This window comes from Coturnix japonica, chromosome 4 (genome assembly GCF_054131305.1).
Source record: "Coturnix japonica strain WE chromosome 4, WE-NBRP24, whole genome shotgun sequence".
NCBI classification, from domain to species: domain Eukaryota; kingdom Metazoa; phylum Chordata; class Aves; order Galliformes; family Phasianidae; genus Coturnix; species Coturnix japonica.
In genome coordinates this window covers 47,722,186-48,221,531 of record NC_140666.1, presented here as the reverse complement: position 1 = coordinate 48,221,531, position 499,346 = coordinate 47,722,186, and the positions used below count along the sequence as shown (strand labels likewise).

Below are 499,346 nucleotides of genomic sequence, written 5' to 3'. Positions count from 1 at the left end.
ATTTAGGGATGAGTAAGCTTATTATCATAGCCTACAGTAAAGTTAGGAAGAGATGAATAGGATAATGCTATCTATATCCTACATGCTAGAGAGTAAATAATCTCTGCAACAACAACAACAAAAATATGTTATTCCCATTAGAACTTGATAGGATTCTTCTAGAATATTTCTTGGAACACTGAACACTGAGGGGGTTTGGATTTGTCACTCATAAAAAAGGAAGCAGTGAGAAACAACAAGATGAGTCTTGGAAATATGGCTTGCAATCAAAAACTGTTGACATTTAGTTTCCTTATGATTTAATTTAAAAGAATTCTCAATGATCACTTTCCTTTTGCCATAACTTTGAAATATTCTGTTAATTTTTTTTCTATTGCTTTTATGATCCTTGAGGTACAATTTTATTTTCGCATGTTATTTTTAAAAGCAGGTATTTTAAAAGGTTAAGACTTTAAGTCTTTATTCATTCTTAATTAAACTTTATTTTACCTATGAAAATTTCTATGTATTTAAGTTACTACAGGTAATATGGTTATATTGATTAACCTCAGACTTCTTACAGTTTCTCACAGCTGTAGTTAGTCTGAGTGCTAACTCATTACACCTGTCATTTCTAACCCCAAGTTTACCTAACAGCGTTCTCCTTCTCCTAAGTCTCTTTTTGCTGAACAGTGCTGATTTAATCTTTTTTTTTTTCCATGTAGATCAGTGAAACAAAATTTGGGGTGGTGGGAAATACTTCCTCTTCAAGATTTTTAAATGCTATGAAATACTATATTTATATTGGAATAATCTGTTTCAGAGTTAGTCTACACATTTAAATGTATTAAAATGTTTCCTTGATTATAAAGTAGGATTTTAAGAATATTTAGATTTTTAAATACAAACTGTGAAATACATTCTATGTGTTATTTAGACTAGTTTTGCCTAAAGGAATACTCGTTGGGTTGGGATACTTCTTACTACATCTATTTAACTATTTAACATGAAACATCTTACTGTTTCATGCATGCAGCAAGAAGACATGCTCAGTAATTAGGTATCGCTGGGTAACAATAAGGAATCTAACAGTGTGAGAACTTGTTTTGAATAAAGTTAAGTTAGCATTCAAAAAAGATAAGAACTCTATAAAGTTTAAAATATTGCTCAAGCTTGGTATTTTTCTCTTAGGCTCCTGTTAAGATCACATGTTTTTTTCCAATTGGTACCTTATACCGTTTAGAAAGTATTCATTTTTTTTGAGATTAAAAAACATAATACCATTTAAACAATATGTAATACCATTTGAACAGCTATTAGTTTCCATACTTACAGAGAAGGATGTGCTTGCATGTACTGCTCAATTTTTAAGTAGTGGCTTTAAAATTTTGAAGATGCCAAGTTTTCATGTAAATTCGGGGAGGGTGTTTAGCTACCAAAAAGCCTGGGGTTAAATGCAAGGTTATTTTCCAAAAAAAAACCTGTTTGAATGCCAAAACTTAGAATTCTTTCTGTATTTCTAACAAAATTGGAAAGAGCATAAAGTCACAAATTGATCAACTATCTGGATCCCCTTTGCCTTTCCCATTTCCTAAGGGAAGATAGCAGTAAAATTTTAGAACAACATTTTAATAGATTAATTAGGTAGTAGAACAGTATTGCTGTAATGAAAATAACTAAAAGTTACTTAATGTTTTTCTGTGATAATTTAGATTTAGAAAAACTTTCATAAGGAAGATTTACCGTACTGTTATTAGAATTCCATTGCCTGTCTCTTGGATAAGTTCTTCTCTTTTTCTGTTATAGATGACTTGATTTTTAACACAGAGCATAGGGGAAAAACACATTTATTCTCAAGTTAAGGACAGGAAGAAGGCCATCTTCAATACATATGTTTCCTAAACATCTGTTAATATTATTAAAATACTAAAATAGGACATTCTTTTCAAAATATCAGTGCTAAACTTTGGAGAAGTAAGTAAGAGTGAGTACAAACCCAAGGATTTGACTTCATATTACCTACCCAAACAGTAAGTATTGTCACTGTTACCTAAACCTTGAAGAAAAAAAATACGTGATTTGTCTTCCATTCCCTTTCATTCGAATGAATTCCCTATTTGCTCATCTTACTGTTTTCAGCTTGATAAGTCTTTAAAAATGCCACTGTTTCAGGAGTGCTTTTACCCATGGCAAGACAGTTCAAAGTGTACTCTAAACTCAGTGTCTGTTACTTTTCCTGATGGGGAAGAATTAACCTTGTGACTTCTGCATTAGGGGTAAACTACTACAACTCTGCATCTGCTGGTGTGCTCTCTATGGCTGGAGTATACTTTAATACTTCCTTACTTTTAGATTTCTGTAAGCCTAAAATGTGTATTAAACATGCAAATAGCAGAAGGAAATATGGCCAAGTTAGGTATTAGATGAAGGAAAGGGAAATAATTGGAATGACTATTCCTTTCTACTGCTGACAGTGGGAGCTTTCTTTTGTCCCCCGATGCGTAAGTTACCTACTGAATATGTAAGGCTAAGATGCTTCAGAACACAGTGGTAATATGATTTGGACACACCTACAAGAGCTGCTCTTCTAATTTGTATTTATTCCCAATTTTGTATAAGATTGTAGTTTTTAATGGCCACACAGTACTTTACTGCTTTATGCTCCCTTGGAGTTCAGCTAAAACAAAAATCACTCTACTAAGTTAAAGGCTGAGAGCTGATGGTTTCCTTTTCCTCTCATGTATAACTTTGCTAATTAAAAATAAATCTGAATCAAAAATTTGTGGCAACTCCCAACACTGAAGTAACTAAAACTAAAATTTTAGCATCACCATCTACATTTCTAAAACTAAATCATGATGACATCGCTCAGACATTATTTAAAAGGCTTAAGTAGACTTCCTGGGGAGGCTCATTTCCATCCAAATCAAATCTATCGCAAATGTAACCCCACTCTATTTGTACTGCCTGGTGGGACACTTGGGACTTCTGTTGTTTATGAAGTATTGCAGTGTAAGTAATTTGCCTGCGTAAGAGATCTATAGCTGGAAGGTCAAAGGTCTTGATAGTCTGTGACCCAGAGACAAGCAATGTTTAGCCTTTTTGTGTACATATAGCTTGGCCACTTTAAAACCTTTTGAATGTGCCTGTGCTGTGTCCCTGCAGCTTGACGTGAACATTCTCCCAAAGCTAATTGTTTTAAAAATTCCATTGCAAATAGTGTCTTGAAGGGGCTGTTTGGCCTCCCAGAATGTGAATGAAAAGCACGTTCACAATCAAGCTTTCAGTAGTGAATAATAAACTTGCCTAATAATTTGTTGCTAATTGATAATTAGGTTGCTACCAAAGGCATGAGCCTAAGCTGTCCTTTCCGAGGGAACATTTATATTTGCAGTTTTCATAACTGGTGCAATTTTAGGTATGTGTCACTATTTTTCCTGTATTCCATAAAATCTCAGATAAAGTCTCAGCTCATCTTAATTTACTATATTGTATATATATATATGTGAGTAAATTACACATTACTCGAGAAAAGAACAGAGCTTGGTTAAATTCATGTCTCTCTTAGATTCAAGAACGGATTTTGCCAAAAGATCTGGAATTTATCACTGCAGCTGTTGGATCAAGCAGCAGGGGAAAATAATCCAAAAATATGCTAAAAATCTGAACACAAACAAGGATTTTTTTTTTTAGTGTGGATTCCTATCCAGTCTTGAGTGTGATTTGAACATTTTAGCTATTTTTTATTTAATTCATGCTGACCATCACATGATGGCCTCACAAGATTCTTGATAATGAGATTTTTATAGATACTTAAACGTTTCTTGCCTTAGATTCTGTGTTCTCGTAATGGTCTTCTTTTGTTGTTGTTAGAGTATTGCCCTATTTAAAGAGCCCTATTTAAAATAAAAAATGTACATATTATAGTTATCTCTCATAGATCCATAGTGGGTAAAATAGCTCTGAGGATATTCAAGAAAATCTACGTAGCATCCAATTTGTAGATTGATACCTACTGAACAGGGTCCTGAGAGGGGGAGAAAGAACGCCACGGCAGTTAATGCTGTGAAACTAGTAAATGGTCAGTTATTATGGAGATGAAAGCTCTTGTCCAACAGTTCTCAGCACAAACTTACCTTCGTTTATAAGGAAAAGCCCTTCGTGATGTTACTTCAAGAGCTTCTCTTACACAGCTCTGATCTATTTCCATGTACAACTGTGACATCATGTGCATAACATACAGTCATGGTAAAATATGATTAATTAGGAGTTTACTCCTGTGACCTCACACCAATTCCAGAAGTCATCCAGACTTGTTCAATTGCCATTCTGCCGTAATCAAGCATCCATGTTGCTCCAGTTGTGCATTTATTTAACTGCTTTTGAGTGCAAGTCAGTAATTTTATTTGATTATTATTATTATTTTCTGATCTTCCTTCATAGACAATTCATGTGCCTTTTTTATTTCTTTGAACAGAGTTGGTTTTTTTTATGGTAGTGAGGACTAAAAAAGATCATATTGTGGCTATGAAAATCTTAATTACTTTTTTTTTTTACAAATATTTAAGAAGGGATAGGAGTCATGTCATGTAGTCATGTCAATCAATAGCTGTATGTAATCGCTATACTTCATTGTATTTAATATATTGATGCTTCAGTTCCCAATTTTGCTCCATTTATCACAGGTAAACTTCAGGAAAATATTTTCATGAATTTCATTCTGTTAAATGTTTCCTCATGTTAATTGAAGTCTTGTTATTGAGCAAGCTTGTATGTATTTAAACAGCACTTTAAAGCAATGGAGTTGAACATCCATAGTGTCTTAAAAGGTCTCCTTGTGCCAGTTATTTTCTTGTGTTCCAGTGACATCACAAATTTACCATCAATACAGAAAAATGCTATAAATTGGAATACAATGTCCTTCTCTAACTGCAGCTTATTGCTGTATCATAACATGCTTTTGCAATATGTGCAACTGTAGTCTTACATGGAAAATGTAAAGACTAAGTCATTTAAGATAACTAGTTTAATTGTATTTCTAGGATGGATGTGGCATGCCTGTGTTTTCTGATTGATACAGCTTCAATTGTTACAGTTGACCACATTTTATCTCCTTTATACATGTCTCTCAGTCCTTTGTAGATTAGATTCAACTATTAATTTCTCTTGAAGGGATGGGCACTTTTCAGGTCAGAGTGTTCACTCTTAAAATACTGTTTAGTTTCAGAGAAAACTGAACAGCTTGTTCATTGTGTAGCCTGCTTTTCTCCTTGAAAAATACCCATAACTGTAAAGCTATTTGTCATTTGAAGACTCTAAAAGTGACTCTAGTTCTTAGGCTCATGTAGCAAACAAAAACTTGTTCCTCTTTGGAGTAGTTCTACTGGCCTACTACTGACTTTGGCTCACTATACCAAGATCACTGAACATTTGGTCCTTTAGATGCACTAAGCATGTGATATATGAAAGAATGCGTGGGTGCTGCTTGGAAATGTCCTCTGTTCATCTGTAGTATCAACAAGCTATACTTGCTAGTCCCTGGGTAACTCGTTTATGGCTCAGTCTTTAATCTGAGGTTTCTTGGAAAGGTTGTATTTTGGACCTGTTTTTTGTTAGTATTACAAAATTATCTGGAGTTTGTAGAAATTATAAAAATTTGCTATGCAGGATTCCAGAATATATAACCTAAACTGAATGTCCTGAAGACTCTTTTATGTGTCATATACGTAAAAGATAAACTGTTCTAATCTTTGAGTTAGGCAGCAGATGCCTCGAAAATCTTTTTTGTCTCTTAGAGATTCCATCCAGTAAACTGAAGCTTTGTAACTTGTGAACTAATATTATTGCATTTTGTTGTTTTTCCTGACTGTTTGTTCTTTAATGCTGTTACTGTTGATGTTTTTTTTTTAAATCTGCTAATGATTTGTGTACAGTGTACAATAGTAATTTGAAAATGTTTTTCCTAATTTTTCTACACTGTTATTTTAGTCTTACAATTGGGAAACAGAAAACTGGAAGGTTGTGAGGATGACTCTGTTCTCCATCAATTGTTTTCTCGAGCACTTAAAGTGTATTTGTACTTCATTTACCACTTCTTGCACAGATACTGCAACTTTCTAGCCATCCTAGCTTGTCTCCATATCATAATGTTCTCTCAGTGAAATGAAGTGTTTCACATTGCACTTTCTTTTCTACCTATGTTGTCAGACCATGAGGAGAAACAGACCCCTACTCATTATCTTCATGAGCAAAAAGAGAGGATCTGTAGTGTGACATGTTAGGATTTCCCTCTTATGAATACTTTAAAATTTCTGAAATGTTTTGTTCTGTAAAGTCCTGCTGGGAAGTGACTGGAGTATTCCAGTCCTGTGCTACTGCATGTAGAGTCATTGCAGATGACTTCAACTATGCTTGTAGTGCTTTCTTGGTGTTTTGTTCTGTTCAGGTTGCATGCAAGCTAGGTGACTATTAAGTAAAAGCATTCTTTTTACTTATAAGGTAAAGCATGATGGTTGCTTTGCTTTTAGAGTTGTTGAAAAGTATTTTGCTAGTCCTGGGCTTCATCTGTACTGTAACTTCCTATCCTGATCCAGAAAAGAGAATGCTACATGTAGTTAAATTCTGTTCTAAGTATAAACTGACAATGTTTCTTTTATCAGGACTAAGTACCTCTTTTTTTTTTTCTCTGCACTTACTCCTCTCCTGAGCACAAAGCTCCAGCCTTCACCCCTAGTCTTTATCCACTGCTTCTTTCTTAATGTTTTCAGATGTGGGAGAGAAAAGTCATTGTTATCCATGTCTCCACTGTTTCATGTGCTCTAATGCTTCCAGGCTATGCATCTTACTTAGAAAATACTAGCTTGTGGTCCATATGTGGGGAAGTCATTTTATTCAAAAGCAGGGAAAGACTTATGCATCTAGAAGAGCTAAAATCACTTTCTCCTTGTTTTCTCTATATTTGTCATGCAACGTGAATAAAGGGTTCCCAATGTTTCCTGGTATGGTTATCCATTTACCCTCTTCTGCAGGTTATAAACTTTGCTTCTTTGCAGTTTGATGCTGAGTCCTCTGAGGCCTCGATTTAGGGCTAAAAAATAGTCTCCCTTGTCAGTTTGGTTCATGAGCTTATGCAGCATAAAGGCAAAACTCAGCAACCAAGATACCAGTCCCTCTTGCCCAGTATTTTTAGCCTTTTCTGCAAAAATAATAACAAAAAAGAACAAACTAGCAAAAAGAAAAGTCCACATACACAACTTTCTAGCAAACTCATTTAATTATCAAAAGCTCATCAGCAACCACGTCTGTGACACCTGTGTTCCTCTGTAAAAGCACAGCTGAAAAAGTATGGGTGGAATGCAATGCAATATGCAGTAATCTCAGCCAAGGGATTTCACTGTGAGATGAATTTTTGAAGAGCCCTATTACTCAAAGATTTTCAGTCTGAAAACTATGGCAGCTGTTGATTACTGTTAAAATTTAAATATTACAGTGAATGGAATAGGCTTCATGAATTTCAGCCAACATCACAGAAGCTGTTGCCATCTTACATAGAGTTTAAGCTGTAGCTTCAAAAATTCTGGACTTTTACTGTGGCTCTTAGTCAGAGGTTAAACCCTCTCTGTAATTTCTCTCCTTCAGAAAGTTTTCTTGTTAGGTAGAGCCTCAAGGGTACAACAAATAATAATCAAAAGTAAGGCATGTCAGAAATGGGGCCTACCGATTCTTTTTTTTTTTTTGCTACTCCTGGGCAAATTAATTTGATAATTCAACCCATAGCACATACAGATACTTTTCTGTCATTTTATCTATGTTTGCTTATATGTTCCCAATGGGCAGCTGAAAAGGAGAAGCTGAAAAGTAACGAGCACAGGAAACTATAACTGGCAGTTTCGTGGTAATTAATATAGCTAGAGCTCTTATCTGAAGCTTGCACAGCTTGTAAGATAAACATAATTAAAAGCATACCTAACTGAGTCTGTATTATTCACAAGCTGAAGCACTGTGGGCTTAAACCATAATGTGTTTTTACTGTTTTATAGCCCTTAATGTGAAAATACTCCTCAAAAAAGGAGTTCTATTAAATTTAGCTTGTTTATACCTATGATATTAAAAGTAGAACAATATGCCTTTCAAGCCCTTCTCTCAAGTTATTTTCTCAGCTATGAGTGCAAGGCTATCTGATTAAAAATACAGATAGCACTAATATTTTATTTTCTTAGGAAGCTTTCCCTGGGAGGTGGGCAAAAATCCTGTGCTCCCAGGTCTGAATCTGATCAGACTAGCACAACAACTTCATATAAGATGTTATCTTGTGTCTTGTAACCTAGAGCTTGTCTTCAAAAGTGCCTGTACTGGGCTGGAAGACCTGTAGTAATAGCTTGTCTTGGTGTCATGCTTTCCAGTTAAATGCCTTATGTTCTGTAGTACTTGCTTTGCTTTTCAGGGTGATAATGATATATTCATGCTACATTAACTGTTCTTATTTCTGAACTTCCACTGCTTTGTGGGTTTTTTTTTTGTTTGTTTGTTTTGAGCACACCAAAGCCAATGCCTAAAATTAGGGCAACACTGGGTTTTCAGCAAGACTGAAGACATATTCTGCATCTTACACGGTCTTTATTATTTACCTGCTCTTTAACAGCTCCCAAAGATTAAGAATCTTAAGGTGATCTCTTACAGTATAATAAATTCATACTAAAAACTATAAATCTTTGGAGAGCTTACAGTCACATACAACTTCTTACCACAAACTTAACGGAATACTTTATCTTACAAATACATACTGATGTATATGAATACAATTTTCCGGAAATGACTGCCAGTTGAACGACTTTGACAGATGTCACTGTCAGTTGCTGGTCAGGCGAGGCTTCAGTGTATATTCTGATTAGTATGTTACTTTCAGCCTTGCAAGAAAATGAATGTGCTAGTGCAAATTAAAGTTTTGGCCTCGGGTCCTGCAGGCATTTACTGTAAGTTGCTGTCATTTCTTAGAAAAAGGCTATTAGTCCAGTGAGGTAAGCTGGGGAAAAAAAGAGATGGGAACAGTAGCTCCTGTTCTGAATTGACCAGCTAGTGTTTTGATAGTCCCCTCCACATCTTATAGTGCAGTGTTGAATCTTATCAACAGATTCCAAATTAATATGACATATTTTGCATATAGTGAGCTTCTTATGCAATGAAGATTTCAGGAAAAATGAGTTGTTGCATTATGAGACTGCTATACTGGCAACATTAAAACTAATCACGCCCCCCTCCTGCCAGGAAAGGCAAATTTTGCAATATTGGAAATATTTATTTTTATTTTTTGTTTGTTGCTATTTTCTTTTTCCTTTAGATGCTTCTTAAAACATTAGCTGAAAATTAGTTTAAGTTCTAGAAAATGAAATATAGCATCTGTAACCTTCTAGTGACATATAAACTTAAGACAGGCAGAGTATGATATAATAATAATGAAATAATCAGCAATACAGCTACAAAAGAAATAAAGGCAATTTTCACTCCTCTTTAAGGAAAAAAAAAATGCATCTGGATCTGAAATTGGATCTGAAATTCACAACATTATCATCTGTTCTCAGAAAAAGAAGTAGATATTTTCCTATCATTAGTAGGATAAGTTGCATGCTTTAGCTTCTCATGTCCAGGTAACATTAGCCTAATTTTGTTTGTATTCATCAGTTTCTGCTGTGGGTCTTTAAAAATGCACAAAGAGAAGTAGAAACAACCGAACTCTTTGGTACTCCCAATTAAGCAGTTCTCACAGTGTTTTCTGTGTTTTCACAGTGAATTAATTAATGTGTGTTGTAATAAAAAGTGTTTTATCACCTTCTTTATCAAAGTACTTCAATGAACAAGGATCACAGTTTAAAATTCTAGTGATGTCAACAGCATATGGAAATGTACCTCTCTGAAAAGAGATTTGACTCTAAAAATAACAATTAATTGAAGATGAAATAAATATTCCCGTGTATGCTAAATCAATTAATTCAATGTTTGTTGCTTGTTCTTGAACCCTAGACAGTATCAGCATGTATAATTCCCAATACTCCTTAGTTTTCTTTTCTTTGTGAAAGAGAATTAGTTTTATTTATTACTTTTTATTGTTTTCTGCAAAGCATTTCAAGATCGTACACCTTAACTGAAGATCTGTAATTTTGCTCTTTATACAACTTCAAAATGTCCATGGGAATGGGGAAGGGGGGAAGGTTGAATAAAAAGGAAAAAAAAAAACCAACAAAAAACAAAACCAAAAAAAACCACCTAACAATCACTTCAGTTTTACTTGAATATCAGCATGCTATCAAGATTTAACTTATAGAGAAAATTTCCTTGTGTGACAGTATGCGTTTGCATGTAATCTTGAGTTCTGCATAGGTTTTGGTTGCTGCACGTTAGCTTTCACAAAGAATGACAGACTGGAAGAATTGCTAAATAATTATCACAGCCAGTCTGTACTCTCATGTAGAATTAGTTCCTGCCCTGTGCTACCAATAGTTGAGTATAATGTCTTTCACGGTTGTGGACTCTCTCTTCACCAGTGACCCTTAAAAATGAGACATTGTTTAGCATTCACTAAAGAGAAACTTTTCTCTGGGAACAGGACCTTGAAAGATACCATTTCCTCCAAAAAATCCTCCAATGAAAGAAATGGCAGAGATGCTGTTTAGTTCTGTTTATTAAACTGAACTTTAAGAATGTGTTGTCCTATAGGAATTTTGAATATAAGAACATAAGACAACATGTAATGTACAAACAGAATCATCTGTGATTTAGACAAAATACTATGTAAATCAATTCTGCTTAATTTGGAGTTCAGTTTTCTTATATATGTTTTAATGGAGTTTTTTAAAATGCTTGTAAATATTAATACTACTTTGTGGTAGGTGTTCCTTGGTCTTAAAGCAGGTCCCTTTGTTGATTTTGCACCCATGTGTGTGATATGCATGAAGTGATGAGCACCTTTCACTACATGTGAGGCTAAGTGACTCATCTTTAAATAAAGTTTGGAGATCTATAGTGTTCCTGTCTGGGGAGCCTCAGAATGCTAAGCCAGCTGGGTATGTGAAAGACTTTATGAATTCAGTTTATAAAGGAGAAGGTGAACAGGGATTAATTTTGATGCCCCTTCCACCATATAAATGAGAGGTATGAAATGAAAATACTGGTATCCAGAACAAACCACAGAAGGTAGTTTGCACGTCATTAAGCTGCTGCACACTGTTACAGATAAAAGAACCTTTGAGTGATCTCAAAAGTTGGCAGTTAAAGTTCCTGGAACAAAAGAAGAAACTTCTTTTCTACTAAGACATATTTCTTCAGTTCTGCTTAAATTGTCTTTGAGCTGCATCTTGCTGTAGTCTAGACAAGTATTACAGAGAATTATGGTTACATGATTGTCTTCCCAAAGGAGTTTGGGGGCTGTTAGTCACTGTAGGAGTCAAGACAGCAGGCTGGACAGAGTTTCCCCGCTCTAATTAGTTCTAATTTTATTTTGCTGTGTACAAATTGCATCTGTTTCAGAGATATTTGGAGGTGCCCAACTGGAAAATATGAAGTAGTAAAAACACTTGTTGTACTTATGTCAGAATTTACCTCTGGAAGTTTTTCTGAAAATGATACATTACTTTGAGGTCATAGCTTTCTTGAATGAAAAGTGTTAAGTGTTTCTTGCTTCTCAGTCGTTTCTGGTTCAAACATTGTTTTATCTTGTTTGGGGAATGAGGATAAGTGGTGGACAGGAAGTACTGCAAAATGTTGTGTATGCTGGTGGCCATTAGGTTGAACTGGTAAATGTAGGAATAAGATTTCAATTACTGTTGAGTGGTTTGAGTGATACAAGGACATTAAAGTATTTCTCATTTGAATTCCAGAGGAACTATTGTTAATGAAGGTGGTCATTTGTTCAGCTAGTTTCTCAAGGACTAATATATTGCATCAAATGTACTTTTGCCTTTAAAAACACAAGTTCTCAAATTCTCAGAGATTCTTACTGGATTCTTCATGAACTGTTTAGATAGCATTCAAATTAGTCTGTCTATTAACTATATATTTTATTACCTTTAAATGAGAAAAAGTTCTAGTAGCATCCATTACATATTTGTAGCAAACACAAATTCATTTCAGAGAGTTTATTTTAAGAATCAGCATAAAACGTTTCTCAGTAATGTGTTTACATCTTCCTGACAGTACCATGCACTTGATGTTTTTTTCTTTCCAATCAAATCTACTTCATTTAAATGATATAGTGCACTTGTTTGTTGCTCACTATCTTTAAACACTCCTGAACCTTAAGTTTGTGGACTGTCCATTGCACCTGAAAATAAATCTGAACTTTCTCCTTTAGTGTCTTTGCCATGTATGAATACTTACCTTCTCTTGTCCAGAGGGGCTGTGGATACCCCATCCCTGGAGGCACTCAAGGCCAGGCTGGATGTGGCTCTGGACAGCCTGGTCAAGTGGCTGGAGATCCTTCACATCCTGCACCTAGCAGGGGGGTTCACAATAGGTGATCATTATGATCCTTTCCAACCCTGGCTTATGTGATAGAAATAAGAGATGATTTTTGCATGAGGTTGGAAAACAGGACTGGATTATGTAACAGCTAGCATTTTAGGTAAATATTGCTCTTTATGTAATACCACAGAGAAGAAACTCGGAAGTACATGGTTTTGTCTTAAGTTCCAGTTATGTGGTGGCTTGCTGCAGGTTCCTGGTAGTCATCTGTAACTGTGCTGCTTAAGCTTTTGCAGAGGCTGGTACAATTTCCTTGCAAATGATGAAGTTAATGGCTTTGTGGAAGTGTTGCTATATCACGTTCATACATCTAAGATCATTTGAAGTTAAAAGAAATTTAATAATTCCGTTGAAAATTAAAGAAAATAAATTGTAGTAAGTTCTGGTTATCTGGAAGAAAAAATATGGTTTTAGAACCACTTTCATATATATATTTGTCTATTACTATTCCCTCTTTAGTGTTGCAAGATAAAAGAAAGCTCTAAGCTACATATTTATTTGGGGGAGGAGGAATTTCATTGCTTTTCTCTTCAGTGAAAAAGTACAAATATTTCCAGAGGCACAGAGCTGTGTATGACCTTGTTTTCCCTACTTCCTCAGTCACAACAGGTTGAGGGCTGAGGATGACAGCCTTTTTTTTGCTGGAGGAAATCAATGAGTTTAGTGCTGTCCTCACTTTCTGAATACATGCATCTGCTCATTGTTACAGTGAAAAAAGTAATATCTTTTGAGAGAACTATTTGTCAGAATGGCATTACCTGCCTAGGTTATTTTCTTTCTTTGTTCTATTCAGTATAAATGGTAGTGTTTTTATTATGATGATGATTTATTTGTTTTATTTTTTTTAAACACGAAAGAAAGTACTGTTGTAATGAAAAGGCCTAATCTTGTCCTTAAATTTCATTTACATTCCAATAGAATGGAAAAAATAGAGCTGCTTCTAAGTATGTCAGGATGGAAAAAGAACACTTCCCTACATTTCAGTACAGGACTGAACTTGATGGAAAATCAGGGGTCGTTTTTGCAACAGAAGGAGATATGTTGCTGTCAGTTTTGCCTTACCAAGTCCAAGGCATTTGAAAATCTGTAGGTTTCTTTATATAGCATTCTACCTAAAAAGATAACACTAGGAACACTTTTTTTCTTTCTTCTTTTGTCTCCTACCTTTTAGGTAACCCATCTTGAATGTTTTAATAACTGCCAGTTACTGAAACATAGGTGTACATATTTAATTTATTTGATGCTATGTGTTCTGGTAGCATATGTATGACTGAGCAGCTGAACATTTTCATGTTCAAAATACTTTCCAAAAAGCAATGAAGCTATTTATGCCGATGTTAAACATAAGCTGGAAAACTTGTAGGCCCTAACAGGTATAATAAAGGTTCGTGTTATTTGTTGGTGTTGCAGGATGATGATAAGTCTGTGAGAATAACAAGATTAAAAATTCTGATATGCAAATACAAGCAAGTAATTTTGTAAAATATAAGTATACTGTAAATGTATTAGTGACATACTTCTCAATTTCCATACATGCTTTGTGGACATCTCTCTAATGTTTGAAAACAATAACTGGGATACTAAGGTATTCAGTTGTTTTGTTTTTGTTTTAATATAAGGGGCACAAGATCCCTGAAAAAGAAAAAACAATCAAACAAAAAAGCCACAACAGAAAACACTTTAGAATAAGATATTCTCTTTAAGATGTATTAGGACAAGCCAGGGGTAAATCTGCCTGGGAAAATGAGATTTAAGTGTCTAGAAAACAAGATTAGCCTTTTCCATTTGATCTACAGTGAAATCACATTGAACTGAGATGTTTCAGAGTTGACAGCTCCTGGTGAAATCACATTTTCTCCATTTTACTGAATTGGAGAGCAGAGGCCACAGGCCCTGCTGCCCTTTTGTTGTCTCCTAGCTCTCTGGAGTCATTTTCCATGCAAGAACTGCTGCATGCATTGAGAAGTTAAGGGCCTCACTAATAGTATGTGACACTGCAATAGCTTTCTAGTCAGTCATACAGAAAGATTAGGTGGACTCGTATCTCTGTGATTATGGATACATTACTTCATGCAACTTTATGCTTCTTTGAAGAATTCATAATGAATACCATAATGTGTTTGTAGTCCATGACCTCCTAGAATAATTTTCTCTTATATACAGCAAAAAAAGAAAACTAACAATAATCTCTTCCTTCCTCTAATAAATATTAAGCATAAATAAGCCTCTGTAGTGGATGTAAAATGCAGGTTATGTACTTTTTATTACTTAATTATATAATGATTGCTACCACATACATGGTATAATGTAAAGTAGAATTTATTGTGTCAGACCAACTAAATTCACGAGACCAAAATGTCTTCAATAGGATTGTTATCTGTTCATAATTTTGTAACTGATTTGCCAAAACAAAGTGTAGTGAAGTCCTGGAAGACTAAATCTCTCACGTGAAAGTTGTATCTCAGTTGGCACTCTCTGTTCTGCTGTTAATTCAGATGTGTGGTTTGCATTTACTGTGCAAGAAACTGTGGATAAATGTTGAATTTACTTCATTTACAAGCAAATGTACTGTTTGCAGTAAGAGTTTCCCTTCAAACCTTTCTAAAAATGAGATTTATCAGACCTTTCTATCAGATCTATCATCATGAACTCAATTGAGAAACATTCATATTTGGTCAAACATACAATTTTTCTGCATCTTGGTAGTTGAATTACCAATTTATAGACTAATTTCATAATTAAATCCACGTGACTTACATTCTTGCCCAGCTTTCCTCCTTCCTTTCTTGGACATCTCCTTATATCATGGGGGGTTTCAAGGACAGGATTCAGATTCTCATTGTGAGACTTTTCTTTAAAGTTACGTAACTCAAAGTTAGGTATGTATTCTAAATTACATGCAAACACCTGCTATTACTAACTAATGTATTCTATTGCACATCCTAAGACTAGTGTAAAAGAAACGGAGAAAATGGCAAGGGCCTGTGGTTCTTCATGAGATGCAGTAGGACACCAAACATTGGCTGTATACTAGAACCATAATTCTGAGATGACAGCAGCACGTGGGGTCCTGCTCCCTGTGCTTTATTTTCCCTGGTATGTTTAGTTTTGTTGAATATATGCCCACATGTGACTACTGCTGAAAGCAATTGTAATTCTCCTTTTGGATTTTATATTCTTTGGGCCCATGTGAGTTAGTGAATGCTGGCATGGTGTAAGAGGAATATGGAATAAGGCCATGGTGCCCTGAAGGCATTCTGGCATTTGCATGAGTTTTGGTATTTCTTTGTACTGTACAGTTCAACTATAGAACAGAAGAAAAGTTCAAGCAAGCCAAACTTTTTTTTTTTTTTTTTTAATCTTTGCAGATATGTTAAAAAATAGTCTGCAATTGTTACATTTTAAACTATTTTTAGTGAAGGAAAGCAATTTAATGTGAAATGTCTATTTGATGTTCGTTTTGTCAAAACCAAATCATTTAGCTTTTCATTGTGGGGGAGGGGGGGGGGGGGTGAGGAAAGAGTTTGCTTATAAGGTCAAGTGTTCAGGCCAACCTGAAAGAATGAGCAGTGTAACTCCCACTGCTGTGCAAACATGAAGCTGATTGAAATGAGTCTTAATTACAAACTTCAATACTGTATACTTACAGTAAGCTTTTGAGAACTACGTGAACTACATCATAACTTTTATTGAACTACTCTGAGAATAGAATGAACTTGAGAAATCTTTTCTTTCCTGTTGTCACTCAGAATTATTACTTAATGAGGCAACAACTACACAGGTAAACTAAGCAATATTTCACATGATAAATGTGCTGAAACAAACCAACCCAACAACTACCACCTAAAGTAAACCACCCTAAGCTGTTGCACTGTAATGTATTGTTCTGACTGGGGTTGGGGGAAGGTATGCTTTTCCTCTGTATTTTTAAAGATCAAATAATTTTTTTCAAGACCTTCCAAGAATGTGAATAGTTTTGCTGTTAATATCACTTGCTCCTAATTCCCACTGCCTTGTTTTGAAGATTTTAGTGTGAAAACTGTGAGCTAGAGGCATTAGACTGTGAGCTAGAGGCATTAGATGGACAACACTCATTTCAGAACTGTGGGAACAAGAGTGACTTTGAACTATTTCAACATCTATGTAATGTTACCATCTAAAATAATAGGGAACCAAAGATCTGGCAGAAAACATCTACTTTAATTACAAGACATGAGAGATTTTCTAGGGGTAACCCAAGAGCAAGATGTATGTGGTATGGACCACTGTGCAATCATTCATCAGCATAAAAACATGTTTATAATTATAATGTAGCCCAAATCTTCTCTCTATCAGGTGTTCCTATAGTAGCCAGCAGCAGCATGCAGGGAGGGTCAGGGCTCCCCAGTAACATAGTAGTTAACATAGTAGTTAGTGTTTTTGAACCTACCCTTGTATGCAAAATATCTAGACATCTTAGTTTTTTGTTTTGTTAGTAAATGTACCTTTTTCTTTTTATCTCTTCTGAGTTGCCTGTCTGGGAAGATGCCATCGCTGCATGGTATCTTACTAAAAAGCCAGGGTTGGTTTTATTTTTGAATAGATCTAGGCTTATATTCACACGTAGAGAAGATTAGGTTGATTTCCACAGCTGGACACTGCTACTGCAAGTGGTCTGTTGCTTTACCCCTTGCACTCAAGAGGTTTACCCTTGGATAGATTAGTTGAAGTCTCCCTGTGGAGTGTAACTGTAGGATTGTGATGGGATAGGAATTTCTGAAATAGATTAGGCTCAGCATGCTACCTGCTTTTTAGATCAGTAATAGCTGCTTAAATTCAAGTTACAAAGAGTTAAGCAAGCAGAAGGATGAGGGATATGTTGTACTGGAGGCTGCTTTTCTCAGGGTGAGCTGGGTCCATGCTGCATGCATCAGCTGCCTAATCTAGCCTGAAGTGCTCAATATCAACAGGAGACTGGCTAAGGGAAAGATATGAGCGGGTCATGCTGAAAGGAAAAAACTGTTAAGAACTGGTCTCAATATCCAAATTCATTAAAGATAAAGGGGGAATTTAGGAGAGCTTTTCCTGTGTCACATGGAAGAAATTTCTTGGCGAGACAGTGAAGGAAGGAATTGCTTGTGGCCACTGATGCAGTCTACATCTCAGTACACCTTTGGTTTATAATTTCATGTCATTGCATGTTTGATGTACTTATTTCTTCATTTAGATTAGTGGATTTTGGAAAATTAAATGGTTAGCAATTGAATTTTGAATTCTCACAAATGGCAGCTCTTCATCCTTCTGATTTTGTGCCCAGATTATATCCTTAGGTTTGCTAGCAACAATAACACTCTTTTTACTCAGCACAAAGCACAGCTTATTGAAAGTAACATATTATATTTTTTTATTAAGCAATTGTTCAGCAGAGAACAAAACCTCCATAGAAACCGATTTATGTATGATGCGAGTCCCAACTATGAGTAATAGTAACTTCCTCATAAAAAAAATGATGCCTGTGTGTATCTCTTCTTAAGATGGAATGAAAAAATCTAGTTTCAATTGTAATGATAGTAGCACTCCTTATTCATTTCACTGTAGATGATAACAAGTATTTTATAGATCAGATTTCTTCTGTACTTGTTTCCAGATTTCTCTGTTGGACTAAATTCTGCTGCAATACTGATGTGTAAAAATAAGTGTTTTTGTTATCACCGAATCACAGAATTGCAGGGGTTGGAAGGGACCCCCAGAGATCATCGAGTCCAACCCCTGCCAAAGCAGGTTCCCTACACCAGGTCGCACAAGTAGGCGTCCAGGCGAGTCTTGAATATCTCCAGAGAAGGAGTTATGACTAAGTGTATATGGTCTGAATGCAAGACTGAAAGACAAGGACAAATTCACTTTGTGGTTTGGACCTCAGTCAATGAGGAACTGATTCAGTTTCCCTCAAAATATAAGAAATGCCATGCCCTGTTGGTTCAGACAAACTATCAGTCTGCACCATCTGTCTGGTTTTGTCTCCTGCAGTTGTAATTGGAAATTTTTAGGGAAAGCATACAAGAATGTCTGTTTCTGCAGCCCACTTCCCTCATATTCTTCCAACATCTGCATCCATTGAGTTAGGGCTGCAACAATTTACTCCTCTACTTCTACCATTTTATTTTATTTATTCGTTTACTTAGTAGACATTTTTTTACCCTGATCTCCATTAGGTTTGTAGATGCATAGCAGTCGTGTTGATATGTTTTGCTGACTCTAAATTTGTTTATATAGTGATGTTATTTTAATTATGCACAAATTAGTTTATGAAAAGCTATCAGAGAAGAGGTTACACTCAGTCATTTTACTGCTATAGCCAGAGATTATAATTTGGAATATCACCACTACGTGGAGAGATTAACTAGCTTACAGGAAGTTAACGTTCTCTGCATGCCTGTTCATGTGTATAAGGGCTCACATAAGAGGGGATAAAATATAGTAAAAATAAACATTTCATTCAGCTGTCTTACGTTAAAATGTGTGAAAGCTCTCTCTATTCTAATTTTAGTCCAACTTTAAAGATGCGTAATTTGATTTAGGGAATTCAAGCACTTCCTTTAAGATACTGCCTTGAGCTGCCCGTTTTCTCTGCATCACATCAGTCTCTTCCTATGACAGAATTTTACAGGGTTTTATGGTACTGCAGTTATTCAGTAGCATAAAGGAATTCCAATGTGAAATGCCAATCATATTGATTTTAAATGTTTAGAAAGAGGATCCCTGAGGACAAAGAAATCCCAATAATCCTGTAATCCTGGATATCAACCAGTGTCAAAGGGCTGAAGATGAAGGATTCCTGCTTTGTCAGTTAATTTTCAAGAGGGATGAACATGTATATCAGAAGGAAGAGAGAAATTTCCAAATAATAATAACAAAAAATGTTCTGGAAATAATAAAATCCAGAAACACAAAAACACTTGGCCATCTGCCACAGAAGATGGCTTTGCAGATGTGACATCTCTCATTGATTTAAAGCTATTCATCTTGTTGGTATTTTTTAGGTTGAAGCTACACTGAAGAGTTCCTAGCTGGAAGTTTCGTAAAGAACTGTTTCCTATGGTTTATGGTGTATGGTAAGAATGCTTGATCAAAGTCAAGGAAAAGACCCCAGTTTCTCCCAGTTTCTTTTGGTGATCTTCAGGTCCCTGCTCTTTTAAATCTTTTTCTAGGTTTGTATAAGGAAATACCAACTGAATGCCTGCACAAAAACAAGCTGTCTTCCCATCTGCTAGTAAGGAGTGAGGGAAGCCATTTTGAAGATAATTGTTGAAACTGCAGAACTTTTAAATGTTTCTGGTCAGTCTTATATGTTTTATACAAACAAGAGGATTTGCAGAGAGAAGTGGACTACAGCATAGAATCCACTGCATTGTACTTTCGCAGTAGCCAAGTGTTCTCTTCTATAGGCTAGTTATAGAAAATGGATAAGAAAAATATATAGGATTTAAAGGTTCAGTTGGCAAAAAGTTTATTAGTGGTCAGCTGTTCTGGTAGTTTGACACTGAACCTGAATTTTTTTCTATATACATATCAGGCTTATTAGCAGTATTTTTACAATGGACTTTGATATTTAGGATATTGATCAATAATTTTTTCTTCCATGCTTTTAAGACTTGGAGTAATAAAGGGAGAGTCGATGCTAGAAGGGAGTTTAGGACCAAGTGTATGAAAGTACTTAATTCCTTGGAATGACTATAGAGCTGCAATTTCTGAGTCTTCTGAGATGCTGCATTTGGGAAAAAATATTCTATCTCTGATATTTACTTTAAAAATATGTTCCACTGACATTCACCAGTAAAGATCTGTGCACTGAAACAAAAGCAAACCGTGCTATCTGCCGTTTTAACTCTCGGACTCTGTCTGTTTAAGAGGAGAGTGTAAGAGAGATTGATTTGAATCAAAGACAAATATTTAAATGGCATCCTGAAAGGAAAACCTTTAGCAGCTTATTTTTCAATGCTGAGACATCTTAAATAAGCAAACTCCACAGTACACAAATAAACCAAATTACAACAGCATGCTACTGATTTTATTGCTGCTGTTGATGCTTTCCTGTTCCCAGTGCTCAGCTCACATTTCTTCTAGTGGTTCCTCTCTGACTTCTTGCATTGCTATGGAGTGGAGATAAAAAGAAAGCAGGTATTGATGTGTATCCGCTGAATATATCAGGTATATCTCAGTGCTGTAGAAGAATGTGCTTCACAGATGCGTGTTATGTTAGCTTCACCTTCAGAATGAATTCTGTATAATTTAATGCAATTTTAAAACAAGACCTGGAGAATTCATCTGAAGAAATTTTATGTCTGATATCAAAAACTTCATTTCTTTTCCAGTAGTAGCTATTATTGCTACTATTTAAAACATAACCAGGCAAGGCCTAGAATTGTACTTTTACACCATTATGGATATCTCTGTAGTCATTTGTGTTTATAGGGTCAATTCTCTGCCAAGAGTATGAAGTGCTGCTTAGAACTTGTTATCTCCATAGTACAGTAGCTTCTGCTTAACTTGAAGACAAGAGAAAGAATATTAATCACAAGGTGATGATGGGGGGAGGGAGGGGGGGAGGGAGATGGGAAGGGGGATTCTAAATCAGAAAAACTTTAAAGTTTCCCGTTTTTAATGGGCCTTAAAGAAATACAGTCTGCACTGATGGAAATCTTTAAAGGCAGTGGACTAGTCATTTGTAAACTGAAGGTGGCTGAAATCTATGATGCTTCTTATTTCTGAAAACCCTTATGCTTAGGCTGTGACTTGAGGCCCTGTGATGCCTGATTGTGAGTGTCTGGTCATTACACTTTAAACTTGATTTGCAGTGTAACTGGTGGAAATGTTCTCTCATGCAGATGTATTTGATGCTATTAAGGATTTCTGTGAATCAAGGGGAAAAGGGAGAGAGTGTTACTGAAGTGGAAAATAGACAGTGAAGCCAGCTGATGCTGTGATAGTACAGCACGTACAGTTTTGTTTTGGGATTTAGTGTCCAAGAGGTGCTCCTTGCATGACAGACTGTCGCTGAAATAAAACTGCGTGATTTTGTCATTTTCTACACTGGTCTGTAATGCTAGAACTCAAGCCAGTGATGCTGCATTTCTGTGTAGAGGGTCTTAGCATCCTGCAGCATGCAATTTGGCTTTAATCCTGTGCTTTGATCCACAGCACTGCAAGGTTCCATTGAAGAACAATAGGCTTCATAATGTATTTATGCTATTTTATAACATCATAGCTGTTCTGCTTAACTTCTAGCCTGGTCTTCTCTTCATTGCTTTGCAATGTTGTGAAGATGTTTAAAACAATTGTTAGTGCTTCAATAACTTTGGAGTAACTATGAAAGCAGCTTTAAACATTCCCGTTGCAAATGAAATGATTACTTCTTCCTTGAGTCAGAATAATCGCTGTGTGTAGCAGGAAGATGAAGTGCCATCTTGAAAGTGATAAGGAGTAGCACAGACGGCACAGAAGGCGCCTACACGCCTGCTAGGGACCTCTGGTTGTGTAACCCCTGGGGCGCTGCTCCTGAGCGATCACAGAATGGGACTCGGAGGAGCAGGAGCAGTGTAATGTGAGCAGGCTGCCAGCAGCCAGCCCGAGCAGCCAGGGCTCTGCCCACACAGCGCGTTCCCATACAGCCATGGTACTAAACAATGTTTAAAGGCGATGCAGAATGATTTCAAAAGCTTTTCTAACGTTTACATGTTTCACCAATACTGTCACATCACTGCTAGTACAAGGAATGCTTCCGTTTGCATAGCTGAGATTTGAGCGGGCTGTTCTGTTACTTAATAAGCAATGTGCAATTTGTTGTGGTTTAACTTTTTTTTTTCTTCTTGTACACATTACTTTCAGTCACGGTCTCAGTGGAGCGCAGCATCTGTGCTGTTTATTTTGGGCTCTGAACGGCGTGGAACGTCTGCTCGGGACCAGCTCCAAGCTGTCAGTGATCAGCAGGAGGGTGCTTTTGGGGGTACTATGTTTTAATGTGACAAAATGTTTCACTGACTCAGAGGGGCCACCACTGCTCGACGAGGATCTGATTAGGGTTAAAGAAATCTTGCACGATTTCATACGGGCTTCAGAGAGCGTTTTAACTAACTTCATCAGGCCGTTTCGCAGCAGATTTCTTAGCTGATTGACTGCCCTTCGAGATCTTTGATTTCCCCTCGAGGTCCCGGTCCTGCTTTTTCTCTTGGGCCTGGACGAGCCGGGCTCTGCTTGACCACCGGCATCCCGCTCCGCACCGCCGGCGGCAGGCGGCAGCAGCACGAGCAGGAGGAGGAGGAGGAGGAGGAGGAGGAAGGGCGGCCCCTCCCGCCTCTCGGAGCCGCAGGCAGAGGGCGCTTTCGCCATGCGCGGCCCCCGCGCCCGCCGCCGCGCAGCCCCAGGCGCCGCGCAGCCCCCGGCCGAGCGCTCCGCGCCGCGCAGCCGCCGGGCCGGGCCGGGCCCCGCGGGAGGGCGCCGGCTGCGAGCGGCCACTGGGTCCTGCTTCCCTCCTTCCTCTCCCTCCTCCTCCTCCTCCTTCTCTCTGCGCTTTCCACCGCTCCCGAGCGAGCGCAGCCTCGGATGTCCGGTTTCCTGGTGGGTTTTTTACCTGGCAAAGTCCGGATAACTTCGGTGAGAATTTGCAAAGAGGCTGGGAGCTCCCCTGCAGGCGTCTGGGAGCTGCTGCCGCCGTCGCATCTTCTCCATCCCGCGGATTTTACTGCCTTGGATATTGCGAGGGGAGGGAGGGGGGTGAGGACAGCAAAAGAAAGGGGTGGGGGGGGGGAGAGAAAAGGAAAAGAAGGAGCCTCGGAATTGTGCCCGCATTCCTGCGGCTGCCCCGCGGCCCCGCTCCGCTCTGCCATCTCCGCACAATGCACTTGCTGGAGATGCTCTCCCTGGGCTGCTGCCTCGCTGCTGGCGCCGTGCTCCTGGGACCCCGGCAGCCGCCCGTCGCCGCCGCCTACGAGTCCGGGCACGGCTACTACGAGGAGGAGCCCGGTGCCGGGGAACCCAAGGTAAGCCGCTCCGGGCGTGCGGCTCCGCTCCGCCTTGGAAATTCTATTGGGGAAGTAGAGTTGGGAGAGGAGACCTTAAGAGTGGGGATTTACTGAAGGGGGAAAAGAAATAAAATGAAAAAGAAAAAAAAAAATCTCGTGATACAGGGTTGCTGGAAAATAAAAGAGAATCCCCGGATTTCTTCAGAAATGCGGAACACCTGACCGGCAGCTCCGTTGCTGCCCCACTGCCGGGGGTGCAGCCGTGCCTTCCCCGGCGCTCCCCGCGTAAGGCAGATATGGGCCCGGGGTGCGGCGAGGTGCGAGGAGCCGGAGAAAGGGCTGGAGGGTGAAGTAGCGGGGGGAATGGGGGGGACGATGCCGTTTGTTGAAAAGTCTGTGGGAGTTACTGCCGCTTTAGATGACAAACTGCTGCGTGACAGTTACAAAAGGTGTAACGTGACACCTTGGGCTGAAATTTCTGTCTAAGCACATGGTTAAGGTTTTGCTCAAACCCTCATTTAGCAGCCACAGATGCCCACAAGTCTGTGCTAACTTCTATTTGCGTAGAAAGTTTTGTGGCTTAGCGCTGGAGTACCTTTCAGCAAGCGCTGTGGTTTTGCTGTTCCTGCTATATATGTCGCGTAAAAACGATGCCCAGCATGTGGAGCATAAGCATGTGACATTGTTAGGTGCACCTTTGATGTCTGAGCTCCATAGCAGCCCTTACCCTCGGCTCATTGTTTTGGAGATTTTCGACGTGCTTTCTGAGGGCGATCATGACCCAGCTCATTCATTATTCGCTTGGGAGGTGGAGTGTGTGGATTAAAAGCTAAGCTGATATTCTGATTGCTTTTTTCTAGGTTAGCAGTACTATTTTTGGTCTGGTTGGAGAAACAAGTTGACTGTACCAGTGCTGTTTGTTTTACTGAACAGAAATAAGGGAGATTGTACAGAAGCTATGTGGGAAGTTCTGATAGCGTGTGTTAGTTGTACGTGTGTTTCTGATATCTAGACTGCCACAGACCATACGTTGTTCTCAGAATTTGTGCATCTTAAGTACTGTTGTGCACTGGAAAAGGTTACTTAGTCTCTCTCCTAACGTTTTATTTAGAGTTGAATGCTTACATTGTAATTTTCTAAATGCTAGCGTGCTATCAGTAATCGTATTGCTTAAACGTTTATCCAGCACTCTTCAAAGTGAAGTGTTTAAAAATAGGAATACAAAATCAAGCCAGCAGCTCACTCTTATCACTCAAACTATTTATAAGAAAGGCAAAACTTACAAAAAGGTAAAGATACTTCAACTCTCTACAGTCCATGACTATAATAAGCCAGTTATTTAGTGAGTGAAGCCTGTGTTTGAGTTGCCAATCCCCAGAAGAGCTTGTGCTAAAAAGGTGGGAAGCATGAAAACTGGCCAAGGTGTGTATCTACGGGGCAGAGGCAGAGCAGCTGATTGTGGAGAAATTCTCCTAAGTGATGCTGTGTTCCAATCTATGCATGCACTGTAGATGGTCATTGTGTTTCTTGAAGGGAGTCTAGAGCCTTTTGGAGCTGCTGCTGTAGGGAACAGTGTAGAAGTGCAAGTGTTCACTGTAAAGAAGGGAGCTGTGAGCAAGCTGAAGAAGGAAAGGTCAGGAGACAGGGCAGGGAGTGTGACAGCATGTGTTGAACCACTGTATTAGCAGGAAAATGTTTTTGTGCCTGACTAATGGAGAGCAGTGGAGAATGAGAGAGACTGCATCCCAGAAGGCTTTGTCATGTTGGAAGTCTTCAGCTGTGGGTTTGTTGCCTTTGCTGGAACTGTTTGGGGGAGTGAGTATTATGCATATTTGTTCCTGCAATGAGGGAACATAGGATGGCTGTCTGAAGTGATTAGATAGGATTAAATAAGTAAACTGTAAGTAATTGTTTCAAGGAAAATGTGATTATATTGTCAGTAAGAAGTCAGTAGTTGAACTTTCTGAACTTGAATGAAAAATGCATGATCACTTGTATTTGAGGCTGCTGTGGTTCCTATTTTTACTTCTCCACCTACAGTGCTGAATAGAATCACAGAATCATTAAGGTTGGAAAGACCAGCAAGGTCATTCAATCCAACCATCTACCCATTCCTGTGATAGCATGTTAGTTAGTACCTGAGTGCGGGTCATACAGCATCTTGGGTCAATTCTTGGCACAACATCTGTATTCCTCTTTACTCCTATTTTAAGAAGTTCAGTTCAGCTGTAGGAATGTTTTTCTAGAGTTTGGATGATGCTGAGGATACTCCAACATAAGAGGCAGAAACATCCAGGTGGAAAATTGAGTATTGTGTTTTTATGCAGGTGTGTAAATGTTATATGTTAATATCCTGGAGATGTGCAGCCTGGAAGTGTTACAGATAGATGTGATGAACTTATTATTTATAGCTCTTGCAGGGGCATGCTGTGCTGCAACTGGGCACTGATAAGTGTGTACAGCACTACCTCCTCCACCCTTCCCCCCCACCTTCTTTTTCATCTCTCAGCCAAAGGGTAAAGTTCATTATTTGATGAGATGACAGGACCCAGATTAATAATTCTCAGATGATCTGTCTGAGCAGCAGGATGGGAACACATCATGACCATAAATATTTTCTCTTGGATTTCCTGCACCATGAGGGATTTCTCCCAGCACACAGAAGCCTGCACAGCTGGCACCACTACCTGGCACATGGACTTGTTCTCAGTGCCTTATGCTCATGCAAGCTTTAGGAACTGGGAACGTGCAATGGGTACTCACTATCTACCCAGGAAGTCAATATATTCTTAATAATAATACCTTATTGTTTGTTGTAAGCTTCAAAGGGAGCTGAAGGGGCTACATGGGCGTTCTGGGTATGAACTGAAATTCCTGGGTTATTGAAATAGAAGCTTGACAGTGGCATGTACCTAGACTGAATTAATGGGATTATGGTAACAATAGCAGGAATAGGTTATTATGGTAACAATAGTGGTAACTGTAATGTGGTAACAATAGCGGGAAAGAAGATAGTGACATAGCAAGCAGGGCTTGTTTCAGTCACACCTTCTTTTGCTGTGCAGTCAGACCTTTGGGATTAGGTGACCAGACAAAGGCAGTGTTGGTCAGCTGTTCCACATGAGTTTGTAAATACTGAAGGATTCTTAGTTTTGCATTACAATAGGAATAGCAAAATAAAATTTCGTTATATTTGAGAGTTCTGAGGTTCATCCCTGAAAGTTATAATGGAGCCTCTCTGTGCAGATGGCAATCCAGAACAGGTTTTGTGATTTGCTTTTCATCAATGAAAATAGATGTGCTTATGTGGTCTATTTATCTTGGTGAGCTCCATCTACCTTGGATGCTGTCTTAGATGAGAGGTAACTTTATCACCATCTTTTTACTGTAAACCTGATCAAATCATGAAATGCTTCTAGTTGGTGGCTAATGGAGTTCAAATGCTGTTAGTGTTGGAGTGGGAGGAAAAGCAGTCTGATAGTTTCTGAGATTTCTTCCTTTCTTTCCATCCTGGTGGTGTAATCTCAAACCCACAGTACCAAGGCCACCTCTGAGTTTATGGAGCATGTGCCTTGATGCTCCATGTGCTGTTAAGAGATGAAGGCAAGCTTTACGCCCTGCTGAAGCACTGTTACTTTTCATGAACCTCATGCCTAGTGATCAAGCAGAGCTAAGATGAGGAGGCAGGGAGAACATTATCTTTTTATCCCTGCTGTTAATATTTTGTCTCTTGCAACTTTCCTTTTTAGAAACATGGTCACTCTCTTTTCAGATGTTCATGCAAAGATGCTGTATTTTTAGAGACATGGTTTGTATCACCTGGGTGAAATTAAGTAATATAATAGAACTTACCGTGAAGACTGAGAAAAGCTTCTGCAAGTGAAATTGTTCAGCTTTTGCCTATCCTTTTCTGTGAGAAGAGTGCAGCGCTAAGCTCCAAGAGCTCATGGCACTTTTTCTAGCTCTTGGTGTAAGTATGTACATTCCTTGGTGTCTTGAGTAAGAATGCTTATGTGTCTGTGAGGGTTTTCACAGGATTGATGCAGACAAATAAGTGCATTTTTGGAGGCTCTAAAAAGCTTTAGGTATTATTTTAACTAACTGTAGTATTTGGAGGATTACAGAAACATCCCTTCAAAAATATTATTCTTAAGATCATTTAGGTTCAATGTATGTTAAGCTTTTACATGTTATTTCAGGGTGTGTATGCTCATTTATTTTAGAAAAAATAAACCCAGACTAGCTGGTTTTGCTGTTGTAGCTAGAGTGGAGGTAACAGTCATCTCCTATTGATAGTCTGCATCCAGAATAGGAAGTCTGTCTAGAACCTCATGCTCAGCTGCTGCTTTTTGGAATGTGGTTAGTGATTCATTAAAACAAAATGCTCGGAACAAAGGAAATCCATATGAAGTCAGATTGGTATCCTATCAACTTTAATATCCTTGTTTAATATAAAAAATGTGCTGCAGCTGTTTGTAGAATAAATTATAAGAAATGCCAAGTAAGATTGTTATTTGAAAGATGCAGGCTCTTTCAAAGTTGCTTAAGAATTTAAGGTCTTGAATTTTCTTTGATGGCTAGGATAGTTGTAATTAATTGACCTGTTATTTACTGCTGATGGGGCGAGGGAGGGAGGATTTTCACCCTGATTTTTTCATCTGAATGATATGTAGTAGCAAATTCCCCTTCGTTCATATATGCAGCAATTACTGTCTTTTGTGCAGATGTGTTAATTGCAGCAGGCTTTTTATTTAAAACATTGATAGCTTAGGGAGATCCTAGGCTGTTGTTGAATTCTTATTATGTAGGAATTTGTCAGCTTGTTTTTCTAATATGAAGGGTTTTATGTTTGTCACCAATAGGTTTTCTTGTGCCATAACATGTAGGTCATTCCCATGTAAACTGCAACAGAGCACTATTTGATAGATAGAGCAAACTCTCGTATCAAAATGCTCTTCTGTAACATGGTCACCACCATTAACTATACATTTTCAGAAGAGGGGAACTAGTGCCTGCATGCCACTCTTGCAAAAATGTGCATCAGTGGAGGTGACCCACTGTTTTACAATTGCAAGAGAAAGGCTGTCATCCTCTCTGGCCTGACTCTGGAAGTTCCCAGTTTTCAGCTTACTCAGCAGCACGATGCAGCAGTCAGAGATGGTGGGTTGTCTGGGTTTGTGGGAATACAGAAGGATCACCTTTTTCCTATCTCATGCTTTATCCGCTGAAGGCTGTGTCTTGTACTTTTTCTGTGATGGGAAATTTGTGTGTTGCTACTTCATAGACTGTTGTTTTGACTCCAGGTTGTGGTGTTAACACTAGATTTTGTCACTGTTAATGATGCGATCCAGGAAGCTGTCACCTTCAGCCCTGTATTGGTTCAACAGATCCTGATTAACTTGCATGCACTGTTCTTTTTGTTCCTGTGTGAGTATTCATGGAACCCACCTGGTGCAAATTTTGCAATATCTCAACATTGCCACCATTGTTTCCAATGCATTGAAGCTGATATTCAGCTCCTTACACAGTTCCCTGGTCATAGCCCTCTGATTTGTGTGGACCAGCTGATCAAGATGCTCTTCATTTTGTAGTGTGACAGCTAGGCTGGAACATGGCTTGTCTTTCTCATTGCTGTCACCACTGCTGACACACACTACCCACTGCCTCACTGTACTCACATGCACTGTTTGGCCTCCAAAAACATTCAGCAAGTTTCATTGAATGTCAGTGGGTGCTGTTTTTTATTCTGCGTGGCGGAATTCAGTTCCGCAGTTTTACTTCTTATGCATTTCCATGTCAGATGACATTCTATCAGACTGCCCCTCTGCTGCCTTTTGCCTCATGGCAATTAACATGTAATGGGCTGTTGGTGGGAAGGCTCATTCTCTACTGCCATACCAACAGCATCCAACTCTGACAATAGAAGGGCATTACTTTAAGATCAGCCCTCATAGTAATGCATTGTGGTATTCCCCCCCCCCCCCCCCTTTGTTTGCTTTTCAGATTTCAGTTAGGAAATATCTGAACTGTAAGTCATTTGCTGTTCTAGTCATGTATTGTAATAATGGTGATGTCAGTCTCTCTAGTTTCTGAGTCATTTGTCCTTTTATTTTGAAATTTCTTAGTTTGTCTAATAAGGCTGTAACTCCCGAGTAGTATTTAGACTGCAATTGCCAATAGCGTGAGTAAATGCTTTGGTAAGATGCTCCAGTAAGCAAAGTAACCAAGAGTAATAAAGTTCACTAAAAAAGAAGACAAAAAGCATAGGAAAAACATCTAATGGCAACTAGAAATAAGAATAATAGTAGTTAGCAGATTTCAGCTAGACTGTAATTCTCCCCAAGTGTGTATGACTTCTCTTTTTGTCTTCTTCCTACATAATGCGTTGTCTTCCTGGGAAAAAAAAAAGGTGCTGACACAACATCTCTTCTGGATGTACTTGCGTGTACACTGGTTGGGGTGAACGTCAAGGAAAAATGATAGTTTGCAAAAGTACCTGAGTTATCTGATACTGCTGTCATCCTGAATCCCATTGGAGGTTTTTTGCATCCCGTTCTTCATATAGGAGAGCAGGGCTTTTTGTTCTGGAGAAAATACTGACAAAGAGCTTGGAGAAGCCTTGGAAGATGCCAGAAGGCTATTCTGGGGAGCAGGGCACAGGGTGTTTGTGTTTGATTTGTAGGTGTTACAGCCCCTCTGTTACCTTGCCTGCTTACATCTGTGTTGTGAAATACACACGTAATTTCAAGAATCAGTCACTGTCTGTATCATCCAGAGCAAAGTGCTTTACACTGTAAAATGGTTTCATATTTTTTAGCTTTCTTTATTCAAGAATTGTGCTCAGTTCTCAGAGAGATCACTTCTTTTAACAGCTGTAGTGCTTCATATCTTCCTCAGTTATTTTCCAAATGAGATCTGTAGCCCTCTACGTGCGTGTGCAAGAAAATTTCCAGCACTTGAAAAGATGGCCAGAAACAGTAGATGTCCTGCTAGCAATCATTCAGAAGGAGCAAAATTAGTCTCTAGCTATTCTTCAACTTTATTTAACCGCAGAATTCAGGAGACCTTCTTGCATTTGTGGTAGGCTACTACAGCTGCCCACAGTGTGCTTGTTGCATCCCAACATTGACATCTAAAAGAAAAACTGGCCAGGTGGAACTCCACACATTGTTAGCTGCTCTATATTCATTCTGTGATATGTTTATTTATTATTTGTTTCCCATGGGTGTGTTCTTTTGTTTTTCTAACTGTTCAGGAGAGGCGCAACTGGTAGTAACCTTTGTAGTTTGCTGCAGAAATGTTTATGACAGAGAAACAAAGGTTGAGTTATCACTTGCAGGTAAAATGTTGATTTGCCAGAGCTGTAATATCATTCTAATAGAGGTAAGAGCCATGTCCTTCTTTCCACATAGGCAGCTTAACCTTCATTACTTCAAAGTAAGCTACACAGTGATGTGGGGAAAAGCTGATGGTGGTTGTGTGAGATATGCTGTCAGCAGATGTTGAGATTTGTGTTTCTGCTCCCTGCTTGGAGTCCTGTTTTTGCAGGATTCCTGCTGATGAAGCAGCTGAAGACAGCTTGCATGAGCTTCCTTTTATGGCCACTCCTGGAACTCAAAGCGAGCCCAAGTGGACAACACTACAAAACTGTTCTTGTGCCCAAGGAGTCGTAAGCACTGAGATTTGGATCTGTGAATTTAAATTAGACTTAACAGTATTTAAAAGTTCTCTAATAATGATGGAGCTGCAGGATCTGGCATGTATAGGTGGTCTCAATTTGTGCTGCGTATGCATTATAGGAACATGGAGTTAAGAAAAATTTCACAATGGCTCATTATTTAAGGAAAGCCTAAACCAAAACAGGCTTTAAAGGGGAACGTGCTTTAACAACTTAGCTTTCAATGCTTGGCTATCCTTTTGGTATGTATTAAAAATAAATAAATCAAAATCACTATTTCTTGGCAAATCTTGCATTTGGAGCAACGCAAAGGCTCCAAGAAAATCCTTGACACTCTTCTTGATTGACATCTGCTAGGTATTGAGAACTGTGACTGTAATAGCTTCTGCAATTCAGTGACAAGGGGGTTACTATACAAGTAGGACTCTCTGGAAGTCAAAGCATTTGTATTTTGTATCTCTAAAATGATAGTCTGTTACCTGGTATAATACTGAAGGCTGAAATCTGTGAGCTTCCAGTTTCTCTGTCTGTCAGAGAGCATAATTCCAACTATTTCTTGTTAGAAGAGGCAAATTGAGTAACATCCATCATTCTGATTGTCTTATTTATATTTGTTTCTGGCAGCAGATACAATTGCTAGAAACTTGCACTGCCTTTCAATGTACTACTGCCAAGGCTGTTCATAGAGACTGTGTGTATCACTTCATGGAATTCCTACTTAGGGTTAGGTTGATGGTATAAATAACTAAGGAAACTAAGCAGTGAAATTGAGGTAGTGCCTTAATGACGTTTGTCCTTTGCCTAGGGACAGATGTTTCCAAATTAAAGCAGAGCCCTGAGACTTCCTCTTGACCCCACCCACTCCCAGCAGATCTTGCATAACCAGCAGAGTGCTGCTGCGGTACAAATGTGACCATTTACTTCATGTTTCATTTTATTCATGTATGTCAAGGCACTCTTGTTAACATTTCAACATTTCTTCATACTGAGGAGTTGATTTTTACATTGGTTGTTTTGTTTTTTGTTGCTGATGTTGTTTTTTTAATACCCTTTATCTTTAATATTGGAGCATTCTGTGATTTGGAAGAAGTGATACAATCTTGCTAATAATCAGCAGGCCTTTACTGTTGAATCACAGTAGGTTCAGTGAAGATGGAAAAGTGCTTTTTCCAGGAAGGAAGATAATGATGGACAATGATTGTCTTTCCATTTGGGCATGCTTCTGGTTGGTTAGGATGAGCAAGAAGAGGAGTTCTGAGTGCTTCTTTCCATAAATAGACTGATGAGACAGTAAAAGCACACTAAACTGTGATCTTGTATCAGGAAGTAAGCTGGGGAACAGGGGAAGGATTTTCAGAGGCCAGGACCACATTCTTCAAAGGAGAGAAATAGCTTCTTTATTTCATGAGGCAGAACTAAAGAGTTAGGCAAACTCTAAACTGAACAGTCATGGTTAATCTGGATTAACAGCATAAAAAAGCTCTTTGTAGTAATGAAACTCTTTGAATATTTTAGCACAGCAGTTTCAGGAAATTAATGAAATTTTCAAACCCTCATCTCTTATGACAGATGGATGATCTGCATTTTTCTTTTGAACTTTTAAGTAGATGCTTTACTCAAAGAACAGTGAGCTTATGGTATTTTGGTATTTATTCTGAGTGTTGAAGTAACATTAGAGTAGAAAAATGGTGACTGCACTGAGTCAGACAAAATGCATGATTTTTTTCAGGCCTTTTCAGTGGTATTCAGTGTGAGCAACCTCTGCCCATCTTGCTGCACATCCACTACATGTACACAGTGATGCCCACTGATGAGACAGGATGATGTGGAGGGTGATGTTGATGTTGGAGACCTCTTCCACAGCATGTAACAAGGAGCAGTCTCTCACCCCAGTTTGTTCTAGGTTAAGGGTATCGCTTAGCCAGAGGATATCTCTTCTTGCAGGAAGACAGATCCAGTGAGTTCTCATCCCCAAAGGTTTCATTCTTGCTTCACTGATCCCCTGTGGGTTGCTTGTTGCACAGCACCCAGCTGATATGTCCTCAAACCATTCCATGGCAATAGCTCAGTGGGTTCATACCCCCCTTAGATTATTCTCCTCCTTTGTGTACCACAGAGTGAGTTCAGGAAGATCCCCAAAGAGCTGAGTGTGTGTGTGTGTGTTCCTGCTATGTGGTCAGCTGGAGCTGGAAAATCTGTCAGCAGGCACTGGCAGGAGAAGTGGGGGAGATGTTTGCATGGTCCCAGTTTCATCATGTTGTTTTTAGTAAGAAGGCAACCATGGCAACGTGCACCTGGCTACAGCCACTCTTCTGGCTCTTCCAGTACCTCTTAGTTGGGATTTTTGGCTGGACTTTTTCTTTCCTTTTTATTTATGCCCTTACCATTCAGGGCCCTGCCAAATTACAGGACCTACTTGACAACCTCCTTCTGAGCATAAGAAATGGTGAGTGTCACTACATGTTTACAGGCTGTTGGCAGCAGGGTAGCTTGTAGGCTTGCTTGTCTTCAGTGATGTTGGAGGGGATGCTTTTGTTTGTTTATTTGTTTCATTTTAATTTTAAAATGTTTCAGTTGACTTTTCTCTTGTATATTGTCAAGGTGCTTACTGAGCCCATGGAAGCTTTTGACATCAACAGTTTTTTCTGTTAAGAAAGCTTTTTCTACTAAGGTTTACGTAGGTGTTCTTTTTGCATATTTATTTAAAATAAACAAGAACAAAACTGAAGAAACTGTTCCTTTTATTTGCCTTGAGCTTGACACCTGGTAGTTATGTATGAATCCTCCTTCATCCTTACTCTGACCAATGTAGAGAATGATTCTGTTCATACAAATTGTGATTTTATCAAGTTTCCTTCTCAGTTGCTCTTTTTGAGGTTAACAATCCTTCTTTTACATATAATCTGTTTCTGCTAATGAAGCTGTTCCTCACCTTTGGTCATCTGACTTCATACCTTCCTAGGTTCTCTTTAAGACTGTGTAACAAGGAGAAGGGAGAGCCAGAAGTGTTCACAGTTTTCCGGATGTGGGACACCATGTCCGGATTAATTCCACTTACTTCACAAGTCTCTTGATTGGAGAGTATTTTGTAGCATGTCCAACACAAGCATGATTAAAGTGCCTCTTTAAAAGAACTGCTGTATTTATATTGGAGAATTGGGTGAGGAAGGCATTTCATAGTTATTTACTTCCTCACAGTTCTCATGAAAGCTGTTCTTAGAGGCCTGTTTCAAGATGATGCATGATTATTTAATCTATGCATTCATTATTCTCTGAAAGTGTTTTTCTGCCTGTCATGCATGCACAGTGAGTTAGTGAGACTAGCTATCTCATGAGTTATAAACCATGGTCTGTATATTTAATATCCTTAAGTACTTTCTTTCCTGCTGTGTTTTTTTTGTTTTTTTTTTTTTTTCTTTTAATAAAGAAATGAGATGTATTATTCTCAAAGTAATCAGAAATGTGGCAACAATCTTGTACAGGCTGCTTACACCTGTTAACAATAAGCTGTTACTGTCATGCAAGATTTGTGAGAGTGTGGTTATGTGTAGTAACTCAGTGCATGTGACTAAGCAAATTTAACATGAAACTACTCACACTTGCAATTTTTTTCAATGCATGCTAGGCCTAGCCTAAAGCATAAGAATACATGAAATGCCCTATAGAGGCAGACTTATGTCTGTCTCGGCAAGTGTTTTGCCTCTGTTAGATTCAGCAGAATTTGGTATTTAGGGAGAATGTCTGGACTTAGTTGCTCTCCGCTGGTCTTGTACCCTCTGAACATCCCTGGTTGTCAAACTGAGGGTATTAGAGGATGCCTTCATGCACCTTTCCTTTACTGTCTGTTTATCCATTGATGTGTCTAGATCCATATTGAAGATACCACAAATGATTCATAGATTCAGAGTTATTTTATGCCAGGACTCTGTCAGGAGCATTTCTGGTTTTGATGATGTGCAGTATTTGAAATAAATATCAATTGCTGCAGTTAATGTTCTCTACTCTTTTGTTCCTTAGTATCTTGTGTGTTACACTGATGTAAAAGTTATTTTAGAAATTAACAGGTAAAATTTACTTTTTGTTTTAGAACAATAACCTTGATTTAATTCTTTCTTTTCTGTCCATAGATAATGTGTGCAATGAATTCCTCAAAATCCCTGTCACCATTTTTGTCATACAGTCAAAGACTTTTTTTTGTTTTATGGGTTGAAGTGCGGTGTTGAGGGATTTAAAGCAAAGGCAAAGTTTTTCTAAGCCATGGAATTAATTTGTTGTCATAAAAATTGCACTGATAGCTGAGTAGCGATCTTAAAAGAAAAGTGGAATTAATAAGCACTGTTTTTTGTGATCATTAAAGCAACTGAATTTCATGCAAAGCTACTCTTATCCACTATTTACCAGTTATTTGTTAACATCCTTATATAAAATCAAAATTATTTGGCAATCATTGTCTTGATACTCAGAAATGAAAGTGCTTTACCTGGGACTGGAACATTGATTTCAAATTCTTTGAAGAGATTGAAAGAAAAACAAACAAACCAAGCTCACAGCCTATCTGGCTCTACACAGTGTTGATTTTAATGGAGAAATTTCTACCATCTGTTCCAGGTCAAGTTCTTCTTATTCCAAACTGTGGCAGAGCTGTACCTGGAAAAGACAATTTATGTTTTATTTATTTTGTCCTGATATCTTTTTTGTTGGTTTTCTTTTTTTTTTTTCTTTTGCTTTTTTGAGAAAAATAATGTTTTAGTCAGCAGCAAAATTACCTGTTGAGTTTGTTAAATTTTTGTAGACAAGGGTTTACAGTATATGAATTAAAAGATGAGGGAAAAACTTTACAGAGAAGTAGTTCTTGGTTTAGTATCACATTATCTAATACTGACCTCTTATTTTATAATTTTTTTTCTTATATACATATAAAGTTCAGTGATATTCCAGTGAAGAACTGGTGATATCAGACCATACTGTGAATTTAACTACGCAGTTGTGCTTGCTGCAGAAGGTGGTACAGGATCAACTCTTAAGCTCCAACTCAGCTTTTTTTTGTGATCAGTTAGCGCTGAGAGTGTGTTCTGTGTAGTGGGAGAGAGATCTGGTTAAAAGCATTTTTAAGCAGCTTAACAGTAACAGTATTCATGCAGCTCCTGACTAGCTAAAATTATGCTGATGGTTTGTGCAGCAGTCCCCTGATCAGTTGTTATTTGTGTTAACGTTGAATTGAAGCAGTTACCAAAATGCATTTGATGGAAGTATTGTAACTGAAATGAATGTGATCTGTATTAAACTAAGGAAGGGCATATAAGCAACTATTGCTTACCTTCTGCTTCGGACCCTGTCTGTCAGTGATGTGAGTTCAGTGTCTGGAAGCCTTTTTCTTGCTACAGCAAAGACTTACAATCCCTACAGCAGCAGGCTGTAAGATTCTGTATTTCACCTCCACTGCTGAGCATCTCCTATGTGAACAATTCCAATTGCACTCTCCTTCACTTCTTCAGGTGTTGGTTTAGTCTGGTCTCTTGCCTTCCTTCCTATACCTATCCCTCTAACCTCTAATTGTCTTTTGTTGTACAAATTAGTGCCATCTGAGCTGCACTAGGCTGATGGGACTCTTCTCTGCTCTCTTTGTCTCTGTCTGTGCATAACATATGCTCAACCCAGGTCCCTGTTTGGTGTCCTCATCTTCCTCCAGCCTCAAACCATTACTTCTCTTGCTCTTTCAGATCTGGTTGGAAACTGCAGCTCCCTTCTTTTCCCTTCTTTTTTACCCAATTTCCTCCAAGGGCAGCCTCTTTTTTTCTGCACTCCGTCTCACTCTGCGTTCAGGTCCTTTCTGTTTCACTCCCTGCTTTGGAATCCCTAAGAATACAGGAGAGAAAAATCTTACTGCTGTACCTTGTAATTTGTTACAGGCTGGACCTCTGTCCACACAGAAAGATTTCTTTGGTAGCTTCAGAGTTCATATTAATCCTTGGTTCAGTCTTCTTTTATCAGAGCAATCTGCCAAAGTCTCCCATGGAATCTCATGAGTTGCAAAAGCTGGGAAAAGTTTGTTAGGCAAATTTTGCTGAAGTTAATAAAGTATGCCCCCAGGATGCTTTGTTCTTTCTCTTCCCTATCACTCCAGGTCATGCTTCCCTGTCAGTTTAAGGTGCTACAGACTTGCAGAGAGCAGGCTGTATGGTCTTGATGTGAATGAAACCAGGCTTTAGGAAGGTTCCCCAGTGGGGAAAAAAAAAAAAGTTAAGCTTCAGGTTTAAAGTCAGTCAGAATCTTTGAATAACAACTAGAAACAAGGTCTTAGAAGTGGAAAGGTTGGACTGCTTCCAGGTGAAGATAAACAGCTTAAGCGGTTCTTTGGTGCTGCTAGCCAAAGCAGCATTCTTGTTGCCCACCTACTTGTTTGTCCCTTCTGGAGAGCCAGTGTAGGTATGTTGGACCATTTTTACAACCTGCTTTACCTCTTTGTTTTAAGGACTTGGGACGCAGGGACAAGAAACTGAAAGCAGGTAGAACAGGACGTTTCTCATGGACATTTGTTGAACAATAACTTCAAATCATGGCGGTACGGCTAGCTCTGCTGCACAGGCCTAGTTTTTCTTTTTTGAGTCTTTGCAGTGCGCAAAGGAAATAAAAGAAATAGTGCTAGAGCACAAAGCATCTTGAATAAGGCAGTAACCCTTTTGAAGTAGCTTGGAATCATTGGCTGGATTTATCGTACTTGTCTGTGTTGAAGTTAAGTGACTGATTTGTGCTGCCTGAACTCCTTCATAACAAGACAGAGAGAGGCACATATTGAGGAATATGGACACTACTTCACCAGCCACTGTTTTAAGTTCTTTTTTTTCTTCTAATTTTCAAGTTTCAGAAATTATCGCTTTCAATTGGGCTTACTGATTTAGCAGGTGATAAATAGTGGTATGCACGAGTGCATGTATCTTGTAACCAGAGCAAGTCTTTTCAGCTGCATCCCATTTTTCTTTGCTAAAACTGTTGAGGTTAGATGCTGTGTTGATATTTTGCTTGCTGTTTAAATCATGTTGGTTGATGCTGAATTATAACTAGCAAGTGGCTGAAGGGGAGAGAATGACAGGGTAAAGAAAAGCAGCAGCAGAGTATAGAGGAGGAAGGAGAAGGGAAAAATCCATGTACTTATTACAGCAGTAAGGTTATATGGAAACTATATATGATATTCCATGCTGAGAATCTGATGTATATTTTAAAAAAACTAAATAAATCTTGCCTGAGATCAATACGTCTGGTACCCAACACCAACTGTTATCTTTATTCCTGTTCAGTGTTAATATGGTGATATTTAAAGGGAGAGGTAATTTTAGCATGGAATTTTCTGAGGTCATGTACTTTAATTTTAATGTATTGTTCAGTATCCGGATGTTGTTGCTTAATTTAGATTTAACTGTAGAATATAATGAAGCCTTTCCCACCCTGTATGTATAGACACACATATACATGCACATACACACAAAGCGTGTGTATCTGTATATATGCATAAGTATGTGAATACATAGATACATATATATATACACATATATATATATATATATATATACAACCCCTTTTTAAATATCTATTGTTTTCAACATATCTAATGTGTTCTTAAAACTGTCAGCTAACAATTCTGCTATACCCGAAGTAAAATGACTCTATTTTTTTCTCATGGGAAAATCTCTTCTAATTTTATAGTTTGGTTTCCAGTAGGGCAGTTAAAATTAGAAGAATCATAGGGAAAAATAATTTAATGTTTTGTTTTGTTTTAAAATATGTACCTATTGTTAAAACTAGCTGCCAATTTTTATACAATGCCCATAACTTTCTTGTCGACTCTGGTAAATGTGGAGGGAGAGGCTAATAGCAGATGGACAAGCTGTTTAGGAGTTGATAATAATGTTACAGTATTTTAAGAAGAATATCATACCTACATACATTTTAAAAATACAGGATATTTACTTCCTTTTTCCTTAGTATTTTATAAGCATCAAGTTTTAGTCTGTATACTCTTATGTTAATATGTTATTGAAATCTGCTGCAGTGGAACACAACAAATTTGCCTTATCAGGAGAAAGTTTGCTTTTACAATGGACATATCTTCAGGCCAAAAATGTCTTTGTCATGCAGAGAATCTTTTCAGATTATTATTTGCTTGACTTGCACTCGGATCACATTGTCTACTCTATGTGGTACGAGTGGCTAATAGGCTCAGTTAAGCTAACTTCCGATCCTCTCCCTTAAATATTGTCTCATTATGTTGATGTATAAAAGGTAATAAAGGTATACATGAGTCAGATATGATTAATAATCTTTCTTTTATTAATCTGATGCCTTCAAACAGTTTTTGAGGTCTTTATTCCCTGATCTGTGCTGATCGAAGCTAATGAATTATTATACATTTTCATTGTTCCCTTCATAATTTAATGTAGTGTTTCATACATGTACCCTTACATACACTCAGAGATCTTTGTGGAAGTGCCAGTGAACCAATTGCCTGCACTCTACTACTTGAGATGTTTTCTCTTTCACTCCTGTTCCTACTCATCTGACCCCATCTTCATCCCTCCTTAATAAATGTTTTCTTTCTGCGTGGAGAAATGAGACTTGTCAACATTGTCACAATAACTCATTTATGTGTTTTCAGATGTCAAAAGTGATTCACAGTGACCTTGTTTGTTTTTCATATTTTCTCCAAACTGAAGTGTAACAAATACGTCACCCTGGTTTAGATCTTAGTGGGCAACAAATAAGGAAGTGAATAAATAGTTGATTTGTATTTGAAATATAGTTCTCTACCATAGGACTCCAAGAGGTTGTTCTATAGAAAATATGACCAGTGTGAGACATGGAATACAACTCCCTGTATTTCCCACTTGTGGTGTGACTTATTTATTTATTTATTTACTTATTTATTTTTGTTGTCATTGTTACTTTAATGATAAGAGGCTGTTCAGCTTTGCTAGAGAGGAAGTTGGAAATGAATCAGTTAAAACTCGCTCTTTAATCGTAGGAGTGCCCTAATTTTATAGCTTGATAATGCTGACCCTGTCAGGCCTCCTGGTTATGACTGGTAATTAGCAGTTGTAGAAACAAAATATTAGATGATAAAATGTCTTTTCTGAAAGCTTGAAAGCTTTATCATAATAGCTCAACTGCTGTACCATGGTAGATTGGATGGAGTTAGTTATAAATTGCAATAGAATTTTACATGGCCTATAAATTGTCAACCTATAAAGATAGAGGGAGCAGAAAGCAAACATCTGTTGCAAAAGTACTTCTTATGTTAGTTATCTGCTACATCTTATACAAACAATTTCTGTTCCATTTCTAGTGTAAGACCAAGGTGAATGGAGTGTTAGTTTAAGACTGTTTTATTTTCATTCTGATGTAGTAAACTACCGGCAGTCCCAAATGTGGGGAGAACAAAGCAAAGCAAAACAAGCCACAGCACCACATGGGACAGACAAAGCAAAATAGGGACTTCAAACAAAGCTATGATATAGGTTGGCTGGGTTTTGCCTTCACGTGCTTCAGAGTTGAGTATACTTGGTACATAGAAGATAATGTTTTGGTAAGTAATGCTAGAAGAAAGATTTAAGAGCCTCAGGAAGTATATCTCTGCGTGATCCTCATTAGAGTGCTGCAGCTGGAAAAGTGTCATACAAACCTAATGTAGAAAGGGAAGCAGTAAGCAGCAGCAGGGAATTACCCTCCTCTCCCTATATGGATGTCTGCAGATGAGCCTACACTGACAAACTGGGCTGAGGGAAAGATAAGTGTAACAATAAAAGGGGAAAGAGGAATGTAACTTCTTGTGAGAGTCCTAAAGAAAAACAAATCAAAAGGTGACTGATAAAAACATACAGATATCTTTGGAAAAGAGAAAATGTGCTATGACAAAATGCATAACAGAAAATTAAAACCTGAAGTCAGTAACAGTTGATGGTTTTATTTTGTTATTTGAGCTGTGAGGAATGATTAAGTGATGAAATAAACTGACGTGGGAAATGCTGACCTTAGCATCTCTTCTGATTCTGTCAAGTCCATGTGCTCTCCTCTCAGGTCATTGGTTTAAAGTTTACAAGATGTTAGATTCTGCATGCAGTGATGTATTAATGGAATTGGCTGTAGCACCAAATTTTGAAGCAGGTGATCTATTTCTGCAACACCTGACTCTTCAAGGAACATAACTTCCTTGTACAGAGACCCATGTATCAAGCCATGCCAAACTGCAAGTACAAAAAAGCATAAGAAGTCAATCTGGGTTAGTTTTTCATTTAACTTGTAAACACTGGGAACTTGATGGACCGTGTTTGGAGAGATGCTCTTTTTTTTTTTTTTTTTTTCTTTTTCTTTTCTCCCCCCTCCTCCATCAGGCAACAGTTTAGGCCTGAAACAGAGGGACTATAGCCAGTCGTGTTTGTTACCCAGTTATACACTCATCCCCCAAAGTTTTCCAAATCCCAGTCTTACAGCTGTTTTGTAGCCTGGCCTCTGCAGCACTCCAGCGCAGTGAGCTTCGGTTACACGTTGGAGTTCTGTCTTTCTATGGAGGAGGAACTCACTTTCCTTTTCAACGTGCTGTTTGGCTGTTTCTTTAGATATCAGTCAGCTTTTATTTTGTAAGAGGTAACGTATTTAATTTCATTTTTCCTATTTGGTATTTTGCAGCTCTCAACATAGAAAAACTTTGGCATCAGGGGCTGTTCTTGTTTTTGTTTATTTTTTATGCATTCTTGAGACTTCTTTGCATTTTAAGAGAGGATGATTCCATTTTTACATGATGTGAGAAAACATGATAATTATTTGAGATATAATTGTACATGGCTGAAATGTAATTATTTCCTGTCAAATCAACAGATAACAGAAGTCTCTTTTATTTGCATGCCTTTCTCCTGAGACACTCATCAGTGAGTAATGTGCAGGTGTCCATCTCCATTGGAAGGGATATATATTTCATCACGTAGATGTGTTTCATCACAAAACTGGAGATTGTGTGCTGCCTCTTACCTGTCCCTACATGTCCTGTTACAAGCAGTGATGCTTCTTTTGTGCAAGTGAACGTTTGCCGATCATATATAAGTAAACTAGAGCAGCCATCATCATAACATACCTGCTTCTAGTTTAGCAAAGAGAGAAGTGTGATCTTTATATAAGTAATCTGTAAGGGAGAGCAATTTATGCAGCCCCATCTTGCTCATAACCGTATCTACAAGTATTCAGAAAAGGGGGCAGAAGGGAGTAAGCTCTAGCTACATGCAGAACGAAATGTTCTGGAGAGTCAAATCCAGTCTATAATTTGGGCATCGCAGTCCAACTGACCCTAATTATTTTGGAAGAAGTATTACAATTTTGAGAGCTTTTTTTGTCATTGCCATGTTTTTTGATAGGAGTATATGGGTAAGTTTGAATTTTGATTGCATCTAGAAGTTGTAAGTAAAGCAGTAAAGATTGTGTTGGAAGATGAAATTAAATTTTCTAACATTACTAAAAGAAAAAAAAATAAATAAATTATGCTTTCCCATAGCATTTTTAGGCAACAAAGACAATTTGTTTCATAATTCACTATGAACACACTGCTTTTCTGAAACAAAGCACGCTAAAACAAGCTGGGATACAATTTATGTATCACAATAGGCAAATTGTTCTAATTTCTTGAAGAGTTTAATGGGTATAAACTAAAATAAAGTCTACAAGAGTCTTTTGGCTTATGTTTTCTTAGGGATATATCTCCAATAATTGTGTTAAGCCTGTACTCTGCACTAGTATGAAAGCATAACTTGATCCCTGTGTTGTCGTAATCTACAGATGTACGTGCTGATCCATGTGTAGAGAGGAACAAAATCTACCGATAATATCCTTAGTACAAATCTGAAGTCTTTAGTCTTGTTTATACTTTCGAGTAAAAGTTCAAGGATCTGACAGTAGTGAGAATGGGAAAAAAACACCCATAAGCTGCTAATGACCAGTCCTGGAATACTGGATTCACATTTCTTAGTTAAACTATTCACATTTATTACTTTATATTTTTTTTTACATATGTATTTTAGCACACTATTTAAATTAAAGCTGCTTTGAAATTGCAGGCCAGGGTTGACATGGATGTTCTACTGTGAGCATTTTTAATTTTCCTTTCACTCCCTTACTGAGAGGCTCTGCTTGGAAAACTGGTAGCACCTGCTACACTTTTGCCCAAGGAAGTGCTCCTTGTAGCCAGTTAGTCCCCTTCCCATTCCATGAGTTCAGCTGAAGTGTGATATTCAGAGGCCATATCGAGTCAGACTAATTCTCTGCTCTGGCTGTTTCAGGCAGTTCATCTCCTCCATGCTGCTCTTCCACTCCCCCCTCCTCAGCAGAACAAGGGGGTAAATTATGATTAAGAAGGTCTTGTGGGTTAAGGGTAGGGACATAACTTCTCTGTCACAGGCAAAACAGACTCAGCATTAGGGAGATGAATCCTCACTGCTTTATGAATATAGGCAGTCAAGCTGTTTTCTATCTCTCATCCCTCTCACTGCACTGATTATGTTTGTTTTTTTGATTCTGATTGTCTCTGTGGTTTGTTCTATCACACCTTCAAATATTCTGTCACGTTCAAGTGGAAGAATCTAGATGACATCCTAAAAACTGGAGTGCTGGAATGTACAAGAGCCGTGTAGCTTTATCATACAACATCTAATACAGTCTCTTCTTTAACCTTAGGGTTTTTTAAAAGCTAATTTTAGTTAATATATTTTGTCAGATGTTTGTTGATGTGGTATTTGTTTTTGCTTGTCTACTCCAAAATCAAACCAGTAATATCATGGAGGAGTTTAAAAATGAGTGTGTATGCCAAGCAAATGTCCGCAAACAGGTGATATGGATCACACATTTTAGTTGACACAGATTTGCTTTCTTACTGTCAAAACTTTCCTTTCAGCTTACTCAAACTTTGGCAATTTATGTTTTTATGAATGAATTGAAAGGAAATTAAATGTTGGTTGCCACTGCAGTATGCATCGTGAAAGGAAGAGTTTCAATATGCAAACACTATCTTGGCGTATCTTAAAGATTTTTACTGTTGCAGATTTCTACTTGCAGAAAATGAGATCAGTCTTTGGAGCTTTAAGTTTTCATTTACTTAAAAATTATTTAGCATTAGGATTCAGTATGGAACTGTTTCAGAGAGCATTCAAATGTATGTGGTTAAAGAGTTTTATGTTGAATTTATGCATTTTTATGCAAGGGCTTTAAAATAAACTTGAATTATAATAAAAGTGGAGTAATATTAATTTGCTTATTTATTTTTTCTAAAAATGGTTTAAAATAGCAAAACACTTGAGTAGGTTATTTTAGAACTGCGGTGATACTGATTTTATTATAGGAAAGAATTACTTCTGAGAAACAAATACTGCGGGTTTGTGTTTTGTAATTGTTATGAAAAATAATCACTGTAAGTTCAAGTGGTCATAAAAATCAAATAGACTGATTTGATTGTAGTGGTTCCCCATAATGCTAAAGTGACTGTGTTTTGATGCTTAATTTAATGCTGTTAATGTTTTAGAGCTTCAGAATGCTTCTGCTGCTAAGAAAATCATAGCTCTTAAAAGGTGCCTTATTTAAATGCAGTGTTTCCTTCCTGATTCGCTTGGATTTGCTTCTGGTGTTACAGCTTTAACCAGTATTGTAGTTAAATATTGAAGTACTTTAAAACATTATCTGGAAAGTGAAATAAAGCTGTCTTGTTCTAATTGTTCTTTTTTGAAAAACCTCATCTATCTCATGTTAGTCATGGCTCATTTGTTTTTGCTTAAGTTTTTTCCTCACTGTGATGATGTGTAGGAAAGATAAATATTGGACAAGTACTTAAGCTTAACCAATTATCACTACATTATAGGCTTTTAAACAAAGAAGGTCTATGGCAAAGGTTGCTCTAAGTGCTCCTGTAAAGTCCCTTGAGAAGATGAGTAAGTGCGGGCTAGCTTGTATGAATGAATGTAGCAGTGAAGCTGAATGAATCTAGGTACTGCCCTTCACGTTCTTTCCTTTACATCTTCCACTTGAGATTGTTTTCTGTGTAACCCACGCGCTGAAGGTTTTGAAGTTATGAAGTCAGTACTTACCATTGTTCTTACCATTGCTGCAGTGTAAACTCAGGCAACCTTTCTCTGTTTACTTCATCTTCCACCAGAACTGGAACAAGTTTTTGCTGTTGACTGCAGTGAGGTTTGGACCAAGATTGCGTATTTATGTATCAATCTCTTCTTCATTGAAAAGCTTGTATCTTAACTAGAAGCTTTACTTGTGCAAGCATGTTGCAAACTTCTCTGTTTAGGATCCCGTGGGAGTTTCTTGGTTTTGCTTTTAAGAGAAGGGGGATTTGATCTCTGTTTTGCTGTGCCCTGTGCTACTTGACAGTAAGATAATACTTTTTATTACTTTTGATTATACTGTGTTACTTTATATGGCAGTTAACTTAGTATTTCATTAAGCTAACAAAATGTCTTATTTTTCACTATTTCAGTGTAAGGTTACTGTATCATCAGAAAGCATTTTATGAAATGAAAGGGCAATGTGATTTTAGCAAAAGATGTCGTAACTTTCTTATTCCAGCGAAAACTGCTTAGTAAGGAATCTTCTATCTAAATGGAAAACTTTAACTTCAGAAAGATTCTCAATGTTACATGCAATAGCTCTTATATATACCACCTCCACCACACTTCTGTCTGTTGCAAATGTATCATTTAAGACCAAATTTTTCTTCTAAGGAACTTCAGATTCTTGTAGTGAGTCAGTAAATCAAGCAGCTGCGTGTGTTTTTGTTTGTTGCACACTGGTGTCTGCGTAATGCAGTTTGGAATGGAGGGTCATTTTATGGCAAGCCAGAAATCCAATTTTTAAATAGATCCAGCACAGAAATGGGTGGCTTATGTTTGAATTCGTGAATGGAAATAGTAGCCAGGCAGTGATATAAGCATATGTTGCTGTGATTCCCTTGTGATTTATTTAATTTAACCCCAAATATGTTTCTGCTTTTTCTCCTATTCACTTTTATATACACCTCTCTATGCTGTATTATAGGGTTGGAGAGGATTTTGTAGTCTGAGAGGCATCATAAATTTTGCAGGCATCAAAAATAAATAGAAATCTTACATTTTGAATTGTATTTACATTCCCTGTGAGAGTGATACTGTTTCTAAACAAGCATTTAAAATTGTTTCATTAGTCATAAGAAGATCTGTTTACCTTTTATTTCCACTCCTTATCCTCAGCCTCTTGAAGTACCAGGTGGCAGTCTGTTAGACAAAGAGTCTTGATGTTGGAACAGATGTTTAAATGACATTTGTTAGGTCATTTTTAAACTGTAATACAAAATAATAGTTTAGAAGGGCTTCGTATACTTTCAGAAAGAGATAATCAATTGGATTATTACTTAGTCTGATTCAGTCTGTGTTGGTAAGGTTTACCACAGGACTGGCAGTAAAGGAAGACACTGGCTTAATAAAAGCAAAAAAAAAAGATGTGGTAGTCTCTTCATACGAGGCAGTAAAGGAGAGATTGTTATCAGACAGATAGGGAACCTTGCTTATATCCTTATCTGTACAGATCTCTAGAACAGGAAATTATTAGATGCAATTCTTTTTTTTTCCTAGCATCCAATGAGAATGTTTAGTACTGAAAATCTTGGTCCTCTACTACTTGTTCTGGCTAATGCAGACATGCACAATGACTTATTTTCATAGAATCATAGAATCACCAAGGTTGGAAAAGACCTAAAAGATCATCCAGTCCAACCATTCACCTATTACCAATACCTCCCACTAAACCATGTCCCTCAACACAATGTCCAGTCGTTCCTTGAACACCCCAATTTTCTTAGCACTTAGCTCTTTATTTCTCTTCACATTTATCTTCTATAGACAGTGCTAGTTCCTGTAGTTTGCTCCTTGTGAATGTTAAATTGTGTTCAGCTTAGAACTAATAGGTTGCTTTTTTGGGGAGCTACTACAACTTCTTCAACTTGTACATTTCAATATTCCTTCTTGAAGGACAGAGTTTAAAAAATTCCATAGAGTGGATGTATTCTGATGAAATCTCATCATCTTTATTTTTCTCTGTTTCTCTCCTCTGCTTCTCTTTGAGTTCAGATCCTCTCCCTCAAAGTTTGTACAGCCTACCACAAAGGAGTTAACTGCATAGTTTGTATCTCCCTCTTTTACCACACAAATCTATGCAGATGTTAAGTAGTACAGCACAATAAGCACAATCATGCTCAATTTGATAGTAAACCACTTATATAGGGTACAGTTTTACAACAGTTTTGCTTCTGTCTTTGTGGTAACTTCCTCTAGATTGTATTTCCTGCATCTTAGAATATCAAGGAAAAAGTCTTACAAAGGTCAAAATATAGAGTGGACAAAATGAAGCCTGTAATTCACACGGAGGTCACAGGCCTCCTGGGATAACAAGGGTTAGGCATCTCAGCTGGCAGAAAAAATGATACTGATTTTTCACTAGAATAATAGTAGGGGGAATTGCAACTCCATGTCATCTACTTCTGTTTCTTGTAATTCTTAACCAGTGCAACACATTGGAGAAAGGGTCTGTTTCTTTATCGTTCTCTTTTAGTGGATTCCTGTAGCCTTGGCACTTCGCAAAATCATGCATAGGGTAGGACCCGCACGAGACTGTGATACTGTGTGATTGTGAAGAAAGCAAACTGAAAAACACAGCAGCATATACAAGTGTTTTGTGTGAGACTAACACAGTTTTTGGTTGGAAACTTTCGTTATTTTAAGGAGAATGGGATTTACAAAGTATCTACAGTAAGTCTAGCAGCAAAAGCTATCTGATTGTGGATGTGTTCGTATTTGCATGCTGAGATGGTGCAGTACTGGGAGCCATGAGTTGGAATTACTGGTTGCAAGGAGGAAGTGTGTCTCTTCCCCATGTAAAAATCCTGGAATACTGCTTATTACCATGCAGAGATTTTATCCTAAGCCATCTGATTCCTACTGATGATTCTTTGATTGGTGTCAGCCACTTCCCTGTCACGAAAGGAGCTCTGTTCCTTTCTGTCTCTGTTGTTCCTGACAAATTTGAATGTATATTAGGGAAAACTAGAGAAAGGCATTTGATTTTTAAGGGTTAACAAATTGGTGAACACTTAGCGCTTTCCCAATTCCAAATGAAGGTCTTTGTGTTAATTACGTTAGCTGCATTTGCATGATTGCAATTGATTTGTGTTTTGTCAGAAAAGAGACTAAAAAATGTGTCTACCGTTTTATCTGCCAATAAACTTCCCTCCACCAATTAGATAATCAGCTTTCTTTTGAAGGTTAATGGACTTTTCAGTCTTCTTCCTTTGCTTTTTGGACTAAGTTTTCCCATATAGTTTGACTCAAATTTCAAAACAAATTTTCTCTCTGTCAAAAGATGTCGTAAGTACATAAGAGATTTTCCAGCAAGTTTCTGTTCTGTTTCATTCTTTCCTCAGTAGATATAAAAATTAAAGCACAGTCGATTTGTTTCCCAATATAGTTCTATGTATTTTTTCCATCAGATCTTGAGAATATATGTCCTTCCCACTGGAACAGTTTGCCCAATGAGGCTGTGGATGCCCCATCCCTGGATGCAATCAAGGCCAGGCTGGATGTGCTCTGGGCAGCCTGGTCTGGTGGTTGGCAACCCTACACATGGCAAGGGGCTTGAAACTAGATGATCCTTGTGGCCCTTTTCAACCCAGGCCATTCTATGATTCTGATCTTACTGTAACATCTTGAGCACTACCACGTTTATTCTTTGCATTATTGTAATTATTCAGTTACAATATTCTGTTTATAAAAAACACGTGCTTTTGTAGATATGGACAGGTGCAATGTTGACCAAAATCAGTCAGACTTCTTAATGGTCCTTTTAGCCAGTTCTGTAAGGATGTTCTGTTCAGAATGCAATCTCTGCTGTGGGGAAAATAAAATAAGATAAAAAAAAAAATCTGTAAATTTTGTGAAATAAAATTAGATAATTTTTCTGCCTCGTAAATCATTTCAACTTCTTAGAAGAAAGAGAGATGGATTTAGAGTGTTACCCCTTTACATAAGCTAACAATCTGGTCTAGGAAAAGAAGCTTTATATTTGTAGGGACAGAAGGTAGATTTATCAGTTTGTGTTGTTGGTGATTGATGTAGTACATAGACATAACAAGTGCCAGCTGTTCTTCCCCTATTAATCAGAAACAATGATATTTCCTTTTATTTTGGTTTGAACTATGTGACTTGTTTGAATTCCTTTTTGAATTCAAAGGATTTCTTATTTACAGTTACAAATTAAGGCTTTATATACACTAACAAATTAGAAACAATATTATAGTGAAACCAGAAAGCAACATCAAAAATTCTGTGTATTAGAAGGGATTGCTATGCTTCATGAACTATGTCAATGGCATTTTTCCATGTTTGCCCATATTTCATAAATATGTATTTCTGTCATTCTCCATTAAAGTTGATCTGATTGTGGCTTTCCGCATCACTTGGCATCCTAGCTATGTATGGAAGTATCATGCTTTGTATTGTTAACTGGAATGGAACAGATTCTACTGTCTTGCTCATTTTGATCCCCACTTTCAAAGTTCATGCTTTGTCAGCAGCTGTTAAAGAAGTGATTTATGTATTTAGAGTGAAAAAAATCCAGATGTTTGACATAGTAACATATAAATCCAGTGATCTACATGCTACAAGTAGCTGTGTGAAAATTGTGATTGATCTGTTCTCTTTAGGCTTAAGGAGATTTCATTTGCATACTATTTCTTTCAATTTTTCTGTTACTAATAGTTGTGTTGATACATCACACATCACGTATAATAGGTTAAAAAAAGATTTTTAAAAAATCACATATTTGCACCATGTGGAAGGTTGCAGAGTAGTATGTAAAGTAAAAGCAAGTGAAATTGCATTGAAGCACTTGTTCAGTATGCATAGTCATGTAATGCAACAAGCACATTCCTGCAGCTTGTTAATAAATTCAATAAATGAGAGCTATCAACAGCTGGTATCAGCTTTTATAGTTATCCAAATGAACAACTGGTGCATGGTGACCTTTGATAATTTATTTTAATTTTATTTTTAGTGGCTACTTAGAGTTCTCAGACAGGTTTAGTTAATAAAAATTCTGTATGCTAACATTCTTGTAGGTAATGCATGTCTTGCACTATTGCTTGACCTTCAGGTGATATGAATTTTTGTCTTTTCATTTTAAAAACACGGTTCTGATTGCAAAAGACAGGGCTGCTCTGTTCGTCTGTAAGACAAATGGCACCAGTTCACTTAAAACATCTTGCTCATTTCAAATGGCATTTCTAGACTTGCATTCTGCTAGCTTATATATGCTCTATATAATGCAAATTTTACTGAATTTTCAGCTTCAGACTGGATAAATTACAGATAGAACAAGATATACCATGCTTGCTTTTTGTTTGAATCTGGATTGTGGTTTCTTTTTTTCTATTAGCATGTATGAAGAAGTCTGACTTTTCTGTTGTGTGGTTTTCTCTTGTTCTGTTTTCTAAACAAAAAATAACTGGAGGATTTTTTCTATTTATGAAAACTTAAAAAGCTACTAGTTTTTTCTTCTTAATGTACTTTATTCTTCCATTTTAATCCTTTTAGTCATTTAAAAGTCTATTAGAAGTCATGAGACAGAGGTGCTACTGCTTACAGTTGTATCTGAACCTTTATTATTTCAGCAGTTGTGCTTTTCAGAAATATGTTTCTCTAATTTGACCCTCAGTAACCCTTGAGAGACATAAGCACAAGTTACAAACTAATTAAATGAATTGCTTTACTGGAACTTGTTAGGCATTTTCTGTTTATACATTAATGTAATATAAATATAGCTTAGGCAACAAAAGCCCTTGGGACAAATTTATGTCCTGAGTAACCCTGTTCTAGTGACCTCAACAAAATTACTCAAAGTCAAGACAGAATTTAAATTGGAAGGCCAGATCTTCAGCTGCTGTAAGTAGTCAAACTCTGCTAAAATCACTGTAGCTATAGTCACAACAGCTGTGAAGACAGTATCGTGCCTTCAGCTCTATTTTGATTGGATTTCTTGGTTTGCAAGCACTTCTAGTAATGGGGAAAAGTATGCTTAGCAATTAGATGGTCTTGTTTAAGTGTATGTAAATATGGAACAGTCACCCATCGATGTTTGTTTCTGCTTCCCAACAGCTTTATTTTAAACATAAATTCTTAAAATAGCTAATCTGTATTGTAGTCCTACAAATATGTGTCATGCTTTCCTTTAACCTTGGTGATTATCTCATTGATTGAATTGGAAAAAAAATGTGCTTAGTGTTAAGTCTGGTGAAATTTGTTTCACCTCTAGAAACTTAGATTTTGTTTATAAGTAGCAATAAGCAATCTGCAGTTTTCCCAATATTATTGCAGTAGCCCATCAATGGGAGCTATCAGACAAACATTTTACCAGTCAGTAGTCAGTATTACTGTTCCTTCTCTCAGAGATTCTGTAGCTGTAACTACAGGGGTCAGTAGCATTCTGATTATTTGTTATTGACCTCTGACTCACTATACAAATATTAAATGACCATTAATCAGTTGATTTTGATGGAAGAGCAACAGCACAAATATATGAAAGTCATTTTTTCCCCATCAGTCCCTGAAACTGTCAATGTTTTTGAGCTCTGTTGCTTTGTGTTCTATATATCTAAGCTATGAAACCAGGTACCATAAGTGCTGCAACCCATTTTATGTCTCTCAGAGTGTTCAAGAATACTCCCTTTTCTGTGGCAGTGCAACACAGTCACCTTCTCTGAGAACATCCTCCTTCTAGAAGAGGTAGCTGGAGTACCAGTGTAGGATAGCTGTATTTACATAACTGTTCACTCAATGTAATATATTATTTCCAACTTGCCATGATAGTCTTTAAAATCGCTGTGAGAGTAGACTTAAGCCATGTTTGGTCTTTTGTCTGGAAGACATTGTTTCTATTGCTTGCATATATCGTACTAATGGAAAAGTCTAGTGTTCGTAGATTTCTATAGCTTTTTCATCATTTCAGTTTGAGCTCTATTGCTCAAATTGTGGTGTTCCCAAAAGTAGTAATGCTGATTTGAAAGTGTGATAATTGCCAGGCAAGCCACTACTGTGTCACTTTGTCTATACACTTCTTAAATTAATGCTTTCTTACTGGAATGGTGAGCAATTGAAACAGATTGGAGAGAGGAAAAAAAATGCTGGGAGAAAAGATTCCACAATTTGGATGACAGACAGAAAAGTACTGTCAACAGATGGTCAAATCTGAGGAAAAACTCTGAAACAAAACATAAATCTTCTGGCTTATACACTGTTAGGGAATAATTGCTTGCACAGAGATGCACACAGCTGAGAAGTCAAACAGGAGGAGGCAGAGTTTGGTTTCCTTAAGAGTGGATGGGATCCTTTGGAGGTATTGTGGTTTTGCTAAGGGCAAATCATGCTTGACTAATCTGTTCACCGTCTATAGTGAAATTAATTGCTCTGTGGTTGTGGGTAGTAGATATCATCTACCTTGTCTTCAGCAAGGCTTTTGATGCTGTGTCCTGCAGTGTTTTTCTGTTCAAGTTAGGATGCTGTGGTCTCCATGGGTGAAAAACCAGGTGAGAATATTTGTTGGAACACTGGGTTTTACATATTCTGTGGGCCATTTGCAAGTATCTTTGTCAGGGGCCTCTCCTGGGTTTCACTGATAAAGGTACAAAACCTTTATAACAGATATAAAAGCTTGTAAATGGCACCAGATTGTAGAGGAGGAGGTGGCATAAGTGACAGTGTTTAGGGCAGAGCTGATGTTCAGAGAGGCTTAGGCAGACTGGAGAAGTGGACTAAATAGAATCCAATTAAATTCAGTAAAGACAAATGTCTTTAACCTGAGAAGGAAGAACTCCCTGCAGTGAAGGTGCCAGGGCTGTCTGGGGAGCAGTTCTGCAGAAAACGACTTGGACTTCCACCTTGGATTATTCTATGATTCTAAGAGGGATACGCAGTAACCATTGCTGGTCACCATCAAACAACAAAACAAATGAAACAAGAACTCAGAGAGAAAAAAATCAACAAAAAGAAAACAACACCCAACAACTTCCAAACATTCTTCAGTTCAGACATTTTTGCCAGGCTCAAATAACTGTTTAGTGAAGTATGCTGTATATTTATTGCATAGGAATACACCACACTGTTACAACATAAATGTTTTGTTGACAGTATTGTTCCATGAAAACTAATATTTGGTAATAGTAGAAGGGGTAGGACATATCAAGAGAATCATAAATTAAAAAAAATAATAATCATAAAAATTAATTCCCCATATTCCAGCGGGGAATGTGCAGATGTCAGAAATATAGAAAATAATAATAATTTAAAAGTCAGCACTTTGAATATTGCTATAAAACCGAGTTAATGTTCTCCAGTCTCTGTTTTTTTAATGTGGGCTTGATGAGGAAATGTATTCTATTGATGTTAATACTTTCAGTATGGATCTAGGTGTTCTGGTTTGCCTGGTAACATCTAAAGGGTATGAGTTCAGGTGGTGAAACACTGCTCTTGACTCAGTATTAAACGAAAGGAGATGAAATCGCAAGGAAATGAAATTTAAAATTGAGTATCCAGAAGAACAGAGAGGCACAGAAAGGAAGATGTTTTTTATAGGAGTCCCATGACACAAACTCAAAAATAGCACAAGGGGTAGAATGTGAGACGTGTCTGGGTTGTATCATTTCTGTAAAAATGAAATGCAATTCAGTGCTGGTTTTTTTTTCTGTGTTTCTTCTTATTATTTTAAATTAATTATTATTATTTGTTAACTAATTCTAATTTTAAGGTACTATAATGATTGAGTTCATCTGTCTTTCAAGATAAAATAAGTCCTTCCTGGGTAGAATTGTCTAGATGTTAGCACTCTCAGTTTGTTCTTAACATCTGTCCTTCAAATGCAGATGACTTCATAAAATTAATAACTTACATTATATTCTCAACAAATGTATATTGGGAGAAATGTATTCCTGCCATGGATTTCAACAAATTTTGTTACTTAAAAGATTCAATGACTTTTAAAAAATACAATTTTAAAAAACATAGCAGTTTTTCATATTCAGTTCAACAGTTAAGGTGTTGGCATGCGCTATTGCTTGGACTTTCTTCTTCAATAGGCGTTAAGTGCGCTTTTGTGTTTAAGGTTAATAACTGATAAAATCTGTTGATAAGCATGAGCTTTTCAAGCATGAAAAATACAGGTGCAAATATCAATGTTTTCACTCCGTACTGGAACATAATGCAACCTAATGCATATGTCAACCCAATTAAATTGTATTCTGATCATTCACACAGTGGTATCAGTAGGAAATCTTGAACAGTGATTTTTATTTTTATTTTTTTTTCCTTGTTTTCTGTTGCTTGCAGCTAACTGGTGACTTTATAACTAAATGAATATACTTTATTCAGTGTGTCACTATTTAATGCCATTCATTCTCATTCATCCAGTTATTCATCTTTCATCAACTGCTTAAAAATTCTTGTTCAAATAAAATTGTACTGAAATGCGTGTACACTAGAGGATGAAAAACAACTATAGTTTCATGTGTAAACACAAGAATGTAATCATCTTTGTGGACTGTATCTGAGAGCAGCAGTGGTCCCCAGACTACTTGGGTGTGGGTCAGCTCTAGTCGATAATGCTGGAACTTAATTCTGCTTGGAGCAGGTTGACCATGTGCACTTGGCCTAGCAGTTTCTACCAATCCCTTAGGCCTTGTGTAACATTTCTGAAGTGTAATTAATTTTCTTCTTGCTTTAGGGGGTACTTAAGAAATATTTTTTGCTCATTTTGAGGCATGTATCAGTCTACTGGAAAGGTGCTGCAAGGTTCCATTGTGTGCTTTGGGAGGGAGCATACAGGGAGTGCTCTGTGAGTGACAAGGCCGATGGGATGCGCTGGAGCCCTGTTCATGGCATTTTGTGTTTGTGCTATTTGAAGTAGGCCCTTGAGTGAACTGTCCCATCGGCTGTGTCTGGGTTTCCTCATGCATTTGGTTTGGATGAGGAAGAGACCAACAGGCCTGAGCTGACAACACAGAAACACCCTTGCCTTTGAGTAGCACAGCTGGTCTGATAAAAAATGATAGCATGCACTTTGTCTAGATTGTAGTGTTTGCTTAATGATGAAAAAATGCTTTATGAGCATATGTTGTGGGGTAAACTAAGGAAGGACTGCGGGAGACCTCATGTAAACATCTAAAGAAAAAAAAATGGAATTGGGAATTAATCATACAAACATGCTGTGACAGGCAAAAATGTTTAGAGAAGTCAAGAAAAGCTATTATGGGCATTGGTCAGTTCATCTGAAAATCAGCAAACTGCTTTAATAAGGAGCTGAAGTGTAAGCAGGAATTTTTAAGAAAAAGACTTTTGTGTAGGAAAAATATTCTTTATGTTCTAACAGGATGACTACTGATAGTTGTGTCGATAGGTTTTCAAAGCAATTAGCATGTTTGAAATGAAAAATACGGTGGCAAAGAAAGAAACATTAACTGCCAGATAGCTAGTTTAAAAGGAATAATAATAAAAAAATCCAATAATGTTGACTGTGGAATAGGAAAAGAAAGGCAAGCATAACAAAAAAACATAGTTTCAAGGCTTTCGGAGAGGCAAATGCTTCTAAAAAATCAATATGATATTTAGGGCTAGTAAAGCTGGCTATTGTGACCAAAGGAACTGAAACATGCTACACATAGTGATGTATAGATGCAATGCTTAAACAAGCTAGGAGGCCAAATCCTGTAATCCTCACTAAACAAAAATCCCATTGAAGTCAGTAGAAGATTTGGGTGAACAAGGAATGTGTAACTGGGCAATTAGAGACAAACTTGCAGTCTGACCTTGACTGGGCCTTTGTGCCTGTGATTAGCTGTACCCACAGCATCTGGGCACATTTCTTTTAAAGACATAGTCAATTTTAATGAAGTCCCCAAATGATACAACAATGCTGCAGTTAAGTTTCTAATTAATCCAAATGACACATTTGAATAATTACAGAGACACAAATGAAGGCCGCATTTGTGAAATCTGAGTCTTGTGGAAAAGCCAAATTCTACATTTTTTCTCTATTTGCTGCACAGAAGGCAGGAATTTTATAGATACTCTTCTCATTTTGTCCCTAATGAGATAGGATGATAGTTAAGTACCTTTTCAGACACTGAAGACAGCAAAGGAGATTGCATTGCATGTCAGAAATGATCTCCAAGTAAATTAATAAGAGCATATAGCAGTATCTGTCATGCATGTTAATAAATCTATATTAATAATTGTACTCATTATTAATGAGATAGTTCTTAAACTATTTCATTATGAAGCAAAACTTAAAGTTCATTCATCTGTGTTTTTTTCTTCTTTTGCCATCATAATAAAAGGTAAAATTGAAAATAAAACACTTTATTTTGAAACAAATTTTTACTCCACATACTAGAACATCGTTCTCACTGCCAGTTACTCTAAGCTGGACTTGTGCTCCCACTGTCTGAACCTACCTTATTTGGAAAGATCTGCTTTCTCAAAGCACTGGGGAAATTGGAGTTCTCAATAAAAGAAATACTAGAAATGTGCAGAGGAACAGACAGAAATTGTTTAATGATTTCATCTTGTAGATGGTAACCTTGGTAACTACAATGGGCTCTTGATGTCAGCATGTATGTATGTATCCAAAATTCCAGCTTGTGTGATCCTGCAAAGACTTGTGTGTGCATCACAGTACATGCTAAGAAAAAAGTCAAATCCTACTATGTTAGCTTTGTACACACATAACTCCATCATAGTCTGTATATGCAAATCTTTATAGATAATCTCTGCAAATTGACTTTAGGAAGGGGTATTATATATTTTAATTAGCTCTTCCTTAAGGGTAATTATCATACTAGAAAATTTGAAATTTATCTTCTGCATAAATTCTTCGGTTTTGACACTTCTATTAAAATAACAGAATTAAAATTTAAAAAAAAAAAAAAAAGGAAACATATTTTGAGAAAACTGAGAAGTGTAATAAGATCCATTTTATTCAGAAAGTTCAGAGCCCTTTGATTTAATTTATTCCTTCTGTATTAGAATTTAAAACTGTAAGTAGAGGCTGTCTGTAATTCTAAGTGCATCTTGTACCTTCAGAATGAGTACCTTTGCTTCTGGACAAAACCTTGGGATGCTCAGAGCCTGAGATGAGGTGTTAGCATGCACTATCATTCATAATTCATCCTATCCTAGCAGTATCCCCATTTTCCTTGATACCTTGATTTATGTATTTCCGATTTTTCAGTGCAAAGCTATGATCAAGAGATTAAAAAATGCAGTGATCCAAAGCAGGTTTAGTCAATATAACATGTATATATGTACTTTTTTTTTTTTCTAAGAGATTATTGAAAGCTTAATGTGAGGATAATATTTTAACTCAAGGGTAAGATTTAGCTTGTGCATAACTTAACTTTAAACATCTTTCTTATATCTTTCTACAGACATAAAATAACTAGAAACAGTGTTCCCCCCCTTTTTTTTTCCTGCTCTCTGTATGCCTTCTTTTAATATATATAATCCCTATAAATCTGTTCCCTTTTTCATTAGTTTCTAGGCCTGGATAAGAATGCAGGCAACTCAGCAAGATATCATAGGGTGAGTTTCAGCTAATGGTACTGTCATGGATTCTAGGGTGCCATATTATGACTTTTATCAAAGTGAACATATATTCTTGCAATCCAGCAGGTTTTTCATGACATGCTTTGTAGATCAGTTTTTGCAAAAACCTCATTCTATAATCAAGACTTGTTTGAAAAGTCTTCTGTGTTCAGCATCGGATTATGCTGTGTCCTGTCAGTATAAATTAAAGTCTTCTTTAATAGTGCTGATGTTCCCTGCCTTTTTTTTTTTTTTCTCTTTCTTTCTTTTTAAGTAACATTTCAGTACAATACACTATTCAGAATAATTTAAGCCAAAAATAATGGGCAACACATCTTTGTCTTGATTCAGTTGCTTGAAAGGGAATTGTGACCACGTCTCAGGCTGGTTCTTGGGTTTGCCTTTCTCAAGGATTCTTTTGCCTTTCCCTGTCTATCATGTCTTACTGACAAATCTCTTAATACCTGTCAGGTTTTACATGGTACAGTAAGCTTTCTCTTTCAGTGATGCACAAGACTTGCTTCTCTTTTTGCAATATAAAGCTCCTGTTTGTTTTTTTTTTTATTATTATTATTTTATCTCCCCCTCATACAGAAGGATGGGATAGCTTTACAGATCTACTTGCCTTTTATAACATAGTTTACAATGAATTTAGCCAGTCAGAGATAGCAAAGGTGTGCATTGCCATCTTACTTTCCCATTATGTAGCAAGGTGTGCTTGGGCTGATTGCAGTCTGTGAAGCATTAATCTGGTACAGGAATAAAATGGTCTTCTTCCATGCCAAACTATTCCCTAGTTTTTAAATACTGAAGTGCTCTATTTACATGCGTTTAAACGTTTGCTCTTAATGGAACAATATGGCCTTGTGTGAACTAAATGGTTTTGTTTGTGTCTTCTGTTTTTAAAATGCTTTCAATATAATGCTGTACTTAAAAGCTTGAGAATAAATCTTCTCCTCTTTGTACTGTTCTAATCCTTTTGGAATTTTTGGATTAAGATTGCATAGTGCTTTTCTCTGTTATCTAGCTATTTTTTTCCCCCCTGTATTATCAAAGCATAAAAAAAACCCACCCCAAACATATTATGGGCTCAGTATCTAAACAAGTGCTTTTGTTTCTGTATAATTTCTCTGTAACAGATGTCAAATGGTAATCCAAGTAATGTTTCACACAGAATTTAGGATGGAACAAATTTCAAACCAGTTTATCAGAATAGGCACAAGTGTGCAGTGGATAGCAAGTCCTCTTCATTCAGTGCCTACCGCAGGCTAATGAAATGCAGGTGGCCTCTTTATTTTGCCTTTATTTAGCAAAGAAACTTTACATAAAATATTTGAGTAAGACTTTGTCAACAAAAACGAAAGGTTCTTGTGGCATTTTTATATGAATGAAACCTGAAAATTTTATGACTTAGTTACTGGAGAGTTGGCTTTGTGATTTGTCAGTCTTGCATGTTACTTTGAGTTTCTAAATAGACTTTTAAAAAGTCTTGTGTACATGCTAAATAAAGAATCAGATAGTAATGTAATCATATCAGAATGTGCTTAGAAACTCAAAATTTAATAGAATTCGCAGGATTATTAGGATCCTTGTTTCCTCATTTATTTTTGCAAAGCACATCTGTAATAATTTCAACAGAGGTTTTGCAACTGGAATTGTTGTATTGTAATGTGCTCATTATTCGTCAGTGTTTTTGTTGAGGTTTGAGTTATGTATTCTGTTTAGAGCAGGCATATTTGTTGAAATAGGCAATGTGACAAGGTAGGTGGTCCTCTAATTAATATTTCTTTACAGATCTGTAAACAGTACAAGGCTTGTTTAACAACACAGAAATCATGTCCTGTTAGATTAAGACATTTGTTTAGGAATAAAGTTCAGCTTTTTCTTTGAAATCCAATTGATCTTGTTTCATGGCCTGTGAAATTATTTATTTTAGGAACTGCTTTAAAAGTATAATTAATTCTAGAAATTTCTGTGACCTGTAGCTAAATATTTAGACCATGGATTAATTATGTTTGCACAGAGCTTTAAATAGTGATTTAAAATCTTGCTGAAAGGGAAAGTTACATAGCAGTCAGAAAAATTATGCAGTGATGATAAGAGATGATGTGTTCATATAATCCTTCTGTCCTATAAACAGGCACATTGTTAAAAATTCAAGAATAAACAGTAGAATTGAATTTAAAACTGAATACTGTCATCATGGTGAGGATGTGCCGTATGTGTTCAACAGAGCTCAGAAACATTCTTAAGAACATACAATTTTTTATTCCAGCTGCTAGTGAAACCTTTTTGTATGCCAAGTTGATCTGTGGAATAGAAAGTATTATTTAACAATCTATAGCCACTGCCTTTTTGAAGCCTTACACTTGCCACTTGGCCAGAACTCTCACCTCACGCTAACTTCAAGCAGGTGCTTGAGGCATAAGCACAGGTCAAGTAGTGTGTTTCAGAGCCCCAGTAACAGCAAAATGTTGACTGAAGGACCTCACATAAATGCCTTTGTAAATGTACAATCTTGGACTACTTTTAGGCAATTTCTAAACTATCTAATGAAAATAAATGCTGATTCATGTAAAGATTGGATTTTCAATTTATGGGAAATAGTACTCAAAAAACTTAAGAGATTGTGCTACTAAACAGAAAAGTAATATCAAACAAAAGATTTTTTGTATGTTTATCCTCACAAAAATGCTCAGAACCAAAGAAAATGTGTGATTTATAGGCCAGAAGTGAAATTCTGTAGTCTTAATTTGTCCTTATAGCTTCAGGACATTTTTAGCTTAATAACATTTTAGCTTAATATTTATATCTTTCAAGTCTCTTCACAAAATATTTTTCCTTTCCCACTCCCTTTGTACATTTTTATTTTCTTTGTTTTCTTTGCCTCGTGTTGTTCTTGACACTTAAAATGGCAGTAAATAAAGGCCACTTAAAGTATAATTTAATTCAGACAATTTTGTCTCTTTTCTAATTACTGCTCTTTTTAATACTTCCATTCTTATTTGTTATGCTTGTCTAATGTGTTTAGTCAGCTCTTTTGTAACTAATATAGATTCTAATTTCTTTGCTATTCTTAATGTGCTCTGATTTAGTTCAAGATGACTTCACTGGTTTAACTACTTGTTTATTCTAGTTTTTTTTTTTTGTGTGTGTGTGTTGTTTTTTTTTAAGTAGTCAATGTTACTGTTTTATTACAGCAAAACACTGTTTTGTAACTTTATGTGGTGGAAAAGTTGAGGATTGCAATAATGGATGGTCGTTTAAAATTAGGGCTATTCTGGTGTTGTTTAAGGGAAACATCACTCCCATATTCAAGAAGGGGAGAAAGGAAGATATGACTGAGGGAATGGCTTTAAACTGAAAGAGGGTAGGTTTAGTTTCAATGTTAGGAATTATTTTCTTTATTTTTATTTTTAACTCAGTGAAGGTGGTGAGACACTGGAACAGGTTGCCCAAAGGAGTTGTGAATGCCCCATCCCTGGAGGCATTCAAAGCTAGGTGGGCTGGGATCTGAGCAGCCAGATCTAGTGGGTGGCAACCCTGCCCATGGCAGTGAGATAGGAACTGGAACTGTATGGACTTTAAGGTTGCCTTGAGCATAAGCCATTATACAATGGTTGTGGGGAGAAAAATTAAAGTAAAATAAAATAAAATAAAATAAAATAAAATAAAATAAAATAAAATAAAATAAAATAAAATAAAATAAAATAAAAAAGTTCTGAACTCTGACTAATATATTTTCTCTTATATATTTTCTTTTTTTACTGAAAAGAACTTGTAAAAATAATACTGGAATACATGAAAATAGCAATAAAGTATTATGCAAGTAAAATGTTTGTACGTACTTTTGCAGTATTTCCATTTGTTTGCAAGGTTTGTTTCAACATTCTAATTTAACTGCCTGAATTTTAGTGCATTTCATTCAGTCAATAAATGCAGTATATATACATATTAGAATGGAGGGGTTTATAGAGAGAATTTTCTTATTAAAGTTTGTCAACAAAATCCTTGAAAATAGATGAGCTGACAACTATAATCAGAGCAGATGTGTAAAGTACCATTATAGCACATAGCACCATCAATTATATGTCATGCATTCTGCCAGATATTAAGTGTTCTGACCTTTGTTATTAGAAATAGAGGCAGACACTGGGTATGTGAGAGACAGTCAGTGTAATGCATGGAAAATCTACTGGAGATGTGAATTTGTTGTTAATGGTTGTGGAGCCTGCTTTGCTTCCTTCCTCTTCCTAAACTATGATTTTATGAAAAACTGGATATTCCATGAAGTGAGAAGTCACATTGTGAAGTGCATGCTTGTTCTGAATATGTTCTCAAATCATTTATAATGGAAGATCTTATCAGCAAGCTTTACAACGTTTATACATATATTTCCCATTTTCCTCTGATCCTTAGTAAATGATGTGGTAGAAGTGGAATGAAACAAGACTTGTCTTTACTGTGTTCTCCATGAACTATATTTTTAAACTGTTGCTTTATGCGGTATTTTCTGTCATTGTGTAGAGACTGTGTAGTCAAAGTTTGGCTAAATCCTAGCTTTGGGTATTTTCAAGCAACCTCTCAGGACAAAAATTGATCATGTGTAAAGAAAAAAATAATAAAAGCAGTGGTTAACTAAAGGACAGTGATAAGTACTTATGACATCGATGGTTCTACTTGGAAAGGAATGGAAAAAGGACAGGGGAAAGGAGAAGGGAAAGGAATGGAGACTAACAGACTCTCAATTGACTTGCAAAGAGCACAAGAAATAAAAGTCATGGGACAGAGAAAACTCCAACCTCAGGAGCCACTGATTTCCAGCTTCCTTGTTAGTGTTGGACATAGAACACAGAATATCTTTCCAGCAAAACGCTTAAGCAATTGGTCCAGGATTTAATGTGGAGTGTACTAGAACTGATTCACGTGAAAATTAGTGGGCTGTTGTCATCTGGCTTGAAAAGCACGATTGGTCCTATAAGTGATAGAATTGCATTTGTGAAAGACATGTTACTTTCAGACAACAGAGAATTATTTAGAATTCTTTTTAAATTAATTTGATATTACCTTTGGGAATAACAAACTTTGTGGCAGTAACTGTGATCTCAAATGAGGTTACTAAAAAAAGAAAGAGCTCCTCTGGAGTTCATTTTATTTTCTACCTTCTTGCTTTCTCTATATCTTCTCATAAACTGTAAGTAGGTGTTGAATTCTGGATTTCCATTGCATTTCAAAGTTTGATATATTTTTTTAAGTGTGTCCTACACTAAAAGCCAATTCAGATTGTAAGAAAGAGGAAGTAATCTGGGACAAAGTAGGGACAGAGTCAGCACGTTTTGTGAGATTACACAAAATTTGGACAAAATAGGAAACGTTGCCAGACAACTGTTGTGTTTACAAAAGCAGTTGCATTCAATTCTTAAAAACTCTTTATAACAGTTCTAAATGATCTAGTGTTTTTAACTATGTGTAATTCACGCACTTCTAATCAACCATAATTTAAGATTAAGAACACTTTGGTGTTCATGGCAACAATAGATTTTGACTGTAGTACAAAAATCAAGTAATTCTACAAGCTCCATACAGTTATGTTCTTCTATGTAGTTTGATGCCGACTGATTTGCCTCAATTCAGAAATACATGCATTTTGTAGTTTTACACTAAATATACCAAAAAGAGATCATAGAGCTGACATACTGTATATATGTGTGTATACGTGTGTATGTATTTCTTTTTTATGAATATATGTATTTGTATGTATTTGTGTGTGCATATATTATATGTACATGTGCACACATACAGGTGTGTATACATATATATATATATATATATATATATATATATATATATATATATATATATGTATGTATGCAGTTGACTTCCTTACAAGAGAGGGATTTCATAAGCACAAATTATTCCAATCAAGTATAATTACTATAATCTCTTTTCTGCTTTATACAATGTCTTCAACCAAGTCATTTTGAATTTTAGTACTTATTTTTCTGAAGATCTAGACCTGTAACTCAGATAACTAAAACAGCAATAGCAAACATTTTGTCTGTAGATGGTTTCACAATTTTTAGGAAATCATTAGAAGGTGTTAAGATACCAGTTCTTTTTCCTATTCTATGTCAGCCCTCCATCTGCTGGATGTAGCTGCTGGATGAGCAAACGTTCTCCCTCTCTGCACCAAGATACTCTGTGGTGCCAACTTGTTGAAAACAATGCTCAAGATCCTGCTTACTGCATGTAAGATCAGAGATGCCTTTTTCCAAGGAGGCAAGGAAAGGAATAAAGTCCTGAATGTTTGTTTCTGATGTTGAGAGCTTGCCTGAAAATTTCTAAGGATGAAGTGGTTTGTCATGACGCTGTGGTTTGCTAGGCGTGAGTGAAAACTTCTTTTCTAACCCACAATACTTTGACGTGTAAAATGAGTTTGGAATCTGCATTTTCTCTTGTGTCTGCACTTGTGAGAACGAGTTCTCTGAGTCTGTCTTATTAAGGCATTTCTCCTGGATTTGGTACCTGGAAAGGAAGTGCGTACTATCCTGAGCCACTTTTTACTCTTGATGTTTGCGAGACAAGAAGCAGTTTTGTTTTGCATGAGCTAGTTCAGTACCAGTTACTTTTCTTGGGTGAATTTATTTGATAGCTTATGAAAGCTAATAGGGTGTTTTATCACTGAAAAACCAATAGACTGAGTTGACATTTTTTATTTTCTAAATAGTGGAGTCTGATAAAGAATCTTTAAATTCAAATTTTCTAGTTTCATATTTCTGGTCTTGCATGTATATTTTATTTAAACTGTGTTTCTTGCACCAACAGAGCAATAGTTTTCTAGTATATACATAAGGTCAGTTAGCAGCTAGTCTTTTATAGAGTGTACCTCTATATTTCATGTTTCATACTGCCATCTAAGGGCCACAAGGGCTGAGAAGGTGACTAAAGTTTCTTTAACACTTTCTGAATACTACTCTTCCCCTTGGGAAGTCAAAAAATAGTAGGCAAGAGAGTGAGCAAGGAACCACAGCAATCACAGCAGTCTCTTGGTGCTAAGTATTGTTTCAACTGAATGCACAGATGAATCTTCTTGGAATCTGGAATGAATGAAAAATCAGAATGTAAGTCTGAGTTGTAGTCTTTTAGGAAAGTGTTACTGCAATGAGTCTGTGTAAAAGTGAGTAAATAGGAAAATGAAATTTATAGGATTTGAGACTCCTCTTCAAATAACGTTAACAAGCATAATGCTTGTACAGTCATAGAATGGTTTGGGTTGGAAGAGATCTTAAAGACCATCTAGTTCCAACCACTCTGCCAAGGGCAGGGACTTCTAGGGACACTGGATAGATAAGGTTGCTCAAAGCCCCATGCGGCTGACATTCAATGCCTCCAGGGATGGGGCATCCACAACTTTTCTAGGCAATCTGTTCCAGTGCCTCACCATTCTTAATGCAAAGAGTTTCTTCCTGATGTCTAGCCTAAACCTAAACCTACCCTCTTTTAGTTCAAATCCGGAACTAAGGACAACTTCAGCCGAAACTCTTAACAGTGCAGGAGTGTGCAGGTCAGAATCGCAAAGGTACCAAAGGCTTATACTCATAATAATGTAAGGCTTAGTACATATAATGAGAAATTATTCACCATGGTTATCCTTAAAATAATACAAAATCAGATGAACTATTTTTTCCTAATTTTGCTTTCATCCTTTTTGTACTTCTGGGTGTTTCCATTTTTTTTGAGACTTTTGGAAAATTGTCAAAAAATTGATGTTAATTATTAAATAGCATGAGTTTAAGCCTTCAAAATTTTATCAGGAAAACTTTCATTTCCAGGAAAAAAATAATACTTCTTTTTTTTTGTTTTGTTTTTAATCTGAAAACTGTACCTCTATAGGCTTAATTCCACAGCTCCTTTCTCACACAGATGTTTTGAACTACAGGTATGATAAGGTTTCAGTATTTGCTGATAGAGTGCTGTGTCAACATCGACAGACTGAAGTAGTTGTGGTAATGAGGACCCCTTTGAGCAAAACTATTTTACAATATATGAGTTGTTTTTCAGGCTAGTTACCAGAAAACCTTGTGTAATAGAGAAAGTAATTAATCTTGCATGTTACTTTGACAGGCTCATGCAAGCAAAGACCTGGAAGAGCAGTTGCGATCTGTGTCCAGTGTGGATGAACTCATGACAGTACTTTACCCAGAATACTGGAAAATGTTCAAATGTCAGTTGAGGAAAGGAGGTTGGCAACACAACAGGGAACACTCCAGCTCTGATACAAGATCAGATGATTCATTGAAATTTGCCGCAGCACATTATAATGCAGAGATCCTGAAAAGTAAGTGCAAGATATAAAATAGGCTGTAATATGCAATAAATTAAAATCCATAGCCATGTCAGTTATGTCAACAATATGCTAAAGCTAATTATCATCAATAAACCATCTTTGAACACAGTACTTCTCCACAGAAGCACTTTTTGTATTTCAGTCCCAGGAAGGTATAGATTGCTTTATCAGCTCAATAAGCACTTTTGTCTTTAGATATTAGAAACCCTAGTTTGTAGAGGCTATAAAGCTTTTGGAAAAATCAAAGGGAGCTCTAACAGTTCAATTCAGTGAAATGATTTTACTCACTTTCTGCAAAACGCTTACTTTCTACAAAATCATAGCTGATAATATTTTCTTATCTGACACATTACTGGTGTAGGAGATGAAATAATTCACTTGTAATAAATATTTCTGTAGCCCCTTGATATTTCATGTGGCCTGATTAAAAATATAATCATCTCACAATTGAGAGAAGAAGGGAACACAGGATTTATAGCAATCATTTTTTACTTGATACTGGAAATTACGGACCTTTGCAGAGCCCATTTTCTGTAAATTACCTACCAACATCTGGCTCCATGAGAGAACAAAGGGACTGTACAACTGCGGTTCTCATGGCTATTTAGCACAAGGTTATATTTGGCAAGGGCTGTGTGACATTAAATGAAATGTTTGCCTCAATTTGCATTGATAATCTGGGCATAAACATTGCCTTTCAGCTTAACTTGTGTTGATTTATAGAGATGTGCAAGACTTCCCTAGAGTTCATTCAAAGTGGGCTTCACCCCAAGCAATAAAGCAAGGAAAAGTATCAGCTTCAACTGTGGGTTCTGTGAATCTATCCAGTTTTGTTAGGTTCTCTCTGAGCATCACTGTGACTTTGCATCTGCTCCATGGCATATTCCTATGTAGAAGAAATTAGCTTAAAATTAACATTGAGCAACATGCATTTCATCGAGTAAAGGATGAGACTCTTGCAATACATAGTCTGTTTCTAAGCATGAGTATCCTCCTATTGACTTTCAGTAAGAATATTGTTTTTAAACAGCTGCTTTATAACATACAAAATTCCCTGTAACTTGGCAGGTATTGATACTGAATGGAGAAAAACTCAGTGCATGCCACGTGAAGTGTGTGTGGATGTGGGGAAAGAGTTTGGAGCAACTACAAACACCTTCTTTAAACCCCCGTGTGTATCCATCTACAGATGTGGAGGTTGCTGCAATAGTGAAGGACTCCAGTGTATGAATATCAGCACAAATTACATCAGCAAGACAGTAAGTTCTTACTATAGTCAAAGTATGCCTTACATATTCATTTATGATCATGCATTTTTACATCCTACTTATTGCCACCATGGGGAAAGTAAATAAATAAATGCCAGAATACTTAGGAAAAACAGCTCTAACATTCTCTTTCCCCAAATACTCTTTGTTTAAAAATAAATAAAATTATGATGTCCAGTTCTCTTTTATGAGATTATCCATGAAAGTTAGCTCTATCCTGTTTGTTTGTATTCCTTTTCCTTCTTTTTCTTTTGTTTTGTGTTTACTATTTGCCTGCTGTATGAGGCACGTAATGTCTGGAAAACCAGCCTGTAGTTTTTTTAGTGAGGAGTGTATTAGGACATGTGCAGACAGGATTCATGTTGCAGAGAAAGCCTTTTTGGAGCCAAACTTTGCTTTATTATGAGATACTATTGTAACCTCCTTGGACTACATCAGGGCTAGTGAGCAGGTAGGAATGTGGGGATTACGCACTGAATTTCTGTTAAAGGAAACACTTCATCTTAAGCTTTGTAAAAATAGTCACTTCACAGTGTTTGTGAGGGTATTTTGCTCTTGTTACAATATTGGGTAGGGTATTATGGTGGTGGTTGAGAGCTTTTTCCTTTTTCTGTTTTTTTTTTTTTTTTCCTTTTTTTTTCTTTTTTTTTTTTTTTAAGAAAGCTCATTTATTGTAAATCTTGCTTCATTTTCCAACCAGATACTTAAACTGAATACCATAGTACGTAATTCTAAAACATATGTACAACTGCATAGACATCTACTAGTTTGGAAATGTCATGTCCCTGTCATGAAAATTTTTAGTGCTCTGAACCTTCTTGAAAGGGGATTAAAAAAAAGAAAATTACAGAAAAAAAAATATTATTCATTTTAAATAAATCTTTTGTATTTGCTTCTCACCACACCTATCAATCTGAAATGCTGTATTTCAGCATTTAAAAAATAATTTTTAATCCCAAGTGTGAGCTAGGGCTAATGAGCCACCTAGCACAGGCATAACGCAACCGAAATAGCTTGAATGAGGAAAGTTACTACAATGATAACTTTCAGCTCCATAGTTATTTCCACAAATGCTGTCCTAATTGCTTGAAAGATGCAAATATATGTCCTGTTGCTTGAAAGATGGAAATATATTTTTTCACATTAGGAACCGACAAATATGACCTTCTGTTATTATTCAGTTTATATAATATTTAGCGTACTGCAAGAAAGGATGATCTAGCTGAAGAAAGTTGTTGCATTTAGCAAAGGTTTTCTGGTCCTGGAGTACAGTGTAAGTTTTCAGTGAAGAATCCCATTCTATTCATCTTTCTTTTCGTATCTTTTGAGTGAAGTCACTAGTCATTTTGTTGCCTAGCATAAAATGTTTAGACTAGTACTGAGTTTCTTTTTTAAGTTCTTGATGTCATTGATGGTGCTACAGGAGTAATTAAAGAACTGAAAGGCTCTGTAAAGGAAAATGTTACAGCACTTATTAGGAGAAAGAGGCAGTGGTATTATTTTGCTTTCTTGCCTATTCTGCGAAGTAATAATAACAATAATAATAATGTCTGTGTTTTCTATCTTCTGTTTTCCAGTTTTATCTGGTTCTTAACAGAACGAACTTAAAAAAAAAAAAAAAACTAAACAACAATCTTATAAAGGAAGAAAGCTATAGCTGTATCTCTTCATCTGTCATCATCTCAAATTTATTCAAGTTATATGACCACAGACACTGAGTACTATGTCAGATGAGCTTTAGGAAGAAAATAGTACTGGATTCTGTGATTCAAGACTCTTCCGTGGAATTCAAGTGCCCTGCACACCTATTTTCAATACTATTTCTTTCTGTTTTCTGAGTGAAATAAGAAAAAAATGCTTAGTAGCCAGGAGTCTTCTGTTAATTCATGTCACTAGTTTTTGTACCCTTATTTTAGGTGTGTAAATTCCTGAAAACGAGCCTCACACTGTCTTCCCTGCGGAAAAATAATGTAACGTGAAACAGACTTTTCAGCTGGAGGTCTTACTGTGGAGGCAAACCATAGCGTTGGTTCCAGATATTAAAATCTAAAGAAAGTTAATATCAGCTTTCATCAGAATTAGTCATAAAGAAAAGAGCTCAGTACAGAAAATACTTTTATGGGGAGCAAATGGTTGATTGGCAGGATAATGGACAAGATCAGATGTTCCCAGATTGGCTTGTGAAACACTGTGGTGGTCCAGAGAGAGGTCAACAGTTCTGTAGATCTGGCACTAGTTCTAATGTTTCTCCTTTCTAGCTACTTAGCTTTATTAGAATAAAAAAAATAGAAAAATATTCAGCTTTATTTTTAATACCGATTTTTTTTTCAACAAAATCTGTGGGTTTTTTAGTTGCTAAGGAGAGTTTATACAATCTTGACTGGGTTTTGAAACAATTTCTTAAATGAGATTTGGTACGAGTTCTATGACAATGTTTGAGGATCACCTCAGTAAAATTTCTAAAATGAAGTAGATCTTTTTTTCTCCTCTGTCCATGATACTGCAATAGCATAGGTTAGCACAGGTTTGTTGTATGTCTTGGCTTGTCAAATAAAGATCTGTGGGGAGGATGACTGAATGAGTCATTTTGGTTTTGTTTTTTTTCTTTCTAAATTGTTATTGATCAAATATTCATTCTCTTTTTCCATGGCAAGTGAGTAATTCAGCAGTTACAAGGATTGGAACTACCTGGTGCAAATGTAGCCTGTTCCTCAGCTATACATTTAGCATGCCCCACCTATAAGTCCTTGTTTGTAGGGTGAAGGGAAGCAATGAGCAGATGTCAAAAAGCCATCTCATTCCGTTCTTCTGAATGGAATGGAGAATAGAAGTTTTTTGGCTTCTTTCAGGTCATGTCATGTAAAGATCCTAAATCTTCTTTATTCATGGTTAGAGTAATAGTTCCACAAGGGAAAATGCCTTTCCAAAGAGTTTGAAATGAGATTTAGAAGAGCTTTTCTCACAGGAAACAAGCTAGCAGCTTGAAATTGTTTGCCATATTTGAAATGTACATAGTGTTCCTTTATACAACTTGGAGATGTATGTAACACAAGAATTTTCAGTTATTTTGAACTTTACCATTTATGTCTTTTCCCATGCATTTTTCTATGTTAGACTAATGATCGCAATGATAGAGTAACCACTATTAATAGTGGAAGATAAATTGATACAAATCTCCAGTGTTTTCTATTAAAATTTCTTGAAAAAAAAATCTGAAGTGATTCAAATAGAATAAAATAGAATAAGGGGTTATTCTATTTACACATTAACATACATGAAATATGTGATTTTAGATAAGCAACCTGATATCAGACATAAAGCTTGAAATACAGTTGTTGGTAATTTTTTCAAAAAGATAGTAAAATATATAATGATTATATATGTTTTTTCATATAACCTATTTTCATTCTTTCCAGTATAGTAATGTTTAGTGTTTTTAAATTAAACATCCTATATCCTTAGCTTGAAAATCTCTTTAGACACATTGTGCTTTTTTAGACAGGCTGTTTGGCTGGCCTTACTGATGCTTTAGGAAATGCAAAGATTACAAGTGATGGAAACTGAGAGTCAATCAATTTAAGGAAAATCTGCCAAAACAAACTTCAGCCCATCAGAAAAACATAATGTAGTTAATGTAAACCTGGGAAAAAATAGTACCTCTCCTACAAAGAAAGGCTGGAGTAGCTGGGGGTGTTCAGCCTGGAGAAGAAGTCTCTGGTGAGACTTCATTGAAGCTTTCCAGTACTTGAAGAGAGCTTACAGACAGGAGGGAGAATGACTTCTTATATGGTCTGACAGTAATAGGACCAAGGGGAATGGCTTTAAACTAAAAGGGGAAATTTAGGTTAGATGTGGAGGAAATTTTTTACTCAGTGTGTGGTGAGGCACAGGAACAGGCCACCATGGAAGCTGTGAGTGCCCTTTGCCTGAAGGTGTTCAAGGCCAGGCTGGATGGGGCCCTGGGCAGCTGAGCTGGTGGGTGGCAACCCTGTCCACAGCAGGGGAGTTGGGATTGGGTGGCCTTTAAGGTCCCTTGCAATTCTGTAATCTAGACTGATAAACTTCTCTCATCTTAATATGAAAATAAGTTTTTATTATTTTATATTTGATAAATTACTGATAAATTCATGTGTGATGATACAGCTGTATGCAATTGTATGATGATAATGATGAATAAATCAAATTAGCTACTGAAGGAATGAAATATGCTTTGTATAGAAATCAAGATTTTTTTTTTCCTTTTTTTTTTTCTGTAAAGTATGGCATGAGCTCCTGTTAATCTGAAGGGAATTAGTGCATCCTCCTTCCTAAGGAGGATGACTATATGTGATTTTTTCTTTGACTAGAATGCTTATAGTTTTTTCTATCAAGATTAGGAGAGTCCTCTCCACTGCTAGATTTATTTTCTTTTTACAGTTAAAATCACTCTGAGTTCTAGTTTGCCCCACCCTTATTGCTGTAACTCCAGCTCTGTAAATGAGTGAAGGAAGAATTCTGTCTATGTGGGAGCTGGTAGCAGCCAGCCGCATGGCAGTACGTGTGGGATGCAGTTCTATCAAGGAAGGTCTTGCAAGGGTAGCTGAAGGAGCACCCTTCAGGCTGGCAAGGAGGGTGACTGTTTCACTTGGCATCACAGTAATTGCAAATTGTGGAGTGCCAAAGGTCAAGATGGCTTGTATGGAACAAGTCAGAGCTACCTTTGCCTTGTCTCCTCTGGCTGTGTTTCTCACCTAAAAAGTACAGCATAGAGCGTATGTTTCTTGATCTCTCAGGATTTTAAAAATAATTTACATATAAAGTAATTTAATTTCAGGGAAAAAATGGGTTTTAATAGCATTTGTGCTTCTAGGAGGGATCTAATTATTCCCTTACCCCTCTGTATTAGTCTGAAATGCTGTGTAATTGCATACCTCTTTGTACCAAGAAAATACCAACAAGAGAAGCTGACATTCAGGTCTGTAGGATATGTTGCCTTTTAGTTTTGGCTGGTGTGGTGGTATGGAGGTTAAGTATTAATTAAGCCAAAAATACACCTGATTACAGGCTGTGTTTGAGGCAGAGAAATTACAGGTTTCCTCAACTCCTCCGAACAAGAACAAAAAAACAACAACAAAATCAGACTTTCCAAGTCTTTCAAAGTACAAATTGTGTTTGTATTTAAGTGTTGTGCCTTGTGAAGAGTATGCATTTTAATACTCTACATATTCTAAAATTAAAATATGAGTTCAAGGTGAAAAGATATCTCTTGCTGATATTGAAGGGCATATGAAATATATTAGATAGTGAATTAACTACTTGATTTTTTTTTTTGCTTTAAATCAGTACTGAGGAGAATAAAAAGTGATTAAATGCTCAGAGCTTTATAAAAATAGCTATGGACTATAACAATAGACCCTGAAGTCTGTAGTCTAAATATATGAAGAGAAATGAACCTTTTTTCATTTCTGAAGATGAGTATTTTAGTTTTTGCTAGACTGAAAGATTTATGGTGGGATAAATATTATATTCAAACTATTATCTGTAGATTTGTGTTGTATATGCTTATTTATGGTAGAGGTTTTCATTTTCTCTTTCTGTTCCTCTTCTTCATTTATTGTTGTGCTCAGAAAAAAAGTTGGATAGACAATTACTCTTGTAAAGTGATCTTTAGATTCAGTATTCTTATTAGTAGAAAATGATAGCTGTAAAAGTCAGAAAGGCAATAGAAATTAGCATAAATATAGTACATAAGTATTTTACTTTCCTATAAATTTAAATATGTAGTGATGACTTTGAAAATGTCTTTTAGTCACTGCCAGTGAATTCAGCTGACCTCATTTTTGTAGTCAAAATTTAAAGATTCTTCTTTGTTCTAAAATGTCAAGATTCCTCAGTCTGAGCCACTGGAGTTTTTTGGTTCAAGAAGTTGTAAATACATTTATCTTTAGTTATCACTATGTGTTACTGCAGTGGTTGTTTTCCATTTGTTTTTTGACCTTAATGCAGTGTTGGTAGCACACAGGTACAGAACAGCATGGGCAAGTTCAGTCTATTAGGATCATTTTATATACTTTAAATTGCTGCTTCATGTTCTATAATTATTATTTTTTCTCAAAATTGAGAGCAATAGCAACTCTCCACCTTGAAATAACCTGACCTAGTGCCTACTACCATAAGATCTCTTGTTCTTTTGGAGATATAATCTCATTTTTTACAGTCTTTCATCCTGAACGGATGAAAGTCTTTATTCATGACTCCCTAAGAACAGACCTGATGGAAATGTCTTTCACCATGCCTTTAGCATGAATTAGTCCAATTTTTTATTTGAAGCTGGGAGGGAGGGGAAGAGTTGGGCCTTTGACCTGATTACTTTGTACCTGTAGTAAAATCAGTCCTTTACTGAATGGGGGCATCAGAACAAAATACTAGAAAACTTCTCTCCAGGAGGAGGTACCCACATGGACAGAAGACAACTATCAGTAGTGCCAAAAAAGAAGGCAGGCTAAACCAGCTTCATTCACAGATGTTATGGTGCAATTCTCATATGAAGTTCTTTCTAGACCTTGATATTTGGTGATTAGGTGTTACCAAATATGCCCCGTAGAGACAAAATATAGTGACATGAATTCACATTTTAAGCTCACACTCTGTATGTGTAAGAATTTTTAGAGAAATTTATCTTAGTGTGTTCTTGAAGCCCAGCAAGTGCTTGGGGATTGTAGCTGCCATTCTACACTGTCCACTCCAGTGGTCTGGAATCCGTTAGATTTTGCAGTATGGCAAACCAGCATGCTCCAAGAAAAGAGGAAGAACAGTGCATGTCTTTTATTTCAAATAGCTGTAGATTGTTCCAGGCAAGTAATCTTACTTCTCTTCAGCTACTAAATTTTATCAGTTGTCTCTGTAGTGGGTTTTTATTTCTGCTTTGGAGTAGCAAATTCATGATGTTATGAGAGTGGAGAGAACTGTGTGCTCATTGTCCTGCCCTTGAGTTCATATGAAGAATCTGTTTTTTACAAGAGACTTAATACAGTATTAAGCCTTCTTCATCTGTAGATTCTTAGATGGCCAAGAGGTCTTAAAAGCTGTACTGTCCTTCCCAAAACACCAATTTTGAAAAAAAAAAAAGAATTGGGAAGAAAAGAAAAAGGAAAAAAAAAGATGGAATTCTTGAAAAGGTGGCTTTTGCCATCTGAGTAAAGATCGAGATTTGAAAAGAGAGATAGCCAAAGGCCTCAGCATCTACATACTCAGAGGTGTAGTGTATGCAGAAGTGAAAACTATTTTTTGTAACCATGGTCCTATCCATCTCTTGAACAACAGCAACTACCCCTTCTCTCTGATTTTCCTGGTCACCTTGGGCATTATAGCCAAACCTGTGATGTCCCTCAAATAGGTGGATATCTTTAAGAGAAATGAATAGGTACTTCAATTTATTTTCATATTAAAATGCTAGCTCTATGTTATTAATATTGCTCTTTTTGGATGACAAATGTTGATAAGTATGCTTTTTCTGATTAATTTAGAACTTTTATAACACATGAGAGTATAGAAACATAGAATGGCTTAGGTTGGAGGCGATCTTAAAGATTGCCTAATTCCAACTCCCTGCCATGGACCGGGTTGTCACCCACTATATCAGGCTACCTAGGATCCCATCCAGCCTAGCCTAAAATGTGCCTCCAGGGATATTTATCCACAGACTCTCCAAGTAACTTGTTTCAGTGCCCCCACCACGCTCTGAGTAAAAAATTTCTTCCTAACATCTAACCTAAATCTCCCCTCTCTTATATTAAATCCATCCCCTTGTTCTATCATTATCAGACTGTGTGAAAAGCAGTCCTTCTCCTGGTTGTAAGCTCTACTTGAAGTACTGGAAAGCCACAGTGAGGTCTCCCTGGAGACTCCTCTTTTCCAAGCTAAACAAGCCCAAAAAGTAAAGGATCCAATATTTGTAAGCCAAAAAGGAGTATAATAATAACAAAAAGTTAGTAGAAAGTCCCTTTACGGAATTCTCTGTTGAACTTAATAAAAACCCTGGAGGTTGGGGCAGTTAAATATCATTATCACAGAAGGAAAAATAGATTTGCCATTCATTTTATTAGTACCAAACTTTAACTAGATGAATACACTTATGACTTTATTCATTAATGATCAAGAACCAACATTTTAAGAAGGGTATTTTGCAATTGCAGCAGGAATCCAAATGTTAATATTCTTTGAAATGACTCTCTAAAAAGAGGAATTCTTTCCATGGTAACTGCATAGAAGAGATATTTTTCTCTATTGGCACAATGAGGCTTTGGAAAACTATTTTTTTGTTTGTTTGTTTTTCCCTTCTACAGAACTAAAGATAGATTAATTTTCATTTGAGATGTTATTGGAAAAAAAAAATTACTATAATGGATGAAGTAGTTCTTGTGGTAAGGCTAATAGCATTGTAATCCTCTGTAACGGAGTATAACACAAATAATTCTACCAACTCAGTTATTTTATGATGACACTCCCGATTTTAAACTTTTAAAATATTCAGTCGCTAAATACTGCCAAAATTCACTTTAAATAGATATTTGTCATAGTAGACAATGCTTTACAAAGTTTAGGTTTAAGCTGCATAATTTAGGTATGACAATAATATGATCTTTATATGAGCTGTACAAGCACACTTATACCTTGCGGGTACTCGATGAGTACACGCCACACTGCTGCACCTGCATGCCTGTCAGCACCCAGGCTTACTTGTGTAATTCTGTGCAAGATTTTGTGTTTGAGATTTCCTGTAGATGTGCTTGCCTTTCTGAATAATTTAAAATTATAGCTGTTTGTTTTTTGTTTTTTCCCCAGTTACTATAGCATGCAGCTTGTCTGCCATACTATGAAAGTTATTGATTATGAAGACGACTTTTACCAAAAAGTGTGTACTAACTTCCCAGTAGAGTATTGAGATTTGAGTCTTGAAGTGAAATCTCTTCAATTTCTTAAATTAGGTGTTCTGGATTAAATACTGAAATGAGTCTCGAAGTTTTTCTCTTAACTCATGTTTAATTTTTCCACAAGATACCACTGAAGTCATCTTTCACTTGTTAAACTACACTTCCCACTAAAGTTGGGATTTTATTAATTAGCATATGTGAATTTTTAAAAACTGATCATTTCATAATGTCCCAGGAAAAAATTCAATATACATTCCATTAGATGACCATCTAATTTTCATTTATATCAATACCAGAAAGAAAAAATACACTTCATGATGCTTCTCAACATTAGTTTATCCAAAATTGTTTTATCTAAATCCAACGTACTGCTGTTATAAATAAATTTTGCAACCAATGCATTATCTTGTAGTTTTTCCTCTTTATTCTTGTTTCCCAACTTTCCAAACCATATTCCAAATACTATGTTTTAAATATTAAGAAGACTGCCAATTTGAAGCTATTTCCTCTAGAAGAATGATTTCTTCATACATTTTTCCTAAAAACTTTGGTAACTTTGATTTGAATGGAATACTATGCAAACAGGCATGTAATATGAGTTAAAATTAAAAAAATATTAGTTTTTATTCTTTTTTTGTAATGCAATAATGATTTAGCAGTTCAGTTAACTGTTTCTCACTGAATTATGCTGGAGAAGAAAAACCAAAGATTAAATTCCCAGTGGCTGTGTCTGTATACATATCACTGTGTATCATCTTCAGTTGTTCTGTTACTAGACTATAACCAAGTTCTTTTCTTCTCTTTGCTTTCCCTTCTGTAGTTGTTTGAGATTACAGTGCCTCTCTCTCATGGCCCCAAACCTGTAACAGTCAGTTTTGCCAATCACACGTCCTGCCGATGCATGTCTAAGTTGGATGTTTACAGACAAGTTCATTCTATCATAAGACGTTCCTTGCCAGCAACACAAACTCAGTAAGTATGAGACTTGTCTTTCCTTTCACATTATAAGAAAGCCTACGTAATTAAATATAAAATATCGCTGGAAGCTTTTGCAGTTAGGATAGGTGAACTTGTATGTATCAGTAGTAGCAAAACACATTTTGCAAAGGAGCTGATATTGTTTTACAACAAAAGACTGTTACTGAAGTAATTAGCTCAGTACCTTTCTAACTAGTGTGCAAACTAGGGGAGTAGGTCAATTGAAAATGAAAAGTAATGAGTTGGTTTCCTTGCTTTTCTCAATGGAAACAGGTAAAATGCAATTAAGGTTTTAAAGTAAATAAGAAAAATCACTTGTAATAATAATAATAAAGGAAAACTATCTAAAACCAGTTATTTTTACAGATAAGGAGTAGATAATATTTCTCCCTCAAACTGTATTTTCCTTTTAAAATAAAGCAGAAGCAGGCAAAAGGTCTACACTGTTAAAAGAAAAATCCTGCCAGAAGCAAAAATGGAACAGAGTGGGAAAAGGAAGTGTTAATGGGTGGTCCATAGAACTGGCAGATAAATTTGTTCGGTTAGTCCGTAGGCTTGGTGATTTTAACAGGAGTATTTCAGCACTTGAACTGCTCATTGCCATAGTTTTAGAGGACTGAGTGTTTGATTTCATGCTGTATAAATATTAAGTAGATATTTAGATAACAGTCTGACGAGTCTTTGTAGAAGACCAATGTCTAAAAGCTAACCTGGAATTAATAATATGCATTTTTAATAAGGTGAATGAACAGTTCAAAACACCCATAGAAACAAGCTAGATTTTCCTGTGTTTTCATTAAAGTCTGGATGTTCTTTGAGGTGTTCAAGCTAAGCACAGATTATACTCAGTTTGAATTCAAATTGTTGAGTTGGTTCATCAAAACGTGAACTGTGAATAGTGGATTAGAAGAGCATTACGGAATAAATCTAGTAGTGGTTTAATTAATTGGATAATTTAACAGATTATAAAGACTCAAAGCCTAAGAGTCAATAATAAAATCAAATTACGCTAACTGTTGGCAGCTTCTCTGAGCTTCCATGGTAAGAGCAGCTGTAATTATTATGGTAAGGCTTTATTTTAACCAGGAAACAGCTACCTATTGTAAAAGAGAAGCATGGAGATGTCAGACTGCTTACTGTCCTACAGTGCTAGATTAGAACATATGCAGGCCTTGTTTATTCATAAGCACTGTTTTCACTTTCATTTCCAGAATCTTGAAACAATTAAGCTGGTTTTGTTTGTTTGTTTTTAATATTTGCTTCTTAAAAGAAGTCACAGCTTTTAAACAAAAATCAAGTTACTGTGTTGCTGATGGGTGTTTAAATGCTTTTCAGAATCCCCCTGTGTATTTTAGTGGAGGTGGAGACCTTTGCCTCACATATACCGCTCATGTCACAGGGGTAGAGCTGCATGTGCTCATATTAACTGAGATACGGTAATGATGTTATGACATTGAAAAGAAAAAACTAAGAATACAAACTTTGTTTTTAGGGAAATAACACTTACTTAGGATTTAGTAGTATGGACTGTGTCATCATACACGTTAGAAAGAAGAGAAAAATTACTTTTAAGACAAAATATAATTAGTTGGCCTTTTTTTTAACAAAATATGTTTACTGTGCAACTTGATCATGTGAATTAAGATCCACTTCTTTACCCTTTTTTCTACTTTGTTCTATTTATTTCCTTTTAATAAGTAGCTGCCTCTACATACTTGTACAGCTGAAGCATGTCAGCTCATGCTAACTGGTGTTTCAGAATACTTTCTGGATTAATGGCTTCTTAAGCTGTATCCTTCTCTGCTTGTGTAGAATTTCATCAAGATTTGCAACTCAGAAAACTGACACTTTGTTTTAGAAATCTGGAGATTTTACAGGGAGTAGGGGTTAGAAGTGAAGCAAGAGAGCAGTGCCTGGACTTCAATACATGTCATAAAGAAAGATCCAATATTTTTTTTTTCCATGATAGTGTAAGTAAATTAGGTGCTTAGGGAGTTAACATGCATTTTAGATGTACATTTTATTTTAGATGCTATGTTTTTCTTTCTCTTATGTGTCAGGTTGTGACTTAGCATGCTACTTCATGTTGAAAATGTGAAGAGTAGTACTTTTATTTTTTTTTAAGCCACCCTGTATTTTCCTAAATTCACTTTAACTTTTCAACCATATTCTGTAGTAACTTTATTTCCTAGCAGCCAGAGAAGAACTTGTAAGCCAGCAGTTTGGTTCCTTTTGCTGGTCATCTCCAATCCTGATGTTCAAGTTATTGGCTTTCATATCAACATTATCTTACTGCAGTTCATATGCATGTATTGTTTTCTCACGCTGTCACTCTGGTTGCTTTCTTTAGGAAGTTTTAAACATGCTTGGTATGGTCAAGCTGCTCCAGGTGCAAGTTGTGCGTGCTTAGCTTTGAAATAGAATACTATTATAGGTCTGTAAATTCTCTGTGCCATTTCTCAAGCTGAAACAGGAGGCAGGCAAAAGGACATGTGTGCCAAGTGAGGGAGCAAGGATGATCTCATTAGTGGAGTGAAATCAGGAAACACCAGCTTGATAAAGCATGAGGTGGTGCAGGGTGATGTTAAACTACAGGAAAAAAAGCTGTTTAATGTGGCAAAGGGGAGTGGTATCCTTGAATGATAATCATGGAAGAATGTCCTGGCACCTGCATTTTTCAGCGAGTGAGTAATGCTGCTTCTCTCATGGAAAGGAGAAAGTGCCTAAAATGGATTATGTGTGTGTTGGTTTAACAGATGAGAATTTTAGAAATACTGCAGAAATAATGGATAGATTACACAGCTTGGATGCATAAAGGTAGACATGACTCATTAGAAGTTGTAATGGCAACCGTAGTGATGAAGACATGAAGCAAGGAAGATCAGATAATACTTATTCACATATTCCTTATGTGGTGAACTTACTCATTGAGTTTCTCATCTTTTAACAACTGATGTTAGGACTTTTTACTTTCTTTGGCTGCAAAACTCTAGCAAGTACAGAAAACTAAATGTTAAATAGTTTATTTTCTCTCATGTCTAAAGTGACTTCATTACTGCTGAAGTTCAAATCTTTAGAGTCAAGAAAGATGTTCAAGATTTCAGTGGATGATAAGGAATAATCAGTTAGTGATGCAACTTTCTCGTAAAGAAGGGAAGCTGATAATCGGATTACATTTTGAAAATTTGAGTTTGGTCTACAACATTGATTCAGAAATTATGGTCACTTGTTGTATGCCTGTGTGTTTGAGAACATTTTTGTACTGCCAAAAGCAATGTAGAAAATTTTGTCTGCTACCAATTATGTGTTATCTCATGTGCAAATAACTTTTTACTGATCTATTGATACATAAAGTTTACATTGAAAGGTTTGAAAACACTCATATTGTTTTTTGAGAGTCAGAGCTAAAACTTGAAAGGTGAGATATCTTCAGCAACTGGTTTAATGTTTCTGTACCTTGACTACTGATGTGGTAGGAGCTGAAAATAAGACGATGAAAGGTTTTTGTAATAGAGGGAAACAAATGGAAACAGTGCCTTACATCATTTTATTGTTATTATGGCAATAAACCAGCAGTATATTTTATTTAATAGGTGTCATGTGGCAAACAAGACCTGTCCAAAAAATCATGTCTGGAATAATCAGATTTGCAGATGCTTAGCACAGCACGATTTTGGTTTCTCTTCTCACCTTGGAGATTCTGGTAAGTAGTTTTGCTTAGAGGATTAAGTGTAGTTCCATATTTTGATTTGCCTAAAGAAGGAATTATAAAAGTTAGTTAAATGGTTATTTTTCTTTATTTGTAGTATTACAGACCATTGCTTGTCTTTTCATTTATTTTCATTCCTAAAATACCTTGAGAAGTGTGAACTGGATGTTGTTGTTTTTTTTTTAATGTAAGAATAGGAGAACACAAAATTCTGATAATTGTGAAACTACTTTGTTACATTTCCAGACACATCTGAAGGATTCCATATTTGTGGGCCCAACAAAGAGCTGGATGAAGAAACCTGTCAATGCGTCTGCAAAGGAGGTGTGCGGCCCTCAAGCTGTGGCCCTCACAAAGAACTAGACAGGGCATCATGTCAGTGCATGTGCAAAAACAAACTGCTCCCCAGTTCCTGTGGGCCTAACAAAGAATTTGATGAAGAAAAGTGCCAGTGTGTATGTAAAAAGACCTGTCCCAAACATCATCCACTAAATCCTGCAAAATGCATCTGCGAATGTACAGAATCTCCCAATAAATGTTTCTTAAAAGGAAAAAGATTTCATCACCAGACATGCAGGTAAAAATTCAGTCATTAGCCCTTTTACTGTATCTAAGATATAAAATTCAGGGTTGTGTTGTTAGCTGTTTTACTAAAACATTTTGTATCCATAAATAAATTGTAAGACTCTCTTAGGGTCATTTTTATCTTCCATATATCTTTTATTGTCCCAAAAATAAGCTGTTAAACTGATCTCAGTTTTCTGTGCATTACTTACATGGAGTGAAGCAGGACACAGTAATGTTACTCGCTTAGTTTCAAAGAGCACACTGGTGAAATAATGCAGGATTATTAGCACTGAAAACACTGAACAAGATGTGACTAGTTAATAAATACCATGTTTGCAGCCTTCCTCATTCCTTATTGCTTTCTTCATAGTTCATTGGTTGAACTAACCAGTCTGAAGTAACGTAAATGTAATCCAGACCTCCTATCATAAACAAATTATAGCAAAGTGGTAACTTGATATCCAAACCAAGCATGCAGAATATTAATTTACCTGCAGCAATGACAAGATTAGCCTCAAGCCTGAAGCAAAAATTGCTTGGGGAAAAAAGGAGTCTGAAACAGCCTTCAATACTGTAGTGGTTTTGAACTGAAGTTAGCAATAGATCATCACAAGTTTTTCACAAACAGGCATCCATTTAAATACAGGTTTCAAGTATAACTGTGTTGAAATTTGAAGCTTATACTTTTCTCTTTTGACTCATTGCCAGTGTCTGGAAAAAAACCCACCACCAACAAAAAACAACACAAACAAAAAACAACAACCAGACTCGTACATTGTCTCCATTATACACTAGAAAGTATTTAGCATTGTTGTTGTAAGGTTACTGTAGGTCATGTTCTCATTTTAATAGAATACAAAAAATAAAAAAGGAAAAGGAGTTCAGGGACAATCACAGATATTATCTTTGTATAATTAAGTTCTCCCCCTTTTTACGTATGTGTGCTTTAATGCTTTTTGACATTGAAATTATTTTAATCTAAAAGAGGCTATTTCTTTTATTTCTTTTTTTAAGATTGTCTTAAGCATGTAGTCACTGATCTTACTTCGGAATGCACATAGATGTAATATGAGGCATAGACATAGCACTACTGAAATCACAGAGTAGCTGAAGGAGTTTACTACCTGAAGGAATTATGTTCTCATTTTCAAGATTGGAGTTACGGGGTGAACATACCATAAACAGGGTAATGCAGGGCCCACTGCATTAGTAAAGAATGTAAGAAGCAGTTCTGGGTAGGAAAGTGGCAGACTCAACTACCAACCAATTCTGGATTGCCACCTCAAACTTGACAGGATAGAGTATGGTGAGCTGACAGCAAACCAGTTTAAGAACAGAAAAATATTACTCTATCTTCTTAAAAATTAGAGGGAAAAAATTAACCTACCACCAGCCAGTACTTTAAAAATATTCTTGAGAATCTCTTGATATAAATCTATTTATCTACAATAATATAGTATTGTATTTTGTGAAGAATAGGCCAATTAAAAGTGGTTGCAAGAATATGTATTCATGGAGGTACATGCATATGAATATATATTCCTAGTTAATATAAATATCGTGTTGTATTAATGCCCAGTCTTTATTTTTTCAGTTGTTACAGACCACCATGTACAGTCCGAACGAAACGCTGTGATGCTGGATTTTATTTTAGTGAAGAAGTGTGCCGCTGTGTACCCACATATTGGAAAAGACCACTTATGAATTAGCGAAGAAAGCACTACTTGCTATTATGGTGTACATTTTTTCCATTAGAACAAAAGAGCAACAGAAACTTTTCAAATACATGGAATTAAATGTTCGCCAGAGACCCTGTGGGGCTTTCAGAGACAAACACGTTGTGCTTTTCTCAAGATGTGGAAAGCAAATGTAGAAAATAACTGGGGTTCATGTTTTATAAAGAACTCAGTAAGGACTTATTTTCTGCCAATGACCAAACAGCCTAGGTTCTACTTCTTGTGATTTTTTTAAAGAGATAATGACTATATAATTTATTTCCACTAAAACCATTGTGCAGCATTTGTTTATAGCAGTAACAATTGTTAAAGCTCACTGTGATCAATATTTTTATATCATGCAAAGTATGTTTAAAATAAAATGGAAATTGTATTATATAATGATGAGAACGTTTGATCCATCTGCCTACGGAAGGGAAACTACAACTCACCTACATTACCAGAGCCATAGAAAAGGAGAGAAAGAGGTTAAGAGAATGCACTTTTATAAGAGGAAAACTTCAAATGTTTCCTTGGAACTGCTGTATATAGCATTTGAAATATAAAGAGTTAATATTTCATAATCCAGTGATACTTCTGTCTTTGGGATGAAACCAGCATAGCGAGTGCAGTTAGTAAACAATGAAAACATTGCAGATCTTGCATGTGCCTTGTGCAACTATAAGGTATGCAGCAATTAGTTGTGTTCCAAAATTTACATTCTTTAATTTCTTGTTGTCCTGGTTGTATCAGTATCCCATATCATGACATCATACAGCAAGCCATTTGGAACTGGAGCACAGTACTGGGGAGCTACGATTCCTGGGTCGTGTGCTCCTGTTAGTCTCAACTATTTTCATGTGGCTTCTGGTTTTCTGAGAGGAAGACACACTGAGAGAAGACAGACTACGCTTCCCAGACTACAATTTTCCAGTACTCACGTGATTTCCAATTCTGGGTGATGGGGCAGAGAGCTCTTCCCTTCCAGGAGGTTGTCTGTGAGTATCTCCTTATAACGACTTGGATTCTGTATCTCTCTGTAATAGTGCTGAACATTGCTTGGTAGACATAAGCCAGGCCCCAGCTAGTTTGTTCCTTCTTAGGTTTGCTTAGGCTGCAACTATGCTGTCTTCAAGCTGCCTAAACTTTTGAGGTTCTGTAGGTGTTCAGGAGTGAAATTCCAACACACCAGTGGTGCACATTTCTCTAAGGTCTCTCCCAAGTCTTTTTACACTCCCTGCCACTTGGTGTTTTCTGGATTTGAGGAAGGCATCCTCCAGATACTGTAAATACAAATATTGAGTAAAATGTTGTGAAATGATTCAGTGAGTTTCACAACTTGATTATTGATCAGACACTTCAAAAGCATGGAAAGGATTTGAAAGAGAAAATGGAAGCTTGGGTAAAAGTCGCACGTTCTGTAAAATAATTATTAACTCCCTCTGGGGCATAACTTCCAGGGTTAAAATCATACGACATTGTATACAGGCACCAGATATGAGTTCATCATACTTCATCACCAAATGATTCTAATTTTTTATACACACAAACAGCTGTAAAGAGCAGAGTGACAAACTTAACTTAAAAACGAACCAGTGTGTGTTCTGAGTACTAAAATCTGGAATATGATAGAACAGTAATCCCTTAGCAAGTTGTATCAAAAGGGATAAGGTCTGTCTCTTTTTTTCTTTTAAGCTAATAAGAGCAAGTTGAGATGGTGCCAATAATAATAAAGAATAAGATAATATAAAAATAACTTGCAATAAATAACTATTTTATTACTATGAAAGTTAAAATGCCATCATGCTTTTTATGTTACAGGCTGTATGCTACTAAAATAATTCAGAACGCTTTGGTGCAGTTTCATTCTTTCATAAAGACAGTCAGATATTCTGGTCAAAAAATCTGTATGTACAAAAATACTTTGAAGGAAAACAGCACATTTTACACTCCAGCGGGGACATGAAAGGGCGTCCACCAGTCCAGTATGGATCAACATCTTCCCTACATAAAAAATACTGTAAGGACTTCTCTTTGTTAAAGTGAGTGCAAAAATCAAGTGTCTACAACTCTGGCAAAAAGGTAAGACTTTTAACTTGCATGGTAATATCAATGCATATAGAAAAATTTAAAACATTCAAAATTAAAATGTTTCAGAAATTGGAGTGAATTTGTTAAATTACACAAACTTGATTGTGTGTAGAAATTGAAAAAGCGAAGCAAGATTTTTGTAGTAGTAGGAAGATCTACCATATATTTAAATGTCATTATTTTCAAGTGCTGATTCTAAATAATTGTACACTCAGATAACACAGCACTTTAAACTGTCCTAAATAAAAGATCAGCTATTTATTATTCAAACAGCATGAAGTTTAGGAATACAAATACTGAAGCATGTCTTTATTGCTGTACTGCCTCAGCAACTAAATGCAGGTTGAACTCCAACTGACAACTTTATGGTAGTACAGCCAGACTCCACTTCCCTTTGATTAGATTATTAGTAATGAAAATCAACAGTAATTAAATTGGCAACAACAGTCTAATAGCAAGAGGCCAGCAGCCAAAACTTCATCTAGCGTTGCTAAAGATCAAGGCATCTACATCTCAGCAGCTTAAAAGAGGCAAAAGAATACCCTAAGAAATCAATTCAAAAGCAAATTTTAATAAAGCTTTAAACTGTAGGTGAAGCTTCCAAAGTAACTTCCTAATTTCTACTCATATCCAATATAGAAGAGAAGAAAGAATCCAAATCTGAAACCAGGAACAAAAGCCAAGTAATCTAACAGGTTAAATGAAACATACTTGTGGTTAAAAAGGAGAACACAACAACAGAGCAAAGCTGCATTCCTACAAGTACATAGATTATAAAAAGTGAATGTTATAGTACTATTAAAACAACACCAACCACTAAACAGAGCAATGCTTACTTTAAATAACTTGAAATGCTTTCAGTAAAACAAAAGAGCTAATAAAAATCATTCTATTTCAGCAAATATTTAGATTTCTACTGAAGAAGGTATTCCAAAGCTATGCTTCAAAATGAAAGTTACTTTCTGGAATGCATTTTAAAAAAAAATTATAACTTAGGAGACTTTTGAACATAAATAATGTAAATCGCTAAGAAAAACTAAGATACAAAGAAAGCAAAGACCTGACTTTTGAAATTTATTACAAATCAGATTTATGTTTGGGCAGCAAACTGGTCAGGAATACTTGAAGATATTCAGATAAGTAGAATAATTCATGAAATTGATGGCATTTTTGGGTAATCATGCTCTCCTTCCTTACATCAAACATAGAGAGGAGCCAATAGATTTATAGCCTTTTCAGACTGAGGTATTATTTCATTTTAATCTCATTGCAATTTTCAGCTTCAATTAAGTTCTTAGTTCCCTACTCATTAAATATATGCAAAAATTAAAAGTTGTACCCTAAAAAGCCCTAAAAATAGGGCTGATAATCATATATACAATTTATTTTGCAATAGTTCTGCAATAAAAACATTATATTGCCATTTGTGTAAAAACTATCTACAATCAAAAAAAAAAAAACAAAAAAAAAACAGGAAGAAGAAAAGTGACTGCAGTCAATCATGCCTAATAGTAAACAGGTTTATGCTTGCATTGCATCAGGAATTTACAGCAGATTCTGTATTCCTTCAATTATTATACTATATAGAGAGCATAAATTATACGAAGAAGCACCTCTCTGCCTTTATTAACAGAAGGATGTACAATTTACAACATGAGCATTGTTAGTGCCCTGCCATGTTTTTTAAATTCATGTTAAACCTGCTGATACTAAATCAGTTCTCTTAGATCCATTTACAAAACCAGTATGAATTCCTGCATGCCCACTGAATCATTTTGAAAGACTTAGCATTAGTATTGCTTTTGATATTTTCATTTTTCAGTCTTCAAATCCCAAAGATAACTCCAGCTGCCCTTGAATTTTAATGAATTTTAACATCATCCTCTGTAGTTTTCTGGCATGATGTTTAGCTATAGCATCTATGCCAAAAAGCTAGCAGTAGACTCATAGAATCATTAAGGTTGGGAAAGATCTCTAAGATTGTCTAATCCAACCATCCAGGCACCACCAAAATTGCCCACTAAACCACGTCCCTCAGTGCAATGTCACATATGTTGAAAAGCCTCCAGGGGCGGTGACTCCAACACCTCCCTGGGCAGCCTGTTCCAATGCATTACCACTCTCTTGGAGATGTTTTACCTAACATCCAACCTGAACCTCCCCTGGTGATGCTTGAGGCTATTACTTCACATTCTATCTCTGTTACCTGATGAAAAGAGGCCTACACCCAACTCACCATAACCTCCTTTCAGGTAGCAGTAGAGGGTAATGTCTCCTCTGAGCCTCCTCTTCTCCAGACTGAACAATTCTGGTTCCCTCAGCTGCTCCTTATAAGACGTGTTCCAGACAACCCTTCACAGCTTCACTGATTTTTCTCTGGACTTGCCCCAGAGCTTCACTGACTTTTCTGTAGTGAAGGGCCCAAAACTAAACATGGTACTTGAAGTGAGAATAAGGTATACAGTCATAAGTAAACTCAATCAGACTGGTCTGATTAATAGACTACATTCATTTAAAGAAATTATAACTTATTTAGGGGTACAGAACTTTGTGATCAAATGAATTCAAGGCAGTCAAATCAGAATTTTCAACTTTTGTAATTCAGTCAATATAATATAGTCATAATTTATAAATTATATATATATAATATAATATATATAATATATATATAACCATATATATATAAATATATAATTATAAATATCAGAAGATTACTACCAAGCTGAAAAAAGATAAAATTATACTTAATAATGTATTCCACAGATTATTCCTGTTCTCTTTTCTGCTTTCAGATAAAACTTGAAAACAAATTGAAAAAAAATATAGGACAACCTTCTGACTCAGTGATGAAGTAGACTAGGTATTTAATTACTCTTTTTTAAATGTAATAAATCTGAACAAGGGTCTAAGAAAATTAGGCCAGTTTACTACAGGCTAATCAGTCCAGACTACACTAGAGTTATTAAATAGCTGTAGATAGATGAAAACATTATTATACAGTAGCATATCTGGGCTCATCTATATTTTCACATATACATATTGTAATGTAATCTGAACAGTAACAAGCACCAAACTTACAATAGTATAGTTTCTAACATTTAAATAACTTATCATTATAGAAATGTGCATTTTATCTGTAGTCTGCAGCTATGAATCAAGAAACCTTAAGTTCAGGAATGTGGTACATCGCAAATAACATCAAATTACCAGAAAAAAAAAATCTTCCAACACAATGATTCGCTGTTTTACAAGAGCATTGCTATTTGTTGGCAAACTTGTCTGGAAATCTCTGTTTGCATGGTAATTGTATATTACCATTTATTCTCTATTCTACTAAGTAAAACACCGTCGTGAAAGTCACATTGTGTAGCTCCAGACATTTTTCCTGGGTAAGGGGTCTGAAGCCGTTCATTACAGATATTGACCTTTCATCCCAGTTTCAGCAAAGTATATCCATTCTCTGCATTTGTATCAGACAATTGTGGTCATTGAACTCTTCCCCTTTGCCCCCTTTCTCAACTTAAATTATTTCTCCTAGATTTCTGGACCATATCTCAGTCTCCCCATAAGAAAGGCTGAAAGGGAAGTTCCATTATTGACCTATCGCAGTTAACTCTCTCTCATCCAAATTGCCTTTTATATCTTATCTCCCACTGAAAACATAATTGTTTTCCTATATACTACTATTAAGACCTCTTTAGGGATTTTTTTTTTTTAGATAATCATCCAAACAAGGGGATTAAACTGTTTCTCAATGTCTAGTGATACTTTTAGCTATGCATACATGAAAGTAGTGTTAAAAAAAAAAAATCTGAAAGTGAATGAATTGAAGCTTCACCTTCAAAGGCTGTAAACCCCATCTAAGAGGGAAATAATAATGAAAATGATTATATAGTTGAGACCTTCCTCAAGCAAGCTTGCAAATACAAATGACACATACAGAAAAGATAATTTTTATCATAAACTTACAATACCCCTGTATAAAATACAACTTATAGTTCTGCTGTAAGCTGTCTCCAATCTAACACTGCACTCATACAGTCCTCAGTGATGCCCACCACAGCAGTTTGATACTTCATTTAGCTTTGGAATTGTGTTGATGGTCACTTGTAATACAAACTGCATGGAAACAAGCCAGGGTTCAGGAGCAGGTAAGGTGACTTTTAGGAACATACCCCCAGAAAACTTGAGAGCTATGATGTGTTGAAATCAGATGGAAAGAGGGAGGAAAAATAAAAATAAAATAAAAGCAGAAACAAATAATGAGATCTACTGACCTCTGAGAAGATCATCAAGAAGAGTTTAGCCAAAAGCAAGTCAAAACCATTATATCTGCAGGAGACAGCTTGCTGCTGACGTCACTGATTCTTTCCTCTGATTTAAATGGTATTCATTTTAATGGCATGACTGTGATCAGTCTTCACAGTAGCAAGGCCTGGTAAATGTCATCAAGCACTCCTATTCTTTACAAGTTGTTCCAGCAGCACTAAGTGTTCAAGGAGGGAAGAACTACATGTAATCATCAAGTCCATAATTTACAACTAAGTCTTACAAAGTTTACCTTCAGTGCCTAACCTTAACTCCTGATACAATCCCAGCTGGCTGCAGGAAGCTACCCCCATCCAATAAAAAAATTAAATCACATCATAGTTCTTGATGAAGGAAGAATGGCTGCATCTGAAAAACAGCAGGGAAGACAGTGAGAAAAATAATACTACAGCACTACAGACCCAGAATAGTAATTAAGAAAATATTTTCCCCTTCCCCTAAGAGTGTGATAATCAGTAACTCAGAAAGCCTTTTTAAAATCTTCATAACTTTCCCTCTGCTTTTTGTGTATATCAATGAATTCCATTAACATTCACACAGAAGTAGGTCTCAGATTAATGGGAAATGCTGAATTTAGGTACCACCATCCAAGTCAAACAAACAGATACTTAACTTAAGAGTGCTCTCCAAAAAGTAATTCCTGTATTTCTTGTTCTTACTTACTGTGTAAATATAGTAAAAGGAACATGGAAATTCCTTTAAAGTGTGCAGTAAAACTGTTTTCTACTATTTTGGCCAGTACCTGGTAAATTCCTGACGGTATACATTTAGATAAGGAATGTATTCTGTCATAGACTTGTAGGGGTTGGAGGGAAACTCTGGAGATCATCAAGTTCAAGCCCCCACTACAGCAGGTTCCCTATGTTTACAGATGAAAGTATGGCATATTTATACACGTACATGTTTAAACAAAATGCAAATATATACATGTATGTGTCAATGTTTATATACGAATAAGTAAGGTCAACAAATATCAGAGATGTGAGTTTCAGAACAAAATGAAAACTGGGAAACAAAAAACTATTATTTTGAACTGCGTCCTATTTCATTAGTCAGTTTATGATTATAGGTGAGCAAAGAAGCAAGCCCTGTACTAGAGCTTTGAGATTTCCCATTACCACAGCAATTCTCAAAAATTTTTGAGTGTCTCCTCTTTCCCATAATGCACCATCTCCTCCAAGTACATATTATGGAAGAATTCCAAGGTGTATTTATTTGCCTGCTATTGTATAATCTGTAAGAGATCTATGTATATGCTTAGTTTTTGTAAGAAAATACATATTATGTAGTATTACTGAAACGTAATTCTAGATCAAATATTAGGTTAAGCCTCTTTGAGTTTCTCTCTTCTTTTACCTGCTGCACTTAATTTCATAGGCAATCCTAGAATAGTGATTAAAGTCTCACTATTGGGTTTTCAGTCATTGACTGTATCATTATTTGCTCACACCACAGCCAGTGCTGTGTCATACAACTTGATTACTTCTTCCTTAGTAATATGCTGACATTGGAAGTATCATAGAATGGCTTAGGTTGGAACTGTGCATAGTTTCTCTCCTCGTAGAGGAGATTTTACTCACTGATTCAGAATTGTAGATACTTACATTGCAAAACTGATACTTAATGTCTTTGTTAACTAGCTTGTTGAGAAGATACGGGAAAATCAAACTTCATGCAATTGTACATCATCTCCTAATTTGATTATTGAACTACAGAGATCAAATTAAGTTCTGTTCTCTCAATAATGAATTTCTAAGTTAGTGCAAGCTGAAGGAGAAAATACAAAAAAAAACCAAACAAAAACAAACAAACAAAACTCTGCTGAACATACTTCTTTTAATATCACTCAAAGTCTAGAATACTAGTTACATTTTAGTTACCACCAAAGCTATGCCATCGGGCATAAAATTATCGTGAAAATGATTGAACTGTCTTGATTAAAAAGGGAACAGTGGCGTTAGCAAGTTAAATTACTTTAGTGCTTCTCAGCACTAAATGGCAGCCTATAAAAATATTTCTGAGCTCATTTACTTCCCAAGTATAAACTTGTACAGCAGTTGCTTATAATGAATATATAACTCCAGCTATGTCTTTCTACACAGTGTAGTAAAAGTGGTGAATGAAAACAGGAAACATGATTGCTTTGGATCAAAGCCGCTGACGTTTTTTTTCTCTGGTAGGAAAATTATACGATGTTATGCTTGTTGGTTCATTAGCACAACATCTGCACAGTAGTCAGGTATCCACCTATTCCCAAGTGAATAACTGTGGCAACAACATTTTTTTTTTTTTGTTTGGTTGGGTTTTTTTTGACATTTAAGCAGAGGAAACCTGTATCTGAATTTTTCAGACACAACTAATCCATGAGTTACATGCCCAAAACTGCATGCTGCTAAGAGCCACAGGTCACTGTGTTTCTCAAAATGCTGAGGTGAGAGAAGACAGAGCCCTCTCAGTGGTGCGAAAAGCTGGAGGGGAAATCTACTCTCTGAGTGTCTCCAGGCAGCAGGTCCAAATATACAACAAGTCTGCCTCAACCAGTCCATGCCACCACCTTCTGCTAGTGCCAGTCACTTTTACTATGAGTAGAAGAGCTCCCTCTAAAACCCAAGGCTCCCAAGAGACACATATGGAACATTTCAACACTAGCTGATTCCAATATAAATTAAAAATTTAATTTATACTTACATGAATTTGAACATTCAGATATTCAGATTCAGAAGATATTAGACTTCATTATTCCTTTTAACAAAAGTCACAGCACCTTGCAAAGAAAGTAGAGTACGCATTCTCCACAAGCAGAGTGAACTCTTGTATACTAAGTAATAATAATAATCCTTTAAAGATTAAAAAACTGTATTAAATATTGTGCATAAAAAACACTGCAGTTTTTTCTTTATTCTTGTTACAAAAATTTAAATGCACATTTGATGGTTAATTTGGGGTCACTTGAATTAATTTCCAATTGCATTTTTAATAATGTGTTTAGAAATTGTAATTATACGCCATTCACAATTACAAAATATTTATTGCATCTAATATTTTAAATAGTTTTACCCTCTATTTAGAAAATAATGTAATTTAAAATAGTATTTTGGATAAACAATCTGGTCAATGGGGATGATGACACTGATGAGCAATAACTTAATGCAGTGAAATCTGAATTACCTTAAGCATTTTTTGAGTTCAGGAAATTTCTCATCCCTGGAGGTATTCAAGAGACCTGGGGATACAGAACAAATGAACATGGTTCAGTGATGGGACATGATAGGGCAGGTTGATGCTTGGATTTCATAATCCTGAATTTCTTTTCCATCCCATATGATTCAGGAATTTAAATGGTCACTGCTTAGACATATTTTCCCTTCAAAGTTTCTTCATTGGAAATTGACATTTTTTCAGATATTTGCATGGCAAAGAAATTAGACCAAGCTGCAGCTAGAAGAACCCAAGAAAGAATGAAATATGAAAATTTGGATGTTAGCATCTCTTTTAAGCTACCTAGAATAATTGATTTTATTCATTGTGTTTTATTAAATAAGAATCAATATTTCAGTACTAACCAGTTAAGCACATATATCTGTATACACTAATACTATTCAATAATTATTAGAATATAAGAAAGCGATTTCTGTGGTTGAATACAGATATGTCTTTCTTTCCATTTTAGATGCCAAGCATATCTGATGCATCAGTCAGGGCCAGCAGGTATAAATGCAAGGCCTAGAAAGACCATGATATACTTGGATATCCAAAATGCCAGCAGATATCAAGTTAACCATTGTAATTCTTTGGTTTCTTTCCTTATTCCTGTTTGAGATATTTAATTATTCAGTTAGGTTTTTAGCTAATTAAGTTTTATGAATAAAATTTTACTATTTTTTAACTTAAAATGCATTCAAATTTAATACTGCCTTTGTCTCTGTAGTACCTGCTAACCTTCTGCTAACTAGTCTAAGCAACATTAGTATTTTCACTCATATACATTAGGACTCTCCTTGTAAGAATTTCTTATTCCAGTTACAGTGTTCCATAAATCTTAGCAGTTACAGCTTCCACCATGACTCAGTCTCACCTTGTGAACTAAGAACATTTTGAGTCAATTCCATCATTGTTCCTATCTCCTGCTACACCTGAGAAGGCATTTGATCTCATACAATATGAAGTCGTTGCTATTGTTCTAAAAATGGCCTCTACTGCATTTTCTGTGTGAACCATTTCTGAAAATTAGGATGGTTGAATCTGTGGTCAAGTCAGTCATTCTAAGAAAGCTCATAAAATCCCAAGAGACATGCAAAGAACAATCAATCCCTACATCAGGAAGTAAAAAGGAAGTGCCAACCCAGTGGAAATTTATTTATTACACGTTTGAAGTCTGCTGAAATAACAAAAAGTTGGACTTACTTAACTGTCAAATGGAGCATATACAAAGGCAATGGAATTAAATCTTATTTTCAGACAGGGAATGGTATTCATGTAGGTTTTTAAAATGGATTTTTTTTTTTAAGTCACTCCTGTAGAAGTTGAAATAAAAGCAAATGTGATCAGATGAATTACATTAGGCACCATTGAGAAGCTTTTCTTGAACTGTAGCCTTGCAGGAAATTGGCTAAATGTAGCCCCTTGACGCCAAGGAGGTCATGAGCTCTGCGTCAGTGCTAATTCATTTTTTGTGACCACGTTGTCTTGGGAAATCCCAATTCCCAGTGCTGATGTATAAAACAAGACCATAATATGCCAAACATGAATGAAAATTAATTTCCCTAAACCTGTAAGGAGCGTATGAATATAGAACATATTCTGTATATCAGTAATAATTTTATGCATCCCTGAATACAGAAATCACAGTGCTGGCATAGACTTTTGAGCATATAAAACTTTGGGCTACGTTTTTACCAGGTTTAATGAAATCAGGGATAATTCTGAAGAGTTTCACTTAAGAGAGAAAAAATAAAAATCTTTTCTTCTAACATGCAATTACCACACAAACTAGAATTCAAGACACTGTAATTCAGGATGGATTTTCAAAGCCTGTTGAAACTGCCTGAAGGGTCTCACCAGTTCTAACACCTACTCCACCCATCAGCATTATAGCTGTTTGTCTAGCCAGAGCTCTCCTGAAGTAGTTTCTTCTTTAAAAGGAATGAGGAAAAGCATGCCACAAGAAGCCACTAAAGTCATGAAAGTCAATGATGAAGGGTTCCATAGAGTCACACCTGAAATGGCACAACAGGCGTATTCCTGAATCCACTGCCATCCACAGAGCAGCCTTCAGAACTGCCTTTTGCAGAATTCAGAAAAAGGATGAATTAAGCAGCAGGGCAGAGAGGTATAAGAAGTTAAGAGCTCTGCTACAAAAATGACATAAGTCAGTAGGCAACAGAGGAGCTCTTAGGACTGGGACATACATGAATCATCATCAACAGGGATCACCAATCCATTAAAAAAACCTGAACATATTTACTGGATATATTACTTGAGGGGGGTAAAGCACATAAATGTACCTACCACAGTAACAGATACAACTTGATACTAGGAAAGAAGTTGTCTGATAATTGCATACAGGAGTTTATTTCCATTTATCTCTTTTGTGCTTCCATATTGGCAAGAAAGTAATTGCTAATAATTATAATTAATTAATAGCCAGTGTTTTTTCTCATTTGTTTGTTTGGTTTTTTTACACTATTATTTTAATTTTATTTTTTTAACTATTATTATTATTATGAGAACCAACCCAACCTCTTCTACTGAAAACTTGACAGCAATTATGGGTTTTATGTAAACCACTACCTACCCAAGTGTAGCACAAGCAGAACTGCAAATTCTCTTCACATTTTCTTCTTGGTCTATACTCGTTTGCCACTTTCTTTAGTCTCTTCTTGGTTTCGTGCCCTGCCACTGCATATTAAAGGAATATGTTACCACATCCCACTGACAGTGGTTTTATTTGTTATGTGTTCTTTAAATAATCCACATAAAAATAATGGACATTAAGGAGGTCTGAATTCCAAAGAGCAATTAGATTTCAAAGAGATTTTAAAATAATGACTTTCAGAGAGGTGACACTGAAAACAACAATTCAGATAACATCTGCAAAGAATAATCTGATGTCTATCAGCACAACTAGTATGATTATGGTGTCAACACAGATCCCTTTTAAAATGGAAAGAGGCTAAATTATTACCCAGTAGTGGCTTTTAGTTATCAAGATGACTTTCGTGCAGAAAGCTAAAAAGCCAATCCACTATACTGAACACATTTTAAAGATACATGATCAAAAAAAGCATTTGAATTTATCCTACTTAATACTTCAGAGCAAGTAAATTCATAGGTACTTCATAGCATAGACAAGGGATTGATTTGCAGAGCTGGCAGTATCGAATATAAATTGCCTGAGGCAAGGCAAAGAAAATAAGTAAAATAAATAAATAAATAAACAAAAGTAAATGGTAGGCATCCCAGTCCTTAACATCCCAGTTAGATGTTAAGAAAGATTTTGTTGGCCAGTCCTCTACAGTGCTTTTTCTGAACACAGTGTGTGAATAGCAGCTACTGTCTCTTTGGGGGGAAAAAAAAAAATAAAAAAAATCTAATAAAATTTGTCTTCAGTTACTTGTGAAAAAGAAATTGTGGTTCAAAGCTCTTGGCTTTTTTCCACAATGCCACTTGAAATAGGTGAATTGTGCGTTTGGAAAGAAGATTTTCTCCAAGGTCACAGAAGAGCAAGAGTTTCTCACTGTAGTCAGGGCATTAACTTCCATTAATAAACAGTTTTTATAATGCATTCATAATGTAGTCTTTAATCCTTTTCCAGACCTTATAGTTAATTCTTCCTTTAAAAATAGTAGAACTGCACAATCCTATATTTTGAGGGCTGGAGATGTATTTCCTGCCTTGTGAATAACAACATGTATTGGCAGGTTGTGACAGTAGGTAAGCAGGCATTTACTACTGTTTTCTCAAAAATCACAGAATTGTAACAATTGGAAGGGACCACTGGAGATCATCAGTCCAGCCCTCTGCTGTACCCTACAGTAGGTTACACAGGAAGGCATCCAGGTAGGTCTTGAATATCTCTAAGAGAATGAGAATCTACAACCTCTCTGGACAGCTTCTTCCTATCACACTCACAGCAAAGAAGCTTTCCTCACGTCTGCATGCAACTTATGTACCAGTTAGTGCCTACTGCCCCTTATTCTGTCAGTGGGCACCATTGTATCCCAAGAAGCTCATTCAGGAACCACTGGGTTTTGGTTATGACCAGCTGACATCACCACTTTATAATGACAAAGCAAGAATTTATGTAGCACCCAGCATAAGAGAAGTTCTCTGGAGGGAAATTTCATGGAGGTGTAAGGTATCAACCCTCAAAATCCAAGTGATCAGGCAGAGACAATCTGGAGAGCATTCTTACACTCCATGCCAGCACAAAACAAGCCATAAAACATTCTACTGCTCCACAGCAAGTGTTGAATGTTTAATACAAAACAAAAACCACAATGACTGCAGCACACACAGAAGTTGTATGCCAAAAGCTTGAACAACATTCAGTTCGGGGAATTAGAAAATAAGTATACACATGATCAGAATTAGAAATTATCTTAAAGGTTAAGCTAGCTCAGAAAGATATATCATTTATAAAGTTAAAATTTTAGCTTACTCTTTCAACTTTTTCTTTATTAAATAAATGAGAATATTTAAGTGTTCAAATAATGTTAAATAAATATTCTTACTTATTTTCTTAATACTTCCTACCAGATCTGAAATGTCAAGTCTTGAAAGTGCTTATCCCCCTTCCACCTACAATCCATTTGGAGCACTTTAAATTCTGAGCTTTGTTTTGATCAATAAGAAGGTGATTTGTATTACTGCAGGTTTATAATGACTTGGCATCAGGTTTGTAGGCTTTTTGCACCACCATTTAAAACTAAACCAGAATACTTCTGTTTTGGGACCAATGGAAACAGATCCTATTCTTTCCTTATTTATCTATCTGAATAATCTTTTTGTTTGTTTGAATTTCCATGCAAAATCTGTTTCAGGTCACCTTCTGGCAATTCTAACCTCTTTCCTACTTCATCTGACCTACAAGATATGCCTATCTTTCATGCTGTCTTGCAGAGGGGAGGTTTGGGCAGAGAAGAGACAGCAAAGGGAAGAAATTTTTTCTTAGATCACCAGTCATCCAGATAAGCCGGGAGACCTTCCCTAGCAGGGCATTTAGGGTTCTGTTTATGCTGACTTCAAAAGGCATTGAATTCCACATTGGGGTAAAAAGATATATATAAAAATATAAATATAAAAATATGCATATTTTTCCTTCTATGTGTGTTTTTATTGTTTGTTTTAGTATCTGGAAATATTAACACTAAAATGCAGCTCTTCACAAATTCAGATGATATTTTGACCCCCCAATCTTAGTCAAACATTTTTTCACTTTTAAGTAGTATACATAATTTGAAGCCCAAGCAGAATGTCAATTTTCCAAGTTAATTAGTTTACTCAAGGGCTGCCACACACGTATGTAGTAGGTCAGACAAAACGCACATTAGGTGTTGTCCCACATCCCAAGGATGTTATTTCATGTGTCAACAGTACAGATTTTATTAGTCCCTAGAGTTGCACTAATTTTAACATCTGCTAAACTCATTTTCTTACATTTTAACTACTCTATGAAGGTCATAATTAGGAGACAAATCCTCCTTCTCTTCATAATGGAGGAAAGTTTTACACAAGCTTTTTAAAACATGATGAAAGCAATGCAATCAGTTTGAGTTTTTCTTTCCATTCAAGGCAAGGCAAACTGCCCAAAGCTGTGATCTTTGCTCCAGCCTCTCAGTATTTAGAAGATGGCTACCTAATCACTGACACTTAAAATTATGTATTCTGCCATCTCCTAAACTATAGGAATAAGCTAATGAACACTTGCTTCACTGAAAGTTTTCTGAAGTCATCTACAGCAATAAATCACTAACGTAACTCTTTAAACAGACCTCCTATGAAGAAACATCTTACCCTTAGAATTTATATTTAAGCTGAAATTTTTTTAAAAGGAAGGAATAGGAATTAGGAAGATATGCATACATCTGGAGAAACCACCATCTTTTCAGATTAAGCAGCAAGTATTGAAAAGGATCTAAAGTGGGGCTTATGAAATTAAGCATCCAAACTGCCATCATAATCAAAGTATGAGTACCTGATATTCACTGCTTTCACATAAACGATTTTTTCAAATGAATACCCAAGAAGCAAGCCTGGAAGCAAGTTTCACAGAATCAGAAGATCTTGCACATGCCATTACAGACATACCTTCCTTTCCAATTTTCATACCATGAAGCTAATAACACCCATGCCAACTCTCCCAATAATTCTGATAATACTGGTTATAACCAGTGTCCACATGAAATGCATGTGAAAACTTCTCATTACTGAGACTCCTTTTTCCAGTCTCTTAGAAGTCAGAAAAACCACTGTCTCCTCACCTGACAGCCACCAACAATTACTTTTTTCTGTTTATTATGTGACAAATCTTATTTATTGTTTAGTTGGCTATACTGGCATTGTGCTTACAATATAATGTTAGACAATTCACAAACCTTCAGTATTGAGACTCTCTAGGAATTTATCTAGCCTCCCCTTCAAAAGTCCCACTTCTCTCATCGAATTAGCCAAAAAGGACAACTCCATATTTATTTGCAGATTCACAAGAAAACTGCCATGACATCAAGACAGTAAACAGCAATATGGAGAAATTCTACCGGTTATACCCGTTATACAGGTTATACAGCCCTGTGCCAACTGCAAAACTGAGTTAACGGGACCAGACACCCACTGTCCCTCTTGCCCTGTCCAGGCATATTCCTCACACCACAGCTGACTTCGAATGAAATGAAGCATCAAGGAAAATATTTGATTTTATCCCTACTCTTAACATGACTTACAGGAGAATGGGTTATAACTGCCCTACTCACTTTTAAGATTTCATGAAGAAATAATTATGCATGTTACCCTGCAAAATACCGTTGCTCTTAATTCAGATCTTTTAGCTAAGGTTGCACAACAGCATTACTTTACAGAACATTCACTTATAAACACCCGTAACACCACCATAAAAGTCATATCCTGAGATACTGTCATCTTGTTGCAGGACTGAAGAAAGAGTCAAAAATGACTTGGTGGCTATTTTAAAAGGCTTTCCTTTAACAGCACTCTTAAAGGAATTTCCTGGTATTGTCTTTGGAAAGCTTTATCAACTGTTCATTTTTCACCAGGGCCTAAACTGACAGCATAATTTTTCATCGCACCCAAGTTTGAGTGCTACCTTCCATTTTCAATAATACTTAGGCTACAAAAGGTTAAAAGATACAGTTTTCAAATCTGGAATTCCAGGTTTTAAATCTCTTCAAAATTGTTTCTGTGGAGCACTACAAGGCAAAAAAAAAAAAAAAAAATAAAAAATCATAAATCCATCTTGAAGAACACACTACCTGTTTCCATGGATCAGCAATGTTGTACAGTATTTTAGCACATTTACTTCCTTTCCCCCAGTTCCATGCACATGCATTTTTCACAACAAATATCGCCTTCTGCATCTATTTACCTAGACTAGGATATTTACATATGCTGGGTAATGCTTTCATGCTTTCTAGCTATTAAACTCCATTTCAATTCTAATGCATGTATTTGAGGATCAAGTTTGTATTAGAAATGTCAAGAAGGATATCAAGTTATTCACAGTAATGGAAGTATTACTTTAAAAATTACACAGTAGGCTGCTTGGACTTCTGGGGATTGCAGGCTTAGTTTTAATTTGTTTTCTCTTATCACACAGTTAGTGTAAGCAGGGTGTTAAATACACGACTATTAATATAATCAAAATCTCTCAGGCAATACATACACAACTGGAATACTTCTCTGTGACTTGGAATGAAGTAATTTTCTTAATTACTAGGCATCAAATAAATGCACAAAACTCTCCCAATGCACACTAGTCCAAACAATTTGAAAATCTGTCCACAGCTTGTATGTTTTTCATTTCTCAGGTGTTATAGAGATTTTCTTCTCTTTGCCTATATGCTTCTCTTTCTGTTCCAAGGAACATACACCTGCTAGTTCATAACTGTCTTACATACCTAGGAAATAAATTCAGCTATTTTCTGCAGAAATCTCAAGAGTAGTTATTTACTGCTTCTTTTAAAACCCAGTTTTCCTGCTGATTTGTCCTAGAGAACACTAGCTTCATATCTGATTATGGAATTATTTCATTTACATTATTCATAGTGCTTCTCTGCCTACAAGCATCATGTATACCATCATATCCTAGATGCGTAGCTTGATCAGTAACTTAAGGATACCTCTGTTTGCTGTGTCACAAATTGCCTTTTCTTAAGATGACTGTGTATTCTCTCATAACAGCCATTGTTTTTTAAACAATTTGTTCTTCATAATGTCTCCACCACATTCATCACACATCTATCAGTTCTCTTCAACACTTCTGTATGATACATTTTCTTGTTTCTTTTGTTTTGTTGTTTTTGTTTTGTTGTTTAGATTTAAGTCTTGATTATTTTTCCCCCCATATATAGGAACCCACTCTATTTAAACTGGCAGTCAGCACTTCCAAAACATTGTATGTAATATGGTAGACTATGTATTGCATAGACAGAAAACACAGCAGGACAAAAGAAAAAGAGGTGATCAAAGAAAGTTTCTCTGCGTGTCCTCCAGAAAACCCACAGTACATTCTAAAAGATCAAGATGCGAATCACCCACACTCAATTCCAGAAAAAAGAAAATGTACTATTAAATGATAGCACAGATTTTGCGGGGAAAAAAAAAAAAAAAAAGTGTATTATCAGATAGTTATGATCATACATCTAACCGGTTTATGACAGAATCTACTCTAGTGGGTGCTTATGATGGGCAAAAAGTGCTCAAGAGAAGTGGGTCACTCTTCAGTCATCCTTGGGATCGAAAAATGAGGAATGTACTAAGTCTGTCTATACAGAAAAGAATTCCTCAAGCAGCAGATCCCACAGATGTCTCAATCTTTCTTCTGAAATAAGCCCTGTATTCAGGTCACAAGTGAAGCTTAGGCACACAAGCTCACACTATTCCTCCTTTTCATGGGAGTCCAAGAAATCAGTTGGAAACACTGTGCACAATCTCACTGAAAGCAGATTACTACTAAATAAACCTTTGGAGCCAAATTGTAAACAGCCAGAAACATTCAGCCAGTTTTCTGTAAACAGCCGAGTCACGCACAAGCAGAGGACAGCAGTCTTCTGCAGAAGGTTTTGGTTGATATTTAACAGAGTTACCTTTTAAACCAGCAAGTGGTCACAGGTATTATCATTGCAATTTGATTGCACAAACAGAAAAACACTTCAAAAAAAATCAGCCACGACCTGTTCTAATCTGGTGACGCTGAGAGACTGATGGAACAGAATAAATCAGAAGGAAACTCAGCCATTCTCCTTCTAAAATATGAGAGGTAGATTTATACCCAGTTTATCGTCAGCCCTCACAAATAAATAGAAAAAAATTAATTCACCTTGAGTTTACTCAGTGTGACAGACTTCAGTGCAAATGCCTTGCTTGTTTGCTTCTTTCTGCTCTACACTTACCTTCCATTAACATACTTCAAGAAGGAATTAAACTAATCATGGGAATGACTTCCCTGACCTCCAAAAGCTTGAAAGATTTAAAACTTGTATTTACTCAAAGCAATAGTGCTTATTTTATCCAAAGTAATTCTTCTTATTTTGTTGGGGCTTCTAACTTTTTAAAATTTTATCTACTAATTTATTACTAAGTGAATGCATCATATCACACCCACAGGAATTCTGTTTAACCAGCTCAGTCTTTTAATCTTGCCCTTTCAACTGTACCTTAAATGTAAACTAAATTACTGTAAAACAGTCAGCGCTACAAAAACAAACGTTTAGTGAATTGGACGCAATTCAGGTTCAGACTGCTCTTGCAAATTGCTTGGTGTAACTTCTTCAATTCCTGAGAACTTTCAGGTTGTACAGCAATACAAAAATGAAAATTGTCAACAGAATGAATACATTTATGCGTGTTTTCTGTACATTCTTTTTCTCCTGACCCGTCTCCCCCCCCCCCCCCCCAAACCCACGGCACAGATGAATTAATCAGTATCTGTTCTCTGTTTTGCTGATATAAGCCAAAGATGGCACTGTAGTATTTCTACACTCTAGGGTTTAGAACATTCATTTTCAGGTTTTACAGAAGATATCCCACAGACTATTTCACCACTTTTATTTTATAGTAATCGTGACTATTATTTGTAGTGTACATAACCTAAGACAATACTAAGCTTAGAATAGTCCTCTTAACTCTCCTTTTTTAAAGAATGAAAAATGGATTGTCTTCCAAAAACTGAAGACTGCTAAAGAAAATTGAAGAGATCAAAACAGAAAACTTAAGCATAACACAATCCTACTACTAGTGCAAATTTCTTAGAAACTTCAGTGAAGTATAAACCTAAAAGGAGGAAGCAAGAACCTTCAAATACCTCCAAGCATGAGGGTAAGACTGGTTAACCTATTTAGGGCACCTTGATATCTGTGATTAACATGCAAAAATGTTAGGAATTTTGTTATGGCATGAATTCTGAAAACAGTTCTACAAACTTAAATTCAAAAGATTTCTACAGAACTACAGATTTATTTCTCCAAGTTCTATAATTCATTTTTATCTTAACATTATCTTACATCGACTGTAAATTCAAAGATGTGATATCACATAGAAAAAACTAATAGATAAGGTCATTGTTGACTATTCTTAAACAGCAGTAAACTGGATATCTAGATTATTACTGGTCCAGCTAATGACTGATTTTTTTAATTTATGAATTAAGAAAACTAAGGTCATTTGGTTTATGCTTACTAAAACAAAACAACATTAGAAAAATGTTACAACTAATCTAATCTGAATATTTACAAAACATTTTATATCTAAAAACTACAGAACTAATTTTTGTTCTTATTACTTCCACATCAAACTAGTAGACATGATTGTAAGCCAATGGGAGAGGTAGAAAACAGGCTACACCTGCTTTCTCTAGGTTTTCATGTTTGCAAAGTTGGCAGGATGTTCTCCATATATGCCAAGGAATTAATCAAGAAGCACATTTAGCAGCTTTTACTGTGGATTGGCAACTACTGAACATCATCTTTGTCAGGAAGAGTTTGGTAATTTTTGTCAAATTCTTGTAAATGTTAAATATTCCCAAACCTCACCACTGTTAACAGCTAAAATATCAACAAGAGATGCACTGGAAGGGGAGAATTCTGAGGGACTCAACAGAATTAATTTCTGAATTGAAGCCTAATATGCTCCATCTTTAGATCTTGCAGTTACCAGCAACGTAAGTATGGACAAATCTTACTGTAAGTGAACAGAAAGAGCTTTTGTCTTAGATCAGTTGAGAGGGCAAATACACAGAGGATAGCACACTGAAACATTTGTCACACAGATCACTCTTAGCACTGAACTGTTATGGAACAAGGAAGGATGCAATATGAACTTTACAAAAGCACTTCCAAAGATTCCTTAGAACATTACTTAAGCTGCTAGCAGTGTACTAGTGGTTAGTTATTTTCTACAAGATTCTTTTCCAGCTTTAATTATAATTTTATAATTACACAATAAGTATAAGATATGATGGTCTTTTGTCTAAAATTGATAGCATCTTTCTCATCTCAAAATAAGTGTTCATTGTTTCAATTTCCTCAAGGGAAATGGCATTTTCTTACCCCGACATGTCATATTACAGGATGTAACAATACAGCTCATCCAAATTACTACAGGTTATCCAATTTTTCTCATCTACTGACGTTAGCCTGAAGATGTGAATAAAATAATAATAATAATAATAATAGTAAAAAAAAAAAAAAAAGGTCAACTTCATAGTTCCTATGTACCACTGAGAACTGTACAGTATTTTGTTCAGAAGCCTAACAGTAAGAAAGGCATTTCCATTCCTGATACTGAAAACATCAAGAAATCCTTTTTTTCTTCTTAAATTATGAAACCCTAAATAAATTCCAGTTTACAAAAAGATAAAAAGAAAATAAATCTCATGGATTGTGTTAAATTGTACAATTCCCATATCTAAAATATAATTCTCAAGAGGGTTACCCAATGGACTACAGCGTTTGATGCCCCTTGGTCTGAGTCACTATTAAAAAAAGCTTATGCATCACAATTTTTTCTCTGCAGGCAGGCAGATCTGGTGAGGTCACATGCCTCACTGAAGAAAAGGATTCACTTGTGCAGTGCAACTGAACTCCTGCCAGTGAGGAGCTGCTGCTGTCATTGCCTTTTGTATGGCAGTGGCTCTCGTGCAACAAGAATGGGGTTGGGAGCAGCAGCAGCATAGCCTGCAATTACAAAAGTAGCCCCAAGGGAGCAATTCTATAGAGAACTGGAAAAAAAATATATCTCAAGAAGTTGGAGCAAAGATTTCCTGATATCTGCACTTTTTGCATCAAAGCTACAAGTTCAAATGCAGTCAGCACTGATAGCATGCTAGTACATTTAAAAGTATTATATTCATTCTCTAATATTGTTAGACTTAATTTATTGTTAATTTCTGCAATATGGCTATCTAAAGCAAAGAGAATTCTTTCTGACATGATAGTAAACATCTGATGAAACCTTACTTGTCAATGGATATCAGCTTGTATTTGCAGTACAAGTTGACCATATCGCACAATATTAATGTTGCCTTAAAGTAGATATACTTACAGAGCAGCAAGAAAGCTGTTTGAAAGTATTATTAAACATTACATTTTAAAACCCATATGGTACATATGTAGCCCTACACATTCTACCCCTTCAAATGTTTTGTCTCCTTTCCCCTCCTCATGCAATGATCCCCAAGAGGGAGAATCGTCATATAGAGCTGATTGAGTTCTGGAGATGTTACAGCCACAATACAACCTACGCTCACGATCAGTTTGCTGCTTGTTATCTTCTCCAGGAGAAGAGTAATAGTGAAATTCCCTTTCTCCTTTTTAAGATCTTTGTACCATTTTGATGGACTTTCTAAGACTGCTTTCATCACTGGTTTACAATTCCTTGTTATAATCAATTTATTATATATAGCATGTTTTTACATATCAGATACCTCTCTATTGCTCTCTTTGCAATCCCTAATGGAGATCTTGCCCAGATTCCACTTTCGTTGTGACCAGGGGAACACTTTGTAGGACTGGGGCCTCTAGTATAATTTTTAAGACTACAACTGCTATTTCCTGCCCCTGTTCTTCTGCTTCACATTTTATTGCAGGATGAAAGATAGTCCATGCTGCATAGAGTAATGTCATGATATTAGTACCAATTATTAAAATATATACATCCATAATGCAACATAGAAGACAAACTCATATCCAAAATCTGGATCCCAAGTACAATGTAAGCCAAAATGTACTGACCCTGATTTCACTTGACCAAAAAATTAAAACTTAACAAATGAAAATAAGCATGTTCCTAACAAATAAAAGGTCAGTAACAGCATCTCAAAATGCTCAGGAAATATGTAAAATTTCAGAAGTATTTCTGAACTTATAAAAAGCTAACTGCAACAAGTTCTAACTTACCAGTAGGAAAGCACAACAAATGCATATGCAACTATTGCTATTAGGATTACAGCACCACCTAGTGTGTTCTGGTACTGCTCCTACAGGAATATTTTTTCACTTGTGTTTCCCGTAGGAATTGAAATCCAGTTTTTCTGGATATCTTTTTTCTTCTATCCACAATTCTTTTGATTTGTATTGCACAATTACAGTTTAAATTTCATTACTTTCATGAGTATCGTCTACATAAGAAAGTCACCAGAGGAAGTGTTGCATATATTTTTACGCTATTGCGTGCTGAGATGCTAAGAGAGGACTTACCCTATTGCATAATGGAAGGAGCCAATAGAACTTTTTCTCCTCCAACTCCCTTTTAAGACAATAAACATAATTTACTTTTCACTCTTTGAAAGAGTGAAATAGAAACATGCTAGTATGACCAGCTGTCCTCCTAAACCCCTACATTTGGGCTCTTTTGGTTCCCAGATTTTTCAGAAAGCAGATGAATACCTTATATTTACTTTGGGAATGCTGAGAGACTATGGAATAAGCCCAGTACTTGAGCAATGTGGTATATGGTTTATTTGTTTGTTTAGTTTTGGTGTGTATTTGTTTTATCCCAGTTTGATAAAGATATGTGATATGTTCCCTTTCTCTTTCTCTGATGCATGTACAAGAGGGGACAGTGGTTAGCTCCAATACATAAGTTAGGTTATTTATTTACTAATGAATAAGGAAGAACAGAACTAAAATTTAAGAGGAAGAAAAAACAATGAATTAAGCAAGTCTGAGTTTATACTTGTGAAGTCACAGTTCAGTTGTACCAGCTATTTAGAGATCTGAAATAGATGCATTGGTGTGTGTTTTTTATTTGTTTTCCATAAGAATGATCAGAAGGGCTGGAAAACTGCAATCTTATAAAGCTTTCCACAACATATTTATTGATGCACCATTTAAATATATTTAACAACGTACAAGTTGTAACAATTGAAATCTAGTTTCTAAATTTCAAATTGCGTAAACCTTGTCAATGCAAAAGGAGAGTCTGCATGATTGCACATGATTTTCTTTTCATTGCATTCCTTTCTCATACAGTGAAGTTACTGCTGAACATAAATTCTGCTCAGAAATAATTATTTCTTCTTATGTTCTTTAGATATAGCTTTACTGTATGTTGTTCAAACTCAATGCTGAAGATAAAAATAGTCAGGTTTCTCAATTATGATTTCAGCCAAGGAGAAAGGCAAAAAATAATTAGCAGTGGTAGCAGCTACCTACCTTTCTACAATCTTAGCACAATCAACCAGTCCAGGAATTAACAATCTCTCCTAACTGATAAGCTATGAGTGGGCTGTAATTGACTAGTCTGCTTTCCCTCAGTGGTAAATGGTTCCCTATGATAAAAGGATTCAAATATTTAACTCGTGTGAGACAACCTGATTGAGTAGCCTAACAAAGTGGACATTTCCCATGGGAAGCTATGCAGTCTTCTTTCAGTTTACTATGCTTATCTTCAATACCTATAAACAAATTTCTCTGGGGATAACCTATGAAGGAATCAAAGATTCTGTTTCCTCTGCCTACTGAAATTTTCCTCATCGCAGAATTTCAAAGCTGAAATTCTAAAGTTTTCTCAAGAACAAACACATTTAATAAACCTTAAACAAATAAAACCCAAGGATAGTCCAAATACGTGAGAGCAAAACAGAAGACCTGACTGTAATTTCATTCATCACAATTTGTTCTCCCTTACTAATATCTTTATCTGCACTGATTGTTCATTTTCCTCAATTTTTCATGACCAAACTTCATGATTAACTTCTCATTAAAGTCGTTCAGCACGATTATTCCACCAGCTCTTTTTTCACTTTTTTTAATACATTGGCAAACTTGTGCAAACATCAAACAAACCAGAAAGTTCTTAACAAAAGAAATACAGAATGAGAACCTCATCCCTAGAAGCGCTTAAGGTCAAGCTAAATGGGGCTTTGTGCAACCTGATATAGTAGGAGGCATCTTGGGGGGGGGGGGGGGGGGGGGGGAGGAAGGGAGAAATGTTGAACCTGGATGGTCTTTCAACACAAAGCTTTGTATTATTCTACAATAGTTCAAATAATTCAGATTTTAAAGTGTTCAGTGTAGAAGTGATCAATTAATAGTCTGTTTGTATTGAATATTAGTCTCCAAAATCATTTTGAACTTATATGAGGGAATGCACTTTCCAAGTGTACTGTTTCTTAAGTTAATAAATAAATAAAATTGGGGTGGCAGGGGAAGGCTGGAATTTACCCTTAAACTAACAAATATAAGGGTTCAAAATACCTGTGCTGTTATAAAATACAGCAATACTTCTTCAAAAAATGCCTCCAGAGACATTAGTACTATTAAGAATATTAAAACATAAATTTTATGTCATTTCCATTTCTATCTGCATTCTAATTAGATTGAGGGTTTAGAGCAAGGAATTGTCTGTCATGAATACTGAAGTTAAAGAAGGCTCAGAAGCTGATGGTCAGTAACTTAGAAATCAACAGACAGCATCTCTCTTTGGATTATGTAAAGCAAAAGTTGCTGAGGGGTAGGGAGAGTGAATGGACAAGAAAAAAAATACAGTTAAACTCACTCATAAATCTTCACTTAAACTAACATACCTTTAGACCATGTGTTGGCATAAAAGCGTGGAACAAGACCTTATCCATATCATTTACTAGCACAACTGATTACAGAAATACCTGACTTGTGACAAGGCAACAAGCTAAGCAGAGAAATGAATAAGCCAAAGGAAACCAAAGTAAAGGCAGAAAAGTTTTACAATCAGAATTAAAACTAGCAGTATTTTTTTTTTAATCTTGCATAAATGAGATGTATATACACACAATAACCTCTCAAGAACATAACCATCAACAAAAAGCAAAATAAAGCAAACAGACATGAAGTGCAAGATAACATTTAGAGCAATCTGTGATATCATGAGGATGAAATATTCTCTCCAGATAAAATGAAATTATATCCTCCAAGGAAACAGACCTTCCTATTTATATGTCTTCATGTGGCATGAAATCAATTTTTATTTTTTTTTTCCCATGGAGCCATGAGTACAAAGCCTGCCTGACAGCTCAGAAACTTGGCAATATCCAATGGCAGTATATTACAGTGGCATATTTTAAGAACAGCTAAAGCCCCAATTTTTCTTCAGTTGTATTCAGTAAAGATAAATTAACCATGAAGTGTAAAAACTTTTTGTGAGCCTTCTTTTGTTGAAAGATGTGTCTGGTCTTTGAATTTCGACCTAACATTCCAAGAAAAGCAAATAAAGAAAAACTGTCTTTTCTTGTATATAATTGCAAATATTTGAATAAAAATGAATACATAAAATGAACTTTTTTGCCTTAAATGTTTTTCAGTTCCTCACAATTTTGAGAGTCATCTTCTAAAGTGGAAAGAAAATAAGGCTGTTCTGCACCACAGTACAATTATCACATTGCAGAAATTTTCACTCAAATACTACTTTGTCCAGTAATTATTCAATATAATAATTTCTGTTCATTACTTTTCGTTATTAATATGATTTTCTCATCTCCTAAAGAAATTAAGTATATGAACTTCCCAGAAAAAAATTAATAGATGCAATAACATGCATATTTTCTTTCTGCACAAAAATTCCATCAAGACAAATGCACCTATAAGTTCACAAGCCCCCAGTTTACCATCACCTGAGGTGATAGGAAACCTTTTTGAGGATAATATAAATAAAAAACTTTCTCATAACAGAAAATGCTGAGGAAATACCTATCATGAATGATTCAGGCCTTATTTTCTTTTCATGTGTGAGATGAAGCAAAGCCAGAAAAGGAAAACTACAAGTAAAAGGTAGATGTAAATTTATAACAGTAATACATTCCCTTACAATAACAAATTGAACATTCCATCTAGAGGCCTTAAAATGACACTACACATGGTTTTTTGTTTGTTTGTTTGTTTTAATCCTAAGCTTTTTCCTTTTCATAACCAGGATCTCGCTGATACCTTTATTTAATAAAATTTAATCAAGTTTTCACTCACATGTCCAGTTGATCTCAGACAGATGAATATACAAGACTGTACCTATGTACAAACAAGGAGAACAAGACAGTAGGATAGGAATGAAAAACACGTGGATAGTATCTAAATTCCTTACAGATGTCTCTTGTTCTAGCATATTGAAATGCATGTCTTAGAATTTTCCTTCTTAGAAGTTAAATATTGAGCCTAGTTGCCTTAGAGACAGGTTAGCTGCACCATCAACTAAAATATAAATTGCTACAGGGAAATTACAGGAAAAATAAAAGAGTTCAGAACTTTCTGTGCCAAAAGCTCACTAAGTATAAACACACACTGGCAATCAAAAATGCTATTGCTTCTCTGCCCTTACATTATGACCTTTTTTTTCCTCTGAAGATTGATTTGTTAAACAGGTTGGCTGCATTGCTAAAACTTGGATCATCTCTTGTTAAGTATTGGTTAAAGATATTTTCACACTCTCATCATTATCATTATCATGTAGAGAAGCTAAGCATGCATTTGGGAATAACACAAAATTTATGAGTGAAATATGTATTTGACATTCTAGGCCTGTAAGCAATGTTATGAAAAGTTTCCCTAGGGCTGATCAGAGTCTCACAGAAAAACAAGATTTTAAAAAAATAAATAAATCCAATGTAAAAAGCAACATGACAATCACATACTACATGGATAACAAATCAAGCATACTAAATCTAAAATTCACCAAGAAGGAGCACCATCACCAACTATATCAACAAAATCCATCAATGAAAAACACTGCTACCACAAATGAATGAAAACTGGGTTGATTCCTAAGAAATACATCAGACACAACCTTCTTCCCAAGCCCTTGATTTAATTCCCTAAAGGATGCTATTAAATGAATGACTCATTTATCCTTTATAACACCCTGAGTTCTCTCTCATGGCCCATTAAGGTTCTGGTAAAGTCAATATATTCTCAGATTGTAAAAGTATTCAAGAGTTGAACCAGGGAAGGTTCAGGCTTGATATTAGGGAAAAAAATTCTTCATTATGAGTATGGTCAAACACTGGAACAGGTTTTATAATGAGGCTGTTGATATCTTTTGCTTGCCAGTGTTCAAAAAGGCTTTGGATAATGATCTTAATAATATGCTTTAATTTTTGGTTAGTCCTGAAGGTGTCAGGGTGTTAGACAAGATGATTTTGAAGGTCCCTTCTATCTATTCCTTTCACAAAGATTTACGAACAGAAACAACACGTCATTGTGATTTAGAGAAAGATTTACTATTTTAAATGCAAAAATAGAATAGACAATTGATTAGTGGAATTCATCCTTTTTCATCCTTAGGCACTCAAATTGAGATTGAGCAATGAAGAGAAGAGATGAAGCTTTTGCAGGGTTTTGCATTTATACCAACAGCATGTGAATACCTTGTCCATAGTTAACTTCTTGCCACAGGGATGTGTTAGTGAAGCCAGCTTTGAGACAATTATTACTGAATAATAGAACAGACATTAACATCAGATTAACATAGCAGTGTAGTCAACATGAGGACAGTCATGCTGTAACTCATTCACAGCCTTGCCACTGATGATAGAGAATATTGTAATCCTACCCGTGAGTAAAGGTAAGAAGAATGGGGTTTTTACCCTAATTTTTCACTTTTTGAACTCAAGATTAGGTTAGAACGCTACATCCAAATCTAGCTAATCCATCACTTCCCACTCCAAGCAAGAATGTGTCAAGCCCTTTCAGAAAACCTGCGATCAAACGTGCCGTCTTAGATAAGCAGAAGCTGGTGTCACAGTACATAAATGGAAACTAAATGTTTCTTCCCTTGAAGTAATGGCATAGTTATTGCACTGACTGTTGAAATCCAGGATAGCTATAGCTCTCTATTCCCACAGGTAACACCAACTGAAGATTTCAATTGTATTTCACACTACTAATTTGGGTGCCTCATAGTTTCTCCAGAAAATCACTTTTGACCTATTCTGAACTTGCATCTTATGCTCTGAAAATTTTATCAGCAACCCTTTTATGCCAAAAATAGCTTCATGAACTAGCACAAACTCATTGTCTTTATGCTGATGAACAAGATAACTACTGTTCCTCTTCAGTATCATCTTACTCAGTTCAAAGCAAGATCACTCTAGTCTCTTTCTAGAGGTACATTACCCACAGAAAGCCATCAGAGAACTGACCTAATGTTTAAATCTCCCTTTCAGCAACATATTAACGAGGAGGTAAAAGTCCCTACATGTATTAAAGAGAAAAATCTCAAGTAAGAGGAACATGGTGATAGCAAAAATGTTAAAACATTGTAAGCCAGTTTGACAGCTTGCAAGCAGACATTATTGACTGAGGGAGCAGCTACAGATTTTGACATTTGCTCAGAAGTTTCTTCCTTGCCAACCTTATCTAGATTGCAACCAAGCCAGATGGCCTTAGTCCAGGGTTTGTAATCAGCCAAATGCAAAGGAAGGCAACTGCTCTATCTGAAAAGGAAATAAAACAAAACAAAACTTCAGAAATACTAACGACAACCCATGGTAATGGTGACATACATCCACCCATAGATCTGCTGTAGTAAATGAAAAACAAAAAAGATGCTACATCTGTTGTTTGGAGTACTTCTGAGGCTGTGGCTTTAGGTGGAAAATTTGCCTCTGTACCATGTCCTGTGATGTCTCAAGAATGAATGGAACTACGTCATAATCTTTCCTTTTATATCAAAACACTCAAAATCAACAATAGCTCCTGCCAGGTAGGGTTGAAATTCAGTGCATAACATGCTTCAGTTTTCAAAATGGTGTTTATAAGGGGCAGGGAGGAAAGGTTTGTTTTAATCTGCTTGAAATATTTAGCTTAACTCTCCTTTAATTTACACTGATATCTAAAGTGGAAATAGTATTTCAAAATGAGAATTAGAGTTTATGAAAATAACAAACATTTACATGTTTATTTTTTATTATTAAACGGAAAAAAAATAATAATAATGAAAAGCAAATCTTTAAGAAAAAGAAAAAGAGTAATAACTTTGGAAAATGCCATAAGAATACATGAAATTGGCCATTGAAAATAAAATACCTTTATGGATTTTAATTCATTTAAGACTGTTCTAAATATGTGTGGTTTTTTTTTCCATTACATTTCTCATGAAGTATTGTTATTCAGTAATATCTGATAGTTATCAGCAAGTCAGTGGATATATTTAAAGGAGCTTTGCTTTTAGGTCTTCCCTCAAGAAACCATACATGCCTTGATGGAATGCAGGCCTAACAGATATTTTTTCATCATTTGTTATCAGAAACAAAGGGCTAATTTCTAATTTTTACAAAGAGCATCTCAAAACATCTAAAGAGGTTTTCAACTCTTTCCTTGTACTCTGACAAACAACCACAGGTTTATTTTCAGATACCCACATGCTTATCTGTCAAGTAGACTAAGACATACTACTTACTAAAAAAGAAAAAGAAAAAATGAGTTTTTGCTGCAAACTCTCATTGCTGAAAAAGTAGGAAATACACTTCTGAAACTCTTGTAAATCACTTTTCATTACTTCTAATCCCATACAAATCAATGAACCAGTTGTTCTCCAAAAATTTCATCTTACTGACTGCTACTACTCTGCAAGCTCAGACTTGCAGTCACCTGTATTTCTGGCACTTAACTAGAATGAAGAACAAATGTGAACAGCATGGCAGGCTGTTAGTCTCAGACAAATTTTCATACGTCAATATACATTTTTAAAATAACTTGAAACAAAACTAAAAAAAAATAAAATAATGAGGTTTTTGTCTTCACAGGATACGAAAAGGAATGTGAAAAGATTTATCTTAACACTCACCATCAGATAGATAATTTCAAAATCTTGTTTACTAAGAAAATAATCTCATTATCAGATATATTTTATATTTATTTTGAACCACAGACCAAAACCTTTACCCTTAAAGAACTAAAATATTATTTACTGAAGTTAAACAAACTTTAACCAATTAAGAAGGTCAAAGTTTAAAATATTTTACAATTTATATATAGGCCATATCATCACAGAATTACTTTGACAAATTTGATTCACTTTAATAACATAACAGCACTCTTCAGTGATTTTCCCTTATGGCTATGAAATTATTTGTTGTCTTTGGATGCCAAAAGCCTCCAGAACTGGTCTCCAATGAGCTATGGGTATGCATGAGAAATGCTGTCCTCATCTCATCTTTAAGAAATAATATTCAGTGATCTGCCTGTACTCCAGAATTTATATGGATGGAAGTTCCACACATTTGACCAGTAACCACTGGAAATAATTATTTAAAGTAACAAAGATAATAATGTAAAAAGGAAAATAATCATTTTTATCTTTTCAAAAATTTAAAGTACAGCCTTCATAATACAACCTTCTTGAGCTAGGTTCTTTTTGGAGAAAAACTGAAAGACTCCATAAGTTTATAATCATAATCACCTGTTGGCACTTATCATGAAGAGCTAGAACTAAACTTGCTAATACAGACTTGTCCCCTGTCACAAGCTGCAACCTTTCTCATGACAATGTCATGAATTACCAGGCTCTGTAACTTTTCCTGTTGGCATTTTGTGCCAATTTTAATTTCTTCCAGTAAACATGAGCTTATATTTCTTTCTAATCTAGTTCATCATTTCCTGTTTCTTCTGCTACTGTTTACCATGACAGCTTTTCTCATATTAGATTGTAACTGTATTTCTGTTATAATCCTATTTCTATTATAAAACAATCTGTCTTGTCCTTGCCCACCCTTCTTTATTTATCTCATGTGTCGTTTGCTTTCTGTCTACTCACAAAATGACTTTCAGTGACAGTCTCACCAGCAAAATGATCTGAGTCTGTCCGCTTCACATACACATCTCAAAAGCTTTGGCATTCTAGTACAGACTTGTTCTAGTAAGTGTAAATAGAAAGTATCACTGTCCGCCAAGCAGTATTAAGTTTCTTGATTGTGCACTTTTCTAAAACATAAATATCTGGTTGTAGGTGCTCATTAAAAAGGCTAACTGCAGTTCACCTCTTTCTTTTACTGCTGCATATAGAATTTATCAATGACTCTTCCAAATGTGTTGGTTGTTCTTACTACCGGTAGACATCTTTTTGAGGGGGAGGCAGATTATACCTCAGAAGATCAATAACTTCATGGAAAATTTCCAGATAAGCATTAAGTATTTAGCATTTCCTCCTACTGCACTCAGCCAGTTGATCCATGATAAAAGTCCATTTGAATAAGTGCATAAAACTCCCAGCTTACCAAATAGGCCTTGAAATTGATCAAGCAAGAAAACACACCCTTTTCCCTTTCTTATTTTTTTTTTTTTTCCTGAAACACTAAACACTCCACCCTCTAATTAGTGGAATAAGACTTCCAAACAATCTACAAGCTTACAGATACACAGAGCCAAGAGTGACTATTTACTATTATCTATAATTCTCAATTTATTTATGGATTAAGTTAGTTAACACCCTAGTGGGGACTGAGCTGCTCAATTCAAGCATCACAATAGCTGGAGAGAGCTGCCAAGTTTCAGTAAAATATCCCAGAGCTAACATCATTTTGAAATGATTTTCTACTACAGTTCAAGCTAGTTAAATGGAGAGGTATGCTAACTAGAACCAATTTTGACATCAAAATCAGCAGAGAATTTTCTGAATATGAAGCTTTCAAGTTGATGACATGAATTAAGTCAATGCATTTTTCCTATTATTATCAAGGAGAAATCTGGTAATATTAAATAAACAGTGCTCAATTTACATTTCTTACCCATTCATGAGGGTGTGCATAAGAAAAGTAGAAAAATTTAAATACGATATAGTAAGTCAGCAGCTTTTCTTGCTTTTGCTGTATTGCATCTTCTCATAATACACAAAATCACTAGTCTTTTTTATTGTTAAGACTCAGTGAGCAAGAAACTCGCGACGAAACCACACATTAATGCAAGCTTGTATTTCTAGATTTGGGATTTTTGCTTTCACACAGCTGATGTTGGGATGCATGTATGTGCGTTTAAAATACAGAGAGGGAGAAAGCCCAACTCTTCAGCCCTAGCTTGACAGCCCCTCAAACCCAGAGGGATATCCAAGTAATGCTTTTATCAGTACATCTGAAAATGAACAGGAAGTACCAGCCCAATGGACCTCCACCTATTACTTGTTTGACAGCTGTGAGATAATATATGAGTAAGCGGACAATGGGCAAACATGATGGGGTCATCCTTAATTGTGATAAATGAAATCTGATAAAGCACAGGATTTTACAGGGTTGCTAATGAAGGCACTCCGGAAGCAATGAAAGGAACACTAGCTCTATACAACATTTTTTCCATCTTCAAATGTCTTGCAATAGGACTCAAAATTTTAGACTGAACAATTTGCAGATGAACTCCCTTCAGGCACTAATGGACAAGTGTATACAACATCCTGTTTCCTTCTGCTCTCAGAAGTAAAAACCCACAGCTCAGTTCCTGAGGGTAAAGGTCTACCTGAATACAAGGGAAATGAAATCAGATCTCAGCCCATTTTGTTGTCAAAACTTAGTTTTCCTAATGATTATGTTCAGTGATGTTAGTTAACCAGTGAAGTATTATTGAGAACTGCCTCATTAAGAAATAAAACCTTAAAATAAAGTAAAAAAATCTGTATATCCCTTACTATCTTAGCACTTTCAAGTGCCATGAAGTGAGCAGAGTAGCTCTAACATTACACAGAGGGACTAAGATTGCAAAAAATACCCAGGAAAAAAAAAATCTGTCAATTAATTATATATGATATCCTAGGAAGACAAAAGAAAGACACTGTGCATGTGTTGAAGATAGATTTGCACAGCAGTTAAACTGCTACATAGCTTGAGAAAAGGCCACATGCCAGTGAAATATGCCAGGTTCCAATGATACAAAAATATTCTACAACAATACTGATTATTAAATATTGTCTCTTTTCAATTATGAGAAGACTACTGAACATAAGACAAAATAACATAAGAAGGAAGTTTTTTTTTTAATGTCTAACAAATCATATAGTAGCAGTGTAAAGTTTATATTTGAGAATGAACACAAAATGTATAGAAATCTTAAATATGACATTACATATATTGTTACACACTGTGTACTGTGCATAGATAATGTGTGGTTAATTAAGCTACATATATCCACTGAATTTTGATGATTTTGATAGAAAATTCATCTTGTTTTCTATACTTGCAAAATTAAAGAAACTGTGAAAATCAAACCTTACCATCAACTACTTTGGTATATTGAAGCAATTCACATTAAAAAATCCTAACGAATACAGAAAACATCTAGTGAAACTGAATTGAATTTACCTTGCTGTGGTTAACTTCTATTATTACATACTGTCTAGCCTACAAAAACCTATAGGATAAAAAAATACTAAGGAAAGTTAGGCTTCAAAGCACAACAAAATGAACCAACCTTATTTATTTGTTCAACAGAAATGAAATGAATTTGTGAATCAGATAAATGACCGATTATCTCCATAAATATTTGGAGGCTTATTCAGTCTTTCCTTGAATTTAGCAGAGCTAATTTAATTAATTAGCTAATTTGTGTTTTTGCTTTGAAAGGCCATGAGACTAAGTAGGCAAATTATATTACTAGCACTAACTCATTCTACCATCACCAGAATTAATTTTCCCTCTGTTCCTTCTATACCAGAGGACAAGTTTTCAAACTGCAACCCTTCTGTCCTCCCTAAAACTTATCATTTCCACAACTCCTCTAACTGGCTTAGCCCATCTTTGCACATGAGGAGTTTTCTGTTCTTCTCTGATCCATTCACAATTGTCTTTCTAAACACAGGCACAAGACTCCCCTCAAACTGTCTAGTCCTTTGCAATAAATACACAGGTCACAGATTTAGCAGTAACCACTACTGGATTTTAGACTGCAGAAAGAGTACTATCAACTTTACCAGGTGTTTGCTCATGGGAAAAGAAAAGTGCGCACAAAATACAGATAGAGACTCATTATTATATGGGAAAAATCTTTGATGACTAGGAAATCCTGCCTCCACCCTATCACATAACTTTCACTGCCTATCTAAACAAATAAAGCGTTGTATGATTTACTCTCCGTAATTAGTTTTCTTATTTCCTTTCAAAAATCAAGTAAACATTTTTGGGCATTTAAAATTATTTTGTTTTGTTTTTTCCTTAAAAATAAGGAAAACAACTTGTAAATTAAATTTTGACATTGGAAAAATGTGTCAAGGGTCTAAACCATTACAGTATTCAGAATATTGCTGGATATTTAAGTAGCGTTTAAAGGATATAGAATAATGCTCTGTATAAACCGTGCAGCAATATCCACAAGTGACATCTTATCTAATAAACACAATTAAAAGCACATGTATAGATGTATGTGACAAAGAGACAAAGTTCATTGTATATAAAAAAAGCAGCTCTTAAATTATCAGGTGTCCTGTACAAGAAAAGGCTGAGAAGGATCTCATCACAATGTATAAATAACTCAAGTGTGGGAATCAAGTCTGTGGGGGCAAACTCTTATCAGTGGCAAACATCAGTAGAACAATGGACAGAAAGTGGAACACAGGAAGTTCTGTACTAATGTGAGGAGGAATTTCTTAACAGTCAGGGTGACAGAGCACCAGAACAGGTTGCCCTGGAAGGTGAAAGAGTTCATCTCTGAAGATGAACACCTGCCTGGATGCTTATCTACATGACATACTGTAGGGAACCTGCTTTAGCAGGAGGGGTAGACTCTATCTCCAGAGGTCCCTCCCAACCCTTGCAGTTCTGTGGTTTGAAACAATCAAACCCTGATTAGAGATTTCCTGTGTTTTGATCTTTATTGGTATTCAAGTTTTCATTTAATCAGAACACTGCCAAAGCATTTAATACTGCTACTACAGCCTAATCACATGCACAGGGTGAATAAAACGCTGACAAAGATTAAAATAAATTCACCAGAGAAATTAAGCTCCTTTCCAATAGAGGAGTGTAGCTGTTTAAGGCCTTCATTTTCTTTCTGGCTTCACTTAAACAATTTGTTACCTCTGTTTCAGATGAAATTAATCTGAAGAGGAATAGACATCTGCTTTAACTTTGTTTTGGGGTAGCATTCAACAAAAGACTTTTATATAATTTGATAAAATGAGTTGCAACTACTGCACAGAATATGCCATCATTATCACTCATTAAATCTAGCCAACAGCTTTTGCTTTATAGAAAATTCACAAAAATTATTTTCCTCCTTTTTGAATTTTCTTCTCAATCAATCATTCATTCACTAATGAAAATACAATTGCTATAGAAATCAGCTTCTGCAAACCTCCAATTTTGAGCACATTAGGCTTTTTATTATTTAAAAAAAAAATAAAATTTAAAGATCCATACCCCAGACTGATTTTAGAGAATAAAAATTGTTACAGAACAGCTGCAATTTACCACAGTGTAATGCAGTTAACCAATTAGCACTATGGGAATAAAAAACCCACAAAAAAACAACCTATTTCAGAACAAAAACATTTAGTTTAGATATAATTTTGGTGAGGTAATCAACTACATGTTGTTTTAAGGCCAAGGTGCTGAAGACTACAGTGACTCTTAAAACATGTTTGGCATGATCCAAGAAAAAAAAACCAAAAAAACAAAAAAACCAAACAACTATTTGAGCTACCTGGTTTTCTAAAACTTTCCTGATGGAACACATGCAAAATGAAGTTAAAGGAAGTCTTACTGTGAAGTACATATGAAACACCTTCTCATATCTTTGTTGATATCATATCATACAACAACAATCTGTTGTTGTAAAGGTACAAGATTACCTTATTTCTACCCTTCAATCCAAACAATGAAATTTGACCACATCCTTCTTTGGAAAACAAATTCTTAGTAAATGCAGCTAAGGCTTTTAAAAGGTATTATCCAAAAGATAAATGCACAGATAAATGCTTTTTAGAAGCTTAAAATATACAAACATTACTTTGTGAGCAAGAGAATAATCTACATAACCTCTTTCCTTCCTCTGAAGACCTAATTTCTACAGCTTTCTATGATTTCTGACTCAGAACAATTTCCTAAAATGAAATAATAAAAAGTGCTTCTGACTCAGCTGCAAGAAAGAGAAAGACAAGGCATACAGTTAACCGGAGGAATGAATGAATTCCACTGTTGTAATGGTTTCTTGGCTTCACTCTTCTATTTCACAGGCTGTTCTTCCAGTTACATATATCATGTCCCTACATGCATCATTTCTAACACAGAAACTCCAAAGAGCAATCCAATTTCCTGAGAGGATCTCCGAGTTACTGACAACATTAAAAGATACCTTCTTCTTCTTTCTAAAGTACGGTGAAATTAAATATATATCGATACAAAAACATATTTATTCACACATGTATATAGATCTCCCCTCCTGTCAGTATTCATAAAAAAATTGAGACTTTTTGCTTAATCGAAATGTCCCAAAATTCGTTTACTTCCATGAATATCAAACAAATTTGCAGTGACTAAAATTGCATGATTTGATTCAAATCTTTTATTTTCTTCTATTAGTTTCTGGATAGAAACTTAAATGCTATTTAAAATATTATAATTAAGAATATTATTATTTCAGTATTCTGAAGTAAATTTTCTCTGAGAATTGCATTGCATTTAACAGCACTTTGCAGTATTTTTAAGAGGGAAAGAAAACTTGTGGATTCAAAATTACTTTCAAACCAAACACTGAAAATAAAGCAAATGTAAAGTAAAATTAACACAGAAAAGAAAAATCTGAATACATAAAAGGAAGTAAGTTGATTTGTGTTGTATTTTGCTAAATGTATGGCATGTTAGGATCTTTCATTTGAACAAAGTCAAAAAGCAGCTGAAAATAGTAATTTGATTGCATACAAAACTATATCCAATAGGAACGTGAATATATTTATCTCTATTTAAACATATATTGCTGAAAGAGTAAGTCACTTCATATTATGGAATAGGAGCCACAGCTAAACAGAAACAAAGTGTCTTATCTATTGCAGAACACATAGACATGCTCCCATTTCAAAATAGAGCTAGATGCTGTTTATATCTAGTTTACTTCCTTGCACAATGATACCGTTCAACTCTGAAAATGACTATCCTCTTTCTTTTATAGGAAGTTCAGCAATTAAGAATCTTTATTATCAGTAAGACATTAAAATTAACATAACCCAAAAGAAAATACATTACAATGTACTATCCAAAGAGATCAGAAAATTCAGATAAAAATATCATTACACATCACCAACAAGAACAGGTTTCTGTGCTGGCTTCTCTTACTGTTCCATACATTACTGTTCAATATCATGTTTAATTAAAAAGAGTAATAATGACTGAAATAGTTTTTTAACTCTGGAGTTTAGGAAGCATTACTTCTCTTAATTTCCCATAATCTTCAGATGTTACCTAAGAGAGGTTTGGATGTATTGACTAGAGACTCAAGTTTTCATTCAGGCCTTGCTATACTTAATGACAAATTATTCTTGAATCACCAGCAATATCAGATATCAGGATTAGTTCCAAGATCATCTTCCAAAAGCTTTAAATGAAGGCTTTACTTTATGTCACTCTCTTCAGTCCTTACAGCAACACAGATAGCTTTAGATTATTGCTTACAAGATGAAACATGGAATGTCTGAAAACCCAGGGATTCCTCATTTTCTTTCTTTTTGGTATAGAATATGTTACATAGAAAAAATAAAAAAATAAAAAAAATCAGTGACTTTCATAGGACCAAACTATACATTTTTTCCCATGTTCAGTACATGTTTTTTGCATTATATCTGTTTGGTATTGTAATTTGTCTTTAAGCAGTGCATAGAGAGATAACATAAGAAGTTGCCAAGTAACAAATGAAATTTCCTCTTATTGTGAGGAAGAAAACACTCCTCCTTAGTCACGTTTAGTGGAGAAGAAGGGGGAACAAAGTTGCAAGCCTGTTTCTTTCTTTAGTTATGGTTGCCAAATCAGACCATGTTCACATCAATCAAGTATTTCAAGCAAGTTCCTTTCTTAAATTGTCTACAGTATCCCATTTTTGTATGTAGTTCAATTATGAGAGACAGATTAATGCTGAAAGTTAATCATAGCACTGAATTAAAAGGTCTGCTTTATCAGAATACTTTAAAAAAAAAATAAAAAAAATGAACACAGCTTCCTGAAAAGAACATTAAAATATCCAATAATTCAAAAATATTTAATATTAACTTTTGAATAAACTCAAACTGTAAACAGTCTTAAGAGTTCACTCAGAAAAGATGTCTTTTTTAAAAACAATGTACTTAGTATTTAGATGTTCCTTACAGTAACTTGTTCTGTAGTCTGTGTTATGACAACCAGGTCAGAGTATTTAATTTGCTGAAAGCCACTTGCCAAATAATATTGGTTTAACTTACAAATGGCAGCAGCTTCAACTTGCTCTCTGATTTCAGCACAAAAATTCAAACTTTCCTAAAGATAAGAGAAGAACCTAAAGTACATGGGGCAGTTGCAACTCTTAATCACGACTATCCTGTTAAAAATGAAATATTTGACAGAATAGGTCATTCATACTAACAAGGCCTTGGGAAACACAACTTCTGAGAAGTTACACCTTTGTTATGAATTTCAGTAACTTCATACGAAGTTCAATCATAGTTCAAGTGAGAAATGTTGATACCTTCATAATGAGATTACCCAGAATCATATTCAACCACCAGAAGCTCTAGAAGGAAAATGTGAAGCGTCTAATACAAATACCCTCATATCACCTATTTCTTCCTTTATCTAAGCATTACATTACCTGTGTATGATTTCACAGTTTAACAACTTGTGCCCCCTTCCTCTAAAGGAGACTCACACATACTAAACATTATTTCCATTCTGCTTGGCTAACATTCAGCTACAAAGGTCCAGAATATAGCTTGTTAAATCTTCCAGTAGTTTTGAAACAGATGCAGTTAATACTACATTTATGCAAATGCAGCAGTTCAAGTTGTGTTTATGTTTTGTAACATGTCTCACTGCAGTAGAATAAGATTGCATCAAATCTAAGTTTGTTGCTTTTAAACAAACTAAAGGAAATATTTTTTTCACAGAATGCGGTTAAAATTTGTGAGAGGTGCCAACAGTAAAAAAATAAAACTTACATTTACAAAAACATCCAGACCATTAGGCAATAATAGTTCTCATTTTCAACTTTTTGTAATGTTTTGCACTGTTTACTTTATTTAATTGGAAGAATTTGACTACTGATTTAGGTAGTTGTCTCTAAACATACAAACTACAATACCTTTCCATGTAAGGTAAATAAACAAATTTTCTTTAAATGACCTTGCTTGACTATCAGAAACAGTTATATACTGATACCAGGGACTTTGTGGATTCATGTGAGACTAGGCCTTTCCCCACTACTCACACCTTAGCATTCCCCCAGTCCAACAATGCTGTCATTTTATCTAGCTCTTTATTCGTGTTTTTATATTCTTTTTTTTTTTTTTTTTTTTTTTTCTTCACAGTGACCAAAATAAAGAATTCAAGTTCAAAATATTTATCTCAGTGTTTTAATGTAATTCTCATTAGAGGAAATGTAAATTATAGCCCCCATACTGTTGACACAAACAAGCTGTGAATGCAACATTACCTCCTTGAATAAGAAAAACAACACCAAAAAAAAAGAGATAAGCTTCCAGATCTACCTCAAGTACCTACAAAGAACACAGTTGTGCTATTGATTTGTTTTTCAGTAAAAATGTTAATGTCTTCAGAGGATGTTTTTCTAATGGAAGTCAAAAGATCACATTAAGCGCATTCCACTCAATATACAAAATACAGTGAAAACAGCAGCATGTACATTTTGATGTGCCTGACTTTCTCATTCATCTATTATTTCTAACAACTAAAAAGAATCCCCTTAAGGCTTTCACTGACTGGAAAGCCAGTTGTTTTCTTTAGAATCCAATACAAAAGACATCACTCCACACATAACCCATGATAAGGGTTGGCTTGATGGCCATTCAGTCAGTGTGACAACACGAAAGAAACTGAAGCCCTTCTGTCTTCACCACATCATAATGAAACCTTCAGGTTAGGACCAGATAATGTCACATTACACTTCCCATATATTCAGTTAAACAGGAATGTTTCTGGAATTTGGGAATTAATGTTTATATCACACACAGGAAGATGCACAGGCATACCATAATCAAATTTTATATGGTCAACTTTTTCATTACTTAGAACAAATCTTATTCTACTTGGTGTCTGCTTGACATGACACTGAATCACCCATAACAAAGACATACTACTACAGAATCTTGCAGTTAAATTTGTAGAAATAATTTTTTATCATGCCACTTGTAAATATCCTTCATGGTACTGACCCGAGGAACACCACTCAGACTCCAGAGAGTCAGAACGTAAGGTAGTTATGTTAATTTTAAGGTGTCACACAGGCACACACGGGGCTTGCACCACCCCAATTGCACAACTAGTGGCTCTTAAGCCGATATATTTATATCACACAAAATGCACAATCATAATGCCACAAAGCAATAAATGTTAACTCATTCTAAACAATGTGTTGTCCAATGATAACTAATTCTGCAAATGTCTTCTTGCCCTCCCCTCTTCCTTGGACATATGCTGCCTATAGGTAGGTCTTTTCAATATGACTTCCTTTGTAGTGGTTGGTCCAGTTTCTTATCTGAAAGCTTCCGATCTGGAATTCAAGACGTCTCCCACCTCACAATGTGCCATCAATAAGCCTTGCTCTTTCTCTAGCAGGCTCCTCCTAAAGTCCTGCCCATTCCTAGTAAACCACTCCTCAATATCCACCGCTGGAGTGAGTTTTCCTCCCCTTGGCTAATTCTGTAAATTAGCAACCCCCCCACACACACACGTACAGGCCCCCACCCCCATACAACACCTCTTTACAGGGACCATCCTAGGGTCTCTGCCTCTGCTCTGGAGTGATTTTTGCACATTTCTAGCCCTTCATATAAGATGCTCAGATTAGCATAAAAATTATCAGAATCAGAAAGCAGAGGAACAGAAGCAGTCTGTGTACATGTTTACTAAGACAGTAAAACTCAAAACTTCATAACCCTGTGCTTAGCATTTTTCCAAACTACAGAGTCTTATGTCTAACACATAAGGAATTCAGTTCCATAGCCTGAGAACAGAATCACAGAATGACCCGGGTTGGAAGGGACCTCAAGGATCATGTAGTTCCAACCCCCCTGCCTGGCAGGACCACCAAATATACACCTTTACTAGATCAGGTTGCCCAGAGCCCTGTCCAACCTGGTCTTGAACACCTCCAAGGATGAGGCATCCACAACCTCCCTGGGCAGCCTGTTCCAGGGCCTAACCACTCTCCTAGCGAAGAACTTCCCCCTAACATCCAACCTAAATCTTCCCTCTTTTAACTTAAAACCATTTCCCCTAGTTGTGCTATTGTCAGCCCTTTTGAAGAGTTTACTCCCCTCCTCGGAGTAAGTTCCCTTCAGGTATTGAAAGGCTGCAATGATGTCACCCCGCAACCTTCTCTTCTCCAGGCTGAACAAGCCCAACTCCCTCAGCCTGTCCTCATAGGGGAGGTGCTCCAGCCCCCTGATCATCTTTGTGGCCCTCCTCTGGACCCTTTCCAAAATCTCCATGTTTTTTTTGTACTGAGGGCTCCACACCTGGACACAGTACTCCAGATGGGGTCTCACAAGAGCAGAGTAGAGAGGGACAGTCCTGATGGAGCCCAGGATCCCATTTGCTTTCCGGGCTACCAGAGTGCACTGCTGGCTCATGTTAAGTTTCTCATCTATCAGGACCCCTAGGTCTTTCTCTGCCGAGCTGCTCTCAAGGACCACTCCTCCCAGCCTGTACAGAGAGTCAAAGAAGAAGAGAAGCCAATATATGTGAGGTATAGTAGAAACCCTGTAGCTCTTTAGGCTTTAAGAGAGCATTACCAATATCAAGGTAATGAGAAAATAATTAACTGGAAACATCCTCCTCCTAGTCACTAAAAATAGAAGGCAATTTACAGCTTATTCATTGGGTAATTCAGGTATCTGATCTCAGTTTGCACAATCAATAGCCTGAAGTGTTGCTCAAAGGATCTCCAATAAGGGGATCTGAAAAGCCTTAAAGAAGTCCAAGCAAATTTGTCACAGATTAAGTTATTCCAAAGATTACGCATCCCCCCCCCCCCCCAAGTCTCCTATGCCTCTGCTTTTTAGGACATTACATTTACACAGATATTTTTCTTCTTATGTTGTTACAAGCTTCTCTCTTTATAAGAGCCCCTGCAAGTTATGTAACTGTAGCCCAAGCCACATGTGAGGCAATTAGAAGGTTCTGCTCTAACATTAATTCCCTGGAGGTTTCCCTAAAGTTCCTACTTCTGCTAACCTCTACAACGGCTCTTTTTTCTTATTAAGCTACATTTTCCTCCAAGCTCTGAAGCAGAGAGATCAGGAACAAAGAATTAATTTGGATTAGTATTTCAAGCCCCTCTCATGTATGATTACTTTGATCTAAAGTATGAAAATATTTGGCTGACTTAATACTGTTTGAAAGCACAGGTTCTGTGAGTAGTTTCTGTGCCCATGTTTGTTTTACACTAAATCCAAACCAACTGACTAGTGGCATTAATCTTGACTTATGTGAATGCATGTATATTCTTTAATGAAGAAATAAAGTATATCGTATGGGAATTTCACAACCAACAGCTTTCCACTAAAATTATAGAGGTTTCCTGGGAGAGGTCCCCAGTTTGTTGAAAAGCTTCATTGCTTTTGACACTATTTCTGTCTATGCATTTTAAGAAAATTCCCATATCAACAGATTTCAGATTTATCACAAGAAAAGAGGGTTTACATTAGTTTCTATATTTGGGCTGTCTCACCATCCGTACAAAGGTCATAAATCATAAATAAGTTGCAGTATCAAAATTAAAGTGAACTTAGAAAAGGACTGACCTGGCCAACAACTAAGCTCCCAGCTTGCTCCTACCCAGGAGGAAAGTAAGACTAACTCATGGGTCAATACAAAGACAGTTTAATAAGTGAAGTAAAAGAAAAACATAAAAGAAAATAACCAAAAACAAACAAACACCAAACAAAGCAAAACACAAGTGATGCAGAGGCAATCACTCACCACCTCCTACTAGCAGACCAATACCCAGCCAACCTCCAAACAACAGCTACCTCTGAAAAGCCCACTCCCACAACTTTTATTGCCGGGCATGACTCCACACAGCATGGGCTATCCCTTTGGTCATCTAGGGCCAGCTGTCTCAGCTGTGTCCCCTCCCAGCTCCTTGCCCACCCCAGGATCCCTGGGAGTGGAGGCCTTCAGGCTATGCTAGCAGTGCTCAGCCACAGCTAAAACATGGCTTTATGAACACTCTTCTTGTAAAAACCCTAAAACACAGAACCATACAGGCTGCTAAGAAGAAAATTAATTCCATCTCACCACACCCAGGACAAATACTAAGTGTGCGTGAAATGTACTTTAACTGCAAGAAGAAAAAAACCAAATCCAAACTGAGAAAACAGATTGACAGTATTTGACTCCACAGTGTTCAAAGTTAAGCCACAGGTCCCATGAAGAAGTATCTATTTGATATACATACAACACTGGGTTCTGTTGATACCCAGATAAGAAATAAAGACCTTCAAACTCTAACGAGCTCTATGAGATCAACTCAGAATTCTCCTACAAGCTAGTCTGGGCACTATCATTTGAGTTTTATTAGGAGAAAATAAAAACTTAAAATAATAAATCAGCCAGAGCAGCAGCCACAGCCGAGATGCAAATGAGTCTAAATTGGTCATAGAATTAGTTCACTTTGTTTTAAATGGCATTTGTATATTTCATCAAAGGAAGTGCTTATAATGTACAATTATTTTTATTTTAATAGTCAATGCCTATAAAAAGTAAATGACTGGCAGCAGGAAAAGGGGAGACAATGCAAACCTCCTGTCCCATCAGTGACCTCTACCATGAGTTACAGCTACTGCATTCTGCAGATGTCAGAGGCGATTTATTATTCGTGCCCCTTCACTCCAAAGCAGCTCCCAAATGCAGAATGAAAGCAACAAACACCTGTGGCAGAAACACAGCATAGAGCTAAAGTTTCCAGGCCCTTGTGCCAGCTGAAGCCAGCCACAATCCTGATGCTGGGATCACGTTATATTAAGATCTGAACCGCTATTCACTTAAAGTTAAAACATTTTGAGGTTCAAACAGATTGACTTTGCAAAAGCAAGAATAGCATAGCTGCATCACAATCACTAAAAGAGAAATCTACATTTTCTTGAAGGAAATGGAAAATGAATTTATCCATATAGCTCCCATTTACAGAAAACTTATTGAAAGTAAATTGGTTGCAGCTGCTCATGTCCTCTGCATTACAAATAGCTGTTACTGATTGCCTATAAAAAAAAATAAAAATGTTATATGTAGATGCTGGAGCTCTTCCTCTAAGCAGACCTGCTGTAGTTCTCCATGAGAAGGTTTTGAATTAGTTAAAATGGATGTGCTTAAAGCTGTTAAAGAAAACAAGTCTGAAAAGCAGTACAACACAATTCAGGCCTCAAAAAATTGGCGGCTCTTTCAGAGGCCAGTTGGTTGACATGAGAAGAAAAATAATCTTGAAAGAAAAATTACAGGCAATCCAACAAACCTGCTTTAAAATTTTACCCTGAGCAGCACAGTTCACTACTGAAGCATACGTTGGTGCAAGCTTACAAAGATTTCCCTTCAGGCTCCTAACAATACAGGGCTGTAACTATTAGAACTCCAAGCCAGAGGTGCAAGCAGACCTCTTTTCCCAGCACAACACAAAGGCTTTAACTGTTCTTAACCTTTCATTGTCCTCAAGTTACTACAATCTGCTCATGTAATTGACAGGTATCAAAAATGTTAAGATTCAAGATCTTCCCGATAAATGGCTTCAGGCTGCTTCCTATCACACAGTGCAACCCACAGGAAATGGGACAGAGAATCCACCCAAGTCAGCAGCAGAATGCCAATGACCTGAAACAAAATCAGAATTTCATCATTTCATCCTTTTTTTGTTCCCAAATCTGGGGAAATTGAGTAAAATGTTATACTTTACACCATTTAAGCATTTCCTGTAATTTTTTCATTAACTTATTTAGGGGATCAGACTGTCCTTGCTTCCTTTTAACACTGGAAACCTCAGCTCGCTTAAAAGGTACAAATTCATATTATTTATTGCAACATACTCCTGTAAATAATGCCTAAATGAGTATTTGTAATGTAAGAATAAAGTCAAAGTACAGTGAAAAGTTCTTCATCCTATAGAAAACCACAGACCAAAACACAGAAGACTTTAGTTAGAAGTCAATCATATTTAGCTAAAGGTAACACTAATAATTAAGTAAACTAATACATGAACAGAAAACAAATCAATAATGCTAGGGACAGGATAGGCATTCTATATAACCTAAGCATGTTATTTTCTCAGTGGACTGTTTATTACACTTGGATAGGAAAAGCTAAGTTTCAGCAGTTCTTATGGCGCATTTTTTATGCAGCCTTCCCATTCAACTAACTGATCCTGTGACAGCAAAATATGTTAATTCATCTTCTGCCAGCAGTAGCCAAACCTCTCATTCCTCTCTATTCTCTTCTTGCTGGAAAGGAGGAGATGAACTCCTCAGCCTCCTATTCCTCTACACTGGCTTTCTTCCATGACTCTCATATTATGATTTACTTATCACTCAACCTCTTATCAGAAGCAGCTTAGCTTAGCTTAGAAAAGACTGATTATTTTCCGCTGTTCTGCATAAGCTATTGTTTATGGAACTTCAGCATAGACGTTACATATATATTAAGAGTATCTCTGGGAAAGGATATTAGAATATGATTACTGTAACATAACTAAGTTTTATTTGATGCCGCTAGCAGGTTGAGTAACACTGGCCTTGTTTTATCCCTCTTCCACAATAGTTTTCAGACTACCTCACCACTTCCAGAGGTCAGACACCTGTACCCAGTGCTGTGCCATTCAAACTCCTAATCACACAAATTACAACTTCCTGCAGTCATCAGGGTCGGTACGGAGAAATAAATCACAAATATTTGGCCTGAGTGATGCTACCCATTTGAAATATGCCAGGTTAGTAAATGACTCCCTGATAGGCAATCACTTTCAGAAAGAAGCTATTAGCAAACAGCAATAAGAGCTACGGAACACAATAGCCAGTAATCTTCATATGATAATAGTTCTGCCCCCAGCATGGCTTTCCTGGTATCAATGGGAAAAGGAAAGTATTCCTTAATGCCAGGATATCCCAGTGCAACACAGTGATATGCAACACAGTTTATCTCAATAGAAACAGTGCCAAGAGGTAAAAAGGCTTTTAAGGGGTTGTTACCAAAAAAACACAGTAGGGTTATTTTGTTAGAATGAGGAAAGAAACCTTTTCTGTTTTCCCATTGAAATAAGGTTACATTTTGCTTTCAACTACTGTCTCTGTATCACTGCTTAAGTGGCCCCAAAGCACTGTTCCCATTCTCCTGAATAAAAAAGGGTTTTGTGAGCAAAAAGACTCTTTACTTAAATAAGCTGAGACATATGCTATAATAGCATACATCCAACTATTCTAGTTTGGAACTATGCCTCATTCCCAGCACTGATTTATTAGGGCTGGATTTGCTGTAAGCACCAATTTGAGACTGTACTATGCTTTCCACTTCACATACTGCCCCAAAGGTTTACAAGTACACAGAGCCTGTAACAATGATTATTCATTCACTTTTTAAAACATGCCATAATAAAAGCATTCCCTTGCAGTTCCCAGACTTATAATATTTTCTATTAGATGTTCAAAAACAAAGTAAGGTTGTAGCCTTAAAAACAAAATTTATTATAATAAAGTGAAACCAAAATCAGCCTGAAAGTGAAACCAAAATCAGTTGAAAATTAGACAGATTTCTCCATTGGTTACACAATCAGAACAGTTTCTTGTTGACATATATGATGCTTCTATTTTGATTCTGGAGACAAAAGGGTGCAGGCTCAGGTAAAGGACCATCAGGACAAATATCCTCTTTCTCAAAGACTGGTCAGATTGACTGGAAAGAGTGTATAATAATACAATACAAGGGTATAACAATAGAATCATAGAATCCCCAAGGTTGAAAAAGACCTAAAAGATCATCCAGTCCAACCATTCACCATACTTTCTCTTGAGCTCTCTCACAGCATCCAACTAAATAGTGATGTAGTGACTTTTATTGAGTGAAATTAGCCAGCCCATCCTTCAGCCTATGCTGATTTTTACAATTAAAAAGAAAGTATAGCAGCTGCAGATATATCATCTTTCAAACTATGTACACAAATACACAATGCAAATATGACACTGGTTTTACTCCAGTGCTTCCAACTCTTACTCATCAAGGCCAGCTGTGGTAAGGGTTCAGGTACTTGCAGCTTTTAAATATATAGAAAGTATGGAAAACAGCAGCAATAAAATACTATGTTCTGCATTTAAAGTATGCTTTACTGCACAAGTGAAAAAGACAGCCTGAGCTGAAGTCTACAGACTTGTAAGAGGGTTTTTATTAGCAGGACAGCAAAGCACCCTGTCAATGAAAATATGATCCTTCTCAAAAGCCTTCCCTTTTCCAGTCTCTCTCTCTCTCTCCATCAGAGGAGATGTACAAGAGTACTCTGTTCTGCCACTGTGGGAAATGAAAGTGCAGATGGAGACAGAACTATTGGCATCATCAAACCAGGCCTCACAGCTAGTCATGAGGACAAAAAAGAAACAGAAAAAAACCCAGCATTCTTCTCCGGTAAACCAGACAACACTTATTTTTAAGAACAGCACATATCCATTGTGAGTAGGAGAAAGAAGTGGGTTGCTTTCACTATGAAAACTTTGAAAAGAAAACACAGCTGCACCTGCAAACTTTCTCTCCTGCAGCACAGGCATTGCTCCAAAGCTTTCTTATGGAGTGCCTGGAAGCTAAAGGTGCAAAATAAACTGAAATCTTGTCCACAAGAAAATAATATGCTCTCCTTTTTCTTTCATTACAATTAATTTTGCCTTTTTGTAATTGACGTGGAGGAATTCTAGATGAGAATGCAACTACCATCTCAAATCATTTTGTTTCAGACAGGCAAAAAAAAGAAAACATAGGCCATTTGTAACACACCTCAAAACAGTAGAAAAAGATACAGATTAAAGTGAGTTACTTAGATATTCTTATAGTCAAGGAACTATCAGAGCAGAACATGCTATAGTTCTGCCACATCTGCTCTCATACTACAGTCACGCCCCCTTAATCTGTAGCTAAATCCTGTACATTGTCTGATAGTTTCCTGGCAAACCACTTGAAGTTGTTTTAGCTCTGTGGTCTCTGCAGCCACAAAGGTAAAATGATCTAAAGGGCTCAAAAATCTGCCTAGGAAAGGGAAGACTTGAAAGAACTTCAAAAGAGAGAACTGATACAAATCCCAACTGAAAATGCTAGTGTCCAAGTAAGTATCTTGGATTCAGTGTTCAAGAAGAAGGTCAGTTCAGGAAACACTTTGTAGATCCCCAATAAGTGTTTATGAACATAAACTGAAATGTAACCCCATTCCTTGTTGGCAGAATCCTTGAAAAAAGAAATAATCCAGAAGGGACGTGCAGGTCTGGGCTCTCCTACATCCGTACAGATTAACTGCACCCAGTAAATGTCATATGAATGAGATTAACAAATATAAATACAGCTGACAGGATGCACTTTAAGTCTGGACAAGGTAAAGTTTATACCTGCACTTAAGGCTAGTTAACACTTCTCGCTGCAGCTGCTCTATGGGACCCTGCATTTGGAAGAAGGCAGGATTCCAAGCAGAGGTTAGGATCACTTGTCCTCCCCATGGGTGGTCCTTTTCCTCTCAGCCTGAGACCCACAGCTAACATTCAGTAGGTTCTGCAGTTTCATTCTCCCTTCTCTCTCACTCTATGGACTTTCTTATTTTCTCCCGCTTCCCCAATCGGCTTTCTCTGCCTCTTTTGCCTTCATTCTCTTCCGACCTCGGATCAGCTGTATGTGGCTATAAACATTAATTCTTACCAACAGTGTTTGTTGGGTGGTAAGCTCTCTGTGTTCTCACTGGCTGTTATTCCAAATGCTGGCCACATCGCTTAATTTGAGAATTACAACATCTGCATTTGTATACCGAAGGACTTTCTGAAAAGATAAAGCAGGAGTCCAAATTCTGATCTCACTTATGTCACTGAATACTTTCACTGACGCTAAAAAGAGTTGCTACAGACTTTCCTCCAGGATAGCTGAGGTCAGCATTCGACCATTTGCTTTAATAATGTGCTGATATTTGCTTCAAACAAATGATGAGAAAAGGAAAATAATCGATGCTGGCATTCCAAATATTTGCTCCCTGTGAATGCTCAGAGTGGGAATTCCATCTGTAGTGTGCCTTAATTTCTATGAAAAACTGCATTTTATTGTTTCTCCATTCTTAAATCTACATCTTCAATAGATGGGAAATTGCATGAGTATCTCCCCACGCTGGCCTTTTCAATTTAGAAGAATAGTATTTACAATTCAAAAGAATAGCAGGAAATGTCTAATAGACTTAGCACTTGGTCTCTAGGAAACAAGAAATACCATGCTAATCACTGAAGGCTGCACCTTAGCTATATTAAAAGTATTTTAGCAGCCCCAGAAAGCCTTTACCTTTCTGTATTATGAACAAACCGTGTACGTATTGAAAGAGAAAGATCCAAAATCTATTATATCTGAAAATTATATCCCTCCATTGCAGATTTAAAAGGCAATATAGTTGAATTGGCATAAACATTCTGAAAACTATCCTGGATGTCTTAAAGATGTTTATGATCTTAAAAAACACACACACACACACACACACACAAAACACCCAAATATTTTCCATATCATATATGTAGTTTGTAGGTAGAAACAAAACACGTTAAAGTTCAGCAGTGCGAACCACAGTAAAATGTATTTTAGCAGTTTTAGTTAGACAAGTCGTACTCCACTATTGTACATTTTTAAGATTAGTAATATTTTTACATTAACGTGCAGCACAAAGTTGCTGAAAATTCATTTTACTATTCTTAAAAATCACTAACATATTTTTTAAAGTTCATGTGTATAGTTTACAATGAATGTAGCAAAGAACATTAATATTCAACCCTACAGATCCAAGCCAGCTAAGATGCTGTGACTTTTATGCACATTTAATGTTACAAGCATGTATTTGATAAAACACAGCTCAGAAATACAGCTGCGCAGTCTTATTTTCCACTGCTTGCCCAAAATGGTACATACCCTTTATGGCACTGTTAGCCTTTCTCAGGTGTAACACAGAACAGGTAATAAAAAGGACAAGTACATTTTGTCACTGCCTCTTCTGAAAGTTTCCTAGGAAATAACTTCTCATGTCTTCAAGCATGAATGATGCACTTGTCACTCATATCACAGACCAAAACCAACCTGATTGGACTGACAGCTGTAAGAAGTTAAACTGAATTGGAAGTTACAATCCACAGCAGGAAACAGAATCACCTGGAGAAAACATGTGTTTCTCACTTCAGACATAAATCCTGACCCCACTGTAAAGGGAGGTCTGTATTTGCTATAGCAACACGTTAAGAGCATTACAGTCCAAATTAAAGATATCTCAGCCAGTCAGAGATAGGAGGTACAGCATATATAATTACAATTACTGTAATTTTAGCATAAACAGATTTCACCTTTAAACCTACATCAGTTTCAAGAAAACAGCACAAATACAGGCAAGCCAGAACAACAATTTTTTTAAAAAATATGAAGACTTCAGATTTTGAAGTCAAATGAACTATATTTCCTGTGTACTAGCTCACAGTATCATCTTAAATAGCACCTTCAGTGCAGACAGCAACTGTGCTTACAACTCAGCAATACCTTGCAGCACGAAGACCTTACTACATTAAAAAGACATTTGAGAAGTATTACATCTTAAAATAAGCCATTGGCATGTAAATACAGACAAGGAATGCAACCATTACAGTGTCTGGCACAAAACCTTCTCTTCAGAAAACACTGTTTCTACATTACAGCTATGAACTGTCACATGTTCTAGAAAGAAAGAAATTCAACTAATAGAAGGTCATATCTATAATAGCTTTTTGAATTATGGCATTTACAACTTTGTATTTTGGTAGAATATTATTGTTAACCCATGACCTTTTGTTTATTTCATTACAAAGGGAACAGTCTGAGCAGTTACTTGTAACAAAAAAAGAGAGATGTTTTTGCTTCTTGTCTTGTTTATCTACTGCAATGAGATTTTAAAGCCAATAAAATTTAAATGATAATTCTGATTAAGGTTTTATTAACTCATAACACTACTATTTGTTCTATATCTTGTACATTATTTTTCAACAAGATCTCAAAGTATTTTAAGGGGAAAAAAAAAAAAAAGGAAGGAAATGTCATCGTGTCATCGACCCAATTTACAGGTAGAAAAATTCTACTGATTTCAGTTTTTCTCTGCCTATTTCACATCCTTCTATGCAAGGAGAAACAATGGATACTATATTTAGTAACGGCTTACAAACTGGTCTGAGACTGTAATCAGTAATCCACACAGCCATACGCAAGAGTGCTTTTAGGTTGCCCCTTATAAACTGTGTATTCAACTAGAAATTCTGAAATGTCATAGCTGATAATTGGCCTCCAAAATTTCCAGTATTGTCCATCTATAAGCTTTCCCAATGCCAACCCCAATAGTGCAAAGCATCTCAGCCATAGAAGTCTTCAGAAGTATCTTTCAGGGATTAAGAAAAAGTGGTATTTCACTAGTACACTTCCACACTCCCCTCCTAAAATTGGTACTTTGCATTGCTGCAGTATATTCCAGGCAAATCATAAGCTAAATAAGGATTTATTCAGGAAGAAAATCTGAAGTGAATCTAAGTCCTACTAAGTTTATTCACTTGATGACAAAAACTAATAAGCAAAAATGCTTTTCTTTTCCTACACACCTAACACTTAAACTGTTGGTGCTAGGTCTAGTTTCCAGCTCAACTGAATGAGATTGAATTAGAAATAATAAAATATAAATGAGAGAAATTTGAAAATATTTAACTGAATCCCACCAGCAGTAACACCTAAACTGCATTTCATGTGCAATTGCTTGATTTGCAACAGGAGAGTATTTATTTCTAATCACTATTATAAAACATATTTATCAGCACATATTTTTAATAAATGCCTCCACGTGGAAGAATTGGAAGACATATTTAAGACAAAAGAATAATTATCAATTTTTTAATTAATTGCACTTGATTTCATTAAGCAATTGAAATTCTTATAAAATATTTTCAGAAAGTTGCATATGCACATGTACACACCCCACTACACCTATGATAAGTGCATAAATTTTAGGTAATGGATGATAAAATATGCCCTCACTTGAAAGGCCTGCAGCTGCAGATTTTGAGATAGTTTTGTGGATGTTTCTGTTTTCATCAAGTCGTTGTTTAGTCTGGAGAAGACTCGGGGGAGAAACCTTATGGCTCTCTACAACTGCCCGAAAGGAAGATGTGATCAACCTCTGCTCCCACGTAACAGTATAGGTCAAGAGGGAATGGCTTCAAGTGTCACCAGGGGAGATTCAGGTTTGAAATTAAGACAAATTTCATAAAGAGCTATGAGGCACTGGGATGCTCAATGGCTGACCAGGGAGTGGTGGAGTCACTGTCCCTGGAGGTGTTCAAGAACTGTGGAGAGTCCACATAGGCAAGTATCTTAATCTTCCATGGTTGAAAAGAAATGAGAACAGAGCAGATATACACAGGCTTGTGCAAGCAAAAGTCCTCTCAATTATTTTAATCTCAAAGTTTATCCCAAGTGTGGTGTACTTTTTTGTTAAGCGATAGTATGTACAAATCTTTTTTTCAACTACTTATCCATCACCCCTTGAACTCAAGAAAATACTTTTTTGTGTCACTCACGAGCATAGTCCTTGTTCTGCAAATAGTTCTGGAAACAGCTTCCAGCTGAAACATCTCTAAAGCACAGTGATACGAAATTACAGAGAATTAACCTCTGTACAAACAAAGAATTCAGCATTCTAAAAATAGTAAGGAGTGAGAAAATTACTTCTAAAAGTCATAGTATTAGGTGAGAATAACTCAAAAATATGTCTATGAAAATCCTAAAAGTATAATGCTTGTGTACAAAGGCAGTGAGAGGTCAGAATTTGCTCTTAGAGAGAAGAATTCACGAACAGTTACCAAACTGCTACTGATTACCTTTCAGCCTGAAGATATTTCGAATGTGAATGTTGTTACTAAACTTCTACACAGTATAAATGACTGATAAAATCCTATGCCTACTCCATTCAGAAGTGGCATCCAAAAATTTGTCCTGTAGAAGTCACATAAAATATACAAAAACACCCCCAGTAGAAACTTCATGACATAAAGAAAAAAAAAATTAAACCATATTGTAAGTTGCATTTTTCTTCCTGTTCCAGTTGTCAGGACTATTCAAGTACATTCAGAATACTTCAGGTCAAGGTAAAAAATGACAGAGCTGACCCAGAGGCCCAATTCCGTTTCCCTATTTTTGAAGTAATGTTAAGATCTTAAAATCCAAAGGGATAGAAGAGCAGGGAAGAATAGGGCCTTATGTCACTTTACCTAAACCAATCAGCTTAAGTCAGAAGAAAAAGATAATATTTGTTTTAACCAATGTATGAAAAATAATTGAAGCATTTCCAGCTGTGTATTTGCGGTGCTATCTCTCCAGTTTCCCACATCCAAAAGAACCTAAGGACAGCTTTTACAGAACAGAAGAAAATACAAAAATCAATCACTGCTCTTTTCACACTAACATTTCAGCAAGTTTAAGCTTATTCGTAACCACAATTATTTCATTAGATAATCGGAAGTATGGGACAAGCAAACACCTGGTGTATCACATCAGCAAAGAGTAGCAATTGCTTTGTTGTTGTTGTTGTTTCTTAACATTCATCTGAAATCAGCTTGAGCTGGGTACCACAATTTAATCAATACCGCAGAAAAAAAGGTGTCCATCTGAAGGCCAGCCTTAGCTTTCTTGCAGAAGTGCAGCCAGCTGGCTGGGCAAGGCTCAGCATAACTGAACTGCTAGGCCCTGGCCATGGGACATTTCTGTCTATGTGTGCTGGTCAGCCTCAGCTGTCAAGAAGCTCTTGGGAAACAAGCTAATGAACCATCATAACTTCAAATGAGGTAAATAATTATCATCCTTCTTTCACGAATGAGTAAATAAAGATAGTGGATAAATTACTAGTCTGAAGTCGCAAAAAAAAACTTCAGTAGTTCCAGAAACAGAATACCAGCTTCTGCGTTTACGTGTTCCCTTCTAAGGTCTTCTTTCCCACTGTGCTTCTTGGTAGAAACTATGGACCAGTCTCTTACTGCTTCCAGCTAGCACACTTAGCACAGACTCACAGACGAACCTCACAAGGGAACAGAATAACATATAAATCATAGAATATAATGCAGTGCAGAAATCCCTGAGCTGGGTCCAGGACAGGTACTTCAGCACAAAAATGAGTTATCAGTAATGCAGAGATTTACTGCAGTGAGTTTCTAGGCTGTGAGAAAACCAGCCTTCACACCTGCAACATATCTCCCCACCACACTCTACTACCTGCTACATCCAAGAAGTCATTTTGCTAGGCTGAACACTTAACTACATAATACAATTTCAGCCTAACTGATTTAGATTCTAGTAGTATATTGCCTGGTAGATTACCTTTGATGCCATCAAACTGCATCCAGAAGCACAGCATAGGCTGCAGATCAACTGCATGCTTAATCTTGTTGAAGACAGTCACAGTATATGAGGAGCTAGGAAGAGATACTAACTGAGATGCTCTAACAGAGTTTACATTCTGTGCTACTATGTAGGAACTGAAACCCTAGTACAACCTCTACTTCTTTAGAGATAAAGCTGAAAGCTTTGTACTTAAGGTTATTATAGACCAGCTTCACAAAAGATGGTGCAATAAAACTACACATTTGGGAAAGATATCTTTCAGCAGCAAATTGTGACCAAGCAGAAAGCAAACATCATCTTATTTACTTAAAGTAGTTAATAGTAAAGATATGATCAGTTAAAAGAGCATGATGGAATCACAAGACACTTCACAATACCACGTGTGGCAGACAGAGATGGAAATGAAGGTATCTCTTCTTTAAATACAAAACATGAGTGACACTCAGTCCTCTTACCATTACTTATGTTTCTGAAGATCATTCATTTTGAATCGAGTGTCTGTGTGATCATTTCAAAGTTGTTTATGGCAGCACACCAATAAATGGGGAGGGGCTAACTGAAAATTAACTGCTTTCATTTTTGTTATCCTTTTTACTTAATCCTGCATTCAGAAAAAACTAATAAATTCTTCCTTTCACAATCACATACACCACTTCTCCTTTCATGCTTTTAAATGATATGAAGTCTTATTTCAAGCAGTCACTATGATTCCTGTGTTTAACATCACAGTGCTTTGATGCATTAGAATCTGAATAGTCCTAGAATATCAGGGATGCATTTTAAGACATTTCCTTCACAAATGGAAAAGAAATTTCCATTTCATTTCTTTAAAATTTGCATTTGAGGAGTGTTTTGTGTTTTCTACTTCATTTCTCTACTGTTCAGCAGCTTAACTAAGAATGGCATAGCATTTCAACACATCTGTAAATATCCATTTGAAAGTTCACATACAATTCATTATATATATATATATATATTCATTATATATATATATATGACCCAAGGCTGTATTTTTACTGTCACTTGATTCACAACATTTTTAATGGTTTTAAGTAGACAAGAAAAGGAAGTATCTGTTAATGTGATAACATTAATATGCCAGTATAAAAGAAAAGGCTCGCTATGGCTTTTACCATAGAAATAAAAGGAACACATATACTTTAGGAATAACTTGTCCAGATGGCAGTTTCAAGAGTTTGCCAGACACAGTTAAGGAGCACTGATAAATTAACATGAAAATGACTGTGTGCGACACGGTATGTTTTCTGTTTAGTGGATTAACAGATAACTTTAACCTATTAGTGTTCTCTGTGCTATATACACATCAAGTCACCACTAAAAATACAACTTCTGTAATTCTAACTTCAACTCTGAGATAAACAAAAGACTCCTTTAACATGACAGCTAGAAGCACTCATGAGAAAATACATCCTCCAAGCAGTCACATAACAGGAGCCATATGCAGAGGCACATACCAAAAGCAGATAAAAATCTTGCTACACTGAACTTGATTTCCCCGAGATATGACACCATCTCGTTTTCCAACACAAAAGAACAATTATTCATGTGAGCACAATTGTCACTAGTATAACAAAACGTGCAACTTAGTTTGTTCCTAAGTGTAGCCACAGTGGAGAAGGTTTGGGAAACTGCAGAGGAACCATGCACACTAGCAAGGAAAAAGTCTTTTACAGAAGAACATGGAGGGAGAAGGGGTCAGAAAAAAACAGAGAATGGTGCATGAAAGCCTCTCCTTCCTCATAAATGTTCTTGCTGTCATGCACTTTACACCAGAAATCCATCACCATCTATTGCTTATCACACTGAGATGCATGTTTGTCTTTTGCCCACTATGTTCACATTTTAGCCCTACTTTTTGTAACGTTGTTGTACTGAATGTGACAATGTAAAGATCTAAGCCTTTGAAGTATTAAGCATTTTCTGCGATACCCTTCAAAAGACAACTGCAAAGAGTGGAGAAAATTAACCTCAGAGAAAGCAGCCCGCTATTTGTAGAACTCAGCTCCTGTAAGTCTTCAAAGAAAGATTGTCTCTGAAGACAATGTAGCAGGCAAACAATTTTTAGCATCCCATCAACCTAAAAAAAGTTCAAAAGAAAAGAGTCGAGCAGATTGGTTTGCCTGTGAAAACAATGCTTCGCATGCCATAGCATTTCTTCAATATAATTTCGACTTTGCTGGAACATTGCTTCAAGTTTTCTTTAGCAGACCTTCTTTGAAAGGTGGGAATTTCTAAAGCACAGACTTCAGTTGTGAGTCATTACTATTGTTTCCTCTAAATTTTCTCACCAGCTCATCCTGCATCATTTCCCTTGTTCTCATGACCGAGCAATAGTAATGGAAACAAACCTATTGATAATAAAGACTGAGAAAACTACTGCAGTAGATTTTCAAATGTCCTGTCAACAAAGTATACATTTAATGTTAGTTGCTAATATTTTGGATTGTAAACAGGAATTAAGAACTTTGTTTCCCTGTTTGATACGAGCTTATTTAAACACGGTGACCTCATAGCAGCGGATAAAATTCACCTATCTTGTGCAACATTGTTTTATGACCCATTACAATAAAAAGGAAAAGGAATATGATTTTATCTTAAAATAATATGACTTTTACACAAAATGAATGTACCATCAAGGCTTCATTTCCCCATTGTCTGTCTGTATTTCAGCACAAGAGGAAAAAAACTTTGCATACCACGAAATCTTAACTCCCTTCAGAATTAATGGATACTGGTCTGTATGAGCATTTTAGGTCACTTGACCCCATCTGTTGTGCAACAGAGTGAAACACTGGGATAAACGAGGGAGACCGCTGAGCTCAGTTTCCTCTCTATAATTCATTGCATACAGTCTTTGCCTTACGGACCCTTCATGTGCTTTGTCTGTGGAGCTCTCTTTGATGCCAGTGGAATTTCTGAGCATGACACTTGCGCTATATCCTTGCATCGAGCTTTGCCAAGTGCTGCTTTCTTACTGTTTCAGTGATCCCCTTAAAAGTTGGTCTGGATGTTTGTTTTTTCTTCCCAAACAAATGAACAGTAACAAAATGGCCTTACACGCTCTAACAAGCCACAAGTGCTGGACACAGTGTTCCTCAGCTACTAGGAGCAGCACTTGCCAATATCTTTCAGTTTGCCTTTTCATGAAGGAACACTACAAAGTCAGCTCTTCATAGACACCTGGTGTAATTTCTATTTCACTGACCACAAGCATCACTAACACTTGTCCATTTTCAGGATATTAAAGACATGGTTTTTAGGGAACAGTGCTGAGATAGGATTAACTCTTCTCGTTTGCTGTACTTCTATCTGCAAAAGCTGTCTTAAAAAGCCGATTTCTCCAGGTGTCAAAAACTAGCCTTCACACTAACTTCCCGGAGCTCTATGTAAGAGCGCCATCTAGCGATGCTCTGCAAGGGTGAGAACTGCTACGAACAAATTCTCAATCGCTTTTTTAAAACAATTTTTGCTTGGTATATTAGTAGAGGGCATTAATAAAAGATTAATTAGATTCGAACCATTAATGTAACTTAATAATGTAAGAAATTACTTGATCCGTTTTAAAACATTTTCCTCTGTGTGATTGTGTTTTCATGGTTAGTTCTTCTGTAGTCCCATTGGTATACTGAAGTATTAATAATGAGAAATAGCTTTATATCAGTGGGAAGCAGGAGCTGGTATATTCGGACTATTTGCATGGCTGCAGATTATTTTGATAGTGCTCTATACAGCTGCAGGCATTTCTACACACATTACATTTAAAAGGGAATATTATGATTCATCTCCTCACATGCCATCACCTTGATCAATACCAGATACTCTTAAAATTATAAACATAAGACCTGAGAGAGTAAATCAGCACTGCTGGGTCATAGCCTTGCTTTTGAGTAGAAGCCAGCCCCATTCTTCCACCAGGACCCATACAACTCAGGCAGTACTTCTGTGCTGCACAGGTGATGGGGCACGGGCTGCCCAGAGCGGCCATGAAGTCTGCTCCTGGGAGGACCCACTAGAAAATGGGGGTGGGATAAGACAGTTACAAGAGGTCCCAACAGTCTTAGCTGGGATTCTGTGAAGTATAGATTTAAGAAGACAATAATTGTTTCTCTTTACATGACTGAAAAGGACCTGCTTTATTCATTCAGAGCAAAACAGTGTATTTTCTGTAAGTTCTTCCACACCATTTACTGGATGCTGGAGGAGCATCTGCTCTTGAGCCAGTATGCGTTAGGTGAAAAAATAGTGTAAGGTTTTTTTCTAAGTCTGGAACATTTGCAGGAAGTCACCTTATGCCATATCTTATCTGAGCTTAACTACAGTGCTGCACTTTCTATAGACTTTACAAACACTGTTCATCCCTACTTCATAGCAGAGCTCGTCTTTGTTTTTCCATTTTGTTTTTGATAAAAAAAAGTCATTCTCACGCTTGTGCTCAAGAAATAAAAGTGCACCTTTTTAGGATAATCACAACTGTGGCCAATATACATAATCCTTCTTTTTTCTGTCAGACATACATTCAGCGTAATACTTTCTTAGGCCAATAATTTTGGTCCTTTTATTTTTTTTAGTTGCTGAAGTTGGGTAGATTAAAATGGTGATTTACTTCTAATATAGTGGGAACTGCAAATGAAGCAGTTCTCACCTCATGCCAAATTCTTCCTGATACTTTTAACCAAGACCACTTTTACTCTCACTACTGCACCAAATCTGGCTTTTATTCACCATTAGTTAGATTTCAAGGTGTTCACAAGGTAACCAACCAGTGCCCCACTTTGGACTCTCAAAATCTGATACAAGGGTCAGGAATAACATCCCAGGTTTTTTGTTTTGACCTCAGGGCTTTAACTGTAGAGATTGTCATTTAATAACAAAACGGACCACCCTGACCACCATTATTAAACTCACTCACAAGTAACAAGTAAGAAGCTGCACATTACTGCTATGAGCCTAAATTGAAAATGAAAGCTTCTTACACCCTTCTGTGAAGAGGGGCACTTTTCAAGCTCAGTTGTTTTGTAAAGTGAATCCCTGACAACTGCTGGTAATTATGTAAACTGGATTGTTTAATCAAACCACCTTTAGGTCACCTTTCAGATTAAGGGAGAGGCTTTAGAAGACAAACTATTCAAATAAGATGATGTTTAAGTTATTATAGTCATGATGTAATCACAGAATCGTAAGGGTTGGGAGGGATCTTCAGAGATCATCAAGTCCAACCCCCCTGCCAAAGCAGGTTCCCTACACCATGTCACACAGGTAGGCGTCCAGGCGGGTCTTGAATATCTCCAGAGGAGTCTCCACAACCCCCCTGGGCAGCCTGTTCCAGTGCTCCATCACCCTCACTGTAAAGGAGTTCTTGTGCACATGTGTGTGGAACTTCCTATGCTCTAGATGCAATGTAATTTCAAAACTGAACTACACCAAAATTGTTAAACACGAGAAAGCCAAAGAAAATTTCCCTGCAGGAGTAATCAAATCCTATCCTGATACATATTTGCTTACAGGTCCAAGCCCCTGTGGATTTTATGAAGCAACTGTATAACACCATGTCTTGGTAAACTGTAATTTATAAACTAGTTTTGTGCATACAGCTATTCAGTAAATATAGAATGATTGTGGACTATTCATAGTGTCATTGGTCCAAGCTAGTTTCTAGAACTGAGATATTTATACTTTTATTTTGACAGAAAGGAAGCAATCCTGGATGCCAGAACCATTGACTACTGTGCCCCTTTTACAAGAGATAAGGCTGTTTCACTTGAAGCTACCCAGAACTGTTATCCCATCTGCCTTCGTGGACTCCTTTCATAAACAAAGCACTCCTTAGATCCAACCCCAGCAGTGACACACCACAATCATGAAAGGTGTAAAATATCTAATGGACTCATTTATGTGAATTCCTGCCTGTAGCGAACAAACTGTTTTGGTGACATATGCTAAAAATCATACAGAACAAACTTGCCCAACACTTTGAGCTTGAGAGCAGAAAGTTCCCGTTGAAAATATTGGCAACAGGCACTTGAACGCTTTTCAAAAGCAGCATTTGTAACACCTCCTACTCAGTCCAGGTCAATTACCTCACTAAGTAATTCCATAGAAATCCAGTTTCTGATCTGCACTTCAGATGATGCAGATACAGTTCCTCTTGTACTTAATTGCATGGACTTAAGCAACAAGACTAAATTGAATACAATAAAAGAGCCTTGCAGTAACTGCAATAAATATCCAATCCTACTGAGCAACAAATTATCAGTTTACCATAAAGTATCAGAAAGGCTTTAAAAACAGACAGAGCCATTCATTTAACCAGTCGTTCAAGACATTAGCACTTAGATTTCTAATAAAGATTAATTGGAGAGGATGGGGGAAATTAAGGATAAATGCACAATCACAAGTACTTCATAAAACAACTTTTGTTATCTGATGTTACATTCTGTTTTCACATGCATATGCAATTTTAAAATCTAGAAAGTAGTAAAAAAATTAATACTAAAAGTGTTCCCTTGGCAATAATTCCTCCACCCATCTTTCTCCCCTGGCTATCCCAAAACTAAAAAAAAAAATGTTTAACAAAGCTTTGATTAGAAATGTATTTCTCAGATTATGCTCTCAGAGCCCAGAGCTGTTACTACCAGCTCTATGTTCTTAACATTATACGTAGTAATTACGACGGTATACCCGAAGTGTTTTACAAAGTCATACCAACTATAGATACCTGAAGAATTTGTAGCACCATTTAGGTTGGAAAGATCACTAAGATCACTTAGTCTAACCAGTGCCATGTCTATGCTTTCCTTGGACACCTCCAGGGATGGCGACTCCACCACCTCCCTTTGGCAGCCTGTTCCAAAGCTGATGTTAGAATCTCCCACAACATAACTACCAACTTTAGTTTACTTGTTCAGGAGGTGTTTATAATAAGTAAAGAAGGAACAGTAATTCATATTCTACATGACCTTCTATGTTCAGTGTCTCTTGTGCTAATCCATACAGTAAGGCTGAATATGCAGGAGAGTAGAAGTTTAAACAAATTTTCAACAGTTACTTTTGTTTCATGCTTGTATTGCTTTCCATTTCGTGTTGCGTGTTCTGACTGGTAAGTGGAAACTCAAGCTGCTTTAAGGGTGCTTTCTTTTTTATCTCCTTTGACAAGAACTCCCATCTCCTGCACCTCAATAAACTGCTATCTGAAATGCATCAGAAGCGTTTTTAGTTCAGATGTCCTATGAAATGTTTTCAAGCCCCTCCCTGTGAAGTGAATCAACTGCTAAGGAATACATCTTCTGTACACACCACAATACAAGAGCAGCATTAGTTAGTGACACATTTAAGAGAACAACCAGCTGCTAACAACACTGATTTTTATAAGATACATTAGAAGAGACAAATGGTATGTAGCTCATCTTGTTTCCCAACAAGAGTGGGTTGGTCTTTTTCCCCACAAGAAACTACAGCAGTAATTTTACTTTTTGAAAGATTTTTAAGGCATCAACCAACAAATTTACCTGCCTGGATCAAGAGAACAGAGGATGGTGATCCTCTGCAGCTGAGAACTAATTACAGCACCATTTAAGTGCTCATCAAGGGTGACCTTTCCCTCAGGATAAACCCAATTTCCTCCCTCTAAGAACTTGAGTATAAATGCAGGAACGCTGGTTTCTTCTTCATGCCCCTAAGGCACCTACTTTGATTTCCTATCAAAGCATGGAAAAAATAGGACACATTGTAGAGTGCTGATTACATTAACCTGTGGAAAACAGCATAGGCTCAGAGAAGTGAAACTCACATGAACACGCAATGCAGGGGACAAATAAAAAACGTGCTACTTCCAGTAAAAAAAAAACAACCAAAAACCTCCACCATTATCTGAAAGGTGTAACAGAACACTTTACAGATCACTTTTCCTCATGAAGGATTATTTGTAGTTCCTCTATGGAGGAAGGCATGAGATCGTGCTTCTGGCTCCACCCGTTAGGAGTTCCCCTTTACCCAGGGCATGCTGTTTGCACTGCGTTATCCCCAACTCTAACCTTCTCTCCTCTGTATGCTGTACTGATACTTAAAACACCGTTTTCAGCAGAAATTACCCATGTAATCACATACCAATAGTGTCTTAATGCCAGCAGGTGCAAGTAGCTGGCTTGTTAATCCCAGCAATATAGCTTTCACAATGTGACATTGAAGGTAAGGTCACAGAAGCACACATCCAACCCCTCTGCTGGATTTTGAAGTTTACACTAGATAACATCCAAGCTCATCCAGCCACAAACTGAAGCCACTCCAAACTGACAGTGCCACAGCCATCATGGGGTCCCCTTTCTCAACACTGCCACTGAGCAACAGTATTTGTTCCCCAAATCAACAATACCACATGATCTTCATATGGCAGAGGGAAACATCTCCTCTTAGTTGCTTCTAGTATTACTCACCCTTAGGCGTGAAGTATTACACAGGGAAAAGAGACCTACTTAGTACACTTTAATGGTTAAAGATGAAACGTCTCCTATTCTGTTACCTTCCTGACAGTGGACATCGAATCTTTCAGAATAAAATCAATGTAACAGAACAGCAGATTATGAAGAATTAACTCTCTTATGGGAAGTTTACCATTACTTACAGCTGTCCCATCACAGACCACCTTACTGTTAAAAGACAAACCACGTGCAGTTTTAAATCCACATATACAAAAATTGCCAAAGCTACAACCATGTTTTGAATTAAGCCTTACATCTTCAATGTTTTTAAACATTAAACAAAGTCAACATCCAGTTTTCTACCTCTACCTACTTTGCACCCATCCTTTTCATTATCAATTTTCCTTTCTTTGGCTTCCTTTGCTTTCAATGTTTTGCACCTCCTCCTTTCAGAAGATTATCACGCTACCACTCTCAACATTTTCTCCTATTATTTCTCACTATTTATAAAAAAAAAAACAATAAAGAAGTCCTCCAACACAGCCTCTGCTTGCTCTTTTTGAAGCTCCCAACACACTCAAAAGATTGGCGTTCTGCACACAAAGAAGCAAAACTGTTTCTGACATATTCTTGGCAATACCAAGCAAAGCATTCACCAGTAAGCCAATAGTTTTATATAAAAAGAAGAGCTGGACTCACCCAACTGATGAAGAGGCCTTCTGGCCACACTGCATTCCTTCTCACACAGTCTAGGCCCAAGAGATGCTCTCACTTTCAGTGGCTGGCTCTATGAGCCCAGGGTGGCTCTGCATTGGGTCCACCCCTCCTGGTCACCTGTGGAGCACAGGTGCAAACAATTCGCCTGTGCTCCCTCAGCCAGACACAGCCCTTCAGCAGGTGCTCAATCACCTCAATCAAGCCATGGCCTAACAGTTCCCCTACAAGTGGCATAAAGCATTCTCATTGTCAAGAGATAATGCCAACACTGCTTTGTTTTTTTCTTTCAGTTTTTGCAGCTACAATCATTTGTGCCTGTAGCTGAAAAAGGGAAGAGCAGAATGTGTAACCACAACAGTTCTGACAGAGGTGCTGAAACCTCTGCTCACTTTCCTGGTTACGTAAGATCAGGAAAACTTACAGACACACCCTGTTCGTAATGGAGATCAAATTTCTTAGATGTTCTCACAGGCTGTTATGCAGAACACCTGTCTCATTCCTTGTGATGAAGGGCACCTCAATGCTATCAGGCCCCTCTGAAACCAGGGACTGTTTCCTTTGTTGAGCAGATAGCAAATAAATAAATGAAATGGTCATTCTTTAAGGAAATCTTCTACTTCCCTCCCAGACTTAAACTCAAAACACTGAAAGATTTCTTTTTACTATTCTAATTAGGTGAATTATCTGTATTACAAGCAATTATTACGATGTTTTTAAATACAGAACTGCAGATATGCCACACATCAGTGACACTCAAAAGGAGATCTATGGGATGACTAGAGTGGATTATGAGTGGCTGTTGGTAGTACTAGAAAGGATCAGTTATCGCAACACACAATATGCGTTCAGTGAAAATACTATTACACGGAACAGCCCTTTCTTTCAGGTACTCACAGAAATTTCATTTACATCACTTGCATTCTATGTACATTAAATAACTCCCAGATTACCTTAAAAAAACACCACCACCACAGTAAGACCAGTTTCTGGTGTAAAAATGTTTATTTAAAAGAAAGGCAGATCTATACCCAGATGGCCAAGAAAAGAAAATGAATGGAAAAAAAAACAAACACAAAAAACTGTTTCGCCCCCCCCCAACCCCCAACACCAAAAAACTCCACAATTTACCTTTCCTTAAGGTTTCAGTTTCAATGTTTTATTTTAAAAAAACTGAATCTTTTCCTTTTTTCATGATGTTGAACCTGAGGAAAAATTAAGTACCTTTCACATGAGGGCTGTGTGGGATGCGTGAAGAAACCGCGATAAAATTTATTCACAATATACAAGTATAAAAATATGTTGCTTCAGTATTATAATTTAATAACTTTTTGTTGTTTCATAGGTATCTGGGAAAGGTACAGACATATGTCCTGATCCTGTCACAAGAGGTAGAAGGCCGGCATTTGGTACAACATTCCAAGAGAGCGTCAAAGTGACATTCCTGTTTCCCCTGCAAAAACATGAAAGACCAGCATAAGTATTGAAATTAAGCAATTTACCTCACAAATACTAACATAAAGTAATGTGGGATTAATTTTCGTGATCCAGAAAAAAAAAAAAAAAAAAGGATTCTAAGTTTTATGTAATCACTTCATGAAATATTCCCTGTTTTACAGTTAAGAATTTATTTACTTTTTAATTATTATACTGTCTTGGAGTTGAGTGCAGCACAGAACTAATTTGATAGAACAAGGATTTTAGAAGTATGACCTTGGGATACACGTACAAAGACTCAATAGATTGATGGAATATACATACCTTATAGCAATAAAAACACATGTAAAATGAGAAATAAATCAAGATGTCAGGATTAAAAATAAAACAACACAAGTGATTTACTTACTTGAGACCATTTCCATCATCAAAGAAAAAGTACTTGGACTTCATGTCTTTTAAGAACAGCCTTGGATTATCTCCTCTCAAAATGATCTTGTCCCAAAGGACCACTTGGTTCAGAGCCTAAAAATACAATTATAATTAAATCAGCAAGATCACTTTTCAGAGCACGTCCAGTCATTGAAATAAGGCATATCCACTAAAAGCCTGAAGTACATGTTTGTAACTAATATAACCAGTTTAATAAAAATAATGTTTTACACCAGGAAAACTGATGCTACTATACACTGATGTGTGGCACAAAACATGGAACAAGAGAACAGCTCAGTGCAATGCTACAAAAACTACACAAACTATCTTAACAAGCCAGATTTCAAAGACTTAAAAAGTATGACAGGTTTCACTACTTCAACTGCAAATGTAATTCCAAGAGTTGTATGAGCACATCAAATAGATGGACCCCAAAATCTTAAGAATTTCTAACTGTATACTGCTCTAAGTAGAGATGTAGTAAGAATGGCATTCAGTTAAAATCTCATACATTACGATACAGCACAATTAAGCCAGAGTAGCTGTCTAAAGTGAAAACTGGAGATATACATACAAAGAAAACTATTACAAGACAACAAGACAATGAATTCCCAGCTTCTAATAAAGAAATCTAAAAACTGTTCATATGCATCAACAGCATTTGTAAAATAACATATTTCTTAAAAAAAAAAAAAAGCTAGAAATATTTTCACATAGCAAATGGAAAAAAAAAATCAAGCCTTCACTATATCCTTATACCAGCAAAGCTATTAGTAATGCAATCAATGACCAGAAAACCCATGAAATGTCCAAACCAAAGGCTACTACATCCCATCTGTAACAGCAATTGATTGCAGAAAGTTAAGGGAAAGTACGTCAGACAGCACAAGCAGGTGAAAATAATTCAATTCTAAGGTATGCGTTACTTTTCTTTCTGTCTACAAGGCACATATCAAGTTAAAAGGCTTCCCACTATGCAGTTAAACTGTCAAGAAAATAACCATTAAAGCCAGTGAAAATGGTCCAAGCCAGTAGGGAACTCTCGTGCCTTAACTCTTCCCAGGAGAATATCAAAGCTTTAAAAATCAATGCAGTACAAAATGGGTGATTACTTCAGCTGGCTCTTCCATACTTACATTGTTTTTTGTTGAATATTCTGCAGACAAATATAGAAACAGTTGTTTAACATTCCAGTCAAATATACTCTGCAAATGTATGTATGTTAAGGAAAAGTTTATCACATTGTAAGCTTCTTTTCACTTTCGAGCCACAGATTTCATAAGTCAGATTAAAAAAAAAAGAGCTATTTTATCTAACGATTTAGGAGTTCTATATTTGACATTACAAGTCAGTAACTGTGGTCCATTGTTAGTCAGTCTATTATAAAATCTTAAACGTAAAGCAATACAGAATTCTTCAGCAACCCTTTAAAACTATCATTTACACATCAAAGAACACTAGCATCCAAATACGGATGAGGATATAATAGAAATAATATAGAATACAAAACTTACAGAGCGCAGAGAGTTCAAAGAGTCTATAATATCCGCATTAGACAAGTCAGTAGACTAAAATTCTATCATACTGTAACAGACACCTGGAAATAACAAATTTAATTATCTACTTTCTACAAAGAACATCAGCTTATTCAACTTAAAGAACTCTGTCTGTAACTTCCAGTCAATGGTAAAATACTGATTGCCGCCATTTGAGACAATCAGTATAATAAAGCTGATATTTTAAACCTTTGCTGTTCATTTAGCAATGAAAAACACTGTGATTTCTAAGGAAAATACTTCTTTAATAACAATAAAGATTCAGGTGATGTTCTATTCCTCCAGCCTACATGAATGTCATCCTTTTATTCTATTCTTCTCTACCTTGAAACACGAATGAGAACAGATTTCGATGCTGATTGGAGAATCTGTCTTGTCCCACTCATCCCAAGTCTGAATCACATTTTTAAGACTCAAGTTCAAAAGCAAAGGAAGGAGAGAATTAAATAATCACAGCTGTTATTACAAGAACAGGCGACTAAAATAGTCAGGTAAAATAGCTAACTCAAAACCATCAAGTTAAGAAACCCTACCAAAAAGATTTCCAGAGTAATTCCTATAGCCAGCCACTGGTTAAGTACAACCAAGACAGCTTTTGAATCCAGGGGAAGGAAAAGAGAGTTCTCATCTTCTAGCAGTCAATGTATTTAATTTTCATTGGGACTAACAAGTTACATCTATTAGTCAAGAGCCAATGAACTGGTATCTTTTGACAGCATTGGTATCTTTATCACCATCCCTGGTTGTGTTTAAGAGCTGTTTGGATGCGGTGCTCAGGGATATGATTTAGTGTAGGGTTGTTAGAGTTAGGGTACTGGTTAGGCTGCGGTTGGACTTGATGATCTTCAAGGTCTTTTCCAACCTGGGTAATTCTATGATTCTATGACAGATTTTATCCAAAGAAACCTATAAGAAAGTTACATTTTATAACTCTATACACAGTGTGATTTGTTTAAGTCAAACATTAAAATTAAGTCAAAATTTTCTTGAGCAAATTTTAAACCACTGCTAGTATTAAAAAATAATAATGTTAATAGAACATGGAGTCTCTCGCATCCACATACTGCAGACACTGTATGAGAACACCTCCAGAAGTCCTGCCCTGCCCCGTCCCCATATACAATTCAATTAATCTACTTCAGAGGCATTTTAGATTATGGTTTTAATATGTACGAGCAGTTCAAAGGCACACAATAGGCAAAGGAGTTTACTTCTACTGCTTTCACTTGATAAAACAGAACCTTTTCACTCCTTTCTAAGAAACGCAGGCAAAAATCCAGTTCACTTGTTTATCCAGCTTTTACATCCACTCAAGAACTGTATTTGATTTGCTTAACCCAGTGTATCAATCTCCTCTGAAGCACAGAGGAAATCTGTGTCTTGCCTAACACAGCGACAAACAGCTGACAGGGAAAAATCACAAGAATTTCAACCCAGTTGCAAAGCAAAGCTCTGTGTAATCACTTGAGCTAAAACGTGCTGCCTTATACTTGGTACTGATTTCAGCAAGAGAAAATAATGGGATTTTTGTATCTTAATCTCAAGAACAATTTTCTTTCATTGGCAAAGTTAGCAGCAATAAGTAAGAGGTCAAAAATAAATGCAATAGATTTTACAGTACACTGTATGCTTCCCAACAAATTAAGAGGTGCTACATGTTAAGAGATTTGATAGTTTAACATCTATGAAAGTGAACAAATAGCATTTCTTTGTAAAGGACAGACACTTGCATACAACTATTATGCAACTGGAATTCTGTAAATCTCACCATAGAATAAGCTTCAAAGTTACATGAGAGTTCCTAGATTCAGTATTGCAGACTAAACACTGCATTATATAACCCTGCAACTAGTTCACACCTCAAAACACAAATACCATCTTCGCTTAACACTGATACTGTAATGGCATTAAAATGCACTTCTCTTAGATCAGAAGCACTGCACTTCTCTGTAGAGCTTTATTTTAAGAGCAGGCATAAAAAGCAGAAGAAACAGCTCATCCAGCACCATTTATAGCACAACTATTCCAGGTCCTATTTTCATGCCCTAGATATGCAAAATACTATTTCCCACTGCTTTAAACTTAGATTAAGGCAAACTTCTGTCCTTCTTCAAGTCCCAAACATCAAGATTATAAAGTACCAAAATAAGTGTCAATATATTCTTTCAACATGCTCCCAAACCATTTTTGTCCCCATTAAGGATATCTGCAGTAATGTCAAACGTGACGAAAGCCAGATCACTTCTTTCTCTAGGTCCAGTGAAATCTTCTACATTTCTTCTAAGATAAAACAAAACACAAGATTATCTCCTCTTTATTTCTCTCACACACTTTACGCAAGAAAATTATACACAAGTGTTGGAAAACTTTGCTACAAATCCACTTTTTGAGAAGTTATCTGACATCACCATTGTAAAATGGGTTTAAAAAAATAGAAACTGGAAAATAACACAGGTCTTTACGTGTATACTGTTAAAACTTACCAGCCTACCAAACTTACTGCTGCAAGTTTATGTAGCAACAGAAAGCAAGATGACAGTGAGCCATAAACCCTAAGTCCTCATGTAACAGAGAACTTAGCTGCTTAATAGTTGTTAAGAATTCTATTCCTATGCAAAGGAATAAATAATTTCCAAATAACTGAGGTAATGGGCCTTAAGCTGGGGGCCTGAGGAACTTATTAGAGGTTCAGCAGAAACAGCTCAGGTACAAAGCCTCTTCTTTCATTCATAGCAGATCCATGCATTGGTGAAGGAACGGGCAGCACACATTTCATCTAGGTCAGGCAGAGCTCCCACTCTATTTGGGATCATTTCACCCTCCAAAAGCTGCTGCCAGCCATCCACATGCCTTGGGGTGGCTGTGCAGCTCCGAGAGCTGCTGTAACTCACTGACCAGGCCCAAAACAAGCCCAGAAAGGAGAAAAAAAATCCACAAAAAAAAAAAAAATAAAAAAATGTCCTTTGACTCTTTTTTTTTTGACCACTTTTTGACTCAAAGGGAAGTTAAAGCAGATCAGAACCGTATGCAGTGATTCCCATTCTCAGGTGCAACACTGGTAAAGTACCACACCACCAAGAGCAGGAGTCAGGGCTTTGAGATCTCCGTGGTAGGCACTTGGCTGCTGGTGGAACCGCAGCCCTCCATGTTGGGCACAGTGAACTCGATGCGAGCTTCCTGTGACAAAGTCTCAAGATGAAAAACAGCCAAAACCCTCCAAACAAGGTTCCATCAGCACGCTGTGTGCGGTGTGCACGGGGCTTTCTACATGGCTCACAGGAAGACAAAACACCCAAGACACCAAGCGGAAAAGACCGTGCCGCCCACCAAGCCGGCCAACACCCGCCCCACCACGCTGACACGGTCTCATCCAACCCGCCCTCGGGCAGCCCCGACACAAGGGCCGGCACAACCCGCCGTCGTTGTGCGGCACAACCAACCAACCGCCCTCCGCCGTGGGACACGCCCCGGCCGCCGGCCGTCCCGGAACCCCGCCCGGCGGGGCGGGAGGCGACGAAGCGGCGTCGTGGGGCTCCCTCATTGGCCCCGCCGGGGGGAAGCGGAGCCCTCCGTGGCCGCTTCGACCGCCGGGCGGAAAACGGGGATTAACGGATGAGCGGAGCGGAAGGGCCCGCCCGCAGGGTCCCGGTGCGGGGCGTTACCCGGCCCGCCCCGCCGCCCGACCCCTACTCACAGCATGACCCGGGACACGGCGATGCTGACGGGCACGCTGCGCTCCTTGAAGGCGGTGGTGATGAAGCAGCCGAAGGTGAGCGCCGCCATCACGCTCAGCGAGAAGGCGAAGAGCGAGTTGGCCCGGGACAGCACCGTGTTCATCTCCCCCCCCGCTCGGCCCGCAGTGCGGGCTCCCGGGCTGCAGCCGCTCGGGGCGGGGTAGGGGAGCGGCTCGGCCGGTCCTGGGCCGCGGTAGAGGCGGGCAGCGAGGCGCCGTTCCTTGGGCCGCGGAGGAAGGAAGGGGCGCGCGGCCGGCACGGAGAGGCGCGGCCCCACCGAGAGCACGCCCTGCGCCTGCACTGCGACTGCGCGACGGGCCGCCGCGCTGCCCTCGGGCGCCGGCAGCGGGTTGGAGCAGGGCCCGGCCCCGCCTCACGGTGTGCTGGGGTGCTTCATCCAACAGCAATGCTGACCCTGGGCACGTTACTGCCCTATGGACCTGCGGTGTTGTGAGCCGCAGGAGAAGGACTATGTATATCGTTTTCTCTCCGTTTCCTTCTAAAACACTGTACAATAAGCCCGAGTGATAAATGCTTTTGTTAGTCTGTAAAATGGTATTTGTGCGTTTAACTGTATTATGTATGCTGATTAATAGCAATTACTCAGGGTGGACAACAGGTGTCAGCAGTGGTTCAGTTATATTTAACTTCCCGACACTACTGTTGCAGCCTGATGAATGCTAAGGGTTGGCACAGAAGCTGGTGGTTTGCAAGACCTTCTGATTTTTCAGTCTTTAAGTTTCTAATCGGTCATGCAGATGAAAGCTTCTTTGATACCTAAGTAGTTAAATGAAGGCTTTGCAGGTAACTTATTTTGATGTAAGGCTATGCATATAATTCCTAAATTTTACCGTAAATGTCTAAATCCTTTATTGAATTTGTTTCCTATTGATTCTTGAAGTGTTAGCTCTTCAACAGGCAACGGGAACACACAGAGGCAACTGGATATGCAGCTGGATATGCAGATGAAAATTAAAATACACTTTGTCAGATATTACAGTAAGTGTGGCCACGAGCTGGTTGGGTCATTTTTGTCACTGTTGTAACACCCTCCTTTCAGTTTGTTCTGACCTGGTCAGTTTTACAACTGGTGTGGGCAGACCATGGCCAAAAGTACTCGTGGTTCTGGACTTCTTCAAAGAGTTTTTGTTTCTAACCTTCTTTTCTCAGCCTTTTTTTTTTTTTTTTTTTTTTTTTTTTAATATGGACCTACAAATTATGGAGAACACTGTGATAGCTGAACATAAACTTTCACTTGCATCTATATTCCTGCTCCTTATGCTTCAGCAATAAAATGTCAGGGAACTCAAAATGAGTGAACTTGATGTTTTATTGAACAGTGTTTCATTGAACTGCATAAGTACGTTGTATTGGTGATTAGACCAGATAGACTCAGCTCCAAAACCAGCTGTTTATTTTGGCACCCAGTGTGGTTCATTTATGGCTCTTAGCAGACCTGCTGTCACCCATTCTATGACATAAAAAGCAATGTAAGTTGGAGTTCTCTCATGCGTCACTGGTTTAGCTGGAGCTTTCCCTGTGCATTGTGCTTTGCATTCTGTGATGTCAAGCGTGTGTGCTGCTGATCCACCTCACCCTGCCTTTACCTCATTTACCTCATTCACTAGTTCTTCATCACAAAGTATTTTTACATCTCTTGTAAAAGCATCAAGCAGAGACCATCGTGCCTCAGCTACAAGGAAAAGAATGTTTTGCCAGCTCTGTCATGATGATATCATTTAACTGATACCAATTTTAGTGGGTGGGAAAACCTTTCTGATGTTATCACTAGCCATGAGAGTCAGGGTGTAGTGACTCCTGGATATCTGCTTGCTGTATGATCTTATCACTCTCAGCGTTCCCAAGTCATGAAATTGCCATAGCAGTTTCATTATATTAAGACCATTCATAGGCACCATAAATATGCTTTACACAAAAAGGAGATAAACTAAGCCACTTCTACTTGGTCTAGAATAAATCCTAGCCAAAATAATAATAATAATAAATTAAAAATGAAGAAAGAGTGTATAAAGATAAAAGAAAGAGATTATTTCTCTCCTTTTAGAAGAAATTTATAATAGAGAATCAGTTAAAAGGTTAAAGCAAAGTTAAAAGACAGGCCATAATGTAGAATAAAAATTAGTAATTATGAAAGGATTTCAGATTGGTGACAAGGAACATTCACAGCTCAGCTAGATTATTTCAGTCAGGTTTTTGACTTTTGAATAATCAATCCTTGTTATCTTGACAATGTAATTTGAAGCCCTTGCACATAAATAAATGAATAACGATTTTCAGTAGATCTGAAATAGTTTATTAACTCCGGGGAATATGAATTCATACAGCTGAGGTTTGTATAGGTTGCAAAATAGCAGAGAGGCGTTAGTTACAGGTGCAAATATGGTGGTTTGAAAGCTGTCCTCTGAAACAAAATTTCCATTGGTTCTATTTTTGAGATATATACTAACTCTTATTTGTGATGAAAAACAAATCTTCACATCATGGGCCTTCTGGAGTTTGAATGTTGCTAACTTGTTTATTTATTTTTAAATAGAGATGGCTATTTAATATGAGATGGTGCTGTTATTGCAGAGAAGATTGACTGTAAAATTTGCAAAACACCAGACTAGATTATGTGAATTCAGATTACTGAGCTGTCTACTAGAGGAACAGCAAAGTTAGTTCTGTCAGGGTAATTCAAATATCAAAAGTATATTGAAGTGTATCAGCTGTAGTACCACAGCCCTCCGAAAGAAGGTGGGTTAGTTGCGGAAGAAGCGAGATGTGAAGTTATGTAGACATTTTTAGGGGACCCAAAAAATGTACTATTAAAAAGAGAAAGATATACAAAATAAGGAGACTCTTCAAAGATTAATCAATACAGCTATATCTCTGAATCCAGCTGTCAAAAATTACAGCTCAACTTCTTTGTTATTAGGGAGTTTGTACTTAAGTTTTGACATTATTGTCTACTACTCTTCAACTGGAGGTTGCGATCTCTGTAGCAGAATGGGTGATAAGGTGTGCAAGTGCTTTTCAGTGTAATGTCTAGTGGGTTAGTTTATTGAGAAGTTAAAATTAAATTGCTGGATTTTGAACTGAAGTGGCTTAATGCCAATATACATTCCTTCCTGCTAATTTCCAGGAAGGGAGAGAGAGGGGCAAGAACTTAAGAGCGGAGGAATGGAATGAGCAGCTGGATGTGCTAGCTTTTAAAATTTCTATGGGGCAAGACTTTTATCTGTCAACAGTCTGTGTGTGTGTGTGTCTGACATGTTTCTGGTTTTAGTAATGTCTCCAAGTAGATACGTGACTGCTATTGGAATCTTCCGCTGTAGTGCTCTTAGTAATTCACTTGTCCAAGTGGACTGAAATAAATATAGTAGGATAAATATGAAACATTTCTTAGCAGAATCCAGATTGAGTTGATCTGTGAACAGGTCAGTTATACATGCTTCACTTCTGTAGTGTAGGTAATCAGCTTTACTGTCAGTGAGTAGATGAAGTGATTAAGCAGATCAAACACACTCATAGGATAATTATAGAATTACAGAATATCCTGAGTTGGAATGGACGCACAAGGATAATGGAATCCAACACCTGGCTCCACACAGCACTACCCAAAATTCAAACCCTGTGTCTGAGTGCATTGTCCAAACGCTCCTTAAACTCTGGCTGCTCAGGGCCATGCCCACTGCCCTCAGGAGCTCATTCCATGCCATCATCACGTAGTAGAAGGTTTTTCTGACACTCAACCTGATCCTTCAGAGTTCTTTTCCATTCTCTTGGGTCCTGTCACTGTCATCAGAGAGCAGAGACCAGTAACTGCCCCTTTGCTCACCTCATGAAGAAGCCATAGGCTAACATGATGCCTCCTGTCTGTCTCCTCTTTGGGCTGATCAAGCCAAAGGACCTCATCATCTATCCCTCATGTGTCTTGCGCTATAGGTCCTGTAGCGTCTTTGCAGCTGTCCTTTGGATAGTCTCTAATAGTTTTACATTTGTCTTATATTGTGATGTCCAAAGTAACATTGCTGAAGCAGAGATTGTTTGATACTAGACTTATAGTTGAAGTGGAATCTATCACCATTGTGACAAGCAGCTCTACACTGGGTGTGTAACAAAGTGATATGGCTTCAAAATTTCTGTATGTTCTTTCAAAGGATTGAGAGAGTTAGAACACTGGAATTTCATAATCATTTAAATATCTGAATTATAGATATATCTATATAATAATATCTACAATCTATATTATATATAGATTTTATAGAATTTAAATTCTATCAGAATAATAATTTTTAATACAGTGGGAGGAGTAAAAACATGCACCTGAAGGTGTGGATTTGGAGTTTCTTGAGCAATTCAAGAACTGTCACAGTAATGTTCTATAGGGAAGTATACAGAGAAACTGGATATCTAAGAAAACTGAGGGCAAGTCTTGGTGCATTAAAGCTTTTTAAATGAACTGATGTCTTTTGTAATCTTATGAGAGAGGAGGAATGGTGTCTAAATACAAAGCATTGCATTATTTGGAAAAGAAAGAGACTAGCAGAAACTATTGTAACTGTAAAATTCTTAAGGAAGTGTAACTTTGGAGGTAAATCCCTCCCCACTGTAAGGGCAGAGCAAGTCCGAGTGCTGAAAGGAACCTATAATCAGGAGGGCAGTAAACTCTTTGAAAGGGCCGATAATAGCAGGACAAGGGGAAATGGTTTTAAGTTGAAAGAGGGAAGATTTAGGTTGGATGTTAGAGGGAAGTTCTTTACTAGGAGAGTGGTTAGGCCCTGGAACAGGCTGCCCAGGGAGGTTGTGGATGCCCCGTCCTTGGAGGTGTTCAAGACCAGGTTGGATGGGGCCCTGGGCAACCTGATTTAGTAAAGGTGGAAGCAGGAGGACAATGTTGCACTTCTCTGGACCAAAGTTTGTGTTCTATCATTTCTTTTTTTTTTTTCATTCCTCCAAAACAGCAGCTCTACATCTGTACCATCTAATTGTATTTTACAAAGAAGAGTGGTGTCTCGATTCTACTGGGCTTGAGTGCCTGTTTGGTCCCAGCAGCTGCTTCATGCCCTCCAATTTCTGAACTCCTAGCTATTAGAGAAACGTGGTTTGCTTGTTTTCTGGTGCTTAAGCTGGGAGGTGTCACTTATTAAGGATACAGCTCAAAAGAACATTGAATATTTTTAAAGGTTTTATTGATTGTGTGCATTGTCTGTTGCGGTGTGGTAAGCCCTTAAAATGTTAGAATAATTGTACACACTGTCCTTTTTGGAACCATTAAATGAGTTATCATTCAGTATTTCATGTTATTAATGTTATCCAAATTTTGCATTAAAAGAAAAATTATGTACCTAATTAGTTTTTGCTATTCACCTATTGTTAACACCCTGAGTTAACACTATGTTTACAGCAGTGAAGTCGTCTGCAGAATACTGCTACTGAGTGGTCCTATTAAGCCCATTTTTGAAGTGACAAAGTGAGTCACAAAGCAATTTCTTTCCCAGATGTCAAAATTATTGAGGAATTCATAATGTCCAGATTGAATCTGTGCGGTTTTAAGTGCTTTCATATTTTTATAATGTTGCGTATTGATCTCTGTTTGGAAGCTGTCACACTGTTCTGCACTGCTGCAGATCAGGCTCCAGTTGTTCCACATTGCCATGCATTACAAAATCATTTACCACTGCCATATATATAAAATACATTTACCACTGTCATAATTGTGCTCTTTCTTTTCCTTTTTGCTGTTTGTAAATGCAGAAGATTTACAGGTCAATGAGAATTTTTTGAGAAATCACTTACAAACATGACATGCATCTATAACCTTATTTTTCTAAAGACGCTCATTATTTTTTTGCTCTTTACAGAAAAATTCAACCTGGGGAAGACACCTAAAGACTGAGAAGTTTTTCTGTTCAGTGATTTATCTACTGCAGTTAAAAGAAGCATGAAAACAGTATTGTAAGTGGACGATTAACTCTGAACGCTGCTGTTAACTCTGTTATTTATAGTAATTGCTATTTGGATTTTTGCCTCTACAAAGGAAGGCTCTTCTCTTTTGCTATTTAACAAAACATGGGAGAAGTCCAGCTGAGAAAGAACACCAATTAGATTAAACTCTATGCAGTCAGGTTGAAAACAAAAAGGGGGGTGGGAAGGTGGGAATTGGTTCTTCCTTATTCTTCAGTGCAAAAACAGGTAGTTCAGGTGGTTTGGGAATTGTGAGAAATATGGAAGAAGGAGAAACAGGGAAGACAAATGAAATTCATATGCTGAGTATGTTATTAAGGGAAATATCCTTTCTGCTAATGCTTAAAACGGAAATTGGCAGTGCTTGCTCAGAACATAATGCCTATTTATCCTTATGGAAAACATGACACCTCAATTCAGTGTCAGATAACAATGTGCCAAATATAAAAAAAGGATTTTCATTTGGCATTTTAAGTACTCACATCTACTTCTAACTATGGTACAAGGAGAGCGGTTCCTATTCTAGCTGGATGAGAAAATGTCTATAAACAAAATTTAGGAGAAAACTGATACATACATTTTTATTCACAATACAGTTTACACTGTAAACTACTGTGTTATTGCCTTTTGTGGTTACTGTTTTCTACGCAGTGGGTTCTTTCCTGCCAAGAGTAACAACTGAATGTCTGCTTCTCTCGAGATAAGCACAATTTAGATCCTGTCTGTTAATACATTATGATTTTTTTTTCTTCTAAATTTATTTTCATTCTTTTTTTATCGTTTTTTTCTTCGTTTATAAATGTTTATTTGAGTGTAGCTTTCAGAAAATATTAGTTCTTGCTATAATAAATCACTCCTGGAGCCAGGTGATAAGAGGGCTTTTATTTTGCCACTTTTCCTTTATAAATGTTTTTGTATCATATCTGCTATGCTGTTCATTAAAGTCAGGGGGATCTTTGGATGCAGCAACATGTGGATCATATCCATGGGCAGTTGCCAACATTCTAAAATGTTTTGCTTTGACAAACATGAGATTCCAGAGAAGAAGAGGAAGGGTGTTTTAGTTTAAGGTTACTATGGGTAGAATATTTGAAATTATAAGTAAATGTACTATTTCTTTTTTAATTAAAAGGAAGTGTAATGGAATTGGAACAGGTTCTTAACTTATCCTGCCGCAATCCTTTATTTTAAGGATATAGCTTACTGGGGAATCTAGCTCTGTCCTGTGGCTGCTCAGTTTGTGTCACGCTGTGACACCAGCATTTACTCATTAGTCACTAGTGGAACAATTTGTGTGTAACTTCTGATAACTGTGAGTAATGAGCTTCTGGTATATAAGCTAATTAATTCTTAAAGAATCTGAGGAACTTTGATTCCCTTCTCTAAAACTGGCCAAGAAATAAAGCATGTCACATAACTTGTTTAAAATAATACAAAACTGCACAGTGAAATGTGTATCACAAGCATTAAAAATGTTCCATGCTATACGATGCCTTTATGGGTTAATTTTACTTGTATAGCGATCATGTTTATAAAAATATATTGGTGTTAGATTCCAATCATCTGCTCTGAATGCCATTTTTGTATAATGCTAAAAGCCATATGTACTAGCTATTTTCACTCAGCCTGAACAAAGTAACAAGAGGTGGCCTATTTTAAATCTGTTTCTTTATTAAAGTGTATTTCAAATGTTTAGTGATGTGGTTCTGTTTTTGTGAGAAAGATATTGTCCTGATATAAAATGAATGAGCAGTTGTACTTAAGTAGGATAACTTATTTTAGTAAGAACTGATTTCTGAGTGAGTTACTGTTTTAGAATATGAAACTGTAGTTCAAAATAATATTTTTTTGGCAGCCTTAAAACATGTATAAATAGGATAAATAAATGAATTAGAAATGCATAATTTGGAATGAAACAGACTTTGTAAGAGGAACAAGTACAATCCTGGGTCTTGGAACCTCTCTCAGTTATATTCTGACCCAGTTGCTATTGCCAAGCTAGCAGGAGTGGTAGTGAACTTAATACTATGTACAGTATAAATAATCCTCATATTTTGAGCAGCAAGCATCATGACCAGCTGATATTTTCTTTCCTCAGGACCAGTTGTTCCCAAGAGTGCGTGGCTGAAGCCATATGATCTTATCAACACATTTGAGAGCCCTACCCAAAACACCGAGAGAGATTTTGGTGCAGCAATGACTGTCATAGAAGAAAGTCGCCCTTTTGCCCAGCAACTATCAAATGTCTATTTTACTATACTTTCACTTTTTTGTTTTAAACTCTTCGTGAAGATCAGCCTTGCTATACTTAGTCATTTCTACATTGTAAAAGGGAACCGTAAGGAAGCAGCAAGGATAGCTGCTGAATTTTACGGAGTTCCTCAAGGACAAGGTATGTTTATATTTACTATCTAATCACTACTTTTTGGGTTTTTTGTTGCTGTGTGTTTTTTGTCTTTATTTTTTTCAGGCAATTGCTTATCTGCAGGAGATTTTTCTGTAGTTCTCTGTTATTTTTAACAAAAATCTGAAGCAGCATTGTTAGATTTTTACAAGCAAATTATTATTAGTAGTATTTTTTGCAAGAAAACTTTATGCTCAGAATGATACTGAAGTATTATAGTCAGTGTCTTGTTAAGAAAAAGGCCTATACTTAAGATGACTGTACTTATGACTGACATATATTTCCACTGTAGTACACTTTTTTTATTCCTAATTGCTTTAAAAATGGATCCCACTTAACCATATGTGGGTGAGAAAATTTTCCACATTTGTCTGTTATTATTTTTCAGTACTCCAGCGAAACTAATCCATGTATTAATGAGAATTATTTCTTGATTACGGGTTTTCCTCTGATTTATTTGTGATTATATAGTCCTTCTGCTTCCTTTGAGTCTGCATCTTGGCAGGTATCAGGAAGCAATATGCTTGTCAAGTTGAGCTTTTGGGTGTCTGTGTGACCCACCACATTTTACTGGGTCGAAAGCTCTTGTAAAATTATTTTTCCTGTTTGCTCAAGCAGAATTTTGGCAGAGCCAATGCCATTTTCATTTAATTCTTCTGGGTCACAGAACACACAAAACTGTTTTCTTCATTATACTGTCCTATTGTACAACTGAGACATACTTTTTCTCAATATGGGGTCCTTGCTGCCTTGCTAATGTTTTGTGGTTCCTTATGTTCTGCAATGACAGAAACTTTAAGTTGGAGTAACAGGGTTGTCTCATCTCTTAGCACATTCACCACTAAGTACCATAAAACCAAGAAATAACCCGAGTTAAATGCAAAGTGGGTACAGTAGAAATATGCCAGAAGCAGCTACAGATCTGAAGATCTTTTCATTCTATTCTATTATATTATATTACATTCTATTCTACTGGGACAAAGCAGAGATTACCTTACGATGCAGGTTTACTTTAGGTAGATTTATATTATGTCTTCTTTGCATAATTTAGAAAATTCTGGCTCATGGCTTTTACATCTGAGTGTGTTAATCAGACCATCTGAGCTATTCCATTGCTGTGTGTGTGTGTTTTGTATTAATAACTGTATAGATGGATGTGTGGGTGTATGCATGTACACGTATTCACTAGAGTGGGATGGCAAGGAATGACCATCTGTCCCACTGACAGAAACACTCTTTGGGAACATGTTAGTTTTTGATTGAAATTGGACTTTTCATTAGAAACTTCAGGCTCACTGTAAGGTGAATCAGTCTGGGAAGACTGACAGAAAATCTGAGTAAGGAAGGAGAAGGACTGAGAGAAAAGTAGAGGAAAAAGAGTAAAGTACATCAAGTTGGAAGGTGTTGCATATGCAACAGAAGGCATTTGGTCTTCCCTTATCTTTCAGTCTGCACCTTTGCTTGTGTTTGTAGAAGGGGCACAGCATGCTGTGGCACTGGGTTTGTTTATGTTTGTGAAGTACAGTTTGGAGATGCTTCAGTAGAGACTGTACAGTACCATGTAACAAAAGTTGTTCTCAAATGTTTAGAAGATGTTCAATAAATTATGTTAAGCCACAACTTCTATTAAATGATAATAGAATTGAATATCCATTTAATTATGATCCTGTTACGTGTTTTTATTAAGCACACTGAGAAGCCTCAGCAGGAAACCTCCCCACAAAACAAAAAAATGGGCTATCATTGCCTAATTGAAATTTATTGTACCTTAAAAGTAACTCCCATTAGAGGAAATGTTAGTTTTCATTTTCTAGTTTTAACTTGATTACATACTCTTAAAATCCTGTTAGTGCTGGTATGTTCAGTTTCCTTGTAATACTACAGAATTACTTTTTGCTATTAAAATGATTTGGCTACAGTGCTGAAGAAGGAAAGATCCTTTGAAAACGTCTTAGTAGCCACAGACATTATTGCAGTTTTACCAACCTGAGTTCTTGAACTAAAATAAACCTCATTTTTGCAAACCTCGTGTAACAGAGGACATTTTATGCACCGTGTAGTTGTACTTGATGGAACCCTTTTAATCATACTGCAGGTGTATAGGTCAGTACAGGCTTTGAGGCCTATGTAGTCTTGTTGCTAGACAGAAGCAGTGAAACAGATTATATTTTCTTCCTTGATAATTCATAAATATTTTGTCTCTAGTTTGGATAGTCACCAAACTACTGTGTTAAATTTATCCTTTAAATCTTGTAATGTATCCTTTAAATCGGTAATGTTTATGTGGCATCAAAATATAAGAATTACATCAGTGTTCAGCATTAGGTAAGTCCAGAAATGTTCATATAAAATCTACACTAATTATAAGTCACGTAATTTGTTTGTGAAGATGAAATCTGAATAGCACTTGTGTAGAGCTAAAAGGCACCTTGAGAGGTAATTTGGATCCTCGAGTACCAAATATACATGGATTGCCTGTCAAATGCTTGTCTATCCTGTTTCTAAAATGCTCAGTAGTAGTGATTTCTGCAGTATCCTTATGCAACCAGTGCTGATTTTTACTGCTCTCATCAATAGAATGCTTCCCACTTAACTCAAGATCTACCTAAATCATTATTTCTGTGAACCAAATATATACAATGTAATTAAAGTATTCAGGATTTTTTCTCCAAATAGGAAAAGTGATCAGTGTAAAAACCATTAGCATGCGTCTTCCCACCTCTATACTTTTCTGAGTAAAGAAGACAGGATTTAACTTGGCCTATGCTCCTAAGCTTTGTTTTCTAGACCTGGAATTACTGTGGTTGCCTTGTTTGGACTTGTGCTAATTCAAATACAGTTCACAGACATTTTTATTGATGTATGGTGTCTCATACTAAATTGAGTGCTTCAGCTGAGACTTTATTAGTGCAATCAGTGAACATATCAGTAGTATAAAAGTGGGACAGTTATGTTGTGCCATCTATATGATATGTATTATCTATGTATTACCTCCTGGAGTGAGGCTTTTTTTTTCTTCCTTTCCCCACCCCCCAACAGCATAGTGTTATGGATTCAGTCTGTATCCAGCTATAAACTTAATGTTATAACAGTGTCATATGCATTTGCCTTTTCCTTTATACATGCCTTTAGCTAACTTCCTGCAGACGGTTTCTCCATTGCACTCAAATCTATTTTGAACTGTTTCCCTCTGAGCAGTACCTGCAGTTCAGTGTCATATGCTGATTTCAGAAACAAACAAACGCAGTAGTCTACAGTATTAAAACACTGAATAGCACCAAATGCAGGAGATAACTGCAGTCTTTGCTTAAAGTGCATTAAAGATTATATATTAATGAGCTATCAGAATTATTTTTTCCAGTGAAGTTGTAGCACTACTACTACAATATAATTAAATGAAAAAGGAATCCATTCTATTGTAAAGGTTTCATTTACTGGATCACTTTTAACTTTGGCACTGATCTTGTAAACACTTACTCATATACACATACTTACCCCATTGAATTGAAAGGGATTGATTAGTTATTCAGAAGTAAGTGCTTTACAGTCAGGGCCTTACAGCCAAGTTATAATTGTGATACCTAGATTTTCTTTTATATTGTGCTGAAGTGAAATTGTATTTATTCATTATTCTACAAAAATCATGACAGTCAACATATTCTTAATTTATTTTATAGAAAAAAAGTCATAGCACATACATATTTATTTACTTCTGAAGTTCTGCACCCTATAAAGTGACCTACACAAACGAACTTACTTGCAGATTAATTTGGGGTATAATTAGCTCCTTAATAGGCTATCTGCAGTGACAGTGACCTGCAGTGAGATTCTCTTCCTGTATTTCCAGACCTGTGGAGAGTTAATAACTTGGGCTTTTGTGCAGCTGCTGCTTGATCGAAACTGAAAGATCAAAGCAACCTTTAGCCTATTCCTACTATTCCAACCAGCTGGCCATAGCATGAAAGTACTGCACGTATACAAGTGCTGAGTTGAAGGTTCAGCTGCTATTTGTATTTCCTTTGCATTAAGATGATGTAGGAGGTTGATAGTAGAGATAATTTAATAGAAATTGCAGTTACAGTTCCCATAAGTGCATACTGGGCAAAATCCCATCTTTTGATATTATGAGACTGGCAAATAGTCTAGGTCTTCTGTTCCCCATTTTTTCTTGTACCCCGACTACTGCTGGGCAGACTCAATAAACCAGGTTCACTGAATGTGACTCAGAAATTGGAAATAATGCAATGTTACACCGTTAAAGAAAGCTTGATTACATTTTTAAGTGCGGTGAGTGATTACAGAAGACTTTTCCTATTATTCTGTTCTAACAAGTTGCCATTGATAATGTCACTCAGCAACAGTTGTTAGGTAGGGAAGAAAGGCATGAGGCATTTTCTCAACTTGCATTCCACAGAGATCACAGTTCTATTAATAAAAGCCATATAAGACCTCTCCTTGCTTCCTGGATACAATAGAGATTCATTTAGTAATGATAGGAATATTGTATGGCATACCTATTCACCATACCACTCAGTGTAAGGCGCCACATTTAGCATTTGTTTTTCATGTGCAGCACGTAAGCTAGTGGTGTAAAAATGCTCAAGATAGTGTGAATGTTCTTTCTGAAAAGTTCAGAAGGGTGATTTTTATGATGGAGCTTATCACTCCCTCTTATATGCTGAATAACTTTGCCTCATATGAAAAATATCTGCTAAGGAAGAGCCATACTTAAAAATCCATCCCAAGATTCTAGACATTTGCACAGAATGGAGCAAATCACACTGAGTATCAACAGGATACCAGAACTGTTCTCCCCTGAAGAACATAAGTTACCTTAAGGGCATTTTGATGAGGGCTACATGATGCAATTAGACTGGCGTGGAAATTCATGAAGTCAGAGTCCTGAGCTATCTGCAGCAGCAAAAACCAAGCACGTCTCTTGTAGAGCACAGACCCTTCCCTAACCTTAAAGAAAATCTCTGAGTCCTACAGACACTTCCAGTGTAGTTTTCTGCTGGGGACTGTTTGCATGCTTGCCTTCCTGACAGGAATTGAGATATCCTATACTGTAGATTCCTTCTTATTACTGTACACTGAGATCTCCTTGAGAGGACCACAGGTTCTATATTATGATCAATATCATTCATATGCGCCATCTTAATATGTGTCTTTGCTGAAGGTGGACATTAAGTTGTCACACACACTGATCCTATTGGCATGCTTGATTTATGTACAATGATTTAACTATTGGAAATTCCCTTCATCGGTATATAAATATTTAATTAATTTATTTATTTTCAGTGGAATGAATAACAAGCTTTCAAATGAACCATTGTGAACATCGATGTAGCTTGCTTAAAACTTGAGTTTTAAAAGTGCATAGCAGTAAGACCAAAAGGTAATCCTGGAGTAAAGAAAGCATAGAGCAGCCTACTTGGAAGGCCTTATAGAAAACTGTTTATATATATATATATATATATATTAGAAATAAAAAGTCATTAGGAAGCCCCAGTAATGGATTGAGGCAGACCCAAATGTAGCACTTGCAGTGGTCATTTATGCAGCTGTGGTGCATAAAGCATCAGGGGAATACCAAAATAGCATAGCTCCCTGAAGGTGATGTTCCTTCCCCTGCCAATAGACTTGCTATAGCCAGAGTTCTGCTATTCGCACTCTTCTCTTGTAGGAGATGTTCTCAAACATTTGCAATGCAAGCAAACAGCGAGTGAACTTCTGCCAGGGTTTGATGATGATGGCTTTAGGGGAATGCATTACGTGCCTAAGTGCTGAGTTTTATTTGTGATAGCAGCAGTGCTGCCTGGCTGGTCATAAATCCATTATGGCATGCTCCATCTGTTGCACTGGTGGTCATTACTTTTTGCTATGTCTGGAGTCTTTCTGGCAGTAGATCTGATCTCTTTCTTTATGGCTGTGTTCTCTCATTGTACTTGGCTGAAGATTAACTCTGTGGTGCGCTGTACCATTCCCATGTGGACAGTTGGCCTCTTGGCCATGTCTCTTTGTGCACTCTGTCAATATCTGAAGCCCAGGCTTGTTTGGTATCTGACCTGGCTAGCCTAATCAGCACTGTTACTTTGATTTGTTTTAACTTGACCCATATATTAGAAAATATTTTGAGCTATCACTGCCTGTCTACGTGAAGAGATCTTGCAGCTGCACAGGAAATCCACAAGGCAAGAAATATAAGTAGATCAGTGTTCCATGTTGGAACTCCATGATGACGGAGCATCTATAACATCACAATTGTAAGCCTTTACATTATGCTTCCAGCCTTCAGGCATTTAAGGCCTAACAAATGGTAACAGTCTCAGCAGAAGAGGTAGAACAAACAGTAGCCTTCTATACACTGTTGCTATTTTAATAACAATACCTTGAATTTCTAACTGAGTGATAGTGAAGATGCAAGTAAAAAGAGATTCAGTACAAAACAGTTTAAGAAGCTAGATGGTACATCAGTTGGCTAACCTGATGAGGGTTGTGTACAGATACAAGAATACTGATCTGGGCTGTTTGAAAGTAGTGCAGTTTTGTTCTGTTCTCCTTAAGATAAATCAGTGTAATTGGAGTTTAGACTGTATTGCTTTGAGCTTCATCATATCTTGATTTGTTTTTTTCTTTTGGTTGTTATTTCCATTAAACACTTTTTGTCTGTTAGTGAAGTTGCATCTCTGTGGCCTTAAGAACAGCCTTGAAAACAGAATGAGTTCCCCATGGAAAGGGAGGAACAAAAATGTCTTTCATTTTCATTCCCAGCTGTTAGAACAGTTGCCCCTGTAGCGTCTACTTGGAGCTATTTGCTGGCATTGAAGTGTTGAAACAGTACTTTCTGTTACTGTTGTTTTTGTTTTTAAATAAAGATCGGGATAAAATCCAGATCCACTTGTGAGCTGGTTGTTGTTGTTGTTGTTTTTCCCCCTTTGTTGTTTTTTTGGTTGATTATCTGCAATGCTTCCATGGGTTTCTGAATATATGAATAAGCACACATGTAATGTGAATATGGTCTGTAATTGCTTGTGTACCAGGACAGCAAAATATTGGTCTACCATATTTACCATGTTCTCAAGTATCTACTTAGATTTCTATGACAGGTTTTCTGGGGGATTTTGGAAGTGATTAAGCGTCTTCTGTTAAAACAAAGTAAATCTGAAGAACAGAATCTGAGTACTGAGCCTGAGTAGTTTCAAATACTAATAGTGTTATTACCCAGTGAGATAGAGGGGTACTGGTTTTTACTTTGAAGTTCATGTTACATGGATGGCTGACTTGAGCAAGAACAGATGGCAATTCCATGTTATAGGTGGAAATGAAATAATGAAGTCTTCACTCTTACTACACTTTAACTGTATGTCCATTAGCATCTCAGTTATATTTTAATACATTCCTAGTTAATTTATGCTGATAGTCTGGCTCTCACTTGAAAGAGAAAAGCATTAATGGCTCAGCGTTGTGGACTGGGGTCAGTTTCTATGTGCTTGATAGATTTGAATAGTGAATTCTATGTCTAACCCATGTGAGAGAGGCATCACAATGGGAGAGAAAGAAAAGTTCCTTTAAGCGCAAAACTTCTGTCCAGAACATGAAGAGTTGCGTCTAGCAGAATTTAGTGCAAAGTTGTGCCTAGAGTCCTGATGAATGGGATAAGCTTTGCTTTCTTTAAAGCATAAAGAAATATTTTTATACATTGTGTTTTGATGTCTTCCAGAGCATTCAAAATAAGTCAATGAACAGCAAATATCTATGGACTAGAGATACTTTTCCCAGTACTCTTGCCTAGGAAGTATCAGATATTTGTTTTAGTCATGCAATTCATTGACTTTTTCACCTTCATTGATTTCTGATTGCTGCTTTTGGGAGCAGAATGAACAGGTGTTGGTGACTGTCTTGGGAGTCTTCCACTCCCAAGCCAGGGCAGCTGTAATTGTATCTGCAATCTTCCTCGCTGCTGCATGGTCATACCTGTGTGAATGGTGAGAATAATAATAACGTGGGGGCTGCAATCTGTGGGAAGCAGTAGCATGAACTACTTTTATGTTGTCAGTGCCGCTCCACTGGAAGGACCCAGCTTCATTCTCAGCTGACAGCCTCACCCACAAAAGTCCTACAAAAACATGCAGGTCTTCTCAATGCGCTGTCAATACCCGCCCTGCAGACCAAGATGCTTTGCTTGATCCTAATCCTTACCACCTTCTTTTGAAAGTCCTGGGATTCCATTCCAAATGGATAGGAAAAGTAAAACTTGAGCTGAGCCCCCACACCCTGTCAAGTATAGAAATTGTCATCAGTTATTTCATACCTGGAAAATAGTGCTGATATTTTCCTGACACAGTCGTGCATAATAAGGTTTCCTGTTGATTCATCATATCTTCATGTATTTGTTTTCTTGATGAAGATACTTTTGAGTTCACAAGTAATCCTAGAGTTAAACTTACGATGTGCATGATCTATTGGAAAATATCTCTTCCAGCTTTTACTTGCAGTATCTGATTGCTGGATACATAGAAGTGCTGTACATGTAAGTTATAGTGGCTGACTCAGCTAGATAAAATCTGAAGAAAACCCCTGGGAGATTGCAGTTTTCTTCTCTCGTTAGAGCAGAGGTAGCCCACCTACTTTTGTTCTATAAGCAGACAGTAACAGTAGGGCAGTTCACATGTGCTGTAATTTCAAGGTGAAAAACTGTGGTTGCTCTTCCTTCATTCTCTTAACCTACAAACTTGTCTCTGATTTTCTCTTAAAGAGAAAATGGGTAAATCTAGAAAGATTCCATGAAATAAATGTGTATTATTCCAGTTAACTGTTAATTTGTGTTAAATACCTGGAAAGAAAAGTACTAATGAAACCCAGTAATATGAATTTCCTTTAAAAATTATGGAGATGGCTAGTTTTTATATCAGTAAAAGAGGATAGTAAAGAAATACTTATAAGGAAAGGAGGCAGGGGGTAAAGGCAGCATGTTAACAAAGAAATCACTGTTCTTTTTATCTGTGCAGGAATTTTATTGTGCTTTGCTTTTCCATGCAGATTTCTGTGGTTCTATCATTCAGTATCCAAATGCCACATAAAAACACACAGAAAAATCTACTAGCAGTTAGTTGCTCTTGTTTAGTGACCTAGGCTTCATGTAACAAGTCTGCAGCCTTTCTTTCGTAATGGGTTCAGACTATAACCAATGAAGTAGTCAAGCCAAGCTATTTTTATTATTCAGGACATAGTTTCTAGTTGATATCTGTAGGATACCATCTCCCCTGTTTAAGAAAAACAAAACAAAAACCAAAAGTGTTTCATGATTTCATGGATTCTTTTGGATTCCATAGTCTCTCTCTTAACTGAAAATTACATATTTGGTAATAATTATTCTTTTTATCTTTTATTATAAAAATTGTCAGTCTGATAAAACACAGTTAGTTTTCCTGTTTTAGGTTGCTTGTTATTCGTGCCACAAAACATTGAGTACTTATGCTTTAAGAATCTGTTTCTTTTTTGATTTAATTACTGAAAAAATAACACATTCTTTCCATTAAATTGTGTAAATGGTTAAGACACATGCTGTAGCTAAGCTGATTCTTTCTCTGCTTTAAAAATAGAAAATGCTAGAGCAATCCTTCCCTTCCCCCACTGTGTTCTCACTAGTCCAAGCTAGTAAATGTTACTGAATGGATTTCAGTGTTGTAGCCATTCTACAGTAAGTACAAGAAGAGCCTTTGTGAAAAACTGCGAGGAGAAAAAAAGGTAGTAGAAATCCATCTGTGAATGTTCGTCAGACCACAGCACCTGCACCAATGATAGGCAGGCTTTCCTCAAGAAACAGATAATGACAACAAACACTGCTGTTCAGAGGAGCCAGAATCTCCCCAAAAGACGCCTAGAAAGTATAGGGGAGTGTCCTGCGAAACGAAAATCTAGCTGGGGTATTCTGACCAGCCAAGGTTAGTACAGCAGCCATTTCAGAAACTGTGCTGAAATATGCTAAACTGACCCAGTTTATGATATTCTTGCTTTAAACTGTTCTTTGCTTTTTCTTTCCGGCTGTAATATAAATGCATGCTTATGTTAACGGCACTCTGTTGTCTTGCATGGGTTAACAGAAGGGTGTTGAAGCTATTTTTGTTCTTTCTGCACTCTATCAGCTGATCTAAAATACCTTTTCATGTTTATCTGCCCTATTTGTTTTATGTGAGTGTTTAAGGCTTGACTTACCCTGACTTTTGCTCTCCTGCCACAAGGTAACTGGATACTGAAGGCTAATTGTTTACAAGGGAGAAACAGAAAGAAAGGGGGAGGAGTAGCTTAATATATAAAGAACAGTTTATAGGTAAATGAAACAGGAGACAACATAAGAAGTACAGGTGACAGAATTATTGTGTCCTATACTGAGGTACTAATGACAAAGTTACAGCTGTAAGGATTTATGCAGGGAAGTACTTAGGACAGAATTAAATTACTGGGCACAGACATTTTGAGCAGTGCAACACAAACTGTGTTATAAAAGGCTTGCTTTGGACTGCTGTTATCTGAGCTGTATTTTCCTTTACTTTATTTTATTTTATTTTATTTTATTTTATTTTATTTTATTTTATTTTATTTTATTTTATTTTATTTTATTTTATTTTATTTTATTTTATTTTATTTTCATATTACAAGTGTGTAAAAGGGATCTTTGAATAATTCTTTGAATAACTGTGACAATCTAAAGCCTAATAGGATTTTTTTAAAGTGAATAGTTCTAATAAATATTGACCACATGCTGAGTGAGGCAAAAAGCAAAAACAAAAAACATACAACCCCCCCCCCCCACACACACACACACAAAAACCCAATGTGATTTTGTTGATATTATGATATCAGATTAAAGTGTTTCAAAAGCAGAGATATTAAAATAGTCAAGAAAAAAAAAAGAGGGTATTAAAGGCACAGGAGACAGGAAGAAGAAACTTGATTATATTACACATAAAAGTAATTATGAATTTACCATTTAACACAGAGGCGTGTGTTATAAGGATACCTTTCTGGTACTGCCAGTTCTAAACTAAGCAACATTCAAGAATTTACAAAACAATTACCATAGCTTCCCAAGTAGCTGTTTGAGTGCAATGGTCCTTTTACAGTTATTGATTGGTTTTAATATGCAATGTACCATTTACTTTCTTATTGTGGGTGAAGGTTTCCCAATCTGATACACGTGAATGATTCATCTAGTTACCCATTTCCTGTAAAATAAGGACATTCTTCACAAGACTGAAAGGAAATCTTACTAATATTCTGTTTAAAATATTGGCTTTCAATGTTCCTTGCTTGGGGTCAGGCTCTTTCCCATTCTTACAAAGAATTAGTCCCAGTTACCATGTTTTGAACAATCCAGAAGTGCAGCAAAATATGGAAAGCAAAATTTTCAGAAGAAATAATCTTAATGTGGTCCAGCTACTTAAAGCCTCCTTGTGACTGACAAACCATGCCCATGTATGTATTGATTGACGTCTTGAAGTACCAAGAGACTCCTCGAAGCGATGCCTCTGGTTGAGTAAGAAATGGATGTAATAACAAATCTGAAGGATGCTCTTTTCTTTCCTTTTTGTCTATGGGGCTATCCAAATCAGACTTTGTTTTCCTCAGAAGGGAGTCGTGTATCAGCTCATAAAATACACAAATTGAAAGATGGGCTAGAAGTGATGGGGGTAGCAGATGGAATATGTAACAGCAAGATCTGGCAGAAGTGGAAAAAAGGATGGAGCCAGGCTATTAAAAACTTTTCAGCCTTAACAGCATGAGGGTCCATAACCAGACTATTTTAGCAAAATCTCCTGGATGCCAGAAAATACATTTAGCATATGGTTCCCCAGCTTTGTTAGCCAGCAGGATTCTGCCTTTATGGCTAGGAATTATACCACATACTGCATTTGCTCTGGCAGACTGGGAAAATACAGAGAAATCTGATCACACCGTGGGGAAAATGTCTCTCAGTCTGGACTGAGGCTGGGACTGTGTTTGAGGAGCAAAATTATTCAGGCAGAAATCCTCCAAAGCCTCAGGTAAACTCAGATTGTCAGCATTCCTCCAGTCAGCTTGCTGCAAAACATTTGGTTTTAGTCTAAGAAAACAGTAGCAGCCTTAGAGTGCTACCAGCTGCTCCACAGGTTTAAGTCAAACCTGATGTGTGTCTAACAGTATCTCAAGGTTACCCTATTAGAGGTTAATGTGGTTCTAGGTGTTGGTGCTGTAGCTATGGCAGAGTTTGCAAGCTACTTAGGGCTAGAAAAATAACCAGCCAGCTGCTGATCCTCCAAGTTGGAAAAAACAAACTGTGCATGAGTAACGGACAGGGGAGTTGTTGCTGTGCTCTAATGTGACAGGAGAAGGCTTGACACGCTTCCTCCTCTGTGTGCAAGGTCTGGCACAGAGCCTGCAGCAACAACTGTTGTTGCTGCTGCCATCGTTACGACCACTGCCTTCACGTAGCATAACATTGCTTCTGTTGGCACCCTTGTTTTTGTTTTTGTTTAATAGGGTTTTGAAGCAGTTTAGTGTCTCATGTTTCTGTGTGTAAAGTTTGTGGAATTGCAATGCCAAGCACTCAATTAGGAACTGTTAAAAGCATTCTTGCTTGTGTCATGCTGACTTGACCTTCTAATGCATTATAACGCAGCACTTGATGACACGGTCACCTGCTGTCCTTTTCTCCTTCTATGATGTGCAAGATGGATGGTGCTGTAAGAACGTGTTAGTTTTATATCTGGAAATATAGTCTTGTAGGTTCCAAAGGTTGGGAAGCATGTAGTTGAATGATAGGAATCCACAAGATAAAAGGGTTAACTGTGCCCTGTCTGTAAAAGATAATTCTATTCATTTCTTTGCCACAGACACTCCATGTTCTAAGACCAATCAGCAAAACTGAACATCTCTTGGTGGACCATGGTTATTATTATCTAAGCCAGTTCAGTGCTGTTATAAGTATAAATAAACCAAACTTTCAATGCATGCTCCAGTGCCTATGACTCCAGAGTATGACTCCAGAATGGTGAAAATAATGTACATTAAGAACTGTGTGGAAAGAAATTTTGTTGTGCATGGTTGTCAGGAGTTGGGTACTGCTGGCTTTTGGTTCTGGAATTAAATCTCCACTAAGAATATTTGTTTGGATCAGTCAAGGCTTCTTTTTCTCTTCTTTTCCTTTCCCTCCCCTTTTTTTTGTGTATGTGTGTATTTACAGGCTTATGTATGTATACTTACATATTGTTGTAACATATAAAGTCAAATTAAAGCAAAGACGGTTTCAAATATTGGAAGACTTAAATGGCATTTGAGCTTTACATTCTCTCTCAAACATATTTTAGTTGTAGCCTTATTTCTGATCCTTTTGGAATATTTCAATGTTGATAGTTGGAATTTCATTTATTAAAAAGAAGTGGCTGCCATTCAGCTGGTCAGACCTAGTCATATTAAGCATCACTGATGGAATTCCTAGCTTTTAAAGGCTTGACTTAGAATACTAAGATTCTTTTCAATACGTTTTACTATCAAATATCAATTAGTAGCTGGCACAGTTCTATTTTGCTGGACAGTTTCAATGCAGGTAGTGCTGCAGTAAAAATCTGGAACAACTTAATTACATGTATAAAATGCCAGGATGTCTTATCAACCAGATCAAAGTGAGTCCATTGGTCTTTGTACTGTGCTGTTACTATTATTTTCAGCGTAGGTATTGATCAGATCTGTAGCTGTTGCCACAAACTGAAAGGTAACAGCAGTGAGCTCGATAAATAGTTACTGTTTGTTAGTTTTGCAGAAATAAATACTATCAACAAGAGTTTCCAAATAGTCTGAGGTTTTCATCTCAGTGGTGAACACTGAGGAAGTTCCTGGTTTTTTTTTTTTCCCTATTCTTTTTCCAAAGACTGCACAAATCTTTAGAAATAAAGGGATGAAATGACTGCAGCTAATGACTTCTACTAAAATACTGTTAGTATTTTATTACTGTCATCATGTATACGGGCTCACAGGTAGATGTGAAGGCTATAGGAAAATGAAGCAAATAACACTGATGAGTTAGAAATGGATCAAAGTCAGAACTTTCCCATTTTTGGGAGTGAAATGAGTCTTTCACCACTTAGGGTAGTTATCAATAACCCAGTTTAACAACTCAAGGATTATTAAGAACTAAGCTGAACTTCTGAAATAAAAACCCAGAGTAGATCAGGTAGCATTTATGACATATTCAGAAGGGCTCTGCTTCTTTCTTTTCTATTGATAAGCAAATAGTAAAATAACCTATGGATTATTTGGCAGCATTTCCCTTAGATTTCTGAGGATACTGAACAATTGCATGAGGTTAAAAAGGGAGGTATTCATTTTGCTGCTCTTCTTCAGCTCAGGGTTCTCTTGACTTCATTATCAGTTTCTCTTGAGTTGAAATTCCAGTTAAGCAGTCTCGGAAAGATGCTGATACTATTCAGAGTTGTTAATTAAAACAATAAATGTGGAAGGACAAAATAATAATGAAAGAGGCCACTCTGGTATAAGAAAAGAAACTGGCAACTCCATACGCTCGTATCTTCAGACCTGTGTTTATGGCAGGGTGAAAGTTCATATTACAGTCAGCCGCTGATCTCCTTCCAAACATAGCAGGAGTGTATTAAGAACAGGCCAAGCCAGCAAGAACGGGTTTATTTAAATGTATTGTGTTGTTTTTTTTTTCCAGATTGAAAGAAATGAGTAGGATTTATAATTGCAATTGTTTGGAAGTACCATGGGGAGATGGAGATTTAGGTATTGTATGATAATTTGTAATTTATTTAACTTTGCCCACTGATACAATTAGTTGTATTTATTCTTTCTTATTAGAGTTTACAAAGTAATGTAGGCTGCCCTTCCTGAATGGCTGCCAGAGAATTTGGGACTAATGTGGCTTGTAAATATAGTTAGAGATGCTTTGTATTCAACATACTCAGCATCTGTCAGAAACTACATCAGTAGGTAATTAATGCATAAACAGGTTTGGAATAGACTGTATTACTAACTGTGCTGTCACAGACAATGCTGAATTAAAACAGTTCTTCATTTATATTCTTGTTAATGTTTTTTTTACATGAGACATATCAAGGTTGTAGAATAGCAGAAGGCAGCAATCTCTAAACAAAATTAATTTTAAAACAACTCTGATGATGTTTATTAATGCTGCATGTTTATTTTGAACATATTCTCATCCCTGCGGTATTTCATGGTTAATTATTATGTTTACCAATAAATCAGTAGGAATGTGAAAGCTTTTCCCAAGCTTGATTTGCACATTTTTTTTTTTTCTCTGCAGTATTTTGCTTAAAGTTTTTATTGTAATAGAGATGGTCCAAGCATTTGGTTTCAGATGGTTTCAGCAGCTATAGCTGCTGATGTCTCTGTGTGAGGGCAAGGAGATAAGGTGGGTGTAGATGCAATACAGACTTCAGAATGGGATCTGGTATCACTGAATTTCAGACATCGCATTAATAATTATATTAACAGATGTTCTTCGGAGCATTTTGTGGGGGTAGGAGAAGATGGAATGAAAGGTGGAAACAAAGTTGATTTCGCATTACGTCTGCATCTAATAGTTATGCATGGACACACACAAAAAAGGGCCAAAGTATATTCATACTTAATGGATGTTTTTTCTATACAATAGTCAAGTGTCAAGGTTTTTGTCTGTTTTCCTCCTGTTAATTTATGAGTAGGCTAAACCACTTAGAAAAGATCTCATCTATGGGGACAGGGAAGAAATTTCACAGGGTGCAGCCTTCAATTATCTTTGAGGAATTTTGCAACTGCCAGCAGGAGAGCTTAATGAATCTTATTTTATTTGAATTAGAACAACCTGAGTGCTGGTTCTATAGTAGATAGCAGTGAAAAACTATTGTTATTTTGTTAAAATCAGATCAGTATTTCTGAGCTCAGTTACTGTTGTACAAAATCCCTTAAAATTCCGAGCAATTTGTGTATGTTATTTTTAGCTTAGTTATTCCTGCTAGAAATAAAAACCATAGGGAAAAATGTTTGCAGGAATACGCAGAGTGCACTCACACACAGAAATTATCAGAGCTTGAGAGCTTAGCACAGATCATTCTGAAAAAAAAAATCATTAGAAGAACAGAGAAAGAAATGGTGCAGGAAAAAGAACTGAGAGAGAATCATACTACTTAACAACCATCCATTTGGTCTGACTTCAACAAAGTAGCTGTAGAAAAAGAAGTTGAAACCCTAGCACTCATTCCAGGCAGCTATACGAGTATAAAGAATCTGTCAGCAGCAGAAAGATTCAGAGAGCTACAGGTTTTGCATGAGTAATTGCATCAGCTTTGTTACATTCTCAGTAATTTCTTCTTGCAGTTTTAAGTATCAGTAATTCATAATATACTTTGAAGATGATTCTTTCTTGCACAGTCTCAAAACTTAATTTGTAAAATTAATCCAAAAAAATAATGGGTATCAGCTTTGCCTGTGACCCTATCAGCATCCAGTCTTCAATAGGAAAGGACAGGATCTTCAACCACTGGCTGACTCTGGGGCTTGGGTTGGAGTCAGGGGTTGGGGATGGTATGAGGTAGAGAGATCACTGTGGGTTTTCTTTTCTTTTTGTTCTTTCTTGAGGGTGGTGAGTCTGGACAATAAATACCAGCTTTTGCATTAAGGATAACTACTTATTCTTAGTGCTAATAGCCTATCAAGATGAGAACTTAATATCCTGTTTTTTTCTATAGCAACCTTTTGAACTATGATTCTCACTGTATTTCTCTTCTCAGCTTGAAATTAATCTTGTTGTACATAGAGATTTCAAAACTGAATTTCATATACTTCAGTATTATCAGCACTTTTTCAGGCAGGTTTGTATTTGTTTTTGGTTTAAATATCGATTTGTCAAAGCCTGTAAACCTGCTGCTAAAATACATTAAAACTAAATAATGAAAAACAGAGTTGGAAATATGGAGAGAGATGCATCTGTTGCATCATATTATTGAAATCAATGTATCAGTATTCTGTTCTCTGTGCTACATAATCAGTTATTATAGATGCTTGCAGTTAATAATTAAAAACAGCTTTATCTAGAAACAAATCAATTGAAATACAGTTTCTGCAGGGGAAGAATTATTTACACAGGACATTTCACTTCATTCTGTGCATTGTGTTTCTTGCTTTGCTCTATGCAGTCCAAAAGCGTTCTTATTCACATGGTTTACTCAATACATGTTGTTATTACATAGGTTCTTGGGCAGATCGCTCACCTCTGCATGAGGCAGCCAGTCAAGGACGTCTTCTTTCTCTAAAGACTTTATTGTCACAGGTGAAGGCTGTGTTCTTAAAATTGCTTAACTTTTTAATGTTACTTAATCTCTCAGCATAGATTATTAATGCAGATTTAGTTATGTTTTGCTTTCTTTATTTCACCAGAATTTCTGGGAACAATACCCATTTACTAATTTTTGTTACAATAAGATATAAGTTGATATTTAAAGTATTTTATCTGTATGTTTTAAGCTTTGTAAAATCAATCTTTACCAAAGCTGTAACTATATGTCCATCAGTGTTCCCCTCCTGTGTGGTGTGAATCATGATACTATAAAATGAAGGAACATCCTGAGTTGGAAAGGACCCACAAGGATCATTTAGTCCAAATACTCTGCCTCACTCAGTGTCATGGTTTTGTAATGTAGCAACCCAGGAAGATACTTGTTTAGAGGGAAAGCACTGAAAAATTCTGGTTCTTGGCATAGTTGTGATTAGAAAAAACACTATTTTGCTAACAGCAAATGGAGACTATAAACCATTGTGTGTCAGTATTAGTTTTGTCATATCAGCTCCTACAAGAAAGAATGAAGTTGATGAATACAATTTTTAGCTTCTAAGAATTGAAAAATACCTACTGCAAAAAATAATAATCAAGTACTTGATGTTTTTATCAATCCAAGAAGTATTCTCCTTGCTAATATGAATCTGATGTCTCTAGACATTTCAGACCCTAAGAACTGCAGTGCCATTTAAACTGAGAGCCTAGTTGGGTTTTAAATATGACCAAGTATAAGGATACCTGGACCTCTCTACAGACCTGTTCCAGGGTTTCCCCACCCCACTCTGAATTATTATACTTTCCCACATAACTAATTGGATTTCACTGCATTCCAACTTTCCTGTTGCCTTTTGTCTGATTATGGTACGTCTCAAGAGTCAGGCTCCATTGTCTTTATACCCTGATGCCCTGCTCCAGGGCCTACTATTTCCGTTCTTTAAAAGAGAAGAGCTGACAACTTTGATTCTGATGTCAGTGTTGATTGATGGTTTTTTTTATAAGCTTACTAAAGATTTACTTATTGCAAGTAGAGTTTTAAGCCTATTTAGTGTTATTCCTTTAAATAGCAAATAGTGTGACCTAACAGCTTTCATGTGATCTTCATATGTCATTCATATCTTGTTTAGGGTTACAATGTAGACACACTAACTATTGACCAAGTAACTCCACTTCATGAAGCCTGCCTGGGAGATCATGTAGGATGTGCAAGGATCCTTCTTGAAGCAGGAGCAAATGTAAGGGTGTTTTTGTATATGAAATCCAATGCTAACTTTGGTTTAACTGACAAGGATAAATTCCTTGATTTATTTTTTTTACATTGGTATTTCTCTGTACTCTGTTGATGACATTGATTTAATTACAGTAAGCTGCCATCTGAAAGCTAGCAAAGGAAAGTTATGGCTCAAAGAGGCATCAGTATAGAGACATTAGGCTAAACGAAATAATGAAACAGAGACTACTTAAGTGTGTATGAAAGAGTAGATCTCAAACAGAAGAACAGTAACAGGGAAAACAGACGGGAGTTGGGAAGGAACTGAGATAGTATAGTAAGCTGGAGAGAATCTGCTAGTACTGTTACCAGAATTTCATTACATCCTTTATCTTTCAAACTTCTGAATGCATCTCTCCTTTACTGATTTCCTCTTCTAATGAGTGGCTTCTAAGAGACTGTTCCTTCAACCTCTGGACTAACTTTTGTCACATTGTGCTATATGCTCTTAAGATTCTTTGGTGTGAGTACAAAAGAGCACTGACTCTTTTTTGTATTCATGACACAGACTCTCTAACTGTTACCCCAAACGGAAAGTGAGAATTCACAGACTATATACAAATCTATAAGAACAAATTTGATTTTCTAATCTCGAATTTTCATGGTTGGAGTGGGTTTAGAGGATGCATGTAAGAGGACAGGTGAGATTCCCCGCTCCAAATAGCTGTGTTCCTTCCTTTAGCATCATCACAATTTTTGCTTCTCATCATTCTCCCTAGTATCCTTGTCTCATTCCATGAAATACCACTCCAACAGAAAGATTAAAAACACAGAATGGCAAATAATTCCCACACTTAATATGAAGCTTGCAGTCTTGCTAAAGCTAAAGAGAGAGGGTTCCCATTACTGCAACAGGTGTGGATTTGTTGTATCAGCAAGAAGAGACAACAATATAGTTTCTAGCTAAATTCTGCTTAAAACTACTTTTCTTTCAATTCTTTTGTTACCTGGATTTTATATATTTTAGGTAAATGCTACAACGATTGATGGAGTGACACCTCTATTTAATGCATGCTCGAGAGGCAGCGCAGCGTGCGCTGAGCTCTTGTTAGAGTATGGTGCCAAAGCTCAGTGGGAGTCCTGCCTTCCATCACCAACTCATGAAGCAGCCAGCAGAGGTAAGAAATTACACACTCAACAGACAAGCAGTTGACAAATATCTCAATAATGTAGCGTTAGGACGTGGGCCCCATTTTGTCTGAGCCAATTTGATGAAGTCAACCAACTATTATGCTTTGTACTGACAGGACACAGTGAATGTCTGGAGGTACTGATATCCTGGGGTATAGATGTTGACCAAGACCTTCCTCATTTAGGAACACCTCTATATGTAGCATGTGTGTCACAGCAGATTCATTGTATCCGAAAGCTACTTTATGCAGGTATGTCATTACTGAAATAAAAGTATTGCTAGTTTGTACAATTAAGCAAACTGTACTCACCTTTTAGTGCTCATTCAATGAAACTAAAACCCTTGCTTGCAGGACTCTTTTAAACCATACTGTGATGCATGTTTTCTTACATCAACTCACTGTATCTTTTATTTTTTATTATTTATTTTTTGGCATAATAAACATATGAGGAGAAAAGGGAGCAAGGCTAAAAAGAATGTGCTTTCATAGTATCCAGCACCTACCTCAGCTTTGTAGTTAACGCAAAACACAGGTAGCTACTTATGGCAATCTGAGATTTTTATTTGATGAGTTATTTGGAGTGTATTAGGAGGTAAAAAGCTAACAGGCAATGAAGCAGGCAAGAGAATGATACTGTGGAAGCATTATCAAAATGCTCATGTGGGTAAAAGTGACCGATTTAGACTCTGAATTAAATTGCTAGGCCTCTGATATTAAAGAGTTCTTTAACTCAAGTGGGAATTTAAAAGGCAGATAGCATTTATTCTGTGACAAAATTTGGTACAGAGCCAATTTTTGGTCTCAAAAGATCAGTTCTCTTATTGAGTTTCTTTTTTAATAGGATGCTTCAGAAGACTGTTGGAGAAATCTTGTTTGAGGGGAAAGGTTAACAGCTTGCTTATAAAAGTTCTCCCATACTGGCTATTTTTGCTATTTTTGTTTAAATCATCATCATAGTATCATAGTCTCGTGCGGGTTGGAAGGGACCTTAGAGATCATCGAGTCCAACCCCCGGGATTCGAGCCTCTGTGTAGCAGAGCGGCACTTCTACCACTTGCGCCACAGGGGGGATTCGAACCTGGGCCCCAGTGTAGCAAAGCGGCATTCCTACCACTGCGCCACCGGGGCACACACAATCTTGTATGAACTTTTTTTCTTTTTTTTTTAATGAATATAAATGCAATACCGCAAATTAGTTCAGTCCATTTTAATTGGAAAATTCTGTTTTAGCAGTTGTTGTGTTGAGGGACATGGTTTAGTGGGAGCTATTGGTAATAGGTGAATGGTTGGACTGGATGATCTTTTAGGTCTTTTCCAACCTTGGTGATTCTATGATTCTATAAATAGTTTTTAAAGACTTCAGTAATGAAAGTGTAGTTTACCTGTAGCAATTTTTTAAAATACATTTATTTATTTATTTTTTTAATAATTGGGGCAACTGTGATGCTCACATTACTTAGTTTGAACAGCAAAATTCACTGTTGCTTTCCCAGACAGCGTGGATTTTTACTCAATGACATTTGTAATTCATCTCTTCTTTACATCTCTTTGCGTGCATACCAGGTGCCAATGTGCAGAAAGGAAAGCATATGGAAACTCCACTGCACGCTGCTGCCCAGCATTCAAGCACAGAGATTGTAAACTTACTCCTTGAATTTGGGGCGGACATAAATGCCAAAAACACAGATTTTGAGAGGCCTGTTGATTTAGCTGCTCCACGCAGTTTAGTAGAGAGGCTGCTGCTCCTCCACGAAGGTAAGCTTTACAGGTGTTATTGCAAACAAACATGCACAGCTGAGCAGCATGAGAATTTATTCAAGCCAAAGAAACATATTTTTATGCTTATTAGGTGTTAAACTACAATAAAACTGTATTTTATTGGCTATATCAGATCTCGCAATAAAAAACAAGATACTTCAATTTCAGATTAAAAATGTATTTAGGGTGGTTTTTTGTTGTTGTGCTTTTTATGTTGTTTTAAAGTCTTGTCCGTCATCACACGGTAGCATTATAAACTGTTTCAGTCAATTCCCAGTTCTGAATATGAATGTACAAACAAAGAACTTTTAAAGTCAAATAATAATGAATTGCCTGATATGAAATGCTTTATAATGATATATATATGACGAAAGACCATAAAGTTTTTTACTTTAAATGAAATTTAGAAAACATTGCTTACTTTGTAGGTACCCGAGAAACAGCAATTGATACAAATAGTCTCTTATAACTTCTAAAGGTCTGAGAGAGGGAGGAAATGAATGTATCCCAAAGGGATCTGGATTTGTTCAGGCTGTCTTATGTAAGACAAATATAAGCTACAAGACACATAAGCAACAAGACACAGGTGAAAACACAGGTGGAAAGCAAAGAAGTTACTGTAATGGCTAATGGACATCTCTTCAGAGGTGAAATGACATTATTTCAGTGTTTTCCTTCAAAACAATCTACTGTTAAGAATAACAATAAAAAAGCAAAAAAAAAACCATCCAACCAACCCACACTAAAACCACCTGGCTTTGTGAATTGGCTACCTAGAGGTCATCAAAGGCTGGAGGGTTTTTAGAAGCCAGAACAAATACGTCCAAATCTTTTTTTATTGGCATGAAACTCAGCCTTACGTAATTAAACTCATGTTTTGTTTCTTTTCCTTTTGCAGCCACACCATCTTCCCTTTGTCAGCTCTGTCGACTACGTATCCGAAATTACTTAGGAAGAGCTAGACTGCATCTCATCCCACAACTCCAGTTGCCAACAATACTGAAGAATTTCTTACAGTATAGATAACATAATACTTAACCTTTAGAAAGCTGAGTGACAAGTCTTCTGTGTATTGTAAATTTTACCTAAAGAACTGCTGGGCGGAAAAATAAAAGCCTTTTGCATATTACTTTAAAAAGACACAAATCTTAGACACCTGGTGGTGTGTAATCATAATTGGGAGCCATTCAGCAACTGGTACCAAGGTGCTAACAAGGCTGAATTGAATAAGTGTGCAGATGCTCTGGGAAATGATTGCGTATGTTTAGCTTAACACTTACTAATTAGCTTTAGTGCTGTTAGTTTTCTTTGTATTTATACTTTAAAATCTATTTGGCACGTGGGAACTGCAGCGTTTCTTCATTTTTATTTGTTAACGTTGTTCACTTGGAGTCATTATTTTATGTGTTTTTAAATGTATGTTGTCTGTGTACCAAAAAAATACTTGGTGGTAGGTGCACTACAAACATTGATTAAAAAAAAATAAAATAATAAATAAACAGATAGCCAGTTTTCTTCCTTTTCTTTATATAAACACTTAATTAATGACAGTGAGAAACTTCCTTTACCCTTCCTCACTGCCTGTGCTGCGAACTAGAGGTTTGTGTCTTGAGCTTTTCTTTTTTTTAGCCTAGCTTACAGTTTTCTAATTTAGAAAGTTACAAATAATTCAGAAAGATACAAATCATAGGGAAATATTCCTCAGAAGCCTTAATGCTGGGATACTTTCTGATGCCTTCTTCTTACAGAGCATTCTTGGAATCTTTCCTTATATTTCCTTAACAGTGCTCTATCATAACTTAGGGACATATTAATAATCTGCCTCAGAGAATGACGTAAATTACTGCATGGTACTCCCAAGGCTTTTCAAGGCTACTGCATCATATCATGGAATCATAGAATGGCTTGGGTTAGATGGGACCATAAAGATCCAACCCCCTGCTGTGAGTATGGTTGCCAATCATGGAATAAGGCTGTCTGGGGCCCACCCAAACTGGCCTTGAAAGCCTCCAGAGATGGGGCAGCCACAGCCTCCCTGGGCAGCCTGTGCCAGGGCCCCACCACTCTCTGAGTAAATAATTTCTGCCTATCATCTAACTTAAATCTATCCTCTTTTAATTTAAAGCCATTCCTCCTTGTCCTGTCACTACCCACCCGTGTAAAAAGTCAGTCCCCCTTTCTACTTATAAGCCTAATCCTCAGTTGCTAATTTATGTCCACCTAATAAAATCCAGCCACGTCCACATAAAGAACATCCAACTTTCCGACTATTATCCTTGTTTAAAGGAATCTTAATTTACTTCTGCTCCTTGCAAAAACTCTAGAGAGAGCCTTTTCTGGACTCCCTCTAAAGGAAGATCAGATGCAGGTAGGAGAAACTGCTTAGGATTCCATACTGTCCATGTACTGAGCGAGTTGTTTGTTTTGTTGTGGGTTTTTTCCCCCTCATTCAGAAGCTAGGAATTTCTTGGTTTCTGCATGATGCCATTGCTTTTATTACTTCAAGAAACACAGCAGTGCCATGCCAACCACTGTGCTACTGAACTTGTATGCACAGAGTAAGATCACTTGGGCTCTTACCTTCAGGTGTACAGAGTGCTTTTCAAACTTGCTTTGGGAAAAGCTGCATGAGAAAAAAAGAGGAGGTTGGTTTGGCTTTAGACACTAGAGTCCCTGCTACCTTACATCACATCATCTATGTGGATTTGTGCTGTCTTGCTATTTGCATGTTATTCCCACTGATTCCAGCAGCCATCCAAAGTGCAAACAAGATCCTCTTAAGTGGTACAAGCTACTGGGTGCTACTTTCTCCTTAATGCTGTGGAGCAGTAGACAAGCAGATTAACCCAGACCCAGCCTGCAGTGGTATTTTTGCAACATGAATCTTGGGTAATACTCACTTTTAAACCTTTAATCTTTTGCTAATATATAATAATATGACTAGAATCCCTTCAGCAAACTGAGACAGGTCGGATGGGAACAAACAAAACTGGGAACTCGGGTTGTTGCTGTGGCAGGACTGTGTTGTGGAACAGGCCTCCAGCAGATCAGCCCGCTCTTATGTCACATACCAAGAATACATATTAACCAAACAGATGATGTGAGCATTTGGTAAAGCTCTTTCAGAAACACGATGCTAGGCTGAATTAGAAATTAAAAGAAAGCAGGCCTGGTTTTGGTCTCATTGTGTTTATACAATGCGGCTCTCACAGAACAGATGCTCTGTAAGCAATGCTTCCTATTTATGACGTTGGCACACCATGTCAGAGGCAGATGTTGGTGGTACGGCAGTACAGGTTGAACCTTCCCACCAATATTCCATGGTAGGTTGTTGCTGTGTGACAGACGGCAGCGGAGGGGCAGCCTGACACGAGGTGCAACACGGAATTCGACTCAGAAGCGTGTCACCAAAAATAAACCACATACATTGCCTAAAACCTCCATTCCGCTTTGGAATCCGACTGTGACATCACGCCGGTTAGCCATAAAGCGCTGCAGACGAACACAGACGGTACCAGGCGGCACCTCACACTCCGCCTCCCGTGTGTGCCCCTCCGTGCTGTGAGGCGGCGAGCTCAGCCCAGCGCCGCTATGTCGGTCCGGCAGCCCGAGCTGCCTCGCCCCGTGCTCCGCTGGCTGCTCAGCCTCGGCCTTTCCGTCATCCCCCGCAACTACCGCAGGTCCGCCGGGCCGGGCCGGGCCTGGGGGGAGGGAGCGGGGGGCGGTGCCAGCGCCCTTCACGTTGTCTCAACAGGGATTTCTCCAACGGGTACCTGGTGGCGGAAATCCTGTCTCGCCGCTTCCCCGCCCACGTCCAGCCCATCTGCTACAGGAACGGCTGCTCGCTGCCCACCAAGCTCGACAACTGGGCCCGGCTGCGGCGGGTGAGATGGCCCCCTGCCGCCCCCCGCCGTGCCCCTTCCCTTCTAATTTGCAATCATTTTTTTCCCTTCCTGACGCGTCAAGTTTCTGGCCAAGCAAGAGTTGGACATCGCCCATGAGCTGATAGAGGGAACGATTCACTGTAAGCCCGGAGCGGCAGAGGAGCTGCTGCGAGAGCTCTGCGCCGCGCTGACCTGCGGCCGGTGAGTGGGTGATGCCCCCAGGTGGCCTCCGATACTCAACTTGCCCTGGCTTGGCAAGGGAAAAATGCGCTTTGAAGTGAAGCTCGAACCCGGAACAAAAGAGTTTATACTGTAATTAAATCCTGAACACTTTTATTTATTTTTAAGAATCGAAAATCTTCAAGATACGCAGGTCGACTTTACAGACCGCTGTTACCAAACAAAGTTATCAGTGGCTGCCAGAGCAACAGCTTCCACGGCCATCAAGAGTAACATCAGGTTGACAGAGATGCTGGTGAAACCCTGCATCTGCGTCAATAGACAGAAGGCTGTTGCCATTGTTAACATGCAAACAGGAATGAGGATGCGAGAGAGGGAAGAGAATCCACGTGAGTGTAATAACTTTCACCGTTAACATTATCAATAAACATTCCCCTCTATTACTTCTTACCACTGAAAGAAGCCACCCAGTTCCTTAGATCTTCTTGGCTGAGGCACTCATCAGAGATGCTGTAACCTGCCACTGAAACTCTTCGAAGAAATGCTCTGGGCACACAGGGATAGTAGTGGATGCTGTATACATTGCCTTTAGCACAGCCACCCAGTGTTGTTAAACTACCAAGACACAGAGTAAGCAGTTAAATGACAGATGAGTTGGACGGAAGATGGTCTGGACTGTCAGATTCAAGATCAAAGGGCTGTTCTACACAGTCCAGCTATGGCCAGTTACAAGTGACCTCCCTCAACTATGAGCTCTTAGGGCTGCTTAGTGTCTTTGTTAACAATGTGGACATGAGGACAGAGGACACTGAGCACATGGGGGAACAACTGACACGCTGGAGGTCCCTTCAGTTTCCCAGTGGACAAGGTGAAGAGTGCTCTTGCGGCAGGGGCAGCCAGCAGCATTGTGTGTTGTCACTAACACAATAATACACCAGCACTTTAGAAGTGATTTTTTTAGCCTCTTTACATCACTTAGACTGTCATCTGAGTATTTAAGTAAAATGGGAAACAGGGGTAATAATGGTTTTCAAATAAACCGAAGAACTAAAAAAACTGATCAGATGTTCAACATACTGCTGAAACGGTAATGTATTTTTGTCTTAAAGGTCGGTTTAACATTAAACCAAGTTTCGGACAGCGTGTGGTTCACCATTTGGATTGCATCACACCCTCCACAAATACAACTAGGATCCCAAAGAAGCATTTGTCACCTCATGTAAGTTTTCAGGACCATGTAGGTGTTATTTTCACTTATGCTGTACAGGCAACCAAGAGATATATAGAAAAACTTTGAAGCTACAAAGTCCTAGAAAATAGGAGACTTGGAGAGGGTTAGCAGTGTTAAAATGATCGTTGAAGATCAAACTGCTTTGAGTTTTTCCATAATATTGAAGCAGCAGCAATTACTCTAATATGTAAAAATGCTTTCCTTACCTTTCTCAGCATTTTGATTTGAGTACATTCACTATGCTGAAGTCCTGCTTGGCTCTTTTGGGCACTGATGGCAATAGTCACAAATTGATTCATTAGTTTTCAGCTTGTTTGTATACATCCTTCCTTTTTCTGCCATCAAAGACAGTTTGTGCTGATTTAAATAATAACACCCTTAAAAATGATACTGCATTGCCTTTCTGTGTAGGGCTAAAATGGTTTCTTCACAAGGGAAAATGAGACACTTTCAGGGTTTAAATTTAGTCTACATTTTTATGGTTAAATCTGATTAAACAAGTTTTTTTTTGTATTTTTTTTTTTTAATATGGTCATGATTTTTTCCCACCTATTTCCATATAGACTCATCAGAAAGCAGAGACAAAACATGCTCATTCTAAAGAACTTGAGGTGAAACAGCCGACAATTCCTCTCTCACGGTAGATATTTGGAACCTTCTGAACACTGCTGAAAGGATTAACCAGAGAGATATGGAGCTTTTAAATACAAACCCTCTCTCAATCACAGTTGTGTTGAATGCATAATCAATAAAGAGAAATCTGCGTTTACCATTAGTTAGGCACTATTTCATTTAAAGCCAAATAATAATAAATAGTTTATATCATATTTCACAGTACAGATTTTATTTATTTCTACAGTACTGTTTTTCACTTGTCCGTATAGTACCACCTAGCATCCATTTCACCTTCATTTCTTAGAAGAGTTGATATGTATCAGTGAAGGTTTTGGACACAGATGGTACTGGTACAACGTCAGAGTCTACAGTAAAGCGTTAACAACTCTACGTGAAGAAAATTAGGATATAAAGGCACAGTCTCCACAAGTGCCTTTTTTGCTTCCTTCATTTTCAGTCATTTTAATCAAGAGCAAAGAATCCAGATTTTCATTCCTACATAACAATAAAAGCTTCAGATTTAAAAAGAAATATCTATTCTGAAAAAGGTATCTAAACTTGGTAGTTTAACTTCATTCTTTAGAGAAGACAAGTGCTTTCTTTCATTTGTGTAATGTTCAATTGCTCTGGACTTAAGTATTTTTCACCTATGAAGAAGTTTAAGATTGTGGATTTAAGGTGTCATCTCATTTTGAATGCAGAGATCATAGTATGACCTTTTTTCCCCCTCATATGGACTTGTAACCCACCTACGAAATTGCTGTGAAGATCTCACATTTAGCTACAGCCTGTGAAGATTAAACACGTAATTAATGGTTAGATTCTTTCAACAGAAAGAGTTTGATTTTGTGGGGATAAAATGGCATTAATACCTCAGGTATGCTGAGATTTATAGTAATTAGAAGACACTACTAGAGAGCTTGCTAAAATTCTTCATTCAAACAGAAATACTCATTACAGACAAATTAAACAGTGACATGAAGACAAAGGATTCTTAAATAGAATATACTTGTATTTGACTAGCTGTGCTGGATAACAAAGGACTTTTTTTGCATGTTCCCTTCTGTCACCACACAGGGTTAACTGCAGTAGAGAAAAGGCAACCATTTTATTCATAATGACTTATTTTATTTCAACAATGAAACAATAATTAACCCTCTAGTGGGAAGAGGGAGTAAAATCTGCCTAAGATTATGTGTTAAGGCACAACTTACTTGCAACAAGTTGATGCAATTAAACTACCTATTTTTAAGATCCTTCAGTTATGAAAGATCAGTAAAAATCCTTACAGCATAGCAAAAGATTGGAAACAAAGCAGAGTGCCAGCTTAGCCAGTTGTTTAGATCCTATCATCAGACACACGGGGCTGCAAATTCTTAGTTTTCCTCACCAATTTTGTATGAACAGATATCACAAATTTGTATGATTTGGTAAAAGAAATCATCTCATCTTCGAAGCAACCCTTCAGATAACGCTGGAAAATTCCGTCACAAAGTATGAATTTTTAGTTCTGAAATCCACCTCTTAATTCTCCAAACTCCACGAGGTTGAACAAGGGGAAACATTTTTCAAACAATACCTGCAAGAAGTAAATTGTTCTGCTCCAACACCTATGTAAGAACAAATATTTTTGTAAACACACATAACAAAACAGCCACCCCACCCCATCAATATATTCTTATCCTGGACATTCAATAATACTACTCTAAAACCGACAATGAAAAATATAGTTCTTTTAAAAGAGAAATAAAACGAATGGGAATGATTGATTTTTAACCTCCACCTTACTCTTCTGGAAAGCTGACATCATTATTTCTAGCTGGATGAGAGCAGTGCTTACAGACCTATTGAGGGCTGGCTAAGGTCTACTAAAACCACCTTGTATTATCGCTGGATTTAAAAGGATTGCTCTACACATAGTTCTGCCAGTTTCTAATCAGAACTTCTTTGTATTTTAGGTAACTAGCAGGATTTTTATATTTATTTTAAACCAGCTCTTAAAACTGTAACAAAGGTCGGGTAGATTTCTGCTTGTACACCATCAAGTCGAAAAATAATATAACCAAAGCATGTTTTCTACAAATTAGTAATTCCAGCCATAAGATTTCTTCTATGGTTAAACAGCATATGATATACAAGTTATAAAATTTAAGTATTCTTAGTATTCTATTGCCGTAACTTCCTTCCTGTTTGGAAACACAGAATCTGTGTCATGATTCCAGTCCTGGTCCAGCCTGTTCCTGTGGCAAATGGGGCAGATGAACCCATGGACCATGCCCTGGAGAAAGGGAAGGTGGGCAAGGGAGAAGTATGGAGTTGGGCCAGGTTGGGGAAAAAAAACAAACAATAACAGTGGCAACAACCTAAGGGAGAAAAATAATTTACTAAATCCAATAATAGAATGCAAGATAATATAATAGGAATTGAAGCAAATTAAGATAAATGAAGTATCTAAAAATGGAAGGCCTTACTCTAATGCTGTAGGTGAGACAGCCAGTGAGCACATGGAGCCAAGGCAGGCAAAAAGAGACAATCTTTTGGACTTAAAGTCAGTTTTATCTTCCCCTCTTAACAGAAAATGGAAATGAAATAAGTGAAATCTGCAAATTGCGATTCGTTTTTCCCTTCTGAGACCGGAGCTGCAGCATTCACTCTTTAATTCCCAGTGCAGTGCATGAGGTTATGATGCAGAATGCTGATAACAAACTATAAAAGCCTGACAGTCAGTAAATAGAAACCTATGCACAAATGTTTGTTTCTGGCCCATCATACTACATGTATATTTGTAACTAATATAAAGTGTAGAAAGAATGCATTTTAAGTGTACATAAAGTATTTTAATAACATAACTACATTTTGTTTGTACCTTACAAAGGCTTTGTTAAAAAAAAGATTTATAAATACATCTTAGCTTTAGTATAAGGGGGACAACGTGCCAAAGATGAACTTATTAGAAAATAGACTATTATAATCTAGACATTCGAACCTATCTAAACCAAACATTATGAACATCTTTGCACTGCTATTAATGATACATGTAACTAATGATTGCAAAAAATGTCATCTATGCATTTTTGAAATTTTATTTTTGCTTTAGAACCCTGTGTAAAAACTGAAATTAAACAAAAAGTGGTCACTGTGTGATTCCAGACATTCTAAAATTAAGTTGCAATGGCTATTCATAAAGTCATCAATCCTTTGAAAATATGCTTATGAACTTCACAGTTTATCTGCATTTTGATGATATGTAGGGTTGCCTACGTGCTTTAAAAGGCATTTGTTTATGCAAGTTCAGCTGAAATATGTCCGAGTTGTCTGACAACAATTTTTATTAAAAAGACGACATGGCTGTCAATTAAGTTAGGATTTTCTTCTTTGGATTCTCAATAACTACTTCTTTGGATAATCAACAAACATTTCTATAGAAATCTTTTTTTGTTCTCATTTTACAATTTTAAAAGTCCAAGTATTTGCCTCCCAAGAAAGTCTGACTTCCATCTTTCTGTCCTTTGACAATCAGTGTTATTTTAAGAGGAAAACGCTGCCATCAAAATGGGTTAAGTCGTATTCCTGTTCCTAGTGGTGAAAAGGGATTCACTTTGGCCCACATCAAAGCATCGTTCAGTGAAACTGCCGATTTCCCATCTTCAAGGAAGAACACCGGACCCTGGAAAAACAGAAATATTTGGAGAGAGAAAGAAAAAGACAACACACATGTAGTGTGGAAAGTCTACCACATTTTGTTGTATCCGAGAAGGATGTAAAAACCAAGCTTTGGTCTATCATCTAAATTCATCTGAAAATACAACCTAGTCAGCTCAAAGCTTTAGTAACATGCAACTGTTAAGCGAGCAGCCTCTAAATTGTAGAGGCTGAAAATTTTGTAGTCATTGCATGTTTTATTTTAAGAATTGCTGTATTCTGTAAATTTGTCAGTTATTGTAAAGTTAAATTTTATCTTATGTTTTGGATTTCTCCATCTTAAAAACAAGACCAAACCCAAAAGGTTCCATGAACAGTTTTAAAACATGGAGTCTGCTGAACACTCTGCACTTTGAGAAACATGAAGGATAAAGCACTGATTTATATGATGAGAGAGAAGCTATCTGCCAGGTTTTTCATTTAATGAAACATGGTCTCAAAGCTGTAACTCAATTTTAAGTGCATTTCTACAGTGGTATGCTCTCGGAACTTGCCAATTAAACTGTAAAATTAAGCAATTAGGTTACTATACTTTAGTACTAACTCAATGATTTCTGAGCTGATGTGCATGCCTAAAGCAAGACTCAATATTCACTAATCCAAAGATTAAGATATTGTAGATGACAAACTGGTGACACCATATTTGCTATTCTTGTCAAATGGAGTGTAACAACAGCAGCTTTCTATGGCTGTTATCAACCATTAACATGTGGCATGTATTTTCCATTGGGCCACAGCAGAGATCACTGATCTCATGCAGAAGTACTGGCAGCAAGTCCTTTGGACTTGAGGTTGTTGTCAACTTTGTTTACATTAAAGATCTTACTAGTATTTTGTGATCTCCAGTTTCCAATACAAAACTATCCCTCTTAATCCCCGAACAACCCTGTTACTCTTTGGGCTGGCATCTGGCACTGGACATATTAAAGAATCATTTCACACTGAGGCAGTACTTGGAGATAATAGCCATACAGAATAGTATTTTCAGGCCCCATCTAGCTTTCCCAGAAATACAAAAAAAAAAAAAAAAAAAAGGCATTATAAGGGCAAGCATATTTTGATCTTAGAACCCTATGGAAGAGAAAAATAAAAATATTTGAATATTCCATTTTTAATATCTGGCTTTAATTAATGAATTTTAAGTTTTATACTATGTTTTTATTATGATAAATAACAACAGAATAATATTGATGTTTGGTTGAACATGACATTTTAAAACTCCAGCTGCAATGAGATAATGATACAAGAATTTATTTTACAATAAATAAGTATGTATAAAGACAGAACATTTGGCAAAATAAATGTGGGCTTTTTTTTTTTTTTTTTTTTTTTTTTTTACCCCCCATGAAAACTAAGAAGTTTTGAACTGGTAAACTGGGAAATTACTTGGCAGGACAATTCTTTATGTAGTCTTATTTATATAGCAGATCTCAGCACTTGTCCTTATCTTTAACTTCAGCTACTGTAATAATAAGGAAAATAAGGAAAATATTCTTTGTACATGATGGAATGTACCTTAGATTTCTGGTAACCTCATAGATACTCAGTTTTAACACCAAGGTGGGTTACTTTGGCTCTCTGGAACTGTACCTGTATTCTTAGTCCTGTCAAACAAGAGATGTGAACATCTGAATGACTGGGAAGATTTGACCCAGTGACACAGTCAGGCCCAATCATTCCTTTCAGAGGCTCCTCTTGTATTCGCGATACCAGTACTGAATACACCTTTTTCTGTGACTCAGATGGTGGGGTGCATGGCAATTCATTGGTAGGTCTGTGAAAAAAGGAAAAAACTTTTTTTCAGCCACACATCATAATTTGCTTTGGAAACTAACATCCACAAAACATTTAAAACTTTATATTAAAGATTTTATGGGAGAGATAATATTGAACTCATAACAAAGCATTTAAATGCTAGTAGAATCATCATACTAATTTTGTTTCCACCTACTTGGTTGACTGAGTGAAGGCTCTCCACGCACCTAATTCCTCAGAGAGCTGCGTAATTTCCAAAGGTACAGATACTTTCCGTCTTTTTAAAAGCTGGCTGAAAAGGAATGAAAATGAAGTCCAAATTAATTCTAACAATGCATATTTTCTTGAAAGAAAAACATATAACATTAAACTATTTTTTATACAACTTTATCATTTGATCCCTCATGACAGTCACCACTATGAAGCCACAGAAATATTACTAGATATAAGATATAACTTTTCTTTCAAATGCTCACCTACAGACTAGTTTTTCTTACACAGCCAAGTGTTTTATTGAAATAATTAATTCACAACTTACTGAACTAACTCAAAATCTTGTATTTTCATGATGCACAAACAGAGTAAAGGCAGCTCTGCAGAAGGCAAAGGTACACCACTATAATTTATCACAGAACTGGGACCTCACGCTATTTGTGGAGAAACATGGTCTACCTGTAGCACATACCATAAAAGGAACTGAAGTTTCAGTGTTACTAAAATCATAATATTACCTTGTATATTCATAAAGTGCAGGTACAATGCTATTGTACTGTCTTCTGATAGCAAGTAAAGCACCGATGTAACCACACAAAATTAGCAACTCATTCCGAAATCTATAAATGAACAAGTATTAATCATATTAATCACGAACAATGATTTCAAGCATTTGAAAAAAATACCATAATACACATTCAAATACATAATTTTAAAACTTATCTTATCATTCCACCTTCCATAGGGAATACACACCTGCTAATTACTTTTCATTTCTGTGTGATGTAACTGTTACTACATTCCATCTGCATTATACTGATATAGAATCACAGAATCACTAGGGTTGGAAAAGAATTCTAAGATCATTTGGTCCAACCATCAACCTATCACCAAAATTTCCCACTAAACCAAGCGCTATTACGTTTTAACATAGATACATTTATAAGCCCAATCACATAATGTTACAAAAACAGTGGTACTCAGACCTTTCAATACAATAAAATGTTAAAATTTAAATAAAACTGCTCCATATTTGCATGGTCTTAAGTACTGTCAGTCTTCCCCACACACAAGAGTTAAGCTTTCTGCTCATTTTAGTTCTTCATCTGTGCAGACATCCAGGCCTAGTTTAAGCCATCTTTTAATGAATGGTGAAACACAGCAATCTAACTATTTTAGAGTTAATTTGAAGACTGACAGCTTGAGTTTCCTTAACACTTTAACATAAAAACACATTGTGTGTGCTACCACTGCCCTTTTTCTGCAAAAAACTGAAACAAGAACTAAGCAAAGTGAGCTTCTCCAAATAAGACCAACATCGACTAACCCACCATAAATGCCTGTGAAAACAGCAGGCAAAACTCTTTCATTCTTTTTGCTAAACCCTGAAAATCTAAGAAAATTCCACATTCAGTTCTCCAGGCTGGGAATTATTGCCTGGAGAATAATAATAAATAATTTAAATTTTTTATTAATTATTTAAATAATAAATAAATATAAAAATAATAAAACCTATTGCTTGCAATCTGTTTGTACCACTCTTCTGGTCAACAAAAATGATAACAGTTTGTACCTATAGATGTTTTTCTTAGTTCCAGAAGTTTCTTTAAGTAAAATTTCCACTTTTATAAATATGGAAAACATACTCACTGTGTACAGTTACTCAACATTAATTGTTCAGTGCGAATGTAACTTAGAAGGTCAAGGTAAGGACAGACTGAATCTAAAGTCCAATCTGAGCCACAGAGTTGTTCTGTTCAAAAATAAAGAAAAAAAACAATTGAGGAGAGAAGCTATACAAATTAATTGTGCTTTAAAAAGTTTTTTCGTTCAAGTACCTTTCACATACTGAATGCCAATAGGGAGAGCTTTTTCTGGTTCACTGCTTAGCAGATAGTACTTTATAGTTTCAAATATATCACCGTCTGCCTCAGTTGTTTCTGCCAATCGCATACATTCTTCTACATTGGGAAGGTTACACTAGAAAACAATGATTTTGCTAAAGAATTATTATAATACTTAAAGAGTTATCTGAGATGCACAAAAATACATAACATTAAGATCAATCTCTCTCTAAAGAGATGTTTGAAAGATATACCTCCATTTATAAGGCATTAAGAAAGCCACTTAGACAAGAGAACAACACAGATGCTTCCCTAACTTTGACATGATTAATATCTGTTTCCATTGTTAATGATTGTGAACTTGTTACTACTGCTTAATAGATATGGAGCATTAAGGGAGTTAGTGGTGCAGACTCCTTCACTACTGAAAAGAGGGGAAACGAGGATTTAAAGAGGTTACAGATGTAAGATGTAAATTCAGGGTAGTAGATAAAGATGCCCTACCAAGATCTGTTTAGGAAACACATAAGTGACAAGGAGGCTACGAACCCCTACAAACAAGTAATTCTGATGATCATAAGCTACTTATGGAAGTAACCTGTGCCATGGAAACACTGCACAAAGCAGAAAACAAGATTAAGTATACAACGTATAAGAAAATCATCTTACAATTTTATTTGGCCTTAGCCTTAAATGTTCTGAAATTAAGAAACAAATCAATACATAAACTCTGTTAACACTAGGTGAATTCTATTTCACTTTACCTTTTCATGTAGGTCATTTCTTTCAGCTGTGCATCCAGGATAAAAAGCACAAAGTTTTATCAACTGCAGTTTATTATCAGGAATCATCATAAGAAGATCAGCTGCTAAGTCCCTGCATAAACACAAGACAAGATACAGTTACTCTTAATGGTTTGTAATATAGAAGGAAACTCACATTCTTTCTAGTTTATGGAAGAACACAAACAAAGCAGCTACTTTCAGATGAGAGCAAAAGCAACAAGGTAACTAAGTCTGAGTCTATTTTTGGTGAAATAAACAACGCTTAAAATTCTTATCAGCAACTTCCTAAAAAAGCCTAAAGGGGGAGGTTCTACTTCTTGCTTCCCTGCTATCTCCCTTTCCATTCCTCTATCATTCTGATCCTGATTTCCCATCTCTCATGTGATTCTCCATCACCCCTTCCTCTGATACTCTTATCAGCACAAGGTAGGAAGATTCAAGTCACTGCCTTGCAAAATAAATAAGTAAATAAATCAACAAAACAAAAATCTATTAATCTTTTTGGGGTAAAGCATACATTATTTTTCTGTGGTTTTAGTTAGTTGAATTTAACACCTGTGTGTCAAAACCATCTCAAACTGAGATGCAGGAATACGTGAACAGGGAAGGGAAGAGAGAATAGGATCATTCCAAGTTGTAAGAAAGACATTAGTGTAACTCTGTCATGAAAGCACATTCTCTGTAAAACTTTGAGAACTCAGGAGGGTAAAAAGCTTCTAGAGCACCAGGACATCAGCATAAAGCATCACTCAGTCATTTGGAATGGCTACAACTTCTGCAATATTACAGAAGAGATTATGCAGCACAGGAACTGGACACCCATTTTCATGCTTCAGAACAGAAAAAAATGTGCTTTAGCAATCTGACACTCCTAACATGTTCTTTACTTCTTGTTTAATTCAATAACAAGAAGCATCAGGAGAAAGCACGCATAAAAATATTAATCATCTACTTAAAAAAAAAAATACTAGATTGAGCTTTTAACAACTGATTATTCTGTTGGATCTTTGGCTCTCCTGTTCATGCAAGCATCATTTCTCCTATGGGCCTCAAGACTGACTTGTCCCTGTGTAAGGCAAAAGCTCTCACTGAGTTCACATGAGTTTTCAGAATGCAGTCTTTGGCTTAAAAAAAATGTTAAGTTCCTGTCCAATATTTATAATTGCTTTTTATCCTACATTCCAGCACTGACTGTGATTAACTAATGAGGACATGGAACTTATTTTCAGCATTAGTAAAGTTACACACTTCTCTCTCTTTCTAGAAACAAGCAAAATACCTGTATCCAAGTGAAGGAAAGCTAAAAGGAAGACATTGAAACAATAATGAACAGATCTTGAACAAATTTTTGTTTCATATTCTTACTTTGAATACATAGGAAAATTCAAATAGGAATTAACTAAATAACAACAGCAAATCCAAGAATCAGATAAGCCTACTTGAATAACATTAGAATTTTTTTCCATTACCTTTTGATATCTAACAAACCTAATGGCAAAAGGTCTTGGAAAACATCTTATACTATTACCATGAAATAGCCACTTCCCCAAGATACAAAAAGACTGAGAATATATACTATATTTCACAAATTTTAAAGACCTCAGAGAGCAGTGAGGTACTGGAAAAGGTTGCCAGAAAAAGCTGTGGATGCCCCATCCCCGGGGGCATTCAAGGTTGGGTTCAATGGGGCCCTGGGCAGTCAGTGCCAGTGAGTGGCAACCCTGTTTATGGCAGGGTGGTTGGAAAAAATAATCACCTATATAACCAATAATGGTTTTTTTTTGTTTTCTTTTTTTTTAATTGATTAGAAACTGCTCAGCTGAAAACTGAAATCAAATGTTCATTAAAAAATTCAAAGGAATACTCAATACAGTGGCCTCAAATTGTGTTATATATAATATAGCCCTTAAGAATCAGATTGAATAAAAATACTTAGTATGACAGAAAAAATAAGGTGGCTGTATCAGGTTACACAGAATTCAGTATTTCAAGCAAAGTATTACTAGCCTTCTAAAGAAAGTTCATTTTAGCTGTATTTAGGTGATAAGCAAATAAAAAATACTAAAATGGTGTTCATAAACTCACACTCATTTTCTCTAAACAGCTGCATGTTTTTCCTATGGCTGCAGATTGGGAAGGGACATGCATGTTTAGTTTTGATGTTTTTGTTTGGATTTATATTTTCGAGCATTTCTAAAAACATTCCATCAGAAATTGATTTTATTAGTAATCAACCTTCTGATATTCCTTAAGGTATCTACATTGTTTCTCTGAAATGAAATGTTTCCTGATGATGGCTATCCTTACAAACAAGAGCCTGTATAAAAAAGTGAACCCTTCAAATAAGCTCAAAGGCTCTTAAGCTCCACCTTTCCCACGCGTGACCACACAAACACAGAAAACCAAAGTATGCACAGCTATGCTGTCAGTATCTCTATTACAAAATACGGAGAGACTCATGAATCTCTCTTTATTTGCCTGAACAAATTCTAAGTTCAGGAGGAAAACTAAGGCTCAATCATGTCCGTTTAAACACATGAATGTTAATTCTGAAATACCACACAGCTGCCAAATATATCTTAGCAATATTTTGTTTTATTGGTAGACAACAGACCAAAAACATCTTTCAAAGTAAAGCCACTACAAGAAAGAAGATAAAAATCTAGGGGAGAAATGAACTTTCCTTGTATGCAACAGAGGAATAACCTACTCCTCCAGCATTAAACAGTAATCCTTTTTCATCTTTAAATTTTGTCAGATACCTGTGTATCCAATATCAGTATAAAGTAATTCCTCAGTCTCTTGTGATTTTAAATTGTCAGACAAGTACTTAAAATCAATTTGCAGATTTTTCTTAAACTTCACTGACTTTTGACTTTGTAATCCAGTATTAGCCTTACTTTGTCCAAAGCAGTCACTTTTACTCTGTACAGATTAGGACTTACTATGCTAATTAGATCCCAAATAGATACCTAACTTTTTCAGTGCTTTTCACAGTGTAAATGACAAGAACTGTTTTCTTACTTTCACACAATGTATTTTGAGGTTAAAGTAGATTTGTTTGCATTCTCTCTGCTTCACAGATGCAATTCTTATTCAAGCAGAAATCTACCTACTCACAGTGGCCTGGTGTAAATAAGTTTCAGTATGAGACACACCATTATTTTTTCAGGGGAGGGGAATAAACAAATCTTCTGCGGAGTAAAAAATTCTTACCATGTTGTTACTGTCATACATTTTCTTGCTAGCAATTCTAGGGCATAATGTGTTGCTTGCGCTGCACTTTCTCCTAAGACAGTACCCACACTGATTGCCAACTCCAGTTCATTTCCACGAATCAGGTTTGCCATTGCAAGCTTGCTCAATGAAAAAATTGTATCATTAAAGGACACAATTATTCTTGAGGATTCACCATGTTCAGCACATGACATTCATTTACAAGACTGCCTTTTTACAAAAGGAAATTTTTTTTAAAGAAGCATTAATTAAATAAATTTTTCATATAAAATTTAGGCCTCTTGAATGAGTCAGTAATTATGTACCAAGTGTCAATCAGTTTTCAAATAATCTTTTAGATTTCCTTTTGCAGATACTTCCTTCGTTTGATCAAAGAGATTAAACTTGTGTGCCTCCGGTGGCGCAGTGGGTTAAAGACGCCACTTTGCAACACCAGAGGCCCTGGGTTCGAATCCCCTGTGGTGCAAGTGGTAGAAGTGCCGCTCTGCTACACAGAGGCTTGAATCCCGGGGGGTTGGACTCGATGATCTCTAAGGTCCCTTCCAACCCGCACAAAACTATGAAACTATGAAACTATGAAACTTCATACATACAGGAATCACTATCATATTTGTTAATATCTAGGAAAGGACAGCAGTATTTGGAATAATTCACCGCCAGTATCCCATGAAACGTTTTTGATGTATATCAGATGGCAGCAGAGGGGTAGTCTGACAAAATGGCATCTGACATGGAATTGCACATGAAGCAAAGATGTAAGATTTAATTCCTCTATGTGGAAAAAAAAAATAATAAAAAAAATGCACCTATTGACATTCACTTATGCTTGCTGCATGCTTGTGGAAACCAAACAGCAGATATTAGCACAGTGAAGAGCTGTGTGGGACTTCTAAGCAGTGGCAACACCAGGTCACCTCCACTAGTCCAGACTGTTACAAGCATGGCATGCAAGCTCTTGTTCATCACTGGAGAAAACAGCTAATGATAGCAATAAAAAGCATTCCATAGCTGAAAATTTGCTCTATCAAACAGTGCTATTGTGCTCTTTGTATCTGTTGTTGTTTCTATGGAAATAATCAGGAAGCATTCCTTCTGAAAAAAAACTTTGTTTATGAGAAAAATTTGAAATTAAAAAACAAAAATACGGGATTTTACCACTACCTTCAATATTGTAAAGATCAAGATCATATAAAGAAATATAAAGCTAAAACAAGTGTAACTGGTAGAATTTAGAATGCAGCACACACATTTGGAAAATCAAAACAAACCACATAATATATGGTGTTATAAAAAGTGAATGTTGGCCTTAATGCAAATAAAGAGTTAAAAAGAATAAACAAAAAATAAATGAGAAGTTACCTCTATGTTTTCAACAGCCAGATGGCAACATGCGGCAAGCACTGCATTGCCATCTTGGAAATACCATTCCGCCAGTTCCTCATTGACCTTCTGAAGAAGCCTGCAGTTAACAACATATGAATTCAGTAAAATCTCTTCAAGGTCAGAGTTGTTTGGCACTGAATTTAAATACAAGTTTGCTTCTGTATCCTGAAATTTCTATATCTGAATTACAAATATTGACACAGTAGTAAAAAATGTTACTAGTTTGAACTGAATCCATCTTTGCTGACACACATTCAAGTGGATTAGTTTCACAAAAGCAACACCAGTACAGAAATGCCTCAGACTGAGGAAATAAAATACATGGATATTCCTCCTGCTCTAGTGAATACTGCCTAAGTTTTGCTCCAACTGCTTAAAACCTATGAAAGTAATGAATTAACTACACAGACTCCAAGCTTCCAAGCTTTCAGAAGATGCATAAAATATAGTCTCTTAGATATTATTGAATAATGAAACTTACTCTACACTTTCCAAAAGTTCTAATGAAACAAAACTAAAATTTTAAAGACATATTTAAGCATGTAGGTTTGCTCCTTGTAACTATAATACATATATGTGAAAAAAAAAACAAAACAACAACCAGGCAGAAAGGGGCAATACGGTGGAGATTAAACAGCATAACATCCATCAGTAGACAGTTGGCTCCATGAGATAAATACTAGAAGATGTAATACTTTGTTGTCAAATTCTGTATTGCTGGTTCCAAATTAAACTACTAAGGTTTATTCTACTTGAAGATTTCACTTATAAATTACAACAACTTACACGTTATAATCATCTGCATTGTTTAAATCAGAATTGTGATCTCCACTCATTGTGGAGAGCGATGACATTTGCATATTTCCCTCACAAGCTGCCTGGAAGAAAATAAAGAGACAGATTAAAATGTCAATTATAACCAGTAATGTGATTTTCAATAAGAATAAATCTGAGCTCTCTAAACATTCTTGCAAAGCCCAAGTATAGCAAAAAGAAATGTTTAAATCAACAAACCCATTGATAGCTAAATTTTAGCCTGGTTTTATTCAGCTACACAACAGAATTACCAAAGCAAGTGATCTCTTCCTTCCTATGAATTTGAAAACAATTCTTTCAGCTTTTGAATCAGCTTTAAATGGACAGTGAGGGCTGCTAGCTAGACTTTTTACTCCCCCTAGGAACAAATGACAGTGACTAGAGGATGAAATCCATGGACATAGTTTAGTAGGCATGCCAGCAAATCTGGAAAAGCCAAAGCAGCACAAGCAAAGCCTTTTTTTTTTTTTTTTTTCTTTGACAGTTTAAGAAACTGTATAAAGCAGGCAAAAATTACTCAGAATAAAGGAACAGGGATAAATGGAAATGAATTACCAGTCTTTCATGTTTTTCATACCCTTTAACTTTCATTTACACACATACTTGTACTGCCTTATTACATTAATTTAAGAGGTTACCTGAATACAAGTGCTGATTTCCTACATTTACTACTACAGCAGCTGAATAATTTCACCCTAAGATTCTGGAGGAAGAAGCATAACTAAGGCTTTGATGGAAAAACATGAGAAACTCTCAGAGACTTGTAAGAACAGACTGATAAAAATCAAGTTATATACATTTTTTACTTTAACCTGGCACTAATCATCAGTTTTTATTATAGCTGCCTCATTGCAATTTAGAAGAATCAGGCTTAAAGAAAATCAGTATGAGATACATTTTTATGATTTCTTAGTAAAAAGTGGGAACAGAAGTGGAAAAAAAAGAGTTGCATTATTTAGCAATTTTACAAAATTGAACAGTTAGCCTTTTAAATATGCTTGCCATCTTCAGAATCAGAAATGAATAGCTAAATGCTATTACATACACTGGCATACGTAAAAATACCTGCGCAACAAGTTGAGCCTCTTTAAGCTGACCTCTTGAAGTAAAGAAAGCAACTAGTTTCTTCACATCTCCAGTAGCTATACAGTATGGGATGACATCATCATTTCCTTCCTGAATTAACTGGTCAGCTCTCCTAATTAAACAAATGAATAAACAAACAAGAAAGATCTACATATATAACTGACCACTAAACATTATGGTATAGGTATTAAATGAGGTTATATAAAGTTCATTGAAACCCATCAGCATTTCCAAATCCCAGAAGATGCAAGCTTTAAGGATACTGCACTCTACCAGATGAAGTTTCAAGTTAAACCTGTAGTTTATGCTTAAGTTTTTAACTTGATGTCTACAATCACACTTGAAGTCCCTGACAGTTTCAGGCCAAAGCTTACTAAAAAAAAAAAAGTACATTGCTAGAGTGTTGTAACAGAAGCCAATTACTACTAATACTAGTATTTAATCTTACTACTAGTTTATGTTACTTTAAGTACAGAAGCTACAACTCAACACTGTATTTTCATCATTTTACCTTTGCATTAACTTCTTCCAATATTTCATCGATACACCCGGTGCAACTGAGAGAGCTTTATCCCACTAGAAGAAAGCAGCAATATGTTTTTCCTGATGATTGTACTTTGGGAAAGAACTGTATCTTTAATTATATTTCTTCCATTACAATATATTTGTCAAAAAGTTAAAGTAATGAGCTACAGATTAGTCTTTGTATGTTAAAAACAATATAACTGGAGCAAGATCACTTTTCAAGATTCATTTTCCCTTTTGTTGCTATGCCAGCTGGTTTTCATAATCTTCATTATAATCATCATCAGTAATGTTCTGATATTTTACCTCTCCAAGCTCTACCATCAGTTCACAATACCGCTGAATTTGTCCTAATCTTAAATGAATTTCTGCAGCTTCTTTAAGCCTTTCCTTTTTGCTTGGTGCACCAATACCATCTCCAAACTTGGACATTTTTACTGCTGTCAGCTCATGAGCTTCAGACTGATAAAAAAAGAGAGTAAATTAAAGAGAAAAAAAAAAAAAAAAAAGAAAGAATCCAGTTAGTTTGCTATGATGAAAATAAGTATTCTCAAGAATGCATTACAGTGGAATACAAAAGCTATAACTTAAGATAAAAATTCTTCTCAGAATATGATATAGACTTTCCTTCTTATCTCCTTCAATCTTTTACATATTTTTGTTTCATTCTCAACCATACTCTCACATGCAATATTAACTCACACAAATGTCCATTACAAACATCTCTCTATTTTGAGATTAGCGTATTACTGGGAATCATACTTATTACTCTTCTTTCTTTATTTGAAAGTCAATAAAGACAGTGGGTTTAAAGTTCTATCACACCCCGCTTACCATATGACAAACAAATAACTGGTATTTCTAACAACTGTAATTTCTATATTGGTTTAGGAGGCAAGACTAAATTTCTCTAGCTGGCAGAGTCTGAGAAATAAGTTGCAAAAGGATCACAACTAATACCGAATGCAATAAAAAAAAACCCTGTCGCATTTCATATTACAATTTTTAAACACTACCATAAATGCACACAAGAGCACATTTAGCTCTTCATACACTTATATTTCAGCATATACAGTATTGAATGAACCACAACCATTCTTTGCAATTGCAGTTGTCTACCTTTAGTTTACTTTGGCAATGTCAGCTGCTGAGAAAAACAACCTATTTTGTTGTTTTACTTACAAACCAAACTATCTCACTTTTTCTTACTATGTAGCTGCTATAATTACAGTTAACATCTGCAATAAAAAAAACATCTATCACCAGAGCTCTAAGATATGAAAAGCTACTCCTTAATAAGAGTCTGGTGACTTATGCAAAAGAGACATTTTTTTTTGCATATAATAGCAACATCACATAATACCCAGTAGGTATTTAGTCCTTTGCAGTTAAAGCATGGCCTGATTCACACAAATCACTTTCCTCTATTTCCAACTCAGTCATTAGAACATGGGATTGTTTAGTTTCCCTGAGAAGTCCCTAAAAGAACCAAATCTCCATATTCTGTACAAACTGTACATCTGATTGACTTTTAATATATGTATCTACAGATGATTCCTGGTTCTGGAATTGCACGTTCCTGTCTAAGTCAGTCTAAAGCTGCGTAACTCCATTAATGACAGGTTCTTGCTTTTCTGCTCCTTCCACACAGCCCATTTCTGCTGCCTCTCCTCCATTTTCACACATGAATACCCCCGTCCCTAATCTGGACACAACTATAAACTCTGGATTTATCTAACCAAAGAATTTTACTTTACTGAATATAAAATACACATATAAAGCTTAGAATTTTAATATAGTATTTATCAAATCATTACAGACTTACCTAGAAGCCACTGTTCTAACAGATCAGTATTGAGTAGAGAACTGACATTGCACAAAAATTTTCAGACATGAAATAAGTTGTAATCCTTTGGAAAAAAAACTACGTACTATTTTAAGAGTGAGATACTAAACAGGTTATTAACAATCTTCCCATAACATTTATGTTTCACTTACCATTTTAAATCTAACAAGATGTTTGATATGCATAATTCCTTTGCGGTAATTTTGTGGAAGCAGACTATCATCCCGTCCTTTTATTACAGCAACTAAATCCCACAAATTTTTGCTGCCTCCTGGAGGCTGAAATTGTTATGGATGAAAAAGAAAGTTGTATTACAATAACATTCAAGAGAAATGAAACTTGTAAAGGCCTTAAAAAATGCTTGCCGAGAAATAAAACTCCAGACCATTTTACTATTGGAAGATTTACTATGACACTCAATAAAACTCCTTCATTTCTGAAAACAAAAGATATCATAAGACTCATGAATCAAAGTATTTGCTTATGTACAGTTACAGCTGAAGGCTCACCATTAGAGCTTCCCCTTTTGTTTCCAAGTGGGTACAAGCTCTGTTGCAATTAGCACAGGCATAAAACAATATCTGATGGGTTGCAATAGCTATTCAAGAAGTTGTTTACTGTCTTTTGTGGAAGAAAGGCATGAGTCAGGTTAACCAAAAAAAAATAAATAAAAAAATAGAGTTCAACACAAAATCCAGTTTACTACATTAAAACTCAAAAAAAAGAGATGTCTGGTGCACCAGTACACATGAGCTTCTACAGGTTGCAGTGATATTTTGTGGGGAATTTCCATAACATTTTAAACATTTATACTGTTCTAGTATTTCAGTCTTTCCCTCTGTAAAAAAGGAAGATGATAGCTTAATATTGAATTAATTCCTGAAGGGTCTAAGTAGTTAAAAAAGCTTACCAAAAAAAAAAAAAACAAAACCAAAAAAAACACCATTAAGCCTTTGACCTGAAGGAAGCTACCCAGAGGAACCTACTCACAGTAATTTAAGCAGTTGCTGGACTCAAAAACCAAACACAGCTGATGAGAAAAATTTGTTCTCTGAAAATTCTAATGTTTTGAAATAGTTTTGCTCCAGAATTAACACGGGACGTAAAAATATAGCACTTTCATCAAACAAGGAATTGTACAAGAACACTTCAATGGAACAGTCAGGAAATTTCAGGATTTGTAATTGAGGAAGGGTGTTTCAGCATCATATCCTAAAATTTAGCCAGAAATCAAAGCATACAAATATTTTGCATGAACTAGATCTCTGCAGATCAGCGTATTCATCTCACACGAAGTGTAATTCTAAGATATTTTTGCCCTTTTTCTACCTCAATTTCAGCCCACATGCAGTAAATAATCACAGGGATACAGGAGTTGATAATGTTAACTCAACTGCACCAAAAAGCTGCAGTGATTTAAAGGAAACTTTATTTTGCAACAAAACAGTCAATAGACAGCCGCTGGGGCAAAAGCGGTTCACATCTGCAGCTGCCAGGAGGTAATACAGCAATTCAGTATTACACAGACTTAGGCAGTTTAAACCTTATCCAGCAACCCTTTCGCAGACTAGAATAGGAATTCAGTGTAGTTCAATATATAACATATTTTCATTTTATTCAACAGAAAATTATAATTTCTATCCTTAGTTTTGGAGGCTGACTTCAGAGGAGAAAGCAGGACAAACTGTCAACCTTATGTTATCTAACATCCTCAAGGTGTTGCAATGATCCTTAAGTCTGTAGAATACTTACTGAAAAACATTCTGAAAACCATCTTAGTTTTTCTTCTCGAGTATTTCCTATCATCTTTTCTACTTCTTGCTTAATATCTCTGGAAACTTTACCACACAGCAAAGGAGGAGCACCAGATTCTACAGCACGATCTAATACAGAAAATATTTAGAAATTATATATGCATACATAATTTTAAGTACAGTAACATGTACAATATCTAAACAATTATATATGCAGTCTGCTTACCTATATTACCAATAACCTCATCCCAGCATTTATCTGCTAAGATATTTATCGGTAGAGGATTTATAAGTGGTGTCAATGACCAAAGTCTCACAGTAGAGTCACGAGAGCATGATGCCATAGTAAATGGTCGACTAGGATGACATGTTAATCCTAGTGGAGACAGAATTTAAAAGTGTGGTCAAATATTTAAAATTCATTTTAATACAGAAATAAAGTGTATTTTAAATATTACCATATACATCTGCACCATGATCATAAACAGCATCCAAGCACGTTCCATCTCTTGTGTCCCAGACTTGAATGGAATAGTCCCAACTGCCAGATACCAGAAGGTATGGAATTTCAGGATTCCACATCAGTCCTCGCACTGGAGCTTTATGTCCACTAAGAATACTTATACAAGCATCCTGTGTATAATCCCATATTCGAACAGTACTGAAACAGGATACAAAAGACCTATGCTCATTAAATTATCTACCAAAATATGACTCTCTCTACTTTAGCAATATTCTAAGCTTCAGAATATTTATTTGCAATATCTTTACAAAAGTAATTATAAAATATTATTACTTAACAAAAGGCAATTATAAAAGAGGCTAGAGTCAATGGCCAGCATTCTGAATCTGACCTGCAGAGAGATCTGAATTATCCATTATCCACAGAGCTTCTTAAAGAGCCAGTGGCAACAAGAGTACAAATGTTAAAAGTCATTCTAATAGCCCAGTGCTTGGGATCTTCTCACAGTTCAGAAATACACACCCATCATCAGAGCCACTGCACAGGATTCCTTCTCTCAGAGGAGACCAACGTACACGAAACACCTTTGCAGTATGTCCAGTAAAAACTTTCAGTGGCTGATCAGAGCTAGTTGCCAAGTAATAAACACGAACATTTTTATCCTCACAACCAGTAGCTATCATATCTCTGCAAAATAAAAATAATATATCATTAGTCACTGGAATCACATAAGTCCTCATGGTTTTGGAGTTTAAAAATAAATATGATACATATTTTGCAATTTACTTTTAAAAGTAATTCATTTTTGCTTGTCTTCTGTCTCTTTATAATGCCATTGAGTGACAACCCCATGAAATAGATGAAATAAAAAAAAGATGGAGATGTACAGTAGTCTAATCAAGCATTTCTGAATATAGTGAGTATATTGTATTCAGAACTCAGAATATAACTATTACTAGGTGAATTACTGCTGATTTATGATTTAATGAAATACAGAGTAAAAAGAATGTGAAGGAAATCTATAGACTGTGAGGATTCATTTATCTCAACACCCAGGTTTCAAAATTTTATTTCTACATATAAAGTAGGGGAGAGTGAAACAAGAATTCAAGGAGTGTAAGGCCTAAGACAGAAGCCTCTTTTCAGATTTCCTAGATGCCATTAAACAAAATACACATTAGGAAACCCACCAAGAAACAAACTGACAAAATTCAGGGAAGAGGCAAAAAACAGCCTTACTAAGGCATTATTTTAAATTCGCTCATACGAACTCCAATATTTATTAGTACTCTGGGTATTCACAAAGAATTCTTTACCAAGTTACTTTAAAGTCTTATATTGATATATTCAGTTTTTCAAATACTACATTTTTTTTTGTCATCAGGGTAAATGCTGCCATACGTTGTTTTTCAATGCTTATTATCTGTTTATAATATTGCATGATGTACAAACAATTTAAATTTTAACATAAGAGTTTCTTCATATTATGCTTTGATTCACCTTCAGGCAGTTGCTTTCAAACTGAATATGTGAATTAATAGAATGATTTAAGAACTCTAATAGATACATGGCTCTTATTCAGCTATATTCATTATTTATAGAGTCACAGAAGCATTATCAACTATTCTTCAAAGTGTAGACACATACTGGGCTCCTTCTAATGACACTTTAAAGAACAGCCACAATTCTCTAGATGCAAATTTGATTATAGCTACTTATGGGTATTTATCACTATCAACGTAGCATAAAGTATTCTGAGATCTGGACAGTTGGCAAGAATTAGACATGTATTAAAGTGCATTAAATTTGTTATATTAAGCTTTTTTGTGAGAAGGATCTAACAGCATGATTCTACCATTTAAGGCAGTACCACAGAAGCTGCCAGAACTGAAAGACATATTTTGCATTGTAATGGTTTTCCCAGAAATAATTACCATCTGAGAGATAGAAACTTACTGGCCCGGGCATAATATGGTACCCTAGTGGATGTCTAGCATATTCAATGGTAGTTTATGAGATCCTCATGCCTATACTGCTTAATCACAGTATATACATTTTCCAAACAGATTACATAATGCCTAGTCATATTGGTTTGCTATTAAATGGCATCATGATCAGCATTTGTTTTTCCTTCTTCTAGTTTAAACATATATTCTTTAGGAATTTATTAAGGAGTCTGTGTAAAAAAAATTAGCATTCTGGGCAATGAAATACACTACTGTGAATGTAAAGTTGCTGGCAATCCATTTCAATAGTAAATAGTCTCACTTATCAGGGGTATTTTTCCACTCACTTGTTGTTCTGACTCCAGTCACAGCCAAACACTGCAGCTGGGTGTTTGTACTTGTGAAGAACCTTGCCATCAATGGTTCGAATAATACTGAAACCAATTACAATAGAACATTATGAGTAGGCTATCCAAAAGTCACGTTTGATTCTATGCAAATAAGCCAGACAGCAACAAAGGTATACAGAAAGAAGTTTTTTACTCCTGCCCTTCAGCTACAGTACTACGTATTTCCCAGCAAAACATTTAATTGGACTTCATCATTTATAAAACATTCCTCCAAAGGAGCTGTAAAATTTTTACGCTGTGGTACCTCCCTTTCTGTAGAATTCTTACATGCCAAAATCTAAGTCATGGTGATACAACAGGTATGAACAGATATTTTTAAAAGATTTATTTTTGTCTAGATAATAAAGTTTTTCCTCTTCTTCTTAGATTGGAGTTGAAAGAAAAAGATTTGAAAGAGCTGAAAGGAAAAGATTTTTAAAGGTACTGAAACACAATACACCAAATTCTTGGCATTTGATAATTTTTTCAAAGAAACTATTATCCTTCTATAATAATAAATAGGAAATACTCTTCTATAATTGTGACTCCTAACAAAACTAAAAAACAAAACAATGAAGATAAAGAGCAATAGCTTATAAACAGTATCTGCTGTACAAATAAAAAACAAAGAATACTCTTTGCTAAATAAAACTTATGAACAGGCTTCAATATCAAAATGTCATAGCTACTATTGCTTTTGGAAACAGTTCCTTTATTATAATTCTTGAGACCCTAAAAAAATATATCCTAGCAAATATAGGAGATCAGAATATTCCGAATTTTGTCCAGTGAGTATGGTTTTTAAATTAATCACTGATGACGTTGTCAAAGTCTACTGGCTTGAGATGTGCATTTGTTGTTTTATTTTTTCTTCCAGTAACACTCACCAAAATCCATCATCGCTGCAGGTTGCTATTCTTTTGGAATCTTTATGACTCCAGGCAATGCAGAAGATTCCATTCTTTCCATGCTTCAAAAAATGCAAAATACCTATCAATAAGAAATAACTCACCCTTTTCTCTTATCTATTGACTCGTGGCTTTTTTTTCTTCTCCTATGGGCTTCAGCCCTTTTCTCCCAGTAAAGTGTAAGGTACAAAACCACATGAGGTCCTAAGTGTGTAAAGCTGTAATGGGAGACACAGACAGTAGTAAAACTGTCCTAGTCTCCAGGATACATGAGAGAAAACTGGATTAAGGGGAAGAATAAGCAACTCATGAATCTGAAGCTTGAATAAATGTTAGCTACTTCATCAAATAATGAAATCAGTGCGAATGAATAACTGTGAAAACTTAAGTGATATGTGCATCAGGACCAGCAATCCAAACCAGATCTTCAGTAGTAGCAATATGCCAAACTTCTGATGTGTTAGAGTTCTTTAAAGGTTGTTCTTCTCTACATTTGTCTTCTTAAACAGCAGCCTTTTCCTCTGACACAGATGTAGCCACAGGTAACTATGTCTAACACAAAGACTAGAGCTATATATTGAGAATACTACAAAACCTTGCATGCAGTTTGCATGAATGCTCTTTCTGTCAATAATAATTATGCTACTGTCCCAGGATACGCACAAGCCCTCAAAGATTACCAGTAATGTAAGGCAAGATTCTAAATAAGCCATATGTTTTAGCATGTTGCAAAAGGCAGTTTTACTGGTCTAAACTTCAGAAATTCTTTTCTGGGTCTAATGTTTGAAAATATGGAACATTGTTTCAATTTTTATGTTTTGATCCTCAGTTTTGAAGTCTATGTCCATATACATTTATACTTTGAAGAAAGAAACCACTCTGCTTTTGATATGCACCACCACTACAGAACCGCTTTTGAGATACTGAAGACCATCTGGTTCTTCACTATTCTCAGGTCGTAAACCCACTCAGAGGAAGTAGAAAAGAATTAATCTGTCTCACAGATAAACCAGCACTTACATCTTTCTTTGAATGGATTTCTGTTATAGTCCTTTAACATTTATTTATTTTTTTTAAATGCTATGTTTATTTGATACTAGAGGGAACAGCTAGTTTACATTCAATAGACAAAAAAAAAAATCTTATCTTACCTCACTGAATCGTGTTATTATTTTGCCTCTTGGGACATCCCAGATGAAGCCACCATTTCTGGACGTTGCACCTGCTATGCAGTTCAGATCCCCTTTAAAGAAAGACATTTTTAAGCTATCACAATTAACATAATATGAATAGAAATCAACAATGGCACAAAGCCAGTAGTTTTTCCACAGTTTAAGTCCAGTATTTGATATCAAGTGGTAAATACCAGTTCCACCCTTTTTCCTACATTCCTGTTTTGAACAAAGAGCAGACTGAAAGTTGTATAGTTGAAAAAAGCATTCTCAATGCCTGCTGAAAGCTTTGCAGTTAAAGTCACAAGAAAATAATGTTCAGTAAGCATACAATTTCAATGTTTTAAGCTTGAAGTAGATCAGTTGCTATTAAAGTTCCTTATATACTAACACAAACCAGGCAGAATGCTACAGTGCTTCTGTTTTCCTGTATCTTGCACCAGGCAGCATCTGAGCTAACAAGAACATACTTGAGCATGTACTGATACTCTATGAAGTGGGAAAGAAGAACAAAGGACAAAGGAGAAGCTGGAAATCAAGATTCTCATCACAGTAACTGTCTATACCTGATGAAGCTATATTTTATAGGTGTGTTTTGACTTACTTTATATTGCAATTACAAGCAAAAAAGGCCATTTGTACAAGGGGAGTCTAGGTAAAAGGTGCATATACAGAATGGAAAGAAATTCTGGTGGGACAAAGACAGAAAAAAAGAAAGAAAAGTTCTTTTGAGACCAAATTCAAGTAAAGACAAATACTGGAGTATACTTTATGAATGAAGCTAAACAATTGTACAAAGGTTAGAAGGAACTTGCTGGGAGTAAGGGATGCGAAAGAAGTAGTTCTGTCTGATACGGACAACAATGAAGTGTAAGGAACTGAAGTTAAGAGTACACAAGCTAAAGGACATGCTTTGAATTAGCCTAAATTTACTAGTTTACATTTTTAAAAATTCAGAATTCAAATCCTGAAAGACACCAATTCTACTCCTCCCCCTCACAAACAAGTTATTCTCTTAATGTGAGACGCTAATACAAACTGAAATTAAATTTTAAAACAAAACAACTCAAAAGATGGAACATCTTTTTTCATATTGTCATAATTTCTACAGAGCAATTCAAATCATATGTGAAAAAGAACAAGGTGCAAGAGATGCTCTGACATGAAAAACAAAGTGCCAATTCATTTCATTTATACAGGCTACATTCAGCTTCCCATAAAAATATTTCTTAAGAGTTTAAATTCATTGAAAAAGATCAGTCAGTTGAATTTAAACTTGAGAGAAAAAAATGAGTAAAATATCTGCTATCCAAATAATTCAGTCACAAGAACCCTACTTAACAAGTACTTACATCAATAATTTTATCATAAACGTACTCTCAAATTCAGCTAAATAGGTTGCAGAACAGTTCAAACATCAAAATTTCCAACTAACTTCAGTGTCTAAGATAGACATTTAGGAAAAAAAAACCAAAAACAGTCTTTATTCTAATAAACAGAGCTCAGTGATTGGAATAGCAAATAGGGATGAGTGTGTATTCCACTTTTTCAGCATAGAACTGAATTTGAACTCTTTTAATCAACTGTATCTCACACAAAGGAAGCCTTTTCATCATCTCTGTGATGCAGTGCTAGAAAAACTGGAGATTTCATTTCCTTCCTCCAGACTTAATATGAAATGTAGAGATCATTCCTCACAAGGGTAAATCTCAACAGGTACTGAAGCACTGGATTCTACAAGACTTAAATATGTTACTTTAGTCATGTTTAAAAACTTTTAAGACACCCTTCTGTCTAAAATGAATACTTTTGTCACACAAAGTGTTGCAATGCTGACTCAAGAACTTCTTAAGTAAAACATTCTTACCTGGAGCCCAAGAAATGGAATAAATAACCCCTTCATTACCAGGAGATGTGTAAACTGCTGTTAAAGTGTTTATGTCCCAAACTTTTATTGTGCCATCAAATGAAGCTGTAGCAAGAAGATCAGGGTTATCAGGTTTGAACTGACAATCAAAGATGGTCTCAATGTGTCCCTTAAAGGAAAAGAAAAACAAACAAAAAAAAGCTGTTTTTTATTAAAGTTCTTTTTTCCACCAGAAGTCCATCTAAACTAAGCTTAGTAAATGCTTAGTAAAAAGCATTTAGATCAATCATGAATTCAAAAACCCCTTCTCATTTTGACTACTCAGCCAAAATCAAAAGGCATTAAACTAGATTAGACTATAACACTTCAAGAACACTATTAAAAACAGAAAGATGTTGCCCCAAAACAACAGGATGACACAATACCGGGGATGCATTGTCCATTGGGATTCAGTTGATATAATAATAAAAAAAAAATCTAAATCTAAACAAAAGCAAGCAAAAGAAAACTGTAAAGCAGAAATTAACATTACCTTTTAGGTAAAGAGTATCTGACTGAAATAGTCAAGCTCTGTACAGTTTATTTTAAAACATTTAGAACACAGCTTTCTGCGTTCTAAAGCCAGATGCTTCCATATTGCAGTTTATACTTCAACCCTTCAGAACTTTCCCATCTTAACTTCTTAAAACAGTCTCATGGAATTAAATTTGACAAAAACATGAGAAGCAAATATACAAGAATTTTTTAAACCTCATTTGATTTACAAAAAAAACCCAAACAAAACAAAACAAAAAAACAACAAATAAAAATGAAAGCAGAATGTAAGCTTCTATTCAAACACAGACGTGTGACTGCAAACTACTTAAGGTTTACAAGGAAAACTGAGTGAAGAAAGAAAAATCCTTCTGAATAACCAGGGAAAAAGAGACTCACCTAACACGTGATAAACCCAATTGCAAACTTCTCCCTCAAAACGAGCTGATACGAGGACAGCTCCAAAATTACTATTAGAAGATCATTAAGTACCAGTAAAATTTCAGTTAAAACAAGCAAACAAAACTCATCACCATCAACCAGAAAACTCTTTATTTCTGAATGACAACAAATGTTCGAAGAAAAAGCTGGATAAGCCAAACTGTCATTTCAAAACAAAGAAAAAATGACCTACCAAATCTCTAAGGAAATCCCACTTTTTGGCTCCCATGTCATAAAGGCCAACACCACCATCCATGAAACAACAGACAACATGGCCAGGAGGAAGAGAAAATGCTTGTTTTTGTGATAAAGCTGGAGGAGGAACAGCCTCACTTGTCGAGGATGTATGAGGATAGTTAATAGGAGACGGAAATGAGAACGCTTAATAAAAGAAAAATACAGACATATTACTATCTCCAATTTTTTTATGCAATAATAAAGAGCAGTTATATAGACAAAATTGTTTTGTATTCCAGAGTTTTATACATATGCACACACAAACATACAGGGGAGTACAAAGCCTGACCTACTAAAGGACACTATACAGGGCTTGATCCCTTACAGATCCATTCAGTGGCATGAGAGGACGCTTTGTTTAACTAAGAACTACAGAGCAACCACAAGATTACAGAGATTTACTTGACTGTGCCAAGATTCACAAAAAGTATTATCTTAACTTGCATGCATAAGAATAACAACCAAGAGTACACTTACACTTCTTCTTTGGAGGAGAACTTAGCACATGCAAACTATGGAAACCAGAATTCTTCAATTTTAAATTATCTATAGGCACCGTATGTGATACATTCCAAATACGTAACACACCAACTTGAGAATCTGAAGTAACAAACATAAAAACATGTTTTTAGTTGCTCTGTTGTACTGTACATTATTTTCATACACCCTGAGAAGGACTTGAGAGTGGATAAGAAGCTGGATGTGAGCCAGCAGTGTGCACTTGCAGCCTGACAGGCCAACTGTGTTCCAGGCTGCATTAAAAGAAGAGTGGCCAGCAGTGAAAGGGAGGTGACTGTCCTCTACTCAGCTCTTGCGAGGCCCCATCTGCAGTACTGCATCCAGGCACCTGCATCCTGGGGCACCCAGCAGCACAGGAAGGACATGGAGCTCTTAGAGTGGGTCCAGAGGAGGGCCACTAAGATGATCAGAGGGCTGGAGCACCTCTCCTTTGAAGAAAGGCTGAGGGAACTCGGCTTGTTTAGCTTGAGAGAAAGCTCCAGAGAGACCTCATTGTGGCCTACCAATATTTGAAAGGAGTGTATAAACAGGAGTGTATAAACACAATTGTTTACAAGGGTGGATAGTGATAGGACAAGGGGGAATGGCTGTAAACTGAGACAGTTGTTTTATTTAGGAAAAATAGTTAGAAGTCACTTCCGTGTAAATACATACACTGCTCAGAGTAGTTTTCTGTTCTTTTCCACACAGATACTTGAAGAGGCTTTTTTGTACGATACATATGTGCTTCCATTTGTAGAAATGTTAATAAACAGATATCAAACCTTTGATAGCAGTTTTGAAGACTAAATGCTACATTTATCAATTTTCCATAAATTGGGAAATAAAAGGCTTACCTCCAGTTATAAACATTCCAGGTGCACTAGGAACCCAGGCTAAACACCGAACAGATGCTGCTGCACTGGGAAAATTAAATTTTGTGATACAGGACAGAGATTCTGAATCAACTAGTTGAATGCCATTATGTAAATTCGCAACAAGAAGGTAGTCATTTGACAAAGGGTCCCACTCCAGTGCTGTAACTGGATCTTCTTCATCTGTTCCTTTAAGAGACTCTGGTCTTAAGACATGCTTCTGATTTTTAGAACCTTTAAGAGCACAAGAATACAGATTATTTCAGCAATATTAAGTAACTAGAGGATATATTTTTTCAAATTTCACTTTTGTTTCCCTCTGAAATTGTATAGTCTAATCTTCTGTTTGATCCACTGAATTCAAGAAAGCTGATTTTGCAATATCTGACCTAATGTAGTCCTGCAGATGACTATTTTTTAATACAGCAGAACACAGAAACAGCTGTCAGCTTGATTAACCAATTTCTAATGAAAGAAAATATATGCTGTCCTGATAACTTCCATGAATAAAGGAGGTATTCAAGACCAGGCTTATAGAAAGCCTGATAAAAAGACCAAACTCTAGAACAGTGCAAATGCAAAGTAAGAGACTGCTGAAAAATTCAAGCTGGTCTATGCAGAATAAAAGAATTACTGGGAAATACAATTTATTTGAATTTTGTGGCTATTATTCTGTAACAGGTCAAAAATCTCAGTGTTATCACAAAAGGAAGTAGCAACAAAGAAAATGCTGTGTGCTTTTCATCTAAGTAATTTCTGTTATATACATGAAGTAGACATACTCTAAGTTTTGAACATGTACATGCATTCATAAAAATCTAAATGAAAAAAGTGCAGAATTACATGCAAGTACAAATATCATCAACAACAAAAACATGTTTTACCATATCAGTTTTTACCTGGCTGAAAAATAGACAGACTTCCATCAGTATGTCCAAAGACTACTTTCCCTTTTTTATTTGGATGCCACCTAAACAGACAGATATCCGACAAGAAACTGTGTGCTCCTTTATGTGCTGTTACCACGTTGAAAGATCCTGAGATAGTCCAAATGTACAAAGGACCTCTGTGGGACACAAATGCAACTGCGTCACCTTCATTCCAGCACCAGCTTAGTGATGTAGGAATTCCTGAAACACACAGAGTAAGGATTTAAAATTCAGTGCATTACTGCCAGACCCAGTAGCAGCAATTGTCTTGAACACCTGTACAATTACTCACATACACTAATTATGAGATTGAAATTTAGAAAACTGTACGAGCATCTTATGGTGTGAAAATAAACTACATATATCCAGAAAGTAGTCACATAACACCTACCGACAGGGTCAGCAGGTTAAGGATTTCAACATTAGCAACTCCAACACTAATTATCCTTGTAATTTAATGTGTGTCTGAAGGGGTAAACAATAAAACAAATTCCTCAAACTGATAATTCATAACTGTTCCAGTTTGGGCATTTTAATGCTACTCTTTCTGTCTTTGTAACTACCACATTATCAGGAGGTTTAAAGAGATTATCCTAAAAATGATTTTAAGAAAGTTGAAAATTAGAAAAAACATGTTACTTCACATGTATTTATTGGTTGAAGTGGGATCAGTTTTTATGTTACTGAATAATTGGAGTCAACATTCAGTTTGGATTAGATCAAATCATTTTATGCTTCCCTATTTATTCCTTTTACAGCATATGCAAGATATAGAAGATATTCAAAGGCATCCCAGATACTCTCTTCTGCAGAGAAGAAAAGTATCCTGGAAGAACTTGAGATGCTGACTGTTTGCAGGCAGTAAGTGTAGGAGTCAAACATGGCTGGAAGACTGTTTGAAAAGAAAAATACAACCTGTTGGTTTTGACTGAATGAAGAACTGAGCCAAGAAAATTGACAGGTATAGACATTCAACACCCTAAATGTTTATTGCAATCTCCTAATCAGCAGTTTTAAGCCCTGAGATACTATGCAGTTGGGTAAGCATTAGAATATTTTAATAAAAACCTTTTTTCAAATTCTTGGATATTTTCTACCTAGATCTGCTGACTGCTACATTATTTGCTTTCATTTTCTTAAGGTTTACATGAAAATACATGATCTAAGGCTTGAATCTTAATTATTCATCCTTTTTATAAGGATAAAAATGTTTGTGTTTGCTCAACAACAACAAAAAAAAAATCAATGGCAACAAATTCTTGAATTGATCAAGTACTTTATTCTTTCCTTTACACTTTCTTTTCACTAATTACTGGATAGTTTGGGGCAATTTACTTGAATGTTAGTCTTCTAAAATAAACAATAACAAATCTGATCACATGAATATTGTGTTGCGTAACTATTATACCCCTGGCCTACTAATCATTACTATTCTACTGCATATCAATATTTCTGATACCTGAAGATGAGAAAAGCTGTATGGAACAAACAGACCTCCATGTCTGAAATACCTTTTGTATCATCCAGCTTGGCCACAACTTTCTGTTCAGTCACATTCCAAATAATTACTAAACTATCTACACTGGCACTTGCAAACATGTCAGGATTGTGTGGACACCAAGATATGGCTGTGATTGTCTTCTTATGCTCAGACATAATTGCTCGAAGCTTGAATTCATTGTATTGGTGATCCAGCTAAAACAAAAAGCAAAAATACATTTTAGAAATAAATATTTTGAAAATTCATCTTTAATACTGTTGAGTAGGAGAACAGTTCAGGCTTATAGATGGAACAGTGATGAACTTAATAACTGACAAGTTGATATCTCAACATATTACATTTGTATCCATTTAGCTTACACTGAAGCGTTACCAAATATTAAATCAGCTCAAACAGTATTAACATACATTACTATTTTCTCTTTTACACAATTATATTCCTTTAATAACTGCACTCAATTTTCACATAATGATTCTAAAGTGCATTCTTTATAGCTAACCTACAAGTGACAGAATACAAAAGTACAAAATTTTAATTTCTTATTTTACTTAATCTAATTTTAAAAAGTCCCAAAACTCAACAAAATTTTATTCTAATCCCACTAGCAGTATAACTTGCACAGTTAAAATAAGCTAAAATCCCACAGTATTTCTCAGTCTGAACATTCCACATGACAGCATTTACATTTTTTGTTATTTGTTGGTGTACAGCAACTGAGAACTTGAAAAGACCACATTGCTCTGCAGTTCAGAAACAGTGAAAGTCATAGCTTAGACCAAACAAAAGAAAGGTGGGCCAAGGAATTCCCAACTCCATATAGCCCTGTCCAAAGTTCCCCAGAATGAGTTAAAGCAACCTTAAAAGATTAGTTTTACATTTCAAATGAAATCATGTAATTTTTTCCATTTCCCTCTCAAAACCTGTGCTATTATTGCACTTTATTTATCTCAGGCATTTGTTGGATTGTGAGCTTGTTTTTTGTTTTTTGTTTTTTTTTTTTAATCCAAATAATTCGGGACACATGAAACTTGAAATACAATTTTTAAATCAAATTTTTGCACCTATTCTAACTAGCGGAAAAAATAATTTGGAAAAGGTATGAGAGAAGTTGAGTACTACAAAGTTTCCTTCTCAGCAGCAACCATGCTTCCAAACTAAAATACAACAAAGGGGCTCAAAGTAATATAGACAGTAATGTAAAAAAATCAAAACAACAACAACAAAAAAACACCACCAAAAACTTGTCTGTTAAATAAGAAATCTTACCTGATAAATATAAATAGCAAGTGTAGCACAATAGGCAAATCTGTCCCCGCTAGCAGCACAAACATCTTTGTTCCATGGCTGACATCCAGCAGCTAGAAGACCCACTTGTCTAACATATGACATTTTTGCCTTTAAGACAGAAAATCATTAAGATATAGCATGAAAACATGTTACAGTCCAGAACTTCTTGTTTCTATAAATAACTTATTCATTTTTTTACCTAGCTTTTGTTTTAAATACTAAAAGCTTGTATTTGTGAGGTATAAATGAACACAACAGAAGTGTGGGGATGGGCCTCTTCCCCCACATAACTACAGACAAGACAAGTGGTAACAGCCATAATTTGTTCCAGAGAAGGTTTGGGTTTACAAAGATTAATTTTTTTTCCTCAGAAAGCACAGTGATACATTGGAACAGACTGCTCAGGGAGGTGTTCAAGAAATGTGCAGATGTGACGTTGAGGGACATGGTTTAGTGGGCATGGGTGATGTCTTCATAGTTGGCCTAGATGGTCTTAAAGGTCTTTTCCAACCTACATGATTCTACACCACTAGGTTAGTATGAGTATGAATTACTTATCACCATCCTTTCAGGAGATGCTAAGTTTCCTTAACTACTGTGAGTTGTGGAAAATAAAAAGCAAAGTTTGCTGAACAGTAATAAAGAAATGCTGTAGTAATCTATGGCTGCAGTGTCTGAAACAAGATTTTCCTCTAGATCACTTCTGCTAACTAGCATTAAATGTGTGCACAAATTCAGTTGCTCCAACTACACTTTTTCCTCTGCAGTGTATGAGGGAAATAATCCTTTGCAGGGAATTTAAAAGCTGTAACAGAAATGGTCCTTGAAGAAATGATATAATACAAGAAATACCAGAGGAAAATATAAGCATATATATGAGAAACAATATTACAAAGGGAATCTCAAACTACTTGCTCCACTCAGACTAGAAGGATAACTGACTTTAACATAAAAACACAAGAAATGCTCTGCTGAGACAGATCAATTATACATCTAGCTCAGTATTTTATTAATGTTTGATATATCAACAGGCTGCCTAGACAGAGCAAGAGCCTGGTCACTTTTCTATAATCTATTTACATACCAAGAATACAAACAGCTTCAAAGGTATTGTTTGCTAAAATTTACTCCTCCCTGCAAATTAATTACTTTAACATATAGTTATTCTCAACTTCGTATTTTTAAGCTCTTTATTCTCACTTGTAAGAGTACAGATTGTTAACAAAGTGCAGCACTACCTTTAAACAAAACACTTTCATCAGTGCAAACATTCAACACATTAAGTAGTATTACGATGAAACAGAACAAATCAATACAAGCATTTTCAACAAAACACACAACATATTAGAAACAGTTTCCTATCAATAGTCACTTTTCATTAAGACTCAGTTATTTTGCTTCCAAAATAGGGCTTGCGGCTGTTTTTTATTTCTCTTTGTATAACAAAATAAATGATACAGAAGTAGCTACATTGGATTCTCAAGTATACTCTGGAAAAAAGCTATGCATGTAAAAAATACATATACTCCCCTTAGAAATCTAATAAGGGATGCCTTCGGTTTCCAAGGAGATGAAGGAAAGGAGGAGGACAACAGTGAAAATGTTTCCCCCCCATTGGCAAAAGGAGCAACAACATTAAGTTGCTAAATATAGGGAAAAAACACTAAATTGCAATTCTGTTCATCTTAGAATTACTATTTACAAATAACATATGGATGGACTAGATACATAGACGTGGCTATATATCAAAGTCTTAGTGATAAATGCCTGGTAATTCCTACCTTAGCCTAAGAATCATATTTGGTAAATCATTTAAGAATTTCCATCATCATTCCATGTGACCCTGCTGCTTCCAAAATGCAAAAATCTGGTTCTGGTTGTAGAATAAAATGACTTCACTTGACCATGATGGAACTAAACCTTAATGCTCAGGTAACACTGCAGTTACTAAGGAATGCAGGGGAAAAGACTGAGCATTGTGTTGCACAACACTCACACAGTGGCAGTAGCCTAGCAACTGCAGGTCTTTAACAGGCACAAATTCAATTTCAGCATTACCTTCCTTTCTCTGCTTCAGCTACTCAGTTTATTTCATTGTTGCTTTCTTTTTTGACTGTAAAACAGTATTTATTTAGCACCCTTTAATTATGGTATGTGCTTGCAAGTTTTAAGTATTCATAAATGCTCAACCATCAAGCACCAACCTCCATCACATACTAATACCATTAGCAAATGTATGTTTACAATGTGGCACGAACACAGAAGTGAGCATATGATATTTTATGTAAATCAATATGTTTCTGCATATATCAAAAGCCTGTTTTCTGAACAGCTATGTATATTAAGGTCCTAGGTGTCTCCTGCTTCTATTCTCACTGTCTTCCATTTAAGTCTGTGCATTTTCTTATGAGAAAAGCTTGGTGCCACAGCTGTAGCTTTGGTATACAGATAATATCTTTCACCCATACTATTGCTCCAAGGTCAATGAAAATATAGTAATTAAAGACCTACTTTAAGGAGACTTTAAGTCTCCTTAAGAACACTGGGCGTATTTGTGGGAGAAACAATTGGAGATGAAAATGCGACCTGCAAACCTTAGAGCTTCACGTCTACTGCCCTATTTAATCAGACCAGTTTGAAGCATCAGAGAACAGACAAGGATTCTTCTGGTTGAAAACATGGAGATTTTCAAACAAGAAGTCTCCATGCCTGCACATATAGCAGAAACCAATCTACCTCCTCTCAGTGCTTACCTTAATATTAAGCGGTACTCTTCCAAAGGAGCTAGAAAACGCCAAGCACATTATAACCACATTAAGAAATTAAGTTATAGCTAGTAATCTGCCCAGACCCATCAAATAAAGCATAATTGGAAGTATCCCCTTACACTTGCAACTTAAAAGTAAACAGACAAATTAAATCAAAGACTAAACAGCAATGAAATATCCCTAAACTTAAATAAATGATCCTTTCTGAAACATTTAAGAAGCTGGTGCATTCTCTATACTTTCTACTACGTTCATAAAGTAGGAAAAGACTTGTGAATGTTTACCTGTATGAATCAGTATTTTGCACAATTTTAATTTGAAGAACTTCAAAAGTAAAAGAAAACATACAGAAGTAATCTTACACTATGAGAATGACAAATTGATGAATACTGTCAAAGATCACTTGCTATGGATTTAGGCAGATCCACAGCAAAAAAATTAGAAACAAAGAATGGAGGGCAATGTTATCTACCAATTCTAAGACCTTAAGACCAGAACTGACACTGATATCAGTATCAGTTGTTACAGCTGTTAAATTCTAATCCTTCCTGCATTGCAGGGAGTACCACAAAATCCTGAAGAACTTTTAATTCTTGATACAATCAAACTGCAGTTGCTAATGCAGGTATCTAAATAGTCTTACTGAGGATGTATGTGCACTGCTTCAAAGTGAATACTTCTCAGCAAAAGATTAACTAAAACTGCCTACATAAATCACAACAGTGACAAGGCAGGATAATTATGTAGGTTTATGCACGTACTGCTGTTAAAAGAAGATAAGAACTTCATACATCCCAGCAGGATTTAACCTTTCTAGCTGACTATTTCTTAAAGTGCCAGGTTGATCGCTAGCTTACCACTGACTGCATGGACACTTTGTATGCTTCTCTAAAAAGGAAGAAGAAAAAAAAAGCAGACAAGTTTCTTTCTATTTCTGTACACAATTCATAGAACACACATTGCCTGCTGCTCATGAAGTATCAGAAAACCAAGGTAAAGTGCCAGTTTCAGTGCACCACAGTTGAAAAAAGCTTTGTATTTCAACACTGTTCAGCGTGCACAGGAAAGATATGGAGGTACTGGAGCAGGCCCAGAGAAGGACAACAAGGCTTGTGAAGGGCTTGGAGAATCAACCCTATGAGGAGAGGCTGAGGAAACTGGGGCTGTTTAGTCTGGGGAAAAGGAGGCTGAGAGGAGACTTTATTGCTCTCTTCCAGTACCTGAAAGGTGCTTACAGTGAGAATGGGGCAAGTTTCTTCTCACTGGTGACAAGTGACAGGACAAGGGGAAATGGCCTCAAGTTGTGCCAGGGTAAGTTTAGGTTGGATGTTAGGAAACACTTCTTTACAGAAAGGGTAGTTAGGTACTGGAATAGGCTCCCCAGGGAGGTGGTTGAATCGCCATCCCTGGATGTATTTAAGAGCCGTTTGGGTGTGCTGCTCAGGGATATGATTTAGCAGAGAGTTGTTAGAGTTAGGGTACTATGGTTAGGTTGTGGTTGGACTTGATGATCTTTAAGGTCTTTTCCAACCTGGGTAATTCTGTGATTCTATCATTCTTCTAGAACAGCAGAATCCTTTGCTAGACTCATCGCCTTCAAACACCGGCTGCAAGTTTACTAACTTATGATTAACAAGTTTAAAATGGGTGTGTTTGATTATCTGGACACTGACTAGAAAAAGAACAGTTACAGGAAAAGGTATTTTAAAAGAATAATGTTCTCTTAGTTTTCACATCTCTTTTAAACCTCCACAATAAACCCAGAGCTGAAGTACTAGCAGAACGGACTTAACTATCTGACCTCACATGGGAAGAAGTCTGAGGAATGTTCTGCACCTGGCTGACATTTGGTTAAGTCTGGACTTAAATCAGACTGGAAGTGCATTCTGCCCTATAACATTGGATTTTATGGTACAGGCAGCAACTTTAGGATTTGAGGCAAAGGAATCAGAAGCTCCATTTAAATACAAAACCAACCAGCCAAGCATCCTTACAAAGCTCATTTTCATTTCCTAGAAAACATTAGGATAGAAAGCAGGAAGGAAAAAAAATATTTCCGTCCTTAGTGGTGCCAGCTCAGCAAATACACAGAGATTCTTCCATTCACCTGCTCTCCTAATCCCTTGCTTACAGGCTATTACATAATAACGTGTGTAATTTTTGTTAACATTATCCTTCTGCAGCTGCTATTTTTGCTCATCTCCGATGACACAATTCTAAGGATATGCACTAAGCACAAAAGAAAACCCCAAAAATTTGAAATAATTTAAATCAAATACTTCTCTCAAGAAGTATATAATGATATTCAAGGTAACCTACAGTAACAGAATGCTAATTTCAAGGCAAGGCATTCAGAAATTAGATAGGAATTACTGCATTTTTAATTCAGTCACCTTGACTGTTTATGAAAATCCTTCAAAGGATAATATTTTAATAAATAAAATTCACAATTATAATTTTTACTCAGTTTCCAAATTTTCTTCCACAAGACAAGAAGCTTCTCAAGGACATGAGTATAAGAATATAAAATCAGGATTTCTTACTTGAAATCAAAACCATTAAGATGTTATTGTTGTGTTTTAAGCATAGAAATTAAACGTTTCAAAGAAAATCTGATGTCAAGGAAGTCCTACGAAGAAGTGTTCTTCACTTCCTTAATACGCTGTAAGTACAGCTTCACTAGAATATCTCAAAGTGTGAACAAGACAAACTAAATAGAAATACTACAATTTAAATCAGACTAAGTCTGGTACTTTTAACAATACATCATAAAGAACCTCGAAGTACATACAATCAACCTGAGACACCATAGTGCACTGGTTGCAAAACTAGAGGTATTGACTGTTCATCTATTATGTATATATCATATATTATATGATACATGGTTGTATGTACTCCTTTGCATTATATCAGTGTAAAACATTTAACACCCTCCATAAGAGTATCATCTTGCAATTCAGAGTTCCCAAAATCATTAAAGATTGCTTTTGTGCTGGTTGACTGTCAAGATGCTACCTCTAGGTACATCTCATCTGTATCTGTCGAGCAGCTATTAAAGGATAATTCCACTTCTGAGACATTCTAAGGCAAGAGTCACATGTAGTATTAGAATCGTGCAAGAAGTACAAGGATCCACCTTTTTTTTAATATTCGTGAGCATATAAATGATATTACCATGTGATGCATGATAGTATGTTTTTAAAAGCTGCTGGCCTTTGTGTTTCAGTAGCATCACCCACATTCTGATTCAATAGCTGAGAACACACTATTAAAATGAGAAATAGAAATTACACAGTTATGTAAAGCAACTCAATGCAGCTAAAGAAATCCGATACTCATTTCTCACCCTAAATCTATGAAAGCAGATGTAGATCAAGCTTGCCCAAAGCATATAGTTATAAAAAAGAATCCAAGCTACCCAGCAGATGTTGCTATAGTAACCACACTCCTCTTCAGAAAAACGTTAGTAAAAAGAAAAGCACACGTATTCAAAGTAGAACTTGGAAATGACCTCAGGTGAATTTATCTCCCAATTGTTGTTTGATTCAATTAACACATCTAATTAGTTTACTCCACACATAGTACCGTATCACAAAGAATTAATGTAAGTTTGAATCCCATCTCATTTAATATTAAAGAAATCTAGCAATTAAATTATGCAAACAACAAATGCAAACAGCTGTCTTAACTTCTAGTATAATTTATCAACCTAGAAACATTAATTTTCAAATAAAAATCAGTTTAGATGTTACATATGATATAAAAATCCTATTGAAACTTGCAACACCATAGAAACATTGATACTAGTTACATAATAAACAGAAGCTTAAAGAGAAACAAAACTAAAAGGAGAAAAATATTAATTTAAGCAATTCTTACTCGTTGCTGTCCTTCATACCAATCATCTTCATCATACCAGTGGGAAATGTAAGTCATCCAAGCCATGAATGAATGTGGAAATTAAAAATACAGAATCTGAACACCTGCAAGTACAACGAGTTCTGTGCTGAAATTTACTGAAAACTACAAGATCAGATCTGAACTCTGTCACGATTCCCTGATTACATATTTATGAATTTAAAGCTTTATCGTTTGAGATACCTTTAGCAACAATATAAACATTATCCATATATTGGATTCTGAAAAGAAGCAGAAATCAGCACTAAAACAGAAAATTAAACAGTAAAACAGTAAAGATTGTGCATTCCAGTATTTTAAACTAAAGGAGGTTTGTGCTAAAGGCTTGATTTTAGAATGCTTCTGAGCTCTGAAAATGAGGTTGCTCCTTGAATCATTATTTGTCTCCAATAACGATTTGTCTTTTTCTCCTAAATATACTGTCTGTAAGAAGAGCGGTTCAGTGCACAAGAGCTGGTATTAAAATATAAATTACTTCCAGAGTCATGTGATGTGATATGTCTGGGTTACGTAGGGAGTGCTTTCAGATGGCAGAGGGAGGAGTTCTGCATTTTCAATCATTGCAGGCACATCTTATGCTTAACAACATTAAAACAGAAAGCAACCAAAAGCATCTTCACTGCAATGTGCAGAGCCTGAAGGGCTCAGCTACAGCTACCAGCAGTGGCTGGCAAATTTAGGAAGCCTAATGTTCACTAATTCATCAGAATGCATCCACTGCTTTCCTCTCCCTCAGGATAGTTTCATGTATCTATTACTTCTACAGTAAATATCACTTCTTTATCGTAAAGAAGTTGTATTATTCACATCATAATTAGAGATCCTTGAGAACTACACAATCCCCATTTCTGAAGTCCAGAACCCAGACAAACTGTATCTTCCTAGGCTGAATTATTTCTCCAAAGCTATTAATAGAATAATTGCAAATGCTTGGAGTTGGTGGTCAGCATTACCTAGTGTCACAAAAGAGCTGGATTCCCTCCTAACACCAGTATGCAACTCAGTGTCATTACCAGTTCTACTTAAGCACAGTTTTCATGAAGGTGATCAGGTAAGCAAGTTAAGTTCTCACATACACAGAAGGGGAGAGAAGCAGCAACACTGAGACTTTCCAGCATCTTACTCAGGAATTATGACACTCAAAGACAAAGCACCAAACTACAGAAAGATTAAATCAAGACACCCAATATGTTTATGAGAAATACCACTCCCAGAGTAACTAAAGACTGCTTGGAGTTACATAGCCCTCCAGTCTGGCAGATACATACACAAGAATAAAAAAGAGCTTCCTACCATACTGCTGAAATTCTTCTAGAGTTTAAAGACTTCACCTCACACTTAAAGCGTGTAATTGTCTGCAACATCAAACTACATCAGAAATACAAGATTACACATGGTATACAGCCTTATTAATTCAGCAGTAATTGGGATTTGTTGCCCTTCAAAGCCTACATTGGTTATTTATGTTTCATGAATAGCATAGCATGCAGTAAACCAAAAACCCACTTGGCACATTATAATGCTACAATGAGATGGAAAGTGCTGTAATGATAGCAAAGTAGCAAGACCCCAGCTGCAGCAAATGAGTATGTGCCCAAATACAGCAGACACAGAAACAAAGGAAATAATCTGCTTACCCATGAAAGGTACACTGGAATCTCCAACAAGATACCCTTCCCTGTCAGACCTTAAATGAGGTATAGGAAGGGGGAGATCCTGGCTCCACCCCTTCTGGTCACTCAGGAACATTGCATGCACCTGAGCTCCCCTGGGTTGGCCCTGCCTTCCCACCAGGTGCTCAATCAATGGTGTTCAAGCCGTGACTCAGCATTTCTCCTACATACATACTGCCATCATTCTTTCATTCTCTCCTTTAATGGCAACAAAAGCTACCATGATATCTAAGTCCGAATAGAGCAAATTGAATTTTTGTTCAAGCATTGGGAGTTAATAAGGCATTTAAGTAGATCAGACCAGAACAGCCATCTTTAAGGCATATCTAAGTGTTTTATTTACATTAATGGAGATGAATGACTGGCCCCAAAGTTTACAGAACTAATGTTTTTCTTGAAGTGATATTACAATTGATCTTACTTCCAGTCACTTTCTTGCAGGTAACTTTTCACTGTGAGATTAAGTTCTTTACAAAGCCATATCCTCAACAGAATCTGAAGGGATAAACTGAAGAGTATTGTGGCCTCAATCTCTAAACACTAAAACATAACCTTAAATATAACACTCATATATACTTTATCTAAAACGCACAGGACAGAAGATTACATATGAAAATCAAGATCTAAATGGCACTGCAATTAACAAGCTGACACTGTTCTCCCATCCTATCTAACAACTGCTGAGATCAGCAATTCATTTCAGTTCTGACAAAACATCTTCAGAACCAGACGAATAGTTACAACTTCCCTACCCTGATTTATCACTTCTGTGATCAAATTTCCTATATCAAATCAACAATGAATTACTATTTTTCTCCAAATGCATTTCTAATAACTGCTTGTTTCTGTTTAAAACCTTACTCAGAAATTGTTAGATATTCGACTACTTAAGAAACGATATGGACAAGTTTGATATACTCTTGCTCTAAATCAGCATTAAGCAGATTTTGAAATTAAGAATGATTTTCAAATATCTGGACTTCAGAAATTGGTATTTTATAAGTTCATCCCACAATTCACTTGGAACTTTTTCACACAATTATTCTCTGCCAATCCACACCACAGGTATTATTTCATAATATATTCCTTAATATTACCATACATTATTGACTAACAGTATTTTAAAGATTAACTACAATTTTGCATCAGTTTTATTTCCCCACATATTATAAAGCCACAAAATTAATGATGGGAATTAAAGACAAAAAGAAAAAAAGAAAAAGAAACATTAAAGAACAAAACACTATTTAAAAATCCTTAGTTACTACAATATAGAAATCCACTGATTTCTTTTCATGACACATGTGGCATTATGTAAACTCAGTGTATCAGTTTCTGTAGTAAAAAAAAAAAACAACAAAACAAAGCATGTCTGGTTTTACTTACTAATTTGTGCTTTAATAACTTTTACAGTGAGAACATGAAGTATGTAATAATAGTTAATATCCTACAATAAATCCAAAAATAGCATGCCTACAGTGAGGCTGTGCAATAAGCCTTAACCAACCCGGGTTTCAGGGAGCCTGTCATATGAGGTCAGCCAAGAATTAGGTCTTTCCCCCCAACTGCTTCCAAAGTACTGATGGCACAACAGCAAGCATGTGGTCTCTCCTTTCCTTCTCACCCTCATTTACTCCTTCCAACAAGTTATATGGATTTATATGACAAGACAACATATAGGATAGCTCGGCTACCACACAGTGATCAAAACAAGCTGTTAGTAACGCCCATGAAACACCATCATCATCACTAAGGTCTTGTGCCAGCACAGTTCTAGAACAACCTTCCTGTAAGAGTATAAGGACAAAAGTGCAGCTAATTTTAAGGCTAAGCTTTATCGGTTTATGAAGAAGATTAGGCTCTAGCTGCCAACAATAGCAGAGGATTGGACTTGATCACACATCTTCCTAAGATTATTCTGTAACTGGATCTTGAAAAACAAATCCAACGAAACTTTCAGTTGCATTTTCTTTCTAAGAAAACAACTTCAATGTCTATTATGAAAAAGATATAAATGAGCATAATCATACATGCAGTATCACTGTTACTACTGTTTAGCAGACATTTCTATTCAAATTCAATGAAGAAGTGTTACAACACTGAAGAAAAAGGAAAATTACATATCTTTGATTTTTAAGTTTCTTAATAAAGCAAAAATAGGAAGGCACACTGTTTATCTGTGGAGAAAAATTATAACCTTACCCAAAGCTAATTAGATGGTGAAATACTGGTCTCCATTTCATAATCACAACACATAAATCAAATCTGGATGTAATCAGAGCTGTTGTATTGCACTTTCTGAGTGTCAGAAAATACATAATACAGCAAGAAATATACTACGTCTATTTGTTATACCGTGCCCATAGAATTTATCCTGCTGCAGCTAACATGCAAGCTATGCCATTCTAACATGTTTTTCAACTAAAAAATGAATGTACTGAAATATAAATTAGCTGAGATAGATGCACAGTGTATTTAAGACATCCTAACATGCTAAGAATGTAGCAAAAAACAACTTTCAGCATCAGAAGCACAAGCGAAACATAACTTAAAAGTTGGAGAGAAAACTATGACAGAAAGAAATAATTCTGCCTACTTCTGAAACTTGAGGCAAGTATTTTATACCCCTCAGAGTTCAGCTGTGCCCTGTGCAATTCATGATTACTACTGTTAACAGATTTTGGTTAGCTGAGCCACGTTAAGTAGAAAAAATATGGATGGCTAATTGATGACCCAAATGTGGGACATTAGGTGAAGCTGGAAACAGATAAGATAAAAATAGCTTCATCAGGAAAACAGCTGAACACTGGGGCATCTGTCTCCAGCATAATCTTCCAAAACATGGACATCTTCAGCCCTAAGAATTTTTACAGAACAGTTTGCAGAGTTAACAGCTCACACCATGGGCCATGTGCTCTTAATAACAACAGTATTAACATGAAATCCCCCAAACAATCCCATCATCAGAAAAGAAAATACTTTATCTGCAACAAGATTGCACTCTATTCTCTGGAACTCTGAATGGGATACAGCTACTTGTGTGTTCAAAACCAGCAAGTTAAGGACAAAAAAAGATATAGGTTAATTACAAATGATTAGCTAGTGCTCAATACTAACCACACACTTTAGTAAGTCTTAATTTCTATAACTAAGCATACAAACTTATTTATGAAATTTATCTCTAGAATTTCATATATCCTTTTTCATTCCATCATCAGTCTCCTATTATGGCTATTTTCAGAGACTTAGTAGCAACTAAAAAAGGAAATGAAGAGAAGGAAGAGACTAGGGCCCAGGCAGTCAGTAGGCATGGCTGTTCATGCTTCATTAAGAAGCATGTTGTTTAATGGGAGCAAGTAATGGAAACAACTAAATCCAAGACAGAAATAAAACTGAGGATCTTAAAACATAAATCAAAAGGATTGGGATAAACTCCATCTCCAAAAACATACTGCAAGTAGAGGTTAGTTTCAGGTAGAATATTAGGAAAGTTATTCTCTGAAAGAGTGGTCAAGTACTGGAATGGGCTGCCCAGGGAGGTGATTGTTATCTTAATGTTTTATATTACTAATGCTTCTTCACAAGTTCTTTAAACCATCTTGCCCCCATATGGGTTACAACAATTTACCACAGTTGACTATGGTCTTAATTGATTTTGAACAGTTTTAGCTTGCAAAATATATATAAATGTAAATATAGAGTTAACATAACTGATTCATGCAAGACATTTGTTCTCTAACGTTTGACTACACCTGTAACTGATACAAGTACACCTGTAGAAAGGAAAGAAAGACAAGTGAAAAGATATTTGCACATGCCACAACCCAATGGTATTTCCATTTTTTTAGTGCTGTCAACAATTAAGTAGCGCAAAGGTCAGTAACTTTAATTTAAAACAATGGAACTGTAATTTATCACGAATAATGGGCAAAATAATACCATGCTAAATTTGGAAGAACATCTGATTGTTTACCATACATAACAAGTTTTCAGCTATTTATGTATTATATTCTGTAGTAGTCAGGACAACTCTTAATAACATAAAGCTCCTTACTGACTTTAAAATCCAGGTTTATGAAGCTTACTACTGCATTCTAAAAAACCCAGACTTGGATTCTACACTTGCTATTTTCTAGCCCTCAAAAACAGTCTCACAAATTGCGTGCAGCCATTTCTACATAAAGCAGCATTCCTAAGACAGCAGAGAAATGTGTTTAACAGAACTAACTTTAAATACCACTTTTTCTTGCAGTGTCAACCGTCTCGAGCTTATCTTCATGAGCTGGGGTGCTCAGACTATATGCTGCCTCTTTTTTTTTTCCTTGAAAAAATAGCGTAGATTTAGACTAGATATTAGGAAGACATTCTTTACTGTGAGGATGGTGAGACACTGGAACAGGCTGCCCAGTGTGGTTGTGAATGCCCTCTCCCTGGATGCATTCAAAGCCAGGCTGGATGGGGCTGTGAGCAACCTGGTCTTTAGGAGGTGCCCCTGCCTATAGCAGGGGGTTGGAACGAGATGATCTTAAGGGTCCCTTCCAACCCAAACTATTTTATGATTCTCCACACTTGTTTCTGTTCCCCCCACCCAGCACGGTAGGCATCTGAATCACAAACAAGCCCAAAGCTCTGTTTTCGTTGCCTTCTGCAAAGGACGAGTACTTTCCAGGCGTACTACTACTTCTACTGCTACCCCCACATTTACAAGTGCCCGTTTCCACACGAGAACGCCTGTAGAAAGACACGTATAAAACAAAACACTGCCAAACACCACGCCAGAGCCCAACACCACCCTCCAGCACGACCCTACGCACCTCCGACAGCCGCCCAGAACCCCGGCAGGGCCGCAGGTAGGTGACACAACACCGCCCGCGGCGGGGCAGGGAACGCCGACACAGGGACGCGGCCAACAGCCGCCAGCCCTCACCTGCCTTCCCGCAGCCAAGGGGCAAAGCAATCCCGTCGCCAGGGCAACCCGACGGGCCCGCCCCGCTGCGAGCCGATTGGAGCCGCTGACGGCAGCTCGGGGAGAGCCGCGGAGGGGCGCGAGGGAGCTGGGATGAGCCGCTCCGCGTCCGTTGTTCCGTGGCAGGTAGGGGGGTTTACGCGCTGCTGTCATGGCGGCAGGGAGGGAAGGGAGACTGTGTGCGCTCCCACCATCTCAGGGAGAGCTGGTTTCACACCCTGTGGCAAAGGAACCCTTTCATGTGTAAGATGGCATGAATCTTGAGCCAACGAGCTTCCTTTGTGGACACCACACTGAATAGAATAATAGAATTGCTCAGACTGGAAAAGATCATTAAATCCAACCACAACCTAACCAAACTACCCTAACAACCTCTGCTAAATTGTGTCCTTGAGCACCACATCCAGGAGGTTTTTAAACAGGTTCAGGATGGTGACTCAACCACCTCCCTTGGGAGCCTATTCCAGTGCTTAACAACCCCCTTTCAGTAAAGAAGTTTTTCCCAGTTTCCAACCTAAATGTACCCTGGCACACCTTGAAGCCATTCACCCTCATCCTGTCACCAGTGAGAAGAGACCAACGCTGCTCTCGCTGCAGTCACCTTGCAGGTATTTGAAGTTTGATAAGAGCTGTAAGGTCTCCCCTAAACCTCCTAGTCCCATCAGTGAGTCCAAAAATTTGTTCTGCTGCACCTCCCTCCACCACCCCGACATCATCGGGTGTTTCACATGAGCTTTTAAGCTACAGATCTTTACTAGACACTCATTTATCAGACCGAACTATCTCCTGATTCAATTTACTGTATCACCATTGCAGTCACTGATATTAGTGTAGTACATATGGCGAGGCAGTAGCCCACAATTTACAGAACTACATCTTCATTCATGAATCACTGAGGTTGGAAAAGACCTCAGCTCATTCTTTTCCTTACCAAAACTCTATATTTTCTCCTTCCCCTGTTGTTAAACCAGAACATAAATTATTCATTCTACACATGAATAAAAGTAGAAATAAAACTTTAAATTGAGTGTCATTTTCCACCGCTTGTAGAATCAGTGAGTACTTCAAACTCTGGTGACTTTCATCTCATTTCTGCAATGTGACTGACCTCTGGTGATAGTCAGCAAACAATATTTTACTTTAGTTTTTCACTAGGAATGTTCTATTTCTATGAGTGATCATATCACTGTTCTGCTGCCTGGCAGTGGTCTAGCAATTTTCTTCCTCATGTAGGACTCATACTAATGATTATTTTTCTCCATTGTTGCTGAGAAGTGCTTACTGAAAGGTGTCAGAATAAGAAAATACTTGAAAGATATTGGATTAATTACACTTAGTTTATGCATTTGTTTTGTTAGATGCATACAGTCTTTGCTGTGTCTAAAATAAATAATTCTAAATGGTGCAGAATAAGCTCCTTAATAGGAGCTGCCGCCTTGGTAGGTACAGAATTACATCTGCCTGGAATTAATTTTTGAAATTGAGTGTTTGTCACAGAATCCAACATTTGTAAATGAGATCAGACCAAGTCAGAAAGCCCCACTTGCCTTAAAGACTTGTACTGGCTAGATTTTGAAAACAGAGGTTCTGCATGACCTAAGGAGTCCCAAGATGGCAGATTCCTTCTGGCTGGTGATTATCAGTAGTTTTTGGTTAAGTCATTATTCTTACTTTCTAATTATTCAGTAAATATTATACCCTCCTATACATATTAAGATGTGTTTCTTGCTGAGACCCAGAAAGAACTTTACAACTGACTTACAGATTGTTGGAAGTTGTTCTGAAATACTTGTAGGTCTTTAATATACACATTTTTATTTTATTTTATTTTTTTTTTCTATTCACTCTCAGTAAGTCTTTGCAGGTAGAAAGAAAGAAGCATATATTGTCAGCTCTATTGCAATTATTATGCCTTGGCTTAAATTTATTCTTGTTTGAGCTGTAAACTCTTAACGCTTACAACAAATTTGGGTAACCCCGTGATGAGGTCACAAGAAATGAGGCTCGAGGTGCCATGAGACAAGACAAGATGCCACAGGGTAATTTGAGGTGCAGTGAAGTACAGTGAGTACCAACACTGGTTTAGAAGACTGGGGGAAGAGACAACAAGCCTGGCTGTGCCCTTACAGTCTGTAACCATGGCTACCCTCAGATGGCTGTGGGAGGCCACATCCAGCACGGCAGTGGCTTGTCTTTTCTCAAAATCAGTTTTCAGCTCAGAATAAAACGTCTGGCTGTTACTGATATTGCTACAGAGGCACTTGCTTGCATTTTAAATCTTGTTTGTATTGTGCGTTCACATAAGGCAGTCTCTGAGTGCTTATTTATGTATATTTGCACAGGCTGAAGCTACATTGTTTTAATTTAAGGAATACAAAGGAATGTAATCAGGGCTAAAGCCCAGATCCATAGGTCTGGAGAAATAAAGACTGAAGTTACTGCTTTTGCTAGCGAAGTCTTTCTGTCATGCTCTAACAATCCCAACTGGATCCAAACAGGGTTCATTTAGCGAGTTCAGAATCAGTGCCATGGCTATCACTGATTCACATGCAGGCTGTGGAGCTCCCTGGGACATACAGTATGTGCAGGGGACATGCAGTGGTGCTGCATTCTTGCATTGAAGAGCCTGTGGCATGTGTAGAAGTAGACCTTTCAAGAGAATGAAATTAGAAATTGGATAGAGCCTGCTTTCAATTTGTACTAGAGCTTTATTTTTGAGACAGCCCTATGAGTTCAAGGACCGTACACTGGATCAAGAGGGAGAGCCTGATCTCTGTCCTGAATCTGTGAAGTCATCACTTTCCTGTTCTGTGTCCTTCTTATACTTCAATTGTCCCCTACTGTCCTGTTTTCACGATACTTCTTTTCTGTCCTATGCTTTTCGTTTAGAGCATCCTTTCAGGGACCAGGTACATATTTGTCTCAGCTTTCTTGCCTTACTGTGCTATTTCCAGTGTTTAAATCTAACTTATTGTAGCCCCTCTGGCAGGAGTTCTCCTACTTCACTTAATTTTTTTTTTTCCCCTTTTATCATTTTCTCTTAATCACAGGTTGAAAGCTGGAAGCTTGGATGTATGGGATAATATTCAACCTCATAATGCAATATCAGGCTTTATCTATTTGATGAGTCAGAAAAGGTGCTGGAGTTCACACGTTATTCTTATACGTAGTGCAGCATTCTAAGAATTAATCCTTCATATGCAGAGAACAAAGTATTAAACAACGATTTCATTTGATACTCATCTCTTTTCAACTTCATTCTTGCTCTCTTTCGCACCACCCATCACCTCAGTGCCACTCAAATCCTTCAGTATTCATTGAATAAAATAGGATATTATATTACTTGTCAAGTGCTTTCATGCAGATGTAATTTCTTCATGCTCGCTTACTCATTTCTGGAGGCTAAATCAGTGTTTCTCAGGAGAGCAACACAGTGAGTGTAACTGGAACTGAACTAAGTTCCAGAACAAAGATGTTGTTTTCAAATATGATATCTACATTAAATAAAGTGTACTATAACAGTCTTTATAGGGGCATTGCACCTTAAATCTTGCCTTTCAGAAAGCGTTATAGTATTTTGATATTGGGTTAATGAATTCTGCCTTTCATTATATCAAGCAAAAGTTTTGTTATTTGCAGTGGGGACAGGATTTCACTTGGAGGTGACTGAAACAGAGAGGAGAATATCAAGGTCGGTTTTGAAGGCACTGTGACTTCAAAGTTTACTGAAATCTCAAACATACTATTAAGGACGCACAGTAGAACTTCTGTGGTAGATAAATGCATTGTACCATTTCAATTTACGTTTTGGAAATTGTATGTTTTTGTGCTCTAATTAATGAACTCTACTTTTGAGAACTCTCACAGTAGCTCAGATTTACTCTAATCTAGACAAATGTATCTGGCTGTATCACTGTTTTTATCCGTCATGTTTCATATCTTAACCAAAACAGCAAGGAAAAGGCAAAATTTGTTCAAAACTTGGCTGACACAAGCTAGTTACAGTATTTCTGTGCGCAGTTTCTTACCTTTTGAAAGCTATCATTTGTGCACAAGCATATCCTAGGTTGATGTATTGCCAAGCTAGAATAGCTAATACACTGTGTTTTATATTGCTATATTAATTTTCTTTTTGTCATCATCACAAGTTTTTGGGTTTTTTGACTGCAGTGCCAAACTACTGAAGAGCACGATTCTAAATTACTTGAGTAAAAAGCCAAAGAGAAATAAATGATGAATGTTAGGATTGACATGTTAATCATCAGCATTAGATCAACTGTTAACTTCCCACTAGCACTCTCAAAAAATCTGAACCTTCAAAAGCATAGGAAGAATAGCTTCCTTCTTATATGTGAAATTTTATGAGTAGAAATAACATATTTGCTTTTGGACTTATGTGCTGTTGCTGGGAAATGTTGCTTTCATCCAAACAGTTCTAAATGTGGAACCAAAAAACAACTGACCAGAGATATTATGTATTCTGTCTCTTCCTAATCATATATGCAAACTCAATTTTATTCATTCCTGGTATTGGTTGAAATGTGCATTATTTTCCTTTTCGTTCACCCTCCTTCCCTTTATCCATTTCTTCCTTCCTTCCTCCTTTCCTTTTTTTCTCCCCTTTATCTGTCTTATTCCTTGCTACTTTTACTTGTAGCTCTGGAAAAGAAGAGCCAAATGAGTTTTCCTTTCAGACTGCAAATCTTGCAGCTTTCAGAACATTATTTTCCAGTAACAGATTCAAAGCTTTTGTCTTGCTGTTATGAGATCTCATCTCCCAGCCTTATCAGCTCTGCTTACTGAGGCTAGTTACATCATTTGGCACTACTGAGAAATGTCGAAAACAGCAAGATTTATTTAGAGGATGGATAAGTGATTTTTCTCAGTGCTTTCAGAATCTTAAAGATCATCATAAAAGTTGTTGACTTTGTCTTCTTGTTCTCAGAGGAATCAGCGCACTAGCAAGAATTATGGGCTGGTTCTGATTTATTTGGTTTTGTGTTTGTTTGTTTTTTTCCCCCTTTATAGGTTTTGTTCTCCTATAAGCTGCCTATGTTACCTGCACAACAGGATGGTAGTCAGTCCTGCAAAAACAAGAGTGATAGAATTGCTGGCTGCATTTGAGCACCTCTGCACCTCATTCAGGCTTGTTCATCTATTGGACTGTTGCCCAGCGAGGAGGGTTTTTCAGTCCTCCTTTACAGTTTCGTAATTTTCTGTAGCATGGAAATGGAGAGTAACACAATTCATCTGAGCAGCTTTTTCAAATCTGTATGAAAAGAGAAAGCTTGCTGGAGCAGTTGATCGTTATGAAAGTTAGCTGATGAAAGCTTCTATGCTGTGAGTGCTGTGTAAAGCTGTGGTTAAAAAGCAGCCCCTGACAGAAGGGAATGCTGCAAATGCTCCTTTCTGATGTCTGTTCCTCTAAGGTTTTGAGACTTCTCCATTTCTGTAGCAAGCTCTAGAGAACAGACCGGGGTTCTCTTGTCCCAAAAACTGCCTATTTTGGTATCCTGTAGAGCAACAGGGAAGCATGGATAATATGTTCGTGGCAAGCTGCCCTTTTATAGCAAGAGCTGACAAAAAAAAATATAGCAAAAATATAATTAAAAAAAATTACTAAGTAAATAAATAAATAAAAACACAAAAGAAAACAACTCTCTACTTTCTCTATAACAGCTGACTTCATATTTAAAGCACCAATAAATAAAACACCTACGTCCTGTAAATCCCAGCGTTCTCATCGCCTGTATCCAGGAGACGAGGCTCAGGTTTCGCAGAGGCTCAGCAGGCAGCGCACCCAGCAGAGGGCAGTGCACCTCTGCAAGCCGCTGCCTCTGCTACGGGATTGGAAGTCTGCATTTCGGGTCCATTTGTACACGTTTTCATAACCTGCTTCCCATTTTCTCATATCTCCCCTTAATAAAGGGAGCTTTCTCTTACTGAGAATTCGTAAAAGAGTACTTTTCTAGATAGAAAGCATTTTAAAACAGCAGAACAAAATGAAAATGAGAACATTATCTAGAATATTTATTTCTTACCATCCTGCCTTTCCTTCATTACTTTCATTCCTTTCCTTTAGCCCATGATGATTACTATTAAAATAAAGGAACAAAACCCCAACAAACAAACCAACAATGACTACAATGCGTGCTTTTTAGATGAGTGGATTTCTTTTAAAGGAAGTCAGGCTGATAAATGTTTTACTGAGGACATGCTGCATGTGCTTGCAACTGTCTGCCTGCTGGTGAAGATCAGAAGAATAAGATAAAGATCTTATAGAGAGCACATTATGGAGATGTTTTTCAAAGTTGCTTTGTGTTAACTCCCACAAACTGATGCTTTGCACTAACTGCTGACTTGAATAACAGCTTGGCTATACAAATAATCTGTTTCACAATATTTGGAGTATTAGGTTTTCATGAGACAAGATCTTTTGTCCTGATACCAGTGTCATCTTATGTGCTTCTTCTGCTTAGCTTCCTTTAGTTTCCAGCAAGTCTTTTCAAGAGCTTTAGATTCTCAATCTCAGTCTCACTAGAAACCTCAAGGAAGGGTTGCTCTTTCCCCTTGGTCTTTGGGTCAGCAGGTTTATATACAGATACATACTTAGGATAAGTTTGCATTGTCACAGCTGGCATTAATAATAATAAAAAATTTATGCCATGTCCTTTTTATCACAGGAGATTTTAACTGTGATGTGAGACTGGGGGCTGATTGATAGTTCATCATCAACTTGGGTAAAAGTGCAAAGATCTGATAAATGACTGAAGATTGCTTGTAATATTAATGATCATTTTTCTCCCAATCAAGGTACTGCTGATTCCAGCTTATTTAGAAATTCTGTGCAGTAAACTGGAATTTGGGAACTGTAGTCCATTCTGTTTCTGAGGACTAGCTTATACATATACCTGTACAAGGAGACAGAGTGAAGAATCTATTTTCCTGTTTGTCAGAACCTTTTAAATCCCAGTATTTTTCTAATAGAAAATACTGTATAATAGAGCATTAAATTATCATTATTGGGAGAATTCTCTTCAGTTTTGGAAGAACCACTGTGTTCAGACTACTTGCTTAGCCCACAGTTATTTATTCCTAGATATGCATAAGGCAGAAAATTTTGAAGTGGCTTTATCTTCAACTCCACAATAAAATGACAAAATATTGTCTAACTTTCCAAGCTACTTCTATGGGAATTACTTTTTCTTTTAAATGTATTCTGAATTGTTGAGATGAATTTTTGTCTTAACATCTTTTAGAAGACATGACTTAAAGTTCTCTCAGATAGTGTTCAGCCAAAAAAATATATTGTCATCAGGAAAATTTAAGCAACTGTAATTACAAGCTTGTCCTTACAAGACCTGTCAGTGGTTCTATTTTAAATACAGAATCAGCCATACCCAGAGGAAAAACACAAGTTAAGCTCATTAATTTAAGAATTTCTTCTAATATATATTTTTTTCCAATTGGAATATTTGTAATTCTGAAGTATGCGGAGAACCTCAAGTATTGAACTATTTCTTTTCATCAGCTAGTAAATATCTGTGCAATCTGGTGTAGCTGACAAAAATAGAAACTCTTTTTAAATGTAGTAGTGGTTTAAGGTATGTAGCTGTCATTTCTAAAAGCAGAACCCTAAAAAGAACAGATTAAATGTTCTCAAGCTTCTTCTTCTGAAATTGTTTCCTTGCAATGAAGGAAATGCAAATGTGTTATTGATGTCACATCTGGGCTCTTTCCAGTTTCAAGAACAGTCTCCTCATGATGTATTCTGTGCTTCTCAGCTTCTCCATCTACACAGAATGCTAAAGTATGCTCTGTACATTTGGTAGAAACAGGTCTGGAAAAGATGCTTTGAACTTGCACATAGTTCCATTAATACATAGATATTTCTATTATCAGTCATCATGGTCTGCACATAGAGTTATAACCCAGTATAAGGGTACATTTAAAACTGGCACTACAGAGCACTAAAGCTGTGCTCAGTAGAGGCAAAGCCATGGTATGAGTGCTCAAGCCTCACTGTTGAGATCCAGGACTTACTACAGGTAAGTGGTACTGACTACTAGTTGGTGCCAGTGGTATTATGCCAAAGTACCCTAATTCTGAATTTAGTAGCAACAAACCTGAATTCTGTGAGTCAAAGTTGGTTTTTTTTTTTAAGTGCTTTCTAAAACTAAAATAATTCTAATATTGTAAAAAAAAAAACAACAAACAATTTGAGAGATTTTTCCCATATTTCAGTGCAAATTATATATGAGATATAGGAAATAAACAAGGCTAAAGTTTACACAAATAAAGACTCTTATCTTCTTCTTGAGTTATCAAAATACTGTTGCAAAACAAATTAATTTTATGCTTATAACCACTCCCCAAATTGAAAAGACTGGAGAGTTAGAGGAATCTGAAGAGGTTTAAAAAAGAGCAAGCATGGAGTCTTACACCAAGGGAAGAAAAACAGCATACATCAGCACAGGTCAGGAGATGAGCTCTGCAGAGAAGAATATCAGGGTCTGTATAGTTTGAATAATACAAGCATATAGTTGTAGCTACAGAGTAAACAGATAACCAGAGGCTATCTATGACTCACCAGTGCTGAGGCTTTCAGCCAAGATGGAGGCCCACCACAAAAACTCCACAAAAGAACAATCTCCAAAAAGAGATGCTACCTTAGTGGTGGTCAGCCCTTAAATGGGATCTAGGAGAGGTGGAGTCAAGCTCCACCCCTTCCAGGAGCACAGCTGAATTAACTTCACCTGTGCTCTCACAGCTGACTCATCACTCAGATGGTTAATCAGAAGTTCAGGCTGTAATCAACAATTTTCCTTACAGGGTTCTTGTGGGTAACAGGTTGGTTGTGAACCAGCAGTGTGCCCTTGTGGCCAAGAATGCCAGTGGTATCCTGGGGTACATTAAAAGGAGTGTTGAGGGAGCAGGGAGGTTGGACTTGACAATATCAAGGTCCTTTCTGACCCCAGCAATTCTGTGATTCTGTGAAATAATTACCCGCTATTACTGAGTGTAATTTCAAATGCAGAAAAATGCTCAATGTAGCCACTGTGTAGATCACAGAGATTGAATTTAAAGATGTGTAAGGAAAACTGCTATGATACTGAAGTGATATCATTATGATGAATGTTGATGAGGTCCCACTGAAATTGCTAGTTCCTCTATATTTCCACTCTAGCACAGAAATGCAGCACTGTTAGGTCCAGCAGAGGAGAGGAGTTTTGGTAGTTGGAGAGACACCTTAGAGACACCTTTTGGAATTAAAAACACAGGCTTAAGCAACACGAAAAATAAAAAATAAAAGGCTATATCCTTTTAAGTATTGCTCTGCATATATTGTTTTATCATTTATTTTATTTGCTTTGATGAAGAGAGATAAGGAACAGCTCAGGAAAGGACTGTAAGACATTATGGGAGAATGAAGAAACAAATTGATTTCTTGAAAAGATACTTGAAATGTTCTCAGGTCAGTAGATTACCAGACCTCTAAACTAGAAAAATTTTACCTGTAACAGGGGAAAAATGAGCTGAAATTCAGGTAAGCAACATGGAACTGCTGAAGGTGCATCCAAAGTTTCTGTTATTGTGAGAGGCTATTTCTCTCTCTCTCTCTCCTTTTTTTTTTTTTTTTTTTCCTGAAAACTGGTAATCACTATGAGGTTTCTAGCAAATGGATAAAGCAAATAGCATAGCCACCTTCAAACAGGATGGGAAGGGAACCTGGGGAGCAACGTAAAAGCCAACCTGAATTCTTGGGAAGATTGTGGAGTAAATCTTCCTGGAAGCCATTCTCATGCACAGGAATGTAAAGAAGTTAATTGAGAACAGCCAGCATGGATTACCAAGAGCAAATCATGCCTGACTAATCTGATTACATTCTATGATGAAGGAGCTAGCTCAGTGGGCAAAGGTGTAGAAAAGCAGTGTAGGAAGTTTACCTTGACTTAATCAGGTATTTAGACATGATTTCTTGTAGCACTTCTGTAGCCAGTTTGGAGAGAGACAGGCTGGAGTCCTCTGGGTGGTTGAGAAAGCTACTGTGCTGTATTTCTTGAAGAAGTAAATAGCTTGAAGCCTAATCTATGGCTGGTTACAAATGACGTTCTTCAAGGTTTGCTACTGATGAAAATATTATTTAATGTTTTAATCTTTGATGTTGATGATGGGATGGTACCCTTTACCATGCTTATGAATGACAGTGAAATGGATGGAGAAGAGACATGGTCTATACATAGGACTGTGTGCAGGGCTACTATTCAGAAGGACTCTGACTAGCTGTAGGAGTGAACCAAAAAGGTATTTAGTGAAATATGATAAAAACAGGTGCAAAGTTCTCCATCCAAGCTGGAAAAACTTATTCAATGGCACAAACTGGTGAGTGGCTGCCTGAACAACAGTGCTGTGAAAAAGAATCTGAGAGCCCTGCTGAATTGCGGTACTAAATATGAGCCAGTATTTGGTAATGAAAGCTATCTCTAACCCTGGTGGCCACAGTGATTGTAGCCAGCATAGCAAGGTGCTCCTGCTTACTCAAGGAGATGGGTAAACTAGAGAAAGATCAGCAGAGAGCTACCAGAGTGGCTAAGGGGATGGAGCACAATGGAGATTAATGTTCTGGAAACTATAGATCTCTCTTTTATTTTTTAAATAAAGGGATAACTATATACAATTAGCTAATACAAAATGATCATTAAAATTATGTGCTTTTAACACCTAAGGCTGTGTGGGCTAAGAAACTAATATGAAAACAGAATCTATGTGTTTGATAAGCAGCAGTATTCTTTCCAAACATAAAAGGTTAAGAAAAAACAAAGTACCATCTACCCTTAGTATTCCAATTTGTGCTATGGTGAAGATGAAAAATAAACAGATTAGAGGAGCTTTATGGTTGGTATATTCAGTATTCTCCTTTTAGATTTATTCTAGTGTGCCTTGGTTTCCATAGCTACTAGTTTAATCATGATGCACAGAGCTATTTCTAATTACAGTATATGCCTGCATAAAATTAATTCTTTGAGTATCTTAAGTAACAAACAGCTTCCAGCTTGTTCTTTGGCATTCTATTACCACACTTCCTGAAGTAGCACATTAGCACATCATATTCAACCTGTTTGGTTTTATTAGAAATAGGTCTTTAAATATATACCTCTTTGACTTGTGTCAAGGGAGGAGTGTATTTGATGAAGGAATGTATTGTATCTGAGGCTGATGTATTACTTCTGTATGATATGACTGAGCATCCATTACAATCCATCTGGATTTCAAATAGTTTTCAATCAATGTGAAGTCTGTAATGTCTGTATTCTTTCTATACATTCTTTAAATAGATGTTTTTTTCTTCACAGAACAATAGAACAGATTACATATACCTTCTGAACTGAAGATATTGAAATGCCCAGGACTCAGGTTCCGAAACAGAATGCAGGTGAAGTAGACATACATTTTAGTTTGAATTAGCTAAGTGATTGCAGGTAGGTCATGTATGAAGTGCTAAACATACAACGGGGAAGTTAGTGGCAGCAGTTATTTGGTGCCATCAAAAACCATGCCAAACTTTGTTAATTATTAGTTATTAAATAAAACAGTTATTATTTTAGTTTTTGTGTGTGTGCGCATATACAATCTTAAATTATTATTCTAATAACAGTTATAATTTATTTCCTTATTCAACTCTTTCTTCCTTCCCAAGCCCTGGCTATATCAAAACATTATCTTCCTAAACATGTTCCTGCAACAAAGTGGCATGAAAAGAATAGGAACTGTTGGAATTCTTGTCTAGCAACAATCTGCTTAACTTGAATATCCTTACCATTTAATAATCTGTGTTGTCAGAAATCCTAAGTAGTCTTACCTTTTGTGGTTAGGTCAAGATAGGCACTTGCAGATTGACAGAGATTTGAACTCACGGGTAACAGTGATAGGATGAGGGGTAACAGCCTCATGTTGCACCAGGTAAAGTTCTGGTTGGATATTAGGGAAAACTTCTCTTAAAGAATGGCTGGTCATTAGAACAGGCTGCCCAATGAGGTGGTAAAGTTACCATCCCTGAAGGTGGTCAAGAAATATGGAGATAAGGTACTTCAGAACATGGTTTAGTGGGTAACGGTGATGGTAGGTAGGTGATTGGACTTTATGATCTTAGAGGCTTTCTCTGACCTTAGTGACCCTGATGATTTATAAAATAAAATTTCAAGCAGAATTACTGTGACATTATTTATTGGACTGTTCATTAATATAGATGAGTAAGAGCCCACCTAATGGGGACAGACCTAAAACATTGCATGCAGTATAAGTGATGTTTAATCAGTAACAAATTGCAAAAATCAAATAGAAATTATCTGATATTACTGAAAGAAGCCTGTAATTGCCTAATTGGTAGCTGTAGCATTTAATCTACAACTAGCCTTAGTGTTTTATGGGTGATACATAGCAAAAGGAAGAACTTCTAAAGTTATCAGAAGGGACTATAGATATTTTAATACACTTTTTTAACATTAGGAGGGAGAAACAGGTAATATGCTGTTTGTTTTTCCACAAAGGAACAGAATTGTTTCTGATAGGTTCTTAGCAGTATCAGGTGAAGCACTGCAGGTAGGCTAATAGTCACATATAGAAAAAAAAGAGTCAAGCTTATACAGCTAGTGAAGAAGCTCTCTAACTACAAAGCCTAGGTCCTAGAAACGTCACAACATCAGTGGCTGGCCCTTATATTACCCCCTCTTCATCATGTGGGGAGTGCAGGTATGAGCAATGTGCCTGTGCTTCCTGAGCCAGCCACAGCCTGTCACCAGGTGCTCCATCAGTAGTTCAAGCCCTGACCTAACAGTTCCCCTATATATACCACATACAGAATTATGCTTCGTTAAGGACTTGTTTGAATCTTTTCTGACAGAGAATGGAAGTGAATTTGTGTCGTCCACCTTGAGTGAGTATTCCTCATATGGACTTCAGTAAAAAATATATTTTACATTCTTCTGTCTTTTACAGTGAGATCATTATTTCCTGATTTGTGAACAAAAAGTAGTTGGCAAAAGTATATCTGTAGTGTTCCCTTCATAGTCTTGGTGTTGTTTATGTATTAGTTATTCTGTTAGTCTGAGCTACAAAACATGGTAGTCCTGTGATACAAAGCATGCCTTTTGTTACAGAAATAGACTGCTCAAAAGGAGAGTAGCATACCCTCACCTTACCTCTGTAGGCATGTTCTGGGGTAGTCTCTGAGTTAACAGGGTGTAGTGGAAATACGAAGTCATGGCTTGAACAAGTGATGAAGCACCTGATGGGAAGTCAGGACCAACACAGAGGAGCTCAGGTGCATTACATTATTACATGCACCTGAGTGACCAGAAGGTGTGGAGCTAGGATCTGCCCACTTCCAAGACCTCATTTAAGAGCTGGCAGCGGAGGTATGAGTATCTTGCTGGAGCTTAGTGTATACCTGAGGCTTTCTGAAGGTAAGAATTTTCTTTATTTCTGTGTCTACTGTTGCTTTATTACAGAAAATCTATATGTGTCATAGCTTGTGACCTTACTCTGCTGTTATTGCTGTGTTTTCTACCACATTATACAGGGATGGTGGTCTCTGTGCTGAGCTGTGTTGTGCCTTAAAGTTTAGGTGCTTTGAGGGACAGTAACTAATAAACATCAATACCTGTAACTAAACAAAATTTTGTAATGTAAGCATGACTTTAAGTATTCTTCTTAAAGGTCCTGTTTTTAAGAGTTTTCAAAATCTCAACAAGTACTTTATTCTTTAAAGACAAGTTTTTAAGAATTACTATAATTAATTACTAGAACAGTACAGTAAACATATTGCTAAGTGACAGTGAATGTGAGAGTAGTTAAGATACTAAATGAAGTTCTTTTGGTGTATTATGTGCTGTGGAATGTTCTGAAACTTTATGTTTTTTTGCGGTACGTAAAAGGAAGCGAGTGTATACGTCAAAGCGTATTGCTTTAATATTCAAGATAAAATGTTGTATTTACTTGTGTATTTTACTTTGAATGCCTCAAAGTCTGAACTTTTTTAAAGTGAAATTCAGTAAACTGTTGAACTGAAATTACTTTTACAGTAGAAATTCTATTTCAGAAACTTCTTGCCTCTTAAAGAATAAATGTATTAATTTTAAGTAGTGGAGGTCTGCTGAATTTATTCCACGGGTGAAATAGAACTTGATTCATTAATTTAATATGTGCTGTCTTCTAGGCAAGTTAAAATAATGCTGTATTTTCGTAGTCTATTTTTTTCCTTTTCCTAATTGTCACTGCTGTTGCATTCTGAATTCTAATACTTTCTTTGAAGAGATTTACTGTAAATGAAGCTTAGAGTATCATCTAGTATTTGAAAATGTATGTATGTATTTATTTATAAACATATGTATTTATGCTATGTCAAGGGGAGAAGACCATATGGTTTTAGCATATAGCAGTTCATCTTATAGGATTTGTGTATGTGTGTTTAACATCTTTGTACTGATTTAAAAGAACAGTGGTTGTACCTGTCTGGAGATTATCCTCACCCTCTGATCTTCTTTGGTGATGCCAGATCTAGAGTACTGTGTCCATAAAGGCTAAGTGCTGAGGCTGTTGAGTCTGGAGAAGACTGAGGTGAGATCTTATCAATGCTTAATGGATGGAGTAAGGCTCTTTTTGGTGGTACCCAGTGTTAGAGCAGGGGCTAGTGGTCACAAACTGTAACATAGGAAGTTCCATACAAACATGAGGAGAAACTTAATGAGTTACAGAGCACTGGAACACGTCCAGTGAGGTATGTGGAATCTCCTTCTCTTTAGATACTCAAAACCTTACTAGGCCTATACTTTTCTGTGTAACCTGCAGTAGGTAGCCTTCTTTAGTATGGGAGTTGGACTCTATGATCTCCTGTGGTCCCTTCTAACTCTTATGATTCTATGTTTGGTTTTTTTGGTTTTTTTTCTTTTGTCAGTATTCATCTTACTGAATGTAAGTACTGTACTTGCTTGGACAGGGCTTTTCTTGTTTAATTAATTGTTTTGCTAAGGACAGGCAGCCTTCACACTGAGCTTGGTTTCTGTCTGGATGTTTTGTTTTTGCTAATGGTTAAGCTTAATTAAATGTTAATGGTTTAGCTACTTTTTTTTTTTCTTTTTTTTTTCCCCCTTGAGGTAGGTAGGGTACTGTGTTGTCTCTTGTGTAATCTCCTAATTTCTAGGTGTATACTATAGTACTGAAACATCCCCAGGGCTGTTTCACGTCAGTCTCATTAACTTCTTCATAAATCTGAGATGCTGATATTTACTGGAACAGGATATCAGAATTATTCATTTGTAGGAAATATCTGAGGTTGAATTTACTGATTAAAAATCATAAGTAAACATAAACTGCCCATCTCCAAATTCTTCTGCTACATTAAGGTTCTTCCTAACATATGGCAGGTTAACTTCTTGTCTTCATTGCATGACTAGAGTTCTTGTATCTGTATCATAGGCCTGTAGGCCTTATCCTTTCCAGGAACAGCCTTCAGACTACAGCTGCTTTATGTAGCTGGATTATGATGAAACAGATGGCTGGTTGCAAAAGAACAAATAGAAATATTTGAAATGCTCTACTGCAGCTTGTTCAGCACAGGGTCATTCCACGTTTTTCTTATCTGACTTTTTTGCTGAAGATGTGCTGTGTGTTGTAAAACTCTTAATTCTCTGTTAATGGCCTGTTGAAAAGCTGAATAATACTCATGAAAGATAGAACACTATTATGAAGTCTGTTGTGGCAGCAGGGAACTGGGGAAGGCTATAAAAAAAAGGGAGTTCAACAACTTCAGATTAAACAACATGTTATTTTAATTTTGTCTGGACTTAGTGCGTGAGTTCAAATCAGTGGATTTTAAAGAAAATCTCTGCATCTCTGTGTTTATGTAGCACGCTGATGCAAGATGATACTCAGCTGAGGTTTATCATTCCAGGGAGCTGCTTACTAGTTGGGAGTAACCCAGCTTTGTTGATTCTTAAGGGATAGAGTTCTTACTTTTAATGAGCTTGAAGATCTTTCTGCTTAATTGATTAGGTAGATTTTAAAGTAGTAGCACATGAATTACGTAGCTTGGAAAGTTATTTCTGTCAGCAGATCAGGATGTTATCTTTGTATCTCCTGCTATGTTCAGCTGAAAATACCTTTCATTGTGGAATTCCACAATATTTCTATTTTTGTCTCAAAGACTATTGTACTTTGCATTTATGGTTTGAATTGGACTTCTAATATTTCAAACATCAGGAGGTGGCAAATAAGGTAAAAAGCAGGTCTTTCACTGTGGCTGATGTCACTTGGTGTTATCACCTGACTCTCAAATTTGTGTTCTGCATTTGACATCGAGTGCAGTCAATACTGCTATCTTGTTCTGTGGTCTATGGGAATAAAGTGAAATGGCTATTTTTTATTTTTTTTTTTACAACTTGCTCCATGTTAGTCATGACTTGCCTTCTTAAAATTAGTGAAGACAGACAATGATAAAATCAATGCTGCATGTGTACCAGAGTAAAGTACAATGCTATTTAGGACTGTGTATTTCTAGTGTTACTTCTGCAGCCTAGTACTTCATATTTCATTGTCACCTGGAGCATCATTGGTGTCAGTTAAGCTCTCTGTAGGAGCTCCATGCCTGGCTAAATCGTAACTAAATAATTTTGAGATTTAGTTGACAGAAGGCCTTGTTCATGGCCTCTCTTCTAGTGTGCTGTAACAAAAACCATAAATAATCTGCCTCCTCTGCTTCCTGCAGCGTTTGAGAAAATAGACTTCTTTTTATCTGGACATAAATTTTGTGTATATTGTGAATAATGAAGTCAAGGCTAGTGAGGTCTATTCCAGATAATTGTTGTTAGTTAGTATTTTCAATTTCAGATATCTGTAATGGTGTAAGTTTAATTCCTCTATAGCAGCAGATAAGTGGTGGTACTCCTTCAAGATTATTTGCTTTGTGTAGAAATAAGTATCTTCTGTGGTAAAAACTAACATCTAATGAGTATGATTGCCTTAAAAGATTCTGGATTTATTTATTTATTTTTTATTCTAGGCATTAAAAGCCCAGTTTACGAAGAGCTATTTGAATACCTGAATTAGTAGATTCAATGCTGGTGTAAGCAAAGATTTCCATGGGCTCTCAAAGAATGTATAACAGCTTTATTTATTTCATTTTATTGTGTATATGAGATTGCTGTTTAAATTTATGGTTTCCTTAGCCTGCTGCTGATGTGAAAAATAACCGCCCAGTTGAACAGAGAAAAACAGGTGATTTTTCTAAGATGCTGTGGTCAATTTCCTTGTTGGAAAGTATGTTTTCCACTTGAAGATCTTCTAGATACTTCAGAAATAGTAGTTTGCATATTTTGAGTCTTCAAAGTAATGCTTTGGGACTGAATTTTTGAAAGTTCCTCAAGGCATCTAATGGACTTCACAGAAGCAGCTGCTTCCATAAATCCATATATTTTCTATATGCTATATCTAGTTTCATCTTAGTTCCAAAGTCCTAATATTTTGAGGAAGTATAATGAAGGAATGGAAACTGATTATTTTTGTGAAGTTTATAGTTAAATACAATTAAAACTTCAAATTTTACGCATAACAAACATTGTGTTTTCCTTCACAGTGTTGTCATGATGGAAAATATCTTTCAGATACTCCATGAGAAGAGAATGATAGTGAAGGCCTTGAAGTGTAATCAAGTGTTTTATTTTCAGTGTCATGATCAAGTAGCTCAGGCTGTTTCCAAATGATATGAATGGGACTGGACTTTAAAGAAAAGTGCTCACAGTGAGGTGGAGATACTTGTTTGGAACAGTAAGGTTCCTGAGATGCAGGAAGGCAGGGAATGTAGTTCTCCTTAATGAAAGGACAACGATATTTTCTGTCAGTTCTTAAAAGGAAGCTCCAGCACAAAGGTATGGTTGAATTTCAGTGTCCTCCCTGTACATATTGGAAACCAGAAGCCTTACTGGTGAATAACTCTTTCACACGCAATTACTTACTTGCAAGTTTTAGGAAAGTGATTTTAGACAGTCAAGTAGAAAATAAGCTGAGAACTTTGTGTATTTTACTTCCTGACCAGTGTTCTTTACCGCGTCACATCTTGATGTCATCTGGACTATAGTTCATTCAATTCCACTAAACTGTTTTGGTTTCTTCTAAAATACATTTTTAAACTTTCTTCAGAAATAAATGCTGAGTACATTAGTAAACTAATGGAATGCTGAATGAAGTGGTACTCTCAGGTCATTCATGACAATAAGAAGGCATAATAATGGATCTCTAATTATCCTCTTATAGATGTTAAAGATATGCTTGTAAAATCCCTAATCCTGTATGCAATTCACATGAAACTTCAAATAATGATTGTGGGAATTAACTGTACCAAATTCTATTTTAAGTATAATAGTGGTTTTTAATTTAGACTTCTGATTGAAGATGGTGCTTGACTGTGTGCTTTCAAAGTTAATGGATATTTGTCTTAGGTTATATTGAATGTCAAATGAATAGTGGTATTGAGTCTAGTTCCTTGTGTTTAAGTATGAGGACCAGTACTGAGGAAAGCTGAACTGTTTAATCATCAAGAGGATGATATATTTAGGTATTAAAATTAGAGGGGAAAAAAAGACCAAAAAAACAGCCTACATCAGTGAAAGATGTGCAGGGTAATCACAGACTAATGAACTGAGTATGAAAATTTAACAGACCTTAAAAACCTGCAGTAGAAACACAAATGAAGTGTACCAAAAAACTTAATTTATTATAAGGAAGCATTCTCTACGTATTATGACTTTATATTAATTTGCTCTCAATGCTGTTGTCCACCTGTGACCTGAAATCCATCAGCTTCAAAAGAGTTCTGTTCTTCCTGTTGGATAGCTAATGCCTTTTTGCTGTCTCCCGCTTTTTTTATTCAGTGAGAATGATGTGATGTTACATATCAAAAAGACAAACTGTACTGTGTTATGCTTTGAATGATCTCTTGCTTTGTATGTGAGTATGTGTCTGTCCTGCATATTCTTTCCAGGACTCTTGAGACCTGATCTTTCCTCTTCTGTACAACTCCAACTTCCACCCATTATTTTCAGACTTAATGAAAATCCTTAAGCTTCTGTTTAAAGGAATTTTATAAGTTGTCTGTAAATTCTCATTTTAGGATATTATTTTTATTTCTATTCTATTTCCTGGATTTTTTTTTAAGTCTTATCATAGCATCTGTTAAATTATAAACAGTGAAAGGATCGAGTAGGATGAAGAAATTAAGGTGAATTCATTTTTGTTAATTAAGATCAAGGATTGTTAGTATGTAAGGGTGTCAGTGTTACAGATATGACAGGTGGGAAAAGTCTTCATAAATGGAAATTCTGACTGTACAAGGATGATGTTTCTTATTATAGATTGTGCTCTTTCTGAGTGTGTGAAATCATGTATCCCAGTGGAAGGCACCTAAGAGTATGTTTTCAATGGATGTAAAGGGGATGTAATAGTAGAAACAGTTTATTTGCATGGGTGGGGAGTGGGGAAGACTCGTATTTTATATACGAGGGCACTCAAGAATTGTCATTAAATTTCTAAGTAGTCTAGAAGAGGAGGAAGAGGAATTATCTAGTTTGTGGAGACAGCTGCTAGCACAGCAAAGGGGGTGTGCTACTTCTAAACTGGGTTATGTATGGAAATCATGAGGCAAGACTTAAAAATATTAGAAGATGGAGTTTGGGGAAGAAGGGATACATTTTATAAAGGCTGGCAAGTGTCATCCCCACTGAAGTATGAAATTAATTTTAGGACTCTTCATCTAACTTGATAGATGAGGCTGGACTCTTACCTAATGGTGACATGATCTTCAAATGCTATGGAGGAGGTAAGAGATGACAAATATCTCTGGGTGAAATATTGGTGAGTTTTAGGGTGTGTAGTTCTTGGTTTTGGTTTTTCTTTTTTCTTTTTTTTTCAAGTGCTTATAGCAGTATAGATAAATGTTTGATGTGGAAAAAGTACTTAAAACTACAGTCTTCTCAAACAAGGTTTTTTATTGGGTGCTTATCTTTTAAAAAAGCTATCAAAGACATTGGTGCAGTGGAGCTAAAGATTGAAGACATTGAAGTATGTAGTACCCTAGAATAAGAATGGTGTTGACAAATGTACTCCCCAGTGTGGAGAGTTTGAGATGGATAGTAGATTTTATTTTATTTACTAGTGTAACATGGCTAACACACAGAAGAAACAGCATATCCAAGGTAAAACCTTGCTTACGTTTTGATGCTATCTCATACAACATGGTAGAGAGTGTGTGTGTGTGTGGGGGGGGGAATTAATTTAGCTATAATACCAGTGCTCCAGCTCTGCTTTATGTATGCAACTTGCTCTTTGAGGAAGGAATGTTTTTTCAGACCTCCATTGACATTTTTTTTCTATGGTGTCTTATTACAGCTAGACGGTCAGTTAAAGTATATAGCATAAATGAAGAACAAACCAATAAAACACCATCTGTTACATATGTATATATATTTTAAACTTTCAGTAGTTTTTTGAAGGCCATTATTTAAATCCTCTCAGTAAGGAGAATAACAGCCTTCTGCTTCAGTTCCTTAGGGACTTTATTGTAGCATAATAAAGTGACATGAAAACCCTCTTAGCATCTTGAATCACAATTGTTTAAACTTTTATGCTGTAAACTGATCTCAAACTGAAACGGTCTGAATTGGTGTTCTAACTACATATGCTTATGTAATGAGAACATCAGACTAAGTGTAGGGGTTTCAAATGCAGTTAATAGTGACCTGGTTATTTTTTAATGCTTTTATTTCCCGTCAACTTCATTAAATTTCTGTAGTACAAGTGTGGGTGATAAATCTTAAGGAATATGGAGTGATAACCAAAATATATTACTTTCTGTGACTGTTTCTCATGGTAATACTGAAGACAGCGGGCTAAACATGTCTTATCTGCACCTCAGTGCTCCTCATTGTAGCTCTTCTAAAATTTAATTTTGCAACTGTGGAGCTGCCCTTTACAACTTCTTTCTTTGGCTAGATAACTGGTTTAGGCAGAAGAGTGGTGATGGTGGAGAGTAGTGCCAATCTGGATTGCCAGATACATCCTGCAGCCAGACAACTTGTGGGATGCTGCTCTCTGTTGCTGAGGAGCTGGCACTCTGATAAACATCTAGATGAGTTCACTTGGCCCCAGTGCACAAGGATGAACTTAAAGATTGCTAAAGACCTGTGATAAATTTGCTGCTTTTTTTTTTTTTTTTCCTTATTATTATTTTAAATACAAGATCTGGCAAGATGAGAATGCATACTTTATGTTCTAAAATCTAGATTCAGCCTCCAGGAATGTCACCGAAGTTGAATCTAGAGCAAACTAGACTGATTGCTTAGGATATGCTGGATAAAAAAGCAAATGTACACCTCAATAAATTACTTCTTTCTTTCTGATGCTGTTCCTTGCCTAAGTAATTTGCAATATGTGAAAACTGAAGTGTCTCTGGATGTTCTAGTTCTTTATTACAGTGCCTTTGTTCTGTGACATTTAATGTGTGTTAGTGCTGAGCTGTTGCACAAAAGTAATCCCTCATGCTGTTAAAATAGTGCATGCTCCATTAAGATAGTGTATGCTCTATGTAATGTATCTTGTTTTCTAAAAATGAGTGGGTACTAGATGCGTAATCAAGACAGCCCTATTGTCTAAAATAGGATGATTTGCCATATTTTCTTGCATTCAGTTTTGGTTTTGGCTTGTACTTTGTTTCACTGAATAAGGTGATAGGTTGAACAAAGATTACTTAAATAAAATTTTAAAGGTTATTAACAACTAGATCAGTGAAATTAGACCTTGAAAATATTTTGAGTTTCTAGAACCATTCAGTTATTTTCATTGGCAGAGCATGACTTGATGGAAATTAAAATCATAAAGGGTATGCTTCTGTTCTTTTCAGCTTTCCAAAAGCACTGAAGGAACTGTGTTTATGATTCCAAGAACTGCTTTGCTCTTTATATTACTGACTTTAATAAAAAGCTATTTTTACATTGGAAGGATTGACATTAACTCTGTGTGCACCTATTTGGATTATATATGATTATATATAAATTATAAAAAAAACACCAGCAATGAAAAGCCAACAAGCACCTATTTATGCACATTTGAGGAAAATGTCTTATATTTTTTAAAAAATTAACTTCTTATTTTACTTGCTGCATTAAATCTGCCTGTTCTCTCATTTCTGGTTACTGTTGCTTAACTTTCTGGTAATTACAGTGACATAATAAATTGTTTTGGCCCTATGGCTTGATGTCCTTGATATACTAGTGTGTATTGATAACGTTCAGTTTAAGTCTGTAGTGTTTCACTGTAGCTCTTCATTATTTTCCTTGATGCAGTAGAATGGTAGGTGGCTGGATTAGATTTGGTATTGTGTTTAGTAAAGCTAATATGTCAGTGAATCAGGGCTGTTAATTGTTGATCATCTCTGGGAGAAAACTAGAAATTGGGATGACTACTCAGAAAATGAAGACTTGAAGATTTATCAAGGCTATATGCATTGTGTCAAAATTCCATGTAGCAATACAGACTAACATCGTTTAAGCTCTCTAATTTGACTTGTTGTCTTCCACATGTTAATGTCAACCACCACTGCAAAAAGTGTTGCCTTCTAGAATATGAGGGATGGATGCAGCTGAGTGGAAAGTGAGCTGATTAATCTGGTCCTGATAAGAAGTAGTGGAAGCAGATCGTTAGCTAGGTACTTAAAGCATCTAGGATAGGGAGTTAATAGTAAAATTCTGTTTTCAGACCTTTACGAAAGTGAACTTGTCTAGACCAATGATAAACTAACAACTTGTCTGAATAATAACTGACTTGAAATAAGCAGAACAACTAATGTTGCAAAATAGATGAAAATAGCTTGTAACTCCTGATATCAACTGAGATACAGGCATTCAGTGGTAGTTTCATCAAAGAGGGTGAAGTTTAACACAGGAGTCCTCACTGAATTTGTAAAAATAATTAAATAATTGTCTGCAGTAACAACTAGACAAAGGTATGACAACTTAGGATTCAGACTGATTGCTAGGACCATGACAGTAGCTTTTTTTTTTTTTTGTATGAAAAACTTTGCATCATGCAAATCATACTTAATTCTTTTCATGCCTTTGGTAAGCTTGACCGGCTACAAATAGTTACAGTCTTCACTGCAGAAAATTTGTTTTGATTCAAGACCAGATTGGATGGAGCCCTAGGCAAGGTGATCTAGTGCCTGATGTAGTGGTTGTCAGCCCTGTGCAGGGCAGGGGTTTGGGACGGGTGACTTTAAGCTTCTTTCCAACTCAAGCCATTTCACAATTTTATGCTTCCACTGCTTTATAGTCTATTAGATCAGGGTTTGTGGAAGCCTATGGAACAAGTACATCAGAAAATCTGATTTATCTACATTGTGGATCACTGACACCTACATTTTAACATGAGGATTTATTTTTAGTCTGAAGTTAAAGTTCTAATTAGCAAAACTAAAATCTTGATTGGATTTATTCTTTGGCTTTTGTAGTGATGTACATAAAATATATGGCATTCTTAGGTTTGAAAAATTTGAGCTGAACTTGCAGTTGCCAAAGGGTAGTATTCAATATGGAGATTCTTATTGAACATTTGTATTTCTTAGAAATTGCAATGTTGATTCTCATCATACTGTTTTCTACAAAATATATACATGTTTGTAAACTGATTTTTTTGGTACAGCTTACAGAGATGATAGGTTAACTTTAACTTTCCTGGTCCTATAGGAGTTTAACTATATTTGTACATCCTCTAGTGCAGTATATGGGCTTTTTAAAAAAAATCTATCAACGTTTATTATAGGAAGCCGTACATATGCTCAAATATATATTTTACACATGTACATATGTATGTGTACTGAAACTGGGATCATCAGGTTCTGGTAATTAGTACATAAAATGCTGCTCACATTACAGCTCTATGAGAGGGAAAACAGGGTTTTTTTTACAGGTTATGCCATCTGGCTTCACTTTTAGTGCATGATTAGCATTGACTTTTAATTCTTTTCATGTTCAAAATTTCTAAACTAACTCCTTTATTTCCTATGCCCTCTAAGTCATTAGACTAATTAAGAGCTCAGTTAGCAGAAAACTGCATATTAATTGCTTGGCCTCTTTTAATATCATGCTAATTTTATTAGGATAAAATTATGTTGTAATGCTTCAAGAAACTGAGCTTCTGTGGTGTATTTGTATTGTCAGAACTATCAGCAGACATCACCCAACATTCTTACTGAGTTAAATATATGGTGTCTACTCAGGAACAGAAGCTTAATTTTTCTTCATGCTTACTGCTTACAGTGTTTCTTCTTTGCAGCAGTGCCACCTTAATAATATTGACCTCTTTCCTAAAGAGAAGTGTTCTTATTACTCTGTGGTTTAGCCTATCATTTTACTTCAGGAAATATGAGTGTGTATATGCTTTTGAAATTGATTTCCAAACCTTAAAGCTTCTCTTGTTTATAACTGCATCTCCTAGAGAACAACTTATTTCTAGCATTTGTTTTGTTTAGTTACTGTTTACTATTGCAGTGAGTACAGGAAGTATGTGTTTTCATATTTATCTAAGCAGTGCTAATTCAGCTTTTATGAATTCATGGCATGATTCTAGTTTTATTCTCCATGCCTGGTGGTGGTGATGTTCAGAGACCTTCCTTGCTGTCAAAGTACACGTTGTGCTTTGCAGTTTCTCTTACGAGAGGTGAAATAGCCTGCAAAAAGCCTGCAAAAAGCCTTCTAGACTTGTTTCATAAAAATGAGAATGATGGAAAAACTCTTACTAGTAGCATCTGAAAACCAACATAATGTTAAAGCTGTTCCAGTACTGGAAAAGAAATGAGTGAAAGAAATTGATATTTGCATTCTTACAAGTGTGATGCTGATCCCAGGCAAGAGATTAAATGATTCTTAGGAGACTTGGTTAATCAGAAACCGAAGGAATATAATCTAATTAATGCAGTCAGCTGGGATAAATGGAAAGTAGATCTTGTTTGACAAAGGAAATGTTGTAAGGATGTATTTAAAAGCAGATAGGGGACCGTGAAAATCGGAATTAATTTTTTTAGTACTTGACATTTTGATTAAAAAGATGTGATACAAATTTAAAATGGTATGGTTCAAATAGAATAGCAAATGGCTGATGGCTCCCAAATTAACTTTAAAGGTGGTGTAGTCACCTTTGTGCTCCATTTTAAGCAAGAAACAGAATGGTTTATTAAATACTGTTTAATATTTTAATCAGGAATCTGGGGCAAAATATAAAGTCATCAACTATAAAGAAATGTAGCAAGAATGCAGAACACCATTTATCTGTGAAGTGGTTCTGAGAGGGCCCAGTCACAAAGTATGATATAATAAAAACTAGAAAAATAAATAAATAAAAATAAATAAAATAGAAAGATGATTGTGTAATTGATCAGCATGTCTATTCTGACCCAAAATACTTGCAAGGGAGTGAATATTTTATATTCTCTTTCCCTCTCATCCCCTTACAAGGCTCTCATTTTTCACTCTTTTACACCTATTTTCTTATGATGAAAACTCAGGAACAAGTAGGAAAGATCTAGTAATAATGTTCTCAATGCCAAGGAAGTTTTTCTCTCACCTTGTACTTTACTTTTCAAGTAATGATTTACACCTAGTAACTTTCCAAAACTAAAGAATTCAAGTGCCTGCATATGTAAGTTTCTCAAGTAGCTTGTAGCAACACTTAAAATTATTGCAAAGTTTGGAATATATTGTGCCCAAATAGTTTAATGTCTTTGCCAAACCAAAGGTATCTTTGATTTTTCTTTTAGGTATTGCTTTGTGTCAAAAAGGAGTTCCAGGACTTGTCATAAGGAAAACTACCTAATTCAGAAAAACATTGGTAGATATTTCTCAGAGTTCTGTTTAAGACACTGGTGAAACAAGAAACATTATTTTTGGTTAAAATGAATGTTTGTCACAATAAGGATTACAATTTCCAGACCATAAGCATTTTCATGAAGCCATCTGCAAGTCAGATTTTTCAGTTTATCTTGCAGCTGTTCCATGCAGCAACGTTTTGATTGAATTTAAGCCTTCTATACTTATAGGGAAGAGAGAAAAGGCAGAAAATTCTTTGTTTTTCTACAACTCATATGATTTATGGCCTCAGATACATAATAGGAATGGCATAAATATCTAATTGTAAGGAGTCAAAGACTACCTTGTGGTAGACTGTTGTGATAAACAGATGGGTTATGGGAGTGAGGTGAAAAAGTGTTTTAGTATCTAATATGAGAATTAATCTAATTTTACTCCTATATGGGCCCTTTGTCTTAATGTTAATTTGCAGCATGTTTTTTGAGATTAAGATCCCCAACAGTTCATACTGCAGTTAACTCCTTTAAACTCTGAGTTGCTTCTGATTTATAAACAGAAATAGGGAACAAGGCTAAGATTGTTAATTTTCTAGCCACATTTCCAATAGTGTATGAATTCACTTTCCTATACATTGCTGTGTTCTCATTGTGTATGAAGCCATCAGATCAGTTCAAAGTATATCTGGGGATCAGAATATCTGTGCTTGAAAAAGATGTGTTGGAATGTCAAAATCCAGCTGGACTGGATTGTAACTCCATCACTGTTGCATCACAGTTATCAGCATTTGATATAGAGGAGTTATGAGTCCTGGTGGTAGAAATGATTCTTATTCTTTCAAGTCTCTAGCAGAAAAATGTAGTTCTCTCCACTTTAAGTCAGTTTTGGTCTCTATTAGAGTGAATAGAAATGAGTGGAACTACAGATTGACAGGAAAAGAATGTGGCAGATGAAACCTATGGCAGTGACAAGTGTCTAACACAAAGTCTATTTAGGAAATGAATAGGGTATTTTTTTTGTAAGCCCAAATTTTTAAGAATGTTGTTTGTTGCTGTTTTTTTGTTTTTTGTTTTTTTTTTCCCCCTTACAGTTAGCCTGATATTAACTACCTTGAAAAGAAATATTGAGATATATTTAAAGAATGGGTATTACACTGGACTTCAGGTATCTTATTTGGAAGAAATTAGAATGCGTAATTTGGTCTTCTCTGTGAGTTTTGGAGATGTTAGGTAGGAAGATATTCAGCTTAGAAATGCAAGCTATATGTTATTCAGATGAGTTGCATAAGGTACAAGAGTGCTCTGCACATGACTGAAAATCTAAAATTTCATGAGGCAAGACCTAGGATTTGAAGGCATAAACCGTTCAGTGTAGAAGCCTTTGTGGCACCATGGTCTCCCTTGAGCAATCCCAGCCTTTGTGTTTAGTCTTCTAATAGATCTGTCTGCAATGGCACTGTATTGTTAGCAAGGAGACTGTCTTTCAATTTGCTGTTCTGAAAATGTTCAGTAGCCACTGGAGGGAAAAAAAAAAAAGGCTCCTTAGGAATTGAAAGTATTTCAATATATTTCTCAAATTTGAATTCTCTTTATTTTCATCTGCTACCTGTTATCCTGTTATCCCTCTTTTCATTGCAGATGTAGTATATCACCATAGATTACTGGCAGACAAAAGTTTGGGGGTCCTTAGAAGCAGTGATTTTTTTTTTTGTGTAGTTTTTTTTTTGTGTTGGCTTTTTTTTTTTTTTTTTTTTTGGAATGATGATTCTCCTCTTCCTCTAGAGAAACCATTTCTATTAATACTTTCTACTGCTGTCATAAAAAAGGGTCCTGAGACCTGTCTTTATCAAAGACATTGGAGAACATGCTATTTTCTTATATTAAGTGGAAGAGCTCTACAGCACTGTGCATGAGCAAATTAGAACACCATTTTAAAAAGCTTGGGTTTTACTACCTGAGTTGGTGGCACTGCTCTTCTACAAAAGTGAAATCAGGGAAATAAAGCACACCTGATTTAATGAAATGTATTTATATATAAATTTATATTGGAGGAATTACCCTTGTGTATATAAATACTGAACTAGGATTGGCTTTGGTGAAATAAAACTTATAAGATTTCAGATACATGTGAAAAGGAAGAAGTAAAGATCAAATTAAGAGTGGATAAGCACACTTCTAATTGATACTGTTAATCAATGGTGTAGTGATCATGTCAGTCTTAAATGTATAAGTCAATGCAATGCAAGCAGTTTCTCATTATGTGGATGCTCAGAGAATTCTTGATCCATACATTACTTTCAGCACTCCTAATTTATTCTTTGAAGTTAATATTTGTAATTTCCTTCACACCATAAAGCTGTAATGGATATCCCAGTTCTCTTAGAACTGCATAAATATGCAATGTACTTTCAGGACTTTAGCCATTTTTTAGGGTTATTCTGACTCTGAAGGAGAAGTTGTGTGCATTATACATAACATTGAATCATAGAATTACCCAGGTTGGAAAAGACCTCGAAGAAGAATAGGATAGCTGTCAGTCTGGATTACGATCTAGAGATGTTCCTACAGAGCTCTTCACATTAGTGTGTGACCTCTGTCAACCTCCCTTTATCACTTCTCCTTGATGTCAGTGGGAAGGAGTGCAAGAATGTTTATTCATTTTTCATAGCAATAGTCTCAAACACAAGTCTTCAGGGTCTTGCTGCTTTTTCAAAGTAATAGTTGACTAAGCTTCAGGAGTTATCTCCTGATTGTATTTTCAAGCTACTAAACTAGCTTTAATGCTATTTTTTTTCTTTCATAGTGGAAGTGCAACAGAAAATGTAACTATTGTGCTGTAAGAAATTGCTAACAGTAAGTAAGGCAATGATAGGACTGTGTGAGATGACCATATACACTGACAGTCGTTTCAGGTGATCAGGTATGGAAAGTGCTGCTGGAACCCAAATCTTTGTCAAAGATACCTGTCAGTCTATCACAGGTTAGAAGTGGGTTTTCTTGTAATGCATGCTGTTCTTTTTAATGTTGTATTTCAGAAAAACAGTTGCAGAAGGGTGTCAAATGAGTATCTTTTCCCTACTGGCCAAGTGCCTTGACTTTGACCCTGTTGCAATTCATAGAACCACTGGAATTTTTCCTGCTTTTTCTGTAATAGGTAGGAAAATAAAAGATCTGGAATTAAGCTTTTAGCAGTAGAATTGCTTCTTCTTATGGTAAATTACATGAAATAAAACATTGAAATGTATTTAGTTCTCTCAGAACATATTGAATAAATTTTCTCTCTCTTTTTTTTTTTTCTTCAGTTTCTTTCAGTTTCACTTTGGTTTTTCTGTGGTCCTATTCAATATTTATGTGGAAAATATCTATGTGTAGGAAATGAGGTGGAAAAGATGTTAAGAAATAATTAACTTAAAGGTTTCTGCCTCTCATTCTCCTGAGCCCAGAGATGTTGTAAATGGAGAAATGAAGAGTCAGATCATAGCAGTAATGAAGGAGATTTTGTTTAAATGATAGAAGTGTACCCAGGTCAGTAATTCGGCTTAGGTGTGTTGCACAGAAATGTGGTATTCTATTTGAAAGAAAGGTGAACTGGAAAGATACTGTGAGGTCACCTAGGCCACCACTTCTTCACAAAGCAGATAGACTTAGGAATGTTAAGCAGAGAAGAAAGACTTCTTGCTTGCTATGGTCTTCTTTATACCTCCTAATACAATGACCATCTTTATACTATCTTGTCTTGTGCATTATTTTGTGATTCACTACAATCCTTTCAAGGTCTTCACTGGAATTGGAGTCTATGAGCAGAACTGTGTTCTTAATACAGTTAATTACTTTTTTTTTTTTTGAAACTTTTCCTACATGTAAATTTTTCGACATATTTAAAATTACTTTGCGTTCTGTTCCTGTCCTCTAAGACACCTGTAGTCACCTTAATTTGTATGAAATGCAAATGTAACTAGTGCAATTTCTATTTCATCATGCTGTCATTGATGGAAAATGCCTGAAACTTTAATTGTTGCCTCTTCATTCAGTAATTTTCTAAACAATTATTTCAGAGCTCATATGAAGAAACAGTAGCTCCTGGCTATTTGTTACAAGGGGTTTGTTTTTAAAGGGTTATAAGTTTAGGTGCTGGATATCAAGAAGCTGATGCCCACTAGTGAGTGGGCAGGTGTGCATATAAGGAATTACATGGATGTGGAGGATCTTTGGATCACTTCTTCAGTTTTGTTTAGTTGTCAGCACATCACTTCCTTGAAGTGCATTTACTGAATGTTTATAAATGTAAAGATTTATTTGACTAGGACAAAAGCTAAAATATTTTAACTTATGAAATAGAAATTCCGATCTGTTGTGCATTATAGTTCAAAGTGAAAATGTGTGATAGATGCTTTCATCACCCTGCCTTGCTAATACAGCATCTTTCAAAGGTATTCTTGGATGCAGAAAGTAGTACAGTCCCTTCTGGGTTCCCTGGGTAAAGCTTTCAGCCATCTCAAAGGCTGGCCTGGCAGTATGCTCCATTCTCTCTTCCAGGTTCCCTTGATGCTTGCTTTGGCAGCTTTCCTGCCTGCCTTGTTTCACAGCCACGGCTTGCTCCATTGTGCACTATGTAAACCTTTGCCAAATGAAGGCTCTCGGGTGCTCTTTGAAGCAATCTTTTGCCCTCCAAAAAGCACATTTTGTCCCTATTAGGAGCAGCAGACACAGGGCAAATAGATTACCTCCTCTACAGCTCAGCTGTACTGACAAAATAGATCATATAGTTAGTGAGAGGTGAACCAATAACTGAAGATGATGCTATCCATTGCGGTGTCTTAAATGGACCAGAAGGCTTAGTATCTGAGTGTCATTTAGCAGAGCATGAGGGCATAATTGATACTGAATAGATGCTCAGAAACAGTAAAAATCTAGGTGTCGAGTGCACAGCTAGAAGCCCGCTTTGGTGGATGCCAATCCTCAAGAGCAAAGCCAGGCTGGACATCCAACCAATAAGTTTGCAACTAATGCTGTGCTGCTGTGAGCATTTCACAAAGTGCTGCTATAGAATAGAGCTTTCCAGAGTAACCAGAATACAGCTTGTTTTGACAATTGTTCTGTAAGGATGGCTGCAGGCGCTGTGCTAGTCAGTCAGCGAAACTGGGACTGTATTTTGAAGAAAGAGAGGCAGATATTGGGCTGTCCTCACAAATGTGAAGTGGCAAAGAAATGCCCTGAAGTTACTCATATAGTTCCTCATCTAAACCATTTAAATAAGGGAGAATAAAGATTTGTAGGTTTTTAGGCTTGACTTGTAATTATGTGGTTGCTTATGTATTAAAAAAAGTGGAAAAAGTGGAATTGATAAAATAACTACTTTATGTCTAAATAGAGTTTTGCAGTGTTTATGAGACCATTTCAGCAGATCTGAATGACTTGCATCTACCTACTTCTGTGTGCAGCTTTAGCTGCAGCTACTGCTGGTTCAGTGCTTTATGCTCCTTTTCCAAGTAAAGGGAAAAAAAGTGCTATATTGAGTATGTGGCAGTCTGATTTATTTCCAAAAATTGTCATGTATCAAGCAGACATTGATCATATTACCATGCTCTAATGGTATATAAATTCTAATCTAGAGTACATTGTTCTACAGGTTTAGGAATGCACTTTTCAGGGATGTTCTAAGTGTCTATTTTATGTGATTGCTTATCAGAATCTTAGAGTAGCAGTTGTGCTTCTTTTATTTAAGACTGCAAGGCAGGGAAAAAACTACAAGTGGTCACATCACACAAGAAAAAGGGAAATAAATTCTAGAATTACTTTTTGGTGTGAAAGAAATTAAAAGAAAAAGTGAAACTATAGAGTGAGATGAGTAGTTTTTCTTGGATGGCACTGATAAAAATTAGTACTGGTAGTGGTGATGAAGTTGGATTGGATCCTGAATTATTGTACTGAAAGGATAAATCGGGAAGCCTAAATTATGTTGTTAAGCTAGCGAATCTAGTACATAAATAAAATTCTATTTAATAGAAGATATTAGAAAGAATAGAAGATATTAGAGAGAGTAACAAGATGGAAATAGCGTTAGGATGAAGGGTGTTTTTCAATAGTATAAAGAATATGTTTTGAAGTAAAATGTAAAAGATAGTTTTTTTGTTCAGAATGGGGATCTATATAAGGTGACTGTATGGGTACAATTAATACATAATAGGAGGGCAGGTATACTTTCGTAGTTGGAGAACTGATTCTGTTTCTCTGTTTTCATGTGCTCTTAGCTAAATGTGTAAAATGTTGAGGCATATCATGAAGATATGGTGGCTGTGCGTGATAATGAATGAAGAGAAAGGAAATTGACAGAGCTGTAAATAGCAAAGAACAGCAGTCTCTTAGCAGCATAATTATATTGACCTGTTATCTAAATGAACTTAATGAGAATGGCTGCATGAGGATTCTGTTGCATTTCTATGTGTTGTTTTTTTTTAACTGGTTGATGGGCTTCTGTGAGGCAAATGTGTTCAGTGTTGTTCCAGTAACTATTTCTTCCCCTTAAGAGGAATGACACATTCTAGCTTACATATCCAAAGAAATCATCTATCTTGTGTTCCCTTATCAATTTGTTTATGGGAAGTTTCCAGAGAAGAAATTTTTGTTTAAAAAATAAACAAATAAAAACACAGCCAGTATATGCTCTGATAGATAAAACAAATCCTTTTGAAATGTTCTGGCCCTTGATGAAGTGCTTCTGTTGCCATGGAAATAGGGTTTTTTTGTTGTTTTTTCCAAGTTAGTTTATTTGTTCTACTTAGGTTTTTAGTCTTTTCATCATAAGTTTGGTGTTGTACTAGCAATGGTACGCTTCATGGTAGGGCAGTCATCCTTTCTTTTATTTCTCTTTTATGTCCATTAGGATTTGATGTTGAAAAGACTGAGGAAGAAACAAATATTGGCAGATATAAATATACCAGGAGTGTACTTCATCACACTGAGGCAGTAGTCTCAGTATGTCAGGGGTTTTTTTGTTTTTGTTTTTTTTTTTTAAAAAAAAAAGGTTGTTTGTGAGGAAGAATGAATTAAAAAATAAAAATAAAATTGAAAGCAAAAAACAATAACAAAACTACATAACACAAAAAAAGTAGATGTTGCTAGCCCTTACATACACATGTGAACTGGAGAGTTAACCTGTGGAGGAAGGTCATGAAAACAATACAATTTTTCTGTGGAGGAAAAATTTTTTTCCTTAAAGACATTGAGTTTGTTTCTGCCTTTTTTTTTGTGTGTGTGTTGGGTCTTTGTGGATCTCAGTGAAGATGTCTCAAAGACAAGTAGTTAAATGCTATTTACTGAATAGAAAGTGAGAGTCATGACATAGCCCCAGGTCCCTTCAGAAGCCAAGAAAGCATGAGATATGCCAGTATCAGGCAGTCCGCTTCAAGGTGACCATGGCATCCTGCACGGTTCTAATTTGTGAAGAGGTTCAGCACACCTTTCCTGCCACGCTTTTGTGTCCTTTGTCCTTCCTGTAAACTACATTTCTCTCAGCAAGGATCTTACCTTTCCTAGCAATGCTACCACTAATTTGTTATCTAGAGAGTGTAGAATGTCTGCAAAGGAGATGTCATGTGTCAGAATTTCAGATAGGACCATATGTACACCCTCCACAGTACCTGCAAACAAATGTAACAGGACATGAAAGGGGTGTCATTCAGCAGCCTCTTGGCCTAATATACGAGCTCTGGATAGGGAGGCTTACCTGGGACAATGTCTCTGAACCACTAACTCGTCATTATTACTTCCTGCATGGTTCTTGCTGTAATGGGTTTGTTTCATGTGTGTATATATATATGTGTGTGTGTGTGAGTATATATATAAATGATGCAATGTAAACTGTAAAAAAGCAAAAAACAACAACAAAAAAAACAACACACATGTTTTGCTTCTGATTCAGAAGGAGAGGGAGCATGGTTCAGATTGCATAATCAGTGCCTCTACTCTGGAGGAATCTGCTATTTCTGAGAAAGTATTGTACTTTAAAAGTAAATTATATAATGTCTCGTCTTCCTGTTGTACCTGTTGTTGCTCTTGTTCTGATATGATACTTTAAGCTCTCTTACAAGTTTCATATTATAACAGTTATGAAATGATGAATACAGATGTGTTCCTAAGAGGCAGATCTTTCACACATGACATGAGAAGTTAACTTTGCCACGCTGGAGGAAGGAAAATCTGGGGAAGTTTATGCTACTAATAATTTGAATAGGTGTGCTAGTAAATTAGTGTTGCCTTAAACCTGTCCTTCCAAGTTGGTTGTGAAGATGATTATTTTACACTTGAACATCTCAGATTACTGTTTCTAGGTACTGCCTGGTGAGCATATTTTGGAAATGACTAGAAAGGAGATATAGGAGGATAAGCATTCTTAGGATCTACAGTGTTAGCAGATATTCAGGAAGTCTCAAAGAATCTTCACGTTTACAGTTTATTGTGCAATTTAAGATAGTTACTATGATCTGCATTTGAAGTCTTGATTAAAAAAAAGCCAAACAAATACTATAGTTTTCTGCTAGTAGGATAGCTGTCACATGATGACATAAGATTCCTGATCTCTTTCAGCCAGTTTTTTCTTTTATAATTATTCTTTAGACCATCGTTTGAGACACAGGACAAGAAAACTTCTTTAAGGTCTGATTTTTATTTTTTTTTTTTAATTAAAAAAAAAAGGGAGGGGGGTTAAAATTATTGTACTCATCTGTGAGTCTGTGGAAAGTTATTTTTGATACTTTATTTGGCTAAATTTCTACACTGCAAAGTGCAGTTCCACCCTTGTTTAATGCTATTCAGGAGATATGGTTTGATTTGTTTGGGAACTTTTTTTTTTTTTTTTTGAGGGTGTGGGGGGAGCAGGAGGGGGAGGGAGGGTCACCTGAAAACTGATCTGCAATCCATTTATGTGATTTCCTTCTCCAGATTAGGAAGATCCTCTAATCATGTATTAAGCAATTACAAGTAGAGTTTGTAAAGGAATCTTAACTTGAATGCCATCTAGAATGTATTACTTAAAGAAAAAAAGTTTTACTGATCTTTTGTTTCCTCCAGCCTGTGCAATTATGATGTTGTTGTGTAATGAGGACACTGTATGCCACTTTGATCCTTTCAAAGGCACTAAGTATATAACAGATTAAAATAGGGATTATAGGATCCAGTGAGTTTGCTGAACCAGCATTACTGAATCAGTACTTGTGAAGGTATTTATAAACTGCTCTTTTGTACTCATGCTTGCACAGTTCATTTCAATTATGATTTTATCGTTTTTCCTTATGAGTGGTAAGGGGTTGGGGTGAGAGATGCAGTGCAACACTTACTGTATGCTCTACTAGGACATGATTTACAGGTTTTTGTTTGTTGCTGGGCATCCATTTTGCTGAAAGCTCTTATTTGTTGAATACTTTGCAGGCAGATGGAATTGCATAGGAGTATGTGTGGCTTGTGATTGTGTTTATATAGATACATATACAAATAAAACTGAAACAAATGTATGCCTTTGCAGTTCTATTCAGGTATGCAAAATATATTCGTACCTACCCATATGCATATTTTGCATGCACATATGCATGTATATATAAAATATGCACAGGTATAAGGGAGAGCTTTATCTCTAGCAACCTTTTTTTGTAACAAAGTTGAGAAAAAACAAATTGTATTCTTGTGGAAGCTTATCACTTGCTTAAGAAATTTAAGTTTCGTTTAGTCTTGTTGTGAATGTTACTTTGGGAAAATGGTGTCTGTTAAAGATTTAGATATTTTTCATGTGTAGACCATCTCAGGGAGTGATGCATTGATCGTTAGAAGACATACTTAGGAGTAAAAAGCTTGCTAGTGAATTGCTATAAGTGTAGCTTAACTTGTGTTATTTTAGGAATGAAAGATTTGTGATCTCTCCAGGTTTAAGTAGTAAACACAGGGAACTCGACCTGACGTTAGAATAAGCGTTAAACATATGATTTTTGTCAGCTTCTTGATTATCCATTAGTCTTAAGTTTCTGTGTCACTGGGAAGACCCATCCAGCAGGCTGTTGTTTCTTTTTCTTTTTTTTTACTTGACTGCTAATCTACTCTTTTCTGGGCTGTTTTTCTTCTGTATTCCTTTCAGAACTTGGATGAAATAAATGCAGTTCGAGGAAACATAGCTGGCATCTACACAAAGAATCTACTGTAGTTGCTTCCTAACAGGGCCTTCAAGTAAAGAGCCCACAGTAGGGCATCTTTACTGGTTAGCAACCAAGTATTTACCTCCACTGCAAGGATATCTCTTCTGCTGTATTTTATTTTATTTTTTCCTTCTGTAACTTTTATTCAGAAAAAAATTCTGCATTAGCTGACATGAACCTTCTCTGAAGCCAAATGATCTTAGTACCTTGCCTGTGCCTCCCGTGCACTTCATGATGTGTGTGGATGGTCTTAGAAGCATAACTTTCAGTAGCGCTTCCATCTGGTTGATTAGAAGGCATGTTGTACTCCTCTTTATGAGAAAATCAGGACTATATTACACAGTCTCAAAACTGTATTTTTTTCAAATGACTTCGGATTTAGTATTTGTCTGTTTCATTGGCAGAGTTGTATTTTGCTCTCAGGTACTTCAGTACTTCAAGATTTTGTAGATAATCATTTGCATTTTGTAGGTCGTGAGGCCAAGCCATAAGTTTTTGTTATTTGGATTTATGAAAATCACTAGCCTATAGCATATAACCCACATCACAAAGTGATGTATATTAACAAATAGAGAGCCTTAACAAATAAACACCCTGTTTACAAGATTCAGATGGAAGAAATAATTTAAACTTATTTGTTAAAAGAGAGCTGTGAGGTAAAATTTAAATGAGAACTATGTTTTGGTGCTGGCTTAACTATTGTTGCTTGCACTTGCACAAACCAAGCTCTGCTGAAAGTGAAGTAGCATGAATTCAGCTGGAAAGATTTGATGTTTTCTTTTCTTGTAGAGTGGCATCTCTTATAGGATGGTATTTCCCAAGGAGAAGTCAAACCCTTCTTTCTCTCTGGTAAGTATAAGCAAGACATTTCTGAATATGAGAAATATTTTGAAAAAAGATTCATTCTTGTCTGTGTATTTTTCCATTTTCTTGCTCTTTTCTTCCATATGTATCTATTCTTGCTACTTGCATGTTTTTTGCGTTGTGTATTCTGTGCCTAGCTGTCTTTTCCACTCATAATTTTAGACAAATATAGTCTTTGTCAAGCCATGTTGTTAGATCAAATTCAAGTGTTTGAAAGCATTATACGTACTTTCAGAAGTCCAAGCCTTTGAAAGTGACTTCACATAGCTGAAGAGATGCTTGAAGTATTTAATAGATTGATACCACTCATAGAACAGCGGTGCACACAGTTACATGTGGGCGAATAACATCTTGCATGCCAGTGTGTAAGCAACTTGCTCCAAGAGATGGGTAGGAAGAAGAAGAAGCAGGTGTTGGTGGTAACTTACATACATCCGACCTTAGATTTTTTTTGAAGCTGTTTCAGTGTACAATAGTGTATATAGACTACAGAAGTAAAAGGAATCACGGAGCTCTTCAGCACATTAAGATATGAAATCTCTCAGCAAACATAATTAATTTAAATAAATTAATTAATTTAATGTTTAGAAAGCCAGCAGGGACTAGTGTGGTCATCTAGTTCAAACTCCTGGATGTTGTGAGAACTAGTGAGAATTCCTATGACCTAATTAAGATAAAATGCGACTACAAGAAATGATATTTATTTTTTTTTTCCAAGAAAACTGTTGAAAGTAATTTTTTTTTAATTTGTCTAGATCCAAATTCCAGCAATGTTGACTAATGTGAATAGTTTTCCATTAGATCAATTTCCTTGTAAATAATTTAATTTCAATGTGGGTGCTTGCTAATATTTTTTGTTACATTTACTGGACTGATTAATTTCATTTTATTAAGTGAAAGGATGTTTCATTTTACCATGTCTGTGGCCATTTTTTTTTTTTTTTTAAGTATCTCTATTTTTTTTTTTACAATATCTTTGCATTGCTGGTACCAAAATTATCATTGGTGCCAAATATGCATGTAGTCATTGAGAATGCTAAGGTGCTCACTGAGTTCCTTGGCTCAGTCATCACTGGCAGTCAAGCTTGCATGTCTCATGTGGAAAGCCTCTGTGCAGGTGACAGGAGAGCAAAATTCCTTGCACTGTGACAGAGTAAGTCCAAGCCTCTTGAGGCTGAATGCATACAAGTGAGTGGAGCCAGGTGGTATGCATCCCAGGGTCCTAAAGGAACTGACTGATGTAGCCAGGCCACTCCCCATCTGAAGTACTCTGTCCAAGCCTTGAGGCCTCAGCACTAGACAGATGTGGAGCTATTGGAGCAGGTCATGAGGAAAGCCACAAAGATGATCATAGGTGACTGGAGCACTTCTATGAAGAAAGACTGTGGGAGACAGGTGTTTTTTATTTTTTTTATTTTTTGAATGGAGAAGACCTTAGGGAGACTTCACTATGGCCTTCTAGTACTTGCAAGGAGCTTAAAACGAGAGAGACTAACTTTTAGCGCAGGTAGGTATATCACAGGTGCTGTCCTAGAGGATGACAATGCTGTGCTTATGGGATGGCCTCCAGTATTTAAAGGGATGCCTGCAGCCAGCTTCTGTTGGGCTGTAGCACTTACATGCCAGTTCACACATGAGTCAGGTTTAGAGTGCTGGTGTTGGAAAATCTTGCCAAGCAATTTAGTGTGCCTTATGTTTAAATGCAGTGACTGTGGGAGGTTTCCATGAATTCTCTTGTGCAATGTTCATGTTCTGTCCTCCATCACCCTCTTTTCTGGCAGTATCCCATGGAAACATTTTAACTATTCTTTCTCCTAAAGGCTTTATTGAATGCGTGACCATTTAAAAAATAATAATAAATAATCATTTCCTTATTTTCATCTAATGAAGTATAATATAAGTTACACTACACTATATAATGTGTATATATATATATAATGAAGAATAAAGTGGGTCAGGGTCTTAAGAATTTTGGGGGATAACATTAGCAGTGTTATCTCTATTTAATTTGGGATTTATTTTTTTTTGTTTACGTATTTTCCAAAGTAAATCCCTACTGATAATTGTCATAGAACATATGCAGTCAAAACTGAAAGTTTTAAGTGATAAGTACTACTATTAATAGTTACAGGTAATAGACTTCCAGACTATTAAGTGTGGTATTCTGAATCTAAGTTCCTACTAATCAGTCTTATTATAATTCCTTTCTTGGTTAATACTGCATATATATGGGAGATATATTTGAGTACTGAGAGGAGCAAGCTCTTATCTATGGTGTTGTAAGGCAAGTTATCTTATATAATAGTGAAAATTTTCTCACTGAAGAAAGTTGCTGTTTTTTTTTTTTTAACCAGATCAACATTTCTTAGAGCGGTTAGTTTGTTTTTCTTTTTTCCTGATATGATAGTTATGTTAATAGCTCTTAGCTTAGGATTTAAGGGCATCTCCTTCACGCTTGCCTCTTCAATAAAATTTCTTTTATTAGAACTGTTTGATTATGGAAAGATTTAAAAGTGAATAAATTAAAGATGTAAAAACAAACAGAAAAAGGTACTACTGTCAGTTGTAACTCAAGCAAAATATGAATGTAATAAGCTCTTTAACCTCTTTTACAGTATTCTGCATTTGTGTGTCACCTGTTTCTCTCTGTTTGACAGTCAGTAATTAGATATCATTAGTCAGAGACTGAATATTTCTTTTAAGATGCAATAGACACAAATCAAGTGATGGCCTATTCAGAAATAGCTTTATTATATGACCATCTTGCCATTTCTTTGGTAATAGTTTTGGTTTAAATTGCTGCTCTGCTCCTTTAGATGAATATGTTGTCAGTTCATAATTTTTAAAATTATTGTTGATTAACAGAGCTATGCTCATCCCATCACTGGGATGAACGACAGCACTCAACCAAAGTTACATTTTCACCTTCCACTTCCTTCCTTTCTCTGCTAATATACCATTTCCCTACTAATTCTGATGATTTGTCATGTCATTAAGCGTTTCCCCTTTCCCCAAGACACTTTCATGAATGTCTGGCATGAGAAAAACTCTGGGATGGACTGTGTTGTTTAGTTATTTGACAAGCATAATGGGAAGCTGTAGATAAGAAATTTGCATCTTAGAACAGGTAACCTGGCAGATTTTTCAGTGCTTCAAATAAATCTATTTGGGTTTCTTGTTCTGGCATTTTATAGTTACATTTATATTTTGAATATAGAAATATGAGTATTAATTATAGAGCACTCTAAATACCAAATTTGATAATCCAACTTCAATTTTCTCAGTTTTCCCTAATCTGCTGCTTAACTTTCACGGAATTACTATGGGTTTGTTTTTGTTTGTATCAGGAGTGAGTATACAAAATGTCACAATTTTTTGTCTGCTGTGTTTTGGTTTGCATTATGGGATGCTCTCTGAGAGCATTGGAATGTGCTTTCCAGGAGCATGCCTAATGCACCTGACCCTTATAGGACAGTGAATCTACAGAACCAAACTGGAGTTAGTTTGAAATGTGTTCTGTGAAATAAGCAGCACCAGTATTGCTTTCAGCTTCACGTCCACCCAGCTAAACTTCACAACTTGCTCATGCAGTCATTGCAGTAAAGTGATGGGGTAACTCTAGCTGGCTTTGATTTTTTGTTAATCAGTTGTTGAGACACAATGTTATTTGTTTTTCTATTTTTAAGTAATGTTGTTATGTGCTGATTAAGGCATCATTGCACCACAACATTATTATGTAATTGAAAATCAATAGTATAGAAGGGTATAGTGGTATACTGACTTGAAGGCCTTATAAAACAGGAAGTAGAAGTCGGGTGTCTTGTCATACTGTTTAAAGCTGTAAGTGCTCAACCACATTTCATAATATCATAATGGATACCAGGGGATCTGTTAATGTCATCAGCTTCCAATTATTCTCTTGATTAACTGTTTATTTATTCATTATGCAGTTGGATGTTCTGTCTTGCTTTGCTACTTGGAAATGGCATCGTTATCCAATGATCATTTGCACCAATAATCTCATCTTGTGTTATGAGGGAATTTTAGGCTGTCATATGCAGCTCCAACTGAAATAACTTACTTCTGTGTCAGAAACGCACCCAGAAAGAGGTTAGCAGCTTTCAGCGGTTATAACTTTAACTGAGCTTGTTTGTCATAGAATCATAGTCTGGCCTGGATTGAAAAGGACCACACTCATGTAGTTTCAACACCCCTGCTATGTGCAGGGTTGCCAACCTCTAGACCAGGCTGCCCAGAGCCACATCCAGCCTGGCCTTGAATGCTTCCAGTGATGGGGCATCCACAACCTCCTTGGACCACCTGTTCCAGTGTGTCACTGGTATCAGACATTTTTCACAGTGTGCTGAAGGGTGGGAACCCCAACAGTTGCATCCTACAAAAACATTTAAGATGGTGTTTCTTGGATTTTCTTGTTACTCTTAATGTTTGTAGAATTTTGTAAATAGATTTAGGTTTAACATCTATTTGTAATTTCAAATGCAAAGGCTTCCAGAATTGTCTGAGAGGCAGATATGTTTTAACATGTGTGCTAATATAATACAACTAAAAATGAAGGAAAGTGATGTAAAATCTGTGTGTTCCCAGTTAATAACACCTGAAACTACTCCAACCCCCACTTAAGATGAAAATTCAACACTTATGTAGAATTTTGTTCAACAGGTGAAACTGTTATATCTTTATTACAATCATATCTGCACAGAAAAATAGACCATTGCAAGGAAAAAAACAAAACATCTCTAAGCAACTGTTTGGCGGTTTTTGACTTTGTTTCACTGGTCCCTGAGATTTCACCTTAACCTTTGACATATGAATGTGTTCATCTTCTGGAAGTTAAAATCCCATAATAAAAATCCAAGTGTGTTTGAACCTGTTATGAAGATGACCTTCCTGGATGAGATCAAGTATTCTCAGACCTTAGAATCTCATCTCCTTGCTTGTGTCCCAAAGCAGATGTTCCTGGAAGCAGTGCAAGATTTAAAGAAAAAAAAGCTTCAAAATATTCCTTACCATTCAATAGTTTGCTGCTCAGGGATCTCTTGATGTAAAGGTGCATCTTCAGATCTGTGAATTTTCCTGTGATCTAGATTCTCTTTCTCATTTATTTATTATTTCCCTCTACCAGACCCAGTTGAAACAAAGTTCACGGCTTAACTACATACTGTTACTACACCTTTGTTGTCTTCGAAGCCTTTCTTTACAGCCCTCTTCTCCCTTTGAAATAACTGTTAAGCAAGCTGTTTCTTTGATCACCATTTCATGATTGAAATTCACCCATGTAATTGTCCACATGTAAGCTGTAACCTCTTCCAGTTATCTATTTCCAGCCTATTTTCTCTTTTGTGTGCTTTTTGTATTCTTAAAAATAAATAAATAAATAAATCATTATATGACTGTTTCAAGAAATGAGGTCACTTGGTGCAATAAGGAACCTACAGATTCACATCTTGAAGACATTCCTGTCAATGCAGTCTGTTACTTGAATTTTTGATACTCTCCAGAGGAACCAAACTATAGAAGCAAGTGACAGCCTAAGCACCCTGGTGTTTATGTTTGATTTTGGTTTTTTGTAAATATGAGGATTTTCTATTGTTTATGTAAGAAAATAAGTTGGGAATAAAGTTTGTTTAATAGTGGCTAAGGATGCAATTCAGAGAAGGCAACAGACCTGTTGTCTTCTAGGCTTTTTTCACTGGTGGTATCACCTCTGTTTCTGTACAGAAATCCTTCCCATTCTTTTCCAAACTCAGGATCTTGTTATGTCATTGCATGTATAAGAACTTTCCCTCCCTCTCCTGTTTTTTTTGTGTTGTTCTTTTCCCCCCCCCCCCCCCCTCCAACCCCCCTTCTCTCCAGGAAAGATTGTGGGGCTGGAGTGATTGAGGTAGGTGTAACTTCTGTAGCAGGAGTGATTTACACGGAAGATGCTGTGTATTAAAGGACATATTTCTTTAATTTATTATTTTATTTTCCTGAAGAAGTAATTCCTAAAAAGAGGAATGACAGTGAGAGGCTATGATGTCAGAGCACTGCCATGTGTATGGGTAGTCTTTGAGATAGTCAGATCTGAGAACTAAAACTACACATCACATTTCTTCTGCTCTTCTCGAAAAGAGTCCTAGAAGGGTAAATTAAAATGAGGAGAAATGATTTCTTAGTTGTGCATTCAGGTATTACAATACATACAGATTTATAAATTCATATACAGAAGTTATCCTGGTGTGACTCTGGCTTGATTAGTTTTATATGGGAGATATATGCTTCTTTTTGTTTGGTGATATAGGTTGATCTATCATTTCCTTCCTTTTAGGCAGAATAAAGAAAATGAAAGTTGTTTTTTACATGTAAATAGGGATTTTCAGCCATAGTAGATTTTAGTTGTAAGTTTGCTGCGTTTTTTTCTGAGAATGAGGAGTGAAAATTAAAGATAAATAAATATGTGATCTAATTTCAATTCTAGTGAAATGATGAATCTCTTGAAATGATTCTACGTCACCCATAGACTAAGGTACAAAATGCTAATTTACTGCTAGACTGCAGCATCTGATTTGCATTCCAAATCAGACTGCAGTGCTCCCCAAATGAATTTGTGCTCTCACAGTGTATTTAACCTGTGCTTTTCCTAAGCCCATAAATGTGCATGTGTGTATTATACGTGAGGAAGCCTGTACAAACATGTCGTACTTCACCATTATCAGAGATCTACTTTTTAAAATGGGGAATAGAAGCATACAGATGAATCTGGATACTAGCAATCAGATAAGGAATTGATTCAGTGATTGCTTTAAAGCTCTGTACCACCCCTCAGTTCCTGTTTATTGTGACACTCATGACAGATAATGTATATAGGGCATGTGTATAATTTGCAGTTATTAATATGTATTAATTTCTGCTTGTTTGTATGCATAAAAATGCATGTGCATACATAGATGCTTGCTATAAATGTTTTCTAGTATATTCCAAATGTGTAGATTTGTTGATAGTGCCAGATGATACAGATATATGAGAAGGAGGGAGAAGAAGACTTGTATTATTCTTAAATGTGCTGAGGGAGAGAGAGAGAGAAAGAGGGAGGGAGGGAGGGGGAGAGAGACAAGTAATACAGCATAAAGAACCCACAGGCATCTGGGCTTTCCCACTTCAGTAGCAAATAGGGGGAATTATGGGTTGGTGGTCTGCTGCACATTAAGAGGACACCCTTCCATCTGTTTTCAGTACAGCCTGTTTCCAATTTAAAACACAGATTTCAGAACAAACCTCAATTTCTTTTCTCCATTTTTATATGCAAAGTAAGGCTTATGAATTGGTGTCATTGCCATAAAGGCTCAGACCAAATTTCCCCCCAAAAAATTCACGGGCTGTTCATTTGAATACCTGCTTACAGTAGTACACAATGGGCAGCTTTGAGAAGAAAAATTGATAATCTTCACGGAAGAGTAATTTGAATGAAATTACACTTGACAGCCTGTCTCCAAGCAAACAAGGAGAGTGAGGGAGCCTTGCTAAGCTCTGAGGACTTGCCTAAGCCTCTGCTGTTGGAGCTTCCCAGGGAAAAAAAAAATCCACACTTATTCCTACATCTGACTGAAACCTTTGATTAATTCTCTGTAGCTGTTTCTAGTGAAGAAAGGTAGCCATGGAAGAAAATATGGAAGAGGGACAAACACAAAAAGGTACAGTGATAATTGCTTTCTGTTTGTGAAGAGATAATGATTTTGCAGTTCCTTATTTGCTTTAGCGGCATGCTGTAAGGTTAGTGAATGTCCTTATGCGGCAGATGGGATTTTTTTTTTTTCCCTTTCTGTACTGATTACATTCATTTGTCTCTCTGCAGTAGCAATTAGTATTAAGATAGTGATTGTTGCATGATGCTTAATATTAAAGGGATCTAAACAGTGAATTTTACATTTATACTTAGAATATAGCAAGCATTTAATGCAGGCTGCTTCCCAGACCAGCCTTTGTTAGCCTTCATTTATTTCATGTTTTCACGCTTGTCTAGCTGGGTCAAGGGAGCTGAGTGTGAACTATGAGAGAGCTACTCACACAGTATTTGAAGCTGGTTGCTGTTGGATATCTAACAATGTAGCCAGTATTTACACCTTGAATGAGAGTCCAGAGTGAACAAAGACAAGGGGGTATATTTTGTATATATTCAGGAAGCGCCAATATCTTTCTCTGCATTTTTCTCTTTTTCTGTGCTATATGTTGAAGTAAACTTAGTATTTCCACTGTATGAATTTGGATCTTGTTGAATTTTGTATGTAGCAGCTGAAATTGGTTTAGCAAGAGGTACACAGCATGTTCTGAACATCTCTTTTCTAACGTTTCTGGATGAGTTGAAAATAACATAAGAGAATGTGCTAGCACTTAAATAGCAAAACAAGGTAATTGCGACTGTTTACTGATTTCTGAATCTCTGAAAAATGCAGTGTTTATGAAGTCTTTGCAGTCACGTTATTCTGTAAAAGTGACATTACAGTAAAAAGGAACCAAGGATTTTTTCATTTTACTGCAAGCACAAAGAATAATCCTGGGGAGTATTTGCCATGTTAAATCATGTGTACTCTTAATTCTGTATTGCCATTTTTGAGAAGGAATGAGGAGCTCACTGAGTTAATATAAATTGCCTGCAGTGGCATATTTTTCTGAGTTGATGCTATATTCTGTTTTTCTGCTCCCTGGTCAATCTGCTTGCTACATGTAAATGTCATGCTTTCTCATTGTAAGTGACCCATTTAGACTGAATATAGCTTTGGATTGTTTATGGTGGTCTTGTCTAGAAACACAGTACGTAACCATGAGAAGACTGAGGGAAGATATATGAGCACCTTCTGTTTACATATGTATTGTTATATTTATAAGGACTATTGTTTGTTGGTGATTTCAGCAGTTTCTTCGGTTAAACTTTATTTTTTGCAAATGGCAGAAATAATGGAAAATACAAGAGTTTTTTTCTGAATGTGAAATCAATATTTTCATTGCTTGGCTTGTGTTACTTGCATTTAAGAATTAAAGGCATCCTTTTCCTTATAGCAGGAGTAAATTGAACTGTTTGGTCAGTGAATCAAAATGCTTCATTGTTATTGCCTGAAGAAACTGAAATTCAAAACCCCCAAATCCTTACCAGGAGGAAAAAAAACAAACGAAAAACAAACAGGAAAATGTGAATCTGTTTATATTTTAAAAGCACACGTTGTTATTGATGAGCTGTGCCCTCATTGTTCATATGGTAAGCAGGTGAGTGACCAATAGCCACTCAAAATGGCTAATCAAAACCTGATTACAGCAGGTAACACTGCTTGTTCCCCCTCACCCCATTCCCATTTACAATGTAATGTTTTTGGCCTTTTCTTCCTCTGCTGGTACCCAGCTGTCACTGTGGACAGTGACAAGCTAACAAATTATATTTACTTTTTCCTGATTGGTGTGGAGAGGGGATGCTGCGTAGTTGCTGTCACCATATTTGTTAACCTGTCATCTCAACCTGTTGTGTTTCTGCTTTGGATTCTTGTGACTTTAAAACTATATTTAGAGTTTGAGGAAAACATCTAGTTTAGCAGCAAAATAAGAAAACCCCCTTTTTTTTGTGAGTTCTTGAATGTAGTTTTAGGAATTTTAGCAATGAATAGGGAAGATCATGAAATGATGTTTCTGTTTAAAATGCAAAGTGCAAACCTTAAAAGTGTTGGCTATTATCAATGATAATCAGTATCAGTCCAGTTTATCTGGAACGGTTCTTCTAACTATAGTGCCCCAGCAACTTTATCTGTCACTTCTATGCTCTGATTTTCATCTTTCTGCCATCTTGAGTGGAATTGTTTTTCTCCCGTTTCCTACAAAATCAATGGGAGTGTAAGTGCTCGCTGCTTACCAACTCCAGTGCATTTTGCAGCAGTTGCTTTGAACCTCCCACTGAACAGCATTACGTCTTCCTAGCAGCCATGATGGAATTGAATAGTTCATACTGATGCATTTCATAATTATGATAATGACAGCTCTAATAAAAACTGCAAGCCTCTTATTGCATAACATGCTCTAAAATCAGTTACTGAGAAGTGCAAATGGAATTCTTACCATTGAGATTCTAAATAATGGCATTCTGTCTTACACAGTCTCTGTGCATTCTAATGTTTAATGAGATTTATTTGTGGATTCAACTTGGGAAATTATCAGCAGAGGAATATATCACATCTGGTTTCTGAAATTAATGCATTACTAGAAGCATGTATTTGAAATTAATGATTGAAGATCAGAACCTTTATTAATCAGTATTTTCAATGTGTTTTCTTTTTTACATAAGTGGAGCTAATGCTGTTGCCCAGCAGATTTCATGTGTGAAAATCTAAACCAAGAATAATTTGTTTACTGATTTTTTTTTTTTTTTGTTTTAAAGTATTAGAACAATTTTATTTTTAATTTTTTGTTTTCATCATTCAGTGGTCTTTGTTGATAGTTTGTTCCTTAGGCTTGCAAGTGAGAGCAGGCTAAGGGGGTATGTTTCAAACACATTTGCTATACAGCTCTTTGTAAGATGATCAAGAACTGAAGCTGTGCAGAAAGCCTGGCTTGAAATGTCTGCAAGTGAATACCTAAAATACATGCTAAGGAATATCAGCTTGTTAACCATTTCTGTAACAATGACATTCTACTAGATGCCTTGGAACTATAACTCTCTATACCGTTGATTGTAAATTTGCAGTCTGGAAAAGGGAGGATAACTGAAGCCTGTGATTTAAGTGATTGATGTATTTTTAATAATGATCAGCTGCACTTAAAAGCATAAGTTTTCCTGATGTCTGTAGGGATGCATGCTGATTGTGAAATCCTTATGCATAAATTAGCATGTGTGTTAGTGGAGATCTCAACTGCCAATATTTGAAAGACAATGACGTCAAAAGCTCCAGCTCCTGCAGTTCAGGTCCTCCCCCTGTGAAAGCACTGACATTGCTTGTCTCCCACCCTAGTCATTTGCCCTCATAGAAAACTTTCTTGAGGGGCAAGCACTGTAAATGTTTTATTGTGTGAGACTTTGCAGAGTGGACAACATATCAATTTCAAAAAAACCCCAAAGCATTCTGTAGCACAGCAAGATATGTTTACACCATTTTAAAATATTTTTTTAATGATGTACTAGTTTGAATTCCTTTCTAAAATAAACTATTGTGAGCGAATAGAGCATCTGTTTATGCCGCAGCAAGTGCTGTGAATAACTGATTTTATTTTAGCTCTCTTGGCTGTAGTATGCCTGACAAATATAGGCAAGGTTCCAGTGGCAGCAAAGTAAATATATTTTGTGACAGGTAGTGGTTGTATACAGAATTAATGAGTTGACACTTGGTTTGTGTTAGTGATCTTGATGAATCTGCAGTCTATTACCAAAGTACCAAAAGAAAGATTTAAGCAGCCTAGGATGTGCACTTCTTCAGACATGAGAGGGATTGAATTGCTTCCTTTTACTCTGGAAGTAGGTAGTAGGCTAATATGGAGTAGATAAAATTGGTATTTCATCTCTGAATATTAATATCACCTAGAATATTGCAAACATTACTGGCATTTTTTTGCATTCTTCTAAATCTTATTCTTAACATCTAAAAGAGAAGAAATGTCCATCTCAAACTTAAGTCTTGTTAGATAGCTTATTAAAATAAAAAGAAGCAAATATGGTTTTTATTTTTTTGCACTTTGATTTTCTTGGTGACGCTATTTGTAAATGGAGAGTTAATTTATGTTCTTTAGTTTAAATACAAACAGTAAGTGCTGGCCATGTTTGTATTTTCAGTTGGATTCTTCTTGAGTTGTTAGCACTTTGGCCCTCTAGGACCCCTGAGTTATCATCAGTATTCTTAGTACTTTGGAAACTTAATTTTGGAAGTAGTGGAGTTTTGCCACCTTACATTCTTCATTCTGAACCTGGATTTTTTCAGTGCTTTCTTAAAGAAAGCCTCATATACAGAGGTCAGTATATAAAATAATTAACTGAAAATTGAAGAGCCACTAGCAGAGTAATTAGTTTTCTTTCTTAATCAATGTTAATTATGGAAGTAAAGTTTAGCATCTGGTAAAGTCTCTCTCTCTATTTCCTGTTTAATTCTCCTTTGTTAATCAATACATTTATCAAAGAAAGGTCCTGTAACATCATTCAATATGAATTTGAAGTGAATTGTTCTTACACTAAGTTACGTGCATGTACGTAGTAACTATAGACTAAATTACTTAAGATTCTTACATTACGATCTGTAATTTGAATATCTGCTATTATTCAATACATTATGCTGTTCACAGACGATGCAAATTTAATCTTTCTTGCTTGTTTAATTTTTAACATTGAAAAAGTCTGTCTTAAGAAATTCTGTTTTCTACTATTGCAGGCTTAATGTCATACTAGTTATAGGCATGAAAAGCCAGCTTCAGTGTGACGTATATGAATTCTTACAGGACAAAAAGTATTCTAGCTGCTCTAGGGCAGGATCCTCCGTTAAATGTGTGAAAATTGAAATCTGTATGGTAATTTTGACTCTTATGCATCAACTTCATAAACTATTTTTGTAAAAAGATATTTCATAAATAAGCTATGTAAATACTTAGGAACAGGCACTGAATATATTACAGACGTTTATCAATTACTTAAAAATACCTTATCAAAATAATACTGTAAATTAGTACCAAGATTTTCATGTGGTTTCTGAAAGTAAAAGTTCATTTTGTAGGAAATACTACTATATTTCTAAATGCTCTGAAAAAAAGAAGTTATGACAAAAATCTGCAGATATGGCAAAAATAAATTAGATTCAGTTTAGTGCTTAGGCTCTCAGAGGGACTTGTGCATCTGAAAATTTGTTCTTAAGTATAACTATACATTATTTCTAAGTACCTCAGACAATTTTGCCAATGTATTTTTTACCATATTTAATCTGCAACAGGTTACAGAATATGCTCTTTCCTGTTTATATTTCGTATGGAGTATGAAGTAAAAAACAAGTAAGAAAAAAGCAGTTCTTTAGGTTGTTCTGCCACAAATTGTAGACACTGGGTATAATAATATAAAAATCACAAAGCACGTAAGCATCTGATTTGCATCTAAATCAGAATGTTAAAAAAAAAAATGTGAATGTGATCTTATATCAAATATTTTGCCAGTTAATTTTCAGTTTGACAATTCTATGTTACAAAGTCTTCAGTCAGTTCATAAGCAGGAATTATGCATCACAGCCTTATAGATCATCATGTGACTGATTTCTGAGCCAGAAAGCTCTACATTGATGCGTTGTCACAAGTGCTTTGCTTAAAAGGGTGGGGGGGAGGAAGGAGGGGAAAGAAGATATAGGGACTTAACCATTCGTTACACAATGAAATTTAAGAATTCTTGTCATTTTTCTTTTGCAGGGTAATCAGAATCAGTATCAGAACAAAAAAGTATGTCATGAAACACTTTCTAGAGGGATTCAAAATCTTAAAACTGTTGTGGAAAGAGAAAAATACTTGATTTAAAATAATGAAATAGGCATTTGATCTCTAGTCAACCCTATAGAGGGTTGACCACTTCCCTGGGGAATCTGTTCCAGTGCCTGACCTCTCAGAATGAAAATGTTAATGGAAGTGTTGGCAGTTTCTTTATGCACAAAGTCTGTGTTTTGAATTAGAGTGTTTTCAAATGGCTTCCAAATCTTTGCCTTGTCTTTCAACGAAAAAATAATAATCTGTTTAAGTGTTAATATAATGATTAAAAGTTCAATGATTCTTGGAGGTGTTTAGGAAATGTTTAGATGTTGTGCTGAGGGACATGGTTTAGTGGGGAAATATTGGTAGATGGATGGTTGAACTAGATGATCTTGGAGATCCCCTAGGGAAATATTCAACTTGCTAAATTCATGGCACCTACATATATGGTAATGCAATTATGAGCAGTGTTTATGTATTTCAGAGCTATGCTCAGGTAACTGAAAGGGAGAGCAAGTTTGGTTTTACCCTAACTGAAAGCACTGAGTGATAGGAAAATTTTCATGCTTGGGTGAGTGTTTCTCTTGGTGTTACTGGTAAAGTTCTCACAGTTGACCTATAAGCCTAGTTTCCATGGTGAGGGGAGCTGTCTACTGCCTAGCAAGGTGATGTAGCCATTCTGGGAAATTCCTCTAGCCTAGTGACACCATCTTCTACTAGTGAATTAGCTTAGCATTGCTGGTTTTTTTTTGTTTGGTTTTTTTTTGTGTGTATGAATTCATTAAAACTTCACACACCCTATTTTCCCACCAATTCTTCCTGTTATACTACATGCAATACTAAGTAGCTAGCATAATTTTGGACCAATTTAATATCCTTTGGAAATATACCATGGGAAGAACTTGTGGTATCTTTCTACAGCTTTCTAATGTGCTATCTGAAACATGTTTGGTCATAGCGAAGAATTTAGGCTTGCAGTTTTTCATATAGGAAAGAAAAATGAGTAAGTCCTGGGCTTCCAAGGTTATGAATTTGGTCTATCTCAAGGGATTGCTTAGGAAGCCAAGTGAGGTCTGAGCGCCTGACCTGCTCTGATGCCTTTTCAGAACAGAAAAGCTGATGTGTACATCCTCTCAATGTTCAGCTTCCTTCTCCTCTACCCTTCTGCAAAGCTTATCTCAAACAACTCTTCTCCTTCAAAGCTCTTTGTATTTAAATGAAGCGCAGGTTACCAACAGTACCTTGGATGCTTTGGTTTGCCTTAAAAGTTAAAATCTGCATGCTGAAATTGATTGTTGTTTATAATAGTTATACTATTCCTGTTCTGTCAGTAAATAAGCCCTAACTCTTTTAGACTTTTCTTTAACATCTAATTCACAGTAGTAAACATCTAGGCTCTTAGGTGTTTTAGTTTGATTTCTTCAAAAGATTTTTTTAAAAGTCCAGGCTCCAGATGTAGTGTTATATAAAGCACTAAAGGAACTTGCAGACAGTATCTTTGTTAGCTTGTAGAAGTATGCCACAGAGCTTGATAAAGCTCCCATGTTTCAGATTTTATGTGGCTGTAATTTTTTGTCTTAGCAAAATCACAAGGTCACAAGATTTTAACCTATTAATCTCTGAGAATGTTATGCAAAAATAAGGAATACCTTGAATTTTGTGGCATTGTAGGTATGCTGCCAAAGACATCTTATGTAGTCTACTGGCAGAGCCCTCCCTAAATGTTTTTTACATGCTGTTGTCATTTCCAATAATGTTTCGGTTATACTAACTGGAACTGCAGACTTTGCATGAGGCATTCCTGTCAGATATGGGGAATTAAATACACAGTTCCAGTGGTATAAGACAGCACCTACCCCTCATTACAAATATGAGAGACATTTATGAAAGATGCAGAACACTTGCTCCAGTGGCAGGCAGTACTCCTGACTTTACTTGAGTGAGTGTTTATCTGTCACACAACTGACTGTTAAGTTGTTCATTTAAGTATTGTATTTCCTGTTGGTGAGTGGCAATGAACCTTTACCTTCCTGGTAAATCTTTTCATTTGGCCAGTTAAATGTAATATTGCACCCTTGTGTCATATGTATGAAGTGATTAATATTGAGCAACTTCTTGTTTGGCTTTGACCCACATGTTCTGTGATGTCCATGATCAAAATTACATTTACAACTCTGTTTTTCTGTATAACATATTTTATCATAGCTTATGGGGCAGCCTGAAGGCTGGACCTGGTCACTGGGGTGCTTATACTTAATATGCTTCCTTTTTATGGGGAGGTAGATCAACAGATCAGAATGTTCCTTTCTCAGCAGACAAATGCTTCTGAGCCTTACCTGTGTGATGTCAGGGCAGATAACTGCAGTAAAGGAAAACAGGATGCAGTAGATGTTCCTGTGCATAGTAAGCCCAGTTCAGCCTTGCTGGTTGTGTTGAATTGGTGAGTTGTGGAATGACCTTAACTGAGCAGACTTTTATTTTTACTGATGACAATGGTAAATCAGTACCGTTTTGCATCCTGCATGTGGCACAGAAGATCTGAAAACTTTAATGCAGTAGTGTTTAAAGAAAGACAATACCAATGGCAAAAATGTACTTTACAGGGATAAAATAGTAAATAGCAACTCAATATGCATTGCTGAAGATGAAAACGAATGTTTGTAATTGCCTTGAGATGGCTGGCTACTGTGTTGTTCATAAAGATATATTGAATCATTTTATTGAATGCACTTATTGATTTTTATTTTTTTAAGCACAGTAGGTTTAGTAGAAAATGCTTCCCTCTTAATGTGGTTTGCTTTTGTCCATGACTTGATAAAAAACACAATTATATGGAAAAGGAATTCTAGTTTTCTAACTCATTGGCATAAATACTGTGACTGACTTTTCCTTGAAATTAAGTGTTAATACTTTTCCTCTGTGTTGTGATGCTTCAATATATGTCATTAGAGACTTTCTCAGCCTCCTAATTTCCCACTGAGAGGCTGATAGCTCCCTGAAATTAGTCAGTTAATCTGATCTTACTTATATTCATGGAAAACTATAAACAAGCATATCCATGCTTCCCCACCTTGCTTTCCTCTTAGTAGGTTGTAATTCTTTACTTAAAAAAAGAATCTGTAGATTCTCTTTTTGGTTCTCGTGCTGTTCAAAAACATTTTATTACCATGTGGCCTAAGTAGATTGCTGTACTAGACTGGAACAGGGAACAATCTGTTTTTTCCCCATGTGATCTTACATAAAGAGGAACAGATCTCAAACTAGTTGAGCCATAAAATGTTTCTTCAGTGTCATGGTTTTGTAATTTTTTGCTACTGGTATTCCATGTCAGATTCAAGAAGAATTGCATACGTGTTTTTGCTGTCATGCACTGTCAGTAATCTTATAGGTTTTAGACAGATTATTAATTCATGCAAAAATGAAGCATTTGGACGGTCTTTAAGAATGGAACCTAACGTTGCAATGGAGTAATTTATTGTCAGGTTTTGGGCAAAAGAAATCTGTGAGGGCACGTGATGCAATTAAATGGGAACTGAGTGGAGACTGGAAGGAAGGTTGGGTGGAGTCTGTCTGATTTTTATTTTTTTTTTTCTTTTTGTTTCTTTATATGATATCACAGTAAATTAATATACTTTGAAGTCTACAGGAGGGTCTGTTTTCAATAAATACTGCTTTTTTTTTTCTTGGCTGCTTTAATTTTTTTTTTTTTTTTTTTTGGAGTTTTGGCAGGGTAAACTGGACCTTGTAGTAGCAGTACTGAAATGTACTGATTGTGTGTTTTGTTTATGTGCTTATACCAAGCTGATCATCAAATTTACCATGCAGAAGGAATTTTTCCCCAAGGCGAACTGTGAGTGACCTTTTTACCTCTCTCTTGCAACATGGGCATGTTATACTTTCTAAGATTATCTGGGAGTCTAATTTCATAAGTACTGCTTTTAGTGCAAGGGCACACAATATTGGGGTTATCCTTCTTATTATCATCCTATAAGGAATTGTAGGTGAGATTTTTAAACTTCTATTGGGGATTCGATGGAGAGTGCTGGTAAGTGATCTGTGTTTTGTTGCTAAGAGTGGTGTTGACCCTTGATTAAAGCATTCTGAATGTCTATTATATGGCTGTCTATGATTACTGGACTTTGATAGTGTCTGATGTGAACACATTGTTTTGAGATTTCTTGCTGTATTAAACTGATAGAAGTTATTAAACTATTAGAGGTAGCAGGAATAACTTCCAGTTTAATAATACTGTTCAATTACAGACATGGAATTAATCAAAGATGCTTCTAACTGTGGCTAACCTACAAATTTACTAAAACATGTATGCTGCAATCACACCCATAGCATATGGAGCAAAGGCCAGAAAATAAAAGCAAATTGTTCAACAGCATACAGAGGCTATAATTTGTCATAGATGCAATCTTTCAAAGTTATTCTATTTTTATGAAGGGGTGTTCACTTGTGAAAACACTAGAGTAATTATAACCTAGTGGTGATTAGGCCTTTCAGGTCAGCTCTGTTTATGCTATTGGTTCAGACAATATATGTTCTTTGCCCAACCCATCTGCCACAGTCATTAAATATTTAAGACACAGGGGAGCCTGTTATGCACATTTGGGGCCCTTTATCAGCTTTGTATATGTGTTTGCACATGGGAGACTTTTGCTGTTAATTTTTTTCATTGTTCTGGTCTGTTACATATGACCCTTATCATCTGCATTGCCTCTGCTTCATGCAGGTATCTTTCCATTGTTGCCTGTCACGTCCCACGTGAGATGAAAGCTTGTATTTCCTTATGTATTTATTGGCCACCTTATTACTTTTACAATCCATTTCAAGCAGCTCGACATTTCCTGAATGTTACTAAAATATGAAGATTTGAAGATTATAAAGTACCTGCAACTATCTCTTGACATATTTTGTGAATATTATGCACATACAGAGTGGTGAAATATACCCTTCTTTCCAGATAGAAATCTGTATTTATGTCTGTATCTGTGGAGTTATCTTTTAATGCACAGTTACTCCTACTTGCCTTCCTTGATTTATTTCTTACATAGGTTTGTTTTTATAACCTTTTAACATAGACTCAATTAGATTTGCTGTAGATGCTGCAGTTGCTAAATCTTGTGGTGTTCTCTGGGATCTCAATTTTCTTTTCTGGTTGTTCTTGCCCTCATAATTCCTAGTCTTTTTGGGGTGCTTACAAACTCGGTACTTTGAGCTGACAAGACAGACCTGCTATGAGAGCTTTAAAAGTACTGCCACTCAAGAACGGCTGATCTGTATTCTTGTAACAATTCAGTGTTGCTACAGAATGCCATTTTTTCACCTCTAAAGGGATAATTTTACTAGGATTTTGTAGTTATTCCAGGAAGGTGATTTACACAGGGGCCCAGATATTGACAGGTGTTATAAAAAAAACAAAAAGCAGTCACCCAGCTAAACTACTGCAGTCATCTTTAGTATCTGTAAGCTGTTTTTTTCCTGTAAAAACCTCAGTATGATAAACTGTGTAACTCAAAATCTGGCCTTCAGAAATGTGATGAGTAGTAATTTGGTTTGAGCTATTAGTAGATAATCATGCTGCTAAGCTTTTTCAGGTTGGCATGGTCATAAATTCTGCAGTAAATTCAGGTAGAATGAAGAAAAATAGAGAATGCTTGCATGGGACGAACGTAAAGAAACTTGATCTGTTCAAGTGGGAAAGTATGTTTTATTTACCTTTGTGTAAAATTGTTCACTATTGTCAGAATGTTAAAAAGAAAAACTTACTATCTTTTTCATTTTAATGGTATGTAAAAAGAGGTCAATTATTTTTGTTAGCTTTACTCAATTACTTTTGCTGTTTTTATTTCTCCATTATGACTAGCATTCTGAAAGTATTTTTCCTTTCTTAACAAAAATTGAGGAAACACTATTGTGTTTTCTGAGTGCCTTTACAGATAGAGCAGCAGTTGCTCTGTCAGTGACACAGTGTTTATTTTAGTCTCTGAATTAATTTTCTTGGTTGCTAGGCAATTCTGCTTCATAGTTTTAATGGAGATGACTAATTCAGGGTGCTCTCATTCCAGAATCTGCAATTGTTTGAAACTAGGTTTCTCTGACATAATGCTTGACAAATACTCTTATCAAAGTATGGTTCTAGGATTATAGTTTAAAAGAAAAAATCCTATATCTATAGTCAAATAAAAATGCTAGTGTTGATTGTGTGGTCCTGTATTCCTTGTACGTTCTAGCAAAGCCACTGGAAATCCAAGGTATTCAAAAAAGGCAGAACTGGGCTTTATGTAGAGGTGGTTGTGTAGTACGTGTTTGGAGCTGGTACCAGCTGGGTCTTCCTACTTTACAATGGCAAAGGTATAATAGGAGGTGCATGTCTTGTTACCTAGCTTGCAGATACAGTCAATAAATCTTGTTTATTTAGAAGTGCAGGGAAATTTAAAAAAAAAAAAAAAAAATTCAAAACATTGAAAACCATATTACTAAATAATTATTTTTAACAGGGTGCAGTTCTAGAGCTGTTTTTCATTCTGGATTATATAATAAATGCAGACAGCTTGTTTAATGTTTTCTGCTATTTCCTTCCTTTTGAAGGACAAATACAGGGGAAAAATAACTTGAAATGGTACTTTACAGAATTCTCAGTATTGGGATAGTGCAGAAATATAGGCTTTGTTTATTTCACTGCTATCACCTATACTTTCATTTCTTATGATCCATCTGCTAGGAAAACATGCTCTTTTGGCTAACCTCCATTCTATTCTTATGTTCCTGTGTGAGTGAACTGCCCAGCTTAGAGATGAATGAAATTTCACCCTTCTTCCTTGTAAGGAGAAAATGTCGTTGGCATTGCAGGTCCGCACAACATCTTTTAGGTTCTCTGTTCCCAGCATTGGTTCTAGGTTTAGAAACTTAGCTACTTTATCCTTACTGCATTATTCTGGCTGCTTAATTGTTCTTTATTTTCATTCTTCTTAATTTATAATAAGTCTGACTTCTGAATTGTGGCAACCTTTTTGGCACAGTTAGTGCACTGAGGACTAAAGCTGATGTGCTTTATCTGAATGATTTGTTGCTTTCAAAAAGTCTAATTTTGTCCAGCTCCAAAACATGTGTTATCAGGACAGAAAAGGCTGCAGATGTTGCATCTAATAATGATTTTGCTTTAAGTATACAATCTTTGTCTTATTAATGCAATTAGCTGCTGGCAAAATCTTCTAATTGTTATCTTATTTCTTGAATTGGAGCTGTGGCTGGTGTTAAGTAACAATAGTGTGCTATTGAGATTTGAGAAAAAGCAAACTTCTAGAAGAAATCACACAGTTATAATGGTTTTCAAGACTTTTGAAAAGGATACAGACAAATAAATCACAGCCCATTCAGGTTTTATGCCTCATTGAACAATGTTGACTCACTCAGCTCTTTGCTGTACATGAGATCGTAAGGTGCATAGATGAACCAGGGTGTTTGCAATTCCAATTATGGTGTACAATGAAAGAAGTTGGATTGTTCATGTTCAACATTTATTAGATTCTTCAAGACATAACTTTTTGTAGTTGAGAGATGGAATGTGCAGCTAAAGCTCATGTGGTACTGAGATGACAGCTTTCAGTTTGTGAAACTGGTTATAAATTTCCTGAAGAGGTATTAAAATAGGTGAAAGCTTGTAAGACAGATTAGGTTCACTTTTTAAATAAAGTGTGTATACATAATACAATGGAATAATTGCTGGATAAACTGACTAAAAACAACTGTTCTATTGCAGAAATTTTGCAATATTTTTGCAAGATATCCACAATTACATTTTTACAAATAGCATTAAAAAAATATAAATCCCATAAAGGACCTTTTACCAGGTAGTTCCAGTAGTGTGCAGATTCAGTAGATAAAAAAAATATTGGACCTTCATTTAATATGTATTCTCAGTAGGAGCAAAGTATTAAAAATGGAACATATGACAGCAACAGTCATGTCAAGGTGCTTGACAATATCAATAAAATCACAGTAATGGAATCAAACTTTATTGTTGGATTAAAAAGCAAGCTATCAAGCAGTAATTTAAGAATTACTGTTTTAGATATAAGGTTTTCTGAAAATTGTTTTTAATTTCTTCCACCTATGTTATGACTTTTTAATTGGTTTGTTAGGTTTTAGTGTTTATACTTATACAGTAAGTCTTATTTTGGCTATGACCTGTACATGCTACAGGGAAATATAGAATTAAAGGGAATAGTTAATCATTTCTTAAAAAAAAGTACTTTCAGCCATCAAGTAGTGCTTTCTGCTACAAAAAGTGAAATGAAGTGTAATTGAGTATGTCCCACTTTTGAGTCTTTTATTTAAATGAATAATGCTGAAGGAGTTGAAACAGGCATGGTTCTGGCGTATGTGTTGTTAAAATTAAGAGTGACAGACCTTTGATTTTTAGCAGTGACAACCTAAGGAAGAATGGTGTGATTTACGTATGGTGGATGTCTGCTCAGTATGCCAAAGGAGGAACGGTTCAGGAAGTTGTAACTTCAGTCGCTTTCAGTAGAACTCTGTGTCTTAGTGACAGTAAATGTAATATGGAAAGTCTAGGACAAATATTATTCTACTAGGGATTAATCTGTCTTTGTACTCATTTTATAGATCTTGTGCCTGACAGTGACAAATTGGCCTATGCTCACTTGCTTCTTTGTTTAAAAAAAATAAATTCTGAAGTGTATTTATTTATTTAAGGAAGGTGGTCACGGTATTTTCATACAATGATGCTTTTGACAGCACATGATAGAATGTAACCCTAAAGATATAGTGAACTTCAGACTGAAATGAGGCTACCTAACTCTTATTAGAAATATCCTTGACAGGCTGTGTTCAAAGGAAGCAGATAGATCCTCTTGGTGTACTGCCTGCACAGGAAGAGATGCTCAGCATCTTCTCTGGTTGTTTCCAGTCTAAATAACAATCACTGTAGCCCTGAGATAAGAAAATTGTGGCAGTTGCATTTCAGACTTCATGATTTTGAAGGAAAAGTTCTTAAATTTACATATTTGTCATATTCCATCAGTAGGATACTTGTTACCTGGAGGTTTTGACAATGCTATTGACATACATATGCCCTGCTCTCGTTTTCCATTTGCATGCTTCCAAGTAGCTTGAAATTGTTTGTTTTGTTTCGATATATAAGGGTAGCCTTCAGGGTTTTGTATTTCAGTTTAGTTTTAGAGTCAAAGCACATCACAGCCCTAGCCTTTGCAGCAAACATGCTGAATAACAATGGCAAGCAATTCCACCTTCCTTGGGGGTCTGACTGTCCACAACAAACATGACTGAATACAGTGTCAAACAATTATCTACTTCCTGACAAATATATATATATAAGACGAAGGATTTATTCTGAGGGAACAGATAGAATAAAGAGCACACACGTCTCTGAAGTACAGCTCTCTATTATGAGGCTTGAGGAAAAGGGTATGGAAGTGGGTGTTTAACATCCAGCCAAGAATTTTAAGAGCAGAAGAAGCTCGCTAGAGAATAATAATGATAGTGCAAAGAAATCAGTCCAGTAAATTGCCAATCTCTGCCACATCTGTGATGAAATACGATTTCACTCTGAGTTCTTTCACAAGTCTATTTTCTAAATGCTTTTAACAGCATTAACAAATAAAAACAGCTCTTTTAAAAGTGCGTATTTTATGTGGGGGTGGGAAGGGGGGGAGAGAAGTCAAACAACAATGCAATGTCTTTATTTCTGACACTAGAGGTTAAATGTCTTTGAGTGTCAAAGGAAAGTGATTCTCCAGCTCTCCATGGAAGATGATAGATTCTTTCCTCTTGCTGTTTCATGAGGACTGTAAGTTTTCCTTCATAATTTTCCTTACTCCAAAAGCATCCATTTCCTTGAATGATATGGAAGGGTTTGGGAAACAAAAGAAACAAGCAAAGCTAAGTAGCAGGCTTTTTATTATAATCCAATATCAAAATGTAGACAAGTCATAATATATCAAAACCTTTGTCACTGCTCCCAGTGATTAGCTGAAAGTTGATCCAACCGTGATCAGGGTGATCTCTTTGAATTAGTATTCTGTTGACTGTAGGAGGATCAAGCCTGTTAAAATCCTGCACATCACTAGAAAATGTGAAGAAATTGCAATGACTGAAATACAGCTTAACAAAAGGAAGGCATTATTACTGTCAGTTTGGAATGGTTCTTTGCTTACAAACACTAGTAAGACAAGGTATTAGGCCATGCTAGATGACTTCGAGCAATGAAATGATATTTGGTCATTTGTTGTGTGTCATGTATACAAAACGAATATGAATACTAATAATTCTGGGGGTAATTTGTAGGACTTTGCCTGCAAAAACATTTGCTCCACAAAGCTAGCTTTTTTCTTAAAAATACTTTTTTTGGCCATGTATTCAACATCTTCAAATATAGAGACAGCATAAACATATCCTTCAAGGGTCCCAAAAAGTGTTTTAATATGCATAAATTACAATGAATTTTAAATGTCAGTATCCTGAAATGCTGTACAAGTAAGTGTTTGATTATTAGAAATTTGCAGGGAAGGGTGATGGGAGTGGGAGAGGAAGAAGGAAAGTGGAAATGTCATATTCCCAAGTGTGTGCGTATATAGTTGTTTATTTTCCCTCTGTATTAATTGCCCTGCTTGTATTCATTTATTACAAACCTTTGGACATGCAATTAGCAAATCAGAATATTTAGAAAAATGATTATTTTAAAAATTCTATCTAATCTTATGGCAGTTTTTTAGTAGGCTGAAAGTTATATTCTTTCTGTATTTTTTTTTTCTGTAAGTAGTGCATTCTTTGCATTAACAAACAGAAAACTGTTATTTGTCTACGCGTAAATACTGCTGTTCCTGAGAGATAGATATATTGCTGACAGAGGTTGTAAGCATACAGGAGATTAACATACTCATAAAAACAGTACTGCTTTTTATGACTCCTGAAAACAGAGGCAGATGAAGAAGCAGAATGTGCTTGGAAGAAAAATGTTATTTGTAGCCCTGCAAACTTTCACCTGGATACACTGGGTGAGGGGCTAGTCATGCATTCTGTCATGCATTCGTCTGTCTTCCAATCAATGATTTTTGTCATATGTTTTCATGAAATAAAGGTTCTTTGCTGTAACAAAGCCAGGGAAGGACCCTATCCTTCCCAACCCATCAATTTCCTCAGGTTTATAAGAAGATAAGGACATCATCCATAAAAGTTACTGTATTTCACAGGACTCTGGTACAGGTGTAGTGTGGATGTGGTTGAGTCTTCTAATTTCTGCTCTTCTGAAGGCAGGTGCTTTCTAGAAGGCTGTAGCTTTGCTCATTTTGTTGGAAAGTGAGTTTAAAGGGTTCTTTAGGACTGAGACACCATGAGTTGATTAGCTGAAGCTCTTAATGGTCTGGAGATCAGAGTGTAAGCAGCTGATAGGGATGCAAGGGAGAAGGATGGAAGAGGAGGACTGTGTGTGGTGAGAGGCAACAGGGATTAACATGCAACTGGGAGACTAAATGAAAAGAAGCCACTGTTAAAAAATGGAAAACATAGTTGCATGTATGGTGTTTCACATATGCTGTGAGAGAAATAGAAGAAAAAGTTCTTTTTGTGTCTTGTCTCGTAACTTTGAATGATTTTATATTTCTCCATTTTGTGAGATCCCAGTAATTTCTATTAATGTGGAGACATTGTAGCTTAGTAGATTATCAAGTGTACTTACTAGTAAGAGACTGGGAGTAAGCAAAACCAATCTCTTCTGCGGCTGTTCAGTCTTCGTATATGGGCCTAGATGAAAAATGGTATTTTTTCTGTATGTTTTTCACACACTGAATCCTATTTCTTTGTTATTCTCTGACAGATTTCAAACTTTTTATCAGGGATCATGTTGATATTCCATTTTACTTCACCACTAAGCTTGTTGCCATCTTTAAACAATTTTAAGTAATGTATGTGAGCCCGTAAATAATGGTGTTCCCCAAGGAACACCAACATGCTGGATCTGATCTTGTTCAACACCTGGGGGAAATAACCACATGCGTTACTACAGGTGAGGACCTGCTTGTCCTGGTGGGTAAGAGGTTGGCCATGAATCAGCAGTGTGCCCTTTTGGCCAAATTGGGCAGTGGTATATTGCTGCTTAAGTGAGAGTTGTCCTTCAGTTATTCTTTTCACTAAGCCATGGACTCTTTTGTTTGTAAAGTAGGTAATAACAGGACTGTTTGGAGTCAGAGCTCAGAGACTGTGTGTCTAGGGGAGCTGTAAAGTGCAGTTTGTAGGTAGATACTAGATATACAAAATTAGGCCATTATGTCAGTTCAGTGAAGCCAGTCAGTTCTTGCAGAAAACCTGTACTGCCTGGGTTGGATGGTGCTAACATGATTTAGAGGAAGCTGCTGGAGTTTCGACTGGCTGCCAGATATTGCATATAGATGGGACAGGAGTGTTTACTTCCAAAGGGAGACATTAAGCTGGGATAGTCTTTTATTCTGTATCGAGAGTATGTGATATGATAACTGCATGATATTTTACTTCTGTTATTTGCTATCAAAATGAGAAGGGAGCCAGAATCACTCTTCAGCTGCAAGGCATTCATGTAGTGGTTATGCTGAATCTGTGCAAAGTAGTGTCAAGGGTGGTGCTGGCACCACCAGAGAGGAAGCCTTGTGGACTTCTGCCTGGGAGAAATGCTAACACAAAAGCAAGACAAAGTGCTGACTGCTGCTAGCTGGAGAGTTCCCATGAACTCTTGGCCCTGTATCACTAGTTACCTTGATGTGATGCATAGGATGTGCACATTAATTTTTGGGAAAAGTCTGCTTTGCTTTGAGCAGTAACTCTCAAATACAGCCCAATGATAAAGCTGTTTTTTGAGGTACTTTCCAGAAGCTGAATACTGTATGTATAATCAGTCATAAAGTGTTTCCCTAATACGAAAGAATGAATTATCTCATTTTTACTGCTCTCAGCCCTTAGCTTTGGAAAATGCAGCACAATGTCAGGAAGCATTTGTTAGTGGTGTATGTATTTTGCTACTGTTTCTCATGGAGATAGGAGACATTGGACTGAGGTCTGCTAGGAGTTTTCCTTGTGCTATTAACTAGGAAGAAGGGTCAGAATTGCATAGGGGTTACGAAAATGCTTCCCAGCAGAATAAGCAGGTGGTAGAGTCTGGTTCTCCCTGAAAGTTAGCTCAAGAAGAAGGGAGAAAGCTGCAGTAGTACTTAATTCTGCTCCCAAGTGCTCCTTTAGGTGATAATGCCACGTAAAATTTGTGAATCTTGGTTACCACAGAGGCAAAAAATAACATTAATAATAAAAAATCCTGTTGCTCTCTGCTTCTCTATTACAGTGATGAGGAGAAACAAAAGGTGCCTGCTTTTAGACAGTGGCAGAGGAAAAGCATATAATCTTGTGGCGAAAAAGTGGAAGCTTAACATGTCCTGCAGCCAAGGACTGCAAATAGGGCTGTGCAAATTCTTACTAAATTGATGAGAACTGGAAATCGTGGTTATTTTTTTTATTAACAGTAGATATTCTCTCTTACCGGGGCTTTCAATGTGATACATTTGGTTCAGGATAAATCTTCCAATGTCCAGTTTTACAATGTTGTGCCATAGCTGACACAGACTGGACTCTTGACAGCATTTCTTGCAGAGACAGCAAGAATGCTGAGTTTGTATGTGTGTATGGGTACCCCACAGATTTCATGGAACATTTCTAAGGAGCTTCTTAGGAACACTTCAAAGAGCACATCTGTCATAAAATCTGTTTTCTTGCTATTTTCAAGTCCCTCCTGTAAAGCCTAAAGGAGATCCTGAAGTTGTCCAAAGAAGGGCCTGCTACGTTTCCTACCCCTGAGGGCAAATTAATATACTTACTTTTAATTTCAATCTTTAGAAAAGCAGGAGGATTTTATTTATTTATTTATTTTTGCCTGAAACTTTCAAGTCTTCAGCCTACAGGGAAATTCTACACAAACACATCCCTAAAATTTAGTTTAGAAAAATGAGGAGATATACTCAGTGTTTTTACCATGGAAAATATTGGCATAATGACAGAAATCCCCAATTCTAAGAAAAAATGAGTGTTTAAAAAACTAACAAACAATGGGAAAAGAGTGGAAATGAACATAGGTGCGTATCCATTTTGCTGGTGTGTAACACTAGTGCTGCATGAGACTTAAGTCTGATTATAAAAATGTTATTTGATAATGGCTTACATAGTATGTATTTTTACCAAATGCAGCAACAACTTTCTGACATTTTAAACAGCAAACGAGGAGATGAATGAGTGGTGTAGGGTACAAGGCATGATTATAGACTAAAATAATCCTCTTGGGAAACAGAAAGTAGAGCCTGATTCTTACTTTTGCATGGCACAGTAGCATGTGCTTGGCAGTTCTTTGAAGATATTCCAGATTCCAGATAAAAAAGGGAATTAGATGAGCCCAGAGGAAGGACTGAGTGCTCAGTAGCATGAGATGGAAGGGATGGGTTCAGGACAGGCTGGAAGTGAAAGAGGTATGGGTGGGTCACCATCTATGTACATTTTTTTAAACTTCAAAAGAAAAAAGCACAAAAACACACAAAAAAAATATTGTTTCATGTTGGAAGTAACCGCGGGAGACAAGTCTCATGCTATCATGGTCAACAAGCCTCGTTTATTAGGTGTTACAGCATCTTATTTATACAATCAGTAATAAGTTCATGCATATTGCAAAAGTTAAGCTCAGGATTGGTGAATTAGACATTACTTCATCTGACCTTTGTGGTTAGTCTTATAGATACTTTTTCTTTGCAGCTTTGTCTACACCTTGCTACACATCTTGCTTTTCCCTTAGGCCGTCCTTGCTTCTAGATACATATTTCATCTTTAGCTACATACCCTGTCTTTTCACATCCTGATTTCTTCTCAGCTGCGTAGCCCATGATCGGCCCTAGAATAGACCGTCTTTGTCTTTAATCACGTTCATTCTTTTACAATTTAACTAGTGGAATCTCTTCATGTCCTTTCTCATGAAGCCATTCTGCATAAACACTCTCCACATTTCCCCCGTTTTCTTTTAAAATGAAAAGGCTCAGTTCAACGACCGATTAATCATATTTAACAAGCAATTCAGTTCAATTGTTCAATTAGTTCTCATGTAGTTTTATCCTGCTCCATAGCTGCTGCTCTGTGAACTTCTCATCTCGATCCATGACTGCTGCTCCATAAAATTCTTCTTGTATTACAACAATTCCAAGATTCTGTCTATAGAGTAACAACACTACTTAAATTAATAACATAACTATTATAACTCAATCAAGACCTCGATTGACAATACTCTAAAAGTGAAAAAAGAGACAAGTCAAATACAACACAACAACATTACTGTTAAACCTACTAAAAAGAACAAATATGTTTGTACTGCAACCTAAGTTTCTGCAACCTGAAAATAAATCCGTGAGGGTTCCATTGTGTTAATCTGCAACTGATCAGGAAAAGTCTTCAATTTTTATATACTCTGATATATTGATTTTAATGACCACTAAAATTTGTGCAGTAAATGCTTTTAAGATGCTCATAACCATGCTCTACCAACTGAGTTATCCGGGCTAATAATTGATTAATGATTGTGCAATTTTATGAAGTAGCATGTCAAATAGAACCAATTTTAGAGGACAAATGTACTAGAGTATCACTAGGGGCATTAATACTTATTGACCCTTGAGAAACAGCAAGCTGTGTTGGTGGTGGATGAGACAGATAGTGCCAGCAGGGCGTCCCCTGCTTCAAGGTGCACATTTCCTCTCTCATCCATCACAGATTCTCTCCTGCATTCAGGGTCTGAAGGATTTCTTCCAGTTGTACACCACATCCGCATGGCCAGTGCGTGATATAGAGCCCAAGTGGAACACCTGCTTGGAAAACAGAATAAACTATCAAATTTAGTTCTATTAGCGTGCACTTTTGTCTAAAATGATGCATGGTTATATTTTCAGATCCCAATTAATTGGATGTAAAATAGGTATCCGTTATATGATACAGGGTCATCTCTTTGTCTGGAATTCCTTTCCAGGTTTTGTCTTTGCAAATTAAGAAAAGCTAATTAATAGGCTAATAACATCATAACCAAACAGTACTAAAACATTAAAAGAGCTATTCCTGTAGATTCTAGCATTGATTACATCAAATCCTGTTTAATACACATCTGATCTATTACTAAAATAGAAGAAGCACACAACATCCTAGCTAATGCCTTAAACTCTAAATCTTGAGACTGCATTGGTAAAACAGAAAATCACACACTATGTCAAACTATTAGTAATATTATCTATAACACAGCAAGTTACAAAGCAATACCACTAAGTAAGAAACACACAATCACAATTACTATAAAGGCTGGATGCTATTTTCTGCCTTCAGATGAGTCCGAACATATCATGCTGGAACCCACACAGGGCCAGTCCCTGTGGAAATATGAGCATATTCACAACCCCAAGTTGTCAGTAGTAGAGGACAGTCCCAAAGTCCTGTGGCCATATTCCAAACATTAACCATAGGCTGTTCCTTTAGCACTGGGGAAGCCTCAAAATGACGATCCACATAAGCTGTATCTCTATGAACATGATTCAAAAGCTTCATCACAAGCACAAGCAAAACCTTGCATAATATTTCTTGTAGTGTGTCTCCCATATTCCCCCTTTTTTGTTTAATAATAAGAATGGATTTCAATGTTTGATAAATGTGATCAGTGATAGCTTGTTCAGTGGGAGAATGAGCAATGGCTGTAGTATGTTTAACACACCTTTCTTGGAGGAAAGTTTGAGTGGCCTTAGAGGTATACGCAGGCCCATTATCTGTTTTTGTAGTATGTGGGATTCCCATAGCAGCATAAGCAGATAACCAGTGTTTATGGGTGTCATGACTGAGTTCACCTGTATGTGCTGTGGCAAATATGTAAGAAGAATGAATATCTATTGTTACATGTGCATATTTTACACGGCCAAATTCAGGAATGTGAGTGACATTTGTCTGACACAGTTGAAGAGGTGCTGTGCCACATGGATTTGTCCGAGTCTGAGGCAAAGAGCTATCAGTCAAATTATGTAGCTGATATTCAATCATAAACACAGCATATTGCATAGCAGAGAGGATCATTCTTAACACAGTTTTCCAATCGTGAGGGGTCATAGTGTAAGTGTCACTGTTTGTAACCAAAAGATTGTATGTAAAGGCTGACTGAACTCCGTATGTTCTCACTGACTCCCTTAGCTCCTTCACTGCCTCATAAGGCAGGGATTCCAAATGGGGGACCTGATTAGGAAAGGTTTGCAACGTGTCAGCATCACCCCTTAATATTGTTTCTTCTCTGCATTGCTCTAAGACATCACAGTACGCTGTAGGGAAATTTGTCATTCCTGCTTCCTTCAAAGTATCATCAGGAGGAAATGCGTCCGATTCTCTTTCTGGATCTACTGGACCGGGGTCACAACGATCCCCTGGTTTCAGTCCATCCGTGTCTTTAACCACGTTACACACGGGCTGCACAGACACAGCCGCGCAGGACGAGGGAGGGGCGGCACGGCGAGGCGCAGAGAACGACGTGGGCGAAGCAGAGGGCGGGGGTGCTGTAGAGACCGACAACGCGGCGAGCGACGTGTGCGGGGCGGCAGGCGGCCGCTGGCTGGGAACGGCAGCTTGTATCGGAGCGCGGCCGCTGTTCTTTCGTGCGCTGCTTCTCACGTTTCCCGACTTCCTATAGCATACAGCAGCGTTGTGGGTGTTGGATTGACACTTGCTGCGCCAAATCCCAGCGGCTTGGCACTCGTGACGGATGTGGCCAGTTTTTTCACAACGGAAACATTTCATGAGGGAGCTGTTCTGCGAGCGTGGGCTTGTAGCGACTGCAGCTTGGAGGGGTGCAAGGGCTGCTAACACTTGATTCTGAGAAGCCTCAGCCTGTGCCTTTAATCCTGCCCCTAGCTCTTTAATAGCCTCAACTATGAAAGCCTGAGCCCCCGTGGGCACGCTCGATAGTCTGTCTAACGCCTCCTCTATTGTCCAGTTACTCCTCAAAGTACTTAGAATGCCACGAGCTGTAGCATTACAATTCTGAAGTGCACAATGTTTTAGCATTATTTCCCTCATGTACTCTGGTACTCCAGCCTTCTCTATGGCTCCAGCTACCTTATCTAGAAACACTCCAAAATCCTCATTTCTTCCTTGCTGGATTCCCATATGAGACAACAACCCACCTGGTGCCTTGATCTTATCCATAGCCTGCATGGCCAGATACATTGACTCTCTACATTTAGCTGGTCCTAATAAAGCCTGGGCCTCCGTCCGGATGAAAGGACCCACCCCTAAAAGTTCTTCAACAGTGACATTATACAAGGGATCTCCGGGCTGCCTAACTATCGCAACTCTCTGTTGGCACATCTCTTCCCAATAAGCATTAAATAGCAGTTGTTCGTGCTGCGAAAAAATCAACCTAGCTATAGCCTGACAATCAGATGGCAACAAAACCTGAGTACTCCAGATATAATCCAGTATCTGTCTCGCTGGCTCACTTTTTACTCCAAACTGACTGACCGTAGACCGCAATTGTGACAACAACTTCCAATCTAAAGCACTGATAGCAGCCTGTGTCCCGCCTGCAGCACTAGGCGAATACCCCACCGACAGCGCCATCTGTTGCACCGCTTCCAACCCCTCACCGTCTCCCGTCTCTAAACAAGCCCGCGCCAGCGCAGCCCAAGCCCCCCCCCGCTCCCGCGCGACGGCCTCCGCCAGGGCACTCTGTGCCCCAGGGAGCGGCTCATTGCAAAGGGGGGTCGAGGGGGCCGGCTGTAGCGCCATGGTCGATGCAGGCGGCTCGTCTGATACAGACGTGCAGGGAGACGGAGACGGGGCACTCGGCTCCGCAGCCACTGGCAATGCAGGCTCGGCGGCCGGCGGCAACTTTACGGTGGACACTGCAGGGGGCCCCGGGCAATCTGACCATTCATTATAATTCTTATTCCTCCCCTGCACAGCACTAGCTTGCTCTACCGCTTCCTTTTCTGCCTGATATTGCAACAAATCATTATAAACAACACGCCACCACTTCCCGCATTTTTTAGCCATTTTCTCCCCATCTATCATTCCCTGAAAAATTGCATCTCCAAATTTACGCCACTCAGCAAGATCATGCACTAAATGCGGATTCTGAAATAACCCTTTAGCATACCCATACACTAATAACTTAGGGAGTTCCTTTTCCAAGTCTACCCCCTTAAACTGTCTCCGCCTAAGAAAAGCGGAAAATAAATCATATGCTGCTTGCCTGTCCATTTTTACTCACGTCGGTACCGTTGCAGCCCTCCAGGCTTCGGCAGCACGTGTCGGTCGAGCCCACCTGTGTGGTCACTCGAGACGCGGAGCTCCAATTTTAGCTCTTTCGTCGTCCGTCGGGCTGTGAAATCCGGACCCGAACCCAACGCAGTTCTTCACCCGTGGCACCCTTTTTTCCTTATCACGTCGAGGGTCACCATTTGTTGGAAGTAACCGCGGGAGACAAGTCTCATGCTATCATGGTCAACAAGCCTCGTTTATTAGGTGTTACAGCATCTTATTTATACAATCAGTAATAAGTTCATGCATATTGCAAAAGTTAAGCTCAGGATTGGTGAATTAGACATTACTTCATCTGACCTTTGTGGTTAGTCTTATAGATACTTTTTCTTTGCAGCTTTGTCTACACCTTGCTACACATCTTGCTTTTCCCTTAGGCCGTCCTTGCTTCTAGATACATATTTCATCTTTAGCTACATACCCTGTCTTTTCACATCCTGATTTCTTCTCAGCTGCGTAGCCCATGATCGGCCCTAGAATAGACCGTCTTTGTCTTTAATCACGTTCATTCTTTTACAATTTAACTAGTGGAATCTCTTCATGTCCTTTCTCATGAAGCCATTCTGCATAAACACTCTCCACAGTTTCAGGTTTGGGAAAAATCTGCTTCAAGATGTAAAGAAAACTCATTTAAAAAATAGCTTGCTCTACAGCATACTGCAGAATGCTGCAGATCTGCTTTTTCTCTCTGCATGGCTCCTCAGATAATTCCATTTATTAATTGGTGACAAATGCCTTAAAACAATAAAGAAGTCACAGGACTAAGAAACTAAGAATGTAGTTAAGCATACAGTGATACTTATATATATGCATTTAGTAATGCATGATTATATATATTTTGTTCTTTTGATGGTAGCCAGTTTTCATGAAGCAAATTATTTAAATCACTCATCTATTTTCAGGGAATGGAAATAAGAGAAGGAAACTGGGAAACAAAAGGGGGAAGCCTTAAAGCTTGACCATGCCTCCATTAATGTACTCATGAAGGTGCAGAAGAGTCTGGGAAACCTGTAACTAACCTTTATATGGATTTTATGTATAAATACATGAAGTCATTTTTTCTTTTCAATGATTAGTTCCTACAATGGCAAACTGAAAAAATGTATTATAAATGAGCATTACCTCCTTGTAGCTGGAAGGGACATTTGTACGTGCCAGTCTGGACAATTCTGGCTGAGAACATAATAGGAAAAAAAGTCTTTATTGAATTAGAATTGTGGGTGTAGTTAAAAGATAAACATGCAGATAATTAACGTGGATGACAGTGGTGGAGGTTCCTTCCATAAAGCCCCAGACACACAGGGGATTAGAAAGCATTAGGTCTAGCTGTTGGTAAGAGTCCAGCCCCTTGTCATGGCGGCTGCCCTGCGGGAACTGGGTCACAGTGCATCCCTCCATGTGTGCGCTGATGTGTGCTGTGCCATCAGCCCCGTATGTCCATCTGTCTGTGCTGTTCCTCAACAGTCAGAGGGGGGGCTAGGGAACTGAAAGGGAGAGCTACCCTCTCACTGACACAAGAAAGGAAAGGCAATCTCTGAGCTTTCATTTTCAGTGTCTTTCTGTTCTCTTTACGAGTGTTTTTGAGGTGATTTTTGCTGAGAAGCATAGAGAATGCTGAGCTGTTTTTTTTGTTTGTTTGTTTTTTGTTTTTCAAGCTAAAAACAAAGTCTTCAGGTTCTTCTGGGTTTGAGGGTAGCCTGAGCTATTTGTGATGAATCAGTTAATGGGAAAAAAAATATATTAGTGTGGCCAGTGTGCAGCCACTGATTTTCACAAGGTCCTCTTATTTCACCTCAAGATGCCTTACTGTAAGGAATATTTTCATTGTAGATTAAATCACAGCTTTGTTAGCTTAAAGACAAATTTACTTTTAGTAGCTGAAGCCTTTTTAGAGTGAACTATAAACTATAAGAATAATACAATGTAATATTCTGTAGTATAGTCATTAATGCTAGTATTAGTAGAATCAGAACAGTAATACTGCTAATGTACTGCTATTAATTATTGCTTTTATAATCATGCTGTAATATGTTCTCAAGGAGGCATGCAGAGAGATGCATCCTCTGTAGGTGTCTTGAAGATGTTATTTATTTTAATATGTAGTTGTTGGAAAGTTATTTCATGATGACACTGAAAACAAGTCAGAAAACTGGAATTAAAGAGTTTCTCAGTGTTTGTAGTGGCATGGTATGGATGTACCTAGAGACAGCTGCTAAATCAGTAAAGTAAAAAATAACCTGTGCCAGTCAGCTTTATTTTTAGTCACCACAAGATGGGCTCTATGACATTTAAAGCAAGGGGAGCTGTGTATGTTTTTTATTTAAGTGAAATAAATTTGGAGCCTATGCCTACATAATCTCAAGTGAAGAAAGAAATCCCTTTGTCTCTTACTGAAGGCACTTTCTTCTGTCCCACCAGTACATCTAGGACTGTGAAATGAAGTATTGTGAAAATAATTGGAAGTTTCAAAAACATAATTGATAAAATAAAAACATAATTGATAAAATAAAAACATAATTGATAAAATGCTTATCTATTTTACATTATGTAATTTATTTTTATCATTATTTTCAGAGACTCTTGAAGCAGTTTTGTACTGACTTAAACAACTAGAAATGTGTGAGAAATGCATTTATACCACATATTCAGATGCTTCTCACTCCATAAGTTAGGAATCTTCACTGGCAAATAAAGAAGATGAAAATAAGCAGAGCTGTTCATCGGTGCTTTAGTAGCTTTTCCTCAAATGCGTGGAAGACACTAAACTTCTCAAATGGAATATAAATTGCTAGAACTTTCTATTTATTGTTAGCATTTACTTTGTAAATTGGCTGTTTTGATTCAGCCAGAAGAGCCCAGAGAAGAAGAACTGTCATTTTATCTTGGGTAGTTTAAACAATCACCCAACACTCAAAAGAGATCAGTGATAATTAAATTCATTCTCCTAAAAGTAGTTCAAGTACTGAGGAAACCAATTTAAACATCCACAAGATTCTGGTTGATCTAATTAACTGATTTCTGCAGTTGAAGGTGAAGACTGAATATTACCACTAAAAGGCTTTGCAAGAGAAGGGCTGTGGAGGAAAAAGGAAGGAGTTTTATAATTGAATGGAGATTGAAATCTTTCCCCTGACCAAGTCATCAATGAAAGTCTTGCATCTGCAAGAAACTAGCTTCCTTAGCAGTGCTGCTCCATTGGCTACATGTACATCTGCTACAGTGGAGTTGCTGATTAATGCAAGTGAGGATGATTCAACTGTTAACTTGATAGGTGCTGCTAACATCATAGAAGCATTGTAGTGAACAGAGGGGCATATTTTCTGTAGCTATGAAGGTTTTTTTTATTTATTTTTAACAGAATAAGGTAGGGATTGCCATAATTAGCATTCCTGTGGCAGGAGACATAGTGCTGGTTGCAGTAGCAGCAGCTTTGTAGCATCATTCCCATTCATACAGTGAGTCTGGCTCCCTTGTATCTTTTGTACTGGTCTCAGATGTGCAGATACTCTGGTAACTCCAGTGAGATAATGTTGCACATCAGGACCTTACAGAGCATGAAACTCTTCTCACTCTCACAACTCCTGTGCTTCCCATCCCTATCAGCTGTTCAATATCACTTGCTTTTTCTGAAGAGCAACTCACACTGCATTGCAAACACTTCACACTTGAGGCTGTAGTTATTTCAGAAGTAGCATAAAAAGAATACATTTTGGAACCCTGTCATATTTTAACAAAATTGTAACTGCTTTGGGATTTCAGTGGGGTTTTTAAATATTTTCAAATTACATATACTTGTAATGAAATGGCACACTGGAGAAATAAGGAGAAAATCTCCAACTCAAAATAGCTGAAAATGGAGGCTGGAAAGATATTTATAACGTTTTAAAACTGAGGGTGGATGAACACTGAGTCATGATCTGGTGTAATGCCACTTTGTTTTCTGAATGTATTTTAGACAGGAGTGGAAGTATGTGGTGCTAACAAGTCTTGGTCTTCTCAGTACTGTTCTCCTTGTTTTCTTGTGAACCATCCCTGTCTGACTTTATATATATATATATATAAAATATATACATGTATATTTTAATGAGAAGAAGCCTTAGCAAGAGGGACAGTAGAGATTTTCTTAATGTAATTTAAGTTTCCAATCTAGGTAAATTGCTTGTTTTAACCTTTCACCTTTATTTCATTATTATTTCCTAGGCAATTAAAGATCTTATGCAGTTAAAGTGTAAGCAACCATATGTGGGCATTTTTAAAATCTGGTTTATGTATATTAGCTAGTCCATTTGATTCCCTTGGTCTAGAGAGCATAGAAAACTCTTCTCGTTCATTTTGGGTGCAAGTTTGGAGGAACTCCATGTCCTTTGAGATAATTAGTTATTCCTTGAATAAAAGAAAATCCTTTCCAGCTTTTTACTACTCATATTATCAAAGATTTTTTTTTTTTATAGGTAGGTTTTATTTTCAGTAGGTTCTTTTATTTGTCATTTCCTGTGTTTGTCTGTCCTGAGTAAATTAGGCAGACATGCTGCTCTCCTGTTTAATCCAAGTAGTCCTGGACTACTTTGTCCTTGTGGCTAAGTGCTGTTTTCACTGAAATGCATGGTGAAGCTGTGCAGACTTTACAGTGTTATAGTCAGACTACCCCTGCTGTGCTTTGAATTTCTTCAGTCTAAGAATAAATGTATCATATTTAATTGGAGTAAGTTGAAGAATGTGATGGATAGAGATGCAAAAAGAACAGAGACAGTAAATATAACATGCCACAACTCTAGTCTTCTGCATGAGGGCCTCGTACGTAAGAGGCTGTGACTAAGAAGTTTACATTCAAGTAGATACAGAAGATATTGGAGGAGATATGGCATAGTATTAAATATCGCAGCATCTCTCCTTTTTATTTCCGTTTTTTAGCAATGTAACTTCCAATGTTACATACTTCCAATGTGAACTCTTGATTAACAGAAGGCTGAAGAATTTAATTTTATTCACCCTTAGAAATGCGATTTACTCCTCCTCCAGCACAGGATATTTGTTTTAACAAGTAGCCAGCAGTGACTATGCATGAAGTTAGTATCAGCTCCCAGTCAACAGTGAACTTACATGAATCTGTTGTCAGCTCCCAGTAAGCAAAGGCTTTTGGGGGTAAGCATATTTTTAAGATGTTAAGGAAAAAAACATTTCCCACAATAAAAATGCCTGGATGTCTGAAACTAAATAAGCCTAAAAATCCTGGCATATTGATTTTGGACAAGTACTTTACTGCATACTTCAAAAATATACATATATTATTTTTAAAATGACAAAAACAGCATTTTTGAATGAGAATGTGCTTAGTTTAAAAAAAGTTATTTTGATTTGTTAAGTCATGTTGAAGTGCTTTTTTGATTGGCCTGGTTATTATATCTTTCTATTAGCCTACTAGAAATGAAAGGTAAACCAGAGAAGAAATTTAAAGCACTGTGGAAGAGATCTAGAATATCTCTGTACTGCCTGGGATTTGTCAAGGCAGGTCGTCTTTTTACAGATCATTTTCCATTTCTATTTAATTTCTTTGGTGGCTTTGAAAGTGTTAGATGAGACTCCTGCTTCATTCTTGAGAAGATAGCCTACAGCCCAGTGGGTCTAAACATCACAGGGACTAAAGCATCTCTCATTTCTTATTTGCACAGTAGGTAGAATATTACTGGAACATATTGTACAGTTCTTTTATTTTAAAGTTTCCTTGGAAACTCAAAGATGTATTTTTTCATTTCTAGTCTGAAACAGGACAGAATAAAAAAAAAAATTGAAGCCCAAAAAATATGAAAAGAATAGGAAAACAGCTAATTTTTGTTTTTGAGATACCATTCTGGAATGGGGATGCTGGGGCCTGACCATAATTTGTTCAGTTCATATACAGAAGGAAGGGGAAATATACGTAAATGTATGGAATCTTAATCTGAAGAAGCCTCAAAAGAGGCTAATTTTAATAAATATTTATCTAGGATAATTAAAAGTTCTGCTCCTCACGAAAACAAGTATGGGAATACAAGCTATCTTATACCAACAGGATCTAAAACTTCTGACTATATTGTTTGATTTTTTTTTGATTCTCATGTTCCCAAACTTTCCTAGATGTTTGTCCCTGGATGGCCTCCCACAACTTGGCTTTGGATTTAACTGGTGGGAAGGCATCTTGGAATGTGTTGCAGTAGATTTACGTAGGCTGTGTTGGACAGTAGCACTGTATTTTTAGGTTCACAGCCTGAATCTCCTGCAGTTGTCCATGTAAAACAAAAAGATGTTTCAAGATTCATCCAAGAGTGACTTAGAATGTGCATTTTAAATTTCTGATCCTTTCTGAAGGTTTTGCCTCATTCTGATGACTTCTAAAACCTATACTTAACCAAATATCTAAGCTGCATTAGAGATATCCTGAAAGTGACTTAGCAGGTTTCACATCTTTGTGCAGTTTAAATGCATTCAGGGTTGTAAAGGACCAGCAGGGGAGTTTCTTTGCTTTTGTGCACTTACAGGTTTTAGCTTGTGAAGCACGATATGAAAATGCATCAGAGTTGGGTAGCGCTAAGTTAATGGCTTGAGATCAATTTCTTTCTTGTTCGCATCTTCTGTGTCCCTGAATGTGTTCTACCAATCTAGTTGTAGGTCAGGTGGACATGGGGATCCTTCCCATCTCTGCTGAAATTGTTGGATTTTACTGAAAATGATTTTCTTTAGTGGATTAAAAGGAAAAAAAAAAAAAAAAAAAGTAACTGTAAAGAGTGTGTGATCATGGAGCCTGGTGTTTGCATGCATATTTTATCTAAACTGTCACAAAATTAATTATTGAAGTAAGAATTTCCAAGTCTACTTATTGTGCTGAGTTCTCCTATGATGATCTCCCGCTTGTAATTCATGTGACCCTTGCTCTAGTCCTGTGTGGGGAAGATACATCTCCAGAGGATTTTGGGGTACTGTAAAAGATGAGATACCAAGGTTTGCTTTGAACTTGTATTTTGGTGCATGTAAGTTTACACACTTGACCTAAAAAAAAAAAGTCAGTTTTAGTTATAATGTAGGATTAGTAGCCCATGTATCGTAGTAAAGGTATTCTGAGATTGCTGTTTAAAAAATGTAAGATTATGAATGTGAAGATCTCTAAAAATACATCTGGTACTCCCAGATGCCCAGCTTCTGTGGTAGTTACTCCTTTAAAATTTTTACAGAAGGGTTCTTTTTAGCATACGCAACTGGATTCACTCTTTTTCATAACATTAAGATACACAGGACAACACACTCCAGATCTTAATGCATTTTGCATATATTATTAAAGCACTTTCAATCTGGCCAAATATGTAATAAAATGTAACCACTTGCCTAAACAGCTTAAATCTTAAATGATGCTGTAAATTAAAAATGTAAGATGAAGATTAAATGTGTAGTTGATGCTTTCCCCGTGCAAATACTAGGCATTTCAATATTTTATGCATTTTTCTTTGATGCAATTGTAGAAAAATAGTAGTAGTTCATAGTATTTTAAGATATTTTAAGATGAATGTGCTGCGAGAAAACCAAAGCTTATATAATGGGTGAGACACAGAAAGTGAAACACTGAAAATCTTTGTTCTTACATCTTCCACGTGAAGCTGTTTTATTTAGAGCTCATTGTTAAATGAAGTATTCATAAGCAAGGCTTGAATAATTCTATAAAATGTGTTAAAGAAACAAAGTTCCATAAAGTTTAAATTGTTGGGTTTTTTTTCTGTTATCATCTAGGTTTTTTTATAACTCATTGTGAGATTAAGAAAGAGGCAAACCAATGTAGAAAAGGGAAAATATCTTAAACACTTGTGTTTATTATTATTATTACAGCTATGCTTACCAGTTTTCTGATGGTCTGAATAGGTGTGTAGCTAGTTCATTCAAGCACCTTATTCCCACCTAATTCTTACTCAGCAAGAAAAATAATAAATCATATTAATGATCAGTTTGCAGTTAGCCTGACATTTGTTTGTCTAATGTGACTCACAGCAATGTAGTACATTCTTGAATGGATTTGTCTGGCATGGTTGCTGGTTTGTACAGCCAGAAAAAGTGAACTTTTAAACAAGCTGTGCAGTCAGTGTCTCATAAGAAGCAACATAATTAACACTAGTTATGACTCGTGTATTTCCTGATTTGTTGTTTAACTTGTGCTATCAGTAACTGCATCCCCGTTCTTTGCAATTCTTCATTAGACTATGATTTTTGTCTTGTTCCTATATTATCTGAATTTCCTAACGGGAGCATGCTGCAAGAAGCTGGCCTCAGTCAACTTTGATAAATGGAAATAAAGGCTAGATTTTATAAACAGTCTGAATTTTTTCTTCATTTTTCCAGTCTTCACAAATTTTCAAAACATTTTGTATCTGCATCACTAAATTCCTGGTAGTGTATTTTAATATACAAGATTAAATTATAGAATTATCAAGACAATAAAAAGACTTTAAACAACCTTCAAATCACACATACCCCATTAAAAATAGGTTGTGTGCATGTATTGACTTGCTTTGCTTCATTTGTTGCTGTTACTAAGAGGTTATCTATATAAATAAAACAGGGCTTAATGAAGTATGATGAGAAATTGGGCCTTTAAATGAACAAAAAAATATTAGCATGCATCAAAACTAGTTTAAAAGCCAATGTTGTATTTACTTATCTTACGTTATTAAACCAGAATTTGCAAGTACTGATTAGATGGTTTGAAAATACACTCTCTGTTATTTGGCTTGTTAGACCTACTTAGGTTTTGATGTTTTGAGACAGTTTTGCAGACATGACTGCTTTTTCCTAAACTTTGAGCAATCTGTAATGTTAACCCTGGTTGATTTATTTACTCAGCTTTAGCTCTGCAGTGTTGTTGGGTTTTTTTGTTTACTAGCATAGTTGGTTGAGCTGGGCTGCCAAGGCAGGTAAGTTCCTCAGGAACTGATTCAGTTAAATCTTTTCCTCATTTAAAATTTATTTCTGAGTTTAGTTCTTGATCTCAGTGTTAACCAGTACGAAAATACTAATGTATAAAAGCATATTGCCCTTTACATTCTGTGGAGTCTATCCTTGTTGTTCTCTTCACTGATTTAATCTCAGCTGCATCAGACCATCAAAGTCCCCAGACTGTTCCTTAACCCTATTAGTTTAGATACAGCCATGAGGTTCTCTTCAGAGGGAGCCTATGTTTTGGTTTTCTTTAGCAACTTAAAAAAGCCACCATACAAATAATATTATATCTTTGTCATATTTTATAAAGCTGTTGAAGCAGACTTTAATTGCACTGAAGATGGCTAATAGAGATGTTTCTAGCTGGTTTGTTTGAAGAGTTTAAATGAAATCTATAGCTTAACTAAGTCTTCTGTTTCTCAGTTTTTCAAAGTTATGCATTGCAAATGTGGTGAAATCATAGTGAATTTTGCTATGCTTTTTTCTGGCTATTGCAGTAGGTGTGCAGTGGCAAAAGCAGGGTATTGTTTTTTTAATTCATCTGACTTCAGCTTAAAAATTACCATATCTCAATCTGGTGGTTCTTTGGGAATCTGGACCTGGGTGTCTTACGCTGATTTATTCTCTAACTGGATTATTATTATTGTAATATTCAGGTTTTAGTGATTCTCATCCCTGTACATGGTTCAGTTTAAATTTCTTTAAATGTGCTTCAGTGTAAAGATATGATAGGCATAATGACATCTAGATTGGCATACTTGCTTTTGGCATTTGGTAAAGAGATGTCTTGTAGTCATCCAGGTCTGTATATTTTTTCAAAGAAGCTTCGATTGTGTTTTTCATCTGAAACTTCTCTTATCAGTACAAAACTATTGCACATGATGGTGAGACTATTGACTTGTAGAGGAAGAGGCAAAGCAGTTTGTTAATGTGCTTTTCCTGTTGATAAGGTATTCTATTTTAAGACAATATATCTTGCTTTTGCACCATGACTGTAGAGTAAATTAAGCTGGCAGTGGTTGTTTCTAGCTTCAAAATTCCTCTGGTTGTCTGGATCATAGCCAATTTAATTGAAGTATTCTAAGATTGGTTAGTTAAATTCTACTGGTTTATCACCACATTTACTCTGAGATATTTGTTTGTTCTGTAAAACAAAGTTACTTAGAATTAGTGTCATCCTTCTGAGATAACTGCACACTCTTAGCTGTAGCTGCTCGTCTGTTTCCTGAGGCAGGTGGCACTCTGCCATCTAGCAGGAGTAAGCATTCAGCTTACAGAAGATGACATTTGTCTTATAAATCAGTTAGAAGAAATAATTTTATGATGAAAGAGTATTAATACACAGGATATGGAGCAGGAGAGATCCATAGTTAGAAAGTACTATTTATGCAAGTACCATTTATGAAATTATTATCTACAGCTACCTAGCGTTTATTTTTCACAGGTAATTTCTGTTTATCTACTGTCTTCCTCCTAGAAATCTATGTAACATCAATGATGATAGGCTCCTCTGGCAACAAGCCTACCACTATGCCTTTCTTATTACAATTAAGCAAACTTTTAGGACATATGATGTATATTTCAGTCTGGTTGTGAGATAGACAGCCATTCAATTTGTTGACCGAGTGCTGGTGTTTTTGCAGACATTGTTTGATCTTGTAAATGAGTATTGCTTTTCTATGAGTTGTGGATATGTAGAAGTTATGCAGTAGTTATTTACAGCAAACAGTGACATTGCTGTCTAAATGCTTCACGCTGAATATTTTAGATGTGCAGCACTGCACTTATTAAAAGTTTCAGAAGTAACACAAAGCTGTTCAATGTGTGCCTTCTATATTTATTGATATTCTGCATGCCTGGCATGATAAATTATTGAATATGTTTTCGAGGCTTACTATAGTAAAATTGAGTATTTTTTCAACATGGAAGATGGTTAATATTTTTTTTTTTTTCCAGAAAGGTTTTGAAGTCATTATGTATGCATAAAGTACTTGTATTATGATCCATTTAAATGGATCATTTAAATTAAATTTAATTCCTATTTAATTTGAACTGTAAAGTCAAGTGCTAGTCTGATCTTTTTATTGTTTTTATTTATGTATTTATTTATTTTTCCACTGCATGAACATGTCTGGTATTCTACCTGCATTAGTGTATAGTAAAGCTATTATTTTGAGTGGATTTCAGCAGTATTTGGGCAACAGCTCATTCAAGGCAGCATCAGTTTTCTTGGAACAGACTTGTTTATCTGGGGGCTATTTTTTAAAGGATTCTAAATAATTATTTGCTAGAATCACCTTTTGTATGACTCTGAATTTTATAAATATAGTATTAGCAAAACACAACTGAACCCCTAATGGATGGTATGCTTTATTTTAGTTATTTAGTCACATTTTTTGAACCCTCCCCCCCTCCCCCCCCCATGAATTGTCAGAATGTATAAAGAATTGATATAAGTATATTAGGAAAGGTAGTGGTTTGCCTCTTCTGGAGTACTGCGTCCAGTTCTGGGCTCCCCAGTACAAATAAGACAGGGGTCTTTCAGAAAGAGTCCAGCAGAGGGCCACAAAGATGGTGAAGAGCCTGGAGCATCTTCCCTATGAAGAAAGGCTAAGTGAACTGGGTCTGTTTAGCACTGAGAAGACTGTGAGGGGTCTTGATCCAGGTCCATAAATATGAGGTGTGGGGGGCAAAGTGGTGAGACTGGGCTCTTTTCAGCGGCGTGTGGTGACAGGACAAGTGGAAATGGACAGAAACTAGAGCACAGGAAGTTCTGCATGAATGTGTGTAATAACTTCTTAACAGTGAGGGTTATGGAGCACTGGAACAGGTTGCTCAGGGGGGTTGTGGAGTCTCCTTCTCTGGAGATATTCAAGACCTGTCTGGATGACTACCTGTGCGACCTGGGGTAGGGAACCTGATGTGTCAGGGTGTAGGATTTGGTGATCTCTGGAGGTCCCTTCCAACCCCTAGGATTCTGTGATTCTGTAAAAATCTGTTTTTCATTTTCCATGTGTTGGAGCTGGACACTTCAGTAATTAATACAGCTGTGATTTACATTTTATACTAGGACTCTAAATTTTATAGCTTTTATAGCTTTTGTCTGAAGAGGATGAGAAGATGTGAAAATAACACATTGTTATTGAATAGCAGTACTACCCTTCATTTTACTGTTTTAGTTTTACTATTGATTCCAGTTTCAGAGAGTTCGAGGGTGGAAAGTAGTAGGAAAAATCAACTTATTCATACTTCACCCTTGAAGAAAAGCCTGTGTAGACTAATTGAGTGGATAATTCATTCATGAATGGTTACTTTTTTTGCCCATCTTTATAAAGTTCTTGAGGTTGATATCTGAATAAGCTGCTCATAAATTAAGACATCACAGGTATGTTTTTTCACTTCTGACTTTGTTTAGAACAGCTTCTAATTGGAGTTTTCTGAACAGTGTTAATTAGCCCAAAACCCACCATTTCTTTCAACCACATCTGGATTTACCTTTTCTGTGCTCCTGGAGCTCACTTGCTGTTTGTATGCCATATGTTACAATAAGTACTTAGAGTGAGTGAAATGAAAAAGACATGATATGATTTGTTTCCTTTTTTGTATATTAATTTGCATATTATGTTGTGGGAAATGTAATAAAAATAATTTCCTTCTATATTACATATTACTGACTTCCCACTTCTGTATTCTACAGAAAATAGAAAGCATTTAGAGTATAGACGGAAGTATAGAAAGATGTATGAATGCATCAAGGTATAGTATGCCCAGATTTACATTTGTTCCAACACTGACGTGGAGATGGGATGGGGGAAGGTACTGGAAAAAAAAATAAAAAAATTACCTGTAGAGTCTTAGGAAGAATTGACAAATTTCAGCGCATGGTTAAAAACTGTAGTTTTAGCAAGAGAAATGTTTGTTGCAAGAAGTTAAAGGTGACTTCATTTTGCCTTAAGGGAGAAGGTTGTGCGAAGTTACCTGAAATCTTGTCCAGCCCTTCTTTCTTGTGATCTTATACCTACAGGCAGAATAACAAACAGGACCCAAGGAAATGGCTGCAAGTTGTACCAGAGGAGTTTTAGACTAGACATAAGAAGGAACTTTTTCTCTCAGAGTGGTCAGGCACTGGAATGGCCTGCACAGGGAGCTGGTGGAGTGGTGGAGGTGGTTCAAGAGGCGTCTGGATGAGTAACTCTGAGATATGGCTTAGTGGTTTGCTGTAGCTACGCTAATGGGAAAAAGGTTGGACTAGATGATCTTGTAGGTCCTTTCCAACCTTGTGATTCAATGATTCTATGAAACTGAAATCATTGCCTCAAAAGATAAAATTTCAGGCTAGCAATTTAAAATATTAGTAGCTTAGAAACAGTACTGAAGGGAACCTACAGGGGGTGCACTTTATGATCCCCAGAGATCCCTTCCAACCCCTATGAATCTGTGATTGTGTAATTTTGATATCTTTCGTTGCTGCTTCTTATTGTATGCTTAACCGTACAACATGACTCTGCTTTTTGAGTTTGTAGAGGAACAGCACTTGCAGGATGTGCTTCATCTGCAGCTTTGTTACTATAGAAACTGTCGCCTTTTTCTCCTCCATCTCACTGTATTTTAAGTTCTGTAGACAGAGTGGCCCAATCAGTTCAATTTAATCTTTCTTGTATGAACACAATTAATTTTCAGCTCCAACAATTGTTGGAACAGCATTGCAACATTGCGGACAAATGTGTCTCAACTGCTGTTACAAACGCATTTTGGTGGGAGAAAGTCGGAGAGAGTAGAGGAGGGAGTTGACAGCTCCAGTGTAATTTGCATTACCCTGCATAAAACATAAAAACCAGGGGAAGTTCCTCTACTTCGTTTCCAAAATTTCATCAGGTTTAATATCTTCGTGGAATAAAAGCCATTGCTTCAAGGCCATTTATAAGATCTTGATTTTTATTTATATATATATATATATATATATATATATATATATATATATTTTTTTTTTAGACAAAGCCATCTGGTACATGCAGTACCCATTGTATTTTCTTTCCTCGGTGCTATGAGAGAAAAGTAACAAAAGCTGCGTATGTAATCTCAATATCTAACAAACAATATTTTTCATTTAACTGGCTTTCACAAAGGAACACTTATGAAAAAGGCTTTTTGTTCTGACAGGAGATGTGAAATGGATAACTGGGGAAGTGGCCAACAAAAAAAAAAAATCTACTGAAGTAATGAAAACCAAAGAATTCAGAAAATTCAAAAGTTTATTGTAAAGAGCAAAAACTTGACAATAATAAAAAGGCTGGGTTGACTCTAAATGTTAATGATTTTTTTGTGTGTGTCAAAAGCTGTTTACCAATCATGTACATATTTCTTCATAATAGAGAAGGACTTGATGATTATACTGACAGAGTTTGCAGAACAGCATTGAGAGTTAGGCGGTCATCTTGGGACTCAAGATGTTTCCTTGCAAGCTCTGAAATCTTTGTTAGCTGTATGGATACTCCTTCTTCCCTGTCCTTTAAGAGCATATAGTGACATCTAAGGAAAAGCATATTTATTAATATTCTCCAAAGCAGTTTTGTGTGTCACTGCATCCTCATTTCATGACTTGACCTATTGGATAAAGAAGGAATTTTGTGTATCATCAACGAGAACTGGCACAACTGAATCAGATTGAAATCTGGCTTTGGCCTAATGAGAACTCTGTGTTTGCAATAGAAATATCCCACGGGAGATGATTGGTTTTGGTTTTGCTTCTTGTTATTTTTGTTGTCTGAATTTTTTTTAAGCATTGCACATCAAAATCAGTTAAATTTTTAGGTAGGGAAGCTAGTTTATGACAGAACTCTGAATTCTGTTTTGTTTAGATTTTTGCATATTTTATTTTTTCCCATCTCAATTATTTACATTAGTAATTTTACTTTCAGCATAGAATTATTGCTACCTTCGCGTAGGCAGAACTATCCCAACTGCATTGTTGCATGTGATGCTGGCATGCTAAGATTTGGGTTCCCCTGCTAAAAGGGTATATTTTTTCATGAGAGAGATAAAGATATGGGATAAGGGACTTTTTCTCCTAGTGGTATACAGACTCAACAGTGTATTAAGTTTATCCCCTTAAGAAAGTGGCAGTTCATTTTTAGGATTTCTTTCAGATTTTGCACTGGAAAAATGGGCTGGAAATTTTAATAAGTATCTTTGTACAATGCATGCATTATGACAGTTGGTGAATGTGCATTAAGAGATCATCTTCCTGTCCCCCACAGGAGATCACCTCCACACAACATATGCAGCATTTATTTGCCAAAATTCAGAAGTCTTTTGAATCAAGCTTTAAAAATAAAAAAATAATAAAAAAAAAAATCTTCCATCTGGAGCTCTTAGTGTATTCAAGAGGTTCCAGAAACTCTTCCAAAAGAAATTCTGGAGTGTTTCAGGGCCTATAGTTAAGCTGAAATATTTGTTTTTAAAGGACAGTTCCTTTGGGCATTGGGGAGGATATTCTTTGAAAGCTGTGTGTGTGTGCGTGCATGTGTTTTTATGTATCTAGTGCTGTTATGCTTTTTAGGTGCATGCAAAAGTCTGTTATTATATAAATATGGTACATCAATATGTAAATGTTATAAACGTGCAGGAGTTGATTGTAGTACTGTAGCCTTTGTTTTTTTTCTAAGTTGTGAAGAGGTCAGCATCCAGGACAGATGTCAAAAAGCCCGATGTATACTCGAAGAGATTTGGTTTATGATGTTTTCAGCATGTTGCTCTTTTGATAGCAGCACTAATTCCAAATTCTTGGTATTGGCAAGAAAACTTTAGGGTGAATTAAGATGTGAGAATCTGAAAAAGAGAAGCCACCACAGAATGAGAAGATAAATGGTAAACTCAGTGTTCTTATTCTTCCCAGCCTGTTCTCTTTGGTCCATACTCAGTATCTAACTCCCTAGCTGCCTGAAACAGGGTAAGAAGGGGAAGAAGTGGTATTATGAATACTAAGCAATCCTTTCAGTTCAGCTTTCTGGCTGGGAAAAAAATAATCTTTTTTTTGCTAGCACTGCAGAAGTATTCTACTGGTGCTCGGCATTGAAACTGCATCCTGAGGAACAGTGGGTAGAGGAAAGGAACTGCTGAACTGCTGTGGTTTTTTTGTCTGTTCTTTTTTTTCTTTTTAAAGTCCCCTAGACTATTTATTTTCTGTGCTAATAATTTGGGTAATGGCATTCATGGACTGTGATAACTGTCAACATTTACAGACTTCAAGTAGCTGTAATTGAAATTAATAAGTAATTTGAAAGCTTCCTTATATCAGCTGACTTCTTTTAGCAAAGGCTGATTTTATAGAATACTCGTTTCCTAACAGGCTTTGACAATCTGATTTTTAGAAGTGGTTGTCTTGGAAACCCACTTTTTTTGCTTACATCTATGAAAAAGCAAGTGAGGAAACAGTGACCTGACAAGAATTGTTCCTTAAATCTTTAGCACTTTACCTAGCATGAAAATAAAGATAAGTAGTGCAAAACCTGGAACCTACAGTAATGTAAATATATAACATATAACACTGAATCATGCTGTCCATGTAGCTCACAGGCAGATAGATGCACTACTCTCACTTACTCGGTATACAATTCACAGGGGGTTTAATTATAAGCTCTTCAAGGCAGTGACCTCATTTTCAAAGACATCTGTAAAGTGCCGAGTGCAGAAATGGTGCTATCTGAATAATAACAGAAAAGCTCTACGAAAACAAGTTTATGGAATTGGAGTTGAATTTTTATGTATGTTTTTAATGCTATGGTTTTTTTTTTAACTTGCATACATTTTTAGTTCTTATACAATGTGTTTGAATTCAGTTTTTATTTTTACATCATGTTTATGACAGTGTTGCCAGTGTGTGTAGCGAGATTATATATTTGTTGTATGAATTAACATTTGCTTATTTATTTGCTTACTTATTTAAATTTCAATATTCTGATGATATTAAACTCCATTGGAAAACTTAGTTACAATAAATGTGAATAACAAGTTGAAAGTTATTACAAAAGAAAGCATTATAATTACTTGAAATTGTATGAAATTGGGAGACATAATTGCTGTGTTTACAGTCATCTTGAGTTCAACCTAGAAGCAATGGTTATAATAGCATATGGCACACAGGAGTTTTAGAATCTGGGAAAGCAAATATGAAAGGCTTTGAGAAATTCAATTAGTGGAGTAAAAAATCAGAAAATTCTGCAAAATGGAACACAGTTGAGCAGTCTTAAAAAGCACACTAGTTAAGGCATGACTGATCACATCTCTAAGTGAACAGAATGAAAGAAGCAGGAAAAAAGCCAAGTGCCTTCATGATACTTTTTAATGATGTAAGGCTGAGAGGAAAAAATAGCTCCTGAAAGAAAAAGGAAGCAACCAAGTAACAATAATGTCAGCACGAGTTAAACTGGAAAGGAAAAAAAAATAAGGAGAAAATAAAAGTAAAATGATTTCATCTCAGTGAAAAAAGGGTCATACGAAAAGCTTTTAGAAAAGGAAGGATGGATGAAGGGATACTAGAACTCATTAAATAATGGGTACAATTTATAATCTTTTATTTAAAAACAAAATGATAGAGCTCCAAATCCTACAATTACAATCTTGAATTAGACAAACTTTTTCATTTTTAAAATAAAAAAATAGGTCTTGATTTTTTTTATTTTTTTTTTTCCTCCCCTCTTTCCCTTCTGAATACAGCAAGACAAAACACAAACTCTTTTTTTTTTTGCTGAAGAACCTGTTGTACTGGCCTGTGTGGTTCAACTCGCTGACTGGTTTGTAGATTGCTTACTGTCCCCTTAGCCCCGTTCTGTCTCTTTAATACTTGAGATTCTAGGATATATTCCAAGCTTCTTATTGAATGGCAAAGTTTCTGAAACCTTACCCAAATCTTTTTTGCTTCTCCTGATTCCTTCCATATCATCTCTTACCTGTTCTGTGCAGCTCTAGCAGGGCCCTACTTTGCTACCTCTTTGATATTGTGGAGAGTGTACTGAGAATAGAAGGCATTCATTAAGGTTTTCTAAATTCTCCTCAATAATACTTGCTATTATCTGTTCCCTGAAATCATATTTAACTCAAACCAAAATTTTTTAAAAAAGCAACTATAAACATTTATAGCACTTAGGCAGAATAAATGATTATAAGATGCTTAGATAAAGAAATTTAACAGAAACTACAATTGATCTGTCAGTGTAGCTGTGCGTGAGGTTCTTCCTTCATCTTGCTTTACTTGCTTCCTGACTAAATGGTAGCATGTATGTCACCTTTTTTATGCCTTTTTATCTCTCAAAGCAGTTGGCTATTATAGATAGTCTCCTCTTTCAAGTATTCTGAGTGATCTTGACTAGTTTCTTCTGTTTTCCTGAAATTTGTTTCTTACCTGTAGTAGTACCTAATTCTTTCTTTGGTGGAAAAACTCCCTCTGTTAGTGGAAACCATACTGCCAATGTTGTTGCTGCAGCAGGGAGTGTTTGAAGTCTTTTATTTCTCTGTTCTGTATACCCTCCTTCTTTTGATGTTTCCCTAAGAGGCATTGGCACTCTTTAGATTGCTGTGGACATACAAGTCATGTATGAATGCTGTGCATAGCTATCTGGGTATACAAAATCATCGGTCTGTGCATTTGCTGAACAGGAGAAGGTCCTGTTGCTTGGGCACGTGGCTGTGCATTGTGCTGTGTTAAGATCTTGACTTTACACAAAGACAGTGTGAATTTTAATATTGGTTGGGTAATTCTAAAATATAAGACGTGCAGTGGGTTAAACTTACGAATGCTCATTTAGAAAGATTATGAGTATGCTATGAGACAGTAGGCTGACAATCTTTACATGACTACCTCTTGTGTATGTTATCTAATTTATCCCATTAAAAGAACAGAATTTCCAGTAGAACCATGTCTTTGTGGGCAGCAAGTAATATAAAATAGACCTGTAATTTCAGTACCTTTCACTCTGGTATGCATTTTAGTTTCAAAAAGACTTTTTGGCATGAGTGAACAAACAGTCAATTAAAAGAATATGATAATCTCATCCCTTTCTCACAACTATTTGCCTCCCAAAATATAAAGTGTTCATTTTGTGTGCAGGATAGATTGCTAAACTTACTGTTTTAAAGTATCAGCAAAAGAACATTAAGTCTGTAGAAATAGTGTCCCAAGTGCCTCATGTAACTTTCTAGGTTATTTAGTACTCAAGAGATATATGACCTGAGTTTATAATAGTGATGATACTGATAATAATAAAAGTTGTGCTCTGGACTGTATTTATTACTGCTTGTGTGACTATTAAAAGATATCTCATGAGTGAGACTTTCTTTGCTTGCTTTATAACTATACAAAGATCATGATGTACTGTATGAATAGTTTTCCTTTTTTTCTCTGTTGTAAATTTACTTGACATATTATAGAAAACATTTTCTCCCTGAGAAAGGTCAATTGCTGAATGGGGAAGTCATTGGTGTCTGTAAATTCCTTACTCCCTACTAGTTTTTTTCGTGTTAAGTGTAAAGATGAGCTGAATTACTAGTTCTGGTTCTAGTGACCTATCATCAAGAAATCTGACAGGAGAAATCCCAAGTTGAAGTAATCTGAATATGAATGACACAGGCAACCTTAAGGGGATTTTGTTGCATGTGTATCTAGTAGCTATAAATTCTTATATACTGAAATGCTGCTACATACTGCTCTCGATTCAGGCGGACTTATGTGGAGGAAAATAAAAATCTTACACGTTCCATTTATATAATCTTTATGTAAGCCAGAATGAATTCAGCTTCTTCCAACCACATGAAGCATCACTGTTGGCTCTCTTAATTACATGGCTGTCATCTGTCAAGAATTTGGAGTTGCAGTGCAGTGTGATTTCTTCTGGATCTATCAACGCTCTCCCTTAGTTGGCATATATTTTTAATGCAGGGAGACTTCCAGTGCCTCAAAGACAAATCAGTTGCCTTTCTGTAGTAATTGTACTTGCAAATACATGCAGAATTGAATTGGTTGTTCAAATGGAATTTCTTTCTAGAAAGATCTAGTGTGTTTACTGGATTGGATACACTTTTCCACCAAGCAGATACTTCCAGGATGTCTATGCCACCAGCCTCAAAGGACTGACTTATGTTTGAACCTCCCCAAAGGTTCAACCAGTAGTAGGTAGCCTGAGCTTACTTAGAATGAGATGGAAACCAATTGCTAGTCCCAAGGGTATGTACACAACACAGCTAGTTTCTGGAAAAGGTCTGGCAGATGACTTCAAACTAAATCTAAGACCCAGAAATTAAACGTTGCTTCTGAAAATTTGCCTTTCTATTCTGATAGGCAAATTTGGCTTGCACTCACAGTGAGCAGATAAACTGATCTGTGCATTTCAGTAAAGGTTCACAGCATAGGAGAATGTGACCAAAAGTTTTGTGCTTTTTTTTGTGTGTTTATAGACCTAAGAAAAGTTAACCATAATCTATGCTTTCAGTTCAGAGTTTATTAATGAAATTTTTTTACCAGCCCCCTACATAATTGTTTAGATAATGCTTGCAATCTTTAATGTGGTAATTTTGCTCTATCAACATCTTCTAGAAGGTATGAGAGTTATTTTAATTGCAGTTAGAGTATCACTCAAATATTACAAGACCAGTATGTGCTGAATTTCACAAATTGTGATGTGTCCTGGAACTGAAGACTTTTTTTAGGACTGAGATTATTGTGCCTGAGAATTTATTGTATAATCCATATCAACTGGGATAGGTTTTGTTTAAATCTTGTGGATTTGATACTTAGTTCTATGTTTGAGCAGTACCTGGTGTTTTGAGGTTTTAAGTGTCATTCTTTTCAAGGGACACATTTAGAAGGTCAGCTATGCAAGCATCTAGAGGGCTGGGCAGGTTATCTTCTATGCATAGGGCAAAACGTCGTAACAGACACCTGTTGTCATATATCCCTGTTATATTTGCTGATGTTTGAGCTGAGGGAGGAGACGGTGACTGATCAGAATAAAATTGAAGTGAACTTATTGGCATCTAGTCACTCTCCTAGCTAGTGTACCCTTTCTTCCCAGGTTTATCCAATAAAAATAATCCCTAAGTAATGAAGTTGGTATGAATTTGTTACTTCTGTTTAGGTTTTTTTTTTTTTTTATTTGGAATGCTTGTAGGCATGTGGTAGCAAGGAAAATTACAACGGACTGAAACATAGATGTCACTGTCTGAAGGTTGTGCAAAAGCCATTTAGGCAGAGATTTTACTGAATGTCTAGAGTCACCAGTCATAAAAGCAATTCTAACTGATAGCAAAAATTCTACTAGTAGCCATAATCACTGGAAATAAAAGCATAATTCCTAACCACGTTATCAGGAATCCCATTTCAGTTATTTCTGAAAGAATCTCTGTATAGTATAGTATAGTCTGGCTGTACCTTGTAGGTTTCTGGTTGTTTGTAAGCTCTTACAGCTGTTTAAAATCTGCCAATAAAGAGCAGGAAACCAGAGCAGCAAGTGTATCTGACCAGAATTCTAATAAGGCTTGAATTTTAATTTTTCCCCAATGTTCTGTTGTCCTGTTTCATGCTAAAGTGTTTATATAAGGGGAAGTTCGTAAGGGAAAGTATGATTACTGTGGTATAGGACTAAAAATCTCTCTCATATATATATATATTTTAGCAGAATTCCTTGATGATATAGACAGAAACTATTTTTCATCATTTTACAGTTCTGATTATTTTCATCAATGATTCACATCAGCATACATATTTTGTTGTTGAAATTTCTTGCATCTAAAAAACCCATGCCTATATATTCATGTTACTTGAAAGTTATACACATATATTACTGGTATCATAATTGCAAAATATCATATCATATCAAAATTATTAGATAAGATACTGGAAACAATCCATCATAGATCTATGTGAGAAGATTTATGTAAGAGTAAGCAGGATTAGAGATATTCCTCTACTTGATTATCACACATCCTCACTTACTTAGGTGTCTCATCCTTCCCATCTTCCAGCACAAAACAATCAAAGCTTTTTTTGTCCTAGTTTCTTGTAAATGTAAAAATGTTGACGTTTCTCTTTTCATGTTATGTAAGAAATAGAAATATTTAATAAGACACTGGTTGTATGTTAATGTGTTTTACAGACTGAGAATAAGCAACATTCATTTATTTCAGATGCAGCCTTTATAAGGTACAGACATCCTTTGAGTCTTCCATAGCTGTGTTTCCTTGTGTATTTAGCAGTATGCATTTATAAACACTTCTATGGATGCTTTTGTGCATTAAAAAAAAAAAATTAAAAAAAATCAAATGCCCCAAATAATTACACAAGAGCTCACTGATAGCAAGTTGAGTGTATCTTTGTGATTATTTTTCACAGTCAATACTTCATTAGAAATCTATTTATTTAATTATTTCAACCGCTGTAATAGGATGCACTCCTGAATTCTAATTTTCAAGAAAAGATAGTCCTGCAGGAAAGGCTCATAGAAGTAGGTTGTGTTAGAGAGAATTAATATTCTATTCATCTCCCCAGTGACAGTTGAAGTGAAGCCAGTTGAATGATTTCAGGCACAAAGCTGTGCTACTTACAGCTTGTCCATGAATTTAGCCATTAGGAAATTGTGTATAAAGAGGGATGACTATTGCTTCTGAATTTTACTACTGCTTCTCAATTTTTATATAGTAAGCATTGGAGGATGATGTATTTCAACAAATGAACATGAAAAGCAAGTAAAAAGATCCATCTGTTCTTATGTGTTTTTTTTTTTTCTTAAATGACAATCCAGAACAACTACAATTTTGTTCTTTTTTATTGATACTCTTTAAGAAAAAAGTCCCTAGTGATCACAAGTATTTACAGTCCCTTTGGAAAATTTATTTTTGGCTGAGGATTTGGTATTGTTTTGTACATATGCCTGTGTATTATACACCACATGTCAGATAGACACAAGCAGGAAATAAATATATTCAGGAAAGTTGTAGTGTTAGCAGTATCTGGGATTTTTATCAGTTGTTCTTTGAAGTTTCCTTAAAAGCGGTTGCAAAAACATTGATGCCAGGTATGCAGTGTATTGGTGGAGCAAATGAAGTTGAAGCAGCTGGTATCAGGTAACAAAATATTTTGATTCTGTTGAATGCTGGATTCTCTGCTTCTCATTATTTATGAAGAGCTTAATCCTGTGTTTCCCATGAGGTTTGCTTCCATCCTGGAAAATGTCTAGGAAAAAATTATCTTAAATCATTTGGGCACAATACAGATTTATTTCTCACAGCTTCAATTTACAGTTAATTGAGGCATTTTATCATTGTAGCAATTCCTCTTATAATAGGAGGTGACAGAATATTCATTGGTAAGTGGTTTTGTGATCAGCCGAACAGGAAGCTGGTATGAGTAGGCTAGATTTGACTAGTTTCTCTGTGATAGCAGGAAATAGTCTAGATGGCTTCTGGAGGTGGGTATTCTTTTCTCATTTAGGATAGAAATGAAAATATCCACTATACTCAGAGTAGATGTTCCACACTATACTCATAGTAGATGTTCCAGACAACTCTGTTTCTTTCTTAGGGAGAAAAAAAGTCAGCATATGTTACTCCTTCTATATGTGTCTCATGACATGTAGTAGTATTTCAGTACTCTGTGCCATCGTAACCCATATCTTGTTCTAGCTTGGTAGGGAGGTCATTGTGTTTCTTTTAACTGTGTGGAGAAGTAAAATGCTAGCACAAAATCTGCTCTTCACAGTTTGTAGAGTGCCAGCAACCTGATTGCTTTCATAGCTGGTATAGGTGTGAAAGAAAAAAAGCCATCTACTAAGATATAGATGAGTAGGTCATATTATGCCCAATATCAATGTTTTCAGTGGTAAAACTGGTTAAATCTTTTAGATGAGAAAAACATCATAAAATTTCATAAAATGAAATCAACTTTACAAGAAAAAAGTGAGGTTGCCTCAACTAGGAATCCACGCAAGTTGAAATTTGACATAATTTCTCAGTTCGAAGTCCTGAAATATCTCCAGGCTATTAACTTTAAAATCAACATCTACCCTACTGATTTCTAATGGTCTCTGAGAAATTTAGTGTTCTACTTCTGTAGTAGAGGACATGTGTAATTAATTGCCCCAAAGCAAAAAGTATGTTATCCATACTGGAGGAAGTCAATCAATATGGCAATGAAATATGAACAGAGACTAAAATTTCTTAAACACCTCTTTATTTGTAGGAAAGCACTCCACTCCCAAAGCCCCTTCCCTCCCCTGAATGATGGACTGTTCTTTAGATTCCTTTCTTTTGCAAGACTTTGTTCTCTTTAAAATCTTGTACAGATTATTTCAGGTTAACGTGCCAGTGGTATGTCTTAAATAGACAAATTCTGCAATGACGTGGCTTTGTGGTCATCAAGATTCAGATATTTGTGGAGGAAATCTGTAGGCAACTTCTAAGGGGCTCCCTGACTCAATCCAGTACACAGAGATGAAATTAAAAGGAAAAGGAAATTTTGGTGGAATTCTGAAAAACCTTTATTGACAGATAATTGGCTGAAAATAATACTCAGCTAAGCCAGCTCATCATTTAATCTTGAATAGAATTATGTTTTTATCAAGTTAAAAATCAGAATCAAAACTGTTTAACTGTTGTCGGCTAAGGAAGAAAAGTTATTGTTTCCGTTTTTATAACAAAGCTACTCTTAATACTGTCCTTCATAAACAAGAGAAACTATTACCTTATGGTGTCAGAAAAGTTAGGGTTCTGTATTTACGGATGCCACACATGTCCATGGAAGTTATGTTGTTATTTTTGGCAAACATCCAAGAAAGCTGCATTTCTGGAATATACTGACAGATAAGACTGTCTTTACGCAAGTTCTAGGTCAGAATGAGTCTGATTGCAATCAGAAAACATAATTTCCCTGCTAATTTTGATATTAAATATACAAAAAACTTATTCCTTTACCTCATTGTAATTTTCTCAGTAAATTATTTCCTAGAGATGGTTGTTTGTTTTTTGCAGTAGACATTCTTAGATCTTATATTATGAATGTCATCTTTTTTTTTCTAAGTCACTGCATATTCAAAAATGTGGACTTGTGAGAACTACTTTTCCAAGCTAGTTAACAGACCTGAAGTATATCTATTCCCCATTAAAATTTTAAGTTCTTAAAAGTTGCTTCTGATGCTCAAAACTGTACTTTAGAAATTCAATTCTCGTGAAAACTGTTAGATGACTGTTCATTTTTTTTCTATGCTAGAAAATATTCTTAAGATTCCAGAATGTTTGCTAGTGTGCTATCAGGAATATCAGGAAGTGACTATGCATTTTGTCTGAATGCTTTATGTGAAGCCTATAATTTAATATCAGTCAGTTTTATCTTGGTGTTCATGTTTGGATTGAATAGAAATATTTAACTTTTGTTATTTGTAAGGCACAGCTCCTTAAGTGGGTGAAAATCAGTTGCATAAATGTATTTAATGATTTTGTGTTCTTCTGTGTGTGATATATATTTGGTTATAAGTTACTCCCTAGCAAGTCTTTAAAAAGACTATTATAATAGAAAAATAGAAATGCAGCAGTAGGTTCTTGCTTCTAAAATTCATCTCTTTATATTTTTTCCTGATGCTGAGTTATTTTTATGTTCATTTAATTTTTTTCCCCCTTAGGTTTTGTTGTCCTGTTGTGTCAGGCTATGAATTCCCTATAGATAGGCAGAATAGTAAATACCTTACCTAAGGTCATAGGTAAATAAAATTATTTATGAACAGAATGAGTTAATTATTGTTAAGTTCTTTGGTCATTCTGTTTTCAAGTGTGTTATTTATGGGCAATATAGAACTTTTTTTAAGGTTAACTTGCTTTGAAACACATTGTCAGTTTTCTGCTATTGATTATCCTATTACTTTCATGCATGAATACAGACGTTGGAATTTTACAAGAATTTCACAACTTAAAATATATTAACATCTAGTAAACCTTTTTGAATTAAGATCTTCAAAGCTTGCTAGCTTCCTTATCCCACACTAATCTATAGCAAAATGCTACACATGTAGGGTACCAAAATAAACAGCTGTAACTGCGCAACAAAAACTGTATGTCTCATTGCACAGCATGGAATGATCAGATAAAAATATTTATATAAAGGTGATTTTAATTAATTTCAACTACAAAATACAGGTTCTTAGGATAGATGTACCAGATTACTTTTTTTTTTTTCCACAATGTTTCTTTTTCTTTTTTTTTTTTTTTTTTTCTTCAAGGAGAGAAAAGAACTCATAATTAAGTTCTGATTAATTGCTCAGAATACTAATGAAAATGAGTTATTTTCTAGCTTTTAAGTAGTAGTGGAAGGGAATTACATTTCATCTTTTTATTCATATATTTGCAAAATTTCTTTAAACGTATAGTTTTCGAATTAGTGTTTTGTGACATATGCACAGACTGGATGAGTTCTACTCAATTCTTTGTCTTCTAAAACCAAAAACAAACTATTGACAGTAATTTTAACCTGTACTTCACTGGGAACAAATGCCTTGGCAAGAGGCCCTTAGCACAGATTTTCTGGGTGGCATGCTCATTCTGTTGTCATCTTGCCAAAGCCTGGCATTTGAGATGGCTTCCTTCTCAAGAGCAGGTGTTCATTTATTCCACATCATTCTTCAACCTTGGCAGATGAGCTAAAATTCAGAAATAGTAAGAAAGCAGTGCTTTCCATCTACGTAGAAAGAAAATCCTAATGCTTGAGCTTGAAGGAGAAAGTCTAGAAAATAATGTGTAAAGCTGGGTTGTGACTGGGTGGAGATAAGGAAGAATAGCGAATTAATTATAGGTGAATGTGTTGCATGAACTCATCTGGGTTCTGCATGTTTAAAGAAATATCACAATTCTTTGTCTATTCAATTACTTGTTGTTTAAATCATTTATGTACTGATGGCGTTTGTCTGGACAAGAATCTTAAAATGACACTGAGTTGTTTTGCAGCAGTTCCTTGACTAAAACATTGACTGAATAGTTATTTTTCAGACTGCAATAGTTTTATCCTTTGTTCACATCTTTTAGGAGGTGCAGTTTAGTTTGAAAGTATAGACTTTGTCAACATTGTTTTAATTAGGCATAACATAAACCATCAAAATTTGTCATTTATGAAAAACATAGTGCATATCAACATCTGAGATCTAATGGCAAATCTATGCTTGAGATCTATAGATATAGTAAAAAAAAAAAAAAAAAAAAAAGAAAAAAACATCCTATTCTCAAGTTGTGCAGTTCTATGGATTTCATACTCTTATTTGATGCTGCATTCGTGTAGTAAACTACATTCCTTTTATTTAGGTTGACACCATCTCTGATCCCTTCCTTGTTAAACTTTAGACGTTTTTTATCTGTGTAGCATTCCTTCTTGCATGGGCAAGAACTCAATAAATACCTGCCATCTGAGATTTGCATTTTCATATTACCAAGTGGTCTGCAGTTACCATACTTTTTAGCAGATATTCCAGTCTAGAAATGACAGAAGGAAATTTTGTAAAATAAATTTAATCAAAGAAATATATCTCAGCAAAAAAATTTATTTATTTATTTAGAAAAAAATTGATAAGAATACCAGTTAGTATGAAAACAAAAGTCAGATATTTTTAGATTATCAGCAGGCCCTTCTTTAAAGCTGAAGACACAAATGTGAAGCAAGATCTTTTTCCAACATAGTGGTGTCAACATCTTGGTGACAAACTTTGCCTTCTACATTCTAGAATCTTCTATCCTGATCTGCAAAGCAGTATAAAAAATGTTGTTACATGTTTCCAACAGACTTAGTTTATCTTAAAATGATGTAGGCTAATGTTCCATAATTTACTAAAAAACAAAACAAAACTGAAGTACTTTGGTATCATAGCATCACTATTCGTATGGACAAGCCAGAGGATGGGATCTTGTAAGAAAATCATTAAATACGAAAATTAAAAGCAGAACTACAGTATCTTTACTGGGTTTTCAACTAGATTGAATTTAGCTTGTGACCTTGCCACAGAATTGTATTTGAATTATTTTTGAAAAATTCTAACAAAGTTTTGTACAGTGGATGTTAAAGTGAATGTAGTCCTCCTAAAAAAAAATCAAGAATATATTTTCCCTTTCTTGTCTTCCTCATATGTTTTTATCTAGACTCTTTATTTTTCAGGGTCTAAAACAAGGTATGCAAAACAGGTCATGAGGTTTTGAACACAGGGTTTCATTGGAAGACAGGGCCTGAAGTTTAACTTGCATCATCTGGTTTTCGTTCTTGTTCTCCAACCATATATTCTTCATGTGTAAGTACAGTGGCTTTTCCCTCAACCCCTGTCTGTGTCCTATTTTCTTCACAGTCCTTTCACTTTTTTTCCTTAATACATAGGCTCAGAATGTACACAATCCATGGAAAACAGCTGTGTAGATAAATAAGATAATCAGGGATACTGGAGAAGCCAGGCACTGTGAATCTATTTATGTGGGCTCTCTAGATGAAAGGAGGGAATCCTAGCTGAAAAGAACCTGAGGTTAGGTATGATCTGATAAAAGAGCACTATTATATTTATTCTATTGCAGGTATGAAATCTATTGACAAGTAACCCTGTCTTTGGTGATAAAATTAATTTCATTAGTCTAAATAGCAAAAATTATGGAAAACTCTTGTCTGCACTATATCAGAGAAAATCATGGTGACATACTTAGCCTGGGTTTCTCTGTTAGGATGTTTTTTGTTGTTGTTTTAAGGTAATTCCACCTGCAAAGAAATTCCTACTCAAACATCAGAATAAAACTGAGTGTTATTGGATATTTTATAAAGAATCTTCTAGCTTATGTCACTCCTAGCGACTCGGTGCTGCACATCTTTTTCTTACCTACAGTTGTCACACAAATGCCTATGGTTAAAACATATCACAGTGAAATATAGGTCTGGAAATGAAAACTGCAGGAAGAAAGAAAGAAAGAAAGAAAGAAAGAAAGAAAGAAAGAAAGAAAGAAAGAAAGAAAGAAAGAAAGAAAGAAAGAAAGAAAGAAAGAAAGAAAGAAAGAAAGAAAGAAAGAAAGAAAGAAAGAAAGAAAGAAAGAAAGAAAGAAAGAAAGAAAGAAAGAAAGAAAGAAAGAGAGGAGAAAAGGCTTTGCCTCTAACTTGTATGTGTGCTTATGCACTCAGTGTTAAAGCTAATTTCAAATATTTATTTAGTTTTTAAATTTTAGGTAAACTTGTAGTATTGCTGCTACTCTAAATATTTAGCTTTTAAGATGGACTGTATATATGCAGGTGCCTCTCTGACCATGTATCCTGCAGCCACTCCAAGACTTGGCCAGTAGGAACTGGGTATCTATTCAAAAAGTGACTCTACTAGGGCTGTTCGCTGATGGCATCATTTACTGCAAATTGATTTTTTTCCATCATTTGTTTGGATGAATTTTGTTAGGTCAGGAAACTGATTAAATCCCTGGGGGAGTTGAATTTTTGTTCCCTTTTCTAGTGGCTTGAACCTTGCTCAATTAAAATCAATCCATGACTGAAAAACAATTCAGAAACCTTTCTGCCATGTTGCATGTAACATACTGATCTGTTTCTTCATCCTTTTTCTTCCTGAGGTGTTGAAACGGCAGACATGCACAAAGTGATACATTCCTTTAGTCAAAGGATGATGATTTTATTTCCAGACTGAATAGTCAAAATTTCAGACAGGAGCTTTTTATGCAACTTTTCTTTTTTTTTTTTTTTCTCCCAGTTTTAATTGAAATTATTCTGCCCTTTGGAGTAATAGATACAAGTTGTGCATGCTTGTTTCCTTGAGTAATGTAATTGCTTTCTTTCTTATGCCCTCAAGAAATGGTGGAATTAGGTATACAGACAAAGATATCAGGGGAAGAGGGAGGTGAAACTGTGTTCCCACTACTCATCCCACACAGCAGATGAGCTTTCTCTCTCTCAGCTTTGAAGAGGATGAGCAAGATTCTGTTGTTTGTCTCTCAGGCAAATATGCGTTCAAGGGGATAGAAGTAGCCTGGGTGGGAACAGCTTAGAAATAAAGGTAGCAGAAAAAGTCGAAGTGAAGCTTTTAAGATAAAAGCAGTGGAAAACATGGGCTCAGAAGTTGCATGAGATGTGGAATAAGGAGCATAAGTTATGTGATACCAAGGAAAAGGAATTTTTAGTTATTAACTATCAAAGGTACTAGGAATTTTGAGTTTGAGTTTTCCATTGCTGTCAGAAAAAAGTTACACAACATACATACCCTATCCAATGGGAAGAGTTTGTAAGGAAACAGATCATTTAAGGGAGATGAATATTTTGTATTATCTTTATATAGCTCTTTCTTGTATGTCCTGAACAGCTGCTGAGAACAAGTATTCACAAAGTCTATTTGTATTTTCATGATTCCTTACTGTTAAGTACACATAACTGCAACTGACATCAGTAAAATGTGCTTTGATTATATATATATTAAAGATATAAATAGATATTCTGAAAATTATGCTATCTGATGGAAGCTCATTTGCAAGTAACCTTGACTGTGTCTCTGTTCTGTTACCAGAAAAAGGGAGATGCTACCTTTACTAAAATGAGAAAATTTTAAATACATAAAAGGTTTGTGGACTATTCCAATTAAACAGATGACTTCACAGAAAAAAATATGGAGAAATGTTCTTTGAGTTGCAAGATTTGGATGATGCACTAAAAAAAGAAGTGGCTTAAAGCCCAGTGGAACTCAGCCTATTTGTGAATGAGGAGAAAAGAGATGCTGTAGGATTACATTTCGTTACATCTCTTGTAGTAGTTTTCCATTTGGGAGAAACAGCTTTGCTCAAGGATGAGGAGGTGGAGTGAGTTTTATGAACTCCAGATGAGAGGGATGAAAAGGATACTTAATTTTTAGAGTTTCATCTGTAACATTACTCCTGTTTTAAAGCTAGTGATACAATTCAGTGTGTTTTGAATTAGAGCTCTTACAAACTGTTATTGTTTCGAGTAGATAAAACACATGGTTATAGCCATGTAAATCAATTTCAATCATTATGCATGCATTATTGACACATGAATGTTTATAACCTATTTACCAATGACAATTTATTCACCATAAAAATTTATACTAATTTATTCACTATACAAATCCAAATTACATGACATAAAATGTAGGCAAAACGTTTGAAATTATGTATAGTTTGAAATAACTGATATATTTTATTAGTGTAAAAAATTTAACCAAATAATTCTTTGTTTGTGTCTTATTTATGGAATTACTTTTCTTCGTTCCTGTGTCTGTAACTTCAGAATGGCATTGAAGGTGACAGATGTCTCTAAATCAGCTGGCAATATTTTTTAATGGTAACAAAGAGTGACTGTGTTATGCCTGACTCGTTTGTATTTCGAATAAGAACTCTCTGTGTCAATAACTTGGATATCTTTATCAATGACGTGGATGATAGGATTGAGTGCACCCTTAGTAAGTTTGCAGATGACACCAGGTTGGGAGGAAGTGTTGATCTGCCTGAGGGGTAATTCTTTAACAGCAAATATTCTCATGGAAGCAAAATTTAAAGGAGAAGCCATCTCTAGGATCAGACGAGGAAAGGTACTTGAGTTATTAGTGTTTCATATGGCAAGGTGATCAAGTTTTCTCTTTTACTGTAGCTGTACTATAATGGTGAGAGTGTGATGAGCCTTATTAACAGTCAGAACACAGTTAGACAGGATGTTCCTGCAGCACAGGTTCTCCAGATAGCAGTACAAGAATGGTCTTTGCTTAGTGGTTCTGAAATGATGCTTTCTCCTATTTGCCACTTTGCTAAGCTGCATCTCAGATGCCTTGTCTGTCCTCTGTACTTGGGACACTATCAGCACAGATCAGATTGTTTCTGCCTGTTGTTCTCTCCTGTGATGTGTTTAGAGCTTCCATGCCAGCAGGCTCTTCTTTTCTTAAGTGAAATCAGAACACAGTTTGAACAGAAACAAAAGGAAGATTCATTGATAAAATATGAAATACAATTCAAAATTCCAAATACCATGTGCTGCTTCAAGCAAACGTTTTTTTCACACAACTTGAAGATGAAGTGAAGATACAATTTGTGTCATATGACAATCTCTGTCTTTTATCATGAGTGGTACTCATATTCCTCATTATTCAGCAGTATGTTTTCTCTTCCTATTAGTAGTATGTGTAAATAATATCTACTTTATTTACAGATGTGGCTAATGTGTAAAACTGATTTTAGATCCTGGGTTCTGAAAACATGCACATCCATGTGCTCGATGAACATGTAATTTAATTTACTTCGCTGTTTCATAGAATCATAGGATAGTTGAGGTTGGAAGGAATGACAGGATCACCTAGTCCAATCCCTCTGCTGTAAAATGTGTTGACATTTTTTTTCAGAGCTATATGTTTTGATGGATGTGTTTATCAAGTCAGATATGACATAACAGAGCTTCAGTTCATGAGATTAAGTCTAGCTTAGCAAAATTCAGAACTAAATCTGTTTTATGATGATCTAATAAACTATATTTGAGTTTATTTGTCATGAAAGCTGCCTAGTGTCTAGTGGTTTAAATTTACATATAAAAAATGCCTTCCTGGAATGGAAGGCAAGGAAGATTCTCTTACTCTGCTGTCCTGCTTCCTAATATTAGATAGAAAGTTATTTAAGAAAAATAGATGAATAAAAATGTCATTTAAGTCTTATATGATCGTCTAAAGTACTTGCTCATTTTGGAGATGTAGTTACCTGTGGTAAGTAACGGACCCCCTCAGAAGTTCTAGCTGAAAATGTCTTGTGAGGGAGAAATGACAAACCTAGAAGATCCTTCTGTACTGTTTGTTTGTTTGTTTGTTTTCTTCTATGTTTATTTTTTCCATAGAATTCTGGGTTGGTTGGATTTTCTATAACAGTTTATTTAGAAGACAGTAACATAATTGTTACTGAATCTGGTTATACCACAGAACTAAATTTCACTTTCACAAATGGATGTGGTAAAAGATATGTCCTGAATCTCTCTTTTATCTGTCTGTCTGTATGTCTATCTATTTATTTAATGTCCTGGCCAGAGGTGAAATTTTTGTTTTATGCATCAGTTATGGATGCTGTCTGCAGAGAAAGAGTCCACATATCACTAAGACGAAAACAAAGAAATGGTTGTGGTGGTAAGATTTGTGTGCATAAATAGTATGTAAATCACAATCACAACCTCATCTTCTGCTCAAGATCTTAATATTTTCCTTCCTTAATATAGAGAAGAGATCATATAAACACATAAGGTGAAGTTATGTTTGGCTCGTGTACCTGGATACATATTTGAATACTTGCCTGGTAAAAGCAACAACATAAAGTGGAAGAATTGTGAACAGATTTGTCTGGACAAAGACAGTAAAAAGAAAATTTTATAAGCCTTTTCAAGCAGAAGTTTTTTCCCTCCTCAAGATTATTATGAATAATGGACAGTAAGGATTCTACTATGAGGAGATGGGATGGTTGTGTGTGAGACCTTTGCTGGCTGGAAAGTAAATATATGAAAAGCAACCTTAATAGGCACTATTTGGGTAGCTAAATGTAGTCAGTATTTGGAGTTTGACTTTATCTGCACAATATAAAAGTCCTTGTCTTGCCATCTTCATTATTATATTTTATCTGTGTTACGACTTATCAAATAATGTGATTGATGCAGTTCTTCATATTGGAAGTTCCAAAGAAGGATGCTAATTTGGATTGCTTCCTATGGCTTGTGTAAAAATATAAAGTTCCAACAGATCTAGACTTTTGCCTGAGGGAAAATATTGGAAAAAAAACATAACAATAGTAAATGCAGAAATCTATCAGATTAAATAGGTTTATTTTGCAGAGTGAACTGTTTGAAAGCACTTTTCTCTTTATTTCCAGAACAAACATGAAAGCAGTGTGCTTTTTTTTTTTTTTTTTTTTTTTTTTTTTTTTAAATCTTTCCTAGTAATTATTTTTGTGGCTGTGTTCTAGTAACCTTGTGAAGGTGATGTTCAGAGCCCTGAATGACTATCTCTCTCACATAGGCATGTTCTATACACACATGGTACAGCTGAGTCACACTCTGTACTGGTTCAATAGTATTATGCTAGTTAAAATAGCATTTCTATTGTTCTGCTATTAAACATCTATTTTCACATTCTGAACAGATGAAAAAAAGAATCAGAGGAAATATAGCCTGCGGCACACTACCTTCTGTGGTGTACGATTGATGGGCGATATCCATTTTAACGTCTTATTCCTGACACATTGCTTTTCTTTAGTTTTGAATTGGTTTGACAACACTGAAAACTCCAGCATTACTCATGAAGTATTTAGAAAGGTAATAGGCCTGAGGAAGAGCTGCATAAGCCAGCAAGGCCTTAAAGGATAAACAATTATTTGAAAGCAACGTGTTTACAGGAAATTTTCTGATGATTCCTCAGTCATCAACAAATTCTTCAATTGGTAGAATATACTGTTGTACAAGTTTCTGTCAAAGGCTTACAAGTATGAGAAATTGTAATGCGAGATAGGAACAGAAGCAATTTTTCTTATTCACAAATTATAAATATTTCAGTTACCTTTTTAAAATTTTATTGAAAAAAATATTGATTTAATTTCTGATAAAACTCAGCACTTTATTACATCTATTTTTGTTCAGCTCTACTAGTCACTACAATATATCACTCTGTTATGCTATATATATCACTTTGCTATGCTATTTCTTGGTACATGTTTTACTGTAATAGAGCCAAAGTAATATTATTTATGTGAGATTTTTGATGCAGTTTGTGGGATCAGGTTGTCAGCTGACACTGGACAGGTGGGTCAGATGCAGCAGTTTCAGGAGACAATACACAGATTACTGTTTCCAGATAACAATCCTCATAATGCTAATATAGCAGTCATATTTGAAAGTCACCTCAATCATGTTTATTCTAATTCAGAATATTAGTTGGTTTTGTTCCTACCTTGTAGCTTTCTGCCTCCACTTTGCCTGTTTCTGAAGATGAAATCTTTAGGAAATTATTTACTTCCTGCCTCACACCATTGCAATATGAAGGAATACACTCTAAAGTCCATCTGTCCCCGTGGATGTTTAGGTACAGCTTACTTTTTCATTTTTGACATTCCAGGCCCTAATACATCACTCCCAGTGTCACTCTACTTACTGTCATGTCTCTCTCATAAATATTTCTTACAATGCTAAGAGGTATAGAGTACTAATTTCCAAAGGCTTTTTCTGCCCTTGTGTAGTGCTGAAAACTGCAATGGGCATTTTTCATTAATCTCTGTGATCAAACATCTATCTATTTCCATGTCTTCTTTGCTCAATATATATATATATATATATTTGAATACATATTTCTTATTTTCTATGCCTATTAGACAGTAGATTAGCCAGTGCAGGATCCACAAACATGATTTGTGTAGGATTTTAAGCTCTGAGGAACTAATTCTGGGTATCACTAGGGGTAATCTTAGAAAATAGGAATGAGAAATTTTTAAAAGATTGAGTAATTTATCTGCTTGCAGAACTAGCTACTCCACAAGCATTTGATTTCCTAGTCTCTTAAGACCTCCCATTAGAGGAAAACCCACAGACTTCCTAGACATAAAACTCTGGACTTTTACAATCACTGAATAGACATAAAGTGATCTCTTGACATTGAAACCCCTGTGAAGCTGCTGAAAAGGAAATCTATCTCCTGTCAGCACACTAGGGTGCCATGAGTAGAAAGAAGAATATATCCTTCAGCCAAAATACTGCAAGGGAGGGCAGCGTTACAACCATGCAAATGCGTTATGGCAACTGGAGATGTATGACTTGCTAAGGTAATTTGTAAATGAAAGTACCAGTCTCAAACAGTATCTTTGCTTCTGTTGTGATGGAATCATCATATCTTGTTGGAAATTAGTCTACTTTATGAAGTCTGATTATGTCTTGTGCGTGTTTAGTATAGTTTTATGTTATTTCCCTTACAGAAATTATTCAGCAGTTCGAACACTGCTTTTCAGGTAATCTGCATTTACAAAATATCAGTAGAGGTTTCTATTCAACTAAAATATGTCTATATTTGAATCTGGCCCAAATTGTTGTGATTTAACCTGGCAAGCATCTAGACACCTTTTACTAGGACAAAAAAAAAAAAAAAAAAAAAGAAATAACAGTAATGATAATATATGTGTGTGTGTATATATATATATCTATATCTATATATATATATATATTTATATATATACATATATATACACAGTCAAATATGCATGTACACATAACAGGTGATGCACAATGCAATTGCTCACTACTCACTGAATGATGCCCAGCCACTCCTTGAGTAATGCCTGCTCCCTTAGCCAACTCCCCTTAATGTTTGGTTTGGTGGGTTTTTTGTTTTTTGTGGGGCTTTTTTGGTTGGTTGGTTTTGCTTGATTTCATATGGAATGGAATATCTCTTTGACAAATGGAATATCCCTTTTGACCCATTTGCATCAAATGTCCTGGTTCTGTTCCCTCCAATCTCAGTGAGCCTTCCCAGCTCCCTCACTGGCAGGGCACTAAGAGAAGCTCAGAAAAAAGAAACTTTCTTGGCTCTTTGCAGCACTGCTCAACAGCAACTGAAACATTGTTTTGTTATTAATGTTGTTTTTCTCCTAAAGCCAAAACAAAGCATCATACCAGACACTATGAAAGAAAATCAAGACTGTCTCTGCTGAAACCAGAATAACTGAGATTTTGATGTGTATAAACAGCTGCTAAATGCATATATGATAAGGAGATTGGTATTTGCTCATTAAGAGCAGAAAATGAATGTTTGAACAGACAGAGGAAATTACTTTTCTGATTATCCAGGCTAAAAAAAAAAATAAAACAAAATAAAATAAAATCTGCATAACAAAATACAGAATTACATGTAGAGGCTACGTGTACTTTGAGTAAGGTATATTTTATTTTAAAAATGGGGTTTTTTTTTTGCACTTTTGTTGTTGTTTCACTGTACCTCTGGCACTCCTATAATTTAGCATAGCCTGAGGTTTTGGGAACATGCTAAAATACACTGACACACACCTGCTGACCATCTTAATTGGCAGCTGTTGACACACCCATTTAAAATCTACAAGCCTCACCTTGTTTTCTATCTAACTCTTTTGTGGCACAAGCTAGCAATTATTAGGAGAAAATAAAATGTCTAGCTATTGAGTCAGTGCCTTTCTTCAGGATTTTCTCCTGTTCCAGATCAGCTTCCTTAATAGCTACAATTCTGTCTGCCCTCTCCCTGCTATAGATTCCTGCCTTTTCTGTCCTTCCAGAATTTAACAGACAGGGCTTTACAGGATGAGAAAGTTGTTATGGGGTAGCTGAGATTTGACAGAATGAGAGATTGCTGCATTTGTGAAACTGCTTGTCAAACTAGAGCAAGGTAGTGCCAGAAACTTGAAAACCCTTGGTCCAAACTGAGCATTTCCTTAGAACTTGATGGATAGAGGGAAGATGGGCCTGGTATAATCACAGGACAACTGCTCTCGCTCTATAAATGTTGCACAAGATTTAAAAAGCTGGGAGATAATTCAGCTTTTACAATTATTTCTTAATCAGTGCCTTTTCAGTGGTATCTTCATCTACGGTTATTAGATATCTTAGTAACATATGAAGAACTGGTTACATTCTCAAAATGGTGCCTTGGGGTGGAGAAATTCTGTTGTCACCATCTACAGGTGAAAAAATTCTATGGTGATGGAAGGAACTGAGTTGCATGCTCCCTATGGTTTCCACATTATTGAGGATCCTTCTCAGAAACCTGATAGCTAAGCAACAGGAGTTGTCAATTTGTTTTATACCAATATTCACATTGTAATGTGTTCTGAATCAAAATATGAAACTATACCAGGAATAATACAGTGTTGAACATTCCATGTTAATCAGCTGGCCTGTCTACATTTAGCAGGACAAGCAGCAACTAAGAAAGCTCAAAAGTTGAATTCACCTGTGTCCTCTCACAGATTTTCTGAAATTATGGGTTTTTATATCTGATCTAATCTGTCTTTGGCCTGCCATCTTCAATTTACAGAACATTTCTCAAGATAAAAAAAAAACTTTTTTTCTTTTCCTTGATATGTTAACAAACAACTTTCTTTCTTTTTTTGTAGGGTGCTTTGAGTGTTGCATCAAATGCCTGGGAGGTATTCCCTATGCATCTTTGATTGCTACCATACTGCTGTATGCTGGTGTTGCACTGTTCTGTGGTTGTGGACATGAAGCACTTTCAGGAACTGTCAACATTCTGCAAACCTACTTTGAGATGACAAGAGCTGCAGGAGATGTTATTGATGTCTTTACTATGTAAGTTACTACTTCTTTTAATTGTTTCCTTTTGAAACTGCTGAAAAATTCCACAGGGGATATGAATTTGAGTTAAGAAAATGTGTTACAGCATAAAAATCATAGAAACATTGGATAAGCTTAGTGGATAAAATTTTGATAGAGATGATATTTTTACTGATTACAAACAATTTATAATGCTATTCCTTATCATTTAAGACCAAAATTACTTCACATACTGATAGGCTTTTTCAATATGTTTGTTTTCATCTTGTGGAAATTGTTTTCATCTTGTGGAAATTCCTTCATGGAAATGTGTAAAATTTTCTTCTTTGCAGTTCAAATAGATGCAGAAGGACTGTGTAACATGTAGCAGATAACTTCTGTGAATAAATGCAGTAAGGAAGTAACTGAAGTGCTGTACAGAACTTGACTTCTTGAAGTGTTAAATGTTTCCTCTGGTTTTCCTAGAGTTCATCTATTTTGTAGGGGTCATGCTTTTCTACTCCTGAAAAACTTATTCCTGGAAAGTCTGTGAAAAGTTTGCATTACTACTTTTGTCGGGAGTCTCCTTCAATTTAGTAAATCAATTATTTTTAATAATGAAGTAAATTATAAATAAAATTTACAATCTTGTTGCCTCTTTAAAATATTTTTATCATGGATATTTGAAATCCAATATGCTATCTGACTCACACTCCTAACTAAAGCTGGAGAAACCTATCCACCATTCTTTAAGCCTTTTCTTTCTCAAATGCTTTTCGAAGAAATGAAGTGATTTGATCATCCATTGCATTGAGGGACAGCACTATACATTGCTACAGGTTTGGGGCAGGGTGGATGCATGGAGGAAAAGGACTTAGGGATATCAGTCAGCAGTCAATTGAACATGAGCCAGCTGTGTGTCTAGGTGGCCAAGAAGACTAAAGATATTCTGTCTTGAATTAGAAATAATGATACAAGAGCACCGTGTTTAGTTTTGGGCCCCTCACTGCAAGATGGAAATTGAAGCCCTCTAGCATGTCCATAAGGGCAATGAAGCTGTGAAGGATCTGGAGCATGAGTCTTATGAGAGGAAGCTGAGGGAGCTGAGGTTGTTCAGTCCGTAGAAGAGGAGGCTCAGGGAGCTCTCTGCAACTCCCTGAAAGGCAGCTGTAACAAGATGGAGGTCAGCTTCTTTTCCCAGGTAACAATTACAGGATGAGAGATAATGGCCTTAAGCTGCACCAAGAAATGTTCAGGTTGGAAATTAAGAAAAATTTCTTCTCAGTAAGAGTGATGAGGTATTGGAACAGGCTGCCCAGGGAGGGGTCACAGTCCCTGGAGACTTTCAAGAAAGGAGTAGGTGTGGCACTTAGGAACACAGTTGAGTTGATGTCCGTCATCTTAGAGGTCTTTTCCAACCTTAACGAGTCTATGACTCAAAGTGTATGTAATTGTTTTTCTCTTCCACTTTGGAGAAGGAGGTGGTGTCACAGGAAACTAGTAGTTGTCTGGTTCCAAAGGCAGTGATGTTTTTTCAATTAAGTAGCAGACTTATGCAGCTCAGGAAGTCCCAAAGGCTAGAGTAACACTGGAGAGCTGATATATTGATTTCTGTATTCTCAGTCTTTTATATGCATTTTTTGAGATGAGAATTCGATCAAGAAAGTCGTGCAGTCTGACTCGGTGCCACTATTTTCATGACATTCACATGTTTCATGAATCTGAAATCTTATGTGGCGCTGTATCATCAACATTTTCCCCAGAGCTTCTCTTAGAATATTAGCAGTATTGTTCCTGAAATTAGTAGTCAGAAGGGAGAATTTTAGCAAATAAGTATGTCTTGCTTCACTGCATACAAATTTATTCTCCTAAGGACTGAGGAATTTAAATGTTCTTGTATGATAATATATTAGGTTCATGGGAAGTATGTGACTTCTGCTTTGAGCGTTTTGTCTTGTCATTTAGAATAATGAGTCTGACTTGACTTGGCAGCTAAGGTTCATTGTTATCCTAAACAAAAGGTCAGTCTTTTTATTTGGCTCTAACATATTTTATTAGTCCCTAAGGAAGCCATTAGTGTGGAACAGCCACAAGTCGATGCTTTCTCTTCATGGCAGATTTTCCAGTTTCCCTCTGTCAAATTCTGAAGTGAAAATATCAGTCAGGAAGCTTCATTGTTCAAATGCAGACAGTCACTGAAATGATTAAGGAACTGTAAATGTGATTTATTTTATTTTCATCTGTTCAATTACTTAAATACCTCCTGAAGCTAATTATTTCCTTGAAAGACCTACTAGGGTCAAAAGTTCTGTTCACTGAATAGTGAGAGATGGTATCTTAAAGTTGTTTAAACAGGATAAACTGTGTGATTCTCAAAGATGTTAGCATATCGATTTTCCACTTAAAGAGAAAGTAATTCTTAAAATAATCTCGAATACTGAGACAGTGCTTGATGTTTTGTCATAAATATTGATTGATTAACAGTTGGCAATACAAAAGTTCTGAGGTAATTATATGCCTTTGAAAGGCCAAATAGCAGAGGAAAAAAAAAGAAGTAGAACAAGCAGTGTAGTTTCTACGTTCTTACAACTGTTCATACTAAAATGGACATCTAACACAGTTGTTTATTTTTCTGATTTCAAATAATAAGAATGAAAAGATATAGTGGGGTGCTCTGTTGAATTACTTTTAGGCTATTTAAGACATTTTGGCTCTTAAAGTTTCTGCTGCTCTGAAGCTGACCTGGAGCCTGTCCCTTGGAGATGAATGTGAGACGGTAATACCCAAGTGGAATGAAGTTTGTTCTGTTTCATCACACCTATAATTGCTATCTATATTTTTATTAGCCTGGTGGATTTTGAATGCCATTCAGTATAAAATTGCTTATGCAGCTGGTGAGAAATAAGGGCTTTCTTAGCCACACTTAGAACTACTGCGTTTGTTCTGAGCTCAAATAACACAGCACACAAGGCATTCTTTGTAGTTACTCATTGCAATTTAAAAGGAGTAAACCCCTATAGAGAATGCAGCTTCTCTCTCCAAAAACTAAACAAAGGAGGTCTGAAGCACCCTTCATGTTCCTGAAAATAAAACCCAAGTACCTAAAGCCAACAAAGCCATTCAGAAATGTCCATGTCATAGCGGCAGCAAAAAAAATTTATATCAGAGCCATGAGGGAACTACTGTCCTTTACTGTCCCCACAAGGCCTCCCCTGGGACCTCCCACACCCTGCTCAATTCAGTCAGCCCTTATCTCTCACAGTCATGAGTCTGGGGATGCCCCAGCTGCTCTGTTCCTTCTGGGGAAATGGGATGTGCTCTGGCAATGAGGTTTAGCCTTACCAGCCACATGGCCCCGATCCCATACAGCACTCTGGTGCACAGGGAGTCTTGAATTCATTAATAATCTACAATGAGTCCTTTAAGTCCCCCTCTGAGCAATCTGCCCTCGATGGTTCAGCCAAGAGCTGCTTTGGGAATATTAATAAGTAGTAAATACTCAGAATTTGGAAGGAAAAAAATGAGTATGAATTTTGCATTTTGTTTTAAAATTTGTTAAATGTGAGGCAGTGAAATTAATTTCCTCGAATTTGTGATTTTGCTTCCAAGTTAAAACATGGAACAATCATTGTCAATACTTCTTTGACCTTTGGGACATCCTGCAGAGACCTTGGGTGAGGTGGAGGCAGTGCTTTTAGAGCAATGGGTTACAGTTACGCATGATCTTTTGATTGCTTATTTGAAAAACAAACAAGCAATCATTGCCTATTATGTGCTAAAAACCAATAGGTTCTAAAAACATTACGTTCTAAAAATCAATAAGGATTTTATTAAGAGAACTTTGTCTCTGAAGTACTGGTTTGCAGCCTGGCTTAAGAAACTCCAGGGCACTGTGGGCAAAACAGGTATTTTAAGCTCTGTCCTAAGCTGTGTTTGGGGTGTGAATTCCTTCGAGCTGATATGGAGAGGTATTTCAGTTTCTTGTGATTAAAAAGATTCTCAGAAAATTATATATATAAGATGGCTTGATTTATTCTGAAGACTGTTTTTATGCTATTCTAAATCTAAGAGGTCAATGGTTTATGTTGCATACTTTGTCAGTTTAACAGCTCTGCAGACTTCACTGTAACTGAATAATCTGCTTCAATATAGTGTTCAGTTGTTACTATAATAACTTAATGACCTCCATTGGGCAGTATATCTACAATGGGTACTAGATTCACTTTATCACCAACTTAGACAAGATTCCAAAGTCAGGAGAAATTTTTGGTCAATTGTCAAACATATTTTTTTTTTAACTCCTTTGTTACGTTTTTTCTGGTGTTTGGAGCAAATTCTAGAAGACAGTCTTCAGGCAATCAACAGCACAAAGTACATTTGGTGTATTTCCCAACAGCATATTTTCACCATTCTCTTTTCACTATGCAAGGCCAGTTATTACCATCTGTCACATATTTGTGATACACAGGCCATGAGACAAGGGAAGCAAGCTCTTAGAGTAGAAAACGAAGAAACCTTCCTGATAGGAATAAAAACAACCTTTTTATAGTACAGCTAGAGCTACTTCAGGTCATGGCAAATCCAATTTGTTTCAAAGCTGCAGTACCAAGTAGTAAACTAGATGAAATTACTATATGTAAATCCATTGTTACTATCCTCAATATTGGATATGCTATGCATACTCCACATAATTGATCTTACACACTAAAAAATTCCTTCTTTTAAAAATGCCAAAGCCCCTGGTTTGGATTCTGAAGCATCCAGGTTTGATGCTTGCTGATAACCTTCCTGTCAGTTGGAGTGTAGTCTGGATTTATTAAAAGGGTATTATTTAATAAAAGACATATGTGTGTGCAGCTGTTTTGATTTGAAGAAAAAGAAGATCATTCATTGAAGCTTTTACATCCCCCTACCATGCTCTCATACTGTTTGAAAACAGAGTTTAGAAAGGTATATGAATGGATGTTATTCTGATCTTTTTGTTTTTCTATGATTCATTTCTGTTGATTTTGCAGTTATCACAAGTTAAATATTGGTACCACTAACAATAGCCTTTTTATGATTAATATTACATTAATATTAATGGCATTCTGTGTAAGGTATTACAGTGAACTTTGTAGTAAAGGCTAGCTGATATGAAATAAAATATTTATAAATATTTGAATTAGATCATATGATATTTCTGTTTTAGTCATCTACCTAGTACATAAGAAGTACTGTATGTGTCCATTCTGTTACGAAAGTCAGGTGTTCAACAAATGTGAACTTTTAAACACTCTAGATTATAAGATACAAAAGTTGTAAGAATAGTCAATTGCAAGCTTATGCAGTACTGTTTCATAATACGTTTGGAGACAGTTCAGAGATTGGGGAGATAAAAATCTGTTAAGTTCATGAAGTAAACTACTAAAAAGTTCATGGTAGCTCCTATATGTTTCCACATCAGTGGAACACTCTTATGTAAATAATTATCTAGTCTTTGTGCAAATACAGTCCACTACTTTTAGGCAGACAAATATATTATTTAATGTGTGTTAATCAGCTTTGTTTCTTATGTGGAATTTTAGATTGGCTGTAATCACTGTGCACCTTTCTCAGCTGGCAGTTCATTTTCATCTGATTGTTTTTTCTTTTTCATCTGAGTTAACTTTACACAATAATCTTACACATGTAAAATGGAAAGCATACATACCTATGTCATGTACATCTGTCTAAATACTTCTTGTGCTATGTGAAACTAAGATTACTGGCCATTAAACATGACATCTGAAAAGGACAGAATTAACTATTACCAATTCCAATCTGGAGTTTTAGTATCAAGTATCAAGTAATAGCATAGTCTTTATGCTATTACCATTAACTGTATGTGACTCCAAGCTTACAATTATAGAATTGAAATAATGATTCTGCAGTAAGCTTTTGCCACATCATTATAATATATATTCCTATTATAAAAGCTGAATGGAAATTCAGTACCCATAGTGCTCAACACCATCATGTAATTCTGCCGGATGCCTGCACCCTGCTGTGTGCTATTTCCAGTCTATTTTTGGCCTTCTATAGGCAAAGAAGGTTCAAGATTTCTTCTGTAATTATCATTTTTAAAAATGTTTTCAAGAAAGCAGTATTGCCAGAAGTAAGACAGACCAAGCATAGATTATCAGAAATAACATTGAGAGACCACCTAATCGTAGTGGATATTCTTAAATAAACTTTTAAAGATCCTTTCCTATTCCAAGAGCATTTGTTTTTGCTGCTCTTGCACTAACTCTTCTGTTTGTGCAGTACTCTAATGTCCCATTAAGTTGTGAATTCTCTGCTGGTTTTAGAAATGCTCCATGAATATCAGCTCAACTATCCTTTTCCTGAGAAGGATGCAACATTCAGTTTTAAAGGAGGTTGACTTAAGGTAGAATTCTGCATTTTTATATAGAGTCGTATACCACAAAAGAATCTGTTAAAAACAGTGTGAACTTAACATCATGTTATTTGCTGTTTGGAGTAGAAGGGAAATGCATAATACAAGAACTACTTGCATCCTATAACACAGTAATCTTTTCATTATATAATACCAACAGTCTGACTTCAGTATTGAGCAAATGTTTATATGCATTTTACAAAATTTTTTACAGAAATACAGAGCCAAAAGATGGCTCTGCCAGCTGTTTTTACTTGTAGTACATTTTATTTATCTTCCAATTAAAAAAAACAAAACCGCACAAATCTTTTGGGCCTTCATTGTTCTTATCATTCATCCATTTGTGATCCTTTCTCCATTCATCATTTTCCCACAAACTTTAATTGAACACTCTGTACTCTGATATGTTTATTTCCCACCTGTATTTTAGAAGTTTAGATTCTGTATTAAATTAATCTCTGAAAAATCCCCTAAGGAGTTACACTGATTTTTTTTATTTTTATTTTTTTTACTGGTCTCATTTTTCTTTTTTCTACATTGAGAATATTTTAGTCTCATTTTACCTCAGGTATTGTGTTACCTAAAGTTTTTGACTAACTCTTCAGTGTATGATTGTTAATCCTCCTTTTTCCCTCTTGGCTCTATATTTTCCTTCTGAAGTTCGTCTTTGCTTGTCTGTCCCTTCTTTCTTAATGATAACCCTGTGCTTCACCCCTCTTTGCTCAAATCATTTAAGTGAATGGCATCATGAACTTACATCAATAAATTGTTCTCAGCAGGTGTGCAGGAGAGGCTAAGCACCTCTTTTCAAAACTTCCCTCGGACATGACTTCTGCAGATGCCACACAAAACTTCTTGCTTACAAATAGCCCTCTATACCATGTTTATCTAAAAAAGCCAAACCAAACAAACACTTCAAAACTGTTTCTGATATCTTGAGAGGGCAGGATGCTTTCTCAGTCTCTTAACAACCTCTGAGGATCAGTCTCTCGGGACAAAACAATCATCACAAAGGCATCTAGCATTGATTATTTAAAGTTCCTTGTGATGGGAAAGCAAAATATGAAGAGAAAATAAAACAAAACGACAAAGCTGATCTTAATGAGAGGTGATGATTGCATTCATTATTCTATGCCAGTTACAAAGAAATTATAATTGCAAATGAGACATTTTTCTGTGATAATCTAACTAGCTTTGTATTTGATAGTGCTGTTTGTATTTTCCTTACTTTGATTTTTTTCTTTTACTTTTAGTATTATTATTTTACACTTTGGTATAGGTATAATTGCCTGAATTTACTCGCACACTGTGAATATAGGTATGGTTTGATATGTGCTATTCACCACCTGTAGTACCCAAAAGACATTATCTGTATTTGGAGAAGTTATGTTATAAATTCAGGAAGAGAAGTGTGAAGTAGAATTATTCATGCTTTCACTTAAATACATGGTATACTGGTGGATTAGACCAACCCAAATCTCTCTGTAATATGAAATGTACACTTCGTCCAGATAGAAAGTTTTTTTTACTTCAAGACATAAAATTTAACAGGAGCTAATTTTGGATATTGAAGTACACTCAAAACAAGATGAAATAGTTATCAGCTCAGTTGTCTGAGGGAGCATCAAAGAAAATTAATAACTATTTTATTAAAATATTCTTCCCCAAACTGTGCTATACATAAACATGATCATCCAGCAGTTAATCTTGTTGCTTGTTGATTTGTTTTTTTTTTATCTTTGTATTTGCAGAGCACCACAAAATGCACAATAGGAAATCCACAACATTCATCTTACTCACTGAGAATATTTTCACTGACCTCTGACTTGTCTCTTCTGGGATAGTCTACACTCAGCTACAACCTGTTAAGATGTTAGCACTGATTGCTTCCATCAGCAGCTTCAGCTAGGGAAAGAAAGTGTTTTCAGTGCGGCTATTTTAACATTCATGTTGGATGCAATCCAGATTCAGATTAATGAATTAGAAAGCATTAATATGGAATAATTAATGTCCCAGGAGCAGACAAATAAGTGAAAGATCAACTTCATTTAAATTACAACTTGAAAGATGCTACGTTTGTGTCTGTTAGTATTTCAGAAAACAGTGTAATGAGTAAATCAGGTCTGGAGCCTACAACACCCTCTTCACAGACAATATGTGAAGTTCATTTTAGATTATTCTGTTGAAATAATAATAATAATGAAAACTTCTAATTTCAGGATGCTTTTCACTGTTATGTTTACATAATTCAACAGCTTATTTGATCCAGCAACCTACATTAATGTGTGAAGATGGCACTATCAGTTTCAATTTGTAATCTTAATTTGCTGTCTTTTAACAGAAATGTTTAACAACTGTGAATATATCATTATGTAATATCCTTAGGACTCCTGCATTTAGTGAATAACTATTTGACATTTCTTATTCTTCCTCTCATTTGGAGTAGGCTCAGTAGCCTAAAGTATATCTTTCCAGTCCCATCAGAGGTACTGAATTTGCCTCTTTAATATTGTCTCTGCTTCCTTTGTTCTTTAGGCACCTCTTTCCACCCACTCCAGCCTTCACAAGTGTAAGCCCTGTTTGTCCTTCTGCTGTGCCCTTGTCCCCCTTGCCCATTGGCTTGTGTTCATTGCTCCTTCTGCCATTCACTGTTACCTCCCTGGCTGCTCTGGTGCTCTGTCTGCAGCATTTGAGACTTTACTGAAACACAGATGGCAATTAATCTCTCTAAGTTCATTCACAAAAGAATTAAATTTTATTTTTAGAGAATGCCAATCTCTGTTTTACAAGGCCTATATTTTATTATCTATTATAATTTAATTGGAAGATCAAAGTTTATGTGAAATTTATAGATGCTGTAGAATACTTTATTGCCAATAATGTCTTCAAAACTATATGTGATTAAAAGGCAACGATTGTAATATATTTCTTTAAATTTAGCATACCTAGTAGATATATTGCAGTACAATTTGATTTGATGTCTTAATAATTAGTGAAATTATTGTTTCACTGTTTTTACTTCTTAATCTTTGCAATATGTAAGATCCATTCTCCTTGCAGTAAGTCTGGCTATTTCATTTTATGTAGTCTGGCCAGCAGAGATTTTTCTATTTTCTGAGTGTGCGATGGGAGTGGACGAAGAAATTGATTTATGCATTTTGTTAGTATTTATCTCTTTATATCTCTCTAGTAAAAAGATTAATGAAAGTTATTCCTTTGGTTACACATAAGGCTGAAGAAAAAACAGAGATCTGTTGGTACCCTACTTGATATGAGCAGCTCAGTGGGAGGTTCAGCACAGATGGTTTAAAGAGCTGTTGCAAAGGCTGAAATAGTCCCTGGACTTTCCAAAAGCCTTAATCCCTTCAGGGCAATGATAGTTTCTAATTTCTACAGCACTGAGCACACTGAGGTCTGTGAGGAGCTGCTGCTGGCATAACTCCTACGCTTCAGCCACTGGCAGAGATTGTGCTTTATAAGGTATATAATGTAGGAGGGGCAGTGTATCCTATGGCATGATCACAAGGTTGTCTGTTGCCTACAGTACATTTATTTTCATCACTAATGGCAAGATAGGCTCAAATCATCATCTTCCTGTTAAAACAGTGTTACACTGAATGAATTACTACAAAATTAGGAAGATGGTATTTTTACAAGATAATCAGTAATTATATCTATTAAAATAAGTGCATTAGCTATTACTGTCTCCAGTGCTAGATTTATTTTATCGCTGTGAACAGTTTCTGTATCTCTTCCAAACAAATTTCACCTTGCATTATTTTTCACTTGGCTATGAAATAAAGGGTGATGTGGAAGGAAACAAAGAGGACTTTGCTATTTGGATGTAAGAGAGAAAATATATTCATTTTCATTCCCGGGACACTTCTGTCATTGTCCTGGGAAAAAAGCTGTAACATGCTTATTGCATTAATTTATTACACATTCCATCCCACACCCTCTCATGTAGGTCATAAGTTTGGCTGAATTTTTGTGAGAATAATGCAAGCTTAAAATAAATTCCATGATGCTGTTGACACACTGGTACCTCTAAAACATCAACCTCTAGACTTGAATCTGACTTTCAGTCTCTTGAAAACCATTCAGATTCAAAGATATGTTAGTAGGCTGTTGAGCCTTGTTATTGTCAGCTGTGAATTGAGAATCCTCTTTTGGGTGATAATTAAAAGTGTGAACCTCATGAAATGTTATTAAATATTTCTTTTCATAATAACAGAGGTATCAGTCTTGGTGTCTTGAGATCTTTCAGTGTGGATAGCTGTTCAGTGCACGTCAATATTAATCTTGTAGATCGTCATGGCACACTGGCTTATTTTTCGTCCTACTTCCTAATGAACTGTTTTATCTTGATCTGGACTTACTAACTGACTGGAACTTACTAACACCTCAAACCTACACATTACCTTCTGAAAAGTCCCACAACTTGCCAGATTACATCAGTAAACTGAAAGCTCAGAGAAATCCTCAGAGAAATCCTTCCAAGCATCTCTTCAGAAATCTTTCTCATGAGAACATTTAGGAGACAGTGTCTCCTTCCCATCACTGTTGAGTTCGCTCAGAGTGGTGAGCAGGCCAACCACAGCACAGTCCAATGAATCTTTTTAATCACTTCTGTCTTCTGGGGTCTGCATGTTAGTTACACCGCAAACCATCCTTTGATTTCTTGACTTTTGGGTTTATGAGATGATGTTTTTAAAACTCCACTATAGAAAATCTCTGAATGGTCTGTCTTTGTTGCTTTTGTTTGGGAAGCGTATCTTTCTGATTTGAAGTTAGGGATCTCTTCTGAAGATTTTACTATTATGTGTTAGACACTTTGATCATTGGGGAATAAGCAGAAAAATAATAATGAGGAGATGATAGCAGTGACTGATATTGCAACTTGAGAACTACCTGCATATGTAGAAAGATTTATTGAAGATTATAACAAATACCTCATCTCTAATGAAGCAAAACCTCAGTGCCATGCAGTGTGTTACTCAAGGGATGTGTAACTTTTTTTCTGTTTTTCTTTACCACTTAATCTAGATGAAAAATGAAATGAATTTGATGTGATTTTCAAATTTTTCTGACAAACTGAGCTCTCGTACCTACACAAATCAATGTTTAGTTTTTCTTTCAATTAAACGGTCCAATATTTTATATTGATGCTGTTTTATTCAAAAGTTCACTCTTGTACTCAGCCTCAGCTGTTATAGTAAATCAGCACTTAAGCTGACTCCAGAGTAGAAACTTTGATGCTGAATCTAATTATCTCAACATGAAATTTCAAAGTCAGTGTTATATAGTTGTGTGGATAAATGACTTTTGCTCTTCCGGTACAGGATTGACATCTTCAAGTACGTGATATATGGTGTAGCAGCTGCATTCTTTGTATATGGAATTTTGCTGATGGTGGAGGGGTTCTTTACAACTGGTGCCATCAAAGATCTCTATGGGGATTTCAAAATCACCACTTGCGGCAGATGTGTCAGTGCCTGGGTAAGTGGATAAGATTTCATAGTTTTAATACAATTTGTATGTTTGTAATACATTGTGATGGTTTTATTATTTTTTCTCTTTAATTTTTTTTTATACTTTGGTGATTAAAAATCCTAGCAATGAATAATAGACTATTTGAAATGCTCTCCATGTCAGTTAATTACAAAGTAACTAGGAAGAAATTAATTCTACTGTCTGAATGGGAAAGCTTATTCTCTCAGCAAAACGAGCTCTTTGACTAAAAAGACCAGACGTTTAAAATGTCTTCAGCAGTATGGGGCAAGAAATGCTTTTCTTACTACTTTCACAGGTACTTCTAAATCTTGCCCATTCCAGTTTGGGAAAAACCAGTTATCAGGCTTTGCTTGGTTTCATTTTTAAACGAAAAGCTGCCCATTTTTTATTCATACATTATCTCTGATCTGAAGAGCCCATTCACTTAGTACCCTGGAAAAGATAGATAAAAAAAAATTCCAATTTGTACAGGGACTTAAACAGATTTCTTACATTGAAATTGCTGACTGTGTAGGGCTGGGATTATTTTAAGGTTGATGGGCAGGCCTGTTCCATATCAGTTAAATGACTACATAACATACATAACAATTTGACTCTTCTGGATGTCAGGTGAGAGGCCTTGACATTTATTACATTGGAGTACAGATTAGGAACGAGTATAGGCTTCTCACATCTCCCTATCATACTAGTAGCTATCAAAATGAATGCTTTGGAAATCCTCACACTTAATGTTAAACATGAACACAGGTAATCTGCACGCTAGAAATTAGGAAACACATCTGTTCCTTAAAATGAATGCTTCAGAAGTTTAAATTTCAAGGATTTCATCATTCTCTGGTAACAGTTTTTAAGAATCTAGAGAATGTCTCCTTGGCTAGTATTTATTATGTAGATGAATCACAGTTAGGCAAACCTGAGAAGTTATTTTGACTGTTACAGTCTGTCCTGCTATTAAGAGAAATTTGGACTGATACTGTAATATTATTGGCTTTCTTTTTCTCTTGAAGCAGTTGACTTGAATGCCAGCCAAGAAGAATTAACCACACAACAGTAATAACATAGCATGAAATGTATCCATGTTTCAACAAGAGTCTTGGAACTGTGCCTAGGAATATAGCATGTCAGAGAGAGAGAGAGAACGGATGAACATGTTTTGTAGAGGAAATAATAAAGACCAACAAGTTAGTGCTAAGAGTAGTGATTCTAGACCAAGCAGAAAAGTCTTTACAAGTGTGTGTTTTCTGTGATTTGTGGCAAATTTAGCAGTAATGTCAGAACATCAGACTCATTCTTCCAGCAGTGTATATTTGTAAAATGAGAGAGGTTGAAAAATTTATATTTCATCATTTACTTCTGTCCAGGAATGGTGCATGAGTCATGAATGTAAGAGATGCTAGTTAGAACAGATCCAAGAATGCCATGAGGAGTCCCTTAGGTTGTGAGCTACTTAAATGTCCCTCTTTTATTATATTGATATTTCAAACTGGAATTTAAATAAATAAATACAGAGAAAACGAGAATGACTACGATGACAAATGATGATTTGCATCAACTTAAGCATTGATATATCAGTGAGTTTAAGGGTATCTGTACTGTGATGTTATGATAGCATTGAAATAAAATCTATTGGTAATCAAACACAAATGTGATGTTATAGAGACAGGACATTTTAGGAAGAAGTAGAGATCTTCCTGTTCATGCTTTTCAGTTGCCACATAAAGAAAACTGTGGATGATAAAATAAAAACCAAAATATTAAGTATGTGTCACAGTAGATCATAAATGTCAATTGGATATAAACAGAGCAAAGTGTACTTCTTTTCATAACTCTGTGGTAAAGCTCATGTCATGGAGTTCATATAAATCAAGAATATGAGTGGTTTGGAAAACACAAAATTACATGGCAGTATGAGCTTTTTAAGAGTTAAGTGTATTTTCAGACACTTCTGAATTTATTGCTATGTTTCTGTATGTATATATATATATAATAGGTAGCAGAAATTTCTTCATGCAATAAAATGACAAGAGTAACAGTTGGAGTTCACTATTTCCATTTCAATCCATTTCTTTGTAGTTACACAACTATTAAACATGATTTTGCAGCGTCTGTCTCCATGGTGACTGAAGTAGTGATAAGGTGTTGTTTTAAGAGTATTAAAATATTTATAACAAAACTAAAATAAGAACAGTATTAGTAAGTCAATCAAACTGCTTTTCACGGGACCAGTATCCATATGTGTTAAAAAGAAAGCAGTAACTGAAATCTTGATCTTATTAAAACAGGCAGAGTTTGGTAATGTTTTCAATGGAAACAAGATTTTACCCAGCTGTGACTGCCATGAAAGCCGTTCTGCCATGTGTGTGTTATTTCAGAATGTACAATGAAATCTCTGCTTCCCGATGCTGATCTGTGAAACAGATTTTATCATAAAAGCCTTCCGAAAGGGTTGGTGGCTTGATTACTTTGATGCCCCATGATTCAAGACAGCCCTTATAGCCAATGAAAAGTTTATAAAATCTCTCAGGAAGGATTTACCAGCCACACATTAAGAACTTAGTGCAAGAACTTAACTGCTACAATGGTTAATTATCTGTTTTGCTGAAACTATTACCCAGTTAAATAAATTTCTCCATCACTTCCACTTTATTTTGTATGATTGCCTTCTTACAGTGGCAATTGGGATGACCAGAGAACCACATCGTCGCTATCAGTACAATACACAGAGTAGTAAAAAAAAACAAACTGTGGTACCTCTTTAAGATGTTGTACTGCTATTTCATAAATCTTTGGCTTGTCACATAGCAGAATGCTACTTCAAAGCAGAATGATCCCTTTGAATCTCTGGAGACTAAGTTCTGAATTTAAATCCTGCGGTGAACAGCCTCCTTAAGCATTTCTTACAAACTGTCTACAGCAGAGGGTTGACTGTCGTAGCACAGAAAGATTATTTAAAAAAATACTTTAGTCCCTCAGCTATGGTTTTCAAACAAATATATTTGCATTTTCACTCCATTATAAAAGCAATTTGTAACATTTCCTGTTACCAGAAATGAATAACTTGTTGAGCGAGGTTTTTTACTTTTCGGTTTTTACTTTTTGTTTTTTACTGCCCCCAGAGCAGAAAGTGTTGTCATGTCCAGATTACAAAGCTTGCCTCACAGGTAACAGTAGTAGCATCTTCCAGGGGTGGTTGTTAATCATGTTAATACCATTCTTCTGTGAGATGAAGGAAATTTATCTATCTTTTCCCCATCCCTTGAGTATTATAACAAAAATTTGAGCACATAATTGACCATTGGCTCCTCAGTCAAAGCTGGCAGGAAGGAAAAAATGAAATTCTTCTTTTTTTCTATGTTATTTCTGAAAATTAAATCAGCACTTTAGTCCCTTTTCTGAGCCTCTAAAACAAGCAATGTTTTTAAAAGAGAATACCTTCCATAAACAGGCAAGCATTTCTTTCTGAATGAGTAGCTCCTATGATTCCTAGCCATCATCTGACAGATTTCTGCTGCTCTTATTCTATGCCTCAGGCAGAGGTAGGCTGTTTTGAGGGGCTTTTTTAGAGGCTAATGAGCTCTGGTTTTGCCTCTTTGCTTTACCAATGCTTTGTGTTATCTCAGCACAGATTTTTAAGCAGGCTTCCTGTTCTATGGTACAGAGAGATCCATTCCTTCTACAGATAAAAAGATCTGCGAATATTAAACAAAGATTGTGATGCTTATACGAAGGCTGATCTTTTTCCTCCCTGTCCTCTCTGTTAAACTATTATACATTACTAACTGAGCACTGAGATGCATTTTTAAATTGTTGATTAGCTCATAAGCTCTGGAAGGAAGCTCAAAAAATAAGGCCGCAGATTCAGCTGTGTTTGGCACATTCATAGAATATAAACTAAGGAAGCTGTCTTTACCTTTAAAATGCTTCCAGAAAGCAGTTATCTATAGAATATAAAATAGTAAATAGAGACTTTAAAGGCTGTTCTGAGTACATACAGGGAACATTCTTTCTTATTGGTTGGTTCTGCTTTACGAAACCTGCAACCTCTTTAGCATGATAAGAAATGAGGTTCAGACACAGCAAGTTGGGAATTCATAGTCCTTAAGTGAATCTACATTTCCAAGTAATTTTCTGAGTAATTATTTGTAAATAAATGCCCAAATTTCAAACAGGTGTTGCCATGTCAGCTTTAAGTCTAACATGGAGCAAAGAAAAAATGTTTCTCTTTATCGTTTCACTTTATATTTCTCTAATCCTTCTGATAATTATTTTTAGAGCTATAAATTCTCCAACTTTTCAAACTACTGCTGAAGGAGTCATCTACCAAGGGACAATCTGGAAAATCAATCTCACTTAAATTTTAAACTGGATTAATTAAACTACATTAAATCTCTGTGTAAATGCACTTTCTCAGAATTAAAATGGCTTTTACTAAATATTATTTGGAAGTAAGGTAAATCAAATTAAAATCTCTTTAATATGGCTTGAGAATGTCCATTCTTTACCAGCAAAGTAATAAAACTACCTCACCTAAAATTCGAAACCAGTTTCTACTTTGGATTATTTTTCCTGAACAGATACATGTGAACAAGTTATGCCTGGAGCAATTTTCAGTACCGTTTACTACACTTTATATCTGATATTATTTGATTTCAAGAACCAAAAACCTTATTTTTCTTAGGCTTATTCCTTTATGACCCCATATAAGAAATCTTTCATTAAAATAACTGTAAAATGTCTTCAGTTTTCCCTTTATTTACTCTTCAGAGCTTAATTTGAAGCGCACTGTGGACCAGCTTATTCTGCTTTCAAAAATTAGTCTTATTTCTTATTCTCAGATTCAATGTTGTTGTTGGTTTCTTTTATTTATTATTTTTTGCTGTGATAAGCAGCTAAAAAAATGTCAGTGTGCTGAATATTTTTTGTTTCAGCAGTGTGTTTAGATCCATCAACATTTCTGAAACCATCAAATTTTGAGGTTATTTGGATTCAACATTTAGGGGTTGACATATCTTCTACATTTAGCAGTGTAGCATCTTCATACCCTTTCCACAGCATAAAATGAAAAGGTTACTGATGAATATCTTCTGGTTGTCTGAGGTGTCATGCTTATATATTTATTTATTTTATGTGTGCCAGTATAACTACCAGCCTTGGAGGCAAACAGAATTCAGTGCTTCCTACAAGCGTATTGCTATGCAAATAATGAATGCCATATTCTCGAGGCTTAAAAAGGAAACGTATTGAGCCTCTGGGAAACATGTTACAAAACATGTAGTTGAATTCTTTGCTAACAGAGGTAAGAACCCTAGTTTGTTCACAGTGATGAATTCCCTTGTATTTCTGTTTATCTCTCAAATTTATTTAAATGTAGTAACAACATAACAGATAGATAGTCTTATTGATTCAGTACCATTGCAGTTCTGCAGGAGCTACAGATTAGGACTCAATTTTTTTAAGATGTAGATTTTAATAGCAAAAAAAAAAAAAGCACAGTGCATAGTATTATTGTGAACTATAGTAGTAAAACCAGTCACTGTTGCCTCTTGTTTTAACTACAGATTGGTGGTGATTGGGGAGAGGTAGATATATTCTTCCCAAAGTGTGCAGCACTGTCAGTACTTCAAGTGTGAAGCTTTGCATCAATCATAGACCCAAGAGTGACAGGAATGTGTGGAGTAAGCTTGCATTTCGGAAAGCATAATTTCTCAGTTCTTCTAATGAGACTAAAACCATAATAGTAACAAAGACAGGAGACAAAAAAAAAATCAGAAATACACCTTCTCTCTCTTTCTGTCCCCTTCCTTCTTGTCTTCCTTCCTGCCTTCCTCCCTTCTTGCCTTCCTGCCTGCCTTCCTCCCTTCTTGCCTTCCTCCCTTCCTCCCTCCCTCCCTTCCTTCCTCCCTCCCTCCCTCCCTTCCTTCCTCCCTCTCTCTTCTCATTACTCAGTGATTCTTTTTCTTGCATTTGAGTATCAGTTAAATTCTGACTTGCTTGCTTTTCCCTCTTTTACTGCAGTTCATTATGCTGACATACATCTTTATGTTGGCTTGGCTTGGCGTTACAGCCTTCACTTCTCTGCCTGTTTACATGTACTTCAATCTTTGGACCATTTGCCGAAATGCCACCTTAGTGGATGGAACTAATCTCTGCTTGGATCTTCGTCAGTATGGTATGTGAGTGAAGGATGCTAAATACAGCAAGATTTCACAACAAGAGATGTCATGTTATTTTGTTTCCAAGTGTCTGAATGTTTCCAATCAATGCTTCCAAAATATCTCTTTCTGTGGTGTTACCCACAAATCAAGGCAGTTTATCAGAGATTTGCCGCATTTCTAGGCCTAGTGAAGATGAAGAGCAATACCAATAGGAACTTTGTAAAGGGCTTCTGGAGAAACAATGTGGGGCTACAGGGTGAGCTGTGGAATTTAAAAAATATGGAAATATATTTGTTTTTTGAAGGATGAAGAATTTGGACATGAAGTGGTTTGGAATTTTATAAAAGTCTGAGAATTCTTAGATTCGATATTGATTCCTTTCTTTCATAAGACTCATTTGAGACTAGATACTCTGGCCTCCCTGGTTTCTCAGCCCATAGAACTGTGGGTAATCTTACTCTTCTTGGACACTTCTGTGAGCCTCGTTCCTTTGTCTCCTTAGCCAAATATAAACATGCAGTATGTTTTTAATTGCTGCCTTAAGATAGAAATAGTGCTGCATTGCGTAGGAGTGAAAGAGTTTGATATGTGTTGAATATTTAACTTAACCTGAAACAAAAACACCTTTTTTCAGGGGTGATATTTTTAAAACTAAGTTATTTATTTCCCCCTCAGCATTATGGGTGAGTTGAAAAGGCAGTTATCTGTACAGACCTCATCAAAGTATTTATTCTTCTTTTCTCTTAGCTTTTGTTTTGCTCATATTTATTTTGTTCATACTTATTTTTTATTCTTACTTTTATTTAAAATGTGCATACAGCACTCGCATGTGAAATGTATATTCTGTGAATATATCCATTTCCTATTAATTCCAATTTAAAATTATTTATTTCTAATAGGAAAGAACAATACTGTTTTGGTTTTTTTTATGATAAATGAGTTATAGTGATTTTCTTCAAGCTAATCTTTGATTTAGTACTTCAACGTTAGCTGAAGCAAGTAGTATAAATTCTGGTTATTCTTGCTGATAGAAACTATTATTACAATCGAATATGTGTTTGAGTAATACTTGGTTATAACTTCCAGAAGAAGCTTTGTACCAAATCAACACATCTGCATACAATTGACGGCATGGTTCTCAATGTGAGGGTAGAGAATATTTATGTATATCCTGCGTGATATGTGCACACAGTGGTTGCAGATTAATTTCTCATGTTTCAATTATTTTGCTTATTAAAATTTAGCATGCATACTTTTTTTCTTTTTTTTTTTAATGGCAAAAAATCATTGCTCACATGTTTCCTAATAGAATTTTTACTAAGTAGATGATGTGTTTGTTTTTTTGATGGCTGAAATTAGGAAACAATGATTTTGTCATTAATGAGATTTCTAGGAAGGAGGTAAAAATTGGTATTTCTTAGTTTTCTTGGCTTACGTGAAGTAAGCTGCTGTTTACCAGGAGAACTAAATTGTGTGAATATTTTTTTCTGCTCTAGGTATTGTAACGATTGGAGAGGAAAAGAAGGTTTGTACCACATCAGAAAGTTTCATCAAGATGTGTGACTCAAATGAGGTGAGTAAATGTGATGATATTTTGTCAAATCCATGACATACATTATAGTAGGAAGCAACTGATGTGTTTTTTAATTCTTACTCTTTATGTTCTGATTCTAACCAGAGTGATAAAATAGTGTGGAAAGTGGAAAATATAGTGATCAAGTACTTTTCCTGCTCTTTTACCATGTACTGCATTTTGCTGCTGCAGCTTCTCCAGCCATTATTTTTCTAAACCTACTTGTGTTTTCTTTTTGTTAAGAAATCAACAAGGTGCATGCATTTTTGAAAGCTAATGCACCTTGCTGCACAATGAAGAAGACTATATATAGAATTAGTTTGAAAGATCTCAGTTGCTGTTGTGACAGGAGAATAATGATTTCAAATGGATTAGACTAAATTTTGCAGCAATAAATGTACCTATTTGTATTATTTTCTTAGGCAAAGACCACCTATTGCAGTATAACTGAGCCTTTCAGTTCTGTTTTTAAATGATAAGGCTAGATGACAGGGCAAACAAAATAATGTCTATCTAAAACAATAAGAGAGAATAAAATCTTGATCGATCAGAAGTTAGAGTGTGCTTCACTAAATATTTCACGGGGTCTTATTCTGTTTGCATAAATCTTCCTAGAATGGGGTTCCACAGTCACCCTTTGTTTATATCAAAAAGCATCTATGAAAATGCAACCCTTACTCTGCAGTCAGTACAGTGAGTGTAAACCAGATTACTGGTCTGAAAAACAGATGTAATCATTTAGTTTGGAATGGAGTGGGGAAGATAGTTAACTTGGATTACTTAAAGAACTTTATATCACTGTGAACAAATTTTATTGGCAAAATTTGGAGGAAAATAAATCAGAATATGAGCATATGAAAAGCTACAGTTAGCAAAGGGAAACAAATTCTTCTTAGGCTCCTTCTGCCTCTACATAAACCAAAGTTTTGAAGAGCTAGTTAGAAAGTATCCTAACTGTAAACATAAACTATCTTTAGAGTCCTGTTTGTTTTTATATTTATTTATTTATTCTGTCCTTGAGGTGAATATTGTAACAATGTCATGCTATTACTTCAATATTTTGATAAAAAGTGTTAGCAATCACCAGCTTTTTAGAACAGTGTTACCAAGAAGGCAGTCTTTTGCTTTGCATTATTCAGGCTTTTTGTTTGATTTCCATTTAGTATTAAATCCATACAAATCCCACTCTTTGTCTCTCTTTGCAGCTAAACATGACATTCCACTTGTTCATTGTGGCACTCGCTGGAGCAGGAGCAGCAGTCATTGCTATGGTAAGCAGTCCAACACTCTTTATTTTATTTTATTTTATTTTATTTTATTTTATTTTATTTTATTTTATTTTATTTTATTTTATTTTATTTTATTTTATTTTATTTTTTTATTTTTATTTTATTTTTGTCATTTGAATCACCAACATGTTCTGATTGTTACTCAATTTGCGTGCCTTTTGGTATAATATAGTTATGTAATTCATCACTACTACTTGTAAATACTTTTTAATTTTATTGCTGGATTACCTCAGAAGTAGAATGTCATGATTACTTTGAATGCCATAAACATTTGGGTACCTAATAGTAATTTTTACCATCCAATTGCTTTATTCAGACATGTGTAGGAACTTGCATGTCTGTCTTATGACCAAATAGTATCTGTCTATGATCTATGCCTTTCTAGATATTCACAGACTTAACATGCTGCTATATTAGGAGCTACATCTATTTGTCTGTTCTGCGCATGTATGTGAATATTTAGTTTCTCTTTTAGGACATATTTTTACTACTTTTATAATGAAGATTACTTTCAATTTTTGCCATTGACAATGTTCCAAGTAATAAAATGTGTGTGAGATATTGCCCTGCTCTTCTGCCTTTTGCCCGTTGCGTCTGTCCAAACATCAAGATATTTTTGGGGTAGGGATTCTGTACTATATTCCCTGTACTGATGTGTACTCTGCTGTAACCTTGATAAAGATTGGTATAGAGAATGAAAAATGACTGTTATTTGGTACTGATGCATTCCCTCAAAGAATTTTTAGTGATGGTATTTGCTTTACTATTGCAACTAATCTTTTGTCACTGAATTCTAGAGCCATACTTTTTTTGTTTGCATTTACTAATTTACTAAATAGAGCATCGAAAAAACAAGATAAGACAATATAGTACAATATAATTAGAATTGGGATTGATCAAATCAGGTATAGTGAAAAAGAGATTACCTGAAAAAAGAAGGCCTTACGCTAATGTACGTCATGTTTTTCCCACAGCTATTACTTTAATCTCTATCTTGGTGTCAGGTTTGTACATGGATATTGATTTTTTATTATTTATTAATTTATTTAACAATTAATTAGCTACCTGTTTTGTCTGTGAAGGGAAATGCTCTCTGGGGTTCAAAAAGTGTGTAAATTAGTGTTGGAGCGTAGAAAAACTCATGTACTTTCAAGATTATATAGCAGTGAAATCTTGATTTTACGGAGAAGGAAAACGTCAAACAAGAGGCAGGGAAATACGTAAGCAGGCTGGTCCTGCTTTATTTATATAGACTGCTTACCTGCAGTCTAACACCGAAGGGTGTTAGATGCAGGTAAGAGGTAAAAAGCAAGTTCTTCAGACTTCTACCCTGCTGAGATCATGAAATGTCCTAAAAGGAAAGAATAAAACCAACCAACCGACCAACCAAAACAAAACCAAACAAAAAACAAGTTCCAAATTCTACAGATCTGAGAGGTCAAAACATACTTTCTTTGTAGGAAGAAAATTAAGCAGGAATGTTTCATAGACTAAGGAAAGACCCTGCACTATCTTGCATATGCCTGTAATTGAAACCTCCCGAGGCAAATTGAGGGAGCTTCCCTATTTCAATTTGAATAAGCCTTGACAGGGCCCCATTGGATTCAGGCTATTCGGGTCAGGGAAGTGTGAAATGCAATTAGACAGCCACTTAAAGATGACCTCCTCCCTTTGACAACATTATCTGGGAACTTGGTGTGAAATTAAAAAAATAAAAACAAAACAATAACAAAGATGGTGGATTCTTTAACTAATGCGTAATTATGTAGCATGAATATTTATTTGAGATTTTTTTTACTCCCAGGAAAGTCATTGTACTTACAGTGAGTGTGACGTGCAAGAGATTTTAACAGCTATTCCAGAACGTTGGTTCTGTAACTTTTTTAGAGAGAAAAGGGAATAAAAATTGGAGTTTAATGAGAGCGCACAATCTCTCTTAAGGGTAGTTTGTCTACTTTTTTGTACTTCTGACAAGCCAAGTAAAATGCCAAGTGAAAATGTAAGACTCTAGTATCATAGTGGAATGCTACCAAATATTTTGTGTCAAGAAAACAGGGCCTTCATGGTCCCATTTCATCACATAATCTTCATCTGTGAGGTTTTCTGGTTTATGGATTTAAAAGGTCAGGAAGTCATAAGAACACTGCTCAGATACCCTCCATTTTTAGGATTCTTATCTATCTACCTGGTCAGATATTATTTTTGTGACGTTCAGATTATATTTTTCAACTGTAATCATACTCGCTTAAGAGTAGCAGTGGTCTAATTGTCTGAGATGGCAAAATGGTTAGGATTTCCAGTCACATGCTTTGAATTTTGACAAGAATTGTACTGTGGGGGAAACAAAAACAAACAAAAGGTAAGGCATTCGGTTAATCTGAATGGAGGTTATGGAAATTTGACATCATCATCATCTGTCATTTGATCTGGTAATCCCAGACCTGAATACTACTCATGGTGCCAGCTTTTGGATTAATTTACTTTGATTTCTTTTCCCTGTGTACTAAGGGATGACCAGTACGTGCTTGAGAGTAACACAATCACCAACAAACTTAGCCCTGTAATTTGTAAAGTTTGAATGTGAATCTGATTAGGTCTGTTGGTGCTTAACTCCATGTTACTTCTCTTACAGGTCCATTATCTCATGGTCTTGTCTGCCAACTGGGCCTATGTGAAAGATGCCTGCAGAATGCAAAAATATGAGGATATTAAGTCAAAGGAGGAGCAAGAGCTTCATGACATTCATTCTACTCGCTCTAAAGAGCGGCTTAATGCTTACACATAAAACAAACCTTGTTTTACTTTCTAACACGTGAATGCTTTGTCGTTTAACTAAAGGCCATCCAACCATTTCAAAAACAATTGAAAGTGCTTCTCACAAAAGATAGTTTGGGTGACTTACCTATCACCCATGTGCAATTCTTGGTTGTCTAGCACTTGGTTTCTAAATTAGTTCTTACTTTGTGTGATAGTTCTTTACCACAGAGCTCCTAAATAGCCTTTCCTGAATCCTTTTAAGCTAATTAGTTCCACTAAATGAAGGATACTAAACTATTGTCAAATACAAATATGTGTTTGATTTTTTTAATCACTTTGTATGTGTTATGCATAACACCTTTTGCATTGTTTCTTATATGTTTTTGAAAAAAGGTAGCTTTTTATACTTTTTAGTTTTGAGTTCAATAACTACTTTAACTACAGGTATACTTCAAAGGGACCATTGTACATGATGTACAATATATAGAGAAAACAATGATGACTTTCCTTTATATTTGGAAATCTTGCCAGACGGACCCTCATCAACTTGAATGAAGGTCCTAAGAACGTTTTAAATGATCAAAGGTGCAATTTCTAAATTTGTAATAGTGGGTAAAAATTAAAAAAAAAAAATTAAAAAATAATAAAAATTTAAAAAAAAAAGGGAAAAAAAAAGAAAAAAGGAAAAAAAAAAAAAAAGAAAAAAGTGCTTCTTATCTTTGTTAACATTGTATTCTTATTGATGTTTTTAAAGAATATTCTCTTCTTCCAAGTTCCATGGGTGATAATTCCTGTTTGTATTGTGAGCATGCCGACCGTGGTGCTAACAATGCATGGACACTTGCCTTTTGAAGGAGTTCAATACCACGGTTACCTGTTAAAGAGTTATGGTATATAGACAATTGTTACTTAAGTGATATAGTTATCCATAGTTTTTTACAGAATGATCTCTCTTTAATTCAATGATGGTTATGCTAAATTGGAGTTGTTCATGTGATGATGTGAGAAATTACTGCTTAGCTACATTTATGAAAGTAATATATCAAAAATACAGTGATCGTAGGGATCAGAAGTCTTTTTACCTGCTTTAAAAATTTAAATGGATTGCACCTGTCTGAGCTGTACAAGATATATTAAAGGAGACTTCCATAAATGTTGTAGCTTGGCTTCTAGCTTTCCTACGCATATTGGTTTACCTGTATTATGTTAAAGTTAGGTAAAAGACCACTACAGAGCTTATTATTTGAAAGTGTAGTAATATATTTGAACATTTATTTTGATAGGAAAATTTTATCAGATAAGTCATCTTAATTTGAAAAAATTTCCAGTGTCAAAAACAAAACCAAACAAACAAACAAACAAAAAACCCTACTTAAACTAAGTCAGTATTATCAGACCAAATTTGGTGGATTTTCTTTTTTTAATAATTTTTTTTTTGCCTATTTCTAATGCTACAAGAATGCTGTAAAGTGTCTTTTAAAGTGATGTAGCCTGACAAGACATTTTTGTCAGTGTTAAAAACTTAGGTAGTTTGTGCACTTATTGGACCATTGTGAATTCTCTCTCAGTGTAAGTGCATTTCTAATAAAACTTCTTGAGTAAAACTCTTTGTACTATTACTAGTCATGCATCATCAGTAATTTCTAACAATTCTTGTAGTACGTAGAGGGTATTACTATAGTTCTTTGTGTGGCATGATAATGCATTAAGTAGTATTAGTTGATTGATTATTTTTCTTCGGCTTGTTTTTGGGGATTTTTGGTGATGGTTTTGATTTGGGGTTTTGGTTTAATTTTTGTTTTTTTTCTTTTTCTTTTTATATATTTTTTTTCTTCTTCTTTTTTTTTTTTTTTTAATTTTTTTTTTTTACACTTGTCCTACAGGGTCAACAGTTTTCTCATAATGTGCAGTACCAGTATTGCAGTTCTGCAAAGAGTATTAGGAACCTCTTTTGGATTCTATATTGTAGTGTTTCAGTTTTGTGTCTTAAAACGTTTGTGCTGATTTTTAAAACTATGTCTTTTAAACTCATGTAATGATGTTAATGCTTTTGGCTCTTCTCTGGTATTAGAGTTTGTATTTTCACAAAGAATGCTTTGTAGCAGGCATTACAATTAATCTGTTTTGTACATAAATGTGCCAACAGCTTGATGGTGGCGTTTTTGAAATGTAGAACAAAGTGCTTGCAAAAATGTAATAAACACACTTGTGTACTTTGTGTACTTATTAATTGTTCACACTGTGTAGTTTTTTCTTTACCTATACTCAACCAAGTCATTCACCCCAGAAACAGAAGAGTCCTATTCATTCAGTTGCCGTTGCTGTTGGAGCAATGCTTACAGTCATGTGTATTTTTTTTTGTGCAGCCAGGGAGATAAATCCTTTAGCATAAAGTATGAGAAGAAAAACCAAAATTAGATAAGATGGAGGTGTTATATAAATTGTAGATCATGTCTCTGTCAAATATGTGATTAAAAAAAATTTCTATTGCAGTGAATAGTGACAAAATCTAAAACTAAGAGTAGCATTTTCATCCTCTGTCATGACTCTGAGTTCCCTCTAGACTGTACCTCTCACAAATCACACATGGGTAAAAATAAAATAAGCAGCTTTCCTGTGACATGAGATTTAATTATGGGTAGTACAAGTACTGCATTAAAACTTACTATTGCTGCCAGTATGCACGTTACTTTAAATCCTTGCCTTAAACAACATTTACTATCAGAAATGATATATCCTAAGAATAAGAGAGTAAAAGATTTTAAAAACAGAATTCATAGCCTGGGAAAATCAAGGTACCGTGGACATACTTGCTATGATTTTTATCTGTAAGTCATGAGAAGAGCTACACAAGGTTGGTGTTGCTTTGGACTCATTTGGAAGAGTTTGCCAGAAGCTGTGCTGGTATCAGCTTGAAGAGTGCTGAAGACATGGATAACTGAATATTACAGTAGCTCTTGCTTTAAAACTATGATAATACATTACTTATGTGCATGTAATGTAATTTCAATTGCTAATACAAATCTATTGATATGTCAATTAGCATGATATTGCTAAGGAAAAATAGTTATAATACCAATCCAAAATGTATTTGCTTCTCATTTGCCTAACTGTTATATAGTACTTTGTGTGCAGTTGATGAGAACACATGCCATAATGACAAGTGATTTTCCATCAGCAGCACAAGCCAAGGGAGCAGCAGAGCTTCTCAAAGCACAGCACATCAGCCCTAAATGATTCACTTCAAATTCTGCATATATTTAGTATATATCAGTTTATATACCTAAGCTGATTTATATTGAGGTAGGTTGCATGGATCTTCATTTTTACACACGCTGCTGTGCTTAGTCAAACTGTGACTGCTGTGCTTTTCAGAAGCAAGACTGTAGGTAAATATTTGGTGCAAGATTTTTACTTGCTTACTTATTTGTTTAGGAAAGGCTGTAGTTCAATGAAGAGTAGTTTAAAAGCTCCCAGCCCTTTATCCTCAGTTTCTCCTTTTCTTCAGTTTGCTCTTACCCATCAATGGTACTAAAAGCATGTTAGAAAACAAATATAAAACCTCTATGAGAAACAAGATTTTCCTACCTGTTTGCCCTTATTCCTACCCATTCTTTTATTTATTTACTTACTTATTGTGCAAGATATAAAGTATCTTAGCAGGGATCCTATTGATGTCTCTGTTTTCAGCGCAGACAAGCCAAATCAGCATGATTTCAGCAATGGCAAAATGCATTGCAGATGTGGGGATGAACATCTGAAGCAGGAGTGGATGAAAAGAGAAAGTTTAAAACCAGTCTTACTCCTGATGTCAATTTATCATGTAGTTTGGCTGTAAAGTTGACCAGATGAGGCACTGAAATTATTTGCTAAGTTCATGTTAGGAGAACAAGAGAAATGTCAAAAACTGCAAAATGAAAAACAGCTCTCAAGTGTTATTTCTCCGATTTTCTTACACCACTAAGATAGGCAAATTAATCCCTTTAATTGGCGGATCTTAAGGGATAATAGCTTGACCACCTATAGATCAGAATTATCTGTTGATCCATGGCTGCAATGAACCTATAGTTGGCAGCATAAATTTTAGAGCAGAACTTCTCTGTACCATACTTACCATAATAATCAGTAACAGAATATTATATATGTCTTTCCACAGTTAAGTTCTATTGTATTTTTCTAATTAGTAACTTCCTCATTTCCACAACTGATGGTTTAGCTGATTTTCTGAAGAACACATATTCAGTTCAACTGAGCTATAAAAGAGCAGATGATAACGCATTTCATCCCAAGATAGGAAGGATACTCTTTAAACAAGTTCTCTTATAAATATAAGCAGCATTTTATTTCCATTGAGTTGCACCAAATGCTGCAAACAGATCCTATTAAGGCTGCATTTATGTCTCCTGGTGATATCCCTTTTCAGCACATCGACATTTTGGGTCGATGTCTGTTGAGAAGAACAGCATCCAATATTTTTAGCAGTTTTTTCTGTCCCACATTAATTTTTTCTGACTTGTATTCTTTGCAAAGGAGGAACTCCAGCCATTTTTGAATGTTGAAGTTTTCAACTATAGTTTTTTGTTCTTTCAGATATCTACAGAGGATTCCAACGCTTCAGAGACTTGTTCCAGCAATAAGCAGTTATTAGCAACGATGGCAACAGGTAATTGATACATGCTGGTATGATGATTACTTGGTTAGTAGTGGATCTTTTTGATACCGGTAGACAGATCATCAGAACTTGGTAGCTATTTTGCAGAGAGAAATCTGTTCTAAGAAAAAGGTTCTGCCCAAATGGTACAATCTGTCATGGACTTCTTCCCCTCATGTCATGCTGAGTCTGCCCAGATATATGTGAAATCCAGGGAAGATGATCTTGGTTCCTCTTTGAACTGGTATTCCTGAATTGCCTGCTATTTTTTGGTGTTGCTGAACTTTCCCTGTCTGGAAGCAATGGCTTAGGATGAGTGAGGCCATGTCAAACTAAAGCTGTTTTTACAGCAGCTGTTACTGGTTTAGCAATAACACAGCAACAACTGAAATTTTGGCACTAAATCCCAGTCATGATACAAAAAAGATGACTTGAAGAAATAAGTTTGGGCACTCTTGGACTTGTGAGAGTTTCCTACAAGGTACAAAATGCAAATGCTATCTAGAAAACCTGAATTTTGTGCAGTTCCAAAGCATATTTCACCTTAGAGGAATTCAAGAGGAACAGATGGCTGAGAGAAACCTGTAGCTACAAGTTCGCTTTAATTGTCGCAGCAGGACCAAGTAGCTGGTGGTGTGGCCATGTGCTCTCGCTTTGACTTCCCAGCAAGAGTAGCATGATGTGTTGCATGTGCAGCAGCATGGAACAGGCAGGTAGAGCTCGTGTCATTTATGGCTGCTTGGTGGATGATGCAGAAGAGGATGGACTCCAGCTGCACAGACAGAAGCTTGAGCCCCTCCATAGCAAGGCTGCATTTCACTCACAAAAACAAAGTCTGAATTTCAGTGTCAGCAGTCTGGAAAATCCAGCGCTTGTATCATTTGCTGAAAAACAAAGGAAAAAAAAAAAAAAGTTAGAAATTTTGCAATGTAGTAGTTAAAGTTAATTGATTACATTTTCATGTTAGCTATATGAACAAAATACAGATATAGTCTGATAAAACATGGACTTGTTTGTTACTTTTTTTTTTTGTTTCTTGTTTGCAATTAACCTGCACGCAGTTAACAGACATTGTACCATATGGACTGGGCAGACTGTTGTGGTATTCTGATATCCTGTAGGACTGTCAGCCCATAATTTTTGTTCAGTTGTTTCTTGTAGAAACCCCGGTTAAAAAAAAATAAAATACAATGAATGAGTATCTGAATAAAGTAAATACACTTGAGAAGACACAGCATGACTTTTACAAATGGAAATCTATTGAGAAAACTTCTGAAGGGTACCAGCAGCTGCATAGATACTGGCAGTCCAATTTATTTATGATTTATTTTTTTAAAGATTCATGTTGTTTCTGGCCAAAGGATTTTAAGCTTAATCAACCATAGGAAAACTCTTACATAGGTTAAAAAAAAAAAAAAAGAAAAAAGAAAAAAAAGAAAAAGAAAAAGAAAAAAAAAAAACAAAAGAAAAAGTGTTGGATAATACATTATAAGCATGACTGTACACCAGAGATAGGTTGTTTTTGGACTTTAGGTTCTCTCAGCCTTGTGCATGGTTAATCCTGCAGCTGCATGGACACACCCATCCCTTTCAGAAAGAATACTTGGTCATTTCCATGGAGCTGGACTTCTCTGTCTTTTCCTATCTGAATTTATCTTGAATTTGGCATTAGTAATTCAGGGGAATGTGTCACTTTATGACCATGATAGTTCTCTTTTTCTCATTGGTATCTGCTGTACTGAACATGGATCCTCTTACGTTTTTATAGCAGCTGCATTTCTGGAAAATATACTTCCTTGCTACATTAATGTTAGAGCCATCTTTAAGGGAAAGTAAGACATTCAATGATAAGGTGAAGTATTTTTCAGATTTAAATTGACATTTACTCTACCATAATCTCTTTGTAAAGATGATAAGATAGCCTATGAAAATAATAGCAGCTTTGGTTGTTCTTAGTGGATTTATTTACTTTACTTTGATTTCTGCTAATAGAAGGCTTCTGTATCTTTGTATCTTTGACTCCTCCAAACCACCTGTGTTGAGCATAACAGTACATAGGATTTCTCCCAGAATTTAATATGTCCATGAATAGGTTTTTTCATCATGCTAAATACTGTTCTTCCCCTTCCTGCATAGTCTCTGGAGGGCTATCCTGTGTGCTGAGCTTCATGCTTGCTTTCCCCTTACTTGTTTCCTAATAGTTCCTTCACCAACACATCACTGCCCCCAGGCAAACCACTGCTGTGCCCGCCTTCCATGTTCTCTCTGCAGCTCAGGTCTGCTCCAGCTGTGAGTGGCTGAGTGACACTGGGACTGATGTTACCCGACTGAGCAAACGTGAGGCTGTACCCAGTTAAGTCCCTGCCACAATTATTCATCATGCTTCTTCTACCACATTCTCATCCTGACTGCCCAAATTTGAGGAATATGCTGAGTACAGTGAAGGCAAGTACCAAGCAAACCTGAAGTTCCCTGGGAAGGCTACAAAGATGTTTACTAAAGAGAAAAACTTGAGCCCCCTAAAGAAACTTCTATTTTCCTTCAGTATTCAAAGGGTAAGAACATAGTAAAATTAGAAGAGGGGGAACCTGTATTCCTGCCGTGTCATGTTACCTTAGATGCTAGGTAACCTCTTCCCTAAGTTTTCCTGTATGCCATGGATAGCTTGTGGTCTCATGAATTCATCTCTTTAACTGGGTTAATTTCTTGAAGAAAAAAATCCATTTCTCTCCTTCACTGGTATATGGGCCAGACCTGTAGAACAGATATTTACGAATAGACATTCAGACAATTTGATTCTTCATGGTCCAGAATTAAATATTGTGTACAAATAATCAATTTTCTGTATTAAGAAAAAAAATTACAGTTAAATCTGTGTCCCAGATGAGTTGGTGGGAGGGGAAGACCTAAATTTGATGCCAGCATTTGTATAATACTGACATCTGGTGGAAAAGAATACTGAGAGCAGAAAGTTGTGCTTGGCTGATGATGATTGCTTGCAGAGTTTGACTCCAAATAATCACTTTCAGACAATTATTCCAATCTGTTCCTTTTCCAGGTTTGCATGTTATGAAAGTATTATGTGCCATAAATTAAGCATTTTGAAACAGTCTTTCATTATACATGTGCATATGTAGATGTATCCCCCAATTCTTAGTAATAATTGGTGAATTCAGAAGTGAATAATGGAGGAGTTTGGCAGCAAACTTAACTATTTCTGAATGTATTTTCTGCCACCTACTTTAAAATGGCATTCGTTAATAGTTATTATTGCAAGAAAATACTCACTCTGAATTTAAAAACAAAACAAAACAGCTTCTAATATATATGGGATGATTTTTGAACAGGCCGTATCTCTCACCTGTAGCCCCATGTGGTGTACTGATTATATGGAAGCATACAAAACCTACATAATCTCCAGTGTTTTGGCTGTGGCCTCTCAGCACAAGATGGAACACAGAGACAACCCTGCTGCTGCTTCTGACTCAGCCTCCAGCCTGGGCTCCTTGGCAAGAAGACACCACAAGGAAACCCATCTGTGGCTTCACAGCATCCCAGCCTGAGGAACAGCACGTACATGGGTTTCATGTGTAGCACTACTCTTAAAATCAGCACTTCCTCTTTCCAGGTAATGACAATGCAGATATGAATTTACGTGAAAGTTATCAATTAAGTTATCAATTAAAATGTAGGAAACTGATTAAATGATGAGAATATATTAATAGAGATTATTTATAAAGGGTTGTTTATTAAGATGGTGGAGAACTTTTAACCCTTCATGATCCAGTGCCATCATAAAGCAGAAAGGTTATGCTGAGAAATAGACAGAACTCCAAAGATAAAATCCATTGCACAATTTTCATGCAAAGAGCACAGGGAAAAGGTGGTTTCCTGACAGCCATATGTGAAAAAGCAGAAAAACATAGGAGCATAAAGTAAGAGGCCAAAAGGTTGAAGTTTAGGCACTCTGCATTAGAGGAAAGAAATTCCATCTGAAACAGAGCAGGAAAACTGCAGAAAGAACTTAGGTTTATACAGCTGAAGCAGGAGAGAGAAGTAGCTTGAAATAGTACTCAGTGGATCTGGGATGAGTCAGGAGACCTACCTGGGTTCTTGAGCCCCATATTTTTCTTCCTAAGTCTGTTGAGACATAGGCCTCTTGGCAAATCTTTTCTCTTAAAAGCAATTCAAAACTGGCTGCAGAAGGCAACCTTCTATGTGCAGGATAAGCACCAAAATAAGGGACTGAGCAAATTAAAAGGCAAAATATCTCCAGTTAAATTTCTAGTTAAAGTAGAAACGTTGGCAGAATTTTAAAGAGCACTAGTTGCCAAAGCCTGACTTCACTATCATAAAAAATGTGATAAATATCTTCCTGTTCTGCCCTTGATGTTAATTCTGGCAGCATCTGCACTCTGGGGAGAGGCCTGGAGCTCAGCTTAAATGCAGGTAAAGAGACTGTCCATGCTCAGTTTTAAAATATATTTATCAAGCATTTTATTTGGCTCATTACACTATCCGTTAATACTTCTGACAGTGACAGAGTCTCCTTAGCTGTCACATAACCAGGTGTACCTTTGCATATGCTGCTGATATTTTGCTGATTTGTTTAGGCCTGTGTCAGAGCTGGTCTTGGGAGAGGAGCTGGTGGACAGCACTGTCATGCACTGGTGGAGGGAAAGAACTGTGTGGATGTGTAAAGCAACTGATGGAAAAATGGGTGAAGGGTATAGCTAGCATGGTAAAGAGGATGTGGGGAGGCAAGACAAAATGAAGAGTGACAGGGTGAAAAAACTAAGGGCCTTAAGGGGATGGTGATGAATCAGAAGTTGATGCAATGCAGCAGGGAGCCATGAGAGTGAACACAGAGCAGGGACAGGTCATGTCCAGAATAAGGGACAGAGTACAAACCCAGCCACAGGGGTGCTAATTGCCATCCGATAAGAGGCTGGAGGGCAGGTGTGAGTGAGTGGGAAAGAGGTGGAGAGACTGATGTGAACAGAGGTTTGGACAAGACGCGTGGAACTGTTTAGCATTCTTTGCAGATCTCAGGTGTGAGTCCAGAAAGACAGGACCAGTAAACAATTTACAAATGCAGTGGGCTTACTGTACCTCTCCTGCCCACCACACACACCCAGTAGAAATTATGTGGTCAGTGACTGACGGCAATATTATCTCAATGTAATGTGCCTACAGCCTCTCACAATGGCTAGTCTCAGCTCCTACCTTCTTTCTTTCTGTCTGTTGCTTCTTTCTTCCTAAAAAAATTATGCCTTTATTTTTTTTGTCCTATGTTTGTCTGGCAATAAGCACAGAAGGGTGCTGTATGATAGCAAGCAAAATTATGAAAGCTCACTTAGCATCTTACAGGCGTTTCTGGTCTATTCTTAATAACTCTCAGTTTAGTTGTGGGAATACTGGAATAGGCGGAGAGAAATGGTAGCTAGGTGTTTTGTTTTAATGAAAGATGCAACTCCACTGGAAGTAGTTGGTCACATACAGCATCGGTGTTTTGGAGCCACTGTTTTTCTGTTGGAGGCTAAAAACAGTCTCGTGCTGCCATCTGCTGTTGTCACACGGAGAGGCTCATAGAGTTACAGGTCTCTATCTGTGCTATAGTATTGAATGTTCTAAGCAGTGTTTAAACAAGGAGAAAGCACACCGTTTTTGAACAAGTACAGGACATTTTGTTTTCAGAAGTAGAAGAGTATTTCAGTCCTCGTCCACTGTCTGATTTAATAGTGATGTAAAAATGGCAATTATATGCTAACTGTACTGTCTTTCTACTTGTGCCGACGCTTGTGAGAAAGGATTTACTGGGTTTGACACTAAAACAGAATATCAGCTGGAAGTCCATTCAGGTTTCTGTCCAAAATGTGCCTGAACACTTGATACTCCGGAAAGCTCTAACTCTCCTGGGTGACAGTATATAAGAAATAAAATATCTTGCTCTCTCTAAATTCAATGTACATAATTTTTATTTTTTATTTTTTATTAAATATCTCTACATATATACATAATTACAGCTATTAAAAATATATTGAATGCTGTATCAGGTTTTTTGTTTTGTTTTTAATTTGCATGCCTAGCAAAATTGATTTTCTTGAAAATAAACAATAATATATTTACTACAAATATTAGGTAGAACAGGGGGAAAGATAAGAATTTAAGGGGGGGAAAAAAGTCCCTCCTGAACACATCACACACGGGTGGGCTGGGCTGTTTCTGAAGAACTGTGGTGTAGTTATGAAAAACAAGAATAAGTATTTTATTTTGGTTTTTTATCTGGGAATAGTAATATTAGAAGGGACTGGTAAGGTCTTAGCTAAAACACTGTATATAGTTTAAAGAAAAGGAGATGACTCTAGAAAAAAATGCATAGGAACACTTCACAGATGACCAGGTAAATGGAGACTGGGACATGAAGAAGCTGACATATTCAGTCAAGCAAAGGAAAAACTGAGGGTTTATAAGAGAACTGTATGCTGAACACCTGGGATGGAGAAATAACCATAATTTTTTAAGGTGGAAATTAAAAGAGACTCTGAACTGCTAATACAAATTATTTCTATAACAACCTTCTAATACGAAGGCATTATATATATATAAAATAGAAATTAACAGTGTTTTTAAAATAAGTTTTGTTTGTTTTTCTTTACTGACAGTAAAGATGCAAATACAGTGGTCCCAGTGATCACTTTAGGCCTGCTTTTCTGCCCTCCTTTGCAAACCATTAAATGGCAGAGGAAAATGTCTTTTGGGAGCCAGAAGTGCAGCTGGAGAAGACGGGAACTGTCACTGCAGTTTTACATAGCCGGATTCTCACCTCCAGACCAAGGTAAGATTGTTTATTTAATCACATACCTGTGTTCCTGATCTCTTTCTACTGAAATGAACTCTTCAGTCCTTCAGTGAATTTTTTTGAGGCTGGATAAGAATTAGTGCTTGGAAATATAGTGGTGTTCTAAAATATCCTACAATATCAGTTCGGCACAGTTGAGCACATCGTACTTTTGTTTCATATTCAACTTTGCATCTTTGAGACAATAACTTGAGTCTTAATTTTGAGCTGTTCTAATGCTGCCATTTCCCCTCCTCACCTCTCACCCCTTCTGGTGATTCTCATAGACAGTTTCAGGCCCATCTAACAGAAAACCTAATTTTGGAGCTGCAAAGTACATGACAAGACAAATTTAAGAGGATCCTTGAATACACTGATTACTACAGCTACATTACTGGAATGATTTGGATCACATCAAGAAATTCACTTATATACAAAAATATAGTGTATGCAGAAAATTTCCACAAGGTGGAGATGGAATAATATTTCATAACAAGGTTTGCTTAGTACAGAACATAGTTTGTACTCCTTTATAAAGGTTATGGTGGTATAGATATTTCATTGTATAGTTCAAGGATTCAAATAAATTATTCACAAAACACAGTATGTTTTCACAGTGATGGATGGTACAATACAGACATACAGATATAATTGCTTGAATAATCTAACTCTGCAGATTATTAGGCTCAGGTTCTGAGAGAGTTTGGTTCAATATTTTCCTTTTGTTTGCTTTAAATCCTATATTACCTTTTGTTTGTTTAAATTTTGTTACCCTGGAATTAAGCTCTAACATTTTAATTTTCTAATTATGGATAAGTATGTTGCTTTACAGACACAAAAGTTCATCTTGTAGCGCTGAATCCAAATAAGAACTTTTATTCTGCTTTTGCAGAATAATATGAGAGAAAATTAAATTCAAATTAATAATACACGTAAATCATAACTAAGGAAGTTATGAACTATATTATTTCTTTTAAATATTCATGGTATTAATGAGCATGATTAATATTTGGGTAGTACTCTTATTTTGGAAGGGACACAAAAGATTTCAGAGTGACTCCACTTGCTTGTCTGAAAGAGGTTTCTATTTATTAAGGAGATAGATAAGCATTGTTGTGATCAAGAGCTATGTATAATTATAAATGAAGTAGAAAACTCACAGCATCAGGACCAGAGACAATAATATATTAGTAATAGTATATAATTTTTAATAGCAAAAAGGTGCATTCCTATACTTTCTTAGCAATTAGTCCTCATAGTGGAGGTTGATTGTTGGTGGCAGAGTACCTTCATTATCAGTAAGACGTAAAAACATTGATTAAAACTATTTAATTGCATGCATTAGTCAATACTTTGATTAGCTCTTAGCATTTCCATTACCACAATTGGTTCATTAACTTTGATACAGCAGAAGAGTGCAATTTAGTTGTAAACGAGAAAGTAATAACAGGATAGTTTGTTCACCACAGGACAATTCTCAAAAGCAATCAAGTCTCATGAATCACATTATTCAACCTTTTCTCTTAAAGGTCCACTTTACATTATGATATCAAACATATCAAGATATTACAATGTAAGTTGTAGATGTGCTTCTGTGGTGGGGACACATGCTGTCCCATCAGTGAAATAGGAAATAGTCAAATCCTTCTAAGAAATATATTTTGTGATATTCTGTTCAAAGTAGCTTAAAGCAGTTTCCAAGGATTTTTTAAATTGCTTTCAGTAGAGCAAATGAAGGATGGTTGAAGTGAAATATGAAATGTTCTAAGAAAAACTGATCATACATACAGTATTTCACTTCTGGTTTAGAATTTAGTATTCTGCATAAATTACTTATTTATAAGTTTTTTGGTTTTTTTTCTTATCAAGAACGAGAGTATGATTTTCTTCTTTTGTATAGAAGCTATAACCACAACATAGCTCATAAAGCAGAGACAGTGGAGCATTAACTCAGAATTTCAACTACCAGGAAACATCAGAGATATATATTTATGCTATGAATTTGTTCCTTCATTGAAGGACATTTTGGAGTGTGATTGCAAGTCAGCAAAACTAACCTTAGGTAAATCTCAATTCTTCTGTTCTTACAGCAGGAGATCCAGCAGCTTGGTGTTTAGGCTAAGACAAAGAAAAATAAACCAATAAGAATTTGTGAGCTTACCTTGACCTTGTTTTCCCTGTCTGTATGTTAGATTTGGCACGTTCTCTTATCAGAAGAAAAGTCAGTGAGATTGCAAAGTCCCACTGCTCAGATCAAACTTGAAAGTGAAGTTTTCAAACTCTAAATGAAGACACGGATCCATGTCTTATCCAGTGTTTTTGGAACTTCTCTTGCAAAAGGTTTGAGTGACATGAAGTGGTAGAACTTGAATGGAACACGCATTACAATCAATAGATATAGGGCTACTTTCTAAGGATTTTAAGTTTTAAGATTGGAAGGAGGTGCTGAATTCTAGAGTATAGGGAGGAGTCCTGGGGAGGATCTCTTACAATTTGGGGTGTTTCGTAATAAACTTTCTCAAGGGTTGAGGAATAAACAGCTGTGTTCTGTTTATGATCTTGGACTTGAATAAATATCAGAAATGTTCTCTATATTTTGAGGTATCTGCAATGAAAGTATCATCATGGCTATGGCTCTCTCTCATATTCTTGCCTGGATTCAACAGAAACTGTGGGAGAAATGCTTTGTGCTGTAGAAAGCTGGATAAGTGGCTTTGTGGCTCTGACAATCACAATTTTGTCCCCTAACCCTCCTCCCCTTCTTTTTTCTTTTAAATATGCTGCTAGTCCTTCTCTTCAACATCAGTCGTAATCTAGTTCCACGTTCTTTCCCACTTCTTCACTACTACTATTCATGACTGCATTGGGATCCCAAATCATTCCTCTCACTTCCAACATTTACCACATCACCAACATGATGCTGGCTCCCTTGGTCCATCCCAGCATCCTTGGGAGGTCCCAAGTCCAAGACTGCCTACATTCTTTGGTTAGATATTATGACCTTCTTTTGGGTGGGAATGCTAGTAGCTTCCAATGAGCTGACTGGTGTCACCTGCTAGTCCACTGCCAGTAACAACCTATTGTGCAGCAAGCCAAAATAACATATGTTCAATTGCTGCCAAGACCTGCCTGATCTTCTGCCTGCTTGCAAATGCCTACAGGCTGACTTGGAAAACCTGTATTAGGCTGTTCTGCAAAAGGTGGCTTTCTTCTGCCCAATCAGACAATTTGAAATGAATTCTTTGCTGTATGTCAGTGTGCTAAGGATGTATATTGAATCACTTTCCTTCGGGAGCCAGGGTGCAACGCTGTTCACTTCCTGAATTTCAGAGTGCTTCAGGCAATGGATTCCTACCTCTGCCAAGAGTGGCACCTTCTGGCATATGCAATAGTAGAATTTCATGTACTTTAATGAAGAGTGTCAGCAGATGTCTCAAGCATCTCCCAGAGCAGAGTTAGACAAATGCTGCTCTACATTTATCCTGTTTCAGATGCCAGTTTACATAAATAAATAAGAAATACTGTAATAGGAACCTAGTAAAAAGACCTGTGTGTGACTTCTCATGGCTTGACCTATGAGCTATCAAATTTTAGCAGAAAGATTGTAAAATGAGAGTCCTAAGTTTAATGCAAGGGCATGGACACTGAATTATTAGCTAAACTCTAAGGAAACAAAAATACAGCTATCACTGAAATTGTTCACTTGAAGTTAGAAGTCACTGCAGAAAAAGAAGGGGAGGAAAAAAATGCCTTTGAGGGGTCTGAGAAAAATTTCATCAGAGAAGCCATTAACATTCATGATATGGCTATAGGTTAAAACATTACCCAGCATATTTATCGTGTTTCGTATATGCAGAAAGAAAAAAACAATGAAATTGTACCTAATAAAAATATCTGAGGGCTGATAGAAAACAAAATAAAAGTACAACCAAACTCCATGGCAGCTACCCATCCCAAACAACAGCGAGAACAAAATGGAGCAAGAATTTAAAAGAATTTTGTAAAGGGCTATTTTGGACATGAATTTGTAAATCACTGTTATGTTTAGCTTTCCTTTATCCACAGTTCCTTTTAAAATGCTGCAGACTTTAACTGTACCAGCTTCTGAAAGCTTTAAGTCCTTCTGTCATACCTTACTTGGCATAGTGCCTCTTTCACAGAAGATGACTTATGCGAAAAGCTAAGCAGTGAGTCTTCCACTACACAAAAAAGAAAATGGAAGAGATGCAGTGGTTGCTGATGAGACAGAAGGACCTGCTGTTCTTGGTGGATGCCTTATATGGACTTGTTGCCAAGTTTAACTATTTTTTAATGCAAGAAATTCTTCTGGGAAAGTCAGTGGAGAACTTTACTTCTCATTTTTCACTGAAAGATTGGTTCAAAGTTGCCACAAGATGTCATTGTGGGTCTGATGAGATAAATACCATTAGGGCTCTAAAATACCGAATACCGAAAGAAAAGAAAAGAAAACATAGCTAATTTCCTATTTTATAAACCCATCTTCAATAAAAACATAAGCAATTACTTTACTATATATTCAAAAATACATTGGAAAAATTTTCTCTGGTCACTTTGGAACATAAATAATTTAGATACACAAGTTCTTCCTAGCAGTACTTCAGCACTGTTAGCCTTCTGTAAGGCATCTGTAGCCAGATTAAAACTATTTGGGATGAGGTGAAACATGCTTATGTGAGAAAAGCTGACAAGTAAATAAAGCATTCTAAGAAACAAAATGCGGAATTCAGTGAAATTCTGGAAATGATTAGGAGTTTAAAATCATTATTTTCACAAAAGCTTGAATTTTAGCCATTCTAGAAGGAATCCTGCACTTGGAAGAATAACATTTCTTTTATATTGAACACAGAAAGCAGAGACTTGCATTCCTTGTAAATATGAAGGTGTAATAAAATATATTAGGTTTATAGGATTATATTAGGTTTATAGGGTAGGGATTCGTGCTAAATGTTGAATTGCTGAAGCACCTAGAATATGGCATTAAGTAAGGCATCAGCATGTTGCAGAGTATGGTACACTGTTCTGTGACTCAGAAAGGTACTTATTCAGAGGTTCACAGTTACTTGTTAGCTCTTTCTGGGTGTCAGTGTTATCCAAAGTATATGAAGATCATGGTTGAGGCTTGCAAAGCTGTTAATAATGGATTGAAAAAAAGATATTTATGCATTTCTTGGGCATAAATGTAGCACATTTGTTTTGAAAAGGAATATCTTTTGCAAGAACTGATGATTCTTATGTGTGACAGATCTCACTTTCCTAGTTTAGCTTGTAATAAAGTAACAAAAAATAAAAATAAAAATAAAAATAAAAATAAAAATAAAAATAAAAATAAAAATAAAAATAAAAATAAAAATAAAATAAAAATCAGGAAGAATGTGAGAAAGCTGTAGCCATGGGGCACTTCAAATTTACACCTGGAATGGAAAATACAGAAATATGCTTATAGGAACAAAAAGTATTTGTTGAATGTTTTTCTTTATTAACTTTAAAAATTTTGCTTATACGTATTTTAGGGTCCAGAGGAAATATCAATTCTTACTTATTTTATTATTTTGTTGGCATGTTTTTGTCTAATTTCTTCAACAGAATGTTTGTATTTCAACAGGGGTAAGGCTGAGATCTTAGAGCGCAAACTTAGGTAAGGTTTGAACTAGATAATAAGCATTCATAAATGTATGTAGGTTCAAGACATATTAGGTAGAAGCATAATGAGTCCTCAGAAGACAGTAGTAATTTTATGGAAAATTATTCAGTAAAAATATCTGAGAAAACTGTAGGGGAAAGAACGTTCAAACAAAAACATCAAAGAGTCTGTTGTCATGGTAGGAACCCCTGTTGCTGTGATGATGAGATACAGGATGGTGGTAGAAACTGATGTTTTGCCAGCTGAGACATTTAAAGCAGTGGTACTGAAAGAATTGCTCCGATGACAGGCTGCTTTCCTGTTGTGCAGAAACTGCTCCTGTCCTCCAACTATGAATTAGTAACCTTGTTTGAAAAATATACCAGTAGTGAAATAGTTCTATGCATAAATTATAACTTGCCCAAGTAGAGCAATAATTGCTGTCAGGATTTTAACACATGACGCTGCCCTCCATTCTGCTTCAGCTGTTTTCTGCTAGGGGTACGAAACAGTATAAAACTGTTTCTCTTCATTTGATTTAGGGCAAAGTTGATTCAGAGATCAAAAAGGTTTTTTCAACTCAGAGACATTTTTTAAAGACAGATCGATTTGTGTCTGGCTCATTGGTTTGCTCTGTTTCGTTTTCACCCTCCTCTTCTGAACTCATCAGTCTCAGTCTTTCTCGTGTTTATGTGCTTTTGTAATAGAAATGATGGCTGATTCAAGGTCAGAATTTTAGGCCGGATAGCTTTATTTAAAACGATACAAGCAACACCAGGTGTTCTCTGTGGAAACAACTTTCCAATGGAAACCCCATTGCGCAAAAATATAATGTTGTCACTGTGCTTTGTGCTTTCTACCAAAATCACAGCATCTCTCCTCTGGGTAAAAAACATCAGCAACAGTCTTGTGTGATCTGTTGTGTAAATTTAATCTGTAATGTTCATACAGCATTCATATGTTTGTGTAAATATGCAGAGCACAGGCATGCTGGTTTGAAATTAACTGGAGTGAAAAAAAATCCCAATACATAACCATGGGAATCGTGGATAAATAATTAAAAGCTTAGTATTTAACAAATGCTTTTTCCCCCCAGTTTATCAGTTGCAGTAGCAATTGCAAATTGCAATAATAATAACATAAGCTATTGTGTTTGTTATTTGAGAGTAACATAGCTTCAAAAAAATAATTAATTAATTAAAATTAATTGATATACATAAGTGCTATTTTCAACCATCAAGTAACCAAAGAGGCATCAATTTTGGTTTTAACTTCAGTTTTCATTGACTCCAGTGCAGAATTTTAGTTTCTTACATTCCATTTGGTGAAGAATCTGTAGTGAGTAGAAAGGGACTCTTTTTTTTTTTTTTTTATTTATTAGCTTTCAAATCAGTGAAGACATTGCTTGAATGGATTTGTTGTTGCATGTTACTGTTGACACTTTTAATTTTGCCCGGAATGCATGGATGGTGTGCATTCTCAGCAAAATTACAGTGTGTCAGAAAAGTAAAATTAAGGAGAATCAATGTCTGTTGAGTTTAATGTGAAGACTTCAAATTTAAAGAGCTAAAGGCTTCAGTAATTTCATTGCTTATGCATGTCATATCACAGTAGAAAAGGAAATGCAGCCTGTAACATCATTCTGTAAGGATTCAGGAGAGTAGCACATGGTAAGAAGCAGGTGGGCAGTGCATTGAAATGCCATCAGAAATCTATGTTGAATGAATGATAGAGCTTTTAAGAAGCAGTAGTTGCAGGAACAGTTTCTGTTACTGGTCTGCATAAGGATCAAACATTACTTCAACTCAAATATGGCCCATCTTCATAGGCATTTAAATGAATGGAAGCTACTTTTCTGATTAGCTGAGCACTCACTTTACGTCCCTTTGAGGTTAAAATTCCATTTAGCAAGCATAGCCAATGTGTGGGACTTCAGAGACAGCAACATTGCCGACATATAACTTTCTAAAAATATTAGTGATTGCTGTTCTTCAAAAAGATACTGAAAAACACAGCATTATGATGCTTTAAGCAATCAAGTTGCAAGTGTAAAATATGCAGAGCAGCACAACACCAGGCATATAATTCTAAACCACTAGTCTTCCTTACAGAACGCCATAATATATTTTGTCTGTCTGGGCTTTTATTGGATTCAATTTATTCAGCTAACTGCTTGTACACAGACCAAGACTTGAGCCTATCAATAAATATCACACAGTTTACTATCTGTAGAATAAGGATATTGTATGGCTTTCCTTTTCTTAACCATCCCCTCTGTTTCCTGTTTAACTGTTTGTGTGTATAGCAACTGACTAAACTAGCTCCATTCTCTTATAAGTATCAGCGTGCTGCAATAGTAAGAAAGGAAAACAGTCTAATCTTTCTAAGAAATGACTCTATATATTTATTGCATGACAATGACACTGGAATATTTTGAAGTTAGTTGTGTAACTATAACTGGTGATTGCCACATTATTATCATAAAAGCAGAAAATCTAGGCATATAGTAGACAGATATGATCTAAGAATCTGCTACCATGCTGATAACCAAGGCCATATGAAATCTTTCAAATATGTATATACACTTTTGCTCATTCTCCTCCCTCCCCAAAGAATCTATTTTATTGAAGTACTATTACATTTACACACTAAAAAAATAAAATAAAATCTATTATTTTTCTATTACACTTTAAATGAAAATGGAAAAAAATATAACTACGAATATTAAGAATTAAAAAAAATCAACATAAAATTAAACACTGGCCTGAAGAGGAGGCAACTTTTGGCCCATCCACTCTTTTTTTTTTACAATTATTATTTTATATAATAAAGATAAACATAAATATATATATATGTAATATATATATATAAATAATAAGATCCTAGAAGCAATTACCTACATTTTATCTTGAATTTCTACTTGATCAGTGAAATGGGCAGCCAGCTTTTTGCACAGCAGTGTCTTATGCCAGGTGTCTGTTTGCCAGGACTGCTTAATACTGTTTGAACAAAGCTGGGTTTGTTTTCTTGTCAGCAGCTGAGCCAATGAGTTGTAATGAGGGGAATTTGCATCATCTGTTCCACAGAAAACACAGCAGAGTGACTCAGAACAGGTTATAAATGTGCTGCATTTGCCTCATGAATTTTTAAGGGAAAGACCTTCCATTTTCAGTAAAAATTTGTTATTTCTTATCAATAAAACTTCATGGCCAGCTTAGCTGGTCAGCAAGAAACTGTTCATTGCTGCATGATACGTGCTAAGTGTGAATACATAAAGCTTGGGGAACTGCTGTTTTCTAGGAAAGTAGCCAGACTGGTATAGCTGCCAATGGCAAAGCCATCCACATCCTAGTTGCATAGCACTCTGCTTGGATCAGGACAATACTAACTCTATCAAGTCATATAAAAAAGTAGAGCAGTGACTTAGGAGGCATAAGCGTGAACAATTCCTCTTGTTGAGCTGACAGTGAGAATGGCCAAGCAGCATGCTCTAACACTTCTTCCTTATCAAGCTTCAGATTTGGTACTGCATGCAGCTATAGCCAGATGGTAAATATTTTCTTCCGGTAGAGCTCATTTGGGTTAAATGCGTCTGTAACTGACAACAGTTAATTGAAAACAGCTTGCGATGCCCCAAAATACTCCTAACTACTTTAATGTGGTTTAAAAATTCTGTAATGGTGCAGTCTGGTATGTATGGAAAGTGTAGGGCAGGTCAAAGAAAATTAGTAGATATCTTAGGGATGGGTGCAGAGAAAAATGTTCTTGAATGCTCAGATCTTATGAGATGAACAGAGCAGTCTTCAACGGATTTCATCTGAGTATCCAGGAGAGCCTCTCAGGCATCAAGCTGGCACAAGTGATAAGAGATGAAGCAAGGCTTCCATAACCCCCACATACGACAAGAGGAATAAGGTGAACTTTCCAACTTGATACAATCACTCATGGTATGCTGTTTTCTTACACACTCCTTACAGTGACTTGTTCTGGAAGATGAACATGATTCTTATTTTCTGTGTGTATGAAAATCATGTTTTCATGATTTTGTTAATTGTCTGCTCTTCTTTCTGGCCTTGTCATATCTTGAAAACTTCATGCTCAACAAGCAATTGCACCACGGACATACACCTTTGAACATTTATTTTCCTGTTGTCTGTTTTTTGTTATTGTTGGGTTTTTTTCCCTGTGATTCTTAAGATTCTCTATTTTTGCTTTTCTGATGCTGAATAAGTGAAACATAAGCTTTTTTTTTTTTTTTTTTTTTTTTTTTTGTAGCTAATTCTAAGCTAAAACAGATACATCTGATTTATAACCCACCTGAATATTGTCTGTAATGCTCACACTAAAATGGTTTTGCAGCAGCAGATTTTCAAGAGGGATATAAAGAACTGACTGCTGTACTGTAGTAAATTGGTTTTGGATGATGTTGGGTCTACTGTATTTTAGGGATAGTGGTGCTTTGATACCTCTCTTCTATTAGACTCTGTGCTACTACTGCTGACATTGGCGTACAGTATAAAAACTGTAATAATATAGAGTTTGTTAATGGTATTTTTTACTGTGTTTATACAGTTTTATAAATTTAGAGATTTTCAGTGGATCCACATTGACCAGAAAGCACACCACTGCAGTTGTTTTTTCTTAGAAAATAAAGAGAAAATGAATAATCTTTCTAATATAATCCTTTTGGATAAGTCCTTCTACCACTTTTATCAATTACAGTCTTCTATAATTAGATTAGAAGAGATATCCTCATAACAGCTGTACCCTGAGATTATTTTGATTGTTATTGTTTTCAGTTTTTCTCAGAAACAGTTTTCTATGGTTTTATTTTGAGGAGGACAAAAATTCTGTTTGAAATATGGTTTTCATTGCCATGTGCAAAGGTACACTGATATAAAGGAAAGCCTTATAAGATAAAGTGGTTTGCAGACATGCTTTTCTGAAGAAATATGAAATTTACAGAGGGACTTTGGGAAACCATGCTAAAGAGGAAGATGGTGCTTTTATGGTTTCTTTACTAAGAGAGTGGTTAGGTCCTGGAACAGGCTGCCCAGTGAGGTTGTGGATGCCCCGTCCTTGGAGGTGTTCAAGACCAGGTTGGACGGGGCCCTGGGCAACCTGATCTAGTAAAGGTGTATGTTTGGTGGCCTTGTCAGGCAGGTGGGATGGAGCTTCATGATCCTTGAGGTCCCTTCCAACCCAAGTCATTCTGTGATTCTGTGGTGCCATTTCACAATAAAGAATATGTTTGACTACAAGAAATACCTATTCCTTTCCCCCCCCACTCTTTATGAAAGTTTGCTCTTGAGTTGGAGCGTCCAAATCTATTTTCTATTATTCTCCATACACAGCTGACAAAGAAGATGAGAGGGAAAGGGAAACTCTTTTCTCTGCAGTAACATTTAGGCTGACGCCTAGCACAGCCAGGCAAGCCTTTGTTCTAGCATGGTGGGTACCAGCACCCTTGCATGGAAAACACTGTGTGCTCTAGACGTTCAACTCTCTGAGTACTGCTCTGTCTCAGTGGCATTTCCTGACAATTAATTCCTCAAGAAAGTACTATTTTCTAAACATAAGAATTTTATATCCTCCCATGTATATAACTCTCAGGTCGTAGAGCATCTCAGGCAGGTAAAATATTAATATTTAATTCAATTTTCTCACATGATATTTTACCAGCTACCAGATAGTCCAAGTCAGTCAGCATATTTTTTTTGTCAAATAATGAGAACAATATATCTGGAATTTTTGACACTTAGAACACAATTTCATTTATTAGGGGAACTATTAGTTTAGCAATTCCCGCTGCCAGCTTTGTGTTTTGAAGTGGAGCTTGTTAGGTTTTGTCAGTGGTGGACCTTAAACTATGTTTCAAAGAAGCAAAGCTGTTTGTGCCTTCTGGATGTGTGCTGGCTGCTTGTTTTTCAGTTTTGAACGGAAATTTATGCTTATGTAAAGAACATGGATGTCTTTCAACTCTGTGCTTTACCACAGCTTCAATTCTGAAAAGAAACATAGGTTTGTCCTTGTTTGGGTGTTTTTATTCATATGTTAGTAAAGAAAAGCCTTGAAAACACCCCGGAGAAACTTCAGAGAGCTTTGCAGAAATAACTGTTGCTAGGAAACCAATCTTCTTTGTTTATCTTCAAAACTGCTAGAATGTTTTATGTTTGGCTTCAAAGAGAAACAAGAAGATGAGAGCAGAAATACTTGTAAGCTTAAAATATTTCACGTGCTCTCCCCCTTTTTCCCAGCATGTGGACAGCAATGAGTTAATGCTGTTTGGTGAGATTCAGAAGAATATATGCATAAATGATGTAAGAGGCTGAGCAGCATTAAAGCTCATGTGTCTGTGCATCAAATGAAGTTGGATATTTGGGAGCTTAATTTATGTAAATAACAGGAGATTGTAATACACTTATTGAAACATCCACTTCTTAATTATCTTGACGTGTAGTAACTCCGGAATTAAAATGAACCTGATTAGACTAACTTACCCCATTCTTGTCCAATATAACCAGACATCTGAGAACTGCATAATATCACTTAACACATTTTTTTAAACCTCTACCAAATATTATGTTAGGCAAGGAAAAGCGCTCTCTGCTTCTGTTGTTATTGTTTTAAGCTACTAAAACTAAAATACATACGTGCTATATATAGTGCACACAGTCATTTGGATTCTTCTCTGCTTGTACAATTCCTTCATAATATCTCTGTCTAGAGGCAAAGACTCATGGATAAGACTTTCAAAATCTACAGAAAGAACAGCTTTGTGTTCTCAAAATCACAAATTTAAGCATTCAAACTGCTACGGCTGTCAATGATTGTTTTTCAAGAGTAGATTATATCTCTAAAACCAAAGCTAAATCTTTCATCTGCATTTCTGTACCTGTATCCTGTAGCTGCATAAGTTGTTGCTGTATTCTGTGGGGCATAACATGTATTACACACCTATGTACTTCTATATACAAGCAGATATCTGTATACATTTACTGATCAATTTTCCATCCTTGCCCCACAAATTCACTCTTCAGAAGTCATCTAGATGTTTATACCTGTTTTAGGTGGTTTTATCCTGAAAACTGTAATTATCAGAATCATTTGAGCTGGAAGGGACCACTAAAGGTTATCTAGTTCAAGTCTCCTGCAGTGTATAGGGACACATAGAACTAGATCAGGTTGCTCCAAGGCCAATGCAGCCTGACCTTGAGTGTCTTCAGGGACATTTTATCTACCATCTCCCTGGACAACCTGTGCCAGTGCCTCATTATCCTTCTTATAAAAACCTTTTCCCTTATATCCCATCTAAATCTTTCCACTTTTAGTTTGAAACCATTTCCTTTTGTCCTGTGACAAGAAATCCTGCAGAAGAGTCTGTCCTATAGCTGGAGGTGTCTTACAGCTCTATTTACTGAAAGGCCTGTATCAGGTGTCCCTGAAATCTTCTCCAGGCTGAACAGTCCTAGCTCTCTCAAAGTTCTCTTAAACTTGGGTAGCATCTCTATTTAGACTGGTACTTTTGCAATGAATTTCTGTAACAATTCATTAGATTCATTTTTAAAATTATGTTTTACATTGAATACATGGATTGAATCACTTTTGACTACCTTTTGACAAGTACAAGCTCACACTAGAGGGAGAGGAAATATGCAATGATTTTGTTCATGTCCACTGTAGCTCATCTGTTGAGAATTGCTGATATCTCAGCATTAAAGACATCTGCATTTTTGGTAGAAGAAATCATGATTTATCTGCAATAATATTTTTTATTTACAATAGCAGGCTAACAATTGGATATCCGGTGCTTTTTATGTTTCTCAGAGCCATGACAGACCACTGAGTCATACCTCAGTGTAAACAGAGAAACTCGTGTTTGCAACTTCAATGCAAGTAAACAAATATTTGTACATTGTTATATTTATATTAAAGACATTTCCCCACTTCTGCTAGATTAAATGGTCTAAGACAGTGGCTTAAGATCAGTGGGAGAAGAGTGTGCATTTTGTTTTGGGCAATGCTGGAGATGGTTAATGGAGATGGTTAATTCAGAGTTGAGGAGTTCCTGTTGCCTGTTATGAGCCAGATATGATGATGTATAATTCTGAATCCAATGAGAGGAGGGGTTGCTGTTTCTGAGATCTAGGTAGATATTCAGAAAAAACAATATGATGTGTAGTATTTGGGGGATAAAACAAGCAGTAAAAGCCTTTTGTCTTATTGATGGTATATGATTTATTTCCTAAGTCAGTAAAATTTTGGAGCTATTGTTTGCCAGAGGGAACTTTTTCTTTATAACCATGTATCATTCTCATTAATATCAGCATGGCTGAAGTTGTCACCCCAGGAGAGAATCTTACTTTAATTCTGTTACTTGTAGTTCTAAAGATTGTTCGTGAAACTTTGAAAGTAATTTTCCCTGCAATCTGTGTTGCTATGGAATTTTCTTGAGAACAATGGTTTATCTGTTGCATATCTCGGCAAATTCTTTCCTGCTATTTTAAATATTTAGGAAGAGGATGATTCTAATCTTTCTAGAATTATGAGGAATTGTCTCCTTGGTTTCCAAAGCATTACATTGTGTCCTAATTGAATTTAATGATCTTTGTACTTGTTTATATATAAGTGTTACTGGAATTAGGCTCTATTTTTATAGTGTTGAATTTTAAAGCGGTCTTTGTTTTGACTGACTTAGCAGGTATTCTGTCTTTGACAAAATTAGCAGCAGCAGAACTGAGGCATATATCTTCCAGCACTGTGTACACAAAATGTTCCATTTGCTGTATCATTTATAAACTACCACAATTCTAAAATCATTTAGTGAAAATTCAGAAGCAGCTAATAAGGCAGAATGTGGAAGAGTCCACCAAAGAAAAACAACAATCATTAAAAACAATGTCTAAGCAGACTCTCAGTCAATCACTTCCTTCAAAACCCCTTCTGAAATGATCAAAATTATAGCTGAAAATAACTACATCAGAATATTCAGGTACAAAGTGTTTATGTGGCTACTATTAACATTTTTTTTTTTTTGTGGTCAGAGATCTGTGACGTTGAAGTAAATCCCTCTACCTTTAACATCCTAGTTTTTCCTGCTCTACGCTTCCAGCAAAATACAGTTCCTATAATATAAATCATAGAAAATTCTAGAAGAAAGCTAGAACATAGAAATGCAATATAGAATGTAAGTGGAAATGAATTTTACTGTGAAGTACTGGAAAAAGGAAAATAAGACTTGCGTATAGTCAGGTGAATATTCCATATAATTAAGATATGTTATAACTGTGCTGTCATATTAATGCTCTTGGAAAATGTGATGGTCTGCACAAATTATTATTCTAGAATGCTGTTACTTTTGTAACTTCTTACCACTGTCATCTCACTTGTCTGTTTTGAGACTGGATAATCCACGATATGTATATATTATATTTATATATATATAACTTTTTCTTCAGATATACAAATATTTTCAAAGAATAAAGAAAAAAGATAGAGGGCTTATTGATCTGTGTTATCTAAACAAACTCTACAGCTCTCAACTTGTTGCAAGTCAACTGTAGACATGTAGGCAGACTCTTGTGTAGACAGTACATCAACTACACTATCTTTGGTTAACCTTAAGTTAAAAAAGTGGAGGGACAATGGCTACTTATGGCAATTAAAACAAATAGTAATATTATTTTTTATTACACAAAGTCAAGGGAAGATCTCTGGCTTTTCAAAACAATTGTGTCAAGCTATTGGCAATAGCAGGGGTATATGGGCTTTGGCTTGACTGATATACTTAAGACTGCACCAAGTCTGGTACAGAATATCAATAACTAGAAAAATGAGCACCAAGAAAGCTTTAGAAACTTAATAATGTTCTTATACTCTCAGGTGCATCAGCTGTTAAAAGTGTTTCAGCTTGCTGAGAGAATGTCCTGTGCTTGTGTGAAGCAGATAAATTATAATGGAGTTGGTAGGTAGTAAATGGAGTCCATTTTCTATTTTGTAGTGGTCTTCTTTCTTTTCCCCAAAGAATTTCCTTAATGATTGAAATTGCCTCTGCTTATTTTGCAGGAATTTAAGAACAAACAGTCTGTGATGTATTTAGTCTGCAAAATCAATTCAGTATGAAAAGCTTTTATCTTGGGATGTCTTTAAGTATTCTGAAGAGGCAAGATGCTTCGAAAACTTAGAGATTAAGAACTCTTTATGGAAACTTCCTACAGGAGAAAGATTTTTTTCAGCAGCAGACTAATCTGTGAGCTTGTGCAGGTATTTATCTGTGCAACAAAAGAAAATAACAAATTCAAAGATTTCTTCCATAAGAGTTCCGTACGATCAACTTGTTTTGAAAGTTGCTGGTGTAATATCTTCCAGAGTAATAAATTTTAATATAGAAAATTTCTCTTTAAGAGAATTAAACATCATGGCACACTTATTTGGATGTGTTTTATTACATCAACTAGAATGAGAAATACAACCATTAATTTTATAGGTTTATTAGAATCAGCACAGGAGGTATCTTGAGAATGAATAATTTTTCTTAGGGAAAAAACACTGTATATTAAAGACACAATCTTCTAAATCTGAAGTATAAATTAGCCATAAATACTGACAGGGAGGGAGACCAGTCACTGTAGAAACAACTGAATGGAAATGTAAAATTTTCTGCCTTTGGTTAAGAAGCGTAGATGATGTATCTTTCCAATGATGCTTTTTATCTAAACAAAGGTTATTCGGATCAATAACGAGATAATCGTTTGAAAGTTGATACCCCGAATCATATAAAAAGTGAGGCTAGACTGAATACTCCTATCAGTGCCATGAATCATGTATATAAATGTCAGGAAGTTTTTGCCTGTGGCTTGCATACATTTTCCATTTCGTAATCATCTTCCATTGTGCTACACCAGAACTACTTTTGTTATCCTGAGTAGTATTTCCCTTACAATCAGCAGTACTAGAACTTATCTTATTTTTGAGTCAGCTTTATTTTTTTCAGTAGAAAAATTCCATTTCAGTATTTGGAGATATTATCAAGTAAAGGAAAAAAAAAAAAAAAAAAGGGGGAAACTTTAGTAAGTAGAGAGTTTGAGCTGAACACAGTTGATGGCATTTTATTTTTGTTTGCTTTATATTAAAGAGAAATTCTCATTCTATTCCTGTTTTCTGTAGTGGTCAAATCTGAAAGCTTTCGGATGGATGCTGCCTTTTATCATAGATGCAATACTCCTAGAATATGTGGATTTGTTATTATTTAAGTACAGATATATAGTGTAACTTGATCGTATCTTGCAGTTAAATCCCAACTCTTCAGATTAAGAGCCTATCTAGAATTGTAGTGTTTATTTTTTAAAGGAATTTCCTATCCCTTGGACTCTAAAGAAAGGTTTTAAACTAAGCAAGTAATGTCTGGGCATTTCAGATATTTTAAAATATTTTTCTGACCCCATTCACATGAAGTCAGATATCCCTAAGTGCTCACTCTGACTTGAGCTGTGATTTTTAGGCTTTCAAACATCCTGCTGAAGTGAGAATGACTTAATACTCTTAGTTCACACCATGAATAAATCCTTAGCTTAACAGACCACAAGAGACCCAGCTAAGCTTGAGAGAATTAAAATTTTCAGCCTTCCTGCTGCAGAGCTGATGTCCAAGACTTGACTAGAGGACTGAAATTTGGTCTCCTTTAGAAGGATAAAACTGAGAATGGAGAGAAATTGAGATTTCTCCCATTGGTCAAGCAGACGATCAATCTACTTGATTCTTTTTTGTATATGTCATTTTTCTCTGGAGATTTCAAACTTCAATTCTGAACAGCTTCTTGAGATAGTGATGATATGAAGCTCAGTTAGTTAGGAAACAACATAAAAGAGCTATATAATAACATCAAATCATCATAAACATAAATTTTGATTGAACTTTTCATAATTGTTGATCAAACCCCCAAAAAATAAATGATTATATTAAGACTTGCGACTGTCTGATAATTGTATTTGGATGGTCAAAGTAGCTGTTTTTAGAAGTGAAGTTCAGATTACCTTGATATTTACTTGCTAAATAAAGGACATCTACTAAATGGCAAACATTTTTGTTGCCAAGTATGATTTAGAAGTGAAGCAAACTCAGATAAAGAAGTTGAGCTGCAAAGCAAGTGAAGTTCGACTTTATTACTTGCTTAGCATTTCAATTTGTTTATCTGACTTAAGCCAGACTATTTCCACCCATTTATAACAAGTACTCTGAATTTAGATCACAAGAAATAATCTTGGTAGAACTGGGAATGTGGCGTACTTTTTTCTCTTTTAAAAAAATATGTTGGTTGGAACACAAATATGTGAAACTGGAGATCGTTTTTTTATGCCTTCCATAGTCTGGCAAAGGGGTAATCTCATAAGAATACCCTAGCTGGCAGGTTCTGCCTAGAGGAGTAGCTAGATAGACTGGGAAGACTTCATTGCTTTGCTTTCCATTATTTATCCTGTAATAGCCATGTTGTTCTGAGACTGTCAAGGAAATAAAGCCAAGAAAATTAGCTTGGCTAGTTCTTAGGACTTGAATGGGAGAATGCCAGAGGAAATCATACTGTGAAGCATGATAATAGTGTCTGAGAAAGAATTAATCTGGGTTTTCTGAAAATGAAGACATAACCTGAACTTCTCTTTCCCTGCTACATTAAGGTTAGATGGGGGAAGAATACTTAAGATGAGAGACTGTTCAAACAATGATTTAGCAAAATCAATTGTCAAGTTTACTCATGACCTTTTGACCTTCAAACCAGAGTTCAGATTATGCCAAATGTAGTCTGAGGAAATGGTTACCCTAAGGATATACATTACATGCAGCCTTTTGCTTTTGATGGTGTTTCATTTTTTTCCTTTTAGGATGATTGATTATAATAATAATTTAGCAACCATTTCTATCTAGTCATACTAACAAATGGGAGAAAAGTTGTGGAGCTTGAGGGTGTGCAGCTAAACCAATGCATGTCTGCACTGGTCTGATATCAATGTCTGATATTGAATTATGTTTAGAGATGAAATTAGGAGAAGTATGTATCTAGTAGAAAACAAAAATAAATGGTGATTAATACAGAATTGTCAAATTTTATAATTCTTTTGCTATATTCTGCCAGCTGGCAGCCTTGAAACTTTGTTCTTTATCCCTCAATGATAGAATATAAAACCTGAAAAATATATATGTATTTTTAATTTAAATGGGATATATCCTAACTGCACTTTTAAAAACATATTCAAAGTAATTTCAATACGTGCCATTTTCCAAAATCTTCATATACTGTGGCTTATTTTGAAAATTTGCTTATTTCCTCTTTTGTTGTTCTTTTGTTTTGAGAATAATGCTACAAAGCATTAGAAGAATGAATACTGACAGTCATATATATTCTCACAGAAACTAAGTGGGAAAAATGCATCTTTCTGAGTGCTTTATACTTTTGCTTACATTGCTGGATTTCTGAAGTCATTAAGTGGAATGACTACTCATATTAAAATCTTTTTTAATGCTCATGAGAGCTGATTCATTTCAATTTCTATACATGTAATTGTTTTGTGCTCTTTAGGCTTGATTCAGTCCTTCATCATGACACTTCTAGATGCAATGTTATCACCTTTACTGCAACTGGAAAGGCCAGTAACTTCTCAGATATGCAGCCCACATTTCTCCTAGAAGGTAGATGTTGTCTGTGGTATTCTAAAAACTTTGGGCCATTTCATAGTGCTAATGGTTTCTAATTTGGGGGGAAAATATACAAAATACCAAAAATCAAACCAACAACAAAACAGAAAGTATTATTTTGTTTTTCTCAGGTATGTGATGGTGGAGCTCTTATTCTGTTTGGTAAAAATAGCTCAGTTATTCAAACACTGAGCTATCACTTTATTCACATTATCACTTAATGCCTTTTCTCTATTTTTTTTTTCTCCTTCTTACTGAAACATTCATTTCCTTATTGTACTTCTTATTTATTCCACGTCCGATCTCTGTTTCTGTTTTACTATTCCTGTGTTAGAAAGAAAAGGTAATTTCTGCAAATCTATTTGGCAGCTATCTCTTCATTACATGCATGAGACTTCCAGACCCAGAGCAGCTGGAAGCCAGATAATGTGATCAAGGTAAAAAAAAGGTATTGATTGAAATCTGTGGTAATTCCATGCATGTACTTCTCAGATGGTCTATACTTCTCAAATTCTTGCTGTAATTCTTTCTGAAATATGCTAAATAAAGACTACCTCTTAATTATCTAGGCATACTGATGACAGCTGACTGCCATAATCTCATACACATAACTCTTACCGTGAGAACTATGTATCAGTTTTAAAGGTAACTGCTTTCTGTAACCAAACATATGGTGCAGCATCTGCAAACTAATCTACACTGTAAGCATCTGTCAAGTGAGGACTTTCGCACCTGCTCTAAAATCTTACTCTTTTGATATGCCAAGGCCTGTCTTTACTGCCAGCCCCTTTCACTTATTGCCATGCTTCAGTGTGGTTTGTTAAAACAGATATTGATAGATCTTAATTTTGGTAGATCTTGAAAATAATGAAAATGTGGAGTTCTTTCTCCTGTGACATTCTTCACTGAGAGATGGCAGAAAAAAGTACTATAAGCACTATACAATAAGGCTGTTTATCCTTCTATTCAGAAGTTCTGTTTCAGAAGTTTAGTTAAATAGTAACAAGTAAAAATTTTGACTCTACAGTAAATCTTAATATATTTGGTGGAAATGAACTACAAATAATGGAGCTCTACTTCAAATTTATGCAGCTTCATAATTTATAACTGAAACTGCTCTAGTTAGAAATGTCCAATTTTAGGAAGCTGAGCAGTATACAGTTGTATTTATTTTTAAGAAGAAAAGATCAATTAACAATCTTTAATTTAAAAATATTCTATTAGGAACTGCTCTTTCTCCCACTTAAATAATCTTTCAGGTTATAAGAAAAGAGGAGCATAATCTGTCAGTTGTCGATTTTCCTATCTGTAATACTAGTTTTGTGCTGATTTTTTTCCTTCCACCATCTTCCCTTGTACTCCTTGATGCATTTGCTGCCTACTCCATTCTAAAATTATTATTAGAACAAACCATTTTCATTGTAATATCTCTTAAAAGATCTTAAAGAATCAGGCAGCTTTGAGGGCTGGTGAACATACAAGGTAAACTTATCACATTCCTAATCAAAGCACTTTTTTATTACCTAGTGTAAACTATACCGATTTTGCATGGTGATGGAAGATAAGATCATTCTATGTAGAAACTGACTTCCTAAAGAAATAGTTTGGTTATTGGAGTGTAGTTTTATGCTTTGAGAACCTCGTAGAGTAGCTGACTTGAGAGTTTCAAAAACCACTTACAGACCTTAGAAGCCTATTTGAAAGGAGGTCAGAAATGCCAGATTTGAGCTCACTGGTAAGTTCAGCTGTAACGCTCTGTAACTGTGTGCTTATACGAATGCAGTGTACGCAGCCTACTGATATCCATTATTTACTAGAAAAGGTAGAAAGTACAAAGTATATCTTGGAGCTTCTCTACTATGTAGCAATGAATAGAAATTCCTCAATTTATTATTTTTGTCAGTAGTTAAGCCTGATCTTCACTAAGGATTCTTTGCAGCCAACACTGTTTTTTAAAAGTAGATCAGCACCTATAAACAGCGTAAACTGAAAAGTGTAGCAAGAAAATCTGTTTACAGTACAAAATGCTATTAACAGTTTCTGAAGTTACATTGTTTTATATCTTCACAGTTTTCTCATTTATTACAGTGAGAAACCTTGTGCTGAATGCGAGAATAAGACTAGAATGATTGATACCTCTGTTCTTTGATGTGAGATCACAAAAGTGTTACGTTTTAGGTACAGCAGTTGGCTGCTTCTGACATCTGCAACTTCCTGGCTCTTCACCAGAGGAAATTGTTTTCAGTCAAAATGCTCAGCTGTTCTGAACCTAATCTACCTTGAGACTTAGTTATGAACATCGGTGATGTAAATACCATGCAGCCACCAGCTGTAAGTGGGATGTGAAAAACACTGATACAGAAATCATTGAGGGAGAGCAAAAGAAACACACGCAGATAGGAAAAAAAATATAAATAAATAAATTCAAAACCTGCTGGCCATCCGTGAAATTTTCTTCCTGTTGTTCAGCTGATGTGCATCTGTATTGAGCTCAGTGCTTAAGGACATACAAGCAGATTCTGTACTTAAGCTTGAAGGCATTCTGAAGAACTTTTAAAGGCTATAAGATTAAAAATAATTTTCTGCAGGTAGAAGATAGAAAAATATGGAAGTGCTTCTGTTACAGGAGTTGAATATTTCTTCTAGATAGCAGTACTCAGTTTCTAGAGAAACCGTAATGATTATCCTTTTTATTTTCTTACTTGTTTGTAATGTGGTCAAGAAATCAAGCCTGGAGAGCAGCCTAAGTAGATAATAGATGACACTTGTATATTTCCAAATAATAGAAAATAGGGAGGGAACTCTATTTTGTTGCTGTTGTTTCCAGAACAAAAATGTTAATGAAGAGTATTTTCTTTGGGACTCTGCCAGTTTCAATAAATTATTGTTTGAATTTAGCTGCTGCCTGGAGATATTTGATTGCTCATAATATTTCAGCATTAAATAACACTTTAAAAATCTAACCAAGAAAGTAGTGTGGCGTTATCCCACAGCAAATGCGATGTGTTGATCTTCTAACTGCTGCTTGAATGCATTAACATTAATCTCGTTTCTTTCAGAAGTGGGGATCTTTTTAACAGGATACAAAGTCTGACTCTCATTCTGTAGCTTATCTGTAAAATTCAGATAATTAATATCACTTTACAGAACAATGCTGATAAGTACATAGGCTTATTCACTGTGTGTGTTTACTGAGTCAATTCAGAGCTGAAAATGAAGTTTATGGCAAAATAAAACGATTCTATATTTAGAAAGTAGAAGTCATCTCTTTTAATGAGCTGATAAAATTTTACCAAGTTTAATTGTTTGTAGGATCTTAACAATACCTACTTACATAGTTGTCAGAATGAAAATTACTAAACTAAATAATAAGGTAACAAATCTTAGATTAACATGAAAGGAACAAACTCTGCTCTGTCCAAAGGCTAAAGGTAACTTTTTTCCCCATCCTAATGAATGACATTGATATTTTACTGGAAAGGCTTTTATTGTCTTCATGAAGTTAAGCATTTGATATTCATAACTACCTGAAATAATCCCATCACTAAATAGAATCGGCACTTTCCTTCCAGGTTCACATAGCTTGATGCAACACTTGTTTGTATTCAAAAATTATCATGAAATCATTTTTAAGTATTTTATTTTGAAGATGGTTTCCTAAGTTGCCCTGGCTAATCGCACAAAAGTTGTGTCTGGAATTCCCACTAGAAGCTACCCTCTATTAATAAAGAGATGAAAAATAGTCTGAAATGTCATGCTTTCTTTTTCCCTGGTACAGCTCAAACAATAGATAATACGGCATGAATCACATGAAAGACTGTTATGGAAGAATAAGTAGGTATGCTCTGCCAAACAAATCACAGTGGGCACTTCAAGCAAATTTAACAAGTAGGTGGAATAAATATGGTGCCATATCATCAATATTTGATGAGACCACAAGCCCTTACATACTACTTCATAAATTTTTAAGTGTGTGCAATTTTCCACTCCAATAATTTAAAATGAAAAATGTTTCACCTTTAGAGGAAATTAGTTAAAGCACTGAAAAAAAATGTTGTAAAAATGATAAAAATAAAAAGATCTATTTGAATATAAAACCAATTAACAACGTAACATTGTGAAGGGCTTGAAGTAGAAAAGTATATATGCAATTAAGAAGTGCAAATTCCCTTGACTCAATTAAGACTTCTGCAATTGCATTGATATTTTAGGAAATGCTTCCCAATTTAAGTAGAAGTTCTGAAAATACTGAAAATACAGGGGTCCTGAAAATACAAAGCACTTTGAGACTTTCACCAATTTCATGGAATAGAATTCGGTGAAAAGCAAGCTGGAATGGCTGGCTGGTGACTCCAATATTGTGAGATTTTTATGTATTTCCAACCTCAACATTTACATTGGAAACAGACTGTGATATAAAAAGTTTATTCTCCTTGGTGGAAGTTATTTGTTTTATAAATTAATAAGTGAAGAGACTGTAATCACTTTCCATTTACTAATGCAATAAATTTTTATAAGAAAGCAATTAGAAATTATATTGCAGATTTGATTTTTCTGTTTAAGAGAAAGTAAGGATTGTTTTAAGACAGGGAGCATCTTACATCTAGTAAAAGCTTACAAGTGATACTTTAAAATCCTGTCCCAATAAAATTTATTGCTTAGATTTTATTTTTTTGAAGGATAATTTTCCTGCTCTGTGGTAGAACTAATAATTAAAAGTTTGACATAGGTATGAAATATTCATTTAACTGTATCAACTAATGTAATGCAAGGATTGAGAAACAGCTCTGAAGTTTGTCTGAGTACATACTATTACATTAAAGTGCTAAATTGAGCTTTCATTTTCTGTCCAAACTACTGTCATGGTTTTATGATTTTTGGTTACTGGTATTCCATATCATAACATCATGTAATGCATTGGGTGTTAAAGTGTTAATGCTCCATTTCTGGGTACCTGCCCGGAAGAGAAGAACTACATTCCCCAGGGGGCTTTATGGTCAGAGAGGAGATAGAACTCCTGGCAAGGTCACCTGATCAGGCTCTTCTCTTCATCGCTCATCTCCTTCGCCTCTCCTTGCTGCTGCCAGTCCCAACTGCGCCCATCACTTCAGTATTACTGTAAGGCCTACATCTTTCAGATACTCTCTCATTGTATTTGATTTATTAGCTTCAATTCTAATTATATTGTATTATAGTGTGTTATCTTGCATTATGACACCACATTTAGTAAAATAGTTTGTTTCTCCTCAGATTGTGAAATAAATAAGAAAGCAGAAAGACTTCTTTTAATATTTAAAGAAGGATTAGGACATTAAGTATGCTAATATTTTACTTTTATTCATTTTACGGGCCATAGCTTCAATTGTGTTCCAACTTTTATTTTAAGACTGGTGAACAAATGAGCAGTAGTCACCAAAAAAACAAAAGTAATTAAAAGCTAAATATAATTTGTACCTCAAGTTGTATCCAAGACTGATTGTTCTAATGTAGCATAGAAAATAAATACATCTGAAGCATTTTGTTTATGCTGGCTTTAAATACAACTATGTTTTGTGATAACTGTATTCTTAACCTATTTTATCTTTTGTGTTATGTCTTCTGTGATGTCAAAGCTGCTACTATTAGTTCTCTAATTTCAGTTTTTACCAAAAATAACTAAATAACTAAATAAGTTTTTGAGTTCAATATAGCATCTCACAACTGTTGTGCATTTGAAAACATGAACAGAATGTTTTTGACCTTCCTTTGAAAACAGCAAAATACCATCTGCAGAGAGCAAAAATATTTATTCTTTCATCAGGACATATGGATTGCTAACAGCCCTCAAAGCTGTGGAAGAGGAAGTATTTGAAGGTTTTTAAGTTTGGGAATTTGATGAACAGATTAATGTTTGTTTGTTACTTTTTGCTATGACAGTAAACCTGTTTGCTTTTCCCTGAATAGGTCATAACCTTCAGCCCACTGAAGCTGACAGTTCCTAGAGTCTGGCTCTGAAATGCAAGTGAAAACAGTAACATCTTTTTATTTATTTATTTTTAAGTGATACACCTTTCTCTTAGTGCCACTCAAATTAAAGGCACCTCTACATTTGAGTGGTTTACTGTAGGGAAAATGCAGTCTTAAAATAAATCAGGTCCATGGCTTTGGTGTTTGCTATTTTTAAGACTCCCTCTCCAGCAGTGCTTACAAGGGTTCTGACAATGACAACTGACTGATAAGATTGTTTACAGGAGTATTAATAAGAAATAAAATGGACATGAAAATTCATATTTTTAACATTTACTAATTATAACCATAAAGAAACAAATGTTAGACATTCTTATTTGAAAATTAAAAGTAAATTGCTATGACACATCTAAGTTAAACCTTGCAACTGGCAGCCAAAAGGCTCCAACAATAAGATGTTTAATTATTTTTTCCTTCCTCTTGGATTACTTGTCCAGAACAGTCACTCCAGTGGTGTCCTCTTGTGTTTCGCTTTAGTGTTTCAAAGTCCTAAATGAAGTGTTTCTAAGGGCCTGACTTCAAAAGAACTTCCAGTTGATCTAACTTTCAACTGCAAAAACATGAGGGAAAAAATGCTGGGTCTATAAATATATTTGAAAAAAATATGTCAACTAAATCTTAGCTGACAAAGGCTTATGTTTATTTCATCTACTCTGGTGTCAACAAGTTAATTGTTAAAGTTTTATAAGCACATTCGTTTACTTATACAGAAGCATGTCTTTTTGCTGTGTTTGTCAGAAAACCATGTGAAACTTACAGTGCACAAAATCATATACACTGACAGCGTTTCTAACTTTCTTACTGAGATATGTACAAGCCTATGTCTTAGTGAACAGGATAAGATGTGTTTCATGCCCTAGTCCCTTAGTTTAAAACCATGTGCACTGGTTTTTCTGTTAAGAGATTTGGGTTAAGTCTTCTGTGAAGAAGCTATCATTGTTCTTTTAACTGCTGCTTCTGCAGCAGAGGTTGAGAATTTTTCTTTACACTGAGTTTGGATGTGGGCTGGCAAAATTCCCAGCGATTCCTCTTTATGCTGGACAGGAATGTTTGTACAAGCAAATTAAACGATACTCAAAGCTATGTACTGCACTATAGTGATCCTCTCATGAACCAATATATTATGTGCAAAATTCCAATTGTTAATCTTGTCATAGCTGGAAAAATTACTAAAAAGCAAAGGCAATCAAGGATAAAAATTCACAAAATGCAGTGTAGTCTATACTTTCAATACTCCATATTCTCAATTTCTCTATTGCTCACAGCATTTACCATCAAAGTTCATTTTCTGGACACACACTGTTGTCCTTCACATGTATTCTTCTGTCGTGTTTGAATGCTTTCACTTATCTTCAAAGTACTAGATGGAGAAATTCAGAATTTTTTTTTAGAAAATCCAACTACCTACAGATGTACAGGCCACATCTGTAAGTCAGCAGTGTCTTATGTACTTTGAAAGAAGAACTGCAATACTGATGGTTTCTTTATCTACATACAATAACCCATGTGAAGTCACTTATACAAGTTGTTAATAAATTTTATCCTTTGCTGTCTCTTTGTTTGTTCACAGCAACATTGTGCATCCGCTTTGCTGTCCATGCCATGTGTTAAAATCACAGAATCACAGAATAGTGTTGTTTGTTATCTTTGTTATCCCCAGCACAGTTTTGGCTCATCTCCTGGGGTCATATTCTATTGACTGATGACTGACCACTGGTAAGTAGCACAGTTCAAATTATAACCTTCAGGTCTTGGTTAGCAACCTGTGATTGTACATAGAGGGCTCTTGTGATTATCCCACATCTGTATTCACCTACATTGCGCTTCATGCTGCAGTCAAATGTAGTTAATTCTGCAGGTGATGAATAGCTGCAATCACTTGTCTTGTCCTACAGACCTTGTGGAGATGTCACAGTATACACTTGTACTAAGCTAAAGACAAGCTAAAACAAATTTGGCAATAATCACTAGTGTGTTAGCTGCTATTACAAGCAAAAACAGTTTCAGGCTGTTGAAGACAAGCCTAGACAATATCTGATACATCCTGAGGTCCACAGAGCTCAGTAACAAGCTGGTACCAGGTATAAGCAGAGTTTATTGGAATACAGGGTCACAAACCACTTTCACATAATTATTTCTGAAGCATATAGGCCTGTAAAAGGGGAAAACAGTAAGTGTTCTGTTAATTTTCTTGCTTTCTGTGATCTTGTCTTGTCTTGTTATTAAGCCTGCTTAATAACATGATTTGTAATAAAACAAAATAAAGATTTCATGTCAAGAACTGACACCTCCTATTTCTTGCTTTAGTTGAAATCTAAGTGAACTCTTGTGTCAGCAATCTCAGCGCTGATTTGCGTTGCTGTCTACCTATTACACAAAACTAATTGCTGTTGAAGCTATTAGAAACTCAGATTTCAGCACTGTTCAGATAAATTAGCAAGTGGTTATAGCTGTCTCCATGTATTTTTTAGACCATTGCCCTCTGCGGAGTAACTTGATGACTATCACAGCTGTTATTAACCCTAATTTTCTGTAAAGGATTCAGTATGTTAAAATATACTGAATGAAGTTATTATAAACACGAGGTATTATTACAGAAGCTCTGACTACAGTAATCACTTTATTTATTGATTGATTGATCATTGGATTATCAACTCAGCATAACCTTTGGACTTGTTTGCTTTTTTGCACTTTAATTTTTTTTTTCTCTTAAAGTCTAATCACAAGATTCCTGTAGGAAGCAGATAAAGGTTCAGAGAGTCCCGCCTCTGTTGTGCGTGCTGTAGAGTTCAGCTGTTAAGGTAACTGTTGTTTCCAGCGTTTGATCATAGTTTTAAATAAAGATGTTAATCACTGAGAAAAACTATGACAGAGGCAGTGCTGTATGCGAAGGTAGCTCCTTTGTACATCTCTTCTGTACTTCAACCCTTTTTCCTTGTCTCTAGTAACTTACATGACATTGTAATCTGGTAATTCCTTCATAGATTCTTTCCTTTGTGCCCATTTAAAATTTCTTATTTTTCATTTCTTCTTTGTGAAAAGACACTTTAACTTTTCGTGCAGTGAAAGATTTTCTTTTATTTACTCTCTCATCTAATGACAAAACAGGGCATTTTCACTTAATTTCTTTTTTTCTTACTGCTATCTGGTAATTTATATGCATTTAATCCTACAGATTTACAGGATCTTGCGAGCAACGGTTTGAGACTAACATTTAAGGCTTTTTCTTCTTAATTAGCCTAAACTGATTTTACTTCCCCTATGTCAAGATCATCATCTGTACAACTTTCACATTTGACATCAAAGCAATTTTCTATTGATCACGTCTTCTCCTCTGGCTCTCAGACACAGTATGGCCTTCTGTTTATGTAACTGCAACTAATCTGCTGTGAAAGGGTTGCAGAAGACCATGTAAGTAAATGGGGAATAACAACTTTGAGCAAATTGGTTGCCCAGGAGTAGAAAACAGAACACTGTTGCTAAGAGTTAGTGGCAAGGTAGATCTTGCATCTACCTAATACGGATAAACTTGATAATTGTTCTCATCTTGTGTTTAAGGGTAATGAATGAGTATCTTATATGTAGCAAGGTATGTGTTTTTAGTCTGTCTTCATAAAGCAGTGAGATTACAGGGAATACAAAACAGAGTGGATCCTCTCTTGTCCTCACGTTTGCATCCAAATACAGAAACAAAGCAAGAATATAACAGCATCTTTGGCATAGATTTCAAACCTGAAATGCTATAATCAGTGTGTGTCATTTGTTGTGGTATATGGAAATACTCATTTGAGAAAACAATGTTGTTAGGCCTTCATTAATATACTATTATATATTATAATATATATTTTAATATTAATATATTTTCATTTGGGTCTAACACTATATGAATCACTACATCTATTAAGTAGCTTTAAAAGCTTGCTATGAACTGAAAGGCTTGCTGTGAACTGAATCCCAGTGTAAGAGATTCTTCTTTTATGCCATTGCCTCAAAGCTTGCTGAGGAACAAGTCCAAACAAATACTGCTAAAGAGTTGAGAAATCCTTTGTCTGAGGGACTCAGATGGACAAGGCCAGGACAATGAGAGAGGGTTAAACTGCATATCAATGGCTGTGAAGCAGTCTTTTGTGTGGGCTTAGCTCGAGGAAGATGGCTATCTCAGGGGGTGTTTCACATGACTCTTACCCAAGCACCCAGGCATGTCACAAAAGCAGGGGAAAAAAAAAGGATAAAAGAGGAATCAACAACCGTGAAGTTAAGTTTTCTGACAGCAGATTCCTCATGAAGAACAAGAAGATTTCTGACATGAGAAGCCTCACGACCTGCCTGTCCCCCCTGGACTGCTCTGCACTCTTACCTGCTTGCTGCCTAAGGCCGGCCACTCTGCTGCTGCTCTCCCCCGAAGGTGTCTGCCATCAGATCCCTTGCTATGAAATGCCTGCGTGCTGACGGACTCTTGTGGACCTGCTACTGAAGACCTTCTGCTTCCTCTCAGACTTATCCTGCGGCTTCTTCATGGCCCTACTTGGTACCTGCACCTTCTTGCCGGCCACACTGCTGCTGCTCTCCCTCTGCGCTTTTACCCTGGACCATCATAATGGCATGCAGCGGGACCACTGCTGGATCCTGATGGTGGCTATCCTGGTTTTATGCAATTCTTGCTTCTTTCTATCTTTTCTATTGTCTGCCTTCCCTTCCCCATCACCCTAAGTCATAATAGCGTCCATCCTCCCCTTCCCCATCTTCCTGATTAAGGTTTGTAATAAACTGGTTGGACATTTGAACCGTTGTTTCTTAATCTCACACCAGGTATACGTATATCAGAGAACCTCCTTTCCCTCTCATTAGAGTGAGACACTCAGTTAAGTACTAAGGAGTAAGGGTGTGATGACTTCTTCAGATGAGGGAACTCCCTTCAAAGCAGGTGCAATATTGTTGATCTCTGCAGTTTTGAAAGGTACTAGTAATAGGAAAAGTGGATCATCTTTAGGAAACCCCAAGACATGAGGACATAAAAACATGTATATCAAAAAGTGGATTTTATACTGGTATTGTGATTAAAAGTATTGATGTGTTTTTTATTTCTCTTTTATTGTGTGCCTGCATTACAAAATACAAAGATATGCTCACCTGACTGGAGTTATCTGAAAAATGTATACATGTATGTACATAAAGACTGTCAAAGAGATTTCTATGAAAGAATGTTTGTGTGACCTGAATGAATCAAAGTAGTACGTTGTCAGTCTCACCTGCTGTCAAAGTGATGTAAGCTTAAAAACTTGACAGGGTGGTTTCTGTGGCAAAGCACAACCCAACATGGTTGCTGCTGAGCACAGATTAAATTAAAAATCCAGCATATAACTGTTTTCCAAAAGAAAGTGCGTGGACCACAAAATATGGATGTAGAATGTGGCACAGGGTGGAAAGCGCACAATGAGCACAAGATGCTGGAGAGAGGAAGTTTTCAGGGGAAAAATAAATGGTGGTGAGCACTGTTGTATAGCAGAACTACCTCAGGTTAGGAAAACCAGTGAGGGTCCTGGAAAGTGAGTGCAGTGATAGTTGGAAAAGAACATGGAGTTAGCTCTGAGGAGGATTATCCAGAGAAGTTTAAACAACAATTATCAATTTGAATTGATTTTATTTATTAACACAGCTAAAGAACCTTGCCTCAGCTTTTTTTTTTTTTTTTGTTCTATATATACTTTATTCAATTACTTTGATCCTAAGATCACTAAGAGAGACAGGGAATATGAAGAATGAAACAGCAAAAAGACAGAATATAGTCAAGGCTCAGCCATTCAAAAGCCAAGAGGAAATTTAGAAGTCAACACACTAAACATTATCAATCTAAAGGAAGTCTGTACTCAAGCCAGAACAAGATGCCTCTGGGTTTCCCTAGTCATAACAAGAGAGTATTTGCGTTCCTTATAGGCTCCACTGTACCAGTGCCTTTGCTGATCTTCATTTGACGTGACAAGCATTAATGTTACTTAAGGTCACTGTAGTTTAGATTTGGTGGATCTTTGAAAATCTGAGTCTCAACTCAGGCAACAATGTTTGACGTATGTTCATCCCTAATGAAATCAAAACTGAGTTGACCTGATATGGACTGACTCTAAATGAATCAGAAGCATATGAGTTTGGAGCAAGACCTAATTATTTTCATAAAAATAATTCCCACTTGCAATCTCACTTGCAGTCCTTGTGTGAAGTCCTTGTTTTCAGGGCAATAAAATGTAATGAAACAGTAAGTATTTTGAGGTGGACTTTTTTGATAATTAATGAGTTAATCTTAGTGCAAAATTTTCAGAAATTGCATTAGCATTATTCAGATTGTACAAAGAAAGTTGTCTGCTTTTCTTTCTCACGAGATGCTGCCCCTGAAAAATCCAACAAAATTTCTCGAGTAGTAAATTAAAAAAGAGTTTAGCTCGTTTAGAAAACTAACTCAAATATTAGTAACTACAATGAAATACCATGCTAATGCACAAACGTAAGATAAGCCAGCCACTGCATTTCTAATATCACACACACACAGTATCATAGTCTTGTGTGGGTTGGAAGAGACCTTAGAGATCATCAAGTCCAACCCCCGGAATTCAAGCCTCCTGTGTAGCAGAGCGGCACTTCTACCACTTGAGCCACAGAGGGGATTCGAACCCGGGCCTCCAGTGTTGCAAAGTCCTTAACCACTGCACCACCGGAAGCACACAAAGTAGAGGTAGGACATTTTTTTTCTTTTTTTTTTTTTATTTTCAGAGTAGAGATAGGAAAATTTTCTTCACAGCTATTGTGAAGAATAGGATAGAATAGAATGTGAAGAATAGAATAGAATGTGTCCAGGAGGGCTTAGCTTTTCTAGTTGCCACCCTATAGCCTTTGACAATGATCATATGTTCCTCCCACGTGGCCAGCCCCTCCTTCCATGGTCTGTAGACTCTTCTCTCCACCTGAGCTTGCCTCGCAGTTCACTGTTTAACCATGCAGGCCTCCTGGCCCCCTTTCTCAGATGCTGGTGTGGGGCAGTGCCTCCGTGAGCTCCAGCCTGTCCACCTGCAGGAGAAATGGAGGAGGAAAGCTAAGTTAGCAGAATCCTATCCTTTCACGCTGCACGTGAACCTTCTGGAATGACTTCCAGAAGGCCCTGCAGAGAGCCCCAAGAGTAGCAGTCAGCCCCGTGGCCACAGCTGCCCTGCTTCCTAGAGCCGCACGGGCTTAGTACTGCTCCCCACGCTGCACCCCTACTCTCAAGCTGCCCCCTCTCAGCAATCACATCCTGGCAGCCGGCCCAGTACAGCAGGGCTCATCTTGCCAGTCTTCACTCCACCTCACACACTCCAGACCCTGCCTCCATTTCACGCCTGTTGCCAACAAAATGCGCCATGCTCACCTCATTCTGAGGGCTCACAGCCACAGCAGGAGCTGGAGGCCAGGCCTCTGCCTTGCCAGATGGTGTCCTCATTGGGACTTTGGCATCCTCTTCTTCATCATCCCTTTCAGGGGTATCTTCCAGTTCCTCTTGACATTCTTCTTAACAGTGTAGTTGCATTTGCAAAGACTGCAGGACAGCTCCACGTGCACTCTCAATAAGGAGGGTGGAACCCATCGGTAGCGCAAGGCAACTGGCCCAGCCTGGAAAGGGCCAGGCAAATAGGGAACTATCTGTTGTGCTGTGTGGGAATCTGAGGTGGGAGCCTCCTCACAGTCTCTTCTGCCCTCTTGAGCACTGGGACCTGGTGGCATGTTATCTGCGGGGCCACTCCCAGCCTCGGGGACTTGCACCTGGGCAGTTGTTCTTGGTGCTAGCAGAGTGTGGGAGGGTGCGCCTTGTTGTGGACCTGCTGCTTTCTGGATGGGTTTTGGTCTTGCAGCTACTGGACGCCTCCGAGATGCCAACACAGTTGACTTTTGTGAGGCTTTAGCACGATGGACGGGTGGCGCAGGACCAAAAAAGGATGCACCACAAGTTGACTGTGGCTGTCTCCCTTCTGAGGAGACGCTGGCATGGGGCAGTGCCTCCGTGAGCTCCAGCCTGTCCGCCTGAGGGAAAGATGGAGGAGGAAAGCTAAGTTAGCGGGATCCTATCCTTTCACAGTGCACATAAACCTGCTCGAATGGCTTTTTGAAGGCCATGCAGAGCCCCAAGAGTAGCAGTCAGCCCCATGGTCACAGCTGCCCTGCCTCCTAGAACTGCACGGGCTTAGTACTGCTCCCCATGCTGCAACCCTACGCTCAAGCAACCCCCTCACAGCAATCACATCCTGGCAGCCGGCCCAGTACAGCAGGGCTCATCTTGCCAGTCTTCACTCCACCTCACATGCTCCTGACCCTGCCTCCATTTCACACCTGTTGCCAACAAAATGCACCTTGCTCACCTCATTCTGAGGGCTCGCAGTATCTCTCTCACTGGTTTCGTTCTTCACTTCCTGCACGTCCAACACTGTAACATCAGTGGAAGTGCAAAGTAAGCAGGTCAGGAACATGTGCTGTATGATCCAGGCGCGTACCCTCTCTTCAGTGTCCCTGGAAACCAGCATGCCCCACGAAAAGTAGCAAGTAGCTTCGGCATCATCATCTGATGCCTGTTGTGGTGGTGTGGAGCATGAGGCAGAAGCCCCGTCAGCATCTCTTGTTCCCTCCTGAACACTTGGATCTGGTTGCATCTTGTCTGCGGGGCCACTTCCAGCCTCGTGGACCAGCACCGGGGCAGGTGATGTTTGTGTTCCCACAGTGCGGGTGGCTACATCTTGCTGTGGACCTGCTGGTTTCTGGCTGGGTTTTGGTCTTGCGGCTACTGGCTTCTGCTGAATTTTTGGCATTGTGGTTACTGGCAGCCTCAATTTTGCCAACCTTAGCAACTTGGGTGTTCGGTGCGCTGGTTGGAAGGGGGACGTGGGGACTAGCAGATCTGCCTGCCGGTTCTCAGCCCTCGCTGCCATAGCCTGCTGCTGACCACTGCCTTGAGGACGTGGAACAAGCACCAGCAGTCTGCAAGCTGTGGATCCCATGGCACGGTCACTGCCGCTTGCAGAACGCATGGAGGCTGGTGTAAGGCGAGTGGTCAATCTGGGAAGTTCCGTATGTGCAGCTGCTGCATGTCTGGGTGCAGCTGCCAGCGGCATTGCCTGCCTTGGCAGAGGCCGCTGTCTGCCTTCCCTGGATTCACTGCCACGGGGCAGTGCTTGCCTGAGCATCTCCCTGTCCGCCTTCAAAAGAAGCAGAGGAGAAATGCTAAGTTAGAAGGGGTCCTTTCCCTTTGTGCTCCACATGTCCGTACTGGAAAGCCTCCCACAAGGCCCTGTCGGGAGCCCCGAGGGCAGCGCTCAGCCCTGTGGCCTCTGCTGCCCTGCTCCCTTGATGTGAACTGGCATAGGGCTGCTTCCCCCGCAGCAGTCCTTGACACACTGGGGCAGCCATCTGGCCTTAGCAGGGCTCATCCTGCTGGAGCAGTCCTCCCCTTGAACTCAGGAGGATGTTCTGCCCTGTTTCCCCTGGGCTCCCTACCTCTGCACTGTGACTCCCAGAGGCACGAACACTCTCCAGGTGGGGTAGTGGCGGCAGATGAACCTCACGGGGGGATGATTCCTGGTTCCTGCTGTCTGGCGGCACAGCTTGCTGTGGCCTGCGGCCCACCTGTGAGGAAAAGGAGGTGTGGGATGTAGGTGGCTGCGTTGCCACCTGTGTCCCCAGAAGTGCCGACACTCCTGACCCCCATTAGGAGGCAGCCCTTGGACGTCAACAGCCCAGCTGAGCTCCGTCCCGTTGCTCTCTGCCACTGGGCACAGCAGTGCTGGGCCTGCATGGGCCCGGGCTGGCCTAGGAGCTGGCATATCTTCAGGAAATGCTCCAGGGCAAGTGGGGCGGTGCACTGGCCAGAGGTGCTCACAGCCAGCCATGTCACCCAGCTACTTTCTTTCATACTCTGGTACTTTTGGTACCATGTTGTTCCTCTTCCTCCCACCCTGACCCGTACCTGGCAGCTTTCCTGTATGCTCGGCAGCCCTTTGTCAGGCTGAGAGCAGTTCTCCTGTTCCTTGGGCATCTCCGTCTCCTCTCTCGGAAACAAAAGCACGCAGGTGAGCTACTACCTCCTCGCGAAGGTGCTCTCCTGAGAGTGAGCAGCAGGGGGACTCTGGACCCTAAAGGCACAGGGACGCCCCCCATGTCACAATGGCCTTTGGGCGTGGTTGCTGCCCGCATCACAAAGCCCTGTCGGTTGCCTAGAAGGCCCCATACCCTTCTGCTGGCTGCCCCCCATGGCTGACAGCTTACAGCCAAGTGCAGGTCCTCTGGGAGGTTCCTCTGGGCTCCCCTAGTCACAGAATGACAGAATCAGAAATTGTTGTTTTGCACTTCTTTTGACTTTCCAGGTTTAGATGCATGTGGAAGCTTTTCTTTTTCTTCATTGCACCTTTTACCATTTGCAGTTCCAGTTGGGCCTTGGCCTTCCTGACCCCGTCCCTTCACAGCCTAGCAGTATGCAGTATGCCTGCACTCCATCACCTCTCTGGGCAGTCTCTTTGTAAGCTGGATCGCTCTATTGGAAAGGAAATTTCTGCTAATGCCCCACCTGAACTTCCTCAGGTGCAACTTGAGGCCCTTACCTAGCGCTGTTTACCTGGGAGGAGAGATGGGCCCCCACCTTGCTATGACCTGCTTTCAGGTAGTTGTAAAGAGCAGCAGGGTCTCTCCTGTGAGCTTCCTTTTCTCCTGACTGAACAGTCCCAGTCCACAGAGTCATAGAGTCATTTGTGTTGGAAGGGAGCCTTAATGGTCATCTGATGCAATCCCTCTGCAGTGTGAAGGGACATCCACAGGTAGATCAAGGGGCTCACAGCTGGGACCAGCCTGACCTTCAGTGCTCCCAGCGACAGGTCTTCCACCACCTCCCCGTGCAACCTGTTCTGGGGCTTCACACGCATTTCATAATAAACATTTTCTTATATCCACACTAATTCATCCCTGTTTGAGTTTGATACCTTTTTGCCTTGTAACAACACACCCTTCAAAGCAGTCTGTCCCTTCTTATAGCCCCACCCTCAGCTTTCTCCTTGTCCATTGTTACCAGCCTTCCTGCGCTGCTCGTGAGGGCAGTCCACCACTTTGGACTTTCCAGGTTTAGTTGCACATCTAAGCTTGTCTGTTTGGAAGACCCTCAATCCTTTAATCAAAGGTACTATTTCCGCCATCCAGTCACGATTCTCCTATTTTCCTATACACATCTCAGTATGGCTACCAGTGTAACTGAAAAGTAGAACAGTCTGCATAGAGAGGTTGTGGAGTCTCCTTCTCTGTAGATGTTCACACTCCTCCTGTGTGACCTAATATAGGTGTTCCTGATCCAGCAGTGGGATTGGACTTGATGACCTTTCAAGGGTCCTTCCAATCCTAGAATCATATAATGGCCTGGGTTGAATGATCATAATGATCATCTAGTCTAAACTCCCCTGCTATGTGCAGTGTTACCAACCACTAGACCAGGCCTGTTCCACCTGTTCCAGGGTGTCACCACCCACTGTGTGAAAAAGTTCCTCCTAAGATCTAACCGAACGCAGCGTTTGAGGCACGGACTCAGATGTGAATGATCCAAATTGCTTATTACAAGTTCTCACATCCCTTATATGCCTTCACATGTTTTTGTTTTCTAACTTTCCCATCCACACTTACAACTTTCCCAACCACCTTTACATGTCAACAAAGCATTCTACAAAACACTTTTCAACTGTCCATGCAGGCACATATCCAGTCAGAGCTGTGAGTCCCTTCTCCTTCCAGAGGTGTCCTTGGTTCTCATGCTGTTTATCTTGCTCCACAGCTGCTGCTCTGAACAGCTTTTCTTGTATTCCCACATTTCCCCCTTCTTTGTTTATTCACAAACTACTACTATACTATAAAATAATAGCAGTAATTATATTAATAAACATAATCATTATAACTCAATCAAGGCCTTGATTGACAATACAAGTGAGAAAAGAGATAAGGCAAATGACAAGAAATACTGTTAAACCCTGCTATAACGCTGCAATAGGCAGCGCCAGCAGGGCGTCCCCTGCTTCAAGGTGCACTTTCCCATTCTCATCCACCACGGATTCTCTCCTGCTTTTATCCTACTCAGGGTTTGAATGATATTTTCCATTTGTACACTGCATCCGCATGGCCAGTACATGATACAGAGCCCAAGTGGAACACCTGCATGCAAAACAAAATAAACTACCGAGGTTAGCTCTTTTAGCAAGCACCTTTGTCTCAATTGATACATGGTCATATTTTGAAAATCCCAATAAGTGAGATGAAAAAGAGTTAATCATTTTATATTTAAGAATCATCCAGGATTCTTTTCCGGGGTTTTTTCTTTACAAGCTAAGAAGAGGCTAATTGATAGGCTAATAAAATCATAATTGAACATTACTAATACATTAAAAGAGCTATTCCCATAGATTCCAGCATTGGTAACATCAAATCCCATTTAATTTATATTCGATCTACTACCAAAATAGGAAAAGCACACAATAATCTAGATAATGCTTAATAATTCTAATTCTTAAATTTGTACCAGTAACGCAGAAGAGTTACCCACTATGTCCTACCATTACTAAAATTACTATTTGCAATAAAACAAATGACAAAGCAATACCAACGAAGTAAGAAGCATATAATCGCAGTCATTATTAAGGCTGGATGCTATTTTCTGCCTTGAGATGAGGCTGAACATATTGTGCTGGAACCCATGTAGGGCCAGCCCCTGTAGAAACACAAGCATATCCACAACCCCAAGTTATCAGTGGTAAGGGACCTTCCCAGTGCCCTGTGGCCATATTTTGAATGTTAACCATTGGCCGTTCCTTGAGCACTGGGGAGGCCCCAAAATGACAATCCACACGAGTTGTATTTGTATGATCACGATTCAAAAAATTCAGCACAAACAAAGCCTTACCTAGTCTTTCTTGTGGTGTGTCTCCTGTATTCCCCCTTTTTTGTTTAATAAGAACGAATTTCAATGTTTGATCAGTATGCTCAATGATAGCTTGTCCAGTGGGAAAATGAGGGATGCCTGTAATATGTCTAACGCCCCATTCTTGAAGGAAAGTTCGAGTGGCCTTAGAGGTATACGCAGGCCCCTTATCTATTTTTATAGTATGTGGGATTCCCATAGCAGCATAAGCAGATAACCAGTGTTTACAGTTGTCACGACTGCGTTCACCTGTATGTGCTGTGGCAAATATGTAAGAAGAATGAGTATCTATCGTTAAATGCACATATTTTAGATGGCCAGATTCAGGAACGTGAGTAACATCTGTCTACCACAGTTGAAGAGGTGCTGTGCCACGTGGATTTGTCCCAGTTTGAGGCAAAGGGGCAATTTCCTGGCAGTCTGGGTATGTTAGAATAATGTTACGGTCTTGATCCATTGTCAGCTGGAATTGTTTTTGGAAGGCTCTCTTATTCTGATGGAAAAATTGATGGGAGAGTCGTGCTTGAGCAAAAGCAACTGTGGCTTGATCAGCCTTACGGCTGCCCTCAGTTAAAGAACCAGGCAATGTAGTATGTGATCAAACGTGCATAATAAAATAAGGAAGAGTACGGTGAGAGACATAATGCAAGACTCGCTTGAGCTGTACAAACAAAGCTGGGTTATTAACTTCCTTAAGAAAGGATCCTTCAATCCACTTAACGATACCTGTAACATACAAAGAGTCAGTTATTATATTAAGCTTTTGTTCTGAAAAAACTTGAAAAGCTCGAGCTACTGCAGCGAGTTCTACAACTTGAGGTGATCCATCGACTGATACAACACAGGAAAGGCTTGCAACGTGTCAGCATCACCCCTTAATATCGCTTCTTTTCTGCACTGCTCTAAAACAGTACGCTGTAGAGAAATTTGTCGTTCCTGCTCCCTTCAAATTATCATCAGTTGGGAATGCGTCCGATTTGCCTTCGGGATCTACTGGACCGGGATCACAACGATCCCCTGGTTTCGGTCCGTCCGTGTCTTTAACCACGTTACATGCCGGCTGCAGAGACGCAGCAGCGCACGACGCAGGGGGGCGGAGGGCGGGACGGCGAGGGGGGGGAGGGGGCGATTGCGATTTTTCTTCTCACCGAATTGGGGGGGAGGGGGGGGATGGAAGGTTGGAGCTGCCGGTCGGATCAAAGCGGGGGTCGCTTCCCGCAGTGAGGGGTAGCGGCGGGGGTGGGACGGAGAGCGGCAGGGGATGGTCTGGTTGGAAGAAATTCTTCCTTGTCGAATTTGCTTAAGCCCTTCCGTTATCCGGCTCATTCAGGGACATTTTTGCTTATCCATTTAAGAAAAGTAGCTAATGCTGAAGTAGACACAGGCTGATTCTGAAACTGCAAAACTGACTGTAATACTTCTAGATTTACTTGTTGCTCCTTCGTTAGTGAACTCCCCATAGTTCCCGACTACTCAAATTCTGGTTCTGAGCAACCATCATAAAATATACAATATCGCTACTATACAAACAACAAAACATTTCATTTTTTAATATTTTTATTAAAACATTAAAAAAAAAAAGAAAGAAATCCCCGAAACTAGTGGGATATTTAATGTTCTTTTTGTGAAACCAATGTATAGGTCTGGTCTGATGGCAGTGGTTGCAATTCTTAATGAGCTCTCAAGGTATTTATCAAAGATTTTTGATGAAATTTTGTTCTTCTTGTACTTTATTCCTTATTCTATCCAGCTGTGAAATGTGCAAGAGACATGTAGAATAGAAAAAAATGAGGTTTAAGCTCTAAGAATTCACATATGCACCTGTATATACGTATAAAATGACATAGATTGATATTATAAATATATATATGTATATGTATAATTACACATATATTTATATGTTTTACATTTATATATATATATAAAAAGATAAGGGTGATCAGGCACTGGCACAGGCTGCCCAGAGATATAGTGGAAGCCGTGTCCCCATAGACAGTCAAGGCCAGGGTAAGGCTCTGAGCAACGTGATGTAGCTGTAGGTGTCACTGTTCATTGCAAGAGAGTTGGACTAGATGACCTTTTAAGGTCCCTTCCAGCTCAGAAGATTCTCTGATCCTGTAAGCCTTCCATAAGATCATATGATAGCTGCAAAGTTCCCAACAGTATTTGCAGTAGTTTTACTGAGTTAGGATGTTCTCATTATTTGGATAATTCCTTAGTAAGGAAGCAAACTACATAAAAACTTAGCAGTACTATATGATAGCTCCATTTTAAGATTGAGTCATAATGAAGCTATTACCAGGAAATCAATTTGTTTTATGTCATTTTATGGAAGTAACAGGTTCTAAGCTCAGTCATTTAATTCAAACTGTTTCACTACTGCCATGAAGTTTCTTTGCTATAGAAGTAGTGTAGCAGAAATGCTAAGTCACAGCTTGAGCCAAGTGATTGAGCACCTGGTAAAAAGGCAGGGACGACCCAGGAAAGCTCAGCTTTGTGCAGTGCACCTGAGTGACACTCACCAGAGTCAGGACCCACCCCTTCCTAGACCTCATTTAAGGGCTGGTAGTGGAGGTAAGAGCCTCTCTGCAGATGCTGGAAGCCTTTTGAAGGTAATAAGTCTCTTTCCTTTGTTTCTGTGTCTACTGCTGGTGTGTTTGAGCAAATCCTTGTTTGCTGCAGCTTGGGACCTTGCTGCTCTGCTATTGTTGCTGTGCTTTCCATTGTGTTACAAGTCCCCTCAGAGAAAATTTACATTTTCCAGTTGAATTATTCTAAAATCTCCAACAGAACTGAAGATAGTAAGTTTAATCACTGTAAACATTAGCCTGCACAGGAGTATATATTTGAACAAATCAAACATTCTAATGCATAAAGGTGAGCTTCTAAAATTCTCTTGAAGATAAAATATCAGAAATGAAAGGAATGTGTTAATATTTTGTAAAGTATCTGTAAGAAAGAAATCATTTTCATGCAAAAGTAATGCCATCCTTCTAATTTCTTTTTTTTCCTCACTGAAGTCTGTATCCAAGTTATTGCTGGAAGATCCTATACTTGCAATTATATGCTAAGTGATCTCAAAGTGCAAGAGTGTTCTTAACAGGTAGGCCTTGTGAGGGTAATACTGAGTAAAATTGACAACTGCACAATCTGGGTAATAATAAATTAGCCTTTATTGAGAGAAATTATGTTTTTATTTGATTTTCTATCTTCTGAAAATGCTCTAACTGCAGGTTACTGTTATTAAATAAGATTCCAATATTCATAGTGCAGTAGTATATGCATTATTATAACCAATGTGTTCCTTGTCCAGAAAACCTGGTAAATAACAAAAAACAAACAAACAAAAGCCAACCAAAAACCAAACAGCAGAAACAAACAAAATAAAAGCAAAAAAAATCCCATATAAATCATAAGCCCAAAAAATGGTGTTGATAAGGGGTTTCCCCTGTTCCTCCAGGCTTTTGTCAGATATTATTGTATCTGGGCAGAGAAAATCATGTAGCCCTTTCTTTTTTCAGAGAAGAAAACTGTACTAATAAGGCATATTGTGTATGTTGTGATAGAAGGGTAAATGTCTTATAGTGATATTTGCTAGATGAAAAAGAAAACCTTGGATCATTTTCTTGGCTGATAAATATTTGTAAGGCAGGAGCGGGACAGAAAGTTGCTTTTTAATTATCATTTTTTGTGCATTACCACATAGAGACAATTTGATATTTGCAGTTTTATGTCTGTTTAGCTAAATAAATGACATGTGAGAGTCATGTTAAAGTGATTCAGTTCACTGGCAGACACTGCATTACATCTACTAGCAGTTTCTGAGGGGAATAGGCTGGTTTGTTTCTGTTAGACTGAGCTGTCACATCAGTTCTCTCTGCTGTTTTCTGTTTCTGCTGTAAAATTCTCTCATTTTAAAGGTGAACTTTTCCTCCCATCACACAGAGAGAAATTGAAACACGTGGTAACCCCAATGCAATTTTTCTAAATGGCAATCTGCTTCATAGTTAAAAAAAACAACAAACCTTCCAACTTCATTGTTTTCATATCTATCTTTTTGAGAGTACATGAATACCAGCTATAGTATCTCTCTTCTACTATTTCTTGGCTCTAAGGGCAGTCGTGAGTAAATCCCAACAGACAGCACAATTGTATTGTGTTTTGTGTAGATGTTAAGTTTTTCTTTCAAATACCTTTTCCTGTAATATTCAAATTCTTTCTTCTCTTAAGAATCCCCTTCCCCCCCCCCCCCAAGTTCTTACCCTATGGACAGTGTGCTAGAAAAACAAATACAGTAGAGAGGCCTTGAAATACAGTGTCAGAGAGAAAATTCTAGCCCAGACTTCAGCTGAGAAGTAGGAAAAAAAAAATAAAATGGATTCTCAATTCTGTTTTTCAGATTTGAGGTAGGGCTTTTTCTCTTTGGACATGTGTTTCTTTATTGCTACTAAGTTAAGTGGTGTTTTGAAGGTTGCTTGGTTGGTTTGTGTTTTTTTTTGGTGCAAGATAATTAAAGAGACGCTGATTCAAAATAGGGTAAGTAGCAGAGAACTGAAAAATACTGATTTATTTTCTCCAGGTAGAGTTTTTAGTTTGAGATAGGTACATTAAACATACTAAATTTCATTTTTTAAAAAGTAGACTGAATTGTATTTGCAAATTTCATACTATGGCTCTTTCAGTGTAGCACTGCTGTGACCCAGCAGTAGTGCTGTACTTGCTTGAAGTCATTGGGCATGGAGCCATGTAGTTGCACAGTGAAATCAACCACACTAAAACATATTTGGTCAGTCTGCAAATCTAATAAAAATATAAAATTATTTAAATCAAATTTTATTCTTTAAGTTATACATAGCAATCAGGTAGGCACTACTCGAGGCTCTAGTTAGACTTGGAACTGCTTGTTGCAAAGTTCTCATGCTTTGCTGTTTATGCACATCAAAGTGTATTTACAAGAAGGACCAAGGAAAAACTGTATCTCAGCTTAAAAGGTGTTGATATAGTCTGGTTTGTTTAGTAATGGGGATCACTATGTTAGTTTAAGGACTGGGATGTGAAAGGTTGTAGTTTTGTGATTTCTATTGTCAGTATTCCACATCAGAACATCGTGCAGAACAGTGATAGTTAAAGAGTCCAGGTTCTGGTTCTGTGTTACTGCCATTTTGGTTCCACAGGAGGTGGGGCAGCATCCCCAAAGGACTTGGTGCAAGGAGGAAGTGGGGTGGGACTCCAGACCAGACCACAGCCACTCTCTGCCTCTGGCCGTCTCAGCTCACCGCAGAGAAAAGCATGTGCTTCCATTGCACTGTTGTGGTTTGATTCCTACTTTGGGTAGTCTTCTCTCTCTCATTTAGTGAATTTGATTACATTTAGTGAATTACCGCTCCTCCTCAGATCATTACCGTTGCGTTTTCTCTTTGTTAAAACTACCTGCTGGCTCTCCACCCTTCCCCCTTTTCCAAAGCATGTGGCTCAGGGCTGGCCGGGTTGTGCAGCAAACCTGTTCAGAGAATCACAGAATGACCCAGGTTGGAAGGGACCTCAAAGATCATGAAGCTCCAACCCCCTGCCTTGCAGGGCCACCAAACATACACCTTTACTTGATCAGGTTGCCCAGGGCCCCATCCAACCTGGCCTTGAACACCTTCAGGGACGGGGCATCCACAGCCTCCCTGGGCAGCCTGTTCCAGGACCTAACCACTCTCCTGAGTAAAGAACTTCCCCCTAACATCCAACCTAAATCTTCCCTCTTTCAACTTAAAACCATTTCCCCTTGTCCTGCTATTATCTGCCCTTTCAAAGAGTTTACTCCCCTCCTGATTATAGGTTCCCTTCAAGTACTGAAAGGCTGCAATGAGGTCACCCCGCAGCCTTGTCTTCTCCGGGCTGAACAAGCCCAACTCCCTCAGCCTGTCTTCACAGGGGAGGTGTTCCAGTCCCCTGATCATCTTTGTCGCCCTCCTCTGGACCCTTTCCAACAGCTCCATGTCTTGTACTGAGGGCTCCACACCTGGACACAGTACTCCAGATGGGGCCTCATAAAAGCAGAGTAGAGAGGGACAATCATCTCCCTATCCCTGCTGGCCACCCCTCTCCTGATGGAGCCCAGGATACCATTTGCTTTCTGAGCTGCAAGTGCACACTGCTGGCTCATGTTAAGTTTCTCATCCACCCGGACCCCCAGGTCCTTCTCTGCTGAGCTGCTCTCAAGGACAACTCCTCCCAGTCTGTACAGGTGCCTGGGGTTCTTCCGGCCCAAGTGCAAAGCCTTGCACTTTGCTGTGTTGAACCTCTTTAGGTTCACCCAGGCCCACCTTTCAATTTTGTCAAGGTCCCTCTGAATGGCATCCCTTCCTTCCTCCATGTTGACCATGCCACTCAGCTTTGTGTTATCAGCAAAGTTGCTGAGGGTGCACTCGATTCCATTGTTGATGTAATTGATAAAGATGATAAAGAGCAGTGGTCCCAAGACAGATCCCTGGGGGACACTGCTCGTTACCAGCTTCCACCTGGACACAGAGCCACTGATCACCACCCTCTGCTGCCTTTCGAACAATTTCTTATCCATCAAGTGGTCCTTCCATCAAATCCACATCCCTCCAATTTGGAGATGAGGATGTGGTGGGGCCTGTGCCCCCCTGTCATGGACTTACATCTAGGGATAACCCCGTGACAAAGGTGCTGACATGAAAAGACTATGATGTCACTGTTGAAAACTGATGATAAAATAATACAGCACTAGATTAAACAGTTGTTAATCTTACAAGTGTGTGTTAAACCCTAGCAGGGGAAAAAAGGAGTAATCATTTTGTAAACTTGACCTTACACAGACGCCAGGACTGAGCAGTGGAGGGCTTGATGTATCCAGTAGGACTGATTAGCTTTTAAAGGGAACTTAAGGGTTATAGGAGAGAACTCTTCTCCAGTCTTAAGAAGAACAGCAATGCAGAATGCAAAGTGTTTTCTGAGAGAATGCTGAACGGTGGCTGCAGAGAACTGTAAAACCAGATAGAAGAAAAACAAGTGTAAAACAAGTCTCCCTACAAAGCAGTACCATTTTCCATTAGCAGCTTGCAGCTTACTTGATATAGCACAGGTAATGTCCCTTCATATTTTGTGGAGGATAACAGGAAGATGACAGTATCTGGATGTAGCCAAGAGATGTCAAAGGGAGAGATTAAGGCTGGATTAATCCTGCCAAAGGAAATACATAGGAGAATTATTATTTTTCATCACTGAACATCCACAACCTAGAGCTCTGTCCTAAATGAAAAATAGAAAACATTTCTTGCTGTGAAATAGTTTCTTTTGAAGAAATTCAAGTGAACTTCACAGTCAATTCTGTTCATGGTAGGAACATTTAGCTGGAGGAGAATCTGTTTCCCTAGAAACTGGGGGGAAGGGGGAAGAAACATAGATTTAACTTGAGTATAAAATGGGGGAAAAAAGTTGAATTCTTGTTTAGAAATCAAAGCCTTACAAATTTGGTGGGCTATGGTGGTCCTTGAATAGTTGAGGATGTGATTTGCTTTCAAGAAAACTGAGCAACTAGTGAGGGTGTTTAGGGAAACTATACATTATACTCAGATTACCTATAATTAGCAACCTGGGCACTGGAACTGCCTCATAAATGTCTTCTATTAGTTCAGCTGCAGAATTATGGAGAATTACCAGGAAAGTGGATTAACTTTTTTATCCCAACATTCAGTGCTGGTGGGTTGAAGAAGGGTTTATGAGTGCAAAGAATGTTACTTTACTAACTGTATAATGTATTCGATAATCTGATTACAGATTTTTCCTAAACTTAATGCTACCCAACTGTCTATGTTCTTAATTTTGTTGGAGATAGTTTGTTGTGGGGCTCTTCCCATTATTTATTTTTTTTCTTCCTGTAGTTGCTTCTACTTAAGTTCTTGCTATTGTTAAGTGGAGTGGAAGGATACTTTCAAATGTTTTCTTAAGCAAATAGCGGGCATTACTTCACAAGAAAGAGAGTATGTGTTTGTAATGGAGAAGTTTGGAGGATGGGTTTCAAAAGTTTGTGTGCTGGGGTTTCCCCTTTACATTCTTCTCACTATTGCCTGTTCAGCTCAAAAGATAAATGTACCTAATTATTCAAGATTATCTGTGAAGAGTGTTTAAAAAAAACCGAAGAGTTCGTAATTAAGGCAACATAATTTAGGTTGCTTTGGAGTACTGAAATCCTGTATATGCTTGTGACCGATTTTAGAAAAGGGTCCTTAGATGGTCACTTAAACAAGACTTTCAGGTCAGTACTTATGTGTTGGGCGCAGATAATGTAATCAGGCATCCAGAAAATATCATCCTGAGGGCCTAATGTGCAGAACTGAAAAACGCAGAGATAAACTTCAGTTAAATGTACTCTGAACACTTATCTGTCAACTTTATACTCTGGTAGATTAGACTTATTCTTTATTTATTTATCTCAAGCTAAGTATCTGTTAAAGTATGCTTTCATCGGTGTGATATTTTGTGTGTACTTCTAGGTTTCCCTGAAGATAATTTTAATTATTACTTTCTATTTTAATCTCTTAGCTTATCATTTAGTGGCAGAGCATCTCTGCCTGAAAAATGAGAAGAACTGGTGATCAAATAGCTGTTCCTATAATGACTTCGTTTGTGTACATGCATATAAAATTGGAAGTGTATGTAGCTAAATGTATTTATTTGCAGTATCAGTTACTAGTTGTGCTGCAAGGTGCAATGTATTAATCAGAAGCTTAAACTAAAAAAACATTGCAGTTGTTAATACATAAGTTTCCAACCATGTCTGGTCTTGGTTGGGAAAGAAAAAACAACAAACAAAAGGATAGAAAAAAGAAGAAAAAAAAAAATCCCACAGGCTACTTATCTCTAGAGAACAGATTATGGCAAGACGGTTTTCTCTATAAAACTGCAGTTACTCTGAGTGCATGTGGGGGAAAGGTCTAGAAAGCATATAAATTCTATCTCTTCATTCTAATGATGAAGGCAAAAAGTCTTTGATCTAATGCGGTGGCTTTTCAAAATAAGACTAGCTTAAGCTCTTTTCATTCATAGAACCTATTCCTTTTTCTTATGGAAAACTTCCTAGACAGCAACATTTTGTACCAGAAAGCCATAATCAAGAGCAGAATAGACATGTGGTAGATAGTGCAAGCAGTCAAAGTTGTATAGCTTCACACAGCATTACTTCTCAGCATAAAACATTTGCAATGTACTAAATTATGAACAATAAATTCTATCTTGCTTTAACTTCAATATTTACTATGATGTATGAAAAAGTAATTAGAATAATGGCACTACATTAATATACTTGAGTTATTTTTGTTTTTATGGATCATAAATGCTTAACAATGGGAACACGTATGTCAAATTCTGTTTCAATTATTCAATTTAATGTTATATCATTTGCACTTGTTTGATTTTCAGGGTGTGACAGAGTATATCTTGTCCTGAATTTTAGTCTGGGGAAAAGGAGGCTGAGGGGAGACCTTATCGCCCTCTTCCAGTGCCTGAAAGGTGCTTACAGTGAGAGTGGGGCAAGTCTCTTCTCACTGGTGACAGGTGACAGGACGAGGGGAAATGGCCTCAAGTTGTGCCAGAGAAAGTTGGATGTTAGGAAACATTTCTTTACAGAAAGGGTAGTCAAGTACTGGAATAGGCTCCCCAGGGAGGTGGTTGAATCGCCATCCCTGGATGTGTTTAAGAGCTGTTTGGATGTGGTGCTCAATGATATGTTTTAGCAGAGGGTTGTTAGAGTTAGGATACTATGGTTAGACTGCGGTTGGACTTGATGATCTTCAAGGTCTTTTCCAACCTGGGTAATTCTATGATTCTATGATATACACAGGAATCATTTTGTTCTCGATTCAAGTGCAGCCATGCTTAGAGTGAACACCTGCTGGTTTTAATAGTAAAGAGCAGCAAAACACAAGGCAGAGATTAGACTGCCAAATGACCAGTGTGGATCCAATGTGAAGAATTCATCTATTATGTGATAGCTTTTCCATTTGTGACGAGTACTCATAACCTACATTTTAGATTAACTGTGTAATCAGAATTTCAGAATTTGCAAAATAGCTGTTCTGACGAAAATGAAAAATATTTGTAAATAGTATTTTAGGAATAAAAAAGGTAAGAGAACAGTTCAACTTGTCCTTATTTAAAAAGATCAGCTGTTATGTAGCCTTTGACTTGTAAATCAGGAAAAATGTTCAATGTAAAAAATTGTGAAATATTAAAGAAACAGTACTGGCTTGCACTTACTTTGCCATTGGTGTTATGGATATTGAAGATAGTGCTGAGTCAGTCACAATCTACACTTGGCTCTTTGCCAGCCTCTTTCTTGAGATGGTGAAATCCTCTCTGCTTTTCAAGGCAAGCTGTGCTCAGACAGCTATTAACACAATGGAAGAATGCTGTTGTCTTTTGGGATTTAAGCTTATGGCTTCACAGTTGAAAAGTATGTAACACAAATTAACTCTCTAACACACTAGACACAGCCCCTCTTGAGCTGACTTATACCCACAGTGCCATTTCACAATGCTTTCTTTACCCTTCCAAACCATGGTCTTGGTGTTAAGTTTTAAGAAGGCTATGTTGGCTTACCTTTGAAAACTGGAAAAAATTCAATTTCTCAGCTCTTAAAGTTCTTCCTGATCTTTTATGGCTCTCAGCTGTTTAACCACTCTCTTGATTACATAGAAAAAAAGGCTTGATTATGGGCCCTAAGGGAAGCACATAACTTTTCTGTAATCTTCTATATAAATGGTGTAATATTGTTTTAATGATATTGTTATTTAAAAATTAATGCCCGATGAAATGTAATGCCGCAACATGATAGTTGTCTTCCTGTGGGTTGTCAAAACCAAACAGTAAGTGCTCAGCAACACACTTCCTTTTTTTCAAGTGTGGTACTGCAAAGTACTGCTGCAAACGCACAACTGGGGGGTTGGGGGAGGAAAGAAGGCATTTTGAAATGGTGCTGGAGGTTCACACATCATCTTCATGTGATAATGGGGGGCAAAAGTGGTAAAGCAATGCCTGTGTTTATAGAGGAGCACTCGGTGATATCCTTCCAGTAATTGCTTCCAGCCTGCTCCAACTACATGCTTGGCATCTTTCACTCAGGAAAGTTTTGGAAACAGTTCCACACATCTTACAGGTGAGTATGGATATCTTCTATGGTTTCCAGCACTTAAGCATCTGAGAATTTGGATCAGCAGTTAATCAGGGTGTGTTGTTAGAAACTGGTACATTGAACAGTTGTGCACATGTTGAATCTGTAACAAGTAAAACATTATTTGCCAGGACTTACGGCTTGTCTGAATCAGATGATGCATCTACGTAAAACTGGTGCTGCTTTAGCAGCCATGTTCTTATTTTATCACAGTTGTGTTTAGAACAATGAGTGTAAATCTTTGTTTTTTTTACCCATTATTCAAATGACTAATATTTTACTCAGTAAAACACGTTGAAGATAGGGCTCAAAAAAGGACTGAAAATCTGATTTAGCTACTGCCACTCCAGGAATCATGTTCTTAATAAGGATATTAGATCAGATGGTGCACTGTTCTAGGTGGTTGTTAATATTTCCTTCCTCTTTCAGGAGTTTTGTCCCTTACTGCTCTTCAGACCTAGTTCAGCATTCTTGTCGGTACTTTCATTTCAGTTCTGTCTGTATCTCAGCTTTATGCATAGAGCTTCTAGCTGCCTCACCCTCAACAGATTCAATAGCATGTTAATGATGTGCAGAATCATACTCAATAACCAAAACTAGGTTATAAAGCAGGTATGTGTTTATTCAGTGCTGGGCACATGGGGGATCACTCCTCCTATAATGTGCATTGATAGACAGAAGCGTTGGAAACTTATAGGGCTAGCATATACATACATACAAGAAATCACTAGCATATTCATTGTTTTTCTGGGAACTCATTTACATGTTGTCCCTCCTTCTGACATGTGCGCAGTTTGTAGCGGGGGCCTCACTCTGGTGGTTGTTGGGATGAAGTCTATACCCAAGATGCTCAGTTCCTAACACATCCTATCGTTGCTTCCTGAGCTCAACTTCCGCTTTTCAGGGAACATAAAAGGATGTAAGGTATGATAAAATCAGGATTCTAGCCTTATGGTTTCTACTGTACTGTCAGCAGTTGATAAACTTCCCTATTTTGTTTCTTTTAGTTAGGTAGCTTTTAGTTAAAAAGCTAATAACCTATGAATCTTTGTAAAATCCTGTGGAATGCAATAATTATCAAGGAATATCAACGTCAGCAAATAATTAACTCAGTTACCACTTTTTCCTCCGCTTTCTCAATTAAAATGCCAAAGGCTACCACTGCCACATTTTATCTTTTCTGATTGTTCAATAGCTTGAGATGGACTGTGCTAAATGGTCAAAACATTTTGAAGAAAGTGATTTAAATAAACCACAGTTACGTAAGTTATGTGAGGGCATGGGGAAATGAAGGGTGGGGGTGGGGAAGGAAGATAGATCAAAAGCCCTGAAAATAAGGAATTAGCAAATTCCTTACTGGAATTCGCTGACTGGCCATTTCCACTCTTACATAATGTTTGAAAGATTTTATTGTGTTAATATGTAATAAAGTGATAAGAGTAAATACGTACATACAGTGTTTGAAAGGCTAATTATGTTGCTTTTCAGAAGTTTAGAAGCCCTAGATTCGAGACTGGGTAAGCTATTTAGGTAAGCTACAGCAAAGAAGAAAAAAGCTCTGATGGAAAACTTTCAAAATTTTCTGACAATAAGTCATAAAAGCAAACTGCTAAAGGCAAGTACAAACACAGTTTATCATCATCATTAGAAACTTTCATAGACTCTTCTCTTGCCATACAGATATGGTACATACTGTCCTTGTTTGTTACGTGGCAAATTCTGGCTTTAAACAGTATCTTCCCCAAACTAAATATTCCTAAAACTCTTGTCCAGTCCCAATCTGAACTTATATGAATTCCTGAAAACTCTAGCACCTTGTGAAGAAGCCCTCAAGGTCCTAGTGCTGGTGTTAAACCTACTAAATTCTACTTTAACATGTACTTTAACTTTCATTTTCTGGTGCAAGAACCAAGGCGTACCTATTTATGTCAGTCATTAGTTCATAGACTGCTTTCATATCTTCTGCTATTTGGAACTGAAAAACTCCAAGCATATTTCAGTTAGGAAGATAGTCCATATGCTACTGATGAATTTTTAAGCTATATCTGCACAGTATATATTGCTTTAAGATAAGTAATAAGTGACAGCTGTATTCATTAATGTGGCTTTTTTTGCTTTCTCTTTTTGGTTGCTTCTAAATTTTATTAACTTTTTTTTATACAAACTTTGCTACTATGTTCAGGTTTGTGTTTGAAAGCTCTGTGATGGCTTCTTGGTGTTCTTATATCACTGTTTCATAGGAAAGTTCCACACTGCACACTAACAAATATGATATAAAAACACTTGCAGAAAAACAAATACTAAAGTCCCATAATGTGAAATGACCTCTCTAAAATCTAGGATATAAAATTTATCTGAAAAACATTTTTATATGTATTGACACACATATACATACATACGCATATAAATGCACACAATTGAACAGCTCTTGCTACTGTTCTGTACCAAAGCCTCCATGACTGTCACTTTGATTCTTCACATGTCTAACCTCTGGCAAAAATAAGATTTTAAAGAAGTGTACACATCTGATTATCTGCTTTGACTGATAAATGCAGAGCTGGATGGAGCAAAATATCACCAGGTATAATTCCACTCACTCTAGAGGTTCTGTGCTATGCACAAATTTGTCCTCGTATGTCCTCTTCACCAAGGGCAGGTCCTGTCTGACCAACATCGTTGCTTTCTAAGGTAGCTGCACCAGTGGGCAAGGAAAAAGCCTCTGATGTTATCCATCTGGACTTCAGTAAGGCTGCTGACAAAATACCCACAGTATTCTTCTCTCCAAATTGGAAAGATATGGATTTGATGAGTGGACTGTTTGATGGATGAGGAACTGGTTATGAGATTGTACCTAGAAACTGATGGTCAACAGGTCAGTGACAAGTTGTGCTCCTCAGAGGTCAGTGCTGGGACTGATGCCTTTTAACATCTTCATTGAAGATATCAACAGTGGTGTTGTGTTCACACTCAGCAAGTATGCACATGACATCAAGATGTGGTGTGTGGCAGATACCTGATGGACAGGATGTAATCCAGATGGACCTAGGCAGGCTGTGAGCACAGGAGGACTTGGAGGTTCAATAAATCCATAATAATAAATATAAATATAAGAAAATATATACAATTATATTAATATAATAAATCTACACAGGAAATAAAATAGTATCTGAATGAATTACTAGTGTGCAGACTATGAGATTTGCTGTTATTTGATATTACTCCCTCACAGTGTACTGTGGGGTATATTTGTAACCTGCTGTGAGATACAAAGCTTCAAATGAAAATTTGTTGATATAGTTTACCACTTAAGTAATGAAATATTTTAATGTGGGTATTGCTTATGAGAGAATGGTTATTGCAGGTAAAAACTTCACAATGTAAGAGGGTGTTTCTCTTTTGTTTTGTTTGTTTTTATTAAAAGGCACTGTAGATAACACAATCTAAACAAGTGGTCAGGTTAGATCTCTGGCATATAATATACTCTTGTAAGATTTTAGACTTTCCAGTTTGAGAAAGATGATAAAAATAATGTAGCATGTATCTTTCAATAAAATACAAATCTTATACAAAATACTAACTACTCTTAAGCATAAACATGTAGTTTTTGTAAGAGTATTTTAAATAAACATAGTCTCTACAATGATATTGGTGGTATGAAAAGTGGAAACTAAATTAGAGTAGCCTGAAGTTACCAGTCATTTAATCACTGCAGGAAGAAAAAAAAAAAAAGAAAAAAAAGGGCAAAAAAAAAAAAATTAGCATTACTATTCATTATATGATTATATTTTTGCCTGATTTTTGCATCTCTGCAAACACATTAAAAATACCATCTGCTCACTCTGGTATCTCTGCCATATTCTACATTTTGTTTATCATATACTGCCAGCCCATCATTTTAGTTTTATTTACTTACGATATTATTCCACATCATCTTCCAAATATCATGCTAGAGTCTGAAGGACTCGCTGATTGATCTGTAAACTGAATCTCTTGCTCCAGTAAAAGAGCATGGCTTCTTGGATAGTCATCAGACAGTCTTTGACAGTATATCTGATCTTCAAGCCAAACAGCCAGCACAGAAGTAGTCTAAAAAGTAGTTTAGGCAAGCAGAATTTAGTGTTCTGCCTTTTTCTTTTCTTTTTTTAAACAACTGGATGTCTATCTGCACACCAAATTCTTATTTCTATCAATCAGCAAGTAGGCTGGATCTTGATGTTGGATGTCAGCAAAAGACAGCAAAACGGGCTGCAGACCAGTGACAGTTATTCAGAGCTAAATGAGGAACAGAAGTTTACCTGCTCCTATTAGACTGACCACCCTCTGAGATGGCACACCCTTCATCAAACTAGTGGCATGGCTTTATCCTGTTTTATTAGTTCATTAGATAGGAAAAATCCCAAGATTTCAGATAAAAATTGGGTACAAAAATGAGACTCTGAAAAATAGAGGTGTCTCATTCATCAAGTTTCTAACAGATATGTTTGTGACTGGCAAGATAGGCACATAAAGTTTGTGAATTTGAGGTTGGCTACAGTTATTAGTTAACTAAATAATTAACCGGAAGAATCTTCTGCTAAATGAGTCTAGAAACTTTCTAGAAGTATGACTTAATATGATGGAAACAGCAAAACTGATTTTTGGAACACAAGATCTGATTTATCATTTTGCCTGTTGATTTAACATCAGCAAATAAAGTGAAAAGAATTAGGAACACTCTTCTGTATTCATCTGTGTGTACAGTAATAACTGAACTAAAAAAACCTACAGCAACATATGTTGCAGGGAGAGCTTCAAGCAACATCAGCATCACTATGCAAATTTCATAAAACATCTGTTAAGCAAGACTCAATTACGGAAATGACAACTGACATGATATCAGTACTATTTTTATCAGGACAGATTTATTTCTTATGAATTTCTTCATTTTGATTGTGAACACATATGCTTACATTGTAAACTCTTACCTCATACTCTGCTGTAAAGTGGTAGAGTAGTCCCCATTTCCACCCTATTTATGTCATTAGTTGCAGCTGAGATATTTCTCATTCCCAGGTGAGTGAGGTAATGGCTGGGAACTTGCACTGTGATTTTCTTATATAGATATATTCTTCATTTCCATAAAAGCTAGATGGAAGGATAGCACATGTGTACAAATTCCAAAGCAGGATTTTTGTTCACCTAAAAACGTATCCTAAGTCATCTCTTATTTTTACTCTTATTTTCAAATGCAGGTTTGTTGAAAACAACAAAAACAGTAGCATTTGAGGAAAAGCACTAACATTTAAGTAATTTTAGTAGGATTTTGTGCATAAACTTGAATCACATTTTCTGCCTTCAGATTTGGCTTCCTACAAACAACGAGGCTGTACTAGTAGAAGCGTCCTTTCAACCAAAGTTCAAAGTCCATAAGATTTTCAAATTATCACAACTTAAGGAGTGACTATTAAAAAACTTAGTAAATAAATACAGGGAAACTAGCTGACGTGAAAAAACTGGAGCATGAGCGTTTGGCCTAGGCAAGGCTAGCATAGCCATGTTTAGTAAGAACTAAGATATATTTCAGTTAAAACAAGATGGAGAGAGTAAAACATGTAGAAAGCTTTCCTGAAGCCTCACTGTCTCTGGTACAAGCTCGAGGAAACTCCTGGCTTGTCAAGAACCAAGCTCAAGCTCTCTGTAAGGCTCTACAACGTCAAGCTTTAAAAATGCAAGTTTCAAGGTTCCTTGAGCATAATTACATGTTATAATTAAGTTAAAAACAGACCAGCAACATTGTCTGCAGCCAACACCTTACAAACCACTTTTCCTCCTATTCCAGATATTTTTCAGCTCTCTGAGAGATTTAGCTGGCTCTTTATCCTCCTGGTAACAACCCACTTGCGGCTTTCTGGCCTACTGCTGCTGCTGTTGTACAGCCTCAGGCAACTTCCCAAGCCTCAGTTACACCAAAGTTCAGCATTCACATCACTCCTTCATGTGCTACAGTACCCTCACTGTCTAGAAGAGCTCTCTGAGAGTCCCTTTTTCTGCTTTCAGTAAAGGCAAAAGAAGAGCTCTGAGATTAGTATATGCACTGGGGGAAGGACGGGATGGAGGACGAAGGGATGAGTTCATTCACAGCTTTACTGTATTAACAATTCAGTTTTCAACATCATTGTGTAGTCACAGTTGAATACAGACTGTTCAGAAAGCTTTCTTGAAATACCCCAGCCAAAAATTCATATTTAGTTTTCCATTAAAAGTAGAGTATGAGTAATGTACTAGTTTACCTATTTAAGACAAATTATTGTACCTAGTACCTAGGGAATTAATGTCTCAGTTCCTCCTTCCTAAATGGTTTCTCCCATTCATATCCATTTTCAAAAAACACTTTTTCATAAATGCCTTTTTTTTTTGTCTTATGAGAAATTTCCTAAGAATTAGAGACACTTGCTCCTCTTAGATAACACTGCAGTTTGATATGTCACACTGCTAGTACAGAGTCCCACTCTAGCAAAACAACTCTAAAAGGTTTGAAAGAAAATAGTAGATGCAAACACAGGAGACCAATAACAAAAATACAAACTAACTGTGTATGGCTTCTATAAAGTATTATGAAGCATTGCTTCACGTTCTAGCTGGTCAAGATATAATAATCAAAACGAATATTATTGATGCTTTATCTTGCAGAGGGCCTATAGAAATCTCTGAACGAAGCTTCTTTTTCCGAAATAAAAGATAAAATAATAGATGCCTCCTTTATCACAATTTAAAGGAAAAAAAAAAAATCATGTCATTATATAACTGATATAACTGAGATATAACTGCCATTGTTCTAGCTTTCAAATAATTTCCAGAAAAGGTCTAGAATAGAAGCATAAGGATAAACTATAAGTTTCCCTTACAGAAGAATATTATCTGGAAAGGATGGATTAGATTGATCAGACATTCCACATATGAAAATTAGCATACTGAAAGCATATCAATGGAGATTCTTTTAGGCAAATGAAAACAATAGATAAAAGCAATTCAAATTATTTTAACTAGTGTTAGTTATATGTTTATCAGTGCTTTCTACTAGGCTTAGCTATGGTACTTAAATGGCTGATTCATTATGACCATATCTAACAGCATATGATACCTCTTGGCACTGAAGTAAGCATGTCCTATGTCAAAATGAAGAACACAGCGAAAAGCAGGTCATAGTGTCATTCTTCAATGCATGGAAGTACAGATGCTTCCTTCTTCCGAGACCTAAGAGAAGAAAAATACACAATTTCTAAAGAATTTGCATAAAGATCCCCTAAAGTCCCTTCCACAGAATCACAGAATCACAGAATGACCCGGGTTGGAAGGGACCTCAAGGATCATGTAGTTCCAACCCCCCTGCCTAGCAGGGCCACCAAACATACACATTTACTAGATCAGGTTGCCCAGGGCCCTGTCCAACCTGGTCTTGAACACCTCCAAGGACGGGGCATCCACAACCTCACTGGGCAGCCTGTTCCAGGGCCTAACCACTCTTCTAGTAAAGAACTTTCCCCTAACATCCAACCTAAATCTTCCCTCCTTCAACTTAAAACCATTTCCCCTAGTCCTGCTATTATCAGCCCTTTCGAAGAGTTTACTCCCCTCCTGGGAGTAAGTTCCCTTCAGGTATTGAAAGGCTGCAATGAGGTCACCTCGCAACCTTCTCTTCTCCAGGCTGAACAAACCCAACTCCCTCAGCCTGTCCTCATAACTCCCTCAGCCTGTCCTCATAACTCCTTCCAACTCAAACCATTCTGTGGTTCTATTCTAATATACCCTGATTCTACAAATTCAAGTGCACTGCTTCTCTAGTCCATTCCAAGATGATTCCTTTTGTGGCTATGGCCAAGTTATAATAATTCAGTTATAATAATTTAATTTTTAAAAGATGAATCAAGTAGGTAACATATTCCACCATGAAAGACAACGAATAAATCAGATGATGTCAGATCTCATGTTACAACACTTGCTCTTACCTCTACCACCCTCACCCCCAGAGAACTCCAAGCTTACTGCAAAAGATTTGTAATAACAAAGGCTGTAAACTTTAGACGGTGTTGATGTTGGTTTAATGTTACTCAGCCTTTGAGTATCAACTAAAATTCATGTGAAATGTTCTGTATGAATGCACTTAGCTGACTACGAGCTCCTCTGTACTACAGCATGTAGCTTTTGGAGCTGGCACTTGTAACACAGTGTGCATCTGTTCTCTGCAGGCCTCCAGCTGCGTGCAGAGTTACAGACCCCTGCATAGCTGCTGGAATACAGCCTGTTTTAGTTCTTCCTTTGCCTTTTCTGAGACATAGATATTACAGTAATACCTAGGCAATATTTCAGTCCCAATAGGTGCGTGTAGTAAAGTGGTTTAACTTACCCAAGGTCTCTTCTGAAGCAAATGCACCGTGTTGCATGTGTGTTCATGTGCTTCCCAGTGTGGATCTTTCTGAAGTTCGATGTTGAGTCTGCATCTGGGACTCTTACCAGGATACTGGAACAGGTGTGTCAGATCAGAAGCCCTATTCATCCAATCAGAAAAAGTCACACATGCTGGTATTTGAACTCCCTTAATTCTTGGAAAGAAACAGCAAGAAGCAATGAGAAACATCAAGTGTAAAGCACATACCTAAAACAGGTGAGATAATTTGATCTCTGGAACTGCCCATTTCTCTTCACTGGTGGAAAAAGCTGATTAACACAAACATAGATATCTGCAGTGTAGACAAAAAGAGAGAAATGCTAGCCAAATACCAAATACTGTTACTGAATATGTTGGGCTTCAAAGTACTTGTATGGCTATTTTCATCAGGAAACAAAATAATAATAATAATATAAAACGAGTATTTTCAGGGAAAGTTCAGAAGAATAAAAGCAATCAGGCAGAGAGTTGGAGGTCAGCTTTTCCTTACTGTTAACTTCACATTTCAGATTAACAGAAAATAATTACAAAAATAAAGTGCAAATGTGATCAGTAATACTTCACCATCTGGAGAAGCTGAAACTCGATGATGTCCACAATAACAACAAATCAGCCTAATAGTGACACCTGATTAGTAAGATCAGCATGTTGCAAAATGTCTGTGCAATGAAGATAAGAATATTTTGCAGAAGATGCTTGAATAACTTTAATACCTGGATTTCTGGAAATGTATGAACTGCAGCTTTGGAAAGTATCATTTCCTTAAGAAACTTGCTGTGAAGAGTGTAGGAAACTAATGTTCATTCTATAGAGGTCAAAAACTGTGACTGCAGTCCACGTTGTGTGGCTGTGAAATAGGACATATTAGGCAAGTTACTTCTATCCTTTTGACATACAGAAACACAGAGCTGTTTACTGAATTTTCCCTGTTCCTCAGGTGTATCAAAGTCATAATCAATCATATTCATTTATTTTGCCCAGCAGCAGCAGCGGTGAGAAATGCTTCTGCAGGAAGGGAACCCTCTGTCCTTAAACATACATGTTTTGTAGGCTTTAGGGGGATTATCTGTTATCACACCAATATGATGGGAAGTTGCAATGAAGCATCCTGTCTCTCTTATACCAAAGGCAGGATTTACAAACTGTTGAATGTGACTTTGGAAAAAGTCATCTTTGGCTGATTTTTTTCCTCTTTGGGGTAGCTCAGAAGGCTGTGAGCTTTGCTGAACTTTTAAAACTCAGGAGAAACTTCTCTCTTAAAGAGACACCGATTTTAGGCAGCCTTTTGTGTTTTGACATCTCTCTAGCAATTTAATTACTATTTATGGAATTTAAACTGTTGTAAACTATCACACACCCAGTTCATAAAACGCAGTAGAATACCTTATTACCTGGAATTGCTAATTATGTAAGTTAGGAGTTTTTGCTATCTTACCTTGCTTGTATGAGTATAGTGGGATTGGATCTCCAGTATTATGGGAAGGCGCTCCCCATTCTTCAGTGTTTTAGCTCTCAGATGGTCACACCTTCTTCTATAATGGGATTAAAGAAAAATTGCAGAGGTGGGTGTTAAGAACAAATTTTTCTGTAAAGAGTGCAACATGACCTGGATAGAACAAATGATCCCTGGATAGATGAGATGAGCTGGTAAAGGGGCAGCCTAGCTAAGCGCCCCACTGTTAGTGTCAAATTAATCTTCAGCCAATTTGTCCTTTGGGGAATAAAATAATTATTTCAACAAAATAACAATCTGACTCTTATAGGGAGAGGGAAAGTTACTTTTCTCACTGAATCAAATAGAAGCAAACACTTCCCATTATTAATTCTTCCATTTTTATTCTAACTGCTAAAACTTTGGGAATTTCTGAACTTCTTGTTTCATTTCTGGAAGGTGATATAAAATTGATTAATCAAGCAAGGTTACTCACCTTCAGGACAAAATAACTTAAGAAATTTTCTTCCCTTGTTAGAATGTTTTACGTTGTTGCTGGGTATTTTATAATTATTATTAATTGCAAGCACATTTGTTAGGAAGACCTCAATTCTAACATCTGAAGATTGAAGCCTAACAACAGTTCTTATTACTTGCTGACTGCAGACGTTTTCTTGTCCTTTTCTCTTAGAGTGAGCATTTGTTTTAAGTACACAAAAAGTTGCACATTGAGATTTATCGAACTTCTGCACAAGCAATGCTCCTCTGAGTGTGTTTGGCACACAGCACTACGTTGGAATACAAGGCTTTGACTCCCTCCAACCCTTTAGGCTTCACACTCAGCCCGTGCAGAAGCTGATGGCACCCATTTGATATTCCCTCTGGAAATTGTAGCTCCAGCACTGTGCCTCCTTGCAGCCAGATGTGCACTGCAGAGCTTTGTGCTTCCCAAAGTGAGCCAGAGCGTGGCAGGCTGGAGCTGCGCTGGCCTCAGCCTTAGTCTTGCTCTCAACATTGAGCTTCAGTTTATTCCTGCATACATGGCTGCATGAGACCATCACGTGGTGTTCTGTGGTAGAAGTGAACTTGCTGTTATGTAACATATCATTAAAGCTAGAAATTTCTGGGATACCATCCAACCAATTTAACACTGGTTCAGACTATGGGCACTGAAAAAGATGCACATTAAAAAATGCTGAGAGCATCATCAGTTCAGAGGAATCCAGAATAGTCACTGAGCTATGTGAATATTCCACCAACTACAGGACAGGCTGCATGGCTCTCTGAGCACAGGCTGCAAAACTCTGAGGAGCACATAATGCTTACGTGCTCAGTTAGAATGCACAATAGCAGCAATTGAATGAAACAGTTTGATATAGGAAAACTGAATTAGGGAGAAAGATGGAAAAATTTCTTTTTAGGAGTACTCACAGGGAGATACTGCAAGAAGTCTGCAATAATAAGGGAGAAATCACTACACCAGTTTCTACGTAACAAAGTAATCTTCAAGAAAAACTGGCTTTATAAACCAAATAAAAATATACCTTCAAAAACAGACATAGAAGTTCAACATCAAAAGAAAAAAAGAGAAAAAAAAAGCAACCCACAATGAACTCAGGAATAAGATTTTGTTACGTGATCTTAAAATGAGTAATAGAGTAGAAAATTCAGTATGATTAGTATTTCTGTTTCAGATTTTGAAAACATGTTGCCTTATAAGCTAAGAAACCTTGAAGTACATTAAAATACGCTACTTTAACCTCTAAAAATATACGGGATCGAAAGATCTCAAATGTGAAGTAATTTTTACTCTGTAAAAAGAAACAACAAAACAACAGACCAAATAAAACAAGATAATTTCACATTCTTTACCTGTATGCATATTATAAAATGAGCTACTCTTATTACTGTTATTGATCCTTTAGAATTAATTTTTGGGTGTCAAACAAAATCATTTTCTTCTCTTTGTTTCTTTTCTTTTTTGAGGGAGATGGGTAGGAAGGTTATTATTTCTTTTATTAGTTAGTAAAGATATTTATTAGATAGATTTTCCTATTTTCCTGGATATTTTCTTTTAAAAACACTTCCATTGACATAACGTATTATGAAGCGTTGTGCTGTGAAGTGTAACATCAGCTTGTATCAGTCACCCTGCATTACTTTACATGCCCAGCCTGATGTGTCATTGCACAATAAGAGCAGAAACATCCTCCGTGACTGAAAGCACCAATAGCTTGCAGATGAAAACACTGTAAAATAATTTTTGTAGGCATGCAGATATACTGCTTGTATAGTCACACTCCCAATTCGTACGGGTAATACCACTTAACACGCGATTTCCCTGGGACAGCAGGAGGTTATCCGCAATACCAGTGCCAACAGAAAGCAGACCACCTATTAAATGTTAGCAAAAGAAAGCACATTCTGTGGCTGTTTTAGAAATCAGAAATACCTACACACTGAAAAAGCAGTTTTTACTATTCATGTAACAGTCAAATATTTTGTAGAAAAAGGTATGCTGTCCTTGACAAGTTTGTCAATAAGTGTGTTTTTGCTGTAAATTTGTAGATATGAGGATACTATTTTTGGATTGACCAGCTCTCCCTTCTGCTCCTGTCCCCACAAGCTGAACTAGGGGTTATTTTTAGATACAGTTGTGTATCCTCACTCTACAGAAAAGGATTTAATGTAACCCTTTTGTCATTAAGCATTTTCAGATGAAGAATAACGGAGCATATCCAGAGAAGAGCAATGAAGCTGGTGAAGAGTCTGGAGCACAGACCTTTCATAAGACTTACAGGAAATGACTGAAGGAATATGAATTGTTTAGTCTGGAAAAGAGGAGACTCAGGGGAGACATTCTTGCTTTCTAAAACTACCTAAAAGGAGGTTGTGTGAGGTGAGTGGTCAGCTTCTTCTCCCATGTAACTAGTAATTGGACAAGATGGAATGGCTTCAGGTTGCACCAGGGGAGGTTCAGGTTGGCTATTAGGAAGAATTTCTTCTCAGAAAGAGTGGTTATGCATTGGAACAGGTTAATTAAGGAGGTAGTGGAGTCACTATCCCTGGAAGTGTTTAAGGAAAGAGTAGATGTTACACTTAAGGACATGGTTTGGTAGGGAAGTATTAGTGATAGGTGGATGGTTGGGCTAAATGATCTTGTGGTCTTTTCCAACCTTAACAATTCTATGGTTTTCTAGGCAAAAAAAGCTTCAGTATTTTATCTCAGTACCATTATACCTGTAAATAAATTCCTGGACAACTCTAGAATAAACAAACAAGTATTACCAGAAAATATATCTAAAACAAAGTTCCTGTCTCTTCTTCTAGGTGTGAAATGCTCTGTTTTGAAACTAAGTTGCTGATTAAAACATTTGGTGGCAAACATTAAACGATCAATGAAAAGCTGTCTTGAAACTGAAATTAAAGATACCAGACACTGAAGTAAGGAATTATTTTTCAAAGTGTCAGTTAAGTTCTTCACTGACTAAATTATCAACTTTCATAGCTTATATTTTATCATGAGAACTAAACATTATTTCATATCATAAGGTTTTCAGTAGTTTAAGTATGGAGTAATATACAGCTCTGCTTTATTTCCCTTTTCTATTAAAGTTATTGCTTTTATGTTTGCATACTATACTTTTGTATATTATTTGTCATTATTTTTGTTATTATACGTACATATATAATATTAGTCTTATTATATACAACTTCTAAGATTTACAAATATCTGTAAGCATGCTGATTGTTATTGCCCCTTGCTGTAAATGTCTGGTCATATCCGCTCAGCTGAACATGCCTGCTTGTTGCCATATACACTCAAGTGAACTGTCCTTGCTTTCTTTGCTCTCTGATTGCCCTCAGTTCTCATTCATCCTATACTATGCCTCAGGAAGGCTTTCAGGTCGGATAACTAGCTGTTCATTCTTTACCCATTTTCTTAGAACTCCTTTTCAGATGTGTGGAAACAAAGCATTGTCCATACTCAGACATGACCAGGAAGAACTTATCCTTTCCTCTGTTTTATTTCCCAAGTGAAGACATATGTGGAGCACATCATAAGGATGGCTCTCTCCACCCCCGGGGAGAGAGTGACAGCACTTCCAAAGAAAAGTGAACAAGTGAACATTATCTCCAAATCCCATTCCTTCCCCAGAGATATTAGTCAGTGTGATATTCCTAAAACTTCCAGTACATTCAACAAGTCTACTTTAAGCTTACCCATGCAATTTCTCTTGGACGTTTCACCTCAATAAACAGAAATTCTTTCCTCCAAGGATCAGAGGACTGAGTAATTTGTACCAAGCATGAAAATGAAATGCTTTCTAATGCTAGGCTTATAATGGAACAAGTCTTGAACTACAAGTGTCAAAAACACCACTTCTTTTGTGGCCTTCTATTATGGGTGCATTAGAGGTAATTTTCACTACCACACGTGAACAACACTGTCCATTCTGTCAGGATTGATCAGGTTGTTGTTTTATTTTTTTTCCCCTTTCCTACCACAAATCAAATTTCCCAAAATTATGTTTACTATATCATATATTACAGTCTCCACATAACTTCAGTGGCAATTACTGAAAATTAACATAAGCTTTTCCAATAAATTCACATTATTGCCTACCTCAACTTCCAGTATGAAACAACAGTTGCTTATCTTGTTTAATCTTCCTTGTAAGATGTTGGAGAGCTGCTTAAAAATTAAATGTATATAAAAGATTCTAAGGTTTTTAAGATTTTAATTGGATGATCTTAGCATTATCTTATTTAAATCCTAATAAATAAATCTGTATCTTACTGATGATTGACTAAAACCTGAGGGGCTTACAGCCACAATTTATTTACATTAAATATAAATGTCCAATATGATATGCAATATATTTCAGTTAACTCTGGGAAAGACAATTTAAAGTGATGACCCTTGTATTATCGTTTTTTTTTCCTCCTACATTAGATTAACCACCTTCCAATTCATGCATATATTTTGTATTATGAATGGAAAACATCAGTAAGCAAAATATTTTTCATACTGCTGATTTCAACAAATACATCAAGTACAGCACACTTAAAAGAATCAAAATGGTGGCAAAAGCAATATTAAGTAATAGGATTGTCAGCTGAAGTATTTTTGTGCTGGACTTTTCAACAATGGTAATGCTCTCTTGTTTATCTTTCCTGTTTGAGAAATCATTTCAGCTTGCAGAATGGACAAATGAAAATATACTTCAGAGGCCTGGCAAACTTCAGCAGATGAGCTTGCCTGCAAGGCAGTAACTAATTAACAGAGTACTCCTGTAGCCAACTTTCTTTTTTTTCAAAGCAAGAATAAAAACCTCAACTTCCAGAAGTTGCTTAATCTTCTGTACTTTAGAAGCTAATGCTTAGAAGCCAAGTGCCCCTCCCTCATGAGGTCGCGTGGTAGCAGTGCGAGAAACATTTCAGCTTTTCTGGCTTCACTATTAGATACAACAGAGAAGTTCAGGGGATGCTGAAAAAAAATTACGATGGCTACTAGCACTGCAGTTTTTATCACAGTATTTTTGCTTATAAATGTTAGCACAGTGAGTAAAAAATAAATTTGGGATGTGTCAGTTTACTTTCTGTAAGATAATTCTACATTTGCAAAGCTGACTGTAGCTCTAGGACCGTAGTACTGGGAAACAACAAATGCCAACTTGGTTGTCATTTAGATTTGGAAGTACTAACATGCTTATAAAAATATCTTGAAGGTGGAATAAATAATTGCATTTCCATTAAGATGACTGAGTGGACCAGATTGTACCTGGAAAACATATTGTAAAACATTTGTAAAACAGATCAGCTGTCATTAAGATTTCCTCAGAAAATCTTGGCTTGAGTCATCATTTTTCTACAGACTTCAGGAAAGCAAAGATTTTGGCCTCTGCGTAACATGTAAAATAAATACCAGCTCTTTTTAGATACAAAAAATAAACTACTTAAATCTCAACTTTTTAGATTTTCTGAAAATGACAAGCCAAAACAAGGGCAGGAGTAACGTGAATGCCTTGAATATGGTTGACAAAGCATTAATAATCCTAACATAGAGCAACAGGATCTGAAAGTACAAAAGACAAATAAAAAAAAGTCCTCTTTCCTGGTGCATGCGACACAGCATGACATTAAAGGATTCATGCCTGATATCTTATTTTGGCTACCAAAAATTACATTCACATATGTGTGGATATATGTATGAATGCCTTGAAACAGAAAGGAAAAATAAGCACGTTTGCTTTAAGCACTACTCAAAAAAAATCCAGATATTGCGTTTATCACGTTTCTGCTCTATAATCCATACTTGCAACTATTTACTAAGAAAATGCACCTAACTTCACAAGGGGATAAAATGAACTTGGTTTACTTATCTTGCAGATTGGACTTTTTATCAGCCTAAGAACTGCCTTTATTTCTGGAAAAAAATGTCACTAGGATTGTCTCAGGGTATTTCAAAAGTATTAAAAGGCAGTTTTATATTATTTCTGGTCTTGCCTGAGATTAATTCTTCACAGAGACTAAAATGAAAAATATCATCATACGTATATAAAAATTGTGCAAGCATTTCTAAAATATATTTTCTTCACTTATTTACAGAACACAACATCATCTAGCATCATATAATGATATAAAATCCTTTATTAGCTCCTACTGAGAAAAACCTGACTTTCTGATTTTATTGGAGTTAAAATTGCTTTTTGTTTGTAGCTTTTATATGGAAAACCATCCTGCCAATTTCATCCTCATGAAAACTTTGTAACTTGAAACAGCACACTGTAATAACACTCTGTATATGTAAAAGTACATCACCATGCACCAGAAAGCAAGTAGCAAGTCCATCTATACAAAACTAATGGAGATAGTTAAGTAGTAAAAATTATTGAACAGAAAGCACTTAATCTTTAAATGACAAGGTTATATGCATACTAAATTGCAAATAAATATTGCATGCAATTATGTGTATATGATTTTATTTTCGCTAGAAACTATAACATATCTTGTCATCATTTAAGTGAACATTTGACAATGAAGCATATCTTTTAAGTGTATTTTGAGAGTAGGGTATTCCTCTAAACAAATTATGCAGAACTTTGTGGCTTACTGATTAGCAGCTTTTTCTATCTTAGCAGCCCTGGGATTTAGCTGAAGTGATTCATACAATTTATGTGAATACACTTCTGCAATTGTAAGTTCATGGTTGAAACTTTGAAATATTATTCAAACTGTTGTATTAGGAATATGCTGTGGGTTTGTGACAGGGTTTTTTTCCCCTCCCCTTTTTCCTTCTTTCTCCTCTTATCATAATAGAATCATAGAATTGCTCAGGTTGGAAAAGACCTTCATCATCAAGTCCAACTGCTACCAAACCTTTCTACCCTAACTAACAACCTGCCTTACTGACAGATTGAATGACACATTCTGACCCAGCCAGACTTGCACCTCTCTACATCAGCTGAGCAGGATTGCTTACACATGTGCTTGCAATACACTGTTACAGAGATCTGTGACTTCAATCCTGTGACAGGGAAGTTGAGGGAGACATTTAACATCTTTCTTGTCACAGTGCTGGCCAGGGCAAATTAACTCTGAGGAAGGTGCAAGAAGCAAAAATCTTTCTGTGGTTACTTCTGCTCTCCTTCAGTATAGGAGAGAGCTGCAACTCATTGAAGAGCAAAGGAAGCTGAAGAAGCAAGGGATTCAGATGCTCTGTCAGATTCTCATTAAGTTAAATCAAGGAACAATTTTGCAGTTTTCTGTGGAGGTTTACAATAATCCTACAAGAACTTGCAGACACCAGTTCCAAGACTGGTCAGTACTACTGTTAAGTATTCTACCATTTATTCTTCCATTTTTTCAGAGATAAAAGTTATATTAGCTGGGGATTTTCACAATGAAATCAAGAATCAAGGTTGTTGCTGGTTAGGAACCACAGATTCTATCTTCTGGTAGTTCAGTTATTTTTATTCAAATCACTACTGCTCCTATATAATTGGATATTTCTATATGCACTAATTAGCAAAGAGCTTACTGCTGTTGCCAACATGAGTGCACAGCTTCTCAGGCATGCCTAGCAAGTGGAAGAGACATTAGGCTTAGTTCATCAGCGCAGCCTTGGCACTGCTGTTCCACGCATCAGACTTTCATTAGATCTAAAACCATGTGTCTGTATACATGGCAACGATGTCTGATACTTCAGCATACAACTACTTTTCAGCCTGCATTAAAAAAAAAAAAAAAAAAAAAAAATTCTACATTTTTTCCCCTCAACTCATTCAGTTAGTTAGATAGATAATAAGCCTGCTATGGAGAAACAGAACACCTACTGTTTTATTTTATCGGTTATTCCAGAGGTTATTTTCAGTTATTTCCTACATAGAGACTAAAAAAACCACAAATGAAATTTTTTAAACTGAATTTTTATTTGACCTCTTTGCTAATTAGTGCATATGAAAATGTCAGTTTACCCAGGGGCAGCAGTTACCCAACTAGCAGTAGCTGACTTACAAGGAAATGTTACTATATTTTTATTCTGGTCTTTTATTAGCTGTAATTTGTGTTTCGTTTATGTTTATATTTATATGTATTTCAGTGCATTTTTATTCCCGCCTCATTAATTCATAACAAATTGCTGGCCATAGTCTTTCCTTCAATAGTTCACTAAGGAAGTTACTCCAGCAGTAATGGAGTATTGCAGCATGGCAATTACTGATACCATAAGGGATCCTGTGAACTGCAAGATTTTTCCTATTCTTATCACAATAACATAGCTCAAAAAAAGCAAGACTCCTACAGCATAACAAGGACTAAATACAAGAGGGCCTCTGGTCAACATCTGTAGAAAGGATATTTCATGTGATTCTCCTAGTGGCTATATAACATGTAAATATTATTTAAAACAGTAAAATTGTTGTATTATAAGCTATCTGTATTCATAGGAGTTATAATAATATAAAATTGTAAATAGAATGCTTCCTGCAACAAAGAATGGGAAATGCTATAATAGCAAAGGCCAGAGCACATTTTCAAGTGTGTGATGATGAAACTCTGAAATGACAGTCAAGAAATCACAGCACTACTGTGGCACTTTTGGCTAAAGCTTATGAGCAATGCCAATAATAGTCAATCCTCACCTCAGGACAGAGAAATATTGCAAGCGTGACCTGGAAAAGTCATTTCCAGTTATTTGCAAAGATGGAAAGAAGTGCTCCTGAAAAAAAACAAAAAAAAAAAAGTGAAAGAAACAAAATATTGTCATCATTAGCATTTCAGGTCAGAACGTGCACTACAGAGACACAATTATTTCACAATTCTCTCATACACACTCAATTAATTCAATTGTATGGCAATTAATTCTTGCTTTTTTTCCCTGCCAAGGTATTAAAAACCAAGTTGTTCAATTAGGAGCCATATTTAAGTTCAGCTTCATACAGGAAAGATAGATATTTTGCCATGAACAAGTGTAACCTTTCATTTACTCTTTTAAAAAAACTCACATCTCCAAAGATAATTTCTCTGCCTATACCTCTGCATTCCCAAATCAGGTACTGTACTGCTTCATCACCTCTTTACTGCTTACCCAACAGCAAACGTTTTGACACAATGGCACCATTGAATTCTGCAATTTTAAAAAATAGAAGCACCATAACTTACTATTTACTTCAAAAGTCAGAGAACATAGCAGACAGTTTACATCAGAAAACAGATTGAGTCAATTCGCTCAATTATTATTTTACTTACTCTCCAGCAAGACACCCTCACCTCTCCTGCCAACCCTTAAATGAGGTCTGGAACCCCATCAGCCTGCACCTGAGCTCCCACACATTGGCCCTGCCTTCCCACCAGGTGCTTAATCACTGCTTCAAGCCTTGACGTAGCCTTTACACTACACAAACTCTAATTAATGCCTTGCTAATTATTATTATTATATATAGTTATATTTTTATTTATATTTTATTTATTTATATTTATATTTTATATTATATATATATATATATATTTATAATTATTATTCCACCTACTATTTTGTGGAAGGTATGTCAGAATTGAGTGAATTTTTAATTTGAGGCTCTCGACTGAATGTATTCTCTATTTATGTATTACACAGGAAAATTAGGAGAAAGATATAGATTCAGTCTGCTTAAAAAAAAAAGAAAAAAAAAGCAGGAATTGACTAAATTCTAGCATTTCAATTGTAATAAATATAGAAAGTCCTACAAAGTAGAGACTGGGAGAGAAAAAAAAGTAAGCATTCCTTTCAACCATGATGCGCAATTGATTCAGAAAGTAAATCTATAACAATGTGTACTAAAGTACATTGTTTTGAGTAATGTATATCAATTTCATGTAATGTCTTACCCTAGTTCATTTTCCTCCTTTTCAGTGAATAGTTGTAGATAAAGGTACGGCCCCATGGACCAAAAATTCTATTTATGGCATATTTTTAATACAAATAGTATATCTGTTGTAGAACATAAGGTAAGTGAAAGAATGTGTGATCAACATAATAGCAGACTATGACATTAGCAGAGCACATGCTTAAATCAGTGTTTGAAAAGTATAGCGACCAGGGCCAAGTATAAAGTACCAATGCTGGTTCTACCTGCGGTAAAAGATGTGGCAATGAACAATAGAGAGAATAATATTAAGATCACTAAATTGTTAACCACTGAGTTTTTAATAGGAGTGAGGGCAAAGTATTGTTTACAGAATCTGCAAATTGAATGCTAGGGAAAAGGTTAATGGCTAGCAACCTTGACACAGCAGATTTTAGTATACCTGTTAAGTATGAACTCTATAGGCAAGTCTGTGGGTAAGCCACTGCTGAGAATAGAATATTAACTCTCCTGAGCCCCCTCATGATGTACTTTCACATTATCCTGACATACACACGTAATCATTGTAACAATAGTGCCTCTCCTGGTATACAACTAGCTGCACAGGACAAGTAAGAAATAGTCATTAAGTAATGCCTGGAGATTTAGGAAATAATCCTAACCACCAAAGAGATACCCATGTATTTTGCTTTGTATTTAAATTAATATGGGAATGTCTTGTAGCTTTGTTATCTAAAAACTCATAGCAGGTACAGTAGGCTTATTTAATGACATCACTTTCTATTGGTCTACTTTGATTACTTTTTAAACTCTTTTGCTTATAAGGAGTTTAGGAACAAAATTACAAGACTGTTGAAGTTAATTAGTTATAGTGTCTTGCAAAGATGAGAAAATCTAGTGATAATTTGATTTAGAGTTTAAGCTGATTTTCTTGATAGATAACCAGCATGGGTTCCGAAGTGGCAGCCTGCATATAGGTTTTGCTCCTGGTACTCTTACCACTCACAAAATTCCTTTTTCAAGACCATTTTTGTTCTACTTGAGGTATATTTCGCTCAGGAAAAATGCATATATAGGAGAGTTCCGGTCAGGAGAGTTCATAATTCATGTTTTTGTACCCAAAACACAGGGAAGATATAAGAGTTTGTCTTATATACTCCTAGCATATATTTTTAAGACATCATGACTGTTTCAGATTCTGAAACAGAGATTCACCACCAAAAAATCTACCAACAGCAGCAGGCAATCGTTTTTGCAACCATTTATCCAAAAAGATAACATAAACCACTGTAGAGAAGGGATGTGAGGGGAGTCAAATAATTTCTCTATGTAACAATAAGCAACCTGAGTAGAAAATACATTAAATGAAATATTTTTTAGTTTGGGAGTCAAATTATGTGCGTTTTTTAAATATCACTAATTAAACATTGTTTTTCATGACAGTTTCTGTCCCTTTAGTTCCATTCTACTTTACCTATAGCTTCTACAGTTAGTTCTACAGTAGCTTCTACATGTAGTTCTACATACTACATATTAGTATACATATTGTTTTCATCAGGTAAGTACTTTTTTGTTGTTGTTTCTCTGTTATTTCTTTTTCAAAGATCATTACTAACCTCATGGGTATGATCATGTGTAGTTGTATGTCAAGGAGAACTCCTCTACATAATAAGAAACTCTAAGTATACAAAAGATTGAAAGTATTGTAAAGATAGGAGAGGCAGTCCAAGAATTACAGTTTCTACATTTCAAAGCAGTGGCCCAAGGGCTGAAATGGCTAAACATGCTAAAGATGGGGAACATATGGAGGAGAAAAGAACAAGTCAGCCTTACTGCAAATAGGGATGCTTAAAGAGAAATGTGGTAAGGACAGTTATGAAAGGACATATAGTGACAGTTAGTGAAATCTGGTGCAAAATTTCAGAAATAGAATTGCCCACTGAGTCTTCTTTCCTGCTGTAACTCTAGGGAATTAGATGCATATCTAGCCAGTAAAATGCAAGAGTGGATGTTCTGTGAATCAAAGAAAAAACATGAAGTGATGAAGTGCTACAAAGCTTTCATCCAGATAGAGACTTCCTGATCATTTACTTTATTTTAATCTGATGATTTACTTCCAATTAGTCAAAGGCCAGCATATTCCTCCTACCATATTCATATAATGTAAAAGAGAGTGTTAATGCAAAAAGGAAAAAAAAAGGTGAAAACCTGAAACAAAGAAAAAATTTTGACCTGAATGTGATTCCTAGCATTCACATACTAGCTGTTGTGTCAACAACACCAAAGAACTGTTGCTTATGTAGAAATGTTGCCATTTCCTTGTATTAGTTCTGTATTAACGGGAAAGCTAAGCTGTGTGTATTGTGTTGGACACTGCTTCAGGTGCATATCAGATAGGACAAAAAAATCATCAAAAATCCAGAAAAGACATAAAAAAGTACCAGTCAGCAATACCAATAGGAGTGGATACTGTAAAATATGGTATCAAAACTAAACCAAAAGCATTTTGGTGGTTACTTTTCAGCATAATATCACAGTTCTGTAGCTGAATTCCAGCTGATAATTACACGTTCATAATTAACATCTCACATGTGTCCCCTGAAAAACTCATACTATCAAATTTCATGTTGAAATGGAATATTCTATCATGCTCTTGCTTAGTATAACTTGTTTCTAAGCAAAATAAATTATCAGAATAGAACAGAGAAGTGCAATAATATCAACAGAATAGAAGCAATTTTTTCACTAGAAATGAAAACCTGATGACATACAGTAATTTCTTAATAGAGCACCCAAAACGATCACACCGACTTTCACTTGTACGTGCAATACTTGCCAGCACTTTATTCTCTTTACTAACCAACTACTAATATAATTAGTTTAAATTATATATAATTATATAAAATGCTAAGTATTCAAAATTAAACAAAATATTAGAAAATTATAACTGCTTTGTAAATATATATATAATGAAATATAACTCATTTCATAGCCTATGTAAAGGAAAAACAAACAAACAAAAAAGCTACTACTTTCCTGGTAGTATCGTTACCAGGAAAGTATCATACCAAGTATATACTGAAAAACAGAGGTAAGGAGTGTTGAGTTTTAATTGATTTTTATAAATTTTCTAAGAATTATTTTCTTTTGTAATTTTGAGATCTAACAAAAAACTAAAACAGTGCAAATTTCAGTTAGGGTTGCTTCTGTCAGACTGAACCGCTATATCAAAAAAGAAAAATCAGAAATATTTATATTATATAAATACTATATAAATATTAATATTATATTAATACTATATCTGAAAAGCTCTTCAAAATTGCAATCAGACAAATGACCTTGCACTACAGAATTAGGAACTGTTACTCTTTCCAGCTCAATGCATTACACAATGAGAGAGAACAACTTCACTGGGAGTAACTGACATACCAGCCTAAAGTATTTTACAGCCTGGAATGAAGGTATCTGTTGTCAGTGGAGTCTCAGAAAGCAAAAGGCAAGATTTGACTTGTATGTCCCATAGTTCGAGTGATGACTCTTTGGAATGTTACCAAAGGAAATTGCTTTATCAGTATATTCTGTAAGTAAGGAATAGATTATATGATTTAAAGAGAATTTATAGACAAAAATTTGAAGGAGAAACAGAAATCAGCCTATAGGATATGTTTCTGCATCTTTTTCGTCAGCAAAGCATTTGGATAAATAACCTTTGACTTTTCACTCCATTCATTCTGTTTCTGCTCTCTGGCTTCCTGATTCTCACGTTTTTCAGTGTACTATTGAGAAAATGGCTTCCAGTTGTAGTCACTTGGGTCTCCTTTATGTATTGGGCAAGAAACTTAGTCAATTCACAAAGGAGACAGCATCAAGAGAGGGAATGGCAGAAACAAAGAAGTCTGTTTCCACCACTGCAGCCCATATGTGCAATATGTGCCCCTGGAAGTGGTCACTGATAATTCAAATAGGGTCATGGAATCTGAGCACTCCTGCTTTGTGAATTTAGCTTCGGAAATCTGACCTGTTATCAAGGGAAAAGAAGTTTTTTAGACATTATAAAACAAAAGCAGAAATATTTTCAAACCAAAATCTTAATTCTGTTTCCTTTAGCATGTAGGTCCCTCACAATATAAAAACAACAGCATAAAATTGATGAGGATGAAGGTATTAGAACACAGTAACTCTTTACTTACTAATTGTATATAATAGTCATTAAAAAAAATAAATACAGTATTTAAGAGAAATGAAGACATGTTTTTTATTACCATATGGGAAAAATCTCAGCAACAGAAAGAACAAAACTGGTAAGTTACATGATTTCTAACTTTTGTTTTAAGTCAGTCCAAAGCTGAACTTGAAAGCTGAGCACTGCTTCGTATAAACTTTACTGGAAATTTCACTCGGTAATTTATGACTGGATTTTAACTGATGCCAAGGTTGTTTCTAAAAACAAATACAATATGTAATTCTCTTAGTGTGCAAGGTATACACATGGAGGAATCAGCAATGTAGTATTGTAAATTCTTCTGAAGACATTGTTGATTTTCTGTTTTATGCTCTTTACAGACTTTGTCCTTTAAGGGAATCCAAGAAAGGCTGTATTCTATCACATACAGCCAGTCTCTTCTGAAAACTATTTTTCTATATTAGTAGTCAAATTATCCCATGCGAGCAAAGTTTGAGATGATGAAGATAAATGCTTAAGGCAAACAAGTCTCCACATTTTTTTCTAGACATGAATTTTCACAGTCAAACAGTGAGACTCTTTCATTTTAATCAAATAATGAGCACTCTCCAAAATCTTGCAAAATTTAGGGATTCTAAAAGCACACAGCATTAAATCTAATTCATGATAAACTGGACAAACCAGAGCATGCTTTCACAAGAAGATGCTCAGTGGTAGTCATTTTGGTACCGTCAAAAAACTCATTAGTTGTGCCAAAATGAGCATTAGAAATTCTAAATGAATTACATACAATAGACTTAAATTTGTGAGACGCTTTAAAATTATCTACCAGTATGTAGATATTCAGTGGACTTCAGATGTGGGTGGGGGTTGTGTCTAAGTATTTATACTCACGTTGCAGCTTCTCTCTATGTTCTTCCTTCAAAAAACAAGACTCTGTCACATTGAATATTGAAAGTAGTTTGCCCACCTTTAGAACAAAACACATATGCTTGTTAATGTTTATGTACTTTCATCATGAGTACTCCTGGAAAATTGTGATCTGAGAGTTTGTTACACTTTTGTTGGTAACTTGGATTTGTATTAGAAAATGTTCATTGCTGTATCATCATGCTGACTTCTGGTGAGGAACTGGAATATTTTGGAACATTTATTTTTATCATCCTCAACTTCCTAATCTGATCTCTGTTATCTACGGTTAAGGATGAGGGTTGTGCTCAGAAAGGTAGTGAGTTCTCTCAGGAGTGAGATTAGCTTCCAAACACACTAATGTGTATTACCTGACTGTTCCTGTGAACCAATGAAGTGAAATGAAAGAAAACATTTTACTCTGACACTTTCCCACCTTTTCTTTTTATCTGTGAAGTTAGGGAACAAAATATTTTTCCTTACAGTAAATTCCCACAGCTTCTCAAGACAAAACAGTAATTTACAAAGTGGTCTACTGAAAACTCTGGTGAAATGATTGTTGTATTTTTCACTCCTAAACACATGATACATGATATAAATTATCACTGGAAGAAAGACAGGCCAGTTCTCCTTCACTTTTAACTTCAGTGGCTACTTCACAAGAAAATAAGCATAAATCAGGTAAGGTTCAGGAACTGTGTAGTAGCATGTCTGCACAAAGGCATTAGAAATTTGTATTTCCAAATTCTATATCTGCATCTCTAATAGAACTCTGCTTCATGTTCAGCTATTTTTCAAAAAGCAGTATTCCCCTAAACTTTTTAAAAAGTTTTCATTCTCAATAATCCATCCCTTTTCTTGCCCTTATTCTTTATTAAACTTAATTTACCTCATTTTTGGAGGATTGTTTCAACATTTTCCCATTTCACAGAATCACCAAGGTTGGAAAAGACCTAAAAGATCATCCAGTCGAACCATTCACCTATTGCCAATAGCTCCATTTGTTACTAAACTAATTTGAAATGATATCAGAAGCTGACTTCTGCTAAATTTTTAGTCGTTTTTCATGTCTTTGTAAAATTACGTTGAATATAGCCATTATTTTATACAGACAGTAGACAGAAATAGAAAGTTTGTGCACAGCTTAAGTGTTTAGCAATATAACAGACAAGTAAGGAAGCAAAGAATGATATGGAAGGCCTTAATGAAAGGCTGCAATGCAGCGAAAAGAAGCACAGATATATGATGACAAAAGAAAGTGCAAAGTAGAACTGCAGTCCCCAGAGCAATGGTTAACTCACTAGCACACAGGTAAAGTATTGCAGACCTGAGACCTGATCAAAACTTGATGTGATAATACAGAAGGTATCCAAATGGTAAAGGCTGACATCTATACTAAATATGTATGCAACATAGAAATACGAACAATGAAAAAGATGTAAAGCAATGAAAATAGAGCAATTTGGATCCTAGAGTGAGGGGAAAAAAAGCACCCATGTGGTAGTCATCCAGTCAAAGATGAAAGAAAAAAACAAACAAAAAAACTCCACACCCTTTTATGAACATCACAGTCACTTCAGCAAAGATCTCTGGATGTTAACAATTTGCTGCCAGTCTCTGTGTCCTTTTCTTGAAGGAGACCAGTAATGGCAATTTGATCACCTGGAAAGTCTGAATAAGGGTGAGCAGCTTCTCAATAACATTGTATAACTATAATCTTAACGAGATTTGTTTAATAATAATTAGATCATTTGCAATGAGAATGTATAGCATCATTGCAACTGGACTAACCACAATAAATTCCTGCAAAATTACCAACAATATTTTTAACTTCCTGTACTTCTAAGAAAATAATCACATTAGTTGTCAAGGCAAATAATTCAAATCAGTTGGTTTGCATGTTTTGCTTATGAAAGACTTATTATAGATTGTGATTTTATGTACCTTGGAACCAGTAGGAAAGACATTTCTGTATCATATAAAGAGGGCAGGGCAGAACCAGAAATTAAAACGTGCCTATTTTCTGGTCCATTGCCTTGCTCACAAGACCATTCTTCTATGTCCAATTTTGTACTATAAAGAAATCGTATAATATGGTTTTTTTAAGCTTCATTTACAATGATAAGTCTGTAACCAGGATACAATTTCATTGAGTTTGTCTGTTAAGCAACATGCTTCACCGCAGTTTCTTTTGAAGATAATAGATCCTTTGTATGCAGTAAGTACCTTTCCTTTAACAGCTATAAATTATTGTAAATATATATTCAGAATTAACTTTAAAGATCGAGCAATAGCATTATGATTATAAACAAATTTGTTTTGTTTATTAACAGTGAACACATTAGATGGAATACAATGACAGGAGCTCTGATGAAAATCCATCATATTTCCTGTATATTCAGAAGCTAGTACTATAAACATTATCAAAACTATTGCTTTTCTTTTCCCAGTCTAATGTTATCTAGAGGTAATAGAATAGTATCATATTATTTTGGTTCATTTTTGGAATTAAACTAAGGAAATAAATACTAAGGTCTCAGATTATCATTGACAAGGGCTGATTTAAAGAACTCTGTAAGCACTCAAGAATCAATTTAATCAGCTTTGGAAACTTTTTTAAGTTATATGCAACGTAATGCCTTCTCTGTACTGGATTGAATTTATGCTTATGCGATAATCCATCTTGTTCCAATATTACTTGTCTGTTTCCTCTAACATAAAGACAAGCATCAATTTTTTATCTTCAAGCAACCAAGTAGTTGTACATGATCTACATTAAGGTAAGGGGATTTAGATTATGCCAGACTGTGGGTGTGAATCTTGTGATTATTATTCAAGGTATGATATTTAAAAATAAATAAATAAATAAATAAATAATCAGAAAGAATAACTATCAGTTATTGACATAAAGTTCCAATGAAACTTCTTTTGTGATAAATTACAATTTATAATTAGCTTAGAAACAAACTAATTTGGTAATGAAGTGCTAAATATCAATTGTACAAAGATATCTAAAACTGTTTAGCAATGAGAAATAGCAGGTTTTTCAGCTATTGAATATAACCCTGCAGCACAACTAATAGTAATAGACAAGTCTTTGTTTTCTAAGTTATTGTGTGTTCTGAATAGTCTCATATTTTTATTTTGTCTAATTAAGGGAAAAAGAAAATCTGTATAAATTTTTTGCAGTAAGCTCTTATATTCCTGAATCAGTTCTTATGCCTTATTTCCTAAATTACATTTACAGACAGGAGAAAAATAGTTGCTCAACTTTGCAGTAAGAACTATGTACAATTCTTTGAAAGATTTGCATTGAATTTTCTGACAGCTTGTTACAAAGTTGTCTGAACACTTAGCAGATATTTTGAAAACATATAAAAAAATATCAAAGATTCAAAGCTACTGCTATCATCAGCAATCATGAAATAGAAGTGCTATTGTAGTTTTCAGGTCTTACAACTCTTGCTCTTTGTTCCAGAACACAAGTTGGGATATTTTACAGTAACATAATTCATTAAAAAAATCCCCTAGCTAAATATTGTTCCTTAAAAACACATTTAAATTGTCATGCCCTTTTACTAAGTGACAAATCTAATTGCTACAAACACAAACATGGAAAACATATTGTCTGAAACGTTATGTTACACGTGTGTTTGACTTCATTTATATTCTTCTTCCATCTAGCACAGATAAGGTGCAACTTGTATTTGATATTTTGGGCATGAAATCTTGCTGGGACTCATCACAACCAAGTGCGTCCAATTTTCTCTCCTAGCATGAAGCATGTTGTTAACGTTATTATTGTTATCAATTTTTTTATTTTTTTTTCAGGTCTGTGCTTGAAATATAAATATGCTGAACAGCACAGGTAGAAACTTATTCATAAGCACTGGAATTAAGCATCTTCTCCTTTCTAAACTACAAATTGAAATGTTAATTTTTTTTCTTCCTGTGTAACTACAGAAAATATCTGAAACAGGCAAATCTCTGCTACTACATTCCAAAACTAAATTTTCATGCAGCAGTAAAGCAACAGCTTGACAGTCTGCCCAATTGGAACCGGTCATAAAGTACAAATTCCCCTACTAGTCAACCTGAAATTACTTTCCAACTTGGCTGCAAGGAAAACAAGGAAAACACATTTTTGTGTTTTATTTTGTTTTCTATCTATGAGACATAAAATTAATTTCAAGTCAAGAAAATCTTCTAGCACTCACCACAGTAGAGTCAAGAATTCCAAGAGCAAACAAAATCCACAAGGATATACACAATCCTTGTAGAGTTCCCTTGATGATAGCTATGTTATCATACTTGTATTTTATTTATGAAGTTAAGAGTGTTTTTACTGTTCACTAACTATCAGTTGTTTTAACCTCCCTGTCTCCAGCACTCTTTTCCCCTTTCTTCCTGTGTCCTTTCCCAGGTTATTACTGTAACTATGAAAAAAAATTCATATTACATATATTTTAATCAAAGATCATGTATAAATGGGATAGCTAAGAAGTCAAAAAACATTAGCACTCAGCTTAATTTCTACTTCCTTGGGAGCTGGTTGTTATTATAAATATTGCCGTACGTTTGACCTTGTCCATAAACTGTACAGTAGAATTCTTCTTTTGTAAGTGAAAGTATTATTTATATAGTGAATATACAAATTTATTTAGTGACTGAATACAAAGTTGTTCCTCAAAAGGACAGGAAAAAAAGAAAAAGATATAGAAATGTCTCTGCTTCTTTTATAACACATGGGGAAAAAAAATAGAATAACTTAATGCTTTACTGTATACAACCTCACTTCAAAGTTCAAGACATAAGTCATTTTGTTTGCAATATGCAGCAGAAGGGAATGTTTTTGATGTCAGAGTCACTTAGATAAATAGCCCTACTTAAATCAACATGAATTAAGCTTCTAGAAACACTGTTTGTAGGTCTGGGCCTATGGTACTTGTACATCAGAATAATCAGGAGAAATTTTCATATGCATGGTTTGTTTCCCTGAAGGTTGAGCAAGAGTTGTGGTCAGCCAGCATTAGAAATTACTTGAGATGAATAGATAAATAAGTTTCACAGATCTGAGCTTCTGCAGAGCACACAGGCATTTGCACATAAGGACGACCCTTCTGCACTGATCAGTGACTCACACCTAGTCCAGTGGCAATAAGCTTCCTATGGGATTTATTGTGTTATTGCATTGCCATCTGTGCTGGTGTCATGTTGTGGAAAGGTCTGAAAGTGCACGTAAGAACTGCTCTGGTTTTTTACAGGAAATATTGCCCAGCTAACAGCATTTGGCTATGCTGTCATTCTTCCCCAGTTTCAACTGCTCTAAAAAATAAAGGAATATCCATCTCATTCTCTTTAAGCTACCTCATATTACTGCTGTGAACCTCAGGTTCACTCTAAAATCAAGAAAGGATAAATCTGGCAATTAAAAAAAAAAAAAAGACTTTTCGTAATTGTGTTGTCTTTATTTTCAATTGACATTTGTCAATATGAATTGAAATATTCAGAAAATCTATAGAATAACTGTATTTTTACATCCTTTGTTAATAGGAATTAGAGCAGTTTCAGAATCATTTTTTCAGCTTGCAACACATTTTTATTCCTTTATCTAATTTTTGTTGTTTATTTTAAATCACTGAGAACAAGTTATCAACAGTTCAATATTAGCCAAGCAAAATTCTGGGAACATCACACTAAATGGAGCTAAATTGCACATGTTGTCCTCACATTTTTGCACAAAACTAATTTTGTTAAGAATGTATTTTCAAAGAGATAAAGAGCTTCATATTGACTTCCACCAGGAGTCAGCATGCTTTGTGATATCTCAATTTCATATGCAAGTTTGGAAGATAGGAAAAAGAATGGAAAGGAATACAGGACTTTTAAAAAAAGAATTCAAAATGGAAACAAAAAAAAAAAGTCATGAAAGAAAGAACACACTGAAGAAAACTATTGCCTCTTCCCTTTAGCTCTTTTTCAATCCACTCCACCCAGCAAGTGTATTGTGCTATCTAATGGTCTGAGGTAGGTGAAGTAAGAGGAGAACTGAGTAGTATAACACAGGTGCTATAGATTCCTCACCAACTCAAACCCAACTGACTCTGAAATCACGTTAGGGCTATGCTGAAGGCAGAGATGAAGCTTTTTTTGCTTTTGCAAAGCCATCTGCCATATCTCTATCTGCAGAACCATCCTAGGTTATGCACAACCTGGTTAATCCAGGCTCTGTCCAGTTGGATAAACAGATGAGATATTTATGCTAGGAGGGTTTTCAAGCTTCTCTGCAGACAACCACACAGCTGGCATCCTCTGTCTCTCTGCTACTGGAGGGGAGAGCAGAGCTGAAGCAGCAGAACTTGTGTCTTTCCAGCCATTACCATTCAAGACTGTACTGAAACATGCTTTAGCAATGATTCAATGTAACAAAACTATCTGGATTGCTCAATAAATAAATAAATAAATAAAATAAGAAAGCCCCCACAATCATCTATCCTAGGCATACAAGCAATCTAGTTGCAGCTGAAACCTGGACATGGCTTTCATGCACCAAACATCATGCTCAGCTACTATGAATATATATATATATATTCATATATATTACACTATATATGTGTGTATATACTATATATATGTGCATATATTGCATTATATGTATTATATACTCATAGTGTGTGTGTATATATATGTGTATATATATATACATGAGATATTCTTATAATAATAAATGCAGAATCTTAAGCAATATGGGAAAACAAGAACAAACATAAAAGCAAGGAAAGAGAAATAGAAAAAGAAGCCTGAAGAAATCATAAGGCAGAGGTGAAAAGGGAAAACACTTGTGTACCTCAAACAATGAGTTTTAGCTTAGCTTTTGCTTAGCAATCACATTTTGTTAAATCCATACTTTTTCCTATATAGCATAACATGATATGCATGATAGTACATGAAAATAGCATTCATTTGGAATGTGAGTGTGGATAAAGTATTGGATAATGGTGGGCATTTAAAAATGATTACGTTAATGGTGCTAATAATTCAGTAATTAATTCTGTAAAACATAATTTTAAAAAATTCAATTAACTTTGAAAGGCAGAACTGCTCGAGGCAAATGCCAACTCCTTTTTCAGAAAACAAACAAAAAGATTCTAGTTCCTTTGTCCCCTCGTCTTTAAAGCAATTATATTTTTCATGAGCAAGAAACTACGGCTCATCTCTTGAATCATGGAGTACCAATCTTGTTATGCACAGTAGGGGAATCGACCATTTTTTAACCTATTTTATTTTAGGTTTGCTTTGAAGTTAATAGTTTAAGGTCAAAACTTACAGCTACTGTCATTGTTCTCTTTCAAATGATTTATAAGACTTTTTGGGGCAGAATCAGGTGCCAGTGCAAGACTAATTTCCTTTCAGATGATTAACAGCAATATTGATTGGGAGGACTAACAGTAAATTCATCCAAATAAACATAATCCCCCAAAAATGCGTCACAATCAACAAATTTTGAGACCTCTGAAAGCCACAGCTTCAAACAGAAGTTTGCTTGCAAAGATGTCTAATTTTGCTGCCACTTCTGTTCTCTAACACTGTTAAATATTTCTGGTTTCTTTCCTTCTTCCCTTTTTCATTTTTGGAGAGCTCACATATTAAAAAGATGTCCACTAACATCAGCATATAATAACAACAACAGACTTATAAAAGTTTCATTGTACTGCTTTTTGCAAAAGAGATTAGCAACATCTAAATGTTTCCAAATGGATAACAGCAAATGCAGTCTAAAACTCTTATATATATGAGCATTTATGGAAGTAAAATATATTATTGAGCAAACTGTTTCACTTCTAGCATAACTGTGGCATTGCTAAGTGCCAAACAGTCTAAAGAAAACTGTTATGCAAGAATAGGTAGCCAAGCATTTTTTTTCACAATCTGATACCAGAGTAAACTTTAATTTTAATAATTCCAAAAAATTCTGTTACCTAATTAAAATAATGTACAGAATCACAAGACTTCTTGTTTTTTATTCATCCTAAAAATGTTCAGGACACAACTCCCAAACACTGCCAGCTGTATCAAACAGACTGTAATTTAACATGCTTAGGTGGGCAGAAATTAAAAGCCTCCAAATTAGCCAGTACCCTTACAAAAATTTTCAACTTAAAAGACTACAAATAGCAACAGAATCTATTTTGATTCTCTGAAGTATATTCCCATAAATATTTACAGAGAATCTATCATTTAATTGATAAAAATGCTAGCACAAGAATTTTTCTTTAATAATATGCCTAAAATAAGTGGAAATAGCTGACAACTTTGCCAATAAAAACCAAAAACAAATGCAGTTTTGCACACATCTTCAGTATTCTCTCCTTGGTGCATCTCTGACTTCTTTTTTTCTTTTCCTGCACTCTGCACATGCAGGTTCAGGCAATTCATAACAAAGCTGAATCCCTGTTGCTGCCACATTTTCCTTTCTTTCTACAACTCAGAGTCATACAGGTACGTGACTATACAGGTCACCCTGTTCATTACTGACTGTCTTAAAGGAGAGGTGTCTGCAATTATCAAAACTTCATCTATACTTAGTGAGAAGGGAAATTTTCATATGTAATATCCTAAAATTGGGGTTCAGAATAGATCAAAGTAAACACTTTTCAAAGTTTTTTCAAGAAAACTTTTTTAATAGCCTAGGAAAGGAATAAGGAACTTAGTTTGAGACCAACTACTTGGTCAGTCAAGGGGAATCTGTGTCTTTATTGACACAGAATTGTAGGGCTTGGAAGGAACCTCTGGAGATCATCTAGTCCAATGCAATGAATATCCAGTGTAATGTATTTATATGAAAACCTAATTTAGAAGACAACAGAGGGAAAAAACAAAACAAAACAAACCCTTCAAAACAGTATTACAAATTAAATAATACTAATTATTTCACATTTTAAACCTTTCAGATGAATTCATATAGAAATTTTGTCAGAATATGAAAAGGTGTATTTCAAAGCTGTCACAGTCTGCATCCATTAGACTATGTCTGAAAGTGTGGAGCACATGGGCAGAATTGCCTGCATTGCAAGGCAGGAAACTCTTGTTTATTTACTATTCACATAACTATCTCATATCTTCATAAGAATAAAACAAAAAAAAAAATCCCAAAAAATCAAACCAAAACAACAAGAATAAAAAGTCTACAATTATTAATTCTGATCTGATCCATACACTTCTACTATTTTTAAAGCAAATAAAAATTGTTTTCTTGGCACACTGAACAAATGAAAAAAAATTGTTAAAATATTTTACAGTCCTACTCAGGAATATTCATTTATTCTAGCTTCCACGCATCTGGAACACTTACATTTACTACATACTTCCATGACACAGATCAGATAGAGTAACCTGAAAATAATCGAATAATGAAAATACATTGATCAGTATCAAGATGGACTTTCCCATTTGATTTAGCTCTCTTTGAAGCTACTAAGCTCTTGAAAAATGCCACTTATTCTGAGCTAAGTATACCAAGAAGCGTAAGGAAAAACAAACACGGCGGAGATCAATTAAGTTTTCAAATATCCTGATATTTAAACAGAAAAATAAAATTGGGGCACTGCATAAAAACAAGGAGTATTCACCTGCATTATTTTTTTTGTCTTTTATAAACACTATAGACATCAACATTTAAACTTTTTGCATAAAGTGATTTCTCTGAAGTAGGTAAATATTCCTTATGAAATCTATTCCATGAAATGTAATATTTATAGACAACATCAGAATTCAAAGAAGCGTTACTTATCAGTTAACTGCTATGTCAAAACAAGGATTTTAATACATCGTTGATAAATTATTTCTTTTTGTGGGCATTTTTTATGGAAGTTATTAGAAGCTGTGGAAGGGATTCATGAAAAACAAATTACACTGCCTAGAGAAGAAACAAAGCTGAATTTATTGGCTAGGGAAAATAAACAACAGAATGCAGTAACGATCATACATGGCAACTAAATAGATTTTTGAGGTTTCACCATAAAAATGAGTACACTCATGCAAAATCAGATTTAAAAAAAATCATCAAAAATTGGAAGGAAACTATTTGATTTATTATTATTATTATTGGCAGTGCTTCCAGAAATTCATTAAGTCCATTAAAAAAATCAGGTTGTTTTGTTTTTTTGTTTTTTGTTTTTTTTTTAAAAAATTCTGTTTTAAACAGGCAAGTCATACAGAATCAATGCAATAAGCCTAAACCTTGACAACTGAACACAGAAAAGTAATGCTTATGAAAAATTTAATATAATCACACTCCAAGCTATTGCGTGGCTGTGTAGCCTCCGAAGTATGCAACATTCAGGCAAGACATTTCACAAAGGAAAAATACAACCAGCTTAAAATATATTTATATTGAAGACGTTTTTTATTTCTTGCTACTCAAGTGTTAAAAAAAAGTACAAAATTTATGAAAGTAATTTAATCCCACCACATAAATATCTTATGTTCTTTCAGTTCCTAATATCACCTGAATACCAGTTAATAATCACTTTTCAGGGGACTTTTTCACCATTTATTACTCCTAATAGAGCAAAGTCTGTAATAAAATATGAACAAATATCACAGCATATCACTTTCAGATTTCCTCCAGAAAATGTCATTCCTTCAGGAGTTTAGATTCATACTTTTATAAGGGATATGGAAGGAACCATTCTGAGCTCATATCAGAATTTCTTAGAATCAGATCTGGTAAAATAAAATTAAACAACAACAACAGAGATTCCTTCAGTGTAGGCTGAGGCATCCAAATAAACCATCTGTGTCTGATCTCTACAGTACAACTCAAAAATCCAGAATAAAGATAAATTTGAAATTCCCTGAATGACATTGATCTAAAACAATCCCAGAGAGTTGATGATGTTCATTAATTGCTAAATTAACATATTACAGACACTTTCCAAATGGTATATACATGTGCATACATTACCTATTTAGTAATAAATACATAAATTATATTTTCTGCTTAAGGAATTGGGTATATTAAAAAAAAAGTGCCACTTAAAACAGTGTCCTGCCATTGAAGGTAAAAGACCCGGTACTAAAGGTGTATTCACATGCTGTTGTTTTCTGTAAAGCTATAACAGATATGTGTTGGTCTACCTGCAAGGTGTTTCGCTTTGCTCTGTGCATGTATGCACATAGTGTGAGTCCATTTCCAGTATGCTGCATGAGGTACCACATGTTTTTTTTCTTTAAAATGCATGCAGAGATCCTGCATTGTGAGGTACATAATTATCAATAAAATGATGTCATCTATGTTGCAAGAAGTTGCACTATCTTTATTCTATGCCCTAACATAAGCAGAACTCTTTCTAGTGTTCCAAGGTCCTGGCTTGTCAACAGACAACATCTTCAAATTGTGATGGAGGTGAGTATTAAATACACAACCCTCTGGGAAATACATAATTCATCAGGTTGTTGTTGTTTTGTTTTTTGTTTGTTTTAAAGAAAATAAGTAGAAAATTTTCTTAGTTAATATCATACATTTTCACGTCACTCGCAAAAAACAACAGGCAAAGCTCAGTTATATGAAATCCATTTACAGTCACTTGAAACAATTTAACTCGGGCAGACAGCTGAAGGGAATAGTGAATTAGCATCTCAGAAAGACATAGTAAGTTAATCAGTAAAAAGATCACTAGACAGCACCATTATTAGAATTACAGTTCCAAGAAAACTACCCACTACAAAGTGATCCCTCTCAGCAAGCACCCTTTAACAGTTAATCTGGGTGATTTAGAGCTTGATCACTGGATGTTGCAATGGGACAGTTGATTTACTTAAATTTGTGCCTATATCATTATGTGACCCTATGACTACAATAATTGTTACTAATTTATACTATGAGAAATACATAATAGTAGCATAAGTACTAACTTTGGCAATGTATCTTCAGTATTTCAAACAGTCTTTTTTTTAATAGAGATGCTTCATGGAGATGTTTTGACTCTTTTTTCCAAAACTGTGATGAATGTGAATCTGGTGAAATATTTATTCTAATAGCTGCATTTATTAAAAATTGTTTTATAATGATAGAAAAAGAATAAGCAAATGAGAAGAGACTACTTTCGTAATTTCAGGAGTCAGTCTCTGTAAAATAATTCATCTCCTATGTTATACTAACTCTTCCAGCTAATCTTCGTATGAGAATAATTATTCGTTTCATGCTTTATAAACCCTAAGAAATCTGTTGTGCTAAGCTCCTAGCAGCTAGGTTGTACTGAATGATTTAATAAAGCAAAACCATCAGGAAACTGCATGATCAAAAGCCAAGCAGTCCTCTCAAGATGATATTCTATGCACAAAATCAAGTCTTACATGCCTATAAAGATGCTAGGTTATTAGACTTGAAATGCTGTTTCCCTAACAGAGCATTTATTGATTTCTTTAATTATCTAGGGATATTTAATGTTTTCCATGTTTGATAATAATTAACATTATAAATTAAAGCACACAGTCAGACATTCATCTACTTAATAATTTTCAGACAAGGAATACACTCAAAGTAACTCCCATCATTATGTTTGATGTCTGAAGCAGAATTTTCACATAACCACCTTCAGTTTCAATCTCATTGTGCTGAGGCCAAACACAATTTTCTTATGCAAGCAACAAGCAAAATTACTTACTTATTCCTCTTCTCCATTCCATATAGTTAACAAGGCATAGCCTAATTCAGTATGTACAGAACCTAGTAGACAGCAGGGGAAATATCCTTCTCTTCATCATCCTTCTCTACATTTTCCATGTAGAAAGTTCTCTATATAGAAATGAGACTGATCTTGCTTGATAGAACGTTATCTCCTTCTCCTGGCCCATTCTTTATTTTTGGTGCTTTAACTCCTCTTTTGTCAAAAAAATTGATTTCCTCTTTGCCCACGTTTCTGAATAAAAGATCGTAAAAAACAAAAATTGCCAAAAGTTGGACAAAAAGTGCACAGAAAATCAGCCAAATACAATTTGGGGTATAAAGCATCAAAATTATTTACTCTGTTTCTATCTAAATGTTATGGATATATCAGTTCAAGTCTTCTGTTTTGTTACCTTCCATAAGTATCTCCTGATTCTCAAAAAAGTTAGAAAAAAACCTCATATTTTGGGGGATGAACTCACTGGTGTGTGGAAGTGGCTTAGTAAGAAACTGGATATACATTACTTACATGTGAAAACGTCTGAAGATCTCATGACAGCAGCCAGAAGCAGCAGAAGGAGCACAGAATTCTATAACTAAGAATAATTTATTTTCTCATGCACAAAATAAGTTATTGACTTGGCAACTGAGTATGTTCCTATGGGCTTCAAACCAATGCAAGTGCCTTCATGACTCTGCAGGAAGGATGTGAATATGCACTGACAAATCTGCTGAACAAGGAACATAGGGGTCACACATCCAAGTGACACTACGGATCATCCAACATACTGAAGAGAACATCATGTGTGAGTAAGTCTGAACAAGTGGACAAATAACCCCATCCATCAACAGAACTGATCAAACAAGCTCAGCAGAATAGTTCAAATTGTTTGCAATAGGAGGTCTAAGAAATCGAGACATCTATTATCTTGGGAAATTATTCAAATAAAGGACTTCTGAAATTTCTTATGTAGACATTTCATGTAAAATGTGTTTCAGCTCTGTGAGAGCTCAGCCAGTGCTGACCTCTATAACCACAAACATTTCAAACTTCTGGTATAAATGCACAATCTCATATAAGTATATAGAATAAGTCAGAACCTGTTCACTTCCAGTAACTCTTTAGAACTCATAGTTTCTTTCTGAAAAAAATGTAGGGAAAATTCAATATATATTTTTTTTTCTATAGTTAAAAATTTGAATTCCATATTATTAAAAGAAATTATGGTTATGATATCAGATATAAGTAAAATATTTTAAAAATATGTAAATATTTTTCATAAAGTATGTTATTGAAATATGAAAGCATCAGCGTTTTAAATGTCACAAACCATTAAAAAGATTTGGCACAATTTCAAATTCCCCTAGTGACTCAAATCTTCCTGCATTTGGGAATCATTATACTGTACACGTTAACAGGAATAAGCACAACAAAAACCTTCAAGTCTGAACCCCTCACTACTCTACAGAGATGGACTACTCCAACAGTAACAAAACAAGGCTGATAGGCTTAGCTTGGGAAAGATGCAGGAAAGTCGGGTCTCCATTGTGTTTTCCCTTTGACAATCCTTGCTGTAAAGACAATTGGGGCAAAAATTAGATGGAAGAAATGTGGATGAAGTAATGACAAAGACCAAATTCAGGTTCCCCTGTCCATACCAATTAATCTTGCTTTTTAATTCAATTTGTGTAGTAAAGTACACACCTTTCCTTTCCATTGAGGTCAGTAGGAGTTTTACATATGGCTGTTGGTCCCCAGAGATCACTACTTAATTAAGGTAGAAAATAGAAATTCTGTGATGGTGTTCATTAATTTGAGGGCTAGGTCAGTGTTTAAAATAACACAGCAATAACAATGGACTTTGTACTCATGTCATTACTGCATATTTAAACCTCGGGGAAGAACTGTCATGGCCTACATGTTCAACTGTGAAAGGTGTCTTCCTGGAGCTATGCTTTGAATAACTGTCATAGAAGAGAGGAGTCGTCTTCTTCAGAGCCTCAAGGTTCCAGACTGTTTAGTCTACCATGAGAGTAAAAATTCAGATAAGGTATTTGAATGAAATATTTTAAAGTTATGAATATATGATTGCATAAATACAATTTCATTTTTATCTTTGTGTCAGCAAAATCCACTGCTGAATGTATTTCAAACAAAACTTCAGATACCTGAAGGGAAAAACATGACTAACAAAAATACAGTTATACTTTCCATTTAGTATTGATGCAATGTATGGCTTAAGGTATTGAATATAATTTAAATATAAAAAAGACTTCTTGTATCAAACTCTAGCTAAAATATTTGCCATCCCCAAAAAAAGGAAAACTCATTTAAAAATATTCCATTAGCTAACAAATTTTAAATATTTATTTTAAAGCCAATGTTTTAATAAAATATGTATTTTATGATAAAGAGTGAAATTTACCTTTCTACATACAGCCAAGTCTCACAAAATTGGATTTTTTTGTATGATTTCAGACAGTAAATCTAGGAGCCAGATCTGAAGCTGTTGCTTTAACTCAGTGTTTTGTTGTGTTTTTGTTTTTTTTTTTATTGCAACGAGCATCAGAATCACCTTCTAACGCATAAAGCCAGTAGATACTCTTCTGGCCTACCCACATTTCTGTTCTCTGGACAACAACCAGGCTGAGATGAAAGGACTTGAAAAAGTTCAGATAAAATATTTAGTGCACATTCCAAAACAGATCTCTAATTTGGTGACTTCTGAAAGCTGAGAAATCAGTTGAACAAATGGCAAGTGCTATACACAAAGCATTGTCCATACCATGCATCAATTTCTTTCCGCTTCTTGAAGAATATTTGAATCCTCTTTCCCTTTCCCTTATGTTTGCACAAACTAATGATGTTCATCTTCAGAAACCCTCACCCATTTCCACATTGTGTTTACCTTTTACTCTGTTTATGCCATTTTTATTTATAGGACAATATTCTTATAAGATATGAAAATGCTTGTTCCTATACATCTCTGGTCAGAGTAATAATATAGCAACACTGAAGTTTTCAAACCACAAGAAAGCTCAAATACAAACTGTAGAAAAGCAAGAGGGGACAGTTCCCACTTTTAGCACTGTGGCTATGCCCATTAAAAATATAACATAAAAAAGATTTGTTTCTTCATATGCCTCATTTCCATACAGATATCCAGGGTTTCCCATTCAAAAAACATTGTTATAATCTGGAAATTTTTTCCTACTGCTTGAAACAGTGTTCTGCAAAACAAATGTGTTTTTCAGTCTCAAAATATTCCATTACTGCCTTTACAACTGACTTTTACCCTTAAAGTGTCCTCTTGAGCTTGTAAATCTGACTGTTTTAAAAGGAAGAAGTTAATTATCTTCATCATGTGTATTCATATTTAGCACAGATATCCTTATATATTTTTGAGAAGGCTTTTCAAATCAACATTTCAGTTTTTTTTACAAAGCCAAAACACTCAAAAAATACTTTCAAAAAAAAAAAAAAAAGTTGAAGGACAGATTAAGCTGTAGGCAGGTTAATTATTTTTCTCTTCTGTGGATGATGATGAACAATCTATGTCCTAAAGTAATTTTTTTCTCAGTCAAAATAGTAATGCTTAGATTAGGTTAACAAGATGAATTCCTTTTATAGTCATCCAATTGCATTCTGGTTTTCATTTCTCCTTTCTAGTTTCACTCTGCTTTGGTGATTCTGATTCCAAATGCATCTGCCAACACGCTGACTGTAAATACATTCAGGCCTGGAATCATCCTGCAACATTCTGTTATATTTAAGCCTAGAGATTTATGTGACTAGTTTGCACTTCTTTTTGAAAAGCTACTTCCCTTACAGAATTGAATTACTTTTAAAAAATGAGATGCACAATATGAAAGCTCTGTAATCACATAAATGTGTAAAGATAGTGATTGACATCATATGTAATACATATGCATTCATGCTCATTTACAAATACAGATGCTGTCTAGTTTTGTACCTTTTCCAGAATAAAACATTCTTCATCAACACATTATAGCAAACTGCTTGCAGACTTCCCCCTGTCATGGCTGCCTCAGAACATTAATTCTTCTGAGTCCAGAGTTCTGCTCTACCTCAACCTAGTAGCACCATGAAGGCCTGTCTTAATCTAAGATACAGGACTGATGGTTAGACAGGGTGAAGTTTGGTAAAATATTTTTTCATCTCTTCCATTTAGACATTGAAATACCCAGAGGTACACTAACTGCAATTCAAATCCTGATTTCATCTGTGTGTATTTATAAAAAAACAAGTTTATTTCACAGCAATGGTGCTAATATCATGTGAGAGCCACTGCAGCTATCTGCAGCATATGATTTCAACATGGATTATTTGGAAGCTGTAAACTGTCATATCTGAAAGCAGCTGAGCAACAGTTTAGTCAGAACTTGCCTTCCTTCTCATTCCTTATTCAAGGATAGTCACGTAAAACAAAACTAAGTGGAAGGAAAACAAATATTTGACTTCTAATACCATACTACTTACCTTGACCTTTATTGTGCCTAGCAGTAGCAGAACAGTAGCATTTTGAGCAAAGCCTTTGATGTTGAAATAAACACACAAAATTACCAAACATAATTTATAAATCTTCAGTTTCTCCAGGCAGACACTGAGATCTTTTCATAGATACAGTTATCATCCAAGGTATGAATCATATCTATTCAAATGGTACTGGACAGGCTTGTTAGCAAGTGCTTTGGCCTGTCCCAGGAGTAACAGGCATGCCACTATAGATGACCTTACTAAATAGCCAGGTAGAGTTTGTAAACTCACCAGATGTAAACAACGTGGGTCAGAGAATATGATACACAAACTAACTGGAAATACAAATGAGCAATTGGGCAGCAAACAAGAGAAACTAACAAAGACTGGAGGACAAACAAAAATAATTATTTACCATTTGCAATGCCTAACAGCAGTCTGTTATGAACCTGTTCTTAACAAATCAGAGAGCAAGTGTGCAAATAAACAACCCCATCAGATTCTGTGACATAAAAAAGCTCAACAGCTAAGAGTGATCAGAAATGAGATGAAAATACTTCAGATGGAAAAAGCAGGTAACTTACTGTGCTCATCGCTAGTAACTACACATATTTTATACAGGAAGACCTCTAGAATGTACCACTTATGTCTGCAATATGCCAAAAGACAGAAGAGAGAAAATTTTAAAAGTACTTTCATGGTTTTGGCTGTTAAATATTTATTTTTCTTTTGTGGAGGCTCATGTGATGTTGTGTTTTGGGCTTTCATTGAAAATAGTGGTGATAATGCCAATATTTTAGTTAATGAAGATCAATGCAAACTGATTAGTTCAAACTGTCTGTTACCTAAATAATTTGGAGAATCTACAAAGTTTATTAACACCTGTTTTCAACCTGGTATATATATTATTATATGTGGAGGAGAGGAGAATGTAGCACTACAATCAAGGTCAGGAAATTCTAATTCATTTCTTATTTATTTACTTTTCTCCATTATGTAACATCCACAAAAATTAGCACAGTTATCTATCTAACCCCTTGGTAAGTAGCCAGAAATTTAAAAAATAATAAAAATAGGTAGAAAATAGCAAATAGAAAAGTTTATCAAATTTCTTAGAGTATCTATATTATGATTACCAAAATCAAACAGGACAGAACCAAACCAACAAAACAAAAACACAAAGAAAACATATAAAACAAGAGAATAAAAGGATATGTTTCTCTGGAATTCTTATAAGCTCTTCAACATTCAAATAAGCTACACATTGCAAGGTTTTGTCTCAGCAGTTACTATATTTTTAATTGTTGTTTTTTTTTAAACGTACTACACACGTGCATGCCTGTTCTGTAGACTTCATACCATGGTGGAACTAAAGATAATTTAAATGGTATATCATAGATCGATAAATGAATTAGTAGAGTAGCATTGGGACTGTTTCAGAACTCTGGAAATTAAGCTCTTATTCTTTTTCTCCTTAAGCTGTTCTTAGTATCCAAAAAGACTCTTTATCTTTCTCCTCACAGTAAACACACTTCAGAAAGAAACAAATTGTAAAATCACCAAAAATCCCTAACTTATTACAAGAATCTGTTAGCTATCAAAAGGAAGGTAATAAAGCAATCCATGTTGAGCTATTGAAGTTCTAGGATATTAATTACCCAAGTTTCAGTCACCAGTAAAATATTCAGATCATGTTACTTTGAATAGGTGAGAAAATATGTGCAAAAGGCACAGCGGAAAGTCTCCCTATGAGCATTATTCAAGCTGAGTATAGTGCAGAGGCGTTCTTTGAAAACTTCATTGATCCTGAAAATTAGTGATCAGTGGAGCGTGTGGAATATAAACAACTGAAAATAAATGCTTCTTCAATAGTGGTGAAGAAACAGATGCATCTCAGGATGAATATTTATGATATATTTGTAAATTTTCTAAACAGAAAAGTTCAGATGGTTTGCAGTTAAACAGAATTGATTTTAATTTGCATAATCTCAATCAACATTGTTTTGACAGTCTAACATCTAATTTGCGAACTGTTTAATTTCACAGCAATTCTGTCACTAATTTAAAACTAAGGTCTAGCAGTGATGATGCTTACAGGGCAGCATAAGGACATTATCTAGGAGACATGTTCTCATAATACTGCTCTTCAACTCACTGTTTGGAGATCAAATTCTGTTCTCAGTTTTCAATTAACAAGTGACTATTTGATTTTATTCACTGCTTTCTAAATTTCCAACAAGAAAACAAGATAAAAACAAACAAAAAACACTGTGGCTATATTATGATAATTTATGAAAGTATGCACATTTAAGCAAAATAAGGGCTGGAGGTGATAACACCAAGTCAGGAATGGAAATTGGAGTGAGGCTTGAGTGGTGGGATGGCACAGATCCAGTTTATAACGTGAAAAAGTTGCAAAGCAAGTCTCACTCCTACACACACAGACCTGGGAACTCTGCTGCTGGAGTCATGTTATCTGCACAACAGATTGTATCACAAACAATACTAACAATCTAGTGGTCCAGTTATCAAGTAAATAATAACTTTACTATTGCTCAGAATGCACATGTACCAGGCCTAGCAGTATGAGTATATCTAGCAAAGAATAGTTTGATTTAATCACATTCATATTACATTCCCATGTAACACTGCTTGAGAGATTAAAGCGTGCTGTAACAAAAAGCAATTGCTGACATTAAATTGCCTTAAATCAAAGGTAGAAGTATCAACCAACAGTCTCCACAGTGACTAAATCTTTTGAATGCACCGAATGTTATAGGCACCATGTGATCCATTTGGAATACAGAAAGACAAAAACAGTTTGGTAATCAAATCGTAAAACAAAAAACAAAACAAACAAACAAAAAACAACAGAAAGAGTAACTGGGAAGGTCATATTGAAGAAAAGCATATTTATGCCTGACAGTATCAAAATCATAGCAAAGAACCAGGAATAGTCAAGTTAAATCATGTCACAAGATGTCCCCGTTATAAGATCCAGTGTCCAACTGTACTAACTGTTGGACATTTCAAAAGATTTTCAAATAGTTTTCTACAAAGTCTTGCATGATATATTCACAAAGTCCCTTCCAAGCCATCCTAGCACCACAAGCCATTTCATATGTTCTATCTTCAATATCAAGCACTCAAACTTAAGTTCAATGGCATAACTTTAAGTTTATTCTGTGTAGACCATGGAGGGTTTAGAAAGGACAAAGTTCTCTTCAATTGCATTCAGCTATTCTGTGCTACAAGATATTTCCACTGGATCCCTTAAATGAGCAGAAAACCACATTAATTGTTTCCTGCTGCTGAACTTATAGGCTGCATCAATTTAACCCAGAATTTAATTATTTAAAAATAGCTTTTCTACTGTAAGTCAGTAAAATAGAGGAAAAAGCCTGGAATCTCTCAGTATTTGATTAAAGAAAGAAAAAGAAAAAAACACTTAAACACTACTCATAGAAACTCTTCATCATACCAGTATTTTTGAGTGAAAAAAATGACAAATTCAGATTATGAGAAATTTTGGAGTAATGATGGATGTGTGGAAATAGTTCTAGGACAACACATAAATAATTCACTTTTCCTAATAAATCTCACGAAATGTGGATATTTGTTCAAAGCATCAAATCTAAGTAAACTTGCAATGAAAATCTCTTCAATGAAAGAATTTGCCTGTTTACATTTGCTTTTGGCCACAGAATATAATTGTTTATAAAGGAACAACATTTTTCTAGTAAACTTATTTCTAATGTTGAATACTGGATGCAGAACACATATATCGTTTCCAGCAATCTCAATTCAATCAGGTGATTATGGATAACTAGTCATGAGATGAGCTATAGATATAGATGAAAGCATCATGTGCTGTTCTGGCAATTCTACACTTATTGTCAAGGTCATGCTGAATCGACTGCCTAAGGGCAACACCTTTCCACGTAGTTTTGTGATGAGTTACCACTGTGGTATGGTATAAATGAAGGCATAAAACCAGAGAAATACAGAAATCCTATCAATTTTATGAGCATCCATCCACTGCTTTTCTATTACAACAATCCAGCTCTTCCAGCTACAGTTATTCTTTCAACTTAGGTATAAGAGATGCTTTTCACACGAAAAAAGGCTATTCCCTATGCAGTGGAGACTGTGCGTTTATAGCATAGCACATATCAAACAATTTTAAGAAGAATGGATTCACTCCTAGACAAATATCTGAAGTCCAGATTGGTATTGTTTCGAATGAAAAAAGGTATAGCCTTTCCTTCAGTAGGAAATGTCTGGTTTTGTCATTACCACTGGACTTTTAGTGCTAGTGAACAAAGTATTTCAGAGAAGTTGCTCATTGGGTGGAGGTACTTTAACTCCCGTTCATCGCTTTTAATAAGCCTGTGTGGGATGAGATCATGGTCTCAGCATATCAGATACAACATGAAAGCATTTTTTTCTTCACTGTGCAATCAACAGTCACAGCATCTGTTCTCCTCCAGAGATAACCTAGCAACAACAGCATGTGCCCACATGACCAAAACATGCAATTAACACCCACTTCACAAGGTTTTCAACTCAGCAGCTCCACTACCTGCAGCTTATTTCAAATGCCACAGCATTTGAAAATGATTTGAGTAGTTGCTTTGCTATGCACACTTTATAAAGAACTCTATAAAGAACCAGCTACAACTGCTTTGTATGAGTTTATGTAAGCTGGATATTTTTAATGAGTAGTAATCATTTTTAAGTGTCTTAGTTATCTCAGTATTTTTATGTCCCCCTTTAAGAGCAAAATCACATCCAGCCTCGAAAGTAAAATTGTTGATTATCCACCCTGTTTGCAAGTTGATGCATTCTCAGAACTTGACAAGGGCAAACAAATCAGAGTGGCAAAACTTGAACTGGCCAAGCATATCTCACAAAGAGTATAAACACAGACGTTTTACATCATTACCTACACACAACCAGGCTTCTCATTCTGCTCCCCAAATGGTATCTGTTAAAAGTAATCCTGTGCATCCTTGAAGCAAAGTAGTCTTCATCTGTGTCCACAGATATGTGCTATTCCTAGCCAGGTTACTCATTTCTCCAACAGAGGGCAAAATCTACAGCTGAACTCCTCATGACTCATAGCAAAGTAGGAATTATCATTTTAGTGTGATAAATGCATCCTAGGAGGAAAAAAAAACAAAACAAAAAAAACAAAAAACAAAAACAAAAACAAACCACCACCACCAACAACAAAAAACACTATTGCAAAAGATTATCAACAGTGGAAACTGGAATAAAGCATCTTTACATATTCTAATGTGACAAGGTAAACTGGTAAACATCTTTCTATTCCTGAGATTGTAGATTTTCCAATAGAAATGGTGAAGTAAGAACATGGGCATGCAGAGTTAAGGAGCACAGAATCACAGTGTGGAAAAGGTAATCCCGAGCGAGAGTGAGAAAAACTTTTTACATTCAAATTGTTACTTAGAAATAAGTTTGACCAGTAACCATGGAACCCCTGAAGTAGCCCAATTATCACTATCCACTGTGCATAGACAGTTTTTACAAATGAATAAGTTCAAAGTCATCTTTCATAAAAAACTTGGCTGCTGCTGAAATATGTAAGATGCATCACCAGAAATGATTTAAGCTATCTAAAAATGTGGGAACAGCAGGAACTCGCATTTTCTTTCCCTCACTAGAAGCCAATCACATACACCTATCTCTGAATTCTATCCATAAAAACAGTTGCAGTAGGTTCAAGACAAAAAGTCATCTTCTACAGAAACAAACTTGCCTTTTATTATAGTTTTTAATAAAATGATTTCTATTGCCAAATGAAACGGCAGATTAGACATCTTAATGAAGTGTAGATGGTGCGTATATAGACAGATTTTGTTTTCCCCTCCTTAATGCCAAAGTTTGTAGTTCAGCATAGCTGCATTTAAAGAAAGGTATATTTTCCTAGATTCCAGACTGCCAAACTGGATACATTTCAAATCTTATAAATAAATCAATATGCAAAGGCTTGTACTGACTTTCTTATTGCACATACAGCTGTTATAGGTTGCTCCAGAAATGATAGATCTACCTATGGGAAGTTAATATAACAAATAAAATTAATTCTAACATAAAGGCTGAGATATAAACCAATTTGCACTTTCCTGTAGAGATCTTCACCCTACTATTTTTGACAGAAAATGAGGATTCTGATCACATGGGAATGGATGTACAGAAAAAAAATACACTAAGTATTTTGATGATGTTTTCACTCCTCTTATTGTTGGAGGGTCGTTTATGAAGAAGACATGCATCTTCTCAAACCAACTAGCTAGTCTAGAGTAGCAAATACAAATTCAGAGCAGGGGATTAAACCAGCTGAAGAAGAACTGTGGACATCACTGTAACTCACCCTGAGCCCAAACAGGGAAGTAAAGCTAGAAACCAGCATCTTACAAATGTTAACCTTTAAAATACTTATACAGTGAAAAAATTATTTCATAAAATATTTATTTTGGCATTAGCCAGTTGCCATGGTTTTAATAACAGGCAACTCTGTTAAACCACCACAGTGATATTAGCATAACTAGCAGCAACAGTAGTTACAGCTAGATATCTCTCCCCCTTCCTACAAATAGCTGCAGATAAAAGTACATTTAGGTATGCAGACAGCTAACTCAAATCTAACTGAATTAAATTATTCACAGTGGTCAGTAATATGAGAATAAAGATGAGTGTTTCTTCTACATTAATATTCCATGCAACAGAAAACGAGGAATGCTGGTGCTGTATGATTTAAATATGTCATTTAAAAATAAAAATAAATAAATAATATCAGGATTTCCAAAAACCTCCAACTTTTGCTATGATAGTAAAAAACAAACAAAAAGATCCAACAATTTTTATCCCAACAGCAAATATTTAAATACCTGCATAAATGCTTCCTATTATTTGATTAAAGTAATTTTCTACAACGAAATATGTAAATACTTTTTCTATTTAATTGTTTGAAACAAATGTCTAAAGAAAAAAAAAACAAATACTGTATCTGCTACTTAGCATTCCATGATACTTGAGCCTATAATGCATAAGCTGCTATTGTTCTGCTGGAGCTAACTGGCTAAAATATACGTGACTGTACAACATCACAGAATGCAAAATTTGTCTATGCATTTGTTTTCAAAAATTTCATCCTCACACTTGAAAGGGAATTTGAACCAGAAAAAGAGAAAATAAAAAGTTAAATGTCTTTATTTCTACTTTTTGATTCAACAACCTATGAAATACAACAATTTTTCCTCTTGGTAAGGCAGTCTCTTCACTCAAAGAAATGGACCAATAGCGTAAGTTTTGCTTTGTACAGATCTTGACATCCACAGAAATCACCTGAAGTCTACTGACGTACTCAGAAAGCATAACGCCCATGACGCTAATTGTTACCATCAGAGAGAAAGCGATGGTTGAAAGCATGATATGAAGGAGTACTATGAACAGTTCATGACTATATCTATTTATCTATATACATACACATATCTATCCTCTTGTACAAATCCTCTTGCATAAATATGCCCGCCCTAAGAAAGGCAGCATCATTTCTCCTTGCATCTTCACAACCACTTGCAGCCTATTATCACATTTAAAAACAAATTAGAAAAGAACTGCTAAATAAACCAGAGAAAAGTTTCAAATCTGTGAACCCCAAGGGGAAATTCATTCATTGAAATGGAAATTATTTTTCCATAGAACACATCATTGGAATAGGAATAACTTGAGTGATAAAAGAAAAAGAAGAAAAGCCTCTGATTGAAGAAATTTTTCTGATTACATTTCCATTCACCTATTCTTCATTCTACTATTTATATTCTGAACGCAGTTTTTGTGATAATTCAGAGAACAGCAGCATTGATTCTTTTCCCCCCTTCAGATTCTCTTACTATACTCAGCTCTGGATGATGATAGTTATCGATTACTTTGTGAAAAGGTTATAGCTTTTTACAATCATTTGAAGTGTTTTTATTTTTCACTCTTGCTGCTAGAAATCAAATGAATATCCATTTTACATGGGGTGGTTTACTTCAGCAGAAGGTTTTTTCATTTTCTTTTAAAATCAAACATTTTACATTAAAATTTAGGTTTTATTTGTGACACAACACCAGGTCATTATCCTGCACAGATCTGAAGCAGTATCTCTTAAACTAATTTACAGTCCACAACAAATCCTGATGGAACATATTCTAGATCACTGCAATTTGGAAATGAAAGTATATACAAATGCACTTACACATGCAAACACTTATGTATATGGGAAAGGTGCACAAAATAACTAGTGTCTGATTCATATGTCAATGGCTGCAACTTCAACATCCAAAACATTTACTAAACCCAAAGTGTAAAGTCTGCAACTAATCTATAGTGATACAGTGCAAATAATCTTTCAGATTTGACTTGCATATTAAAAAAAAATAAATTATCAACTTAGAAAATTAATAGAGATTTCTCTCTAGGGAACCTGAAGTGTTAACTTATCTCTCAAATGAAGGATTTCTATTTCTTTTATTCAGCAATATTGATGAACTATTATTAAAAATTCTCTTAAGATTTTAGGCAAAATCTCCTCAATTACAGAACAAAAGCAGCACTGAAAACATTATTTCTCTAGTAGATGTTCTTTCAAACTTCAGAAAGGCTTGAGATTAGTAAGCACAATGAGAAGGAGCAAACATATATTCCCTCCAGACTGGACACTGGAAGGAGTCTGACAAAAGAAGAATGTTGCTGCACAACCTCCATTCCTGTTTTCCAGTAATAAAAGGGAAAATAAGGAAAAAGTCTCATCTTAAGAACTGTAGCACTTTAAGTTTTGATGATGTTAAATATAACATTTCCAATTTCTTGTATGTCATCACTTTCATGTAATAGTTAACAGACAACGTAGATTAACCTTCACTTGTCAGATAAGATGCACGGGACATAAAGGGTTTATTTTGGAATCTCGACCTATGAACATTGCTTTCTATAAGAGACAGTCTGTATATAGTTTATGTGGCACACATAGACAAGAAATTACTTATTTCCAGCAAGTGCTTTTGTACACGCATATTTTTAGTAATTTATTGTAACTCTTCTGTGATACCAGACAAGCAAAGTCAAATTCTGATTCCCCTCCTGCTGCCCCAGGATATTTTATCTACAACAACTGAACTATAGGGGATTAACCAAATAGGTTCAGTTGTCATTGTTGGCTGTCAAATAAGAGGAAGATGATTTAGTGAAGGATGCTGACTTTGCCAAAAGCAAGAGCAAAGAATGGACATCAGAAAGAAAACCACTCTTTATGATAAAAAGAAAAAAAAGACAAAAGTGAAAGAAAAACACGTGGCAAATTACAGAAAGATTCTTAGTAGCATATTTCATTAAAAGCAAAATATGACAGTCTCATATGACAGTTCAAATGTTGTATGAACTTCCAGGAAGAGATTATGTGGAAAAATACAGATTTGGATTCCCATCAAATTTGTTTTATTTATCACATACTAGAAAAAAAAAATTCCTAGACTCATTTTTAAGTGCTGGTGGCACTAAGTTTAGAAGGAACTACCAGGTTGCATTTCCCAAACAAGCTTTAATAGTTTTAGAGATTTCAGCATCAAGAGGAGTGATGAGATTACAAAAAATCAACTACCTAATATGAGAAAAGCAGATAGAGTTCTTGTAAACAATCTTAAAGCTAAAAATGCCTGCATTTTCACAGAGGAACATTTGAAAAACATAATGGAAAGCAAACCATCATGTTAATGTTACACTTAAAATTTGGTAAAAGTAAAGGTGATCTTTGTAAGAGTAACTCCAGTCTCCTCCTCTGAAGAGTGCCATATACAATTGTCAATTATTAAATCTGTAAGATCAGATTTCTGAAGGCTAATGGAGAGAGACTGTTCTTTTTTATCTTACAGCTTTGCAGAAAGCATCAAATTTTGTCAAGTAGAGCGAAGTACCATTATGAGTATTATTGACCTGTAAAGCTATGTTTTCACCCCTTAAATTCCTTTAATTGCTTGGGACTATTGTAATTAAGAGCTATGATCTGCATAATTAGCTGGAAGTCATCATTTTCAGGGCTCAGACAACAATTTTTTATACTGTATTAAACATTAAATATCACATGACAAGATTCTCAAGTTATGGCTTTAAGATAAATTATGATGTATTTGAAGTTTAAGTTCAATAAATATTGCTTAATTACCTTGCTTAATATAAATGCCCAAGACAGCATGACATTCCCAGTGGTGAAAGTTAAACAAATTAAGGATCAAACAAAGAAAAGAGAACAAAAAACTTTCTTAAAGGAGTTTAAATTTTCTTTTAACTTTATTTTAATTATAATTTAAATATACATTCAATCATGTATAGCCAATATACCCAAGATAATTCTTAATCCTCATCTATGGCAAAATGAGTCTCAATTATTGGGTTGAATAAAACAAAATACTTTAGATGTGAGAAACATTCATGTTTGTCCTTGTAAAGGCCGCAGTCCTCTACAGACAACTGAGTGTCTACAGTCAGAAAGGTGAGCATTTTTATGGAATAAAATACAGTGTTTGCAGCTGTTTCTAAATAAGGGTATTAACCTTTTCCATGCTTTGATCAGAATATGATGAGGTTTTTGTTTGTTTTTTTCCATACAGTGTCACCATATTATAACAAGCCTATAATAATATCAAATAAGCTAAAATATGGGATATCTCCTGTGTGAATGCTGTTACTGAAAAAATGCCAAAACAAACAAAAACCTAATACAGAGATATAGAAAAATTACACCATGAAAAATGTCTTCTAAAACAAAGATGGGAAAAACATGAAGCAAGTTTGCATGTGAAGAGGAAAGAGAAAGCAAAAGCTGCCTCATCACTGAGGCAGAGACATTAAGTAGGCAGTTATTCCCACTGATCTCAAAGCAACTTTATCATGTAGAAAGCAGGGAGCTGCTTACCAGTTTTGTTGAGCTCAGAGTAGCAACAACGTGTTAGATGGCAAACATCAACACCTTTTCAAACATCTCTATTGGTTTAAATGGAGAGAGAGTTTCCTTTATTCCATAAAGAAACTACTGCTGAAAAAAAAAAAGGAGAAAATGTAAATGTTTAAGGAGAGAGGAAAAATAAATAAACAAATACAGCCACCTTAATTGCCTTTGCAGTAAAAAACCACAAATGCTTTAACTCAGGGTTTCAAGTCATCCTCCTGTCCAGCTGTAAAAAAACTGGTACTGTTTTACTAAAATAAGTGAAAAAAATTCTTGGCATTTCAGAAAATAGGCAAATAACCAGCAGGAACCGTGAAATTCACAACTGATTTGATACAATGAAAACTTTATCATCTTCACTTCAAGAATATTTCTTGAATATTGAAGCTTGAATATTTCACGAAGCTTCAGCATTAAACAACCCAAAGTAGCAGAGTAGTAGGTCGTGGAGAAAGGAGAATTAACTTACATCTGACAACTGTAAAAAGTAATGGTTACCAAGGAAAAATAACATTAGGTATTCTTTAAATGAGCAGCAGTTGGCACCTTTGGAATTGCCACATGGAGTTTTTAAAAAGAGAAACCTCTAATAGCAATAGAACTTGTTAACAACACTTCACAAACATAAATACAAATAAATAACTATAAAGCATCTGTTTGGATACCTTCCCCTTGGAGTGGCAGAACTCACATGAGACTGCTAAACAGGAGGAAAAAGAAAAACAAACAGAAAACAAATCTGTTCAATACATTCAGATTTTAGTTTGTTTTTAAATAACGCTTTGATAAAACTTCCATGCTTCTTCTGCTTTGGGGAACAGCATAAACCAGACACATACTGGTTTCTGTTCTTGTAGATATTATGCAGAAAAATGATATTTTAATCCAAAAAGCAAGCCATCTAGCAGCATCTTATTATCCTGCCATTGTATTATTCAAGATTTAATAATTTACTGCTTATAAGTTACATCTAAAGACACTGATGAAAATATCAAATATATTGAATTCATCTATGACTCACTATAAATAAGTTCTCTCATCACAGAAGTTTCTATTATTAACTCTGGAAATACAATTATTGCATATTAATATTCATGAAATAGCTAAAAATACTAAAAGTGACAACTGAAGCAACGTAGAGGTTCAGGCCATTTCTCCCTGATCACTGACACCATATTCAGTGATGCAAATCATTTGCAATGACTTGTCATAACAGCTGTTTACCTTAGAAAACATAGGAATTTATCTGTAAACAAAACAGTAAACAAAAATTTTAATGTCTGTGTGACAGGACACAGAACACAAAACAAACCCCTATTCACAGAATCAACTATTTCCCATTCTTCCACTTGCTTGCAGACATGTCCCAAACTGGTCACAAATAGATTGGCTCCTTGTGTTTTCAGTATACTTGGGCTTCCCCTGCTGCTAGCCCTGCAGCATCCTCTGTCTACATCCTCTGGGTGCTCCAGCTGCTCTCCAGTGCCAGTATCTACATCCCTTTTCTAATCGTTTATTTCCCTTCCCAGTTAAGTTTTCTGTAGCTTGCTCTCCCTCTCATAGCCTCAGATTTCAGCTGTTTTTTGCTTATGTTTTCTATATTTGTTAACTTCACAATAACTTGAGGCCCACAGCTGCTCCTCATGAATATCCCCAGAATCCTTCCTTTCCCGTTTCAGGCCATCACCCCTATTCATTTTTAGAAAGTGGAAGAAAAAAAAAGCAGCCATGTTATTCATTGTTCCAGCAGTTCATTTGAGGGAATCATATAGAAAAAATTTTTACCTCAAAATCACTGAATCAGCCTTCGAATTCTTCACAGAGGCACTGAAAACACATTTGTTAAAAACTTTCAGACTCAACTTACCCATATAGAAACTTTTCCTCAATATAACACTCTTCATAAGTGTTCATTCCACATAACAGTATCTCTTGCCTGTTGGATAAAAAGATGCCACCACAACTAATGAATTACTCACCAATTACACTGGTGCTTTCCAAAATTCTTTGTATTTCCAGACTAATAATTTACTATTTTGATTCAGTGAAGTTCAGTGAATAGAAACTAAGCAAAACAACAACAACAACAAAAAAGCAGCATTTTACCATGTTGTAGACTAACTTGTATGTTGATATGAAGCATGCGAGTTTCTCTTCCAGTTTTCAACAATACGTAGAACCCAGAAATGAATATGAAAAGGAATTTTCTTGGAAACTATCAAAAACTAACTAAGACTTTTTAATCCAGCAGTAGCTCATCTCTACTACAACGAACAATTACTACTAACTCCAGTACTCATCATATTCATCCTTGTTAACTACCTAATTATGAGTCAACAAAAATTTGAACACTCAGTTATGCATAGGAAATGTCAGAGCAGATTCATACGAGCAGATTCATATTAGCATTACAGAAAGATTTGCAGCTGACTAACAGATGAGCATATACAGCAAATCTTAGGGGAAAATGCAAGACAGAACTTGTTTCAGAGAAACACAGTGTTATTTAAGAATGAATTTTCAGTTACAAACTTCAGGCAGTTACTCCAGATGATTTCTTATTTTCTGGGGGAGAAGAGGGTGGTGAAGGTAAGACTAAGTTGTACATAAAATACTAGCTACAATTAAAATTCATAAGTCCTGAAATATTAATTATAGCGATTTCATGAATAAACAGAAAATCTCCTGAGTAGGCAAATCTAGATTTCTATAAGTTGTTTTCAAAATTAAGCAACACCAGCATTTGCACAAACATTTCTTAATGAATTATATGGGACGTAACTGAACCAGGAGTAGAAGGAGATTTGACTAGTCAGTAGGGAATAAAATGATGAGATTTCTTTTTTTATTTTTTCTTTTGAATATGAAGGAGACACATCCAGAACAAGTTGTTATGTCTGCAAGATTTTCCTTTGTATTTTCAATTCTAACTTCCAAAATATATCTTCATCTCTTATATAACAGAGGTAACAACTCACTGGTTAAATTACATCTTCGACTGCTTACTTACAGTCTAAATTTTATGCCTGCATATCACTTAGGGCTTTTGCCAAGCTAATGCAGCATGTCTGATACAGACCAAAAAAGCATCTGAGACTGCTACTAGATCTTGTATGGTGTCATGAAACAAGCTGAACAATATTTTACCACTTTTCTTGTCACATGGAATTATCCTAAGGCACTGAGAAGGATAGAAGCACTGAAATACTCTCGGCTGTTTTAAAAGAGTCACTTAAATATACACACTTCTTAATTATTATTCATACAAACCACATTGATTTTTTGTCTATTCACCCTGACATACCCTCCCAAAATCATATTTGCCATCATATAGCAGACTTGATCACAAGGTGGAATTTTTACTTTAGTAACCCCATACTTTTCAGACAGTTAACTCAGTGATCAATTATGTAAGCTCCATACAATTTCATCCCCCTATCTTAAGATCTGCCTCCCAGACTAATACAATAGTCCATCAGTAAATGCATATAAACTATTCCTTCATGATACAGCAGATGTTAACTACATGTTTTAGAGTTTTAGCTGCTAAATAATTGTTCAGTTAAAACAATATAATAGTCCTAGTGGTTTTAGTAGAATTTCAATTGCCTTGTGCTTTTACCAGTAAGAAATGTTCAAGATAATTGAATTTCATTGAATTTTTATGTGTATTACATCAATAAAATTGATGTTTCAGCTCCTAAGACAAGCTCACCATGCCTTGATTTCTTCTGCAAAAATTATACACACACAAGACAGGTTTGAATTTGAAATCTAGCTGACTGTGGTCAGACCTTAGATGTAAAGTGATTCTCTTTCTCTTGAGAACATAATTTTTCTGTGGCAGATGTGGTTCTTCTGACAATGGGCATAATTTGCAAACAGAACAAAACAAGTTCACATTTTGCTATGACAATATTTGCATTTGCAAATTTCAATTTGGTAATGTTAAAAACCCTGTTTGAATATCAAAGGAAGTAATAATTGCACATTTTATTTTCTGAACAATAGATTACATTTGGCATATATTTATTCTGTTATTGATAATTACAATGAAACGTTTTAGGCAAAGTCTAGTTTTATGCAAGTCTGCTATCAAAAAGAACTCTACTCAACTCTTTTTCAGGTTTATTTTTGTTTCACTGAAGAAATCTTTAAGAATAGAAAAGCAATCAGGTTCGGCCTACAAATGGACGTATCCACAAGGCTATGTGATCCTTTATGGTCAGTATTTCTGAGCTCAGTTTAAATTTTTTTTGATGCATCAGTGATCATTTCATTAGTGATCTGTTGGTATCAAAGTGATCCAGAAAAGATACTCACTGCTTAAACTGCACATCTTTGTGAACAGACAGACATGTCAGCACATCTTTCTACCAGAGGACAAGATTTCTTGCTCTTTTTCCAGAATAAAGATTTTATATTTGAAATTTCTGAAGGTAGACTAAAAAAATATTTTCAAATGTATAAAAGGATTCAAGGTTGTGTTACAAAATAACATTACATGACAATACTAGCTGTGCCAACAAAACTGAGCAGAATTTAATTTCCCATGAATTTCACAGGGGACAGGAAAGAAAGACAGCTTTTATTATTCTGTTATCAATTCTAGTCTCAAAGCTCAAGCTACCTAACAATGAGGTAAGGCAAGATTTTCTGCTGTCCACTCGTGTTACATGCATGTTCCAGATTAGGCAAGAGACAACAAAATGTTGGGAAGAATTCTACTGTTCCTTCCCCTTCAAAGTAATAAATCAGACTACAAAGACAGACACTGAAATCCTTTCCCATAAACGATGCTCTTGATTTTCATTTAAGATACATACAGTCAGACCTTATAGAATAATAAAGCGGCTTATAAATGAAATATCCAAATATTATTAAAATATTAATATATTATTATATTATTATTAAAATAATCTTCTATTTGTAAGTTTACAGATCTCAAATTCACCAATCAACAAGATTAGGAAGAAAAAATTTCCTGCATCTCACAACAGAAAAGGTGAGTGGAAATGAATCTGAAAAGGACTGACAGGCCAAAGCCTTTTAGAGAAATCTTAACTAGTAGTTAAGGACACCACCCTTGTGAGCTCACCCACTGCTCATAAAACGCAGTCCCTAAGTAAATGAAAATCAGGTCAATGTTTGAAATACATATACATAAATGTTTCAGAATTAAATGCAGGGAGCTCAGCTAAACTGGACTCATGGCTTTGGTTCTTAGTAATCACTGTAAATGAAGGATAAACTTTTACCTTTGCATGACTATGTGCAGTCACTGGAGCACCCAGTCATTAATGCTGCTTCACCCCATGCATGCTGCCAGGGTACAGAGTCTTTGACATGCATTGTTTCAGGTTATTATTATTGCTGCCAAATGTGGTCATTCCATTCCTGAGATATTCCCTCAGATGATGATTCTATATAAGCAAAAAAAAGATGATACTCTGCAGTAAAAACAGAACAGATTAACTGAGCAATGACACGGCAAAAAGAAACGAATAATATAGACCCAAGGCAACATTCAATCTACCACAAGTCCCACATCTTCAGTAGCATCATAAGTAAGCATCAGTAAGAAAGAAACTTTGAAAAAAGCTTCCAATGAGCTTCTGTCAGAAAAAAGATTTGGCTAGAGCAACAAATAATCTTATTTACACCTTCTCATTTATATACATCTGCTTAACAAATAAGCACGCACAGACAAGAAACTTACATCAGATGATATTAAATCAGTTTTGCTCTGCATAATGAGAGTAATGTTTTCTTTGTAAGTAGTAAATTAATTTAGAAATAAGGTGTATGTGGGAAGTTAGATCTAACATTCATAAAACACCTGCACATACCACACACCAAACCAAAAATGAATCTTTTAAAGTCTCAAAAGTGTTCATACTAAAACGTACTCTATTTTATGTATCATGGTAAATACTTATTAATTCTAAATTCCATTGAGTTAATCTTCAGTAGTTATATTGGAAAAAAAAAAAAGTTTTAAGTCAGAATGGACCGTGTAAAATGGAGAACAAATTCATCTTTTTTCTTCCACATTCAGTTGGGTGCTTTTCATTAAATATTAGGATCTCTATACATTTTCAGCATGGTTATATTTGCATACAATGTACAGCATAACTAACTACAGTGATGTCAAATCATCTGACGTTTTTCCTACTACTAGCTTCTGAAATGGCCAAAAAAAAACCTCAGTATGAATTTATCTACAAATTTAATCATTTTCACATTGTATATTAAACTCTTCTGAATTCATTATACATGTAGTAGAACATACTATAGTTTTGAATTATTCTGTTCTTGACCCAAGGTGACAAATTTTGGCATTATTCTATAACACTTGAGAAACTATATTTTCTGAAATTTCAGCTTTTCATGGAAGACTCTGATAACTAATAAAGTTGCTCATAAGGTCAAGTCCTTAGTGAAGGAAAAATGCTTTAATTAAACTGAAGATGGATATATGATCCATACTTAAACCCTCATATATCCTTATTTTAAAATGTATTTTCCAAAACACTGCTAGCATTTCTGTAGTCCGATGTATTTTTTTATAGCTTGTAACACTGGAAAATGACATCAGAGCTCTGCAATCAAGTTGCATCAATATTTTTCAGCAAAACAGTAGAATACCTACTGGCAGCTGAAAATATTTTTCATTAGAATGATATAAGCATTGCATTGTATAAAATGCCAAACCTGTTTTACTTAAGTTCAATTAAAAACAAAATCAACAAAAAACACAAACACACTCTCACTGGAATAGCTATTACATCTCTAGTATACCAAACAGCAGATGCTGAGATCTGGCTCTGCTTTCCCATAGGAAAGGCACACTTTCAGATTTTTAAATGCAACTAAACCCATGAGCCTTTTCAATTAATGCAACATAGTCATTCTTCAACTTACATATAAAGTCTATGACTCCCTCCAAATCAAATCCATCTCTGAATTACATCAGGCCTTATTCAAAGCCAGTAATGTGCTGCAGGTGCCTGTCCACAGGTGCAACCTGAATGTTTTACTTTGTTGAAATGGGAGTATGTTTTTGATTGGAAATATGAGATCTTCATAAGTTTTCACTTGTACTTTCCCTTCATCACCCGAAATCTGGGCTGCCCTCACAAATTCATATGGTTCCAGTCAATAGTAAGCATCAGTTTAAGTTACTTTTCTTGTTTAATTTTTTATTAAAATTTGAGATGTTTTAAGGAGACAAAATTGCCTGGTAATTCCATTTTTAGCTTGGAGACTTCTTCCCTAATACTGAGGGCTGTATGCTCATATTGTTCTTCCTGCTTAATATTAAGACCACTCATATATCATCTGCCTTAATAAGCAGAACTTTTGAAATGATTGTCTGATCACTGGGCACTCAGAAGACTCAAACACGACGGTAGATGTGTGAACATAAATGTACCTGAAATTCAGTCTAGTATAGATTTTCAATTATTAATCAGGAAGCTTTAAAATTTTGGAGAACTAATAAAACCAACTGATTAATCAGCTATTAAGATATGATTAAGCCATGACTCACCACAATACAGGTCTGATAGTGGCTAGTGGTTAAAGCTGAAAGGAATCGTATTCTCCACCTCATATATTTGCACACTCCACTGTAACTTTCAGGACAGAAAGAAAATCTGACCAAATAAAATTATGCCTACACCAACGTTTACATAAAAATATATTACACAGCATCTGATGTGCAGTAAGAGCCCAAATATCAGCTACATGTTTTAATTTTTCCTCACACTCCCCAAATTCTACAAGCTTATTTTCCTGGAAGATGCTCTTATCCTTAAAAAGCAAAATATTGGCAGAATGCTGCTGCTTTGTATCATTTCATGAAGATGCACAGTCTCCATTTATTATATTGATTATATACCAAAGAAGAACTGCAACAGGTTCTTCTGATGAAATCGGTAGCAGCCCTGAGAAACCATTCTGGATTTTGATAGTTTGTGAGGAATATCTTTCAGTAGTTAGCTAGACAACACTTGAAATGGAATTTGCTTCTCTTTTTGTATATCCACAGCATCTAGCTGGAAAAAGACCTGGTGGCAAACAATTCCATTTTTAATCTGCCTCAGAGCAAGCAATAAAACTGCTTATTCTCCTCCAGTAAGAGCTTTGACCTAGCCTTGTAGCAAATCAGGTCAAAGGCAATGCAGAGAGAATATGACATTGTCAGACTGACATACAAGCTGCATTTAATAACCCATATTACAATGAAGTTCACTGTGTTGTTGCTAGTCACTTCAGATTATTTTGATGAATCTAAATAAAAGCAAATACAAACACATTTTTGTCTTTCTATTTTACTACATTGGATAACTTAATGATTCAATAAACAGTTCCAGAAACAGTTTTCAAGGAAGAAATGTATTTATATAACCAGAAAGGTCAGGTCAGTAGTTGGTAAGAAATCATTTCTCTCACTATCACTTCTTTTTGTTGAGTATGGTAGGCACATGAGCAATGAAAGCATGGAGGACTTCAGGTGCTTGCACAAATCCCATTGCAAAACCAATTTTCCTTCCAGGAGTAAGTATCCCTGAACTTCCTTATTAGTTTGTTTAGAAATGTGTTCTATTTAATTCTAGTAGTTCTAACAACCAGATACAAAACAGTTATGATTCATTCTTTGACTCATCACTGTTCCCTTGTGCACTATGCAACAGCAACATAAAAAAATAAGATCTTCCACCAACTTCTCTGAATGAAAAACACTTACTGTTTGCTTCCACATGTTTTTGTGCTTAGGTTATCTTTTGGTCATTTCACCAATACTGCCATTATTTCATATACATCCTATTTATCTTCACACTCTACTGAGAACAAAAACATCCTCCACCCCTTTGGGGCCAGAAGAAAAATCAGCATCTTACAAAGCTCATCAGATACAAATAAAACTTCTATTTCAGATGAATACGCTTAAGAAACAACAACAACAACAAAAAAAGACTCTTGTTTTGTGTTTTATTTAAGGAAAGAATAATATACATATATATTTTTGGCTGGAAGATAATTACAGGTATCTTAGCAACAATCACTTAATGGTAGGGCTGAATTTCCTACAAACTTAGTGGTATAAACAAACATCTCATTTTGCTGTTATTCGAAGTACTTGCTCCCAAACAAAATATAACAACCAAGATTAGAGAGCTGAGAATTCATTCCTCATCTCACAGCAGGAACAGAGTGGTGCCATTGTTCCAGCCTGCTGCTTTTTGCTATTTATTTCCTCTTCTAGGTACAGTATCAAAAGAACTAACCACAACCATTAGTCCAGCCACTTCTAACTCTGCACATTTCTTTTTTTCCTCTTCCTTTAAGAGTTAGGTTTTAAATTAGTAGGCCAATATTCAAAACAGATCTAGGAAGACAGCTCCATAAAGGGAAATTTCCCCAGCCACCCACCCCTATGGAATTCTGATTCAATGCAGCTAGTGCATACATAGTTCTCTCCTGTCACTCCTCCCAAGCTGAAAGGAAACTTGAAAAGGAATATCCTTTATTAAATTTCTCTTCATACCTGTTTAAATAAAGATAAAAATCACTGTTTGCCTGTGCTGTTCACACATGGAACCATGTGAACAAGAGTTCTAGTCATTACAGCTCAAGTCCACACAAGCCATGAACTGCATACAAGTTGGCAATATAATCTGTGAAGCAGCCTATGAATAAGGAACTATTGTGAATGAATAGCCTCTCTTCAGAAAAGGGCAAATTTAGGTAAAAATTATTTGCAAAGCCTTGTAAAGAGTTTCACATGCAAATAATATCTACAGGATTAGAAACAAGCCAAAAATCACCATATTTGCAAATATGTATTCTGACAAGTTCTGTTTATCAAGACAAATGCTACTGAAAAGAATCTTTCTATTCACTATCTCATAGGATAAAGCCTGATGGCCAGTTTGCCCTGGTTGCATTTATTGCTTCACGAAACAAAAGTTATTTAAATGTTAGGTTTTTTCTTTAATTAAACCAGCTTCCTAGTTACAAAGTAGCAGCTCAAGCTTCTACAAAGAAAAAGATTTTGCTACAAAATCTTTCAGCCAAAGTAGAAACAAACAAACAAAATCACACACAAGTAAAATACTCATGTATCTTTCGGTACAACATTCTTACATTAATCTCATTACTACCCTTTTGAATAAAACACTGTTCATTTGTTAGAATGTCATCTCCTGGGGAAAAAACAAACAAACAAAACCAGAAAAGCTTTAAGGAAACATAAAAACAAAAAGATGACAGAAGTGTGATCACAGGAAGCATTTCTACTGGCTGTAAAAGAAGCTCCAAAATGATCTGTCTGGTCATGAAATGAATTGTCTTTGAAATTCATTAAGTCAGACACTATCAGCCCAATCCTGCAATTCTGACTCAGGCAAAACTGTCATTGACGTCAGTGAAAGCTTTGCATTCATGAAAAAGCGAGAAGAGAATTCAGGACTGGAACCTAGTTGTGTTTCATTTCATTACCATCTTACTTCACAAGCAGAAAAACAAACAAACAAAAAAGAAACATTAAAATCAGAATGATATTCTGTTCTTGAAAAAAACTGCATATCCACAGAGTGAACAGGATATGAACTGCAGCAAAATTTCATAGTGGCTTTTATTTTGACTTTCCATTAGATGTCAGAATGGAGCAAAAATCAACATATATTTACTTTATAAGTGTTGGCTTCTCTTTAGCTGATATACGAAAACAGATCTGCTACTAGAAGTGCTGTAGGGGAGACAGAAGGTTTTAAGGAAAATACCAACACACTGAAGAGGCCAAGAAAAATGGGCAAGAACAATGCATAAAATAAAACAGTGTAGGAGTAATGAAATATTCAAGAATTTCTTAATATTCTTACTAACATAGAAGATCACAATCTATTCACACTTATTCACACAATCATCTCAATTTTCCTTAATAAACCTGTTCCTTAATAAGAGACTATGAGAAAATGTTCACATTGAAGTTCAGAAGTAGATCAGGTATGAGTCTGAAAATTCACATTTTCATCTTGTTTTTGGGTTGAATTTTTCACAGGTCAAGAACTACTGTAATAACTTCTGACCATCTAGGTCTGAAGACGCTCACATTTGGCCAAGTTCTTGGTTAGAGTTTAACTTTAATGGTAGACCTACAGTTATGGAAGGACAAGTGTAGCAATCCCAACCATCAACACAAACAAGAGTAGTACATCCTCCTCTCTTTGCCCCTCCTTCCCAGCTGCCTCCCACTTCTGCTGTACTCTCGCCCTCCAAATATCCTCACTACATGTGCACTACTGAAACCAAAAGTGACCAACCTGTTGGAAATTGAAGTACCAATACTTTCTTCCAATATCACATTTCTTAACTTAGACTTCATTTACTGTCCTTATTTTGAGTATCATAAAGCTATCAGTATTCTGCTCAGCTTCTGTAAAACACTGAAAATTGAATATTTCTTTTTGGCCTCTCTTATAAACTCACTATCCACTAACACTGCATTCAAGCAAACAAACCTTGTATGATCTGGAAAGCATTCACAAGGATACCCTAAAACATGCATTGGTTTTATTAATATTTGTAGGGGAAAGAAAGGAAAATAACAAGGACTATCCAAAAGAGAAAAAGCTGCTGATGAATGTTTCTATGTCTACCTAATATTTTTTAACTGTAAAAATTGAATTGAACTTTAGGTGTTCATGCTGTTATGACAAATTCTTGCTCTTAGAAAACCTGTTAGATTTGACACAAAGATGATATCAAATATATATATATATTTTTTTTTTTAAATGAAGACTGTAAAAGTCTTTTCATTCATCCCAAATCCATTTATTCAGAGGCTACCAGGTAGAGAACTCACTCAAGTGATCTTAAGCTGTAACGCCATATAAATGTATTTATGTCTGTGTGACCAACATGCGACTGCTAATTCTTTAGGCAGTAGTCTGCCAGATAATGTTACAAAACAGTCCAGTACTTCACTGTAGTTAAAAAAAAAAATTACAAGCAGACCCTCTTCCAGTAATCTTTAACACAATTAAGTGAGTTTCATTATGTTCCACAGCACTGGGAATTACTTGGTTCCTGCTGAAGACTGTAGTTCAACTCTCCCATTCTGAGCATAAGAAAGCAAAAAAATTCAGATGTCCAGCTGAGAATTTAGTTTATTTTTTAACAGCTTTACAATTAGAAACTGTTATAACACCTGCAATAAGTAAACTGCCAGTTTTGTTGGTTTAACAGGTCTGATCCCACTGCTTGTGTGAAGTGGTGGCTTCATCCACATATATTGCTAGAAAGGTTCTTTTTCTACTTAGCCTAGATGTTGCTCAGCCACCATCCTTGACCAGGCATCATGCTGAAGAAATCACACCAGATAACAACCCATCGATTTAAAGCAATTTCATATCTTCCTAACTCTAGCACATTAGCAGTTTTCCCTGTACTACTACAAAATTGGCAGTTGGGCAGCATAGTATCTGTAATCTCAAGTGCAACACCATATGTCAGGACTCTGTTAGAATTAGCAATAACAACAAATAAATGCTTGCAATCTCTAACATGCATAAGTTCCTGAGTGCACAGAGTTAAAATGCATAAATTTTTGCATGCTTTGAATAAGTCTCTCCAAGACTTGGGTGAAAGTTTGTACTGAAAAAAAAAACCAAACCTACACCATCCTGAAAAACAATCAAATTTTATATATATATATATATGGCTAAGGCATTTGACATTTTGCTTGCATTTTCACTCAGCTGAGAGGCTAATGCAATTATACTGAGAATTATCACCAGTGACATCCTCAGCACGTGACAAAAGAAGGCAATGACAGCACCTTCAAATGGGATACAGGCACTATGAAGCAACAAATGAAGTATTTGCTACTATTAACTAACAAAGAGGAAAAACTGGCTTACCCATTCCAACAACCAGCGACAGCTTAATAAGAGAACTGGGATCTCTATTCAGAGAGATGGTGTTCCTTCTGCTTCCAACCCTTAAACAAGAGTAAGGAGGGGTGGATCCAGGCTCCAGGATCAGGCACTAGATCTTTTGTTTTCAGTCTTCCTAGATACCATTGTCAATTTAGGCAGAGGTAAAACTCAGCCCCTTTGGATTATATACTTTACTGCAACCATGAAAAATACAGGAAATGAATTACAAACAGAATACACATATATGGCAAAATAATATAATGGCAGTGCCTTTAAATAGAACACAAACCCTATGAAACAGTAGCAGGTTTATAAAAAAAGAAAAAAAAAAAAAGAAAATTAGCTCACCCCTTCCAATAACCAGTGATAACTTGAGAGAAGTGTAATCTCAGTCCAAAGAAAGGCTAATCCCTCAGCTGCTAACCCTTGAATGAGGATGAGGAGGTGTGGATCAGTGGATCCTCAATCCAGCCCTTCTGGTCACTCAGGTACATTGCTTGCATCTGAGCTCCCTCAGTTAGCCATGCCTTCTCACCTGGTGCTCAACCATTTGTGCAGGATGTGACCTGGAAGTTCCACTGCAATAAGCCATTAAAAATTACAGCATTATTTCCTCTTTATGTAGAGATATTTTTTGAAGACAATAGAATTTTTGGTAATCATGTCTTATCTGATTAAATATAAATAAGGAACTAATTAACAAGATCAGTTTTCTGAGCATAAATTTCTATCACTGCTTAAACTTGCATTAGATTTCTTATATATAGCATCCAGTAGATAATAAAGCTAAGAATGAGCCTGTAATTATTCAATTACAGTTTCTTTTCCTAAATACTAGAATATGTACATATGTATATATACATTTCATCAGTCCGCTGCCTTTATTTTATCAGAAATAAAACATATGCTCATCAATATAAAACCTGAAAAACATAGTCAGTACTTGGCTTCCTTTCCTCACTGGAAAAAGAAGGGACACATTTTGTGTTAACTTGGTGCTCAAAGTAGTTTCATGCAAGAACACAGTTTAAATAAATTTCCACAAGGAGTTTCAAAAATATCTGGAAAACCATCTGGCACTATTTGTGAGCTAGAGAAGACAAGTGTAGCTTTAAGCTTAGTGTTAAATATCAGCATTTAATAATTTTTATATCAAGTCCTTGACAGTCTTACACTTGTAAAATAAGATGATTTTAGAGATCTTGCTCACATCTTCTATAGCATATTCTGCTTTTAACTAGAATTCAAGACAGTTGAGAGACCAAACAGTTTGGATGACAAGACTAGAGCAACCATCATCAGTTTTAAGAAAGTATTCTTACCTCCCAAACTAAGGAAATTTTGGCACTTCAAAGAAAGGAAAAAAAAAAAAAGACATCATGCTAAACTGAAACTTTCCACTACTAGCTAAATACATATCTCATTACAAAAGCTGTTAATATTCTATTTATTATAGAAATGAAAGAAAATGCAGAAAAAGCATGACAGAAGAGAATGAATTCAAGGGACTCTTCATATATATTTGTACAACAAATGAATACTGCTTCAGTATTTACACACTTAATATTCAAAAAAAATAGCTGTCAGCTTTTTACTGATTGAGGGACTTTAAAATTTATAAGGCAGTCTCAGTCACCACTCACTTGGCTCTTAATGAACCCTAATAGAATTTATACAGGTAAAGCCTGAAGCAAGATTTTTGAAGGTACTGAATTATCAATCCTAAGTAGTGAATTATAATATGAATACTTTAATATCTGAAGACTTGGTTATGAATCCTATGGGATCTCTCACTGCTAAATAATTTTGCTTTTCTTTAGTTCATAAGTGGCCTTGAAAGGTGACTTGAGGTGTTACCCAGATTCACTCCAACTATGACAGAATGGTTGCAGTTGGCAGGGACCTCTGGAGACTACCTGGTCCAAGTCCTGCTCCAGGAGGGAAATCTAGAGCAATCTAGATGCCCATGCCCATGTTCTTCTGAAGATCTCTCAACCTGCCTAGGCAACTGAAGTTTCTCTATTTTTTAAATATATATATATATATATATATATATATATTAAAACATATATATAAATTGGCAAGGAAGTCTAGTGAACATTGGTCTGCCAGAATGGTCCTGTCTTAGAGAAAATCAACTAGGTAAACCGTATCAGCTTTTCTATAAACAAAAGAAGCTGACACAATTGACAATTTGTGGTGTGTTTCACTGCCTGGAAAATGAGTAATCTCATGCAAGGTATTTCAGCCACTACTGGTCATAAATTAGAACTGATCTTGACAAGTTGCCATAAAATAAAGGTGTGAAAATATTCTTCTAAGAAAAAGACAAACTCCTCTTGCCTTACCTACATATCAATAAGCACAAATCCTTCAGAAGTCACTAACAATAAGCATCAATATCTGAAAATGTTTAGTACGAGCCATAGTACAACAAAACTATTGCAAAGGTTATTCTAGGGTATTCATACCATGCTGAAACTCCTCTCATTTGCCTCTTTTCAACATATATCAATGGCTCTTTTATGTGTTCTTTTCAATTATATAATATAATATTTAAAATACAGTTAATTTTAAGAAATTGAAATGGCATTCACACAGCTTGATTCATTTACTTCTACTGACCAAATCTTAATATATGTGCCGAAAAAACCTGGCAGGCACAAAGGCATCTTACTGAGTGCACTCTCACTCATCAGTGCTTCTTGGGAATAACTTACTTTCAAAGAAATGTTTCAAATACATTACTTTTGCCTTTCTTACTGCTAGAAAAACTCAATTCACTATCATAAATCTAAAGAAATTTGTTTACTGCTCAGCACTAACAGTTTTTGCCAGGCTCCAAATGTCTCAAGGTTTCCAAGGGGAGTTTATTTCCCTTCCCTGGACTTTGCCAGATGTCTGCACTGTACTTAACTTCAGATGTCATTTGTATATGCATCATTTCCACAAAGGACTTTGTGGCTAGCCATTGCCTATAGCCATTAAGTAGCCTTGTTATCACCTCTAATAACTCAAAATTTTATTCCTGTTTCACCTAAAGGCCTTCACTTATTCTAAGCAATGTCCTGTGGGTGTATAGAAATGCAAAATAATTATGAAACATTTTTCTGCAGGAACAAGCCAAAATGTTCTACCTTTAAGAAAGAGACCTGTGAATGCTGATTATATTTAACTGAAACTCTCATTGAAGTATAATGCTTGATCTCACCTCTCATCAATTTTAAAAACAATAATTAAATACTACATAACAGTGAAGTCACAAGTGACAGGGTAAGTCTAAATGCATTTCTGAAGTTTTTGTCTTTTCTCCGCACCAGAAACAAAACTACAGAAAATTTTTTGCATGGTGTTTCAACATTGAAAGAAAAATAATCACAACAGTTCAAGTCTGCATTGTTGATGGATTTGTATGATATTCAGAGCATAGGAAATGCTTACATCTGATTTCAAAGCAATGTCTGAGATATACACATTTCAATAACACTGGAGTTACATTACTGTAATCACTGATGATTCTTGTATGATACAGAATTAGACTGTAAAATAAATAAATAATTCACTATGCCTAAGGAAACATAAGGTTGAGCTGTTCTTAAA

At 36.2% G+C, this 499,346-nt stretch overlaps 7 protein-coding genes and 6 long non-coding RNA genes across 38 annotated transcripts; 7 read left to right on the top strand and 6 right to left on the bottom strand.

The window, feature by feature from the left end:
• The first annotated feature begins 23,363 nt into the window (after nucleotides 1–23,363).
• VEGFC (vascular endothelial growth factor C) lies at nucleotides 23,364–83,746 on the top strand. 2 transcript variants are annotated; one of them, XM_015861810.3, is made up of 7 exons: nucleotides 23,364–23,507; nucleotides 65,976–66,189; nucleotides 67,267–67,457; nucleotides 77,199–77,350; nucleotides 80,950–81,059; nucleotides 81,312–81,642; nucleotides 83,227–83,746. In XM_015861810.3, the coding sequence occupies exons 1-7, from the start codon at nucleotides 23,364–23,366 to the stop codon at nucleotides 83,339–83,341; spliced, it is 1,257 nt and encodes a 418-aa protein (XP_015717296.3). In that variant the 3' UTR covers nucleotides 83,342–83,746. The 2 variants fall into 2 exon arrangements, with proteins under 2 accessions (XP_015717296.3, XP_085401259.1); XM_085545133.1 differs by lacking the exons at nucleotides 65,976–66,189; nucleotides 67,267–67,457.
• A 471-nt stretch (nucleotides 83,747–84,217) lies between these two features.
• LOC146761066 (uncharacterized) lies at nucleotides 84,218–85,201 on the top strand. Its single transcript, XR_014945359.1, has 2 exons — nucleotides 84,218–84,345; nucleotides 85,169–85,201. It is a non-coding gene; the product is annotated as an uncharacterized LOC146761066 (long non-coding RNA).
• Nucleotides 85,202–89,142: 3,941 nt separating this feature from the next.
• Nucleotides 89,143–92,604, bottom strand: LOC146761065 (uncharacterized). Its single transcript, XR_014945358.1, has 3 exons — nucleotides 92,456–92,604; nucleotides 90,014–90,115; nucleotides 89,143–89,924 (listed from the first exon to the last, which is right to left on the bottom strand). It is a non-coding gene; the product is annotated as an uncharacterized LOC146761065 (long non-coding RNA).
• A 56,757-nt stretch (nucleotides 92,605–149,361) lies between these two features.
• On the bottom strand, nucleotides 149,362–155,833 carry SPCS3 (signal peptidase complex subunit 3). Of its 2 annotated transcripts, none has more exons than XM_015861754.3 (5): nucleotides 155,495–155,833; nucleotides 154,007–154,080; nucleotides 151,381–151,457; nucleotides 150,222–150,337; nucleotides 149,362–149,828 (listed from the first exon to the last, which is right to left on the bottom strand). In XM_015861754.3, the coding sequence occupies exons 1-5, from the start codon at nucleotides 155,635–155,637 to the stop codon at nucleotides 149,696–149,698; spliced, it is 543 nt and encodes a 180-aa protein (XP_015717240.1). In that variant the 5' UTR covers nucleotides 155,638–155,833; the 3' UTR covers nucleotides 149,362–149,695. The 2 variants fall into 2 exon arrangements, with proteins under 2 accessions (XP_015717240.1, XP_032300105.1); XM_032444214.2 differs by having other exon boundaries at nucleotides 154,007–154,077.
• Nucleotides 155,308–186,901, top strand: ASB5 (ankyrin repeat and SOCS box containing 5). Of its 7 annotated transcripts, none has more exons than XM_085545129.1 (10): nucleotides 155,308–155,569; nucleotides 161,402–161,495; nucleotides 163,603–163,896; nucleotides 173,691–173,855; nucleotides 181,155–181,234; nucleotides 182,365–182,472; nucleotides 183,475–183,625; nucleotides 183,755–183,889; nucleotides 185,204–185,395; nucleotides 186,297–186,901. In XM_085545129.1, exons 3-10 carry the CDS (start codon nucleotides 163,701–163,703, stop codon nucleotides 186,422–186,424), a joined length of 1,155 nt encoding a protein of 384 aa, XP_085401255.1. In that variant the 5' UTR covers nucleotides 155,308–155,569; nucleotides 161,402–161,495; nucleotides 163,603–163,700; the 3' UTR covers nucleotides 186,425–186,901. The 7 variants fall into 7 exon arrangements, with proteins under 7 accessions (XP_085401255.1, XP_085401252.1, XP_015717233.1 ...); XM_085545126.1 differs by lacking the exon at nucleotides 173,691–173,855 and adding an exon at nucleotides 156,453–156,533; XM_015861747.3 differs by lacking the exon at nucleotides 173,691–173,855 and adding an exon at nucleotides 156,436–156,533.
• A 1,777-nt stretch (nucleotides 186,902–188,678) lies between these two features.
• On the top strand, nucleotides 188,679–194,057 carry SPATA4 (spermatogenesis associated 4). 4 transcript variants are annotated; one of them, XM_085545131.1, is made up of 6 exons: nucleotides 188,679–189,078; nucleotides 189,153–189,282; nucleotides 189,365–189,483; nucleotides 189,631–189,851; nucleotides 190,572–190,681; nucleotides 193,884–194,057. In XM_085545131.1, exons 1-6 carry the CDS (start codon nucleotides 188,990–188,992, stop codon nucleotides 193,899–193,901), a joined length of 687 nt encoding a protein of 228 aa, XP_085401257.1. In that variant the 5' UTR covers nucleotides 188,679–188,989; the 3' UTR covers nucleotides 193,902–194,057. The 4 variants fall into 4 exon arrangements, 3 of the variants coding, with proteins under 3 accessions (XP_085401257.1, XP_015717273.3, XP_085401258.1); XM_015861787.3 differs by lacking the exon at nucleotides 193,884–194,057 and adding an exon at nucleotides 191,257–191,468; XR_014945355.1 differs by lacking the exons at nucleotides 189,631–189,851; nucleotides 193,884–194,057 and adding an exon at nucleotides 191,257–191,527.
• On the bottom strand, nucleotides 192,415–236,690 carry WDR17 (WD repeat domain 17). Of its 13 annotated transcripts, XM_015861778.3 has the most exons (31): nucleotides 236,475–236,603; nucleotides 229,949–230,052; nucleotides 223,281–223,409; nucleotides 222,025–222,208; nucleotides 220,484–220,714; nucleotides 219,567–219,818; nucleotides 218,689–218,811; nucleotides 218,168–218,355; nucleotides 217,000–217,168; nucleotides 215,112–215,203; nucleotides 213,940–214,022; nucleotides 213,011–213,097; nucleotides 211,240–211,404; nucleotides 210,713–210,915; nucleotides 210,481–210,630; nucleotides 210,253–210,383; nucleotides 208,653–208,778; nucleotides 206,961–207,116; nucleotides 206,641–206,705; nucleotides 206,109–206,241; nucleotides 205,014–205,105; nucleotides 204,204–204,303; nucleotides 202,824–202,963; nucleotides 200,887–200,907; nucleotides 199,587–199,698; nucleotides 198,817–198,958; nucleotides 198,629–198,731; nucleotides 197,497–197,598; nucleotides 196,962–197,057; nucleotides 196,601–196,784; nucleotides 194,124–194,975 (listed from the first exon to the last, which is right to left on the bottom strand). In XM_015861778.3, exons 2-31 carry the CDS (start codon nucleotides 230,012–230,014, stop codon nucleotides 194,856–194,858), a joined length of 3,945 nt encoding a protein of 1,314 aa, XP_015717264.2. In that variant the 5' UTR covers nucleotides 230,015–230,052; nucleotides 236,475–236,603; the 3' UTR covers nucleotides 194,124–194,855. The 13 variants fall into 13 exon arrangements, 8 of the variants coding, with proteins under 8 accessions (XP_015717264.2, XP_015717268.2, XP_015717266.2 ...); XM_015861782.3 differs by lacking the exon at nucleotides 229,949–230,052 and having other exon boundaries at nucleotides 236,588–236,690; XM_015861780.3 differs by lacking the exon at nucleotides 229,949–230,052.
• On the top strand, nucleotides 236,652–370,586 carry GPM6A (glycoprotein M6A). 3 transcript variants are annotated; one of them, XM_015861784.3, is made up of 8 exons: nucleotides 236,652–236,752; nucleotides 247,981–248,060; nucleotides 344,498–344,690; nucleotides 356,415–356,571; nucleotides 362,602–362,755; nucleotides 364,238–364,314; nucleotides 365,520–365,585; nucleotides 368,236–370,586. In XM_015861784.3, the coding sequence occupies exons 2-8, from the start codon at nucleotides 248,027–248,029 to the stop codon at nucleotides 368,386–368,388; spliced, it is 834 nt and encodes a 277-aa protein (XP_015717270.1). In that variant the 5' UTR covers nucleotides 236,652–236,752; nucleotides 247,981–248,026; the 3' UTR covers nucleotides 368,389–370,586. The 3 variants fall into 3 exon arrangements, with proteins under 3 accessions (XP_015717270.1, XP_015717269.1, XP_085401256.1); XM_015861783.3 differs by lacking the exons at nucleotides 236,652–236,752; nucleotides 247,981–248,060 and adding an exon at nucleotides 281,057–281,262; XM_085545130.1 differs by lacking the exons at nucleotides 236,652–236,752; nucleotides 247,981–248,060 and adding an exon at nucleotides 290,747–290,879.
• Nucleotides 370,587–376,443: 5,857 nt separating this feature from the next.
• LOC107313334 (uncharacterized) lies at nucleotides 376,444–399,198 on the top strand. Its single transcript, XR_014945356.1, has 3 exons — nucleotides 376,444–376,639; nucleotides 379,677–379,849; nucleotides 399,064–399,198. It is a non-coding gene; the product is annotated as an uncharacterized LOC107313334 (long non-coding RNA).
• A 7,572-nt stretch (nucleotides 399,199–406,770) lies between these two features.
• On the top strand, nucleotides 406,771–408,461 carry LOC146761064 (uncharacterized). Its single transcript, XR_014945357.1, has 3 exons — nucleotides 406,771–406,901; nucleotides 407,901–407,986; nucleotides 408,361–408,461. It is a non-coding gene; the product is annotated as an uncharacterized LOC146761064 (long non-coding RNA).
• Nucleotides 408,462–412,157: 3,696 nt separating this feature from the next.
• LOC107313344 (uncharacterized) lies at nucleotides 412,158–415,308 on the bottom strand. Its single transcript, XM_085545125.1, has 5 exons — nucleotides 415,162–415,308; nucleotides 414,693–414,821; nucleotides 413,564–414,394; nucleotides 412,579–413,228; nucleotides 412,158–412,241 (listed from the first exon to the last, which is right to left on the bottom strand). The coding sequence occupies exons 1-4, from the start codon at nucleotides 415,228–415,230 to the stop codon at nucleotides 412,647–412,649; spliced, it is 1,611 nt and encodes a 536-aa protein (XP_085401251.1). The 5' UTR covers nucleotides 415,231–415,308; the 3' UTR covers nucleotides 412,158–412,241; nucleotides 412,579–412,646.
• Nucleotides 415,309–434,241: 18,933 nt separating this feature from the next.
• LOC146761063 (uncharacterized) lies at nucleotides 434,242–437,957 on the bottom strand. The gene is made up of 3 exons (XR_014945348.1): nucleotides 437,706–437,957; nucleotides 436,443–436,555; nucleotides 434,242–434,446 (listed from the first exon to the last, which is right to left on the bottom strand). It is a non-coding gene; the product is annotated as an uncharacterized LOC146761063 (long non-coding RNA).
• Nucleotides 437,954–448,857, bottom strand: LOC146761062 (uncharacterized). Its single transcript, XR_014945349.1, has 3 exons — nucleotides 448,326–448,857; nucleotides 439,183–439,279; nucleotides 437,954–438,039 (listed from the first exon to the last, which is right to left on the bottom strand). It is a non-coding gene; the product is annotated as an uncharacterized LOC146761062 (long non-coding RNA).
• Nucleotides 448,858–499,346: the final 50,489 nt, after the last annotated feature.

Coding starts and splice junctions, on each gene's coding strand:
- VEGFC (XM_015861810.3), top strand. CDS start 23,364: ATGCACTTGCTGGAGATGCTCTCCCTGGGCTGCTGCCTCGCTGCTGGC. Junction 66,190..67,266: donor TAATGCAGAGATCCTGAAAA/GTAAGTGCAAGA, acceptor GTAACTTGGCAG/GTATTGATACTGAATGGAGA. Junction 81,643..83,226: donor TTTCATCACCAGACATGCAG/GTAAAAATTCAG, acceptor TTATTTTTTCAG/TTGTTACAGACCACCATGTA.
- SPCS3 (XM_015861754.3), bottom strand. CDS start 155,637: ATGAACACGGTGCTGTCCCGGGCCAACTCGCTCTTCGCCTTCTCGCTG. Junction 154,081..155,494: donor GCCGTGTCCCGGGTCATGCT/GTGAGTAGGGGT, acceptor GTTTTATCTTAG/AAGAAATGTAGAAGATTTCA. Junction 150,338..151,380: donor AATATTCAACAAAAAACAAT/GTAAGTATGGAA, acceptor TTGTATTTTTAG/GCTCTGAACCAAGTGGTCCT.
- ASB5 (XM_085545129.1), top strand. CDS start 163,701: ATGACTGTCATAGAAGAAAGTCGCCCTTTTGCCCAGCAACTATCAAAT. Junction 163,897..173,690: donor CGGAGTTCCTCAAGGACAAG/GTATGTTTATAT, acceptor AATGTTCGTCAG/ACCACAGCACCTGCACCAAT. Junction 183,626..183,754: donor TCATGAAGCAGCCAGCAGAG/GTAAGAAATTAC, acceptor TTGTACTGACAG/GACACAGTGAATGTCTGGAG.
- SPATA4 (XM_015861787.3), top strand. CDS start 188,990: ATGTCGGTCCGGCAGCCCGAGCTGCCTCGCCCCGTGCTCCGCTGGCTG. Junction 189,283..189,364: donor ACTGGGCCCGGCTGCGGCGG/GTGAGATGGCCC, acceptor TGACGCGTCAAG/TTTCTGGCCAAGCAAGAGTT. Junction 189,484..189,630: donor GCCGCGCTGACCTGCGGCCG/GTGAGTGGGTGA, acceptor TTTATTTTTAAG/AATCGAAAATCTTCAAGATA.
- WDR17 (XM_015861778.3), bottom strand. CDS start 230,014: ATGGCTTGGATGACTTACATTTCCCACTGGTATGATGAAGATGATTGG. Junction 219,819..220,483: donor TCTGTCTATTTTTCAGCCAG/GTAAAAACTGAT, acceptor GTGCTCTTAAAG/GTTCTAAAAATCAGAAGCAT. Junction 210,384..210,480: donor TGAGGTTATTGGTAATATAG/GTAAGCAGACTG, acceptor TTTCTGTATTAG/ATCGTGCTGTAGAATCTGGT.
- GPM6A (XM_015861783.3), top strand. CDS start 281,226: ATGGAAGAAAATATGGAAGAGGGACAAACACAAAAAG. Junction 344,691..356,414: donor GTTATTGATGTCTTTACTAT/GTAAGTTACTAC, acceptor CTTCCGGTACAG/GATTGACATCTTCAAGTACG. Junction 356,572..362,601: donor GCAGATGTGTCAGTGCCTGG/GTAAGTGGATAA, acceptor CTTTTACTGCAG/TTCATTATGCTGACATACAT.
- LOC107313344 (XM_085545125.1), bottom strand. CDS start 415,230: ATGCCCAAGGAACAGGAGAACTGCTCTCAGCCTGACAAAGGGCTGCCG. Junction 414,822..415,161: donor GCATACAGGAAAGCTGCCAG/GTACGGGTCAGG, acceptor TTTTCCTCACAG/GTGGGCCGCAGGCCACAGCA. Junction 413,229..413,563: donor CTGCGAGCCCTCAGAATGAG/GTGAGCAAGGTG, acceptor TCTTTCCCTCAG/GCGGACAGGCTGGAGCTCAC.